General features: G+C 39.6%; 42 protein-coding genes, 6 long non-coding RNA genes and 41 other non-coding genes across 119 annotated transcripts in view; 72 read left to right on the top strand and 17 right to left on the bottom strand.

Annotated features, from left to right (window-relative positions):
* Positions 1-1,784: 1,784 nt before the first annotated feature.
* LOC5511052 (NADPH--cytochrome P450 reductase) lies at positions 1,785-15,178 on the bottom strand. The gene is made up of 16 exons (XM_048726800.1): positions 14,916-15,178; positions 14,039-14,099; positions 9,569-9,697; positions 9,342-9,491; positions 8,983-9,107; positions 8,142-8,228; positions 7,950-8,066; positions 6,748-6,864; positions 6,037-6,155; positions 5,074-5,255; positions 4,607-4,756; positions 4,183-4,294; positions 3,453-3,605; positions 3,099-3,235; positions 2,758-2,849; positions 1,785-2,473 (listed from the first exon to the last, which is right to left on the bottom strand). The coding sequence occupies exons 1-16, from the start codon at positions 15,056-15,058 to the stop codon at positions 2,329-2,331; spliced, it is 2,019 nt and encodes a 672-aa protein (XP_048582757.1). The 5' UTR covers positions 15,059-15,178; the 3' UTR covers positions 1,785-2,328.
* A 1,988-nt stretch (positions 15,179-17,166) lies between these two features.
* Positions 17,167-19,399, top strand: LOC5511053 (glutathione gamma-glutamylcysteinyltransferase 2). The gene has a single exon (XM_032380326.2). It carries the CDS (start codon positions 17,253-17,255, stop codon positions 18,234-18,236), a length of 984 nt encoding a protein of 327 aa, XP_032236217.1. The 5' UTR covers positions 17,167-17,252; the 3' UTR covers positions 18,237-19,399.
* A 450-nt stretch (positions 19,400-19,849) lies between these two features.
* LOC5511054 (TBC1 domain family member 10A) lies at positions 19,850-31,409 on the top strand. 2 transcript variants are annotated; one of them, XR_007307601.1, is made up of 12 exons: positions 19,850-20,316; positions 21,165-21,264; positions 21,714-21,821; positions 22,256-22,359; positions 22,922-22,988; positions 23,470-23,517; positions 25,724-25,864; positions 26,964-27,025; positions 27,139-27,191; positions 28,376-28,449; positions 28,555-28,633; positions 28,917-28,983. XR_007307601.1 is itself a non-coding variant. In XM_001631413.3 (12 exons), the coding sequence occupies exons 1-12, from the start codon at positions 20,171-20,173 to the stop codon at positions 30,017-30,019; spliced, it is 1,056 nt and encodes a 351-aa protein (XP_001631463.2). In that variant the 5' UTR covers positions 19,851-20,170; the 3' UTR covers positions 30,020-31,409. The 2 variants fall into 2 exon arrangements, 1 of the variants encoding a protein (XP_001631463.2); XM_001631413.3 differs by lacking the exon at positions 28,376-28,449 and adding an exon at positions 29,939-31,409 and having other exon boundaries at positions 19,851-20,316.
* Positions 31,410-33,182: 1,773 nt separating this feature from the next.
* On the top strand, positions 33,183-33,290 carry Trnai-uau. The gene is made up of 2 exons: positions 33,183-33,220; positions 33,255-33,290. It is a non-coding gene; the product is annotated as a tRNA-Ile (tRNA).
* A 309-nt stretch (positions 33,291-33,599) lies between these two features.
* On the top strand, positions 33,600-37,794 carry LOC5511055 (mitochondrial ubiquitin ligase activator of NFKB 1). The gene is made up of 3 exons (XM_001631414.3): positions 33,600-33,807; positions 35,535-35,746; positions 36,626-37,794. The coding sequence occupies exons 1-3, from the start codon at positions 33,703-33,705 to the stop codon at positions 37,335-37,337; spliced, it is 1,029 nt and encodes a 342-aa protein (XP_001631464.1). The 5' UTR covers positions 33,600-33,702; the 3' UTR covers positions 37,338-37,794.
* A 1,723-nt stretch (positions 37,795-39,517) lies between these two features.
* LOC5511057 (MAM and LDL-receptor class A domain-containing protein 1) lies at positions 39,518-57,102 on the bottom strand. The gene is made up of 18 exons (XM_048726233.1): positions 56,469-57,102; positions 53,216-53,365; positions 52,583-52,688; positions 51,664-51,805; positions 50,877-51,033; positions 50,410-50,544; positions 49,680-49,927; positions 49,049-49,169; positions 48,639-48,761; positions 47,869-48,122; positions 47,138-47,288; positions 46,542-46,667; positions 45,787-46,034; positions 45,183-45,333; positions 44,161-44,301; positions 43,622-43,881; positions 40,490-40,750; positions 39,518-39,625 (listed from the first exon to the last, which is right to left on the bottom strand). The coding sequence occupies exons 1-18, from the start codon at positions 56,698-56,700 to the stop codon at positions 39,518-39,520; spliced, it is 3,114 nt and encodes a 1,037-aa protein (XP_048582190.1). The 5' UTR covers positions 56,701-57,102.
* Positions 57,103-58,058: 956 nt separating this feature from the next.
* Positions 58,059-61,634, bottom strand: LOC116617553. 2 transcript variants are annotated; one of them, XR_004295789.2, is made up of 3 exons: positions 61,377-61,634; positions 60,147-60,987; positions 58,059-58,760 (listed from the first exon to the last, which is right to left on the bottom strand). It is a non-coding gene; the product is annotated as an uncharacterized LOC116617553 (long non-coding RNA). The 2 variants fall into 2 exon arrangements; XR_007307687.1 differs by having other exon boundaries at positions 58,059-60,987.
* Positions 61,635-61,665: 31 nt separating this feature from the next.
* Positions 61,666-62,548, top strand: LOC5511076 (venom prothrombin activator oscutarin-C non-catalytic subunit). Its single transcript, XM_032380319.2, has 2 exons — positions 61,666-61,942; positions 62,205-62,548. Exons 1-2 carry the CDS (start codon positions 61,666-61,668, stop codon positions 62,546-62,548), a joined length of 621 nt encoding a protein of 206 aa, XP_032236210.2.
* A 3,308-nt stretch (positions 62,549-65,856) lies between these two features.
* Positions 65,857-66,473, top strand: LOC125561860 (integrin alpha-M-like). The gene is made up of 2 exons (XM_048726521.1): positions 65,857-66,126; positions 66,297-66,473. Exons 1-2 carry the CDS (start codon positions 65,857-65,859, stop codon positions 66,471-66,473), a joined length of 447 nt encoding a protein of 148 aa, XP_048582478.1.
* A 2,018-nt stretch (positions 66,474-68,491) lies between these two features.
* LOC5511059 (GDP-D-glucose phosphorylase 1) lies at positions 68,492-74,461 on the bottom strand. The gene is made up of 10 exons (XM_001631452.3): positions 74,379-74,461; positions 74,150-74,257; positions 73,238-73,462; positions 72,839-72,964; positions 72,270-72,328; positions 71,991-72,093; positions 71,061-71,164; positions 70,010-70,149; positions 69,487-69,552; positions 68,492-69,174 (listed from the first exon to the last, which is right to left on the bottom strand). The coding sequence occupies exons 1-10, from the start codon at positions 74,400-74,402 to the stop codon at positions 69,059-69,061; spliced, it is 1,071 nt and encodes a 356-aa protein (XP_001631502.1). The 5' UTR covers positions 74,403-74,461; the 3' UTR covers positions 68,492-69,058.
* Positions 74,462-76,754: 2,293 nt separating this feature from the next.
* LOC5511078 (neuropeptide S receptor) lies at positions 76,755-78,708 on the top strand. Its single transcript, XM_001631417.3, has one exon. It carries the CDS (start codon positions 77,146-77,148, stop codon positions 78,373-78,375), a length of 1,230 nt encoding a protein of 409 aa, XP_001631467.1. The 5' UTR covers positions 76,755-77,145; the 3' UTR covers positions 78,376-78,708.
* A 600-nt stretch (positions 78,709-79,308) lies between these two features.
* LOC5511060 (actin-related protein 2/3 complex subunit 3) lies at positions 79,309-83,914 on the top strand. Its single transcript, XM_032380307.2, has 8 exons — positions 79,309-79,453; positions 79,538-79,631; positions 79,834-79,910; positions 80,575-80,643; positions 81,219-81,345; positions 81,861-81,955; positions 83,009-83,080; positions 83,716-83,914. Exons 1-7 carry the CDS (start codon positions 79,448-79,450, stop codon positions 83,069-83,071), a joined length of 531 nt encoding a protein of 176 aa, XP_032236198.1. The 5' UTR covers positions 79,309-79,447; the 3' UTR covers positions 83,072-83,080; positions 83,716-83,914.
* LOC116617550 (inosine-uridine preferring nucleoside hydrolase) lies at positions 83,854-85,888 on the bottom strand. The gene is made up of 2 exons (XM_032380306.2): positions 85,615-85,888; positions 83,854-84,755 (listed from the first exon to the last, which is right to left on the bottom strand). The coding sequence occupies exons 1-2, from the start codon at positions 85,850-85,852 to the stop codon at positions 84,043-84,045; spliced, it is 951 nt and encodes a 316-aa protein (XP_032236197.2). The 5' UTR covers positions 85,853-85,888; the 3' UTR covers positions 83,854-84,042.
* Positions 85,889-86,135: 247 nt separating this feature from the next.
* Positions 86,136-93,373, top strand: LOC5511079. Its single transcript, XM_001631419.3, has 5 exons — positions 86,136-87,141; positions 87,848-88,527; positions 88,762-89,003; positions 89,444-90,181; positions 91,846-93,373. Exons 1-5 carry the CDS (start codon positions 86,291-86,293, stop codon positions 92,035-92,037), a joined length of 2,703 nt encoding a protein of 900 aa, XP_001631469.2. The 5' UTR covers positions 86,136-86,290; the 3' UTR covers positions 92,038-93,373.
* A 343-nt stretch (positions 93,374-93,716) lies between these two features.
* Positions 93,717-96,284, top strand: LOC5511081 (tubulin delta chain). Its single transcript, XM_001631421.3, has 2 exons — positions 93,717-94,788; positions 95,234-96,284. Exons 1-2 carry the CDS (start codon positions 93,759-93,761, stop codon positions 95,683-95,685), a joined length of 1,482 nt encoding a protein of 493 aa, XP_001631471.2. The 5' UTR covers positions 93,717-93,758; the 3' UTR covers positions 95,686-96,284.
* A 911-nt stretch (positions 96,285-97,195) lies between these two features.
* On the top strand, positions 97,196-152,418 carry LOC116617539 (neurofibromin-like). 3 transcript variants are annotated; one of them, XM_048726523.1, is made up of 73 exons: positions 97,196-97,407; positions 99,210-99,341; positions 99,986-100,069; positions 100,734-100,802; positions 102,337-102,455; positions 103,082-103,185; positions 103,470-103,537; positions 104,017-104,092; positions 104,178-104,281; positions 104,612-104,671; positions 104,873-105,037; positions 105,676-105,879; positions 108,123-108,194; positions 108,269-108,328; positions 108,668-108,793; positions 109,169-109,285; positions 109,617-109,696; positions 110,380-110,500; positions 110,723-110,782; positions 111,744-111,930; positions 112,648-112,721; positions 114,372-114,527; positions 114,905-114,987; positions 115,918-115,995; positions 116,660-116,717; positions 118,276-118,389; positions 123,012-123,050; positions 123,126-123,220; positions 123,887-123,959; positions 124,564-124,703; positions 125,261-125,374; positions 125,856-126,031; positions 126,946-127,016; positions 127,447-127,587; positions 128,021-128,104; positions 128,567-128,736; positions 129,974-130,066; positions 130,941-130,983; positions 131,782-131,863; positions 132,696-132,772; positions 132,847-132,944; positions 133,187-133,333; positions 133,530-133,628; positions 133,938-134,043; positions 134,203-134,258; positions 134,502-134,625; positions 134,994-135,131; positions 135,679-135,789; positions 137,790-137,837; positions 138,656-138,757; positions 139,312-139,449; positions 139,853-139,918; positions 140,051-140,168; positions 140,853-140,938; positions 142,127-142,315; positions 142,810-142,899; positions 143,069-143,188; positions 143,471-143,588; positions 144,391-144,531; positions 144,601-144,669; positions 145,131-145,276; positions 145,679-145,740; positions 145,816-145,930; positions 146,269-146,349; positions 146,683-146,733; positions 147,381-147,470; positions 147,726-147,855; positions 148,121-148,208; positions 148,507-148,550; positions 148,811-149,112; positions 150,328-150,428; positions 150,837-150,979; positions 151,367-152,418. In XM_048726523.1, exons 1-73 carry the CDS (start codon positions 97,345-97,347, stop codon positions 151,789-151,791), a joined length of 7,974 nt encoding a protein of 2,657 aa, XP_048582480.1. In that variant the 5' UTR covers positions 97,196-97,344; the 3' UTR covers positions 151,792-152,418. The 3 variants fall into 3 exon arrangements, 2 of the variants coding, with proteins under 2 accessions (XP_048582480.1, XP_048582479.1); XM_048726522.1 differs by having other exon boundaries at positions 148,504-148,550; XR_007307563.1 differs by lacking the exon at positions 150,328-150,428 and having other exon boundaries at positions 148,504-148,550; positions 151,367-151,510.
* Positions 152,419-152,678: 260 nt separating this feature from the next.
* On the bottom strand, positions 152,679-154,538 carry LOC116617540 (protein Class8-like). The gene is made up of 5 exons (XM_032380287.2): positions 154,412-154,538; positions 153,998-154,024; positions 153,676-153,713; positions 153,277-153,367; positions 152,679-152,806 (listed from the first exon to the last, which is right to left on the bottom strand). The coding sequence occupies exons 1-4, from the start codon at positions 154,494-154,496 to the stop codon at positions 153,278-153,280; spliced, it is 240 nt and encodes a 79-aa protein (XP_032236178.1). The 5' UTR covers positions 154,497-154,538; the 3' UTR covers positions 152,679-152,806; position 153,277.
* A 9,543-nt stretch (positions 154,539-164,081) lies between these two features.
* LOC5511083 lies at positions 164,082-169,651 on the top strand. Its single transcript, XM_001631422.3, has 4 exons — positions 164,082-164,463; positions 165,093-165,217; positions 165,691-165,806; positions 166,566-169,651. The coding sequence occupies exons 1-4, from the start codon at positions 164,170-164,172 to the stop codon at positions 166,673-166,675; spliced, it is 645 nt and encodes a 214-aa protein (XP_001631472.1). The 5' UTR covers positions 164,082-164,169; the 3' UTR covers positions 166,676-169,651.
* A 4,756-nt stretch (positions 169,652-174,407) lies between these two features.
* LOC116617545 lies at positions 174,408-204,557 on the top strand. 2 transcript variants are annotated; one of them, XM_032380297.2, is made up of 32 exons: positions 174,408-174,752; positions 175,273-175,381; positions 178,841-178,909; positions 179,945-180,019; positions 180,500-180,571; positions 180,684-180,755; positions 185,133-185,204; positions 185,378-185,449; positions 185,940-186,011; positions 188,264-188,335; positions 188,477-188,548; positions 188,787-188,858; positions 188,944-189,015; positions 189,096-189,167; positions 190,245-190,316; positions 190,650-190,721; positions 195,096-195,167; positions 195,249-195,320; positions 195,399-195,467; positions 195,572-195,634; positions 196,089-196,163; positions 197,684-197,755; positions 197,856-197,927; positions 198,036-198,101; positions 199,395-199,466; positions 199,538-199,740; positions 200,083-200,226; positions 200,382-200,806; positions 200,883-202,209; positions 202,699-202,923; positions 203,211-203,393; positions 203,748-204,557. In XM_032380297.2, the coding sequence occupies exons 1-32, from the start codon at positions 174,683-174,685 to the stop codon at positions 203,924-203,926; spliced, it is 4,506 nt and encodes a 1,501-aa protein (XP_032236188.2). In that variant the 5' UTR covers positions 174,408-174,682; the 3' UTR covers positions 203,927-204,557. The 2 variants fall into 2 exon arrangements, with proteins under 2 accessions (XP_032236188.2, XP_032236187.2); XM_032380296.2 differs by having other exon boundaries at positions 174,409-174,752; positions 195,396-195,467.
* Positions 204,558-211,329: 6,772 nt separating this feature from the next.
* Positions 211,330-229,375, top strand: LOC116617542 (reticulon-4 receptor-like 2). Its single transcript, XM_032380294.2, has 9 exons — positions 211,330-211,783; positions 223,079-223,187; positions 223,516-223,584; positions 224,910-224,984; positions 225,525-225,596; positions 225,710-225,781; positions 226,476-226,547; positions 226,748-226,819; positions 227,567-229,375. The coding sequence occupies exons 1-9, from the start codon at positions 211,708-211,710 to the stop codon at positions 227,640-227,642; spliced, it is 693 nt and encodes a 230-aa protein (XP_032236185.1). The 5' UTR covers positions 211,330-211,707; the 3' UTR covers positions 227,643-229,375.
* Positions 229,376-230,367: 992 nt separating this feature from the next.
* On the top strand, positions 230,368-242,023 carry LOC5511085 (leucine-rich repeat-containing protein 70). 2 transcript variants are annotated; one of them, XM_048726453.1, is made up of 17 exons: positions 230,368-230,616; positions 230,702-230,773; positions 230,848-230,919; positions 231,925-231,996; positions 232,324-232,395; positions 235,206-235,277; positions 235,359-235,430; positions 235,506-235,574; positions 235,679-235,741; positions 236,197-236,271; positions 237,796-237,867; positions 237,968-238,039; positions 238,148-238,213; positions 239,503-239,574; positions 239,646-239,848; positions 240,191-240,334; positions 240,490-242,023. In XM_048726453.1, exons 4-17 carry the CDS (start codon positions 231,974-231,976, stop codon positions 240,912-240,914), a joined length of 1,500 nt encoding a protein of 499 aa, XP_048582410.1. In that variant the 5' UTR covers positions 230,368-230,616; positions 230,702-230,773; positions 230,848-230,919; positions 231,925-231,973; the 3' UTR covers positions 240,915-242,023. The 2 variants fall into 2 exon arrangements, with proteins under 2 accessions (XP_048582410.1, XP_032236184.1); XM_032380293.2 differs by having other exon boundaries at positions 235,503-235,574.
* LOC5511062 (nitric oxide synthase, brain) lies at positions 241,776-273,705 on the bottom strand. 5 transcript variants are annotated; one of them, XM_032380291.2, is made up of 36 exons: positions 273,687-273,705; positions 265,076-265,131; positions 263,361-263,961; positions 262,776-262,933; positions 262,294-262,456; positions 261,881-261,972; positions 260,725-260,866; positions 259,416-259,555; positions 259,019-259,129; positions 258,843-258,906; positions 254,087-254,188; positions 253,932-254,000; positions 253,675-253,758; positions 253,401-253,442; positions 253,214-253,296; positions 252,991-253,135; positions 252,306-252,410; positions 251,609-251,652; positions 251,129-251,236; positions 250,662-250,836; positions 249,539-249,680; positions 248,964-249,042; positions 248,083-248,267; positions 247,539-247,675; positions 246,992-247,036; positions 246,361-246,486; positions 245,698-245,782; positions 245,523-245,610; positions 244,807-245,161; positions 243,973-244,098; positions 243,801-243,866; positions 243,637-243,722; positions 243,516-243,552; positions 243,360-243,407; positions 242,712-242,824; positions 241,776-242,580 (listed from the first exon to the last, which is right to left on the bottom strand). In XM_032380291.2, the coding sequence occupies exons 3-36, from the start codon at positions 263,952-263,954 to the stop codon at positions 242,535-242,537; spliced, it is 4,185 nt and encodes a 1,394-aa protein (XP_032236182.1). In that variant the 5' UTR covers positions 263,955-263,961; positions 265,076-265,131; positions 273,687-273,705; the 3' UTR covers positions 241,776-242,534. The 5 variants fall into 5 exon arrangements, with proteins under 5 accessions (XP_032236182.1, XP_032236181.1, XP_032236180.1 ...); XM_032380290.2 differs by lacking the exon at positions 273,687-273,705 and adding an exon at positions 272,178-272,286; XM_032380289.2 differs by lacking the exon at positions 273,687-273,705 and adding an exon at positions 269,519-269,730.
* On the top strand, positions 255,256-258,207 carry LOC116617543. The gene is made up of 5 exons (XR_007307554.1): positions 255,256-255,993; positions 256,641-256,708; positions 257,393-257,434; positions 257,566-257,731; positions 257,803-258,207. It is a non-coding gene; the product is annotated as an uncharacterized LOC116617543 (long non-coding RNA).
* A 2,305-nt stretch (positions 273,706-276,010) lies between the features above and the next one.
* Positions 276,011-281,494, top strand: LOC5511063 (acid-sensing ion channel 1). The gene is made up of 8 exons (XM_048726968.1): positions 276,011-276,103; positions 276,382-277,010; positions 277,558-277,809; positions 278,153-278,306; positions 278,376-278,438; positions 279,286-279,481; positions 279,959-280,050; positions 280,451-281,494. Exons 2-8 carry the CDS (start codon positions 276,402-276,404, stop codon positions 280,594-280,596), a joined length of 1,512 nt encoding a protein of 503 aa, XP_048582925.1. The 5' UTR covers positions 276,011-276,103; positions 276,382-276,401; the 3' UTR covers positions 280,597-281,494.
* LOC5511087 (zonadhesin) lies at positions 281,006-290,383 on the bottom strand. Of its 2 annotated transcripts, XM_032380302.2 has the most exons (16): positions 290,255-290,383; positions 289,621-289,689; positions 288,612-288,791; positions 288,351-288,465; positions 287,884-288,068; positions 287,088-287,306; positions 286,607-286,777; positions 285,893-286,072; positions 285,013-285,159; positions 284,107-284,366; positions 282,822-283,824; positions 282,548-282,655; positions 281,949-282,062; positions 281,689-281,753; positions 281,502-281,618; positions 281,006-281,114 (listed from the first exon to the last, which is right to left on the bottom strand). In XM_032380302.2, the coding sequence occupies exons 1-16, from the start codon at positions 290,325-290,327 to the stop codon at positions 281,031-281,033; spliced, it is 3,090 nt and encodes a 1,029-aa protein (XP_032236193.2). In that variant the 5' UTR covers positions 290,328-290,383; the 3' UTR covers positions 281,006-281,030. The 2 variants fall into 2 exon arrangements, with proteins under 2 accessions (XP_032236193.2, XP_048582923.1); XM_048726966.1 differs by lacking the exon at positions 281,689-281,753.
* Positions 290,384-291,526: 1,143 nt separating this feature from the next.
* On the bottom strand, positions 291,527-300,527 carry LOC125561943 (MAM and LDL-receptor class A domain-containing protein 2-like). 2 transcript variants are annotated; one of them, XM_048726976.1, is made up of 15 exons: positions 300,401-300,527; positions 300,054-300,152; positions 299,345-299,530; positions 297,680-297,794; positions 296,280-296,464; positions 295,836-296,054; positions 295,331-295,498; positions 294,981-295,160; positions 294,734-294,880; positions 293,897-294,153; positions 293,427-293,556; positions 292,762-292,926; positions 292,188-292,441; positions 291,735-291,823; positions 291,527-291,659 (listed from the first exon to the last, which is right to left on the bottom strand). In XM_048726976.1, the coding sequence occupies exons 1-14, from the start codon at positions 300,477-300,479 to the stop codon at positions 291,737-291,739; spliced, it is 2,271 nt and encodes a 756-aa protein (XP_048582933.1). In that variant the 5' UTR covers positions 300,480-300,527; the 3' UTR covers positions 291,527-291,659; positions 291,735-291,736. The 2 variants fall into 2 exon arrangements, with proteins under 2 accessions (XP_048582933.1, XP_048582934.1); XM_048726977.1 differs by having other exon boundaries at positions 300,404-300,527.
* A 12,385-nt stretch (positions 300,528-312,912) lies between these two features.
* On the top strand, positions 312,913-322,542 carry LOC5511066 (elongator complex protein 3). Its single transcript, XM_001631427.3, has 20 exons — positions 312,913-313,045; positions 314,807-314,909; positions 315,069-315,159; positions 315,238-315,285; positions 315,354-315,424; positions 315,538-315,601; positions 316,199-316,297; positions 317,124-317,248; positions 317,495-317,575; positions 317,927-318,007; positions 318,108-318,168; positions 318,450-318,515; positions 318,589-318,661; positions 318,848-318,968; positions 319,076-319,166; positions 319,397-319,462; positions 320,029-320,104; positions 320,452-320,603; positions 320,845-320,926; positions 321,372-322,542. The coding sequence occupies exons 1-20, from the start codon at positions 313,024-313,026 to the stop codon at positions 321,446-321,448; spliced, it is 1,650 nt and encodes a 549-aa protein (XP_001631477.1). The 5' UTR covers positions 312,913-313,023; the 3' UTR covers positions 321,449-322,542.
* On the bottom strand, positions 322,471-331,188 carry LOC5511067 (acid-sensing ion channel 3). Of its 8 annotated transcripts, none has more exons than XM_001631459.3 (8): positions 330,972-331,188; positions 325,999-326,556; positions 324,967-325,215; positions 324,687-324,831; positions 324,565-324,621; positions 324,184-324,355; positions 323,620-323,711; positions 322,471-323,335 (listed from the first exon to the last, which is right to left on the bottom strand). In XM_001631459.3, exons 2-8 carry the CDS (start codon positions 326,533-326,535, stop codon positions 323,211-323,213), a joined length of 1,377 nt encoding a protein of 458 aa, XP_001631509.2. In that variant the 5' UTR covers positions 326,536-326,556; positions 330,972-331,188; the 3' UTR covers positions 322,471-323,210. The 8 variants fall into 8 exon arrangements, with proteins under 8 accessions (XP_001631509.2, XP_032236199.2, XP_048582646.1 ...); XM_032380308.2 differs by having other exon boundaries at positions 331,075-331,188; XM_048726689.1 differs by having other exon boundaries at positions 330,852-330,988.
* LOC5511089 (acid-sensing ion channel 4-B) lies at positions 327,715-340,053 on the top strand. Of its 2 annotated transcripts, none has more exons than XM_048726690.1 (9): positions 327,715-327,883; positions 333,298-333,573; positions 333,882-334,151; positions 334,452-334,691; positions 336,631-336,781; positions 337,365-337,427; positions 338,058-338,256; positions 338,698-338,789; positions 339,652-340,053. In XM_048726690.1, exons 2-9 carry the CDS (start codon positions 333,316-333,318, stop codon positions 339,792-339,794), a joined length of 1,416 nt encoding a protein of 471 aa, XP_048582647.1. In that variant the 5' UTR covers positions 327,715-327,883; positions 333,298-333,315; the 3' UTR covers positions 339,795-340,053. The 2 variants fall into 2 exon arrangements, with proteins under 2 accessions (XP_048582647.1, XP_048582648.1); XM_048726691.1 differs by lacking the exon at positions 327,715-327,883 and adding an exon at positions 331,540-332,150.
* A 5,416-nt stretch (positions 340,054-345,469) lies between these two features.
* Positions 345,470-352,215, top strand: LOC116619509. Of its 2 annotated transcripts, none has more exons than XR_007307640.1 (3): positions 345,470-345,596; positions 348,708-348,834; positions 351,710-352,215. It is a non-coding gene; the product is annotated as an uncharacterized LOC116619509 (long non-coding RNA). The 2 variants fall into 2 exon arrangements; XR_007307641.1 differs by lacking the exon at positions 345,470-345,596 and adding an exon at positions 347,839-347,974.
* Positions 352,216-353,125: 910 nt separating this feature from the next.
* Positions 353,126-369,593, top strand: LOC5508843. Of its 3 annotated transcripts, none has more exons than XM_048726660.1 (18): positions 353,126-353,284; positions 354,337-354,455; positions 354,759-356,684; positions 357,213-357,386; positions 357,628-361,446; positions 361,855-362,085; positions 362,559-362,711; positions 363,450-363,623; positions 364,156-364,329; positions 364,853-365,029; positions 365,325-365,510; positions 365,643-365,816; positions 366,098-366,265; positions 366,811-366,966; positions 367,284-367,445; positions 367,738-367,896; positions 368,466-368,624; positions 368,854-369,593. In XM_048726660.1, exons 2-18 carry the CDS (start codon positions 354,365-354,367, stop codon positions 369,174-369,176), a joined length of 8,406 nt encoding a protein of 2,801 aa, XP_048582617.1. In that variant the 5' UTR covers positions 353,126-353,284; positions 354,337-354,364; the 3' UTR covers positions 369,177-369,593. The 3 variants fall into 3 exon arrangements, with proteins under 3 accessions (XP_048582617.1, XP_032233599.2, XP_048582616.1); XM_032377708.2 differs by having other exon boundaries at positions 354,337-354,473; positions 365,325-365,498; XM_048726659.1 differs by having other exon boundaries at positions 354,337-354,473.
* LOC116615754 lies at positions 369,465-375,390 on the bottom strand. 5 transcript variants are annotated; one of them, XM_048726665.1, is made up of 5 exons: positions 374,851-375,390; positions 372,242-372,284; positions 371,561-371,704; positions 370,589-371,039; positions 369,465-370,202 (listed from the first exon to the last, which is right to left on the bottom strand). In XM_048726665.1, exons 2-5 carry the CDS (start codon positions 372,248-372,250, stop codon positions 369,763-369,765), a joined length of 1,044 nt encoding a protein of 347 aa, XP_048582622.1. In that variant the 5' UTR covers positions 372,251-372,284; positions 374,851-375,390; the 3' UTR covers positions 369,465-369,762. The 5 variants fall into 5 exon arrangements, with proteins under 5 accessions (XP_048582622.1, XP_032233577.2, XP_048582618.1 ...); XM_032377686.2 differs by lacking the exon at positions 374,851-375,390 and adding an exon at positions 374,325-374,440; XM_048726661.1 differs by lacking the exon at positions 374,851-375,390 and adding an exon at positions 374,325-374,440 and having other exon boundaries at positions 370,736-371,039.
* LOC125561892 lies at positions 374,077-374,788 on the top strand. The gene is made up of 2 exons (XR_007307596.1): positions 374,077-374,207; positions 374,386-374,788. It is a non-coding gene; the product is annotated as an uncharacterized LOC125561892 (long non-coding RNA).
* Positions 375,391-376,956: 1,566 nt separating the features above from the next.
* Positions 376,957-385,997, bottom strand: LOC116615756 (acyl-CoA dehydrogenase family member 11). The gene is made up of 15 exons (XM_048726948.1): positions 385,543-385,997; positions 384,658-384,890; positions 384,239-384,338; positions 383,883-384,003; positions 381,952-382,094; positions 381,542-381,616; positions 381,396-381,470; positions 381,011-381,105; positions 380,366-380,465; positions 379,673-379,813; positions 379,291-379,383; positions 378,915-378,992; positions 378,421-378,610; positions 377,857-377,923; positions 376,957-377,680 (listed from the first exon to the last, which is right to left on the bottom strand). The coding sequence occupies exons 1-15, from the start codon at positions 385,798-385,800 to the stop codon at positions 377,554-377,556; spliced, it is 1,896 nt and encodes a 631-aa protein (XP_048582905.1). The 5' UTR covers positions 385,801-385,997; the 3' UTR covers positions 376,957-377,553.
* Positions 385,998-386,221: 224 nt separating this feature from the next.
* On the top strand, positions 386,222-403,456 carry LOC5508868 (squamous cell carcinoma antigen recognized by T-cells 3). Its single transcript, XM_048726525.1, has 26 exons — positions 386,222-386,378; positions 388,994-389,120; positions 389,679-389,783; positions 390,279-390,403; positions 390,480-390,539; positions 390,644-390,687; positions 391,008-391,069; positions 391,852-391,982; positions 392,108-392,263; positions 393,543-393,647; positions 393,735-393,768; positions 393,919-394,029; positions 394,371-394,433; positions 395,029-395,087; positions 395,402-395,508; positions 396,526-396,638; positions 397,320-397,540; positions 397,851-397,926; positions 398,561-398,651; positions 399,080-399,161; positions 400,008-400,091; positions 400,823-400,927; positions 401,493-401,582; positions 402,013-402,096; positions 402,824-402,960; positions 403,235-403,456. The coding sequence occupies exons 1-26, from the start codon at positions 386,250-386,252 to the stop codon at positions 403,434-403,436; spliced, it is 2,703 nt and encodes a 900-aa protein (XP_048582482.1). The 5' UTR covers positions 386,222-386,249; the 3' UTR covers positions 403,437-403,456.
* On the bottom strand, positions 401,426-412,215 carry LOC5508869 (thrombospondin-1). The gene is made up of 10 exons (XM_048726524.1): positions 412,042-412,215; positions 411,229-411,382; positions 410,532-410,591; positions 409,303-409,557; positions 408,738-408,911; positions 408,159-408,329; positions 407,189-407,350; positions 406,628-406,786; positions 405,316-405,468; positions 401,426-404,766 (listed from the first exon to the last, which is right to left on the bottom strand). Exons 2-10 carry the CDS (start codon positions 411,338-411,340, stop codon positions 404,528-404,530), a joined length of 1,485 nt encoding a protein of 494 aa, XP_048582481.1. The 5' UTR covers positions 411,341-411,382; positions 412,042-412,215; the 3' UTR covers positions 401,426-404,527.
* A 1,578-nt stretch (positions 412,216-413,793) lies between these two features.
* Positions 413,794-415,472, top strand: LOC5508871. The gene is made up of 3 exons (XM_001629356.3): positions 413,794-414,031; positions 414,372-414,557; positions 414,837-415,472. Exons 1-3 carry the CDS (start codon positions 413,809-413,811, stop codon positions 415,385-415,387), a joined length of 960 nt encoding a protein of 319 aa, XP_001629406.2. The 5' UTR covers positions 413,794-413,808; the 3' UTR covers positions 415,388-415,472.
* Positions 415,473-416,144: 672 nt separating this feature from the next.
* LOC5508863 (elongin-B) lies at positions 416,145-420,351 on the bottom strand. Its single transcript, XM_048726773.1, has 3 exons — positions 420,270-420,351; positions 419,893-420,139; positions 416,145-416,937 (listed from the first exon to the last, which is right to left on the bottom strand). Exons 1-3 carry the CDS (start codon positions 420,270-420,272, stop codon positions 416,834-416,836), a joined length of 354 nt encoding a protein of 117 aa, XP_048582730.1. The 5' UTR covers positions 420,273-420,351; the 3' UTR covers positions 416,145-416,833.
* Positions 420,352-421,324: 973 nt separating this feature from the next.
* LOC5508864 (E3 ubiquitin-protein ligase RNF185) lies at positions 421,325-425,807 on the top strand. Its single transcript, XM_001629357.3, has 7 exons — positions 421,325-421,527; positions 421,649-421,667; positions 422,865-422,977; positions 423,773-423,827; positions 424,606-424,689; positions 424,886-424,916; positions 425,029-425,807. Exons 1-7 carry the CDS (start codon positions 421,364-421,366, stop codon positions 425,124-425,126), a joined length of 564 nt encoding a protein of 187 aa, XP_001629407.1. The 5' UTR covers positions 421,325-421,363; the 3' UTR covers positions 425,127-425,807.
* Positions 425,808-429,240: 3,433 nt separating this feature from the next.
* Positions 429,241-433,126, bottom strand: LOC5508872 (lysosomal-associated transmembrane protein 4A). The gene is made up of 7 exons (XM_048726880.1): positions 432,919-433,126; positions 431,846-431,948; positions 431,619-431,695; positions 431,173-431,295; positions 430,641-430,736; positions 430,145-430,252; positions 429,241-429,785 (listed from the first exon to the last, which is right to left on the bottom strand). The coding sequence occupies exons 1-7, from the start codon at positions 433,030-433,032 to the stop codon at positions 429,705-429,707; spliced, it is 702 nt and encodes a 233-aa protein (XP_048582837.1). The 5' UTR covers positions 433,033-433,126; the 3' UTR covers positions 429,241-429,704.
* A 229-nt stretch (positions 433,127-433,355) lies between these two features.
* LOC5508873 (steroid 5-alpha-reductase DET2) lies at positions 433,356-438,849 on the top strand. Its single transcript, XM_032377710.2, has 4 exons — positions 433,356-433,630; positions 436,083-436,314; positions 436,734-436,993; positions 438,507-438,849. Exons 1-4 carry the CDS (start codon positions 433,443-433,445, stop codon positions 438,682-438,684), a joined length of 858 nt encoding a protein of 285 aa, XP_032233601.2. The 5' UTR covers positions 433,356-433,442; the 3' UTR covers positions 438,685-438,849.
* Positions 438,850-443,244: 4,395 nt separating this feature from the next.
* LOC5508861 (low density lipoprotein receptor adapter protein 1) lies at positions 443,245-444,572 on the top strand. The gene has a single exon (XM_001629359.3). The coding sequence runs from the start codon at positions 443,346-443,348 to the stop codon at positions 444,204-444,206; it is 861 nt and encodes a 286-aa protein (XP_001629409.2). The 5' UTR covers positions 443,245-443,345; the 3' UTR covers positions 444,207-444,572.
* Positions 444,573-451,830: 7,258 nt separating this feature from the next.
* LOC125561976 lies at positions 451,831-452,564 on the top strand. Its single transcript, XR_007307681.1, has 2 exons — positions 451,831-452,267; positions 452,431-452,564. It is a non-coding gene; the product is annotated as an uncharacterized LOC125561976 (long non-coding RNA).
* A 1,323-nt stretch (positions 452,565-453,887) lies between these two features.
* Positions 453,888-468,190, top strand: LOC5508876 (probable ATP-dependent RNA helicase DDX52). The gene is made up of 19 exons (XM_001629360.3): positions 453,888-453,997; positions 455,135-455,336; positions 456,772-456,905; positions 457,524-457,612; positions 457,868-457,964; positions 458,756-458,836; positions 459,351-459,413; positions 459,766-459,877; positions 460,324-460,396; positions 460,703-460,772; positions 461,148-461,281; positions 461,610-461,700; positions 461,958-462,080; positions 462,527-462,562; positions 464,208-464,322; positions 465,039-465,114; positions 466,171-466,242; positions 466,570-466,662; positions 467,875-468,190. Exons 1-19 carry the CDS (start codon positions 453,926-453,928, stop codon positions 467,921-467,923), a joined length of 1,782 nt encoding a protein of 593 aa, XP_001629410.3. The 5' UTR covers positions 453,888-453,925; the 3' UTR covers positions 467,924-468,190.
* Positions 468,191-468,773: 583 nt separating this feature from the next.
* On the top strand, positions 468,774-475,872 carry LOC116615755 (TRAF-type zinc finger domain-containing protein 1). The gene is made up of 10 exons (XM_032377687.2): positions 468,774-469,051; positions 469,263-469,398; positions 470,450-470,503; positions 470,884-471,484; positions 472,014-472,087; positions 472,282-472,434; positions 473,565-473,613; positions 473,780-473,841; positions 474,060-474,803; positions 475,005-475,872. The coding sequence occupies exons 1-10, from the start codon at positions 468,999-469,001 to the stop codon at positions 475,386-475,388; spliced, it is 2,310 nt and encodes a 769-aa protein (XP_032233578.2). The 5' UTR covers positions 468,774-468,998; the 3' UTR covers positions 475,389-475,872.
* Positions 475,873-477,574: 1,702 nt separating this feature from the next.
* Positions 477,575-478,902, bottom strand: LOC5508854 (NF-kappa-B-repressing factor). The gene is made up of 2 exons (XM_001629382.3): positions 478,254-478,902; positions 477,575-477,952 (listed from the first exon to the last, which is right to left on the bottom strand). Exons 1-2 carry the CDS (start codon positions 478,900-478,902, stop codon positions 477,660-477,662), a joined length of 942 nt encoding a protein of 313 aa, XP_001629432.2. The 3' UTR covers positions 477,575-477,659.
* Positions 478,903-479,129: 227 nt separating this feature from the next.
* Positions 479,130-481,699, top strand: LOC5508870. The gene is made up of 2 exons (XM_001629362.3): positions 479,130-479,586; positions 480,775-481,699. Exons 1-2 carry the CDS (start codon positions 479,130-479,132, stop codon positions 481,308-481,310), a joined length of 993 nt encoding a protein of 330 aa, XP_001629412.2. The 3' UTR covers positions 481,311-481,699.
* A 6,027-nt stretch (positions 481,700-487,726) lies between these two features.
* Positions 487,727-506,347, bottom strand: LOC5508855 (regulator of G-protein signaling 19). 4 transcript variants are annotated; one of them, XM_032377704.2, is made up of 7 exons: positions 506,214-506,337; positions 504,227-504,298; positions 498,841-498,998; positions 492,648-492,704; positions 491,295-491,356; positions 490,444-490,610; positions 487,727-489,942 (listed from the first exon to the last, which is right to left on the bottom strand). In XM_032377704.2, the coding sequence occupies exons 1-7, from the start codon at positions 506,214-506,216 to the stop codon at positions 489,766-489,768; spliced, it is 696 nt and encodes a 231-aa protein (XP_032233595.2). In that variant the 5' UTR covers positions 506,217-506,337; the 3' UTR covers positions 487,727-489,765. The 4 variants fall into 4 exon arrangements, with proteins under 4 accessions (XP_032233595.2, XP_032233594.2, XP_032233597.1 ...); XM_032377703.2 differs by lacking the exon at positions 506,214-506,337 and adding an exon at positions 505,642-505,929; XM_032377706.2 differs by lacking the exon at positions 504,227-504,298 and having other exon boundaries at positions 506,214-506,347.
* LOC125561876 lies at positions 494,589-497,705 on the top strand. The gene is made up of 2 exons (XR_007307578.1): positions 494,589-497,262; positions 497,296-497,705. It is a non-coding gene; the product is annotated as an uncharacterized LOC125561876 (long non-coding RNA).
* Positions 506,348-512,682: 6,335 nt separating the features above from the next.
* Trnan-guu lies at positions 512,683-512,756 on the top strand. Its single transcript has one exon. It is a non-coding gene; the product is annotated as a tRNA-Asn (tRNA).
* Positions 512,757-513,175: 419 nt separating this feature from the next.
* Positions 513,176-513,249, top strand: Trnan-guu. Its single transcript has one exon. It is a non-coding gene; the product is annotated as a tRNA-Asn (tRNA).
* Positions 513,250-514,963: 1,714 nt separating this feature from the next.
* Trnan-guu lies at positions 514,964-515,037 on the top strand. The gene has a single exon. It is a non-coding gene; the product is annotated as a tRNA-Asn (tRNA).
* A 423-nt stretch (positions 515,038-515,460) lies between these two features.
* On the top strand, positions 515,461-515,534 carry Trnan-guu. Its single transcript has one exon. It is a non-coding gene; the product is annotated as a tRNA-Asn (tRNA).
* Positions 515,535-517,082: 1,548 nt separating this feature from the next.
* On the top strand, positions 517,083-517,156 carry Trnan-guu. Its single transcript has one exon. It is a non-coding gene; the product is annotated as a tRNA-Asn (tRNA).
* A 1,218-nt stretch (positions 517,157-518,374) lies between these two features.
* On the top strand, positions 518,375-518,448 carry Trnan-guu. Its single transcript has one exon. It is a non-coding gene; the product is annotated as a tRNA-Asn (tRNA).
* Positions 518,449-519,659: 1,211 nt separating this feature from the next.
* On the top strand, positions 519,660-519,733 carry Trnan-guu. Its single transcript has one exon. It is a non-coding gene; the product is annotated as a tRNA-Asn (tRNA).
* Positions 519,734-520,822: 1,089 nt separating this feature from the next.
* On the top strand, positions 520,823-520,896 carry Trnan-guu. Its single transcript has one exon. It is a non-coding gene; the product is annotated as a tRNA-Asn (tRNA).
* A 250-nt stretch (positions 520,897-521,146) lies between these two features.
* Positions 521,147-521,220, top strand: Trnan-guu. The gene has a single exon. It is a non-coding gene; the product is annotated as a tRNA-Asn (tRNA).
* A 588-nt stretch (positions 521,221-521,808) lies between these two features.
* Trnan-guu lies at positions 521,809-521,882 on the top strand. Its single transcript has one exon. It is a non-coding gene; the product is annotated as a tRNA-Asn (tRNA).
* A 91-nt stretch (positions 521,883-521,973) lies between these two features.
* On the top strand, positions 521,974-522,047 carry Trnan-guu. The gene has a single exon. It is a non-coding gene; the product is annotated as a tRNA-Asn (tRNA).
* A 249-nt stretch (positions 522,048-522,296) lies between these two features.
* On the top strand, positions 522,297-522,370 carry Trnan-guu. The gene has a single exon. It is a non-coding gene; the product is annotated as a tRNA-Asn (tRNA).
* A 258-nt stretch (positions 522,371-522,628) lies between these two features.
* Trnan-guu lies at positions 522,629-522,702 on the top strand. The gene has a single exon. It is a non-coding gene; the product is annotated as a tRNA-Asn (tRNA).
* A 589-nt stretch (positions 522,703-523,291) lies between these two features.
* Positions 523,292-523,365, top strand: Trnan-guu. Its single transcript has one exon. It is a non-coding gene; the product is annotated as a tRNA-Asn (tRNA).
* Positions 523,366-523,943: 578 nt separating this feature from the next.
* Positions 523,944-524,017, top strand: Trnan-guu. The gene has a single exon. It is a non-coding gene; the product is annotated as a tRNA-Asn (tRNA).
* Positions 524,018-525,268: 1,251 nt separating this feature from the next.
* Positions 525,269-525,342, top strand: Trnan-guu. Its single transcript has one exon. It is a non-coding gene; the product is annotated as a tRNA-Asn (tRNA).
* A 250-nt stretch (positions 525,343-525,592) lies between these two features.
* Positions 525,593-525,666, top strand: Trnan-guu. Its single transcript has one exon. It is a non-coding gene; the product is annotated as a tRNA-Asn (tRNA).
* A 588-nt stretch (positions 525,667-526,254) lies between these two features.
* Trnan-guu lies at positions 526,255-526,328 on the top strand. The gene has a single exon. It is a non-coding gene; the product is annotated as a tRNA-Asn (tRNA).
* Positions 526,329-526,419: 91 nt separating this feature from the next.
* Positions 526,420-526,493, top strand: Trnan-guu. Its single transcript has one exon. It is a non-coding gene; the product is annotated as a tRNA-Asn (tRNA).
* Positions 526,494-526,742: 249 nt separating this feature from the next.
* Trnan-guu lies at positions 526,743-526,816 on the top strand. Its single transcript has one exon. It is a non-coding gene; the product is annotated as a tRNA-Asn (tRNA).
* Positions 526,817-527,074: 258 nt separating this feature from the next.
* On the top strand, positions 527,075-527,148 carry Trnan-guu. Its single transcript has one exon. It is a non-coding gene; the product is annotated as a tRNA-Asn (tRNA).
* A 589-nt stretch (positions 527,149-527,737) lies between these two features.
* Trnan-guu lies at positions 527,738-527,811 on the top strand. The gene has a single exon. It is a non-coding gene; the product is annotated as a tRNA-Asn (tRNA).
* A 578-nt stretch (positions 527,812-528,389) lies between these two features.
* Trnan-guu lies at positions 528,390-528,463 on the top strand. Its single transcript has one exon. It is a non-coding gene; the product is annotated as a tRNA-Asn (tRNA).
* Positions 528,464-529,672: 1,209 nt separating this feature from the next.
* On the top strand, positions 529,673-529,746 carry Trnan-guu. Its single transcript has one exon. It is a non-coding gene; the product is annotated as a tRNA-Asn (tRNA).
* Positions 529,747-530,957: 1,211 nt separating this feature from the next.
* Positions 530,958-531,031, top strand: Trnan-guu. The gene has a single exon. It is a non-coding gene; the product is annotated as a tRNA-Asn (tRNA).
* Positions 531,032-532,120: 1,089 nt separating this feature from the next.
* On the top strand, positions 532,121-532,194 carry Trnan-guu. The gene has a single exon. It is a non-coding gene; the product is annotated as a tRNA-Asn (tRNA).
* Positions 532,195-532,444: 250 nt separating this feature from the next.
* On the top strand, positions 532,445-532,518 carry Trnan-guu. Its single transcript has one exon. It is a non-coding gene; the product is annotated as a tRNA-Asn (tRNA).
* Positions 532,519-533,275: 757 nt separating this feature from the next.
* On the top strand, positions 533,276-533,349 carry Trnan-guu. Its single transcript has one exon. It is a non-coding gene; the product is annotated as a tRNA-Asn (tRNA).
* A 589-nt stretch (positions 533,350-533,938) lies between these two features.
* On the top strand, positions 533,939-534,012 carry Trnan-guu. The gene has a single exon. It is a non-coding gene; the product is annotated as a tRNA-Asn (tRNA).
* Positions 534,013-534,091: 79 nt separating this feature from the next.
* On the top strand, positions 534,092-534,165 carry Trnan-guu. Its single transcript has one exon. It is a non-coding gene; the product is annotated as a tRNA-Asn (tRNA).
* Positions 534,166-534,254: 89 nt separating this feature from the next.
* Trnan-guu lies at positions 534,255-534,328 on the top strand. Its single transcript has one exon. It is a non-coding gene; the product is annotated as a tRNA-Asn (tRNA).
* Positions 534,329-534,757: 429 nt separating this feature from the next.
* Trnan-guu lies at positions 534,758-534,831 on the top strand. Its single transcript has one exon. It is a non-coding gene; the product is annotated as a tRNA-Asn (tRNA).
* A 262-nt stretch (positions 534,832-535,093) lies between these two features.
* On the top strand, positions 535,094-535,167 carry Trnan-guu. Its single transcript has one exon. It is a non-coding gene; the product is annotated as a tRNA-Asn (tRNA).
* A 589-nt stretch (positions 535,168-535,756) lies between these two features.
* On the top strand, positions 535,757-535,830 carry Trnan-guu. The gene has a single exon. It is a non-coding gene; the product is annotated as a tRNA-Asn (tRNA).
* Positions 535,831-535,909: 79 nt separating this feature from the next.
* Positions 535,910-535,983, top strand: Trnan-guu. The gene has a single exon. It is a non-coding gene; the product is annotated as a tRNA-Asn (tRNA).
* Positions 535,984-536,072: 89 nt separating this feature from the next.
* Trnan-guu lies at positions 536,073-536,146 on the top strand. Its single transcript has one exon. It is a non-coding gene; the product is annotated as a tRNA-Asn (tRNA).
* A 429-nt stretch (positions 536,147-536,575) lies between these two features.
* Trnan-guu lies at positions 536,576-536,649 on the top strand. Its single transcript has one exon. It is a non-coding gene; the product is annotated as a tRNA-Asn (tRNA).
* Positions 536,650-536,911: 262 nt separating this feature from the next.
* On the top strand, positions 536,912-536,985 carry Trnan-guu. Its single transcript has one exon. It is a non-coding gene; the product is annotated as a tRNA-Asn (tRNA).
* Positions 536,986-537,246: 261 nt separating this feature from the next.
* On the top strand, positions 537,247-537,320 carry Trnan-guu. The gene has a single exon. It is a non-coding gene; the product is annotated as a tRNA-Asn (tRNA).
* Positions 537,321-538,081: 761 nt separating this feature from the next.
* Positions 538,082-538,088, top strand: part of Trnan-auu — a 74-nt gene continuing 67 nt past the window's right edge. The window contains exon 1 of the tRNA in view: positions 538,082-538,088. This exon is cut by the window's right edge and continues 67 nt beyond it. This is a non-coding gene — a tRNA (tRNA-Asn).

The following is a 538,088-nucleotide window of genomic DNA, read 5'->3' as shown; positions in this document are numbered from 1 at the left end:
ACCTGATAGCATATACTGGGCTGTTTGGGTTACCTGATAGCATATACTGGGCTGTTTGGGTAACCTGATAGCATATACTGGGCTGTTTGGGTTACCTGATAACATATACTGGGCTGTTTGGGTTACCTGATAACATATACTGGGCTGTTTGGGTTACCTGATAACATATACTGGGCTGTTTGGGTTACCTGATAACATCTACTGGGCTGTTTGGGTTACCTGATAACATATACTGGGCTGTTTGGGTAACCTGATAACATATACTGGGCTGTTTGGGTTACCTGATAGCATATACTGGGCTGTTTGGGTTACCTGATAGCATATACTGGGCTGTTTGGGTTACCTGATAGCATATACTGGGCTGTTTGGGTTACCTGATAGCATATACTGGGCTGTTTGGGTTACCTGATAACATATACTGGGCTGTTTGGGTAACCTGATAACATATACTGGGCTGTTTGGGTTACCTGATAACATATACTGGGCTGTTTGGGTAACCTGATAACATATACTGGGCTGTTTGGGTTACCTGATAACATATACTGGGCTGTTTGGGTAACCTGATAACATATACTGGGCTGTTTGGGTTACCTGATAGCATATACTGGGCTGTTTGGGTTACCTGATAGCATATACTGGGCTGTTTGGGTTACCTGATAGCATATACTGGGCTGTTTGGGTTACCTGATAGCATATACTGGGCTGTTTGGGTAACCTGATAGCATATACTGGGCTGTTTGGGTTACCTGATAACATATACTGGGCTGTTTGGGTTACCTGATAGCATATACTGGGCTGTTTGGGTTACCTGATAACATATACTGGGCTGTTTGGGTAACCTGATAACATATACTGGGCTGTTTGGGTTACCTGATAACATATACTGGGCTGTTTGGGTAACCTGATAACATATACTGGCTGTTTGGGTTACCTGATAGCATATACTGGGCTGTTTGGGTTACCTGATAACATATACTGGGCTGTTTGGGTTACCTGATAGCATATACTGGGCTGTTTGGGTAACCTGATAGCATATACTGGGCTGTTTGGGTTACCTGATACCATATACTGGGCTGTTTGGGTTACCTGATAACATATACTGGGCTGTTTGGGTAATCTGATAACATATACTGGGCTGTTTGGGTTACCTGATAACATATACTGGGCTGTTTGGGTTATCTGATAACATATACTGGGTTGTTTAGGTAACCTGATAACATATACTGGGCTGTTTGGGTTACCTGATAACATATACTGGGCTGTTTGGGTTACCTGATATATACAGGGCTGTTTTTCTATATTGATTACCACGATGCATGGCACAGTTGCTATACAGGAAAACAAAGTGGAGCCCCAATAACTCGGATTTGGAAAATTCAAACCACCCACCAACTCGAATATGTGACTTGCACTAACTGACCATGTGACTTTGACTAGCTGATCATGAGACTTTGACTAGCTAACCATGTGACTTTGACTAGCTGATCATGTGACTTTGACTAGCTGACCATGTGACTTTGACTAGCTGATCATGTGACTTTGACTAGCTGATCATGTGACTTTGAGTAGCTGATCATGTGACTTTGACTAGCTGACCACGTGACTTTGACTAGCTGATCACGTGACTTTGACTAGCTGATCATGCGACTTTGACTAGCTGATTACGTGAGTTGGCAAATTTAAGCCAATATAAACACGGACATGACGGCGCCCGTCAAGTCAGCAAACCACAGGATTTAGGACAAATTTAACCCAAATTGATAAATCACATGAAAAGGCAAGGATAGAATGCTTTGTTAATTTACTAAAATGTTCCATTCCTTAATGACAATTTGTAAATTACTACTGAGTAAAATTCTACATACAATGCTACATCCGTTAACTTTCAATGATTTGCTTTGAAATGTTGGGATATTCTAGAAGTTCAATTAAAAGTATTGATTAGCCCGACATAACTAATTGATCAAATTTATAATTGGCATCATTTGATAATAACTGATATCAATTTACTAAATGATTATCAATTGATATCAAACATTGATTGAGTATCAATTGTTGTCATTGGTTGATAATAATTGAAGACTATTTCGTAAATTGTTATCAATTGCTATCAAATTCATCATTTGCAATTATTTACGTCGGGTGATAAGAAAATCGCTATTTTGTAAAAAAAAAAAAAAATGCGATGCAAAAAAAAAATCCATAACAATGTTAATAACAACAACTGTCAGCTTGGACGCAGACTTTGGGTGACGGCAAGTTAATATCGATAGATAAATAAAAAAAACACGAATAAGATCTCATTTGCCGATGGAAAAAAAATTCCTCTCAGCTCCAAACGTCGGTGGCGTATCGCCCCTTAGCGCTCAGCTTCTTGACGTAATCATCCGCTTGGCTATCTGTCATGCCTCCTTTCTCCCGCGCAATCTCCGTCACTATGGTGTGCACGTCTCTGGCCATATTGCGTGCGTCGCTAAAAAAGCAAACAATAAGCGGGAAGTCAGTGTCGACAATAAATAACCAGGAAAGCTTAGGGCAAATAGCCTATCGATGTCCGAAAGACTTGCACAGTCGATCAAGCATTGAAGCAAATAAGGGCATGGCTTTCAAGATGCTAAATAATAGAAGGGAAGTATAATAGTGACCGGTAAAAGTCACCTTTGGTAAAAAGTATGATAGTAACTGGGTAAGATCCCGCAAAACCTTGGCCAGATAGGCTCACAATAGAAATAAGTAGTTGAATGATTTTCAACTTACCCGCATACGTAGATATGGGCTCCTTGGTCTAGCAGATTCCAAATCTCGTCAGTGTTCTCCCTCATCAGATGAGTTACGTACCTTTTTTTATCCTGGCAAAAATAGCGTCTTTACTTGATGTAATTAATACAAAGTCACACACAATATAACAGACCTCGACAAGATCTTGGCGCCAAACAATAAACAAACGTCGTAAAAATTGGCGTCCACAAGGGGAAGGGTGGGTTGCAATAACTTTCCCCATGCTTAAGAAAGTACCTCTCGATCGTGCGGGAGGGGGGGGGGGGGAGGAGTTTTCCCCCATCCTCAGCACACTCCCTTTTTATCATATTAGAAAGTACCTGGTCTCTAGAGAAGGCGACGTGCAGCCTCGATATCGTGCCGTCCGCGGCGTAATCCTCAAGTTCATTCTCATAGATGTAATCCTGAGCCTTGTGGCGACACCCGAAGAACAGCACCGTATCACCCACACGTTTGCCTGGTGAACAACCCATATATTTAAAAACCAACGGCCATTAGCAAGAAAATTACATTGCCCATCTATCATACACCGCTTTCAGAAAAGCATGGCGAAAAGAATGGCAATAGCCAAATGGCAGTTTTATGACCAAAAGGTGCTTGTTTGTAGTAATAATTCGTAGAAATGGAAGTGGTAAACTCAAGCGATGTCAGAACCATTGTCTTCCACATGGCACCTTGTTTGACGAGCGCATTGCGGTCCTGGATGAAGCCCCTGAATGGTGCGAGTCCAGTGCCGGGTCCGATCATAATAACCGGAGTGACGGGCTTGAATGGAAGGCGGAATGTGGTCCTCCGTACAAAGATTGGCACCCTCGGGCAGTCCGCATCTACAACATGGCGGCAAAAACAGTGGGTTGGATGATGCGACAAAGATGTATGTAAGAGTTATTATAGTTTTTGGCCCAGAGTAATAGACAACTCCAGCTATAAGCATGCGCGCGCGCAATACCAAACCATAGGTTGCACCAAATTAAGCGTGCGCTGCATGAGTGTAGTTGAGGTAGGTTTAAGCCACAAGGAACTGCTTCTATTGTAATAGCTGGAATGGCCTATTGGCTTCAGCTGTTCTGGTATCCCAGATGTATTTTATTTTTCTATCTATTTGTTTTTATTTGTTAGTTTGATTGACTTCTACAGTTGTGGTTTCCCTGCCTTGTAAAAATAATTCATATTTCCTTATTCTTTTATAGTGTAGTATTTCTTTCATATTTCTTAATTTTGTGGCAAAAAAATAATAAAATAACAAATAATTTAGGGTTGGGATATAATTTCTCATACAAGAAAGAGCTCGATGATGGTGAGTCTTCGATAATGTGTTTAATGAGTGCTTCAATGAGAAAAGAATCAACGTTCAAAACTTGTTTATTTTGTCTGCAAACAAATAGCAAGCACAGACGCACCAACCTTTAGGGATCTTGGTGGCAAGCCAAGTGGTCGCCACTCCGTTTTGTACTCGGCCAGTTTTTGTCGTCCATTTCACGACAACAGCAGTGACATGAATGTGAGATGGGTGAGCCTAAAGCAACAAAGTGTAGGTCCAAACTTAATGTTTTAATTTCGATTATGGAAATCTCCTAGTTGGACTTAAACTGATAGCTGTACTGTAGGTCTGTATTATAAAATCGCAGATCAAAAGATGAAGTGATATCTATACTTCAGGTCCGTCTAACCTTTGCTGATCAAGAGGAGGATAAATATTTGTACTGTGGTCCAGCCTTACCTTTGGTGGTCAAGAGTTTAATGGTGTGTTATCAGCACTGTAGGTCTCGTTTAGCTTAATTTGCTGATCAAAAGATGGAGTGATATCTGTACTATGAATCCGTCTCACCTTTGGTGACGAGGAGATGGAGTAGTATCTGCACTGTAGGCGTGGCAGTAGCTCGAGAATGTGGTCAAGGGGTGGTTTCAGGGAGGGCATGTCCTCAAGAACAGCGACGATATGTCGATGAGGCTGAATCACCCATTCGTTATATTTTTTCTGTTAAAAAGAGCCAAAAGGACATCGTACATTGTCATTTGGTTTTCTAAATTATGGGGATGGGGGGGGGGGGGAGGGGGTGTACAATCCCAATACTTGGGATTCTTCAAGTATTGTAGAAACTCACAAAGCAGCTTGAAGTTCTTTTTATAGAAAACATATTTTATGGGGCTACTTGGGTACGAATTGGTTGAGGACAAACTGGTGGATACCACGGCCACCACCATACCACAGCCACCGGTAATGGTCATGGGTCCATATAGGGGGAATAACATGGTGATCGCCTATGAGGGAGTAAAATAGGTTGTAATACTAACCTTGGCTTCCTCTGTACTGTCACTGATAGCCATAAGGAACTCCTTTTCCTCGTGATCACGTGCATACTCTGCCAGTTCGCGTAGCACATGGGTCTTCACAGTACTCGTGATGTCTACATAGTGCATGAGAGCAGTGCGATAGGTTGTGGGGCAGGGAAAAGGGTGTTTCTTTGATGCGTCCTCTGAAAAAAAAAAGGTAGAAAAGATGACATTTGACTCAAAAATATTGAATCAAACGGAAAGGTTTTGCTTCACTCTTTCTAGATCTTGAGGGATGCTATCACACAAACTTGGAGAGTTGATACGAGTAATTGTTTCACAGAATTCATTATTGAATTAGAAATAGGGGGTTATGCTTAGAGATCACATAATCATTCTGGGTGGCAAATTCAAACCAAAATAATCACAGAAATTACTGTGCCCATCACACCAGAGAACGACGAAAAATTAAAATATCTAAATGAAACTAAACTTTTTCGACATTCTGGGATTTTTCGTAAGCGCTGAATAAGTTGTTTTTTTGTTCTGCATTTAAAGCCTGAGCGTGCGCTACTTTCTCACCCAAACCGTCACAAAAGTCCACCATTACATGCTATTCTATTTCCAGTTATAACACACTAAATGATCTTACGCTGGAAAATCTCATCATCTCTCATGTCGGATTTGAGTACATACAAAAAGCGTCTCCGAGATTGCACAGGTTGTGAAACTGTCATCAACTCCCAATTTCACCCACTCCCATGTTTGATAGAAGCTTAACAAAGATGAGGGTATGATGCGGCAGAGAAAGATACAGTGGTCTTATTTTACAGAAAGTACTTTAAATATGGTGTATGTCATTAGAGAGCCTGATAAATGTAGAATATTAAAAAAAAATAGAATAATGTTGATAACTATTCAAATAATGAAAATTTAAAATTCAAATTTAGAAATAAAAAAGTGATCTCGTGAAGATGGCCATACCGTCCACATTGTCGAGAGAGAAGACGGTATCCAGGTCAACATTTAGAAGCTGGCTGAACTTTTCAACAAGATCCAAGTTATTTGTCGGGTAGACTGCAACATGGTCACCAGCATCATACCTGTATACAAGAAACAGTTTTCACAAGCGATGAAGAGGACAAAGAAAAATAGTAATAATGATGATGATAAGTAGTTAACAAGACAAAAGGCAAGGATTAATAGGTATTGAAGACTCTACATGATTCGAGGAGAAAGCGCTATCTACTTATAGCTGTGGGGACGGAGCAAAAAAATGTCAAGTTTTCACAAATAAAGTCTGCTTAACTTCGGTAAGCTTGAATTTTTGCATAGAGGTTCCTTATGTTATGTAAACCAACATATCAAAAAGTATCTAAATATCTAATATCTAAGTATCTAATATCTAAATTTCACATCTTCTAAATTTCTTTAAAATTCGGAATTCGGAAATTCGGAAAAGCTTTTGGTCAGAGGAACTCCTTGTATGCAGAATCTTGAGCTTATATATTGAGAATTGGAAAATTTCATGCCATTTTTTTTGCTATGTCAGCTGTGGGTAACATAGGTATAACAACAGGCAGGCAAAAAAAAAAAAACACAGGATGACTGTGAGTCTAAGCCAAAGCCATATAACCCAGAATATCAGGTAGCAACAAATCACCAAAGAAAGCAAAAGCTTATCCCTATTCTTACTTGATCCCAGATCCTGTGATGTCCAGCTCAATGTGCATGCAAGACCTGTCTCCTCCCTTGTGTAACTCACGGTTGATGACGATGGGCGCCAGGAAAGGATTTTTAGCATCGTACGGCCTACACAAAAGCGTCTTTTTTGAGGGGGGAATAAGGCTATATATTTGGACAACTTACATTTTAAAATGTAACTATGGGAAGTTACATTACCAACATTTACACATCCATATTACTGAAATTAAAATCTTACTTATTAGGTATATTCAGGCACGGCCAAAAAGCACAGCACCCCTTGCATAAATGTTTTTTTTATATATATATTTAAAGTATAGTACATTTCTAACTATTTACTTTAGTCTGTCCTGAAGAATTCTTATCAAAACGAATTTGGCAGAGTTGACTACCAGTTTTGGTGAAGAATATATACTCTGGTTAAGGAATATGACGTTTCGGTATCTTGATAGATTTTCATAAAAAAAGATTTTCATAAAAAACACCTTAGCCCGTCCATATTTTATTATCCACATTAAACACCAATAAACATGCTACAAAATCCCCGCATCAAGAAGCAAAAACGATCAAAGGTTGTCTGGGAACATCAGTGTGAATAAAAAACAGACAATGAAAGAGATTGCAGAGGCTATTTTCATGCTCACACGCAATAGGTACTAGAATAGTGCCATTTGAAATGAGTGTGTACTTTTTTAAGCTTGATGAAAAGATGTATCATGGGTATAACAGTTATCCAACTTATATTCAGCCATACTGAAGACTGTGGATTTTTTTTCGTTTTCTGTGAAACAAATTTTTCTGAACTTCATCCACAAGGTCATTAGTGGACGAGTTGACACAACAAAATCAGTAAACATTCTGGAGGTTTAAAAAGATGAAGATCCAACATTAAATGTCAAAACCAAAAAAAAAATGAGACAAATAAACTAAATCGAATTTTAAGTCTTGGTTACTGACAACTTACCGCCAGCAAAACTACAATAGAGACGATCTTTAGTAAACGTAAAACAAAGAAAAAGTTAAATATTAGAGCAATATTGTTCATTGAGCTTTCACTGTCTTTTTTATTCTTACTACAAACAAACACTACAAACAAACAATTCCTACTACCAAGAACAAACACTAACAGCACTTCATCTCTATTCACACACCTGATTTCCACCTACAACCACAGAGAACAATATGAAACTTACGGTCTCTGGCGTTCGTAGGCTTTGAGTCTTGCGATCTCGCCAGTGAATACTTTTTCTTGAGGTGTATCCCTCTGTTCGTTGAGCCTGAATTGCCTTTCGATACAAGACGAAAGACGCCTACCAAACCAAATGGCATTGCAAGATGTCAATAAAGAATGAATCTTCACATTTAAACCAGAAGCAGATTCAAACCTTTTGATATCCCGGACATTGATATTGAAGTACTTAAGAACGGCAGGCCAAAATTCTTCTCTCCATCGAACAAAGTCTTCCTCTATACTGTAAGAAGAAGACACGTTGGCTTAATAATATTCACGGATACCTTGAATTACTGGTAGTTTGAAAGAGTTATCTTGTTTGAATAAAATGTCTTTTGGAACTGATAAACTAGAAATTCAACAGTAAGAATTATAGTTATTCAGCCTTGGCTACCTGCATCCCTTAACTATGGAATTTGCATTCTTTCCCAGAATTTACAAATCAAATGTAAATACCTACTACACCATCAACAATCTGTGAGAGTCACAGTTTTATTGGAAAGAACTTGGTACTGTAACTAAGAGGATTCCTTTGTGTTCTGATTTGAACTGATACAATCATTTGCCAAGCCGCTTGGCTGGTGAATCTGTCTCAATTAAAAAGCATGTTTACTCATCATTTTTGCCAACACTGTCATGGTGGCTACGTAAGGCATTTCTGCGATGCTCGATAGTTGAGTAATGTAAAGCCTTATTGTAGGAAATAGAGACAAATGTATACATCATTCTAAATTGCAGCTGACAGTAAACAAGTTGTCTTTTCTAGGAACAAGTTGTCTTCTCTTGTTGTCAATATTTTATTTGCTTTGTATACAAATAAATGATTGAATAGAAAACACAAAGGAAGACTTGAATCAGAATAATACATTACAGTAGATATTTTTCCATAGAAAACCATTTCAGTATGTGTTAATTCAATACTAACCAAAACTCTTGTTTTTTTTTAGTAAAAACAGCAATTCAAGTCTAATAATCGGCTTCTTTCAAATACTTACTTGCCATCATCATCACCCTCTCCTCTTTGGTATATTCTGTATCCCCCGAGTTCCTCCAGGCGTTTGTCTACATATCGCCCCATGGAATTATAGTGTTCATAGGTCTTGTTTCCCAGGCCAAAAACCTAGAGAAATTTAAGAAAAATCAATGAAGTTTACTAAAATTACAGTGATTGGGAAAATAAACATTCCTGTGAAAACAACTAATTACATGTTTTCTTTTCTTTTCATTAATTTGAGCTTCAATCTTGAATGTAAGAATATAAGTACTTTTATTACATAAGATACTACTGTCAATTAAGCAGACCAAGGATTACAAATAAAGTGGATCCCAAAAAATGACTTGGAATAAAACTTACAGCAAAATTGAGACAGTCCAGATCATCTCTGTCATTCTGTAGCCATTCATAGAATTCCTGTGCATTATCTGTAGGGTCACCCTCACCATATGTGGCCATCACAAATATAGCAAAGCTGTTATCAATTTCTCCCATGCGAGTTAACTCTTCCTGAATATAATAAACCACCACAGTTAAGAGCACAGTCATTAATATATCTTCTTCCTAATTAATGGCAGTTTACTAACCATGTCATTTTCCTCTGGGTCAAACACCATTGCCTTGATGCCATATCTCTGAGCATCCTTAGCTAAACGGCTTGCAAACTCCTCAGCTGTCCCTGTTTGAGAGCCATAAAAAATGGCTAGTGGCTTGCCCTAAGAGGAAAAACAAATCTCAAGAAAATGTATGGCACAACTGTGAAACATATAACTATTTTAAGTGAAATGCTCTAACCTACCTGTGACACACGTAAGTAATGCAAGTGTAATGTACTAACACACCTTTGACACATGTCACTGATGCTAGTGCAATGTACTAACACACCTGTGACACATGTAACTGATGCAAGTGCAATGTACTAACACACCTATGACACATGTCACTGATGCTAGTGTAATGTAGGGCACACCTGTGACACATGTCACTAAGGCTAGTGTAATGTACTAACACACCTGTGACACATGTAACTGATGCTAGTGTAATGTACGGCACACCTTTTACACACGTAACTGATGCTAGTGTAATGTGCGGCACATCTGTGACACATGTCACTGATGCTAGTGCAATGTACAGCAAACCTGTGACACATGTAACTGATGCTAGTGTAATGTACGACACACCTTTTACACATGTAACTGATGCTAGTGTAATGTGCGGCACATCTGTGACACATGTCACTGATGCTAGTGCAATGTGCGGCACATCTGTGACACATGTCACTGATGCTAGTGCAATGTACAGCAAACCTGTGACACATGTAACTGATGCTAGTGTAATGTACGGCACATCTGTGACACATGTAACTAATGCTAGTGTAATGTACGGCACACCTTTTACACATGTAACTGATGCTAGTGTAATGTACTAACACACCTGTGACACATGTCACTAATGCAAGTGTAATGTACTAACACACCTGTGACACATGTCACTGATGCTAGTGTAATGTACAGCACAACTTTTACACATGTAACTTATGCTAGTGTAATGTACGGCACACCTTTTACACATGTCACTGATGCTAGTGTAATGTACGGCACACCTGTGACACATGTCACTGATGCTAGTGTAATGTACTAACACACCTATGACACATGTCACTGATGCTAGTGTAATGTACGGCCAACCTTTTACACATGTAACTGATGCTAGTGTAATGTGCGGCAAACCTGTGACACATGTCACTGATGCTAGTGTAATGTGCAGCAAACCTGTGACACATGTCACTGATGCTAGTGTAATGTACTAACACACCTGTGACACATGTAACTGATGCTAATATAATGTACGACACACCTTTTACACATGTAACTGATGCTAATATAATGTACGACACACCTTTTACACATGTAACTGATGCTAATATAATGTACGGCACACCTGTGACATATGTAATTGATGCTAGTGTAATGGTCTAACACACCTGTGACACATGTAACTGATGCTAGTGCAATGTACGGCACACCTGTGACACATGTCACTAAGGCTAGTGTAATGTATGGCACACCTGTGACACATGTAATTAATGCTAGTGCAATGTAGTACACACCTTTTACACATGTAACTGATGCTAGTGTAATGTACGACAAACCTTTTACACATGTCACTGATGCTAGTGTAATGTACTAACACACCTGTGACACATGTAACTGATGCTAGTGTAATGTACAGCACAACTTTTACACATGTAACTTATGCTAGTGTAATGTACGGCACACCTGTGACACATGTCACTGATGATAGTGTAATGTACGGCACACCTGTGACACATGTAACTGATGCTAGTGTAATGTGCAGCACACCTGTGACACATGTCACTAAGGCTAGTGTAATGTACTAACACACCTGTGACACATGTCACTGATGCTAGTGCAATGTAGTACACACCTTTTACACATGTAACTGATGCTAGTGTAATGTACGACAAACCTTTTACACATGTCACTGATGCTAGTGTAATGTACTAACACACCTGTGACACATGTCACTGATGCTAGTGCAATGTAGTACACACCTTTTACACATGTAACTGATGCTAGTGTAATGTACGACAAACCTTTTACACATGTCACTGATGCTAGTGTAATGTACTAACACACCTGTGACACATGTAACTGATGCTAGTGTAATGTACAGCACAACTTTTACACATGTAACTTATGCTAGTGTAATGTACGGCACACCTGTGACACATGTCACTGATGCTAGTGTAATGTACTAACACACCTATGACACATGTAACTGATGCTAGTGTAATGTAGTACACACCTTTTACACATGTAACTGATGCTAGTGTAATGTACGACAAACCTTTTACACATGTCACTGATGCTAGTGTAATGTACTAACACACCTGTGACACATGTAACTGATGCTAGTGTAATGTACAGCACAACTTTTACACATGTAACTTATGCTAGTGTAATGTACGGCACACCTGTGACACATGTCACTGATGCTAGTGTAATGTACGGCACACCTGTGACACATGTCACTGATGCTAGTGTAATGTACGGCACAACTTTTACACATGTAACTGATGCTAGTGTAATGTAAGGCACACCTGTGACACATGTAACTGATGCTAGTGTAATGTACTAACACACCTATGACACATGTCACTGATGCTAGTGTAATGTACGGCACACCTGTGACACATGTAACTGATGCTAGTGTAATGTACTAACTCACCTATGACACATGTAACTGATGCTAGTGTAATGTACTAACTCACCTATGACACATGTAACTTATGCTAGTGTAATGTACGGCACACATGTGACATATGTCACTGATGCTAGTGTAATGTACAGCACAACTTTTACACATGTAACTGATGCTAGTGTAATGTACGACACACCTTTTACACATGTAACTGATGCTAGTGTAATGTGCGGCACATCTGTAACACATGTCACTGATGCTAGTGTAATGTACGGCACACCTGTGACACATGTCACTGATGCTAGTGTAATGTACAGCAAACCTGTGACACATGTAACTGATGCTAGTGTAATGTACGACACACCTTTTACACATGTAACTGATGCTAATATAATGTACAGCACACCTGTGACATATGTAATTGATGGTAGTGTAATGTACTAACACACCTTAGACACATGTAACTGATGCTAGTGCAATGTACTTACACACCAGTGACACATGTCACTGATGCTAGTGCAATGTGCGGCATACCTGTGACACATGTCACTAAGGCTAGTGTAATGTACGGCACACCTGTGACATATGTAATTGATGCTAGTGTAATGTACTAACACACCTTAGACACATGTAACTGATGCTAGTGCAATGTACTTACACACCAGTGACACATGTCACTGATGCTAGTGCAATGTGCGGCATACCTGTGACACATGTCACTAAGGCTAGTGTAATGTATGGCACACCTGTGACACATGTAACTGATGCTAGTGTAATGTATGGCACACCTTTTACACATGTAACTGATGCTAGTGTAATGTGCGGCACATCTGTAACACATGTCACTGATGCTAGTGCAATGTACAGCAAACCTGTGACACATGTAACTGATGCTAGTGTAATGTACGACACACCTTTTACACATGTAACTGATGCTAGTGTAATGTACGACACACCTTTTACACATGTAACTGATGCTAGTGTAATGTACGACACACCTTTTACACATGTAACTGATGCTAGTGTAATGTAGTACACACCTTTTACACATGTAACTGATGCTAGTGTAATGTACTAACACACCTGTGACACATGTCACTGATGCTAGTGCAATGTACGGCAAATCTGTGACACATGCAACTGATGCTAGTGTAATGTACGGCACACCTGTGACACATGTAACTGATGCTAGTGTAATGTACGGCACACCTGTGACACATGTCACTGATGCTAGTGTAATGTACGGCACACCTGTGACACATGTAATTAATGCTAGTGTAATGTACTAACACACCTGTGACACATGTCACTGATGCTAGTGTAATGTACATCACACCTATGACACATGTTATTATTGCTAGTGTAATGTACGGCACACCTGTGACACATGTAACTGATGCTAGTGTAATGTACTTACACACCAGTGACAAATGTCACTGATGCTAGTGCAATGTGCGGCATACCTGTGACACATGTAACTGATGCTAGTGTAATGTACTTACACACCAGTGACACATGTCACTGATGCTAGTGTAATTCATACAATGACACTCGTAAATTGCACTGTCTGATTGGTCAAGGGATCATGTGTTATTAGAGGACACACGCAAGAAAACAAAATAAAAACGTTAGAAAACATTTTCATTGTTGTATAAAACAAATAGATCTCATTTTTGCATGCGACTGTCCTCTAATAGATGCACAGATGATGTCACAGCGTTTCATGATTAAAAAAGTAAGCAGCGAGAAGCAATCAACTGTTGTACAGCACACACACATGATCTGGAACATGAGATGCTAAATTATATGTACTTGCATAATGCAAAACTTACAGATTTTTTCAGCTTGCCAATAAAACTGTTATCATCAGCAGACTGTTTAATAATGCTTGGCCTGAAACAAAGTAACAGCTTTGTAGTTTTTGCCAGCTTTCAAACACAATAGCTGGATTATCTACTTTCATCAAATTCCATATAATTGAAATTGCATACAATGTCTAAGTCAAAGGTTTCATGTCTGGCCATAGAAAACAGCTATTGATAGAAATTGTTGTGGTTGTGTTGTAGAGAGAAGAACATTTAAAAGCCAAGTCTAGAACCACTGTCAATTAACCCTATCCCTTAGTCAAGTCATTTTAGAACAGGCACAACAGAGCCACAAAAAAGGCAACCTAGCCAAAATGGGCCAGAATATAAATCAATGTCTGTCAGCTATCAGCTACTAATTGTCATCCTAGCAGGTATTTAGACTAGGAGAAAAATCCATTTTCATCAACCTATTTACAACTTCTATGGCACTCATTTAGCTAAGCCATAGACAAAGCTATGTGTTTTGGAATTGTTTTTGTAATTGTATTCATTAAAAATGCAGAGGAAAACATGACCTTGGGATTGTATTATGCAATACGCTGCATAATAGCAACGTCTACTTTGTTTTACAGGCTTTCCGTGCTTACTAGTAATTATGATTGGAAGTTTAAATTAGAAATTTAAATCGATTTAATTAAAGATTTATATTTATTTTTTTAGAATAAACTTTTAAAGTAAAGCTTAAATTAATTTACATTCCCAAATAAAAGTGAAAGACAAACATAGAGGTGCTTTTATATAACAAGTAGGACATTATGCCTACATATAGTAAGGGAATAGTGAACTGTAGCAAGTTATGACAGACAGGTTCACAAATCATTACTTCTTATCGCAAACTTACGCAACCATGAGCTTGGTGGGCATTACAAACTCGTTCTTTTTCTTGCGTCCACAAAACCAATAGAGAACGACCCCAACAAACGAGGCCAGAAGTACTATATCAACATATCCAAAAAGCGGCTTGCTCGCAACTTCAGTGGACATTTCGAAGGCCTTCGCCACACCCTTTTCTAGTCTATAATTTGAGTCAAGAATAAGTTGTTTGACGTGGTTTTTAAACTAACACTAAAAGCCGTAGCGGCCGAAAACGGAATAAGCTTTTCGAACTTAGCGGCCGCGCATTACTACGGTGGAAGAAGGAGAATATATTTACCGATCATAAAATAAGGAATAGCAAATCGCCAAATTACCCAAATGGAAAATAAACTACACCAAAGCCCTCAAGGACTTTTTGGTTTTTCATACCTAGATTGTAGAAAAATTGCTATGTATTTGCTTTTTAATCCATATTGGACATATCGCATATGGCTCGAAGCTAAATTCTCTGCACTCTGTGACTACTTGTCCTGTTTGGTAAATTTCGTCACATTCTCAATTGGGTTACAAACCTAATTTTTCTAAAAATCCCTACGTAACAAATTCTGTGGGAACATAGTTTCTTAGGCTAAATTCTGATAATTAACCACGAAATTCCCTCCAATTTTTGCTGCCAATTACAAAAAGAACCTGAAATCATCCTTCCTAGCAAAAGAAAAAGCAACAAGACGACAAGTAGTATTTTTAGTTATTATGCATGTAGAGTAGTATTCGAACTTTATTATTATTATTATTATTATTATTATTATTATTATTATTATTATTATTATTATTATTATTATTATTATTATCATCATCATCGTCGTCGTTGTCGTTGTTGTTGTTGTTGTTGTTGTTGTTGTTGTTGTTATTATTATTATTAGTGAGTGAGTGAGTGATTGATTAATTGTAATATCCGATGCATTCTCCGTGTTAAACCTGGCAAAGTTGAGCTACTACCCCGTGACCCACGAACAGTTCCCGACTCGATAGCTAGCGTGCCCGACTAAGAAAAATAACGGGGCATGCAGATAACTCAAAATCCATTGTTATTAAGCCCTTAGTTACTTCAATGCGCGTAGTTGTCTACTTTTATGGACCCAAAATACAGGAAAAATGCCTTTAAAGGGCCTTTTGGACCCCCCCATCCCCCGTCCTGTTAAAAATCCTGGCTACGCCGCTGCATAACCGGCAAACACTTTATTTCTACATTCTCGTAGCGGATAATTCCTTGAGAGCCCTATTGTTGTCTTAGTGTTTCTCGGTATTCTACTTGTACTTGTAATTGTGGACACAGGAAAGCTCAGAGGCGCGAATTGACAGCTAAGTTACAACCAATTAAGGTGCTAAAAATAGAGCTCATGCTCGAAGAACCAGCGTACTTTGCGGGCGCCCCCCCCCCCCCACCCCCCCCCCCCCCCCAAATGGTCACTCCCGCGTAAGCTCTGAGGCCACTTGACCACTGACTCGATTCCTTTTTTTTTTCAGAAAAGCAAGAAACGCCTAGGTAATAAATTTATTCGCGAATACCGATGCGACCTAAATAGTTATTTTACATAAGCCGTAGCTACTTGCATCTACCAGCATCCCATCTTCTATACCCATATACCAACATCGAACCTCATAAACCAACACCACCATTAATTGTTAACCATCATCTACCTTCATCCATACTCATCGAACCTCATCCACCATAATCAGCCCTCATCTATCCTCATCAACCATCATCAGCCCTCATCTATCCTCATCAACCGTCATCTTTCCCCATCTTCACTCATCTACCCTCGTCACCCCTTACAGCATCATCTACCCTCATCAACCCTCATGAACCATCATCAGCACTCAAGCCCAACCCTTATCAACCCTCTTCGTCAGCTGGACGCCAGACACAATATCCAAAATTTACACAGAAGACTAGAACACCCTGGGGACGATGTTATAACTAGAAAAACTACAGACAAGCTGTAGAAAAAAACTAGATGGTCTGCGTAGGCGTGGTGTAGACAAGGTATAAATCGACACAAGGTGGGTAAGGCTGTATTGAACGCCTCTGTGAAACAGAGTAGTTGCGCTGACGTTTCTAGGCCTTCGTCGCCCTTTTCAACCTTGTCATTTAGAACATGGGGACGACGCTGGGTTAGATGTGCTGTGGGAGGTCATTCATGGTATATGAGGGTTTTTGTAGAGAAATGGCAAATGTAAGTTTATGTTTAGGGTGCATCAATGTTATTCAACCATGGAGTACATATCCATTTCCGATGTCGATATCGTGATTTCGTAATCTACTGTTTTACTACGATTTTACACCTTCCCTAATAGTTTGATGCTTCTGTATAGATTTGGAAAACACAGGTTAGTGTTTAGAGCAACATTCATAAGTACTATGGCGTTACCAAAATCGTTCTACTGTCGAGAACTGCCGAAAGGTTTGGTTGACTACAGATCGAATGAATCAAAACTTCGTTTGACCCGGAGTTTGACCCTCGGGAGCGCAGTGCCATTTCTTTCGTTGTCTTCTTGTTTCAACACACAAGCGGAGCCAGCGTACTGTGGACTGTCCACCCTCGCTATTGTCCTTAATGCTCTTCGTATAGACCCGCAGAGAATTTGGAAAACACCTTGGCGTTGGTTCACCGAAGACCTTCTCGACTGCTGTCGACCTTTGGATGTGGTCAAAAAAGTTGGAATCACGATGGATGAGTTTTTATGTCTTGCGAAATGTAATGGGGCAGTTTGTACCCTTACAAGGCCCGAAGACAACGAACAAAGCTATCAGCTTTTCCGAAAATCCCTGTTTTGTGTCTGTTACGGTGGCTCATCTAAAAACAACAACATCCTTTCATGTTGTGTATCCGAAAAAGAAGATGATACCAACTGTCCTCAAGATACAACTCACGGAGATGAGGAAAACCCTAATGAATTTCTCGTTATTTCTTACGACAGGAAAAAACTCCAGCAAACAGGTACAGGACATTTCAGTCCAGTAGCTGCCTTCGACCAAGAGACAGACTCAGTGCTCTTATTTGACACGGCAAGGTTCAAATACCCACCATACTGGGTACCGGTGAGACTGTTATTTGAATCCATGTTGCCTGTAGACCCAAGTACTGGGAAAAATCGAGGCTATTTTGTGCTGAAGGCAAGAAGTGAGGTGCAGGGGAGAAAGGTTTGCTGTTTATGGAAGGAACTTCTCGCAGCCACTGATGAAAGCCACCGATGTTGTCTGCCTGAACCACACCCAGTATACGACTCAAGCACCATGACTTGCCATGGAAAGGATTCATCGTTTTGTTGCAAAAAGTGCTAGTGGAGAAATTTCACTGTTTATTTAAACCCAGTGGCTATTTGTACGGATCCGTATCCCGACTTCAATTTTCTATTAGTACAGGAGTTTTAGTTTTTTGCTTTTTTCTTCGAATTGATATGCAACTAAGAATTCTTATTGCCCTAGATATGCTCAGGAGTATCAAGCGATTCAAGCATTAAAGGTTTTAAATATGGGCTTGTGTTATTCCTCAGTACAATATTGAGCGGCAGAATCGGCAACACTTAAAAATTCCCGAGGTCACGCTTGAAATCGAATTTTAGGCCCGTACCCAGGGGGTGCAGGGGGTGCAAATGCAACCCCCCACAACGGCAGAAGGTAAGCTAGATCACTCTGGTTTGAAGCCAAATCTAACAATAAACGTTCCGTGGAGATACTCCAAAGGCATAAAACATCCCTCTTTGTTCTTTCGGTGGTGGTCAGATTTTTATCAGAGAACTCACCCCCCCCCCCCCCCCCCCAGGAAAAATTAGGTCCACTTTTTCGGATTCCACCCCCCCCCCCCCCCAAGAAAAATACTGGGTACGGGCCTGAATTTGATTTTCTTTTCAAGTTATCCATGCAAAATTGTTGAATTCTATACTTTACCAAGGAAATAGTCTACTAAGCAGAAGCAGCAAATATGTTTCACCCAAGAGTTGTAGATACTTTAGTGTATTTCAGTCAAAAAACAATTGATTCCTTCTCATGTGACAACCACTTTGCATGTAAAGTAGAATGCAAGTCGCAGCAAAAACTGTGTGACAAGGCATTTGCCACTTCCCCAAAAGGGGGTACAAAGGCGACCCAAGAGAGGTTGAGGGAGAAATGTGTTTATTTTGTGTCAATTTGTGAGAGTTTTCATCCTTTATCAAGGTCACACATCTCGGCTGGGATGTAGTTAGGTGGCTGTCATACCTACTGAAATATATCATTGTTCTTTCCTCTCTTTAGAATTTTATTTTTATTTTTTTCATTCAACTTGGAGGCCAGTTGCACTCTTAGATACATATATGTCCTGCTTGTAGCAAATTGCTTTCAAAGACACAAGCATATATAAGGTTAATCCTATGAAAACCTCAGTTTCCCTGAAAATACATTGCTTATTTTTGCAGAAACCTTTAGGCATAAAATAAGATGGAATAAAGATATAAGATAAAAATCAATGTGTTGTGTGTTTTTTACTTTTTTTTTATCCAACGGAGGCATTGAGGGACATTTGGTATACCACTGCTTCCTACTAAGGGCAAATATGTTCAAATAAGGTCATATCCTCTATTTTCTTTTGTATGTATGTATGTATGTATTTTTGAGTACTTGAATGACTTATAATTTTAAATTTATTGGATCACACCAATGTAAAAGTTTTTACATGGTACAATAAAGTAGTCTGCCTGTCTGTTTGAAAGTGACAGGGGGCTTTTTTTCTCAATTGATTTCCGGTACAGTTTTGCTTATGATTCTTTTTTCCGAATGATGTGGCGATTTTTTCTGTCTGTCTTTGCTTGCATAATTTTTGGGCCTGAGCCTTTTTTTAGTGGGGAGGGGGGGGGGGGGGGGGGGGTGGAACCTCATAATGAAACGGTTCTATTCGATGGGTTACCTGTGGCTGCGCCTGCAGTGCGTTTGTACATTAAAGAGGAGAGGTGTTGTTTTGCTAGTTTGTTCCTGTGGTGTGTGTTCCTCTAAAGATTTGCTGGTATTTGTGGCCGGATAGCGCTAAACCTTGTAACAAATCTTTATAGAAATCGTCGAGTATCTATTTAATTTCATTTAATACAAGTCGAGAGTCAGATATCGCGGAAAGAGCGCGAATTGGAGGTCTTGATGGACTTCCCTTCGCCATGACACACTTCTTGGAAGATCTTCGTCTCTCCTATGTGCAACCTAAGAAATACTCCTTGAATATACTTTAAATATCTCGGAAATTGACGAAGATGGAATTTTACGAGCCGCAGTCTGTGCGTGCTGTAGCGATAAGACCTCTAGACCCAGATCGTATCCTCAATGAAAGTCTGGAAAATATCGCTGATGGCCCTTCGACAGATAGATATGGCTTCGTGGGAAAACACAAACAGGCTTCGTAAGTACTAGAAGAAAATTGCAACCACCTTTGCCCTGTCGTGTAAGAGTTAAGCAGACAGTTAACTTATAAATAAAAAAATAAAAATCACTAACGCGATTTAGGGTTTAGAAGAGTATAAATTTTTTTTTTGTTGTGTATAGGTAAGGAAAACATTGGAGTTGTTGGTGTGAATAGTTTGAAATAAAAAAAATAATTAATAAGAAACATAAATTTACCAATTTACAAAAGCTGGAATAACTGGAAAAATTAAACCTCTTTATCTAGACAGCATTTGAATTTAAGTTCTACACGTGTGGAGGAAAGTGTTTAAAATGGACCATGAAAATCCAATTTCCCAAGCAGAAGCAAAGATGTATGCACTTCAAATCTCCTGTATTTCCATTGACAACACACCATACTTTTAAGAGAGGGCTAGTAGGTGACAATTATATTGTACAATTATAAAATATAAGGTAATATAATAGGGAAGGATTAACACCCTTTCTTCTTGTCTGAAAATACTACTAATGATAATTATTAGGAGCTAGAAAATAAAAAAATGTGAGCAGGGCCGCAAAAAAAAAAAAAAAACTGGTAACTGTAGGTTATTGAGTAAATTCCCTTTGGGGAAAAACAGAAACAGGAAATGGATAAGTGAACTGTTAAAAGGAAACAAGAAAAAAGCTCTACTGTGGTAGCAGTTTAGGGGTTTAACACCACAAGTTTATGAGGCTGATTGTTCTGATGTTGTTAGTATATAATGTGAATGATTGAATTTCTGGGGACACAGTTGTAGGGGAAAACAGAAAATCAATGCTGATTTCACAATGATCATTTTGTTGAAAGCCTTTCTTTGTTCTTATTAGTGAGACAACTCTCCCAGTACAAGTGTTACGTGAAAGAGAGATAAAGTGGCTAGAGATGCTAAATAATTATGAAAAATGGATAACAAAGAAATATAAAAAGGTGCAGTACCATAAGAATTAGATAAGTAAATTGATCTGATATACAATATAAGTTATCAATGGCTTTTAGTATTCTACAAAGATCCAGTCACAGGGATCTCCCTTTGACTTCGCCCATTCCATTTAGACCTCAATTTTAGAAGAACTATATGATATCTAAATTCTTCAAATTTGCCTCACTCTGCCATTACAATGTATGTTTTATGTGCTGGTGCCATCCCTTTGAAAAAACTTGAGATTTGTGCTTATTGTATTATGATGCAATTGCAAAACTTCAACATAAGTTATTATGCATTGCAAATGGAGTGCACAAAATGGCATCCACAAAACTATTTTCATGCATTTGCTCTCACATTTAACCAGTTATTCTTACTTTGCTCTTACTCTTGCAGTTGGATCTAAAACATTTCTGCAACAAAGCCAACCTTAACAGTACTTATTTCTCTGCAGTTAAGAGAGAGATGCCGCAAAGGCATTCCGCCAGCTGTGAGAGGTTTGGCCTGGCGGCATTTGTCGGGTAGCATAAAGATGGAAAAGCAGAATCCTAATTTATTTGAGGTGACCATACGTTCATTATCTAGAAAACTTGTTGTATAGTTATAAATATCAATATCATAGTAACCATATGACCATCACAATTAAAGTCTTGATGTTCAAACTAAAAAAAATGCCCTTTGCAGTCAACTAAATGTGTTGGCTCACAGCTGAATAAGTTTCAGAATGGTAAATAATGTTTATAAACATCGCTTGTTTTTTTCACACACATACTGTATAATGTCAACACTTTCGATTGATCAGTTGTCCCCTGATACAAGCTGAGGATCTTTCATAGTCTTTTGCACACGAGGTGCTGTTTATAAACATTTGTGCATCACATTATCATGTAAAACATCTAGATACAACAATGACACCCCAAGTAAGTGTCTAGTGTTTAGTTACAGTATACAGAAGGCTTTAATATTTGAAATGATCACTGTTACTGTATTTCCTAGGACCTTGCAAGCAAGCCCTCACCGGAGTGGGAAAACACGATAGAGAAGGATCTTTGCCGGGTCTTCCCATATCATGAGCAGTTTACAGACACAGGCGGCCAGGGGTATGTCACTTCCCCAGGTTAAAGTTGAGGGTAGAAGTGTTTTTAGGTATTGGATGTATTAATTCCTGTACCTGATGACCCTGTTTGGGCTGATCCTTACACCTACTAAATTGATAATTTTTTTTTTTTTTATTTTATGTGGAAAAAAAATAAACAGAAAAACTGATCTACCCCCTCTTCCCTAAAGGTTGATCTAGACAGCACTATTTGCTGTAGTCGTATGCAACCTGCCTATGACATGTCTTAGTCCTGAATCACACACTACGACTTTTGTAGTCAAGCATCGTAGCAGAGTTGTAGGCTGATTTACACTCTGACTCGAGTGAGAGGTGTCGCAGGCAAGTCGCATAGGACTAAATCGTGCCGTCTGAATCAGCCTTTAGTGAAGCTAATACTAGATAGGCCTTGATATAAAGTGGTTAGTACAAAGCACAGATGTAAAAGGTAAATTGGCTCCTCCCCCTATAGCTCGGCATTGTCGAATTCTATACAGTACACTGAAACCTTTTGTTCTAAACTGCTACCAATGTTCCATAATTAAAACAACTCATTATTTTTCCAGGCAAAAAGACCTGTTCAGAGTGTTAAAAGCCTACTCTTTATATGATTCACATACCGGATACTGCCAGGTATTACAGTACTTATTCCATTCATGCATGCTCAGATCCTGTCAGGTATTTGTTTCTACCCTGATGCATGCTTGGAGATCCATTTGTCTTAGGTGTAGCCCTGTTAGAAGTAGTCGTTGCTGTTATCACAGATAAATTGGTTCCTCAGCCAATTGGCGGTCATGCTGGAATTGGCGCTGTGCAATAGCGCTACCCTGTGGGACCATACAATATGGTGACCAATTAGGAGATGGATTCAATTTTCTTAATATTATAATTGTCTACCATCTGAAAGCCAACAACCTTGAGGTGCTTTCCAAAGTTGTTTTGTGTGTGTGACCAAAGAAAGATATGCGTCACCAGACTTCTTGGTTGCCCAAGTGGTGTTTCCTTTTCAAATTATCATGTCACCCCTGTTCTTTCTTTGAAGTTCCTGGCTCATGATGTCAAGTGTCATGGTTTAGGCATTTTAATGGAAGTATTGGTGATGTTTTTTTTCCAGGCGATGGCTCCTGTGGTTGCTGTACTGTTAATGCACATGACAGCAGAGGTAAGATGGTATAATGCTGTTATTGTTTCCGTACTGTTAATGCACATGACAGCAGAGGTAAGATGGTATAATGCTGTTATTGTTGCTGGTTTATTTTGTATAACGTAAATGATCTAACACCCTGGGCGTTTATAAATTTCGATGGTCAAAGGACGGGGGTTCAATGCATAGGAGGTGTTTATTAGAGAGGGGCGTTTTTTTACAAACTAAATCATTATAACAAACCCAAGTGCAGTGGGGTTTTAATCTCTGTCAGGATCAAGTTTAATAGGGGACTTGCGCTAAGAGATCACATTTTTTGTGTGTGACAAACTTGCATGCGCTCTGGGTTTTTAAAGCAAAATAAAGAAACAAAAAGCAAATTTTTCAGCACTTACCAATCTGCCAGAAAGTTTCTTTACCAGATAGGGCTTATTCCATTGAAAGGTTTTATATTTTCGTCCTTGCCTGGCGTAAATGCCGCAGCCATTTCTGGGGTTTATTTTGGCTTGAATTTGCCATGCAAAAAGTATACTTGACTTGCAAGTGACGTGCATGTCCTCTATTATGCAGTAGCCTGTGTGGCAAGCGTTTCTTGACATTAAGTGAGTTTCACCCAGTAGAAGCCAAGCAATTTAATTTTATTTATATTACTGGAATTCCTATTGTCGTTTGTTTTTAATCTGTGAGGGAGGGTAGGGGGCGTTAAATACTGTAGAGGGTAGAGTTTATTCGAGAGGGGCGTTCAATACAATCTTGTAAGCTTGGGGGGGGAGTTCTTAAGATAGGGGGCATTTATTAGATCATTTACGGTAACATTGCTTTTCACAGTGAGTTTCGTATTTTTAAAAATACTTTGCATCCTGATATTTTTGTCAGTCCATTGTTCAAACTTCAATGGGCCATAGGAAATTCAACTCATCTTGTTCACTAAGTATATAGTATTTAACCCATTGACTCCTGGCTATTTTTGAGCTGAATTTACAAAAAACAGACTGAAAACAGATACCTCTCCCCTATTCTGAGTTTTATACAGCCCGTCAAAGTCAAACACAGCTGCACATATTCAGCGGTATCCAAGCTTTCCAACAGTGCTTTGCTCTCCCCACTTTTAATCCCTCGTCGTGGTGCTGAAGCAAGCAAAAGTTGATGGTTGCTTGTATTTTTCATCAAAAATACAGCTATGAGCATATTAGGAGAGTGTCTCAGGACATCATGAAGTCTATTGTGGCATAATTGAGTGCTTTGCTTATTGATATTTGCAAGCAAAGGTGGATTCATGATGATTTTTTCTTGTTTGGCTTTGCCTGGATGAGAAAATAATTTTCTAATGAATCACCAGAGCTCTCCTAAATGCTGTCTATTCTGAAACCAAATTGATTCCAAAATTGTTTACACTGCTATTTTGGGTCTGTATGACCTGGAATTGATTTGTTTGGCTTCGGGGTGAAAAGACTTAAAAAAAACATAGGACTTTGGGGAGAGGAGTGTTGACTGGCCCTCCCCTCGTGAATTTTTCCCTGGATCTCCCAGAATGCTTTTCAATCCGTAAAGGCATCTTCGTGGTTTTACAAGCCTTCAAGGAGTGGACATTGTGTTTTGAGGCCATGGAAATGAACCTGGAGGATCAGAATAAAGGTATCTATTTGTGTCTTGAGCTGTGTTTGCTGATCTCTAGTCCCATGTGTGGTATTTTGAGCGTTTTATTGAGAGGGGTGATTCTGCTTTTCTTTCCTTGTTCGATTTGAAATTTATCAAAGAACCTGTGCAATTATTTGGCTTAAGAGTAGTTGCCAACACCTTGGTTGGATGCATATCTTCAAGACCATTTATCCCTTAGACTGATGCCTGAGTATCTTCATCTTGTTGTGTTTATTTTGCATTTATGAATTTTTTGGGTTGTGGGTACTACTTCCCAAAGCCGGTACAGGCTGGTTGAGGGGTCAATGTGTTAAGCACATTTATACTAAAAAAGTGGGAAAATGTGATTACACAGAGGATTTCTTTGGCTTACTCAAGATTTAATGCTCAGCTTGTACTGAAACAAAACTAAAACTGCTTTTTTATACCTTTACTGCTTTACTAACAAACAAAACAAATTACCTGGATGGCAACATTTTTTCTAATAATTTCCTTAGCTTTTCTCTAGCTCAGAAAAGTACTGGTAAGATTCAGTATTCAGCAGTGCAAGTGCCAATTTAATAATCTTGCTCAATGCATATTCCAGGAAGCTTTCTGGTGCCTGGTAATGATCTGTTCCAAGTACCTTCCTGGGTATTATGGCCCTAAACTAGAGGCCATTCAGCTTGACGGGGCCATCTTTGGGGGCCTGCTCAGCAAAACCGTCCCTCATATATCTAAACACATGGTGAGTATCATTTCCCCTGTATAAGTGTTTTTTTTACTCAAAATATTGTATAGAACACTGAGATGATCAGATATATACTCATATTAAAACCTTCTGGAAATCCATGGGGCCCAGTACATCCATTTTTTTATAGATTTAGTTTTGTACAATACAGTATTTTTCCCTCTAAAATTAATTCTTGAAATAAAAATTGCAAAATGCCCTTTAAAATCAGGTTTTGTCTTGTATATACAAAAAACAACATTTTATACAAGAAGATTGCTGAGCCAAGTTTTCATATTACTGTAATAATAATATACCTGCACAAATTTCTTGATTCTGATTGGCTGAGAGCAGTGCAATTTTTATGTAACACCAGTGCAGAAAGTTGTTATACCAGTGCAATTACATAAAAGTCAAAATCCTTGAAAATTAGTATTTTTAAAACGATAGATACTGTATAATACTCTACATAATTTTCAAAACCTTTTTTTGATAAAAACAATTCAAACAATAGACAGAAAAAGCGAGAAAAAAATAAAAATTGTTAGGGTTTTGATACGAAAGTTTTCAATTTTCACGCGCTGTTGACGAATCACGCCAGTTACGACAAGAGTGTGCGCTGTTTTACCGTGTTTCAAACTTGACTTTCCTAATTTGTACATGTATATCATTAATAAGCAATCATACAGTTTTCTCGTTCAATAAATTTGCACTTGTAAGTTTTTCAAAAAGCTCAAATTGCACTCGCCTAAGACAGCTCGTGCAATTATGATACTTTTTGAAAAACTCACTCTTTCAAATTAATCCCGAATTGAACTTGAAACTGTATGATTACCTATACAAACAAAATGTTTCATCTGTTGTAACATTTAAAGCTTGGAGCAGCCTTGTTTCTCTGTTTTTATTATTTTTTTGGCATTTCATTGAACAAACATGCACTGTATATAAACTGCTGAACATTTTAATGTCATGTCATCTCAACTAAGTTTTGAAAGATATATTGATTTATTTTTGTTTGTCTTTAATAATTAGCCTGGACTTTTTTACACACAGGTGGCTTCTTGTGTATAAATTGGTTTTTCTTTGGATTTTATCATCGTTCTGTTTTCTGTTTCAGAAACAGCATCATATAGACCCTCTGATGTATATGACGGAGTGGTACATGTGTCTATTAGCAAGGTGCAATGTGTAGCTTTATATCAGGAGACTGTACTTGCCGACGTTATTTGCTCTCTACTTTGATAATTATTTGCTGCTCGACATTTTCCCCTAATGTGAGGTTATTTTGACAGGAATCTGCCTTTTGCCACTGTCCTTCGTGTTTGGGATATGTTTTTCTGTGAAGGTTAGTGTAAAGCCTTGTGCAAACAGAGTCAACATCCAAACTGATGCAGCTTATACATCAGCAGTGGCAAAATGCTGTTGGGATGTATCAATTTTATACTGAAATAAGGTTTCTTGAAGAGAGCCGCCATCCTAAAGGTTAGGGCCACCATCCCAAAGGCAGGGACACCATCCCAAAGGCAGGGGGGCACCATTCAAAAGGCAGGGGCACCATTCAAAATGCAGGGGCACCATTCAAAAGGCAGGGGCACCATTCAAAAGCAGGGGCACCATTCAAAAGGCAGGGACACCATTCAAAAGGCAGGGACACCATTCAAAAGGCAGGGGCACCATTCAAAAGGCAGGGGGGCACCATTCAAAAGGCAGGGGGGCACCATCCCAAAGGCAGGGGGGCACCAATCAAAAGGCAGGGGGGCACCATCCCAAAGGCAGGGGCACCATTCAAAAGGCAGGGGCGCACCACCCCAAAGGCAGGGGGGCACCATTCAAAAGGCAGGGGCACCATTCAAAAGGCAGGGGCACCATTCAAAAGGCAGGGGGGCACTATTCAAAAGGCAGGGGCCTCATTCAAAAGGCAGGGGCACCATTCCAAAGGCAGGGGCACCATTCAAAAGCAGGGGCACCATTCAAAAGGCAGGGACACCATTCAAAAGGCAGGGACACCATTCAAAAGGCAGGGGCACCATTCAAAAGGCAGGGGGGCACCATTCAAAAGGCAGGGGGGCACCATCCCAAAGGCAGGGGGGCACCAATCAAAAGGCAGGGGGGCACCATCCCAAAGGCAGGGGCACCATTCAAAAGGCAGGGGCGCACCACCCCAAAGGCAGGGGGGCACCATTCAAAAGGCAGGGGCACCATTCAAAAGGCAGGGGCACCATTCAAAAGGCAGGGGGGCACTATTCAAAAGGCAGGGGCCTCATTCAAAAGGCAGGGGCACCATTCCAAAGGCAGGGGGCACCATTCAAAAGGCAGGGACACCATTCAAAAGGCAGGGGCACCATTTAAAAGGCAGGGGCACCATTCAAAAGGCAGGGGGGCCATCCCAAAGGCAGGGGGGCACCATTTAAAAGGCAGGGGCACCATTCAAAAGGCAGGGGGGCCATCCCAAAGGTGGTTTTTGTTGTAATACATTCAATATCTTTTTTAATAATCAACCTGCATTATCCTCACACACCTGTACAATAGGGCACAATCATCATGATAGCCCAAGAATGCTGCACATTTTGCCAACATTGCTAGCACTGTATGCACAAAACAATATAAGTCAACAACATAATTAAATTCTATAAATCAGCTGGGGAATAACTTATGCCAAGGAAAGGACTGATCACAATTGTTTTCCTTTATATACCTTTGGTTTAAAGGTATAAAGGTACTTTTCAGGACAACAATAGCAATTATGAAAATTATGCTTTCACCACGGGAGCTTCGCAAGTGTCAGGGGTAAGTGTTAATTAATGTTAAAAAATTGTGGGAATAAAATATTAGTCGTTGGCCAAAGAAAATTTTTTTTTTTATCTTCAACTTCACACCAAATATCTGATCATATCATTCTACTGCCCTGTCCAATTGTAAATATGTGGTATTATCACGGGCCTTGCTTGGACATTATTGTGGTCCAGGGGTCTGGGTGGGGAATCGGAGGCGATGGTGATTGAGAGTTTTAGATAAGGTTTGATTTACAATTACTGTTGAATGATTTGTGTTGCTTTTTGTACTTATGCAGTTTATTTGAGACAAATGAAAGACTTAGACATCTTGAGGGAATGCAGGAGGATGTGCTAATACCTGTGGTAAGATTGATAATTGCTTTTTGATAACTACACGACAAATTCACCATTACTGTCGAATCCGTTGTATCGCGACGCCGCATTCTCAAAACATCGATTTGTTTTTGTCCTTTGGGATTTTCTGTTCCGCCTGTCAAATTGTTCTAAGCCAATCAGATTCTTGCCATCTCTCGCCTAGTGCAGTTGCTTGGTTTTCTGTCATGACACTGTCTGGTTTTCGTCCAGAGGATAGCCAGGGAAGTGCACAAAGCGAGACTCTGATTGGCTCAGAATGGTTTTACTGACGGAACAGAAAACCAAAACAAATCGTGTTTTGAAAACGTGGGTCGCGGGTTTGACAGTAAAGGCGTTGTCTGATGTGTAAACTGAAAATAGCATTTGGTTTCATGACCAAAAGGTACCATGAGTCTAAATCTATCTCTACCCACGACAAAAAGTATTAAACAAAGGCATGATGATTTTTTAAGGTCATATATGTGTGGTTTTGGCATTGCTGAAGTTTATTTTTTCCCTTTTATGAATAATTTGTACCGTTAGCACCATCTAGTTTCCTGTGTCATTTGCATTCGCTGTTTGCGCTGACAACATTTCTTGGAATAGGTGTCTGCAGTTGAGTCTGTTGTTGTTGCTGCTGCAAAAGTCATACATAAGTATATTTTCAAACTAAAGGATCGCCGGGTTATCCCAAAAAAAATGTGCTCTACATTGTAGGAGCGTGTTAATATGAAGTTACCCTGCTTTCAAATACCAAAAGTTTAACACAGAATTGTTTCGTAGGTGTTGTTGGTGTTAAACTGAATGAAGAGTGTGTAACGACGCCTACGAAACAGTTCTGTATTATGATATAGGGTATTTGAAAGCTGAGTGACGTTATTTATGTAAAAGATATATTTCACACATTTACAACTTGTGAGGGTTGTCTGCTAGCAAGATGTTCACATGATATTATCGTTCCCAGTCGCTCACCATAAAGTTATCAGAGAAAGACATGCGGAGGGAACACGAGCAACAGCTAGAAAAGCGATCCGCGTCCAGATGAAGGGAGTGAGATCACAAGATGACTAAACCTACCGACTGCGCAGCGTGTGTCCTCTTTGTATTTCCAGTGAAAAACAGAGAAAAACACAGTGAGAAAAACAGCGGCAAGCTCGACGAAAATTATTGTCCGCACAAAAGGGAGAACTTGCCGAACATCTCCCCGGTTTCCTCAGTTTCTCTGGATTTTTTTCCTTGCAAACACGACGGGAACGCTTACTACGCAGGTTGTCAAACCTAGAGCTTCAACGAGGAACAAGAAGTAGGCGGGTAGATAGATTGTAAATAGAATAGAATAGAATAGATAAAACAGGTAGACCATTGCAATATTAAATAACTGATCTGATCCTAGCAAGCCCTTATACTGGAATTTTAGGCAGGGAGGCATTGGGGAGGAGGTAGGGATGGAAAAAGCTGCCAGTCATGAATTTGCCCTGCAATTAAGTCTGCACAAAAGACAAATCCGGAGGGGTAATAAACGGTCCAAGAAAACTCACTGTTTCACTCCTGGAATCCCAAATTCTTGGAATCTCGTTTTTTTTTTCTCTGCATGTCCGGAAATTTTAATCTTCAGGGTTAAAATGTTGATCTCATTACTCAAACAAATTTAAATCTTCAGGGTTAAAATGTTGATCACTTATTACTCAAACACTGAGAATTAGGCGCCTAGCTAGGTATTTGTAGGCACCACGGGTATGTGTAGCCTCCGCGACCTCCAAAACGTGGTCCTTTACTCATTAAAATGTCGCCAATGTTAGATATTTTATATATCTATGCTTGCGCGCTCCCCCGTTCAGTTAATCAGCTACGCACCTGAAAATATATCACTTCTCACTATGATCTACCACACGCCCGGCTTTCTCTCTAAAATAATTCTTTGGGAAAATGACATGATGATGACGACGATATTTTTTAAAATCTCGAACTTGAATTTTTTAATAGTGTTCTCGGGAAATCTCGCGTTCATAAATCCATTGAACGAAATGTATACACTAAAAAACTTTTAAAGCTCTTTCGTATTATTTTTGAGAATGATGTGATTAATTGGCATTACGGGCCTAGTGCTGTTTCGAATTTATTTATTTAGAAATTATGTAAATATAATAAATTGCCTTATGAAGTTTACCGACTAGAAAGACTTGGGGAAAATAATAATAAAGATAGCTGTTGAGTTAAGTATCATATCAATAAAAAATAAACTTATATAATTCTTTAGCTATCTTCCGCTGCCAATTATTTTGCTTATGCTATTTTACTTTAAATCTCATCTTATTTTATCAAGTAAATGCAAAAGTCCAGAAGGCTTTTGTAGTAACTGTGACTAACGTACTATTTTCTTGTCATGTTTTTTTTTTTTTTTAAGATCTTGAAAAATAAAGGACCTCTTTACCATGGATGTTATCTGTTGAAACTATTCATTCTATTTCATGCAAAGTACACCCCCGATAACTGGAGCCTCTGGGGTCAATCGAAATTTATTAGAGCTAACGTGAGCTAGATTCACAGGAGAGCTGTAAAAAGGTTGTGATTGTACTTGAATTTTCGTTGAAAAATATAAGGTCATTTCTACAACACTTGCCTGTAATCTTGCTTTCTGATTAGTTGATAGTTATGGTAAATTTTATACTGGATTCGTCGTTCACACAATCCTTGCAAGTTCACTTGAAGCAAAAGATACGAAAATACTTATCCCAAAATTTGCGAAATTTGACTCTCAATTTTCTTTTAATAAAATTTTCAATCCTTACAAAAACACACTCAAGCTAACGCGTCTATATGACCGGCAGCCGGATAAAGGTATTTCAAACATTCCATGGCCGGCAGTCTAAGCATTTTGTAAATCGTGAATTTAGGAACTCAAACCACCAAGGGAATTGTTTTGATATAGTTTAAGTTGAAGGGAATTTTAAAACACTTTGGGCAACTTACACGTCCACTGTGAAGCCAAGTTACTGCTGTGCTCCACAGTCGAAAGTGAGGACATATTTTAATGCGGGCACCGCTGGCCTTGTCCAATGTCCGAAGTGACTTGAGGTCGTAAATTATTTGATATCACAGGCCCGTAGCCAGGATTTTGAGCGGGGTGGTTCGTTTTTCGATTTCAGAGGACCAAATTTCCGGTATACCCCTCTACTCGCCTTATAACATTAGGCAATCAATCTTGTATTTAAAATGTTATTAATAGGGTATTTTTTTTAACATACAGTGATAATAATAAAGATATTTATTATAAAAAGATTTTTATAGTTATTTTAAAGACATATTGATGTGCACGGTATATCTCCAGCCAAACGTTATTGTTGTTTGCTTTAAGCGGACCTTTAAGCCGGGTGTGGGGAACTGAACCCCTCGAACCCCCCCTGGCTATGGGCCTGTATCAAAGTCTGCTTATAAATTAATTTTGCATCATGAAATATTTTTATCCTTGACTGGGGACCACTGATGAGATTTTAGAGAGCCTTTTAAAATGCGGACGGGTGGTAAGTTACTGCAATACATTTTGGCGAAGAAGGCATAGGAGCCGGGGGGGGGGGGGGGTTCTTCAGGGTAAAAGTGATAGGGATGCTCGTCGGAAAATTCGAAAAATACCCCTAAAAAATACCTGCACGACCAAAAATTGCTACCCTAAACAATTCCTCAGGAGCCTTAAAAATACCATTTCTAAGAGGAAAGCTTATTTTTTTCTCGGATACCCCCTAAAAAATACCTGAGGCCCGATTTCGACCGCTAAAAGTACGACGAGCATCCGTATCACAGGTCGACTGGAAGAACCCATGTTTTTTTTCTAGAATAAATCAGTGTATTTTTGGGCAACCACAAAGAGCTCACCTAGACGTTTCATATAAAGTTGAAATTGTTTTCTGTTATAAAATAAAGTAGTAAGATTGGGAAGATTTCCCTGTATTCAGAGCCTCACTTATGCGAGCGTGAGGAGCTTGCGACCATCAATAAAAATAATCATAAACTACAAACAGACCATATGCTTTTTTTAGAGATATATTTGCATATCTTTGATTACTAAATATAGCTAATTGAGCAAGAAAATAAAATAACTACTTCAGAAGCCGCGACAGAGATTTGCCATCTAAAATAAAACCACTCTGAGATGCTCGAGTATAGCCTATATAGAATGACTATCAATTTTCATCTCCTTTCCACCACGCCAAGCTCCTGTGGCACAGTCGGTTAGCGCGTCGTACTTATAGGCAGTGTGGGCGTGGCCCCGTGGGTGCCATGAAATGCGAAGGTCGAGAGTTCAATCCTCTCCAGGAGCAAGGCTATTTTTTTTTTCTCATTTTTTTCTAACACTGCTTGACATGAAAACGTCCATGACTAAAGCTAGACTAGAAAATCCCGCTCATTTGATTAAATAATTTAAATGATTTAAATTTTATTTTTTATATATAGTAGCTAAGTAAAAATATTTAAAAATTAAATGAAAATTTAAAAATTCTTGTTGTTCGATTATTTAGGACACCTAAGAAGACATGTTCTAAAAAAGAAAAAAAACTTTGAATAAATACCACTTCGTAAATTCAGGGAAACGTAAGCGAATGTACTAATTTCTACGTGACCGGGTAAGACTGGGGACAAGGCGCCATGTTTTTTTTCGTGTTGCACTGTTTTTGGCTTCTTCCTTGTTGTCTTTAATCTTCCGTGATACCGAAGCTTGAATTGACTGATAACATGACAGAGCTGTATTGTATTGTCGGGGGGATTGGAAGTGCTGCCTTGTCAGTTATCTGTTATGCCGTTTATAGGAATCGTTCGAGCGTGCTTCACGCCGTAGAGGTAAGATTAGAAGTTCTCTGAAACCAGTTTATAAGAATTAACCAACTCTGTTATTCTGTTCTTGTCAAACATGAACTCTGGAATATCTCTAGCTTTAGACTAATCGCACAACGGGTCGGGGCATTCTTAATTCGCCATAGATTTCAGAAGTATAAAACAAAGGTAATCCTGTTTTAGTTTGTGATTGGATCTCAATATTTTCGAGGCTAAAAATATGAGAAATCCGATTTTCTTTAACACCCAGTACTTAGGTATTTAGTCCTTTCTGGTGAGTGGTTAAAGCAGTGGACTGCTGTTTAAGTTGACTATCACCGGATGCGATTTTAACAAAAAAAAAAAATTCAGATTATATGATGAATCTAAGGGGTCATCCACACTGACACGGATTCAAAAGTACCCGGATTCGTTTCGCCGAAAACGCATCAATTGATTTGCATCCACACTATCGTTCTTGCACCGTGTTCACCTGGATCCAGCCTCTCACACAGGTACGAGGTGAAGTCATTTTTATGACATGCTCATGCTCAAAGCAGCAGATGCACATGATATGACACCATCGTTTTCATTTTGATACAAATTCAACCATCCACACTATGGACCCAAGTATACGGATTCATTTTGATTCACTTACAAAAGCGTTTTCAAAAGTACCCGTATTCGCTGGATCCAGCACGCGTGTTGGTGTGGACAGAAGGCCGAAATTTACCAAAAAGTAAATGGATCCAAACCAATCTGTGTTAGTGTGTATGGCCCCTCAGTCCTGAGTTTGAATGTTTTTGAAGGCTAGATTGCTCAGAATCACAATCGTGTACGATTATATAAAAACTCACCCTGCGATTGAGTGTGATTGTGTGCAATCATATGCATACCTCTCAAGGCTTGACAAAATGTTTTTTTTGGGGGAAAGAGGTGGGGTATACCCTCACTTGGGGCTCGCAACCTAAAGCAGCTTAATGACTTACCTGCTTTCATCAAGCTAATCAGCACTCAGTAGACGTTTGCTGTTTAGAAAGCTCTCGCACACAATTACCCATACACAAGGAAATGTTATTTTTCATTACTGATAGAAAATAGGCAAAATGTTGATTTTCTATTTTTGAAACTATAAAAATGGCTGAAAACGGAAGATTTGGTTCTCCACTTGGGAGAGCGTGAGAAAAGGTCCAAAATCTTGAAACTTCCACCTGATGCATGAGAGTTGACAGGTATGCGTATGGTGAAATTAGCTGCAATTGTATGCAATCAAAAACTTTTTTATGCAGCTCATTTGTGTTGGTTTTACTTCACATGAATAGAAGGGTTGTATCTCCATCTACGCTACTGGTGGTCACAGGAGAAAAATGAAAAGCAGTACAACTGTAGACGTTGGTGAAACCTCTAGGCCAATCAGAACTGCGCTTTGGGGGAGGGGATGTCTTATCTGGATGCTTGTGATAGTTTCCATTGCAATAAATCAAAGCTGATTATGCATATTACTTAGACTGTCATTGTGTTGATAAGTTTAGTATAAGGCACAAGCAGTATCTGCTTGTCAAATATATATTTCATATATATCCTGAAAACACATTCAAGTCTGGCGAATAGAAGTCTATAAGTATAAAATAACTTTAAAACCCTGATTTTATTATCTTAATCACCAGTTATGTTATAATCAACCATATTACCACCAACAACACTCTGCTTACTGATTTGACATGAAGTTATAAAACTATAATGTTTATTTTCAGGGAGCAGCTAACATAGACATTAGTAGTGCACTGACAGCATTACAAGCTAGGGAAGATAAATGTATTCCATATGCCGTGATTACTGGTGAAGCACATCCACTGAAATGGGATGATTTGATTGAAAGCTCATATAAGCAAGGGGTCAAAGGGCTTATTCAGGAAGTGAAGATTTTGGAACATAAGAGTGAATATAGCAAATCCTCCAGAACTTGGTATGTATCAAGCTGGACTTACGCTAACTTGTACTAGCGACACTATTCTAGTGTTAAAAGGCAGATCTGCTGCTCTCTTCCTCTCCATCATTTGTAAGTTTGCTTGAACCAGGGTGGAGCCCTAAAAAAAGGCAATATTCCAAGAAATATATGTTATTTACCAGCTGGGAGGTCTGTATCATGAAATACTGTGCCCAAGGTCTTGAAAATGCTGACCGAGGCCGAAGGCCGATTTGTCAGTTTTCTTTGTATAAAGAGATGATTTGCTGCCTTTTTTACCCCAAATAAACTTTCAGCAAACTTGAAATTGTAGCATGCATTGCAAAAACATTATGGCGGGAAATTGTCAAAACACAGAGTTTGAAGCCGATTTTCCGTAAAGTCAATGATTCTAGATAAAATGACAAGTAAAATGCTGCTTTAGTGTGAAGATCTATAACCTCGGGAGTAAATATCCAGTTTTTCACTGGTCATTTTACAAATCAACTCACTATTTCCTGCTTTGGAGGTGAGGGATCTGGTATCGCAGGGTCCGGATCGTAGGATACCGGCCCTCACGAGAGCCAATCAGAGCGTGCCATTTGATGGATACCGGACCCCGATAACATATAACAGTTATTGCCTTCCTATTTGGATTTTTGACCACCACCCTCCCCCCCCCAAAAAAAAAACCTAAATAATATAAAAAAGATTCCAAGCAAATTATTTGTAGGGAACATTTATTCATAAGCGGGAGAAGCATAGTAGCAAAAGAATGGTCCAGGTTTTAATGGTACAACCATTAAACCTGGATTCTAACACCTAATACATCCCATCTCTCTTTTAAATTCATATGAAATGCCAATACTTGTCATCTTTCTAAATATTTGTCGATTATAGGTTCAATTCTCAAAGACTCCTAAGCATGGCAACAGATGCCATCCCATTTATCCTTCGGGGCCCATATTATGGATTTGTGAAAGTTACAGAACCACTAAAGGCTCGCAACTTGGATCTCAAAGTCATCTATGATAAATTTGAGCCAGCTGATTCTACTCTGGGTAAGACACTGATGGACTGGGTAAGTGGAGATAAAACTAAAGGATTCCAGGCTGTGGAAAGGATGCTGTGTCCGGGAACAACACTTACGGGAATAGGTGAGCTATCCTTGTCAGAGGGAGGAGTGCAGATATCTCCACCATCAAACAGCTTGCCTTACTATCTAACACAGCTAAGCGTTGAAGCCATCATCAAACAACTCAAGTCATCTAGAAAGACCTGGATGGTCTTGAGTGCTATTTTCGCGTGTGGAGGAAGCATCCTTTTGCTAGTCGTCTTGTATAAAGCATGGTCAAGACGTCGAGAGAGGGCTAGACGTGAACGAGAAGTTGAACCGTGGAATTTCCGGGAGGCTGCAAGAGTGGAGGTGAACATTCCAGACATGGACGAAAACCAAGGAACGCAGTGTGTTATTTGTCTTGAGAATCAGCGCAATGTAGTGCTCCTGAATTGTGGTCATGTATGTTCATGTAGGACATGTGCACAGCAAATCCATCAGTGTCCTGTGTGCAGGGGAGATATAGTTCGCATGGTGCCCATTTACCAGAGCTAATAATGCAGTAGCAAACATGTAGTTTAAATTGAGTTGGTGTATTAAAAAAGGCAGACGAGTTTGTATATAACAGACCTGATAAGGTCAGAACTAGTCTGGCTGATGCTGCCACTACTGAAAATCAAGCTTATATACACTAAAGGTCAACGAATGCACTGGTATACTATAGATGTTGAAAAAGTGGCGGCTTCAACTGCAAGACAATATCTTTAAGTTGAATCAAATTTCTATTAGGTATTCTATTAATTGGACTTACTAAGCACATGAGCTTTTGGGTGGAAAACTTATGCCTTTTAAACGAAACACTTTATTTAAACAACATAAAGCTCACCCATTTTCTGTCTGGCTATGTGACGAAAGCTGACGTTAATGTTGTTATTCTTCTGCTTCTGAGAGAGTGCAAGTTTGCCAATGAAAATACAGAGTATGAGGAAATAATAAAACCATGGCACCTGTACTGTCCCGCCCTCCAATACCCCTTACTGTATAATGGCGCAATGGTTGGGTCCTAATACCAGACCCAGGAGATGGAAATTTTAGTAGAAATGTGTGGGGAGCAAAATCCACAGATTTACTTCCATTTATATTTTATATAAAGGCCCCCATTGATAGAACCTGGGCCACCAACTCTTCATGCCTTGTTATAGGCTCCCCTCGATAAATCCTGGATACAGCCCTGGGTCCCCCCACTCTTTATGCCTTGTTATTTGCCCCCCCCCCCCCCCCCCCCCTCTTGATAAATTCTGGATCCAGCCCTTGGCCCCCACTCTTCAGACCTTGTTATAGGCTCCCCTCGATGAATCCTGGATCCAGCCCTAGGAAACCCACTCTTTATGCCTTGTTATTGGCCCCCCTTGATAAATCCTGGATCCAGCCCAAGGTCCCTCCCACTCTTCATGCCTTGTTATTGGCTCCCCTCGATGAATCCTGGATCCAGCCCTAGGAAACCCACTCTTTATGCCTTGTTATTGGCCCCCCTTGATAAATCCTGGATCCAGCCCAAGGCCCCTCCCACTCTTCATGCCTTGTTATTGGCCCCCCTTGATAAATCCTGGAACCAGCCATAGGAAACCCACTCTTCATTCCTTGTTATTGGCCCCCCTTGATAAATTTTGGATCCAGCCATAGGCTACCCCACTTTTCATTGCTTGTTATTTGCCCCCCCTTGATAAATCCTGGATCCAGCCCTAGGCTACCTCACTCTTCATTGCTTGTTATTGGCCCCCCTTGATAAATCTTGGATCCAGTCATAGATTACACCACTCTTCATGCCTTGACTTTTGTCTAGTCTCGTGCATGGTCAATTTAGCCTGACACAAAAATTAGTTGCACGGGAGACTGCTAGATAGTGAAATCTCGTGTTTCTCATGCTATTCTTTAATATAATTCTTAAAATATTTAGTCCTGTTATTTATACACCATCTAATGTTTACATCATTCTCATAGAAGAGCTAAATATTAATTTACATTTTTGTAAGTTAACACAGGGGCGTATCCAAGGGGGGGGCATCATATCAATATTTGGATGACCTTCAAACCCGCTCGGTCAATCTCTTGGAGGCCTGAGCATTTTCAAGACTAATGAGATAAAAATTTGACCAACAGATCAATTTTTTCTTGAAAAATTCTTGCCGCGAGTCTCAAATTGACAGGAATCAGCATTTTTCACCGTATTTTCTGGAGATCAGGGAGCGGGAAAACTTTAGCGCTTCTAAATATGGGCATCAATGTCCATATAAGTCAATACAAACGAAGGACACTACCAATGGAACACACTGTCAAGTCTCTGTCAGCAGCCTTTTTGTCATTCTAGAAAGAATCCAATTCTAATGCAATGTCCTTTATTTAATTTAGTAAATAAAGTATAAAACTTTGTTTTAAGATGGCTAGTTCAAGATTTTGCCACATCCATGTCTTTCAACTTTGAAAGAAAACAATAACAAAGTAGTGGCTGACAAATTATCTTTAAAACTTGGCACGAGAAGTCTAGTGGGCACATTCTCTTTTTGCCTTGTTTTAATACAAATTCTACTGTAGTTACACACTAGTAAATAAATGTTTTGTGGACTAAGTCACTCTAAACAATCCCTCTAAGATGGTTCTGTGGAATGGTGGCCAACTAACGAGAACCCTGGATCCGTCCTTAAATTAGTTTGCGAAACACTACAGGAAAAGCCGTTCTATCGGACGTAGTGCTCGGCCAAAATTAGGAAGATTGGGGCGAGAAGGCTCGGAAATCTTCTCGCTGTCGCCTCTTTCACGCAACTAGCGCCTGTCGAGCAGGCGACCTTTGGATGGAATATATAAACTAATAATACGTCTTTCGATACGATATAAATATCCTCAATGATAACGGTCGTATCGTATCTGTGTATTTGTTGCGATCGTTTAGCTATCAGAGAATATAGGACTTCGGCACACTGCTTCTCTTGGTCTCGTTTCACGTGACCATTGTTCCGATAAACTAATAGATTTCCCACCCTATAAGAAGGGATTATCATCCGCAGAATATATGTTCCAATATATTTGTCATCCTTAAATAACTATTCACGGGATACGGCACATGGAGATCACGTGCTCACGCATGGGAAGAGCGTGAGCTAGCACATGGAGATCACGTGCTTAACACGGGAAGAGCGTGAGCTAGCACATGGAGATCACGTGCTTAACACGGGAAGAGCGTGAGCTAGCACATGGAGATCACGTGCTTAACACATGAAAAACGTAGTTCCGATGCAGTCTAGCTAACTGGCGGCTGCGACTTTGATTTCCATCTCTGATGCCGTTGTAGGTTTATCCTCACTTTTCTCCCTGCTTTCGTTTGTGGATGTGCCTTTTTCTCTGTCACCTGGGCTAGTCGAAGGTAAAGTTTGCTTGGTGGGTGGAGTTACAGTAGGCATGGTTTCTGATTTCAAAGTTTTAGCCTTGGGTGTATTTATAGAGTCTACGTTTTTTCCCGCAGTTGTCGTCTCTTCCTTTACTGTTGTTTTCTTCATTGCTGTTGTCGTTTTAGTAGATGTCGCTGCTGTTACTGTTGTTGTTGCTGTCGCTGTTGTTGTTGCTTCTGCTGTTGCTGCTGCTTCTGATGTTGTTGTTGCTGCTGTTGTTGTTATTGCTGCTGTTGTTGTTGTTGCTGTCGCTGTTGTTGTTGCTTCTGCTGTTGCTGCTGCTTCTGTTGTTGTCGCTGTTGTTGTTGCCGTCGCTGTTGTTGTTGCTTCTGCTGTTGCTGCTGCTTCTGTTGTTGTTGCTGTTGTTGTTGTTGCTCTTATTGCAGCCGGGGGTGATGGTGTCGTCACTGTGTGTGTTGCTGGTAGCTCGGTTGAGTTGGTACTGCAAGGGCCGTCGACAAGAGTGATGTCATCCAAGGCCGTATCCCCCTTAAAGTCCAGTCCTCGAGTTCCTTCGATTATTAGCTGAAACAAGAAATCAACAAAACTCGTGAATACTTCGAGATTTATTTGCAACTCAGAATATTATTAAGAAATCTTCGTGGTTTTCCAACAAAAACTTCAATATAACCATGAAGTCCAATCGTTCACTCTATATTTATCTTCCAACCTATTTTGCAAAACTTGCAAAACATGTCATGAACGCAAGAAAACTTGACGCCATTTTGATTGAAAATGCGCGAAAACCCTGAGAGACAAAGTACGCTCGGTGTCTAGCCCCCCCTAGAAATATTTTTTGATTAGTAGTCACGTGACCTGCCCTCCCCAGGGTCTCTCCTCTCTTTCCCCAAGGGGGGATATGAGAGGAAGACCCTGGGAACGAGGATGATAAAAACCCACGCGCGCGCATTCTTGCCGGCCAAAAGGTGAGCCATTCCTTATCGAAGGATCTTTTTTTCAATATGATGCCTATGGCTGAGAACCCGGGGTGTGGGTGTTACTCGAACAACCTCAAAGCTCACAGTTCTCGGCATTCAGAGATAAACTCGTATGCTGTTTTGTTGCCTTGCGCCTTTCAATACTTTTCCGCGGGGGGTTTGGGAACTTCGTTGTGAAGTTGGGAACTAGTGGCAACCCAAGTTCCCAAGTTCGCAATCTAAGTTTCCAACTTCTATTTTAATGTTTGGCCCTTCAAAATGTAAAGAAATCTTTTTATGGGGCATGTTCGCGAGACTATTCCTAATAATGAATAAGCAGGTAAACATTGTGTAATTCCAGAAAATACCCCAAACCCGGGGAGGTATGACCCCCCCCCCCCTCTGGAATTACCCCCCTGGAAAAAGATAAATACCGTAACTATTAAGGAATAAGGGCATTTTACCCCCCTCCCCTCTGGAAATTCTTGTCTTGGGCGTTTGAACCCCCCTGGAATTATCAACCCCCTCAGGGGTTATGGATATTTTCTCGAACCACAAATTTTTGCTCTATTTCTAGTCACCGCTTATCAATTTATCAAAATCTTTAACAAAATATCAATTTGATTGTTTGGAAGCGGTACGTGTGTACGTGTGTAAGTTATTTTTAGCTCTCGGCGTGGGAAACCGTCTCACTTTGCTTTTCAGAGTTCAAATAAAATTCAAATATAACAAACTTTACAGTGTAATAGTCTAATCTCTATTACATCGATCTCGAATGTATATTTTTCTAACTCATTTTGAAGGGCCCAACTTCAAAATCGAAGTTTGGAACTTCGGTTGCGAACTTGGGTTGTCGCTTGCCAGCACTTGTTCCCAACTTCCCAACAAAGTTCCCAGTCCCCCGTGAAAATGTAACTCGCAGCTGGCGATGCCCTGGGTACCAGAGGCTCGAGCTTCGTTTGTTTACTATGCGCAGACTACTTCGTTCGTTAACTATGCGCTGACTTCTGACAAAGGGCGCATAGTAAACAAACGAAGCGAGAGACTGGTACCCAGGGCATCGCCAGCTGCGATTTACATTTTCACGGGGGATTGGTACCCAGGGTAAGCTGGGGAAGGATAGTCATGGATTAACACCCGTACCCAGGATTTTTCCTGGGGGGGGTCGCGAAATCAAAAAAATGGACCTAGTTTTTCCCTTCGGGGGGGGGGGGGGGGGGGGGGGAGAGACACAAAAAGCTATTTTTTATGCCTTTATAGTATCTCCACAGAAAGTGGCTACGAGGGTGATCAAGCTTATGCTTCATAGTTTTGTCTAAAAACAGCACGTCTATTGGTAACCGAAAGTGGACCTTCGGCCGTTGTGGGGAGAGGGGGTGCGAACGCATCCGCTGCACCCCCAAATTTGCTCAATGCTCAAATTTCATATTCATTCTTACTATCTCACCGGGCGGGCTCAAAGTTCATATTCATTCTCACTATCTCACCGGTTGGGCTCAAAGTTCATATTCATTAACACTATCTCACCGGTTGGGCTCAAAGTTCATATTCATTCTCACTATCTCACCGGTTGGGCTCAAAGTTCATATTCATTCTCACTATCTCACCGGGCGGGCTCAAAGTTCATATTCATTCTCACTATCTCACCGGGCGGGCTCAAAGTTCATATTCATTCTCACTATCTCACCGGGAGGGCTCAAAGTTCATATTCATTAACACTATCTCACCGGGCGGGCTCAAAGTTCATATTCATTAACACTATCTCACCGGGCGGGCTCAAAGTTCATATTCATTAACACTATCTCACCGGGCGGGCTCAAAGTTCATATTCATTCTCACTATCTCACCGGGCGGGCTCAAAGTTCATATTCATTCTCACTATCTCACCGGGAGGGCTCAAAGTTCATATTCATTAACACTATCTCACCGGGCGGGCTCAAAGTTCATATTCATTAACACTATCTCACCGGGCGGGCTCAAAGTTCATATTCATTAACACTATCTCACCGGGCGGGCTCAAAGTTCATATTCATTCTCACTATCTCACCGGGCGGGCTCAAAGTTCATATTCATTCTCACTATCTCACCGGGAGGGCTCAAAGTTCATATTCATTCTCACTATCTCACCGGGCGGGCTCAAAGTTCATATTCATTCTCACTATCTCACCGGGAGGGCTCAAAGTTCATATTCATTAACACTATCTCACCGGGCGGGCTCAAAGTTTATATTCATTCTCACTATCTCACCGGGAGGGCTCAAAGTTCATATTCATTCTCACTATCTCACCGGGCGGGCTCAAAGTTCATATTCATTCTCACTATCTCACCGGGCGGGCTCAAAGTTCATATTCATTCTCACTATCTCACCGGGCGGGCTCAAAGTTCATATTCATTCTCACTATCTCACCGGGCGGGCTCAAAGTTCATATTCATTACCACTATCTCACCGGGCGGGCTCAAAGTTCATATTCATTCTCACCGCGTATGTTCTTGCTGGTGGAACATCCACCTGTGCTAGTTTCCACTCGTCTCCTTGTTCCCCCTTGATCTCCCACAGGAGCGTCATCTTGCGATCCCTGCCTATCGTTGGGGTCGTGTGAATCTTGAGTTCACCCGTGTCTTTGCCATACATGTAGTAATAGAAGCGCAGACAGCGTGCGGGTCCACCCGTGATGAGGGAGAGGAAGGCGTTGTCCTGGTTAATGCGCGGAGGTGATGCCTCAATGTAGATATACATGCCTAAGAATGTAAGAGAGTTACTATTTGGACAAATCAAAATGGTGCGATCCAAATGGATAGGGGGCTGTTTCTTACCTTTTTTTTTTGCCGTGGACAGAAGTCGGTCTGGTGTACAGCGATAAGGGGCTACTGTTTAATGTTATATGAAGGGGGGATGGGAAGGGGTTGTTGGCTTTTACCTTTCCCGCTGCGGTCAGAGGTCGGTCTGGTGTACAGCGATAAGGGGCTACTGTCTAATATTATATGAAGGGGGTATGGGGAGGGCATGTTACCATTTACCTTTCCCGCTGCGGTCAGAGGTCGGTCCGGTGTACCGCGATGGGGTACTGCCTTTCCACAGTTTCCAGTCAAACTGATCGCCGCCGACATTTCTCCATTTGCACATGTGTCCGTCATCGAAATTACAGTTCTCTGAGCGATCTGACCACAGTAATTGTTGTAGTTATTCATCATTTCAATACCAAAAATAATCACTTAATGCAATTTCATAAACGCCTGCACCATAACAGACCTCCATAATATCGGGGTAATAGCAAAAAGCATCATCGGCTGTACATTTTTATCATATATGTGTAATGTTACAAAACACACACACACAAAAACAGAATTAGGACTATTCTATAATAAGACAATATCTTTAGCAACATCATCATTATAATCATTATCAGTAGCAGTAGCATCATCAAAAACAACATCATTATCGTCATCATCAACAAAATCATAAGCATCATTATCATTAGTATGCAGCAGCAACATCATCATAAACAGCAACATCAGCATCATCATCATCATCATCATCATCATCATCATTAGCAGCATCATCATCATCAGTAGCAACATCATCATCATCAGTAGCAACATCATCATCAGCAGCAGCAACATCATCATCATCATCAGCAGCAACCATCATCATCAGTAGCAACATCATAAGCACATAATAAGCAGAAGCACATAATCATCATCATCATATTCAAACAGTGGCATTATCTTTATTTCAATTACTTTCTTTTGGGACAGTTGGCCATCATCAGCACTATCATCAACATCAAAAATAACAACTGCTCTGTATTGCCATGATCCCCCTCACCGTGCATCACCCTAGCACGCACGGTTTCTTAGGCCAAAGGCAACTAAGGCCCTGCATTATGTTCGGAATTTTTGTGGTGCGTGAAGGGCTTGGGGAGGATTTAGGGTGACGTCACATCATTCGCCACAGAAAGCGCAAAAAGAACGCGCCAGAAACAAGCGAAACGCCGCATGATACAAGACCATCTACAACCACAAAAAAAATGACATTTTACCTTTAAAAGGGATGGGAATTCTGGTGGACTTGGGTGGCTGATATCGGAAGGGTGTTTCCAGCAGTTGCTTGCATTTTCCCGGCGTAGTGAAAATATCATCTATGGCGATATCACCATGAAAACGCTCACCGCGAACCGCGATAAATGCAATCTAAGAATATAAGGAACGATGAGACTTTAGCCTACATGTAAATGGATTTTAAACATTTGCTAAGATAAACATATTTCTGATTTTCATATTGTATATAATCCCATCACTGCTCTGTGTTTGTAAAACTTTATTTATTCTTTTTATTACTTTTAAATTTGGCTTCTGAAATACGCGAAAGAAAAGCAGAGAAAAAGAGTGATCTTTTTTTACAAAATAATGCGCGAAGAAAGGTACGCGTTACACTAAATTCGCTTAAAGGATGAATGCAATATGATGTGTGTGTTTTTGTTGTTGTTGTTTTTTTTTTAACGGCCTACTCATGTATGCTTTCTTGTGGACACAGGGGCATTAAAGGCAAAACAAATAAGCAAGCAAATAACACACAGATAAATTAAAAAAACAACTGAATAAACCAAAATTATATATCTATTGCCTTTTAAGGTGATCACCTACCCTATATCCGTTTCCCTGGAGATTAAGATAAGCCCGTATCCAGCCTTCGCGCTGGCGGCCGCTGCGATACCAGACTCGTCTTTCTCGGCCTGTCCTGACGTCAATCTGATGAATCTTCAGAATCCCCACACTTCGTCCCATCATGTGGTAGTGAAAGCACATGCACCGCTGACCTCGCATGTAGCCGCTGACCAGCTTTGCCTGCTGTCGATAACGGTATCGAGAAGCTTCTATAAAGATGTACTTTCCTAGAGCGAAGAAATGGAGATTTGGGAATGAAACAGACGAAAAAACCTATTGGAGAATCCTGCGAACAGAAGTCCAAGCACTGAAATGCAAACTAATTCAACCACATGTAAACCAAATAAGAAAGCTTTTGTTAAACCTCTACTAACTATGGTTAAACGATCTTTTTCAACCAAGCATTAGTGCGCAAACAAATTTCGTTGCATTTATGTTACACATTTCACATTATAAGCACCACACTGACAAAAATGTTTTTCATTAGATTTTGAGATGGCCCCCAATTAGATTTTTTAGGGCTTTGAGTATACGCGAATCTTCTAGACAATCCAGTTTTTTTTAAAGTAAACTCGCAGCATGATACAAGGGTAATAACACGACCTTAACGACCTTAAAAGTATCATTTTGACAAGATAATGTACAATCTCCCACTAAACAAAATATTAAATGTTCCGCAGCCTGCAAAGACCGCGGGATTGGCATCCACGAAAGATAACACTTGTCTTAGTTACCGTTGCCATCCACGTCACGCTTTGGTCCAGTCCCCAGGGATGCTGAAAAGGAAGCTAGTTCCCACTCCATGTCGTCGGCTCGGTCATTCACCCAATCGCAAAAGTTGTCAGGAAATGTACAGTTACCTGGAAAAATATATATGAATACACGAATCCTAGTATCCGCTGCTGCTCGTCATGATATAGCGTTTGGTTTTACTTTTATCGACAATATAGTTAACGGTAGTCCTGTGTCAGGGTTGGCCTCGCCTGGGCCTAGTGTCACTTTCATTGTCACCAGTTTACTTCCGGTCGATTACGTAACAATATCCGATGATTTTTTAACGGAAAAAGAAAAACAGTGTGTCTATTTGAAGTTTCTTTGAGGATGTGATTGATAATTTAGAGCGGATGGCCTGTTAAATATTTCGGATTCTAATAGGTTCTTTTGTCTTTAACGGTTGAGGTTTCCGTCGGACCATTGGAAGTAAACTGGTGACAATGCGGCTTTAAGGGAGTCTCCAAGTGCAAATTGATCAAGTCAAAACACGCTTCATATCATTTGCGACTGTCTGCAAAATCCATTTATTATTAGTAAAAGCCAGTGTAATACTCACCGCTAGATATTGGGAAGGGCGTGACTGGTAACGTGGATATTGTTATAGGCATTCTAGCATCAGGAACAACCGGACATATAGAGTGATCGAATGTAATCTCGTCGATGGCAATGTCGCTTCTCCAACCATTCACTATAGCTTCGATTTCGACCTGCAACAATAATCTTTACTTATGAAACATTTTTTTTTTTATTTCTCGACGTTGCCAGTAGTGGTAATATTCGCCCGTAAATAGCCACACCCTATTCCCCTGCCCGCGAAAAAGCTATTGGTGAGGCCCTTCCCCCCCCCCCCCCCCCGGTCGCAAAAAGGCGTAGTTAATCAAGTGTGAGATCATGCAGCGCCTTTCTCTACCGCCTGAGAAGCAACTTACCCTTTGATCGACAAAACAAAAATAAAAATACTGCGCAGCTACATTCTTATTCACGTGATTTCAGGTGAGTCAAATACCAGCGGGTCCCCTTCCCCTTCTTTTTGTTCCCATTCTCTCAGTCTCCTCCCTGTCCTTTCTCCCCCCCCCCCAGTTTCCCCATTTACTGCCCCCCTCTCTTTACTCCCCCTCTCTCTTTACTCCCCCCCCCTCTCTTTACTCCCTTTTCCTCCCACCTCCATTTTTCTTACCCGCACTCCTCTCCATTCTCCTTCTATTTCATCCCCTCCTCTTTCCTCTTTTTACCACCCCCCTCGTCTTTTCTCCGCCTTTTTGTCTCTTAACTACTCTCTTTACTAACCTGGAAGAGGGGTCCATCGCATCTAAAGTTCACGTACGCGTCCCTCCATATATTCCCCCTGTTCCCAGTCCTCCTCCACATCTGATGCCTTTGTACCCCGCTCCCGTGCTTGTAGACCGTCAGGGAGCCCACGTGATCTCCATACATGTGATACTTGAAACGCATGCACACCTGGCCGCGCAAGACTGGGCCGACAAGGATGGCCTTATCCCCGGGCATGCGAGGCTCGGAGGCCTCCACATACGCATACGGACCTGCGATGAAGTGACAGTCATGGTTACTTCGTGTCTTGCTATCTCCTGACCTTGGTCGGGCGATGAAAGCTATTTTTTATCTTTGCTTTTGGACGAGGGTTTGTTGTTGCACTTAGGTCATTCCAGCGTGCGCATTCACCTTGGGGTTTCTGCTGTAACGCGCGCGCAAGCTTGTATAGCTGGAATGACCTTTTCATACGATTGTTTTCTTTATCCGATTGAGTTGTCCGTGGAGAAGGCTGCTCTAAATCTATACGCCCCAATATGCACTCTTTATATTACTGGGCTGTTTTCGGCTGTAAGCCCGATATCAACCGATAGCTAAATATTGTTAATATATTGTTATTCTGGTTCAGTTCAGTTTATAATCTTTGTATGCCTTTTGATAAGGATTGTCCAAAAATCTGAGACAGGTATGATAATGCCACCATGAGACTGGAAGCTTGTTCTGAATCTAGTATCGACCTTTAGCGCTAGCGCTCGGACCTATTGGTCGCTTTTAAGTCTAGTACTGACCTTTAACACTCGCGTTCGGCCCTGTGAAGTTACTCTTGGTTGCACCCTCGTGTAGAATCCAATCGAAGTCATCCTGGTTGCTGTTCGTCCAGTTGCACAACCCCGACCCGAAAGCGCAGTTCCCTGAAATATCAGAAACACAGTAAGTCTGCTAGTGAGCTTCCGATCAGAACGCGTAGTTCCCTGAAATATTAGAAACGCAGCAAATCTACTAGTGCGTTTCCGATACGAACGCGCAGTTCCCTGAAATATCAGAAAAATAACAAATTCCTAGCGCAAATAATCCGGGCTCTTCGAAGGCAACTGCAAAGCATGCTGGGTCTACGATGTGTAAGCAGTGAGAGGCGAGCATTTAAGCAAACTTGATCATTCCTTCTATCGCAAACACGTGTCTTGACATAAGCACTTACCGGCCGCTTTTACGTCGAAATGCCTCCACGTTTTTGCACAGCAGTCGCCCTTGGTAAATATGACGTCATCGATGGCCGCGTCACCAAGGTAACCGTCACCAATCACGCCCTCGATGACAATCTGTCATAGGAAAAGCCTTTTCAAATTAGTAAATCAAGCGGTTTGGAATTGCCAAATAGCAAAGTTTCAAATAATCCTATACAGTACTGATACAAAAGAACCCGCAAATATTATAGCGAAGCATTTAGGTTCGTATTTCCTTTCTTCATAACTTGGACCGCTTTACATTCACCAAGAAACTATGCCTGTGGTAAAGCCAAACATAACAAAGGCCTTTGTTGTCTTAGTACAAATTTACAGTTCTCAAGGGATATAATTCCCAGATATTTAGCCAGCACAGTGTAGATTTGCTGAGGGGGAAGGGGGGGGGGGGGACGGGGGGAGGTGAGGAAGGCGGGGGGGGGATTGCGCAGTAACAGAAATCTTTCTCGATTTTTCGATATAACAAATAATCTTTTAAGCAGTCCCTGCACGCCCTTTAGCCTCGCGCCTCCTTATATAGCAGGCCCTCGTTACTGTTTTTCAGCGGCGAAGTGAGTGTAAAGATGTTGAATGTTTATGATTGGTTACCTGGTAACAATTCCCATTTATACTAATGAGCGCTTCATTCCAGTCCTGGCCCTGCTCGCCGCTTAGTGTCCATATACGGTCGAGGTTTTTCAGCCCAATCCGCTTGTATATGTTGAGGGTCCCGATCTGATGCCCGTACATGTGGTAGTAAAACTGCATACACATCTCCCCACACAACCGCGGACCAAGAATCTGAGCCCGTTGTCCGCGCTGTGCAGGCTGGGAGGACTCGATATAAATATATTTGCCTGTGAAAGATACATTAAACTTACACTAGTTAGGTAAATATGCAGAGAACGCCAGAAGCAGTAGCCCCGTCAAAGCAGCGACAAAAATACCTGATGGTTTTGTGAGATATTCTCTGGTCTTTCTCAGGTTTTCTCTAATAACTCATTCCTTAACGTTGACGCCGGTGTGGTCTTTCCCAGGTCTTTCTCAGGTTTTCTCTAATAACTCATTCCTTACCGTTGACGCCGTTGTGGTCTTTCTCAGGTTTTCTCTAATAACTCATTCCTTACCGTTGACGCCGGTGTGGTCTTTCTCAGGTTTTCTCTAATAACTCATTCCTTACCGTTGACGCCGTTGTGGTCTTTCTCAGGTTTTCTCTAATAACTCATTCCTTACCATTGACGCCGGTATGGTCTTTCTCAGGTTTTCTCTAATAACTCATTCCTTACCGTTGACGCCGGTGTGGTCTTTCTCAGGTTTTCTCTAATAACTCATTCATTACCGTTGACGCCGGTGTGGTCTTTCTCAGGCCCCGTGTCTGCCGTTCCCGTCATGCCACCCTTCAACTGCCAATCAAACTGGTCATCAAGCAAGACATTGGTCCATTCGCACCAGCCCCCGTCAAAATCACATGTACCTAAAACGTTTTAGTTTAGTAAAATTGAATAGCAGACCAGTCGGGAAGAAGCCATCAGAGGCACCGTAATTGCGGTTTTCTGGAAATAGCGCAAAGAGTTATGAAAATAAGCCTTTTTATTGCGGAATAATTTGTGAGATGTATCATTTTGTGATAGCTCAAGATTGGTTAGGATTTTAGGAGATGCTGGCTTGAGATTGGTTGGGCCTTTCGAAGGGCTTTCAATTTCTATATTTTTCCTTGTTCTCTATTCCAGGCCTCAGCCTATAGGCCTCGGGGTACTAGGGTTGTTGTCGAATAGGATGGGGCCGGGGGAGGGGGGTAGAGCGTACCGGGTTCTCCTTTGACGGCTATGTGTGCTGCCTCTACATCGTTGACTTGGCGGAGATCCACCAGTGGCTTACCATCACACGTGCCACTTACAAACGTAATATTATCTATCGCCATATCGCTTGTGTATGCCTTGCCGCGACGACCAAAAAACGCCACCTGGACATAAAAAGGAAATGCTTAGCTTTTGTATGGCGCCAATCTCAAGATCGTCAGGCATGATTAAAGGAGGAGCGTCATGTTACTGCGCATGTCTGGAGTCAGTGTTTATTGTAGGCTTTTGATTGTCTACAAACAGTTGAACTTTAAGCTGTCAATGCCTTGTTAAAAAAATATGCAATATTTTTTTTTGAAAACTACGTTTATTGACAGTTTGTACAAAGGCATCATCATCATTGTCATGTATCAAAGGCACATAAGTCAATATGAGAATTTGAATGAAATTCATCGTGTCCGGGCCGGAGAGCTATTGCAAAGCTTTTACCATGACACTGCCCCTTTAAGTGCTCTCTACAATGCGACAGTATAGATACACACTGATTGGTGATTGTCAAGGGAAGTGTGTCGATGGTGAAATGACAAAGTATTAGTAATATATGTTGATGGTATATTTTTCTTCATAAAATTAAATGCTATTTTATTGAGAAAATTGTACCCTTAACATTTTTCCCTCGGCACTAGACCCTTCGATAACCTACACCAAGGTCACAGTATCATTGTAGAGGGCCGTAGCAGGCTTATATATATCCCCATAGAAGGCCACCATATTATTGTAATTATGCTGCTTACAACATATCCCTTGTCGCCATACACCGTTACGTTACTCTTCCTCCAGCCTTGGCCCTGATCGCGGTACCTTCCCCACAGGAAATGGATATTCTTTCCTTCCACTAGGAACACCCTCAGGTCCCCAATGCCATATCCGTACATGCTGCAACATAAGCCGTGCAAACAGTTAGTCACAAAAACAGCCGAGAGTTTGCCGACATGCAACCGAACCCATCTCTGTGCATGCAGGAACATAATCCAAACGAATAGTAAGTGATAAGAAGAGCCGAGAGTTTGCCGACATGCAACCGAACCCATCTCCGTGCATGCAGGAACAGAAACCGAACGAATAGTAAGTGATAAGAAGAGCCGAGAGTTTGCCGACATGCAACCGAACCCATCTCCGTGCATGCAGGAACATAATCCGAACGAATAGTAAGTGATAAGAAGAGCCGAGAGTTTGCCGACATGCAACCGAACCCATCTCCGTGCATGCAGGAACAGAAACCGAACAAACACTAAGTGACAAGAAGAGCCGAGGGTTTGCCGAATTTAGCCGAACTCATCTCTGTGCATGTTTGAACAGAAACCGAACGAACAGTTATCGACACGACGACAAGTCGAGAGTTTGCCGACATGCAGCTAAACCCTTTAGTCGCCCATACCATCTTGGTGCATGCTCGAACGAAAACCGAACGAACACTCGGTAACACGACGAAAGGCCGAGAGTTAACCGATACGTATAGCTAAACGCTAAAGTCACCAAGACGATCTCCGTGCATGCTCGAACGGAAACCGAACGAACAGTTGGTGACCCGACGACAAGCCGAGAGTTAACCGATGCGTATAGCTTAACGCTTAAGTCACCAATACCATCACCGTTGATGTCCGAACAGAAACCGAACAAGCAGTTAGCACACGAAATTGACAGGATATTTACCTGTAGTAAAATCGCATGCATCGTATGCCTGTCAGGGGAGGGCTGTGGAGCCGAGCCACGTGACCCGGTTGCCTTGGCCATGAACCCTCTATAAGGGCATAGTACCCTGTCAAATATAACAACCTCGTTAAGTCAAATGCTGTCATGATACCTCCATTCAGGAGTAGTGCCCAACAAACTATTATAACCCCCTTAAGTAGGGCAGTAAAATTGAACCCTTATATCACCATATTGAACACATTTGAAAGCCTCATTATGCCGTACAATGACCGCTCTAATACCCTGAGAAACAAATTAATGCTATGATACTTTAATCAAAGCATAGTACCTTACAAAATATAATAACCCGGTTGACTTGGGCAATATTATGGCTCACTCTTTAAAATAATAACCTCATTAAGCCAGACGATGTCCATCCTCTATCAAAGCATATAATACCCAGTGCAAAAAGATGACCTCTTAAAGGAATTATCCAATTTGCAAGTAATAGCTTTCTAAGAGAGCGAAGTAAATGACATACGAACACTTTTTGGTTTTGCACAAGATACCTCAGGAATCCGGGCAAGGAGTCCAAGTTTGCACGTAATGCTTTATGTTTTTTTCCACAAGACCCCTGAGTAAGCCGGGCAGTACCTGTCTTGTTGTTTGATACGTCATGCTCGGGTCCAGTAGATGAACTTCCGGTACGACCCGTATTGAGAAGCCAGTCAAAATCATCTTTCTCATAGTTCGTCCAGCCGCAGAATCCCTCGTCAAAGTCACATCCCCCGTCCAGCTCTACGACTAACGAGAAAAAAGCGAGAACACGAGTTAAAAAGCCCTTGTCACACACACGTTTGTTGTTTTTGTCTAAAATTGCGCAACAGATTGTTGGAAGAAATCTCGAAACATCCATCTTTAATCTTATATATCTTATATATGCCTTATATATCGAGTTTGTGATATATATATTCGACGAGGTCGCGCAACAACGAATTTGGCTATAAAATGAGCGCACTCCACAGGTGTGAACAGTACGTCCCCTGCGGAAACATCAAAATACCTTAAAACGATTCATTTGAATAAAGGTCAACGGACATATTCTGATCAGTGATCGAGACACCCAAATTGCCAATTCTTTTGAACCTAAACATTGCCAAATACCACTCTTGGGAGAATATCGATAATATAGGGAAAAAAAACCCAAGTGACGACAAAAATAATAGTGCAATAAATATGAAAAACAAACCATTGAAAAACACCAGCTTGGTAGACAAATTTATATGGCTTTCAAATTGTGTTGAGGGTGACTAGGTGCAGACGCCTCATTCACTCCTGCCCTTGTTGTAAACAGCAAACAAACGGAACATTTGATAAAAGGCCATCACTGACCTGGCTCACTAGCTTACTAAGCTACAATCATATCATTCAAAGATGATAAAATAATATTACAGGCCCGTAGCCATTCGACTGGAAGGTCGGAAAATCGGGTACCACTACGAGGAAGGACGAGCAACCTAAGAGAAAATGGTCCGCTTTATGGGTAAACATACGAATCTAGGGCTGTCCCAAAGATGCTCCAAATTTCTTAAAAAGATGCTCCAAAAATCCCCAAATGTTGCCAAAAGCTGCTCCAAAAATTGCCACAAAGATGCTCAAAAAATAGAATGAGAATTACCTAAAAATTGTCCCAAGTGTAAAAAGTTGCCAACAAATCTACTACATTTTACAAAATGGCAGAGAGAATCCTGCTGAATAATTCTATTCAATTTTTTTTATATACATTTTTTGATTCGACATTAAACGCAAATTCGCATAATACTAAAATACAATGCAATATGTAATTAATGATGATGCAATAACAGAGCCATCATGTAACAACAAAACGATTTTGGTTCAGAGTGCAACTCAAAGGCAGGCTTTGGCTATGTTGTCGCTTGTTGTTGTTGTCGCTCGCTTGTTGCTTCTAATAATAAGTTCATCGTCACTCGAGGACTCCGCCATTTTGAAAAATCATAGTAATGAACGCTGACCAACATAACTGCCTCTTCGTCCAAACATAGGTTGACCAATGACCATTAATATTACCAGATTAATAAATGATATAAGTAGTTAAAAATCGCGAGAGTTCAATAGTTTGATACCAAGAACAAGAAAATAAGCAAAAAATGCACATTTGAGGTGAATATATCCCTAAAAAGCTGAAAAAGACAGCAAAAGTAATCTCATTTACAAAAGATTCCCGGAAAGAGAAAAGTTGCCGCAAATCCTAAAAGTTGCTCAAAAGTTGCCGAGCATCTTTGGGACAGCCCTAAACGAATCCCCCCGCTCAAAATCCTGGTTACGGGCCTGGCTAACATACTTGACCTTGGAGAGACTTATTTTTAGATTCATATAATTAAAAAACTGAGTCCCTTGTATCAACGTCCCCCTATGAGCGAGCGCGCCATGAGAAAGTCGACAAAGGTCAGCTATCTGACACGAAACTGTCGTGAGATTCTTCCGACGTGTGACCATGATCTGGTCGTAATAACAACGAGTACTTCGCACCATGAATCACCCGCGATGGCGTCCACACGAGTCAAAACATCGTGCAAAGGTCAGACGTGGGGCGAGGCTATGTGCAAAAAGATTGTTTATGGGTAAAACGTAGTAAAGAGAACTAAAACAACGATCACAAAACGCCAATTGACAGAACATTAATATTCCTATCTCACACCCTAGCTTGTGAGGGGTTGGGGTAGGGGGAATTAGTTGTTAAAAGTTCCCATTGAGATAACACACAGAATTACACGAAGCCGCAAAGAAAGGCAGGAGAAAAGTTCCAAAGCTTTCTGTGGGATGGAAGGGTTGGCATTTTTCTTCCCTCAGCCGTCTAAGAGTTAGTTGCGCGATATACTCGCAAGGGCACAAGGAAAAGATTATTATTTCCCAGCAACTTTTGAAATGAATATTTTCGGCATCACAATATATTTAAACGATGAAATATGCCATTTTAACGTGTTTCGGTAAGGGGGGCCCGTTGTATGCCCTTGGACTCGTGTTTAGTGGTAAACCGTGTCAGACTTCTGTTTGTCTTAAGCACAAAACACGTCGATGAAGATGCGACATGAGTTTGAGGTTAACGTCTTGGAGGGGGACCATCATTTTCCCTGCTTTGAGACGGAAATGTCGAGCTGAAAATCCTTGGACTACTTACAATAATAAACATTTTTTGTTTATGATTACAGATCAGTCTAGTACTTTCTCTCTTCTAAAGAAAAACGCGAAAGGGAATGGAAGCTTGGCGATTTGTTGTGAATTTAAGTTTAAAAAATACTTTAAAAGCTCAGAAATACAATCTGAAAATTACTTTACTTCACTTCACTTTTTTTATTCACAACCTATTCATACAAATATATTAGTGCGCAGAAGTATTAAAAAGAAAAATATGTTAAAGAAAACAATTACCGTATGAAAGGCTAATACACCCTGCCCTCGAAATAAAATGTCTCTACAAACGATCAATATACAGTATACTAGAATTAGGCGTTTTCCCCACGAAATCGTCCTCTAGCTATCCCATGCTTAAATGAACTTGAGTTTTGTTTCGTAAACGCCGATAATGAGAGGGTATTCGTGGATGACAGAAACTGCTAGTTTCACAGCATGGCACCCTCTTAAAACTCACGTTTTGCAGCAGTCAAAAAGAGATCGTGCAACATTTAGTCACGGAATGAAAAGACGATTATTTCCCCCTCTCGTCTCAAGCTACTGATAAGCTAATCCATCAGAAAACGCGTGTCAAAGTTGGCTCATCTTATACTAACAAAAACAACAATTCTATGACTCTATGTCACACCGCAAGGCTCTTGGAACAACACAGAAAAAAATGAAATAAATTTTTAATAGTCACATGTGTACAAACCTGGTGGCTCTGTAGAAGGAGGCACAGAAGTAGTCGTCAGTAACGCACCATCCTCCGTTGCATTGAAAGTGTAATTTCCCTCTGTTCTGGTATAGTTTGTTATTCCTGAGCCGTTGTGAGCACTTTTATCCCCCTCCACTGTCTCATTTCTTGCTTCTAGTAAAGTCCCGCTAGCAGCACAAGTTATGAGAACGAGATTGATCAAGATGCCTATCTCCATTGAGGGCTTCATTGCAACACACGTCGGTAGACAACTTTAGCTCTCCAATGAATGTAAGCGATCCTACTCTTAACGTCTCTACCTGACTTGTCTGGTGTTTAAAGGCGCTAATATAGATTCCTCGGTGCGGTTCAGGGCAATACTATCGCATTTCCGGCCTTTTCGACAGTACTAGTCTGTTCAGTATAATTAGCGGCATTTGACGCATGTTGAGAAGCTTTGTGGTGACCCAAAGACACACTGAATCTCATACGAATGCCGTCCCATCGCGTTCAACACTACTTAGCCCCGCTACCCTTTCCCCTAACCAGGCGTTCTCTTATTTCATTGCTTGTCTACAAGGTTGTGAAGCATGCCCTTGGGAACAACCATTAGGGATCTATTTTTCTGAATCTTCTAGATGTGGGTTTGAGCTAACAGATTTCTTGAGGCGCGAAAAGGCTTTTGACAGTTCATGGATTATCGTAATGATTATATTAAGACCTTGTAACACTTTTTCAATTCAAACCGGCTCATAGCCGTAATTGAACGCAGTGTTGATTGATGGGAAGATATTTTTTTAGATCAATAGCTCATATCTGTGGCGGGGGATGGATAGGATATTTGCGCGGGCTTTAGGTAGCGGTGATGGCCAACCTATAAGTCAAGTGTGCAACGTTTGATTGTAACGCGAAATGGACGGCTTATCATAGCCCGTTTAGATCGATAGCTATGATAAAAGATACTTCCTTCTCGAAACATGTTTTTACTATGGAGTGTCGGTTGAAGCTTCAGTTACTTTAGTTGCGTGCTTTTTCTCTCAGTGGGAAACAAATATTTTTGGGATTCAGAAGAGATGGGATTTGGTGATGAGGGTTACACCACGTGGGACCTTGTACAATGTACGCAAAAGACACGGAAAACAAAACAAAACACACGAAAACACGTCAACTAAACACGAGAACAATAAAAGCTCACGCCAACCCATCTTCTACTTTCTGCAGCAAACTTTTTCAACTTGCAACTTTGCTGCGACAAAAGTTGGCGCGCCGGTAGTAAAACGAGCAACGTCACAAACTTTCTTGCAGCAATGCTGTCACAAAAGTTGTACGGTTTTGCTGCTCGTATTACCGTACCTTAGCTGACAGTGTTGAGCGCTTTAGAATATGTTTACATAGTTTTAGCGCTTTATAAATAAATAAATTATTATTCATTGTTATGAGGACACCGTAATCGGGGATTTACGCTAAGAGATCACGTGACTGTTTGGATGAAAACTATCGAGCGCGAGCTATTTATCGGTAAAATAACGGCAAAAAGCAACTTTTTCAGCGCCCTTTTTTAAAAGGGTTTAGTTCCATATAAAGATTTTATCTTTTCGTCGTTCTCTGGTGTGAAGGGCCTAGTCATTTCTATGATTTTTTTTTTGGTTTGAATTTGATACCCATCCTTAATCAGGCCCTGGCTTTTATCGGCACATCAATGCATTTCATTGACAGCACATTCACACGCTATTGTAGAAAAGAGGTGCAAAAAGCGAAAACATGACATGTCAAGCTAGGCGACGAAAAACACTCTGTTTACATACAAATACACACACATATATCCCGTCTCCAGAACACTGAACACCCTAATGTCAAAGTGACAGCCTTATAACCTCCACAGGTCACTTTATCCAAACATACAGAGCAAAACGGGGATTTTTATTACTCTGGATAATTCGCTTCATCTCAATTTTCAACATTAATTCCGGCGGTCATGGAGTCAAGGAACATCACATCTTTTTGATGGCGACTGCAAAGTCAACAATCTAAGGAATTAGTTTTATTCAAATATTTTTTTTTGCAAAATTTACTATCAAGTACTGCTACTTTTCAATTTCATAGGAGAGTATTTGTATGATTTTATAAGGCAATTCTCTGTTTGTGTACCTCATTCACTTTCTGTAAGTTCTGGAGGTCAAGTTTTCACCACCAGTCTTTTGGCGCCATTTTCTCGTGGTTTCCCGGATGATGGATCGCGAGTATGCACATATCCTTTACATCCCGCAAACTTCCGGCGGAAGGTACTAAGAGGCTTGCGGTTTGGATTTCCTGTGGTTTTACAATAGATAAAGAGCACCCCTTGGCTAAAATTCCTTGATGAAGATGACGATGTTGTGAAAATAGGGATATCTTACCGCAAACCGACAAAGGGGGGAGAAACGATAAGCGATATGTTTTCAGAAGTTCAAATCAAATGCCAACACAAGGAAATCTAAACAGCTGGTGAACCCCACACCCCTCGGGGTATTTATGAACACCACTTAAAGGATAAAAAAATTCATTGCGATTTAGTCGTATGCGACTTGCCGGCTACTCCTCTATAACTCAAGTGCTAGAGTGTAAATCAGCCTACGACTCCACTACGATGCTCGACTACTAAAGTCGTAGTGTGTAATTCAGGGCTAATACATGTCGTAGGCAGGTCGCATACGATGACTAAACCTTGTGCTGTCTAAATCAATCTAATACGCTGAGAATTACAGCCAAAGTCGTTGTCGCGCGACCTGCAAGAATCCAAAATCCCGCCTTTCTTCGTTTTGGAATAGCGCGTAGTCAATCAAACCAAACAATCAAAACCAGACAAACCGCCCCCAAAGTTTGTGTCTGACTACGCGCTATTCCCAAACGAGACATGGATTTTGGATTCGCCGAGGTCGCACAACAACGAATTTGGCTGTAATTATAATTTTCACATGTTTTTATTGACCCGGCATGGAATGACGACGAAATGATGGAAGTTAAAGTTAGAATGAATGCACGTGTAAGAAAACGTCCCGCGGCCGCGGTAAACTCGAAACTTGGCACGTGCAAACTCAGGTAGCCCAAGCTCTGTTTTTCTCACTACAGAAAAAGAAAATAGAAAGTTGGAGAATTAGATTGAATCTTCTGAATTATGCGACGGCTTCCTTGTAAACTTACTTTATACAGAGACAGATCTACTTTGACCACTGCCTTAAGCTCCGGCCAAACGATAAAGATAGTTGGTGATAGTTTGGACCCAACTATCATCAACCATCATAGACTCTCTTTGTAGTGGCCAAACGGTGAATGATAGTGGAGTGATAGCGCGAGATGGCAGAGGAGTACTTTTTGGATGTTATCAGGTCTGATATTGCTAAACACCAAGTGATATACTATCGTCAACTATCATTCACCCGATAAAAACTAAAATCAACTACTATCATGAGAAATTTTAACATGCTAAAAAAAGTTTGTGGCACATTAATTCAAAAGAAAAAAAACAAAGCAAATAAAAAAGCAATAAGCGAAACAAGAAAAGTCCGTAGAGAGTAAGGTATTTATTTCCTCCATCTAAAAAAATGTTTGAAGTCGGTGGTTGCGTAACTGTTTTTTTTATAGCTAAAACGAACTTTTATTCGAATTCGCAAGTGAAGAACAAACAGTTTGCGTATAAATAGGAGTTCGATTTCTTACCTAATCATTCGGCGCTTGACGCGGAAGACATCAGACTGACATCTTCATTCACAGGTAGCATGCCTCGTTTTCATGAAACTCCCACAGCCTTCTCCCCTCTTTCATCAGGTATGATAGAGTCCTACCCAATTTGCTATGGCAAACTAAGGCTTTTGGAAAATGTATTATAGTTAAACATTATTTTATGTGAATGATCGTTTAACATTATCACGTGATTACTGTTTCAGGGCGTTGGTCATGACGTGGCGATATCTGATTGGTCTACTGCTGTTGATGTCCATTTCTATACACGGTAAGACAAACATTCGTTATAAAAAAAAATGTATTTTTTCAGTCGTGAGCGCTGAGTACGTTGACCTGCCGTCGTGTAAGGCAGCCATGGGTATGGAGACGGGGCAGATAACAGATCAGCAGATCAGCAGATATCCGCCTCTTCCTATCACTCTAGAAGTTTAATCCCTCAGAACAGCCGACTGAATGGTGACCGATCCTGGTCCGCTAAAACGAGCAACAAGGACCAGTGGATTCAGGTGGACTTCATGCAAACAGCGAAAATCACACAAGTAGCGACCCAGGGCCGAGCGGACGCCGACCAATAGGTGACCTCATACAAACTCGAGTACAGTCGGGATTTTATCGTGTGTCAGTCGTTTGCTACGGTAGGCATAAACTCGTACAGACAAATTGTCTACCATGTTTTTATATAAGTGAAATATTTTATTTTTTCAGGAGTTCCAAGGCAATGACGACCGCACTACAGTACATACGAATGACGTCCGCTTTCGTCCAACAAAATGGCGCGGTTATCTCTCCCTACGAGCCGAATTCTTTGGTTGTAGATCTGGTAATTGAGAGAATATATATAAATATACAGTATATATATTTTTATATCACAAACTACCTTATTCTTTATTTTTCGCCGGACTTAAAACTCCTCGAAAATTTTCTCGACAAATTTCACGAATCTTTGGTTTTGCGATCGCAAAGAAAAAAAAGTGTTTGTAGGGAAGTTCTTTTTTCTCGATAACGTCAATAAATTTATTGACGTTATTTGTTTGATGTTAACCAACACTTAAAACAAGACCATTACATTTAGCGGCAGCTGGATTGCCTTAAAAGTTAGTCTTGGGTATCAAGTTGACATCATTGATCTAAAGCACACAGAGAAATGTGGGTCGCAAGCCTAGGCTTGTCACGTGATACGATTCTTTCTTGCAGGGTTTTACGTACCTCCGTTAGATTGCGCGGCTCCGCTGGGTATGACTGAACGCAGCATCGCGGACTCGGGTGTCACAGCCTCAACAACCGCAAGAAATCTTCGTTTTACGGGGCCTGGCTATCGAAATATAACGACATGGAACAGGTATGTATATGATTTGACGGAAGTAAGCCTGAATCTACCTCTTCTACGCTGTTCGTCTAGGAAAGAATCAAAATTTCGCAAATGACCACAAGTTCAACATGATTAAACGAGAACATAAATTTATTTTAACTTTTTTTGAAAAGCTTGTTTTTCCAAATGGACCTTAAACAGATAACAAAGATAAAAAGAGTAGCGACCCAAGGCCGACCAGATTCCAACCAATGGGTCAAGTCTTACCGACTCGAGTACAGCTATGATAATGGCTATTACCAGCCGTACAGCAACGGCAAGAGCATGCCGGGAAATACAAACAGAGATGATGAACACGTCAACATTCTCCAGCCAGTCATAATCACCCGTTACATCCGGGTATGCCCCATGCAATATCAGAGCCACATTGCAATGCGGGTGGAGATATATGGATGCCATGAAGGTACGGTGCTCTCACTCGATAGATATAATTACATGAAACTCTGCTGCAGCTTTGGTACCATTGTACAATTAATAAATTTGTTTTTTGAATTCTGCAGTTTAGACAGAATGCTATTTTACCGAGCTTCAATTTATGGTTCCAATTTAGCCCTCCAGTCCTATAAGAATAGGACCACATAGCCTCAGTACCTTTTATTTTTACTAATCAATGTGAGCCTATGCATAACAGGTTAAAAATATGTAAATGCTTTTTTTTCTCGCAGGTTTTCAAGTTTCTGAACCTCCACAATGTCAGTCGAAAATCGACATGAAAGATAATCAAATGACAGCCTCGTCGGAGTACAACTCGGCCTCTAAGCCACAGAATGCCCGTTTACACTTTAATGCACAGTCGGGTAGATACGGGGGTTGGGTGGCTCTCGTGAATGATATGTACCAGTTCCTTCAAGTTGATCTCGGCCACGTAACAAAGGTAACCCGCGTATCTGCACAAGGTCGCCAAGGCACAAGTCAGTGGGGGACACAATACAGTCTGGAATACAGCTTGGATGACGCAGTCTTCATACCCTACAGTGGAGTCAACGAAAAACTGAAGGTAGCGAGTTAGGGAGGTAGCGAGGTTGGGAGGTTGGGAGGTAGGGAGGTAGGAAGGTTGGGAGGTAGGGGGGTAGGGAGGTTGGGAGGTAGGGAGGTAGGGAGGTTGGGAGGTAGGGAGGTTGGGAGGTAGGGAGGTTGGGAGGTAGGGGGGTAGGGAGGTAGGGAGGTTGGGAGGTAGGGAGGTTGGGAGGTAGGGAGGTTGGGAGGTAGGGAGGTTGGGAGGTAGGGAGGTTGGGAGGTAGCGAGGTTGGGAGGTTGGGAGGGAGGGAGGGAGGGAGGTTGGGAGGTTGGGAGGTTGGGAGGTTGGGAGGTAGGGAGGTTGGGAGGTAGGGAGGTTGGGAGGTAGCGAGGTTGGGAGGTTGGGAGGTTGGGAGGTAGGGGGGTAGGGAGGTTGGGAGGTAGGGAGGTTGGGAGGTAGGGAGGTAGCAAGGTTGGGAGGTTGGGAGGTAGGGAGGTTGGTAGGTTGGGAGGTAGCGGGGTTGGGAGGTTGGGAGGTTGGGAGGTAGGGAGGTTGGGAGGTAGCGAGGTTGGGAGGTAGGGAGGTAGGGAAATTGGGAGGTTGGGAGGTTTCTTGCCACAACAATAGAATGTGACTTGCGCTACACTTGTTGTGGAGTAATTTTCTTTCCTATCATTTTTCAGATTTTCGATGGAAACAAAAACTACTATGACATAGTGAGTCACGTGATTAATCCTGCAATAATTGCGCGCTTCGTCCGAATTCGACCTAAATCCTTGAACTCTTATATAGCCATGCGCGTCGAGTTTTATGGTTGTACCATAGGCTTTGTCAAACCTGAAACACCAAATTGTATGTCTCCTATGGGACTCAGAATCGGACAGACCCCGGACAGCAAGATAACGGTATCATCCGAGTACAACAGTGCATACCGAGCAGGCAACGGAAGATTGTACTTTCACAAGCAGAGCGGTCGCTATGGTGCATGGGTAGCAAAGTACAACGATGACAAGCAATGGCTACAGGTACGGGATGAGGACAGTAGACTTGCGGGATGAGGACAATAGACTTGCGGGATGAGGACAATAGACTTGCGGGATAAGGACAATAGACTTGCGGGATGAGGACAGTAGACTTGCAGGATAAGGACAATAGACTTGCAGGATAAGGACAATAGACTTGCGGGATGAGGACAGTAGACTTGCGGGATGAGGACAATAGACTTCCGGGATGAGGACAGTAGACTTGCAGGATAAGGACAATAGACTTGCAGGATAAGGACAATAGACTTGCGGGATGAGGACAATAGACTTGCAGGATAAGGACAATAGACTTGCGGGATGAGGACAGTAGACTTGCGGGATAAGGACAATAGACTTGCAGGATAAGGACAATAGACTTGCGGGATAAGGACAGTAGACTTGCGGGATAAGGACAGTAGACTTGCGGGATGAGGACAGTAGACTTGCAGGATAAGGACAATAGACTTGCGGGATAAGGACAATAGACTTGCGGGATGAGGACAGTAGACTTGCGGGATGAGGACAGTAGACTTGCAGGATAAGGACAATAGACTTGCGGGATGAGGACAGTAGACTTGCGGGATAAGGACAATAGACTTGCGGGATGAGGACAATAGACTTGCGGGATGAGGACAGTAGACTTGCGGGATAAGGACAATAGACTTGCAGGATAAGGACAATAGACTTGCAGGATAAGGACAATAGACTTGCGGGATAAGGACAGTAGACTTGCGGGATAAGGACAGTAGACTTGCGGGATAAGGACAATAGACTTGCAGGATAAGGACAATAGACTTGCGGGATAAGGACAGTAGACTTGCGGGATGAGGACAGTAGACTTGCAGGATAAGGACAATAGACTTGCGGGATAAGGACAATAGACTTGCGGGATGAGGACAGTAGACTTGCGGGATGAGGACAGTAGACTTGCAGGATAAGGACAATAGACTTGCGGGATGAGGACAGTAGACTTGCGGGATAAGGACAATAGACTTGCAGGATAAGGACAATAGACTTGCGGGATGAGGACAGTAGACTTGCGGGATAAGGACAATAGACTTGCAGGATAAGGACAATAGACTTGCGGGATAAGGACAGTAGACTTGCGGGATAAGGACAGTAGACTTGCGGGATGAGGACAGTAGACTTGCAGGATAAGGACAATAGACTTGCGGGATAAGGACAATAGACTTGCGGGATGAGGACAGTAGACTTGCGGGATGAGGACAGTAGACTTGCGGGATGAGGACAGTAGACTTGCAGGATAAGGACAGTAGACTTGCGGGATGAGGACAGTAGACTTGCGGGATAAGGACAATAGACTTGCGGGATGAGGACAATAGACTTGCGGGATGAGGACAGTAGACTTGCGGGATAAGGACAATAGACTTGCAGGATAAGGACAATAGACTTGCAGGATAAGGACAATAGACTTGCGGGATAAGGACAGTAGACTTGCGGGATAAGGACAGTAGACTTGCGGGATAAGGACAATAGACTTGCGGGATAAGGACAATAGACTTCCGGGATGAGGACAGTAGACTTGCAGGATAAGGACAGTAGACTTGCAGGATAAGGACAATAGACTTGCGGGATAAGGACAATAGACTTGCGGGATAAGGACAATAGACTTGCGGGATGAGGACAATTGACTTGCAGGATGAGGACAGTAGACTTGCGGGATGAGGACAATAATAGACTTGCGGGATGAGGACAGTAGACTTGCTATTGAATACCCATCTTCCAAAAGCCCTCTTGCCTGTTTTATTAAGAACTTCCCTCATAAGCTTATGTTTATTTACAATTTAACCTTTTTGTCTAAGGTCGACTTCTCAAACATCGTAAAAATAACCCGCGTAGCGACACAAGGAAGACAAGACTCGGATGAGTGGGTCAAGACGTACTTACTGGAGTTCAACAGTGATGGGATATTCTGGCAAATTTATCAGCAAGGAGCAAGCGTTGCGGTTAGTACAGACAAAAAGAAATAAAAACAATTGTTCATAAACGCAAAAATTTTCAAAAGCATCCATCGGGACTATAAGCAAAATGATGAAGATGGCTAGGATAACGCGATTGAAAAATAATGGGTTTGCACTTGGCGTTTAAACCCAAAATGATTGCAATGAGATAAGCAAATCATTTTTGTACCTTTTTTTAACACATTTGATTTAACATTTTAAATCCAAAATATTTTTTTCAGAAATCCCTCAGCTTGTTAAGCCCTGCCCCAAATCCTTGGATATCGGCATCGCTCTCGACCGCTCCACCAGATTTGGCCTCACGCATTTCAACATCGCCAAAACCGCTTCCTAATTACCCTTGTCAAGGGAATGAATGAATATCTCCGCTCAAGGCAGCCATCTTGGATTGGTAGAGTACAGTTCTAGTGCAAGTCGAGTCTTAAGTTTCCGCTTTACGCAAAAAGCCGCGGACATCAACCGAGAAATAGACGCCATTAAATTCACTGGCGGAGAAACGCGCACAGACTTGTTCACGAACAGCGCAGGGGGCAGGGAAAACGTCCCTGATGTACTGATTGTCATGACAAACGGTCGGACTAGCCAGGGTAGTTTGCCATATAAAGACGTCATGAAGCCTCTTAAGGTAAGGTGAAACCAGGATAATAAGGGTTGAAGACCTTTCCCTTTTACCGCCAATGGCTCCAGCGCATATCATCCTTTACCCCTCGTCTAATGGTCTAAATTATGATACTTAGTTATTCTCGCTTAATTTTTTACTAAATCAAATTACGTATTCAAACTATATGTTTTCAGAAAAAGAAAGTCAACGTTCTTGCTGTTGGCATTGGGCCTGACGTCAACGAAGCAGAGCTGCTGGAGATTGCCGAGGAAAGAGATCACGTGATTCGCGTGCATGACTACGAGGCTCTCTCCACCAAACCCAACTCGATCCTCGCGCTCTCTTGTCCGACTAGGCAAGTAGGTGCGTAAGATAAAGAAACAAATGTGATGAAACTATGGTTAATAAACATGAGCAATGTTATACATTTGATACGCTTATTTCTACAGTTTTTCCTGAGCAGCAACCAGGGAGGGTATAGGTGTTTGCTAAGGGGGGGGGGGGGGGGGGGGGAGAGGGGGTTTGACGCAGTGGCTATATACCCGATAGTCGGGAAAGGCCCTCAATGGACGAAATGCCCGACAGTTCTCAATTTATTCAAATAACCCAGTAAAGTGTCTACCTAGTGAGTTCAAAGTATTTCATATTTGTTGAGAAAGAGCAAGAAAACCTCAATTGACCTTTGTTGTCGGTATGGAATGTTTTTTCTTGCTTGTATATACCATTAAATCGTTGTCAAAATGACACTTTTCTGACTTCTCTAATGTCGACAGTTCTCGATTTACGAATAGTGTATATTCAAGCAAAAAAAAACTCGATAAATAATTACGTAAGCTCGACTTTCGATTGCAAAATTCCACCACAGTAATCTCAAAACTCGGTACAGTTTGACCGATTTGACTTGTCATAACATAGTGTTGATTTACTGAAATCCCAGGGGGGGGGGGGCTACTCCCTATATCTATCGGACAGGGATCATCATCGTATCTTCTAGGGTGTAAATTTGGAGCCTTGGGTATCTTTTAGGGGTGAAAATAAGAATGGCCAGATTTTTTTTTTTACCTCGGTATCTTTTAGGGTGCTATTAAAGCCATCGCTCATCTAGCTTGAAGATCATAAAAGAGCGTTTAAACGTGTCAATCTTCCATTAGAGTCAGTTTTAAACGAACGTTTTTATAACAAGTTATTTACGTTTGTTTGAGGTATCTTACCTTTGTGTCAGTTAATGATTTTCACTAAAGGGGTGGCCGTTTTGAAATTTTGTGTCTTCCACCCGAATATTTTCACGATTGATGACCTCATGTAAATTGTCTTGTGATTGGCTTATATCCTAGAAAAAAGGTCACAATAAACTCTCATTGCTATGTGATGTGTATTTATTTAGAATAAGCGGTATTTCTAACGTTCAAGGAGTTGAGGGATTCCGCGTTACTTGATGCCTCCAAAAATACGCATTATTCTTTGATATAAGACAATCGCAGGACAACTACAGGTGGATGAACCGTGAAAATATTCGAGATAGTTATTGAAACAGACTGGAGACTGACTGAGAGGCTGGTAAGTCTGTGGTAAGTTAGGTGAAAAACTCGTGCGGACCATTCTGCTTGTCTGACCCATGCTTCGCGAGGCCTTATGGGCCACAGGCTCCCCGCTAAAATCAAATGCAGGTAACATTTACAAGACCCGTATATTTTTTCTTATGAACCCAGAACAATGCTTTTCCCGCATCTCGCAGCTGAGATTTACTCTTATGAACCGAGACCAATGCTTCTCTTGTATCTCGCACCTTTACTGAGTTTCATCAGAATAGCACGGGAAAGGCCACAAACACAGGGTTGGGTAGCTAGGGTTTAGAGGTTTTCATATAAATGGGTTTTTACACAGGAGCTTTTTGAAAGGAGGAAACCACGATTTCAGTAAATGTGCATACTTAGGAATACAATTTGAGCTCAAATCGTTGTCGCCGCGAAGCTCGGAGCCTCTGGTACCCAGGGTACCTTAGGAAACAGATTTTATTCAATTCAATTGGGCCCATACACTCTACAAGTAATAGAAAAAGTGTTCATATCCATGGATGCATATGGCAAGATTTTCTGGCATGTATTCAAAATGCACTGCAAAAAAATAATCATTATTTGAAAGAAAATTAAGTTCTTTTTCTCTGACCAATTCAAATCATCAGACACATCGTTTTTTTTTAAATAATATAGCATTCTCGGAAAAAGTGACCAAAACAATTGAGTAACAAAGCAACATCTATGGAGCTCCGCGCCGCGCTGGCTCCGCTACGAAGCTACTATTCAAGGCCTGACAAATTTGATAAGCGTCCTGGAAAAACGTCGTGCCCCATCGAAATTCCCTAAAAATAAAATCGCTTTGAAGCACAGGCAAGAATTATTTTAGGATTTATTTCACCCTGAAATTCGACCATGAAAATCGTAACATACATATACTATACTTTGACAAATACAAAGCTTGTTGTTAACTGTAGCGGAACTGATAAACACCCGTTTAACATACATAATTAACATCAGATATCTGTCTGAAACGGTAACTTATTAGCCCCCCCTCCCCCCCCCCCCCAAAAAAAAAGTTAACAGCTAACTTTGTACAAAGTAAGGGCTTAATTCAGTACTTCCTTACTTATCGAGATTACTTTATGCGGGTAGCACTAAATAGTATCTTAAAAGATACTAGCTTTGAAAGGGCTACCACTGGTGCACAATGGTAAGTACTAGTGAAAATTCACAGAACATTTAAAACTGCAGTAAAAAGTAACCTAAAATCTCATTGGTTTGAATTCAATGAATTGATTTTCTCGATGTACTGATACCGCATCGAATGAAGCAGTGAATAAAAAAAGGTGGGTAGTGCCTTACATTCTAAGTTTCGAATAAATATACAAGTGAATATCTGTTCTAACCATTTCCGCGAAGAATCCGGTGTAAAATTTTCGTCATAAAAGATGGGTGATATGCTCCTTAAGTCTGTGGAATTCCTGCTCTTCCAGGGTGACACTCTTTAGTTGATCTATGAAGTCTTGTTCCGTGATGCTTTCGAAGAATGTACGAGCTTTTGAAGAAGAAAAAAAAAATCATCTGTACAATGAAACGATCAATAGAAATGGATCAACATATGCTTCTTATAATGCTAAGTTAAAGTTATTAGCAGTATGGATGCCAAAACAGGCCTCAAACAAATTTTTGGGACACAGCCTCGCCCATCTTGATCATTTCCCTTTTTTTTCTTGTGACAGTGCCCCACCCCCTGCTACAGTCTGAGTACAGTGCAGTTGTGTAGATGTCATATAAAGGGTATTGATAAAATTCTTTCTAGCAGATTTAAAACTGACAAATATTTCAGATAGGGAAGATATGTTCTTACTTCTAATAGGTAGATGTCCCCCCATCTCACATACAGCAATATTGAACCCTGTCTCATCTTTAGCACCTTAAACAGACATCAACAATAGACAGTTAGTTACTATCTTATCAACTGTTTCATTAATCATCCCAGAGGAGGGAGGACTCCCATAAAAACAAATGAGAGTTATGAGTGGGCAAAATCAATTTTAACTTAGGCTTTGGTCAACCACATGGAGTATGGTTGATTTTTAACCCTAAGAGATAGCATTGCTGTAAATTACAAGCAAAAACTCGGTTTAATTGACTTGTGCTAAAGTAAGTTTTAGGCAGTTTAAGACACCATTTGCATATGAACCCCTAAGGGATAGCAGAATTGTAAGAATCTTTGGACACCCCTTAAGGGACAGCAGTCAATCACCCCTTTTTACTTTTATGGAGAGTCCCCCTGGACAATTCACCAATGTCAGTCACCTGTACAAAAGTCTGTCAATCATGTCATGTGTCTGTCAATTTATTTTGTAAATCAATACGGTGTCTAGTACCTATAACAGGCTTCCTAGGCCATAAATAAACCCTAACTGCGGACGAGTCAGCATCAGACCCTTGTCCCAAGCCTCTACATATAGACAAGTTGTGCGCAATCTCATTGGACACAAAATATGAGGTAACGGCATGCACCTGCCTGTGGACAAAGAAGAAAAGAGTCTTCAGAATACAGGGAGGAGTGGTGAGTTGTGGGGAGTCTAGGTGGCGCGGTTGGAAGAGAATCGCCCTGTAGTGCCTGTGACCCTCACCACTTGGTTCCAGGTTCAATCTCCTGTTCCTACGTTAGTTCAGTTAGTTGGTCTCTCCTTTGCCCCAAGGGTTTTTATACACAAAACCAATAATTTCGACCTTAGGTGTGGTCTGTGGTCAGACATGAGTTGTATGGCAGATGCCTGAGAAGCATTTCTAAGCCTTCATGAGTAAATATATTCATTTATACAAGAAGTTTTTGTATCACTTACATCAACTAACTTTTAAATCAGCTTACTTATTTTCTTAAAATAATTGTGAGATCCAAAATATTTGTTGTAATAAACATTACAAAAATTAAGGGGGTGAAATAAAAAAAGCAGCATTTGATGGAATTTATCATTACTTCAATCATCAAAAAAATGTTGGAATGCCTGAACACAAGGCGTTACTGTATACTCATTTTTGTTTTGAGGCATGCTGAACTACATATTTGTTTATTTTTACTTCTGTTTACAGGCACAAGCATTCTGTACCGTGGGAACAAGCTTTCTGTTAGTGTTCAGGGAGCATTCTGTGATGTGGGCCGCGCTTTCCGTTTTTGACCCGCAAGCTTCAACATCTTTACTAATGTTTTGTGTGGTGAAGTCCCTCCATATCACAAATAAAAAATAATAATAAGCACCCCCATTTACAGCATAAAGCTTTTGGGTGAGACTATTTCCCTAGAAAAGTATTTTTTACCTACTTTTACATTATATGGGAACCAAAGATTGTAGGATTTTTTTTGTTTCTGAAAAAAAGAAACTGTATTGTATTTCCCCAGTTATCAAATTCCAAATATTTCATCATTCATACCTGGCAATCCTCTCTACATCCGCAGCAGAACTCAGGTAAAATACAAATATTTTAGTTGGGAAATTTGTGACCTCATACATATCTTTGTGGACATGCTTTGTAGGCTAGAAATAAACACAGAGTTTGGTATGAGTGGTGCTAAAGTGAAAACTTTGAAATTTGCTTGTTTAAACTGCAGGCAAATAACACATTTATTTAAAATAATGTGCAAAAATTAGATACATGAAAGATTTTTAGATTTTGCCCAGGTCAAGGCTGTGAAATTGTCCAGCCCCCTCTGCCCTCTATCTACATGAAATAGCCTCTCAATGGCTGGGATGATAAGATGATCTAGTAGATATAAAACAGTAGGGGGAGTGATGGGTACCTCGAAATTTCTCGCAAAAATTTTTGCAAAGTCTCAGAATCTCTGTGGTTTTTTTATGCAAGTCTCAAGTCTCCTTTTTAAAATTTTTTGGGTTTTTGGGGTGCTTTCTTTTTCACCACGGTCTTAGAGTCTCATTTTAAAAGTGATCTTGAAATCTTTGATTTTGCTCTTATTCTTAAACCATAACCTAATAAGATTGTACTGAAGATGCAGTGGTTCTGTTAAGTTTGCATCTGGTTTGCGCATGACCGGTACTAGCCTGATATGTAAGCCAATCAAACTCACAACAAAGAACAAAACATGACGTTTCGTTTGTATTGTGATTCTCTGGGGTGGCTGTGCCGATCTTTATTTCCAGAGAAACGATTCTCTAACAAGAACTTTTGGTATCAAGTCTTGTGCTGGCAGTTTTATTGAGAGACCTGGAAAGCTCAGGCTTGGGTTCCGCAATTTGACAAAAATCTCGGGCTCTGATTCTGAAAGTGGGTCTTGGCACCTGAAGTCTCGGATTTACCCATCGCTACCCCTAACAGTTGTTTAGGGCATCTTCTACTGTTACTTACTAGAGTTTCTAGAGGACTAGGGTAGTCCAAATACCAGACATGGAAATGCAGATGGTTGACTGACGCAAAGGCACAAAGACTGTTATATCCAATGTGAAAACCCCTTAAAAAAGGCAAAAAAAGGCATGGTGTTAGGCTAGCAACTCTTGGTGAGTTCAGCTGTCAGGCTACTATCTCAAAATGGTTCAGCTTTAACATCGCCACTCCAGTATTGGCATTATTCCTAAACTTGATATATTTGGCTTTTTTATGTCAGTAATACAGTAGTACATAACTAACCTGTGAGAGCTGAGAAATGCAATGTCAAAAGCTAGCTTGAGTGAATCAACTGTTAGAATCTAACACAAAGATTTAAAATTATGATTAGATTTCACAAGTATCAGGAAAACCCTTGACACTAGGAATTAATCTAGACACAAGTTCCATAATTGTTTGTGTTGATATAGTGCTTTTAGTGGGGATCCCACTATCCATAAATCCACTTTCAAAGAACTGTACGTTATTTTTCATACTAGACTCATAACAACTTGCTGCTCTCCTGAACAACCAACCCAGGGTTCAAAATAGTGGCTGGCTGCTGGTGATAGCCTGCTGTTTTCTGGTCTTTGCCGCCTCTTTTTTTCTGTATTTCCCTTCATAATTTGGGGATGCAGGCTTTTTTTGCCACCAAAATCCAGAAAGTCAGCAAAATCTAGCAGATTTAAAAAAGGTATTTTTAACCCTGCAACCAATGAATTAACATGACTGACAATTGGCAAAGATATGGAAACAACCAAGCAGAAAAGTGGGTAAACAACCAACAAGCAAACAAGCAGAAATATACAGCAGAGTAAACTGTGTATATTTACCTGTGGAGTTTGGTCAAACACACTTGGAACCAGCAAACAGTTTCCAAACTCTAGAGGACTGACATTTATTATCATATAATTTGGAGGACTGGAGTTTTGGTCACTTGGACAAACTTCAAACAAAATCTAAAAAAAAGAATAACATTTAAATAAACATTTTCTACATCATAACCCCCTGTGTATCTTTCTCAACTAACAGTAATTTACTGGAGAGTTGAATGTAGTTTAGTATGAATCTATCTTTTTAATCTTGAGTATATTAGATCCCAAGAAAGTAGCCTGCGTAGCTGGTGGTTATTTTGAGCTTCAGAGCATTTTTTTATCTGAGAGAATGCGAGCTCATTCGTAGTTTGTTTTGTTAAGCTTTTGAATGGCCTGGAATAACTACAAGAAAAATACCTCTTTATCCTGCACTTTGGTAAAGTTGAATTTACCCGGATCATATGGTTGTGACACACTGGTTATCTGCTGTGGTTTTCTTCTCTCCACAAACCGCTTTTCATTTAGCTGAGCCACAACACCAAATTTTCCAGGAACCAGCTTGGTCTCCATACTGTCCAGAGTATACTTAAAACACCCATCAGCCATGGCTTGTGTCCAGGATGTCCTTAGCAAATTGTCAAACTAGAAAATGAAGTCCACGTAAATGCCTGGGGTAGAGCCTCGCCATAAACATCGAAAGCAAGCCTCTGTATATTTCTTTTATTTATAAGGGGGGACATACAAGAAAAATTTTGAAAATGAGCAATTCGAGATAGAGAAAGGAGACACAATTTCCATCGGTACCTTTTATTCCGGACTGATTTTCCCTTTTCAAAATACACGTTAGACCAAAATGCACATAATTACATACAGATATTTTTCCTTGATCATCCTTGCGCTATGTGCTATGTGCACTTGAGCCCAGGAACCAAAAGCCCCAATTTCAATGACACTTTACAAAATGTTGCATCATTTAAAAAAGTCAAATTTAATATTTTGTTTGCTATTACTAAATAAGTGCTTTGATAAATTTCCACCTTATTAGATGTAAAATGGGCTTATTTGAAGCTTCATGTGATTTTTTCTGTCATGTCTTAAGGATGGCCTTAATATCCTTTTTTTCTTCTTATTTATTAAGAGGGCAGAGAAATGGAAAGGAACTATTATAAGCCCGGCCAACTATTACAGAGTTACGTGAGGGAAACCACGTGAGGAATGTTCGTTTACATATTTACCTAATACTGTATTTCAACCATCATGGTGATTTTCAGTCATAACAAGTGTAGAATTAAACATGTTTAGACATTAGGAGGATTTAAGTTTCCTTACTTTGCTCAACTTGAAGTTCTGAGGCTTAACTTTCCACGACTGGCAATCCATAACGAAGTCTTTTTTGTCGTAAGTGAACTTTGGAAAGTCGAAGCTTGAGGTACCATTCTAAAATATGCCATAAGTTGTATCAGTCATACTAGAAGTAAATAAACACTAAAAATTCTAGAAGGTCCGCGATTTAATATCTACTAAAACGTGACTAAATAATGTAAAAAAGAGATTTCACCGTTCTGTTCGTTCCGTCCGCCATCTTTAATTTTTTCTTTTCGATTGCATTATCGGAAAATTCCCAGGCTCCGCTCCACTTTATTCTACCTTATTACACTTTATTTTCGCGTCACTTTAATTTCGCGAATGTCTCTATTTTTAAAGTTTTTTCGCTTTATTTTATTATCCCAAAATCGCGAAAATAAAGTAATCTGGTTTTTACGAAAATAGGAAAATCGCGAAATTAAAGTGTCGCAAAATATCGCCATATCAAAATCGGGAAATTTTACCGTCGAGAAAATTAAGTGTAATAAGGAACTATGCCACTGTATGAACAATATAGATGCATAGCGCAGCCTTGGTAAGTTACATAGAGCTTATTAGAGCCTCAAAGGCGGGCACATTCGCGCGTGTGGTAACTATTGCTTGGTCCAGATTGTTCCAGTCTATTACAGTTCTGATTACGAAACTGGATTTATATACATTAGTACGACCAAACGGTTGAGAAATATGCCCTGAGTGCTTGTGTCTTGACTTTCGCGTGGGTGTAGTGAGGTGCCCAATCGGTAGTACGGCGAGGCCATGCCGGCTTTTGTTGAACAGCTTCAGTCTAGATTCAAATCTTCTAACTTCCAATTTAGTGTCGTCAACAGCGAGGAAACTGCACCTTCAGTATGGTTGGTATAGTCTGATAGGACGAACCTCGCTGCCCGCCTTTGGACTTCCTCGATCTCTTCTGTCAGGTTAGCGGTGCATGGGTCCCATATCTCACGCCCATATTCAAGGAGTGGTCTTGTTCACCTAGGGTGTAGGGGCCTGGTATAGGGTGGGACAGAACAGAGCTCGTCGGAGGAGCGCAAATGTAACAAGTTTAGGTAGAAATGCGTGCTTCATTCTTTATTCTCCTTTACAAAAATAAAGATTACGCAAAGTTTGTTGATAGTAGGTAGCAAGGGAACGAGAACAATATATTTTCCTGTCACAAAAAAGCGCCCGTGCCCTGAGGAAAATGCCCTTGCATCTGCAACGTGGTTGAAAGTGTCGTTACCTATAAAACTGAAGCCTAGATGCAAATAAAACTTCAATGCGCATTTAGGTCAGGACTTAAGATAAGAAAATATTAAGGTAGATGCACAAGGGTGCGCCGCGCATCCCCCCCCCCCCCTTGGCCGCCAAGTGCGTCTTTTCTTATTGTGGGATCGTCGGTCGAATACTACCCAAATGATTTTAGTTATATAAGCACACTCGTTATTCATTAGGTACTGTAGCTATGTCAACCGCTACCATAGCAACATTCGAAATTAATTATCTTACAATTTGATAGGCCGGACATTATATACACAATATGTATGGTAATTATCAAAACAGTTGAATTGATTTTTTTAAAATATGTATTTTAAGAGTTCTGCATTTACCGAGTCGCACCTGAGTACGTACAGAGATAAAATCATGAGTTGAAAATGAAAAAAAAAAAAAAAATTACACAGGTTTTTATCCAAACGCACCACCGTAGAGTTCCATTGTTGCTTTTTTGTTTTCTTATAAAGCTTGAAAAAAAAAACTTTTAATGATAAGGTTTTACTCGAAAACATTTCCCACCAGGATAACAAGGAACTGAAGGAAATTCCGCGACAGATCGCACTTTTCTTTTAAAAAATGCATTCCTGTTTATGGCAATTTTATTAAAAAAAATATTTTTTTATTGCAAAAGCATGTTGAATTTTCTAAGGGCAAAGTAATAATAAGGGGGATTCTACGGCTAAATACCTCGATTAACTCCTTATCCTTATCCATGATCTCGTTGCGATTGACTGACAATGCGAGAAATTTTTGCGCCTGCGTTACGCTTTCGGGAAGAGTCGTGCACACTCTTAAGTAGCATGAGCTTACGAGACTGGAATTCATATATGAAAGAATTAAAATTTTTTATCATGAAAGCAACGATCAAAATTGCCCCACTATGGCATCGTACTGGCTAAATAAAAGCTATTTGCTATGTTTACTTTTACGAGTGACAGATTAAAAAAAAGCTGTTATTCTTTGACAAATGTAGTAATAATCATCTCTCTTTATAAAAATATTTGCCTTTTTCTTAATTGAAGTAATATTCTCGCAAAATATTATACAACAACCAAGAAAACAACCAAGAGGATCTTGTTTTGACAAAAACGTTTTTTGATCGGATAATACAGCCACCAAACCACAACCTGCCAAAAAAGAAAACTCGATTTCCATCTTCAGATGTTCATAGTAGTTTATGATAAAGCATAGTTTATCTCTGTAATGACCGTAATAATTCGAGTGAAGCGAACGATATCCCTTCGTAATACGATTTTATACCATATGGTTCAGCAATGGTTCGGGGCTATGAGCACTAAAAGTTGGTTTCGATGCATTAACCAATCAAAAGCGTTGTATGCCTTTCAGTTTCGCTGGTAAAACCGCTGGTCCGTATAAAGTCTCGCTTGGGTGACGTGGCTGGTACCATCGGCTGTGTTTTGTTCACATTAATCCACTGACAGAGCTGAACGGGTGAGTCACCATCATTAAATAACTTCATCGTATTACAATTGTAAACTCGTCACCGTAAACAAGAACTAGACTCGGTAAAAACAAACAAATGCAAGTGTCGGAGTGTAAAGAAAATTGATTTTGATAGAGAGAGTTAAAGGACGTCTTAAACTCCGTGTGGATTACTGAAGATCAACTGGGTATCGTTTTAATGGTGAAGTTACAGGGCATTGGTTATTCTTAAAGAAATTTCGTCATTAAGTAAAAAAGACAACATGGAAATCGACGACGAAAGTTTTGTTGTTGGAAAAACGGTGATTCTTGTTCTTATTTTACTTGTTAGCATCACTGGAAATTTCCTTGTCTGCTATTGCGGTGTTCACTCACAAAGAATGTCCGCCATGAACCATATTATCGTCAATTTAGCGGTCAGTGAGATTGTCATTGCTGTCGTCGCCATTCCCATTAAAATCGAGCGTGGACTTGACGGGGACCTGGTTTCTGGGAGTCCATTTTGCAAGCTTTTCGAGTACGTTCAGTCCGTAGCCTTGGGTGCGGCTGTGATGTCGTTACTAATGTTAAGCGTGGACCGATACTGTTCGGTATTTCATCCTCTATCAAAGATCACCCGACGACAAGCTAAGCACATGATTGTCTTTTCATGGTGTTACCCGCTGCTTTTTTCAAGTCCCGTTCTTTACTATGTCCTCGGCGCCACTCATCAACCTGCAGCGCTTTTACTACAATGCGAACAAGACTTCAATCAAGACTTTACCCAGCTTGATAAAATGTACTCTTTAATTCAATTATGGTTGAATACTATACTCCCTGTACTGGCTGTCACAATAGCCTACGTTATCATCACGTCGCGATTGCTTCGTACTGGAAAGCCACATCCGGTTAGAGTGGCGAAGGTCGGAGTTTCTCCCAAAAAAACACCAGGTTATCCAGGGCCAATACATCGTAGTTACACTACAGCAATGGACTCTAATATCGTACCCGTAGCTAAACGGCGAGCGGTAGTCATGAATCTCATTGTCATGTCAACATATCTTTTCTGCTGGACACCACTGGTGTCTCTTTATATCACGCGAACTTTTTACGACTTTCGATTCGACGTCACTTTACAGACATTGCACGATTTGTCGTCGTTTCTGGCATTGGCGAAACTTTGCATAAACCCAGCTATTTATAGTTTCTTTGACAGCGCAATCCGCGATCAACTTTGTCGATGTCGAAAGAGGAATGTCGAACAAGTAGCGCACGCCTCTGAGAGGTGCACTCGGGGGAAACTGAGCGAGTTGAACGTCAGCAAGATTGGACTTTATCAAATGTCGGTTGACTCATCTACGGAGATCAAAGAACCATTACTTTGCTCTGGAGGGCTAGATCAGCGTTTATACAAAACACCCAGCTTTAACACGGATAAACTTGTTGAGATGATCGCCAACACTCGTCGATATCGCAGCATGGGCATGTTTACGTCTAGAAGTTCGAATATTTGAACTTTAATTCCCAGTGTATCTAGACCCTAAAAAAAAATACATCTTATGCTAAAGTTAACAAATAGTATATTCAATAAACTGCTACATCTTTATAGAACAACAGCGCCATTAGCCCATTCCGAATTCTTCCATCACCTCATACTTTCAATAAAAAAAGGAGAAAGCTGTCGCCGTAAAGTTAAAAACTGGAATTATTGGAAGGTTATTTAATGGCGACATTAAAGCAAAACTAATGACAAAACAATAACTGCGAAAACACAGTGTATATAAAGAAGCCGAAGACTATGCAGTTACTCGTGACCTGTCTGAGTACCTAAAATAGAACCGACTGTTCAAATTTGATATCTTACGAGGAGTGACATATATTTTCCCTGCTGATATTGTTTTTTACGCGGCCAGTTGGCTTGCTTTTCGGTGCCCTTCATCCAAAGAATATTTTATTTTTTAGGCTGGCCTGCTTGGCTGGCTATTTTTTGTAGGGGGGGGGGGGGGGGGAGGGGAGGGATGGAGGGGATATCCGTTGTCAGATATCAAATGGTCGGTCCCCCATAAAGACTTACTCAGTATAGCTCACGCACCTTCAAGTTCCGCGACCTGCGGATAGCAGTCCCCCACCACGCCGTTGACATTTTCCAGCGCTTTCTTTCTTAGGGGACTCAGTGCGTGAACAGGGAGGCCGCGCAGGGTACACGCGCGGCCTCAAATACTATGCTTTTTCCTCAGCCAATCCTAAGCGGTCCTGGTGAGTCTTATTATGGGTAACATGGTATGGCTAGAAAGACGACAGACAAGCTTAGGAATAACTAGGTGGTCTGTGTAGGTGTGGTGGAAAATAAATCAATCCAAGGTCGAAATGCTTTACGCCTCTGTTAAAACAAAGAAATAAAGTGATTTTGGGTGTGTAGCCCTTCATCGTCCGGGCAAAGGAGAATGGGTACCCTGTGTAATGTTGAACAGGATCATGGGAATGCGGAAGACCGATCGCAATGACTTCTGGGTAATATTGGGGAGTAACAGAGCCACTTCCTCTGAAGCAAACTTCACAAATAAGTGATTCTTTTGCTTTCCAATCATGCCGGTAAGTATATTCCCCTTTTTAAGGCAAGGAATAACACCCAAATTAATCTATTAAATGTTTTAATGGCTTGTTTTGCGACTGAAGGCATACCATTCTTCACTTTCGGCCCCGCTGTCTGTGGGCAATATGGCGCTGTTACCTCTAAATTCGAGTTTCAAGGGACCAGCTCCTTCGGGAGGTGAGACATGTTAGAATTAATTTATCTGTATTATAGCCGTCATTTGAGCCTATAAGATATTTTCCCTTTTCTTTCCCTTTTCTTTTATGCTTGTGTGAATCTTTGCTGTTTTGTTATGTGTGTAGTAAAATCTCTATATAACACAAATGCACTAGCACAAATCCTGTCCCACTGATTGTTGATGGTCATTATTCGGTTGTAGATGGCAGTGCTGACATTGTGGATGAAACGCTATACTATTTTAAAGCGAATGTTTTCTTCAAAAGCTACGAAATAAAGGTACTATACGTGTTTACGGTGGACCCTCATCATTCATGTTGACAATCTTAATGATATCAAATAGTGTCAGATCTGAGATGTATAATACATAACCAGGGAGTAGTGAAAAAACTCCCTGACATAACTGAGGTTGAGTGTGTAGATAAAGAAACATTGACATTATGTTCCCCTATGAATCGATTTTCTTTTCTTTATCCTATGTACCTCTTTTACCAGACACATTCATTTATTCAACTTTGTTTTTAGAAAGTGAATCTCTCAGGAGGCTGCTGTTTTTTCCCACCTTTTTAAACATTCAATATGACTGTAGTTCAATCATATTTGGTATAATTGATCAAGGAGAATAGATCATCAGAATCAATCAATCAATATTCAAAATGCATGATTATTATTGGACAATCAATGAAAGCTGAAGTCACCTGAGGATTTTCAGCTAAGAACATTGATTGGTAAAATATATGGCCAGGGACTCAAGTATAATACTAATTTTGAGAGAGCTTGCATCTCTGTAATGTAGTTTGTATTTCTGGTACTACTGTATATCATTCCTTGGGAGTAACTTCAGAATACCCATCCATAAAGAATTCCCAATTGGACATCACACCTTGATTTCTATAGAACGAGCCATTAGATACAAAGAAAATGCAATTTCTTTTTATTGCAGAGTGAAGCTGACAGAGTTCTGATCTATCTCACCCTTTATGTATCAGAGTGTTTAAAAAAGCTTCAGAGAGTAAGTTGTTGATGGCCATTAATTAAAAAAAAAATTCTGTTGTTATTATATGAGCCTCTACAGTATTTGATGAATTTTCCATAGAAGTCCTTGACATTTTCATTAGGCCATAACTTTAAAACTGTTTTTCAGAGTTTTTAAGGTTTATTGCACATAAAACTTACAGTGACTTCACTCAACATTAATTGTAATGTTTGTACAGTATTTTGTGTGAGGTACTATAAACATTGGGGCAGTTTTTTTATGTTAGACAAACCTCGAATTTGGGAGTTGTATTAATTCAGAGATTTTGCTATGTATATTCGCGGGCAAACCAGACGAAATGTTTTTGTATCGAATATTATCTTTAATTTGTTTACCGAATATATCTGTAATAAAGCCAATTTCTTGAAGTTGTTGTCATAAATTGATCTGGTTCCATTTTAGATAATATTTGATACATGACATTTCGTCTGGTTTGCCCTTGGTATATTAGTAACATCTAATTTAACTGAGACAAATTGTGTGTTATGTCATATTCATTATATCTTACCTATCCCTGAAATATGGTCCTAATGTTCAATATGCAATCTCAGATCCAGAGTAAAGAGCAAGCCAAGAAGGAGATGAAAACCCTTGCCATGGCAAACTTCCATTTGCCTGGTGATGCTGGCTTTCCTCTGAATGCCATGTACCAAAAACCAGCAAATAAACAAGAAGCAGGTACAGTGTGCAGCTAGACCAGGGTTTTATTCCATCACTTACCCCCTTATGTACCTGAGATACCATAATTTATCCGATAGTTTTGGTTCCAAGGGGGGGCTTATTCAGGGGAGGCACTTATTCGAGGGAGGTACTTACAGTATTCGAGTAAATATGGTAACCTCGGATACAGTTGAAAAGTCTGGCCATGGGGTTTCAAAATGTTAAAAAGATCTGTTACACTATCAATGCTTGGACTTATTGCAGTCACTGGCTGGCTGACAGCAACCTCATCAGAAGCATCTATTAGAATTCAGGCTATTTAACAGGCCATCTGCTCTAAATTATCAATCACATCCTCAAAGAAACTTCCAATAGACACACTGATTTTATAATTTTTTTAGATATATTTTTCAAAAATTGTTTTGTAATCGACTGGAAGTAAACTGGTGACAATGTGGCTTTTATAGAGCTTTTACAGTACTACAGTATGTACCTCTGTATCTAAAAGGGCATGTTATCACTGATCATTGCAGACAACATGAGAGCATATTTGACACAACTAAGACAAGAACTTGGCCAGCGACTGGTGGAGAAAGTGTTTGACCCTCAGACTGACAAACCAACTAAAGTAAGTCTTGCATGCTTTCCTCAGGTGTTCATATATACAATATGGGGCTCTATTACTTCCTGTTTCAACACAAGATAGAACTTAAAAATTAAAATACATTTCAACCTCACATTTTTTGATGGTTGAAATATCAATAAATATGTGACTTATATAAATGTATATAAATATGTGTACAATGTAATGAACCCATTGTCCAAATGACATATACATATAACACAGTTTTTTTTAAAGTTGGATTTTTAACCCCAAAATGAAACAAATCAATTGCAAGGGAATTGAATTTGATTGAAATTTGAATTTTCTACAGTACTTTTCCTGGCCGCGCGAAAGGAGATTGAATCGAGTGAATAATTCCAAGTTTTGGCAAAATCTGAAACAACATATTTTCCTTAAATCTGTTAAAATTCAGAGATGGCAATACCACCAATTGTTTTCTATTGCAATGCTACCCACAATGAAGGGAAGAATAATTTAAAGTCAAGAATTGTATGTGAAAAAAGAAAATATCATTTTGTTGTAGGTTTCAAAAACAGTGCCCGCTCGTAGGAATGTTGCCATTCTTGATTGCGAATGCAACGCGCATGCACAATTCAAAGACTAAAAAATATCTGCTAAATTTTGCAGATTTGTTTCCTGAAGTTAAATAATCATTTGACTACCAGGTTGAGATATAAAGATGATGGTAAAAGTTGTAACCACACAACTTCTTCAGCAATAACTAAGAAGACATGAAAACGGGAACTGGTTAAGCTTGCACATGTTTTCTCATGTAATTTGGTTGACATCTCTATCTACATCACAAATGACTGGACCCAAGCCTTCCAGTTCACAGGCTTTTTTCCAAAGGTTGCCCAAAATACCCCAATATTACAAATTTGATTTATTCGTGCGAACGCATGTTTTATGGGGTCCATACGAACCACTTACCATTTGGAAGATAAAAATATAAAGAATTGACCAAATCTATCAACTCTGAAAAGTTACTTCTCAACACTGTTGACACCCCTGGAATGTGTTGCAATAGTTCTTGACAAAATTCTATTTTCATTCTAGTGGTGGATGTGCTTTGTTAAGAGAAAGTTTATGGACAAGAGTTTGTCAGCCCCTGGGCAGTAGAATGATCAGGTATGCCTGCATGACCGGCTGTCGTTTTTCCTTCACATAAACCCAAAGATGCATTTCAACATATAATAGACAGAGCAAATACTTAGTGCATTACAGTAGGTGGGAGTTGAAGGATACCCCCTTCCCTTACCCTTAGCCAAACATGCTTGTTGACACCTACATACATATACACAGGGCAGGTACTTAATGCATCAGGTGGGCATGACAGGTTGGCTTTTCTCTCCCATTTAGTCAAACATGCTTGTCGACACACCCATACAATAGACAGAGCAGATACTTAGAACTGCACATTAGATGGGTGTTGCAGGTTATCCTTTTTTCTTGCGCATGGCAAAACATGCTTGTTGACATATACAGATCAAAGATAGAGCTGGTTCCTACATTCTTGTCTAGCACATCTAGCTTTGGTGCATGTTCATATTAACATGTCAGGACCTACTTTTCTGGTATTACCCCTGCCTTGGCTCTCCCAATTGTTTTCCTGTACACTTAACCCTGCAAAAGATGCCCATCTTTTATCTTATTTCTATTAGCCCTGATGCAGTCCCCTAATGAGACCTGTGATAACTAGAAATAGAGCCGATCTCCTACTTAAGAAAAAAAGTAAATGTTATGTTTTTCTTTTTTTTTTTCAGGTGGAAGATCCTTTTATTTTCATAGCAATGCAATTCCAGGCACATGTTGCAAATCACACTTCATAGACATCAGATACCGTAGCTAAATACAAATCAAAATAATAACATGCTAGTAACAATAAGTGCCATTACAGTTTATGCTTTGGAAATGTATTGTATTATTGACTTTATACTTTGTAATAAAACATATTTCATAAAATAGCTGAACAGATTTTTGATTTACTATAAATATGAAGCATTTTAGAGAAAATTAATATCTTAGCAATTTTTTGAATAGATACAAAATGACCGGTTATGAAAAAAAAAATGCATAGGAGTTCATTATTTTCAGTACTGGACAGACTCTATGAGTAGCGCCTTAAACATTTCAAGATCAACCTCCTCAACGAGCCTCACATTGCAGTCCTTTTTGAGGACACCACGCCAATCCACTACCATCTGCCCTCTTGTCACCTTGCCTTCCAACTCAATAGTTGCATGCACCATCTTCGCCTTCTTAACGATGTTAGGACAGACTGCTACAGCCACTGCAAATGGGTCACACGTCAACCAGGGACCACCCTTCTCAAATTCTTTCACCTTTCCACTTATACTCTTGATAAATTGAGACTTCTTGGTTGGCAGATCAATGTAATGATTGAAAAATTCCCAACCGACTGGATTCTCCTGGCAAAACTCCCATGTGATTATTGTCATTGGACACTTGAATTCATTTAGGACAACAAAGGCTGCTTCAGGGTCAACACCAAAATTGAACTCGGCTGAAATGAAGTGGTTTCCGACGCCGTGATGGTTACCTCCCATCATGTATATTGCTTTAAGGTTCCTACTGAACTCTGGATCCATTCTACAAGCTAAGGCAAGGTTTGTCAGGGGGGCAAGAGCTATTATGGTGACTTCACCAGGGAGTTTTCTCACAATGTCAAGCATCGCAGACACAGCATGGCCCTTCTGAAGAAGTGTCAAGTCAGGTTCCTTGGCATCAGTAGCATCTCCTAGACCATCCACCCCATGGTAGCCAGGCAAATCAAATGTGTGGCCTAGGGAAAGGAGTGACAAATTATTATTTAATTAATTTATCAAATACAAAGTTATAGTGCACAAGGTCCAGCAGCATTTCCCAAGACAATTTTTTGATGGGTGATGAATGTGGCCACTAGGGCAAGCATGCCCCTGGCAGCCAGGGATGTTTGAGGGCTGCAATTCCCCTCCTCTCCCAACCCTGGCTACAAGAGGTGCCCCAGGGGGCCTGTACCCCCTTTCTGTTCCAATAAAGCTATTATCAGGTGTTTGTGTTATGTTTCAGTCAAAAACAAATGTTCTTGTGAGCCCTTCCCCCCCCCCGCCCCGGAAAAAAATCATTACAGTAATGCCTGGTTCTTTAGAAGTTAAAATGTGAAGTTCTTTTGTAGAACAATTGTTGATGTGTATTCTGAAGATGCTCCAAAAGGCATATAAAGCTAGGCATGGATCAAATTGTAAGAATCCATTGAAAATATAGAACAAACTTGACATGACACATATAAAGGGGAGAAGGTCTGGTTAAAATTGTGACTCCATTGTCAAGGGCTACGCACGGGGGGGGGGGGGGGGGGGGCTTTCGCCCCCTTACATGACAGACTTTTTCATACATTCTTTGTAGCGAAGCCCCCTTTATCATGATAAATTTTCACCTACATATGAGCTTCTTCAAAAATACGGTGCGTGATTGTTTCTAGCGTACTTCTTCCATTACCCCCCCCCCCCCTCCCCCCCCCCACACACACACACACACACACTTGAACCAGCAACTTGAAAAGGTCCTCGGGCATATCCGACACTTGCGTGCTCATCACTATACCGGGTCTTTCAAACAGTTGGTTATATGTCTACTTCACAGGCTAGTCCACAGACGCTTACCTAGCAGGCCTTTTGTAGCGCCCTTGTAGACAGGAATATCAGTTCGTCCACAAACGTCGAGAACTCGTAGACAGTTTCTGGACACCTTGCCTATTTCAACATTTCCCGCTACACACGTAATAGCTACGACGTCGACATTTTGTGACAGGGCAATAAAAATGGCTTGCGCGTCGTCTATACCAACATCACAGTCAATAATAACCTTTGGACGCTGAGAATCCGGCCTCGAGTCCGCCATCTTTCGAATAATGGTCCAAATACCCTTGAAAGCAGACTAACAGGGGGTGGGTGAACGCAAAACGGTCACATGCGTAATGAAAAGGGGGGTAGGGTGAGACTTTCCACCCTAGCATCCATGTATTCCTATGGCCAAAAAGAGGGGTAGGCCAACATTGGCTGGGAGAAGCAAATCTTGATTATTATTTTTTAACCAACGAAATAAAATATAATTGTGCAATTCTGAAAACTGTTGGGTTTGGGTTACCTGTTGAAGAGTAGAGACTGGGGTTATAGATACACGTGATTTTGTCAAAGATGGCGGACGAAAGACCAAGTCCGAAACACCTGAAGATTTGCAGAGTTTTTAACCTCTAGAGCTCTTATGTTTATTAACTACTCACTTTAAAGCTGTTTTGATGCCTCTAGCATTGGTTTTCCTTAAAATTTTGGTTGGAAAATGTATCGATACCTGCGGAGTTGTCGTTTTGCCTCCCGCGCCATCACCTCGAGATATCTACAAAACCGATCTGCAACCCAAGTATTAACACGCAAGAGGTTTTTGTCATCCAAACCCGAAGAGGACATTACAAATGGTTCTAGCCAAGGGAATTCTTTCAAATCTTGGAGAGAAAACCCTAATCTGAAATATTGGATTGTTGGAATTGCCACAATAACTGGTATCATTTACCGTTATGTTTACAAGGAACGGGAAAAATCGAGGATTGTAGTGCAGGGCTACCCTCCTTTACCTAACCATAAGGTACAGCTGCGCAAAGTTGAAATCGAGGAGCTAAAAGTCTTACACAAGGCCTTGCAAAGAAGTGGCACGGCAATAATTCATTTAGAGGGACCCTCTGGCTATGGGAAGCGCCAGCTTGCCAGATCTTTTGCAGAGGCACTGGCTCAAAAAGAGGGGGCCCATTACCATTTTTTGCCACATAACTTGTTCATAGGGACGATAAATAGTACTTCTGTGGAAACCATGCTTTTTGACATGAAAAAGTTTGCAATTGCTATAGGTTGTCAGGCGAAGGATTGGGTTGAAAAAGTAGACACAGGAAGACAGTTTGTGAGCCTTAGCAGTGATGAGCAGTTGACTTTGATTGTTGATGCAGTGAAGGAAAAACTTGTTGCAAACCCCAACTGGGTTCTGATTCTTGAGGACTTGAAAGAAAGAGATTTGTTTGAACATTTGTTTGGTAGTGAGATTATGGACTCTTGGGGAAAAGGGACCATTATTGTCACTCATCCAGGAACGTACAATAGTGCATCGTCAATGGTGGACAATGTATATAAACTTCACAAAGGGTGAGTAGTAGTGTATCATATAGATAGTGTTTCCATATGGTAATTATGAAGAGGCCTTTTGCCTCCCCAAGCTCTCCTTCTTGTCCAATCGCAGAGCAGAGGTCTGGGGAGGGCCCAGGAGTTCCAAAGGAGGGGGGGGGGGGGGGGGGACGAAGCAGGGGCTTCAAGAAAGGGGAGGCTGGATTCATTTTTCTCCCGTGGATTTACTTATATTTTTTGTCATTTTTAATCCAAATATCCAAAATTAGGGGGCCTGTTCGCCCCCTCCCCCTAGATTTACCCCTGGAGGTGTGCTGTTCTGATGTCCGCAGAGGTGATCTCCATCCTCTCTTCCCATCCCCTAAGCACCATGCTCATGACCTGCATCCTGGAGATTGGTCTACCTGCCCTGTTATCAGATGCATTGACTGGCTCAGTTCATTCTATACATACAAGTCCAACACTTCACACACAAAGACATTTGAATTTGTATCATACTGTATATCACCTTTGGGTGGGTGTTCTGTGATATTAGAGCATTAGTTTTTTGCATGTCTGAGTTTGTTTTACCTTTGAAATTTCTTTTCCTTTTTAACCAAAGTACAGTATTTTGAGCACTAGGTTAGTTACAGTATCTATGTAAACTTTATAGTAAAGTGACATAAACAGACTGACTGTATAATAAAAGTCAAGGAAATACAGACAAACAATGTTTATATCTCCACAGATTAAGCAAGCCTGATGCTCTTCAGCTGCTGCAAGATCTCAGTGGACTTCCCGAGGACAGAATGGGTGGAGCTGAGGAGCTAGTAGGGAAGCTGGACAACAGCCCTCTAGCAGTATCATGCGCAGGGAACCTTATCAACAGGAGGCTCAAGCAAAATCCTGAGTACTCTATAAAACTGCTCTCCAAGGAGCTTGAAAAGTCTGCCGAAAATGTCAAAGATCATAGTAGCAGGACAGATAACAAGGTCTTGACATATGCAGTGGCAGCCTTGTTGACTAAAGAGGTTCTTGCTATGTCCCCACATTTTCTTCATGCTTTTAACCTCATAGGAACATGTTCCCCTGACTGGCCTCTGCCAGCGACCCTGATAACACTACATCTAAGAGCCCCTGAGTTTATGCTTCCAAGTGTACCAAGGAGCGGACCAATTTTACCAGGGCCGGCCCCTGACAGCACTGAGAGTCACCCTGAGCCTGAGGAGAATGTCCAAGAGAGCTTTTTATCCATCAAACGCCTGGCTAAAAATTTGGAGTCTTTCACTACAGCAGTGAAGGAGAATTATAAGGCCATTATGGATATATTTTATCCACCACCTTTTGATATGGCTCCAATTGGGGATGGCATCCTAGATATGTTGAAGACATGTCCACTTATATCCATTGCAAGAATAGATCCAGGAGGTAAGTTAAATAGAGAGAGTGATGACACAAGGATTAGAAGCATGCGCAACATCTTTGGAATTCAATGTATTCTGTATAATAATCAGGCCATGGTATACAGTACATATTCCCATTCTAATAATTATATTTCTAATTGATCTGAGAAATTTCCTTGTCACAGGTTTAGCTCAAATAAATAATCTGAAGTATATATACAAAAACTGTAGTCTCCCGTATGGTTTGTTTAACTTCTAGGCATCCATACTGTGCGAGTTAATCCCATTATCCACTCAGTGATGTCCCAGTTGTACCTGTCAATCACTGCACCCCAGCTTGAGGAGCAGCACCTCAAACAGGCAGAGGAGAAGCACCAAAATAGCTCATTCTTTAGGAGACTTTGGAAGTTTGATCCACAGAGGACCCTACAAGAGTACAGGAATGGACTAGTTGAGCAGGGCAGCAGCACATTTGATCCCCAAACAGACCAACAAGAGCAGGTAAATGGGTGGAAACTAAGGGGTTGTTTGTGGAGGAATATTCCACCTTTTTTTAATACAATGTTTAACAAAGTATAACAGGTATGAGACGTTGCGTTTGAGATTTTCACAGTAGATTAGATGTATCTGGCTATGTGGGAACTTCTTATATTATATGCTATTTAAAGCTTCCTGAAGGGGACTTGTGCTAAGGGATCACATGACCTTTCTAGGTGGCAAATTCAAGCCAAAATAGTCACAGCAATGACTGCACCCATCACACCAGAGAACGAGAAAATTTTTTTAGATGAAACTTAACCCTTCTATGAACAAGAAAAAGTGCTGAATAAGGTGCTTCTTGTCGCTGAGCACGTGTAAGTTTGCCACCCAATCGGCCACATGACCTGTTAGCACAAGTCCCCCACTGACATTGAAATTTGAACGTTTAATTTTTCCCTCAGGTGTTCCCACATCCAGACGTCAGCGCTATATTCAGAGCCGACACTAGCACCAGCATGTTGCCAGAGTACAGAGCCATCAAGCAGCACGACGCCATCCACCACAACCAGCGTCATACCAGCAGAGTGCTAGCGACCATCAGTCGTACCTCATCCGTCTGCAGCCAAGACATCCAAACCCGCACACTCGCCAGGCTCCTTAGGCCGCACCTCGACCACATTCTGGCCGTGAGCACCCCCGAGAGCCTAGGGAACGCAAGTCGTGCGCATGCGCTGTCTGCCATCGCTTCGATCAACACCGCTGCAGGAAACCTTGAAGCTAGTCTTCCGTCCCTTGAGCGTGCGCTTCAAATAGAAACCCAACACTTCGGCGAATCAAGTCTGGAGGTCGCAGCGACTTTGACTCGCATGGCAGATGTCTACAGCTCCCTAGAGAATCCTGAAAAGGCGCGCGGGCTGCTCGAGCGAGCATACAATATCTACGACCTTCAGAGGAAGAAATCCGGCGAGTATAAGAAGCCGTTGGAATTTGCGCGCACGATGGAAGCGCTCGGTGCGGTGTATGGTAACCTTGGTTTCAAGCAGAGAAGCAGGGAGTACATCGAGCGTGCATTGTCATATATGCAGTCCGCGGCGCCGCCAACTCCGGACGAAATCGAGGGACGGCGGTTCGCGTGCGAGGTGGCCAGCGCCCTCGCTGACCTTGGTCATGCGTACTTATCTTGTGGGGATGCATTCCAGGTAATTCAATGTTTTGGTAAAAGGATGCATGCCAGGTAACGGTAGGTAAGTGACGGGCGGGGCAGGAGTGAGGGCGCGTTATTTATACCTTCCAGAGTTATTATTTTGCGCGTTTTAACTTTGGTATACTAGAACCATCAAAGCAAGAGGGGATACCCAACTTTTGTTCGATATGCTGAATCTTGTCTGCAAGTTGATGGTATATCAGATATATACATATAAAAGTCATCTTCTTTACTTCTGCCGCCTTGTGACGACGTATAAAATGGGGTATTGTTTTCAGTCAATTTTAAAACGTTTTTTCTCACAGGGTTTTCTACTAAATGCTTAAACAAAACAATCAAAAGTATCAACAATTTTTTTTCAAAAATATACAATCTTGTGTGTAAAGAGAGTTGGATTAATACCCGGAAATCGGTAGAAAATATGGATCTATATCTGCTTTCATGAGGATTATCAATCTATTTTTTTTTCTGATAAATCATATGCTCTTTAAGGTTTTGGTAAAGGTAAATTTGACACCACTGTTTGTTTTTGTAGTTTTTGAATTCCATAAATCGCATTCTAAGACGGCTAAAATGGGCCTTTGCTGTTTCCCGTGACCTGTTGACCGTGGATTCACGCCAAATCTTTTACTTTTCTAGCGTATTAGTTTGAGGCGAGAACTCGAGCTTGTCGGGCGTAACCTCGCGACGGGTTTTAAGATATCGCCTTCAAATTTTCGTGGTCTGATAGATAATTATGCCATTTCATAAAGTGTGTGAGGAATTTTCGATTTTCGACTGAAGATCGCTTTTATAGCACTTTTCGTGTCCAAAATTCGCCAGAAATGAGAGTTCCAGCTTTGATTCATCATATTTTGTTGACAGTGTCAAATAACAAAATGTCCTCACACACTTTGGTAGATCATCTATCTGTCATTGAGATGCAATTACGTGCAAGTGCATGCGCAATAACGCGAACAAGGTGCGTTACGCTCTAGAGTAAACTCCGTACTTTTGAGTTTGAGGCCTCAAAACTTAAACACGGAATTAGCTATTGCGAAAAAAAAAAACCTTGCAGGAGGTAATTCAATCTTTTATCTTTTATTTGAAATACAGTTTGTACATGTAGTGAAAATTGCGGCGCGACAATATTTTTTTTCCGCGGACACGTCGTTTACCTTTACCGAGACCTTGAGGCCGCATTGTCACCAGTTTACTTCCGGTCGATTACGTAATAATCTCCGATGATTTTTAATGGAGAACGCTAAAAATATATCAAAATATTTAAAGCAGTGTGTCTATTGGAAGTTTCTTTGAGGATGTGATCGATAATTTAGAGCGGATGACCTGTTAAATATCTCGGATTCTAATAGATTCTTTTGTCTTTTAACGGTTGAGGTTTCCGTCGGACCTCCGGAAGTAAACAGGTGACAATGTGGCTTTAAGTCTCTGTCGCCTGCAATTTTGTTATCTTAGAAAAATATAAAGTGAAGGAGAAAATCAATTTCCATTACCTTATTTGGAAATGCTTTTGCGTAATTTTCGATTGAAGTTTGTAAACGATGTATAAAACTTTGTTTTAGTTGATTATTTTGAGGTTGCATTACGTGATTGGTCTTCCAATGTTGAATTAAAACAAAACAAAGGTGCGGCTGACATGAGGTCAATTCTCCTCGGTAGGGTCGTAAGATGCTGGACCTAGCGGTGTCCGGACTGAAGAACATGTATGGCGAGGAGCACCCCGAGGTGGTGCGGGCGATGACCGTCCTTGGCATAGCGCACACGATGCAGGGCAACTGGCAAGAGGGAAAGAAGATCAGAAAGGAGGCGGGCAAGCTTCAGGCTAAGCTGGATGCGGCCGTCTCCCTCTGACATCTCTCACAGGCTCTAACATCTCTCTGGACAGACCGTTTTCCTGATGATGGGAGTCCTGTGGCTGGGCCGAAAGTGAACATTCGGCTTGTCGGATTTGACTCAGCCTTTTACAAATTTAAGGCTCGTTCTACATAAAGCTTGAGGCTGTATATCATTGTAGAACATGGTATAAATCTCCTGACATTTCTCGCTCATGTCTTCTGATCTAATGCCGTGTTCACATTAGCAGAAAGACATTACTTCAACGCGTTCTCATTAACACCGAGACATGTCTGCAACCGCGTTTACATTACCACCGATACATGTTTACAGCGCGTTTACATTAACACCTATACATGTTTACAGCCTGCCTACATTAGCAACAAGACATGTTTATAGCCCGTTCACATTAGCACCGAGACATTTCTACAACGCGTTCACATTAACACCGACACATGTTTACAGCGCGTTTACATTAACACCGATACATGTTTACAGCGCGTTTACATTAACACCGATACATGTTTACAGCGCGTTTACATTAACACCTATATATGTTTACAGCCTGCCTCATTACCACTGAGACATGTTTAGAGCCCGTTCACATTAGCACCGAGACATGTCTACAACGCGTTCCATTAACACAGATACATGTTTAGCGCGTTTACATTAGCGCCGAGACATGTTTACAGCGCGTTTACATTAACACCGAAACATGTTTACAGCCTACCTAGATTACCACTGAGACATGTTTAGAGCCCGTTCACATTAGCACCGAGACATGTTTACAACGCGTTCACATTAACACAGATACATGTTTACAGCGCACCCACCAGCACCTTGACGTGTCAATTGCACGAGACCCAAAAGTAGTAACATTTTTTATGTGTTCTTTTTATTTCTTTACCAATCAGCGACGGCAGGTAACAATTGAATCAATTCGTGAATTTTGAGATGTACCGTGAGCTCATGGCGAAGGTATCACGTTTTGTCGGATGCGCTTCCAAATCGATACTCGTAGATAATTCAGGCATTGGTAGTATGCAAATACAGCACATTAATCAGTGTACACTCTTTTGGTTCTACTTCTGTAATATTTAGCGTGCTGTGGTGCTTTCTGTAAACGCTGTATCAAGGGCTGAAATTTGATGGGACATCGTCATCATGTGGCACAGTTATCTATAGTTTTTTTTCTATGTTGGGACGGAGGCACTTGGGATATACAGTAAATAAAGCAATACTATTTTTACCAGAATCTGTGAAGTGCTGTGCTTGTTTTATGTCAGTACCGCATCCCATATTGTATAAGTTGGATATTTCCCAGGTAAAGTCGAATAAAGTTTCCATGTTCTTGGTTTGTTATCGTAGTTTCCTCTTATTATTCAAAGTGGCCCGCTTCAATTCAAAAGGACTAGTTTCACAAAAAGTCTTGCATTGTCAAAGCGCCCCCCATACAATCATTTCCTATTGATACAGTAATAAACCAGCTCAAATGTGCCACTCTAAGATTGATAATAATAAACTAAACTTGTTTTTGAAATAATCGTCTACATACACAAAAAATTATTTTATCTTTGAAACTACCCCCCTTCCCCCATCTTTATCTAATGGTCCGTCCTTTTCGAGATCTTATTCTGACCAACCCTCCCCCCCCCCTCATACAAGCTTAGCGACCACACATACGAACTGCGCGCCTGGGCGATTTCAGACAGTTACTAGAAGGAAATCCTAGAAATGAGATGCTAGCGAGATTTTGCGAGAAGCCATACTTACATCTCGTAAAAAAAACCGTCGAAATGTCCATTGTTACACTACAGCTAGGACAGTGTGGGAACCAAATTGGAAGGGAGCTATTCGATCTGATCGTTGAGGACGCCACAAAACTGAACTCTCGCTTCCTCTGCAAGGAACTAACCACCAGATCGTGTACTGAGTACGAAGAGGAATCGCTGGCGAGGTTTTTCACTCGTGAGAACGACGATATACTCAATGCACGTGCAGTATCTATTGACATGGAATCAAAAGTTATTTCGCAAACGTTATCTGAGGCGAGTAAATCAGGGACATGGCGCTATCCAAAGGGACAGCAGTTCAGTCAGAAGAGAGGCTCTGGTAATAACTGGGCCCATGGCTTCTCTGAGCACGGTCCCAAATCCATCGATAAAGTCTTAGATTTGGTTCAGAGAGAGGTAGAAAAATGTGATCGCCTGGATGGGTTTTTGACACTGCTTAGTCTTGCTGGAGGTACTGGTTCCGGGGTTGGTGCATTTGTGACAAACTCACTTCGTGATTTTTACCCCAATTCGTTTATTGTTAACAATGTAGTATGGCCTTACAGTATGGGGGAAGTTATAGTGCAAAATTACAATGCAACCTTGACATTAGCACAGCTGTACAAGTCCTCTGATGCTATAATCATAGTGGAGAATGATAAGCTTCAGAAGATTTGCTCCAAACTTTTGAACCTTAAGCATATTTCCTTCAGGGACATCAATAAAGTTGTATCACACAAGCTTGGGAGTATGCTACAACCTATGAAGCTCTTTAGAGCTGGACAAAGTGAAACAGAACTAGGGAAAACTCTGTCTGTCTCCAGCTTACTTGCAGATATTGTGGAACAGCTATGTCCACATCCAGACTACAAACTACTCAGTCTTCGCAGTATACCACAGATGGCAGAAAAGTCAATGGCATATAGCACATATAACTGGTCTGGACTATTAAAGCACTTGCGGCAGATGTTAATAGCCGATGCTAGTATGGAGGAAGGTAAGGATTAGGGTAGTCCTACCATCACAAGCATATTAAAGTATACATGGCCCACAGCAGTAGTGAACAGGATAGGGAAGGGGTGAGTAGGCAATTAGGGTAAGGTTAGCCTTGCCGTCATTACATGGCACAGGGCTGTGTAGCTAACAGGATAGGGAAGGGGTGAGTAGGTGATTAGGGTAAGGTTAGCCTTGCCATCATTACATGGCACAGGGCTATGTAGCTAACAGGATAGGGAAGGGGTGAGTAGGTGATTAGGGTAAGGTTAGCCTTGCCGTCATTACATGGCACAGGGCTGTGTAGCTAACAGGATAGGGAAGGGGCGAGTAGGTGATTAGGATAAGGTTAGCCTTGCCATCATTACATGGCACAGGGCTGTGTAGCTAACAGGATAGGGAAGGGGTGAGTACATTTAATTTATATAGTAATTTCTTTATCTTTACAGGTATTGATTGGGAAGTAAGACTTCCTGCTGATGGGATTTCTGATCATCATAGCCAGGCTTCTTCCTCCGGCACTCAATCAAATCCTCCTCTCAGACAGAACTTTAACAAGTCTATTGCAAATAGAGTAGTCATGAGAGGAAAAGATGTGACTTATGCTGACCCTTCTGCATTTGCTGACCCAAGACTCTATGTAGATTGGATGCCATCATATGATTTAGGCTCCATCACATGTCACCTCAGACCATTTAATAATTATGAGAAGTCAGTGACTTTGCTAAGTAATAGCCAAACTCATGTGGGTCCCTTGAGCAAAGTCGTTGGCAAAGCCTGGACAATGTTTGCCTCAAGGGCATATGTGCATCAGTATCTAAGATTTGGGATTAGTGAGGATGCATTTGTGGACAGTTTTGCTTGCTTGGAACAAGTTGTCAAGAATTATTACTCTCTTTAATAGATATATAGTACTGTAAGTACTCCGTACTCCAACAGAACAAAGAGGAGTAACCTCTGAATAGTGGAGAAGTATACCATAATTTGTAAATCTAACCTGGGGTCTTAAAACAAACACAATGAGCTCGTAGCGCATGCTAGCACACAACCAAATTTTTAATTGGAAATTCACAAATTTACCCCGTATATAACGCTAAGCATGTGGAAATAAAGTCCCACCCGAAGAAAGGGAGCCGAAGTCCTGGCTCTTTTGAAACTGTAGTTTTACATTCAAATGTAGCTCTTGTTCTTCCTCCATCTCCTCCTTGTAGTACTGTAAGTTAAATTCTTAATTGGAAATTCACAATTTTACCCTGTATATAAGGCTAAGCATGTGGAAATAAAGTCCCACCCGAAGAAAGGGAGCCGAAGTCCTGGCTCTTTTGAAACTGTAGTTTTACATTCAAATGTAGCTCTTGTTCTTCCTCCATCTCCTCCTTGTAGTACTGTAAGTTAAATTCTTAATTGGAAATTCACAATTTTACCCTGTATATAAGGCTAAGCATGTGAAAATAAAGTCACACCTGAAGAGAGGGAGCCGAAGTCCTGGCTCTTTTGAAACTGTAGTTTTACATTCAAATGTAGCTCTTCTTCTTCCTCCATCTCCCCCTTGTAGTACTGTAAGTTATGTAGATGTTGAGTACCGTAAACATCATTATTCTGTTTATTTATCATTTTTAAACTGTTAAAGTCATTCTTCAATTCTCTAAAAAAAATACCAAACTCAACCTCCCTGCACCTAGGCTATATTTAGCCTTGCCAATGCTCTATTTGGTAATAATTTAAACTTAATGTACTGGTGGATACAGTCTCTAAAAGGGTGGACAAAAAAGAAGATTATGAGAAGAAATGGATGATACATAAAATTCATAAAAAAATGGGTTGAAAAACCCAATCCCCATCCCCCCTTCCCATGGATTCCCCCTTTCTAAAGGCAATCATACAGACCCCATTCCTCACTAAAGGCCTGTAAACAGGGTTTTAAGCCAGTAGATTGAATTGGAATTAACCTAAGTTACCAGGGCTCCAAGCATCACAGCAACAATGATTGAAGCTTCACTTTGATCATATTGTTGCTGTTCTGCAAAGCTATGGCCTCTGGTACCCAGAGTAAATTGGAAGGGACCCCTCGGGCTGTACTAGTGTTAGACTGTGCTGTGTTGTGTTGGACTGTGCTGTGTTGTGTTGGACTGCTCTCTTTGTTTGTTTCACACAGGCATAAACCTTCTGTTCATTTATTTACCTGATTCCCCCCACACTTAAATGCAGACCACCTAGTAATTCTGCAGCTTGTGTGTATGTTTTTCTAGTCATTTCAAGTGAAATGTCTTTTTTGTAATACCTCCCCCCCCCCCCCCCAACCTCCCCAGCCATCACAAATAAAAAGCTCCAGGGAGGGAGGGGGTGTGACCGACCCGCCTCCATATATGGTGAGCTCTTCTAATTATTATTCAATTCCTAACTTCTTCCACTTCCGATTTTGAGTTCTAACACGATTAACCGGGTGAGTATGGAAAGAGCTACATTTATTTCGGCCAAAACACTACGATGAAGGGGCCTGGATGAACCATATAACGTAATATAGATCCTACGCGCTTTTGTCAGTGATGCACGGTGCAAGATGCCGAAAGAAAGGAAGCCAGACGAATGGGTAGTGCTTATTTTACGCCGATTTCAGCAACAGGTAAGGTCGCCTTCCTGCTTTGCTGTTCGCCTCGATCTCCTACAATTGTTCTCAAATTCCAATGAATATCTACCTCACGGCAAAAGCATATACTTAAGGACGTTGCTTAAACATTTCTACCTGTTCCTATTATAAGACGTTGCGCAGTTGTCGTAAAAATGAGTAGGAAAATAGTGAAGAACGAATAAATGACTCATGACCAGACGAAGTTGTCTAACAGGAGAACGAGATGTCATCGAGCGATTGCTCTTTTTGCTTCCACGTTCTGTAGATATTTATACTACTGCGGCTTAGACATTCGCTTCTTATTTCATTAGTAGATTGCTTTGCCTCTCTTGATGGTGTTTCTATCAGGCTTGTTGTATTTTTTGTGTATTCGATTAAGAACTAATGTTTATATATTTTGTTTATGGCTCGAGAATTGTTTTCACAGTGATAGAAGTCCAAAATTTGACTGAAATCGTATGTTTGGCACGATTTCGAATTAGACATTCATTTTATAAGTGTCTGTTTAAGCAATCATTTCGATATATAGAACATTTTAGACATGATCAATTCAAATAATTTCGAATATATTTTTACAAGCAAACTGAAAATGGGTCTAATGTATGAAATACCATAATCGAAAATGTCACGGAATTGCATTGTTTTTATAATAATGCTTTTGTAGATAATAAAAATATTAATAGCCATATCATAGGCTTTTCATTGAGGGATCAGTTTTTTACTACAGCCTACACAACACTTTGATCTTTTGGCATTTAGTAATTTATTAGTGACACCATTTATGACGGTGTCTGATAATAATGTAGAATTTATAGTTACTTATTATAACCTCTGTTATAATCCCAAACAATGTAAGAAATAAGTACTCATACTGTTTTGTTACTCATAAACTCAACTAATTGAGACAGCCTTTAACTGGCATACATTCTCAATTGATCAAAATACAGTAGGAAGCAGATAATTAAATTATTAAATTCTGTTTGTCAAGTAGATTTTCTTTTGACAAGACAACTGTTAGTCTACTACACCAACCGTTTCTTCCACATTACTCCCCAAAAGGCTGCTCAAATTGGGCCTTAATGCTATTGCTGTTGGTTTCCATGTCCTGAAATCTTTCATGACATATTTTGTGAACAAATCAAAAATATATTTAAATTATCGATCTATCCACCCCTTTAGAATTTGAGTGGCTACAAGAAGCATTTATGCTTCTTGAAAAAAATCAATATTTCAGCTGCAAGGGGATTATATGCGAAAGGGCCTTCTCCATAGTTTGGATAACTCCCTTCGAGATACTCATAGCCGTCAACCCAACTTGGACAAAAATCTTGTGGAATCTGGTGAAATACAGTAAATATGTAAAAAAACCCAAGAGAGCCAATGCGGGTGAATACAGAGAATGTATGAACATACTAGAAAAAATAAGCTTCTGACGATGTCCAAAATCTTGTGGCACCCACTTAATGCGGGTGAATACAGAGAATGTATGAACATTCTAAAAAAAAGCTTCTGACAAGGTCCAAAATCTTGTAACACCCGCCTAATGTGGGTGAGTTGACAGCTATGGATACTTGTTGAAAGAGTTACAGTAAGGGCAGCTATGTAGGAAACTAGCCAACTGCATGACTTATAAGTTGATATAATAAATAATATATAATAAAGAATTGAAGCTGCAATTGTCTTGGGTTTTCCTATGGGTCAACCCCTGTGAAGCCAATGATAGTGACAATGCAATGCAACATACAGTATCTGCCTGTTATGTCTGGTTAATCATTTATTGCTTTTGTTTCAATCAGCTTCCACTAGAGGGTGGGTCAAACCATGAGTCAAGAGAGCAGATTAGTGAAGCATTGGTGCAAGTCAGCGACCACAGGTTTATTATGGTTGTCACTGGTCTCACTCGTATGGTCAAAGAACCAACGTTCTTGGTATGTGCAAGGGTAGTATTAAAGCAGCATGTGCTGTACTCTTTCTATTATGGAAGCATGTTGAACACTTGCCTATAGATTGCCTTGCATAAAAGAAAGTCTTGCTTGTACACTGCCTATGTTGCATAGAAACACCCCCCTAGCTCTTCACATAACACAAAGAATTGTAGGTACATCAGGGAGTATTACAGTACATATAAATAGTTTCACTATCTTTTTGACAATAACACTAAAAATTGAGAGATGAGCTTTAAAAAATGTAACTAGATCCTTTTTGTTTTGTTCTGAATCATCACAAGGCTTGCCTCACCTGCTCTAGACCCACATCTCCTTGCTGTGGCTTTCTTTGTGTTTCTAAGGCTCATTTACCTAAATACAGATTTCTAGGCCTATCTATAATATGTAACCTCCCTACCTCTATAGAATAAAAATATTGCTGCTATTGTTTATGTCGGTGGCAAAATAGGCAGGGCAGACATTTTTGAGAATTTTCTTGGGACCTCCCCCAGTTCCATTTTAGTCAACCCCCCCCCCCCCCCCACCATATACATGAAAAATGTGCTTCTGCCGCCTTTCGTATATGATTATTCAAAATAATCTTGTTATTAATGATTAACAATATTATATATTGTCTCAATTTTCAGTGTGCAATGTTACCAGAGCGAGTACAGCTAGGAGCTGAGTCTAACCTCATTATTCTTAAAACACTGTCAAAGTGCTTTGAAAAGGTAATCCAAGCTCTTGCAGGTTTATCCAGAACTTCAGCAGTAGGCTAAATTACTATGAATTAACAGTTATATTGTGTTTTATCTGTTGCCACACAGTTTACATGAATAAGAAAAGTGATACTATGTAATGCTGCTTTGGTAATACAGTTAAGTGCAGACACTAAAGATGCTGTCAAAGCACCAGAAGTGCAGTAGCCAACAGTTGCATACTGCAACTTTGAGATATATGTAAAATTCCTATCCAATAAAGTGTGATTAATACATAAAAAAAAGAAACCCTGTGGCAAAAGTATGACACTGTAGTCATCTGTAATACATTTCCCAAAACAATAGCATATAGTAAAATTTTAATATTAAAGCCACATTGTCACCAGTTTACTTCCAGTCGATTACGTAAAAATCTCCGATGAATTTTAACGCAAAATGCGAATAATATTTCAAAATATTGAAAGCAGTGTGTCTTTTGGAAGTTCTTTGAGGATGTGATTGATAATTTAGAGCGGGTGGCCTGTTAAATATCTCGGATTCTAATAGATTCTTTTGTCTTTTAACGGTTGAGGTTTCCGTCGGACCTCCTGAAGTGAACTGGTGACCATGCGGCTTTTAGCGTGGAACAAAACTGTCACTACTTTTAAACTTGAGGAGATTGGACTTGTTCTTTCAGAACCCAGAGCAGTGTGCAGCCCTAACTGATGATGCCCTTCTTAAGATAATTCTACCATCTCTTTGCCAGGTATTAACTAGAAAATTGTTATTAAGAGTTTGTTTATTATCCTGAGGGGGGGAGGGGGGGGGTTGTGCGGATACTGTGGGGGAACTTGAGAAATTTCCAAGGTCTAGTGGGGGGAAAGGGGGGTCGTTAATTTCTTTGGGTGTTGTCTTTCTGTTGTCTGATTTGACCAAGTGTCAAATCAGACTTCTTGATTCAACGAGTCTAGGTTTGGGGTCAGTTAGTTGGCATGGATAATCCAGGAGTCCAGGATACATATTAAGCCATGTTTTATCTAAGCAATGTAAACCTATATACACCTATATATATATTTTTCATGATTTCCACTATATGATATTAATTTTCAAGTGCTTATGTTCCATATTCAAGAGTATTTGGAATTTAGGTTGTTATGCAACCTTGGTTGCTACGCTAACACACGCTCTCGCAATTTAGGTGGGAAAAAATCGCTTCCAGTTTGAAAATGGTGGGCTTTCAAGGCGTGCACACATTTTTTACAAACGAACTGAAAATCCTTTGAAACAAAATTAAAGGAAAGGCAAATAAACATTTTTTTCTGCTGTGATGACGTCATCCGATGACATCACCTAATGATGTAGCCCGATGAGTCACTAGTCCACTTTACCAATTTCAGCAGTAAAACCCTTTTTTTTTACAAATCTACAGTAATTTAAAATTTCCCTAGCAACCTAACTTAACTTTCGAACACTCTAAAATTATTAACAAAAGGTTTTAATGCTATAAGTGCCAATTTTTTGTCATCAAAATCCTCGCTCAAATCTGATTTGCTCTCGTCCTCCCTCTCTTTTCTTTTTTAGAAAGCAGAAGAACGAAAAGCCTTTTTGCATCATATATTTAATCAACCTTTATCAGGTTGACAAACTGGATTTAGTTGCACCTTTGATAAATTGAATGCCTTAAATTTTTCTGATTAATGTATTCAACGAATTCTTTCCCCTTCACTTTCTGACCAGCCTGCAGCTAATTTCTTGCCCTTCCTTTGACATTGGTGTTTGCATTTCTTCCTTTGTTCCTTCTTTCCTCAGTTTTCTGGAGGGGCGGTGGGTGGGTGGGGGGGGGGAGGTGAAAATATGGGGGAAGCATAAAGGGGGGCATGGAAAATTTTTTTCCTCCTTGAGGGGGGGGGGGGCAACTAATTTATCCCTTACTGTTATCAAAATCCTCACCCCCTTTAAGGATATTAAATGAACTTCCCCTTATCGTATTCCATTGAAGGGTCCTCATTCACTGGAAATAAAAGGGCCAAAAGCAAGAATTCCAAAATGGTTATGTTTTTTGTCAAAATCTTTCAAAATATTAGAGTGGCCAGGTCTTGGAGTCAATTTGTGCCACACAGGACTCTCTCCAAACTGATGGGCTCATATAAAATGTTAGTTTGTTTCTGAAACGGGGTAAGATCATCAACACATTTTTAATTATTTTTTTTATGTTTATAAAAATTCCCAATACTCACTTTTCTCTTCCTCCTGGATAATGACAGAGTTTTTCTTTATTTTGTGTAACTTGTGTTTTTTAGTTTGTAAGCTACTCCTATGGTATCCCTCTTGAGGCTGAGCAAAAAACTGAATGCGCCAAGATCCTTTCTCATATCAGTGTTCACCATTTTTCTGCCTTGTTTAACCGCATTGCAATCAGGTATCTTCCAAGAAATGCTCCCCCCTTGATCTTCATTATTTTTATGTACTCTCAGCATATTTGATTTATATATCCTTGATACTTCATTCAGTATCCTGTTATTTTATGTACATAAAAAACAAGGGGGGAATACACACACCTATTTCCCACAAGGCGAATGGCAAATGGTAAATGACTTATGGGTACTAATTATTCGTAAAATTAAAGGTGTTAAATGAAGTCCAGCAATATCAGAGCCAAACATTGGTAACCTTTAATGGATGATTGTTTGGAATTACCCATATTCTTTGGGACGCATGGTTACTTTTGTTCGTAGGTCTGCCATTTGCCAATCGCCATTTGCTTTTTGCACTGACAACCTTTATTGAAATAGGTGTATGCATGAGTTCATGAGTTGGCTCACAGATCCTTTGATTTCAATATGAGCAGACTTCTGCTTCATGATTTAATTTTTTTTAAGTAGGGTGGTGAAATGTGGAAAAAAGAAAGCTCACAGGAGGGTTTCCTAGGCAAATCCTTGGCAAAGTTTTCAAGGACAAAAACTTTCATCCATACTATCCCCTCCTAATATCCCACTACCCCCCCTTATTGTCAGCCAAACTTCATTTATTTCATATTTATCACAGGCTCCATGTATTAGCCAGCTCAGAAGACAACTCGGATACTGGAGATTTGGAGCTCATTCAGCATTTAAATGTGAATGTGTCATCTTTGCAAATACTTCTCCGAGGTAACAGATCCTTTTAAAATAGAAATTACTATATATGTTATCTTTGTTTCGAGAAACGGTAGATATCCTTGTGCATGAGATCGGGAAAATGTACTCTGAATTATGTGAACAGAAGGAAATTGCTAATATATAAGGAGGAAATAACGATAACTATAGTATAGTTTTGTGTTGGTTTCTTCAAAACGACACGAGTAAGATGTGTCCTAATCTATTACATCCTTGAAAATAGATTATGAGTGTCATGTGTTATAGTTGGCGTAGATGTTTGTCTCTTTTATCAACAGAGGGTGTTCAAGTGTTCAAAACTCTTAAAAAGCCTGGTCAACTGGCATTTGTAGCAGGATTGGAAAAGGTAAAATAGCATTTTCATTTAAGCATGAAGTACAGAATAAAGGGAACACAAAAAGGGATCTGGAGGCTGTCCCAGTCTCAAGTTGAGAATACATTTATGCATACCACACACAACATTCATAGCCAACTATTTTAGGTAGGAGCACAATTGACCTACAGGAAGATATATTATACATACACCCTAAGATAGGAGCTGTTTTAGATAGGCTAAAAAGGGAATTCGGAATTTCATAGCTTCATCGTAATTAAAGTTCCTGATCTTTAAGCAGAGCATGCAAATTATGAAACCCATTAACAAAACCTATTCCTTAGATAAGCAATATAGAAAAAAAATTAGAATGCATTTGTGCATATTAAATGTTTTGAGCCTGTAACAATTACAGAAATCTACCTCAAATTTCTATAGCACAGTTGGACTGCTACTGTATACTGTTTTGTTTATCTGTATTGTAAAAATGTGTTTGTCTCTGTACTTCCAAGGCAATATGGAACTGGGTTGAGAATAGTCCGGAGGAATTTGCACAACTGCAAAGGTCACCGTCACAGGAGCTCTCCGGTCAGTGCTTGTGCTAGGATCGATTTGATTTCTTATCTCGGAGCACATGCCTATTCTTCTACTGAAAAGTAATGCTTGTTTCTAGATTATGCCATGAGGTTGTTCGATCATGTTAACCACTTCGCTGATTCTGCTAAGAGAAAGGGTTCAGTGTGGCCTTTACAGATAATGCTGCTCATTTTGTGCCCGGTAAGTAGAGAATGCCTTGACACGGTTGACCAGATGGGCATGCTGTACATCTTGGTTTTGGTAGGTAAAAACATGAATCAACACAGTTGGCAGGGAGTGTGTGCTGCTCATTTTTTTTTACCATTAAGTGGAAATATACGTTGTCACGGTCGAGGAGTGCTCTTTTTAGGTGCTAATCATTTTGTGCCCGGTACGTATAGACATGCGTCCACACGAGTGACAGCTACTGCATGCTGCTTATTTTGTGCCTCGCTCGCTCTCTATTCCTGTTGAAACTCCACAGAAACGCTTGCTACGCAGGCTAGAAGTTATTTTGACTTGTTGTTTTAGACTCTTCTGCAAGAAATAGCAACGAGAGAAGCAATCATCGACGTCACGAAAGTGAACAAGGTAAGATTTTTTAATACTAAAAATAAATTTTCATCGTCATTATCAAGACAGTCATTTGTAAAAAGGTAACAATACACGGACGCGTTCCCTAAAATGAAAAGCATCAAACTGTGTGTTTGGCAAATGCAGATGTTCAGATATATATTCTTGTTGCAACACTCTTAAGCTGGTGATATCATTGGACTTTTCTTTCGTCTGCAGAAAGAGTTTCTGGACGGAGTAAAGAAAGCCCTGACGGGTACCAAGAATTTGACTGAGAGTGCAGCCGTCGTATCAGTCAAACTGTGCAAAGCAGCAAACTACATGCGTCCCGAGGACAACTCTGTTCTTTGCTTTCTTGTGCTGAATATTCTCAACGAGCTTAAGGTACCGCTCACAAATATCGCTTCTCAGGCAAGAGAACCCGGGCTAAGGTTTAAAACCCTCTCTCTAAGATAGGTGTGACCCTCACCTTTTTCTGGTAAAAAGTACGTTAAGGCTTCTTGTTGAAGCATTGGTGATATGTTCGCCAAATATCAGATCGATTGCACGTTTTGAAGGGGCTCCTAAACGGGTTTCACTTTGAACACATTTTTAAAAACAATAACCCGCGAGAGGCCTTAAGTCTGATAAGGACGTTAAGTTCTGTATCTCACCACACCTCATTAACCTGTAACCATGGGCGTAAAAGGCGTTGTAGATTTGGATCTGTGTTATCATCTCCAGTGACAGTGCTTACACTGTGACTTATGATTGCAAACTGCGTGTTGAGAAAAAGGAAAACCATTAACATTTTTTTTACTCTTCCGTTTTTTTACATTTTACGAAACATCGACATCTGGCTCTCCAGTAGTGTTATTTCTTGTACTTATATCAAATATAGATATATGACCTAGGATGGAAAAATAGTTTTGACATTTCAATACTTCTATCTTTATATTTGTAGTATACTACACCTAAAAGCGTTACGTAGCTCCATTCGAATTTTCGTCTAAGTGTGACCCTTGTTTTGTCTGCTTATCCAGGCTTTACTGTTCAACGTAAACAAGCCATTCGCCCTTGCCTCTGGAAGCGTGGTCAGTCTGGAGGAGCTCATGCTTGACTGCTTTGTGTCGAGCTTCAGGATCAACTACCGTAACAGCCAACACTTTGACCCCTGCCTTTTGCCCTCTTCCCCCGTCATCTTCAACCTCGTGTGTGTCAAAGGCATCTACATGATAGTCACCGAGGTAGTGTGATGCGCATACACGACTATTTCAAATAAGGTTGCTCTGTGTGAGTCCCAACTCCTGTCATGGACAGCACATCACCATAAGATTATGGTCCCTGAAACCCTCGCAGCCTCACGCAGCCTTTGCTAGCTTAGCCTGCGCTTAAAAGCGACAATGTCACCAGTATACTATGATTACGTAACAATCTCCGATGATTTTAAACTGAAACGCGAATATTTCAAAATTTGTGAGAGCAGTGTGTTTATTGAAAGTTTCTTCGAGGATGTGACTGATAATTTAGAGTGGATGGCCTGTTTAATAGCACGGATTCTAAAAGATTCCTTTGACTCTTAACGGTTGAGGCTTTCGTCGACACTCCGTAAGCAAACTGGTGACGATGCCGCTCTAAGCGTTCCTTCATCTTCCTTGTTCTTCCTCGGTTTCTATTTCCGCTTATACCGCTTCTGCTTGGGTTCAGTCAGTCCTGTTTATCAAAGCGCTTCATGATGAAGACTAAGCCTACCGAAGCTTGCACCACGCTGGTCGTTTCATCGAGCCTTTATTCCAGTTTTCAGATCAGATTTAGCTATTTATCATCACGCAAACAGCTCGCCCAATAACCCGAATAAACACCGTAAACAAACAGAACAAATGGGGAGGATGCTTGTTTCTATTCGACTGTTTAGATGTATCTCGTGCGATTGGGATACAATACACCAAAAACTGGAATTCGACTCTGCCAAATTTTCGTCTTTAATAAGACTTCTTCAGGGCATGGCAGAATCGAATTCCAGTTTTTGGTGTATTGTATTCATTGTTCTGGGACGAGATCACAACAGTTTGGGCTTTTTGATTCTATTCGTGCGATTGGGCAATATAAATATACCAAACAAACTATCATGAGTTCAGACATAAGTTACCGGTTTTGCTGGTCCCATAGAAATAGAAGATAGGGACTGTCCTTGCGATGCTAGATTTTCAGCTAATGGATGATGTATCTTCCTATAGACTTCCCTGTCATGGTGTCCAAAATGCTAGATTTTCACCCAATGGATGATGTATCTTCCTATAGACTTCCCTGTCATGGTGGCCAAAATGCTAGATTTTCACCCAATGGCTGATGTATCTTTCTATAGACTCCCCTGTCATGGTGGCCAAAATGCTAGATTTTCACCCAATGGATGATGTATCTTGCTATAGACTCCCCTGTCATGGTGGCCAAAATGCTAGATTTTCACCCAATGGCTGATGTATCTTCCCATAGACTCCCCTGTCATAATAGCCAAAATGCTAGATTTTCACCTAATGGATGATGTATCTTTCTATAGACTCCCCTGTCATGGTGGCCAAAATGCTAGATTTTCACCCAATAGCTGATGTTTCTTCCTATAGACTTCCCTGTCATGGTCAGGGGCGTAAGCAGCCTATAGGCCTGCAGTTACTGGACTGCAATCGCGATCGGCGATCTTATTTGCATAACGAGGGGAAAAAATCAAATGCTTACTCATTCATTTTTATGTACGTAGTTTTATATATATGATGAGGATAAAAACTATAATTTTCTTAATCATGGTAGTCTACAGATTATTTTCAAACATATTGTTATGTCGTACAGTGCCACGCGACGACTGCAGTCCTATTTCAGATCGAGGATGACAGAGGATCGTCATCTAGGATTCTCAAAAGTCTGACGCATTGCCGCCAATTTCAAACCCAAAAGCGGGAGTTATGAGATCTTCACGGGATGCGAGATGAGGGGCCACTCCCTCATCCAGCTTCCGAATGCTTTGACTGCAACTTGTTAAAATCCTGCGTACGCCCCTGATGGTGGCCAAAATGCTTGATTTTCACCTAATGGATGGTGTATCTTTCTATAGACTCCCCTGTCATGGTGGCAAAAACGCTAGATTTTCATCTAATGGATGATGTATCTTCCTATAGACTCCCCTGTCATGGCGGCCAAAATGCTAGATTTTTACCTAATAGACGATGTATCTTTCTATAGACTCCCCTGTCATGGTGGCCAAAATGCTAGATTTTCACCTAATGGATGATGTATCTTCCTATAGACTCCCCTGTCATGGTGGCCAAAATTCTAGATTTTCACCCAATGGCTGATGTATCTTTCTATAGACTCCCCTGTCATGGTGGCCAAAATGCTAGATTTTCACCTAATGGATAATGTATCTTCCTATAGACTCCCCTATCATGGTGGCCAAAATGCTAGATTTTCACCTAATGGATGATGTATCTTTCTATAGACTCCCCTGTCATGGTGGCCAAAAGCCGATGTTTTACACCCCAAGGCTCAGCAGATTCGCTCGATCTTCCTGGTAAGACGCCAAGATCTACATATTTGTTTATAGATCTATTACTATTCATTTGTTTGTTCTCGTTTGTTTTCTAGCATGTGCTTCATCGCATACAGACCGCTGACCAGGAGGGACAGCAGTCACGACTAAGCCAGGTAGCCAACTGTAGGGGAATGATGGGGAGGGGGGTCTGGGGCTTGACTCGAGGCCATTGCGAGTAAGAACATTGGAACCCCTCATTAATACGGACACTGTTGTGGCCAACAAAAATGTTCTCAATGATTTAGATATTTGTAGGAAATGTTTGAGCTTTCTTTGATCTTTGACTTAACTGCTAAAAAAGAAGTTTCCTAACGGTTGCGGAAACCCCTTCCGCGAGTGTAAGAATTAGCGGAAGATAAGAGGAAGATAAGAGTGAAGAAAAGACCCTGTTTTTTTGTTCTCTTCCCTCTTTTCTCAATAGACAGATACACTTCTAATGTATTTTCTCCCAGATTTACAAAGTGAAGGAGATCCATCGAAAACACAAGGAAGAAGACGGTCAGACCACGCGTCGAGAGAAGGATCTTCTCATGTGGCTCGTCAAACTCTTCCATGCAGATCCTGTCTTCGCTTTCCATGTGGGTTAAATCGTATTATCGTGTAACAAAGCAAAGCACTATCTTCTGGTTCTTAACAATTGATAACAGCTTGGGCGTGGTTTGCGACCGGTTTAAGACCTAACGAGGCCTAGCCCAAAATGTTAATTTTGTCTGCTTTTTTTTCTTATCAGAACACTTTCAATATGCGTCATCTGTTTTATGCTCCCGAAAGAATGATTCGCGAGTTTGCTATTACATACAGCTCGTGTTATTTTTTATTTTTATCGCAATCAATGTGTTTCATTCAGAGACAGAAGTTTGACGATACATGAGTTTGATGTTACTTACAGATCTTGCAATAAAAGATTCACTAATATATGGGTCATGCTATTGAATGCTGTCCAATTGTTTCAGAGTCAAGATACTCATGGATGGGAAATCCAAAAGAGCGCTTCACAGATAATTATGGGGCTTGTACACCTAGTGCTTTCCAACTCGCTTTCATACGACATCAAAGCAGAGTCAGCCCAGGTGAAGACATCTATAGTTCTGTTAATTCAGGCACCCTCTAGAGGGCGTCGAAGTCAGCATAACTTATCCCGAGGCGGGATAACGAGGAGGCGGAAGGGGGGGGAAGGGAAGAAAAATGGGGAAGAAGACCTCATCTCGCTCCTTTCTCTTCTCGCTCCTTTCTCTCCTTTCTCCTTTCTCTTCTCTTTCATCGTCTAATTTGGTGAGGCTGTTGTGATAATTTCGACTGATGTTGTTAAATAAAGTAAATAGCTTTATTTTATATTAATAGAAAACAAGAATAATGTTTTGGTCGACTGCACCTCTTTAAACTATTAACCTCTCTCCCCAGGCACTAATGTGTTCATTCCAAGCGGACACCATCGAGATGTGGAACCCTGTTGCTCCCATAGCGACCTTTTGGGAGATCAGGTAATACACAGCGGCATAACCACCCAATCCAGTCCTTCGTAGAGCACACCAAAAGCAAGACAACAGCGCTGAAATACGTAACACTAGTTTCAGTACTATGGTTAATGTAACCATGTTTTAAAATGACGGTATTTTGGTCAAGCTTTTTTTTCGTATGAGCTTTATCAATGTCCAATATACAAAATAGATGCCTATGGGGTTATGCGTAAACGGGCACGAGGTCCATGCAGGACGCACTCCCAATTGAACAAATTGGAAATAAAATATGATGGCAATCAAACTAATTGTGGTACCCCGCACAGTCACACTTGATGCACCGAAAATTTATGTTGAATACGTTGACAAGTAATAACGCTTGATGGTGTTTCTTCAAAAAAACTTTAAATGTGACTAGGCAAAGAAGGTATTGAGCTGTGTTAGATTACACTAGAGACTCCATGGTTTTTACAATGCGATCGAAATAAGATCCTTGAAGCGTTGTTGTTCTGCAGAGTTAAAAGATAAAAGTAAGGACGGATTCAGATTGCGAGTACGATTATGATTTACAATTGACGAAATGCTCAGCATTCAGTTCGGTCATTTCGAACTACACTACTAGACTAGGTTTTAAATCTCTCAAACGTAAACCCAGGGCTGTAGATCGAGTTTAAGTATAACTAACTGATGACATATTTCTGATTCAGTTCCCACGTGTTGGTATCTGTGGCGGAAGTGCTCAACAACCATGGTAGCCACAGCACTCGCATGCTGAAATACCTCAAAGAGCTCATCATTTGCAAGAACGAGTTTCTCAGGCGGCATAGGGTATGTGCATGACATCCTTAGCCTTCCTCTCGTACTGCATTTCTGCAGTTTTGATCCATGTTTGAATGGCCCGCCCCTCCCTCCAAATAAGGGTTCCTGAGTGAATTTTACGTTCGGATGTTTCTATTGAATTTTCAATTTAATGTCTTTTATCTTTATCCTCGTCCTCTATTGGACTATTGCTTTCACTGTCACAGCAACATGGTTTTGTCTTTTTCACAGGAGCACGCATCTACCGGCAGCCACATCCCTATTTGCTCCTTGGCACAAACAAAACTAGAGGTAAAGGACTGTCAAACCTTGGAATTTAATGAACCTATCCATGTCATCTGCCCAATGCTATTCATCATCATACCACAGGCCGTCTTCCAGGCATACCTATGTAGGTCCAATGCTATTCCTCATTTTACCACAGGCCGTCTTATAGACATACCTAATAGGTCCAATGCCATTCCTTATTTTACCACAGGCCGTCTTCCAGGCATACCTATGTAGGTCCAATGCTATTTCTTATTTTACCACAGGCCGTCTTCCAGACATACCTATGTAGGTCCAATGCTATTCCTTATTTTACCACAGGCCGTCTTTCTGAACTACTTTATATGCATGTCCAATGCTATTCCTTGTGTTTCCACATGTCTTCTTTCTGACCTACTTATGTAGGTCGAATACTGTTTCTCGTGTTTCCACATGCGGTCTTCCTGACCTACTCATGTAGGTCCAATGCTATTCCTCATTTTACCACAGTCCGTCATCCAGACATACCTACGTAGGTTTAATGCTATTCCTCATTTTACCACAGTCCGTCATCCAGACATACCTACGTAGGTTCAATGCTATTCCTCATTTTACCACAGGCCGTCTTCCTGAACTACTTTATATGCATGTCCAATGCTATATTCTTTATGTTTCCACATGTCGTCTTTCTGACCTACATATTTAGGTCCAGTACTATTTCTCATTTTACCACATGCCGCCTTCCTGGCCTAGTTTTGTAGGTCCAATCCTATTCCTCATTTTACCACAGGCCGTCTTCGCGACCTACTTATGTAGGTCCAATACTTTTCCTTGTTTTACCACAGGCCGTCTTCGCGACCTACTTATGTAGGTCCAATACTATTCCTTGCTTTCACAGGCTGCTTTCCTAACTTGCTCATGGAGCTCCGATACTATGTCTCATGTTTCCACAGGCAGGCGTCCAAACCTACTTATTTGTCCTGTTTTCTCCCCCCCTTCCCCCTAGGCCGTCTTCCTAACCTACTTATGGAGCTCGGACATAGAGGCAACTCTGGTAGCTCTTTCATGCTTTGGACATTTGTGTGAGGAGATCGATATTGTGCAGAGTTCGGAAAACCTCAACGAGTTGAACTCCTCGTCTAATCTCAACGTGCTCTCTGAACTTGCGGCAGAGGCCACCAAATTTACTGCAGGTAAACAATTACACTTAAAGAATGTCGATCAACCACTCTTTTGTTTTGTTTATGATTGAAAATACAATGGAATATTCGCAAGGAATCTTAAAATAACTATCTAGGAATGAATGTTGATACTCAATTGGCAATATTTGATTGAAAACATATTGGTTCTTCGTTTGAATTAGCCGATGGAAGAGGATTCTTTGAGTCACTCGGCATTGAGCGGGAGCATAAAATGGCGGGGGTTTCTTTCCTTTAAGTGGCTTTTGATTACACCGAATCACCACAAAATGTTGACCAGTCACAGGGAACTTCAGGCAGAAGTCCCTTCGTCCATACAATGAAATCCTAACTTTAAAAGAAGGCCAATCACGCCGCATATTAAAGGCTCCCGCTCAAGTGCAAGTCGCACAAAGCATCCATTTTCATCGGCTAGTTCAAGCAAGTAACCATGATATATTCAATCAAATATCGTCAATAACATATATTCATTCGTAGATTGTAATTTTGAAGTTTCCCTTGGAATATTACGTTGTATTTTTAATTGTAAACAATAAGTATTTTTTCTAAACAATTGAAACTTTACTGATAATATCTGGGTGTTCAACAAATCACTGTTCAAAAATCTGCTGTTCAATGTGCATTATATAACAATAATCATTATAATGGTTTCATGAGACTTAATGTCTGCGGTCTGAACCTTAGTTATTAATTTGTACTTTCTCATCGCAGGACGAGCTTCTCTTCAGAAGAAGATCATGGCCCTGTTGAGGCAGCTTGACAGACAAACCCCAGGAAATGTACAGGTACTTTTTCAGTTATGTCAGTAATAGAGGGGACTTGCGCTAAGAGATCACGTGACCTTTTTGGGTGGCAAATTAAAAAAAAATCATCAAACAAAAAATGACTGCGCCCGTCACACCAGAGAACGACGAAGAAATAAAATCTTTAAATGAAACTAAACCCTTTCTGAAAAAAAAAGCTTTCGTAATCGCCGAATAAGTTGCTTTTTTGCTGTTATTTTGCCGCTAAAAGGCTGAGCGCGCGCTAGTTTGCCACCCAAACAGTCACGTGATCTCTTAGCGCAAGTCCGCTATTGCTATGGATATATCAATCAACACGTAAATGTGTTATTCAATGATTTGAATATTTCGAGCATCTATTTTGTCTCACCAACTACCTTTCCCACTTTGATTCAAACTATGTGACCCGATTTAGAACTAGTTTCAGCACAGGGTTACCAACCTCTCAGTCATTCTCCAGTCAGTTTTAATAAATATTTTCACGATTGATCACCTCCTGTTATTGTCTTATATCCTAGATTAAAGGTCTCAATAAACTTTCAATGTTTTTTAATTTAGAATAAGCGGTATTTCTAACGTTTGAGCAGTTGAGGGGTAACGCGGAATCCCTCAACTGCTCAAACGTTAAAAATACCGCTTATTCTGAATAAATTAACATTACAAAGCAATGAGAGTTTATTGTGACTTTTATTCTAGGATATAAGACAATTACTTTGCAATTACTTTGACAATTACAATGCAGACGTACATAGATTCAAAGATCTTAAGATCTTCACGGTCTCATAGCGACATAATGTTATGCCATCACGAGGTTTTCAAGGAGCCAGGACGTATTGTCTTGTTGAGTACATGAGTATCGTTTGACTAAGGCCAATCTTATGTAAACACATACAAAAACATATATTAGTGTTAACAGGGCATAGTCAGGCCAAGAGATAGTGGCCTCTGTGCTACTCCCTTCTGCCACGCCTCTTCTATCAAACATAAAGAAAATGTCTTGAAGTGCCCTTTGCCCCCTCCTTCTTTAAAAAACCCGGCCACGCCCCTGTATTGGCTCATATCCCGATCATATGTGATAAAAGTCTAAGTCTCCGTGTCGCCGTTGTTTTGTGGCATACAGTTGAATGACCTCAGCAGACGTTAGGGTTATTGTTTCCTACTTCAGAGGCAAAAAGGGTTTGGGTCTCTGTATATCTTAAAATTCATCAGAAGGATCTCGTTTTATTATGTACCGGAAGTATGTATCAAAAGCGACAGGCTATCCTCGTTGATATAGAGATCCTGAAGGGCGTACTTTCAATATTTTAGGACTTTGTTTTATGGGTTCAACATCTGCAAAGAAAGGACTGTTTCCAAACGCCTGTATCATTGCTTGTGGTCAAATTGTAATATATTTTTTTCTGATATCATATGAATACTCTTTAACTATTCTCCAACTTCATCAAGTAAATATTAAATACAAAGCACTTCAAGTTTCTTTTCTCTTTGAAGTCTCTTTTTTTCTGTCTGCAGGCCTGATTTTTTTCTGATATCATATGATCTGTAACTATTCTTCAACTAAGGATGAGTAAATAAATTAAAAACAAGCTAGAAGAATTTGATGCGAGAAGCACTTCAAGTCTCTTTTATCTTTAATGTTTTTCCTGTCTGCAGGCTTGGGATGATACCTACACACGTTGGCAGCGGCTGACGTATGCGCTGACCAATTACGGGAAAGATGACACCAGCGTTGGCATGGCAGCCTCGTACCTGACGTCAGTGCGTAAGCGCGCCAGTTCGAGCTTGCCCCGCCGAGTCGAGGACATGGAGGTATGGGACCTTATGAAATAAATAGGAACATTTTTTGTCACAGCGCCATCGCTAAACTGAAGAGACACCGCAGTGCTTTATTGGAAACATAAAGGGATACTGCTTGGGTCAGCGGTAGCTGAACTTGACTGGTAGTGTGGGATTTGAAATAGGGTGGGGCGCGGAGTACCTGTTGTTGGTCTGTATTCATGTCAATTTTGCGCAAAAGTTGAGAAGTCAGTGGGTTAACAACAATTACACAGAAAAAGTGGATGGATGCACAACATAGAATGATTTTTTATTATATATGATCGCTGCGAAGTGAATGGTCCCTTGCTTAAAAAAAATATACGAAAAGGGCGTGCGGACTTTCTTTGTTCAAATATTTTGTTTTTTAGAACTCGTTGAATGAATGGACTTACATGACGGGGTTCCTGTGTTCTCTTGGCGGAGTATGTCTCACCACATATCAAAACATAAGGTGAGGCCTGGTGACCAAGTATTACCTCGTTAGGTGTTTTGAAAGTTTTTTAGAAAGCTCAGAATAGCTTCAACTAACTAATTAATGAAATAACAATATGTAGAAACATATTTAAAATTAAATCACTTTAAGGTTTTGGCTCAGACTCTACTGTAAACAAGGATCCGCGTAATAAAATGCGCAGACCTGGTCCAATACGTCATTCCCGCTAGACCACGTCAAGTGCAAAGCTCAGTAAATACCGAAAAAGCAGAGCCGTAGATCAGCTTCGATCATTCCTAAGTTGAAAATGATATTTTATATAAACAAGGCAATAACAGAGAGCTATTTGGAATTTGTTTTCAACACCAGCAACGATAAAAATTGTGATTGAAAATAAAACTCAAAAGCAGCCCGCGCTTGCTTGAATTAACCTCATTCTAGAGCGCGCTCGTGGAAATAACGAAACCTGATAACTTTATTTTGCTTCAAAACCTTTCCAATTTCTATTTAGTGTCCTTCTAGTTCTCAAAGAGGATTTAAATTGACGCTATTGTTGTCTATAGCTAAAAACTATAGATTTTTAAAAACATTATTTGGTGCTTGGCCCTATCTTTTTTGCTTATTTTTTTTATGGGGCTCTGCACACGACAGTCTAGCGGACACGACGACTTAGACCAAGCGCACATCTTTTATACCGCAGGTCTTTGTTAAAGTTGATTTATTCCTGGTTGAAACTGTTTAAAAAAAAACTGTTACTGGTTGAAACTGTTTCAAGCAGGACTAATTGTCTAACCTGTAACAAGAAGGTTGTAAGCTGCTGTTGAATGGTTATGGTTTTGAATTCTCAACGGAAAATATTCTCGCGAGTTTATACGAAGTCACAAGATAGCTCTTTCAAATTTGTTGTATTATACTTCCAAACAGAAATGTCATGAACCTCGTTTTCAGGCGTTACAGTCGGGTTCTGCCGTCCATGGTACAGACCAGCGGTGACTCGCAAGTAAAAAGCAACTCCTCGGTAACCAGGTAATAACGTCACCTCGGGAATACTATTTTATGTTATTGCTCCTGTGATTGCATTCATCTCAGATAAATACGCTAGACTGGAGGTCCCGTCTCATTCAAGCTTCACTACAGCAACAAGAATCAGGGGCGGATCTAGGGGTTGGCCGGGCGCCCCCACCTATTTTCAGATATATGGCTTAAAAATAACAAGAAATACAAGGAAATCCACGGAAGAACAATGAACTCCCCCCATATCTTGAAACTCTTCGGTACTCCCTGTTTGCAATTCCTGGATCCGCCCTTGTGAGTCGAAAGGACGTTACGCGCGACCGAGAAAACCGTGAACACCGGAAATATGTTTGGAATGTTTTTTCCGACAAATCACTCGCGAGATATTCAAACATTCAATAAGGAACAAGTCTCATGTCTGAATTCTCGCGTCTGGTTCGTCAGAAGACAATAAACATTCCACTGCGCTGTAAAGAACCACTTGGTACGCAATGAACCCTCTGGCAGTGACCACGTGACAGTGCCTATACTTACAATACACACACATGGGCACTTGATTCAGAGCCTGGCTTTGTTGTGCCCTCCACTTCGTTATAACTGGTGAAAGTTATTAGGTCATGCCTTACCGACTGAAATCAACCGTTAGACTTGTTTTCTTTCTAATTTTTTTTTTTAGATTTCTCAAGGATCTTATAAGTCTCTTGGTGTGTAGCAACGAGAAGCTTGGTGTGCAGGTAAGATGAGGTGCTGGTTTGACACGTATTTGAGGTCTTTCCAGTACAAGATTTTGAATAATATTCTTTATTTAAATGCACAGTTGTATAAATTCAAGCTCGTTGATTCTCCACGCTGCTCGCTCTGTATGGACCACATAGAAACGATGGTCCATCTATTTGCTGAATGTGTGATAGTAAAGAATTTGTATTTACAGCTAAAAACCACACTGATAAAGTACAATCTAACACTTCCAGACCTTAACCCTAAAAACATCATTTAGGGGTAGAAAATTGTCAGTTAATAAACTTGATACTGCTACTCTTTAAGAACTATGTGTATAAGGTGCGAGGTGGTACTCCATTACTTCAATGCATGCTTGTAAAAATACGTCAGTATGAGTTGATTGAGCGTTTGTGTGCATTGCAAAACAACTCCCTGCAGCTGCACCTGGCTAAATGGGACAAATTATATGAGATGATTGATTTCAGTTGAACAATATTAATATATATTTGATTTAGTAAAGTATGTTGCTCAGTAAATGGGGAAGAGGGGACTTCTGTTTTTGTCTTCTTTGGGGTAGGGGAGGGGGGAGAAAGGGGGAGGGATGGGAGGTTAGAGCTGGAAAAAAGGGAGAATAATGTTTTAAATTGAAATGTAATTTACAAGTTAAAAAAAAGCCTATAATCTATTAATGTAAAGGAAATAATGAATGGAAAACCTTGTAATAATGGAAAAATGTGTAACAAAAATGTAAAAACAATCATGGAAAATCTCCAATAAAAAACTATATTAACCCCCCCCCCCCAAAAAAAAAAAAAAAAAAAAAAAAAGAGGTGCTGGTTTGGAGAATTCGATAACAGATCGGTTGAGCATGTCTCGAGAAAAAGGCCTTTTTTTTACTCATTACTTGGTGGTTCTTCCATTTAGGCTCATTAAACTGGGACATATTTTTTCCACCAAAGAATACGATGTTTAGTTTTGGAATTTAAAGGGTTATGGGAATTTACAGGTTTGTTGAGTGGTAATAAATAACTTCTCCTTACAAGATTTTATGCGACGTCATTTGCATGATCTACTTCATAGCGCTAAAAAAAGTGCACTTCGACCAACCAGAGCGTGCCTACTATCTCAATTATTTTGTTAAGTGTTTGAACTGCACCTCTCCGCCTATTAAAGTGTAACAAATATAGCAAACAAATATTTTTTTTAAAAACCCTACCAAAGAGCACTACGACATAAAACATGGTCTTATATTGACTTCAAGCAAAAATAACATTGTGTCGTTATCTGGACCACTAGTTATGGCGCAACCCAAATGCTCCTCTAAAAAAAATTGGCGGTTCTGAGTTTATTTGATAGCCTTCTTGAAACTTTTCCTCGCAAATTTTCGCTGAGTGTGCTAGAAATGAGATTAGTGTTAAAAGACGGCCGTAAATTAACTCCGAACTAACAAAATGGAGGGGCGGGAGAGAAGAGAAAGAAGAGAAAAGACGTCCATTTCTCGAGACACAGGAATTGTAAAAACGCTTATCCCGCTAGGTCTAACTTTCTTATTTTGTATTGCCTTTGTCTAAGGTTCGTGTGACCGTCAACGAGCTGATTGGAACCCAGCTAAGCCCTACCCTCTACCCGATATTATTTGAGGAAATCAAAGATGTCCTGAAGACGTTCTTCACCTCCGCTGGACAGGTAATGTCCCTGTGCTTGTTTTATGCTATACAGTAAAAACCCGCGTATAGGAACATTTAAAGAAAGCTCCAGCTCAACTCCGAGTCACACAAAGCATTAATTTCCATCGGCGTATTCAAGGGAGTAACCAAGATATTTTCAATTAAAAAAAGGCAATAACTTATAAAACTGTAGATTGATATAGATTATAGATTGATATTTCGCAGTTTTCTTGCAAATAAACCCTTTTATTTTTAACGATAAACAATTAATAAAGGAGTGGTTGATCGACTTTCTTTAAGAAATTACTAGGCTAAAATCCCATTTCTAAACACCCTTAACATAAAAAGCTTTTCATGCTAAAATTCGAAAACAGGTTCTTATTTATAAGAATAGGGAACATTATCTTTTCAAAATATGAAAAAAATCTTCTCACAAATATATTTATCTCACAGCCTGTACACATTACAGTAGTACTGCAACAGTAAGTTAAGCAGTCCCGTATCACTTCCAGGGCTTCTGGAATTACGCGCTTGTGCGGAAGCGCGTAATTTGGCTTTTTCCGCGTAATCCACAAATTTCCGCGTAATCTTGCGTAATTTGGCTATATTCTGAAAGACGAAACATTTAATTGCACAGCTGATTCGTTCTTTTAGGGTTCTTACCTCTATTTCTCGTAAAAAAGAGAGATATTCTTCGTAAGAGTGCGATATTTCGAATTGAATTTCGAAAACAAATAAAATGACTAGGCGTTCTTTGCTAAACCGCGAAGGCATAGGACTAATAACAAAATACCTTTTTAAATTGGCTGGTGGCTAGGAGCCAATGAAAACTTGCCTAAGATATTTTCACGCAAAAAATTAACCTTTTCAAGTTATTTCGTGCTTTCCTTCGGTACAAAATGTAGTTTGGGCGTAACAGTTGATATTCCGTGTAATTTAGCACGTAATTTAGTAAAGAATCACGCAAAATTTTGATTTTTAAAGAAAAATGTATTGCAAAATCCCGCGTAATTTAGTGCGTAATTTTGAGTTTTTTTCCGCGTAATTCCAGAAGCCCTGCACTTCATGTTAAAACTGCTGTTTCTTTTTTGCGGAGAGCCCAATGCTAAGACGACTACAAATTTACTTTCATATAACATGCACAGAAAAGACTACACATTTTCAAATTGATTTATATGTTTTTTTTCTGTAAGCACATAGTGGTTGTAGTTGCGCAATGTATTCTCTCGTCTGGTACGATTTTTTTTATTTATGAATCAATCAAATCCCTTCCCCGCATATCAAATCCCTTCCTTTTTAATCAAATCTCTTCCTTAAATAATTTATATTAACTTCGCTAACAAATCCATATTGTGAGTAACATAAAGGTCTGATATAATTCTTCAAAAATATATGCCTTAACCCACACAAATACTATAGCAAAATCAATGAATAAAATGCAAACAGGCAGAGGATTAGGTGAGATTTTGCTAATTTTCGTGCACGAGACCTCAACAAAAAACCGTTTTTATTTACAAGAATAATGTATATGCGACGGCCGCCAATGCGTTGCGTCTTTCGTTTAAGAGTCCTCAATGTACATTCTGAAATAGAAACTTGATCATTTTTTGTTTGTTTATCGTGTTGTTTTGCGTTCATTTGGTGAAAGTTTTGTATACAAGTTTTGAAAGTTTTGTATACAAAATTTATTAAAAATATAGTGAAGGTTAAAGCTTAGAATTGATTTTAACAAAGAAACAAAACGGGACCCTCAGGAGTTGAGATGCAAAGCCTGAACAATGGGACACTTGTGGCACCTTTATAATAAGGAAACCTCTATACTAGGACTACTCTCAGAATTGCTTTTGGCAATTATTGAAAAAATATATACCTCTTGTCCCCGAGCCTCGAGGGCAGCCAGCTTGAGCATGTCAGTAAATGATTCGAGGCTTCGAGACCATTCTCGACAGGCTCCGAATGGTTTAAGAAACGGTAAAACCTGGCTCTCTGATTAGGACCATGCTTTGTGGCTAGGAAGAATAAGTAACTCTAAATTGGCTTATCTTGCAAATTTAAATGTCATTTTGCATTTTATAATGTAGGTGGCTATTTGCATGGAAACTCCATAATAACCAACAACTATTGGAGTTAGATCCTTATTTATTAACGATATTTAAATTAGACGAAGGAAAAGGGTTCTTTGTTTGACCAACTATCCTGTTATTATTTACTCTAGCATCTATCATTCAAAATTGTTATCACTTAGATTTGCATCTATCACTCAAAATCGTTATTATATGGACTTTCACCAAAGCGCGAATTGAACGCAAATTGCTGAGTCTCAACAGTAGGGTTTGTAATTTTCCTGGGGTATCTTTCTTTAAACACAACTACTCAATTTGATTAGAGCACTTTTAATGTCATTTTCCATTCTCCTTCCTCTATCTTTTTTCTTCCGTGTCCTCTTTTATTTTCTTGTTCTCTATCTCTTTTTCACTTATTTTCTCCCTTTTCTTTACTAAGCCTTTAACAAGACCCTCATTTCCGCTTCCTTTTTCCTTTTTTTTCACTTTCTGTTTACCTAGACATTCCTTTTAGCTCTTTCTTGTTCTATTTTCCTTTCCCACTTTCTTCCCCTGTCCTTTTCCCATTTTCTTTGCCTTTAGCTCTTTCCATTCCTCTTTCACTTTCTCTTGATTTTATCGTTTTTCGTGTTTTGACTTTCAACTGTTACGTAACGAATAAGATGGAATATCTTTATATCTTTATTGGACTAGAAAAGGGGGGGACTGGGCCTTCCCCTTCCTAGGGCCTTAGTTTTCTTCCTGTATGTGTTCATTTTCATCTTCGTATATTTTAAATCTTCTCCTCGACATCTTCTACCTCTGCACTTATTTCTCTCTTCCCAATGATCTTCTCTTCCTCTTTTCCACTCTCGTTGATATTCTCGACTTCCTTTCTATTTTTACCTTAGTGCGTTGGGGAATAAAGAAATATTGTCGCTTTTACGCAATTTACCATTACTGTCTTTTACCAATTTTCTCACTTTTCTGTCGAAGTGCCTTGACGTGGTCGGTCTAGACCAAATAGGCTCAACAAAATTCCTTAGCGTATATGTTACTGATTTTCTGATGTCCCTGTTTCTCCACCTGTATACAAAAGGGTCTATCAATGCGCCAGCCGTGAAGACTATGTCTAAAATCTGAAAAGTCTTTGTGTTATTTTCTGTTAGTCCGCGTATTGCAATGACGCTTATTGTTACTGCTATAGGAAGATAGCTGAGCAATGCTACCCAAATAACATACGTGACTGTCACTCTCTGCTTCCTTGATTTTTCCCGCGTCTTTCTCCTCTCTGTGGATTCCTTTTCTTGTACGTTTGTGGAGTGTTTTGTCGCTAGCTTCATAATTTTGTAGTTCGTCGCTACTAGGACAACAAGTCCTACACCTCCCGTTAAAGCTATTGCCCACCCTGATTTCGGAACACAGTGAAAGGCACTCAGGGGGGACATGATTGAGCTGAACAGCCATATAGAGGCAGCAATGATAATAGTCAGTTTTTTATTCACATATTTCGTGTGCTGGTGTTCCCAGAAGAGACTCAGGTAGCGATTAATGCAACTCGCAATAACTGTCAGGTACGAAACAACTCTTAATAGCCAGTTCACGGTTATAGTCAGGACAAGGTAAGAACACGAACCGTTCAATGAACTACTTACGATGTACCCAACAGCCAATGGCAGGAACAATATTCCGGTTAGAAGATTAGCCAAGGTGTGTGAAAACATTAAAATGTGTGCTTGCCTTTTTCGAAAAGAGTTCCGTCCAATGCTCATCAGTACAACAAAGTTTGCAAAGGTGATCAGAAGCGATAAAATCACTGATAACACGGTGACTGCCACAGCGAATGATGGGGAATTCTTGTAGACGAGGTTTTGATGATATTGATGAAAAAAGGGGTTTGACCCACAAAGTCTGGTATTGTTGTCCATGGCGGCTTTTCATTGCTAGACGCGTCTTGTGTCCAGAACAGCTTACCTTTTATAAGAATATTAAGCAGATGTTTTTGTCTCTATTTATGGCTGGTTTGTCATTTTTGGGTTTCTCTCTCGTTTTGTCCCGCTTGTATTATGCTTTTTTGTTTCTCTTACGACTTCCTCTCTTGACTATAGATAATTCCTTGAATATAGTTATTTTTGCTTATGCTCTTGCGAATTACAGACAATTACTATCTGCTGTTTATCAAGATCTGCCTTCCTCATTTTAAAGTTCCACCTGTCTTTCCCCTCTTTTATAATCCGATTCAATTCTTTTCTACGGAAGTAGAAAATAAAAATAATTAAAAAAAAAAACCGGAAAAATATTTATTTTTATTTATATTTAGCGAAGCTCCCTAGTTATAGAAAGTAGTGAACTATGGGATGCCTGTCGCGAAGGATGCGCCGTCGTTTGTTGGTGCCCCTAAAGCCTCTGATTGGTCGAGCGGATGTTTTGGCGGGAATTTCAGTCTCTTGCGTGACACTACGTCGAAGGATGAAGAGAATAAAAGACAGCAAAAAGCAAGACATTTTGCACAATGATCAGTGTTATGTACACAAAACGTAGCGCAGTTATCAATTTGCTAATTATTTGAAGGTTAACATTTTCTTAAAATCCTTCACAGGCCATCGTACAAGACACCAATACATTATTTGTTGACCAAGTAAGTGTTGTACTTTTTCTGCGGTAAGTACTTCAAGGGGGCCATGGAAACTGACTCTGACGTGCTTGTCTCTAGGTGATTGTAATCATGAAGTACATACTAGACAACAAGGGACAAACTGAGAGGTTCCAGCTGGGCAGTGTAGAGAACATGATCCTTACTTTCATCAGGTAACACATCTCCCCCCTCCCCGCCCCTTAAATTTATACAAAAAAATGAATTACAAAAAACAAAACCTAGGAGCTTCTTCTATCAGCAACCCAGCTATAGATATGACTCATGACCTGGTTAATTAACGGAAAATGTTCACGTTTGACTTCTGGGGAAAACTGATGGCTCTAAGAAATAGCAAGAAACAATTAAATTAGCAACCGTTTTATTTATGACCTGGTTTATTAAGGGGAAATTTTTACGTTCAACTCAATGGAAAACTGATGGCTTTGAAAAAAGCTCTCATGACAAATATTTTAAAATTCCCACATTTAATAATGCACTAGCCTTCTAGCCGGCTGTCATTTGGGGATATTCGTAAAAGCCTGTTCAACAAACTTCCAACCAACGATCATTTGTACCAAGGCTACGATGTAGAGCTAACCGCGCCTTTTGGAGCCACAGGATTTCCTGTTTTCATGTTTAAAAAAAATCCGAATAACCCCAAATGAGGGCCGGTTAACAGGCTAGAAATCCATCGACATTGGTCTGTTTTACGTGCATCCCTCGTCCGCTTACAGTTTCCAAGGTTTATTAGACATTGCTGTCCACGCCCCTATAGATTTGGCCAATACTTCTACATTATTGAGCTCGTCTTTATTTAGGTTGCTGTAACCTTATTTTAGGTATGTGCGTAACCTGCCCTTGAGTACACAAGCCCTTCAAATAAAAACCAAACTCTGCAATCTCGTCGATGTGGTAAGAGCTTAATTCATTTAACTAGGGTGTAGCGTTTCTCTGCTTTCCTCTATACACCTATTTCAAGAAAGGGTTGCTTCTGAGAATCCATGTGTCGTAACCCGCGGTGGTTCATGGGTAGCGTATAAACGGCCTAATCCTTGTATCTGAAAGCCATGTAAATGATTATAAGAACATAAACAAGTATCCTACAGCTTTTGAAACCTGGATTTGTATTTTATTTACATTATTTGCTTATTTACTGGATACCCATTACGCACGGGATACACAGATTCTCGGAGTGCAACCTTATTTGAAATATGTGTATGTGGGTGGTTTGCTGGCTTTGATAAAAAAACCTTAAGTGGAGGAATGCGGCCATTTTAGAAGAATCACTTAATCTTATAATTTTGAAAATATCTATGCCTGCAATGATGATGATGATGTTTGGTTATGATGAATGAATGATGATTCTTATAATCAGGTGTACCATGATAATGATAATAACAGTAACTATGATGATGATGATAATGATTTTAGTGATGTCCTGCTAATGATGATGGCAATATAATTATGGTGTAAGGATAATAGCTCTAATGTATTTCTCGTGGGTATTTGATCGCAGGTGATGGGTAGGCGAGAGGAGCTGCTCTTCCATCAGGAGATGAAGTTTAGGAATAAACTCGTAGAGTACATGACGGACTGGGTTCTCCACTCCGCAGACCAAAAGAAAGGCATACCCATGGATCTCGCTGTTCTCTCAAAGTAACTCAAATAAGAAAAGTTATAGTATTTTAGTGCTTTTAGCCAAATTCGTTGTTGCGAGACCTCCCAGAATTTTAGTTTGGGAATAGCGCGTAGTCAATCAAACCAAACAATCAAATCCAGACAAATCGCCCCCAATGCTTGTGTCTGGCTATTCCCAAACGAGACAAGGATTTGGATTCGCCGAGGTCGCGCAACAACAAATTTGACTGTAAATCAACCGTTTTCTAAGCGCTCCAAGCAGAGAAACATAAAGATACTATCCTGGTGCCTTGAGCCTTTTCTGTACACTACTGTTTATTTACGGACTGACTCATTCAAAACCTTATTGTGACATGCCGTAAAACGCCCCATCTATTCAGTTGTCGAGTGGGAGTTTATTATGGAAACCACTTATTATATTATATAATATCCAGCACACTTGAAAGACGACAATTACCAACGAGGCACAATTTAAATTCCCTATCGAATATGATTATCGCTCTGTATAATATCCCCTGTGTTATTACAAGTAGACTTGATTATTTAGTGAATTATGAATTTCCCCCCATATACAGTGAACTAGACGCTACTGTAATGCGTGCCATTGCGTCGTTACTTTCTGGCTTACCTCTTCAACCCGAAGGAATGGAAACAGATATTGTAGATGCCAAGTCACAACTTTTTCTTAAGTAAGTAGAGGGACACCTTGAAATTAATTCTAAAGGAAGAATGACAGATATTATTAAGGCAAAGTTACAGCTTTTTCTAGAGTTCGCTACCTGGATTGTGGTAGTGGTACTGGTAGTAATGATGGTGATAATAATGATATTGATGAAGATGGTGATTATGGCGATGACTGTAATGGATATGGATGATTTTGTTGATGATAATGTTGATAGTGATGGTTGTAATGGCGATGGGAATGGGCCATTTGTTGTTTTTGATGATGACGATGACGATTGTGAGGATCAGTGATGGTAATTATGATCATGGTTGTAATGGTGATGATTGTGATGATTGTTATGATGGTTATAATTGTGGTGATTTTGGCGGTTTTATGGTACTAGTGATAATGATGGCGATGATTGTGATTTTGATGATGGCATAAGTGGGATAATTATCATTATTGTAATGATGATGATAACAATGATTATTGCTGTCGTCTTCTAGGTATTTCACCCTCTTCATAAACCTGATGAGCGGTTGCAAGGCTCCGCGGGGATCCGTCGTGGATCAGAGACACGTGGCATCCGCCACCGCCACCAACCTCCTCCACCAGAGCACCGTGCTAGCTATGTCCAACCTGCTCAACGCCAACATTGACACGGGCCTCATGTACGCTATCGGTACGTCTTTTACTGTCCAACCTGCTCAACGCCAACATTGACACGGGCCTCATGTACGCTATCGGTACGTCTTTTTCTGTTCAACCTGCTCAACGCCAACATTGACACGGGCCTCATGTACGCTATCGGTACGTCTTTTTCTGTTCAACCTGCTCAACGCCAACATTGACACGGGCCTCTTGTACGCTATCGGTACGTCTTTTTCTGTTCAACCTGCTCAACGCCAACATTGACACGGGCCTCATGTACGCTATCGGTACGTCTTTTACTGTCCAACCTGCTCAACGCCAACATTGACACGGGCCTCATGTACGCTATCGGTACGTCTTTTTCTGTTCAACCTGCTCAACGCCAACATTGACACGGGCCTCATGTACGCTATCGGTACGTCTTTTTCTGTTCAACCTGCTCAACGCCAACATTGACACGGTCCTCATGTACGCTATCGGTACGTCTGTTACTGTTCAACCTGCTTAAGGCAACATCGACACGGGCCTTATGTACGCTATTAGTACGTCTGTTACTGTCCAACCTGCTTAAGGCTAACATCTTGTACGCTATCTGTACGTCTATAACCGCCCAATCTCCTTAGCGTTGACATAAATGCGGGCCTCATGAAATCTATGGGTACGTCTTGATCTATATTCGTAATGTACAGTACATACACAGTACAGTATATTTGTATGAACATTCACGGGATGGCCTTTCTAAATTATGCACATAATATGATAAATGTTTAAATAAACGAACTTCGAATTGAATAAGTCTTCACCCTAAATTAACTTGGACTTGGTAAATGCCTTTCAGGTCCTTTCTAAATTATGCACATAATATGATAAATGTTTAAATAAACGAACTTCGAATTGAATAAGTCTCTACCCTCAATTGACTTGGACCTGGTAAATGCCTTTCAGGTCTTGGTTACCATGACGACCCTCAGACAAGGGCAGTGTTTATGGAAGTATTGACCAAGATTCTTCAGCAGGTGGAGTATTCTTCTATTAACAAAGATTGATAGATTCCTATACATAATCCCAACTAACAAACGACATTCTTAAGCGGTGGCAAATAGTCCAACCAAAAACGGCTAGGTGTAGTATACCAACGTTTCGGCGCGACATGCCATCTTTTTGGCGCAACATACAAACGGTTCGTATATCAGTGTTTTGACACACAATCATTTCGGCACAATTATTTTCGTTGAATTGCAACGTTTCGGCGCAGCATTTTGTCACGGTAAAGCACCATATTTTTTTCTGACTCTTTTTTCTGACTCTGGATGTCTAAACTGCTATCGTCGAATTAGAAGTAACCACTTATTTGATTACTTCCACCATCTCTCAACGTGGAAGCAAGTGGTAATTTTTGTACTGGTGTTTTGTCCTCTGATTACCATGTTTTTTTTTTTTCTGTAGGGGACAGAATTTGACAACTTGGCTGATACAGTACTGATGGATCGGTTTGACCGGATAGTCGAGCTGGTAACTCTGACAGGGGAGAAGGGGGAACTCCCCATCGCCATGGCTTTGGTCAGCGTGGTACCGTCTCAACAACTTGTAAGTAGACACTTGAACATGATCTCGTGGTGAGGATGGAAATGGATTTATTACACTATTTTTGTTACAAACTCTTCATATTTTATTTAAAGGCCTTTAAAGAGAAGACGGTGGTTTCATTTGCTTAAGGGAAGAACAATGTCTAGGAGTACTGTTGGTTTTTCACGACAAATGTCGTTTTTTAATACTAGTACATTATTTCGACATTTGACACCTAAACATTTGGAAATTGAACGAATTGAAATGAGGACCTTTGAACAGACGGACACTTAGTCCGTGTTATCGTGACCCTTTTTACGGTGTTTAAGCCGATTGTGATCCCTCAAAGTTGTTCACGGCCCGCTTTCCGTGTCCTCACTGTAAGCCACCCACCGTATTGTGAGGGTAAAGTTACTAATTATTCTCTATTTTTGATTATTTGTGTTTGTTTCAGGACGAGCTTGCCCAAGTTCTCGTGACATTGTTCGACAGTAAAAACATATTGTCAAAGCTCCTGAAGAACATCTTTGCACTGGAGGTAAAGATAGAGACGATCTGTTTTTTTTATTCCCAATCACCTTGTATTTTTTCTTTCCCTAATTTACCTTCTTCCACTAATCGTAGCGCGCTTTCCCGTTCCATGAAATGCTATAGTGTTATTCTTTCCTAAAGTTTAGATATGATAGATATATAAAAGTAGCTTTGGCACGAGAAGACAAACAATTAAGCGCGCTTAGAACTCAGAAATGAGTTATAATTGGCATGTTAATAGAAATTATTATACGCTGTCAACTCTACGCTGTAGGGGTTTCAAATTCATCATAATCTTTGCAGGTTTGCATGTGTCATATTCGTCCACTACTGCCATGTGACAGGTCCATGCTGTTTGCCTAATACCAGTATTCGTGTTGCCAAACCCACCCTTCCGCCTTCACTTCCTCTTATTGCAGATCCACGCTGTTTGTTTGTCTAATGCCTTGTGTTGCCTTCCATGTGACAGGTTCGGAGTGCTGAAGGGGTACAAACCCTGTTCCGTGGAAACAGCCTGGCAAGTAAGGTGATGTCCTTCTGCTTTAAGGTCTACGGGACCAGCTATCTTCAAACGTTGCTCGAGCCTCTTGTCTCTGATTTGATCAAGAACACAACATCATTTGAAGTCGACCCAGAAAGGTAAAAGAGTGAAAGTAGAAGGGGATTTAGCGTGTGTTCGGCGGTATGACCCCATGTTACCCTGGGTAATTCCAAGCTGTGTCTCGCCTTCAAAACGTCATTATCATCCAGTGCGTTTTCTTCCGGCAAACGAATAAGTCACTGCGTTTTTTTTAATATACTCCGAACTCTTCCAGCGACTTCCAACAGCTACATCGCTTTCTGGCTTCCGTCATTCAACATTCTTGAAGTGTTTACATTGGCCAGCACTGCAATGGTTTCCAATCACGCCGCCACTCCGCAAGGCGTTGACCAATCAAAAAGCACCAAATGTAACTCCGTTGACATGACAGAAAAAACATGACGTGACGCTTCAAATAAGCCCATTTTACATCGAATAAGGTTGAGAATTTCTCTGAGTATTTAGTAACTTATAGCAAACAAAATATCAAGTGCGACTTTTTTAAAATTGATGCGACTTTTTGTAAAGTGTCATTGAAATTTGAGCTTTTCGTCCCTGAACTGATACACAGGGAAATGACGATTAAGGAAAAGTCATTTTAAAAAGCCAAAATCTGGTTATGTGCACTTCGGCCTCACGTTATTTGTGTTTTGAAAATCGGTCCGCAATACAAGGAACCTATAGCCATCGTAAGAAATTGTGTCTCGTCTCTATATCTGGAATTGCGCGTTTTCCATGTTTTTCCGTCATGTCAACTCCGTTAGTTTGTATGATGGGAGTCATGAAGTGGTTTAGCAGTTTTCGTATATTTAAAATCGCTGTAAACACGTTCACCCGTAAAATACATTCATATTTAGTTGCCTATCTGTGGGGTTTTATCACCACTTAATGAATGTCGATCAACCAACCACTCTTTTGTTGCTTTTTATAATTGAAAACACAGCGGTTTATTCGCAAGGACACTTCAAAATAACAATAAATGAAATCTGATGCGTTATTGACGATATTTGATTGATAATATCTTGGTTACTCGCTTGAAATGGCCGATGAAAATGGATGCTTTGAGTCACTCGGCATTGAGCGGGAGCATAAAATGGCGGGGGTTTGTTTCCTTTAAGTGGCTTTTGATTACACTGAATCACCACAAAATGTTGACCAGTCACAGGGAACAAAGAGTAATCAGGCAGAAGAAATCGAAATATAATTTTAGGAGTCTAAAAGGCGGTTAGGCAGTTGTCAAGAGTTTGCAGATTACTCAAAATAGGAAAAACAACGTTAAAATTGATCTTTTTTTAGAATTGAGAATGACGAGAACATAGAGGCGAACAGAAACAACCTGATTAAACTCGCCCAGGAATTCGTGGACAAGATCACTGCATCAGCAGACAGGTAATGTCAAACCAGTGAAGGTATTGCACGAAGTTCTAAAAGCACAAGCGGTTAAACTTTTATAGCAAGCGCAAAAGAGGATGACCAAATGATAGAAGTTTTCCTTTCTTTCCCTCTTAGCTTCCTGCAGGCTAGCTCCCTGCAGGCTGTCTCAAAAGTCTGTGGACACTTAGTTTAGATTTACATTATGGCACGAACGCTCTGACCTCAGGCATTGCTCTCCGGTAACATTCCCTTGTGATAAGATACTCGCTGAATTTACAATTACACAAATTTCTCGTCCCAGCATACGCTATTGTGTCTTCGTACATAATCGGGTATTTATACTGGCACGTATATTCACAGCAGCAGCAATATGATATACTAGTGGCTACCCGTGAAATATTCACGAAAAACAATTCCTTGTTGTACAAAACTTTTTAAGGTATATTTCAGAACTTTTATATCCGTTATAATCTTGAAAAAAAAAAACATTTTGCACACCTCCTCTCCGGCAATATGTGGAAATGGCGTGGTTTCTGAGTTTCTGAGTTTTCTAGCTTAGCAGTTCTTTCGTAAAAGCTGGTCAACAGTCCATTCCTTAGCGTATTATATGTAGTATAGATTCTTGCATCGTTGTTAGCGCACGCCGCACGACAGGCCTCTTGCTGAATCAGTAAATAAATCGTGTTGGACTGATGGCCACCTATCAATAAACCATCTGAAATTACATTTGTCAATTTTAACCCTAAAAAAAACAACTTGCTTATTTTTCTAAATCGTCACAACTAGTCGTCAAATTTAGCCGCTACGTGCATAATATTACCGCGATGGCGGTGGTGAGGGTCTTCGTAAATAATCGTGTATTTTTGACGATTTCTTGTTTCCATTTTAGTTTACCGGTCCCTCTCCGAAGTTTATGTCACTGTCTCAAAAGAGTAAGTGGATCTAAATGTAGTGTAGTGTGTAGATGTAGTGGGCATTGATCCATATAAGCCGTGGATGATTTAATTTATTCACGTGTTGCTCATGTGAGCCTTTAACAATTGAATGTGCTGGAAGATGTACCATTCATCACCATATCACCTTTGTCATTTGAAATCACGTGGCACTTATAGTTTGTCAAGCTCGTCAATCGTTGTTGCAGTTTTATTGATCCCTATACTGCTGATGGTGTGTCATTAACGTAGCATCCACGTGTGCTGGTTGTGTGTGTTGTCGACCACGTGCTTTTTGTGTTCAGGATGTAGCCCTCGTATGTAGTGTTCAGAATGTAGCCCTCGTATGTAGTGTTCAGGATGTAGCCCTCATATGTAGTGTTCAGAATGTAGCCCTCGTATGTAGTGTCAGGATGTAGCCCTCGTATGCAGTGTTCAGGATGTAGCCCTCGTATGTAGTGTTCAGGATGTAGCCCTCGTATGTAGTGTTCAGAATGTAGCCCTCGTATGTAGTGTTAAGGATGTAGCCCTCATATGTAGTGTTCAGAATGTAGCCCTCGTATGTAGTGTCAGGATGTAGCCCTCGTATGCAGTGTTCAGGATGTAGCCCTCGTATGTAGTGTTCAGGATGTAGCCCTCGTATGTAGTGTTCAGAATGTAGCCCTCGTATGTAGTATTCAGGATGTAGCCCTTGTATGTAGTGTCAGGTTGTAGCCCTCGTATGTAGTGTCAGGATGTAGACCTTGTATGTAGTGTCAGGATGTAGCCCTAACTCTAATTTTGTGTTGAACTCATCAGGTTGTGCAGCAAAGGTTCCCAAGGAACAGCACGGAAGCCGTGAATAGTGCAATCTTCCTACGCTTTATCAACCCAGCCATTAGTAAGTTGACATTTGTCAGTTATCGGGAACAGCGTCATCTTTTTACGCTTGACCATTATAAAAGACATCTTTAAATGAGCGAATATTTTTTAATTGTATTCTTGGTCTGTGTGTGTGGCCGCCATGTTCAGGTGTTTCTTACTGTTCGTATGTCCTTTATCACGGCCATACACCTATTTCAAAAAACGTTGTCAGTGCAAACGGCAAATGGCGATTGACAAATGGAAGTTCTACGACCGAAAGGACCCATGGATCCGAAAATATTTGCTCTAAATTCAGAAAAATATAAATAAAACAACGTTTATCCATTAAATGTAATTAATACATGCTTCTGACATCGTTAGAGTTTATTTACCACGTTTATTTACCATAATCACCTTTCGGTTGTAGAACTGCCATTTGGCAATTGCCATTCGCCGTTTGCGTTGACAAGTTTTATTGGAATAGGGTGTATATATATTTTATACTATTTTGAAGCAGTGCAATCTCCTTGTTTCTCTAGAATATATCCCACGGCACTTCCTCGTGAACATTCCTTCACACATTCCTTCTCTACTGGACATCTTTGCCTTAATGGCCAGTCCATAAGACATATTTTCTTAATCTTTGGTAGCAGCGCAATCTTGTTTCTCTAAAATATTTTATCTTAGCGCACATCCTCCTAGAACCTTCGCATTTCCTCTGGACATTCTTGATAACCAAGTGTAGCAAGGCATAAGACAGGAGTGTCCTTTCAACAAACCCTTTGTAAGCAAATGTATTTTTGCTGCAGTTCCCCCACACATGGTCGGAATAACATTACTCTTTGTAAGCTAATGTATTTTTGCTGCAGTTTCCCCACACATGGTCGGAATAACCGACGAGCCTCCCTCAGACAAGATCCGAAGGGGACTGATGAACGTGTCCAAGGTAAGCTGCCAGTTCCCAACATCTTCTTTTGCTTTTGTTTAAATTCAGGGGCTAATGAATACTAATCTTTTTAGATTTTGCAAAATTTGGGCAACCATTTGCTCTTCTCGAAGGAGAAATACATGGAGCCTTTTAACGGATTTCTTGAAGCAAACTTTGAGAAAACAAGAAAGTAAGTTGTGCAGTAGTATTTTATGTTATTTATTTTCTTAGCTGTGCCACAAAGTCATTTATACCACCAAGAAAGTTGCAGTAGGTCAAGTTGCAGTAGGCCAACCTACAAACGACCGCATGCTAACAGGCTATTGTCGATCAATTGGCTGCATCCCATTCCGAAGACCTATTTGGCAGCGGTAATGTGCACTGGGCTTTACTAATGCGTATTTGATGACGAGTTTGTAAAATCTGTTTCAGGTTCTTGGAAAGCGTATCGACGGACTGCTCAAGTTTACCATCCGAGTCAGCCTCGTACTCCTTTCTGAGCGATGGTAGTGTCTTCAGCTTGCATAAGCTACTATGGGACAATCAGGAGAAGATAGGCACCTACCTCGCTACTAGAAGGTATCGCTAGCGATAAAGGGATCTGTTTTTTTACGAAAATAGGAAAATGGCAAAAATAAAGTGTCGCGAAATATCGCCATCTCAAAATCGGGAAATTTTGACGTCGCGAAAATTAAGTGTTATACGGTAGCCTAAAACTTTTATCGAAAAAAAAAAACAGTTACAGTTACGCATGATGTTTTGTTGTTCCTTTCAGGGAGTACAAAGCGTTTGGTCGTCGACCATTCGAGAAGATGTCTACCCTTCTAGCTCACATCGGCCCACCCGACCAGCATAAGATGACCTTTGACCCGAAGTAAGGAAAGATGCTTTTCACACTTTTTGATATTCCCTATAAGTTGGCCTTTTTATAGCATGGGACAGAAAATATGACATGTACTTGCCCTTTTTTTTCTTTTAATGGCCTTTTGAAAAATTTATGCGGAGACATCCACATCATACCATTTAACGCCTTATTGTCCTATACTTTGTCCTTTGTTTTGTTACTTTGGCTTAACGTACGATGGGTTTATGTCAAGACATGCCAATGTTCTTTACTGCCTGGCTCTGTCAGATTTCCCTTTTTTTGCGTTTTCCCATCTCAGCTATTTATATTACTTCCCAGGTGGCCGTTTCATGGCGGTTCAAGGTTCGAGGAATTTATGGCGAGACACGCTGAAGGAAGTCAAGATGACCTGCAGTCAATCCGATCGCAAAATATTTTTTATCAGGTCAGCTTCAGTAACGCAGTGCTAAGGCGTCAGTTAAGCGATTCTAAGGCCGGGGTTCACCGTTGTGGGTTGTTCAGAATTATTCACCATCACGCCCCGCAGAATGTATGAAACGCCATGTGTCGGGACACAGCTCTTATTAATTTCGTTTTATTTTAGGGTGGAAGATCGAATGCTGGTAATCCGGTTTTCTATTACATCGCGCGACGATTTCGGTAGGTACCTTTCTCTTTATGTTAGTTATTACCTGTCAGAAATGGTGCAAGATGCGCGGTTTCTAAGCTCTGTGAATAGCACAATCCTCCTGCTGTTCCCTCATTGTTGTCTGCTTAGGCGTTTTGGAAAGCGGGAAAAATATGTTTCTTGTGCTTGAGATTCGCTGACTTCTTAAACATTAGCACTTCCATAATTAACCGCAATACAAAAAACAACATTTTATATCGTGTTACTGATTTCAGGCCCGACGTCATTAATGACGAACTCCTGATCTACCATATGTTGCTTGTGTTGGAGCCATTCAATGACAGACCCTGGGAACTAGTGGTGGACTTTACCCACACAACGCTTGACAACCGGTTTAAGGTGAGTACTATAACCTTCTATGCAGGCGAGTGCCCAGGAGGGGTCCGAGGAGTCCGGACCCCTTCCTGCCCATGTGACAAGATGATTTCGCTCCGGTTGAACCCTTCGTTGGTAGTTAAGAAGGGATAGAAAAGTTTCTAGATGGATCTAGTGACCTATTATCAGAGCTAAATGGTTCGTGGTCAGCGAGTTAATACTTTGGATCCCGCCTTGCGTTTTTTCTCGAAACACACCCCAGCTTCGTTCTCTTGTGCTTTTGTGTTTGTCGCCACTATTTATACCCTTTTTCTAGATGTTATCTAGATACACTTTTTCTAGATGTTATGTGCTAATGCTTATAGTGTTGAACGGGTGTGATCCATCCGCAGACGTCTACAATAATCAAGTGCTTGACGGTTGTTCCCAAAGGCACTCTTAACAACCTGGTGACTGTGTACATGTACAACAGCAGCTCTTCTCTCAGACAGTACACGAAGTACAACGAAAGGCACCTTTCTCCACTAAAGGTATACGACACAGTAGATTGGGTCAATATATGGTTTGAAAGCCACCCCCCTCCTCCGCCTCCACCACTCTATCCTCCCCTCTCAACGAAAGCCGATGCACATAAGGCATACCACACAGTATATCCCAACGACAATATATCCCAGGATCGACAATATTATAAGAGCGAGAGTAATGTGTGATAGTCCCTAGAAAAGAGCACCCGGCACGGAACGAAAGACGATTTACCAAGATCTCTTTTCAAGCGTTCACAGATATTTGAAAGGCCTTTGTCATCCACACCTATGCTATTGTTTTCTTACCATATTATTTGTCGAAATTTCGAAAAATCACACAAAAAGAAATCTAAAATCAATGTTTTATACTTCATTTAACCAAATACAAACGAAAACATCGAAATACTTTCCAAAGTGTGTATGTTCTCTGCCATGCTAGAAAGACAAAATAGCGGCTGAGAGAAACTATTTAAATATAGCAAGCCAACATTTGAGGTGCCTCCTCGAAGTGCGATCTTTTGTTTTCTTCACTTATATCAAGGTGTCATTTTAGGGGAGATCCTGTGTACGTGTGTGCGAGACGCTCAGTAAGTTGCACGAGTACATCAAGGAGAGCGAGCTAAGACTGCCTAGCTCTACGACATCGTTAGAGGAAGACCTTAAGGTACACAATACAGCAACAAGTAAAACAATATCTCTATGATAGAGACGCTCAGTAAGTTACACGAGTACGTCAAGGAGAGCGAGCTAAGACTGCCTTGCTCTACCACATCGCTAGAGGAAGACCTTAAGGTAGACAATAAAGCAAAAAGTCAAACAATATCGCTATAGAGACGCTCAGTAAGTTGCACGAGTGTACATCAAGGAGAGCGAGCTTAGACTGCCTTGCTCTACCATATCGCTAGATGAAGACCTTAAGGTGCACAATAGAGCAACAAGTCAAACAATATCGCTATAGAGACGCTCAGTAAGTTATACGAGTGTACATCAAGGAGAGCGAGCTAAGACTCCCTAGCTCTACCACATCGCTAGAGGAAGACCTTAAGGTAGACAATACAGCAACAAGTAAAACAATATCTCTATGATAGAGACGCTCAGTAAGTTACACGAGTACGTCAAGGAGAGCGAGCTAAGACTGCCTGCTGTAAGCTAGAGGAAGACCTTAAGGTAGACAATAAAGCAAAAAGTCAAACAATATCGCTATAGAGACGCTCAGTAAGTTGCACGAGTACATCAAGGAGAGCGAGCTAAGACTGCCTTGCTCTACCACATCGCTAGAGGAAGACCACAAGGTAGACAATAAAGCAAAAAGTCAAACAATATCGCTATAGAGACGCTCAGTAAGTTGCACGAGTACATCAAGGAGAGCGAGCTAAGACTCCCTAGCTCTACGACATCGCTAGAGGAAGACCTTAACGTACACAATACAGCTACAAGTAAAACAATATCTCTATGAAAGAGACGCTCAGTAAGTTATACGAGTACATCAAGGAGAGCGAGCTAAGATTCCCTAGCTCTATCACATCGCTAGAGGAAAACCTTAAGGTAGACAATACAGCAACAAGTAAAACAATATCTCTATGATAGAGACGCTCAGTAAGTTACACGAGTACGTCAAGGAGAGCGAGCTAAGACTGCCTGCTGTAAGCTAGAGGAAGACCTTAAGGTAGACAATAAAGCAAAAAGTCAAACAATATCGCTATAGAGACGCTCAGTAAGTTGCACGAGTACATCAAGGAGAGCGAGCTAAGACTGCCTTGCTCTACCACATCGCTAGAGGAAGACCTTAAGGTAGACAATAAAGCAAAAAGTCAAACAATATCGCTATAGAGACGCTCAGTAAGTTGCACGAGTACATCAAGGAGAGCGAGCTAAGACTCCCTAGCTCTACGACATCGCTAGAGGAAGACCTTAACGTACACAATACAGCTACAAGTAAAACAATATCTCTATGAAAGAGACGCTCAGTAAGTTATACGAGTACATCAAGGAGAGCGAGCTAAGATTCCCTAGCTCTACCACATCGCTAGAGGAAGACCTTAAGGTAGACAATACAGCAACAAGTAAAACAATATCTCTATGATAGAGACGCTCAGTAAGTTACACGAGTACGTCAAGGAGAGCGAGCTAAGACTGCCTTGCTCTACCACCGCTAGAGGAAGACCTTAAGGTACACAATAAAGCAACAAGTCAAACAATATCGCTACAGAGACGCTCAGTAAGTTGCACGAGTACATCAAGGAGAGCGAGCTTAGACTGCCTTGCTCTACCACATCGCTAGAGGAAGACCTTAAGGTACACAATAAAGCAACAAGTCAAAAAAATATAGCCCCCACAACAACATTTAGGGCAACACAGCAACAACAACAACAATGACAATGATTTATCGCCACCAACAACATCAACGACAACAGCAGCAACAACAGCTTTAACAATAACAACAGTAACAGCGACAACGACAGTGACAACAGTAACGATAGCAACAACAACGACAGTGACAACTGCTACTACATCGACATCAACAACAACAATATTAACAACAACATCAACATCCAAATAATCATCTTTTTTTAACTTTTATATTACAGTTAAGCATTTTGGCTTTGAAATTATATTTCAAAATTAGATTTTTATTTCTTATATAGCATTATCTTGTTTTCTTAGGTTTTTACAGCATTCCGTTTGTCCACACGAAGTAACGTACAACTACGGGTATGTATCCAACACTGACCTAATTTAATGGATTTAAGACGTGTTCCAATTTGAATTCGCGTAACCATGGAGATCAATAAAGATTCCACTCGCAAATTTCCTTGATTTGCAGCGACTCGATGCTCAATTTTGTCACTTTTAAACATTCAAATGTCTTCTTTACACTCCAATGTTGACATAACAAGTATAAATTTGGTTGCTGGTACGTTTTTCACAGTTAGATTGAGTAGATACTGCTTTCAAATGCACAAGGACGCCGATCTTCGTCCGCCATCTTGAATGTATGATCTGGTCCTTAACGCGCGAAGTGCATTTGGCTATTGTTTCCATATTTAGCCGCCTATTGCCCGAAATGAAATTGGAACACGTCTTAACACCTCGTGACTCCACAATATTTTGATCATGAGATGACGAATATCGTGGTGTATATACGCATATGCTACGGAAAACTATGGATATTTGTCTTCTACAACACAATCAACAAAAAGAGTTTTTAAAAATCAAAACTTTCGCGCGCTCGTCTGAAATGGCTTATTTTTCTAGTGTGTTTGCCTAAGCTCTCGCCACAGGGTTCCAGGTTCGATTCACTTTTCGGCGAATGTCGATTGTGTTAGTTTTCGCCTTCGCCCCTACTGTTCTTCTCCGTCTCTTCCGGTTTGTTTCTCTCTCTACAAAAATCTCGCATTTTATGCTTTCGGCTTGGTCCGGTTCTTTCTGCGCCGTTATAATCAAGCATTCAAGCTGTTTTGTTTGTTTGTTTTCGTAGGCACTTTTTAAACCAAATTTCATTTTACACCATAAATTTATATATTCCGCAGATCGGTCCTATGTCAGTGCAGATAACTACTCCTGAGCGTCACAAAGTCCTGGGTTACTCCACGATACTGAACGATGTGTATTACGCCTCCGAAGTGAAGGGGGTAAGAATAAGGCGTGTATGGGGGTAAATATGAAAGCACTTAGACAGGGGACAAATCCTCAGGGCAAGACAGTCATCAGGGGAGAGGGGATATCACTGTCAGTTAGCAGGTTAAAAGGTTATGCGATGTATGTTGGGAATATTGTGTGTGTACCTGACCACAGTCATTTGTCTCGTTTGTTTTGTGATTTTTAAATAGCTAAGTGCATATATGGTTTTGTTATTTATTTATTTATTTATTTATTTATTTATTTATTTATTTATTTATTTATTTATTTATTCATTCATTTATTTATTGATTGATTGATTGATTGATTTTTTATTTATTTATTTATTTATTTACTTACTTATTTATTTATTTATTTATTTGTTTATTTATTTATTTATTTATTTATTTATTTATTTATTTATTTATTTATTTATTTATTTATTTTATATTTTATATATCCTCAGTGTATTTAATGTTCTTTTCCTTGGGGCAGCGTGTAATTTATCTATATTAACAGTTGCCCAAATGAAATGTCTTTTGAAGACTTCAAAATGTCTTTTCACCAGGCAATCGTGGAAGATGAGAACACGTTTGTGTTGAAGTTCGTCAATGGCGGCCCCGGCATGCTACTCATGAGTAACGAATGTGATCAGATTGTTCAAGCCGTGATGCATGTGAAGACGGCATGGCAGCTTTCGCAGCCAGTAAGTTAGCAACAGCTCTCTCTGTAGCCACCGCCTTAACGTCCTTGTCGGACATAAGACGAGAGATTCACAGTCCTTAGCCTCCTCTGCAGGCATCTCAAAGGGCAAAATAGACAAAAAAGTGTAAAAAACCTTATTTGGGTTTCCTGCAGCAAAAAAACGGAAGTTGAAAAACCGGAAGCGCTTCCCTCCCTTTCCTGCTCTACTCCTTATTCCCCCATCCGCGCTTTCTCCACAGGTGACCCGTTCTTTCATTTCACCACTGGCTTGAGAAAAGAAGCCCGTACCACCACTAAGCTTTCGCTGATTCTGAAACGATTTATCCAATCATGGCTTGAAATGACACCCCATAATTATGGCACTGGTTTTCAATGCTTGACGCGATTAATCCGTTAAATTTTAGGATGCTGCAACGTCTTCTAGTAAAAAGATCAAGCCCAAAGATGTCCCGGGGACCCTACTCAATATGGTAATATACTTTCAGCTTTCATCTTCATAAAACTGAGAATAAGCAAGGGTAAGATTCTTGCACTAAATCTTGTTTAAATTATGTCCCAAAAGTATTCTTCAAATGTTTAAAAGATTTTGTTTTATTTTTTAGGCGTTACTGAACCTTGGATCTCGAGACCCGACCCTTAGACTCGCCGCGTACAATCTGCTTTGCGCCGTAACCAAGGCCTTCAACCTCAAGATCGAGGAGAGATTGCTTGAAGGAACAGGTATACTTGAAGGGCTTTTGTGCGGCTCTAGAGTCTGTCAGCCGCCATTTTGTTACCCTAGCTATAAGCCTTCTCCGCAGGCGTCTCAAGTGTTATTGGCCTTTTATTGGGAAAAGACTACCTAGCCACTAAGTGTAATAATGCATCAATTTCCATCGGCTGATTCGGGAAGTAGGTCGATACATGAGGATTTGTTTTTATATGGCTAAGTCGATATTACACTATAATGTTCCATCTATCTCCCAATGTTGAATGGGTTAGTAAGTTAGTTAGTTAGTAAGCTATGTATTGACACTTGTCGGTTTTATAGATTTTGTATCAAAACCCCCTAAGGGTACGGTAATACGAGCAGCAAAATCGTACAACTTTTGTGGCAGTATTTGCAAAAAAAAGGCGATGATACGCGTTTTACTACTGTCGCACATACTTTTGCCGTATTACCGTACCTTGCACGCGTATCGCTCCTCCACGATCAATAATGTCAAATTATTTAATTTTCTTTATTTCAGCAGTATTTGTATCATATTCACCAGGGATCATATCCATCGCAAGCTTCGGAAGGGTTCAAAATGGGTTTCAATTTGAACGATTTCTTGAAAACGAATCACCTTAAACGGGGAAGGCTAGGTTATGTTTGATGTGGTTCCGGTTATTCTAAAAAGTTGAATGTTCTCGTCCCCGTAGGTCTTTGCATTCCAGCAAACAACACAATATTTATTGTGGGCATAAGCGAGAAACTTGCAGCCAGGGAACCGCAGCTTACTTTAGAGGTACGCGGACAAACGGTAGAAAATACACCATAGTCATTGCTATTGTTATTGTTATTGTTATTGTTATTGTTATTGTTATTGTTATTGTTATTGTTATTGTTATTGTTATTGTTATTGTTATTGTTATTGTTATTGTTATTGTTATTGTTATTAAAAATCTATCATTTGGAATCGAACCCGGGTCGCTGCGGTCGGAGACAAGTTTCCACACCGCTAGACTAACGTGGCATTGCTGAGTCGACTTGTAACTAAAATAGTTTTAATGCTTTTGGTATCGTACCGTTCGAAAGGTTTTTGCTAGCATGTCAAATTTCAGCATATTCTTTCCGGAAACAAAATAAAATACCCGCAATAATTGATCACGCTACTGTCGTATGTGTTATATGCATGTTAACATTCTAGAAAGGCGCAAAATCAGCGAGGGCAATTTGTTTGTACGAGTTTTGTTTGATATTTAGTTTAGCTGATTGGGAAGAATTGTGAACAAATAATTTGTGGAAATCTATCCTCTTATATTTTGTCCTTCTAACAGAGGCTTTTTTATTACCCTGCAAACAGAGATACTGCTAACAGAGGCTTTTCCCTTCTTTAACTTAAAGGTCGCAGTTTTGGCATTAACCGGAAGTTGAACACCGGAAGTTAAAAACCGGAAGTATATTATATAATCTTAGGATTGCTGTGTTGCTAAAGCACAGAAAGACCACAAAAAGTTTACGGATGATCGATCCGACCAACAAAAGTTAACCGGAAGTTTACACATGAGTTATCCGACGATGCACCTCCACCAACACACCGCAATAACTCGGGAATATGCGTTCCTGAGTTAAAAAGGAACAATACCTTACATGACCATCCATTAAGACTTTCCAAAAAAATAGAGAAGTCTGCTTGGATATGTAACAGGCCCGTAGCCAGGATTTTGAGCTGGGGGGCTGGATAACCCATTTGGCGGACCGATCTCTCTTAGGTAGCTCGTTCTAGCACGCAACGATACCTATTTTTCCATTGGAGTGGACCTTCTAGTCGACCGGATCCCCCTACTGTAACTAGATTATCTTAGATTTTGAGTCATATCTGAGTCAAAAGAAACGATCTCATACGATATGGGTCACTGGTCAGTAAGTTGATCGTGCGGTTATGGCTGGTGAGACTTTGCCAGATATCTATACCTTTTTTTCTGCTATCCAGTTCCTTGAGGAATGTATCGAGGGCTTCATGAAGTCTGACACTGAGTTAAAGCACCTTTGTCTGGAGTACATGGCGCCGTGGCTGCCAAATCTCGACAGATTCTGGCGCTTTCCTAGCGACGACCCACAGAAGATAAAGATGAACAGCGTGCTTGAGAAGCTCATAAGTATCACTGTCTCTGAACGCGGAGTGAGTCTTACGCTAAAATTAATTTTTTCCCATCTTCTTTCCATTTCTCACCTTGACATTAACCTTTGAGCTTCTTGAGGTGAAATATTGTTTTATATGTGAAGATGTCATTCACCACGGCAAAAGCATATACTTGAAACAAGTTTTTCTGAATTTGTTTGCCAAACTCGTATTTGTTTTTGCAACTTTTACCCCAAGCCGAAGTAGTGGTTAGTTTCTTTTATATCTTTGCAATTATATAACTGTTAGTGACTTAACTGTAAGTGATAGTTATTATATTATTGCATGACCAAAATGATAGCGAGCGTTTCAACTCAATTTACAACCAACATACCAGAAAACCAGTAGTGAGAGGCAAAGGCGCTATAACAGTGCGACGTCTTACCAAATGGCTCCCCTTTCATTTTCTTACTTGAGAAGGTTAGATTAAAAAAGACCACATGATGTACAGCAACATTCATGAACTGGAAGTTTCCTGTTGGTTTTCTTGACAGGCAATGAACCCTTCAATCCAGGCCAACATCTGGGGCACGATAGGGAAAGTCACTGAGCTCCTGGACACGGTCCTTGACAGCTTTCTCAAGGTAAAGATAATTATATTATAAGAGACAAATCATTAGATGTTCAAATAAGGGTTTCTTAACGCACGAATTTTGTTTTTTTGTTTGAAGCTTTGCCCGATTATTTTTAACAAAACGTACACTATTAAAGATGTTTTTGCAAGTTATGATGATACTTGAGATCCCATTCTAGGCGAGCGCGGCCGGTGGTCTGGGCTCGGTAAAAGCGGAAGTACTAGCTGACACTGCTGCTGCTCTTGCTTCGGCTAACGTACAAGTCGTCTCAAGCAAAGTAATTGGTAGGCTTCACACGGTGAGTGGGGTTTTCTCACCCCAGTGATATTTTTTTCTTACCCAGAGCGTCTGGAAGAAAGCGTTCTCACCCACAGGGAACCCAAGGCCTAGGGGTCACAGGCGAGAAAGCCTCGTTACCTTGGCCTCGACTCCCTGGGTACTTGAAGATGCAGTTTTAAGATTAGCTCACTCCTTGCTGCTGCCGATTAATTTGATTGTTACTGGATACTGCATATTAGTGTAACAATGGCAAATTGTCAATGTAACAGTCAAATTGACAATGATTCTTGGCCGTCTCCAGTTAATAAGCAAGACGTTCATCTCGCCGACCCTTCGCCTGGAGCAGCACTTAATGTGGGATGACATTGCCATCCTTACACGCTACCTCCTCATGCTCTCATTCAACGACTGCTTAGACGGTAAGTCAGATGGCCCTAGCTACATAATCTCAATTGTGTAGTTCCAGAAAATTTCCATACCCCCCTATTGAGGGGGTCGGAGATATCACCCCCCCCCCCCCCCCCCACCCCTCTGGAATTTCCAAATCCCTGGAATAATTAAATACAGCAACTGTTAAGTAAAAAGGCCATTTTACCCTCCCCTCTGGAAATTCCTGGGCGCTTGAACCCCCACCCCCTGGAATTTCTAATCCCCTCAATGGAGGGGGGGCTATGGATATTTTCTGGAACTACACATTCCTAGACATTTCATTCCTCTGACCGTCCAATTTGTCGCGAAACTGCTAAGTAGAGCAATGTAAATGGGCAACCCATAATTAGAGCACACCCTTCTATCCCTTTCCTTTTGGGTACATGTTAATGAGCGAAGTCTAGAGGCAGAAGTTATCCGGCTTGACGTCCTTATCCGAGCAGACGAGAGATTCACAGTCGCTATTGTAGAAAGCTCAGTAGCAGACCTAGGGGAGGGGGTTAGGCGGTTTTTCTCTTTGAAAGCTTCTGCGCATTGACACAATGGTAGTTTGTTAGTTTTAGTTAAGGAAAACATCGACTTTAACATTAATTTTCAGCTTCTTCTTCGAGTTTGGTGGCCATTTTTCCCTTCGTCCTAAGCAAAAAGACTTTTAAACACGATTATGGTCAGCCAATGGAAATCGTTCGACAGATCACGTGCTTGGCTCATAAGAGCAGGCAAATATCTCATGTTTCATTGCCTTCCATTCGGCCTCAAGGTGATGCCTTTATCTGGTATTTTTGGTTTTAGTTGCAAGCCATATCCCGTATCTATTCCACCTTGTAACTCTGCTGGTTTCAACGGGGCCTCCCACAATCCGCGCATCCATCCATGGATTACTTATCAATGTCATCCACTCGCTCTGCACCTGTACCTACATCAAATTCAGTGGTAAGTGCAGAATGGTCATGTGCTCGTTAATCCCTTGTCTTTCACTTATTGGTTTGTTTTATACTACAGAGGAGACTCTAACACTGCTCCGAATGCGGTTATCCGAACTTTCGACTCCAAAGTTCTATCTTCTTTTCGGTAAGTCAGCTTCTAAGCAGTAAAGGAAGCAACGATAAAAGTGCATTTGAAAATCGAGACGAAGAATTGGCAAAGGGAAAGAATTTAGATGCTCCCTTATTTCTTTTCCTCTTCCTTTATGGTGATTTTCATTCCTTTCAATTGTCTCCGCATCCTTGGTAAAAAGTCATTATTTCATTATAATACTATAATCATTTAATCACACGTGATACAGAAGAAGTCATTTAAGAAGTCATTTAGTCCTTTTAGAAGTCATTTAGTTTTAGGATTAATTTATTGTTTACTTATATTAGAAATTGGCCAGGAGTAGCTTGGCTGACAAAATGTTTATCACCTCATTTTGTTCATTAGTAATTCGGTTAAAAACTAGATTTGTTGGACATTGAAGAGGTTGGCCGCTTAGTAGAGGTGCTACTGTACTTTGGTTGTATATTTCTGGGTGAGTTTACATTTGTTGTTAGGCATCTCTAAAATTGAGACGCCGGCTGTGAAGGCTTTTCGGGCGACTCAGCGTGGGCACAGGTTCCACATCAAGGACAGCGGAGGAGCATCTATAACCATGCCGAACATTGAAACTATTACCGAGGTGTTGCTGGAAATAATGGAGGTATTGGTGCCTTAGTTACAATCATAGTCATCGTTTTGCTGCAACTTCTTATTTTGTCTTCTTCTGCTCTTTCCTCTTCCATTTCGTCTACCTGTTATTCTCGTCTTCTTTATTTTCTTGTTCTACTTTTTTTTCTTCTGTGCTCTCTTTTTTTCCCTTCCTCCATTACTAAAGAGAAGTGATATCTGTTTTTCATCTTTTTCTTCATCATCATCTTATTATCATTATTTTTTACTTCTTTATTCATTTTTTTATGCATTTCTATTCCTTCCTTCACTTGCCTCTCTTTTCTTCGCCACTTTCTAGCTGCTCCTGACCCTTTTTCTCACCATCTTAAAAATCAGAAACGTCACCATCATTATGTTTGTAGTAAACAAACTCGATTTCCTATTTTCCCAATAGACGTGTATGAAAGACATACCCGACTGCACTTGGCTCAAGAAATGGATGGAACTTGCTTCAAAGTACGGAAAATGCCATACCAACCTCTTTGAGTTCCAACCTCTTTGAGTTCACTAATGCCATATGTTTTTATCCAGCTTCGCGTACCAATTCAACCCTGCCCTACAACCACGTACTATTGTCGTGGTGGGATGCATCAGCAACGAAGCCAGCGATGATATGGTTCAGCGGGTACTACAAGTACTGATCATTGTAGGTGTCACGCAGCCTCTTTGTCATCGCCATCAACATTGTTATCGTGATTTTGTCATCATCAACATCTCCATCATCGTCTTCGCATCATGATATCCATTTTTCTGCCATCTTTGATAGATCTTCCACATAACAAGCATCTGTAGGCAATTCCATTAAGTGAATCGTCAAGTGCTAATTATTTTCTTCCTCAGCGCTCAGTAACTACACAGATCTAGTGCTTATCGGCCTTTTACGATTTTTTTACGATCTTTCATCTTGTAGATCTTTTAAATAGCAAGCAGCTGTGGAAAATACCATTAGGTGAAACATCAAGTACTAATTTCCTTCTTTCCCAGGCGCTCAGCAACTACACAGATCTAGTGCTTATCGAGGCCGCCGTCATATGTCTTACCAAGCTGCAAGGAATCTTGGGAAAAGTAAGGGTCTATTTGTGACGGTTAACGTTTGATGTTGTAAGCTGTTGAATAATGGCAGCGCCAGAAAAAGCTTCTGCACATTCACGAGCTTCATGACAATAGCCAGCTGAATTGTTCGAGTAAAGCTAATAAAAGCTGAATTCAATCGCTGTTTTCTGTACAGCTTCAAAAATATTTAAAAAAATATATACTTACAAGGAAAATTATAGTTTTTATTTGCCTTTTTTGGAAATTCTCGATGAAATAACTTGGTGGGTTACTTGAGCTAGTCTAGCGTTTTCAGCAATGTCTTTAATCCCTAAACGTTGCATCATTTTTGTTTACTATTTGCAGGAATCCAAATTCCACAAGGCGTTCTTCTGGATCGCTGTAGCAGTGTTGCAGGTATTAATACACGGGTATTGAATGTGTTAAAAAAATCTAACACAGAAACTATTTGATATGATTTGCATCATAAAATTTGGTCTATTTGCAAGAAACCCTGAAAATGACTATCCACTTTTGACCTGATAGTAATGTTAAATTAAAAGAGCTCAGTCACTCACTCGATTAAGTTCTCTCCACTAGTTCTCTCTCTCTCACTAAAAGGGGTCATTCTCTTTTCATAGACTAGCTGTGACTGCTCTTAAAGCTTTCTTAGCTAGCTCTGTACCCCTTTGTTGGCGAGGCCATCCCCCTTCCGGGGTCCCCGCCCCGTCTAACTGGGACTCTTCCTTCAGCTTTAAGGGCTGGCTATGTACCCCAATGGTTTCGAGGTCACCTCATCCTCGTAGTCTAATGGCAATATGCCTCTGTTCTCTCTCGGCCACTCCACCTTTATAGTATAACCACAATGTGCGACTCTTTTCTCAACTTTGAGAGATTGCTTCTGTACGCCTATTGTTTCGAAGTAACCCTTCTGTCTGATGGTCTTATCTCTCTAGGTCATCCCACCTTCATAGTACAACCCAATGTTCGACTGTGCTTCCGGTTCTTTACCCCTGTGGCCTCGAGGTCACATTTTTATGGTCTAACTGCAACTGTTCTTTTAGCTTTCAGAGCTGGCTCTTTATCCCTGTGGTCTTGTTCTGCTGGAACAAAGTCTTCTAACTCTGGATTCCCATGGGGTATTCGAAGAACAGGTTTGGAAAATATGCCAACTGAATTTCCGTATCTTTAACAACTAGCATTTATCTACTTTAAACTGTTATGTATAGACAAATTAGAGGAAACAGAAAAGTAGGGGCTGCAGTCAAATGTGGCGATCTAACGCTGCTAAGGGTTGCAGTCTAGTGTGGCGATCTAGCGTTGGCTGACCCTCAAACGTAGCATTTCATGTCAGGAAAGCTGTTGTAATTTCCACGGGTCTGACGCAGTTTAATCTGTCACATTCGAAGGCTCACAAAGTGTTGATGGCAGTGAGGCAAGAGCCACTTCTGGAGTTCCACTGTAAGCAAATGGACCACTTTGTCGGCGTAAGCTTCTACGAGAACTTTCACTTTGCTTTGGTGGCACATCTTGTTAAAGGTAATACTGGGCTCGAACTGTGTCACCTTTTTGATCTCTCAAAGCCTCAGCGATCGATAGACAAAGGTAACTCCAAAATACCATTATTTATTAGCCATTTTGCCAATTGGGTGAACACATTCGGGCTGAAACTTATTATGAAACTCTCACTAGTAATTTTTGTATTAAAGTCCCTCACCTATTGTTTCTTTTGCTCCATTTGTCCACCCTTATACATGTGCACACGTGCGTTTTCTCTACTATACTCTGTGCATTTACTTTGTAGGCGTTTACCACCCTCAGGCGACATCGTCCGCTCGAGCGATTCGTGTCTTAAACCTGATGCTCGACATAACAAGCAAACACAAACACAGGTTAGGGCAGCGATATACACGCCTATTCAATCAATTATCAGTCAGTCAGTCAGTCAGTCAGTCAGTCAGTCAGTCAGTCAGTCAGTCAGTCAGTCAGTCAGTCAGTCAGTCAGTCACTCAGTCAGTCACTCAGTCAATGTGTTAATATCATTGTTAATAGTATCAGACGCGGAGTCGTATTTTCACATATAAACAATAACAAAGGAGTGATAGATCGATATTATGTAAGGCATGCAACATATTTCACATAACTGTCGTATATACATGGATAATTTATTAATCTTCGTCTATTCAGCAGAGACAAGTTTGCTGTCACCAAGGAAAATCTGGCTTATCTCGCAGGTAAAACTTGTATGCATGTGGTATGACTTGATTCAGGCGGCCTTTTATTGCCAATGGTTAATAACAGGATGAAGAATGCTACTTTCGATGGAACGTTATAATTTCTTGTTTTTTGTTTTCTTGTAAATGCCTATATTTATATGTAGAAGAAAACTGATATTATTTCAATAACATTTTTTTTTTATCATCAACAATTGTTTTGTTTTGTTTTGTAGCAGAACACTGATAACATTTCAAACGACGTTCTTGTTTGTTTTAAGCACTAATCCCTGTATCAGAAGACGTGCGGAACCGACTAAAGCCTGGAGACTCGACGAACGATACTACTAACGGTTCCATAGCGCCATCAACTTCCGACGCCAATATCAACAACACTTCCGGTTCCATCATGTCGATAGAGAGTCGCGTGTCCATCGTGATAACTCCGTCGGAGTCCCCTCGGGCTGACGATGTTTCGGCCAACAGACAAGCGTTCGTGTGGCCGAGTGAGTGCCAACACTTGTTGCTGGACCCAGGGATTGTGAACGACAAACAGACGCAAGCACTTCTGCTGACCACCCTGGTAAGAGGCTTTGATAAAGAAAGGAAAAGAAAACTGGGCCGACTTTTATCCAGAATTGCAGCCATAGGCTGAATTGCCTTAGATTTACATTACACGGGGTCTTATACGGACTGCTATATAAGGCACACTGTGCTGCCACATAGTTTACACGTTTGAGAGAGTGTTATAATGTTAATGCCCCTTTTGGTTATGCGGCCGACTACAGACACTAAAGGTTAACTCTGCCTTCTTCAGTGGTTCTTTAATTTCCCACAATAACAGGTTGGTTAGCTAGGTTTTTGCGAGACGGGACCGCCATTTAAGGTAGTCATCCGAGCTACGAGGGATACACAGTACCCAATGTTGAGAGCCAGGTTTTTTACACCTCTGATAAAATCAAAGTTCACCTGACCTGGGTTTGAACCCTGGAAGCGAAGCCCGTACCACTGAGCTATCGGGCCACTTTGATGTACTCTTTACAACTGTGACGGCACTTATACCGCCGCAAAATATCAGGGCAATTGAGATGTACCAATAGCCAACTTAATTCATTTGGACGCAGTTGAATCCCGATGTATCATTAAAAGAATGGAGTTCTGAAGTTTGAGTTATACGGAGTCCGGAAACCTGTGTTCTCATTTGTTCTACAAAGGCTTAAATTAACCAAAGTTTGAAAGAATCGAAAGCACAACACCATCCTAGCTGTACTGTATAAGATAACAATAGCAGCTCAAGGGAATTAGAGATCTGACTTCGAGATATGGGATAGTCAACTTATCGAAGGGTTCGAATTATTAAGGTTATAACCGTTTTTAGTGGTATTCGTAAATTATATTTGAATTATAAATTATTTTTGCATCCTATAGGTTATTTCCGATTTGGTGTGTTCTGAGGAGCCAAGTTTTGTTGCATTCAACTAAAAATAGCCTTCAGTTTAACCCAATCTGAGCGCGCGTAAGAAAGAAATCAACTACAGAATTCTGGTAAAAGCTTTTCTTGGGCGCGTTTTTTTACTCGTGATTACGGAATGAGAATGATTAGAATAGAAAAAGCGCGCGTTCGTTTATCCCACGTTCCCTTTCCGGAATGGAATGAAGGCCATTCAACCCATTCTGCCACCTGTAGCAGAATGACTCGAATGCCATTCAGAACATTCTCTACCAACCATTCCCATTCCAGAATGATAGGAAAAAAACGCGCCCTAAGGTGTATGATGACACAATGTTCTCTTGACAGGTTATGCTGCTCGAGCATACGGCTAGCGATGTGGAAGTCAGATACTTGTATCAGCTTTTAGCCGAGGCCAGTTTGGTGTTTCCCAGTGTTTTTCCAGTTATGTAAGTTTTTATGTAATAGGGGACTTGCGCTAAGAGATCACGTGGGGGGGGGGGAATTCAAGCCGAAGTAAAAACGGAAATAACTGCGTACGTCACGTCAGAGAACAACGGGAAAATAATAATATCAAAACCGGAGTTTTTGGAATAAGCCCCTCCCCCCAACTCCAACATACACTTCGCATAAATTCTCAAGTCAAACCATCTCTACTATGATCAATGACATGATCTAGCCAATATCTTATACCAACAGCATCAGCGAAGGTGGTATACGTATAACATGATGGTAGGGAGGCACACGCAATAGGTAAAAGAAATAAGCCATCTACCTCGGAAATACTAAGGAAATAAGGCCCTGGGTTAATGGAGTTTTATTCGGTATTTATTGTTTTGTTGGTCAAAATATTTCAGATTTTGCCAACTGGACTCCAACCTTGGGACAGTGCTTGGTCACTCTGAGGATCTGCCAACTTTGAAGGCGGTGCAGACTATCATTCACTCCGTTACAGCAGCCAAAGACTCGGAGGATGCCATCAGGAATAGCTACCTTGCGTGTAAGTCAAAACAAACGTATTATAGAATTATGTTTTAAGGTATTTACATTTAAAACTCTAATACGTTTTTTTAAAGAATGACCATGTTGGAACTAAAAAAGACAACTAGTAAGCTCGCATGCGTTCAACAAATCAAGTTTAGGGCTGAGAAACAGAAAGGATCTCAGAAGAGACAGAAGACTCTGGAAAGAGTCTAGACCTTAGATTGAGCCCTTTTAAGGAGAGATGAGACCCATATGCGGGCGCACTGACTCAATGGGCCACCTGTGACCTGGAGTAGCAAAATGGAAATTATTAGCAAAACCTGAAAATTGTACGGCAGAATCAACAGATGAACCTATTGTAGTTTGTTTATTCACGTTTATGTTCTTTTACTTCTACCTGCAGCATTTGGTTTCACTGGGTTCAGTCAGTTTACCAAGTTCAAAGACCAAAGTGGACAGAATAACAGAGCGCAGCTTTTCATGAAGTTCCTAGAAGCTATCCTTGAAGTCTACGGCAAAGGAATGCCATCAAACATCAACAAAGCCCTCCAGATCAGAAAGACCAGCAGCATGACATCGCCCAAAGCAAATGCTCTTAGTTCCAGCAGTGGGGACATCCCTTCGATCGGTTCGTCGACTAATCTATCCTCGTCACTGACATCACTTCCTGCAGCAGTTGGCAGCTCGGACCTAGGCATTCCAATGCCTTTCAAACGGACAGGCTCTTCTTACAGGCCCAGAAAAATATCTGGGACTATTCGACTGAAGAGAAATAAGTCGACTAAAGCTGTGAGGACTACTTCGGTCCAGGGCACTAAGTTTTCTTGACAAGGGGGATACATATGTTTTGAACTTCATTTAAAAAAAGGGCGAGAGAAAAATCTGACCTACAAAGTCTTTGATTCCTTTTCCTAAATGCGACCTGTATTCCATACCGCCAGGCTTTTATATTTCAATTTTATATTGAAAGAAATTACAAGAAAGTACTAGAAAGTACAAGAACTGGAGATCGATACCATTTATTTAAGATGACGTACCGACAAATGTGTATGGGTATATCATTTTTCATATACATATATAGGTTTTATAATAAAATTTGTATTTTAATTCTAGTTTTAAAAATAAGCATTTTGTTTGCGCTCCGAGCTAGAAAGTACAAATAAGAACAAATAATCGACGAATAATCTTGCACAGAACGCTGAATATTTCAATACTGTGATGGAAATGAAAAGTGTATATATAAAGCGACCAGTTTCAGATAAATGGAAAACGATCAGCTTTATACATGTATCGTTTAAACGTTTAAGTCTAGTTAGAGCTTAGTTCCATTAAGGTTATGAGCAAGACACGAGTAAATAAAATATCACTATACCGTGACCATTTTAGCTTAGCGCAGAGGATAGAAGAGCCTGTCACACCGCGAGGTATTGCATTAAAACAATCCGTTTTGAGAAATGATCAATTCCTTATCTGGGCATAACAGTGGGATTCCGCTTCATTAATTCATTCATGTTGATGTTGTTGTTGTTTGTTTTTTTTTGCTTTTTATAGCCCTAGAAATGTGTAAGTTGTCTCCATGTTACGTTGCAGCGATTCGTCCTTACGTTTTTGCTGGCCGCCATCTTTAAATACCCTCGAGTTTGAGATTGTCACAGGTTTTCCGCCCGCAAGCCCCAGACTCTTTGATACCCATATAGAAAACGAGGGTCACTGGGTAATGCTCCTTGTTTATTGAAATCACAAAACAAACATAATCAATCAACATCTAATTACTAATTGATGTACTCGTTCATTTGGCTTGTTTATGCGGGTAATTTCTCTGCTTTGGGCCCTTTCATCAGTTCTGAAAATGTAACGTAGTTCATTATGATTATTGTTTTTATTTGCGAACCCTATATACACTCTTTTTTTTCACCCAATACACTTTTTATTTCACCAAATTTTAAGAACATACTAAGAACATGCCGAGGCTGAGATAGCAGAAAATGTTTATTTTCTCTAGTCCCAATGCGTCCTAAAATGCAGAATCAAAACTGTGCCCATAGTTACAACCTGATTATTGCTATTGATCATTAGTGTTATTCTCTTAATAATAATTAATTGGGTAAACAGTTAAGTAACATATTCAGCCTTAACATGCTCCAAAAAACAAACCGCACAGCCTCAACTTAAATTTAGACGTTCTTTTAAAATCTTATAGAATCAATACAAGTAAAATAGGAAAGCTTAGAACCATTAGATTTGGGAAGGGTCATGTTTGCGAGGCCGACGACAACGATTGTCTCGCGCGACAATAGCCACTGTTCAGAGTACCTCAGCAAAGTCCGCAGAAGCTCTTGCAGTTTTTCTTGGCGAACTTGGCCATGCGTCCAGTTCTACGATTGCAGTGCGACAACTTGATCACCTGAAAAGAACAAAAAACAAACAAGAATATTTGATAAATAGGGGGTTTTATGCTTCCCAAAATATAAGCGAGCTAACACCCCCAGCTACGGCCCTGGAATCTCATGGAATGAACTTTACACCCCCAGCTACGGCCCTGGAATCTCATGGAATGAGCTTTACACCCCCAGCTACGGCCCTGGAATCTCATGGAATGAGCTTTACACCCCCTGCTACGGCCCTGGAATCTCATGGAATGAGCTTTACACCCCCTGCTACGGCCCTGGAATCTCATGGAATGAGCTTTATCCCACACGTGACGACACTTACGTTGCCACAAATGTTAGAACTGAAGTGGTCGCGGCATTCTGTTGATTAGAACGGTGTGTATTAATGAATATTCTTTGGTTTTAAATAAAACAACTAAACACAAATGGTTAATGGAGGGATCGTTAAGTTGCGCGTGTCACTTCTTTTACCCTTTTTTCCACAGGATTTACGGGCCCTTCCAAGTCGAAAAGGCATGGCTATATAAGCGAATATGTCACCCCATTTTCATTCTGAGCGCGATAGGAATTTGATATTGTGGCACGAAGGCGTATGAGTGGAGACTCTAAATCAGGGCAATATAGCTCAAGAAGAATTGACTCACCTCTTTCGTCGATCGGTTGATCGTTAACTGCCAATAAAACGCATTCATTTCAGAAATTTGTTCATTTCATATATTGTGCCCCCCCCCCAAAAAAAAATATATATATAAACACCCATATATTTTGTGATAATTTTTTCCCTTCACTTAGACGTACGTGTGAAAGATATTGGATAATAGCCAAGGGAAAAATATAGCACAATTTATGTATTAACTGGCCATTTTTGCCATTATGTGGAAATATAATAGCTAGTTGTTCATTTTTCGCACAATTAATCGTAGCTCAAAGAGGACATCGAGATCTACGACGAGTCCACTACGAGGTCGATCCCGACGAGCCAACAATATCCAAGGTAATACGCTTTTCGTAAAACTTGCTAAAAGACTAACCAATCACAAACATGTTTAGTCCCTTACCATTCTCCCTGAGCATCTCATCAATGAAAGCGTTTGCCTGGCAGAGCAGGACGGCAGCGACCAACAGAACAATCAGGGTACGCATGTTGACACGAGTTTTCCGCGCGGTTTGGACGTGCTTGCAAGGGGCTGGTGATATGTTGTGATTTTCTTGTCTGCTATCGGCCCTTTTTATAGAAGCCCAAGGGGCGCATGGTTCGTTTGCAGCTTGGTGGACCATAAGTGGTGATTAACTGTATCTGGTCTACTCTCAAGGGTGTAGTCGCTATCATGGGATCTGGTGTGTGAATTTGAGGATTGATGTGGTTTTGTGTATACGATAGTAAGCACAAAATAGAGGAGAAATGCTTGTAATTAATTTATATTACTTGAACATCGAAAAACCACTAATTTCTTTCAGAATTACAGTTTTAAAAGCTTGGATTCGTTTGGTTAAATTTAGGGTGACAAGCTTGTGCTTGCGGCATTTGTGTGTTTAACTGTTTTTTTTTTTTTTTTTTTTTTTTTGGAAGAATATATATCTTCTCTCATATTTACTAAATAGACTGTCTGGCACTGTTGTATCCCGCCAACCCGAACAAATTTGCCTTGTATTTGTTATTTATAAATTTATTAGCAGTCCCTTTTCCTTTTTGTTCATTGACAAGCGCGGACAATACTGGCTGAACTTGACCTATATAAGTGAAAAAAAGGTCGCACTCGCGTTTTTTTAAATTGTGACAGCCTTTTTTTGTTTTGTTTTTGTTTTCTTAAAGTTCCACGAAAAGAAGAAAGCACATCCAGGGGCCCGTTTCTCAAAACTCCCGGTGATTAACGGGCCCGTAAAATTTATCGGGAGACTTTACGGGGAAATTATCGGGTTTGAGCGAGTGTTTCTCAAAACCCCCGATAACTTCCCGAATTTATCGGGAGCCCGTAATCTTTGCAAACGCTTTGTTCAAATAAACAATGAATTAACGGGAAAAAAATGTCGATGCTACATGACACCTGGAACACTTTGCCTGATCATTTCCGACTAAAGAGCCTACGTTTAAATCAGTTAAATGCCTGCTTTTACAATATTACAGCCGAGCGCTGACCATTTCCTATAACGTAGATGATCCAAGGTCGTTCAAGACAATTTGCATCAAGTGTCACAAATCTCGTCTGCTCGACACAGCCATTTCATGTTGTTTTTAGCTTTCAATAATGTTGACTTGTCAATTAGCTTTTAGTTCTCTGTCTTACTTTTGTTTTGTAACTCGTAACATTGGTCCCACAGTAATTGGTTATGCTGTTTGTGGTGTCCCAGTCTACTATTTGTACTTGTGTAATTTAATTAATTTATAGTGGACGAAGTTAAATAAATAAAAAAATAAATAAAATAAATAAAATGTATTGCAAGGTTTGTATTTCCAGCGAAAAAAGTTTAGATATTAGCTAAAACATCCAAAAACATGAGCAACTTGTAGTAAAATCTTGCACTGAGTGTGACTGTTTGTTTACAATTCTCGCGAGCAGCATGTCAAAATGAATGACAGCTAGCTGTCAAGAGAATGAATTTGATTAGTTGAGGGGCGAGATGGTCGCCTCTGATTGGTGCAGGTTTACGGGACGACGTAAATCGGCGGGAAAACCATATGACCGGGGAAGTTTACGTGAACGGTGCCACTGCGAAGGGGATTTTTTTTAAAGCAAAACAAGACGGGTAGAAAAATGATCAGTTTTGAAGTTTTGAATAACCAAGAAAATTTCAATTTCGAGAAAACAAATAAATTTTGAACCTTATTTTACGATCTCAAAATGCTTCACGTTAATTAACGGGAGGTCAAGGGCTCCTGTAAAATATCGGGTGATTTTACGTGAATTTTTACGAATCCGATAATAACTGGAGTTTTGAGAAACACCACAGATTTATCGGGAGGACTTAACGGGATTTTAGCGGGCCCGATAAGTTACCTGGCGTTTTGAGAAACGGGCCCCAGGCCCGTACAATCCCCCCCCCCCCCCCCCCCCCACAACGGCCGAAGGTCCACTTTCGGTTCTCAATAGACGTGCTATTTGTAGACAAAACTATAAAGCATAAGCTAGATCACTCTAGTATGTCGCCAAATCCGACAGTAAGCGTCCCGTGGAGATACTGCAAAGGCATAAAAAAATCCCTTTTTTGTTTTTTTGGGGGGTTGTTAGATTTTTATCAGAGAACTCCCGCCCCCCTCCCCCCCCCCCCCCCCCCAATAAAAATCCTGGGGTGACTTGTTTTTTGATCCCAAAAACCTTCATGTAGCACGTGTGGCATTGCGCTCGAGACTCGCAATAATTGCAATGTTTAAATGCTTGAATAGAATAATTGCTTATAGCGGTAGCTAATGGTGCAATGACAGGATCAGTTACTGCTTCGCCGGTCTTAAAGGCCTAGATTTGTGGCCGTAATTATTTCACGCCTGAGAGGTTATTCCAAACAGTGGTGTTTGTAAACGTTCAGTAAACTCATCAGCTACCCGTATCTGAATTTGTGTCCCCTGGTTCTTAAGGATCCAGGCACAATCAGTAGCATATCAAACATATTCCCCACGGATAGTGTCCTTCGTATGGATTGCCTTATATGGGAATAGATGCCCATATTTAGAAGAGCTAAAGTTCTCCCGCTCCCCGATCTCTAGAAAACATGGTGAAAAATACTGATTCCTGTTAATTTGAGACTCGCGGCAAAAATTATTAAGCAAAACTTGCTCGCTTGGTCAAATCTTTTTCTTACTAATCCTATAAAGTCCTTAGACCCAGGCCTCCGAGAGATTGACCGAGCAGGTTTTAAGGTTACCCAAATATTGATATGCGGATCTAGGAGGAGGGTTTAGGGGGTTTAAACCCCTCCTTGGGCTGCCAGAAAGCCATATGTAAAAAAAAATCACCCACTCCTCCCTTTGTCAATAAGCCAAACCCCCCTTAAGCGAAAACCTAGATCCGCCCCTGACATTTTCTATAGAAAATGAAATGTCAAGCAAGTTATATTAGGTATTTAGAACAGTTCCAGGCCCTTGTGTAACCTTCGATCTGTAGGGACCCTATCCTAGGTGTTCTAGCGTACCCCTGACACTGCTGGTCGACCGGTAGTCATGCATGACGGCGGCGTTCAACTGATTTAATAGTGATGATTCCATAAGACGTGTAAGGGGGCCATGTAAACACACACGTACGCGGTACGTGTACCAAAGACAAATCGCCCGCGATGTAGTCTTTGACACGACTTTAAAAAGTAAAAAAAAAAAAAACACGGATGCGATTTTTTATGTGATATCATTTTTTTTTGGACTAGACAGGTTGTAAAAGAAATTTAAAGTCAATGAGTAATTATTGTGGTTTCGTTAATCTTATCGTTTCAGTCTGTCTAAGGTTAGAATGCCCTTCTAATGATAACTTATCGGCGCCAAGATTGTTCATAAGAGGGAAATAATTTTTACTGCGTTAACCATCAAACAAACCTTGTGCACTTGTCCTCGGCTTCCCCGAGGGGGGGAGGGGTGGCGGGCTCTATGCGGAAAAATAGGGGCATTTGTAGGGACTTTGGAGCCCATTTGTGCCCCAATGGTGGGGGAAAATATGCGGCTTTTGATTTACTCGGCCCTACCCCCTGAGGGAAATTTTCTTGTGGTATACCGCGTGGAGACTTGGACTAGCGTGGTTGTCAAGCAAGATGGCGGATCATGTATGTCAGTATAGATTGACGTAGATCGTGTGTCAGTATAGACTGACGGAGATCGTGTGTGCCAGTAGAGGCGACAGAGAATCATGTGTCAGTAGAGTAATTTCAAGTCGTCACATGTACAGTTATCAGCAAGTGTTTTTATCTCATCACAAGCCATTTGGGCGCTGTTGTTTGTATATTATTGCACTGGATATTGTTAAAAAGTATTATTGCACAGGATATTGTTAAAACAACGTTGGGTTAATGGAGATTTGTCTTTATTTTTACACACTTTAAAACATTATTTTGCACAAATTGTTACAATATGGGGGGAATATGGGGGTTTGCTTCATATGTGCCCCACCATAATGGGGACTTTTCTCGAGAGTAGAGCCCCACATATGAAATATGGGGGCACGGAGAGCTTGATTGTCAAAGTCCCCATATTTCCCCGGGCTCCCCCGCCCCCTCGGGGAAGCCGATGACAAGTGCATTGTTGTCCACTTTATAATTGTGAAGGTATAAAAAAACTAAAACTGTTAACAACCGTTAACTATAAAAAATCTAGTGTTTTTGAGGTTCTCAATAATAACCTGGTAAATTTTACCAGTTTCTGACAATATTTCGATGGCAGAGTTAGAGGAGGCTATGGCCTTTTGGTATATATAATAGTATAATAGTATAATAATAATAATAATAATAATAATAATAATAATAATAATAATAATAATAATAATAATAATAATAATAATAATAATAATAATAATAATAATAATAATAATAATAATAATAATAATAATAATAATAATAATAATAATAATAATAATAATAATAATAATAATATTACGACACCCTCGCAGACAAAAGTCTGAATTCAAAAGTCTGAATTACAGTGAAGGGTCATGCACGCCACTACTTTACACAATATTACTGAAATCGCACACTGACAAAATTATTAAACCTGTCTGTATTTCCTTGAAACCTATCGGTACGCATGTAGCCAGACCGGAGTGAGTAGCTATGGTTGACTTCTGTAGCTTTAGGAATGATATAGTTTAGAGGAGGCGATATCTTCGCTTTGGTGACAAAACTCTCACAGAGGCTATCACGACGAGCAGATAAGGACATGAGCCCTGCATTGGTAAGAGCCGTGCAATAATCAGTATGCGTGAAAATAATGCGCATCGCTCTCCTTTGCACCGCTTCCAGCAAATCTGATAGGAAAACTGGTAGACCTGCCCACACTGGTGCTGCATATTCTAGTACCGATCTTATCAACGCACAGTATATGCGGACTAAGTCATTAGACTGAACACCAGATTTTTTTAGTGATCTTAAGGCATATAACCGTTTGCTGGCCTTCTTAATAAACGTACTCTACATGCACGTTCCACGTGAGGTCACTACTCAAGTGGACTCCAAGGATCTTGTTGCTATCCACTCTCTTAATAGGTAAACCAGAAATATACAACTTCCCAGGGAGGGATGGTTGTTATTGAAGAAAGCTAACTCTCAGATCTCTGCATTTCTTCGGGTTAAGCCGCATGCCACGACTGGATGCAAAGTTACTAATGTCATTTACGACTACTTGTAGGTAGCTAGGACTACAACGCACATTCGATCACTTAGCTATCTTGAAGTCGTACGAGAAATTAGTAAGCAATGGTTGGTTGGTTTTGATAAAAATTTCTAGTAAAAAAGTACATTAAATAAGTTTAAGTAGCAGAAAGGTGCTTTTTTTTCTCGTAGATGATATATGACTGTTAATTATCAAGCAACAAAAGAGGTGTACTAAAAAAAGTGTTGAAACTCAATACAGAGAAAAATTGTTAAGTATTAAAGGTTATGTTACTTTATGTTATTATCCATTCTCTGTGTTTATTAGTATAGTACGTAACTTTCTTTCAAAAGCTGATAAAAAAAGCCCTTTGCTGTCTAGTAGTTAATCACGAGAAAAAAAAAACAGTATTAATGTTTAGGATGAAGCTCGATGCATCCCTATTGATCAAACTTTGATCTCAAAACACACCCTCCGACAACATTATCCCAGCAAACTTGAACAAACACGACTGAGTGGTTTATCACTATTATTCTGCAGTAGTTAACTTTCCCTCACTCATATGGTAGTTCGTATGGCGCAACTTGACTTATCCGATACGGTCATCACCAGAGATTTCTCGTCGATCTTATGCCAGAGTCGTACAAAATATGGAAAGACGTGGAAAAAATGGCGGGAAGAAAACTAATCATCATCACTAGCCACAATAAATGTACTTTTTGCCGCTAGCTCGTTCCAAATCAGAAAATGATGTTTTTGATGATGATGAAAATTATAGTGATGGTGACTATTGGAGATTCTTTTGTGACCACGAAGACTATGAAATTGATATTGGTATGGCGTAGATATGATTATGTTGATAATGAAATTGATAATGATGATGATGGTTGCAGTAGTATTGATGAAGCGGGGTGGCTGTGGTGGTGGTGTGTGGGTGTGTTTGCCTGGCTGATTAAAGGGGATCAGGACAGAAGCACGAATTTTAAAAGGTGAAAAGGAGGGAGTATGTAACTACCCCCGAATAACGATTTTAGCATAAAACACTTAAATCTTCTGTCCTTTTATTCAGAAAAGTTGGTGTACTTTCATTCGAGGGTCCATCATATGAAAATATTCGAACAATTGCAAAGAATGTTAGGGATATCGGCGAAGGATGTCTCGAGTGGAATTCTGAGCAGCTCAAGAAAAAATATCCTATGCTTTACTTGGATAAAGACCGGAAGGCGATACAAGGGACGAGCACTAGTTAATTGGAAGCCGAATCGACGCTAACAGCACTCCATGTAAGACTCAATTCTTAGTGACTGTATGCTTACTGACTAACAATTCTGACTGACTGGCTATAAAGGATTCTCGCTCTGGTTTGTTCGTTGGCTGCGTGTTTCTTGGAAATGTTTCATACGGCACAATACAGAAACCACCCCTCTACTAGTGTTCATTTTCTTATAGTATTTGAAAATATTGGGGAGGTTGGGGGGGAGGGGTGGGAGAGTCACGGGCTCCCATTGCCATAACCCCTGCTACTACCCTTTTTATGCCTGAACACATTAGGCGCTTTACCAGGATTGGCCGAGAGGGGGGGGGGGGGGGGTTCGAAGTCATAGGTATCATATGGAAAAAGCATTGGTATTTGAAGATAACTTAATAAGAAATGACCCACTTTTTGGCCGCCAATGGGGGGGGGGGGGAGGGGGGCTGATTGATGGTGTTTGTCACAGGAGCGGTTTGTGCAAATGGGTGGGATCTTACGAGATGGGGGACATGTTTTCGAGATTTTTCCCGGAGACATTTTCGATTGAAAACTAAAGGAAATATCTACAGCGCTAAAGCCGTTGTGATAACAGCAGGTACGTGTATTGTTATAAGATGTTAAAGTGGGGTGAGGTAGGAGGAGGGGGGGGGGGGGTTCTAGCGTTTACATTTTCACTAATATGATATGTTAGATTTAAATATCTTTCCCAAATTTTTTTTACTCTTTATTTAAAATAGAGGGATATAAAAAGGATTTTACCAAATTTAGATGTTAGTTTTTTTTAAAAAAACAGCGTTTTTTGGTTAAAAAAAAAACGTTTAAAAGAAAAAGTCGACAACAACGCAGATTTATGTTTTTAGAACGATATTTCGGCAGGCCAATACCTGCCTTCTTCAGGTTATAAATGAGTTACAATGGCATGTTATAGCTAGTATATGTACAAAGTTCATTGATGATTAACTAACAAAAGGTAAAAATAGTAATTGAGTGGCAAAGTACAAAGTTCATTGATGATTAACTAACAAAAGGTAAAAATAGTAATTGAGTGACTTATGGAAGATGGTAAATAGGGTGGTGTGGATTACTAAGTAGCTAAACGGTTTCTTCATGCCGGTTGAGGCCACCGGGTTCAAGAGTGCCAGCGCGAGCTATCAGTGTGGCTTCTCTTGCTTTGCGGATGGAGTCGCGGTTATTTCTTATTTTTTCAATAGGTATGAGCTCTATGTCAGAAGCGGAGTGGTTAGGTTTTAGGAAGTGTTCAGCGGCGTGGGTTGGTATGGATCGAGATTGGGAGTCTACAGTTCTGCGGTGGTCATTAAAGCGTTCTTTTAATTTGCGTTTAGTTTCCCCAATATATTGAAGGTTACAGCGGTTACATTGAATCATATAAATCACGTTTTTAGTATTGCAGGTTATGTGGGAGATTATAGGTCGTGTTTCACCTGTTGAGAAAAATGTGTAGCTTGTAAGGCCATCGGTTCTAATATAGGGGCCGGTTATGCAGTTTTTTCCGCAACGGAAAGCACCGGGAGGTTGGTTGGTGGGAGAGCGGTCGGAAGGTAGCTTGGCTTTAACGAGGATGTCGCGGAGGTTAGGTGAGCGGCGAAAGGCGACAAGAGGGTGCTCAGTGAAAACCTTATGGCATCGCTTAGACGAGAGTAGAAGGTTGTAGTTTCTACGGATTATGTTGTTGATGTTAGGTAGTGTAGGGTTATAGGTAGTGACAAAGGGGATGCGACGGGAGTTTTTGTGGTTGTTATTATTAGGGCGTAGGGCGTCAATGCGGGAAATGTTAGCAACGCGTAGGATTTGTCTCTTGAGAAAAGCGGGTTTATAGCCACGCTTGAGGAGGTAGTTGGTGAGTTCATTGCAGCGGTTATTAAAGCTTTCTTCTGTAGAACAAATGCGGCGAATACGGAGGGGGATGGCCTTTTTGGTGTGATGAGGATGGCAAGATGAAAAAAGAAGGTGTTGGTGTTTGTCAGTAGGTTTGGAGTAGAGGTCAGTTTCGATTTTACTATTAACAAGGGAGACATTAACGTCAAGAAAAGGTACATTGTTATAGGAGTGGGAGCTTGTAAATTTAATGGTGGGATGTAGATTGTTAAGATAATCTACAAAAGCGTTCAATTTGTCTAGACCCTCAGTCCATACAACAAAAATATCGTCGATGTATCTTAACCACGTATGGGGTTTGTAAGGGGCGTCACGCAAAGCGTTGGTTTTAAATAGACCAAGAACGAGACAGGCGAAAGAGGGTGCCATGCGTGTGCCCATTGCGGTGCCATGCTTCTGGAGGTAGTGTTTGTCATTAAAGGAGAAGTTGTTCATTTGGAGGATCATGCGGATTAAATCACAAATAGTGCCAGCAGGGATGGGGTTAGTGTTACATGTGCGAAGGAAGTGGTGACAAGCGTTGATGCCATCATTATGTGGAATATTAGTATAGAGGCTAGAGACGTCGAGTGTGACCAGGAGAGAGTCTGTTGGTAGGTTGCTGAGTGTTAATAAAATGTTTAAGTGGTTAGTGTCAATTTTTAGCTAATTGTGTGACATCAGTATCCGCCATTTTGGATCCGCCATCTTGGATCCGCCCTCTTGGATTTAATGAAAGTTATTTATTTTAATCAATAAAAACTGGGTAGCAAAATCTGAAGCTATTTGACAATATAATATCTTCGTTTCAAGTTTTATTAATCATTTCAGGTGGATATGAATGTATTTTTGCTATTTCTACAAGCACTATTTCGAGAAGGTAAAAATTTGACAAAAAAAACACCACCTACTAGTTCAAAAATTATTTCAGATCAAATATAATACAATATAATATTATAGTTTATTATTAAGTTAATTTTTGCTGCACATTATTGCTTGAGAGAATCGCCCATTGCGTGACGGACCCGACTGATGCGCATTGCGTGACAGCACGAGATAATAATAACATTTTCGCTTTTTGGTCAAACATGCATCTGTATGTGGAAAATAATCGTGTTAATTGAGTAATTGCTAAATTTTTTGTCCTTCGACTGCGTCATGAATAACAACAATCGCGAGTGAAATATGTCAGATTCCGGAGAAGGGACTGCTTTATGGCTCAAAAAAAAAAAAAAAAAAAAAAAAAAAAGAACTTTTGTTTGAATTGCATAATTCCGATCTAAACCCATGGTTACATAATCAGATAATCAGAGCATGTGTTGGTAATGTGACCACAGTGTGCAAGTCACGCGGAACCGAAGCACTGACAAAACCAGACTAAGCAAAAAAAGCATTCATTTCAGCTAATCATGGCAGCATCAAACAGATTCCTTCATCTTTCCCTCTGCCTTCTCTTCACCACTTCGTCAACATTCAGCAAAGGTGTTCCAATACCCAAAAAGCCACTAGGATATGTTTATGGCAACGGCAAGCCTACAGCGCCGATCCATCTGGAGGCATTCGTGGATCTCACTTGTCCTGATTGCCAACAAGCATGGCCCACAATCAAACAAGTAGCCAAGCTCTACGGGCCTGACACGATTCTTGTTTTAGTGCAGCCTTTCCCGTTGCCGTACCATACCAATGCTTTCATCGCTGCTCAGGTGAGTCAGAAGCCAATTATCAGAATTTATGAATTATAACGATAAATTATTATTGTTATTCGTAATTATTGTTATTCGTAATGGAAAACACAGACAGGTAATATTGGCTGTTATATTCTAGTTTGAATGAAGCTTACTGCCTCAAAATGCATTTTGTGGGGCTATTTTTGCTTTGGTGACCTTTTTTAAAATACATACCAAGTTATGCAAAGCACGGTATTTTATTGTTTTCTATACGCTTCAATGAATACGTATATAACATTATAAAATAAGATTACATTATGTTTATCAGATTGGCTTTCATATTCTTTATTTATAGGAGAAAGCGGCAGACCCTTCCCTAGAAGAAAAAAAATCCCCCCCCCCTTCTCCGTTCCGCCGTCTTAGAAAAGTAGCTTCGTCCCAGGCTACTCTTCTTTGCTGTCAGCCCCATGATGTTTGCGTTCAGACTCACAGTGTTCTTGAATATGGCAGGCGACAGCCAGTGCTGAAAAATGACTTTGCTTGAACAAAAAAGACAATGCTCTCGTGTTTTCAATTTTTCAACCGTATTATAAAAATACCCCGCAGTAATGATTGTGGCACGAAGCCACAATCTTATTATTTTATTTTTCTTCATATAAACACAGAGCGTGCCTGTGGTGGCTTCGTACAACAGCAGCCTCGTTTTCACGTGGATTGATGTCTTGTTCAAGTTTCAAAGCGAGCTGTATAACTTTCAGACAATGAACAAGAACAGATATGACATACTAAAGTAAGTGCACTCTTTTTTTATAAGAATGCCTAATATTTTAAGTTGAGGCTGGGTATATGTCTTAGCACTTTTTATCATCTGCACCAAGAAGCATATCTTTATTATCAACATAATTTTCAATCATTCATGAATTTCAATCATTGTCATTATTATCATCATTGTCATTTTCATTATCACAACATCAATATAATTATTATAAGCAGAAGAAGAACTTACAATTCTCAGTTGAGGCTGGGCCGTTCTTATTTTTGGGACATTTTAAGGCCGAATATGTTTTAACGATGTTCTTTAATTTTAGTGTATATAAGAATATAATATCCAATGAAATATCAGGAAGAGAATTTAATTAATTTATTTGATTCTGGATTTAAGAACGCATCTGGACAAAAAAAGTGTATCATATTATCGTCCACCAGTGTCCAAACCTTTCTTTGCTGCTTTCTTTCTGATGTTTTAATCTTTTCCATCCCCAGTATCGTGTCGTCCCTTGCGCCAAAAGCTGGAGTCCCCAGTGACATCATGAAGACTGGACTGACTGGTACTGAGTCGGATGGTGCTGCCCGGATAGGATGGAAGCACGGCTGTCTCCGTAAGTCGGCCTTGACGTACCAATTGTTAAATTTTTGAGCATGCGCTCGCGCTTTTCATTAAAAATCAGAAACACCCCATTTCTGACAACGTCAAATTTACTTATATTTTCCATTGGAAGACAAATTATGAATTCCAAAAAAGTATTTAAAAAGAAGATCGATACATATTAACTGGTATTCGACTCCTTATAAAGATTATTTTGGGTGGCTTGAATCAAGGCTTTGTCATAATCCAAAGTTTAGTCTTAAAATTCACGTTCGCGCTGTGGCACCATCATAATCATTTTAAACCCGATCACTGCGCGTACATGGTTAGATTATCCTAGAGCTCGTGCTCAAATAGGTCAATAGATTTATGTTTACATCAAACGAAACATTTTAGCAGAACAGTCAATACCGCCAGTGCGGAAAAACACTAGACTAGTTCCAGTACCGCGCGGTTAAATCAGCCTTTTTGTTTTTGGCGCCTTTTTACCGGCGAACTGTGACATTTTAGCGAATGCTTAGAAAACTAGCGCAAAGCTAAGGCTATCATTGACTCCCTTATTATCAAACAAGTCTGTCATCTTTTGTACAGTATGGTATGCTGTACACCTAGTCAAACAGCCACTGAAGTCAGCCTTTCGTACCTTTACTCAACACTAATGATTTTGTTTGTTTTCGCCAGAGCACGCGCATGCGCATACGTTATTCAGCACTGTTGCCAAAACCAAGAATTAGCATTGCTGTCTGATAAAAAAATATTTGTTTTTCATTAGGTACTGTGGCTGGCACACCCACATTCTTTATAAACGGGATCCCTGTGGAAGCGGATTCCTCCTGGACGGTACAACAATGGAAAGACGTCATTGACCCTCTTTTGAAATGATGTAATTGTACTTCTCATGTTATGACGTCATCTTCTTCGTTTACACCATTGACAGTCTTGGTTAATCACGTGATCAAATATAAATGCAATCGCAACTCTTATGATGACCTAAATCGCTTGGAATGAATTTGTCGTTCTTTTCGACCCTCTCGGAAACATAACAGTTCACAAATTTGAAAATGATTTATAGAAAAAAGTGTTTATTTCATTTTCAGTTACCGCTTATATTTGGTACATTGAAATAAACCAACAAGATATTATAGGGGTCTATTTTCACTTGGCAGTGTGAAACGGACACGTATGTTATGACATCATCTTCACGTTTTGTAAAGCCGCAAGACTAAAAGAGCAATTGTTTTGAAAATTGATAAATATTGACCCGATCCTGGTTTTTCTTTTCCTCTTCTGCGTACTTCTCTTGCGTTTGTGTCAAAATCAACTGAACGTAAGAGAAGACGGAAACGGAAGAATCCAACAATAAAAACTGTACAACAATAAAAACTGCAACTCAAGATTTGAGTAAAAAAATGCTGCAAAGATGAAGCCCAAATATTTTGGCTAAAATCTGTCATGTTCGGTGTAATTACGTGTTATATATACACCTATTTAAAAAAAAAGTTTAGTGCAAAACCGAAAGGACCCATGGATCCCAAAATACTCGTTCCAAATTAAAGAAATATAAATAAAACATACGAATATCAATATATATATAATATATATAATCAATAAATGGTCCTGACATCGCTTGAGTTTATTTATCACCTTTAATTTTACAACTACATACTACCCAAAAACACCTTTCGGTGGTAGAACTTCCATTTGGCAATTGCTATTCGCCGCTCGTGCTGACAGCCTTTATTGAAATAGGTGCATATTTGGAGGAAGGACTAGTTCTCTCATATCATATTCTTTTGAATATAAATCTTGATCAAGCTAGTAAGTAAAGAAAAATCAAGAGAACACAACATGTAAGTGTACAAGAATCTGATAAAATTGATTACTTCAACAAACAAGCACGGGCGCAATAACCAATAACCCTTCCCCGGTGTGTGTGAACAAACGTGCACAAACGTAAGTTATCTAAAGTTCCATCTCGGCTGTCATTATGGATCCAGGGCGTGAAGTATATATTTTATTGCCTACTGCTCTACTGTATTAGTTTTCTTTACCCATTGAGTGTTAATAGACCTCTATATTGACATGGGGTTACTTCTAATATTATTAATATCGCAACAGCCCCGATACAGGTTAGTTATAACTTTTAATAAACTAGGAGTTTCTAATAGAAAGTGAAGTTCTGGGAGCAGTCAACTCAAGGGGGGCTGGTTGCATAAAGCCTGGTCTAATATCCATAAGATAATATCCATATCTTCCTAGCAGGGCAATATTTTCTATAAAAAATATATACTGCTGCTTTCTTACTTGTAAAAAAAAAAGGTAATGAAATTGGTTTCAAATTTTGAGAAGAGTTCTGGATATTTTCTGAATTGATATAGGAAAATGCGTATTTCCATCAATGGTATCAGAGAAGTTGGTATTTAAGGATTATTCACTGGAGTGTAAATATTGCATTTAATAATCCAATCGACGAATAATCCACCAGATAAAGTCGAGGGGATTATTATGCAATATTCTTTGAGCTTGAGGCGAATAATTGTTTTAGTATTATTACCCAAGCGAATCTTAAGATTTTACTAACAAAAAACAGTTCTGATTTACTTTTTAGGTTTAACGGCCTTGTGGCCTCCCAGCAAAAAAAATCCACGCTTTTTTTCATTTTTTTTATGCTTTTCTCTCCCATTCTAAAAGTTACATACTTAATATCAAAACCCCTTCCCTCCCAAAAAACATTCGGCTTCCTTTATTGAAATAGGTGTATATTTGGGGGAAGGACTAGTTCTCTCATTATATTCTTTTAAATATAAATCTTGATCAAGCTAGTAAGTAAAGAAAAATCAAGAGAACACAACATGTAAGTGTACAAGAATCTGATAAAATTGATTACTTCAACAAACAAGCACGGGCGCAATAACCAATAGCCCTTCCCCGGTGTGTGTGAACAAACGTGCACAAACGTAAGTTATCTAAAGTTCCATCTCGGCTGTCACTATGGATCCAGGGCGTGAAATATATATTTTATTGCCTACTGCTCTACTGTATTAGTTTTCTTTACCCATTGAGTGTTAATAGACCTCTATATTGACATGGGGTTACTTCTAATATTATTAATATCGCAACAGCCCCGATACAGGTTAGTTATAACTTTTAATAAACTAGGAGTTTCTAATAGAAAGTGAAGTGCTGGGAGCAGTCAACTCAAGGGGGCCTGGTTGCATAAAGCCTGGTCTAATATCCATAAGATAATATCCATATCTTCCTAGCAGGGCAATATTTCTATAAAAAATATATACTGCTGCTTTCTTACTTGTAAAAAAAGCTAATGAAATTGGTTTCAAATTTTGAGAAGAGTTCTGGATATTTTCTGAATTGATATAGGAAAATGCGTATTTCCATCAATGGTATCAGGGAAGTTGGTATTTAACGATTATTCACTGGAGTGTAAATATTGCATTTAATAATCCCATCGACGAATAATACCCTAGATAAAGTCTAGGGGATTATTATGCAATATTCTTTGAGCTTGAGGCGAATAATTGTTTTAGTATTATTACCCAAGCGAATCTTAAGATTTTACTAACAAAAAACAGTTCTGATTTACTTTTTGGGATTAACGGCATTGTGGCCTCCCAGCAAAAAAAAAATCCACGCTTTTTTTTCATTTTTTTTATGCTTTTCTCTCCCATTCTAAAAGTTACATACTTAATATCAAAACCCCTTCCCTCTCAAAAAGCATTCGGCTTCCTTTATTGAAATAGGTGTATATTTGGGGGAAGGACTAGTTCTCTCATATCATATTCTTTTGAATATAAATCTTGATCAAGCTAGTAAGTAAAGAAAAATCAAGAGAACACAACATGTAAGTGTACAAGAATCTGATAAAATTGATTACTTCAACAAACAAGCACGAATAACCAATAACCTTCCCCGGTGTGTGTGAACAAACGTGCACAAACGTAAGTTATCTAAAGTTCCATCTCGGCTGTCACTATGGATCCAGGGCGTGAAGTATATATTTTATTGCCTACTGCTCTACTGTATTAGTTTTCTTTACCCATTGAGTGTTAATAGACCTCTATATTGACATGGGGTTACTTCTAATATTATTAATATCGCAACAGCCCCGATACAGGTTAGTTATAACTTTTAATAAACTAGGAGTTTCTAATAGAAAGTGAAGTGCTGGGAGCAGTCAACTCAAGGGGGCCTGGTTGCATAAAGCCTGGTCTAATATCCATAAGATAATATCCATATCTTCCTAGCAGGGCAATATTTCTATAAAAAATATATACTGCTGCTTTCTTACTTGTAAAAAAAGCTAATGAAATTGGTTTCAAATTTTGAGAAGAGTTCTGGATATTTTCTGAATTGATATAGGAAAATGCGTATTTCCATCAATGGTATCAGGGAAGTTGGTATTTAACGATTATTCACTGGAGTGTAAATATTGCATTTAATAATCCCATCGACGAATAATCCCCTAGATAAAGTCGAAGGGATTATTATGCAATATTCTTTGAGCTTGAGGCGAATAATTGTTTTAGTATTATTACCCAAGCGAATCTTAAGATTTTACTAACAAAAAACAGTTCTGATATACTTTTTGGGATTAACGGCCTTGTGGCCTCCCAGCAAAAAAAAAAAAGAAAAAAAAATCCACGCTTTGTTTTTTCATTTTTTTATGCTTTTCTTTCCCATTCTAAAAGTTACATACTTAATATCAAAACCCCTTCCCTCTCAAAAAGCATTCGGCTTTATTTATTGAAATAGGTGTATATTTGGGGGAAGGACTAGTTCTCTCATATCATATTCTTTTGAATATAAATCTTGATCTAGCTAGCAAGTAAAGAAAAATCAAGAGAATACAACATGTAAGTGTACAAGAATCTGATAAAATTGATTACTTCAACAAACAAGCACGGGCGCAATAACCAATAACCCTTCCCCGGTGTGTGTGAACAAACGTGCACAAACGTAAGTTATCTAAAGTTCTATCTCGGCTGTCATTATGGATCCAGGGCGTGAAGTATATATTTTATTGCCTACTGCTCTACTGTATTAGTTTTCTTTACCCATTGAGTGTTAATAGACCTCTATATTGACATGGGGTTACTTCTAATATTATTAATATCGCAACAGCCCCGATACAGGTTAGTTATAACTTTTAATAAACTAGGAGTTTCTAATAGAAAGTGAAGTGCTGGGAGCAGTCAACTCAAGGGGGCCTGGTTGCATAAAGCCTGGTCTAATATCCATAAGATAATATCCATATCTTCCTAGCAGGGCAATATTTCTATAAAAAATATATACTGCTGCTTTCTTACTTGTAAAAAAAGCTAATGAAATTGGTTTCAAATTTTGAGAAGAGTTCTGGATATTTTCTGAATTGATATAGGAAAATGCGTATTTCCATCAATGGTATCAGGGAAGTTGGTATTTAACGATTATTCACTGGAGTGTAAATATTGCATTTAATAATCCCATCGACGAATAATCCCCTAGATAAAGTCGAAGGGATTATTATGCAATATTCTTTGAGCTTGAGGCGAATAATTGTTTTAGTATTATTACCCAAGCGAATCTTAAGATTTTACTAACAAAAAACAGTTCTGATATACTTTTTGGGATTAACGGCCTTGTGGCCTCCCAGCAAAAAAAAAAAAGAAAAAAAAATCCACGCTTTGTTTTTTCATTTTTTTATGCTTTTCTTTCCCATTCTAAAAGTTACATACTTAATATCAAAACCCCTTCCCTCTCAAAAAGCATTCGGCTTTATTTATTGAAATAGGTGTATATTTGGGGGAAGGACTAGTTCTCTCATATCATATTCTTTTGAATATAAATCTTGATCTAGCTAGCAAGTAAAGAAAAATCAAGAGAATACAACATGTAAGTGTACAAGAATCTGATAAAATTGATTACTTCAACAAACAAGCACGGGCGCAATAACCAATAACCCTTCCCCGGTGTGTGTGAACAAACGTGCACAAACGTAAGTTATCTAAAGTTCTATCTCGGCTGTCATTATGGATCCAGGGCGTGAAGTATATATTTTATTGCCTACTGCTCTACTGTATTAGTTTTCTTTACCCATTGAGTGTTAATAGACCTCTATATTGACATGGGGTTACTTCTAATATTATTAATATCGCAACAGCCCCGATACAGGTTAGTTATAACTTTTAATAAACTAGGAGTTTCTAATAGAAAGTGAAGTGCTGGGAGCAGTCAACTCAAGGGGGCCTGGTTGCATAAAGCCTGGTCTAATATCCATAAGATAATATCCATATCTTCCTAGCAGGGCAATATTTTCTATAAAAAATAAATACTGCTGCTTTCTTACTTGTAAAAAAAAGGTAATGAATTCAAATTTTGAGAAGAGTTCTGGATATTTTTTGAATTGATATAGGAAAATGCGTATTTCCATCAATGGTATCAGGGAAGTTGGTATTTAACGATTATTCACTGAAGTGTAAATATTGCATTTAATAATCCCATCGACGAATAATCCCCCAGATAAAGTCGAGGGGATTATTATGCAATATTATTTGAGCTTGAGGCGAATAATTGTTTTAGTATTATTACCCAAGCGAATCTTAAGATTTTACTAACAAAAAACAGTTCTGATTTACTTTTTGGGATTAACGGCATTGTGGCCTCCCAGCAAAAAAAAAAATCCACGCTTTTTTTTCATTTTTTTTATGCTTTTCTCTCCCATTCTAAAAGTTACATACTTAATATCAAAACCCCTTCCCTCTCAAAAAGCATTCGGCTTCCTTTATTGAAATAGGTGTATATTTGGGGGAAGGACTAGTTCTCTCATATCATATTCTTTTGAATATAAATCCTGATCAAGCTAGTAAGTAAAGAAAAATCAAGAGAACACAACATGTAAGTGTACAAGAATCTGATAAAATTGATTACTTCAACAAACAAGCACGAATAACCAATAACCTTCCCCGGTGTGTGTGAACAAACGTGCACAAACGTAAGTTATCTAAAGTTCCATCTCGGCTGTCACTATGGATCCAGGGCGTGAAGTATATATTTTATTGCCTACTGCTCTACTGTATTAGTTTTCTTTACCCATTGAGTGTTAATAGACCTCTATATTGACATGGGGTTACTTCTAATATTATTAATATCGCAACAGCCCCGATACAGGTTAGTTATAACTTTTAATAAACTAGGAGTTTCTAATAGAAAGTGAAGTGCTGGGAGCAGTCAACTCAAGGGGGCCTGGCTGCATAAAGCCTGGTCTAATATCCATAAGATAATATCCATATCTTCCTAGCAGGGCAATATTTTCTATAAAAAATAAATACTGCTGCTTTCTTACTTGTAAAAAAAAGGTAATGAATTCAAATTTTGAGAAGAGTTCTGGATATTTTTTGAATTGATATAGGAAAATGCGTATTTCCATCAATTGTATCAGGGAAGTTGGTATTTAACGATTATTCACTGAAGTGTAAATATTGCATTTAATAATCCCATCGACGAATAATCCCCCAGATAAAGTCGAGGGGATTATTATGCAATATTCTTTGAGCTTGAGGCGAATAATTGTTTTAGTATTATTACCCAAGCGAATCTTAAGATTTTACTAACAAAAAACAGTTCTGATTTACTTTTTGGGATTAACGGCATTGTGGCCTCCCAGCAAAAAAAAATCCACGCTTTTTTTTCATTTTTTTTATGCTTTTCTCTCCCATTCTAAAAGTTACATACTTAATATCAAAACCCCTTCCCTCTCAAAAAGCATTTGGCTTCCTTTATTGAAATAGGTGTATATTTGGGGGAAGGACTAGTTCTCTCATATCATATTCTTTTGAATATAAATCTTGATCAAGCTAGTAAGTAAAGAAAAATCAAGAGAACACAACATGTAAGTGTACAAGAATCTGATAAAATTGTTTACTTCAACAAACAAGCACGAATAACCAATAACCTTCCCCGGTGTGTGTGAACAAACGTGCACAAACGTAAGTTATCTAAAGTTCCATCTCGGCTGTCATTATGGATCCAGGGCGTGAAGTATATATTTTATTGCCTACTGCTCTACTGTATTAGTTTTCTTTACCCATTGGGTGTTAATATACCTCTATATTGACATGGGGTTACTTCTAATATTATTAATATCGCAACAGCCCCGATACAGGTTAGTTATAACTTTTAATAAAAAAAATCCACTTTTTTGGCAATTTTTTTAAAAACTTTTTTCAACGCTTTTTCCCATTCTGAATGTTACATACTTAATATCAAAACCCCTTCCCTCTCAAAAAGCATTCGGCTTCCTATACGGCCCTGAACATTCTGGTAATAGCCAATATATGGAACATATGGAACATATATTGTTCTCTCTGATCGAATTGAAAAATCAATATCTGCTTTTTTAACCTGAAAATGCAATTTTGATATGTATTATTGTATTCTTTGTTCTTAATTCTAATCAATGACTTTCGAAAAAGTCATACTGGAAGGTAGGTAAATATAAAATAACAAATTAATATTAGTACTTTATACCGCTAACCAGCACAATAGAAACACAAACATATGCCGTATCTTGATAGATGGATTAGCAAGCTGCGTATCTTTGTCCGAATTTAATTTGTTTTTGCCTCATGATTAAAATCGATACCTCTGAGTGTCTTGTATGTTAGGTGAGATACACATACAAATATAGGGAGGTTTCTTATCTTCTTTTTCATTTTACCGCCGACTGTAAATGAAAGGGTACCCGACTTGAATGCGCTGTTGCCTTCAAGGTGACTTGTCTACTTTCTCTCGGGATAACCAGTCATCTAGAAAAAAGTTCTTCAGAATTTTGAATTTAGTGACAAGAAAAGGAATTTCAGACTATTCAGCATTTCTGTGAGCTAGAAGTACGACATGACTACCAAGGTCCGTTGGGTCTTGGGAGTTGTCGTCCTGATAACAGTTCTTCTCAACAGTGCATCAGGTGGGTTGAACCCCATATCGTAAACTACAATTTACTGGAGTCTTTAGTAAGAAGATTTTCTAGAAAAATCATCTATACATCTAGGGATGGACTTTATGAAAATGTAGTTCGTTTAAATTGCCGTTACTTCGGCAACAGAAGGCCGATGAACCAATAAAATTATACGTTAAATACTGTTCGCTGCTTTGAAAAGCACATCAGGTTCGTGTATTGTCGAAACTGAGTTTTCTAGTAAAAAGGCCTCTCTTGAAAAAAAGGAGAGAAAGTACCATCAATAATTCATATCTCCCGAATACTCAAACTCCCCGTTAATTTTACTCTGGCGGAGGCTTCACTATTTAAAAGGCGACTATGGTATTCAGAACGGTTGTAAGTTTTCAAATTTCTCATCCTGAAGGTGAGATCTACCCTGCTAGCAGCCGGCTTTCCAGTGGGTTTTTATTCGGAAATTATTATTTACGGGGTTTCGGGATTCCTAATGCTTTAGTTTTAATTCTTTTATCTCTTTGTTATTTCAAAGGATGCCCTAAAAAATGCAGATGCTATATACGATCATGGCTGATCACTAATTGTCGAGGGAAGATTCTGACGTCATTTCCGGATAATGTCGATAACGCTACAGTTGAGCTGTAAGTACCAACGCAGACCCTTTTCCTATGGGTTGAAGAAATCCTTTGATAAATTGAATACCGTGGACACAATTTTTTTTTTGCGTCGTGTGTCCCGCTAGCTGGTTGTCACGTGATATAGTATGTAGAGTGGAGCGACACTCACAGAGATCTTGACCACGGGAACTTTATTGTAATATATAGATTTAGGCACTGCCTAAAAGCGGAGCCAGCATTGAACACCTTTCTGTGTTGACTGGTCGAGGTATTTTTGGGGGATCTAGGATCCTGCTCTTTACTGAGATTTATTTATTTTATTATGGATCCAGGCCTTATTCAATAATTTAAATTATGCAGTACATCAAAGTTAACAAACACAATTCCTGGTGTCAATATGGCTGTCAAAGTTGTCAAGAGTCTAATGGTAAATTCTTATGTCCCATCATAGAAGTTCCATTATGAAAATTTTTTTAATCAAAACAATACTCTGACAAGCTTTGCCCTTGTGCAGAAAATGTCATGGATGTAACAGCATTCCAAAGATTCAAAATAATATATTTAGACTGTTTAGATGCCATACTGTAATTTTTATGTATTGATTTAGAGGCGATTCTCTCCTTCATTGGACCGAATATTCAGAAAAATGTCTGGAAATTAAAATCCAAAAATATATCTCCTTTCATGCATTACATATTGGTGCACCCCCCTTTACCATATAGTGGCCTTGTTGTTGATGGCCTACTCCCAAATGAATGCAATGAAGAAAAAACAGATTGATTTTGGAAGCAAATCCTAAAAAAAACATCCAAGGCATCACTGACAGTGCTAAAATGCTAACTTCTAATTTCAAACCAAACCCTTTCATTGATCTATGTTTGGGGTAGAGAGGAAGCAAAGAATATCAATTGACTAAAAAATAGTCGACGGGAGAGGAGATATAAAGTAAATTGACTCGACTTGAAAGGTTTGGTAAAAAAAAAATTTAACAGTAATGAAAATAATTTGATTGAGCATTTCTTGACATTTCCCCTTTCCCATTACCTTAACCCTTTCACCACCACAGGCCTCTAAAGAGGCCATGTCTATGCTATCCAAGCTATGTGAACAGAATTCTATTATTGAAAAAGAACAAGGTTGTTGCTAGTGTTATAAAGTTTGAGTATCTTGCCCTAAAAAACCCTTCCCCTTAATAAAAGTTCCATTAATGTACATTTGTAGAGCTACATTCTGACAAGCTTTGTTCTTGCGAAGAATAATGGATGAAACAGGATTTCAAAGATAGAATATAGTGTCAGACACAATTTTAGATAAGATGCAATATTGAAGTTTTAATGTACCATTTTAAGTTGTGATTTTCCATCACCATGGGAATTAATAGCTACAAATATACATCCAGTAATGCATTATATTTTGGTGTTTTGAGAAACCCTGGATCCAACTATTCCAATGAAATAAATCTAAAATAAAATAAATAAATGTAATAAATGTAAATGTAATAAATGTAATGGGAAAGAGACTTGGAAAGAAAATCCTAAAAAGAAGATATAAGTGAGAGTACTAAATGAAAATTACTAATTTAAAAATCAAATCTGTTCATTAATTTATTTTTGGTGTAGAGGGGAAATAGCAAAGAGCATCAATTGCATAAAAATAGTCAACAGGGAGAAGAAAAAGGAAGAAATATGGCTCTTCTTTAAATGTTTGAAAAAAAATATAATAACAATAATGTGATAATTATATTCAGTACTTTTCTAAAATATCCCCTTTCCCATTATCTTTAGGTTGATAGAAAACTGTTTTCTTTACAGATTTATTATTTAAAAAGCAAAAGTTTGTTTTTAGTTTTATATTATATAAGTATCTTGTTCTAAAAAAACCTATTGAGTGTGTACTGCTGAATCACATAGTAATGCCCTAGTCATTTGCACCCCCTCCCTTATGGTCCCGCAGAAGTCAGGGGTTAATGTGGGGTTTTAGACCACTTTTTAACCAGAATATGTCAAGAGGGGTGGTGGTATTGACTGCTTTTGACTCTTAACTTGGAAACAGGCTTTTATTAAAGTTTAATCCCCCACCCTTCCCTGGGACCATGGGTGTGGGGGTATCACATAACTAGTGAATAAGAACATCCTACTGTTCTCTTCAAGACATGGTTTTTAATTCGCATGTCTTCCAGTCTTTAGCATTCATCTTGGCCCTCAGGTAGTTCCTGGTTCATAAAAGAGTGAAAATAATTATTTATTTCTTCTTTCAAAACAATCTTTTCATCAAGCCATTTATAATCTAACTAATTTTCCACAACTATTTGAAAAAAAAAAACACATGAGATGCAAGATGCAGACAATACATATTGAAAATAGGGGTTGATTTTTTTTATCCTCGGTAAGGAAAATTTCTCTTGTAAGTTGAAAAAGTTGCTGTATCTTCTAAGGATATGTATCTTCTTAGGACTAAGAGCACAGGATATAAAGACAAGAACGGTCTTCTTCAGCAGTATTTGACAAATGCAACACGATATTGGTTAGCCTTTATGAAATATCTCAACACAATCAATCTGACCTGAAGAAGTCTTATTAAAGACGAAAATTTGGCAGAGTCGAATTCCAGTTTTTGGTGTATTGTATTTTATTCAACACAATCAAGAATATAGATAACACGAAGAATGTCAAAACAAAAGCTGTTATGCTCAAATAATTTGATTACTAATTTAAGTACTCGCATTCTCAAAGCATACAAAAGGACAACAAAAAGCCTAATAACTGTCATATCCTCAATAGACAATACAAATCGTCGTCCGAAACTCACCTTGCATTGATTTTTTTGTCGCTTTCTTGCGGTTGTGTTCGCTTTTTAATGTGAACTGTTACTTGCTTAAATTTACTAGCTAAAACCAGATAAATCTTGGCGTGAATGAATGTTAGCAGATCTCCTCTAGTTGACTTTATCCTTAAGTCACCAAATTTGAGGCAAAATAAATAATCATCGCATAATCGACAAGAACTTTTTCCCTTTCTCCGTGCTTGTATTTAGGTATTTAGTCGCCATTTCAGGGCCGAGTGGGGCCTGGGAGTCGCGCGGCTGACTGACTGGATGGCTGGCTGGCTGGCTGGCTGGCTGGCTGGCTGGCTGGCTGGCTGGCTGGCTGGCTGGCTGGCTGGCTGGCTGGCTGGCTGGCTGGCTGGCTGGCTGGCTGGCTGGCTGGCTGGCTGGCTGGCTGGCTGGCTGGCTGGCTGGCTGGCGAGTGACACCACAGGGTACCCGCGCAATGACCACAAAAACCAAGTCGCATACCTATACCATATTTCTATGCCTATGGAGCTACTCGCGCGGCCTGCGGCCGCGCTTGGCTTCACTATAAATTGCATAGTTTATTGGATTCTTCTCCCGAAAGGGGTCTACTTTAACATGCCGCATCAGGGCATCCAAGTAAATTAATATCCATTTGTGTTGATTTCTCTTTGTTTTCTTTTATTTCCACAGTATTCTAACATACAACAGGTTGACAGCTCTCCCGCCATATCAACTACAGCTACCAAATCTGACGATTCTGTGAGTTTAAAAACGTCTAATCAACATCACTATTGCCACTACCCATCACTGTCATCACCATCTGCCACCATCACCACCACGTGTAAATTATCTGTTTTTAGATATTTTATTATATTTTTTATTTAGGTGTTTCAAGGATTTCTATTTATATTGACTAATTAGTTTAAAAATTACATTACTTTATTATATAAGTTGTCGACATACGTCTTTTATCATTATTATGTATAAATGCTCTATCATTTGTCTTTTTTATGTAAACCCCGATCGCCTAGTTTTTTTTCTACAGCTCAGCCATCAATCTAGATATACCATTTACTGCCATTTTCAAAATTGATTTTAAGTGTATGCCTGCATTAACTCCATTTCTATAAATACCAAAATAGCTAACCTCTAAAGAAAGTTGGCCTGTATAGCTAGTCTGTTTACATATTAACATAATAAATGATCAGTAGGGACATAATTTTGCTCCCTTTCCAACCTATATTCGCATCATGCCCCTCAACCCCCCAATATTCGCATCCTGCCCCTCACCCTACAATATTCGCACAAGTCCCTCGTCCCCAATATTCGCATCATGCCCCTCACCCCCAATATTTGCATCATGCCCCTCACCCCCAATATTCGCATCATGCCCATCGTCCCCAATATTCGCATCCTGCCCCTCACCCCCAATATTCGCATCATGCCCCTCACCCCCCAATATTCGCATCATGCCCCTCACCCCCCAATATTCGCATCATGCCCCTCATCCCCTAATATTCGTATCCTGCCCCTCACCCCCCAATATTCGCATCATGCCCCTCACCCCCCAATATTCGCATCATGCCCCTCAACCCCAATATTCGCATCCTGCCCCTCACCCCCAATATTCGCATCATGCCCCTCACCCCCAATATTCGCATCATGCCCCTCATCCCCTAATATTCGTATCCTGCCCCTCACCCCCCAATATTTCGAGGCCTGCTACAGCTCTAATACTAGATTGTGATATTTCCAAAAAAAATGTTTTCCTGTTATCTCACCCAATTCTCATAGTGATCTGCATGATAACCGGATCAACAACTTGAGCAACTGTGCTACCCTCAAGGGTCTACGCCGACTGTCGATTCTGTAAGTGCAGTAATACGTTGATTGAGATTTATAATGTCATTGAGACCACAATTCGCTCTATCATCGATGCCACATCAAAATATACTCGAATTTTTCTCACCACTCTCTCGAGAAATAAAACTACCCTCTTATTTCAAGAATCAGACGACAAAATAATAATAGCCAGTAGTACTTTTTCAGACTCCAGTACTTTGGTTAATAGAACAATACGCATATTATCGTTATCACAATCGTGTGACTTTTGTTGTAAGGGGATTGAGAGATTTTTTCAAGTTTCATACCTCCCCCCTCATTTTTGATACCTCCCACCCCCTTAACGCTCCCTAACACTATTACTCATGAGATAGCTTAGATGCCTCTGCATCTAAAAACCTGAATTATAATGAATGATAATGACAACACCATTCTAGTCTTGTCTTGTTTTACCCCCCCCCCCCCCCCACCCCACTCCACACCCCCAAAAACACTATCTCTACACAGGTACTTGTCCAATAATTTTCTGGACTCGATCCCTGATGGATGCTTCTTGGACCTGAAATCACTAAAGCACTTGTAAGTCGATAAAATAAAAGCTCTACAGAATCGATAAGTTAATTTAATCAAATTATTTACGAGAACAAATAGACAAACCAACTGGTAATTATTCTTCTAACCTTTTCACCAGGTATCTGTATAACAATCACCTGCAAATGTTGACACCCGGCATGCTGCGCGGCCCCGAAGGACTGCAATCACTGTAAGCTATGCTAATAAGCCATCAATCATAAAATGAATGGCTACGCCGTTGCGTGGGATTTCACTTCCAGCGAAAAGCGGAAAATTCATTTCAATTATTAGTTTGTGTATATAATTAATCACAAATAAATAAATAAACAAAAATAAATAAATAAATAAACAAAAAAACAAGAAAACAAACAAACTGTAGTAGGCAGTCTTCGGACAGTCAGTGTCCATGACATCAGCGCGATGAACGTTGGCATTTCTTTCCATGACTAAAAAGCCCAATGCGCGAAGCACATGTGCGACCACATGAACGACAGACGAGGACAGACGTCGGAGATGGGTTTGATCCAGTTCGAATTTCGGATGCCTTTCTCCTCTGCCTTCTCTCTTCGGCCTCTCTTTTCAGCTCTAACTCCCCTGAGTTGAGTGCGGCAGCACATTCAGACCTCCATCTGCTGCGATCCTCGGCAAGCTTCTCCCAGTTGTCCACGTCGAGGCCGATTGCGAGCATATCACGCTTGCATGAGTCCTTGAAGCGGAGCTTCGGGCGTCCTACAGGTCTTGATCCGTGTGCAAGTTCGCCGTAAAGAAGATCTTTGGGAATACGGCCATTTTCCATTCGACAAACGTGGCCTAGCCACCTCAACCTGCGTTGACGAAGTAGGGTAAAAAGCGTCGGTAAACCTGATCTTTCGAGGACCTCGTTATTCGTAACTTTATCCGACCAATGGATACCGAGGATGCGGCGAAGACATCGCATATGGAAGGTATTTAATCGCTTCTCCTGCCGCGCGTAGGTGGTCCAAGATTCGCTTCCGTATAGGAGAGTACTCAAAATGCAGGCGCGATATACGGTGATCTTCGTCGAAATGGTAAGTTTCTTGTTTTCCCACACTCGAGAGGAAAGCTTTGTCATTGTTGTCACTGCTTTACCGATTCTTTTACCGAGTTCGACATCGAGACATCCGTTGGCGGAGGTGGTGGAGCCAAGGTAGGTAAACTGAGGAACAACATCTAGGGTGAAGTCGTTGATGGTAAAAGTAGGCGCAATTTCAGAGCCTAGGTGCATCACTTTCGTCTTCTTAAGGCTGATTGCAAGACTGAAGTCCGCGCAAGCGTTCGAGAAACGGTCCAAAAGGGACTGTAGCTCACTCTCACTGTGTGCAACCAAAGCAGCATCGTCAGCGAAGAGAAGATCGCGTATCGTGCACTTGCGGACTTTGGTCTTAGCACGTAGTCTCGCTGGATTGAATAGTTTCCCGTCTGAGCGAGTACGTAGAAGGATGCCTTCATCAGCAGAGCCAAATGCATGTCTCAGAAGGACGGAGAAGAAGATGTTGAAGAGGGTTGGTGCCAATACACATCCTTGTTTAACGCCGATGTTTATGTCGAATGCCTCGGACGAGTTGCTCTCACACTTAACAGTGCCACGGGTCCCATCGTGGAATGACTTTATAAAGTTAAGGAGCTTCGGAGGACAGCCGACTAAAGGTAGGATGTGAAACAGACCGTCTCTGCTGACTGAGTCAAAAGCCTTGGTTAGATCGATAAAGGCGACAAAGAGGGGTCTTTGCTGTTCGCGGCATTTTTCCTGAAGCTGCCTCAGGGAGAATATCATGTCAACTGTTGAGCGATTCGAGCGGAAGCCACATTGCGATTCAGGGTACACCCTTTCAGCAAGTTTCTGCAAACGGTTCAAAGCCACTCGAGCGAATAGCTTACCAGCAATACACAAAAGTGAGATGCCGCGGTAGTTATTCCGATCACTTCTGTCCCCCTTGTTCTTGTAGAGGTTGGTAATGAAGCAATCTCTGAAATCCTGAGGGACGGATCCCAGCTCCCAGCACTTGCAAAGGAGTTTGAAGAGAGAATCGAGGAGCTTGTCTCCGCCACATTTGAAGATCTCTGCTGGGATGCCATCTTGCCCAGGGGCCTTGCCAGAAGATATTACTTTGATGGCTTCACGGAGTTCGACTTTGGTGGGCATTGCATCCAGCTCGGACAGAGTTGGAAGTCTTTCAATATGGCTGATTGCAGAGGGAGAAATGAAACTTGCAGTGCCGTAGAGATCGCTGTAGTGTTCGACCCAGCACTCCAACAATTTGGACTTTTCCGTGATGATCTCTCCAGATGACGACTTTAACGGAGCAAGCTTTATTTGTGTTGGTCCAATTGCCCTCTTTATACCATCAAACATGCCCTTGACGTTGCCAGTGTCAGCAGCAGACTGAATCCTAGCACAAAGATTCGACCAGTAATTGTTGGCGCATTTTTTACACTCTTCTTTTGCATGCCTTCTAGCTTCACGTAGAGCTTCGAGAGATTGTGAGGTTGGATTAAGCTTGAAGTTCTGTAAGGCAAGTCGCTTCGCTTCGATCAGGGGTTGCAAGTGTGCTATATTGGCGCCGAACCAATCCTCGCTCCTGCGGTCCGATTTACCGAAGGCAAGCATCGCTGCCTCATAGGTCACATCCTTGACATGTCTCCAGTGGTCTTCAGTCCTAAGCTCTTGATAGTTCTCTAACTTGGATTCAAGGAGTTCTTGGAAGGTAAGAACCTTCTGTGGGATTGTAGTGGCAGCCGCATTGATACGAGCTTTTGCAGCATTACGAGCACGGTGCAGTTTTTTAGGGCGTGACTGGATCTTAGAGCAAACTAGAGCATGGTCGGTGTCACAGTCAGCACTATGGTAAGATCTTGTAATACGAACGTTATTTAGTTGACTCCGTCTAGTGATAATTAGGTCCAGCTGATGCCAGTGTTTAGATCTAGGGTGCATCCATGACAGCCTGTGTCGTAGCTTTACATTAAAGAAGGTATTTGTGATGCAAAGATGGTGGAGAGAACAAAGTTCCAACAGGCGTTGCCCGTTTTCATTGCATCTATCAACGCCAAAGTGACCGAGGCAGATTGGCCAGGACTCCTGATCGTTTCCTACTCTTGCGTTAAAATCACCGAGGAGGAACAGAGCTTCGTTCTTAGGTAACTGTTTGATAATTACATCGAGCTCACTGTAGAATGCATCTTTAGCGTCCGAGGAGGAAGTCAGAGTCGGGGCGTAGACAGCGAGCAGGTTGGTGGTGCCATCATCAGTTTTGAGTTTCATGAGCATGAGGCGCTCAGATATGGGTGGACCAGGCTCTATTAACTGAAGAAGATTGTTTCTTATAGCAAAACCAACTCCATGCTCCCTGGGCTCGTTCTCGTTTTTGCCGTGCCAGAAGAAGGTGTAATGTCTCTCTTTCAGGCTTCCAGAACCAGCAAGGCGGGTTTCCTGTAGCGCTGCAATATCGACATTCAATCTGTCAAGTTCTTGGTTGATTATGGCGGTCTTGCGAAGGCCATTGATGTTACGTATGTCCGTGGTCAGTCCGGTCAGCATGGTTCGTACATTCCAACTCCCAATAATGAGAGCTGGCCATTTTGTGTTTGATCCTTTCTTCTTAGGTGAAGTAGTCGCAGTCCACTTGTCGGTCTGTTTCCAGACTTCAGTTCTGCTCACCCCAGCAAAACAGGCAGACTGTGGCGGGAAGCACCTTATTGACTGGGGGCTGCCCAGTTTAAGCGGGCGGTAGCTATCCAATGGGACTAAACAGCCCCTCCCACTGTCGAGAGTGGCCCCAGGCGTCTGGCCATACGCCAATTTAGCCATAACTTTTAACCGGTAACTGCACACTCCCCGGTTTGATTCATGCTTTACAACATGCTGAAGTTACCTTCTCCAAGCGCTAGCCTGGGCATAAAATATGGAGAGACTGGTTTGCCCAACTCCCAGAATCCCCCTCTCGGTCTTGCTGATAGGGTCCAAAGGAAAGACATAGCCAATACGTTTGGTACCAGGTCGACTGCAGGAGTTGCCAGCGACTGAGGAGACAGGCTGCCTAACGGGGCTCCACTCCGGGTTTTCTGTAGGGGTTTGCTCCCTTAGCCTTTCCCAGAACGGGTATAGCCGCAAGGCAGCGGAGGTTTGGAATCAGGGTTTTCCTTCCCCTAGGTGGACTGCCAACCAAGGCTAACGAGCTCCACCTACCCAGAAGGGAATATACCGTCCCTTATTCGGTCCCAAGTATAACATTTTGTCTAAAACAGGTGCACCACGAGTAGGTAGTTATACTGGATTTAGGTGACCAGCGCCGTTAGGATTAGTCACCCTATACAAACAAACTAACAAACAAGCAAGCAAGCAAGCATGCAAGCGAGCGAGCGGGCAAGCGAGATGGATGGGTGGATGGACGGATGGTTTGATGAATGGATGAATGAATGAATAATAAAAAAAAAAATTAGTTCTCGGATTCCAGAGATTCGACTCCTTGTTCTTTAGAAAAGCAAGATCTCACTGTTCTATATCAATATCTCAGCTATAACTATTAAATATAACTATTTATTTCAGCTTTTTGGGGGATAACCAAATAAAGAAAGTAGCAGATGATGTTTTCCAAAATGTCTCAAACGGATTCAAACTGTAAGTCATACTCTTTTGGTAGCTCTAAATCCCATTTTTTTATCTAATGAATACCATAATCTTCAATGAAAGTCCATTTTGTTGTTCACGTGCAAGCAAAAGTACTTTCAAAATTGATTGTTAGATTCGATCTATATTAGATTTCTTTTTTTTCTTCTTTTCTTTTTTTCTAGAGACATTGGCAGAAACAAGATGAATGGCGTGCCTGATGCGGTCAAAGGAGTAATGGACAGACTTTCATATTTGTAAGTGTGCGCTATATAGAAAAATTTGAATCTATGATACAAATGATGATACAATAGATTGTAAAAAACAAATTGGAGAGCCTGTATGCAGGCTACACGAGAGACACCTTGTTCGCAATTTGAGCTAATGTGTGGAAATTGTTTTCAAATTGAACGAGAAATCGTATAATTACCTGAGTCCATTTCCAGAGTCCATATAATTACTTGAGTGCATTACCAGATTCCATTTCAGAGTGCGTTTCACCTGTGGCTCTGAGTTTTCTCAATAACACTGCACTGAATCATCTTTTTTCTTCTTTGCTCAGTTACCTTATTCCGTTCTGAATTTCCTGAAAATTGCACTGCTCTCATGGGCAATCAAAATTTAGTGATAAAACTCTATTTACCTTTTGTATGATAATTGAATTAGTAATTGTAACGCGGCATGGCCATTCATGTGACGTGTTACTGGAGCTCAAACTTTATTCCAACTTTAACATCATTTTTGTAGGGACTTGTCTAGCTGCTCGATATCAAGCCTCGAGGGACTGGTGAGGCAGCCAAACACATGGATGATTTCACTGTAAGAACACGACTTTATTTTTTTAAATATTCGAATACTGTTCTAATCCCATGGTCAAATCCTTTTGCGCGCTCTGATTGGCTACAATGAAAACACAGACTCCTACGCGATTAACATTTACATTGTCAAAATCAAAGTTTGTTACACCAGAAGGTTGTTACATCAATATGTCAATTCGACACGATTTTACCTATGTCCATGTGTTCACGTTTACGAAGACTTACACTTAGACAAATACAAAATCTAAAACAAAAGAGAAAAATAATTAAAAAGCATCCTACATTAAGACAAGAGCCAAAAAGAAACAAAAACAGGTCAAAAGTGACTAACAGGACAAAAGGAACAAAGACAGGCCAAACGGGACAAAAAGGTCAACAGGGACATAACACCTAAACGGATACACCAATAGGTCAATTCGATCTTCTTTGTGTTTGTGATCATGTCCATGTATGGGTGTGTCAAGTTCTCGTTTACGGAGACTCACACCTAGACAAATACAAAATCTAAAACAAAAGAGAAAAATGATTAAAAAAGAGTTTCGAAACGAGGTTCACTCTTATCGAGGCACCTCGTCGAAAGCATGGTTAGGCGTATTTAAAAAGATTGCACCTACCCGAATTGCGGAGCCAAACAGCTAGTTCGACTAGCAAATAATCTGGAAGATTTGCATCTTTTAGATATTACACAGCGAAAAAAGTACCTACAAGAAGCCAGACTTCAACCTAAACTGAGATTTGTTGAACCTCAAGCAAAAACTACAAAATATATGACCTCCAATAAGGACCGAGCACAAGTCCATAACTCCCGAGAATAATACAAGTTACAAGAAACTGAACCTGAAACTGAATCTGGAAACGAGTTATTTAACATCACGCCAACTGGGTTTGCAACGACAACACAACATAACTTATTTTAAACACCACTAGAAAACACTATATTCGGAGAATTTGTAAAGATGGGGCATAGGTAGGAAGAATTGTTGGATAGTAGATTAACACAAACACAAAGAAAAAACTCGTTTTACAATCAGACAACTATGAACTTGAATGTAATTAAATTTAAGAGTACCGGAAGGTACTCATTTTATTCTGGACGTCATAGCGTAAAGGCAACGCTAGCAGTATGGGATCTATTAGACATTACTCGGATGAAGATTCAACCGTATCGACAGAAACATTTGAAGATTATTCGGATAGCGAATCTACCCAATCCGATCATACTACGAATGAAGACTTCTTCAGACGAAAATATAGAGGATACTATCCCAAATGTCTGGGATTGTCTCCACGCTGAATCAAAGGATCGCTTGCATGGTCATTGTAAAGTACTTGTTGCAAAGTATGAGCAGCGAGGAGACGCTGAAGAAGTGGCTGAAGCCCAAGCAACAAATTACCTTGTTCCCTACTATTGAAAAGAGCTAAGAAAAGTCCTTTTTGAACATCCAAAGTGGATACTTACTTTACGAAAGGATCCAACTTTCAAGAAAACCATGGATACGCGAAAAAAACTTAATGGACAACGACGGGTTTGACTGGAATGAGGTGACGTAATCGGCGATTAATAAGAGAAGATTCCTGCTGTCAAAGATGTTCAGAGAGCAGCCGATTCCTCAGCAAGCAGATGTCCCAACTTGAAATAAACCATGAAGCAGTTCAATCGTAGCTGAACTGCTTGGCCTGGGAAAAGCCGTTTTAAAGAATAACTTTATGTAATCTAGACTCTAATAAAAGCACATTTCAATTGTGGTAGCTAAAAATCCTTCATTTATACTTAAACGGTCTCAAATTTTTACCCTCGTAATGAGTTTTATTTATTTTATCATTAACGTCGAATAAAAAGTGCTCGCTAAAGAATGGTCCGTTGTTTTTTAGTCGACCTCGCATAATTTCCATACAATACCCTACAAGAATAAACAAGACAACCCAGAGTTGATTTATACACACATTTTATTAACACCAAGAAAAGCTTTGAGCTAGAACAAACACAAAAATAAAATAATAGGCTGTTTTTGTTTCGTTTTTTCTGTTTTGTTTCTTGGGTTTTGGTTCTAAAAGCACATGGTGGAGAACAAAGAAACACCTGTGTCAACAAAGGTTCATTACGTGTGCTTGCACAAAAAAATAGTATTCCTGCACAAAAAACTGGTAATTCGGTGCATACTATACTACTAGAATTCGACTATAGGATTAAAAAATAATTTATCATCATTGTGTAAATTTACGTTAAATTCCTTTTCCTTTCTTTCCTCTTAGATGGCTTGGCTCTACCGGTATTTCAGAAATTCCCAATGGCTTCCTAGACAATTTTCCGGCTCTCGAAGCCTTGTAAGTACTTATCGCGAAGTTCTATGGTCTATCTTACGTTTAAGTTCTAGGTATTCAGGTAGTTAAACAGGGATACCAGTGCTTATAAAGAAATATTACTTAAAAGAGATATTAATATGTATTCTGCTCTTTTCTTTTCAGATCTCTTTCTGGTAACAATATCAGGGTTCTTTCCAACGACACATTCAGTGGACTTCCACAAATCAGAACACTGAAAGTATCTCGAAATAGTTATCTCTGACAACATCCCATATGGCTAACTGCTTTTGGTTTACCGACAGAGCAATTTGTTTTTTCATACGATTTTCCATACGACTATCCATAGATTAGAAGTTTGAAACTTTAAACCTTCTCGTTGACATCTGAAAAGCCGGTTCCGTGGAGAGGTTTTCTATTTTCTCTACAACTATTTATAAATATAATAACATTCTGATGTTTGTTATATTTCTAGATATCTCTCTAACAACAAACTGGAACAACTCCCCTCATCTTTATTTAACAACAACACGCGCTTACAATATCTGTAAGTAGTACGTGAGTTCCATGCAGTATGTCTGAAGGTGACTTAGGTGATATTAATTGCCAGTTTAATGTTTATGTTTGTATAGATATATTAATAACAACAAATTGGAACATCTCCACTCATCTTCGTTTAGCAACAACGCGCACCTACTTCATCTGTAAGTAGTATACGCGCATGCTGCACGTACAGTAGTTTCTGATGGTGACTGAATGCTTATTACCTGTTTATTCCCTGCAGGAACCTTAATAATAACAAGTTGGTACGCCTTCCGTTATATTTACTCAGTAACAACACGAAATTAGAGTTTCTGTGAGTATATCATGCGCCAAGTCATACTATAACGAAATTAGAGTCTCTGTAAGTATATCATGCGCCAAGTCATACTATACCGAATGCTCTGTAAGTCATGCGCCAAGTCATACTATACCGAATGCTCTGTAAGTATATCATGCGCCAAGTCATACTATACCGAATGCTCTGTAAGTATATCATGCGCCAAGCCATACTATACCGAATGCTCTGTATGTATATCATGCGCCAAGTCATACTATACCGAATGCTCTGTAAGTTATCATGCGCCAAGTCATACTATATCGAATGCTCTGTAAGTATATCATGCGCCAAGTCATACTATACCAAATGCTCTGTAAGTATATCATGCGACAAGTCATACTATACCGAATGCTCTGTAAGTATATCATGCGCCAAGTCATACTATACCGAATGCTCTGTAAATATATCATGCGCCAAGTCATACTATACCAAATGCTCTGTAAGTATATCATGCGACAAGTCATACTATACCGAATGCTCTGTAAGTATATCATGCGCCAAGTCATACTATACCGAATGCTCTGTAAATATATCATGCGCCATGTCATACTATACCGAATGCTCTGTAAGTATATCATGCGCCAAGTCATACTATACCGAATGCTCTGTAAGTATATCATGCGCCAAGTCATACTATACCGAATGCTCTGTAAGTATATCATGCGACAAGTCATACTATACCGAATGCTCTGTAAGTATATCATGCGCCAAGTCATACTATACCGAATGCTCTGTAAGTATATCATGCGACAAGTCATACTATACCGAATGCTCTGTGAGTATATCATGCGCCAAGCCATACTATACCGAATGCTCTGTAAGTATATCATGCGCCAAGTCATACTATACCGAATGCTCTGTAAGTATATCATGCGCCAAGTCATACTATACCGAATGCATAGTTTTAGGAATAGGCCTGGGGTGCAAAGGCTCATTCAAACCTCCCCCAAATATGTAAGTGGTCATAGTTAGTCTAACCCAAAAATAACGGTTACAACTGGTGGTAGAACCCGAAAGATAGCTGTTACTGTATTGTTTGCCTTACTATTTCAGCTCCTTGGATTTCAACAAGTTATCTTTTCTTCCTGATGGACTTCTACACATGAACCACGCGCTGACAAGCATGTGAGTATTTCTTTGGCCTCATGAATAGAATTAACCTTTTTCTAAATTTGCTTTCTCGTAATTATTTCGGTCAAAACTGAAGCTATTAGCATGCTTTCGCCTTCCATATTAAATCCCCCAAATATCAGGTTTTAGTTTGTGAGTAGTTCAATTCTGCTAATTAGATATTATTCGCTCAAATGCCACAGTAAATATGTATTTCATCGGGAGGGCGATGCTTGCATCAGTAATAGAAGACAGTTATACGATAATTTGGTCCGCCACCTTGCCTTAACACTGCTCAATTGTGTTCATAATGTACTGAATTTTAAACATTTTATGCCCATCTTCTAGATCAATTGCGTACAACCAGCTTGGATATCTACAAAACGACACATTCTTTTACAATGCCGATCTCCAAATAATGTGAGTATTTTACACTAAAGCAATTGAGCTGCACCATCAGTATCAGTCACTCATGAAAATAAGCTATAATTACAAAGGAACCTACCTATTATTATTAGCTTAAATGTGCTAATTCCTAAAAATCTAATCGATTTCCTAAAAAAAAAAAAATAAACAAGAAGTTAGGTCACTACAGAATCTATAATTAACCCATTGACCCCTGGCAAGAGACCGTTATGTAAGAGAACGAATCCCCTGTATTAGGGTATGTTCCAATGATGACGTCCGTGAAAGCTACTTTTAAAACAAGCAGTTATATTTTTAGATACACCTCTGCTTGGTTAGCGCTCACGTTTCCTAGCAACATGAGTCTTACGCGCGATCACATCTTGAGCAATGTGAACCGGCAAAGGCTGTTTTGGAAATCTTTTTGACCGAAAATACCTTCCTTTTTTACGAATGCTGTGAAAATAATCTTCCATAATGTACGCTGGATCCAATCAACCGTTTCTGGGACATTGAAATGCATAGAGTGCGTGATTTTAGGCTCTGGGATTAAATTTTCACTGTTGATTCGCAAATTATAACACAACAATCAATCATAAACTATGTGTTTACAAAACACAATTCTCTTCCAATTCCCTTTTAATGAAAAAGATACATCCAGAACTTAATACCATTATATTCACACCGATATTGTGGTTATTAAGATAGGTATTTCACAAATAAAAGATTTCAAGTCTTTATAATAAAGTAAATCTTATTGCAGTGACAAGGGTTTCTTGAGTGACATGATTTCTGAACATTTGCGTGAAGAATTGAAGTTTATTCATCTAAAAATGTTGTAAATCAAGGAAAAATAAAGGCCTTCTTGTATTAAAATACATAACATAGATCTCACCGGATTGCAAAGAAAAATATTTTTTTAGGAGTCTGCACGATGCACTTGAATGAACTCCAAATTCACCGTCTCCCGACGTCTTCCCGTTCAATTATTTATATAACATTTAGATAACTGAACATTAGATAACTTAACAAATACCAGGATACCACCCTATGAGTATCATTGTGATCATGAGCCTTGAAGAGAAGCTAAAAGGATAAAAACAGGTCGCGAAAAGTAAAGAAGTGCAGAGGGAAAAAAAATCGGTGTGAAATTGTACAAGCTCGTGGTGCCCATAACCAAATATGGCGCGACGAACCATGTATGGATGCTATGATTGACAAGCTCGCGCAAAAATAGTTTTCATGGACGACATTATGGGCCACGGGGATTCGTTCTCTTATATCATGGTCTCTTGCTCCTTGCTATTTTTTAGTTGAATTTACATTAAAAAAGAAACGGACGGACTTTTTTTCTTTTTGTTTACTTTAAGAATGCGTGTGTACATACAAATAATCAAATATGAGCAAAACACCTTATTTTGATATTCTTCGTTCTATCTCTATTCTTGATTGTGTTGACACAACAAGACACAACAATTGAAAACCATGTCTTGAAGATAACAGTTAGGGAGTTCTTATGCACTAGTCATTTAAAACCTACACACCCATGTTCTCGGGAAAGGGTGGGGGATTCGACTTTAACCTAACTGTAATAAAAGCCCCCACCCATCGGAATCGACGTTGATGGACATTTCATCAAACCAGCTCAGGCAGCACGCGACCTCGGAGTAATCATCGATTCGAGTTTATCTATGACAAAACATGTCAACAGCATCTGCAAATCAGCCTACCATTCTATAAGGAACATTGGCAGAATACGGAAATACCTTGACCGCAATAACTGTGAGCAGCTCATTCATGCTTTCATAACTTCAAAACTAGATGCCTGCAATAGTCTTCTGTCTGGACTCCAAGAAAAAGAAATAGCCAAACTACAGCGTGTTCAGAACTCTGCCGCAAGACTAATCGTTGGTGCTAAGAAGAGGGACGCCATTACACCCATTCTTAAGGAACTTCACTGGCTACCTGTTGCTTCTAGAATAGACTTTAAAATTCTTACAATCACACATAAAGCTCTCCACAACCAGGCTCCTGAATATATCACTGAACTCTTAACACCGTATACGCCATCTCGATCCCTTAGATCTGCTAACAAGAACCTTCTCGTCATTCCTAAATCACGAACAAAAACTTATGGGGACAGATCTTTTTCAAACTTTGCAGCTAAATTATGGAACTCCCTCCCCCTACACATTAGAAACACCGACTGTCTCAGCAAATTTAAATCGTCTTTAAAGACGTACTTATTTTGTAAGCACTACAACAATTGATTAGTTTTTAACCATTAGAAATATAAGTAGAATAGAGTAGGATGTTTGTAAAGCATTGAGATTTTTATAATGCTATATTAAATTATTATTATTATTATTATTAAACAAACTACAGTCGAATGGCCCTGCCCCTCAGGAAAATAACTGTATATTTGAGATGACTTGCCATCAGAAGTGAGATGTTTACATTTCTCAAAACGTTTTTGTATATGTTAAACCATATGATACAAGTTATAAAGAGAGAGAGAGAGTTTGCCTTCCTTACACTTCATATAATCTGCAAAACATGGTTATCTATTCCCCTGATTGTGTTTTACAAGATGATGGAAGGCTTTTTTCAATTTTAATTTGCACCCAGTGGTCCAATGAGGGACAAGTCTAAGAGTCAAAGGGGAATTATAAGAAAGTACTGAATTTTATTATAGCATCAATGTTATATTTTCTTATTAAACATTTCAAGAAGAGTCATTTGTTCCTTTTTTTCCTCTCCCTGTTGACTATTTTTTATACAATTGACGCTCTTTGCTATTTCCCTTCTACACCAAAAATAAATAAATGAACAGATTTGGTTTGGGATTAGGAATTTTAATTTAGCACTTTCACTGATATATTCTTTTTAGGATTTGCTTTTCAAGTCAGTCTGTTTCCCATTGCATTTATTTTGAAGTCGATTTGAAGTATACAATGGCTGGATCCAGGGTTCTTGAAAACAGCAGGCCACCAAAATGGTGGTTGCACCAAAATATAATGCATTACTGGATGTATATTTGCATATTTTAATTTCCATGGGGATGATAAATCACCACTAATTGGTACAGGAAAACTTTAGTATGGCATCTAAACTGTGCCCAACTATACTATTCTATCTTTGGAATGCTGTTACACCCATTACTTGTTCTTCACAAGGACAAAGCTTGTATAAGAATGTAGCTTTAGTACACATGTACATTACAAATGTGCATCATTAGAACTTCGAGCAACAACCTTGTGCTTTTTCAATAATAATAAATCTGTAAAGAAAACAGTTATTATTTTAATCAAACCTTTCAAGTGGAGTCAATTTCTTCTTTTTTCCTCTCTTCGTCGACTATTTTTTATGCAATTGATATACTTTGCTTCTCCTGCTTTTCCTTTCTACCCTAAACATAGATTCATGAACTGGTTGGGTTTGGAATTAGAAGTTAGCATTAAGCCCAGTCAATGATGACTATCCAAAGTCAATCTGTTTTTCTCAATTGCATTCATGTTGGAGTAGGCCACCAGCAAGAGGCCACTATGTGGTAAAGGGTGGAGCCACCAATATGTATGTAATGCATGAAAGGAGATATATTTGTGGATTATAATTTCCACACATTATTTCTGAAACAAAAACTACTAAACAAAAACTACTAAACTGTCTGACATATATTTTTTGAATGCTCTTACATTCATTACAAAATCTTCACAAGGGCAAAGCTTGTCAGAATATTGTTTGTATTTAAAAAAATATTCATTATGGAACTTTTATGAAGGACATAAGAATTTACCATTAAACTCTTGGCAATTTTGATAGCCATTTTCACACCAGGAATTGTTTGTTAACTTTAATGTTCTACATAATTTATATTATTGCATGATGGCTGGATGACATGACGGAAAAACCTGGAAAAAACGCAATTCTAGATAGAAAAGGAAGACACAATTTCTTACAATGGCCATCGGTTCCTTGTATTCCAGAATGATTTTCAAAATACAAATAACGTGAGACTGAAATGCACATACCCAGATTTTGGCTATTTAAGATATTTTTTCCTTGATCATTCTTGCGACTCAGTGACGTAAAAAGCTCAAATTTCAATGACACTTTACAAAAAGTCGCATCAATTTAAAAAAAAGTCGCATTTGATATTTTGTTTGCTATTACTGACTAAGTACTTAGAGAAATTTTCCTCCTTATTAGATGTGAAATGGGCTTATTTGAAGCTTCATGTCATGTTTTTTCGTCATGTCTGGCTGGATCCATTTGGTGGGGCCAATACAATTTGTAACTACATATATTGCTGTAATAAACTTAGTTATTTTTAATCTCGTTAAAAATCCATTCTTAAGATGTGCCTAAATCTATATATTATTCTTATAGATATCTGGCTGGAAATCGTCTCACACACCTACCAAATGCGATCTTCAGGAACTGCCGACGCCTAGTTGAAATGTAACCTTGCACGATTATTTACCTTAATGATGTTGTTTTCAATGATGCTATTCTTGTCAATTACAATGTTTCTTTTTTCAGAATATTCGAGAATAACTTGATTACAAGCTTACCGGAGAATTTAACTGATGGCTTAAATAGCCTACAAATTATGTAAGTGCAGATGAAAAATTTCATTTCATGGATGTACCAGTCTTATTCCTCGATAATATGCTTTTTTTTTTTCAGAAGTTTCCCCAGGAACAAACTAAGCAAAGTGCCAAGTAAAATTTTTCAAAACAAGCCAAGCCTTAAAATTGTGTAAGTTTGTTACCATGAAAGGGTTGCAACTGGGAATTAATATTCTGTCACAAAATACCGTTAAAAAATAATGTGAATTAAGTAAAATAGACTTACTTTTTTAGGTTCCTGGGAATGAATAATCTCTCGAGTATTCAGATGAGTGGTAGCAGAAGTATTAAGTTGCTGTAAGTACAAGTACCTACGAATAAACACTCAGAACATCGTTAAGTACATTTTCAGCCTAGAAATGCTCAAAAAACATAGAACGGCCTTGCCGAAACTGAAAATTATACGTTCTTTTAAAAAAGAGTGCAGTTCAATATTTACCTTTTTTATTTATTAATTAATTAACTCCTTTAAGTATACAGATCTTGTCAAATTGTTTACTTTTAAAAAAAGCACATCTCTTAGTGTGGTTGAGATTTTATTTGATAGGATGATCCATTAGCGTGAGACACCTAATAAGGGATAGCTAAATCGAAAACGATCACTGCATAGGACCATGGAAGCCCGAGCAAAGTTGTTGAGAATTTGAGACTGTTGATGATAATTTATTGATTATTTCAGGTCGTAAACACTTTAGATTCGGCTGTTATACAGCGACAAAATGATTTTTCACATGTTTTGAATGTACTGTAGGCTGATTCACCAGAACCAACTTGTGTCGCTTGACCGCTCAATGATAAGGTCATTTGGATGGAATCTAGAAGCCTTGTGAGTACTCTTATGGACTTTTTTATGTCTTAGCAAAGCGATAAAAAAACCTTCCCTACTGTTGACCCTTGGCTTCCACATACAGATTTTTTGTTTACAAATAACTAAACATAAAAACAGGGAACCCAGTGTACATCCAGGTAAAGAGTAGACTGAGTCGTAGTTTTTCGCAAGCTCTCGCGCAAGTCGTCGTCATTCACATTCACACTTCATTGAGTTAGGACCTCTGAAACTGCCAAAAGAAAACATAGCAAAAAGTAAAGCCGCGCGACAAACTACGACAACTGTAAAATACAAGAGATTGTTAAAGAACTGTCAGGCATATTCGAGAAAGTGTTTGGAGTCAATTCTCTACAAACACAAGAGCGAAACTTGTCATTGAGAAATCAAACACAACGCGCGTTAGTTTGAATTGAAAAATAAAATTCAAATCAGCGTGCGCGCGCTCATTTGAAATGGCGTCAGTCAGGTGCGCGCGCGAATAAATAACACATTTTCAAAATTCATCACTTCGAAACCTATCTTATCCCCCTAATTTTTCGTTATGTTATAACAAAAGGCTAATAAATAGACTGTGTTTACTTCAATGATGTGTTATTGACCAATCATGAGCTCTACTATAGCTTTTTTGCCTCTCTCTACGGAGCTCTGCACTGAGTGAAGTCAAATGACCAATGACAGCTTTTCCCTTTTATAGTGCGCGTTCATGTTTAAGGGTGTTGGGACATTTTTCTGAGGGCCGTTGCTAGGAAAACTTCAAGACGTTATAAATCCACCAAAAATTTGTGCACAACATAAAAATTCTATAATCTTAGCTGTTGAAGTAACTGCAATGATAAATATAGCTTTATAACATTATTCAAGAGGGTGCTTACAAAGTGACGTAGGCGTTTTCGATTCTTCCAAATATTAAAATTTTTTTGCACAATTTTAATTTTTCCTTTAATTTTTAAAATTTTGGAAAATCAATACGTAGTTTTGTAGACGGCAGCTAGGTGAATATTCATTGCCTAAAAAATCACGATCAATCCTGGTTACAAATTCGAATGTTGTCAAAGAATTTTGTTATCTCTCGCTTTTGTTCTCTCGCTATTAAAAAGTAAAATATGCATTTAAACAACTCTTTTCTTGCACAAATAAGAACTTCAGATTGCTATGTAGGTGCTTTAAGTGTAAAATCATACTCGCCTATTTTTGTTTTACAGTATTTGCTGTTTTATTATGTTTTTCTCGCAAGTTTCGGCGTTTTTTTCGAAGCTAGGAATGTCGCGCGCGCGTTAATTGTTCTCCCGCCATTCGATTTTCCCGAAAGTGAAGTGAAGTTCCCGGATAATCGCGCGCGCCTAACAACCGAATCGCTAAGTGACAAGAAATGTCCCAACACCCTTAAACGGACGAGGAAGGAGTACCATCAAAACAGGTAAAGCCAAACATCACGGTTCGCCGAGCAACCTCAAAAGTAGTAGCCCCATTCCCCCTATACCAGGGGAATGCTAGTAATGTTAAAATTTCTCATGTAGATGGGCATCCTACAACAACATCGAGGAAATACCTGATTATACATTCATAAACTCTCTCTACTTTCGATATCTGTAAGTATGGAAAATGTTGACCCAGCTTGATATGTCTTTTTTCATATATTCATGTCTCTTTATACAATGTTAACTTACTTAAATGACTATTTTCATCAAGTGTACTCAGCAACAACAAAATTCGAAGAATAACGACTGCTACATTCTATGGAGCCTATTCACTACAAGTTCTGTAAGAATTACTTGCAAATTTTAGACAATATTTTAAAATTGGTGTTATTATATAAAAATTGTTTTAGATAATACGATCGAACATATCCATGTATCTTTGTATTTATAGGTATTTGTCGCACAATCCTATTAATTATATTGCTGATCGAGCACTGCCGATGGGGTTGAGACACTTGTGAGTATAACCTTTTTCGGATGGTGATTTACTGGCAGCGGCATAGCCAGGATTTTTAACAGGAGGGGGCCCAAAAAGCATTTTCTACCGTATTTGAGATAATGTCCCATACATTTACTGTATTTTGGCTGCTGGAAGGGGGGGAGGGCTGGGCGAACCCCCTGGCTGGTTTTATTTCCAGGAATGTTTTCAGGAGGGCCCCCAGCCAAGAGTCTTGGGAAAAAACCATGGCGACGGGCGAGCTTAGAATTGACTTGATTAAAATTGATCAGTGATCTGTTGTCATGACCTGGGAAAAATGTCATATTGTCCTACGGGGTAATCGGTTTGGGGAATGCCAATTTCTCAATAGAACAGGCCAGAAGCATCCGTAAAATAAAGAAGAAAACTGTTTATAACTCATTTTAGCGCCCTCTGATTGGCTCTCGCGTGAGGTGAGGGAGCCAGATACCGGACCGCTCACCTCCAAGACTGGGAATAATGTCGACGACCGACAGACGACAAATAATAATTAAATAAAAATAATCCTTTTATGACAGAAATTTTTTTTTGCCTGATTTGTTAGAGTTAAGTTCTTATTGATATATTATTGATGTCTAACATTTTCTTGCTGCAAAATGGCTTGTGTATATTCAACAATACAAGATGTTTTCCGGACATAAACGATTGAATAATGCGTATGACGGTTTGATTCAGGGTTTTATTCAATCAGAGATATAACATAGACTATTGCGACCTTCAAGTTGTAAATAATGTCACAGACCTCTTCATAGTTCTTTAGCGCTAACAGCGTGTTGAACTAGATTTTGAAAGTCGCTTTTCTCTGTGATGTTTAACTGGCAACACGCTCAGCCGATTCGAGTCCGCGAAAGGAAAATGAAAAGAAGGGGGAATCTTGATCTAGCCACCGAAATCTAGAAGGTTCGCCGTGATTGGGCGATTTCGGGGACGCGAAATCCGGACTCATTTTAGTAGAGGTTGATATGGAGCAAAGTAAACGATCGACACAGAAAGCTCTTCGCAGGAGGGTAAAGAGAAAACGGCCCATCATCAATTTGAATTAAATTATTTCAGATAATTGTTGGTCAAAATTCAAAGAATGTAATCTTTGTTTTTTTATGATTACAAAGCATTGTCAAAGCGAAAAAAAAAAAGTTTGGTATTATCCACGAAAATGTAAGGTAAACAAAGTTCGTAATTATTTGGCAAAAGTTAATAAATATTAGACTTAGCGGGATTAAAAACATGAATGCATTATTCACTGAAATTTTTATCTTTGTTTTCATTTTACAGATATCTGCTCGAAACACATTTGAAGATTATTAGTTGCAGGATGGCATGGCTTCCATTTTTTAGTCTGACGTTGTAAGTGCTGCATACTATTTAGCATTGTGACGTAAGAGGGAAACTTAAGGCTGTTTCTTTTTTCTTTGCAGCGACACGCTAAAAGAAAGCCCACCCGAGCCGATAACAAACATGTTATATATGGATATGTCAAGCCTTAATAGGCTGTACCAAGGATTTGAAAGCGCGGGCTTCAAATGCAATAGAACGGCCCTTTCCTGCACTCCGTGTATGATTGGGTATGACCTGACATACGGAGACGGCCATCAGTTCCACTGCAGAGAATGCCCTGCAGGTAAGTCACAATAAATTAATAAAAAGGATGGAGTATCCTCCATCCCCCATAAATGTTTCTTTGAATTTAGTAAATGCACAGTTAGCGGGAGACGACTTTTATTTATGAATAATTCACGGAAGACAACATCTCAACAACATCATTTGAGTACAAGTTAAAATGTAAAGGACTCAAAACAAACTTACGAGAGCCCTTCTAAAAAACGTAAAAAAATGAGATCAAGAAACGAACAATTTAATAAGATGGTGGAAGCTTTCAGGCCATGTAGAGCTTTTAATACCTTTGTTGCTACAGTGATGCTAATAGTTTATGAAGGAAATTGCATCGACATTGTATTCACAGGAGGGTTCTACCAGGACTCGTTAGCATTTTATGGTGATCGTCATGGGTATGGTAATGGCTGTCAGCTGTGTCCAAACGGAACATTTGTAAGCTTGAAGGCCGCCCCGGGAACATCCGAGAGGGACTGTCTACCATGCCCTGAAGGTTTGATATTATTAACTACATTAAAATCACAAAGAAATGTTTGTCAAGTTAGTATATCATAAAACACCAAAACTTCAAAGATTTGGGAAGCAAGTAGAAAACGAGAACAAAAAACAAGGAGAAACTATCATAAACTGACAGTTTTCTTTTTCCAGGCACAAAAAACGACGATTTTGCTGGGTTCAGAGCATGCATATGCCAGTCAAACTATTACCGTCTAGACCGGTTTGACGAGTGTCTTCCATGTCCTGAATTTGGTGCGGTCTGTTTCAACGAATCTATGACTTTAAAAAATGGTTATTTCTGGAGCTGGAGATCAAACGCGGAAAAGGAGCAATACATCAACTTCACGAGTCAGCTTCAAATCTTCAACAACACGTACTCAAGAAATTTGTCCACATTTAATGGATCTTTCCCTCAGCCACATCTGTGTCGGCGCGAAGAGTCGTGTCTAGGGGGTCTGGACTCTAACTGCGCCGTTGGTTACAAGGGGCCTTTATGTGCAGTTTGTGAGGATGGCCATTATCAGTTCCTTACAACTTGCCCTCGCTGCCCTACTCTAACATGGCTCCTGGTTCAGGTACCTACACAATGTCACATCTTTAGCACTGGTAAGGCTTTTTTCTGACTGCGATCATGTTTATCTTAATGTTTAGGTTGGAGGTCTTGTGCTTGTCGTGAGCATCATAGCAGTGGTGATCGCAAAGGGCCGAAAGCGAGCATCAAATGGCAAGAGATCTCTTACCGACATCATCCTTGCTCGTCTGAAGATCCTCGTCTCTTTTTACCAGATCACTTCAGGTACATTAAGCGCATTCTCGTACATCAAATGGCCCCCGGCTTTGATCAAGCTCAGCGAGTATGCAAGCTTCCTTCAGTTCAACATCATGCGCATTGCGCCTCTTCAGTGCTTTCATGTAAGGTTCAAGACAGATGCATACGGGACTTTGATAGTTTTCTGCTCGATGACAGCAATAGTAATTGCTATTGTGTGGATCTACTACGGTATAAGAAAGATCTATCTGAAGAGAAAAACCTCTTTCAGCCTTAGGGAAAAGAAGGCAGCCCTTGATGCTACAAAGGAAGTATGCTACAGGAATACGTTTCTTTTCCTGTTTATCACTTACCCACAGACAAGCTCTTCAATTCTGCAAATGCTTCCTCAGGCGTGTCACAGGATTTGCCAAGACATGGACGGGACACAGTGCTCATTTTTCCTCAAGGCGGATTACTCAGTTCAGTGCTTCACAGAAAAGTACAACACGTTTATGTATCTTGTGTACATCCTGTTGCTTTACCCTCTTGGCATTCCTTTGTTGACGGCGTTCGTACTATGGAAATACCACTACAAGGAAAGCATTAAAACGACTGGTTCTGGAAGACCACGCTCACGTGCCACAGACCAAGAAGAAGAGAAAGACCCAGCAGCTGTGGTAAGTCGAGTTACTCACCAACTTCAACGTCTGGCTCATTCGAAGACGAAGCAACAAGATTCAAGTGGTAGTCTCAAAGAAAGAGAAATGAAAGCGATGCGCCCTAAGATCGTAAAGCAAACTGCTTTTGTCATTCCGTCTGATGAAACGAAAGAAGAAAGGTACGTCTCTCGACGTACTGGAATCACAACAAATAATTCTGAGAAAAGGCCATCTGCGGATGTTATAGAACAGCTGCAACTTGGGTCCTACGACATCGGAGCAGATGCAAGGAATAAAGACCAAAAGAAAAAGGTCACAAAGCCAAGCAGCAAGTTTGTCAGAGCTGCAGAAGTAGTATTTGCTGCTAGTAAGACGCGTCGTTCCGGGCGCTCGTTCGCTTCTACCTTGCCATTGATTGCAGGGATGAGTTTCATTTTTGAGAATTACGCCGAAGAGTGCTGGTTTTGGGAAGTGATCGAGATGAGCAGAAAGCTGGCGCTGTCCTCTGCTCTGGCACTGATTGGTGCTGAGGGACGATTATCGCTTGGCGTAGCTTCCATTCTGTCAGGTGCGCATGCTTGGTAATGTGAATGATGTAATATTGGAAAGATTTGCTCAGTTTGTCTGATACAAAATGTCTGATACAAATCCAAACATAAGAATATGAAAGATGGAATTCAAAGTGTTCTTGTCCCAAAGGTATTCCCGTCATATAAAAGGTCGATAGATGCTTCAAACATTCAACTACTCACTCCACAGGGTCTTGGAAGAGGAAGGGTCTTTGCGTTGTTTACGTGTTTTTACAAACTGTCAAATATATCCATTTAGTGCCGTCTTGTCTAATTCCCAATGCTCCTTCAAGCCGATCCCCGACTCATACGTTTTTTTATACTTTGTTTGATTTGTATTTTACCTCAGGCACGTAAGGAAAGCTCCATGCATACTTTAGGCCGATCCCCGACTGATTAGTTTAATATTTTATAATTTATCTTTTTTCATTAGTTTATTACTTTATGATTTTATACTTTATCCCTGTTTGATTTGTATTTTACCTCAGGTTCGTATGCCATGCTCCACGCATACTTCAAGCCGATCCCCGACTCATTCGAGCACTCCCTGCAGTTGACGTCTCTGATTGTGACGTTCGCCAACACTTGCGTCGGTACGATGCTCAAGGTGGACCAGGGCGCCCTGCTGGATGCTGATCAGAGGTTCATTGACTCGATTTTGACTGCAGCGCTTCTTGTGTTTGCTAATGTACTTGCCACTGTAATGATTGTAGGTAAGCGACGGTGATAGTGCCAAAAAATATAAGACCATGCAAAATATTATATCTTTTTTTCTTGTTGTCCTTATTGCCGCTACGTACTCGATATCTTGATGTTCTTTATCGTCATTGTAACGCCATCTTACCACATTTTTCTCTTCGATGTTTTCATGTTCTTTTCTCCTTATTCTTTTTCATTTCATTCCTTATTTTTATCATCACTATAATAAACATTTTGTCATCATAATCGTCATTTTCTTCTTGGGTTGTGTTTAGATAATATTATTTTTTTGGTTCCCCAGTGAAATACGTGGTGTCATTTGGACGCGTGTTCGTGTCGTTCTACAAGAATCCCCGCTGTTCCTTGGGCTGCTGTGTCACGATGTTACTGACAGCAGGCGAGGTGCAGGAAGAGGCATTCGGTTTGGAAGATAATAAGGGCTTTAAAATGAAGAGCCAGATACAGAGTGGGCCAGACTTTGGAGGTAGATCTTTAAATAATTGTGTGATTTGATTAATTAGTTAATTGCTGGAGGGGCCTTGGCTAATTTCTTTGTGGGTAGGAAGATGGGAGGAGGAGGGAATAAAGCTTGCTAAAACGGATGCTTGAATGCTGTGCCTTAATACTTAGGTATCTAAGTTTATAAACTGAACTCAGTTTAAAACCTTGCCCTATAAAGACCAAACATATGGATAATTTGATATTTGATGTAGATGGCCAACATCCCTTTATCTAGCCTCGTGTATGATATTCAGGACTCTCAATGGAGAAAAATATTGGTTTGATATTTGATGTATATAGCCGATATCCTTTACCAGCCTTCGTGTATGATTTTCAGGACTTTCAATGGAAGAAGCCGTTGGCGACTTGGGCATCCTTGAAGTAGAGTTGGAAGAACCTGTCGTGGAGCAGACCAACCCGATCGATGGAGAAGACGAGGACGAGGAAATTTTAGAGGAACAGCAGGACGAGGACGCAAAAAGAGTCAAGAGGAAAAAGCGCGTCACCAAGTTCTAATCTTAACTAATTTTACTTACTACTGCATCGCACACACCTATTCAGATTAAGAGTATGTATTTGATTAGTGAATTTATCATGTGTCGTTTCTCGAAGGGCATCATGGGTATTGAAAATAACATCTTAATTATTATAAAGAGATCTATAAAGAGAATTTGAATTTCATTTTCGTTTATGGGTTCATGCTGTAAGACAAAGCTGCTTTATGAGATGTCATTAATTTTGTTACTGATAATCGTCCATATTATGAATGCGTTAGATATTGTAGACCACATCGTTAAAATCATAAAACATTGATACCAAAAATGATGCTGATGCTATAAGTGCACATTGTGTATTAGAATTATGATATAATTTTTATTTAGGTCATTTAGAGTGTCTCACGACACGAACAGCCTTTCCAACTCGTTAAGGAAATTGTTATAAGTTCAGATCCTCACGATTATGCTTTCAATTCGTGGTTTAATTCAACTAATATTTCTCAAAATCTAAATTACAACTAACTCCGAACTTCAACGAGGAACCAGCCCCTACGGGGGGTCCCAATCAAACATCAGGGGCCACAGGGAACCCAAGGAGGGCAATATACATATTACAACATCTCCCCCCTTTCAAAACTTCAATAAATGTTCAAAAAAAAAAAAACCAAAAAAATGTTCTTAACATTGTTCAATAAGTCTTTGTGGCTTCTTCACTTCACGACCAGCTCTTGTTCTGATGGGTGAATGTGCTTCTGTTTCTCTCTGATCTTCCTGTACTTTCAATGGACTTGGCGGTTCATTGATCTGCGCTTTCCTAGCGACCACTTGAGGTTGAGGACTCATGTATGTGGGAGCCACTGGCATCTTCGGATTCATGGGTGTGTCCTTCGGGACATAAATGATGTGCCTTCGATTTCTTCGAAATACACGTCCTTTCTCATCTTCAACTACATATGACCTTGGCAGGACTTCTGCTTTACACCATTCTTTATCTTTGTTTACACGAACTCTAACTTTGTCCCCAACTTCCAAAGGGGGAAGGTCCCGGCTGTGTTGATCATAGCTCATCTGTGAACTTGCTTGTCGATGGGCTAATGCCTTTACCACTCTGTGAGGGTCTACTGGGTGAGGTACCAACAAACGTTGATGGGTAGGTAGTGTTGAACGTGTACGCCTACTCATGAGTAGTTGGGCAGGTGAGACACCTATGTCGTCAAAAGGTGTATTTCTGTACTTTAATAAACCTTCAAATGGGTCTTTATTCTCTGCTGCTGCTTTCTTAAAGATTCGCTTTGCAGTCTGGACAGCTCTTTCCGCAGCACCATTGGACTGGGGATACTCGGGTGAGCTGGTTACATGCTGGAATCCCCAAGCTTCTGCAAACTGCTTAAACTCATGGGTAGTACTGAAAATATTGCGGGTGTTACTGTATTGTGGGCCATTGTCGCTGATCACTTTGGCTGGAATGCCAAATCTTGCAAAGATTTGCTTCAAGGTGTTGACAACACACATGGCAGTGGACTGCCGAAGTAGTTCAACTTCAAAATACTTCGAATAGAAATCAACCACAATCAAGTAGGAATGGCCAGCAAATTCAAAAAGGTCAGTTCCAACAACCTGCCACGGTAGACCTGGAAGGTCATGTGGATGTAGGGTTTCTCTCTGCTGTTGGTTGCGGAATGCATTACAAATCTGACATGAACGTACTCGGTCCTTAATATGGGCAGTCATGGAGGGCCAAAAGACATAGTCTCTTGCCAAACTCAGACTCTTACTCTCACCCATGTGTGCTCCATGTATATCTTCAAGTACTTCAGCTCTCATGGATCTTGGTACTACAATTCTATCAGATTTGAACAGCAAACCATCTTCAACACTAAGCTCTTCCTTGTAATTCCAGTATTCTCTTGCCAGTTCGTCAACCTGATCCTTGTCTTCTGGCCAACCCTCTAGGACATATTCCATTACTACTCTTGAGGTTTCATCGTTACTTGATGCATCTCTGAATTTCTTTAATGTGGAATTCTCAATTCCCAGATTTTCAATCAGATTGATTCCAATCACATCCTCTGGTTCACTTACTGGCGTAGTGTCAGTGAGTGGGGCTCTACTCAAACAATCAGAGATGATTTGTTTCTTGCCTGGGACATATCTCACATCCAAATCATACTTGGTTAGCTTCAGAAGCATTCTCTGCAATCGTGGTGGGCATTCATTTAGGGGCTTCCTAAAAATTGCCTCCAATGGTTTGTGATCAGTTTCTACAATCACTCTCCTGCCATATACATACGTGTGGAACTTGTCTGCTCCCCATAGTATAGCTAACAACTCTCTTTCAATGTTAGCATATCTCTGCTCACAAGACGACAAAGTCTTTGAACCAAAGGCAATCGGCTTACCCTCTTGGATGATGACTGCACCAAGGCCAGTGCTACTCGCATCTACATTCAGAATGGTCTGTTTGTGATTGTCAAAATAGGCCAACACTGGTGCATGGGTGATCACAGCTTTGAGCTTCTCGAATGCCTCTTGTTGAGGCTTCTCCCAGGTGAAAACTGCTACTTGCTGGGTCAGCTGGGAGATTGGGCCTTGCAGATCAGCTTTGTGTTCAATGAACTTGTCCAAGTAGTTGATTGTTCCTAAGAATCGCTGCACGCCATCTTTGTCTGATGGGGGTGGCATCTCACTAATTGCACGCACTTTCTCAGGATCTGGTTTCAAACCCTCGGATGTGAACACATGTCCGACATAGCTTACTTCTGGAACTCGAAGCTTGATCTTCTTTGGATTAAATTTCAGGCCCACCTCTCTGCTTCTTTCAAGTACTGCTATCATCTTCCTATCAACATCACTTATATCTTTTCCATGGATTAAAAAATCATCAACAATTATTTCAACTGCAACTCCAGCGAAGAGCCTGTCCATCTCTCGTTGGTATATCTCAGGAGCAGATGAAATTCCAAATGGCACCCGTGTAAATCTATACCGTCCCCAAGGTGTGTTGAATGTCAGAAGTTTCGAGCTTTCCTCATCTACCTCCACCTGCCAGTATCCACTGCATGCATCCAGTGTGGTGAACATTGTAGCTCCAGAAAGGCGATTGGCAACTTGCTCAACAGTGACCATGGTGTAGTGTGGCCTCTTGAGGGCCTTATTCAGATCCCTGGGATCGATGCAGATACGGACACTGTCTTTAGATGGTGGGTTGGCTCTGTCCTTCTCTTTTCGTTTGTCAACAACCAACATTGAAGACACCCACGGTGTGTGCTCTTCTTCTTTAACGATAATCCCATCTTGTTCCATCTCTTGGAGTTTTTCTCTTGTCGGTTCAAGCAGGGATATGGGGATCTTCCTAGGGGGGTGGACTACTGCAGGCACTGATGGATCTATCTCTAGGTGTACCTTGTTTGGTAGTCTTCCCGGTTTGTTACTAAAACAATCTTGGTACTGGGATAGAACCGGATCTTCTACCAACAATTCTGCATTCGGCTTGTTGCCATTCCCTTGTGTGGTCTCCTCGGCCAGTCTTTCTGGTGTGTCTATCAGGTCAAGATTCATAAACTTGAGCACCTCTAAGTCTAGGCAGGCTTCACAACTCAACAGGGGTGTAAACTCTCCATGCACAACAAGGTACAGCAGATCTATTTTTCGGTTCTTGTACTGGGTTGGAAGGCGAACACATCCAACAGGATGAATTGCCTTGTCTGCGAGCCATCCTTTAAGAGGCTGATGAATCTTTCGTAGCGGTTGTGTAGTGATGGCCTTATATACATGATATGGCATCACATTGGCCTCTGCACCTGTATCAGCTTTGACTTTCACCTCTTTTTGTGCAATCTTAAGGGTAATCACGCTCTTCTTTGTGCTATTGGGGCTGGACACAGTCCCAAGTTCTACTGATCCAAAGTATAAGTGTGGATCACCCCCACGATCACCTTGGCCCATACTCTCAACCTGGTTTTCTTGCTCTACTGTGCTGACCGGTGTTTCTTTCTTACCCTTAAGAGGACACAACTTTGCAAAGTGTCCCTCTTGTTGGCAATTTCTACATTTCTTTCTTAAGGCAGGACAAATACTTGGTTTTGTGAAACGGTGCTGAAAACCACAAAACTTACAGGTAGGATTAGGTGCTCTCTCCTTTCCTTGAACTGGGTGTACACTCAATGGCTGCTGTGAACCAGTTGGTGAAGCAAACTTGAATTTCTGCAACTCAGCAGCTTCATAGGTTCTACAGTAATCATGGGCACTTTGGAGTGTCAAATCTGGCTTTTTCAGCAACTCCCCTCTCAACTCATTCGATAGCACCCCTCCCACGATACGATCTCTGATCAGTGAATCTCTGAGGGTCCCAAACTCACATGTCAACGATAAGCGTTTCAGCTCACTCACGAAATTGTCCATCCTCTCACCTTCTTTCTGGTTTCTTTGATTAAACACAAGGCGCTCATAGATGACGTTTCTTGCTCCCTGACAGTGTTCCTTGAACTTTCTACACACATCTTCATAAGATTCATTGCTTTCTCCTTCGTTGAAAACAAAATGACTATATTCTTCAATTGCATCTGCTCCAGCACAATTGAGTAGCAAGTTCACCTTTAACTTGTCAGGTTTCTCATCCTTTCCTTTCGCCACTAGGTAAATTTCGAACTGCATAATAAATTTCCTCCAATTTTCTGAGGCTTGGGCATCCAGCACCAGTGGACCAGGAGTCCTGTGCGACTCTACTTCTGCCATAATTTCAATTCTTTTCTCGATATTCTTTACCTTGATTCTCGTTAAACTTTTACTTGACTTCTGACACCATGTTATAAGTTCAGATCCTCACGATTATGCTTTCAATTCGTGGTTTAATTCAACTAATATTTCTCAAAATCTAAATTACAACTAACTCCGAACTTCAACGAGGAACCAGCCCCTACGGGGGGTCCCAATCAAACATCAGGGGCCACAGGGAACCCAAGGAGGGCAATATACATATTACAACAGAAATCAATTTTACATGCTTGTATACAATGGCAAGAGGTCATTTTTTAATAGAAGTATTAATTCAAGAACTTATTGTACAATAATCTAATTGCACATCGAACAACATGTGTCCGATTTGCTTTACTCGTTTTTCAGCTTCCAAATGCTAAGATTTTAATCTGTTAATCTAAATTACGAAGGAAATAAAGTTGTGAATAAAGTCGGATACACGGTGTTTAGTCCGAGTGGCTTATCCTGTCAGAGGTGGAGATTGGGGAACGCTTGGATACAAGGAGAAGAGGTCCCTGCCCCATCGGATTGAAATCTTAGGAGAAATTTAGTAGCTAAAATCCATCAAATCACCCACTGTCATGTGTTTAACTTGATACAGTCCTCCATGTTAGAACTCACAGAATGTATTTCACCGTCGGGCAAAGAGCCGGAAACTGCTTGCCACGAAAGTCACGTGATATGTTAGTGCAAGTCGCCTATTGGAGCCTTTGTTTGTTCTTTGAAATGATCGCGCTGATACGTGAACGCTGACCAATAAAACAGCGTATCTAAACATAGAAGTTGTTACTGAAATACCTTTTTCAGTACGACTATCTGTTCTCTTCATATTCTATTGTATAAACATCGATCCCGCACATAAAGAAAAATAGAAAGAGAGCGTTAGTACGAAAGTGTACAAATGCTGTATTTTATTTCATCACTTAAGAAGACAAACAAGGCGCAAAATCAAGAACTTTCCCGATGTGTGCTTAGCGCAAAAAAATTCTCCGGATAATAATATACATATATTTTTAGTACTATCGGCCCAGAGTAGGAATACCTATTTCATTGCCTTATTTATTAGCCTTCTTTTCCTACTAATTGGCCTTTAATGAAACTATTGGGTAACTTCTAATTTTATTACCATCGCCCCATGGCCCCTGAATCGCGAAAACAGCCTTTGTCAAGGGAAGATATTTATCATCTTCTCTGGATCACAGAGTTTAGCCACCTTTTTATTCTACTTTCGGACTTTCATATTTTTCTTAAGCAATTTTTATCTCGCCCATTATAAAATTATTTTCATGTCAAAACCCCTTGATTGAAATCAATATTGTCTTTTTAAAAGGTCATGTTGTAAGCTATGTGAAAACAAATGGACACTTTTTCTTTAAGAACGTCTAATTTCCATTTGAGGCTCACTGGGCCGTTATTTCTAAAGCATTTTAAGCGTGAAAATGTTCTTAGGGATGTTCTGAATGAATATTTGCTTGGATGTTCTTTAAAACCCAATGAGTTATTATGAAGAGTATTATACAAATAATCAATAGCAACAATATTTTAGGTTATTATCATAAACACAATTTTATTCTGCATTTTAGCACGCATCAGAATAAAAAAAGCATTATTTCCGCTGCCATCTGAGGCTCGACATGTTCTAGGATTTTAGATCTCACGCTGGACGTTCTTATAAAAATAGGTTCTTATCAAAATAAGGCCTAGTTTAAAGGCCGCATTAACGTCTCGCCTTTATGAAATTCGAATTTCAGTCGACGTAAATATAGCGGTGGTTTTAGACGCCGTATTAAATTAGGCGTAGGTAAATAATTTAGTTCTAGCGGGCTAGCGATTAGTGCCTGCGCTAATCACAATGACAGCGGTACATGGCTCGTTTCGCGGGTTGAAACTTCATGTAGCCATCAATATCGCATGTCTTGGATACTGACCCTAACCCAAACCCTAACCATACGGCGTCTAAAACCACCGCTATATTTACGTCGACTACAATTCGAATTTTTTATACTGCGCGACGTTAATGCGGCCTTTAAACTAGGCCTAACAGATGATATTATTACTTTATACCGCCAACCAGCACAAAGAAACACAAACATCTGCTGGCTTTTGATAATAGCAAGCTGGTTAATCTTTGTTTCGAGTTTTATTTGTTTCTGGTTCATGATTAAAATCGATACCTCCACTGAGCGTTATGAATTTTAGGTGAGACTAAAAACAACTACAAAGTTTCAGTTATCTTTGCTTATTATTTTTCATTTTACCGCCCACCAAAAAGGAAATGAAACCTGTTTTCAATATTCGGTTGCCGAGGAGACTTTAAAATGCTCTCCAATAAAATATGTACCTTAAAAAAGGTTTTTCTTAGGTAGACAGAAAAAAAAATTTCTGTTTAATATTTTAGTACTAGTTCATTTTACATAGTACATATCCGCATATAAGCAATGTTTATCGAGGCAGACAGTGCTTTAATAAGATATTACACTTTGTATATTAAGATATAAGCGCAAATATATAAAATTGAGATATAAGAAAAAATATTAGAAATAAATTGAAGCCTTAAAATTATATTTAAGCATGCTACGTATTTTTATGTAGAAAACTATTTCAGATGGCACAATTCTTGCAAATAAGTTTTTCACATTGTGTTTTCACATATTAAATGTAATAGCCAGAAAAATAAATAGTGTTATGACAATGATACGTGCTGATTGGGCAAGATGCTTGAAAATTTGATTACTAAAAAATCATGCATAGTCAGGCAAAATCTAAAACGTCGAGTGGCAGAAAGTAATAACAATGTTAAAAATAGAGCAGCATGAGATCTATAAGGTGCAAAATGAAAGAATCGTAGAGAACGTTTTTGTAAAATCAAAATATCTTCATTGTTCGTGCAGCTTGCTTGATAGTAACATCATAATATGATAGACACAGTAATGTATGGTGGATCGGTATATGTTTAGCAGAATACTGGTTGGAAAAAAGCCTTAATTTTACATTGATAACAAAGTTTTTAAAACAGTCAACATATCGGTGTGCTAGATGTAGGAAATGGCTAACAACTTCCATAGGATCTTGGGAATTGCCGTCTTGCTGCTTATAAAAGCTTTTCTAAACAGTACATCAGGTAAGACTGTATCGTTGAATCAAGATAACCTAAACTCCCATTTAAAAAAAGCCACAAATAGTTTTCTTCAGTTGAAAGACTTAATCATTGCCTCTTCTGAAGATAGATGAATAATAAGTTTAAGCTATTCGTGTTGACGTCGACCGCTTGAAGAGCTTCTTTTTCAACATTAAAGTGTCGGGCTACAATTGCTTTTGCTAAACAACTCCCCTGTAGTGTAGAGGACTTGTTTTTAGAGCATTTTTTTTTTACAGTTCTGAATTTTCATGAATAAATCCTCTATTTAGAAGAAGAAGATAAATTAACTAAATTGAGAATTTGATTCAAGTCTAGACGAGGCATAGCCTGCTAGCAGAGGTATCCATTCTTGTATTCGCTGACTTGACGGGCTTTGACTCCAACCCGTCAGCCCAGCGAATACAAAGTCAGAGAGACCTCTGCTAGCAGAGGTATCTATTCTTGTATTCGCTGACTTGACGGGCTTTGACTCCAACCCGTCAGCCCAGCGAATACAAAGTCAGAGAGACCTCTGCTAGCAGAGGTATCTATTCTTGTATTCGCTGACTTGACGGGCTTTGACTCCAACCCGTCAGCCCAATGAATACAAAGTCAGAGAAACAACTTCAAAGTTTCAGTTATCTTCGTTTATTATTTTTCATTTTACCGCCCACCAAAAAGGAAATGACACCTGTTTTCAATATGCGGTTTCCGAGGAGACTTTAGAATGCTCTCCAGTAAAATATGTACTCTAAAAAAAGGCTTTCCTTAGGTAGACAGAAAAAAAGTTTCGGTTTATCATTTTAGTACTAGTTCATTTTACATAGTACATGTCCGTATATAAGCAATGTTTATCGAGGCAGACAGTACTTTTATAAAATATTACACTTTGTATATTAAGATAAAGGGGAAATATATAAAATTGAGATATAAGAAAAATATTAGAAATAAATTGAAGCCTTAAAATTATATTTAAGCATGCTACGTATTTTTATGTAGAAAACTATTTCAGATGGCACAATTCTTGCAAATGAGTTTTTCACATTGTGTTTTCACATATTAAATGTAATAGCCAGAAAAATAAATAGTGTTATGACAATGATACGTGCTGATTGGGCAAGATGCTTGAAAATTTGATTACTAAAAAATCATGCATAGTCAGGCAAAATCTAAAACGTCGAGTGGCAGAAAGTAATAACAATGTTAAAAATAGAGCAGCATGAGATCTATAAGGTGCAAAATGAAAGAATCGTAGAGAACGTTTTTGTAAAATCAAAATATCTTCATTGTTCGTGCAGCTTGCCTCAAGATAGTAACACCATAATAGCGGAGCCAGCGCGGAGCTCCATAGGTATAGAAATATGGTAAGCTATGCGACTTGGTTTTGTGGTCATCGCGCGGTTACCCTGTGGTGTCACAAATCAGCCAGCCAGCCAGTAATCCAGCCGCGCAACTCTCAGGCCCCTCTCGGTCTTACGCTTTTATGTGTTTTTAGTTCAAAGTTCGTATGATCACAGAAAAAGGCAGTATTTAATGAGAAAATATGCGGATTCTTATAGGAACCGTTTTGTCTGAAGCACGAGTCGATAGTAAAATCTAGAGTGTTCGTGAATCCCGCCCGTCGCAACAGCTAAAAAGAGGACGATAGAGGAGGTCTATGGAGGATCTACACTACCATTGTATATTTATTCACGTCTATAGTTATGGAAGGAGATCCTGAGAAGAAAGGGCCTTGATGTCTGTTTTCAGCTATAAAAAATCATTCGCTTGTGTCGACGAGTTCCTTGCTAGCAGAAATTCGACAACTTCACAGTTTACAACAAAAGCGAACAACACAACCACAACAGAAAGCGAAAACAAAAACCCGCCAAGGTGAGTTTTAGACGACGATTTGTATTGAGAATATGAAAGTTGTTTTTCTTTTATTTTTGTGCTTTTATAATGCTCGTTTGTTCGTTTTTTTCCCCATATCCAATCGCTCAGATTAAAACACCGTACCAGCTTTAGTTTGACGTCAAGATGCCATATCAAAGTCATATATCCTTGTTTTGATGTAAATACGTAAATACTTACAAGTTCTATAAATTCAGGCGTATATTCCTCACGGTAAGTAAAATTTTAACGACAGAAATACGTAAAGTCCAGTTACTGTATCAATGCCACTTAGCTTGTTGGATTTATACATTTGTTTCTTGAGTTTGCTTTGAAAATTCGAATTAAACATGTTGAGCATAACACATCCTTTGATATTCTTCGTTCTCTCTATACTTTATTGACTGCATTGAGATATTTAATAAAGGCTGACAAATAGCATCCTTTCATATATTGCTACAGAAGACCTTTCTTGTCTTTATATTCTGTGTATTTAGTCTTTTCAAAGATACAGCAACATTTTTTCAACATTATCATAACTACTTTAACTTAACAATTACAACAGTAATTTCTCTTCGAAAAAAAAATACAACCCTTATTACCTATATTGTTTTTGCTTTGATATTGTCTGCATCTTGCATACTTTCTAATGTGTTTATTTATTTTTATTCAAATAGTTGTGGAAAATTAGTAAGGTTATAAATGGCATGATGAAAATATTGTTTTGAAAGAAAAAAAAAATTAATTGTTTTCACTTTTATTTAGGTAAAACCACCCAAGGACTACCTGAGGGCCATGATTGATTTTAAAGGCTGGAAGGCATAATAATAGGCAAATATTAAGATGATATATAGATTTAGGCACTGCCTAAAAGCGGAGCCAGCATTGAAAGAATGTTTTCTAAATGAGTTAAAAAAAGCAATTTTTACTGCCATGTAATTATGAATTGTATTGGCCCCTTCAAATGGATCAAGCAAGCACTCATTCAATTATATTAAATATGCAGTATGAAAGTGTAAAAAAGGCTGGTGTAAAAAAGGCTGTCAAAAGTTCAAGGTGCCTTAGTTGATGAGAATGTTTTAAGTGTCTAAAGGTCAATTCTTATTTGTTCCACTAAGCGTATTTTTTTGTTTCAAAACAGCATAATAACAATCTTTGACCTTGTGAAGAATATATCAAGGATGTAACAGCATTCCAAAGATTTAGATGCCATACTGTAGTTTCCATGTACTGCAACTGATTATTCAGAAGAATGTGTTGAAATTAATACATATTTAGTGCACCCACCCTTTGGCCAGTTGTTTTTAGAAATTCTGGATCCACCCATACTAGCTACTCAAAAATGAATGCAATGGAGGAAAATACTAAATTACTGAAAGTTCTTAATTACATTTTTGTTTTATTTCAAACCAAACCATGTTCATTGACTTATGTTTGGGGTAGAGAGCAATAAATAAACAAATAAACAGAAAGTCAATGAGAAGTTGAAACGGAGAAATGTGACTCTATTTGAAAAAATGTGAATCTACTTTAAAAAAATATATGACAAAAATGCAATAATAGCTTGACTGAGCACTTTCCGACTTTCCAAACATTATTTTCCTTTCCCTATTACCTTTGGTTTGATATAAAACTGTTTTCTTTACAGATTTATTATTAAAAAAGCACAAGTCTGTTATTATCTTATATATATATATATATCTTATATAATTTATTAAGTACCTTGCCCTATTATAGAAGTTCCATTAATGTAAACTTGTATCAAAGCTACATTCTGACCGGCTTTGCCCTTGCAAAGAAACAAATAATGGATGAAACAGCATTCCAAAGATAGAATGATATAGTTAGATACACTTCAGGTGCCACTTACTAGTGATACTCCATCACCAAGGAAATTAAAATCCACAAATATACCTCAGTCATGCATTACATATTGATGAACCCACCCTTTAGCATGGTGGCCTGCTGTTTTTTTTTTAAAGAAACCCTGCAGCTGGATCCACACATGCTAATGCTACTACAAAATTAAATGCAATCAAATGGGGGAGAACAAATTGACTTGGGAAGCAAATTAAAATCTTGATATTACTGATTAGTGGTAAATGAAAATGTCTAGTTTCAAACCTAACCTACTTTAATTGTTTCATTGTGCAGAGGGGAAACAGCAAATAATTATCAATTGCATATAAAAATAGTCAAGAGAGAGATAAAAAAATAAACTGGGACTATAATTTTGATAAAAACTTTAACAGCAATGCAACAACTTGATTGAGCACTCTCCTAACATTTCCCCTTTTCTCATTATCTTCAGGTGGATAAAAAATGTTTTACAGATTTACAGTATCATTGACACAAAGCATATTGCACTAAAAACCCTATAACACTTATACTGCTGTATCAAAATAATAAAAAATACCGGCTACATTTGCCTATTCTTACGCCTTCCAGTCTTTAGCATCAATCACGACCCTCAGGTAGTCCTTGGTTGGTTTTACCTAAATAAAAGTGAAAACAATTTTCTTGGGTATTTGTTTTTCTTTCAAATTAATATTTTCATCATCCCATTTATAACCTTACTAATTTTCTATAGCTATTTGAATAAAAATAAATAAACACATTAGATAGTATGCAAGATGCAGACAATATAAGCTTGAGCAAAAAAAATATAGGTTGCATTTTTGGAATTTATTTTCTATGAAAAAATTCTCTTGTAACTGTAAAGTATTTATGATAATGTTGAAAAAGTTGCTGTATCTTCAAAAAGACTAAATACACAGGATATAAAGACAAGAAAGGCCTTCTTTGGCAATATATGACAGGATGATATTTGTCAGCCTTGATTAAACATCTCAACGCTGTCAATAAAGTAAAGAGAGAACGAAGAATATCAAAGGATGTGTTATGCTCAACATGTTTAATTAGACCACGAATTCATTATACCAAGATAAATAAATGTACATAAATAAGACTAAAACAGTATATTATAATAATTTATACAGCTCTATTTCGAAACTAAGGTCTTAAATGAAAGTAATGAACTGGCACTAGCGGTGAGTGCCGCGGAAGACTTTCCAGTCTGGAATAGTGTTGGGGAAAAATGAAAACTTGTAAACATCTGTACTCTAAAAACATATGTACAAATCGAACATGCTAAGTGTCATTGATACAGCAGCTAGACTAATACGTATTTCTGTCGTTAAATTCTTACTTACCGTGAGGAATATACGCCTGAATTTATAGAACTTGTATAAGTATTTACGAAGTTAACATTTTCATGGCGATTGTCAGTTGAATAAAAGCCATATTCAGTTCCAAAATTATAAGCCAATCGGAATTCAAGTAGATGGTATTTTAGCCAGTCAAAACAAGGATAGATAACATTGATATGTCGTCTTGACGTCATACTAAAGCTGGTACGGTGTTTTAGTCTGAGCGATGGGTTTTTTGAAAAAAAGCGAACAAACGAGCATTATAAAAGCACAACAATAAATGAAAAAAATGTCATATTTCCAATACAAATCATCATCGTCAAAAACTCACCTTGGCAGTGTTTTTTTTGTCGCTTTATGTTTGTCGCCTAGTGGTTGTGTTCGCTTTTTGTTGTAAACCGTGATCTTTCTGCTAGCAAGGAATTCGTCAACACAAATGACTGGTTCTTATAGCTGAAAAAAAGACATCAATCCAAGGCCTTTTCCTCTCAGGATCTCCTTGCATAGATATAGACGTGAATAAATATAGAATCCTCTTCGTCCTCTTTTTAGCTGCTGCTGCTGCTGCCACGGGCGGGATTTTACATCGGCTCGTACTTCAGACAAAACGTTTCCTCAAAAACTTCAGCCCATTTGAATCCGCTTATTTTCTCATTAATTACTATTTTCAAGCTGCCTTTCTTCTGTGAACATACGAACTTTGCAGCACAAAGCGAGGCGGCAAAAAACACACAACAGCGAAAGATCGAGTGGTGTCTGGGAGTTCCACGATTGACTGGATGGATGGATTGTGACACCACAGGGTAACCGCGCGATGACCACAAAACCAAGTCGCATAGCTATACCATATTTCTATACCTATGGAGCTCCGCGCGCGGCCTGCGGCCGCGATGGCTCCGCTAATATAGTAGGGGATTTCTTACTTTTATACAACAGTATAAGAGCAAGATACTTGCTCTCAATGATAAATCTGTAAAGAAAACATTTATCTATCAACCTAAAGATAATGAGGAAAGGGGAAATGTTAGGAGAGTGTTGTTGCATTATTGTTTATTTTATCAAAGATATACTCCCACTTCTTCCTTTTTTTCTCTCTGCTGACTATTTTTGTATGCAATAGATATTATTTGCTGTTTCCCCTCTGCACCCTAAATAAATTAAAATATGTTAGGTTTGAAATAAGACATTTTCATTTAGCACTACTTTCAGTTATATCATGGATTTTTTTTAGAATTTGCCTTCCAAGTAAATTTGTTCTTCTCCATTGCATTTAATTTTGGAGTAGCATTAGCATGTGTGGATCCAGGGTTTCTATAAAACAGTAGGCCACCATGCTAAAGGGTGGGTGCACCAATATGTAATGCATGTCTGTAATGTCCTTGGTGATGGAGTATTACCAGTATGTGATAGACAAAACTTCCATATGGCACCTGAAATGTATAACTATATCATTATATCTTTGGAGTGCTGTTTCATTCATTATTTGTTATTTTGCAAGGGCAATGCTGGTCAGAATGTAGCTTTGATACAAGTTCTATACTTCTATAAAGGGAAAAGGTTTTTATTAGATCAAAGTACTTAAATTATATAAAGATAACAACAAACTTGTGCTTTTTCAATAATAAATTTGCAAAGAAAACAGTTTTATATCAATCCTAAAGGTAATAGGGAAAGGGAAAAATACTAGGAAAGTGCTCAGTCAAGTTATTATTTCATTATTGTTATAAATGATTAAGAATAGAGTAAAAATATTTCGAATAGAGTCACATTTCTCCCTTTCTCCGCTCCCCATTTACTTTTTGTTTATTTGTATATTTATTCCTCTCTGCCCCCAACATAGATCAATGAACATGGTTTGGTTTGAAATTAGAAACTTTCATTAATTTAGGATTTGCCTCCATTGCATTCATTTTTTAGTAGCCTGTATGGGTGGATCCAAAGTTTCTAAAAAAAAAAAAGGCCAAAGGTTGGGTGCACCAATATGTAATACATGTCAGGAGGTATATTTGTGGAGTTTAATTTCAACACATTTTTCTGAATAATCAGTTGCAGTACGTGAAAACTACAGTATGGCATCTAATTCTTTGGAATACTGTTACATCCTTGATATATTCTTCACAAGGTCAAAACATGTTAGAATGCTATTTTGATAAAAACAAAATATAGATAGTGGAGTTAAATAAGAGGGAAAATAAGAATTGACCATTAGACTCTTGAAAATCATTCTCGTCAACTAAGACACCTAAACTTTGACAGCCTTTTTCACACCAAGGTTTAGTATTTGTTAACTTTCATACTGCATATTTAATATTGTTAAATGAGTGCTTGCTTGGTACATTTGGAGGGGCCAATGCAACAGACCCTTAATTTTACATTGATAACAAAGTTTTTAAAACAGTCAACATATCGGTGAGCTTTAGAAGTAGGAAATGGCTAGCAACTTCCATAGGATCTTGGGAGTTGTCGTCTTGCTGCTTTCTAAACAGTACATCAGACTATATCGTTGAATCAAGATAACCTAAACTCCCATTTAAAAAAAAACACAAATAGTTGTCTTCAGTTGAAAGACTTAATCATTGCCTCTTCTGAAGATAGACGAATAATAAGTTTAAGCTATTCGTGTTGACGTCGACCGCTTGAAGGTCTCATGACGTCGACCTCTTGAAAAGTCTGTTTTTCAACATTAAAGTGTCGGGCTACAATTGCTTTTGCTAAACAACTCCCCTGTATTGTAGAGGACTTGTTTTTAGAGCATTTTTTTACAGTTCTGAATTTTCATGAATAAATCCTTTAATTAGAAGAAGAAGATAAATTAACTAAATTAAGAATTTGATTCAAGTCTAGACGAGGCATATTCTGCTAGCAGAGGTACCCATTCTTGTATTCGCTGACTTGACGGGCTTTGACTCCAACCCGTCAGCCCAGCGAATACAAAGTCAGAGAGACCTCTGCTAGCAGGTTGGACGAGGCAATGATTTTGCTTACTGAAAATCAATATGCATTACATATTGGTGCACCCACCCTTTACAATATGGTGGCCTGTTGTTGGTGACCTACTCCAAAATGAATGCAATGGAGTAAAATAAACAGATTGACTTAGCAAATCCTAAAAAAATACACCTTAGACATCACTGACAGTACTAAATGCCAAACCCCATGTTTGGGGTAGAGAGGAAACAGTAAATAATATTAATTGGATAAAAAATGTCGATGGGGAGGGAAAAAAGGAGACATTGACTCAACTTGAAGGTTTTGTTAAAAAATATAACAGTAATGTATATAATATGATTGAGCATTTCCTGCCATTTCCCTTTTCCCATTATCTTAAGATTTTGTTTACATATTTGTTATTGAAAAAGAACAAGGTTGTTGCTAGTGTTATATAATTTAAGTAAGAAGAAGAACCTAAGAACCCCTTTCCCTCATTAAAGTTCCATTAATGTACATTTGTATCAAAGCTACATTCTGAGAACCTTTGTTCTTTGCAAGAACAAGTCATTGGTGTAACAGGATTTCTAAGATAGAATGTAGAGTAAGACACAGTTTAAGATGCAATACTAAAGTTTTCATGTAACATTTTAAGTGTTGATTTCCGAAGCCTATGGGAATTATAACCTACAAAAATACATCCAGTAATGCATTATATTTTAGTGTTTTAGAAACCCTGGACCCAACCATTCCAATGATACTATGCAATGGCAAACAGACTGACTTGGATAGGAAATCCTAAAAAGAAATATTAGTGAAAGTGCTAAATGAAAACCTGTTCATAAATATATTTTTGGAGTAGAGGGGAAAAGCAAAGAGCATGAATTGCATAAAATAGTCAACAGGGAGAAGAAAAGGGAATAATTTTGACTCTTTTTAAAATGTTTGTTAAGAAAATAATATTTTCTTAACAAATATTAACAATAATGTGATGAATATATTCAGTACTTTCCTAAAATTTCCATTATCTTTAGGTTGATACTAGACAACTGTTTTATTTACATATTTATTATTTAAAAAGCACAAGTTTGTTTTCAGTTTAATATAATATAAGTTATCTTGTTCTATATTGAGTGTGTACTGCTGAATCACATAGTAATGCACAAGTCATCTGAGCCCCCTCTCTTATATGGTCTCGGAAAGTCTGGGGTTAATGTCTTATATGGATTAGATCACTTTTTAACCAAAAAATGTCAAAGAGGGGTTGTGGTATTGACTGTTTTTTACTCTTTAATTGGAAACAGGCTTTTATTTCAACTGTTTAAGATTTAAGTCTAATCGCCCATCCTTTCCTCGGACCATGGGTGTCGGGTATCAAATGACTTGTTAATAAAAACTTCCTCATTCCCAGAAATAAGAGACAACATGGCCGCCACGCATGCGTAATAGTGCACATACAATGTCAAAATGGCTGCCATTTATTAAAAGGAAATGTGGGGAGACATCACATTTTATCAGATTTTGGGCTCACGATGCAGGACTCGAAAAAAAAAACCCTTGCCATTCGAGTGATACACTTTCCGTTCAAACGATGCCAGAGAAAGCCCTATAATTGTTCCTTGGACATTGCACTTTTGTTCGCTTGAGAGCATACAATCCTCCATACATTCTCTGTAATTTTATTGAAATCGGGCATAAAAGTAGTCGTTTAAAAGGTAGAACTGTTCGCCGCATCACAGGTGCAGGACTCGAAATTGGTAAATCGACTATCCTTCCATCAAATTGGCCAATAAAATAGGCAGTAGCGCCTTCCAATCTTGTTCCCGAAGAAATAATATTTGATGTAGTTATGCCTAGTTCAGGAACCATTATTGTTGTCATTAAGATACAGACTAAAGCAAGGAAAACGGTGCGCTCCGCAAGAACAACTTCTCTCCGTTCGTCCGTTCTCCATTGTGTTTTTAAACGGCCCCACGGCTTTCTGGGATAGACACAGGGGAACCATAAAGCCTTTCTAAAATATTTTTTTTTTTAAATTTGCGCATTTAATGTTTTCCAACCTCAACAAGACTGCCACACTTCCATTATCATTGGACGTATCAAATCAGAGATGCCCCTTGCACGTTTAAATACCGCTAATACTACTTTTATTTGGAATTTTAGTCAACCTGATTAAAAACTTCTAAAGTGTAACAACAAAAGGGAAGCCCCTGTGCTGGCCGGAATCTCGTTTTTATTTGTGATACCGCTGTTATTCCTCGCGGGCCTAGCAAAATGTGAGCCCAGAGAAACCGCTGGCTAATGTCCCTTATTTCTGGGAATGCTGTTATCTTCAAGACATGGTTTTTAATCCTCATGATTTTTTTAGCATTCATCTTGGCCCTCAGTCAGTCACAGGTCGATAAAAGAGTGAAAATAATAATAATTATTATTTATTATTTTTTTTAAAACAATGTTTTCATCAAGCCATTTATAATCTTACTAATGTTCCACAGCTATTTGAATAAAAAAAACACGAGATGAAAGATGCAGACATAAAAAACAAATTACATATAGACAAAAGGGGTTGAATTTAGGATTTTTCATCCTTGGTAATGAAAATTTATCTTGTAAGTTGAAAAAGTTGGACAGGAATGTCACACGGGACGAATTACCATGACTTTTCTATGGGGATAAGGAATAAAGGCTTACACGACCATTCATATACCACGACAGGGTGAATGCACGTGAGGAAGAGAATTCTCGAGAATTCACGGGAATTATTGACAACCTACATTTATTATTGATAGTTCCGGGAATCCACGGGAATTCACGAGATCTCGGGGGCTCATTGCCGCGGAGTTGAACTTTTTTAACAGTATTCATCCATCATAATCTCACTTGCTATCGCCCTTTGTGATGAATCTTTGTAAATACTTGAGTGACTCGAGAGAATAACAATATACAACACAACCATTTTGTGAACTACAACCTTAATTTCCTAATACCGTGATCCATCACGGTGCTAGGATGCTAAAACTTTTCTGCACCCTTTTTATTATCCTTGAGACGTTAAACATTCTTGCCCTTCAGGGGCGTAGCCAGGGGGGTGGCCTAGGGGGCCCGCCCCCCTTTTAGCAGCCAAAAAATACAGTAGATGTATAAGACTTTATTAAAAATACAGGAGAAAATGCCTCAAAGTCCCTTTTAGGCCCCTCCTGTTAAAAATCCTGGCTATACCGCTGCCCTTGTTGTCTGTCATGCTCAGTGGCATTGCTTGAGCATTAACTTTTTGCTTTTTATTCCAAAGGATGCCCTCAAAAATGCAGCTGCTACACACGATCATGGCTGATCACTAATTGTCGAGGGAAATACTTGACGTCATTTCCGGATCAAGTCGATAACACAACAGTTGAGCTGTAAGCACCCAGTGTAGTCTCGTACCTAGTCTTTATGAATTGAAGAAATCATTTGATAAATTGAATAGCGAAAACACAACGCGTTGTGCTTACAATATTTTTTTTCGCGTCGTTTTATCCGCTTGACCAATCATAGTCCCTAAACTGGTTGAGTCACGTGATATGTGTGTAAATTGGAGCGTCAGTCACATAGATTCACGACCACGGGAACTTGATTGTATAGCACAGCCTACCCTCGGAAGGAGGTCCACTCTAGCATAGCGCATTAGGGTATCTAAGAACAGAGATCTCGCGTTGATCTGTCTTTGTATTTTCTTTTATTCCACAGAATTCTTACATACAACAGATTGAAAGCTCTACCTCCATATCCACTACAGCTAGAAAATCTGACGATTCTGTGAGTTTAGTCTTGTCGCCATCATCATTACCACTACCAATATGACCATTACCATTGTCCATCCTCACCCACACAACGTGTAAAGGTAGAATTGTTTAGTTGTTTAGAATGATTAGGTGACGTCACCGTACGTTGTCATCAAGCTTCAAATTTCTTGCCTTCATACATTCAAAAATATGTCTCGCTAAGCGCCGATTCACGTTTTCATTCCGGCTCAATCCCATAATTCTGACGAAATTATTTGACGAAATTATTTTCTTTGTTGGCATGGTGTCTAACATTGATACCTGCATGCGTTTTAAGGAATTCCTGTAAATTATTCCGATTATTTTTATAGGCCTGACATTCTAACAGAAAATGCTCTTCATCCTCCACTTTACCTGTCTGGGCATACTAAGCATTTTCTTTCGTTAGGTTTTTTATAAGGCTTTTCATACCTTCCAGTTCCAATTGCTAGCTTATGATTGCTTAGCCTGAATTTAGTAAATCATCTGTCCAGTTTTTGGTGTATTCGTATTCATTCTTCTGGTCCACGAACACGACTATTTGGGCTTTTTGTATTTACTTTTACGCTTGTGAGTGCTGTTAATTGGGGCCTGTTCTATCCTCTAATACACGGACGTTTCACCAAATCCAGTTGCACAATAAGTCCTGGGTCAGGTTTCAGGGGCGGCAAAGCGGTTCCGTAAGTGGGGGGGGGGGGGGGGGGGGGGGGCTAAGAAAGTTGCATGGAGGTCAGGGTAGTGGTTTCAAGGAGAGCGGTGGTTGGTGGTTTCAGGGGGAAAGGTGGATGGTGTTTTTAAGCGCTATTTTTAAGAACAGGGGATAGCCTAGGTTTTTATGCACGGGAATTTAAACTGTTGGACAAATTTGTCCTCGGTTGCATATGTACCACTTGAAACCCGTTGTTGGTTTATAAAAACGTTCGTATATGAAGAAAAATCAGAAAAGTGTGTGTGTGTGTGTGTGTGTGTGTGTGTGTGTGTGTGTGTGTGGGGGGGGGGGGGGGGGGGGGGTGGCCCCTGGGTTTTTTCTGCTCACCGTTAGCCAACCAGGAATATCAGAAAGAAGTTGGCCTATATCGCTTGTCTGTATGCGTGATATTATAATACATCATCACTATATTTAGGCGCTAACCTCATAATCAGGGCCGTAGCAGAGGGTGGGGCACTGGGGGTATGTGGCCTCCCCCCCCCCAAAAAAAAAAAATTAGCTACAGCCCTTGAATGTGTTAGAAATTAAAATACTTAACACATCAAAGTTTTTAGCAAATATTTAGCACATCAAAAATTACTCATCCCTGCTATCTTACCCAATGCTCTTAGTGATCTTCATGATAACCGGATCAACAACTTGAGCAATTGCGCTTCTCTCAAGGGTCTACGCCGACTGACGATTCTGTAAGTTCAGTGATAAGTTGATTGGGATATATAATGCACTTGAGACAATAATTCCCTCTATCATTGATGCTAACTTTTTTTACGAATAAAATGACCTTTTCAGTCTGCAGTAATGTGGTCAATGCAACAATACGGATATTATCGTTATTACTATTGTATGGCGTTTGTTGGGAGCGGACGGCGAGATTTTACCTCGGAAATCTTCAAGTTTCATACCTCTCTCGTAATTTTTTATACCTCCCACTCCCTTAACACGATTACTCGCGAGATAGCTTAGACTTAGTGCATCTAAAAATCTGGATTATATTAGAATGAATGAATAATGACAACACCATTCCAGTCAATTTAATTGTTTTAACCCCCAAAAAATCTCTACAAAGGTACTTGTCCGAGAATTCTCTGCAATCGATCCCAGATGCATGCTTCTGCATCTAAAAACCTGAATTATAATGAATGATAATGACAACACCATTCTAGTCTTGTCTTGTTTTACCCCCCCACCCCCCACTCCACACCCCCAAAAACTCTATCTCTACACAGGTACTTGTCCAATAATTTTCTGGATTCGATCCCTGGTGGATGCTTCTTGGACCTGAAATCACTGAAGCACTTGTAAGTACAGAATCGATTAGTCAATTTGTTCAAATTATTTACGAGAATAATTAGATAAACCAACTGGTAATTTTTCGCAAACCAAATTTTCATTCTTCTAACCTTCTCACCAGGTATCTGTATAACAATCAGCTGCGAATGTTAACACCCGGCATGCTGCGGGGCCCTGAAGGACTGCAATCACTGTAAGCTATGCTAATAATCCATCATTCATAAAATAAATGGCTACGCCGTTTCGTGGGGACAGTTTGAGAAGGATTTCACTTTCAGGGAAAAGCGGAGAATTAATTTCAATCATTTGTTTGTGCATATAAATGATCACTCCCGATGCTAACAAAATACCAAGAATGAGCAAATAAGCAAACAAACAAACAAACAAACAAACAAACAAACAAACAAACAAACAAACATACAAACAAAAAACAAACGAAAGAACGAACGAACAAATAAACAAATAAATAAATAAATAAATAAATAAATAAATAAATAAATAAATAAATAAATAAATAAATAAATAAATAAATAAATAAATAAATAAGTAAATAAATGAATAAATGAATGAATGAATAAATAAATAAATAAATAAATAAATAAATAAATAAATAAATAAATAAATAAATAAATAAATAAATAAATAAATAAATAAATAAATAAATAAATAAATAAATAAATAAATAAATAAATAAATGAATAAATAAATTAATTAATAAATTAATTAATTAATTAATAAGATCGAATTATTAGGATTGGCGAATGGTCCCTAGAAATCATAAGGCATTTCAAATTATCGGATTTCAGGGATTCGACTCCTTGTTCTTTAGAAAAGCAAAATCTCGCTGTTCTTTACCTATATCTCAGCTATAACTATATCTATTTCAGCTTTGTGGGGGATAACCAAATAAAGAAAGTAGCAGATGATGTTTTCCAAAATGTCTCCAACGGATTCAAACTGTAAGTCATACTCTTTTTGTAGCTCTAAATCCAATTTTTTATCTAATGAATACCATAATCTTCAATAAAAGTCCATTTTGTTGTTCACGTGCAAGCAAAAGTACTTTTAAGAACTATTTTAAACTTTTCACCCCATCAAAATTGATTGCTAGATTTGATCTTTATTAGATTTCTATTTCTTTCTTATTTTTTTTTTCTAGAGACATCGGCAGAAACAAGATGAATGGCGTGCCAGATGCGGTCAAACGAGTAATGGACAGACTTTCATATTTGTAAGTGTGCGCTATATAGAAAAATTGAATCTATGATACAAATGATGATACAATAAATTGTAAAAATAGATAACTGAAAAACAGATAAACTAATAAATCGAATAGATAAATAACAAAATATGCAAAACAATTACTGTTACAGTAACTGATAAAATATTAATTACTAATTAGTATATAATTTGCATGTGAGTGAAGGAGTGAATGCTAGCGAAATGCCTTGTCGCGCGACCCGACCCGACCCGACCCGATCCTTTTCTTTTTCCGCGCGCCACAGGAATCCCAATAATCCGAACTTCTTATTTTCGAAAAAAAAAAATGGAGAGCATGTATGCAGGCTACACGAGAGACAGATTGTGCGCAATTTGAGCTTTTGAAAAACTCATGAGTGGAAATTATTTTCAAATTGAACGAGAAATTGTATAATTACCTGAGTCCATTTCCAGAGTCAATATAATTACTTGAGTGCATTACCAGAGTCCATTTCAGAGTGCGTTTCACCTGTGGCTCTGAGTTTTCTCAATAATACTGCACTGAATCATCTTTTTTCTTCTTTGCTGAGTTACCTTATTCCGTACTGAATTTCCTGAAAATTGCACTGCTCTCATGGGCAATCAAAATTTAGTGATAAAATTCTATTTACCTTTTGTATGATAATTGAATTAGTAATTGTAACGCGGCATTGCCATCCATGTGACGTAGTGTTACTGGAGCTCAAACTTTATTCCAACTTTAACATCATTTTCGTAGGGACTTGTCTAGCTGCTCGATATCAAGCTTCGAGGGACTGGTGAGGCAGCCAAACACAGGGATGATTTCACTGTAAGAACACGACTTTATTTTGTTAAATATTCGAATACTGTTCTAATCCCATGGTCAAATCCTTTTGCGCGCTCTGATTGACTACAATGAAAACACAGACTCCTACGCGATTAACATTTACGTTGTCAAAATCAAAGTTTGTTACACCAGAAGGTTGTTACATCAATATGTCAATTCGACATGATTTTACCTATGTCCATGTATTAGTGTGTTCACGTTTTTGAAGAGTTACACTTAGACAAATCTAAAATCTAAAACAAAAGAGAAAAATTAAAAAAGCATCCTACATTAAGACAAGAGCCAAAAAGAAACAAAAACAGGTCAAAAGTGACTAAAACAGGACAAAAGGAACAAAGACAGGCCAAACGGGACAAAAAGGTCAACACGGACATAAAACCTAAACGGTTACACCAATAGGTCAATTCGATCTTCTTTCATGATTGTGATCATGTCCATGTATGGGTGTGTCAAGTTCTCGTTTACGGAGACTCACACCTAGACAAATACAAAATCTAAAACAAAAGAGAAAAATGATTAAAAAAGAGTTTCGAAACGAGGTTCACTCTTATCGAGGCACCTCGTCGAAAGCATGGTGAGGCGTATTTAAAAAGATTGCACCTACCCGAATTGCGGAGCGAAACAGCTAGTTCGACTAGCAAATCATCTGGAAGATTTGCATCTCTTAGATATTACACAGCGAAAAAAGTACTTACGAGAAGCCAGACTTCAACCTAAACTGAGATTTGTTGAACCTCAAGCAAAAACTACAAAATATATGACCTCCAATAAAGACCGAGCACAAGTCCATAACTCCCGCCTAATATTTTCCAAATGCCTGGAATCGAGTTCTTTGACATCGCCAACTGGGTTTGCAACGACAACAACATAACATATTTTAAACACCAATAAAAAAACACTATATTCGGAGAATTTGTAAAATTGGGGCATAGCTCGGAAGAATTGTTGAATAGTGGATTAAGACAAACACAAAGAAAAAAATAATAATTCGTTTTACAATCAGACAACTATGAACTTGAATGTATTACAACAAATTATAAGAGTACAGGAAGGTACTCATTTTATTCTGGACGCCATAGCGTAAAGGCAACGCTAGCAGTATGGGATCTATTAGACATTACTCGGATGAAGATTCAAACGTATCGACAGAAAAATTTGAAGATTATTCGGATAGCGAATCTACCCAATCCGATCATACTACGAATGAAGACTTCTTCAGACGAAAATATAGAGGATACTATCCCAAATGTCTGGGATTGTCTCCACGCTGATTCAATGGATCGCTTGCATGGTCATTGTAAAGTACTTTTTGCAAAGTATGAGCAGCGAGGAAACGCTTAAGAAGTGGCTGAAGCCCAAGCAACAAATTACCTTGTTCCCCACTATTGAAAAGGGATAAGAAAAGTCATTTTTGAACTCCAAAGTGGATACGTACTTTACGAAAGGATCCAACTTTCAAGAAAACAATGGATACGCGAAAAAAACTTAATGGACAACGATTGGTTTGACTGGAGTGAAGCGACGGAATCGGCGATTAATAAGAGAAAATTCCTGCTGTCAAAGTTTTCAGGGAGCAGCCGATTCCTCAGCAAGCAGATGCCCCAACTTGGAATAAACCATGAAGCACCCGTGCGAAATGAAAATTCACTTTTTGCGATAATAGTCGAGTTTCTGTGATATCCTGGAATATCTCAGAAAATCGCAATAAATCCAAATGAAGAAAAAAAGGTGCGAGATCACACTTGTGAAATTCAAAGATATCTTTGAATATCGCAACGACGCAAAAGACATGAATAGCTCGTTTGCGATGTTCTACGAGAGTTTAATCGTAGTTGAGCTGCTTGGCCTGGGAAAAGCCGTTTTAAAGAATAACTTTATATAATCTAGACTCTAATAAAAGCACATTTCAATTGTGGTAGCTAAAAATTCTTCATTTATACTTAAACGGTCTCAAAATTTTTTCCCTCGTTATGTGTTTTATTTATTTTATTGCTCTCTAAACAACGGTCCGTTGTTTTTTAGTCGACCTCGCATAATTTCCATACAATACCCCTACAAGAATGAACAAGACAACCCAGAGTTGATTTATATACACATTTTATTAACACCAAGAAAAGCTATGAGCTAGAACAAATACAAAAATAAAATAATAGGCTGTTTTTGTTTCGTTTTTTTTTTCTGTTTTGTTTCTTGGGTTTTAGTTCTAAAAGCACATGGTGGAGAACAAAAGAAACACCTGTGTCAACAAAGGTTCATTACGTGTGCTTGCACAAAAAATAGTATTCCTGCACAAAAAACTGGTAATTCGGTGCATACTATACTACTAGAATTCGACTATAGGACTATTCCTTTTCTTTCCTCTTAGATGGCTTAGCTCTACCGGTATCACAGAAATTCCCAATGGCTTCCTAGACTATTTTCCGGCTCTCGAAGCCTTGTAAGTACTTATCGCGAAGTTCTATGGTCTATCTTACGTTTAGGTTCTAGGTATTCAGGTAGTTAAACAGGGATACGAGTGCTTATAAAGAAATATTACTTAAAAGAGATAATAATATGTATTCTGCTCTTTTCTTTTCAGATCTCTTTCTGGTAACAATATCAGGGTTCTTTCCAACGACACATTCAGTGGACTTCCACAAATCAGAACACTGAAAGTATCTCGAAATAGTTATCTCTGACAACATCCCATATGGCTAACTGCTTTTGGTTTACCGACAGAGCAATTTGTTTTTCCATACGATTTTCCATACGACTATCCATAGATGAGAAGTTTGAAACTTTAAACCTTCTCGTTGACATCTGAAAAGCCGGTTCCGTGGAGAGGTTTTCTATTTTCTCTACAACTATTTATAAATATAATAACATTCTGATGTTTGTTATATTTCTAGATATCTCTCTAACAACAAACTGGAACAACTCCCCTCAGCTTTATTCAACAACAACACGCGCTTACAATATCTGTAAGTAGTACGTGAGTTCCATGCAGTATGTCTGAAGGTGACTTAGGTGATATTAATTGCCAGTTTAATGTTTATGTTTGTATAGATATATTAATAACAACGAATTGGAACATCTCCACTCATCTTCGTTTAGCAACAACGCGCGCCTACTTCATCTGTAAGTAGTACGTGCAGCTTTTTACAGTAGTTTCTGATGGTGACTTATGCTTATTACCTGTTTATTTCCTGCAGGAGCCTTGTTAATAACAAGTTGGTACGCCTTCCGTTATATTTACTCAGTAACAACACGAAATTAGAGTCTCTGTGAGTATATCATGCGCCAAGTAATACTATAACGAAATTAGAGTCTCTGTAAGTATATCATGCGACAAGTCATAATATACCGAATGCTCTGTAAGTATATCATGCGCCAAGTCATACTATACAGAATGCTCTGTAAGTATATCATGCGCCAAGTCATACTATACCGAATGCTCTGTAAGTATATCATGCGCCAAGCCATACTATACCGAATGCTCTGTATGTATATCATGCGCCAAGTCATACTATACCGAATGCTCTGTAAGTTATCATGCGCCAAGTCATACTATACCGAATGCTCTGTAAGTATATCATGCGCCAAGTCATACTATACCGAATGCTCTGTAAGTATATCATGCGCAAAGTCATACTATACCGAATGCTCTGTAAGTATATCATGCGACAAGTCATACTATACCGAATGCTTTGTAAGTATATCATGCGCCAAGTCATACTATACCGAATGCTCTGTAAATATATCATGCGCCATGTCATACTATACCGAATGCTCTGTAAGTATATCATGCGCCAAGTCATACTATACCGATTGCTCTGTAAATATATCATGCGCCAAGCCATACTATACCGAATGCTCTGTAAGTATATCATGCGCCAAGTCATACTATACCGAATGCTCTGTAAGTATATCATGCGCCAAGTCATACTATACCGAATGCTCTGTAAGTATATCATGCGCCAAGTCATACTATACCGATTGCTCTGTAAGTATATCATGCGTCAAGTCATACTATACCGATTGCTCTGTAAGTATATCATGCGCCAAGTGATACTATACCGAATGCTCTGTAAGTATATCATGTGTCAAGCCATACTATACCGAATGCATAGTTTTAGGAATAGGCGTGGGGTGCGAAGGCTCATTCAAACAAACAAACAAACCTCCCCAGCTAAGTGGTCATATTTGGTCTAACCCAAAAATTAACGGTTACAACTGGTGGTAGAACCTAAAAGATAGCTGTTACTGTATTGTTTGCCTTACTATTTCAGCTACTTGGATTTCAACAAGTTATCTTTTCTTCCTGATGGACTTCTACACATGAACCACGCCTTGACAAGCATGTGAGTATTTCTTTGGCCGTATGAATAGAATTAACCTTATTCTAAATTTGCTTTCTCGTAATTATTTAGGTCAAAACTAAAGCTATTAGCATGCTTTCGCCTTCCATATCAAATTCCCCCAAAATCAGGTTTTAGTGTGTGGGTAGTTCAATTTTGCTAAATATATATTATTCGCTCAAATGCCACAGCAAATATGTATTTCATCGGGAGGGTGACTCGTGCTTTGCTTGACAGTTATACGATAATTCGGTCCGCCACCTTGCCTTAACACTGCTCAATTGTGTGCATAATGTACTGTATTTTAAACATTTTATGCCCATCTTCTAGATCAATTGCGTACAACCAACTTGAATATCTTCAAAACGACACATTCTTTTACAATGCCGATCTCCAAATAATGTAAGTATTTTCACACTAAAGCAATTGAGCTCCACACTTAGTATCAGTCACAAATGAAAATAAGCTATAATTACAAAGGAACCCACCTATTATTATTATTATTAGCTTAAATGTACTAATTTCTAAAAACTAATCGATTTTCGTAAAAAATCTGTATAAGAAGTTAGGTCGCCACAGATTCTATATTGAACCCATTGACTCCTGGCTATTTTTTTTAGCTGAATTCCCATTAAAAAAAATAGACCAAAACAGGTACCCCCCGATATTTTGATATTTTTACAGCCCATCAAATTCAATCACCACGGCACCTAGTCAGCGCTATCCAAACTTTCCAACAGTGCTTTGCGGTCCCATTTTACTCCATCGTTGCTGTGCTTATTCGGGCACAAGTTGATGGTTGCTTGTATTTTTCATCAAAAATACAGCTATGAGCATAGTGGGAGAGTGCCTTAGGACATCCTTAAGTCTATTTGGGGTATAATTGAGTGCTGTGATTATAGATATGTGCAAGCAAAGGTGGATTCATGATGATTTTTTCTTGTTTGGCTCTGACTGGATGAGAAAATTATTATCTAATGAATCACCACACCTCTCCTAAATGCTGTCTTTTCTGAAACCAAATTGATTCGAAAATTGTTTACACTGCTATTCTGGCTCTGTATGACCTGGAATTGATTTGTTTGGCTTTGAAGTGAACTTATAAAAAACCGTCTGACTTTGGGGAGAGGAGTGTTAATTGGCCCTACCAATTTTTCAACTGATGTCTCAGAATCCTTTGCAATCTCTTATGTCAACAAGTGGTTTCACAAGCCTTTAAAGAGTGGAAATTGTGTTTTGAGGGCATCGAAATGGACCTGGATGATCAGAATAAAGGTATCTATTTTTGAGAGGGTTGGCTCTGCTGTTTTTCCTTGTTCGATTTGAAATTTTTGAAAGAACCCGAGCTATTATTTAGCTAAAAAAAAGAAGTTGATATCACCTTTTTATATGGATGCATACCTTTAAGATTATTTATCACTTAGACTAATGCCTGTGTATCTTCATCTTCGTGTGTCTATTTTGCATTTATGATTTTTTTTGGTCGTGAATAATTCTCAAAGCCGGTACAGGCCGGTTGAGGGGTTAATGTCTGCAATATGTTCAACCAATCTAGGGAACTTCCTTCTCATTTCTCGTAAACATAGATGGCCATTCAATTACACTCTTTCTATTTAATAAGAACGAGAACTGAGATTTCACCAAATTTGCTAAGAGAATGCCGATTCGATAGCAGCAAAATATTTTTTTTGTCTGATGTGTTTTTAAAAAATGCAGAATCAAATTGTTTTTATAATAACAACCTTTAATATTATTACCATTGATCGTTTGTAGAATTATCTTCAATATATTCGTCAAATACAATTGATGAAAAAGAACGTCCCAGCCGCAACTGAAAATTAGACTTTCTTATGAAAAAAAGAGTGTATATTTGTATATATTTGTTTGGCATGTTTTGCATTCCCAGAAATAAGAGACAACATGGCCGCCACGCATGCGTAATAGTGCACATACAATGTCAAAATGGCTGCCATTTGCTATAAGGTGGTCAAAATCGGCGCTTTCGTATTCACGCGAGCCCGCAAAAACCAGCGGTTATCCATCCAAAAAACACTCGGAATTAAAAATGGCGGCAAAGGCTGTCCGAAGGAGTTTTGTCAAAATTATTGGATTTAGAAAGGAAAACAACTAATAGTGGAAGATAAAAAACTAAGCAGCAAAAAATTGAGCTTCTATGACAAGCTTGAGTCTCTCTGAAGAAATAATTTTGTCAGGGTTCGAGAAGAGCGACGCATATTTTCTTACCAATTTGTTGTCAAGGTTGCAATGTGATTGTGTTTCTTTAGGAACGAAAATTGAGGCCCAATAGGACAGATCCCCGAGAAAGGAGTCTCTGGAAGATTTCCTTAGAAGGATAAAGTCTGTGAGCATGTCGAATTATTTTGTTTTTATTCTATCGTTTTTTAAAGCATTTATGCTCTGTTGACTATAGCTTCAATTTTTACCAAAAGGTCCATTGTGATATTTGTAATAGAATACCTGTTATTTATTAAATAATGTGTCTTACATGATGTTTTTTTGCAAATTGATCTACATGTAACTGTTTTCCAAACATCGGTACTGTATATTTCAAACCCCCCTTAACATATTTTAATAACAACCTTGCACGCATCACTCCCCTTGAACAATTTATAAAATGCTAAATTCCTATCTCAAGCATCTCATTATGACTGGGCAAGAAAGTAATTTTTATCTTGCCTGTATATTTTCTCTAAAAAGTATATTCCTATATTCCTAGTATTAGAATTGTCTTTTAAATCCACTTACTCTTTTGTAGCTTGAAGCAGCATAAAAATCCTTGATACATGAGTCTACCTTTTTCATGAAATCCTTCCAAGCTACTTGGCTTGTACTGGTGTATTTCATTAACAACTGTACAAGAGTTTAGAATTTCGATATTTTGCTTGCTATTACTGACTAAGTACTTAGAGAAATTTTCCTTCTTATTAGATGTGAAATGGGCTTATTTGAAGCGTCATGTCATGTTTTTTCGTCATGTCTGGCTGGATCCATTTGGTGGGGCCAATACAATTTGTAACTACATATATTGCTGTAATAAACTTAGGTATTTTTAATCTCGTTAAAAATCCATTCTAAAGATGAGGAGAGCAGGGTCCTAGCTCTCCTAAAACTCCCTCAATCAGTCAACAGAAAAAGTGTTAATGCGGGCTCCGCTTTTAGGCAGTGCCTAAATCTATATATTATTCTTATAGATATCTGGCTGGAAATCGTCTAACACACCTACCAAATGCGATCTTCAGGAACTGCCGACGCCTAGTTGAAATGTAACCTTGCACGATTATTTACCTTAATGATGTTGTTTTCAATGATGCTATTCTTGTCAATTACAATGTTTCTTTTTTCAGAATATTCGAGAATAACTTGATTACAAGCTTACCGGAGAATTTAACTGATGGCTTAAATAGCCTACAAATTATGTAAGTGCAGATGAAAAATTTCATTTCATGGATGTACCAGTCTTATTCCTCGATAATATGCTTTTTTTTCAGAAGTTTCCCCAGGAACAAACTAAGCAAAGTGCCAAGTAAAATTTTTCAAAACAAGCCAAGCCTTAAAATTGTGTAAGTTTGTTACCATGAAAGGGTTGCAACTGGCAATTAATATTCTGTCACAAAATACCGTTAAAAAATAATGTGAATTAAGTAAAATAGACTTACTTTTTTAGGTTCCTGGGAATGAATAATCTCTCGAGTATTCAGATGAGTGGTAGCAGAAGTATTAAGTTGCTGTAAGTACAAGTACCTACGAATAAGCACTCAGAACATCGTTAAGTACATTTTCAGCCTTGAAATGCTCCAAAAACATAGAACGGCCTTGCCGAAACTAAAAATTATACGTTCTTTTAAAAAAATGAGTGCAGTTCAATATTTATCTTTATTATTATTAATTCATTAACTCCTTTAAGTATACAGATCTTGTCAAATTGTTTACTTTTATAAAAAGCACATCTCTTAGAGTGGTTGAGATTTTATTTGATAGGGTGATCCATTAGCATGAGACACCTAATAAGGGATAGCTAAATCGAAAAAGATCACTGCATAGACCATGGAAGTACGAGCAAAATTTGTTGAGAATTTGCGACTGTTGATGATAATTTATTGATTATTTCAGGTCGTAAACACTTTAGATTCGGCTGTTATACAGCGACAAAATGATTTTTCACATGTTTTGAATGTACTGTAGGCTGATTCACCAGAACCAACTTGTGTCGCTTGACCGCTCAATGATAAGGTCATTTGGATGGAATCTAGAAGCCTTGTGAGTACTCTTATGGACTTTTTTATGTCTTAGCAAAGCGATAAAAAAACCTTCCCTACTGTTGACCCTTGGCTTCCACATACAGATTTTTTGTTTACAAATAACTAAACATAAAAACAGGGAACCCAGTGTACATCCAGGTAAAGAGTAGACTGAGTCGTAGTTTTTCGCAAGCTCTCGCGCAAGTCGTCGTCATTCACATTCACACTTCATTGAGTTAGGACCTCTGAAACTGCCAAAAGAAAACATAGCAAAAAGTAAAGCCGCGCGACAAACTACGACAACTGTAAAATACAAGAGATTGTTAAAGAACTGTCAGGCATATTCGGGAAAGTGTTTGGAGTCAATTCTCTACAAACACAAGAGCGAAACTTGTCATTGAGAAATCAAACACAACGCGCGTTAGTTTGAATTGAAAAATAAAATTCAAATCAGCGTGCGCGCGCTCATTTGAAATGGCGTCAGTCAGGTGCGCGCGAATAAATAACACATTTTCAAAATTCATCACTTCGAAACCTATCTTATCCCCCTAATTTTTCGTTTTGTTATAACAAAAGGCTAATAAATAGACTGTGTTTACTTCAATGATGTGTTATTGACCAATCATGAGCTCTACTATAGCTTTCTTGCCTCTCTCTACGGAGCTCTGCACTGAGTGAAGTCAAATGACCAATGACAGCTTTTCCCTTTTATAGTGCGCGTTCATGTTTAAGGGTGTTGGGACATTTTTCTGAGGGCCGTTGCTAGGAAAACTTCAAGACGTTATAAATCCACCAAAAATTTGTGCACAACATAAAAATTCTATAATCTTAGCTGTTGAAGTAACTGCAATGATAAATATAGCTTTATAACATTATTCAAGAGGGTGCTTACAAAGTGACGCAGGCGTTTTCGATTCTTCCAAATATTAAAATTTTTTTGCACAATTTTAATTTTAATTTTTCTTTTAATTTTTAAAATTTTGGAAAATCAATACGTAGTTTTGTAGACGGCAGTTAGGTGAATATTCATTGCCTAAAAAATCACGATCAATCCTGGTTACAAATTCGAATGTTGTCAAAGAATTTTGTTATCTCTCGCTTTTGTTCTCTCGCTATTAAAAAGTAAAATATGCATTTAAACAACTCTTTTCTTGCACAAATAAGAACTTCAGATTGCTATGTAGGTGCTTTAAGTGTAAAATCATACTCGCCTATTTTTGTTTTACAGTATTTGCTGTTTTATTATGTTTTTCTCGCAAGTTTCGGCGTTTTTTTCGAAGCTAGGAATGTCGCGCGCGCGTTAATTGTTCTCCCGCCATTCGATTTTCCCGAAAGTGAAGTGAAGTTCCCGGATAATCGCGCGCGCCTAACAACCGAATCGCTAAGTGACAAGAAATGTCCCAACACCCTTAAACGGACGAGGAAGGAGTACCATCAAAACAGGTAAAGCCAAACATCACGGGTCGCCGAGCAACCTCAAAAGTAGTAGCCCCATTCCCCCTATACCAGGGGAATGCTAGTAATGTTAAAATTTCTCATGTAGATGGGCATCCTACAACAACATCGAGGAAATACCTGATTATACATTCATAAACTCTCTCTACTTTCGATATCTGTAAGTATGGAAAATGTTGACCCAGCTTGATATGTCTTTTTTCATATATTCATGTCTCTTTATACAATGTTAACTTACTTAAATGACTATTTTCATCAAGTGTACTCAGCAACAACAAAATTCGAAGAATAACGACTGCTACATTCTATGGAGCCTATTCACTACAAGTTCTGTAAGAATTACTTGCAAATTTTAGACAATATTTTAAAATTGGTGTTATTATATAAAAATTGTTTTAGATAATACGATCGAACATATCCATGTATCTTTGTATTTATAGGTATTTGTCGCACAATCCTATTAATTATATTGCTGATCGAGCACTGCCGATGGGGTTGAGACACTTGTGAGTATAACATTTTTCGGATGGTGATTTACTGGCAGCGGCATAGCCAGGATTTTTAACAGGAGGGGGCCCAAAAAGCATTTTCTACCGTATTTGAGATAATGTCCCATACATTTACTGTATTTTGGCTGCTGGAAGGGGGGGAGGGCTGGGCGAACCCCCTGGCTGGTTTTATTTCCAGGAATGTTTTCAGGAGGGCCCCCAGCCAAGAGTCTTGGGAAAAAACCATGGCGACGGGCGAGCTTAGAATTGACTTGATTAAAATTGATCAGTGATCTGTTGTCATGACCTGGGAAAAATGTCATATTGTCCTACGGGGTAATCGGTTTGGGAAATGTCAATTTCTCAATAGAACAGGCCAGAAGCTGCCGTAAAATAAAGAAGAAAACTGTTTATAACTCATTTTAGCGCCCTCTGATTGGCTCTCGCGTGAGGTGAGGGAGCCAGATACCGGACCGCTCACCTCCAAGACTGGGAATAATGTCGACGACCGACAGACGACAAATAATAATTAAATAAAAATAATCCTTTTATGACAGAATTTTTTTTTGCCTGATTTGTTAGAGTTAAGTTCTTATTGATATATTATTGATGTCTAACATTTTCTTGCTGCAAAATGGCTTGTGTATATTCAACAATACAAGATGTTTTCCGGACATAAACGATTGAATAATGCGTATGACGGTTTGATTCAGGGTTTTATTCAATCAGAGATATAACATAGACTATTGCGACCTTCAAGTTGCAAATAATGTCACAGACCTCTTCATAGTTCTTTAGCGCTAACAGCGTGTTGAACTAGATTTTGAAAGTCGCTTTTCTCTGTGATGTTTAACTGGCAACACGCTCAGCCGATTCGAGTCCGCGAAAGGAAAATGAAAAGAAGGGGGAATCTTGATCTAGCCACCGAAATCAAGGTTCGCCGTGATTGGACGATTTCGGGGACGCGAAATCCGGACTCATTTTAGTAGAGGTTGATGTGGAGCAAAGTAAACGATCGACACAGAAAGCTCTTCGCAGGAGGGTAAAGAGAAAACGGCCCATCATCAATTTGAATTAAATTATTTCAGATAATTGTTGGTCAAAATTCAAAGAATGTAATCTTTGTTTTTTTATGATTACAAAGCATTGTCAAAGCGAAAAAAAAAAAGTTTGGTATTATCCACGAAAATGTAAGGTAAACAAAGTTCGTAATTATTTGGCAAAAGTTAATAAATATTAGACTTAGCGGGATTAAAAACATGAATGAATTATTCACTGAAATTTTTATCTTTGTTTTCATTTTACAGATATCTGCTCGAAACACATTTGAAGATTATTAGTTGCAGGATGGCATGGCTTCCATTTTTTAGTCTGACGTTGTAAGTGCTACATACTATTTAGCATTGTGACGTAAGAGGGAAACTTAAGGCTGTTTCTTTTTTCTTTGCAGCGACACTCTAAAAGAAAGCCCACCCGAGCCGATAACAAACATGTTATATATGGATATGTCAAGCCGTAATAGGCTGTACCAAGGATTTGAAAGCGCGGGCTTCAAATGCAATAGAACGGCCCTTTCCTGCACTCCGTGTATGATTGGGTATGACCTGACATACGGAGACGGCCATCAGTTCCACTGCCGAGAATGCCCTGCAGGTAAGTCACAATAAATTAATAAAAAGGATGGAGTATCCTCCATCCCCCATAAATGTTTCTTTGAATTTAGTAAATGCACAGTTAGCGGGAGACGACTTTTATTTATGAATAATTCACGGAAGACAACATCTCAACAACATCATTTGAGTACAAGTTAAAATGTAAAGGACTCAAAACAAACTTACGAGAGCCCTTCTGAAAAACGTAAAAAAATGAGATCAAGAAACGAACAATTTAATAAGATGGTGGAAGCTTTCAGGCCATGTAGAGCTTTTAATACCTTTGTTGCTACAGTGATGCTAATAGTTTATGAAGGAAATTGCATCGACATTGTATTCACAGGAGGGTTCTACCAGGACTCGTTAGCATTTTATGGTGATCGTCATGGGTATGGTAATGGCTGTCAGCTGTGTCCAAACGGAACATTTGTAAGCTTGAAGGTCGCCCCGGGAACATCCGAGAGGGACTGTCTACCATGCCCTGAAGGTTTGATATTATTAACTACATTAAAATCACAAAGAAATGTTTGTCAAGTTAGTATATCATAAAACACCAAAACTTCAAAGATTTGGGAAGCAAGTAGAAAACGAGAACAAAAAACAAGGAGAAACTATCATAAACTGACAGTTTTCTTTTTCCAGGCACAAAAAACGACGATTTTGCTGGGTTCAGAGCATGCATATGCCAGTCAAACTATTACCGTCTAGACCGGTTTGACGAGTGTCTTCCATGTCCTGAATTTGGTGCGGTCTGTTTCAACGAATCTATGACTTTACAAAATGGTTATTTCTGGAGCTGGAGATCAAACGCGGAAAAGGAGCAATACATCAACTTCACGAGTCAGCTTCAAATCTTCAACAACACGTACTCAAGAAATTTGTCCACATTTAATGGATCTTTCCCTCAGCCACATCTGTGTCCGCGCGAAGAGTCGTGTCTAGGGGGAAATGTTAGAGGAACAGCAGGACGAGGACGCAAAGAGAGTCAAGAGAAAAAAGCGCGTCACCAAGTTCTAATCTTAACTAATTTTACTTACTACTGCATCGCACACACCTATTCAGATTAAGAGTATGTATTTGATTAGTGAATTTATCATGTGTCGTTTCTCGAAGGGCATCATGGGTATTGAAAATAACATCTTAATTATTATAAAGAGATCTATAAAGAGAATTTGAATTTCATTTTCGTTTATGGGTTCATGCTGTAAGACAAAGCTGCTTTATGAGATGTCATTAATTTTGTTACTGATAAGCGCGTCACCAAGTTCTAATCTCAATTTAGTTTACTTATACTGCACCGCACAAACCTATTATAAAAGATTAAGCTTATGCATTCAATTAGTGAATTTATCAAGAAAAATACTTTGAGGCGAATGGAAAATGATACCCATTTAATGTATATATCAATTTTATGTAAATCAATCAATCAATCAATCAATCAGTCAGTCAGTCAATATAATAAAGTATGAGTAGGTTTTGAAGGGGTGACTTTTATAGCGAAATACTCGACCCATCCACTGATCGGCGGCCATCAGAAAGGAATCCCACAAAATGATATTTTCATATCATTTACAATCATATATAAATGCTTTAAAGGAGCCTTATGAGGGCGAGAAACCGTAAAGTCTGTTTCACGGATGGTAGGCATCAGAAACGGCTTGAACAGGAATTACTGCACGGTTATGAAGAATTTGTTGTAAAATAAAAAAAAATAATAATTGAAGACCATATTGCTATATATGTCCAAAAAGAATATAGTAGTCTGCGGTATCCCGAGTACCCCTAAATCCAAGATGGCAGCCGATTAACCGATGGATCTTTTTTTCCGCGATAAAACACAACTTACTGTCTTCGAGCAGACTAGAATGTCACATGACACGTGTAACTTGCCTTACTTCTGAAGAGAATAGATTTAACTAGTAGTACAATCCCGTTTCAGGTCATTATTGACCTTTTTGAAATTTTTATTCAGAAGTTGTTGCACATATAATCTTATTGCACATTGTTATATACTCAATATTAACATACCTCGACGGACAAAACCTCTACAATTGTCATGAATAATGAAAAAAAAAACTCTTGTCCCTTTTGCATTATGTCCAGGAAAACTTAAGTTTTTTTAACAACTTCTGTTCTTTACCTATATACCTTGAAATAAACCAAACATCTTTCTGTCTAAACGTTTACTATTGATTTTACCTAGCTTTTTGTATTGTATGTTGGCAAGGCAGATATATGGGTGTTGAGTACTTTAGATAACCCCAATAGACTGATGGGGCGATTGTTCTTTTTCCCGAGCAAAAAAGGGCTTAGAAAAAAAAAATTAAGGCCTAAAAGGGTGTAATTTAAGGGTGAAAAGTCGAAAGGCCATCCATTATGTTATAACCTCCCACATCAATTTCCGCGCGGATCCCCAAGATCCATACCTCATTCATCCCTCAGCCTCATAGTAAAGTAAAGGAACACAAAGCAAAATCCCTAGTATTGTTCTTTGTCTAAAAGGTTGTTCCAACGCCCTACGTATGGGGGCTCCGCGTAGGATCCGCCACAAACAATAAGCTATACGTTTCATTTCAGATAAAGAATGGGAATCTTTTCCTTCTTGATTTTTACACCTGACTGCTTTGTGATGCAATCGGTGATTGCATCATGATCCGTGATGCCGATGGCTGCACGGTTGTCCCGTTTTAGCTCTCCTGGAGGGATGGAAACCGTTTTATCTTTGCCTCTTTTCTATAATAAGATACAGTAATATAAAAGTATATTACCAGTGAGTATTTATGAGCAATATTAATATTTCTGAAAACAAAGACAATATATTTATCCAAACAAAAAGGTATGGCATACAACTAAACAGGCCTTACGCAAGGTTTTCCTTTTGTTCTTCCTCGATGACCTCCTCATCTGATCGCATGTGTACGGTCAGGGTTGTACTTCGGTCCAACGGGTACTTGGGCGAGCCTCGTCTGGGGGAGTCCTGTATAAGAGATAACGAATGAAAACAGTGGGTTAGCATTAGTCAGTCTAAGGTTGCTTTCCCGGTCCAACGGTTACTTGGGCTAGCCATGTCTAAAAGTCCTGTATGATAGATAATAAATAAGAACATTGGGGTGGTATTGGTCGGTTTAACGTTTCTTTCCCGGACTAACGTGCATTTAGGTAGGGCAGGTCTAGAGAGGAATCAAAATGAGAACAGTGGACTGGTGTTATGTGGTCAAAGACGCTAGAACAAAGGGTACGAGTTGACAGAGCCATAAATAGGGAACTCCTGTACAATAGATAAGAACAGTATGCTGGCATTTGGCGGTTAGGTTAGTTCTCTGAACCAACGGGCACGCCTAGGGAATTGACTGGTATTATGCGTCATGTATAACATATAACGGATAAGAACAAGGGTGTATCCCGGAAGCCTTGTACATGATTCATTTTAATCTCGTCCTTGGTATTGCCTGCGCAGTCTTGCGACCAATCAGATTAATCCATGCGGTTCAGGAAGTTCAATGACAGCTTACGTTTGTGTCCTGATTGATCCCTCCTAACAGGCCGGCCACACTTGATTTCTATTAAAAAATATTAACACCTATAATCAGGTTTGTCTTTCGCGAACTCACAAAATGGTGGCAATCATCCCAGAAAGGGAAATAAATAATTATCAACAGTTTTATCACCTTTATTTTCTTTGCTGTTGCGACATATACCCATGCCCTGGGAAATAACCCAAAATATTAATAAAGAGGAGCCAAGCAATGATGACAAGCCATGTGACATGTAAATGATCATACGACATACTTTCTGGCCGCAGTTCTCACTCGGTTGGTCACTTCACGAGTTCGGAGGGTCACTCCAAATATGTCTTCGTGGTAACGTCCAGAGCTCTGTTATAACAAAAATGAAAGAATGATAATAAATAGTAGTCCTCCTACGGCTTCAATATATGATTTTGATTTGCGAACCTTCAAGTTGTCAATAAATTCTTGAGCTTCTTGCTGTGTCATCGCGGCATATTCCTCAAGTAATTTCTAAAATGCACAAAGATTATCATAACAATTGAAAAACATTCTAGATCGCAAACGCCGTCAAGACGACAGCGGTCATCGGTCTTGATCGCTGAGTGGATTGTCTAACCTGGATTGTTCTGCAGACGTCTGCTGCCATGGAAACATCACCGCAAGTGTACAAATGTGCACCTTGACCCACGAGCTTGTCGATGATGGCATCTGCGTCTTCCTTTAACAAGTCTTGTACGTATTGCTATGGCAAAAATATTATCCTCACCAATGTGCAAGGCACCCCTTACAATACGTAGGGTGGTGGTGATGATGGTGGTTGTGATGATGATGATGATCATGATGATGATGATGATGGTGGTGGTGATGATGGTGGTGAGTATGATGGTGGTTGTGATGATGATAATGATGGTGGTGGTGGTGATGATGGTGGTGGTGATGATGATGATGATGATGATAATGATGATAGTGGTGGTGGTGATGATAGTGGTGGTTGTGATAATGATAGTATTGGTTGTGATGATGGTGGTGATAGTGGTTGTTGTGGAATGTGGAATTTCTAAGAAGATCCTATCAACTCCTTAAATATGGCGCATAAGATTGGGCCTTTAATTAACGACTTACATTACATAAAGTTTCAAAAGTTGGTTCAATTGATAAAAAGCATAATTCTAAAAATGTGGCTGTCGAATGTTTAGGATCCTTCCTGAATCCACCACTCATTTGAAATCAATTTGAAATGTTATGTAAACTTTTATCAGCTTTTCTCTCCACATTGTTTTCTCATAGAAAATAGCTAAACTCATCTTTTTTCACAATAGCTACCTTCACAATGTTTGCTCATAACTACGTATGCTTATTTTTCTATACATTGTTTGGTCTAAGCTGTATGCATAGTATGCATATTTCCACCCTTCGCATTGTTTGCCCACAGCTAGGTATACGTGTTTACCTTTACATGTCCAGGTTCACGAGAGAGCGCAGTGCGCACTGCTGCAAGAGCACCATCCTGGTGTGCCGTCTTGGTCTCTTCCTGATAAATGTCATCTAGAGTCGAGCAACGACACCCAAAGTACAACACCATGTCTCCCCAACCACTCCCCTCCTTAACTGCCGAGCTTAAACTTGCTGAGTCACCGTTGGTAGTCACGGGTGCTGCGTCACGTGGCTTAGGGACCGGGCTTGGTTTTTTAACGATGTCGTACTGCCGCTGCTGCCAGAAACTTCTAAAGGGAGCAATCCCAGTACCAGGCCCTACCATGATAATGGGGAGGCTACCGTCATCAGGGAGATGGAATGAATGCGCCCTGTGATGAAACAATGGACGTCACTTGAATATGCTGCTTAGATAAAACGAGAAAGAAGACACAAGCCTGGAGCGTAGAAGAAGGGTGCGCATTTCTCATTGAAACATCCACAAATGTATACTGCATGTACTGTGCAAATCCCTTTCGAGCACAAAAAGTTTACTATTTTTCATTGAAGTACCCTTAAAATTTACAGCTATGCAATACTGCGGAAATTCCTTTTAAACTAAAAAAAAGTGTGTCATTTCTTACTGATGTGTTGTTAGATTACACAACAGTGGTTTACTTTGATATCTATAACACTACCGGTCTCTACAACACTTGGTTGTTGTCCTAAGGATATAAAATAGAACAAACTTACTTTCTAACAAAGCAGGGTACAATATCTCCTGGTTTCAAGCCGTTGAACCAAGTTGAGCACACTCCGTAATGTACTGGACCTTTCCCCTCTGTAAACACAGAATCGTGTTTTAGTAACAAAGAAAACAAGAAAATGATAATTTATTTACCGTGATTCAGCTCATAATGATCCTTACCTCGTTTATTGTACTGCACGACAGCAACAGTCAGGTGCACTTCGTTTGGGGAAAAGTCTTGCGAAGAGGAGATCGAGTAGAAACGCTAAATGGAATAATCAATAAGAGCACATATAAATAGCTGTTTTACTACTGACTACTACTTGTTTTTGTTGTTGTTGTTTTTGCTGCTACTGATGTTATTAGCAATGGCGATGGTGCTGTTTATCATTGTTATTGTGGTGGACAATAACGGTTGAAATAGTTTTTGTGGAAGTAGTGGTCATGGTAATTTGTTGATAATACTTATAGTGGTGATAATGACAGTGGTGGTGATGGTGCTGTATGTGGTGGTGGTGGTGGTAATAAGGTGGCGATGGTGGTGCCTGTTGTGCAGGCGGTGGTACTGGCGTGATGGTGATGATGATGATGGTGGTGGTGAAGATGGCGCTGCTGTTGGTGTTGGTGACGATGGATGATGATAATGATGATGGGGGTGTTGGAAATGGTGATGATGATGATGATGATGATGATGGTGTTGGTGGTGGTGATGATAATAATCACGATATCATCGTGGTTCTGGGAACGATGGTTGTGTTGACAGTTGTAATGTGAAATTCCTGTGATGGATAATTGAGGGAAGATAAGACATATGACAATGGTTGCATACAGAGATGTTCTTACCGGTTGAAGAAGAGGAAGCTGGGTCAGGAGCATTTCGGCTTCGACGTTGACGGACGGGAATTCTTCCAGAACCTCTACAATGTTGGATTGTTTCTCATACTTCCAATCATCGTAGTGGTTATCCCCCTGTGGTTTAGCATTGAGATCGATATATGAAGGATCATTTTTTAGTTATTTTACCATATCACTACAATTTTGGCCTTCAACCTAAAGGTGCCACGTCTATTAAGAAAGGAACAAAACGCTCCCATAAAACGTGCAAGAAAATCTTGACGTCTGGAAATTCTATATTATCGGATTTCTAGATGACTTGCAGCCAGCACGAGGTGTCTTATCATCAGGTGATATCTCAAGGTGTCCTATCATCAAATGATGCTTTTTGCAGTGAAGGGAGACAAAGACAGGTTTCGCCTCAAAGGTGATCGACCGTCATTGCTTCGTTTCAAAGATGAACCGTCTTCTTATCATCCTTTTTCGTGTCACTCTTTCCATTTGAAGTCAATTGAAGTCTGTTCCGGACTGGTGCGACACAGTCCTACTCTACAATATTTCGTTCTACGTTTGCATTTGCCTTATCCTTAATGTCCCTTTTGATCCTAAATAACGATTTTACATTATTTGTTAGTTTTACCTTTCCCAGTGTTTCGAGTGCTTCTCTATCCTTTGGATTTGTAGCCTAAAAACAACATTAAAAAGATAACAAAATTTTACTTGACAATTTGACATGTTACAACACCTCTTCATACTAGCTCACCGTAAAAATAACACTAGTAAACAGGCTTGATTTTAAGGTTGACCATTCAACCATTTGATGTAATTGGGTTTATGGCAAGTTCGCACAGTCATGTGTTTATATAGGCGCCGACGGGCTTTTTCTCTTTCCTGATTTTACACATTTTTTCCCCAACATCTGCATCAAAACGCCCTTCCCCCTTTATCGGTAAAATACTCATAATTTTCTTATTTGGAATAACTGCAAGCTCACTGTCATTTTTAAGGTGGCCGTAACAGGGAGGCTTCCTAAACTCTATGACTTGTATTCTGAACATAAAAAATGTGACTGTGAAAACGCAATGTTGTAACCATCTTTAGTCGATTGAGAAGGTTTTAAATAACATATTATTTCGCGGTACCAGACTTCAAAAACAGCAATTTTTTTCATGTTAATAGGGACATACCAAAGAGGCAAGACTTTTCAGGATCTGCGGCGTAGGTGTCCCAGCGATATCGATAAATCTCGAGAACGCTTCTCTTACTGTTGTCGGTGTAGGTAGACGGTCTACAGGCGTCCATTTCTTCGTCTTCCCGAATGGCCCTGAAAGGATAACCAGCTTCAAACCCAGAAAAATATCAATACATAACATTAAATTTTCCCTTTTATGTAGTACCTTAACAAAAAATGAAATATAATAAATCAAATTCAAATGAATACTATTTGATATACTTAAAAAGGGCGAAAATCAAACACCAAGACGATATGCTAAAGTGAAGATAAGATTTTTACAATGCCACGCGCGTTACAGTGGCCACCTTGACAGTTTCAGGAAGTTAGCCAATAAGGTTTCGACAAATGGCGTGACAAGAAAATGCTTCAGTGTACAGAAAACAATCAATGAAGTTTAAGTTAATGAGCATTAAGTGTAGTTCTCGCATCAGGTTTGGCAAGCTTTATCAAAATGATGTCTTGGTAACCACGCTTGGCTTCTCGCACTCTACTCTTACCCGAGGTCTCTTGGCAGACCTCTAACTTGATTGGCTGGTCTGGATCTGGCGCCTCGCACAATCTATCGATAAGACTCTGTACCAGTTCCCTGCGATTACAGGGGAAGACGGAAAGATGGTCTCCCGGGTTATAATGGAACTCGGCCGCTGGACTGGTGTCCAGCTTGAGAAGTATGGTAGATCGGCTGGAAGAGAGTTTGATAATGTGGCATTGGCTATGAGAATACATACCTATTTCCAAAAACACTGCTACTGCAAAATGTATACGGCAAATGGTGAATGGCATATACAAGTCCGCAGGTGTTTATGAGTACTAATTATTCGCAAACTTAGAGGTAGTCAAGGGATGTCAGGGCCAGACATTGGTGGCCTTAAATGGATTATTGTATGATCCATCCATATTCTCCTACATTCGGAGAAAATGTAATTTGTTGTAGAAGAATGGTATATTGATGACTTTCATTTATTCCCAGGAGGCAAAATGAACAAAATTAAGGAAAGGTAGGCTGTTGAATGGACAATAGAAATCTATCCCTGGGAATGGGAGTAAGTACGCAGCTGCTTTGTCTCCTATTATCTTTGTTCTACAAAGGAGTCTTTTGTCTCTATTCTACTCGTTTTTTGTGTCGAGGTGCGGATATTGTTCATTTGCCCAATCAAATTGCAGCTTGTAAGAGCTGCGTACTGACCCAGGAATGGAGGAGGCTTTGCTTATGATGTCACAGGAAAATCAAGAATAAAGGTATCTTTCAAGCTCTACCTTCCGCAAACTGTATAAACAACTGAAAACACACACAGTTCATGCCTTTGCTTGCCTTACCTTATCTATAGAATAACAGGAGAAGTATGAAAAAAGAATCAGAATATAACCTTCTCATTACCTCGAGTCGGCTGATTGTAGTTTTTTCACGGATTTGACTTTAGCGCCAACGATAGGCTTGTTATTGACAGACGCGATACCTAAAGAAATCAGCGTCATAATATTATACAAACATACAATTATATACATTTTATTATATATAAATACACATTAAAGTGATCACTCTGATTACAATGATGTGTCAAAATTTTTCCGTGGACCACGGCTTATCTGACAATCCATCCGTTATTACATGAAAGCCAGCCTGAAAAATCAGACTTGAACCTTAGCGTGAATCTTAACATAAACCTTCGCGTGGCTTATGCGCAAACGAGACCCGAATACGCAGCCCAAAATGGCTGCATACGTTACGGAGAATCTCATAATTTTATATTATTTATAGCCTGACGCTTTCTACACGTATGATGTGGGGATATGAGTGGGGTTAGGGACGAGGAATCGCCCCCTCTCCATCTCCTTGCCTCATTGTCAAGGTTGACGTATTTGATTCCTGCTCACTTCGTAATACCGTGTAACCAGTGCCTTATTAATTTATTCATTTATTTGAGAGCACGGCACGCTGCGATTTGTCCTTACTTTTGCACACATCTTGCAGCTCCTCCTTAACACTAGTAAAGCGGTATTTCCCAGGGGACCAGCCACTGGACAGAGTGTTCAAGGACTCGTCTGCTTCGGCGACGTTCACCATCTCTCCTACGCAAAACGTGTCGCACGCAGCCTGTACAGAAAATACAACTCATGTAGCCTTTAACGCAAAGTTATAGTTTGAGCGTTGTTAATGATACAATCCACCATAATGAAGTGCAGTAAAATTTGCACGCAAAAAACATTATTCAAGCTTTCGCGCTTAAAATACCTCTCTAAATCAGGGAAAGGCTCTGTCAGTTAATCCGGATGAATGAAAATTATGAATTATGACTTAACTCCATTAAAAAAAATGGGAATCAAATCAACCTTCTTTCAGCTGGGATGCTGAATTGCGAGAGCGCAGATATAACGTGGTCAAGTCGAAGGCACAACAGGCAGCCACCGTAATACTCGTGTCTGACCACGGTATATGGCTGAGATCAAAAGTGTTGGTTTTTGACTCGTGTCTGACCGCGGTATATGGCTGAGATCAAAAGTGTTGGTTTTGTTGGTTTTTGACTCATGTCTGACCACGGTATATGGCTGATATCAAAAGTGTTGGTTCGTTTTGTTGGTTTTTGACTCATGTCTGACCACGGTATATGGCTGAGATCAAAAGTGTTGGTTTTGTTGGTTTTTGACTCATGTCTGACCACGGTATATGGCTGAGATCAAAAGTGTTGGTTCGTTTTGTTGGTTGTTGACTCATGTCTGACCACGGTATATGGCTGAGATCAAAAGTGTAGGTTTTGAGTAGGAAGGAAAACCGGAGAAAAATCCTTGGAGCAAAGGCTAGAACTAACTCAACTAACGTCAGAACCGGGAATAGTCGTGGGAAGTACAGGGACAAGAGAACGACGCTCTTCCAAAGGTGCCACCTAAGTTCCCAACCTATCATAAAGCGGCCACCTATGCGGCCAAATCGTCTAGAATTAAAAAAAACCAATTACTAAAGTGCCAAAGTATAACTACGGCCTAATAGAGGTACCAATAGAGGCATAAACACGTGGAAGAAAGAAGATCGAGAAAAGCATAGTTTAGGGGTGAGCCTTGCAAAAAGTATTGGACTCACCTTAAAGACTTGTTTAGCCCACGTTTTGAATGATTCCTCCTGCCCTGCCAGTTCGTCACCCTCGCCACATTTGTGAATCTGTTCGGCTCCGAGCTCCTGGATAATTTTATCCAGCGACCGCGCAAACGCACAGAAATTGGGATATGCTCGTGAACCCAGCCCGAACACTGCGTACCTGAAGGAGAATCATTTAAGATTAGTTTATACGAAAAAGATTGCACCTATTGACAAGGCATCACGCAGGCATGGTTTCATATGTTAAAATAATTTTTGAATGAGCAAATAATATAGAAAAATCCAAGCTAAAATTACTCTGCATCTCGATACGTATACTACAACAAAACAAAATGTTCAATTTTCAAGGGATGAAATGATGATACTGAAATACTTATGTTAAAAAAGGATAGGCCTTTTAAAATGAGGTAAAAAGAGTAATGAAGATAAGACCCATGGAATCGAAACAAAACCTTAAGCTTGCAAGAGGCTGTTCGTCGTCCTTTATGCATAGCCCTCGCTCTTTTTCTTTCTGCATCAGCAAGTTGCTAACAGCTTGGATCTTGCGCGTAGAAGCCCCTCTAAAACGCATTTATGTATTTATAATTATGTATATTAATTGTTTAAATAAACAACATCAGCCAGCACGGACAATCAGGTCGCGTCTCGAGCACATCCAAGAACCATGGGCACTACTTTAAAATGATGTTAGAGAAATAAAAATCACTACTATGCAGCATATGGACTATGTTTTAGCATGGGGTTTTCTTTTCAAAGCCTCCCTTGCCCCCAACCCCTCGCTTAAACACTACAAAAGTAATCCCCCCCTGACTATTAAAAGCAATAGATAATATCAGCCTAAGGAAGCCGCAACCAATAACTGCGCTAAGGATTTCATTGTTATTATAAAAATAGTAATGCTGATGATAATAAATAAAATTGCAATGACTTACTGACTGCTTGGATGGCGGAGCTCATAGAGATATCGAGCGAATGACTAGAAAATGAAATACAAACTCTACTGTAATCATATGAATATACCCCTACGAGACGATCGAGAGCTTAGCCAGTTAGCAATGATAACGGTTATAGAAACAGATATGTAGCAGGCCTTAAAATATCAATTGGTCATTTCCTTTTGAAAATAATAAAAGATAATTTAATATAATAATTTAAAAATATTTAGGAAGCTTCTTATTGTGACTACATGTCTGACTAAACGAACATAGGTTATTAGATTAGTAGGGATTAGCGCAAACGACTTGAACGACGTTTGGAAAAAAAAAACATTAAAATGTTTGAGACAGTCCATTTCACGTCTGGACTTATATAATTAACAATTATAGCATTTCCATTGGGGTGGATAGTGGCGAAATATCTACCGAGAGCCGAAGGAAATGGCAATTTTCTTTTCGGAAACAATTGCAAATCGGCTGTTACACCCGCCATTTTGCTATTTCGGGGCGCAGTTAAATATCCACCTCCTAGGACGTGTATATTGCATTTATCCCGAGTTTCTCAACCAATCTAATCGCTTGTTCTTTGGAGGTTCCCGAGTTTTATATACTAAATAACCATATATTTTCTAGAACTCTGATCTTCGATGATTCGCTGCTGACTGGCTGAATCCAAAGGGTTTATGGTACTAACCTCTCCGTTCTCCGGCGGGTCTCCGTTGCCGAAAGTACTGGTGACAATAAGAATAAGCTGCTCGTTTTCCATTTCTGGGTGGGGATATTCGTCCATCCGCATGACCTGTACATAAGCAACATCCATGGAAAGTAGGTTTTATAAACCGGACAAAAAAGAACAAAGTGTACAATGATGATTATGGTGACGAAGATTATGGAAATCATCATCATAATACATTTAATGACAGTGATTTAAAAAAATATGATGTTGATTACTACGATCGCTTGCGTAAAGATATTACTGGTAACCTAAAAACTGCATGTCAAAAATAGCAAGGATAGAGACGTACAACCCAAAAAAGTATCAGACCCTGAATTCTCTACAGAAAGAATACCTGCCTTTTTAACCTTTTTTAAAAATGCAAGTTTACGACGACGGAGGAGCTGTGCATTATCGCCAATTAAAAAAAGGAAAAATTACTAGATACATCTACTAATAACCCTACTAAATCTACTAATAACTTTCTACTTCAATGGAGAATATCATCTTTCTAAGGTGTGAAAAAATATTGCCCGCACCCCAACATGACCGCCATGTTTCCACAGCATCGTAAGAAAAGACATTTTTATTTAAAAAATGCAGAGGAATCCATTCCCCCGTCATGCTAAATTCCCCTCCCCTCCCCCTTGTGTTGAATCCTCACCTTTGGGTCGAATGCGTGAAGGAAGAGGTCCGCTAGCATTCTTGCGTAACTCTCAGACTTGCCCGTTTCAGTGGCGTACAGTATGATTGCCTTAGTGCGTTTTGCCATAGCTTTACCCATCAGGTTGGCAGAGAATTTCACAGCCCTGAAAAGAAAAAAAAGGTTCCAGTTCTTTTGAGTTTATATTAGATGACATTATCTAATGAAAGTCTGGTTTTCTTACTTGGCAACCTCCTTGAAGGAAAGCTTTTTTCTGTCGGAATTCGACTCTGCAGTTGTTATTTTGTAATGCTTCCATGGGTCATCCTGTTGCATAAAAAAGGTAAGAATCTCTACTGTCTACCTCGTATACTTTCAAAACTGTCGCATTAGCCCGATGTGCGGCCAATCCCAGTGTAAAAATCACTTACTTGGTATTCGTAGCTTGGTTTCAACATGTAATTTAACATTTCCTGGAAATTAGAAAATAATAATTAAGATAAAAAAAACTAAGTTAGACTAGTTAAACAGGTAAAACTAGACTAGCTAAACTAGTAAATTCCGATTCAAAATTCCATTATAACCAGATCCGATATCATCTAACCAGACTTGAAATTAAATTCTGCTGACAAAAGTATGTTTCTAGTAGGCTGAGCTGTTTGAGGGTTTAGTAGTTTTATCAGAGATAGTGTAAATTTTCTCTACCTGATGAAACACAGGGGACACAGAACCCGACAGTGGCGGCACGACCCATACCCAGTCCCCTGGACATCCACCGCGCAGTTTTGTCTGAAGGTAAAAAAAGTAACAAATAAAAAACTATGTCGTAACACAAACGCCACATTTTGTGGCTTTCCTCTGCTTAAGCCTGGTTAACGATTGATGTTTGATTGACAGGATATAGAAGGTGGGTGAATTGACAAAGAAAAGAAACACGAAAAGAACATTAATTGCCAACTTACCTCATTCTCAAAATGCTTCATGAAAGTCTCGGACGCAGTGTGATGATCGGTAATAGTAACTCCAGCTTCCTATGGCACGAAAAAACAAAACAGGAACGCATCAGTACTCGGTTGACTGTGTCCGTATAGCTGTCCTTGCACTATTAATCACTTGCCTGGAAACTGTAGAGAACGGCCACGTTGATTTCCACGCAGGAAATGTCTTTCCAAAGCGATGCGTTACTCTTAGTGTCCAAGCCCAACTTTTTGGCTACAGGCTATGAAGAAAAAAATGGTTAAAAAGGTGTGAAAATGATGCACGTTATCTGTGCGAAATGAAAATTACTTTTTTTGCGATAATAGTCGAGTTTCTGTGATATCCTGGAATATCTCAGAAAATCGCAATAAATCCAAATAAAGAAAAAAAGGTGCGAGATCACACTTTGTGAAATTCAAAGATATCTTTGAATATCGCAACGACGCAAAAGACATGAATAGCTCGTTTGCGATGTTCTACGATTTTCCATGATATCCTATTAGGCGAGTTTATTCCAGCTTGAGAAAAGAAACTAGTGCAAAAGAATTTGATACGCATGGGTCGACCTTTGGATATTCTGCGATTTTTTTTTTTCAACATTTAAAATTAACCGGTTAAAAATTATCCGAATTTGAAGCACTGTTAAGTTATGCATGACATTTCTAAAACGCATAGTTTTAAAACGGCTTATAAAACAAAAGAAATAAAACAAAAACAGAAAAAGCAATAAACAACATTTGACAAATTAAATGAATAAAACCCTAAAAATATATATACAGTGGAACCCCGGACACCCTCGGGACTTTCATAAGTGTCCTTATTATCGGGGTGTCCGTATTAAGCGGGCTTTGTTTTGTTTTACTTCACAGTTAAACGACTTCGTCTTCTGGAAGAGGCGACTTGAAATAAGAAGTCACGTGACTTCTTAGTTCAAGTGTAATTTTTCAAAAAGTATCATAAATTGCACGAGCCCGTAGGGCGAATTTGAGACTCTATTTAAATCACACCAGCGCAATTACGAATCGTATGATCACTTATAAATAACACACAAATTAGTCAAGTTTTTGTTTGAAACACAGTAAAACAGCGCGCTTTTTTCAAAAACTGGTGTAATTCGTCCGTGGAATTAGACGTGGAATCTCAAAATGATCAGAATATGTTTTTTTGTTTGTTTTAAACGCGATCCCCTGATAGAATAGAATAGCCATAGAATTGCTCTGTCATATTTTTTTGCTAATTAACACTCGAGTGTTTTTTGCGCAGTTATATTTTTGCTTATTTTATTTTGTCCCGTTATAATTTTGCCTTTTTTGGCGAATTGTTCACTCGGTTATTTCCTCCCTCTGATTGATGTTGCGCTATATTCCTCGAGGTTCACGTGGGTAAAGGTCAGTTATTAAGAAACTCATAAATAATCATATAGAACCAAATTAATTCCGGCCCGATGTAGACTTGTATCAACATTGTGAATCAAGCCCTTAAATGATACAAACCTTTGCATTTTATTTTTATTGTTGTCATTCTTCTGACAGGTATTGGGATTAGTTGATCGAAGTGTTACCTGGAATGCCGAACCTACGACGCTCCCCGTGGAGATCGATGCTCAAAAAGCATCGATCTCCACAGGGGCCGGGGTCAAAAATTCCGTTGTTAAGAGCGTGCGGCTTGTTATGACACGATCTTACGTTCTGTAATCAACATCACCCAATCAGAATCCGCTTTTTTTGCATACGTCATTCACCCCTTGCTGGCTGCCTGGGATGTCGCCGACTTGTACTGGTTTTCGTTGGATTGTACCGGTTGCATTTTCTTAGCGAATCTCCGTGATTTTAGTGAATTTTATCGAATTTTAGTGATCAAGTCAAAATGACCTCCAAGAAATTTGTTGTTGTGGAGTGGCTCAACAACGCAAAGGATCGTCGCGAGTTTACAGTTCTCAGGGGAAATGAAGTTTTGCGCCAGGGTGGTTTGGTATCTGTGGTATTCATTGCATTGCAGCAGATAACACATCAATACTTTACGAGGCAGAAGTGTTGCAAAACTTCGGTAAGTCGACGTTAGGCTTATTTTTTTATCGTTTTACTTTATAAAATAAAGACCTTACGCAAGGACGTCCTGGCGGCGCATGTAGAACGCAAAAATAGGAAAATGCCGTTCTAGATTTGCCGTCGCGGACGACACGCCGTGTTGTGTGAGCAGAAATCGTGAGCGCGCGCGCCGTTCTTGATGCCGTCGTTCTTGCGTCTCTAATATAATAATAGAACTAAGCAACGGTAGCGCAGAGAATATTTCGAGTATTCAGTCTGAGTTCCTACGGTATTTCTCCTCATGCTCACATTCGCATTGGCTTCTGTTTCTTGAGGAACTTCGATGCTATTATCTTTTGCGGCATTGTCTGGCTCGATTTTTAATTTCTTTCCTCCGTGATTTGTAAATCTCTTGCTTTTGGTGGCGGACGTTTGGGAGCACAAGCAGCTTTACAGTTCTAAACTACGGAATACATTCTTATAAAAGCATGAAGTATTTGAACCCAGGGCGACGGTAAACCTCGACGGCTTTCGGTGTATTTTGTAACATACGTGCGCCGTAAGAAGTAAGAGGGTGCAGCACCTCTGTATTATGACTTCAGTGCTAAAACTCGAAGCAATTTCAGAATTATATCTCAACTTGCAGTTTTTTTATTTGGATTTCAGACTCACAGCGCAAGGCAAACAGTTTGAAAACGAGCTTCTTGAGGGAGGCAACGACAGCGTTGACCGAGGTAACATTATAAGAATAGGAACATCCACAAAATATTAAATGCATTCTTCGCATCCCTTACGTGAATGTTTGTGTTAGTTAAATTACCTTCACACAATTGATAATACTTTGCTAAAATAGTATATTAGTGTTAATGTAATATTATTTACCTAGAAGTAACGTAAAGTAAACACTTAAGGATACTGTAGACCCGAGCGGTAATTACCCCGATCGTCCCGGCAAAACGCGCTTAATTTTAAGTGCTTTTGTCTGGTCCAAAGTGCTTAAACTTAAACAAGAGGTAAAAAACCTGAAAAGAAAACTCAAGGTGAGTTTACACCGTGTGATTATGCTAAAGTTGCAATACTTATGACAAAAACGAAATGGTTGTTGTTGGTTAAACGGCGGCTTCGATATTCTGAATCCACTCCCTGGATATGAGGAATTGGCTCTCAAACATAGGAAATATTTAGGCACAAATTCAAATTATGTCATTCGGTACTTTTCTCCTGCCCGGCCTGGATTTTATGATTTTGTTAATTATGTATCATATATTAGTAGCCGAATGCAGTGAATATAACACTATCAGCAAGTAGTTTTGGATTTTTTAAAGGCTGTGACTGTGCGGTTTTTGCACATTGTAATAGTCCTCTCCGCTGTTATCACATAAAGAATATTAATTGTTCTTTTTTTGTATTTTTTATAGGTTTACAAAGATGTTCCTGCAGAGGATCAGCCCAGTCCAGTGGTACGTTTCGATAAAACATCAAACAAACAATATAACCGGAACAGAGAACTCGTATAGACTATATACATGCCTGATTGCTTATACACCGATTTTAGCTGTTTTCAATTAATTGTTCAATTTATTCTTTACAGTCACAACAAAAGCAGAAAATTAAATATCTGTCAAAGCCCCTGGAAGGGGTGAAGAGGCTCCTGTCAGACCTTATTACCGAAGAAGAGCTCATGCGGTGCACACTGAAGGGGAAGGGAAGGTACAGAGGGATGCCCTGGACCAGCAACAAGATGCAGATGTTTTATGGTGAGTCACAACAGTGCAAGAAATGCAGAAAGGTATCACTTACTTAACTGCAACTACCATTATTTTTGCAGTTGCAATGAGGGGAAATTACGGAATGACTAATGAGAAAATGGACCAGCTGATTAGAAATCAGCAAAAATCCTTAAAGACAAAACCCAAAAAGTCTTCAGTAAAGCTAAGTGAAATGTCCATTGTTGGTATAAAATGTTTGCTTTAGTAGGTTTTTTAATCATAGAGATATTTTAGCTTGCCTTGCACTTTTTGTTGTATACCAACTTGTCGAATTTGGTTTTGTCTTGTAACGATTTTTGCTGATTTCTATAACGTTATAGAAGTCACTGTTCACGTTGTATCCGAAAATTATAAAGTTGATTATCAAATTTTGAGATAATTGTAAATTTGTTCTGTATTCTAAAAATAAAATTATTTGCTGGAAAATATTGCTAGCTATTTGTAATAAATTACCGGATATCCAAGAAAAGCGTATAATATTCTGCAAAATGACAATATGTCAATAACAAACCTCAATTTCCTTCAATTCCGAAAAATCTAATAATTTCCGATTATGCATTCACTAAAATCAAAGAAAATCCAATATTGTCAAAGAATATCGTTCTTTATCGCAAAAGGAACAACGCATCTATGCATTCCCTGTCACATTAATGCATATTCCAAAAAATCGCATTATATCCAATTGGATATTCCAGAATATCGTAGAAAATCCTGTTTAAAGTAAGTCTATGCCTTTTGAGTTATCCTAGAATATCCTGGAATATCGGTCCAAATTTACCGTGAAAATTCACACCTTGTATCTAGAATATGAAGGAAATCGCAGGATGTTCTAAGATGAATATCGTGAGATATTCAAGGATATTACAGAAAGTCTTGGAATATCCCAGTTACATTTCGCACACACTCCGGTTAATGCTTCCGTTAAAACAGCGAAGGAAAAAGAACTTTAAAAGGTAAGGGTAACTTAATGAAAGATGAAGTAAAAACGGTGTCTCCGCCATCCTGGTTGGTACACGAAGTCTTGTACTTAGTTTACCCAGTACCTTTACACGACGATTATCATTACGATACTTCCCGACATATAATTACTAACTGATACCTCAAGCATGTTGTATCGACAAGGATCACCGAGGTCTCTTGCTCCAATTTCTGTCACCATGTACCTAGAATATAAACAACGAATTAAAAATGACAAGACGTATTATATTGTGGCGTGTATCTATTTTTATTTAAGTTGTGCAATAATGGACAGGTTTATTTGGTACGATATTTTACCATCCGTTGAAAGGGCAACCGGGGAATTCAATGCCTCCAACATCCAGACATAGACAGGAGACGGCAGGTAGTGCATACCAGCGGAGACCTAGCTCCTCAAACCAGTCGTACCTGAACGACAAAAAAAAAGGAGAAAGTCTGTCAAACAGAATAGTGAGCTGAAATTATCTAAAATAAAGGTAATAAAATAAATACAAATTTATGTTTTGTCGTCAAAGCTGAGGTAAAACTCGTCAGAGAAAATCGTTACATTTTGCCAGCCTTTCTTTTTTTCTACTGCACATACTCTGGATGCTTTGACGTAGCCTCCTTCATGAAACACGGGAAAGAATGGATAATGAATTGATGCCCCGGAGTCCTATAGACCAGTGATTATTGCTGTTTATCGTGCTCTTACTTTGGGTGCTTTAGTTTGACTTCGAGGATTAGATCTTCCGGAATCTCGAAATATTCAGGGCGTTCACCTCCAGCTTGTAGTACTAATGGTAGGACGTCAAAGCGACCTCCTTTTGGCTTCCATCCGAGTGCCACGCAGATCTGATGATAAATAAAAAAATTAAAATAGAATCAAACAGCCCAAACTGTCGTGATCTCGTACCAGAACAATAAATACAATACACCAAAAACTGGAATTCGACTCTGCCAAATTTTCGTCTTTAATAAGACTTCTTCAGGGCAGACTGAAGAAGTCTTATTAAAGAAGAAAATTTGGCAGAGTTGAATTCCAGTTTTTGGTGTATTTTATTCAAAAATTTAAAAGGTACATTAAGCGTAGGTATCCTATACGCAATACCATTGCAGGTTGCGTGAAATAACCTATCGCATTCACTCCTGGATCATACCACTGGAGCCTTTCTACGTATTTCAATTACGATGAATAACTTCAAGTCGAGAAGCAATCAGTTGGCATTATCTGTTCATCCTTTCCCTACCTTTCTACGTATTTCTATAACTTCCCGTCGACTCAACTACAAACATGAAGCAACCAGTTGGCATTGTCTGTTGACCCTTTCCCTACCTTTCTACGTATTTCTATAACTTCCCGTCGACTCAACTACAAACATGAAGCAACCAGTTGGCATTATCTGTTCACCCTTTCCCTACCTTTCTACGTATTTCTATAACTTCCCGTCGACTCCACTACAAACATGAAGCGATCAGTTGGCATTTTCTGTTCACCCTTTCCCTACCTTTCTACGTATTTCTATAACTTCCCGTCGACTCAACTACAAACATGAAGCAACCAGTTGGCATTATCTGTTCACCCTTTCCCTACCTTTCTACGTATTTCTATAACTTCCCGTCGACTCCACTACAAACATGAAGCGATCAGTTGGCATTATCTGTTCACCCTTTCCCTACCTTTCTACGTATTTCTATAACTTCCCGTCGACTCCACTACAAACATGAAGCAATCAGTTGGCATTATCTGTTCACCCTTTCCCTACCTTTCTACGTATATCTATAACTTCCCGTCGACTCAACTACAAACATGAAGCAATCAGTTGGCATTGTCTGTTCACCCTTTCCCTACCTTTCTACGTATTTCTATAACTTCCCGTCGACTCAACTACAAACATGAAGCAACCAGTTGGCATTTTCTGTTCACCCTTTCCCTACCTTTCTACGTATTTCTATAACTTCCCGTCGACTCAACTACAAACATGAAGCAACCAGTTGGCATTGTCTGTTGACCCTTTCCCTACCTCTGTTAGCTCCAGGCCTGCCGGGTCGCCAATCACAGACCCGTCTGGCTGCTTATAGCCCGCATACTGTATGAGCTGTGTGTTCCATACTCTGAAGTCTTTGTGAGGCTCTCGGCGGTGAGGGAAGACAGTGATTGTAGATCTGTTGATAGTCAAGGAGTAAAGTGGGTTCCTTACAAGGAATCTAGATTTAAAGAGTGTGGGTTTTAGAATCTATTCAGTAAATATAACAACAGGGATTGCAGACCTGTTAATCAAGGAGTACTTAAAGATGGTTAATTAAAAGTAATCTAGATTACTAGAGTGTGGGCTTTGGAATCTTTTGATTAAATTTAACAACAGTTATCGTAGACCTGTGGAAAATCAAGGAGTACATAAAGAGGGTTATTCAAAGTAATCTAGATTACAGTGGAACCTGGATCTTACGATAACCTCGATTTTACGATGGCGTTCCTTTCTCCCGGCGGAAATACAGTGAAAAGTATAAGAAATTACCTGGATTTTACGATATTGGATACAACGATATTCTCGATTTCACGATACAAATCTGTTCTCCCGAGCGTAATTTTAACCACGATACAACGATATAACAGATTCTGTCTATCGACATAGAGAGAAAAACTCAAAACACTAGACAAGTTCAGTACAGTTAATCGGTTTTTTGACTTGACAGATCTTTTAAATACAAATTACAGTCTTACAGAGGGTAACTGAACAGTCTTTCACAGAGTACAATTACATAATTATTATTTTGTAAAAATTGATTATTAACGCGACCTCGCTACAACGATATTTTCAATGGATTTTATAAAATCGAGGACCTCGTTGCAACGATACCTAGATTTTACGATACATTATCTTTCTTCCGGGGCATATCGTGTGTGGGTTTTAAAATCTATTCATTAAATGTAACACTTGCCGGAGTTGTTGTCGCTTTACGCAAAGAAAGCAAACGCCCACTTTGCAAATGAAATGGATACGCTAGACACAACTATGGAAGAAATGGGGGGACAATCCGAGAGCAAATTAGCATTACGCGACCGGGTAGCGTGTGACGTAGCAGAGATAGCAAAATGATGTGACAAATAGTGACGAAAAGTATTTTTCTTATCTTTAACGCGTCATCGGTCTTTACTTGTAGAAGGCAACCGCCTACCTGATGTTGCCCTTGTTAGTCCCGTATTTAATGTGGCGAATTATGGCTTCGTACATCCCTCGGGCAGTGAACACATCACGAGCATCAAACAACTAAAAAAATAACACATCACATGTCATCATGTATATCGCGTTGCCTCAACAATGCATCATCGGATGAGCTTTTGTGAAAAAAATCAGCGAAAAATACGCTCTTGGACTAAGAAAGAAAGCAAGAAAACGCAATCAAGGCGCGAAGCTATAGTGCTGTGCATACATGCAAAAAGTCTAGTGACAATGACAAATTATAATATCTAATAAACAATTGCCTAATTTGTAAGGCTGGCCTAAAAATTAGGCTGGCCTAAAAATACACGCTTTAAGAAATTATGACCAGCTAGTGATGAGGCATTAAATATTTTCAAGAGGCGTTACATGTAATCTGTTCCACTGGATCCTGCCGATGCACCGAGATGCGTTACGCCAAGCCATACGCGCACCAAACATAAGCTCCTTTTCCGTCAAGTCATAGCTTCCAGTTGCCTCGATATCTTTAAGAACTTCCGCTAAACGCTTCTCGTGCGCTGGGCTGTTGTTCCTGAGAAGATAATAATGGCAAAAAGGAAAAGAATAATTGAATACAAAGGCTGTAAAGAAATAACTTGATTTTCTCAAGATATACCAACTAACAAGACAATCGTTATATTATGTCCTAATACCCGCAACATTACTCAACGTTACTCATATCACACATTCATAAAATATAATTCGTATGCGCATTCAGTAATGCAATTGAGTTCTCAGAAATAATTTGAAGGTACTAAAATAAATGTAGCTTTTCGAGGCGAATACTGGAGAAAGATATCCTGAAAACAGCTGTATAAGTTTAAGATGGCATAACTTAAGGGGAACCTTACATTTTCATGGAAGTGTAATATTGTTCCAAGAAATCCACCGCATGCTCGCGGACCTCCTCCTTTGGACGGGGTATCCCATAAGGCCTCGGGGACGGGTTCTCACCGCCATAGGGTCTCATAAGAGAGCCCTCGCACCGGGCTGCTGTACAGTGCATGCGCTAGAAACGACAGAAACATAAATTAGTTAACTGCTGATCATGGGGTCACCTTCCAAAATGGGATTCAGAGTAAAGCTGGGAGCTGGAGTCTACCTATTGACCTCCCTTGAATTGTTTGATGTACATCGTAGCTACTTCCATATATGGACCGAAGATACTTTCTTTGGACCGAAATTGTAGAGGGAATTACCGAAAATGTATATGCAAATTGACACCAAGTTATAGTGTTTTGTAATGGTATGCCTTCTCTTTACGTCCACATATTTCTCGTACGACCTCAAAAGCTGGCGTGTTACCAGGGCTTGCTTAGGAGGGGGGGGGGGGGGCTGCATTCATAAGTCTCAAAGAAAAAAGATAGTATTTGACGATCCTTCAATGTGAACGTGCCTGAAAGGCTGCCCAAGTTGAAAGCCTTTGCACCACTCACCGTTTTGCTTTTCTGGTGCAAAGTGTCCGTGTACTGTTGTCCAGTGACCCAGTTTTTCAACTTGACATATTTCGGGCTTTTTGCGTGCTCACTGAACTGCGAGAAGGGACACCGTAAAATACCCGAGGCTACTCCATTCATATTGTCATTAACCTCGGGATCGCTTTGCCCATTGACTGTTTCTGTGGTCCCATTTTCTCTCGCTTCTTCATTTTTAGGCTTATTCGCATTTTCACTTGGCTCCTCGACGTTTCCATTGATGGGTTGGGTTACGTTCTCCTTGATATTTTTAGAGGAAGTCTTTGCTGACCCATTTGATCTAACACTTGGTTTAATCTTCAGGGAAACTGAACTTCCCGTTTCAACACCACTCAGAACGTCCACCGCGTCTTTGAAATGGGATTCCTCTATGGATTTACCATTCACCTCAAGGATAATATCCCCCGGCTGAAGGTTTGATACACCTTCGGCAGCACTTCCTTTCACGATATCAGAAATCTCGACACATGGCTTACTTGCTCGTTCTTTAACCAGGAAGCCCAGCCCTCCTACTTTACGCTTGACAAGCTTGATGACGATAGCTGACTCGTCCATGATTTACCTGCAGGAAGATACAAATTGGAGTAGCTTATCACTCTCATTGCAGCTAGATGCTGAATTACGAGAGCGCAGATTCAGAGGTGTTGAAGGCATGGGAAGTCGCCCCAGGCAGCCGCCATACAACTTATGTCTGACCACGGATCACAGCTAAGATCGAAATTGTTGGTTTTATGAAGGGAGAAAAATTCTCGGAGCAAGAGCGAGACTAACTCAACTCGCGTCGGAACCGGGAATCGAACCCAGAACCCAGTGGTGAGAGGTACAGGCGCCACAGAGCGACGCTCTGCCAATTACGTCACCTAGGCTCCCAATTTGGGTCAGTACGCAGCTCTTACAAGCTGCAATTTGATTGGGCAAATAGACAATATCCGCACCTCGACACAAGGAACGAGAAGAATAGAGACAAAAGAACTCCTTTGTAGAAAAAAGATAATAGGAGACAAAGCAGCTGCGTACTTACTCCCTAATTTCAAATTTGCGTGGTAGTGTGGAGTTGAGTTTGAATATAAAGAAACAAGGTTTTCCGAGTGAGTAGTGTTACACGTGTACCAGGAATGAATAATAAACTGACAAACTGTGGAGGTCTTATCGCTTTTATAAGTAAAATCCTTTTACTTAAGTTATCGAGAGATCCAACACTCCAGAAATGAATAATATGTGCAAGGTGAAGTAGATATTGAATAACCTAACGGGAAGTCAAAAAATCATGAGGCATTTAGTCTGTCGACAGATTAAGGGAGCCAAGGCCATCTTTCCCATAATGCATTACCAAGTAAACAATTGACTCTAGAATACATTTTTACACTGTTAACGTAAACCGCTTAAAGAATTTGGTAGATGTGTTGATTCTACTGCGAGAATGGGCTAAAAATTCATGGGAATCCACAGGGCGTTTGTTGGAATAGAGAGATAGAGGGATAGAGAGGATTTGACTGGCTCTTGGCCCTTAATGCCCTTAAATTCGGTAATGACAACACGTTTACTGTGCTCCCTCCCTAAACATTAAAATGAGTTAACCAAGCACTAGATTTTAAATGCGTGAATCAAAATCCATAAAGAGAATGAAACGACACTCAAATATATAGATTAAAGAATAAAGAATGAAGTATACTTACGGTGACTGGTCTAAGCGGACTTGAGCGACTCCTGATATTGTATGTCCGTTTTCTCACTGTCAAACAACAGATATAAATCTCCACTTGGTATATTTACAAGTAGGTTTTATTATACATATACAATTAGTGCAAATTGGAATTAAAAAAAACTTTTAAATTCCCAGGTAATATCTTCTCTTTTTAGCAGATTCCTACTTGGTTAAATAAGTTGACGGTCATGAAATGATATCGACTGTGAAATTGCTTTTATCCTTGGTGAATACAAACACAGATTCCTGCATTCGTTGGATACAAGAATTAAAGTCAATTGTATATAAAATTAGCATCATAACTGTGTTCATCTTTGCCCTCTTGGTCTGTTTTTATAAGCTTTTATTGTTTCTTTATTACAATGTGTAATTCTTTTCTGTTTCTGTCTAAAGAAGCGATAGGAGGGCAAATGTTATTTTTAGTAGCGAGGTTGCTAAATGTTTAATAACGCTACTTTAGAATGGAAAATATTGAATCATTAGATTTGGAGGAAAAAAATGTTTGGAGCTGAAGGCCAGATAAGTTATTTCTTTTATAAAAACCGCGTTAGGGTTTATTCTTTTGATGTAACAAGATTTATATCATTATCGAGCTACTTTTGGCCTATTATTAGTTTTCATTCCAAAAAGATTCGCTGTTCATTTCTCTTTAGACTTTTTTCGGCTTTGTGGTTGATATTACTATATTATTTTTTTATTGATATTATTATTATTTTTAAATAATTTTGTAATTTCAATATTAAAACACCAAAGAAGATATTCTATCTTGAAAGGAAAGAGGCTACCACAAAGAAGCCGTTTGCTTATTCAAGTAATAAAATCTTTAAATATTGGTTTACCTGCTGTTGCAGAGGGATGTGATGCCGAGTGTGTATTATGCTCTCACGAATGAAATGATGTGAAGGCAAACCTGATCTATTATATATCTATATACACAAATGCATGCATGAACAAGCATCAATAACTCATATCCACGTCATCAGGTCATGCTACTAGCCATGATACAAGCAAAGGCAACTTTAAACACTTCAACAACAACAACAACAACAAAATCTGAAGGGATCTGCTTAATTATGTTAAAGTAAATGTTAACTATGCTTTCCAACGGCATCAGGATGGGAATGTTTTTTTATTCAAGACTAACATGATTAACGACCTAATGACATTTTGAAGAAGATCTAATAGCTTTTTACATTAAATTTGGCACCCATTGTTTGTTAAAATATTACAAACCTACTCTAGTTAGTACTATATATTTTTATACTCGAAGGGAAAGAAATGCCTTAGCTACAAACTTTTAACCCTAGTATTCCTTACTCGCAAGGGTGTATATCCTTTGAAATTTAACATTGGGGCATCTTTTTACAAAAGCCCCCTTGTATCATTCGAAACGTAAAAGGTAGATGATCACGCAATAATAAGCCACGTCTCGAGAGCTAAGAACCGGTCCACGTAATTTTAAGGTTTTTAAAAGCGGAATTTTTACCTCGTTAACACACCCTCTACATATATATTATTATAAAATACGGGGAAAACAAAACCTCTTTGTACAAAAACCTACGGACACGTGGGAAGAGATCTAAATTGCGCAATGCACATTGAAGCATGCAGCCTAGAAACCATTCAAAGCAATTTTGGCTAGGCCCGTGTTCGAAACTCGCACGACACTCATGACATCAGTTCCAACTTGTTAACGATACCGTAGACCCAAATGGCTTCATTTCTGGTGAAATTTTTTTATTATGCCATTCGATGACAATAGGCACACTCTAGATGTTAGCAAAAAAAAAAAACACCAAGATCTTAAATACTCCGCCATTCGAGAAAAGCCGAATTCGAACGAGTGTAGCGTTATTCTCGAAGGCGTCAATAATCCCATAATCCTGTTTATTTAGCTCAAAGTCCCGCGACAACATCCGGGGAACTTAGTTTTACGGCTTTCCCTCTAATTAGCATACAAGCGCGTCAGTATCATTATCGACCTTTTATTCGAGATTTCTAAGCGCTTACTCTAAATTTTGCATAGTTGTGAACTACGCCAAGATTAAGTAAGAATCCTTGGCTTCCTTCGAAGAAGGCTAAGCGATGAAGAAAGCCCAAAACACAGAGTTGTCTTCTTTCGCGGTCTTTTTAAGTTTTCCGCGCTCTTCTTTTCTTCGGTGCAATCTCGCTTCGGTCTAGGTATCTTCCTTCACTTGCACGACTAGCGCTATGACATTTGAGCGCCAAGAGTTTTCCCGCTGCGTGTAGAGCGTGCAATAAGATTGGTTGCCATACGCGGCTCTATTTGCTCTTCGTCTGTCATTGCTGTCACGCTGCCTCTAATGTTTACACAACTTCAATCCCCGATATCTCGCAATCAAAGTTCTCCCCATCTTACTCTAAATATGTGAATTAAAGGTACACTTCTAACCGCCCGATTCCTGCGCAACTTGGAAAGCGTCTAGTATAGATGTTGTTCTGTCACACCGTGCCGCGGATAATCAATAGCTTTTTTTGCTACGGACTTAATTACCGCGTTGTAGCCAAAGAATCAAAATTATTCCACACCTAACTTTGACCCTTGATTATTAATCAACGAGGCTGTGTGACGTCAAATGTAGACCACCCATTCTACGCTAAATGAACACATTGAGGGGTGGAAAATTGGGAAAAATTCATCACAAGCGTCAACAAACGCTTATGTCGCATATTAAAATACAATTATTCAGTTTTCGCAATCTGAAAAAAGTAGCATGTTATCTTAAAAAAACAAAAAAGTTCTATAATAATATGTAATGACTATTACTCCCGAGCTAAATCCATTTTGGAAATCAGTTAAATTATTTCAGTTCAGTACATGACGAAAGATATTAAGCAGATCCCGGGAGGTTACGCGCTTTTGGTGTGTATAAATAATTCGCATGTTTAAAAGTGGTCGATTTCGCACTTCAGACCAGGCAAAGGAACTCAAAATTTTAATCCGACGCGAGCGCGAGCGATTTTGCCGGGACGATCGGGGTAATTACCGCTTGGGTCTACGGTCACCCATTTCCTTTGTTATTGTTCATCATTGCGATTTATTCGCAAGTAAACTTCAAAATAACAATCTATGAATGAAGTCTGATACGTTATTGACGATAAATTTGTTTGAAAGTATACTCGCTTGAATTAGCCGATGGAAATGGATTCTATGAGTGACTCGCCATTGAGCGGGAGCATAGAATGGGCGTCGTGATTGGCCTGCTTTAAGGAGAGTAAGTAAATGTATTGCTTAGGTTATCAGTGGTCTTTAAAAATAAAAATTTATCACAATACAAATGAACTTTCCCAATTGTTATGTAATCTGAAACTAAGGAATAGTCACATGACCTGTGATTTGATATACTAACGTTGTATACATCTGACAGCGAATGTTACAGACTTACACTATTACCAGACCTACCTATTACATCCCCCATACCACTGACCAGAAACCCGACCTGGGGGGGATTTCTACTCTACCTGTTTTTTTTTATTTTCCTCTCCGGCATCTGCTGAGTTTTCAGATTCTTCCTGGCAGAGTTTGCCTTCCCTGGTAGAATTACAGACTGGCATGGTGGGAAATTTTTCCCCGAAAAAAAAAAGATGTAAAAAAATCTGACTGTCTGGACCGACTACCTGGTGACCATGTGAAACATTTGCCAACCTGGTGAGCTTTTTAGGGAACAGCCTGCTGATATTGAATTATTACTCGCCAGGTCTGTTTAAAGAGGGGTGTCCCATTGTTCGAAAATGTAAGAAATGTTTGCTGCCATTTGTTTGAGAAAAACACATTGCATAATTTTCTACCTACACTAACTATCTGAATCGCATATTCACAATATTCATCATCAGCACCATAGTTTGCCAGGCACAATCAAAATAAATAAGATGTATTTTTCGATGGACCTTGGACCTGCATATTACTTGATATTGAATGATACCCTTCAGGGAAAAATAACCAGATAACGAGCGACACAGAAAGCTCTGCTTGGGGTAGATAGCCTTAGGCATTTTAAAAGAGCCGCAGTATGGAGCTATTTTTTTTAGAGCACGACTGGGAGAAAACGGCTTTACATAACATCATCCATCTTACTTGGTTAATTAACCCCTTCTGACTGCCTGCCTCTTGCTAAAAGGCCTCGGCATCCCTTCGTTACTGAAAAAATCGTGGATGTATTACAAGATGGTTTAACTAAAGCCTGGATATTGGCAGCACAGATTTGTTATTAAAAAACAGAAATGATGCATGGATCTTTAAACAATATCCACGATTTTTGAAAAAAAAGTTGAAAGTTGAATGTATTTGACTTCGTAATGCAAATCCGCTTCAAAAGTTGAAAAGTGCTTTCTCTAATTTCAATAATCGGAATTATAAATAGAATAATAAACAAAAGCAGCTTTAGTAACTTACGTTTGAAACCACAGTTGAAAGAAAAGAGTAGTAGACCGGTAAAATCCTCTTTAACGGTCAAATGCTTTCGCTGCCTGCTGGTTCTCGTCAAGGGTGTTGACCGTACAGCAGGAGGAGGTTTTTAAGACTCGAATAAAGCCGCAAAACCGACCACTTAGTGAGAAAAGCCTCTGCGGTCTCTTAGCAGGTGTCAAGTCATTTGAAAAAAAAATATCTGGCACCCTAGTAACACCATACACTTGCTTCCTTTGCGGTAGTAAAGGGTGTGAATCTACAGAAAGAAAATGAATATAAGATATCAAGTCAAGTGTATTTGATAATGGTGCCCTTGGTTTTAAGAATAAATCCACAGTGTTATCACCGACGTGCGTTAGCCAATACCGTACATGTTAGTTCCTGATAAGAAGAAAATTGTGGTTTTGTATCCTAGCACTCCATTATCGGGGTAATAAAACCTTTCTCTAACAACATTTTCTGGGTTGTTCTTAACTCATAACTCGTTTAAAGAAATATTTATTACCACCCCCTGTTACTTGGTAAACAAGCTTCATGTAAATCAGCCATATAATGTATTTTCTGATACTTTAACATTGATCTGGTGATAAGGTTTCAAAAGGATAATATCGTGTTTTATCGTTTTAATATGGTTATCAAGTAGCTACTTCGAACATCTCGCTAATACGAGCTCTGTCCGCCACTCCCATCCTACTTCGCCTTAAGTCACTACACGGTGTTTACTTATATATGATCCGCATGATATGCTCTCTTTCATACACCGAGCGCGCAATACCGACTCACGCTCAAACAATCCATTTCAATCGGCTCATTCAAGCAAGTTACAGAGATGCTTTCAATAATAATAATAATAAAAAAACTGTTAATGAAGTATTAAACTTCAATCGTTGGTGGGTATTTTGAAGGTTTCTTCCAAAAAAGTACGATGTATTACAGAAACAAAATATTTGGAAGGTGGACGCCCCTACTGGTCATCATAACTTTGGCAAAGTATTGGGCGGGGGGGGGGGGGGGGGGGTGTTTAGGGGGGGGGGGGGGGGCGAGTCGTGCCCTAAAAGCCTTTTGTGGGGAGAGGGGGCAAGCCTCATTCCCCTTCCCCTTGGTCTGCTCCCTCTTCAATTAAAATTTTGAAAAAGAGGGTCAGAAAAGAAGAATAAGCACTTAGAAGGACCATTTCGATTTTCATTTTCTTGTCATAGTGTCCTTCCCACGCTACGCACGCCTTTCTTCTTGTCGATTCGCTCTTTCTTTTCGCTCTCCACTCTTTCAAAATCCTTTGTTAAATTGTGAAAGGATCACAGTACTCAGTACTCACACTTCAAAGTCTTAGCACACTTTATTATACGATAATCACGATAATCTTATTTGTGGGCCTAACAGTGCTAAGTGCTTCGCCGACAACTGTCTGACCAGTGTCACAAAATTAGGATATTTTGTAAACAAACATTAAGCGATCCGTCCGCTTTGATTCACTCATGGATATCCCATTGCGCCAGCTGGCGAAGAGCCATCTAAGTATTCAAGCAGTTATCGTTGTTATTCCTTGAGAGCTCTGCCTTGAGGCTAGTTTTTTTATATGTTTTTATTATTATTATTTGCTAGTATCCTTAAGTCCTTTGAATTCCCTAGGCCGTTTGATGTTTGATGCACCACCTGTCCGTTATTCCTGGTATGAAGTCAGCATTGCCGAAATTTCATGACGTTTTGCTTAGTGGAAGAAAATAATTATTATATTATTATATTCGGTAAAAAGATTTGGAAAAGGTTTAGAATATTTACATTGCAAAATAGATATGAGATGGCAGCTTTAAAATTGCACATTACGGACAATAGAATGTCCGTTAAATGCAATTTAATGACAGCAGAGAATGCTAAATTTTCCTGTTGACTGTCTCTTGCTCGTTACAGAGATGTAGTTTGAAAATCCACTCACCCTACACCCTTATATTAAAGGAAAGGTGACCATAATCTTTCTTTCGATCGAGGATATCATGCCCGCGATGCTTTATGGGAGAACTTGATTTCGTACAATCCTTTCAACTCTAAGATTTCCACTATAGACAACATCGCACTGGCATACGAGGAATCCAAAGATATGTATTCTCCCTTTCCAAATAGCATGCATATTATAACACTGTGAGGAATTTTGCGAAATATTCGCACAGCAAAATGAATTGCGCATCCGCGAGAATGTCACAAACATTTGGTCAGCGTGAAACGATCTTGTTAAAACTAACGCTATGGATTCCACTCAATAAACTCCATCAGCTAAAATAAATTATATCTACTTCACGAGATCGCACATTTTGTCCAATGCTATCGAATGGATTTATTAATTGAGTTTAGTGGTGCACCAGAGCTTTGCCGCCTACCAGAGCAAAAATTTGTTTTTCGAAACATAAAAAAAAATACGACTGAGACATCAAAAACACCAAGAATACTTCTATTTAAGTGAAAAATGACTGTGCGTCTACATTTTTATTGTTCGTTATTTCACTTGGAATTCAGAAAAAAGAAATAAAAGTTTAAGAATATTCAATAGTGGGTGACAATTGTACGAACGTGTAGATAATTACCTGGTATTGCTCAACGTGCCTTGTCCAAGAAAAGGATATTGATTTAAAAAAATGAAGTGATTATTTACCTTGTCAAGAAAATTCTTGCTATCTTCAGAATACGGTGAATTCTCAGATCACCGCCTTGTTGAGTCTTGCCGATGCAAATGCTTTATAACGTGGGCCCTCCCCGGGGGGTTATCGAAAGAGACGAGGGAGGAGGTCTTGTTTATTAAAAGCAGTTTCCTATTGAGGAGTAACCGTCTAGAACGCTTGTGATCACTACGAATTGCGGCGTTTCCTCTTCATTGGCGGCTAAATTTGTCCCAAGCAACTGATAAATTTGACAACATGTTTGACAAGTGATAAATGTTCTGCTTGTGGAACAATTTGTCGGTTTTCTTCATGAAGAAAAGATATGAAAAGTATGTCACCTAGATATCTGACAAATACCCGCAATTGTGGGGCGCTTTATTGCTTGTGACACAAAGCGCTCAAGACTTATAACTGGAGCTCACTCCACACACCTGCTAGACGTGTAATTTTTATCACATTTTACTAAAAATTAGCCCAAGCGGATCTCAATTCCTTAGCATAAAACATCTCGTGCTTGCATGTCACAATTGTTTTTTACTTAGTTTTTTTTTTCCTCGGAGGAAATACAAGCTAATTACCACCCGTTGGTAAAAAGGATTTAAAGATCACAAAGTTGCCAAAATAGGCTATAAAGACGCTAACCGTTATAGAAATGAATCAGTAAAATAGAAACATCCATGCGTCATTCTGTCGAGTCCTCAGTTATTTTTAAAATGCAATTAAAAAATGCTAGTTACTTTTTTTGACAAGGTAAAATAATAAAGTACAATGTCATACAATTATATGCATGTTCTTGTTTGTGGGTTTTTATCATATTTCGCCAACAAAAACCGCAAAAAATATCAATGAGATTGCTTTATATCCAAGCGTCACGCGCAGAGCAAAATCAATCATTATGAGTCATTACCCAATATAAGTCAACCATTTTTGCAATTTCATCTTGTTTCTCTCACATTCTTTTGTTAAACATCTTTATAATCGTGAGACCACAATGATTATTATTCATTTACGAAGGTTTCAAAGATTTTCTGATGTCTATAGGCGTACGCGCCACAGGGAACCCGACCGATAAGCCTGACTCATGTGAATTTTGTACGGACTTTGACCACCTCCAAGTTTAAGCCGACGACCCTTATTTCATTCAGATCCAAAATCCTATCAATCCACATATTTTTTAGAGAGGATTAAAGTAAATTTAGGGCGCGTTTTTTCCCTATCATTCTGGAATGGGGATGGTGTAGAATTTTTAGAATGGCATTCGAGTCATTCTGCTACAGGTAGCAGAATGGGTGGAATGGCCTTCATTCCATTACGCAATGGTAACGCGGGATTAACGAACGCGCGCTTTTTCTATTCTAATCATTCTCATTCCGGAATCACGAGTAAAAAAAACGCGCCCTTAGATAGAGCGGCCGATTGGAATAAAGAAAATGACGTTTTCAAGTGTTTAGTAATTCAAAAGGGATGTGTTCTCTTTCTGTTTCATCACAAGACAGGTTTACCTTAATGATGGCAGTAGACGGCTTGTAGGGTTATCTGGTTACCTATAATTGATGATCATTCAGCTCTTTCGGGAAACAAAATTAATATCGCATTATGTTTGCATTTGGTTTTACACATGAAATCATCAATCTTTTATTATAATATAATGGAATTCGGAGATATTTTTGAATTGCTGAAATCATGGTTGATCGTATCTGGTAAGATCAATGTCGTCAATTGAAATATAATCGCAGTGCTAATCAGAATCAACTGATGTCGCTCGCACGCTTTTCTACGATGCCGCAATGATAAGCGTCTGATCTACTCGAAATAAGACCCGAACTGGAGATAAGGCCATACAGATCACGCCATAATAGCTTTGGTTGTAGTGTGGTCAAGAGAACATACGATGACGCCCTAGATTTTCACTGCGCATCCCTAATGCGCATATGTGAGCTCGCTCAATTCCCTAGGTCAATCTCGTCCCCAGAGCCCACGTATCTTTGTGCCAGCGGCTGCAGGCACAAAGTTAGGTGGGCTCTGGGAAAGAGATTACCTAGACATGCGCACGTTTGCCTAATCTATGCCGTTAAACAAAACCTCACTTAAAAAAATAACGTTATTGTGAGAATTTGAGCACCACTATTTATTCTTTTTCTAGGGCTTTTCTAGTTATTATATTTTTTGCCTGCGTAAGTTTTTCGGTATTCCACCACTTCCTCGCATCGTCTATTTGGTACGAAATAAAACCCTTACGACCAGGCTGAACGGTAAGACTTTAGGCAAGAAAATATCGTATTTTGTTGTGTTTTGTCAATGACACGCATGCGTAAAATTGAACAACATCCCACATGGATCTATTCTAGGGTTTGTATCACGAGCGCTGGGATTCCTGTGCTGGGAATACTGTCTTATATTTTTAGCGAAAATTTTAGAAGATTAAAGAACTAATCCTTTTATCTTCTTAATTCCCCTCATCTTTCTAATTATAATACGTGCGGGAAATTTAAAAGCATCTATTTTTTTCGAATGGAAGTGTACGAGTAAGCATAACAGCAAAATAGTAATAGCGTAGTATCCAAGGTGATCATGGTATTACTATCTGTATACCGCTGGAATTCCCCCAAAAAAATTCTTGAAAATAGCTGCCACAAATCAATGATATAATATGTCGATAATCTGTCGACTTCCTCTTAAATCATTATAACGCGGCTTCGATTCGTTTCCCCTAAAACATCCGGAAACCTGCCCACAATGCAATGCGACACGAGATTCGCGAATCGTGTATTTCAAGTTTCAAATCAATCAATTTTGTTTTAAAAACTGTCGTTTTTTTCTAGCTCACTCGGTCAATTCCTGCTAAGGAGGAATCAATCATTTTCGCTTTTTTGTCGCCCTAAAACTGTATAAGTAGAGAATTTCCACGAAAACTTCCAGGAATTTGTGTTTAAAGGTCCTTTGCAGGCCGCCATTTTGAAATTGACCCTGGACCTAGCGTTTTTAGAACATCATAGGTCTCCCGCGCGCTCGCCCGGCAAGCTGTTTTAGACTATTTAGAAAAAACGGCTGCCACCGTTCTATTACCCTCGAATAATATCCCCCTCCTCCTGCTATTAAACAATCCAAGGTATTGGCGTGAGTCATGGAACAATGTCGCTGGCCATCATTAAAAATGTCTGTTTAATCTCTTGTAATTTTTCGAAATTAATTTATATAGAATGACGGTTGTTTTTTAAAGCCGCATTGTCACCAGTTCACTTCCGGAGGTCCGACGAAAACGACCGTTAAAAAGACAAAAGAATCCATTAGAATCCGAGATATCTAACATGCCATCCGCTCTAAATTATCAATCATATCCTCTAAGAAACTTGCAATAGACACACTGCTTTCAATATTTTGAAATATTTTTCGCGTTTTCCGTTAAAAATCATCGGAGATTGTTACGTAATCGACCGGAAGTAATCTGGTGACAATGCGGCTTTAAGCGATTACTGTGCTATCTAAATGATTTCTTTTCAATTGCAAAAACAGTCTAGACTTGGATAGCTAATTTTAATAGTTAATAGTTGAGTTTGTTTCTTATGCAGTCACCAAGTTTCTCAGATATCTCATTTCAGACTAGTATAATAACATGCGTGAAATGCACACAGTAGTTTGTTTGAGACAAATCGACCTTGGTGTAGGCCTTTATGAAACATTATTGTAGGAAACTTTACAGGCCCCTGTGCTTTTTGAGCTCTCATCGTTTTCATATCTTTAGCATCTTCTTCTAATTTATTACACTGCGCTTATACTTGGCAAAATTATAATAAATAATATTTTAGCGGGTGGTGGCATTCTTATCAAAAATAACAACATCGAAATTGTACAGACTTTTGCCATCAAAGATTCAGAAGAGTTATTTCTTGAAGAGTTATTATAAAAACAGCCAGTTAAGGTAAGTACATAAACATAATAAACATTAGAACTTTATTAAAAACATTCTAATCGCTTTTCTAAAAAAGGGGTATTTCAACTTGCTTTTTCGCAAAGGAAAAGAAATGTATTTTCCTCCTCAAAAACAATAAATGCGTAAATAAACGATATCCCGATTGCGGTGAGCAATTTTAGACTTCAGCATTTCTTTTCTAGATTGGTATGCTCGCTTAGGTGAACAATGTCACCTAATTAGTTACATTGATTAGTTAATGTTTTTTTTTCGGTGGAAAATTCCAGAAAAATATAGAAAGAGGAAAATGACTCGTCTGGAAAGCATCACCAAAAAAGATGCTTGGTGGCCTGATCCAAAAGAAGCCGTTCGCAACAAAGACAACGAAGAACATGCAACAGAACCAGAACAGCACCTGTCCAAACAAGCTGACTCAGCTAAAAACACATTAATCGGCAATTTTGCTTCGTATACCACCCTCCACGGGCTGCACTTTTTGTTTCAGCCCATCCCTCGGGCCAGGAAGATTATCTGGGGGATAATGCTAGTCATTGCAACCGTTGGGCTAAGTATCCAAATTGGGAATGGCTTGGTAAAGGTGTACTCATATAACATCTTCACGGCCAAGACTTTTGTGAGGCCTGAGTCATTACCGTTCCCAGCGATCACCATTTGCAATCAGAACATGCTGCGTAAGACCGCGATACTTGGCTCTGCTGGGCAGCGGTATCTGGATCAGTTGGACGAGTTAAGGGCGCGGTTTATCGGGGAGGATATGAACGTCACAAGCGAGAGAATCAACATGGATGCTATCGTACAGAAGAGTGGACACCAGTTGGAAAAGATGGTCTATGAATGCCGCTTTGTAAGAGACAAGTGTGACAACAAGTCGATAAAAGTCTTCACATCAGAAAAGGTATGAATAGAAAAAATAGTTCGCCGACAAGCTGTTGTCGGTAATACCTATCTTGGTAATACCATGGTTCTTGATTAAATATTGAATCGGAATCATTGAGCGGATATCAGAGCAACACAACACGCACGACAAAACACTCGTCACTAGAGCTTAAATAGGTGATGCTCAGGTTGCGCACCCCACCCCCCCACCCCTTGGCTGCCATAAACTTTTTTCCCTTAATAAAGGGTCGTCAAATATTACCCTTTTTCATATGATACCTATGACTGCGCAAACCCCCCTCTGGGAATCCTGGGTACGCGCCTTTGTCGAAACATAGCTCATGATACGATATTTTACATCTTTACATCTTTAACAAAAGCGTCTACAAATATTTGACAGACGAATTGGCAAAAGCAATGGTAACGCCGAAATGTATCACTATTTATCCTTATTACGATAAGTAAAATAGTCTATGTAGATTGATTTTCAAGTAGTATGATTTCTTCATTTTATAAATAGGCCTGTCGGCAGTTTAATGAGCTTAATGTTTCTCATAACTTAATAGCGTGGTCTTTGCTATACGTTTAACTCCGGTGTGAATGGCACGCCTCTGTTAAACGTCAGTCACTCCGGCTCCGAGTATAGTCTGTCGCTACGGCTGGATGCAGAACCAACTGAGTACTACGGTCCTTACAGCTATGACGGTACAGGATTCAAAATAGCAGTCCATGACCAGAAAGTCTTGCCGGACATAGAAGAAGACGCATACGACATCTCGCCCGGGTTCTACACCAAAATCACTATGAAGCGAGCTCAGGTAATAGATGTGGATATAGGTTATACACATGGTGCAGAAAATATGCAGACTATTTGAAGGGATAGAACTTCGCAATTCGGGTAATTTATGATGCAAGGCCATATCCAATAACTTATAGTTTTATAAAGTTAAAATTATTAGCCTTTGAATGGAAAAAAAATAATTTTCTTATCAAGTCGGTCAAGATTCGCTATTGAACAATCATTCCCATAGCCGAATTTGTTTGAATTTTTTCTATTAGCAGTTCTATATTTTCTGATGACATGTTGGACTTGTGCATCCCCAGAAACAGACGAAACAGTCGTGTACCGACGTCGTTACAGCTTATGTTATTAATTCGCAGACATTGTTCCTTCCTTCCCCGTATTCATCTGGCTGCGGCAGTCGGAAGCTGCAGTTTAGCCAAGAATACTCCTACAAGAACTGTATCAGAGAGTGCCACACACAGCTCATGATCGGGCGATGCCGCTGTAGAGCTATAGGCATGACTTTACAAGGTAGGGTGTTAATGAGTAGGACTCGAAACAAATGCTCTAAGGGTCCTCTTACGTTTTTTTTGTACCCAGAAAATGACACAACGCCATACTGCACGACACGAGAAGTTCAAGACTGTATCATGAGAGTGCATGGTAAGATTCTTATGAATCTTAAGAAGCCCCGCATTTGTTTCGGAAAGAAAGGTTTTATACTTCGTTTTCCAAATTCAACCTGAAATATCGGAATAGCTTCACAAAATCAGCTGATAGAGGTGGATGCTTACACTCAAATAGTATTTTGAGAAAGTCCTCATGGCATTTTGCAACCGGAGAAAGTCGGCTGCTAAATATTTACGCTTCTATTGGCTACAGTATTTATTTTTACTTTTAATGGAGAGCCTTAATAAAATCGTAACCTCTCCCGGATCCTCTTTTATCCATTTAGCGGGCCTGTGCTTTAGGATTGTAATAAGAATCAGCTGCCAAAAAATAGTTTATGTCAAATTGCCGGTTTCCTTATTGTTTATGTAAAGTACAATTATTTCCGGTACATTGACTCGCGTGACGTCACGCGGATGTGGTTTTGGGGAAGGTCAATTACAACATATACCCTATAGGACATAATCGTGACGTGGCTCTGCATCGAGCGCTTGGTTAAGTTCCCGCTCATTTGTCACCGAGGTGTTATTACTTCAAACCCACCTCCTTCCCAAGTCCAGGTCCGCGTGTTTGGCGTTTTGATTCCCCACACCTTAAAGCTAAAGTTAATTATTATTGAAAATACTGTTTATAGAGAGATTACAAATTATTTATCTTGAATAAGAATTTTAATAAAGCGGAATCGGGTGTTTCCCTTTGCCATTTACAAACAACTATTCGGTTGTGTGTTTTATTGCCCAATGAACAAAACTCAGGAAACGCAGCATTTTTAATGTAGAACGCAGAGGCGACAAGACATAAAGACCCTTTATGCTCCTTCTAACATTATTCCCTATTTCAGAGAGGAGTTCAAGGCAAAGGTGTGACTGTCCTGTTCCTTGCGAAATGACCACATTCACATCGAGAATATCCTTGGCCTACTTCCCTTCGCAGCACGTGTGGGAAACATTCCTCCCTTTCTTGACCACCGCCTATGACCTAAATCTGACGGGTTTGTCACCCGATGAGCTTGACATGAAGGCAGAGCACTTCGTTAGGTAAGCCCCCGACCCCGGTTTTGAAGTTGGCAGTTATTCTAACATAAACTCACCAAAGGCAAATAGCAAAAGGACTGTAACGGATGAGGCACTGCAAGATCCATGTGACTTTGATCTGTCCCAACAAAGCATCATCGGATCATCCTTTTGTTAGAAAACAAGATAGGTTCTCCAGAGCCGCAACAGGCCACGTAAGATTGGGGGGCACAATACAGAAACATTAGTAAAATAATGAGGGGGACACACAGCCACGCCCCTAGTGGCCTTATTATTTTTTTTAAATATCGGGGTGGTGGGGAGACATGCCCCCAGGTCCCCACCCCCTGCTACGGCCCTGTTCTCCATAGAACAGCGTAAATTAGCTTTGGTGATTCAAGGTTAATATGAGCTTGTGTCAGGTATACAGTAGACTGTGCTCTTTGAAAATTATTTGACAATTCGGTGTGATTGTTTACGAGAACTTCGACTATTTTCCAGGAAGCGCTTTGCAATGGTAAAGATTTTCTATGAAACATTGCGGACTGAGATGTATCATCAGAGACCAGCTTATGAGATGAGCGACTTGTTCGGTGAGCTTTCTTGAGAACTTGCCATTTGTATTCTTAAGTGCATTATCCCAATATCATCATCATTATTTTAATCATATCATCATCACCATCATCATCTTCATCACCATCGTTTTCTTCAACGTCCTTATTATCATCATCATCATTATTGTCGTTTTCCTCGTCGTCCATATCATCACTATCATTTATTCATACTAGTATTGTTGGGAGAAGCGATGGCAAAGCGATGTTATCTTGGTTATGCACCATGTTGAATGTTAAAGTTAAATGTCATTTACAAATAATATCGCGCCAATACTAGCGAATGATGAATAAGCAGAGTACTACCCTTTCCATTTACAGATAAATAACAGGATCCACCTCTTTTCTTCTTGATGATGCCTTCATCTATTTATAATTGCAGCGGATGTTGGGGGTAACATGGGGTTATTCCTCGGATGCAGTATGCTTACGATTGCAGAATTTATTGACCTGGCGATCATGCTTTTAATCACAAAATTTTGGCGACGCAGGACGGTTGACCACGCCCAAGCACGGGATCAAACCTAAACAACTTGTGTTTTACCTGGCGTGTTGGGTTATTTTCTGATATTCTTAAGTCGAGACTCGCCAAAAACAATACCCGCGGTAAAAAAGAGCTACCCGAGACTTTATATTGAATAGCAAATAGGTGTTCCTTGGGCCGACTCAAAATGGTTTCTACCGCTTACCGGCCAAATAAATGAATATGGTTGACCTGACTTCAATCCATGGTATGCCATTCTCATAAAAAGCAATGACCAGGTGAAAAAACTACAAAAAAGAAACTCAATCTTTTTGTATTGCGCTTTTCTAAAGGCGTGGGGTGACATGAAAGAGGATCAAACATATATTAAGTCTTTGTGATAAGCTGTACCCTGGCTGTGGCTTTTGTTTAAAGTGTTTATTTAAAAAAGAGAGTGAGAAACAGGAAACAATGTTTGGATCTGAAAACTCGAGTTTAATCAATAGTCAACAATGCTAAAGGAAATAATGGCATGGATTGCCAGGATAAGCATATGGTCAGTCTGTCTTGGTAGTAAGACCTCCTGAAAGCAACAAGGATTGTTTAATAATTATAATAATATGCTACTAATGCTACTAATTCATTTAGTGTGTATTAGCATTGTGTTAATGAATGTATTCTTAAGCCTTAGATACTGAAATAAATTGTTAAACTGTTAAACGGGGTTCGGCTCCTGGAATGCCAGTTAGCACTGTCCCAGGGATAGATACGGCTATCTTGACATTCTGTTGGATAACAAGGGCAATCATCCCTAGGTTAGCGTTAACCTGTTTTCTAGGAACCCGGCCCAGAGACTAGCACATTATCATTTACCAAATATCTCATTGTCTGCTTTCAAAAATCGGAGAGAAGACAATTAATATGCACCAATTGTATTGAAATAAAACGGCTTTACTTTACCGCCACTTACCAATTTAATTGCATACTCCACAAGTCTTGTGGCAGTAATGTCGGACCTTGTAGGACTTGCAGTAATTTCTGTAGCTGAAGCACCAACTTGCATATGCAGCGTCTTTGCATACATAACCTGAGATTAACAGTTTCTGTGAATCTCCATAACCACCGTACAATCAGGTACTTGAACCTATTGTGCTTACTTCAGTTAACATCAACTTCCCTTGGATTTGCTTTGCTTTGCTTTGCTTCCCTTGCATTTGCGTGTCTTTCATAAAAAATACAGTATTTCAAAACCCTGGTGGCTTGAACATCCTTAGTACATCTAGTTAATTCAAAATGATATGTTTTTTCTTTAGATAAATCGATTTCCTGAGTATTTCCTTGCATGAGCCGATCAAAGTCTGTCAATTCCATTGATAAAGACGAGAAAAGGCTATCTGTCTATCTACCTGTCACTCACCGCACTTGTTGCAGCTTAGCGCGCAGTATTTCCACATGTAAGCCGTCCTCGTCTTGCAGTAGCCATACCACGCCCATTTGCGGCAGTACATGTTATGGTCCATACACACGTTACCTATTGGGAATAAGAATAAGAATTGAGTTAGGGAGTGTTGATTGGTTTTTATACACATTACCCTGACTTATGTATTAGACGTAGTATTATTCTTGTATTATTAACCTTCTTCGCTGCAGAAAGCCTCCAATGTAGCCGTTCTTTGTGCAGGTCTCGCAACCCTTGGCCCCCAAATGCTCAAACTTCTATAGGAAAGGTTTGTTTCTTATTATTGTCGAAGGACCGTACCCAGATTTGGGGATAGGTATCCCACGGAACAATAGTATAATATTTGACGATCCTTCAGTTCGAAATGGGGGACAAGGGGGAGGGGGGAGGGGTGTTCGTGCTCTCGTGTACCCCCCTGCGCACGCCCACCCTGCTTACACCATGTATACGGCCTGTGTTTGTTAATGCTTTGCCCTCATTCAAGAAGATCATCGCAGATTGTTTCCCCAAACTAACACTGTTCCCCAGTGAGTGTATTTAAAGATTAGCATATTTACCGCATATCCTACAACTTCTTTTGCAAACTTTATGCATGTAGCCAGGGTTAGTGCGACAGTGACCTGCTGAGGCCCATTGATGGCAATATGTATTCTCGTCAAAGCACACTGAAACATGGAAATGAGAACATCATCATCGTTGAATAAAAAGGCTCAAGTTCTAATTGCCATTGACGAAACAGACTGCTTCCTTTAATTTTTGACGTGTTTTGCTTATTGGAGGGAATTGTTAGATGTCTAACTAGGCTGTGGATTGAACAGACAGAGAAAATACCTGTTGGTTTTGGTTTTGTTGTTGGCTTTCTGGTCGTTGGTCTCTTCGTTATCGGCTTAGTGGTCGTTGGTCTCTCCGTAGTAGGCTTAGTGGTCATTGGTCTCTTCGTAATCGGCTTTGTGGTCGTTGGTCTCTTCGTAATAGGCGTTTTGGTCGTTGGTCTCTTCGTAATCGGCTCTGTGGTCGTTAGTCTCTCCGTAATCAGCTTTGTGGTGGTTGGTATCTTCGTAATCGGCTTTTTGGTAGTTAGTGTACGAGTTGTCGGTTGTTTGGTCGTTTGTTCCTTGGTTGTCGGTTGTTGGGTTTTGTTTTTTTCAGTTGTCGGTCGTTGTGTCGTTGCTGTTTTGGTTGTCGGTTTTGTAGACGTTGATTTCTCGGTTTCTGGTTCTTCAGTGGTTGGTTTCTCGGTTAAGGGTTGTTGGGTCGTTGGTTTCTCGGTTATAGGTTCTTCAGTAGTTGGCTTCTTGGTTGTGGGTTGTTCGGTTGTTGGTGCTTTATCTGTGGTTGGTTTCTCAGTTGTCGGTTGCTGGGTCGCTGGTTTATCCGTTGTCGTTTGCCGGGTCCTTGCTCCCTCGGTTGTCGACTTTTTTGTGGTCTGTTTCTCGGTTGTCGTTAGTTTTGTAGACGTTGGCCCCTCTGTTGTCGGTTTTTCGGTGGTTGGTTTCTTGGTAGTTGGTACCTCGGTTGTCGGTTTCTCGTTCGCTGGTTCTTCGGTTGTCGGTGGTTCTGTCGTCTCTTTTTCGGTTGTCGGTTGTTTTGTCGTAGGTTCTTTGGTTGTAGGTGGGTGGCTTGTTTGCTCCTCGGTTGTTGATTGTCGAGTGGTCGGTCCTTCAGTCGTTGGTTGCTGGGTAGTTTTAGGCTCGCTTGCCGGCTTCCCAGAAGTGTGTTGCTGTGTTGTTGTCGCAACTGTCGGAATGACGCCACAAGCATGCTCTTTGAAGGAAATATCATCAAGACCAACGTCACTTAAAAAATCTGGTCCTCGCACTACTTGAAAAACGACCTGCAAATTAATTTGAAAACAAAACTTATGGGAGAGACTTTATATCCTTTCCCCAAATATCTGATGCGTTGCGTGACTCTGAGTTGTGCGACATTGTCCAAAATGGCAGCGTAAATAGCCATCCTTAAGAACGACAGGTAAGCAATTTCATATCTACATTCCCTGTTCTCGCTCGTGTTCCTAGTCCAAGGAACCAAGTTGGAGAGGAAATGCAGCCTTTCCGCTCAACCCTACCGGTGAGTAGTCACTTTCCTCTGATGGTTTAACGAATCCCCCTCATACCTTGTAGTTGTTTATACTGTTAATCGTCGCATTTCCGGCAATCCACGATTTTCCTTGGCTTCCTTTTCGAAAGAAAATCCGAATGTTCTTTCCTGAGTTTGACTCCTGTACGAATACCTGCAGCATTCCCATTCCCGAACCGTGCATGCTGTAGAAGAACTTCAGGCATCTGCCAGAAGTGGGTGGGAAGACCTTGCTGACGAGGTTGGCTTTCTGGCCATGGTCCAAAGAACCGGACGCCTCAGCGTAAACATAGTATCCTAGTGCAGTCCATCAAATAAAACAAACTTTACGCAACAAGACATATGTAATTTGCTATCACTTTCATTCCCGTTTTACGGCGGTAAATAAAATCATTGTGTCGGATCCAGAGACGGCTGAGCTCGCTTTTAAGTGGGGGCTCGAGACACGAAATTTTGGGGCTGAAGATACTTTCTGTTAGAAAATTTAAAGGTAAAAACAGGGCCCCCGAGTGGTCTTTGGCGAGCAATTACAAGCTTACGAGCATACTGTTTTTTATGCGAGACCAAGCACTTTTAGTTGTTGAATAAATCGAGCAGGGAGCACATCGAAAAATACAATGCGAGCACGGCGAAAAAAATGCGCGAGCATGCGAGCATTAGCAAAAAAATACGAGCACATCGAAATTTCGGGGACCATTCGGGGGCCCTAAAAACAAAATAAATCATTAGTTTGTTTTTCTCCCAATTCTTATTCTTAAATGCATATGTATAACGATTTTTATTCTATCGATCCGAAAAGTATGGCGGGGAGCAACTCCCTTTAACTCCCAGACAGAATTTTGCCCGGCAAAAAAGTCGTTAAAATCACTGATGCCATTGGGGGCCGCTCAGCTCGCTCTTAAGGATGCTGTTTAATAGAAGGTATAGCAAATAATTGTGTGACCTGATCCGGTGGTATGATCGCCTTTAGGTCCAGTTCCACCGCTTGGGGTGGGGCCAGTCCACCTAATCCAACGAAACTTGTTTTGCTGTGGATTAAGTTCCTGAGCCCATCCGCACATGTCCACCTCAAACTCACAGTCGTCCGGGCCTGGATTGAATGCACACACATATTATTAGGGTAGCGTTTAATGTATTCTATACAGGATATAAAGTAGGTGTCTGAAAAGGAATGTCAAAAGAAGGCAAAAAAAAGAGGCAAAGGGATGGTCAGGGAATGATAAAGTCGGATTGAAGGAAAAGTAAACAGACATAAAGTTCATAGCAAAGGGGCCAAAAGAGTAACAATAATAAGTACATAACAAATGGGCCAAAAACAGAAATGTCAGGAGAGAATCGGGGATGATAAAAATCTATTAAGAAATGAATAACGAACAAGTAACAAATGGCTGTGATAGTATGCGCTTTATTATCCAGCATTCTTAGTGACTTGGGGTTGAAGATTCTAGAAGCTCGCTCACTTTGAACCTTCCAATTCGAGGGACAGCTCAGCATTCCAGTTGCTTTTCCGGCTTGCATTGGACACTCCCACACCGGCGTCATTAATGTTTCGCTTGATTTCGGATGTCCGCGGAAAACATGAAAACCGCCAAAAAAGGGACCTCCTATTTTTTTTGTATGGAGGGTTGGTAGAGTTAAAACTATCAAACTTAGCTCAAAGGCACAGCGAAACCCACGAGAGAGAAAATTCCAACAAGCCAACTTGACAATAAAATATATCCAGAAGTGAAAATTAGTCATGTATGAAACGGTCGGTTCCAAAATAGGAGAGTCGGATTTCCAATAGATTAAAGCGAAAAGAGGTAAACATACATAATACATACCAAGGCCACATGCCCGAGCTTTGCAAACTTCGCTTTGCCTTGAGACACCTTGGCATGTTTTCCCTCCAAATCTGGGCATTGGATCGTCGCAGAGCCTCGTTCTTGTGTGAACCCCGTCCCCGCACATCCTACTGCATTCGCCCCAAGACGACCAGCGACCCCAGTGACCATTAATTGGTACTGGATATGCAAAGAGGTGATGGATTAGGAAAGAGTTCTTATGAAAATGTTTTTTTCTTTTTTTTTTTAATTGACACATTTCGCCTTGCGTAGCAGAGCCGTAGCAGGCCTCGTAGCAGGCCTTTTTTTTTTTTGGGGGGGGGGGGCATAATACAGAACCTTAAGAAAATATTGGGGGCACAGCCACGCCCCTTATGGTCTTTACCTTATGATTTTTTTTAATATTAGGGGGTACATGCTCCCAGGCCCCACCACCTGCTATCGCCCTGCCTCATCGTATACACAGCGCGGTTGTCCAAAAAATGGTAGAAAACTTCCTGTTATCATTGCAATTAGAGTCTCTGATTCACTTTCTTGACTTAAGGGCATATTTACTATTCACACAAAGAATAGGGGCTGGGGGAGAAATTATTCCAATCGATATTTGTTTTTTTTTAGGTTCTTTCTAGGATTCCTTAGCCGACTGACAAAGATGCTTTCTTATAGACTTGTCGGAAAGCAGATATGTTTTCAGTAGATTTATGTAATGTGTACCGTTGCATTCTTCTTGGGTGCAAAGAGCCTCGTCGACTTCTATTCCAAACATATCCGCCCCTGGACAGTTGGCTGCCTTATCTTCTGCGGTGCAAAAACGCTGACGATACTTGTAACAGGTTTCCGAGCAAGGACCGAACGCGCCCCAGTTACTCCAGCCACCGAGTGGACCTGAGTCCGGGCACATAATATACATCCTTCTCACAAATAGTGATATTGCACATGAACAAAATAGACAGATAGTACGCCGTAGTTAATCAAAACAAAATAGACAGATAGTGCGCCGTAGTTAATCAAACCATCCAATGAAAATGTCAGGCACATGCAAAAACAAAACTCTCAGGCACATGCAGCAAGAGAGAAATTATCTGTGTTGCTTGACACAATAAAGAACATCATAAACATTATAAACTGCAAAACGTGAGCGCAAAAAGGCTAGAAAAACAAACATGGAGAAACAACAACATCATGGTGCACACACCGCTACAGTCGTAAAGTGCATTCAACTCCAGGATGTCGGCGGAACTAAAGCTATCCCTCTGACCCAGTCTCCTGCTTGGGTCGCCTATGACTTGGATGGTAGGTTTTCCGTTCTTGCTGAAACTAGACTTCCCATAATGCATCAGGCTGTCGTAGTCATAGTTTATGTTCAGGCTGTCTATTGATCCTCTGTCGTACTTGTTGAAGTTGTGTGCTTTTCCTAAGAAAGTAACTTACTTTATTTTAGCCTAATTCATTGTAGTTTGGAGACCGCCAAGAACTTAAAATCCCTATCTCGTTTGCTTTTGGGAATAGCGCGTAGTCAATCAAACAATCAGCCATCTTCCACCAGTCTATTTAGACTATTTAGTCCCAGTCTCACAGGACCACAAGATCCTGATGAGATCTGGTAACCTGGTCCGCCCGAGTTCAGTGAGAGGTATATGTCCGAGTTCCGTCCAAGTTCCGCCCTAGGTCGCAACGCGAGCAGCATCCTGCATCATGAACCTGGTAAGTACGTTATATATGATACGTAGGTACGAACGGACAAAAGAACGTCCAAAGAACAAAATAATTATGAACAAAAGAACGTCCAAAGAACAATAGAATTGCCTTTCAGGACAATATATAATTTCATATAAAAAGTACCTACCATGTATCTTATGTCGAATTACGAAAGAAGCCTAAGGTAGAGCACAAGTGGGAATTCGTTACCTGAGTTTTCGTCTGGCAGAAGTTGCGCGACTTTGCCATCCTCGCCCCATCTAAAGTAACCAGGGTATTCATATATTTCTTACCCTCTTCAATGTTCTCCCACATGATCTCCACGTAGTTGTTCCTGTCTGGTCTGGACTGTTCGTGCCAAAATCCGGACGCGTGCATCATTTCGTGCATAATCGTTCCCTTGTGGTTGCATCCGTCGCCTAGAGACAGTACCTGGGCCCCACTCGTCCAGTACTTGACCCCAACCCTAGACCAACAACTACGAGAGAAATATGGTAGGGATTTTTCGGCAATTCATTGATACGACAAAAAATATATGAATGGCAATACATCGTTATCATCCTCGTCAACAGAAGCTTATTTACCTTTAAGCAAGTCTGGTCTTAACCGATTTCTTTGGGACGTTTCTTTGTCACAATAAAAGTAAACAAAATTTTCCAGAGAGTAATCATTTATTAGTGTATGTTTTGGTGGCGGACTGATAGCGGCCCGAAACGCGTTTTGGCGTCATCAGCAGTGTATGTAGTTAGGCAAACATTACCCTTCATCTTTCATCATCTTCACCCAGTTTGTTTCTGCTTTGTGTGGCTTCCAGCGTATACAGGTGTGTTGGTGAAACTCATTTATCGCTGCCATGATGTTTGGTATGTAATCAGCTTCATGAAAATAGGAAACATCCACTTAATTGTTTGAGTAAAAAAGACGCTTCTCTATATTACGAAAGAGACGCCATTACATTCTCTGTCATTGAAATTATTCACATGATTTCCTTCCAATTATTGTGTATGGTCCAGCAGCCTACCTAATTCTGGTGAGATCTCGTATGGAATCACTTTGGTTTTCCACAAGCCCTGGCGAGCGCGCTGTGCATTCCGCTTGGGGTCCTTGACAAGAGGCCCATCGACATCACCTCTCTCGGTTTTATCCACGTGATCATGATCCGTCAACACGATGTCGCCCTCGAACAAATGCTTGTGTTTTGCTAACGGAATAAAGTAGAGAGCATTGTTTTCATCCTCCTTTGCACACAAGAGACCCTGTTTCAGACAATGCTTTGGGGTGACCCAAGAATCTGGTACCTTTGAGCACCGATATGGTGAGAACGAATGGGGCTGACATGGGCAATAGACAACTTCCACTAGGTCACGTTACTGAGAGGCAAATTCAAGCCAAAATAACCACCCATAACCCTAGATAGCGACGAAAAATAATAATGAAAATTAGCCCATTCTAACATAAAGAAATGGCTGATTCGTAAGCGATGAATAAGTTGTTTGCTGTTGTTGTTATTTTGCCACTAAAACCCTGAGCGCGCGCGAGATTTCCATCCAAAACGAAAGCCCAAAAAGTCATCACTTGATTTCTAATACCTGGTGCACACTAGTGGCATAAAGACATGGGCGCGCGCACTCTTATCTTCGTATGTTCAAGTGTGAATGGTTCGACATGTTGACATAAGCCCGACATATCGACATGGACAGAACGACATAAGGTAAAAAAAATATCGTTTATATAGTTATGTCCATGTCGATATGCCGGGCTAAACAGAGTGCGCGCGCCCATAACGTTATGTCGTTATACCTAGTGTGCACTAGTGTGCACCAGGCATTAGCGCAAATCGCCCATTCATCCGACAGACGGGAAGCTCTAGGTTTTGGTGCAAGGGGAGAGATCCCACCCCACCCTCCAGCAAATATATTAAATGCATGCATTTGTGATGGCTCTTTAATTCTTGTAAGATGTTAACTGTAAAGCATTGCATATTTTTTTTCCAGAGCATTTAAGCAAGTACTGAAATATTTCAACTTTACCTTGATTGATCTCCACAATTGTATCAGTGGCACTCTTGGCGCTTTCATCACTTACATATGTTGACCCAGCTGATGTTGATAAAGCAAAAAAGTTTTCGAGAGAGAAAAGACAAAGTAAACTTTAGTCAAGGATGAAGTACCTACCAAGTAAACTTTCCAACGAATTTAATCAATCACAGAGAGCTCAAATCGAATGTTCAGCTTTTTTAACATCACCACCGGTTTACTTTATCGAAGTTGATTTGAAATATTTTGTAACCTATCAACAGAAAATAAATCTCTCTCTAAGTGATATCACAAATGACACTAACAGTAACCTCAGAGATTATTTAGAAAAAAGTAGCTTAAAAGTAACATAAATGCAGCCCCATGTTTGTTACCCTTGGTGTACCAAAACCAAAAAGACAATGGTTCCCGGATGAAGGTTCAAATTTCACCTAAAAGTTTACATAGAGTTGTTAATAAGGTAAGCAGTTTCCTGACCATTGAGCAAGTAAGCTTTAGAGCAAAACAATAACTTTTTGTCTTCCTTTTTTACTAGACTTAAGTCGATTGCACAATCTATCATCATAAACCTCATCAGGACCCGATCCCAGCAAAGTCTGAAACCAAGATATCCTTATTAAAAACATACCTGCTCCAATGACCAGCAAATCACCTATGATGGCTGCTAGTAAAATTATGAAGCAGACAAAAAGATGCTTCATATTTTTGCAGTCCCTAAGGCTTTAATGGTACCTAGTTCTCTGGCAATTTAATAAAGTCAGCTCCAAAATTAATTTCGTTTGGTTATATTAGAATTCCGTTTGCTTTAAGTGAAGTGTATTCTTTTGCTTTGTCTATAGACTTTAACTTCCTCAACAAATACAAATAAGAGAACATTTTGTTTGTATTTCAAAAACATACTCATGTTGGTGGCTTTGGATTATTCGGGAATAAAAGAAGTTGGAGGAGTGGGGGATTGGGGTGTCGAGAAAAGACCAATCACTTGTTATTACAAATTCCGTATATTGACATAGAAAATCAAACACTTCAATGGATTCGGTCAAATGACTCGGATTCGGTGAGCACAGCAGTAAAAAACTATATAATTTGCTGTCATTTTGTACAGCAACATGGACTTGCGGGTCCATGGAGTTTTAGGAGTTTTCGGTCTTAGAGTTTTACTTTAAATTATTTCTTTCTTTGAATTTGTGAACGTTTTCTTTTTAACAACGAGTTTTCAATTATGAGAACAGTGTTTTAAATAATTCTAACAACAGTGTTAGCTGAATTACGGGTTTTATGGAAACAACCCTAAGAACAGCCTTGTCCCAGGAGCGGGATGCTCGGGTTTCCTTGTGGCTGGTACATAAGTGTTGTGACGTCAAAGCAAACCACCCCTCCCCAGGCCCTTTTGCCTCATGGCCAACCACAGGATTCCAAACAATAGCGAATGGACAGCTGTAACTCTATTTTTAGAAACGCTTCAAAAAGTTATTTATGCAGGGAGTACTTTACATAAATGATTAAGTGGGGAGCAATTTAAACTCTAACCAATGTATCATATGGCATCAAGTCATCACAATACAAAAACACCAGCGCCACATCTGGTTATTATCACCCTCTTTGAATTCAAAATTAAAGAGTTCTTGTCAACCACACCTTTGTTATTGTTTCCAACCTATATTGGAAGGCACATAATGTGCTAAAATGTCGTAATAACCATCTGAAAACAAGGTTTAATACTCTATTTACCAAATCAAATGGTGCATTGGCTTTCCAATACGCCAATAGAAATGTATGCTTATTCACCCTTGGTACTTTGCTAGGATGGCAAAATGGCGGCAGGCATAAGGCTACTTAAAGTAAAGCATGCACCAGGGTCTAGTAATGGGACATCATAAACAAATAGACCAGAAAGGCGCAAGGTTATTTATTTATTGGCATATCCATATATGTCTTTTCAGCAAAGGGCTCATGACAATGTAACTTTTATTTATTGTAGCCTCGTCTTAGTTAGGCCACAGTAGTCTGATTGGGTTTCCTTTTGTACAAGTCTGCAAGGCAGAGCAAAAACAAGAAATAAGGTTATTGTGTATATCAATGTAATTTTAAGGTACTTTAGTACAGACCTTTATGTGCACGTTGTGAAGCTAACTTTGACGTCATCAAGCGCAATATCTCCTGTGTAACTTGAGCCGCGAGTTCCTTCAAACACAATCTGTTACGGAGAGAGCAGAGGAGATGTCATGAGAGAGTCTTCCCATCCACAAAATATAGCTTTGTTAGCCAGAAAACGGGAGGTGGAGGAATTTACTCCATTCCGAAGAAGATTCGTCCCTGCTGCAGCAGTGACATTGACTTGTTGGCTATGTTTAAAGGGTAAGTTCTGCCAGTAGGCTTACCTCAATTAGATATATTAACTGTGCTAACCCGTAGTCTTGACAGCTATATTAACTTGTCAGTTATAATAGCTACTTATTTTCTTATAATTTCTTAAGCCTGTACCAAGCTATATATTAGCTATACCATTTGTGATAACCAGGCGATCAGTGTTACCTACGCTGTTTGAAATAGCATCCTACCTTGAAAGCCACCTTGGAGGCGATTATCCCTTTTGCCTGTATCCAGTTCTGCCCTTGGTCTCCCTCTCGGCTCCAGACCGCCTGCTCTTGCTCGGCCGTCTTTATGTATACGGTGAGGGCGCCAACAGACGAGCCGTACATATTGTACCAGAACTCTAGGCACATGTTATCCGATGGGCTGAACTCTCTGCTTAGTAACCTACCCTTCATACCCGGCTGGAAAGGACTGGAAGTCTCTAAGTAGATGTAATAACCTGTTTGATAGAAAATAGCGTGTGTTTTCATCAGTTAAGGCACCTTGGAAATATATTTCAGTACGTACGGGCTTTATCTCTAGAATCATCTAAAGGGAAAGGGTAAAAAGTTATATTTTTTCCGCGAATTGTATTTCTTATTACAATAGTACATCTGATTTTTTGTCACTCAGTTGACTCTAAAGTCGGAGCTCAAGCATATTGGATTACATCCGAGCAAAGCCTGTTTGTTATCCCGCACATCCCCATCCCGACCGCTCGGGGGCCCTGTGTAATCAGTCAAAGCGCTACGCAGCGTCATCAATAGCAACCTAACATACCCGATCCACCCCGGCCGCTTGGGGGCCCTGTGTTAGCACTTCCGGTCGGTCCATTGTGTGAGAACCAGTTGAAGTTGTATACGCCGTCATTAGTTGGCGTGTTGTTCTTGTCGTTTCTCCACAAACAGAGGGTGGGAGCGGATGTACCAAAGTCACAGGTTTCGTCTAATTCATGACAAAAAGGAAAAGGAATTACATTATTAATGGGATATGATTTGTGCTGTGAATAGGTGTTATAAGGCGGGGGGGGGGGGGTCAGTACGCAGCTCTTACAAGCTGCAATTTGATTGGGCAAATGAACAATATCCGCACCTCGACACAAAGAACGAGAAGAATAGAGACAAAAGAACTCCTTTGTAGAACAAAGATAATAGGAGACAAAGCAGCTGCGTACTTACTCATAAGGGGAAGGGAGTATTACTATGGGTGAAGGGGGGGGGATGGGGTGAACGATTGCTTCGGCTTATAGGTGCATTTATTTAGTTGAAAAATCTGAGATTCTATTCTCACTTTGTTGTTTTGTGGTCGAAAGGGGTAGGGGGGGGGGGGGGGTAGTTAGAGGCTGAAGCTGTATGTTTGATAGCTCCTCTTTCTCTTTTTTCGGCGACTTCCTCTTTACCACAGCAACATAACTACGATGAAGTCATCAATGAAGTGTTTCTAACCCGGCTGGACGGTTACGACTGCCGTTGTAGGCGCCTCCGTAGCCACAGGAACCCCGCACGACATGAATTTGATGTCATCCAGTGCAGTATCACCGCGGTAATCAGCTCCACGCACAGATTCCAGAACAATCTAGACATCAACTGAATCATCATGCTATATACTATTACGTTATTATGAAATATTGAACGAAAAGTTTTGATATTATTTTATTAATCTCGCAGGACAGTCTTCATGAAATCTGTAGTAATCTTGTCAATATATATTACAACTGTAATACAGTAACTTTCGGAATAAATGTAATGTTTGATTAGTGTTTAGGGAATAATCGTCTTAGATGTAAGAAATTTGTGAAATGTCTATGTTACCATGAAACGTTTCAGCGAACTGAGTTGTGGATAATGCTGCGATGCCTGAAAAGACGGTGGATAATGGGCTATATTTTTTATATTCTCAGGATATCTTATATTACCTTATAAGTTCCGGACTGCGCTGGTATAATGGCCTTTTCCTGCTTCCAAGAGTTCCCTTGATCGCCCGTTAAACCGAATATCTTCGTTTCTCCCGCCGCGTTTTTCACGAGAACGTTTAGCGCTCCTGTTCCGGCGCCGTACATGTGATACCAGAAACTAATGCAGCGGCCAGATGTGGCGGGAAAATCTTTACTCAGAAGGCGCGCGGTCTGGCCTTGTGCAACTGGGGATGATGTCTCGGCATAAATGTAATATCCTAGAAAGAAAATAATTCATCGTGGATGAGTAGTCAAATGACGAATTTTACGAAGAAATTTGATATTGTTATTTTGCCGCCAAAATCCGGAGCACGCGCGATCCAGAAAGTCACGTGATTTCTTAGCGCAAGTCACTATTGATTTTTTAATTTTCATTTATGAGGTCTTTGAACGTACTATTTTCCATCGTTTTTTTACCAGAGAAGGGTGTAATGTGTGTGTGTAGTGGGAGGGGGGAGTCGAGACTCTTTTCTAGACTCTTTTCAGACTATTTACAGGTAGCTGTAGGTTTAATCGCATAGATTTACAGACAATTTTCACACTATTTACTGGCAATCTCAAGGGTTCTGTGGGCCCCTTTCTGCGCATTTTACAGACTATTTCCAGGCTTGCCGTGATTGTGAGAAGACTCTCTATCCAATTTACAGACTATTTACAAACAAATTTGACATTTCTAGGGCTTGTAAATGTGCGTTTTGTCTGTGAATCTGAATTACAGCTTATTTCCAGTGTATTTACAGACAATTTCCATACACTGGATAGGACACGATTTTTTCAGTGATGAGTCCCTTGTCTTACCTGACCCAGAAGTATGATCGCCGGAGGGCCCTGTGTCAGAACTGGACGTAGTGCCCTGGTTACGAATCCATGGTGTAGGACTAGTGTCCGAGGAGTCCTGGGTCCAAAAGCACCAGCCGTTAGCATCAAATTCGCAATCGTCGGGACCTATGCCAGGGTTAAAGAAAGAAAATATATAAAAAAGGAAAAGGGCAAGGCAATTACAAGTGATTAAAAAAGAGTAAGAAACAGAAATGCTTGATTTTACCTAGTCCACACGTCCGTGCTTTGCAGACTTGCGACTGGGTACTAGTTCCTTCACAGGCTTTCCCACCGTTCTTTGGTGCTGGATCATCACACAGCCTCGTTCTGGTGTGAATGCCATTGCCACATGTTTTACTGCACGAACCCCAGGATGCCCAGCGGCCCCAGTGACCGTCAACAGGCGCTAGACGACAAAAGGACAAAATCAAAACGACTACAACTACTCGAAGGTGGAGAAGGGGGGCGGAGCGGGGAATGCATTAACATATCAAACATATGGCTGGGCGAACATTAGTGAGTTTTATATTCCAAACGTTTCTTATTATCTTATTCAATTATTATCTCTATAAATACCATTGCATTCCGCTTGTGGGCATTGCACCATATCCGTTTCAATGCCGTACATATTCACCCCAGGGCATTCGGTCAGGTTGGTGTTGGTACAGAATCGCTGTCGGTATTTGTGGCAGCTGCTGTCGCACGGACCATAAGATCCCCAGGAGCTCCAGCCGCCGGTGGGAGCTGTGAACGTAATGAAGGTAAAAAGGACATATTGGCTCATAAATACAAAAAATAGCATCGTATGATGTGGCGACGATTGTGGGTCAAATAATATTTAGAGATCTTTAGTGTGAGTGTCTGTCAAGAGTGGGTTTTATAAGTGGGCAAATATTATCACGCAATAGGACCGCAATAGTTTAGTCCGATGTCCGGTCAAGGAACATAGGAACTTGGGACTTGTTCGCCTAAACAACAAACGCTCTGTGAACGTCACAATGTCATCACATTTTAGCTAAACAAGGTCAGTTATTACCCACGTCAAAAAAATAAAAAAAGAAACGAAAAACGGAAGACTTACTTGCACAGTCGTACAGAATGTTCAGCTCGAGAATATCATTGGCACTGAACCCGCTGCGCTGACCAAAGTTCTTGTTGGGATCCCCTACGGCTTGAAGTGTGGGCTTATTATTCTTACTGAATCCGTACTTGCCATAGTGCATGATACTGTCGTAATCGTATGGTTTCCCGAGCATGTCCAGAGACTCGTGATAATACTTGTTAAAGTTGTGAGCCTTTCCTGAAACAGCACAAAGGTTATACTTTGGTTAAAAATAGGGGAGATTCAATACATCCAACTCTCTGTATTGCAGGCACCCAAGGGACGGTATTTTTTATTCGTAATAAAGGTAGTTACTTATTTAGGATTCAACCCCCCCCCTCCCCCTATACACCCTGTCTAGAACTAGGCCTTTGAATCAGACTTATGATAAAGTGAAATACTAGGTTATGGTTGTTTTCATACCATCGTCAATGTTTTCCCACATCACCTCCACGTACTGATTCCGGTCTGTCCGGGACTGCTCGTGCCAAAATCCGGACGCATGTAACATCTCATGCATAATAGTACCGACGCTATAGCAACCGCTGCCGAGCGATAGATCTTGTCCACCTTCACGCCAATAAAGCATACCCACACTTGAGTAACATCTGGAAAACCGTGGGCAAATTAAAGGGAAAAAATTGTGGGGAATAGAGACGCAACTCCTCAAAGAAGGGTGTGTATACGATATTAGGGACCTTAAGCAAGGACGACGACGACGGCTAGAACAACGAGATCGAAAAAGATGTGTTCGCGCTTGACGATAATTTAATTGCGTATTATTTATACAGTAGCAAACGTAGATAGACGAGTTTACAATGCATACGTCCGCGTCGTCAATTGACCGTGGAACTTGGAGTTTTCACGTCATGGTTTGGTGGAAAACGGCTGAAATTTATCAGACAGAACGCATTTTCACTTCATGGTTTAAAACGTTTTGGACCAAATTATGATTTACCAAATTGTGAACCAGTACCAAACTGTGAACCTCCTGAGTACCAAACTGTGAACCTCTAGTACCAAACTGTGAACCTCTAGTACCAAACTGTGAACCTCTAGTACCAAACTGTTAACCTAGTACCAAACTGTGAACCTCTAGTACCAAACTGTGAACCTAGTACCAAACTGTGAACCTCTAGTACCAAACTGTGAACCTCTAGTACCAAACTGTGAACCTGAGTACCAAACTGTTAACCTAGTACCAAACTGTGAACCTCTAGTACCAAACTGTGAACCTAGTACCAAACTGTGAACCTCTAGTACCAAACTGTGAACCTAGTACCAAACTGTTAACCTAGTACCAAACTGTTAACCTAGTACCAAACTGTTAACCTAGTACCAAACTGTTAGCCTAGTACCAAACTGTTAGCCTAGTACCAAACTGTGAACCTAGTACCAAACTGTGAACCTAGTACCACAATCTGGTCCAAAGCGTTTTATACGCCTCCATTTTCACGTGTTCCTATTCAAATTCTGAATTAAATTATTTTGTTTTGCTTTTAAGCAACTTATTATGTCATTATTCGATAAAACCCTTATGACATTAGCTAGGTAATTTTAACGATAGGGAGGTTGAAAGCTCCACTTGTATTTGCAAGGGAAAGGAGAGGGCGGAAAGAGGGAGGGACTCGTTTTTAATCGGAAACAAGTCGTTGTATCTTTTCCGAGTATTAAGAATTTATTGGATATAAACCAATGTAAAAGCGTTTACACCGTTACCAATAAAGTAATCTGTCTGAGAGGACCAGATATATACAGTATAATATTGTGTCTGTCTATGATAGTAATTTAATGAGATCGGTATTTCTATAATTAAAACTCACCCGCCTTTGTTAACAATCACCACCCAGTTTTTCTCGTCTGTTTTTGGAACCCACTTGAGACATGAATGTGAGTTAAATTCGGTCACTGCGGCGCGGAACGACTCTTGATCTGAAGCTAAAAATAATGCATATGATAAATACAAAATCAGTTGTCTGTTTTCAATGCATTCGAGGTCTATTGTCACAAGTAAGGGAAGATGGAGAAGAAGACGATACTGTGAGTGCGGGAAACACGAAATGGAAACCAGAAGCGGAGGTACTGGACTGCCCCGCTTGCGGCTCCTTTGCGGTTATTTTCACTCGCGTAAGCAGTAAGTTCTTTCGTAACAATCTCGTATGATTTTTAACGAGAAACGCGAAAACAATTAAATTGTAGAAGCAGCGTGTCTATTGGAAGTTTATTTGAGGAGGTGGCTGATAATTTTGAGCGGATGGCCTCGTAAATGCACGTGCTAGCCACCCTTGAAGATCGTCGGACTGATGCCTGCTGCAGGTTTATCTCTTGTTTGACGCCACAAAATCCAGTGTACCGGCTTGTGCAAGACCGCATTGAGGCTACTACCCATAGCTACCAGTTAAGAACGCGCACTGGCAATCACATCAAACCTTTTGCGACCAATAGATTTGGCAACTTTGTCACAAACAAACACGCGCTGGCCTTGGCTATCGGACTGCCCATACTACCTTTATATTTATTATATTGTATCAATTAATCATTATTTATTATATTTGATATTGGAATCCTGTAATTTAGCTTTTAAGGCTACGAGAGGACTAATAAACGAGTATTAAATAGCGCGGATTCAAATATATATTTTTTTCTCCTGTCGCTCGGGTTTCTGTCGGCCCTCCCGAAGTAACTGGGGACAATACCGCTTAAGCGTCTCCGCGTCCTACTACGTCTTCGTTTTCTTCGCTAGTTAAAAGCTGCCCTTTTTCCGGTATCGATGGAGTCAACAGATAAACTTTGATATGACCCGTTACTGCGGGACAATTGGAACTCAACGCGTAAAATAAAAGTAAAGACCTAACTAAACTAGAAGACATGTCAAGCGGGACATGTGGCGTGCAACATTTCTCCTACATTTTTCCTAGTTTAGCCACCACTAAAAGCATGCAGCGCGCAACATGTCTCCTACATGATTCCTAGTTTAGCCACCACCAAAAACATGTAGCGCGCGACATGTCTCCTAAATGATTCCTAGTTTAGCCACCACCAAAAACATGTAGCGCGCGACATGTCTCCTAAATGATTCCTAGTTTAGCCACCACCAAAAACATGTAGCGCGCAACAAATTTTCGAAGGGCGCGAGAAACATTTATTTGCCTCTGCTACAAGACTAAGCGAGAAACATGTCGCAAGCTATATGTCTGCCCCTAGTTTATCCAGGTCTAACAATGAATGGAAGAGGATTGGGGAAGAGATTTTTTGTTCCACGCACCCAAGGCAAATACGAAATGAAATTCCACAAAATTGGCGATTTATATTTAGCTGTTTCATGCATTATATATTTATCTCCCTTTATCATCAACACCCCCTATATTTATCTCCCTTTATCATCAACAACCCTAATATTTATCTCCCTTTATCACCAACACCCCTAATATTTATCTCCCTTTATCACCAACACCCCCTTATCCCCCCCCCCCCCCCCCTCTTCTCACCTGAGATTTCGGCGCTAAAGGTATATGGTACACGTCTACCCCTCCACAATCCATTGCGCGCGCGCTGTGCGTTGCGTTTGTGAGCAGACGATGGTTTGCCGTCTGTGTCTCCGTGCTCGCTTGTGTCCACGTGATCGTTGCTGCTCAGCGCAATGTCTCCCTCGAACAAGTCCTGCTTGTCGTGCGCTATAAGAAAGAGGACATATGGCTGTGAATAGGGTGAGAGGGAGCTGATGAAAGGAGGTCAGGGTAGTATCCCTTTTACCACTTTTGGAAATTTAGTTACCAGTAAAGCATCACTATGCAACGTAGTACCGCTGAGATTTAAAAAACGTCTATTAACCACTCATTTGTTATTGTTTATAGTTGAAAACACAACGGTTTTTCGCAAGATAACTTCAAAATTACAATCTACGTCTCTATCCTGATAGGTTATTGACGATATTTGATAGAAAATATCTTGGTTCCTGGCTTGAATTAGACGATGGAAATGGATTCATTTAGTCACTCGGCATTGAGCAGGAGCATGGTGGCGTGATTGGCTTTTTTTAAGCACCAAAAGTCTCATTATACTCCCTAAAAGACCCTAGACGATCAAAAACGACCTTCGACATTCCAACAAGAAACTAAATAAAACTCCAATGTGCAAACTATTACGACGTCGAAAATGACTGAAATTAGATCTTTCTCTAATATCAGATGATCTTACCTTCGTTTACGATGAAGATTTTATCCAACGTATTCGCGTCATCACTTTCGAGTATTGCCCTTTTGAAACTGCTTAGCTTCTTAAATCCTGGATGGTTAACTGCAATAAAAAAAATAATCATAAATAAATTTGATTCAAAAGCCAAAAACGAATAACTCATGTCAGTCTGTTTCATGAAAAATGAAAAATATTTGTTTATTAATCTCATTTTCAAGTAAAATATTTTTTTCATCATACTTTTTGCATGAATACTGAAAACAAGGAATGTTTCTGTTATGAGGCTCTGGTTCTGACTATTTTTATCGTCTCCTACCTTAAGAAAACTGGATATAAATGAGTGTACGTACAACCTGATTCCTTATTGATCGGTGATCCCCTGATGGAAAGGGCGTACAGTAGTGGGATAATAACGAACGGTAGATACATGGCGTCCTTGCGATGAGCATGTGTCGCAGAATTAGAAAGTTTTAAAGAAAGGAGAGTCTATTTATTTATTAACTGTAGCGTTCTGACACGTATACCTATCAAAGGACGGATGTTGAGACAATTAGTTCTACATTAGGATGTAAAAGCTGGTATTTACAGAGGAGTAAGTGTCGACATTCGACACTTACTCCAGTGAAGTAGTATTGTCTTTTGGACCTACAGTTCGCTGGTTAACACCTGATGCAGTATTAAGGATAATCAGCATATTGTACTAACAGTATCAAGTCAAATAATTATTGAATTCAAGCTTATTTCCATCCGTTAGGTGATGGTCCTCTCCCACGCTCAAGTGACGTGTTTGTTTAGGTTTCAAGAAGAAATAAAAGAGCTAAAATGTTAATCTCTTATGAAAACATGGTTATTGGGATACTGGAAATGCTCGAGATAAAGTTTGACAATGAACTAGTTAGTAATCGACACTAAAACGATTTCCAATTAAAAAAATTGGATAAGCCAAGTCAATCTCTTAATTTCTCTAAATGTTTTGTTCTCCGAATTTGATTTTGATTGAAAAGTGTCCAAAACATTTTATAATGGTTTCCTCGAATATTCCTTTATTAAAAAGTCTGACTTGAGTTTCATCTTACTTCAGATTATTAACCTGCATAAGAGCGTTTAAATTCTTTGGGGGTTTCGTCGCTTGGAAAAAAAATGAAAGACGATGTTAACACAGCTACGATGTACATAAAAGGTAAACTATACGAATAAACAATATAAACTACTTTTTGCTGTACAGACAACAGCACTAGGAACTGCAAAGGACGCCGGGACAGCGCGAGGAATGGCGAACAATGGTGCTTATGAGGCTATGAATAATTCAAGAGATGGGGGGGGGGGGGGAGAGAGTCGGGGTCTGAGGGGGTGTCTGATGAACATAAAGAAAGAAGCAGTTTTACTTGAAGGGAAGAAACAGTTCTTAAGGTTATCTGTACAAAATGCTATAAACTACGCATTTCATTTTACATAACATTGCTTGCCCGTTTATCTGTTATCGTTATGATAAAGCTTGATAGTAAACTTATTTCGAGATACAAATGACTTGACAGGTTTTACAAGAGCCCACAAATAGAATTTCAGAATAAATACAACAGCAAGTTTAAAATATATTGTGATGATGCAAATGCTAGCGCATTGTTGAAGTTGTAATAACACAATAGTATAAAAAAAAATCGGTATCAAGCTATCACTGATCCTTCCCGCACTATAGAAAACGCATTTATTTTCGGGACCATTTTGGTAAAAGTTACGTCGAAGTTTTGCTATTTCGGGGGGAGAAAGGCGATCAAGTTGTGTTTTGAATTCGTCAGTTTCTGCTTTCTTATAAACACCGAAGTGTGAATCGGAATAAAACTATAGCTGATCGTACCTACTCCACTGAAATTGCACAAAAAAAAAAACAATACAAAATACTTAGTCTACGCATTCCAGGAATCATTTTGGTATAAGTTATGTTGGAGATCGTAATGTATTTGGGAAATAAAGGCGAGAGTCGTGTTTTGAATTCGTCGGTTTCTGCTTCCTTGTTAAACACCGAAGTGTGAATCGGAATAAAACTATAGCTGATCGTACCTGCTCCACAGAAAACGCACAAAAATAAATACAAATACTAAGTGTACACATTTCAGGGATCATTTGGTGTAAGTTAGGTCGGGGTTCGTAATGTATCACCGGGGATGTATAGGGGAAATATGCGCGAGAGTCGTGTTTTGAATTCGTGTTGGTTTTTGCTTTGTTAAATATCTCAAAGCACCTCATCTTAGAGCACCCTTCAGTCTGCTCCGTTCTCTCTTTTACAGAAAAATAATTCGTGTTTTGTTCTTTTAAGAATAGAAACAAGACGAAATACATCAAAACACGCCTCATACAAATTATCCTGACAAATACCTAAGACTGATATATCACGTTTTAAATTTAGCGCGGTCTTCGCATGGTTGACTGCCGGATACCAAGGGAATGTGGAAAGTGGTTTGCACTTGTAAACTAACTGTACATAATTAGCACTTTTTGACGCTTTTCATATGACTTTTGTTTTTTCTTCTGATATAGGGGTGTTTTCTCGGTCGATTTTTACGCAAAAAGTTTCATTTTGAAGCTAAAATCGTGCTCTACCAGAATCCCGTGAAAGGCATTTCAGGACCTCACCGTTTTGCGGCAATCGCTAACTGAAGTTTCTTGCCCATACAAATTTATACGAAAAATGACTGATATTCAAGAGCCCAACATACCCTGGTTATTCCAACCAAACGACATATGATGCATATCAGTATAAAGATCTACTCTTGCCTAACATGGTTCCTGTGAAAGGCTGTTCGAAACTAAAGCGTTAGTGAGTTATGACAGTTTTAGTCGTGCGCCTTGACGGCCATTTCGCCATTTTCTCTGTATTTGAACCTCCCGCCGGCTTGAGGTAACGCGCCAGTGATTTCTGTCTTTTAATTTATGGCATACGGAAATGTCCAGCCATTCTGCCCTATGTAACATGTTTTAACATGTTTAAAAACTTCATATCTAATCGATTGGCTATTTGACCTTTTTAGGATATTCTAGTAGTTATCAAGGGTAGACAATCAATTAACAGGAAAACCAAAGATAAGCATATACTGGCAGTCCCCGCCCCTACTGGTAATTCCTTATAATTTTTAAAAATACTTCGGGGGGAGGGGGTGGGGCACATGCCCCAAAGGAAGTTCGAATTTTTGAGGGTATCATATATAGAAAACTACTTATAAAGACAGGGAGAAACAATTATTAGTTCGAGTTTCTAGTTATCGAGGCAATACAAGGCTTTTTTACGTATATCATATCCAAAGCAGTGGCAGCGCCGCCCCCCCTCCCCCCCTCGTTCGCCTTATGATACATAAATACTATGTTGGAGGGGGCTGAAAAAAAGCGTACCTTAATTTACAGTAAAACGTCCCTTTATTTACAGTAAATTTAAGGAAATTTTGAAATCTACAGTAATTTTGAAACTGCGTTGCCGATAATAAGGCCATGTCCATCGCGCATAACTAATGTTTCATTGGCCGTTACTAACGTTCAGTTGACACGTGTTATTTCAATCGAGGGATTAACTTGAGTGCGATTGTAATTGTTAAAGGCAGGTGGGCGGACTGTTTGCCTCGCAGGATACTTTATCTTCTATGGCCTACAATTGCAGTATTTATCAAGAACAACAATAGCTTACAATAAACGAAGTTCTAACGGTTTCTTTTTATTGGCGCGCATTTAAAGATCGATTTTTTTACTTTGAACAGAGTTTATATTTTTCAGAATAGGTTACATTTACTAGAAGTCATTAGAGGTGCTTTCACGCTGTCTTAACGATAAAAAGGTAAAAGGGGATACTGCTTTTAAGGGATGGTTAATATGGTCGGATACAGCGTTAGACAATGATGATTAGTAATCACAATCCCCGGGTTGTCGTTTACTCTACTGCCTGGTCTGAATAACTATAATAATTACAACTTTTCAGTTTCTTTTATAAACTGCTTACATTTTTGTTGTTTCTACGTAGAACCAAAATTGCATAATCGTGGATAAGATCAAATTCTTCGTCTTTTGATGTTGTTTTATATATTTGTAATTCGAATGGCATATTTCAATAATCAATAAATCATGCTTCTTGAGTTGATTCTATTAGTAATATCAGCATTTGAAATGCTCAAAGGCGGAATAGTTGAAATGTTCATGCGCGGAACAGCAACCAAAACAACAGCAACAAAAAGTAATGCAAAAAAATGTGCTAAAATCCGAAACCTGAGCTAAAACTACCTCATGATAACTATCCCAATATATCTTCTCCCTGCCCTCCTATACCACACCATACTGGCATGCAAATCCGATGCACGTAAACGGAACCTAGCAACCGTCTTTTACTAATTCTAATTCCTTTGACTTGCCCTTGTTTTAGTTACTTACCTTCTAACCGCTGTTAACGCCGTGTACGCAGCCACACCAGGTGGTGCTTACTAAGACTAGACTATCGCGAATGCTCTTAGCTTATGGCAGCACCGCCTTTTTATCCGATGAGTACGTTATTAGCCCTTTTTTAATGTAATTGTTAAATTGTCGGAAAAGACACTTGCGTCTTTTGTTTTTAAAAATAAAAGAGAGTTCATTACAGGGAGTCTACCATGCGTTTCTGATGGACAGTGCTGAATAACGTATGCGCATGCGCGTGTTCTGGCGAAAACAAACAAAATCTCAGTGTTGAATCGTTCGAGTAAAGGTACGAAAGGCTGACTTCGGTCGCTGTTTTGACTTACTGTACAGCATTAAAACCATACTGTACAAAAGATGACAGATTTGTTTGATAATGAGGGAGTCATAAAGAAAATTATAGCCTTAGGTTTGATCTAGTTTTCTTAGCATTCGCCAAAATGTGACAGTTCGCCGGTAAAATGCCGCCATTTCAAAACAAATAGGCTAGTTTAACCGCGCGGTGCTGGAACTAGTCTTGCGTTTTTCAGCACTGTCTTTCTGATGCAATTTGTGGTGTTACCGTTGAGAGCACAATCATTTTAATGTCACTTGAAACTAAGATGTTTCCCAAAGGAAAGGCGCGCGCATGTTTTTTTCAAGTGCTTGCATGCTCTAATTTCTAAACGCTTGCAATCTGATCATTTTTTCCGATTTTCTCGCAGACGGTTGCGCAGGAGAGTAGGGCAGTGACCACGACAAGCAACAAGCGTTTCGAAAATATATCTTGCTCGTTTCCTGCGCATGCAAAGCTTACTGCGCGCGAAGCAAAGGTCCATACCCTGTGCGAATGTTACTAGCGCCGAATACGAATAGGATATCGTGCCAAATTGCTTTTTGGGGGGTCCTGAAACAATAGAATGGGATGCTTTTAAGACATTTTATTTATTCTACACATTACACTATAACCTAAGTCATGCAAATTGCAGAGTGAGATCTCGTTCTCGGTCGTTCTCGGTCGTTCTCGTTCTCGTTCTGGTTCTTTACCTCTAAAACTGACAAAAAGAAAACGTCTTAGTTATTTGTGTATGATCTTTTGGTGCGCAATTTTGTGTTTTGCACTCTTCTCGCTCGATGATAAGGTTTTAGGTAGTACAAAAGCTACGACAATAACAGCTTTATTAAATTTTAAGCCCAGGTCTGTAAATTATTCAGCATGGGCTGAGGTGTGCTTGAGCCAACTATATGATGAGGTGAGTAGAGGAAAAGATGGCCGGCTCATTCTCAGGGGCCCAAGGCGACGAGGAGACCAGATGCGGAAGTACTCGCGACCACGAATTTTTTCCCTCTTTCTTTTGTCATCGCGTGTATATTCCCACTTCTGGTGCCCTTGGTCCCCGAGTACATTCAATTGACAAAACGTTACACGCAGTGGCTACTATATGCAGCTAGGCGCTTCAGTGGTTTTTATCCATGCTTACATGCGGGCTTGTCACGTAGTCGCTGAGCCGGTTGACGACTATGTTTTGTCAATCAACTGTATGTTACCAGCAAACGTGTATGACTCCGATAGGCGCGCCTGCAATAAAGTAGGCTATTAAAACCAAGCGCTCAGTCTTGGCAACACCTGCCAAAGATTGCAGGAGTAAAAGGTCGTATCGCATCGCGCGACAGGGTCCAGAAACGACTGCGTAGGAGAACAAGGAAAAGATAAGCAAGAAAAGTTTATCATATTTATGCGTTACAGTTCTTCTTTTAAACCTCAACCTGTTTTCACTCTAGTCCTCAGCGCTATTCTTACAAGTATAGTATAGCAAGTGTTTAAGAATAGAATAAAGGATGTGTACATATCTTAACTGCATGACGTGACGCTCACGGTGATGTCGTCGATGGCAATGTCCCCGGTGTAGCTCTTGCCTCTTGCGTGCTCGAATTCACTATTCGTCTTCACCCATATTTTGCTTACGTCCAGCCCCCACCACAAGATCCGTCCTTTTTAGGCTCCCGAAAAAAGTTGAGACTCTAAATTACAGTACATTTCACAAGCTTAGAACCTTATTTCTAACATTGCGAACAAGGATAGTCTACCGTGTAACTTGGAGTTTTTTTTTATGGGGCTCCGCTCCGAAGCGCCGCGTGAGCGGAGGTATGGACCTAAGAAAAAGTGACATATAAAACAAATATTGAAAACCCAACGACTCGTCCGTCCTTCCCTTGGTGCACCAATATAGTCACGTGATTGTGACGCCATCAAGACGTCACTAGAAGCAAACATATGCTGACGTAATCAAATAAAAAAATATTTATTTTTCATAAAAGAAACATCGTGTGACAACAAAACTCGGTACGTGTGATGTATGTTTCAAGTGGGGTGAAGTGAGATGGTCACGTGACGTCATTCACGTCGTATGACAACTAAACTTGTTATGTGTTATCAGGTCATGTAGATGTGGGGAAAGGGGTATAACAAGTTGGGCGCGTGATCTGTGAAATCGTTGACGTCGTCAAAAACACAAATAACAATAATATTTAATATTTCTTAAATTATTAAGCAAAAATAAGCAAAAGTTTGGTCGTTTGGAGCTCCTCTTTTAGGCAATGGCTAAATCTATATATTTAATTATTAGACTACGAGTTCGAGTTTTCTATGAGTCAATAGATAGTCAACGAGGCGCGTAGCATTTGACTATTTGACTATTTCTTAATAATAATTCATGTTGTTTTTGTGAAAAACGCCGTTTTTTTGCTACTCCCTATCTATCGCTCAATAGATAGTGAGTAGGAGCCAATCAAATTGCAGGATTTGTGATAGTATGTGAGTAGATTTATACTGATACGTTGTATTCAAGGAAAACGGTTGAAATGTATCAGACGGAGTCCATTTCTAGTACATTTCACGTCTGGCTATTTGAATTTTCAATTGATTTCTGCCGTCGCCGTTCGCGTTGCCGTCGTCGTTGCTTAACCCATTGACTCCTGGCTTTTTTGGAGCTGAATTTACAAAAAACAGACTGAAAACAGATACCTCCCCCCCTATTCTGAGTTTTATACAGCCCGTCAAAGTTAAACACAGCTGCACCTAGTCAGCGGTATCCAAGCTTTCCAACAGTGCTTTGCGGTCCCCACTTTTAATCCCTCGTCGATGTGCTGAAGCCAGCACAAGTTGATGGTTGCTTGTATTTTTCATCAAAAATACAGCTATGAGCATATTAGGGGAGTGTCTCAGGACATCATGAAGTCTTTTGGGGCATAATTGAGTGCTTTGCTTATGGATATTTGCAAGCAAAGGTGGATTCATGATGATTTTTTCTTGTTTGGCTTTGCCCGGATAAGAAAATAATTTCCTAATGAATCACCACAGCTCTCCTAAATGGTGTCTTTTCTGAAACCAAATTGATTCCAAAATTGTTTACACTGCTATTCTGGGTCTGTATGACCTGGAATTGATTTGTTTGGCTTCGGGGTGAAAAGACTTATAAAAAACCATCTGACTTTGGGGAGAGGAGTGTTGACTGGCCCTCCCCTCGTGAATTTTCCCCTGTATCTCCCAGAATGCTTTGCAATACGTAAACATATTTTCGTGGTTGTACAATCCTTCAAGGAATGGGCATTGTGTTTTGAGGCCAAGGAAATGTACCTGGAGGATCAGAATAAAGGTATCTATTTGTGTCTTGAGCTGTGTTTGCTGATCTCTCTCCCTTGTGTGGTATTTTGAGCGTTTTATTGAGAGGGGTGATTCTGCTTTTCTCTCCTTGTTCGATTTGAGATTTGTCAAAGAACCTGTGCTATTATTTGGCTTAAGAGTAGTTGCCAACACCTTGGTTGGATGCATATCTGCAAGACCATTTATCCCTTAGACTGATGCCTGAGTATCTTCATCTTGTTGTGTTTATTTTGAATTTATGAATTTTTTGGGTTGTGGGTACTTCCCAAAGCCGGTACAGGCCGGTCCAGGGGTCAATGTGTTAAATTCCTTGTAGAGACATTTAGCACCCTTTTTTTCTCGGAAACGGCAAACGTCCAGCCACAACCACAACGCGTAAACTCTAACTTTCATAAGTCAATTGAGGACGCTCCTTTGACTACGTTTGTTAATGAAGAATTATATCCTTAGTTTATTTTTATGTTTTGCTTCAAACGGGCTATCGTCCATAACGCGATTTAACTGATTTATCTAGTCTTGGTGTGCTACGTTATTTTTCGAATATTTTAACTGAACTTCCAAGTAACATCCCTTAACGGACACCTTGTTTGAACCTTATTATCCGGCACGGATAGATACAATGCGGATGGAGCCGAATAAAAGAAAATCACATAAAGTAACTCAGTTATTATGGACTCTCACTTATTACGCTACCTTACGGCCCCGAGAAAGGTCGCGATAGCAAGAAATAACCATGTTTGGTTTTAGAAGTAAAAGTGGGCTAGAAAACAATGGCGGATGAGGTGTATTCTAACCTAGTTTAGTATTGATGGGCAAACCACCGATAGCCTGTATTGGCAGGCAAACACAGCAACGATGTTGAGAAACATGACGAGTCACTATTTCCTTCTCTTGTAATGGCATTAAGCTTCAAAGATTTTATAGGCACTGAAGTCAATTAAAGGAGCTTTTTGATAAAGCAGAAAACGTATTTATCCCGAGACAGTTTTTATCTTACTAACTATTAAAATTGGCTTTATGCGAGCAACATTGGCCGCCATGCTTTTTGCTGAAGTGAAATAATTGGCACATTGATATGGATTTTATTATCGAATAATTAATAAAATTGTATTACACATTAATTTCGTCACTTCGGCAAAGGTGGGGACGAGAAACCGCAACCCACCTCTGCAAAAATGACTTACAATAGAGAAATAACCAGATATGAAGGCAGACTAATGGGGAGGCGGAGGGAAATTGCTTTCCGGATGGCTACTCTGCACGTCTGTATCGTTCATTATCTCTTAGGAGAAGGCCGCACCCCGCGATCACAGGGGTTCTAATAGTGAACCACGTGCCGTGAAAATGATATCCGGATATTCCCCGCTGTCGCCATCAACCTGTCAACCATATCTTTTTAGTGAAACTATAATTTAACCTTACTCGAGACAAAATATAAAACTCGGGAACCTCGCAAGAACAAGCGATTTGATTGGTTGAGAAACTCGGGATAAAATGCATGTGGATATTTTCCTGCGCCCCGAAATCAAGCAAAATGGCAAAATGACGACATTTCCATCTATCAATGGAAATGGTATAATTGTTAATTTTCCCGAGGGACCAGTCTCGTACCCAGACGCCACGCGATGCATTCTGGAGAGGTTGGATAAGCGCACGGTGCATGACGGTCAGGATGTCCCCACAACAGCAAATAACGACTGGGTACGGGTCTGCCGTGGGACAATGTTTGTTTTTTTGTCCTAATCAGCACATCTCGGAAAGAACTTTCATCAACAAGAAAAACCCACAATATAGACAAACCTTGATAATAAAGAGCTTTATTTACCTGATGTTTAATGAAGTGCATTTCATAAGGAGCTTAAAATGGAGCAATTCAGACACGAGGTTCCGCTGTAAAAGGAAAAGTTCCTCCCACCCCCGGGTACGAATTTGCTATTATAATCACAACACTTGCCAATCTATTATCACTGAGCCTCGGTCGGCTGGAATAAATCTATTTTTGCACAGGTAACAAGACAGTTGTGTTAAAAGATTGATAAATTAGCTATTTGCTGTTTCCAGTTTGAAATTTTAAATTTTGCGCTCAGAGCAATTCACCTGACATGTTGACTCATTGACGGCAGATTGATTAACTAACAAAAGATTGTTTAAAAAAACAACTAGCTAGCAGGCGTTTCCAGATAGTGCTCCCAAAAAGCCAGAAAAGTTCTCACAAAATCACCAAAAAAAGTGTTTAAAAAGTGCTCCAAAATCAAAATAGTGATCAAATAGTGCTCCTTGGCGAAAAGAAAATTACCGTATATTTTTAAAACAATTTAGAGATAAGTTGTGTTTTAATTAAAATTTGAATAAAAATAAAATATTAAATACATGCATTAGAGTATCTTATATTGTTGTCCATGAACGGGTAAATCACACTTTAGTGTATAACAACTAACTGTTTTATGAATGACTTTGTTCTCTTTTGTGTTTGTTTACCTTTGTTGTTTGGATACTACTAAAAAACAATGTTCATTTACAAACATCACTCATTTAACTTTAAATAACTTAATTGCCACTAGCGAGCTAATCCGGCAATTGGCGGTCAGCGGAGGCTGGCGCGTGAGAACGATAACGGACGACAACATGTACAAAAACAATGATAATACAATGAAAATACTTGCGATGCGCATACTTAACGTGACATGCAATAGGCAAACAAACGAAAAACACGATGAAAGCCCATCATCGGATTAGCTCACTAAGTAAGACCGCTACAAAGTTGGCTGCAGATGGTAGACAAGGAAAAACTGCCTGCGGTAAAGCATTCCAGACGGGGATAGTGCGTGAGTAGAAGAAGAATTGGAAAGCGTTAATTTTAGCTGGGAGGAGTGAAAATTGCTATTAAAGGCACTGGTTTTTGTGAAGTAGACGGCAGGCAAAAGGGGTGAAACATCAGGCGGAAAATCAATTTTGATCAGGCTGGAGTTTATCTTATAAAAAAGTGCGAGGTCACTAACTATTCTTCGATGTTGGAGTGACTGCCAGCCTAACACATTAATCATTTGGGTAACGCTACTTGTTCTTTGGTAATTCCCTGTGGTGAAGCGTGCGGCTGTACGCTGGACAGATTCCAACGTGCTAATATCCCTCTTGGTATGTGGAGACCATGCCACCGAACCGTACTCGAGGATGGGGCGGACGAGGGACGTGTAGGCTCGCTCCTTGATTCGGACTGAACACGATGAAAGGTTCCTCTGTAGCACTCCTAAGACTCGATTCGCCTTCTTTTTGACTTCTTCAGCTTGCATGTCCCAACGAAGGCTTGATGTGATGTAGACGCCTAGGTATTTTTGGCACGTGACGCTCTCGAGGACGGAACCACAAAGAGTACACCCCTACTGATGGATGACACTTCAGAGTGATTGACATGATGTAGCACTTTTTTGGCGCAAAAGCCATTTGCAATTTCTCCGCCCAGAGTTCCAAGAGGTGTAGGTCTTCTTGGAGAATATCGTGGTCGTCAGGTGAGTTGATTGGGCGATACAATACACTGTCGTCGGCAAACAGCCTTACATGCGACTTCAGACCAGTTGGCATGTCGTTGATGAAGAGCAAGGATAAGACCGGGCCTAAGACAGTTCCTTGGGGGACTCCGGATGTCACTGGAGACCATTCTGAACAAGACCCATTCCCAACAACTCGTTACCTTCTATCCGTAAGGAAGCAATAAAGCCAAGTGAGTAGTTTCCCCCTGATCCCGTAATATTGAGCTTTAAGGAGAAGACGCTGATGGGGAACAGTGTCAAACGCCTTGGCAAAATCCAAGAACACAACATCAACTTGACCATGGGCGTTTAAAACGGAGGCCCAGTCGTGGATCACTGAAGTGTAATTATTTCTCCTAACGAGAAATAATAACAATAAATGTAAAACAGGAAAACATGGCAAACAGATAAGCCATTCTTTTATTGTAATAAACTCCACAGGCTACCCAATTTTTGTGGTTACCAAAGCACAGGCTACCCATTAAAATGTCGAAATCACCAGTCTTACAGTCTAAGACTAGTTGAGACAATATTATTTGTAGTTAAGGAAACTATATAAGACAAGAAAATCTAGTAAATTGGGTTAAAAAAGCTAGAAGTTGACTTGTTTACCCAAAAAGTGCTCTCTGATCAAAATAGTGCTCCTAAACCCAAATTGCGCTAAAATAGTGCCGAGCACAATCTGGAAATGCCTACTGGCTGAGCAAGGAAGGATAGCTGAATTTTACAGAGGTCATTAAGGACTGTGCAATAATTATCAGGAGGGGGTCCGTAAAAAGAGCTTCGAATAATGAAAAATAAAGTAGGACCCTCAACCCCATCTAACAGCTTCGGGTTTATCTCTGAACCCCCTCTGATTTTACTAAAAGCCTCCCTTTATTGATCTTATTCAAATATGGTAGACGAGTTATGGTGGTTTCTTTAAAACCATTTTCAAATAAGGTTACAAAACGTTGAATGCTGACAAATATATATATATATATATATATATATATAAAATGATGGTTGAAGGCTTTCATAGAAAGTGCTCAATACTCGAAAGTAGAGCGGTGTATAGTGTTGGTTTGAGAAAAATACAAACTACATAGGTTTCCCTACAGGTCTGTTTCGTGGTTGCCCACTCATCAGGGGATTTTTTTATATATATATATATACATGTAACAGCTAGAGTACGCAAAATCAGAAAATCCCCTGATGAGTGGGCATTTTTCAGCTAAAGTGCATATCGTTCTAATTATTTGGGTTCCCTTTGGCAGCTCTAGCTGTCAGCGGACTTCCCCCTAAGTCAGCCATGTTATTCTTGCACCACGTTTGCTCCTGTGTTTTTGTTCGGTAAATAGGGAATTTTATAGCCAAAATAAAACAGTTAGGCGAAATGGGGAAGAAGAACAAGAAAGGTAAGACAATTTTTTACTTATCTTTTTGGTCTAAGTTGTGATTGCCTTAGAAGAGATGTAATAGAATATAACGATAATTCGGTGTTTCATCAACAGTTCTGATTTGTAACGCATCTTTTAACCAAGTCTTTAATTGGTAGATACACGTGTATGTATGGGCAAGCCATCACATTTATTACCTTACCTTGAATTGTGATTATTTATCGAACAGTTCTTTGTAAAGATAGAATGATCGAAGCGTAAATAGTTCTTTTTACCAAGGGTGTTTTCATTGAATCTCCAAGAGAGGGGGCACAGGCTACCCACCCGCGTCAGTGAAGGATTTCTAAGGACATACGAATTACAAATAAACAAGTCATATGTTCATTCTCTTATTCATGGAATAAACTTAGTTGGAATGTAAATGTATGCGTTTGTGTTTTTTTTCTTCCCAAGAAAAAAAGCTTTATTTTACGAATTTACAGCCATATAAATTTGTCTTGGATTTTGAGTTGATACTAACTAACTACTATGTTAAAAAGGCAAGGCTGGTAACTTAATTCTGACTACCTCACTTTCAGCACGATTTTCTGCCAGATTTTAAGCAGTCTGAAATCACTGACACAGGTACAGAATGGGAGAGGGATGGAACTATCCCCGAATCAATTTTTTTGAACGTCGAATTTAGCTTTCCGTCGATGGTTGGGACATAGCAGCTGGTCAAATGGCATCCTCGTAATGTCATTTGCATAGACAGCGTAGCCCCACAGCACCCTAGACCTGACTGACAGAAGATATGACTCTTAGATGTTTATTTGCGTGAACTCATATGTCCTTAGAAATCCTTCACTGACGCGGGTGGGAATCCTGTGGGGGGAGGGGGGGGATTTTGATTTTCAAGACACTTAAAATTTCAGACCTCCCCCCTCAGTGTTATTTTTTGTTGGTGTCCCCCCTTTACAGCCCCAAGGATTTCAAAGCTACATCACTATTATTTAAAAAAAATTGATAAGCTGTAATAGTTTTATTATCTGTTTATGTTTAAAGTCTGTCATTAAAAGTGATAATCTCAAACATATAAAGCACTGTGTATAAATCTAAGTTATGATATTGATCTGTTGTTGGACAGCTCTCAACTGTAAAAGTTTATTTTTATTTGTTCCTTTTTATTATAAACGGTATGTGTAAATACCGTTGAATGAATGTACTACAGTATGCAAAAGAATTTAGAAGCTGGAAGTTATCTTTGTTATGATTTATAAGGATGAAAGTATTGAATAGATTGATTTTTCTACTCAATATTCAATGTCAGGAAAATGAAAAAAAAATCAGAGCTCTCCATTATGTGGCTTAAAGCCACATTGTCACCAGTCTACTTCCGGTGGTCCAACAAAAACCTCAACCGTTAAAAGACAAAAGAATCTATTAGAATCCGAGATATTAAACAGGCCATCCGCTCGAAATAAGCAGTCACATCCTCAAAGAAACTTCCAATAAACACACTGCTTTCAATATTTTGAAATATTTTTCGCATTTTTCGTTAAAAATCATCAGATATTATTATGTAATCGACCGGAGGTAAACTGGTGACAATGCGGCTTCAATAACACATATTATGGTCTTTTGAAACACATAATGCTGTTTAAAAATTTTAATGTGTTGAGATTGTGTTATACAAGCTCTTCCCCTAGAAGCTTTTTTAAGCATACAGTATATTATGTGAAACTACTGTATAAATATTTAAAGAACGTCATCAATCATTAACCCCTATTTGCCATTTAGAACCAGTGGCTTCTAGAGCAGAGTTGATGGTGATGACTGTCTCTGACATTGTGAACCAACTGATTACTGCTCATGAGAAGGGTGAAAACATTAACCTCAACAAGTAAGTTACTCATGTAGATAGAACAACATAGGAATAAGAAAAATGGGAAAATTATTTATAGATCCCCTGTCTGGGCTGTAATGTTAAGTCACTTTTTTACTTCATCTAGAGTGCCTGACTAGGCTCTAATCTTAAGACACTTATCCACTTCATCTCTAGAGTGAAAGGTAAAGCAGCGAGTAAGTATGGCCTGGCCAGTCAGCCACGCCTTGTGGATATCATTGCAGCAATCCCCCATTCACATCGCAAGGTAACTGAATTATTTCCTAAAATTTACACCACATGATTATCCTATTTAATTTCTTTTTTTTCTTGTGGTAATCCAAAGGTTCTTCTCCCAAAGCTGAAAGCAAAACCTGTTAGAACAGCTTCTGGGGTAAGTGCTAAGCACATATTATGATGTTGATATTTCAGTTTTATCTCATTATTGCTATGTTTGCCTAGATTGCTGTGGTTGCTGTCATGTGTAAGCCGCATCGATGCCCACACATAAACATGACTGGGAATATTTGTGTGTAAGTAGTTTAAGCAACATAATTTGATTGTGTTAGATGCAGCAGATGTATATTTTTTTAAATATATTCTCTGATAATGCTGACATGGTATTGCTTTTATTGGTTGTTTGTAGGTACTGCCCTGGAGGACCTGATTCTGACTTTGAATACTCTACACAGTCTTACACTGGTTATGAGGTATGTACTGTACACATGTACTTGACTTATTGTGTGCATAATGCTACTTGTCTAACTTACTGTGTATACTGTCAACATGAACATCTTGTGCTAAATTTGCATGCTGTAAAGTACAGGAGAAATGAAAACTAATGAAAATCCTAACATAAATCCTTAACCAAGCTCTGTGTGAACTTGGTTTATATGTACATACTGTATGTAAACCAAGTGGCTCTGTGTTAATGTGTATTTACATCTGCCGAAATGTTTTAAATAAGCCTATTTCACATTAAATAAAGCAGAGAATTCCTTTAAATAATTAGCAAGTAACAGCAAACAAAATATTAAGAGCGACTTGTCCTTAAAATTTATAGCTTAAGTCCTGGCGTTTATAAAGGTTTAAACAAAAATACTGAATTAGCAAACATTTTGGAGATGTGCATTTTAGCCTCATGGCATAGCATTTTGAGTAACAAAAATCAGTCACAAATGCAAGGGATCAGTGGCGATGGTACAAAATTATGGCTTCTTTAGCTTAGGTTCAATGCACTTAAAGGCTTTTCCATGATGTTACATTGAATGGGTCTATTTTTATTTGAATTCCGTCTTTTATGGCAGCCAACATCTATGAGGGCAATACGTGCCAGATATAACCCATACCTACAGACGAAGCACAGAGTAGAGCAGCTGAAGCAGTTAGGCCACAGTGTCGACAAGGTACTGTATACGATGCATTTGGACAAAGTCACTTTGCTTCATGTGGCTACATACAGGGCTTCTGGAATTATGCGGAAAAAAAACTCAATTTTCTGCCGGACTCTTTAATAAATGACGCGCTAAATTATGTGGGATTTTGCAATACATTTTTCTTTAAAAATGAACATTTTGCGGGATTCTTTACTGAATTACACGCTAAATTACACGGAATATCAACTGTTATGTCCAAACTATATTTTGTACTGAAGGAAAGCACGAAATAACTTGACAGGTTAAATTTTTGCGCGAAAAAATCTTAGGCGAGTTTTCATTGGCTCCTAGCCACCAGCCAATTAAAAAAGGTATTTTATTATTAGTCCTAGGCCTTTGCGGTTTAGCCAAAAACTCCTAGTCATTTTATTTGTTTTCGAAATTCAGTTAGAAATATCACACTCTTACGAAGAATATCTCTCTTTTTTTTACGAGAAATAGAGGTAAAAACCCTAAAAGAACACATCAGCTGTGCACTTAAATGTTTTGTCTTTCAAAATTTAGCCGAATTACGCGGGATTACGTGGAAATTTGTGGATTACGCGGATTACACGGAGAAAGCCAAATTACGCACTTCTGCACAAGTGCGTAATTCCAGAAGCCCTGTGCAAAATAAAGAATAAGAGGACTAGGAAAGAATTGGGGGACTAGGAAAGAATAGGATAATTGAACGGGGGGGGGGGGGGGGGGAGGATTTGATAGTGGGTAATGTAAGAACAGAACAAGTCTCTGTCATCTTCTATTGCTTTGACAATCATGAAATATATATAAAATATATATTTTTATGTGCTTGTAGGTGGAGTTTATTGTAATGGGTGGGACATTCATGTGTCTTGACGAGGGTTACAGGGATTTTTTCATCCGCAACCTCCATGACGCTCTGTCTGGGCACACAAGCAATAACGTGGAGGAGGCGGTCAAGTGAGTTTTATTAAAAAACATATATTTGATTACAGAAATAGTCAATAAATAGCATATTTTGCAGCTGAAAACTGAATTACAGAATCCGTTCTGCTATTTCCATCCATATTCATCTCACTGTTCATCTCACTGTGCATCTTTATTTTCCTACCAGTAATTTTCATCAATATTTGAAACAGTTGATTTGTTCTATTCTAATTTCTGTGCCATGTGAATTCAGTGTATAAATTATGATTACTCTCTCAGGTATTCAGAGCGCAGTAAGACCAAGTGCATTGGTATCACCATAGAAACTCGTCCAGACTACTGCCTCAAGAAACACCTAAGGTACAGGATATTGCATAGATTCTAGCAATACTCCATTTCTTGAAGCCTCAAGCATCCCACATGTTTTGTAGTCTCTTGGAAATAGAAGTTTAAAGTTTTTATCAGGCTTCCCCAGGTGGTTAAAGGGACACGCTGTAGTGTAGCCACCTTGACAGTCTTCTAAAGTAAACCAGTCAAACCAATGAGGGTGTGAGAAACATTGACGTGAACTTCACTAGCCAATTAGAAAGATTAAGAAATGTGCACAGAGCATGTCATCAAATCTGTGATTCTCGTATACTCTACTAATTGGCTAGCTTTCTTGGTTCACATGTTACACATACTGTAGTTAAAGCGTGGTTTTGTTTGTAGTTCCATGCTGGCATATGGCTGCACTAGGCTGGAGATTGGGGTTCAGAGTGTCTATGAAGACGTTGCTCGTGACACAAACAGGTAACCATAGTCATCTAATATTATTATTATTTTTTACTTTTATTAAAGGTATTAACCCATGTGACTGAGTATTATTATGTTCTTATTGTTATCATTTCAGAGGTCACACTGTACGTGCAGTTTGTGAGTCTTTTCATCAATCTAAAGATGCTGGATTCAAGGTAAACAACTTGATCACAAGGCCTCTCTACATATCTTTCATATTTTTTACAGATATTGATCCCTTGTGTCTCTCGATGTTGTTTGTTGTCTGACAGGCACAATTACAATACTGTTTTACTGCTTTACAATTATGTTTAAGTACTGTTTTTTTTAAATGATGTACTGTACTACAGCATTTGCTGTTAATACTGTAATACCACAATAGTTCTTTCCGCTCCCCTTTTTTCTGACGCTCAACACACCTCTGACTCATCTAATTTTTCACATATTTTGTGTACAGGTTGTTTCCCATATGATGCCAGACCTGCCTAATGTTGGTCTAGAAAGAGATATTGACCAATTCATAGTAAGTTAGATTTGTTTGCCACAGTAGTTATTCAGTAAGAATCTCACTATCATGTTTTTTTTTGTGAAAACAGGAGTTTTTTGAGAACCCAGCTTTCCGTGCAGATGGGCTTAAGATCTATCCAACGCTTGTAATACGAGGAACAGGTAAGAAAAAAAATTTAAAATATATTTCAATAATAAGACTTTTTGGTGGCTTGTACAAAGTTTCTGCTTAGTTTATACTATAACCATAGATTTATGTGTGCATCTAATTGTATTTGCTTTTAAACTGCAGGGCTTGCTTACATTCAGATGTTTTTTTTTTTTTTCATGTTGTTTTATTCCTTGCAGGTCTTTATGAGCTGTGGAAGACAGGGCGGTACAAGAGTTACCCGCCAAACACATTGGTAGATCTAATTGCTCGTATTCTTGCACTCGTCCCGCCCTGGACCAGAGTCTACCGAGTACAAAGGTGAGGTTTGCATGCCCTCAACTGTGGCACAGGGTTGACAATGTACTGCATAAGCACACTGTAGACTTATGGGCCAAAACCGTAGCTAATTTGTGGTCTGCATTCAGAGACATCCCCATGCCTCTAGTTAGCTCTGGAGTTGAGCATGGCAACCTGAGAGAACTGGCACTAGCTCGGATGAAGGACCTTGGTACACAGGTATCCCCTTAGCACCTCTAATCATTTTATACTCTCAATGCTCTGACAGACAAGTTGTTTATATCCGTTTTATTAAATTAGATATTAGAGCAGTGGTTTTAAATTATACGTTTGATATAGCTGGTAGAAAAGATTTTTGGCAGCATTGATTTTTTGCGGTTTTAGCTATGGTAAAACCTCTGTACCAAGTGTTAAGGGGTGTTAATGTTACCCTGTTTATTGATTCCCAGTGTCGTGATGTCAGGACAAGGGAGGTTGGGATTCAGGAGATTCACCACAAAGTCAGGCCATTCGAGGTGAGACTCCCAGGCAGCACACACATGTGGGCGCCTGCATAAAGTGTTCAATGTTGGAAATTTGCCATCCAGCATTGGTTGGAACTCGATCGCATATATAAATGTATGCCAAAATTCATGAAGGAAAGAACAAGGTTTCCAAAGAAATATAATAGGTTCACATACATAAGAATAAAGGTAGTGGAAATCCTGAAGAAACATTAATCTTTATGCCCGAAATGCCTGAACTACAGTACCGCTCACGAACATAGGGACACTGTTCGCGAATTTCGCGAACAATTTCGCGAACATATGTCCACATGTTCGAGAGCGGTACTGTAGATATATGAGCAAAGCAGGTATTTTTTTTCCTATTTTGCTGATTTGATTTTACATTTTACAAATAATTGTTATCACAGAATAAGTTGCAAATTGTTAAAAAATGTTTTATGATAACCCTGCTACAGTTATATCTAAACAATAGAATAGATAATTGGGTATACATTATTTGCTTTTAAGCTCAGGCTTTCTTGGTAGCCTGTCCAAGCCTTCAATTTACACAGGTTTCTCCTCTCTTGTTCTTTTAGATCGAGCAGATTCGTCGTGATTATGTGGCTAATGGTGGATGGGAGACTTTTCTGTCGTATGAAGATCCAGAACAAGGTATGTTTGTGCCTAGGAAGGGCAGAGGCTGGGGCAAGGGCGGGGTCACATGCTCGGGGAGAGGTTGAGGCAAGGGCAAGGGGGACATGTATTTCTTAACCAGGACTTGCGTCTGAATTATTTTGCCGGACAAATATGGGTATTTTTTTTTTCAGGACATTTTATTTATTTTTTATTTTTTATTTTCAATATGTTTTTTTCACTGATTGAACAATGAGAGTCTCAGAGAAAAGATTATGAAGTTTGTTATTTTCTATGAGATTACACAGTGTTTGAAGACGCCCATTGTTTCCAATGTTAAAAGATTTAGTTCAACGAACAAAGAACTACTCTAAATAATCCTGTAGATATCTTGATCGGCCTTCTTCGACTGCGCAAGTGTTCCGATCAGTCGTTCCGCCCCGAGCTCAAAGACCGCTGCTCTATCGTTCGTGAGCTGCACGTGTACGGCAGTGTGGTTCCCGTTAGTGCACGTGATCCGTCGAAGTTCCAGCATCAGGTGAGATTTCTTAATCACGTGTGACCAGTTGTTCGATCGTGAAGTGAAGGTTTATGGGCGCAGCGTCACGTACAATGCCATGATCCCTTAACAGACGATCTGTTATTTTCCTATCTCACGATTTCAATGCGTTCCTTTACTGATTCCTGACTTAGAAATGTTGTTTTGTTTATTCCGTTCCATATGTGTCGGGACGTACCGTGTCTTGTTTGTGTGATGTTTTGTGTGTGTTTTTCCATAGGGTTTTGGGATGTTGCTTATGGAGGAAGCGGAGCGCATCGCACGAGAGGAGCACGGCTCAATCAAAATAGCCGTCATATCTGGTGAGTGGAACCAAAAAGTTTAACCCCGTGTGAACCGCGCTATTGTTAAAGGCAAAAACGGCACAAGCTCACTAAACATAGCTTAGCCCGTGTAAATTGCGTCATTGTGACCAAACATTGCTGAGACACTTGCGAACAGTGCCATCTTTCTAGGCAAAAACCAGTTCTCCAAACATTGCTTATTGCCGTGCGAACAGCTCTATCTTTGTAGGCAAAAACTGCTACGAAGCAGTTTGTCAACATTTTCTTGTGGTTAGCCAGGTGAGGCATCTCCAATAATCCTGGGCGATGTTTGTACGTGGCTTTAGAAAGGCTTAAAACAATGATTTAGATATTTCTAATAACGCATGGTCAACTCTCGCCCCATCATCAAACGTTACTTTTCATTTCAAGATTGCGCTGCGAACTGCGATGAGTAAAAGTTTACAATTTCTTTTTATGATAGGTGTTGGTACTCGAAATTACTACCGTAAGCTAGGGTACGAACTGGAAGGGCCATATATGGTAAAAAGTCTGATCTAATACACGAGCATTACCAAACACGAGGTTGTGGTGCAAGAGTGCGGGCCGACACCAAATATGGTAAAGGGATCTAATAGTGTGACTTATACGGACGATGGTATTGCGGCCCAAGAATCTGGACGCACAACATGTGGTAAAGCGTCTAAACTAATACTGCGACATGCACCAAATACGGTAAAGGGCCTGCCTTAGAGCTGTACGTAACAAGGATGGACTGGCTTCGAGACTGACATGACCATAGCAAGGGGACTGCACTTAAACGTCCGATGGGAGACCATGTATGATACGCTAATCGTGGAGTCCATACGTAGCAGAATGTACCGTAACAGAATGTACCGTATGCGTATGACAGTAGCCATCGTTTCTAATCATTGCCTAGCCCCGTGCAAATAGCGCCGTATGTCGCAAAGTCAATGCGGCAGTTTATGGAGAGTGTAAGTGCCATTATGGTTTAGAATCAGTGCCATATATGGTTTAGAGTCAGTGCCATATATGGTTTAGAGTCAGTGGAATATATGGTTTAGAGTCAGTGGAATATATGGTATAGAGTCAATGCCAAATATGGTTTAGATTCAGTGCCAAATATGGTTTAGAGTCAGTGCCATATATGTTATAGAGTCAGTGCCAAATATGGTTTAGAGTCAGTGCCAAATATGGTTTAGAGTCAGTGCCAAATTTGGATTAGAGTAAGTGCCAAATGTGGTTTAGAGTCTGTTCCATATATGTTTTAGAGTCAGTGCCAAATATGGTTTAAAGTGAGTGCCAAATATGGTTTAGAGTCTGTGCCATATATGGTATAGAGTCAGTACCATATATGGTATAGAGTCGACTCTAATGCTAAACATAACGTGATGTTTAATAAATTTGTACTAAACTTCCTTCGAGCTATGAATTGATTTTTGAACCAACAGCAAGTGTATTGCTATAATTGGTTTAAAAGTGATACTTGTAAAAGACTGTTCAACGCAGTTATTGAATATTATTGATGGAATGAATATGGATGATTCTATTTTTTTTGTATATTTGAATAATTTGATACTGTAATGTAAGTGTAGACTTGTGTTATATGCTCAAATAAATGTGAATACCTCTTACTTTTCTATGTATAATTTTTCACACAAAATGACGAGAGGTTTGACCTATACCCTATTTGAAGTCCTTGCCAATAATTAATTGTCTTGTTCTAGAAGACACGTACGTATTGATAAATAAAAGGCCAGAGCGATCCGTCGGCTAATCGGCGGCCTATGGCTTATGCCTTGCTTTCCTTACCCCGAACACCCGCGTGACAACGCGTAGCCCCATATCCAACATGGCGGCCAATTGGCGGAAGCATTGAGTTTCCGCAATAAAACATCACCCGCAAGCATTCGGTTGGTCTGGCATTTTCATGTTTGTCCTCAAATGGGTGGTTAGATTAATAATAAAATAAAAGGTAAAATTAACAGTGAAACAGCAATCCATGGGTCCTTTCGGTCGCAGATCTCCCATTTCGCAATTTTCATTTGCCATTTGCGCTGTTTTATGAAATAGGTGTACAAGAATCTTAATAATAGTGCAGCTCGTCAGCCATCATGAGCCGTTGAATCGACTCAACTAAAATCCAATGTTACCGTGCTTTACCAGCTGTAGTACAGTCCCGTGCTATCTTTTGCAGTCGTTCGTCTATCCTTTGCTATCTTTCTGAAACGAATACTGCCCTTGCAGACCACAGCACCTCTGCTTTTACTGCGCTCTTTTAGACGTTTGTGCATGTAAAATGTCACTGTATTTTAGCGGTTCGTTTCTTGTGTCGATGAACCAAATACACGACCAGAAGATCAATGAACTCTGCTATAGTCAGAATGCTGCAGCCTAGAAACAAGCCCATATTGCCGCCAAAGTCACCTAAAACAAGTAAGGGAAGGTAAACTACCCGCATTATTTTCGTAGATAATGCTGCAGTAATCGCAGAAAGTATAAAGAGGAAATCAACATCGTGCAGGCATCAAGGCCAATCACCATTTTAAGCTCCCTCAATTTTTATCTAATTTAATCTATTATCACATGCCAAATAAAGCATCAAACATAATTCGTGGATGTTATTTGTGAATGAAAAAAAAAAAAGAACAAAGAAGAGTACTTGAGAAAGAGCAACATTCAAACTGAACAAAAAGTTCAGCATAACAAACCTGCAAGATCGCTTATTGTGTACGCCTCCTTTTCCTTGCGAACTTCGGTGGTAAGTTCCTTGTAGAAGACGTTTAGCTGGATAACTCGCCTTCTGTTAAACCCAAAATAAAGCATTAACCCTTTGCTTCTTTTTGATAAATGAGGATGTCTCCACTTTACCATTCTCGGAATTTTCCTGTCATTAGCATATATTGTGAGGTTTCCTTTGCTTACATGTCTCGCCTGTACCACTCTTGAAATTTCTCTGCCATTAGCATATTGTGTGGTTTCTGTCTCTTACATGTCTTACCTGTACCACTCTTGGAATTTCTCTGCTATTAGCATTTTGTGGGGTTTCCTTTGCTTACATGTCTCGCCTGTACCACTCTTGGAATTTCTCTCCCATTAGCATATTGTGTGGTTTCTGTCTCTTACATGTCTTACCTGTACCATACCTGGAATTTCTCTGTGACTAGCATATTGTGAGGTTTCTATCTCTGACATGTCTTATCTGTACTATTCTTGGAATTTATCTGTGTCATTAGTATATAATTGTGATTTTTCGTTCTTTTTACATGTCTTACCTGTACCATTCTTGGAATTTTTTTGTGTCATTAGCATATATTGTGAGGTTTCTTTCATTGGAAATCGTTTCCCAGAAGTTGTCAGGTGGGTAATACAGCGACGACAGCTGAACATCGAACTCAACACGGCTGCACCTCACAGGACAGCTACACATGTTCGGCTGGAACCTCCCTAGACAGATGATAGCCAAGGCAATAATAAGCCGTGTTATATATATTTGTGCTCGCTTGAAGGCAAACTGCCGTGTGCTGTACCAGCAGCCAGAAACATATCAATGTAAAATGACCCTCGTAATGCTAAGGCATAGCATCCGTTTTAAGGGTAGACGGTGTTGACAGTGGCTGGATAGTGTGCTTATCGCATGTCGCTGAGAGACTTACTTGATGTAGTGTACACGCATGCCTTAATCTGCTGCGGTGAGCACCACGGCGTATGACCTGTCCATGGAAATAACCGATTATTAGTGAAATTACTTAGGGTAGTATTTTCTACTGATGTTTACCTGTTTCCTCTGTCATTCCAAGCATATGGCAGCCACAGCGCTTTACCACCATGTCCGAGTAACACTGAACAAGGCAGTAACTTTGAGAGGCGTAGTTTGTGTCACGGGAGCAGTTAGAGTTGTATGGTGATTCCAGAGAACTAATCTAAAACAGACACGTGATTTCCATAATTCATGGTGGCACACACATACGATAGGGGTAAGGGTAAAATGCTAACCGAAGAATAGTAGGTGCTCGAATATATCTTTAGACCTCAAAGGGTTTGACGAGAGACCTCACCTCTTTTCTAGCCAATCTCACGTTAGTGCTGAATCCAGGGGGGATCTCCCAGCCGTGTTTCTCGACCCAGGGAAACTCGGACTGGTCGTGGACGATGACGCGAAATCCTGTGCCCGTGGAGCTGTACAGACTATAGTACTCCTCCGGCTGAGCGTCTAGTGTGATTGACAGGCCGGAGGTGGGGCCTGTGTCATGTGAAATGAATGCACTTTCTCTCTTACCAGAGTTGAACGTATAACACAGACCGTACTGAAACGAACAAAACAAATTAGATTTTTGATAAACCTTGGTTAACCCTCGGAAACGTTAAAGATGACCGTTCGCCAAATGTATTACTTTAGTACGAAATCAATATGTTGGGATGGGGATTATAACTCTTAAATTTACATTAACTCTTTTACATTTACATTCCCGTGTTGGGAATGTAAATGTAAAAGAGCTGGGATAAAGGCTTGTGTCTGTCCGTGTTGAGGATGTTAAAGAGGCTGTCCGTGTTAAGAATGTAAAAGCGATAAAAGCGGATGCTTCTCTGCTTGGCTGTTTATCCGTGTAAAGAATGTTAAAGAGCTGAGATAAAGGCAGATGGTTTTCTACTTTGTTGTCTGTCCGTGTTAAGAATTGAAAAGAGATGTCGCGCGTTACTGTCGCCTGCATGTCTCCTAGTTTAGCCACCCAAAGAGACATTGTAGCGCGCGACAAATTTTGTTGTAGCGACAAAGATGTAATATTTCAAAGCCTACAATGAGGACTGGACGGGATTTCAAGTCCGCGCGATTAGTTTCAGTTCGAGGCGCAGCGACAAATATTGTTGTAGCGACAAAGATATATGTTTCTCGGATAGTTGAGAAACATTTTCGTGTCGCGCTCTTCAAAATATGTCGTGCACTTCATGTTTTTGGTGGTGGCTAAACCAGGAAACATTTAGGAGACATGCCGAACACTACATGTCGCTACATGTCGTCTATTTAACTGGGCCTTTAGATGCTTATTTTCTTTACTTCATTACGGTGATCCTTACCCTGGTATCCTTACCCTAAACTCCTTGAAAGTTGTAAAATGGCTCGGGTTGCATTTCAAGTAGCGGCCGTAATGGCAGCTTTTCATCGCCAGTGACAAATTCAGACCATACTGGTGGACAGCTTTTTCAATATCAAAGTCAGGGCTGAAACTTTGACTAATAGCGTCCCATTGGTCCTCCTTCTTCTGATCGAGAAGATCCAAATATCTCTGGGCATCCTTTCCCAGAATCTTACTTTTCTGCATCATATTGTTACTGCAAATACTGATAGCTGGGAAAGTAATGGAGTCCTCATTTCTTGTCTCTACCTGGACCATACTAGCATATTCCAGAACTCTCTGCGTGCTGTATGCGAGTTGGTAGATTAGCACCACCGAGGTTAATATCAGGAGGAGAATCCAGATTATTTGACGCACTCGATTTGTACTACTAAGAGCAAAATGGAATCCGTGTAGCGTAGTATAGGAGCTGAAGGCTTCGAGAAGACTTTCTCGTGGTACCTCCACTGACTCGCTTGGATTCTCATGATTCGCAACTTTGACTGTCGTCATCTCGCTTTGTCTCTGTGAATGCTGTCGAAGAAAAGGCGAAACCAAATTGAATGGTGTATTTGAAACGTGTATTTGAAAATGCCATTTTTATTTTCTGTTTTTTTTTTTTTTTTTTTTTTATGTTTCAACGCTTCGATATCTTTCTCGTTTTATTTGTCAGGTAAATCTTTATCAAATCATTCACAAACACTGGCCAAAGTCTGGATTTGCTGGGGAGTGGGGTTGGGGGTGCAGTTTGAGGTGCGACCCTTTAATAAGAACTGGCCCACTTTTTGGCCGCCAAGGGACGGGAAGAGAGGGCGGGAGGGCGCAGCGTGTTTGCGCTTCTAGAATTTGACTGACAAATTTAAAAAATAATGGAATATAAACAGTCATTTTTAGTCGAGCTTCTTCTAGCGTATAAGGTAGCGTGCTACTGTAACATTTGTTTTTATCCGAGGTTATTATATTTAATATAATCATATCAAGAACAATTAAAAAAAGGAAATTAAAATAAGGTAAACATACCTTTACGTTTATTCTGAAAATAAATGATTAATATTAAATATCTTTCAGCTTGAATAAGTAAAACTGCGCATCTATATAAAATGAAACCAACACTGGTCATGAAACCTTCTGAAGGCATGGCTGCTCCTTATGGCATGGAGTCCTTAAAATCATTCTCTACGGGGAATATCTCGCTTTAGTCTCGAAATTATGTCATGCTGTCACGCTCTTATTGGGTTATCTAACGACTTCAAGGAAAAAAAAAATATTTGTTAAATGTAAATAAACGCACTATTATTATGTCATGAATGCACTACCCATTACCTCCCTTCAATGCACCTACGCTATCTGAAACTGACAGCATTCTAGATGGGTTATATAAATGTACAGATATTAAATTATCTTTGCCATGTATTGGCTTTTTCCCTAAAATGTTGATAAAAGCGACTTCTTTTTTGTACAAGTCTGTGCTCAACTATACCCTTAGCTTTGTTTTAAATATGCGAATGTTGCTTATTATTTATTTAAGATTTTTCCTCTGTTAATACATGTACGTGTGATTTCCCGAACGCCATTGTGTTGGCTCTGAGTCATTATATTTTTAAGATGGTCTTTTTTACTTTCTTTAGTTATAAAATGGTACAGAAAAGAACAATAGTCTAGATTATGTTTTTTATCTTTAAATCCCTTTGATTGCAGCCTTAGTACAGAACAGCATTTAAAACAAAAAGCATTTTGTGGCCGCCGCAATTCCATCATCAAACATATTTCAAGTCTACAAGTAGAAAGAAAAAAAAAAAGAAAGTAAAAGAACTTACTCGAGGCTGTTGACGAGTGTACGGATGACCATTTCCCTGCTAGTGTGAGTACTACATACATACAGTTTTCGTTCGATTAGCATTTTTACGTTGGTCATATAATTGTAAAAAGCAGTCTCACTCGGCATCCCAGCAAGTGCCGAATCAACAAACAGCGATTTCCAAATTCGTTTAGAAACCTAGTGCTACCACCCTCACCATGCAACCCAGGCGTTCTTTCTCACTAAAATACCCTACCAACAGGAGATTGGTATAAATCGAAGCCGACTATGAAAAGTTTCTCTTAACTTACATAGACTCGCGTATACACAGTTTTGGCGTGTAGTTCTGTCCTGCTTGAGAGAAGATCTAAAATAAATCACTTGCCTTATCTTAAGTGTGAGAAAGCGACGGCTTCGTATCTCCTATATCTGTCTTAATTGCTTGCAAGAAGCGGATATATCCTTGTTGTATTGTGAGCATCTGTGGCGGTCTCGCCAAATGTAATTGAGTATTTACAGAAGGGTGAACATAAAACCATTGTTGTAGTGAAACCCCTCAAGATAAAACCTACGATTCCGGATGTTGTCCATAGAATTTTTTTTTTACTCTTTCGCTTCTATTTCAGTATTTTTTTCAGTCTTTTATTGATGCTTACCTTTTTCCAATAAAAGAAAAACAGCAATTAAGTTGCAAATTTTTGGTGGCTTGTCACACTAGGACATTTCTTTCAGTTGTCATCTTGAAACTAAGCAACAACGTACATCTTTTTCGGCGCGCAATACATCTGCCAAGTAATTGTATAACCTTCAAGTTCCCTGTTATGGACTTGATTAGCTGTCTATTTAGACCTGTGCTCCTACTGGAGAACTTACTTTTTCTGTATGTTTTATGCTTAAATTCGAACCTTAAGAGTTTTAAATAACGAAATAGATCAAGTTTAAGTCCCTGTAATGGCTTGATGGCTAAGTTGCACCCCTTGGAACGAGTAGGGTTTCTTCATTAAGATAAAAATGTGCTTTTAATGACAAAAGCTATAATAAGTGTAGGTTACAACGTTTGTGATTTACTATGGCAGCACCTGTTTGTAAACAAAGAGAATATAATGTACACAATTAATGTATATATGATATATAGGTTTGGACTAAGGAATTAAACTCAAATAAGCTACCTTAATTTCAAAATTCAATAAAAATTGCTTTGTTGTTTTCGCCATAAGAAATTATCCAAAAGTTTTCGAAAATAATCTACTGTTTTGAGTATCATATTTTGCTGTTTTATATAATTTAAGAATCTATATTTAAGCAAGAATTTTGTTTGGATGAAAAAAACCCAGGGACGCGAATCTTCAAGTACTAGAAAAGGGAGAATTAAAAGCTTTTCTCGCATTTTATACTTGTTTTGTAAACTAACAACTTGAATTGGACTGAACCGTAGAAGATCGAGTGACATCAGTGACGAAGGCGCATGCGCACGCTCAACCCACATCGAAAACTTCTGTAAAAACTAGCTAATATATTTTTTACGGCTATAAGACGTAATGGACGTAGCGGTCACAGGTCGATGACAAGGCTCTTTCATAGTACCAAGCTTTAACCGGAAGTTGGTCATCGGAAGTTTACAGGAAGATCTAAAAATTGCTCTGTTGCGAAAGCACAGAAAGACCACAAAAATTTACAGATGATGAGTGACACAGAAGTGTCAAAAACTCGTAAATGCTTTGCAAGCATTCACGAGTTAAAAAGACGACCTCTAGTTTGCCTCTACAATATCTGATAATTAGCATTAAAGTAAAATAAGGATGTTGCTGAACTTTCAAAAACTTTTCTCATCCAACCCAGGCCGGGAAGTGTGACTATTTCGCTAATACTCACACGTTTTCGAAATTTATAGTTCTGCCGTTGAATCAAAAGTTCCTATTTTCAACCCGAAGCCTGTAGGCTGAACACACTCTTTCCGTGTAAATGATAATTTAATGCAATTGACAGCGAATATAAAAAAGGTCTCTATCGGAAACACATATTCTTCTCTATCGGCTTTCTCTATCTTTCGGATTATTGAGAGGTGCGTGCCCCTTCCTCTGCTACGGCCCTTTATTACAAACGATATAGCAGGCCTAATTCGCCTGTTAATATTACCTTTTTTAAAGAGGTTTAAAAAGAGGTTTTCAATTAATTATATAGTTCGAAAAGATCGAAATTAGCCATCGTGGACATAAAAAAGGAGTCTTGCTATTTCTACCATAAAAGTGACTTTCACAATAACAGTTCGCTATTTAAAAACAAATACTTAAAAAAATTATCATAAACTTGGTTTGATCTTGCTAATATAATACCGATGATATTATGCGGCAATCGGACAATCAAGCGAAGAAATTTTAAGATATAATTTTTTTTAAATAAATTTTTAGGGTATTTGCCTACATAAGTTCCTCTGACTCGTCGTCTTTAGGGACCCATTGTCTGGAATGGATGCTCAACGCTAAAAATTACTGTTCGGATGCTTTCTATTATGTACTTTATGGAAAAATACGATCACAAAGGACTTGAGTCCTTGAGTCCTCATTAACAGTTCCGCTTGTTTTTTTTGTTTTTTTTTTTCATCGAATGTTCCTCGTCCTTATCATCGCTGTTTTTGCATGAAAAACACTCGAACTGGTTTATTCTTTTTTCTTTAATTTTTGAGGTTTCTGATTGGAGCTTAAACCCAATATTTTGCAACATCACCAACAGTAAACAATGCATTTCTCCTTGTATTCCTTCCCAACTCTAGTATACCAACAAATGGTATCGGAGAAAAAATAAAGAACAGTGCGCACAGTATTTTTCATTTTTGCAGATATTTCAATGGTAGGTACCGTGTGTGAACACCACCCTCAAGCATTCTTGGTCTTATTTAATTTAGAAAATTTACCATCTTATTATTACCTCGCATGTAGCTCGGTCCAGTTGCAGCGTAGAACATTCAATATGGTCACATAGACCTAATAAACTCCCCTGCATGCTAGAGCGTCTACACTGATATAGGAAATACCTTGTGATGCTGTGCTATTGTTTTTGTGATGAGGTTTCCTCGGCCCTGCTCAATTATTTGTGATCACCGAGTCACATCTTTAAGCACTAGATCTCTCACTTAATTATGAAGTAAACTCACCCCTTCAGTTGACACGAAATGGGGATTTCTGTCGTGTTATTTGCCTATGTTTAGTCTGTGTGTACAGACGGAGATTTTCAGAAGAGCAGTCTGAGTTACTTACTACTCTCATAGTATGCCTCGAGGACTGCTGCCAGACGTGCGCTAGAACAAAACCCTCTTAGTCATCATTCTGATCTTTTATCTAGTTTTAGCTAGTTCCCTAAATTCACATCTAATCCCGTATCTAGCTCATAAAAACAAATGCAAATACAGAATGTTTAATAAGTTAAATCAATTGCAAAGTGAAATTCTTGATTTAATAACTAGCCGACAAATTTGATGGATGACGTTTTTTCTTCAAACTAGAGATGGATTTGAAAAGGAAGCTTGTCCGACTTTGACGGAAATTAGGCTATTTGATTAAACGTTCTAGTATTTAATTTCATGTCCTGTGATCATAATTCAAAATTTTATTTAGATTAAAATCATTGATCTTTATGGACGTGGGTAACGATTTTAATACAAAAATATTTCGAAGATTTGCAATGGAAATTGAAGCTGCATGAGTTTTGTATTAAAGATTAATGAGTATACAGTATTTTCTGATAAATTCAATCTAGTTTCGCCGTCAGCAGAGATCAATCTTGCCTTGCCTGTGTCTTATACCAGCTGCTGTCCTTTGTGTGCCAATCAGAATCGCCAAAAGGACAAACGTTATAAAATTAGCCTTTTATGGCGAATGAAGTGTCAATGAGAATAGAATTGCTGGTAGTCCTTTAATTACTGCTATGTTCAGGGGGAGTTCTTACAGTGAGGAAAAAGGGGATAAAAGCGAAGTTTTTCCCTCTCTATCTCCGATTGCCCCTCCTTTTTTGGGGGCGTTAGCAAGGTTCGCATTAAGATGTATCCCTTATTCCATGCCTTTTTGCTTTAGATTATAAGTCGCAGAGTTTCTCCTTGTAAACTGTCAAATTTGAATTTATATTGTTTGAAATCTTTGTAGGAAAGGGGTGTAGATTGATTGACTCCAAATGTGTTTTTTCGTTTGTTTAACCTTTAACTACCTCCCCCAACTCTCATTTTCTACCTAACAAATAACCTTGGAATTGTAAAATAATAGGGTGTATATGTACGGAGTTCATTATTCAAATCATACAAGAATCTGGGAATAGCACACGACTCGTGGCGCTGCGTTTAGTAAGTAAAATGCAGTACAAAATATATATTGAAAATCCATAATATTTAAAAATAATATTTTTAAGTAAGGACGATTAATTTGCTAGATAAAACATATTATTTGGCTATACAGCGGCGTTTTTTGGGGCTTAAAAGACGTTTTAGAAGCCTTACTTAGTATCCTTGCTAGTTTGAGCTCACCAATGAAGTTTGAAACTTTTCAATGGTTTACAAAACATGCACCATGATGGCTCGACATATAGAACTGCTTATATTCATCGTAGCCATGTTACACCTGCCTTTTTTCAGTTCCCCTTGTATGTAGTATTTCTCGTCGAAGTATTTAAAAAAAATGTCGTAAGAAATGAGTGAATAATATTTTCGACATGGTAATAAGATATTAGAATAGAATAAAGATCTGCTAAGTCATTGTTTACAATTTCTAAAAAATCAAATTGTTTATTTCACGAGCAAATATTTGTACCCCACAAGTAACAAAAATTCTGACAAACATAAAAATATATATTATGCAAGAATTTTGAATTTCTTGGGCGAAGTACTATGATGCTTACTGCAAATCTTGGAAAGCTTTAATAATTTCCACCGTTGGTTTTAAAACATAAAGGTACAAATTTACAGGTGATATGGTTCTTTAATCAAAAGTAAAATTATATTGCTTGCCTAATAATTTTTATTTTTAGTGTAAGAATTCGGATGGCGCATGAGTCATCTCCGCCTAAATAGGCCCTTACCTATCTATATTTCAAATGTAAAATTAAAAAAAACATAACATGTTTGAAGAACTTTTTTTCCATGCAGCGATTATGTATTTTTAATGAGTATATTTTTATTCTACGTAGATACTAATATTTATCAGCTCTTAATATTTTAAGGTTCAATTTGAATGATGCCAATATTTTTTTAATTAGCCTCACACCCTATTAATATCAACATAAATATAAATTCAATGGTTTTGGTCAACGTAATTTATTATGGAAACAAAATGTTCAATATTTCAAAAATTTTTTATGGTAACAAAATGTTTCAATGTTCTGGTGTCTTACTTCAATTTTTCCTTAGGAGGATTTTGTTTGGTTTATATATGTATACATCTCCGTTTGTGTACATATTTTTTTTATTGTATTTTATATTGAATCAAATTTCCCAGACATATTCTTAGCCCGCGATGAAAGAAGAAGCTGTGGACGAAATGGCAGCCGATAAAGACGAATCTGAGATCAAAGCACTATGGGTAACCTTTGTTGGAACCTCTACGTTTCACGGGCTTCACTACCTGTTCGATGCCTTGTCGCGACTCAGGAAATTAGCATGGGCTTTGCTGCTATTGGCTGCCTTTACAGTCTTTGTAAGACAGATCTTATACGGCTACACAAAGTTGCAAAAACACGAAGTTTTCATTACAACTGAGTTCAAACCAAACGTCGTAAGTTGATTATCTGTGTATCTTTCACTCTGTTTCGTGGTATCCTTTTTTTCTCCTTCTTCTTTCTTTATATTGTTTTTAAGGCTCTTTTTCCTAATTTTCTTTTGTTTCCTTTTATTTTTTGCTTTCATTAAATTCTCTATTATTGTTACTGCATAAATTATTTTTATTTCATTTATTCTTCTTCCATATTTTCTCTTTTTCTCTCCTTTAATGCTATCTATCTTTGCCTCCCTTTCTTTCTTTCAATGTGTGACTCCAAAAATGACCCTTCCCCCTCCCACGGGGGAGGATTTGCCGCCCTATAGGAGCTCACATTTCCCGCCGTCACTGTCTGCAATGTAAATATGATGAAAAAAAGCCATCTCCTGAAAACGGAAGCCCAGACCTATCTAGACGGTACGGATTGGCGCCATCCTAACATGAGACAACTGTACAAGGCGTATAACAAGTCGTACAACCTGGAGAAAGCCGTGCAAGACTATGGACATGTGTACTCTGATATGATCAAGAAATGCCAATTTATTGGTCAAGCCTGCGACAAGGTCTTTGAAATTCGTACATTTATTGATGCCAAGGTAACATACTAGCCAGCTCAACGTACTTTTGTCAAATACGCAGATATTTTCCAACGTATTGTAAACGTTTGACTGCATAAAAACGGGCCGTGTTCCGGGCCGTTTCGTGAGCTAAAACTGTTCCGGGCCGTTTCGTGAGCTAAAACACTTAAAATCGCACTTAAAATCGCATTTCCGGAATCCCAGCTTTTTTCTGTCTTACCGTTTCATTCCCGATAGAAATAGTTAGAAATAGCCTAATAAAACCGGCATTCAATCTAACCTTTTATTTATAACCTTTATTTTACTTTATATCTCCAGAATGGCCTCTGTCATACATTGAACTCGGGAAAAAATATGACAATTTACAAAACAGGCGCAAGTTATTCATTATCACTTCTGCTTGACGCCCAGCCCGAAGAGTACTATGGTCGTTTTTCCAGAGAGGGCACTGGATTCATAATAGTTATTCACAACCAGTCCGTTTCTCCAAATCCTGAATACAATGGCATAACCGTGTCTCCTGGTTTCAATACGCAGTTTAAGCTGGAAGAGAGACGGGTAATGTAAAGAAAATTATTATGGCGATCGCGGCGACTATCAAGGTGATAGTGTTTTTAGTGACGATGATGGTTATGTGTTTTTTGGTGGTGGTGGTAATGTTTACTATTACGATGATGGTTATGTTTAAAGTGATGGTGGTGGTGATGATTATAGTGACGATGATGGTGATGTTAGTGATGGTGGTGGTGATGTTTATAGTGATGGTGGTGTTGATGATTATAGTGACGATGGCAATGTTTATAGTGATGGTGGTGTTGATGTTTATAGTGATGGTGGTGTTGATGATTATAGTGACGATGGCAATGTTTATAGTGATGGTGGTGTTGATGATTATAGTGACGATGGCAATGTTTATAGTGATGGTGGTGTTGATGATTATAGAGATGATGGTGTTGATGATTATAGTGACGATGGCAATGTTTATAGTGATGGTGGTGTTGATGATTATAGTGATGGTGGTGTTGATGATTATAGTAACGATGGCAATGTTAATAGTGATGGTGGTGTTGATGATTATAGTGATGGTGGTGTTGATGATTATAGTGACGATGGCAATGTTTATAGTGATGGTGGTGTTGATGATTATAGTGACGATGGCAATGTTTATTGTGATGGTGGTGTTGATGTTTATATTGATGGTGGTGTTGATGATTATAGTGACGATGGCAATGTTTATAGTGATGGTGGTGTTGATTATTATAGTGACGATGGCAATGTTTATAGTGATGGTGGTGTTGATGATTATAGTGACGATGGCAATGTTTATAGTGATGGTGGTGTTGATGATTATAGTGATGATGGTGTTGATGATTATAGTGACGATGGCAATGTTTATAGTGATGGTGGTGTTGATGATTATAGTGACGATGGCAATGTTTATAGTGATGGTGGTGTTGATGATTATAGTGACGATGGCAATGTTTATTGTGATGGTGGTGGTGATGTTTATAGTGATGGTGGTGTTGATGATTATAGTGACGATGGCAATGTTTATAGTGATGGTGGTGGTTATGTTTATAGTGTCGATGGTAATGTTTATAGTGACGATGATGGTAATGTTTATAGTGACGATGATGGTAATGTTTATAGTGATGATGATGGTGGTGGTGATGCTGGTGGTGATAATGGTATTGGTGATAGTGGTTGTAATAATGGTGGTGGTGTTGTTTATAGTGACGATGATGGTAATGTTTACAGTTACGGTGATGGTTATGTTTAAAGTGATGGTGGTGGTGATGTTTATAGTGACGGTGATGGTGATGTTTATAGTGATGATGATGGAAATGTTAGCGATGGTGGTGGCGATTGTGGTGTTGATAATTATAGTGACGATGGTAATGTTTATAGTGACGATGATGGTAATGTTTATAGTGATGGTGGTGGTGGTGGCAATGTTGGTGGTGATAATGGTATTGGTGTTATAGATAGTGGTAGTAATAATGGTGGTGGTGATGCAGGCCCGTTCCCAGGATTGTTCTCGGCAAGGGGGGGGGGGGGGGGGGGGGGGGGGGTGGGGGGGTTGAAGGGTGCGAAATCCGAGAAAGTGGAAAGTGATGGTTCATTATCGAATCTGGCTACAAAAAAGTTTTACTGAATATGACATACCAGAGTGATTTAGAATGCCTTTTATCTAACTCCCTTATGCTTTATTGTTTTGTCTACAAATAGCACGTCTATTGCGAACCGGAGGTGGACTTTCAGTCGTTGTTGCCGTTGTCGCTGCACACCCCTCCCTTCCCCCCCCCCCCTCCCTGGGTACGGGCCTGTGATGATTGTGCTGACAATGGTGACGATGGTGTTGATAATGGTGATGCTAATAGATCATGATGGTTGCGACAATGATTATAACAATGGTGAATTTGATATGGGCGAGGCACAGTATGAAGTTAAACCATGGAGATCATGCCGATCATATCCTTCATGTATTCACGGGCAGGTCATGAGGCAGCCTTTTCCCTATTCCTCTAAATGCTCGTCAGAGGTAACTGACGGCTACATTCTCACCCGGGAGAGATGTTTGCTGCGCTGTAGGGTGGAGAAATTAGCGGAAGAGCTTCAATGTCGAGTCATCGGAACACCTCCTGAAAGTGAGTAGACCCCCGCTAAGTCGAACTTTGAAGGGTGACAAAGAATATGTAGCTATGAACCACCATAATAGAGGGGGGTGCTCGTCCTATACCTTTGAGTGTACGAACACTTCACAAAGTATAATGTCTGTCTGTCTGTCTGTCTTTCTGTCTGTCTGTCTGTCTGTCTGTCTGTCTGTCTGTCTGTCTGTCTGTCTGTCTGTCTGTCTGTCTGTCTGTCTGTCTGTCTGTCTGTCTGTCTGTCTGTCTGTCTGTCTGTCTGTCTGTCTGTCTGTCTGTCTGTCTGTCTGTCTGTCTGTCTGTCTGTCTGTCTGTCTGTCTGTCTGTCTGTCTGTCTGTCTGTCTGTCTGTCTGTCTGTCTGTCTGTCTGTCTGTCTGTCTGTCTGTCTGTCTGTCTGTCTGTCTGTCTGTCTGTCTGTCTGTCTGTCTGTCTGTCTGTCTGCTGGAGAAGTGATATTTCTTGTTGACCAGAGTTTAATTGTTTTTTTTTTCTCTTTATACATTCTGATGTCCCTATTGCGCGTACACACAGGGTCCAGCCCAAGCTACGCGCCTTGTTATAATAGTGCTGTGTTACTTGCAGTGTACCCAAATATGCGACTTTGCGGTGCCAAGGAGATGGTCGAAAACATCTCGCGTATAATGAGTAAGTGTCTTAAGACGTAAGTCGACCTAATACGGGCTCATCATCATTTGAAACCACACAACTGCCCCATTAACGCGCTCGACATGTCGCCTACTTTAGCCAGGCCATACGACTTTTTACTATTTCTTTTAAGAATAATGTACAGCTTTTCAAGAAGGGATTTCTGCCTCAACAATTTATTTTAAGAGAAGCATGAGGTTTAAGACGTTTAAATGGTCAGTAAACCGACTACGACCTACCAATCATTGTAATTTATTTATTCAGTAGTATTGACAAGCACGATGCTGACATCACTAAGCGACCTGTTTACAAACCTAGAAACGGGCAAGTCAAACGAAACATTTCGTTTGGTAATCTACATTTACTAAATGAATCTATTAAATGAGACCAGGTGTATGATCAAACAAAGTTTTCACATTTTCGGATGAAATCATGGATATGGAAGTATTCTTTCCTCCTTTCCGGAGCCTCCCTTTCGTGCTGAAATACCACAGGACCCCCACTATGTGCTAAATGTGCCATTGAAAAGTAGCCTGCGTGCCGACCGCAAAAAGTCTCTGTAATAATGCGAGGATATTATTTCCGGATTCATCGCAGGCTAATGAAGAGTCATTTCAACTTTTTTTATAGCTGAGTTAAAAGAGGAGAGAGACTGCAAATGTTCTCCGCCTTGTGATGTCACAACCTACGATGCTCAAATCTCCAGCACATATCACCCGTCCCAGTCCCAATGGTCATTTGTGAGTGACACCATTAAGAACCAGTACAACAAATACAACGCGACCAACATTACACAGGCAAACCGAATGTCTTTCCACGAATGGTACAGGTATGTAATAACCACAAGGAGGCTTGTCGCATTCTCTCTTCGGCAATTGTTCGTCTTACTTTCGGGTCATCGGAGGTGCAATTTATTACAGTGGGGTATGTCCACCTTACTTGGGGCGAAGCAAATCCCAACTTAGGATTTAGAATGAAAATTGCAAAGGCGATTGAGGGGGATTTGTTTTTCACAAATTGAACAGTATGTGTTGTAAATGGCATTTTATGGAGTGAGATGTAATTGATTGACGTGATTGATGTATTGAAATACCGTGAAGATCTTACCCTTTAAACAACTAGACATTGGTTCTTCCTGCTTGGTTGAAATTTCCAATAAGGGACAATTGAGCAGATAGCCTATCCAACCGTTCGAGCCGGAAATCGAGGCTACAAAAATCCACAGGATAACTTCTATACATTCCTGACCAATTGTCCTTGGTTTTCACAGAAATCGATTCGCTAGTCTCAACTTTTACTTTGGTTCTTTGGTAACGGAGATAACAAGAGAAGTTCCTGCATATGAGTTCTGGGACTTTGCAAGTAAGTACCACCACTTCAATTTCCATGAACGATTTGTTCGTTCTACGTTTATAGAAGCTACGATAGAAGGACTCCCACATATTAGTATTGGAGGCATTCAAATAAGTACAAATACAACAACAATTTCCAAGAACTGTTTCTTAGTTCAATGTTAACGGAGTTTCGTGCATAAAGGTTTAGATCTTGCAGAAGCTAAAATACCGCAACAATCTTTGTTCTTGGAATGCAATGAATCTGGAAAGAATGACATTACTGGAGCGATCTTGTTGGGCTTCATGTGTCTTTCTTGTTTAATTGCTAAATTTATTTATTATTTATACTCTTTTTTAGCGGGAACTCTCGAATTGGAAATCCGTATCATATCGGCCAGTTGCTTTCTCGGTAATTTTTTAAAATTTTCTCTCAAGTCATTCTGGTAACCATATGCAGGCTCCTCCTCATTCCCAAATCTTTATCCATCTTATCCTCTCACGCAGACGGACACTCTCGTAATCGAGGCACTTTGTTCAAACCATTTTGGTGCTGCCTTAAAGTGAGGTGCGGAATTAGAAACACTGTAAAATATAAAGTTCCTCTCAAGTTTGAATATTTAAAAAGAAAAAAAGGTTTTATGAACTTAAGATTCGTAATTTTTTATATTTTTTTCTCAAATTTACTTAGTTTTGCTAAATTTCGCTCAGCAAATGGAAATGCAGTAATGACTGAGAAAGTTTCTAACGAACAAGCACCCTTTTTTATATTTATTTTTGTTCTGTTTATTTTTTTGGTGTCCGTTTCCAAACCACTATTGTAGCCAGATAGGCCCGCTCTATCCAATGTAAATGGTAACTTTTTGATAATACCTCTATACTATATATTTTAGGTGACTTTGGCGGCAACATGGGTTTGTTTCTCGGCTGCAGCGTTCTGACCCTCTGCGAATTGTTCGATGTCATTATTCTCACTATTGTGAGATGGTTTAAAAGAAAGACAAGGATTATGAATGTAGCTGGTGCTGTATCTTAATGACACGTACGGATCAGACCAGTTATCGTCCAACATTTCCTGAACTCTTGCATGTAAATAGATCACCGTCCAACATTGCCTATACCCCTGCGTGTAAATAGGGCATCGTCCAACATTTCCTGAGCCCCTGCGTGTAAAATAGATCAATGTCCAACATTGCCAGTACCCCTGCGTGTATAAGGAGATTCGTCTAAAACTTCCTGTACCTTTGCATGTAAAAAGAGCATCGTCCAACATACCTTGTACCCCTGCGGGTAAATGGTGTTTCGTCTAAGACTTCCTGTAACTTTACGTGTAAAAAATCATCGTCCAACATTGACTGTACCCCTGCGTGTAAACAGGGCATCTTCCATAATCCCTCCCTTGTCGCTGATTCCAAGCGTTAAAATGTCCACCCACTAGATACTGCAAGGATCAAGTCATCGATGGAAATTTTCATGCAAATTATTTACGTTTTTGAAAAGACAAGACATTTCTCTCTCAGCACTGAGCTCATCTTCTGTTGAAAGAACTTTCTAGAACTTTCTAAGACTCGACTTGGCGCTGATGGAATTAATCTCATCGAACTTTGCCTAGATATTAGGTATTGGAAGCCGGGGGGGGGCACAATACAGAAACATTAAGAAAATATTTGGGGGCACGGCCACTATTTTGTGGGCTACATGTGCCCCACCCCATAACCTGCTAAGGCCCTGCCTATTTTACTAGGTATTTTTAAAAAGGATGCATACGGTTGCCTCTTCTATTCGGATGAAACATCTGTGATGATTTCATATATTCATGCTAATATTGCCTGACATCCTATAAATGTATATATGTAAAAAGTAATCTTTGTCACAGTTAGATAGCCCGCAGTGACGCTTCCGTACCCTCGTGAAGTAAGTGGGCTTTGGTAATGTGATTGTCATATTAAAAACAATTGTTATGGATCTAAATACAGTCGTGTTTACATTGCTAAGGCAATCACGGAATGCAACCATCGCGATTCACACGCACACCCTTTGATATACGGGACCGTCCCTTCCCACGCTCGAATATCCGGATGATTGGGGGTGGGGGGACGGATCGAAAGTGATGGCTTCCGGTCACAGTCTTCTTTTTTAGTTGAGTTCGAGATTCAAAAAAAGCCAGGAAAGTAATCCACATAATTTAGGCACACGTTTTCCGGGTAATTTTGGCGCCCGTCCAGATCCACACATACAGTTGCGGGATAATTACGGCGCCCGTCCCGATCCACATACACACGGTTTCCGGGTGATTATGGCGTCCGTCCCATTCGACATATACGCTAGCCGGATAATAACGGCGCCCGTCTCCATCGACACACACGAACACGGGATAATAACGGCGCCCGTCTCCATCGACACACACGAACACGGGATAAAACGGCGCCCGTCTCCATCGACACACACGAACTCGGGATAATAACGGCGCCCGTCTCCCTCAACACACACGAACATGGGATAATAACGGCGCCCGTCTCCATCAACACACACGAACTCGGGATAAAACGGCGCTCGTCTCCATCAACACACACGAACACGGGATAAAGCGGCGCCCGTCTCCATCGACACACACGAACACGGGATAATAACGGCGCCCGTCTCCATCGACACACACGAACACGGGATAATAACGGCATCCGTCCCGATCCGCAAATACAGTCGCGGAATAATTACGGCGCCTGTTCCGAGCTACACACTTGATCGCGGGATACCTAAGACAGTTCCTGTAATCCTTGTGGTGTGTCATGGAGTTAGTTTTTTATTATAAGGACATCCTGTTTTAATGTGCTACAGAGAACACAGAAGTCCTGGGAATATTGGACGATGAGCCTGTTTGAACTCCATCCAGAGCACGCATGCTATCGTCACGGAAGTAAGAAAACCCAAGTCAACAAGAGGAAGCGTATACAATGAGAAGTAAAGAATTACGTTTAGCTCTTCCTACAAGCTTAGGATCGCACCGCTCTTAGATTGCCAATTTCCGCCAAACCTTTTGTTCGGGCAACGGTTTTGGTAATTTGCGCGTGTTCCGTCGGTAACCAAAAGAGGTACTACGATGACGGAGAAATCTTTACATTGATATGAGTCAAACTTTGTAAATGCCTATAAAATAAGGGAAAGGGTAACACTATATCGAGTAACGCTTGAAGGATATTATTGAACTATCAGGATGAGCCAACGTTTCAGGTAAGCAGTCTCCCACAAATGGTTATCAATATCCATACACCAATTCCCTTTATTGCCTCCCCTATCCTAAACACATTTTCTGAACATTTCAGCAAATATCTCTAGCCTAAAAAAGATTCTATGTTTTTGAAATTTCAGATTATCTGTCATTGGAAACTAATAGTATAACTATGATACATAAACAAAAATATATACACTGCCATTTGCGTAAATAAAAACCATAAATGAGCATCATATATATTGGAAACTGTTCCTAGCATACCGTACCTACACAAAACTAGATCGATTTTGTTTGAAAGCGCAGCGAAATCTTCTGCGCTTAATAATAAAGCTAGCCGACGGCATAGAAAAGGCAGACTAGACTAGAGCACTAAAGAATTAGGGAGAATATCTCATGGTCGATCAAAGGTCATCGGGTCCCATAGACTCGATGAATGACCCTCCAGATGATAATGGCGTAAAATTAGTTATCTACAGTATAACTAGAAAGCTGTAGAAAAACTAGATGGTCTGCGTAGGCGTGGTGTAGACAAGGTATGGATCAACACAAGGTTGAATTGTTAAACGCCTCTGTGAAACAGAGTGGTTGCGCTGACGTTTCGAGCGTTAGTCCAGTTGCCTTTCATCGGAACAAAACTTCAGCGCAACCACTCTGTTTCACAGAGGCGTTTAACATACCTTTTTTTTCAACCTTGTGTTGATTCATACCTAGTCATCTACAGATTGGGCGAGCGAATTACCTCGTAAATTATCTGCCTCTTGCTTTTCTTCCATTTTTATAATTGGGTGGGAAGAAAGCGCGGGAAACCAATGAAAATCATTGTTGAGCCTGCCTCTGCTGGCATTTCAATCCGGAAAGAAGCAAAGAAAAAAAAGAGTGGTCTCGGCCCCAGTCCCCCGCTTCCACAGTTCCCCCAGAGATAGCCTAAAAAGCCTTTCATTATTTTTTTTGTCCATTTGGGGTGCCTGTGGAGGAGGTTACAGAATGGCAATGCCTAGACCTCTTTTTTAAGAGTTTCCGCCGTATTTTATTGTTTTTTTTTTTTTTTTTTTTCGATCGCTTGAACTGCGCACTAGACATGCGCAGCATGTTTCACCTCAAAGGACCCTGGGAATTCCATAGTGCCGACAAGTCGATAACCAATTTTAACTTAAACATGACATATCATCCCCAATCTTCGCACTTCAACTTAGTCTATTTATTGACTTAATATCGTTGTGTTTACAGATTTGATCATATATTTGGCAAGATTTCGTTTGATGTGTTTGCACTATAAGTGCAAGCACAAGCCCTTTTCCCGAGGGAAAGCAACATTATTTGTTAACAGACTGTCGGAAAGGCAACACAACAGAATTGATAGAAAATTCAAGAGTTACACCGCCTAGGCGGTTGAAAAGTAAAAACAGTTAAAGTGATAAAAATATTTCAAGTTACTTCTTGATTCAATCCTGTGTTGAAATTGCGTCCGCTAAAAGTAAGTAAAGATAATATATGTCTAAGCTTTTTTAACCCAACAACAAAAAACAGGATCCCTAAACAATGTATTTAGAATCTCATCAAATGCTTTAAGATATCTATTTAGATATCTAAATTACAAAATTTCTCTCCGTATTTGTGGTAAAGTTGAAGAGACTATTATTTTCTTTATTAAAAAATTTCTTTACCTTCATTTTCGATATAAATACAACATGTTAACACGTTCTTCAATTGTCAAAGTCTGCATACGGTGTGAATTGGTAGGTTCGTTTCATTTAAATGACTTGCCGAAGGTTTCTGTTTCAAAATACGCTTGGACAAATGGCCATACAGTCAATTACGAACCATTTTTAAAACTTTATAAAAACAAAAGATATTTGTATCTAGGCTACATCCTACAGAACTTTTCGTCGTTGCTTAGTAGTAAACTCAAATCTATCAAAGTAAAAACTCATATATCTTTGATACCCCGCTCCCCCTACTGTATAAGAGTGAGTAATGTTGTTGCTTTTTTTAAATTTATAGCGTATTAACTACAAAAGTGCTGTGTCGATTCGTTTTCATCAATGAATGAAACTTGAGTTTATAGCAGTAATGAAAAAATCTATTTAAGTTAACTTCTGCGTTAAGTTTCTTGCATCTTACATAATACAAAAACTTGTATTTCGTTTTTTTTTTCACTTTGACCTCAACAATAAACAATACATTACACATTCTGTTGTGTATATGAACTCAAGTAATTTACTGCACATGGATAAATGAATAGTTAGAAAACCTTTGTCACAGAAAAAGCTGTGCAATTTCCACATGACTTTTTTAAGAGATTTATAAAGTTGTCTATTTCCAACTTTTATTAAAAGACAAAAATAGAGTCGACTTCCAGTTTTTGATGGTAAATTATAGATCAAGTACTCATTTTTTTGTTCTTCTGGGAATTGCGCGTTTATTGTCAACGCCAGGAATGTGCTCACAGTGACAGTGCAAAAAATGGCAAAGTTCAAATTACAAGGTTTGTGTTAGCTTACATTTGCTTGATTTTTGCCTAGATTTTCTTGTGTAATATAAAACAAAATTCGATTTAGTACTTGTTGGTAGAAAATCCGTTGCAAATTGTAAGACTCTTGATTTGTCTGAAATTGCCCAATTTGGACGAAATTTCTACTTTGTTATGATTTATGGCAACTTTCTATCATATCTCAAAAACAGATCATCTGCCGAGAAGTACCAAAGCTTATTTTGCTTTTTATTACACAAGGAACCTCTAGGCAAAAAAATAAAGAAAATATAGGCTAAGCTAACACAACCTTATAACTGGAATTTTGCCCGGCAAAATTTTTTGCTCCGTACCTGTCAGCTCACAATTGTAAAATCAAAGAACTGTGACTACTTTTTCTTTTTTTTTAAGTATCCTTTAAAATAATAAGTTAATAAATCAAATAAAATATCACAATTATACCCGTGTAAGGCTTAATCCATTTATGCCATTCAATGTTAACTTAACTAACAATCGATTAACTTCTAAAAGAGTTTCTCTTGAGAATCGATTAAGCAGGCGGATTCTGGGCCAATATAGGACTATAACGCGAAAGAAAGCTTTTCATCATACACAGGGCAAATTTGGCAATATTTCTTAACTATTACAAGTTATGTACATTTTTTGTAGATGAGTTATTCGAATTATGCCAAATATTTAAATATTTTTATCACTTTATCTGTTTTATGCAAGTCTAACATGTCATTCTAACTATTTCAATATTTCCGCCTGTTTGCCACACGTAACCTGTTGCCTTAGAATTTAAAAAGAAGATTATGAAAAAGTGAAGAATTTAACCAAGGCAGCCCGCACCCGAAGCTGCAGGATAAGAAAAATACAGATTTTTACACCAAGTAAAAACTAAGAGGCTAGCTAACTAGCTTACGTCACATAAATACCAAAAACATACATACCAAAAATTATGCAAGAGCATCGTTCGGGCATCATAGATACGAGAAAAAAAGGTACTTGAAGTTCTTACTTTCTGCCATTAGTAACTAAGGGTTGAGTATCGTTAATCTAGTGTCAGAAAAAGGTATAAAAACCACAGTTTACACAACACTGCCTTAAACACGAACAAACTGCACATATTCTAAACGGTAAGAGAATGTTCATCATTATTATTATTATTCCATCGGTAGCTAGATGTTTTTTTTTGTGTGTGTGTAGATTTTTGGTGTTGTGTTTATAGAAGTGAAAATGTCTTAAGAAAAATATATTTCTAATCATCTTTAAATTCACAAAAGTATGTTTGTCTTTGTACACCGATAACTTAGATATATTCCATGTTTGGCAAAATTCTATTGGTTCCTTGTTTTTAATATCCCTGACGTATCTTTTGGAAGAAATTTCTTCAAAAAAAGACAAGCAACCCAATTTGAATAGTGGACATTTTTATTGCATAAAATATTGTTAAAGTAGCTATAAAAATGCAATAATTTGGAGTTTATAAATGTTCGTAGCTTTTCTCAAACAAAGAATTCCTACAATTCAATAATCTGTTGATTTTGTTAAATAAGTCGTTACAAAAATATAATTTTACTCGTGTTTTATTAAAAAAAAGTCCACGTATTAACTGTTAATCCTGCGCAAAGAGTTCATTAGGCTAAATTACCTTTAATTTACGGTTGTCGATGGAAGGTTGTACATGTATTGCGTAGGATTACACGAGGACGAAGAGACATACTTAGAAAAAAGACATATTAACTACACATTTCTTTTATCATAACGTCGTCTGACTCAGCCCGACTGATCAATTATAACTGGGTCCTTTGAACCTTTAGTTTGTGAGTTCACATATTTTTTAAACTTTGTTTTGTTAATATAAACTCGGATATCTAAGGGATTTCCTGGCCAACAATAATTAGTATATTTTTCTCGCAAATGAATCCGAAAAGTCATATCCCAATCCTCTTTTTTTAATATTTTTATAGATAGAATCAGCCTACAGGGTTTTTTTTACGAATCTACGTTTGAGGTATTACTTGAAAATCTGGTATCTCTGTGAAAATTTTGCCGCTTCATTATTTGATATCATAGTATCCCTTTATCTATCGTATTGCCGACGGCAAATCGCACCTAGAGGTGATAAAGATACTAGAAGCCCCTATGGGAAAAAAATGTTCACATAGCATCTGGTGTTGAAACCAAATCAAACTCAAAGTTGCTCCAGTCAAAGTCGATAAGAACTCAATCTTAGCATATCACATAAAGGACATCTCATGTTTTTATTGATATCAGCAAAACGCTTTGAAATTTATCTTAAAATTAGTGTCGACCTATTTTTATGGACTCGTATTAAATTTAACAGCTTTTAGAACCCTTTTTTAAATTTCTGTGGTAGATCCATCATTCTACTTCCTTTTATAAGACCTATTTCTTGTAATAGAGAAAACATGGTTTATTCTGATAATAGTAAATTCTTACCGCGACGAACTATGGAATGAATTGAATTACCATACATCAGAAGTAGTATGCACGTTTTTATGTATCTGTTTTTGTGAGTATAGATAAACCACGCGGAAGTTGCAGGCCACTAAACTACTTTTCTTACAATCGACATCTGCCTCTAATGGTCGTTTAATGTTTATCTTTTATGTAAACATCCAAATTGAAATTGTTATCATAGCTCATTAGTTCCACGAAGATTAATTGTGTTTAATTAACTCTTATAAATGACGTGTGACCCCCTGCAAACGAACTAACGTGTTTTTTTATTGCTGTCTTAGGCATTTATGTGAAAATAGGGCAGGGCTCAATCTTTGATGTTTTTATATTTTTTTCAGTATGTATTGGGTAAATTTCAAATATTCTCACTAAAAGCGAGAAATAACTTACTTTTCACTTTTAAACAATTAAAGCGGTTAATAATGGTTATGTAACGATTTACTTTAAATCGACACGTTTTAGATCGCAAAAAGGTTTATATGTTTGCATTTTAAAGACTCGCTAAAGTAGTCAGAACAAGCATTGCTCTCTTAATGAAATATGTAAACCATAAAACATGTTTCTTTATTTATTTCGTATCTTAGTTGATGTATCCCATTAGGATACTACACATGGTTAATCCAAAACCTATTCCAATGCAACTGTTCATTTACAGCACATTCAGGACATCATGATAACTAGTATAAAAACAGTAAAAGGAGAATGACAGATTGGAAATATCCTTATAAGTTTAATTATAAAACAATGCGTGAGATTGGGGAAACACCACAGTATCTCAACACCCACGAAAAAATCTTAATCTGATTGAAGTCTTATTAAAATTTTGACTCAATCTGCGCTCAAAGGGGAGGTGGACCCTCTTATCACTTCAGAATAAAAGTGCTATTGATTTCCGTTAATATCGAGATGCTGCAATCACTTCCTTTGGTAAGAAATAAATACGGAGACAAGTGAAGGCAGGTTATTAGTTTTGAGAGCACCCAAAGGAGTATAGAGAAAGAGACGGAAAGCAGCCCACTACAAACCTAAGGTAGGGGAAACTGTAAAGTTAGTGACCGACTGTCAGATGTAATATCTTGCTTGCCCGCTACAAAAAGGTACAGGGAGTGTTTACTGTTATAACAGCACCACAAGAGTTTACTACATAACTAGGCATCGAATTTGCGGTGATCTGTTACGGATAAGATGTAGGTCAATGGTAATGGGGTCTATGTAAGTTACAAAATGTCTTGGTAACTTGACAAGCTGATAAAGCCACAAACGAAGCGATAAACAGGCACTCGGCTGATTTAGGGTGGTACAGGGGTGAAAGTCTTAAGTTACAAATAATTAACTGCGTACTTTGTTGAAACGTAAAAGTACTGTCTGGTTTGTCAATGTACAAAAATAATTATAATTATATAAATAATTATAGTGATTTAGCACGAGAGAAATCGCTTCCAAGATAAAGAATACAAAAAAAATGCCGCGTTTGGACTTTTCCAACTAATTATCAGAGGCCGGGTGCCAATGATAATACTTAGGCGAGTCTCAACGATTAGTAGATATAGAATTGTCGCATTTGTTATAGCATACTTGAGTGAGTCTTTCTACTTGGAGTTATACACTAGATATTAGCGAGTCAGCGATCTGGATCGAAAAGTGCTTTGGCAGCTAACGATCGCTGATACCACTTTCAGCGATAAGGCGGTCGTGGGCGACCATATGGAAATAGGCCATATCCCGCGCCTAAATCTAATACGAGATTTTGTTTTTGTTTCTAGCCAAAAGATGAATCGTACTGCCCTGTTTCTAGTTTGTCTACTTGGATTGATGGTTTTCACACAGGCTAAGCCGTATCGCCATGAAAACCTGCAGGACAGGGAGCTCAGAGGTCTTCTTAAGAGATGGGTAAGTAGTGATCGATAAAGATTCTTTACTAGGTAAACCAGGGTAAACCTTGGTACAAGAGGATGTCGAATCGGACGCCACGAGCGAATGCCGAGCGGGTACAGATGGATAAGTGATGGAGTGTATAGTTTATTTTTTCCCGGGGAAAAAAGTTCTAAACCTGGATGGCGATGGTTGTCGGGTATTCTGGTTTCCTGTCGTAAAAAAAAAAAAACAGACCCCAGACGGCCCTGGGGGACGCTCTCTATATCAGAACAATAGGGATGCTCGCAGTACCTTTCGGGGTAAAAACTACAGCTTTGATACCTTTTAGATGTTGAGTTACGGCATTTGACTCATTATCTCTCAAGGAACGCATAGTACGCACCTGGTTCCTTTAGAAACTTGGACTGATGGTAACATATCGAGTGAAGATGCCTGAACACTTATTATCCGCAGCAATAAAATATATGAATGTTGGTTCGGGGCCCCCTGTGGTTCTTATCCCAGCTCACAGGGTCTAGGTTGTTTACTGTATGAATAGGCATCAAATAGTTGTATAAAGGTAACCACACGGAGATGACGGAAAAACCTGGAAACGCGACATTTCAAATAGAGAAAGAAGACACAATTTTTTTTAGTGGCTATAGGTTCCTTGAATTACGGACTGATTTTCAAAACAAAAATAACGTGAGGCCGAAGTGCACATAACCAGATTTTGGCTTTTTAAGATAATTTTTCCTTGATAATCATTGCCCTGTGGATCAGCTCAGGGACGAAAAGCTCAAATTTCAATGACACTTTACAAAAAGCCGCATCAATAAAAAAAATAGTCGCACTTGATATTTTGTTTGCTATAAGTTACTAATTACTCAGAGAAATTCTCCGCCTTATTCGATGTGAAATGGGCTTATTTGAAGCGTCACGTCATGTTTTTCCGTCATGTCAACCACACGTGCTTGCCTAATACTTGCCATATATTTACACATACTTTCCATATATTCAGACATACTTGCCATATATTCACACATACTTGCCATATATTCACACATACTTGCCATATATTCACACATACTTGCCATATATTCACACATACTTGCCATATATTCACACAAACTTGCCATATATTTACACATACTTGCCATATATTTACACATACTTGCCATATATTCAGACATATTGCCATATATTCACACATACTTGCCATATATTTACACATACTTGCCATATATTTACACATACTTGCCATATATTCACACATACTTGCCATATATTCACACATACTTGCCATATATTCACACATACTTGCCATATATTTACACATACTTGCCATATATTCAGACATACTTGCCATATATTCACACATACTTGCCATATATTTACACATACTTGCCATATATTTACACATACTTGCCATATACTTACACATACTTGCCATATATTCACACATACTTGCCATATATTCAGACATACTTGCCATATATTCACACATACTCGCCATATATTTACACATACTTGCCATATATTTACACATACTTGCCATATATTTACACATACTCGCCATATATTTACACATACTTGCCATATATTTACACATACTTGCCATATATTTACACATACTTGCCATATATTCACACATACTTGCAATATATTCACACATACTTGCCATATATTTACACATACTTGCCATATATTCACACATACTTGCCGTATATTCACACATACTTGCCATATATTCACACATACTTGCCATATATTCACACATACTTGCCATATGTTAACACATACTTGCCATATATTCACACATACTTGCCATATATTCACACATACTTGCCATATATTTACACATACTTGCCATATATTTACACATACTTGCCATATATTCACACATACTTGCCATATATTCACACATACTTGCCATATATTCACACATACTTGCCATATATTCACACATAATTGCCATATATTCACACATACTAGCCATATATTCACACATACTAGCCATATATTCACACATACTTGCCATATATTCACACATACTTGCCATACATTCACACATACTTGCCATATATTCACACATACTTGCCATATATTCACACATACTTGCCATATATTCAGACATACTTGCCATATATTCACACATACACGCCATATATTTACACATACTTGCCATATATTTACACATACTCGCCATATATTTACACATACTCGACATATATTTACACATACTTGCCATATATTTACACATACTTGCCATATATTCACACATACTTGCCATATATTCACACATACTTGCCATATATTCACACGTACTTGCCATATATTCACACATACTTGCCATATATTCACACATACTTGCCATATATTCACACATACTTGCCATATATTCACACATACTTGCCATATATTCACACATACTTGCCATACATTCACACATACTTGCCATATATTCACACATACTTGCCATATATTCACACATACTTGCCATATATTCACACATACTTGCCATATATTTACACATACTTGCCATATATTTACACATACTTGCCATATATTCACACATACTTGCCATATATTCACACATACTCGACATATATTCACACATACTTGCCATATATTTACACATACTTGCCATATATTTACACATACTTGCCATATATTTACACATACTTGCCATATATTTACACATACTTGCCATATATTTACACATACTTGCCATATATTTACACATACTTGCCATATATTTACACATACTTGCCATATATTTAGACATACTTGCCATATATTTAGACATACTCGCCATATATTCACACATACTTGCCATATATTTAGACATACTTGATATATATTCACACATACTTGCCATATATTTACACGTACTTTATTGATTCACCAGTTACAAAAAAGGTCATGCAATGGCGATCCATGTGATACTGATGCAAATTGCATATGTAACGGCCATTTCCTTGCATGCGTGGAAAGCCCTTCACCTTTCGGATCTTCTAAGACTTGCGAGGACAACGGATCGCTGCCCAACCCCCAGAGGAAGAAGTGAAAGGCGTATGTCAACCCAATGAATCTTTTACCTGGCACCTATAATCATCTTACCTGGAACTACAAGAAGATCACTTTCTTTCTAATCCTTGTAACTTCAACTATTGTAAATTATAACCAAATTACTTGTACTCGGAATCTTAGAACCTTATTTATTTCGCACGTTTTATTGAAAACAGGGCGTACACATCAGTTATTATGGACATTTGAGGTTCATGTATTTATTTAAAGAAAATAGAGCAAAGTAAAGCACAAGATCGATTGCTTGTATGCTCATATCACATCATATAATGATCGTCATGTGATAATCACTATGGTACTAATAATAAATTGCACATATCTTGCAAAGCTTGAGATATTTTATATACACTATATTCTTATTTTCATTACCTCCCCCACCCCCTCCACCCTATCCTCCCCCTCCCTCAACAAAATCGGCTGCATCTAGCTGCATATTGTTAGTGACAGATGGAAAAAAATATATTAGATGACAGCGCCCGCTTAACCGAGATCTATTTGTTAAAATTAGCACGGTCGCCCCATGCCCAGGTACAAAAAGTATTTTCATAACATCCTATCCTTGAGCAAACATACAGGCGCGTATCTTATGGTGAGCCGCCACAAATTTGTCTTTCCTTTTTTAGAATCCTTATATTTTGCATGTCAAATCATAACGTACGAACCATTTATAAATAAATAAATAAATTGGAGTAGCTAATCACTTTCATCGCAGCTAGATGCTGAATTACGAGAGAGCAGAGTCAAACGTGGTCGAGTTGAAGGCATGGGAAGGCGCCTTAGGCAGCCGCCATACAACTCATGTCTGACCACGGATCACAGCTAAGATCGAAATTGTTGGTTTTGTGGAGGGATGAAAAACCGGAGAACCCGGAGGAAAACCCTTGGAGCAAAGGCGAGACCAACTAAATCGACTTCAAGAAGGATTGGCTACATCCCTGACGACATAGAGTATAGGAGGACAGGGAATGAAATAGTAAAATAGAACCCCTCCCCTTTTCAACATAATAATCCCGGGTACGGCTTTGTGTAGTGGTTATAAGGAAAAAAAATCAAAATTAAACAATCCAAAACGTTCCACAAGATTCTCACTCTTTTTAAATGTATTAGAATAATTTTATCGCTTGACGTTTTGCCTCTCTATGAACCTGTTGACCATATGACAGACATAGCATAGCTCAATCAAAGGGAAAGTCATCATTAATTATAAAGCATTTGCCTTCTTTGATAAGCAGGTAGTAAAAAGGGACAATAGAACTGGTTAAAGGTCGCTTCTTTACTCGAACTTGATCGAATTTTCTTATTTTTTACCTATCTTTGGACTAGTTTAAATAAGCAAAAACCTTAACAAGTTTCAAGACTGACCTGTTGATCAAGTTGTTGTGATGTTTTTGTACAGGTATGTCGATTCTGTTGATATTTTTCTCTTTTGTTTAGCAACAACAGGTAAGTTGTTGTTAAAGGTGTTAAGGGCAAAATATAGAAACGGTGGATTTTTTTTTATAAGAAGACATCGGTGCATATGCTAAGATTGCTAAAATGTTAGGAATTAAGGAAAAAAAGCCAGCTTTCTTGAAAAGTTATCGTAGTTTAGCGATTCAGGTTAAGATTATTTTCTAATGTTGATCAGGTTATCATAGTATCAGAAGTATCAATTTCAACAAAATACCCTTTTCTTCAATTGCTTTTAATAAACAAATCACATTGCTTTGATCACAAGAATACCCTTTTTAATAAACAAGGATCGGGGATTTTAAAGCAATTTCATCTAGCCTCAAATTTTCGCAATGTAAAGTTTAGCATCATGGTTTGTATTAGCAAAAATATTTTTTTTATTTAAGTAGCACGGTAATAAAACGAACAATAAATTCATTTCTGAAAGACGCTTTACTTGGCCATGCCACAGGCTAGCGAGGGAAATGACATATGATACGCAAGACTGACTGTTATTAACCGCTTTAGCGAATATTTTGTATCCTTAACATGAATTGCACTATTTCTTTCTTGAGAGAAGAAAAAACCTGCAATTATATACGTGGCTGCTGTATGTCTCTTCATAAGTTAGTAATGCTTTAAGGAAGGACATAGGAAGGAAATCTTCTTTTCGTTGTTACCTCTATGTTTACTACTAAAAAGAATACCCTGGATAAGGAAAGCTATGATAACAAGTTTTATGCCAGAACGTACTTTTTAACTAATCTTGATGATTTCGTGTACTTTCTACAATTGAAAAAAGTCACTACACTACAGTTTGGTACTAGAGAGAAGGGGAATGGGGTTAGGGTATAGCTATGGTTAGGAGGTCGACTTTAAAAAGGGGGTTATTAAAAATAATTTTGAAATTTTGTCTGTTTACAGTTCTATTGTAATACTTAAACGGTAAAGCAGTTGTCGCTTTATAACATGAGCTATTGAAGTCCGGTTTAAAAAAGGTCTAATCTGTCTCTATAGGTAATGAGGAAGCTGTCTTTTTCTTAACATGGATCCGCGATCCCACAAAGCAGCGGTAATTATACTGTTACTAGGACTGTTGTGCGCATGTCAAGTGATTTTCACTGAGAGTGCTGATGGTGAGTCAACCAAACAAAGTAAGCATGTCTATCTGCATCTGTCAACGAACGGTAATATTCCTTACCATAAAGCTGGCGCTTCAAACAAATTTCTTAACGAATTGCTTTATTTTCCCAACATACATTCTAGCAAGCGAAAAAGATATTCTGCTCCCCTTGAAAACAAAGTGGAATTGAAAAGCGAATTAAACCTTGCTGTCTGGGTTTAGACCAATTAAAGAAATACAGCAATAGAACATAACAACAAGCCTTTTCCACACCCACCTAATTCAAACAAAAAAACTTTTCCTTTTGAAATTTCAGGTGTACTCAGTGATGCCACGGACAAGAGTGACGTCACAAACCCACGTGAGCTGTTCAGCCAAGACCCCCAGGCGTTCCAAGACCTACAGCAGACGCTTGACTACCAGGCGAGCCAGCTTAGTGAGTACCCAGTGGAAGAGTATGACCAGGTACCTGGCAAAATGGTACCAGATGCCGAGAATTACTTAAACAAGTGGCAACATGGGGAGTTACTCCCCCAAAAGGACTTCAAAAATTTGATGCAAGAGGACATGAGCCCGATGAAAATGATAAATGGAGGACTAAGCGACTTTACTGGAGCGATGGATAGCGAGGGAGGAGCAAGCGAGGGATCAGGCGAGGAAGATGAGGAGGTTAATAAGAGAAGCAAATTTGGCGACAGTGTCCAAGGAGTTACAGAGAGAGAACACACAGACTTGTTAACAAGGGTGTTAAACCAACCGAAAAAATTGCAGTCGAGAATGCTTATTGCTAAAGTCGACTCACACGAGAATGATTCAACCGAGGGTGAAGGATCAAATAGGGATGCTACTTCCGGTTCAGGGTCTGGTACTTCCGGTTCAGTGTCTGGTTCCGCTTCAGGAGAGCCCTCGGTTGATATGGACGAGCTTGAAAAGATTGTTAACATTGAGAGAAAGAAGAAGTTCAAGTTAAATCATACAGCAGATATTTTTTCCACGAATACTCAAGGTTATCCGTATCAGATGCCATATTCAGCGGCACATCAAGTACCATATGGCATAACAACCTACCAGGCACCGTACAGCGGTAATACGTATCAGCACGGCGAACAGACGAGGTATCCAGTACAAGATACCTCACAATCAAATACAGCTCAGGTATATCAGCAATTTCAGGGCAATAACGTCTCTCCACCGAACCCAAATCAATCGTACCAGGATAATAGCCAGCTGGACCAGGCTGCTAGCCAGCCATTCCAGGACGCTAACCAGTCAAACCGGGATACAAATCAGTCCTACCAGGAAGACAACCAGTCAAACCAGAATGCTAGCCAGTCGTACCAGGAAGCCAACCAGTCAAACCAGAATGCTATCCAGTCGTATCAGGAAGCCAACCAGTCAAACCGGGATTCAAACCAGTCGAACCAGGATACTAGCCAAACGTTCCAGAATGCTAGCCTGTCAAAGAACCAAAGTTTAGACCAAGAGTATAACACTTCAAATGAGGAAGATGAGAGCTCATTAGAATCACCTACAAACCCTGCATATCTGCAGGACGGGTCAGGAGATGACGAAAAGACTTTTACACTGTCAGCCACAGACCAGGCATACCAGCAAAGCGCGTATGTCGCCGCGACACCTTCGACACTTCTGCAATCGGCCGAGTACAATAACCCTAATGCTGGCCAGTCCCTAAATAATTCCGGTAACACTCCTGCCTATTATACACAATACACAAGCTACTTAGCGAATCAAGAAAGTTCCGGCAGTAGCAATAAGTACTATGGAAACTCTTCTAAAAGAGACTTTATCACCCATCATCTGGAAAGACTCTCTTGGAACGGCGATGACCCGTTCGGTGATGAGAATACCAAGAATGTGGACCACGTGACAAGGGATACAAAACACTTGCATAAGCGATGGGCTGGTTCTGAAATAGATGAAGGTAAAGAAATAGACGAAGGTAAAACCGAGGAACACAAAAGTAAGCGCTCTGTCGTGCCTGAGTATGACGTCATGGGGTCCAGCTCTTTTCCGACATACGCAAAAGAACAAAAGAAATTAAAGGACACTGGGTTTAAAAGAAATGGTGTCCTGGAGCCGATAAGTTTACTGGAGGACAGACCTTCCATCAATGAGAGAGAGGTGATAGCCACCCATCCGGCCGATGGGAATGACAATGGGACATCAGCTGCCAACACCTCCACAGAAATGCATCAAAAGATCAAGGCTTCTACAGCACCAGGTATGTACAGATAAAACAAAGAGATGGCGAGATAACTGTATCCGATATTCGACTTCATTTCATGTGTAATTCAATCCTCAAAGTCGTCTTTGATATTAAATACCTGAAGATATCTTCCTCAAATGAAGAATATATAAGATACAAATCCGATACAATCTCAGATACAATCTCCCCCACACTGCGAAAGTCCACTTCCGGTTCGTAATAGACGTGCCCAACTATTTGTAGACAGAACTATAAAGCATAAGCGAATTAGATAAAAATGGGCATTCTATATCACTCTGGTATGTCGTAAATCTATAAGTCGAAGATTTTTGAAGCTAGAGATACTGCAATGGTTTAAAAACACATTGAAATTATGTCGGGGGTGGTCAGATATTTATCAGAGAACTTACCCCTCCCCCCATCCCTCGGAAAAGTTAGGTCCACTTTTTCGGATTCCCCACCCCCCTCCCCCGCCCACTTCTCTCCCCTTCAAGAAATATAACGGAGTACAGGCCTGAACGGCTTTTTCTTTTCCTTTCGCAGTTGATGGAGGCTTCACACAATGGACCAAATGGTCCGAATGCTCCGAAACATGTGGGTCCGACAGCATTCAAATGCGCATGCGCGTCTGTACCAATCCACCTCCGTCTAACGGCGGCAAGGACTGCCAAGGATGGCGCTTTGAAGTCAAGTACTGCAACCTTACAAAATGCCCAGGTGAGCGGTTAAAATGAGCGAGTGAAACTTTGAGTTGGCAAAGGTGCAACCAGTTGAGCCGTTTGTAAAATTTTATGGCTTAACGAAAGAAAGCCTTGGAAACCACATAAACCGGGACGGCTTTTACAACATCAAAGGTGTCCTTTACTGGTAGCTGATTTCTAGGTACTGTTTATGCATTCTGATTCCTGCTACACGCCGCTGAGTTTATCTTCTAGCATGTTCCTTTTCTATTTTTCAGGCGTTGCTAAAAAGGAAGCAACCGACGATGACCTCACCTCAAGTGACTCGGGAAAGGCCAACTTAGTGGGCAATCAGAATGGGGCCAGTAGCAGGATACAAGGCGAAGATCGCGGAAAAGAAGGAAAATATTTACAACAAACTTTGGATACGGGAAAGCAAGGTGGGATTGCGGAGCAAACTGCTGTCACTGAGAAGGCAAAGCCCGGACCAACTGAAAAGGGGGAGACGAATAAGCCACCGATGACTACTACATCGAAAGTTGGCGAACCCGAAGACAGTAGTACGGCAAAGAATAATGTGCAGTCTGATAGGACAACCGAGACGGGGATGATAGCAGAACAAACGCCCATGAGAGAAGAGGGCAAGAAATCCGGAGAAACGGAAGAGGAAGAAAAGATAGAGGAAACTGAGCCAGAGAAGCCGCCTATATTAGATGCCACCAACAACGATGAAGCCTTTGATCCATATGGAACACTACGAGATGCCAAAGAGGATAACAATGATTCAAGTCTACTTGCACCGCAAAATACTGTTACACAGACGGCAGAAGGTACAGGGAAGACAGAAAATGGAATGCCGAAAAAATCGCTTGAATCGGGCTCGAGTTCTGATGGTTCTACGGAGATAATAGCAGAAGTGGTTACCCCAACACATGACGCTGAGCAAATGGAAAACAAAGAAAAGCTTAAAAGTACACAGATAGGTAGTGACGCCATAAACTCTAGTCAAGTTGCCGAAAAAATGTTCAAAGAAGTGATCCATAATTCCTTCCAAGAAAATTCCAATAAAATGACAAAGGAGCCCATTGTAGTCCGAACTAGCACAGGAAGAACCCTGAATGAAAATAATCAGCGTAAGAACTTTACACAGGTGGACTCCGAACATGTACTCATGTTAGCTGACAGCGACAAGATAAACGCTACGGAGTCCCATGTGACAGAAGTTGACAGCGGTAACAAGATAAGCAGTACGCCATCCCATGCGGAGGACGAACCTGTCTATCAAGCTCACACTGGTAAAAACCTCTTCAAATCGCCTGATAAGATCAACTACGATATCATTCTTAGTACTCATGAAAGCGAAGACAATGGCGCTGAGCCAATCAATGATGTCGATATTGATAATGATTACAAAGACGTTGTGGTACAGAATACACCCGGAAATTCTCCTTTGGGCTGGGAAGATGTTATAGGATCTGATGATGATAACAACTCTGTTGACTCTATTAATGAAGGTAAGAACGAAGTGGAAGCAGACAAACCGAAAAACAAACTGGAGCAGAATAATTCTAAAAATCAAACCAAAGCACTTGATGAGTCGCTTGAAGACAAGCTGAAGAGGATAAAAGAAGGAAAGCAGATTGATCTGCAGCAAAATCTCATATTGAAAGATGTTGGCAAAGCAGAAAATAAGACGTTCATTGTGGACCTCATCAAAATTGGAGACAACATTGGAAAGGTTAATGAAAATAAAACCGAAAATAATACACGCAAAAGTCCTAATCAGGAAGGTACTGAGCAAGTAGACGAATCAACGGTCATCCATATCGACTCTGGAAAAAAACAGCCACGGGAAGAGCGCGACAAAAAGAAGGATTATAAAGCCGTGCTGGTAACACCTTGGAAAGTGAAAAAGGCCTATGGGCAGATTGAGGTAGGCATGCCAAAGATTTCATGCCCATCTGACAATGAACCAGTAACGGAAACCATTGACAGTGTTAAAGAAGAGGACTCAAAAGCGACAATTAATTGCATAAGAAACAATAATACTTACATAAAGCAATCTGTGGAGGGAAATAATTCCTTTAGCCTTGATGCCTCTTCTTCTGAGAACGTCCGCAAAGAAGGTGACAAAGATGTTGTTATCAGTTATAGTGATAATATGAATAATTCAAAAGCGGCCAACACAGACCAATTTGGGATACCAGGTTCAGATTCTAAGACAGGGTCAGATAGTAAAGTACACGCAAAGGCATCGGGGCAGACAAGCAATGCAATGGACACGAGTAACAGTGACACAGGGGAAACGTCCAGTCACGCTATTGGTTCTGAGCAAATTGGGTTACCAGGTTCAGATTCTCGGACAGGGCCACATACAGTGCAGGCGAAAGCATCGGAGCAGAAAAGCATTGCGATGGACACGAGTAACAGTAATTACAACAATAGCAGCATCGAGATGACTAATGGACATCAAACAGGGGTGAACAGTACAAGCAAGACTGAAACAGCTACAGAACAAGGAAACAATTCTATGGATACAAGTAACAACGACAACACTAGCCCAAGTAACAACCTTCTGAACACAGAGAGTAAGACTAAGGAATCCACTGATGAAGAACCATCGCACATTGCAGCCAGTGCCCTCTATGGCATAGATCGGGCAGATGAAAAACATAACAAGAATAAAAGCAAGAACTCTAAAAATCTTGACTGGAGTAATATCGACGCACTGAATGCTCTAGTGGGAATTCTTGTTGAGCAACAAAAGAAAAGTGCCCGTCATAATATACATAAAGTTGATCAAACTAAAGACAATGATGGGAGCCAATCTGCTTTGAAACTGTTAATGTCAATAAGCGATAATCTTGCAAGGCAGTTGCAACATGGAAAGGCAAAAATAAAGAATGTTCAAAGCCAAATGGAACCCAGTAACTCCTCAAAAGTGGAAAATAAAAATTTAATGGAGCTAAAGACACAAGAAGACGCAAGAAAGGCAGAGTCACGCAAGGAAAACACAGCAAGTGTTTCTAGCAACCATGGCATATTTCAACCTGCATCTTCAGATTCGCAGTCATTAAGAAAACAAAGACAAAATAATAAGGATACTCTCTATCACTTCGTTCTAAATCTAAACACTGACGGACTGCTTCAAAATCAGAGGCCGCATTCAAAAATGAATAGAAGTGATCAGCAAAAGAAAGAAGAACCTACTGCCAGTGACACATCTTATTCTTTTGGCGTCACCAAGAATGGTAACCATGGTGACACCAATAAAACCGAGATAGCTTCACCAAGTATAGAAACAGACGTCAATGGGGCAGCTAGTTTAAGTAAAGAACCTCAACTCAATTCTAAGAAGCTGCCAAGCGGAAAAGAGTACTCAGATCACGCAGTCCAAGAAGTGGAGAATCCAGAGAGCCAATTAGGTGATGTGGAAACAAAAACAAAGCCTATAAAAACACAAAAATCTCAACAATTAATGCAGGTACCCCAAATAATCATAAAGGCAGGCCAAAACGAAGAGAAGGGAAAAAGCAATTATTCTGCTTCTCATGCATTACGCGAAGGTATCTCAGAGACAAATTCTTATAATACCTTACGACATGAGAATGCCAAAGTCCGTCTAAACGAAACACAATCTAAAAAACCATTTGAGAAAATGCTTGCAAAGTTCAACCTCTTTCTAACAGCTCTTGTCGACAAGGAAGGTACGAACGCAACGCATAATGATACTAAGAAAGATTCAGCAAACAACGCCGGTGTTAAAGGACAAGATATAGGTCCTGTTGGCAAAGAAACAAAGCCCAATGCTCTCACCGCGAATAATCCAGAAGGCAAACAAAATACTGCAAGCGAATCAGGATCCCACGTAGCGGCCTCTAGAGACATTGTGACATCTACAAAGGACTCAGAGCCGTACCAGAAAGAGGTTAAGAAGTATTCTGAAACGGGCATGACGCCTTGGTCAGAATGGTCATCTTGTAGTAAGACATGTGGGACTGGTGTGCACATGCGCACTAGGTGGTGCAAAGATGATGCGTTGGAATGTAATGGCGTCACGCTGGAGAAAAGGGAATGCCTTGTTAAGAGTTGTTCAGGTAAAATGAAAAATTATCAGAGCGCGGTTAACCATCTGAATAATGTCCACGCATCCACGCATCCATGTCCACGCATTCAGCTGAAGCTTGCCTCTTTGTAAGATGAAAATTTCATCGTTCTGATGGTATTTGCGCGGATGCGTTTTAGAGTTTTGAATTCTTTAGCATCTGACGTTCTTAAAGTTTTTTATACTTACCTGAAATTCCACAAAATTCGGCACACAGGTACTGGGCTAGAAAACTAGTTTTTTCTACGCCAAAGAGTCCGGGCAAGTCAGCCACTTTATGCTAATCAAATATCCTGCGCGCCGTGCTGAAAATGAGGATGTTTGGTACCTGTGTGCCTAATTTGGTGGAAGTTAAATGCTACTTTAAGAAGCCGAAACCATTTCCCTGGAATAATTTCAGATGATAGCACCGACATGTCTGAATGGGGGCCATGGAGCCAATGCACGGCTACTTGCGGTAAAAACAGCGTGAGAGCCCGAGCCCGGGACTGTATGAGACCTGTAGGTGACAAACCGTGCATTGGAAAGAAGGAAGAGAAAGAGAATTGCAGCGTCCCACCATGTGTAGATTACGAAATTGCAGGAAAAATAGGTGAACAGACGGTGCTTGAAAGCAGGATCCAGGAAAGAGGTAGGACTCACCCTTTTTGTTATGTTGATTATTTAGATTAGGAGGCAGGTGGTACTCTTTATACCAATTACTGCTTTATTACCTTGCCTCCATCCGAACTCACTCATGAGCTAAGCGAGGCTGAATAGGGCGTTCGTTGTATATTACGTTGTCACAGAAAGCAATACAGGAAAGAGAAAGGTCATCATCGTTAAGTAATTTAAGTAAGTTAAGTAATAAAGATCATCATGATGATAACATAATTTCAATGAAAGTCCTCTCCCTTTCTGTTGCCCAGGGTAACCATAATCTTGAATAGAGGCACAAAGAAAGTAAAAAACTTCTCATTTCACCTTTTTTTCTCCCTCTTGTATATGTTTTCTGCTGAAACTTTCAAATATGTCAAGCCCCCAATGTCTTGAGATAATTTCAACAAAATATGGCGTACATCTGACCCGGTCACCTTATAAACTTGACCTTCACCTTGGCCTTAGATAAGAAGCTGTGGACGGCTTGGAGCACGTGGTCTAGATGCACGACAACATGCGGCGGGGGATTCATGAAGCGAGAGAGGTCCTGCCTTCCCGGGCAAAAGTGCAAAGGGCCGCGCTACGACACAAGGGATTGTGAGACAGAGCCTTGTCCAGGTAGGGTTACAATCAAAGTGCAAAGGGCCGCGCTACGACACAAGGGATTGTGAGACAGAGCCTTGTCCAGGTAGGGTTACAATCAAAGTGCAAACGGCCGCGCTACGACACAAGGGATTGTGAGACAGAGCCTTGTCCAGGTAGGGTTACAATCAAAGTGCAAAGGGCCGCGCTACGACACAAGGGATTGTGAGACAGAGCCTTGTCCAGGTAGGGTTACAATTAAATTGCAAAGGGCCGTGCTACGACACAAGGTATTGTGAGACAGAGCCTTGTCCAGGAAGGGTTACAATCAACGGAAAAGTGGGATACGGAAATGGACCTTATCATGAATCATAAAACGAACTATTAATTCAGCAATGGGCTTCCGGAACAGACTGCGGCAAAGCCGCCTCGGGATGATGATCGCGAGTACTCGGGACATACTCGGGCTTGAATAGAAAGGACTCGGGACGGACTCCGGACAGCAAAAGCCAGTTTGCTAGCGCGTCGGAGAATGTTCGTGCGCGACGGCGTAGTAGCTCAGATTACGCAACGTAACAGCGTAGATTTTCTAAGTAAACGCGTGTCACAAAAACAGGCACTATTCTACCAAATTTTAGTTTGGAAATATGCCTACCAGATTATGTTCCTCTTGCCCTTAGAATTTGAGTCGGGAACAGACTTAAAATGGACAAATTTACAAAAGCTTAAAGAAACCAGGGCTAATATTCTTTTGGTCCGTTTATTGTTTACCAGTCAATGGTGGGTACACGTCGTGGTCAGAGTGGTCACCCTGTACACCTTCATGCGGCCCGCGAGCGTTCAAGATGCGTCAGCGGACATGCACTAACCCGCCGCCAAGAAACGGGGGACTCAAATGCTTCGGAGGAGCAAAGGAAACTAAAGCATGTCGAGTCGAGGACTGTCCAGGTCTAGCATCTCATTAATTGGATAGAGCTGTAGAAATCCCCCATACCGTTATTTCTCGAATAAGCACCTTCCCAAAATAAGCGCCTCTCCTAAACTTGTTGCACTTAAAAGACTAGGATGACGAGGGGATTTCACGTTAGAAGGGAAAGGAAAACTGATAGTACTTCCTACCACAATATGGTATCACTGAACGCTTGCTTTTTGTATGCTTTCACTTTTTATCTAGAGATAAGATGTTTTAAACAGCGCCTCGCCTAAGATAAAAGCTTTGGGCTTATTCTAGCAATTACGGAACCCCTCTCATTTTTCCTTCATATATCTTGAAATGCAAGGTTATTTATTCTTCTTCCCGGTTTTTATGTTTTATTTTTGGTCTCTTCGTCCCTCATTTCACTCCAATTTATCCGTCATCTCTTTGTTCCACTTCAATCCCTCCTTTTTCCCTTTGTTCCGTTACAAATTATTCCTCATCCGCTTATTCTACAATTTTTCTTGTATCTCTTGAACCCATTGCTTATGCTTGCAACTCTAGTGGATGGTGGCCTAGGGGCGTGGTCCAAGTGGTCACCATGCTCAAAGACGTGTAACACCACAGCGCTGTCACGCCGTGAGAGAAAATGCGACAGCCCTCCTCCCAGAAATGGCGGCAAGCCCTGCGCAGGGGAACGCGTGGAGCTGCGGAACTGCGGGACGGAACCATGTCCGGGTAAGGGACGGAACCATGTCCGGGTAAAGGACGGAATCATGTCCAGTTAAGGGACGGAACCAAGTAAGAGAAGAACCATTTGATTTACCACCTGTCGGTAACGAAAATCAATTTAAAAAGGTTGATTATAAAAGTCTATGCCGGAACCCTTAGAAAAATCATTGGCTAAGATAAAGATCGAGCAAGCCAGATGGCTGGGGAAATATCTAGCAGGAAAATCCCGATGACATTGGCTAAAATAAAGATCGAGCAAGCCAGATGGCTGGGGAAATATCTAGCAGGAAAATCCCGATGCCATTGGCTAAGATAAAGATCGAGCAAGCCAGATGGCTGGGGAAATATCTAGCAGGAAAATCCCGATGCCATTGGCTAAGATAAAGATCGAGCAAGCCAGATGGCTGGGGAAATATCTAGCAGGAAAATCCCGATACGTTTTATTCCAATCCTGATAACATTCTATTCAAATCCAGATAAAAATTCTGTTCCAATCCTGATATCATTCTATTCCAATCGTTATACAAAGTTGATGGAGGCTTCTCACCGTGGTCGGAATGGTCGCACTGCCCAAGCGTCGCTTGTGGGACTCACTTTTTCAGCAAGCGCACAAGAACGTGCACAAACCCAATGCCAAAGTATGGAGGCAAGAACTGCACGCATGCGTGGATAGAACGCAAGAGATGCGCTCTTCCAGATTGCCCAGGTAAAGACAATGTGTCACGTGTCACGCTGTCATTGCTAAGATATAAGATAAAGACGTACAAACCTTGTCGAGGTAAATATATGTGTCATGCAATCATTGACCATGTAAAGACATGTGTCACGCAATCATACCCAGGTAAAATTATGTCACACAAAAAATGGAAGCAAATAAGCGAACCATGGTTCTCTTAGGGCCAAATCAGTGACAACTTTCAGGCGAAAATTGTATGATGAATTAAGCTAATAATATTCAGTAATATGAGACTACTAATACAGAATTTTCATCTTTGTTATAGTGGACGGAGGCTTTTCTGAGTGGTCTGCGTGGAGCGCATGCCCAAGCAAGTGTAGCACCGCAGCATACTCGCACCGCAGGCGCAGATGCGATAATCCCGAGCCTAGGAATGGCGGCAGGACATGTGTTGGACCTGAAATTGACGCAAAACTTTGTTGGCGAGACAACTGTCCTGGTATATTGCCTGGTATATTACTTTAAAAAGTCCAAACTAATGCCTATAAGCATCAGCACCTCCTCAAAAAAATATTGCCCCCCCCCCTCAAATAAGCTAGCTAGCTACGACATTTTAGTTACGGCCATTATTTCACTCTTTTAGTCAATGGCGGTTTCACACCATGGACCGCTTGGTCAAACTGCAGTCAGGAGTGCGGGCGCACATCTATCCGATCACGTGAAAGGTACTGCACCAATCCGGTGCCAGAAAACGGCGGCAAACCTTGCAAGGGTAATCAATTTGAGATCAAGATATGCAAATTCAAGGGGTGCAAAGGTACGCATTAGACAGCAAATGGAAATAGGAGAGGTCAGGCTATTTTAAAAAAATGGTTCGAAGTGAAGTGGTTCTATTGTTTCTATTAAGTATCTTATTTAGTATTCTAGAGATAAAAACTGTTTTGGAACTTTAAAAAAGTGAGCCATTGACCTTTCCAAAATATCCTGCACCCTATTAAGACTACCATGTTCAGCGTAGAATCGAACGTAATAATAGTCAAGCTATTTATCAAATCATCCATTTCCGAGGGCCAAGTAACCATGTTTGCTTCTCTCTAGTCAATGGAAACTATACGTCATGGAGTGCGTGGACCGAGTGCCAGCCGTGTGGGCTTGGGGTTAGAAAGAGAGGCCGAACATGTACCAATCCCCCGCCGCTAAACGGTGGCAAACTTTGCGAGGGGCCTAAGCATGAAGTTAAAGCTTGCCCTTATGTGCCGTGCAAAGGTTGGTATACTTTAGTAAAAAAGGTATACTTGAGTGAAAAAGGTATACTTGAGTAAAAAAGGTTGAAGATTGTCGATCACCCACTCCTGGTTTATTGTTTATCATTGGAAATCAGCAATTTATTATCAAGGAAACTCCAAAATAACAATCTGTGATGTAGTCTGATATATTATTGACGATATTTGATTGAAAATATCTGGTAATTTGCTCAGACCACTCAGAGAGCCACCGTCCACTATAACAAAGATAAAAATTCTGTATTAGTATTCTTTTATTGAGCGGGAGCATAAAATAGTGGCCGTGATTGGCCTTCCTTTATATCGACAAATAAAAACTTGATTTTGATAACAAGTACATACCGCACATTTAAAAAGGTGCCTATGAATCATAACGTATAATAGAAAAAGTAACTGCAAAAAAAGAGGCTAGGTATCCGAAAGGTTCCAAAAAGACAATTGGAGAAGCAGGGACGCATAAGAACAGCTCATTTTCTTAGCTAGTCATATGCAGTATTGTCTTTTATGGCCTGATTCTTGGTTTATCAGGGCAGGGATTTAGCGAGTGGTCCGCATACGGGCGGTGCTCTAAAACATGTGGAGGAGGAGCAAAAATGCGAAGAAGAGCCTGTGAAAATCCTCATCTCGGCTGCCAAGGGCGACACGTACAACTGAAACGCTGTAACATGCGCAAATGCCCAACAGGTGAGAACATTATGATGATGATGATGACGATGATGACGATGATGACGATGATCGATTAGTCCAGGTTCATAGAAATGGTTCACTATAAATGATAATGACAACGGTATTATTGTGTTCATGGCGATAATGATGATGGTCCGATAATGTGATAATAATGCCTGTAAACATTATGTTGATGGTTTTGATGATTATTATGATGATATGGTTATGATCATGATAGTTGCAAGGATAATGATTGTGTTTGTGATTGAGATTATGGATCCGAGATTTTTATGATAACGATGGTGATGATAGACATAATGATGAAATTGTTTCAGGTGATAATTATCTCGTGAAGGCCAATCCAGTAAAACTTTGCGGGTTCAACCCTTGCAAAATCACCAAATGCCTAGAGCATCCTGATGCGATGTGTGTGACAAGCTCGAAATGCAAGCCTGTCTTTTTTGACATCAGTGGCAATATTTTAGAGAATTGTAAAGGTATGTCTAAAAGGGCGGATTTACACTTTTTATATACACAGGAACAGAATAATTTTGTGTAAGTCGGTGTATATAATCGGAAGCCAAAGCAAATCAACCGCTCTGCCTAGGATCGTTGTTCATATTTTGCCGGCTCTCACACGCACATGTACAACATAAACAAAAACAGAACAAAATGAAGCTTGTTTTAATATTACACTTCGAACTGGTCCTAGTCATAGCTACTTGATTTCTCAGACAGCTTGTAGAGGTCGATACTATAAGCTTCATGATCACGCCATTTGATTTATAGGCGATGGTAGCATAATCACCTCTTCCCCAGACCTCCTCTGTCATACGGACCCGTGCCAGACCTCTGGTTGCTACACGGACAATGCGGCGCGATGCGTAGTGAGCTCGCAATGCAGGCCGGTATTCCTGGACTTTGCCGGTAACAAACTGGATTGTAGAGGTAAGTGTGATGTTTCAAATTCCCGGGTATACAGCGTTGGCTAAGACCGTGCTTGTAGACCAGGGACATGTAAAGAAAACGTTGTCGTTTTGAGGGACTGGTACCGAGGACTCTTAGTTTCTTTTCAGATATTTCTCCATTGACCAAAGATGGTCACAGTCACTGTTTTTTTTTTTTCTCAAATTACAAGTCATAATGTTTATGAAGCACCTTCGGTACGGCAACCTTAAAAATGACAAAAATCATGCAGTATTTCCAAATAAGGAATATATTAGTTTCCTTATATGGAAGTGACCACGTTTGGCAAAAACGACAATTTTTCAAATTTTCTTGATATGGGTGCTGAAGGTTGTTTTACAACATTTTCCCTATCGCGTGGCCAGCCAAGCTAAGGAGAGGGTGTTTTCCCCCGGTTTTTGTAATTCTATGCACATCAAATATCAATATTCACCCTAAGAAAAGTCTGAAATGTGATTAGTACAGAATAACGAAAACTTGGAAGCACACCGTTTTCCGCAAGCCCGCGAGGGATAAATAACAAGGCGATAATACTATGCTACACGTTTCAGGTCTGCTTAAAGTACCACCTCACAGGGTCTGCCAAAATGATCCTTGCGATAGCCAGACGTGTGCCAGCGACGCTAAAGCCAACTGCATTGCCGACTATTCGTGTAAACCGGTCTTTATCACTCGAAGAAACGAGATACTTGATCCCAGAGACTGTAATGGTAAATATAGATTGACCGAATTGTGTTAGGTGAAAGGGGGAGTCGGAGTTGTTACATGGTTTTTGGTTTTGTATATTTTGCGCATTTTGCGATTCTAGCCTCATTAAAAGCAGGAAAGCGAAACGTGCAAAACGAGAAAAAACGGGTTAAAATGTAAAAGAAAAAATGAAGGGAAATGAATGTTTATTGCACGAACCTATTGCTTTTTCAAATATTTTATTCCTTTTAGATAAAACCGGGGATAAAAAGTCTCAGACAGAAGCCGAGCTGGGTTCTTTACTTCGTGAACTGAAGAAACCACAGAATACCTCAGACGAGAATGTGCCAACAGAAACGCTAGCGGCGTTTGAGGAGAAAGATGATAATAAGGACACGCGTGGAGTCAGACCGGGCACGGTTCAAAGTTCACTTGTGACTAAACTGAACACTCTTAAGCGCTCAGGCATACAGAAGCATTCAATACAGGGCAGAGTGCGAGGTATTCGCAAAAAGAACAAGCAGAGACATCACATCAAAGGAAAAATTCACCATAAGAAACGTAAACGGGGTTAGAGATTAGGTCAAAATCTGTACTCACATAGTGACTTAAGCACCGCCAACCCGTTGCAGGAATTAAGATGTTCTGGAGTTTCATGTTATTTAAGAAAAAACGCACTCTAGTTTACATAAAGCAAATCAAGATCATTTTAAAGCTCTCTTTTCATATTCGGGATGGTGCAGTGCAACCATTTTAATGGTTTAATTTGTATAAAGTGGAAACAATGTATCAATCATAACTAACGTGAGTAGTATTGAACAAACCATAATTTGGATTTATTATCTTAGGAATCAAGGCTTATATGGCTTTGAAGACCTTTTTATTAGATACCCATTAAACAATGTGGGTTTTACTGCACATAGCACAACATTCTCAAAAGTTCGTCGTTTTGTTTAAATATATGTATTGATTATAACATGCCATAAATCACACATCGCGATGACTCTTTTATAACATTGCTAATATAACCTTATTCTTTTTAGATTAATTACACCGCCATTTCTCAGAAACTATCCACATGGTTAAGCAAATATGCAGCGGCGTAGCCAAAAGGGACTTATAAGTCATTTTCTCCTGTATTTTAGATAATGTCTCATACATTTACTGTATTTTTGGCTGGTAAAAGGGTGGGGGGGGGGGGGGGGGGGGCGGGCCTCCTGGGCTATGCCCCTGATAGGAGTATGGCGGTCCTTGTGAAGGTACTAAGAACAAATCTGTTATGTTCTTAGCGACTTGGGAAATCTGGCAACTGCAGTATGCCCTGACTGTTATTTGAACTCGCTCGATATTTGGTTGGAAAAGGCCGTTTTGCTTTCGTGTGAAACCAGTGATCCTGATTCCAGGGATTCTTAGGCTCTGCTGGATACAGAAGCCCAGGTTGGACATGCAGTTTGGGTCCACGTAGTTTTGTACGGGCGGGACGAGTGTATGGGCGCAGACGAGCTCGTTAACGAACTTAGGGTAGACGTCGGTTCCTGAGTCCGTTTTCACCGAGCACACACTGCACGCTTGGTAGCGATTTGTGCCGGGAATGATTTCTCCTTTAGAAAGAGGCAAACTATTTCATTATTATGAAAGAATAATATGTGGCCTTTAAAGCGGCATGTCACCAGTTTACTAACGGTCGATTACGTAACAATCGCGATGATTTTTTTGGCGGAAAACGCGAAAAAATATTTCAAAGTTGTTTAAGCTGTATGGCTATTGGTAGTTTCTTTGAGGATGTGACTGATGATTTAGAGCATGGCCTGTTAAATAGCGCGGATTCTAATAGTTTCTTTATTCTTTTATTGTCGGTTGAGCTTTCCGTCGGCCCTCCGGAAGTAAACTGATGACAATGCGACTTTAAGAAGGACACCTATGTTTAACTAGTACAAAATTGCACGAATATTGTTGGTCCAGGAAAGTATCCAGGTATTCTATTCACCTTTGAAGAGACATTTTCTCGGCTTAACAGTACTGGTGGTTGGCGGGTCGCGTTTCACCCTGCTCTTAGCTTTATTCTCATTCTTCCCCGGCACTCCCTTCGTCCACCAGGGGCCGCCCTGGTATAGCGGGTTTCTCGCTTTCTTACCATATATTTTCACGTATAGAGGCAACGGAATGTCCTTCGGCGTTTTTGTTGGTTGCTGGATTTTGAATGGAGGCACTGGTGGCTTTTCGTCGTCAAATGCGCATGTCATGTTTTTCTTTCTTCTGCATTGTGTTACCTCTGAGCTCGCGATGAAGGGATGTAGCAAGGGCGCGGTATGAAAGTCCCCGAGTGGCTTGAAGTCTGCCACACCGCACGCGTCGATAGATGCATATCGCGGGTTATAACCCCCGGCTTTTTGAAGTTCTTCCTCGATTCTAGCAAGAGATGGGTACACACAGATAATCTGTGAAACAAATAAACGAAAGATGGCAGGAACGTTACCGTTTTACCACGTTGCTAGTGCCTTTACTGGAAAGGTCAAAAGGAACCAGATAGAAAGACATTGAGAACGAATTTGTTAATGGTTTAGGATATAGTACCATGAATGCAATATAGTAGATGCCAAGGCATATGACGTTAAATCTACTAGGGGCGTGGCCAGGGACTGCATGGGATGTGTGCGTACTCCTGACTACACAATGCACGTGGTCCAACTCTACGTTTTTCCCATATAACCGACACTTGCCGAAGAGGTGGGTTGAGGTCATATATGCATAGAGTCAAAAACAAGGTGATAAGGTTTGTCGATTCTTCAAGAGGAAGATATCGCTTTTGCTGGTAGAGTTGGCGAGGTGGGTACACCTGCTGCGCCCACCCCCCCCCCCCCCCCTTGGATACACGCCTGATAAGGCGATCAATATAATGAAAGGCGATCAATATAATGACCCCGATTGTGATAACGGTGAACCATGCGGGCGGACAAACCTTTTTTGTTCTTATTTTATTTTTTCCGAAGCAGTTTTCGTTGATGACTTGATCACATTTGCATCTTGGTACAGATTCACTGACGCGATGTGATGTCTTGCCGCTGCTTGCGGAACAGAGAACCAGCAGAAATAAGACAAAGAGCTGTGTTAAGCAAGAAAGGAGAGGTCAGGGACGGTCTTCAATATACAATTGACTTGTCGATAAAGTTATTGTGCCCTCGAAAACACCCCCTATGGTATGATTTCTTTTTCTATTCCATTTTCCATTTTCAAAATAATTCCCTTCCTACGCTCTAGAAAATATTATTGAAGTGTATCAAAAAAATATTATTGAAGTGTATACAAGAACACCGATTTACAGAAACGTAGCACGGGTTGGGGCACTGGGGGCACCTCCCCTCCCCCCCACTAAATATTTTCAAAAGTTTTAGGGAAATGACCAGTAGGGGCGTAGCTGTGCCTACAATATTTTCTTAATGTTTCTGCATTGTGCCCCTCCAATATTTCGAGGCCTGCAACGGCACTGATTTATTACAGTCGATCTTTATTTTCATTTTTGTTTAGTTTGTGTACTCATGTCTCTTGGCCTCATTCGACGTTTTCCAAGTAAAACAAGTATCATTGAAAATGCATGTGTGGCGTGCCAATATCTCGAAGTAAATGCGACTTGTATTCGTACCTTGCCCATGTCTTTTCCAGGCTTCCGAGTCCTGTCTTTAAAACTAGAATAAATATCGGCCAATATTAGCATATGCATATACCATTGTCGTATAAAAAAACAGCCCATCACAATGAGTCCCCCTCACTCCTTTGTATATATTTTTTTGCATGTAAATCCCAGTATTAGGGGTGGCGGTGGGTGAATCCGAGACTTGCCGAGGCACCGAGACCCGCGTTTCAGAATCCGAGCCCGAGACCTTTGTCAAATTTTGGAATAAATAACTAAACAATCCTTAATCTACGTATTCCGGGGATTAATTCGGTGCTAGTTACGTAGGGGTTCGTGATGTATTAAAGGAATAAGAGAGAAATTTTCGTATTGAATGTGTGTCGGCAGTGTTTTTATGTTAAACAACACAACGGTCTCGAAGCGGCGTGAAAGAAATTACTCATCTTAGCCGCATCACTGAAATCGCATAAAAACAACTATACAATCCTTAATCTACGTATTCCGGGGATTAATTCGGTGCTAGTCACGGAGTGGTTCGTGATATATTAAAGAAATAAGAGCGAAATTTTCGTGTTGAATTTGTGTTCGTTTTAATGCAATGTTTTATGTCGAACTGACTTTCTGAATAACTGTGCATATAAAGTCCTAAAAAGACTCTCTTTCTCACAGTTAGACGTTCTTTATATGAAACACTTATGTTACGAGGCTACATTTTTGTAAAAACTATGTGTGGACGAGTTGACTCTATTTTTGTGGACGAGTTGACTCAATTTGTGGACGAGTTGGTTGTGGACGACACGGTTTGTGGACGAAATGACTGGATACCGTCCCGATCACGCGCAAATAAAAAAGGGATCGAAATCCGAGACTCCAAGATCGCGTTAAAAAATCCGAGAATCCAAGACCGTGTTAGAAAAAAAAACGAGGCTCCGAGACCCAAAATTTTGAAAAATCGAGACTTGCGTAAAAAACGCCGAGATTCCGAGACGAGAAATTTTTGCGAGACTTTCGAAATTTCGAGGTACCCATCGCTACACCTAGTATTTCAAGCTAAAGGGTGCAAGCAAAGGAATCTCACAACCGATTAGGGGGCCTTTGATTTGCTAGGCCCTGAATTCAAATATCATTTCGAAGACTGAAAGGTGCTTGAGAGGTTCACTATCCCATCGTATGAAAATGGTGATGATAAAAACCTGATCAAGAACCATACGTTAGTCACCTTTAATTGATAATCTTACGATTTGCAATGTATCTGCAGGCGGGTACCCAGGATTGGCTGAGGAGGGGTTCGCAGTCATAGGTGTCCTGGATACTAACAATGGATTACCAATCAAAAGAGCAGTAATGTGCAGTAAAAAAGGATCAAATTATTGACGATAACTCAATTAAAAAGTATCGCTTTCCACGTAACGTGACGGCGTGTTGTCATCTTGAAATTTGAATTTGATTCTGCCAAAAGGGGGCGGAGCTCAACCCTCCTATAGTGCGGGTCCTTGTTTTAATAAAGGACGACGACGACGCATAGGACAACGAGTTAAAAAATATTTGTTATCCCTCGGCGATAAATTTAGTTGCAATGGAATAAGCAAAACTTTATAGTCAGAGACAGATAACAATGAACTAAAATATTATTTCTTCAGTAGCGAACGTAGTTGGAGGAATTTACAGTGCAAATGTCCGCGTCCCTAATTGACCGTGGATGCTGGAGTTACGTCGTAGTTTGGTTAAATCTGTTAGACAGAACGCATTTTTCCCCTGCTGCTATTGAATTCTGAGCTAATTCCATTGCCGTTTTCTGCTGTAGTAGTCCACGTTGCCGTCGTCGTTCCAACAGCCTCAGTTGGAAATGTTGACTGGCGATCATGAGATAGTAAAAAACTATGAAGTAAATCCCAAAGGATGCATAGCTAGAAAGCGGCACGTTATATTGGACATCATCAAGAATTGACTACTTTGCTCGAAAATGTTTTAGCAGGTACATCGAAAATGTGATGAAAAATGCTTTCACGCTAATATAAATCTAAACCAGTTTCTAAAAATACAGTAAACTAATACCGCAAAACTTTGTGTTTTCACAATGGCTGAATTATACCAGACAGAACGCAGTAAAACGCGCTGGTTTACATCATCTTCCATCGCCATCTTTGTTCCAGCCATGTGTACGTTTGTGTAGGAGCTTTGCCACTCGCCTACTTCTACCAATCCCATCTTGTCCTACGCCACCTATCCAGCAGCACTCGAATTTACAGATGCCCCTCCACAAGTTTCTTTAGAGAAGGTGATGCCAACTTAAGGTTGGTTCTCACTTGGACGTTAGCGCAAGCGGAACACACGTAGTCTTCCGATTCTCACTAGAACATAAGCGCAAACGGAAGCGCAAGAGAACACAACTGCGTGTTTCTTGCCCTTGCTTATGTTTAACCGATTCACACTTGTCTTGCGCTTCCGTTTGCGCTTACGTCGTAGTGAGAACCAACCTGTACGGCTTGATCATGTCACATTGCTGCCTATATAATTCAGGCGTCAAGTTTGCTGGTTACAGCAACAAACAGCTATGATACTTTATGTAGTAGTAATGGTAGTAACCACTTAAGCTCAGCCTTTAGTATTCAGCTGACCTCAAGTAGCACCCGAATTCTTTATACGGTGCTTGACTTAGCAGCTCGAACAGCTTAACGCAGGTCACGTAGACGCCACTGAGTGATATTCTGATCAACAAAAGCTTTTAAGAGATGCGCCTGCAGGCATGCAGGTGGCAGATTCAATTCCTAGATACAAGAGTGTCGAGCTTCAAGAATCATGTATCATTCAGGGTGGTAAAGAGTATTTTCGTGAAACGAGATTCGGCCATTTTTCACTCTACGAGAAACATAAAATCGACCATTTGCCCCTCTTTACCAGCCTGATCATTGAAATAGTGACTGCTATTTACCATGGGTTCATAAGTACTTATGAACTATCATAAGTACTGTTGCCTCTAGTGGATGGATAAACGGGGGGAACATAAAAAAAACGTGCGCGCGCCAACCTCGTTCCCAGTTTCTCGCTTTTGATCTTGTTTTCTCGTCTAGCCACGACCTTAGCGATACGTCTGTTAACACATTGACCCCTCAACCGGCCTGTACCGGCTTTGGGAAGTACCCACAACCCAAAAAATTAAATTAAAATAAATGCAAAATAAACACAACAAGATGAAGATACTCAGGCATCAGTCTAAGGGATAAATGGTCTTGCAGATATGCATCCAACCAAGGTGTTGGCATCTACTCTTAAGCCAAATAATAGCACAGGTTCTTTGACAAATCTCAAACCGAACAAGGAGACACAAATAGATACCTTTATTCTGATCCTCCAGGTACATTTCCATGGCCTCAAAACACAATGTCCACTCCTTGAAGGCTTGTACAACCCCGAAGATGTCTTTACGTATTGCAAAGCATTCTGGGAGATCAAAGGGAAAATTCACGAGAAAATACACTCCTCTCCCCAAAGTCAGATGGTTTTTTAGAAGTCTTTTCACCCCGAAGCCAAACAAATCAATTCCAGGTCATACAGATCCAGAATAGCAGTGTAAACAATTTTGCAATCAATTTGGTTTCAGAAAAGACAGCATTTAGGAGAGCTGTGGTGATTCATTAGAAAATTATTTTCTCATCCAGGCAAAGCCAAACAAGAAAAAATCATCATGAAAACTTTTGCTTGCAAATATCCATAAGCAAAGCACTCAATTATGCCCCAAAAGACTTCATGATGTCCTGAGACACTCTCCTAATATGCTCATAGCTGTATTTTTGATGAAAAATACAAGCAACCATCAACTTGTGCCGGCTTCAGCACAACGACGAGGGTTAAAAGTGGGGACCGCAAAGCACTGTTGGAAAGCTTGGATACCGCTGACTAGGTGCAGCTGTGTTTGACTTTGATGGGCTGTATAAAACTCAGAATAGGGGGGGAGGTATCTGTTTTCAGTCTGTTTTTTGTAAATTCAGATAAACTGAATTGGCATTGACCTTGCGCGGAGGGCGCCATTATCAAAAAGACAGTAAAACATCTTCTGATCTTGAAAACGTGAAAAATTTTTTAGGTAAACATACTCTTTTTTATATAAGAAGATTTTCGCCAAATTTTAACAACATGCCGAGGCTCAGTTTGCACCGAAATATGATTTTTTTTATTGAAATGTATTCTATAATGGAGAATCAGATTGTCTTGACAATAAGAACCTTAAATATAATTTCTATTGATCTTTTTTTTTTAATTCTCATCTAATTGTGAAAATCGTTTCTATTCCTAAAATCCCTGATATATATTTTTCCCTCTTTCTTCAGAGAAGCCTTTTGTAGTTGTAGATAACTCTGTCGTGGTGTTTTATTCAATAAATGTCTTATAAGAACCTCTACTGTAACCGAACTTTGAGGTAAATATTGAAGCTAATAGGGCCTTTGGAGGAAGTTTGTGCTTTTGGACTTCCTATTGTTTTGGATATGTCATAACATGGAATTCACACGTGCATTGAGACCGCTTGGCTGCACCCGACAAATCTCCGATATATGGTAATAGGAAATCCAACAACTGCTACACGATTGCCTCTTATGTTGGATTTTCTATAATCATACATCGGAGATCTGTCGGGTCAAATTGTGTGAATTGTTATGACATATCCAAAAGCCTAAACTGTTATGAATCACGGCTAAAAGGGAACCAGATCAATCTATGACAACAGCTCCAAGAAATTGGCTTTATTACAGATATATTGTCGGTGAAAACAATTTTAATTGTTTTTAAAAGATAATAATTGTTGATATAATTGTCTTTAAAAGGGCTCTCTCAAATAAGAACAGCTTTGAACTGATCTAATTGTTTGAAGTGCTATAAACATGGTGGAAGTTAGAACATTAAACTGCTTTTGATTTGCGTATTATACTAGTAATAATTGCAATTCACCGTATTTTAGTTTAGCCTAGTCATAGGCGTTCTTAACGGGTTTCCTATGTTCGGAGATTAAACGTGAGACGGCTTGGGGCCTGGAAATAGTTCACCCACAGAACAGGTGAAGATGACTTCCTGTGACGTCACAAATTACTTCAACCACAGGAAACCCGCGTAAGAACGACTCGGAGTAGACTGCATGTCCTTGTACCTTTTGCTACATGGCCTTTGCCCCTCTAAAATGCCTGAAACAACACAATGGCTGGTGTCCACAAAAGACATGGCCAAACAGATTATAGGCAATATAGATTATACAGACAATCTGTAGAAAACCAAGGCGGTCCCCACCATTCAACTCATTTGGAGTGTAAGAGCATGCTCATCTATAGAAACTATAATTTACTAGAGCATTCGGGGTGTCCCCCCATCACAAGGGCCAAGTCATGTGACACGCTGGTGACATCATAGGCGTTGTGACGTAGGTTGGTCAGCAGCGGAGTAAGATCCTGCTGACACCATCTAATAAGTGAGAGAGAGAAGATGACGTCAATGATGAAGTAGAACAATTTAAATATTACACATCCATCCTCGGGTGTCGAGGTCAGCGCAACGAGGCGCGAAACGAGTCGGCGGAGGGGGAACGTGGCGCTCCTTTCTCTTCCTTTTGCACAAAAAAAAACAATATCTACACTAACCTTTTTGAAGCCTCGATATCGTGAGCTTCAGCTTTCTCCCACGACGCATGCTCAATCATCAATACCGCTAACAAGAAATAACAAATAAATCAATATAAAAAAGTTGTTCTATGTCACCAATAATTAGTAAGTGGGTAGCCATAACAAGTTTATAAACAGTCAAAAACAGCGACAAAGGAATCACGTAAATGTGAGAAAATTATCACGATGAAACAATAACGTTCCCACGCCACGGCCATGTATTGTACCGAGACATCACGGGTCTATAATTGATCAACTAAACCACTACTATGTTTATCGAACCTGAATTACCAAAATATCAGCAATGGGGTCTAAGTTGGGGTTAGCTGTCGACGAGTCAGAATGACTAAGGTTCTTATGACTGTTATCATTATTGTATTGTATTATTACGTTCGTAGCATATTTATAACAAAGTAATTAAATATAAAAAAAAATTATTATCCCGGACAATGGCGGCCATAAGAATGATTAGATAAAGGATTACTTAATATATTTTTGCATATGCGAGTGTTTATGCAATAGTTGAAGTAAAGTCAAAATTACCCATATAAATCCTAGCTAGGCTGAAGGCGAGGTCCCTAGCGGCCAAAGGCTGAAGTTTGACGTCACTATGCTTTGGAGACATGACGTCATCGACAGCACTTCGTATGACGTCACACGATGACCGAAGAGAGGGCAGGGAGTCTGCTGCTTTAAGCTTGGAGTGCACAGACTCTTGGAAAGCATGCAGAACCTGGCAATAACGTGAGAGATTTCATAAGAAATAAATAAGTGTACACCCACCCTAAATCTAGCCTTGACTTATCGCAAGGGAACAAGGTCGACGGCTAGTCAGACGCGGTTAGGGAAGTGAAAACTGATGGGGCCGTGGTCTAGAACGAAAATGGACAAGGCTGTAGAGAAAAAGAGATATATAAATACCGCTTTCTAGGTGTATTTCACATACGCCCCCGTGTGTCGTTATCAATAGGTAACGTACTTTTATGCTCTTTCCCACACCCTTATTCACAGCTCATGCAAGAGTAAGTATACAGTACCTGTCCGTCACTCTTTGCAATGGAGCGAAGAACATCCAGTGAAAGAACGTTGGTGGTGCCCTCCCAAATTGGCAGGACCTAGGGTGAAACAAATGTTTTGATTAATGCCTTCTATCCGCTATCCGTGGTTCCCAAAATGGCAAGATAAATATTTTGAATAATGTTTTCTATCCACATCAACACACTATATAATAAAATCATGAGAATGCCCTCCCACATTGGCAGTAGCAAAGAAATGTCGATTAACTCGGTACTTTAAAGGATTCGATATTATGTTTTATTTTTTATATATTTCATTTTTAAGAACCATTCCTTCCCCCTCTATCCATTCTCCCACTTCTCTCCCTATGAGCTAATCACACAAGAGCTTACAAACCTGAGCATCCCTCAAAAGCCCTGGAAGTCCAGTGTCTTCAATGTACCCCTGACCGCCAAAACTCTCCAGCCCTTCAGATGCCACATAAATTGCCTTTGGAAGTGTACGGTAAAATAGCTCATTATCTAAACAGTGGTGAGCGACCTTTATGGTAAACAATTATACTAAGTGACAATAGCTATTAAAATACCTCCTCTTGGTATACTGAATATTACACTACTTAACTCGAGTGCTATCATACCAAGAGGAAGAACAGAATTTGAAGGAAAGGGCGTGTTTTTTTTGGATAATCTGAAATACAGCAACTTTTTATTTACTATAGGCTATAGCACTATGAAGAGGTTGGCTATCACTGGCTTGAAGCCTCTTTTCCATATAATACCTGCTTTGCAGTGTAGAGTTTGGCAATTGGTGTCAGTAGTCTGAGCAGGTGCTTATCACACTCTGTTGCCATGCTGCATTCTTCCAAACCAAGCAGTCTCACAACCTCCATCACCAGAAGAAATGCTGCTCGCAACTCCACCTAACCATGAATACAAACATGTACAACATCTGTATGTCAAATAGATACTAGTGCCATGCTGCATTCTTCCAAACCAAGCAGTCATACAACCTCCATCACCAGAAGGAATGCTGCTCGCAACTCCAACTAACCATGAATACAAACATGTACAACATCTGTATAGCAAATAGATTTTAGAAGAAGGTAGACCAGCAAGGGTTTGGGGGGTTCTGAAGAACTTCCAGAGTCAACAGGACGATCCCTCTAAATGAAAAAAATTGAGAATCACTGCGAGCTCCCTAAGAGAAAATATTAAGAGAGATTCGTGGCTATGGGTCTGTAGACACCACCACCACCACCAACAACAACAACAAAAACACCCTGGATACAACTTGAGTGAAACTGTAGGGTATAATTCTCAAAATATCATCTTATCATTTTAGAAAAGAATGTGACTGCTACAGAATTGGTATACTAAGTAATTTGAAAGGAATTTTGCTGCCTTGAAACATTCGTCACACAGATGACACAATCGTCGGCTGATTAACAGAAAAAAAAACCTCTGCAAAGTACCTGCAATTTGGCTATGGTTTGGACATGCAGTGGATGCTGAGCTAGAGTCTTGCCAAAAACCCTCCTCCTGAGGGCATAATCCTGAGCAAGGCACACAATCCTGAAAACATTCAAAAGGAAGGATTACAAGAGAGTGTGGGGAAGAAGAGAGGGTTATTAGATGAGGGCTATTAGTAAGGAAACTGCTCAGAATATAAATGTAAGGATTAGTGTATTGCATTGTTTTAATAATGGCTCAATACTGAAAACATTCAAAAGGAAAAAAGGCTACAAAGAGAAGTGTGATTATAATACTTTTGGTGATGACAATATAAAGGTGATAATGAGAATGGTAATCAAAAACGATGATGATCAAATAATGATGGTCTGATGAAGATGATGATGATGGCCAGATGATGATGATGAAATAATGATGGTCAGATGATGATTATGATGATGACAATGATGATCATAATGATGATGAAACAGTGTTCAGGTGATGGCCGATCAAATTACGATGGCCAGATAAAGACGAAGGGATTATGCTGATGAGATGATGATAATGATGAAAATGAGAAGGAGTTGTAGGTGTAACAACTGGAGTAAACAAAGAAGGGCTTTTCAACTATTGCAGGATGGATCAAAATCGAACAAAAATATGCCCACCTTCTCATACCGGCAACAGCAGAGATGCTGTTGTGAATGCGAGTAATAGTGAGCATGCTAGCAATACCAGCAATACCACGCCCTTCCTCTGTTATCTGTCATCAAGAAAACTAATTAGCATTATCAACTTGCATGTTTTAACAGATTAACAAAACTGGAGGCAATCCATGAAGGCCTTATGTATGACCTACATGAAGAGAGTAAAAAGCAATCAACTGAACTTGAAGGTCTTGCCAATCAAAAGCAACAAAAACATATATGGTAGTTTTCAAGTTCAAATTCCTCACCCCTTGGTAATGGTAGAGCAACTTTTTGTGTTGTTGTGGTGTTGCAGCCAACTAGTGTGACCCAGCTCGGCCACTGCAAAGGTCAAAGGTCTCCTTACCTGATGAGCTACTGATCCATCAAGCAACAGTTCTGCTGTTGGCAGTTGTTTGGTTCCCAGCTTGTTTTTCAGACGCTAATGAGCAAACAGCCAAAAGTAAGAGAACGACAACAAAGAAACTGAAAAAAAAAAACAGCTGCAATTACCTGCACTTCAATATTGTTCAGAGTACCATCTTCCTTTCTTGTTTCAAGATAAAACATGGTGATTCCCCTAGAACCCTGTATGAATTAAATAACACAGAAGATGGAATTCCAAAACAGGTAATTAATAAAGGATAAAGTAGCAAACAATTAATCAGTTTAACCCCCTCCCTTCTTTAACTAAGACTACAGTTGTTTCCAGCCTGTTCATGAATTTTGGAAACTCAGTCTCGATGAGTGAAACCTTTTTCACACTTTAGCCTACTGCTTATAAAAAAGGTTTGATGAGAAAATATTATTGCAATGAAACAGACATTAGAGAAATATCAAGCTATTCGCTATGTTATGTCAAGATTTTTTATGAGTGCTCTAATGTCATAAATAATTACAACGTCATATGGCATACTATTTACAGGTATAACAGAGCCATCAGGTTGCTGTATTCTTGCTAGGGTGAGTGTCATATCAGCATCTGTGGCGGAACTAAACCATTTGTACCCATAAAGTTTAAATGTGCCATCAGATTGTGGAGCAGCTGTTGTCTGTGTACCATTTCCTGCAAACAATCATACTGTACTTCATTAGTAAATTGATGCTACTATGTTTGTAAAAAATGCATAGGCTGTAGATACAACAATTTGGCTTTGGCCTGTTGGGTTATTGGGTTGTTGGCTTTCTGGTTCATTGTCTTGTTGGTCTGTTGTGTCGGTGGGTTGTTGGCCTGTTGGTTGATTGGGTTGTTGGCCTGTTGGATCAGTGAGTTGTTGGCCTGTTGGATCAGTGGGTTGTTGGCCTGTTGGGTCAGTGGGTTGTTGGCCTGTTGGGTCAGTGAGTTGTTGGCCTGTTGGATCAGTGGGTGTGTGGGTTGTTGGCCTGTTGGATCAGTGGGTTGTTGGCCTGTTGGCTCATTGGGTTGTTTGCCTGTTGTGTCGGTGGGTTGTTGGCCTGTTGGTTGATTGGGTTGTTGGCCTGTTGGGTTGTTTGCCTCTTGGGTCAGTGGGTTGTTGGCCTGTTCGGTTAGTGGGTTGTTGACCTGTTGAATCATTGGGTTGTTGGCCTGTTGGTTGATTGGGTTGTTGGCCTGTTGGTTGATTGGGTTGCTGGCCTGTTGGTTGATTGGGTTGTTGGCCTGTTCGGTCAGATGGTTGCTGGCCTGTTCGGTAAATGTGTTGTTGGCCTGTTGGTTGATTGGGTTGTTGACCTGTTGGTTGATTGGGTTGTTGGCCTCTTGGGTCAGTGGGTTGTTGGCCTGTTGGATCATTGGGTTGTTGGCATGTTGGTTGATTGGGTTGTTGACCTGTTGGATCATTGGGTTGTTGGCATGTTGGTTGATTGGGTTGTTAGCCTGTTGTGTCGGTGGGTTGTTGGCCTGTTGGTTTATTGGGTTGCTGGTCTGTTGGTTGATTGGGTTGTTTGCCTTTTGGAGTTAGTGGGTTGTTGGCCTGTTGGGTCAATAATTTGTTCGCCTGTTGGGTCAGTGGGTTGTTGGCCTGTTGGGTCAGTGAGTTGTTGGCCTGTTGGTTGATTGGGTTGTTTGCCTGTTGGGTCATTGGGTTGTTGGCCTGTTGGGTCTTTGGGTTGTTGGCCTGTTGGTTGATTGGGTTGTTGGCCTGTTGGTTGATTGGTTTGTTGGCATGTTGGCTCATTGGGTTGTTGGCTTGTTGGTTCCCCCTCCCTTCCTTCTTTAACTAAGACTACAGTTGTTTCTAGCCTGTTCATGAATTTTGGAACCTCAGTCTCGATGAGTGAAACCTTTTTCACACTTTAGCCTACTGCTTATAAAAAAGGTTTGATGAGAAAATATTATTGCAATGAAACAGACATTAGAGAAATATCAAGTTATTTGCTATGTTATGTCAATATTTTTTATGAGTGCTCTAATGTCATAAATAATTACAACGTCATATGGCATATTATTTACAGGTATAACAGGGTTGGGTTGTTGGCCTGTTGGTTGATTCGGTTGTTGGCCTGTTGGTTGATTGGGTTGCTGGTCTGTTGGTTGATTGGGTTGTTTGCCTTTTGGAGTTAGTGGGTTGTTGGCCTGTTGGGTCAATGAGTTGTTCGCCTGTTGGGTCAGTGGGTTGTTGGCCTGTTGGGTCAGTGAGTTGTTGGCCTGTTGGTTGATTGGGTTGTTTGCCTGTTGGGTCATTGGGTTGTTGGCCTGTTGGGTCTTTGGGTTGTTGGCCTGTTGGTTGATTGGGTTGTTGGCCTGTTGGTTGATTGGTTTGTTGGCATGTTGGCTCATTGGGTTGTTGGCTTGTTCTTCTGAATTTACCAGGTTGATGCCCTCCAAGAGCCTTGCATAAAAAAAAAAAAATTCCAAACAATCATATAAACACACCAACATCAGAGCCGCCCTGTCGCTCTGTCATCCATTGTCCAGACGTCCAGAAATGTCCAGGATTACGGGTTGTCAAGTGCTTGTATGCTGTCTTAAGCATAACACCATTAGGTCTGATCTCCTACAAATTAAAATATGCATACGAGTCACTATCTTAGAGATGGCTTATACTCCTGCTGTGGAAATAAATGAGCATGGCTGCTAAAATATCGAGTAAACCTATATTAACTAAAACATTGATTACAATATTATTTGAAAGAGCTTTGTAATGTATGTATGGTAAATTAGCAAAAATGTATTTTTCGTCGCAAGCTGTTTTGATCACTTTGCAAGTATCAAACATAACCAAAATGTACCTCAAGTGTTTTTGCAGCTCCATCTGTCATAGCAAGTGGACAGGAGTAGAGACCAGATGATGGCGAAAACAGATATAGCTTAACAGCTTGGTAGACACGACTAAAATGAAACAAATGCTGCATAAGTAATCATTAATAGCAATGCAAGGTAAATAGTGTTAACTAAAATCAGTGGAATATGACAAAGGGACTGCTTATTTGAGCATGGATAATATTTTGAATTCTATTTTTGCAAATTTGAACTTTTATTCCTCTCCCTTTAGGGTTCAAGCTCAAGGGGGTCTAATTATTGGTGAACTTCTTACTGTAGCCTTACCAGTTACTTAACATTTATATTAAATAAGCTATTCACAGATTTACTTTCAAATTCTTCTATTACATGTAATATAATTATAGTATAATGCAACTTTAATGTATACCTCCATTGTTGATATTTTCTGTCATAAGCTACTGCTACGAGACCTTCCTCAGCTGCTACATCATGTAGCTGACTCCACCCACTGCAAGTGTTAATTCGATCAATCCGTCTTCCCCAGGCATCAAAATGGTCGAGTGATGGAGGGTTAAGTTCACAGTCACGGCCCATGGTGTACACATCAGTAGCAACTCTCTCACCAAAGCGCTCAAGATCTGGACTGATTTCCTGCAGCACCTGGCAAAGGTATTGTGACAATAGTAATTGTTGTCACATTCTAATTAAAAACTTAGTCCAGGTTTTTGAGAGGGACCATCCACCTGGGTGGGGTGGTTTGTCAACCCCCCCTGTAAACCAGCGTAGGGCAACCGCACATTAAACAGACATCCAAACATAGTTGTGATGAAGATGACATAAGCCTCAAATGGCCACTGCAATTGAATGTGATAAAGAATAAACCTATGTTTGACTTCATTAGACACAGCACACCAGCACACAAATGTAGCCCTTTCTAGTACACATGCATGGGAACTTGAAGCAATTTATACAGCCCCCCCCCCCCCCCCCCCAACACCACCACCACCTCCACCAATGTACACAAATGCCAAGAATACAAAAAGAAAAGAACTTTTTGAATTTTTTATAGCAAAAACTAACTAATCTAACAACAGTGCCGCCCTTAATAACTTTTCTAAAAATTATAAGTATGAAGGAAGATTTGCACAGAGAAAACTGCCAAATTTGTCCACGAATGCATGACCGACAACATTGAAGATAATATCACCAATCCTTTTATCATTTATCTGTTTGGAGACTCACCCATGTACATTCTTGTGCACCCGATGCCAAATAAAATATGTCTACATCTACATTTGGAGGTGTTATATACCTTCGGAGGTAGTACTCTTTGTAAGTAACATAGTAACAGAGCATCAGTGGTGAATTGGTTGTGAAGTAACGGCGGCTGTTGAAAAAAAGACCCTCTCTTTGCGCCAGAGAAAGCTTCGGGCAGACTTGTGGCTTCTGGGTGGTCTCTTTTCGATGTCATCGCTCTTGAGTTACATAGATAGCGTAAAACTAAACCCGTCCGAAGACCTGACCGTGATAGATCAGCAGCAACTCGTTGGCGGACCCTTGGAGAAAACATTGGCTAGGTAGACTTTGGAATCGGCTCTCTTTTTATCATCGAAAAGTTTGAGATCTAGGGAATAAAATTTGCTTGTCCTACTTTAGCTCCATCAAACTTCAATCAGATTCGGATGCAAAATAACGTTCCTTTTGGCAAGAAAAAGATGCAAAACTGGATGTTCTCCAGTGTTTATCATATGTTGTTGTCCGCTGGCCTTCTAGCCAGACATGAAGCACAGGTAGCCCACGGTTAATTCAACCCTAGTGTCTTTTTTGTTTGTCAGTGGCTCATAGAATCGTGCAAAACTTTTCGAATCAAAGCTCTAGCAAAACACATTCTTAGTACAATATTAAAAAAATATAATAATAATAAAAATATCGAATCCAAAGGGGCGATATAATTTGTTTTGGGGGCTCCTGTGGTTCATTTGCAGCCATGAGTCTACCCAGAGACCTTTGCGTTACAAGATGGCGGACGAGATGGAGAGAGAGCACGATGAAACCAACGAGGAAGAAAGCGATAGTTCAAGCGACGAGGGAATGGAGCAAGATAAAGACCCAAGTGCCGATGCGGAAATACACCAGCTTGAACTCCAGGTATTTAAAAATGGGAGAATTACTATCTTAAACAGATAGTGTCTTGTTTTCTCTCCTGTAAACTAATGCGTCAACGTTATCTACACGTCTCTACGCTTGTTCTATTACTTACAGTGTTTAATGAACTCGCTCATGGTTGATTTTGAATAAATATTTAAGTTAAGAGAGATAATTTTAGTGTATCTTACGTTTCAGTGATAAGTCAATGCTATGAAATAATACTTGTAATAATACTAAATAGTTTCGTTTTGACAACTTGTTTATTTTGATTAGCCACTATCAAGCGTATGCCCATCCTCGTTCCCAGGGTCTTCCCCTCATATCCCCCTTGGGTGAAGAGTGGAGGGTAGGGGAGGGTGGGACCCTGGGAACGAGTAAAAAAAAATATGGGGAGCAACTTCAGAATACCATGCAATAATTCTTCTTCAAAAGAAATTTACACCTTAATTTCTAAAGAACAAGGCATTAATGCAATGAAACAAAATGATGTGGCAGGCTATTCTAAGGTTTAATGTAGCTTTGAAGTTTTTCAGTTAAGGGCCTATGGTACTATCTCGTTGCTTTGAAACTCCGTTGCTACGAATGGGAAAAGCGCTACATTCGGTTAAATAGACTAAAATCGCCCCGCGTCTTCCAACTTGGTTTGTCTCGTAAGCAAGCGCTCCGGGCTCAATCCCCGGTCGAGTCCTTTTATTTATTTTTATTTTCTTCGAAACTCCAGTTCTAATTTTCTTTGTTCTTTTTTCCAAGAGATTAAAATAAACTTTTGAAATTTTTTACCAATTATGTGGTTTTCGAAGAACATAAATATTCGCCATTTCTCGCGGTATCAAAATTTCGCAAATCAGATGCGTGAAGTCTAAGAATATAGTGATGTTAAAATATTTCTGCAAAAAAATATGGTAGATTTGAACAGTAGCTTCTCCGACACATTTTTATGTTCTGGGTCATGTGACCATGGGAGGAGTCAGTGCATCACTTGTGTTATTTATGTCTAAAACACTTATGTTAAAAGTTCCAAGAGATTTGACAAACAACAGAAGCTTTTATAAAACTAACAAATTTCCTTAGCAACGGACTCAAAAAATAGTACCATAGGCCCTTAAAGATACCGTAGACCCAAGCGTTAATTACCCCGATTGTCCCAGCAAAATTGCTCGCTCTGGCGTCGGATTAAAGCAAATGCTAACAAACTATATATCAATTTAAAGCTTAATTGTTGAACTTTCCTCCTAAAATTATCATTTTTAATTCGTGCTTTGTTTTGAGTGCTTTTGTCTGGTCCGAAGTGCAAAATTAACCACTTTTAAACATGAGAATTGTTTATACACACCAAAAGCGCGTAACCTCTCGGGATCTGCTTTATATCCTTCATCATCTACTGAACTGACAAACCGTGTCTACATTTGACGTCACACAGCCTCGTTGGTTAATAATCGAGGATCAAAGTTAAAAGTGGAATAATTATTTGCTTCTTTGGCTACAACCCACTAATTAAATCTGTGGCAAAACAAGCTATTGATTATCTGAGGCACGGTGTGACAGAACACTATCTATGCACTGTATACTAGATGCTTGCGAAGTTGCGCAGCAATCGGTCGGTTAGAAGTGTACCTTTAATTCTTATATTTAGATTAAGTTGGGGTGAAATTTGATTGCGAGATATCTGGGATTGAAGTTTTGTAAACATTAGAGGCAGCGTGACAGTAATGACAGACGAAGAGCAAATAGAGCTGCGTTTGGCAACCGATCACATTGCACGCTGGACACGCAGCGGGAAAACTCTTAGGCGCTCAAATGTCATAGCGCTAGTCGTGCAAGTGAAGGAAGATGCCTAGACCGAAGCGAGCTTTCGTGAAGAAAAGAAGAGTATGGAAAAGTTAAAAAGACCCCGAACGGAGACAACTCTCTGTTTTGGGCTTTCTTCCTCACTTAGCCTTCTTCGAAGGAAGCCAAGTTTTTTTACTTAATCTTGGCATAGTGTACAACTATTCAAAATTAAGTGTAAATGCTTATAAAATTGATTTAAATACAGATAAATCTCGGATAAGACATGCTGAAGGAATGTTGATAATAATACTGACGCGCTTGTATGCTAATTAGAGGGAAAAGCCGTAAAACTAAGTTCCTTGGATGTATATCGCATGACATTGAGCTAAGTAAATAGGATTATGGGATTATTGACGCCTTCAAGAATAATGCAAAACTCGTTCGAATTTGGTTTTTCTTGAATATCTGGTGGAGTATTTACGATTTTGGTGGTTTTTTTTTCTGCTAACATCTAGAGTGTGCCTATTGTCTTCGAATAGCATAATAAAAAATTTCACCGGAAATGAAGCAATTTGGGTCTACAGTATCGTTAAACCAGTCCCTCTCTAACACATACAGTAGCTGTCAACCCGGACAGAAATCTTGTGAGATCAGGTGAAATATGGTGAATATGAGGGGGGGGGGGGGGGGGAAACAAGAGAGCCAATGCGGGTGAATACAGAGAATTAGGCTTGTGATAAGGTCCAAAATCTTGTGACAACCGCCTAAAGCGGGTGAATTGACTGCTATGCTAACAGGCAATCCAAAACATTCTGACATTTTGTTTCAACTTGTTCTCATCCTAGCTTGAAACAAATCCATATAACTACCAATCACACATTCAGCTGATCAACCTGCTAAGCAGCTCAGGGGACCTGGAAAGACTACGTCAGGCTCGAGAAAATATGAGCAAGAGTTTTCCTCTAACTGAAGGTTTGTGAATTGCTTGTAATGTTTGCATTTACCTGTTTGCCTGAGGTAACCTCAAAGGCTTTTACAAGCTACAGTACTGACAGGGAGTAATGAAACATTGAATTTACCCCACAATGCATGTGCTGCCTGTGCCCTAATAACATAGAGCTTTAAAAATTTGGTGTCTTTCTTGAGAAAGTACAGCATTGAGAGCTCATTTACTCCAAAAGCAAAAACCAATATCCCTTTACTTCACTGAAATATTGGATGCTGAAATTTCAAATGGAGCAAACTGCTGAACTTTCTATGGATGTGCATGTAAAAAATGGCAAATGACAAGACCAGGCAACAGTTTTGGCCATTCAGGTTGCCCAACTTATTGTGATTTGACTAGTGTAAATCAATTATTCCACTTGTACTCATACTCTCCTTCCGGAGTACACATATGTAGCTACTGACTTAGAGCATTTTGCACATTTGTCAATTACAGTAATTATTAGATATCGAGCCCTGGTCCTAAAGTGTCACAAGTGTTTTCCCCATAATAACTAATTACATAATAACTCTTCATTATCTTAGAACTCTGGCTTTCCTGGATTGAGGATGAGCTTCCACTGGCTTGTATACCTGACCACAGGGAGACCATCAAGTCACTGTTTGATCGTGGCGTGCAAGACTACCAATGTGGGTGATGTTCTGTTAAACTTTCTATCGTAAATTTTTGTAACCCATGCAGTGTTTGAGTTGGTTTACTGGGAAAGTTTTATTCATTTTGTAAAGACTTCTTTGGGTACTTTTTTAATGAAAATGGAGATCTCTCCACCCCCTCCCCTACAGGTACAACAGTAGAGCAGATCCTCTCTCCGTGAGTAAAATTCCTGATTACAAATACCAGTACAATAATGCAATCATGTATGATATCACTTAAATGTACAGTACTGTAATATATTTATTTGATTGATAGCTTTCAAGCTATAGAATATACATTGGACTAATTATCAGTTTATTGTGTGATTGATAGCTGTCAATGTTTTGACCAGTATTATCTGATGATTATTTTGTGATTGATAGCTGTTATAAATAGACCAGTATTGTCTACTGATTATTGTGTGACTGATAGCTGTCAATGTATGGGCCAGAATTGTCTGATACATATAACGATTATCGTGTGATTGATAGCTGTCAAGTTGTGGATTCAGTACTGTCAGTTCATGATGGATAACATGGAGACAGACCAAGGTCTCGAGAGTGTTAGAGCAACATTTGAGAAGGCTCTCACTTCAGCAGGACTCCATGTCACTGAGGTATGTACTATCGGCTTGTCTACCTTCCATCTGACTGTCTGCCTGTTTTGTCCTCTAATTAATTTTTTTCCTCCAGGGTTCTAGCATATGGGACGGATTCAGAGAGTTTGAAACAACAATCTTGGATTCATTTGAGGTATACACCAAAGTTTATCACCAATATTTTGCATCATTTTTGTTCAGGTTACATTTTTCCTCTCCATTATTCCACATACTTTTAATGACACTCTTATCTTCTAGCAAATGCTTACAGATGAAAATCAAGAAGCAATGGAAGAAAAAATGTAAGTAAGCCTCATTATGGAGATGCAAAGCTCAATACTAGATAATTTGCCGTTGTAATAACATGTTTCCTAGCAATTTAAAACTTTTAAATAGAGAAACTCTAAAACTTTCAGAGCTCTGTTAATCTACATAAGTTACCTTACTCAGACAACGAAGTTCTCCAAATTGAATGTTACACATTACATATTCTTACAGGAGAAGTGTAATCTAGGTGACAAATTAATTTTTTGACTGCAAATGGCTAAAATAAATTATAATTAGCTATCTAAATATCTCTATCATGATTATCTATCTATCACATATTATCTACCTTTGTCAGTGCTGCACAAAGAGAAAGAGTAGAATCGATATACCGACGACAGCTTGCTGTTCCTCTCCTTGGTGAGTTTAAGGCATGGATGCCTTACAATGTCATAGACTTTTATTGTATTCTGTTAAAATCAAGCTTATTGTATTTGGTGTTTAAGGAATACAGATAGTAGGGTTTTCTATAACTGTATACCTTTAAAGCATGTTTCTTGTAATCACATTTATATATACTTATATGTATGTACTTATATAATCAAACTTATGTATTTGGTGTTAAAGGAATACAGATAGTAGGGTTTTCTATAACTGTATACCATTAGCATGTTTCTTGTAATCACATTTATATATACTATGTATGTACTTATATAATCAAACTTATGTATTTGGTGTTTAAGGAATACAGATAGTAGGGTTTTCTATAACTGTATACCTTAAGCATGTTTCTTGTAATTACATTTATATATACTTATATGTATGTACTTAATCAAACTTATGTATTTGGTGTTTAAGGAATACAGATAGTAGGGATTTCTATAATACCTTTAGCATGTTTCTTGTAATCACATTTATATATACTATGTATGTACTTGTATAATCGGAAAACTTATGTATTTGGTGTTTAGGGAATACAGATAGTAGGGTTTTCTATAACTGTATACCTTTAGCATGTTTCTTGTAATCACATTTATGTATACTTATATGTATGTACTTATATAATCAAACTTATGTATTTGGTGTTTAAGGAATACAGATACATAGGGTTTTCTATTATACCTTTAGCATGTTTCTTGTAATGACATTTATATATACTTATATGTATGTACTCAATCAAACTTATGTATTTGGTGTTTAAGGAATGCAGATGACTATGCGTGATTTTGAGGATTGGTTAGAAGAAGATGAAGAGGTCCCAGTACCAGTTAAGCTGGCTTATCAAAAGGCAGAGACAAAACTTGAAGAGATCCTTCCCTATGAAGATGAACTGGTATGATTTCTTAGATTTTTTTTTTATAAAATGGCAACTGTTAGAGAACTTTTGGGGAAATTAAGGTTTAGGGGACCCTATTAACATGACTTACAAATACATTTCATGTTTTTTTTCCTTTCCAGAACTCTAATAAATCCAATAGCCTTGAGGCCTACAAAAACTACCTGAAATATGAGGTACAGAAAGGGGAACCAGTTAGGATTGTCTGTCTCTATGAAAGGGCATTGAAGGACAACTGCCTTTATTCTGACCTATGGATGGAGTACACAACGTACTTGGTGAGTCACATGGACAAGCCTACATGTTGCAGCTGGTTAGAGGGCTCTTTTAAGACTAGGTGTTTTGGATTAACCGAATGCTACCCACTCAATAAACTACATTGGTAAAATGCATAATAATACTCGGTATTTATATATCCGACGATTTGAAGTGGACTAGCCACATCGATTACGTGATCAAGAAAGCAAACAAAAGAATGTACGCGTTAAGAATACTGAAAAGATCAGGTGTGCATGTAAGAGACATTGTCGAGGTATACTGCACCCTTATTCGCTCAATCTTAGAGTATGGTGCCCCAGTATATTCTAACCTCACTGAATTTCTCTCTAATGCTATTGAGAGGATTCAACAACGAGCACTTAAGATCATCTTTCCCGGGGTACCATACTCCGATTGCCTGATGAAGGCCGGCATTAGATCTCTAAAGGACAGAAGAGCCGAACTCTGCAAAGAGTTCATGAGAAGCTTACGCAGGGACAATCCATTACTCATCAGATTGCCTCATCAAGAACCACAAAGCCACTACACCAATATAATTTAAGAGCAGATAGAAAGATCGTACCCGCCCTTTGCAACACTAACAGGCTGGCTGACTTTGTCACTGTTAAATTTGTGGAATTTCTCCAAGTCATGTAATTATTTGTATTTTATGTAAGGTAGTATTTCTATTCCGTGTGCGCAGACACCCGTATTTCAGATTAATCTGCAAGTGGTACAATCTATCTATCCATCCATCCATCCATCCATCCATCCATCCATCCATCCATCCATCCATCCATCCATCCATCCATCCATCCATATCCATCCATCCATCCATCCATCTATCTATCTATCTAATGCATGTAGAAGTACGAACAGCTCTATATTAAGGCTCTGGCGTGTTAGTGTAAAGTAGAGGTATTGGTCCAGGAGATGTCAACACCTACTGTATTTTAAATAAGGATATATAATCTAAGAATCTCTATGTACAAGACATCTTAATTTCACCATAAATAATGAAAAGAATCCAGAGTTTCCAAGCCATGTTATTGTTTAGAGGTGCACGAATACGAATGCTGGTTTTCCATTGTTTGCTGATTTTTTTGTTTCTTTACTGAGGATTACCAAACCTATACTGTAGCTTCTTGAGTGCATCATAACTCCTAAGTGAATATATAGCTATAAACAATGATTGAAATTTTAAAATCTGCATCTCAAGATATACCAAACAAGATGATGTTATTCGTATACTATTTATGGTTTGTTTAGTTCAAATAAAAAAAGCATTTTCTCTTCTAGGATTCAAAGCTTAAAATATCATCTGTTGTTTTGCCTGCTCATGAGCGTGCAGTCAGAAACTGCCCGTGGGTGGCATCTCTATGGCAGAACTACATGCTGGCCCTGGTATGGCATTTGTACTATTTAGTATACGTTTATTCAGAATTTTAGATGAAATGACTAATTTATAGTGATTACGGATTCTTGTTTCAGGAGCGAAGTAATCAGCCGTCCTCCAAGATTAAAGGTGCTGTACATCTCTGGCTTATACTCCTACCATTTCTAGCAATGTCCTTAGCTACAGTATGTTCAGTATGATTTCAGCAAAAGGGGATTTACTTGCCTTTCTATGCACTTGAAAAGCAATAAAAAACACTAACCTCTATTTGCAATCCAGAGATTTTTGACAAAGCTCTCACTTGTGGTTTCTCGAGTGGTGTTGAGTTCCTTCAACTGTGGCGATGTTACTGTAATCACATGAGGCGAAGGGTGAAAGAGTGGACGGAAGGTAGGAAAACGCTTTACTATACTAAATTTTAAAATTAAAGTTCCTGACCTTTACTTGCACCGTTTTTGCTAAAAACAATTTACTCCATGCACAATATCCTTTGTAAAATTCTAAATTTGTTTGAGGAGAGGTGGGGTGACCATGATGTTATATACTTACTGAGCCATATTGTGTCTCAAAACAAATAAAAAATTGAAAAAAAAGCAGATTTCATCATTGGTTAATTATTTGCAATTTTTTTTTCTGTACAAATAATATGGAGGGTAATGTTCAGAATAGATGCTGGTTTGTGAGTGATTGTTTTTTATAGTTCTTTTTTTGTGTGTTTGTTTTTATTCCAGAGAGTCATGAAGTAAAGGAATGGAGAGACAGTTTGAAGAGTGCCATAGAGTACATGCAACACTGTAAGTAACTCCCACCCCCCCTGGTGTTTTTTTGTACTGTGTTGACCCCTAGGGCTAGTTGCCTTCAATGTTAGAGATGAAATCACACAATGGATTTTGTTGTTGGTTTTGGGTTCATTCTCACCCATACATTATTTACATGTCATTATTTAATTGCAAAACAGTCGCCCCAAAGTACCATCGCTCCACCATAGTTTTATCAACCTATGAAAAACTGGTCTCAACTATAGTATGGTCTCTACCATCTCTACGCTTGTGGTGTTATCAGAACCATGTTGAGTACATGTTTCTGTCTTAGTTGGGTGATTGTTCTTAATGTTATGGTTATGTTATGTATATGTAACTTGAGCGATGATTCAAAGTGGTGACTCTGGCTGGTTATGAATTTGCTGACTTACTTTTCACCCAAGGAACCAATATATTATCAGAAGTCACACAGAGTTTGCTAACAAAAAACCTCCATACTTTTGACCAATGGAATTCCCAATGTTCCTAAAGTTTTTGTTTGGAACTATAAAAGTACTCAAAGTTAATTAAATGATGAAATTCTCAACACTTGAAATGATGGATTAAAATAATTTCTCTTGTATTATAGATTTTGGAAATGAAGGTGACTCAACTAATTTGCTAGACAGATGCTGGGCCAGACTTGAGGTATTATATGACTACTGCTACTACTATTTAATGACTACTGTATCAATACTAAAAGAAGATGAGGAATAATCCGTTTTGCTATCCTAGCAAGATGCAAAGCGAAAAAAACATCCACATGTGCATCAGCTGATGGATGTGATATTGTTGATTGAACCTGATGAATGAAGTAGTATTAAACTTTATTTTATGATGGTGAAATGAAAATTAATGTTGTCAATAATTTGTCAATGTCCTCCATACTATAAGCACTTGTAGAGACAGAGGCTACTAAGTGTTGTCCATAGTTACATTTTGTTTTCTTTTTGTTATTGCAGGCATACAAGCTAAGTAACCTATCAGAAGCTCAGCGCTTGTGGGAAATAGTCATCAGTAGGCATGGGCGGGAGCTGGAGTACTGGGTGGAATATGCAAACCTTGTGAGGTGCGGCTGATGAAAATCATTATTGTATTTAAAGCCACATTGCCACCAGTTTACTTCCGGTCGATTACATAACAATATCCGATAATTTTTTACGAAAAACGCGAAAAATATTTCAAACTATAGAAAGCAGTGTGTCTATTGGAAGTTTCTTCGAGGATGTGATTGATAATTTAGAGCGGATGGCCTGTTAAATATCTCGGATTCTAATAGATTATTTTGTCTTTCAACGGTTGAGGTTTGCGTCGGACCTCCGGAAGTAAACTGGTGACAATGCGGCTTTAACATCGTCATCATAACCACCAAACAACTGCCACCACCATCACCATATTAGTATTATTATGTTATGTGTAAGTAGCTAAGTGTTTCAATAGTGTTGTCATCGTATCATCAACGATAAATAAATTATTGTATTGTATCATAGTCATCATTATCAACAGCAACCACCATGATCATAATCATCATTTCCATCACCAACATTATCAACATAACCAACAAAAGACATAATTTTCATCAACAGCAGCAACCATCAACATCACGATCACCCACATAATCATCATCATCAACAACAAAAATGAAAAAGAAGCATCATTATCATTAACAGCATCGTCAACAACCAGCATCCATCATCATCATCATCATCATCATCATCATCATCATCATCATCATCATCATCATCATCATCATCATCATCATCATCATCATCATCATCACCATCATCATCATCAACAACAAAAATGAAAAAGAAGCATCATTATCATTAACAGCATCGTCAACAACCAGCATCCATCATCATCATCATCATCATCATCATCATCATCATCATCATCAACAACAACAATCACCATCCTTATCATCATTACAAACTTGCTTCACTCAGCCATGCTGTGCATTTGTGATATTGTTATCCATGATGTCATTGACATCATTATTAACTGTTTCACTTCAATATCACCACCTCACTTCTATTATCAGAGCTCTCAATTGTGTATGATTCGTGCATCTTATTCTCTTAATTAGGACGTGCAAAGATGTCCAGTCGTGCCGCAAAGTTCTCCATCGCGCCGTGCAGTCCGTGAGTGATAACCCTGAGGGAGCCACCCGGGCTCTGCTAAGTTTGGAAGAAGAAGAAGGTATGAAGAAAACTAGATAACGTTTAACTATTTCATAAACACCCTTCTCCAAAGGGGACATCAACCCGCTTTATAGCCCCAACCACTGCCGCCTTTTTGGCGACTATATGGAATTATGTTTGCTGGCAGTACAAAAGAACCAGCCCCCTAAACGTTCTATTTGATCTCGTATACAATCATAACTTGTTCCTTTTATCTGTGACGTCTATTATCTCGTGCTGGTTCACTTGAGGGTTGGGAATAGCCCTACTCTCGCTATCGTATATCGTTTATCTCTTTTCGTGTGACGTGTCTTCACCTCGTCCAGGTTCACTGGAGTGATGTGACTCGCCAAACTCTCGCTATCGTACAGTATATTGTTTGTCTCTTTTCGTGTGACGTGATGTCTTCACATCGTCCAGGTTCACTAGAGTAATGTGACTCGCCAAAATCTCGCTATCGTACAGTAAATTGTTTATCTCTTTTCGTGTGACGTGATGTCTTCACCTCGTCCAGGTTCACTAGAGTAATGTGACTCGCCAAACTCTCGCTATCGTACAGTATATTGTTTATCTCTTTTCGTGTGACGTGATGTCTTCACCTCGTCCAGGTTCACTGGAGGATTGGGACTCGCCAAACTCGCTATCGTACAGTATATCGTTTATCTCTTTTCGTGTGACGTGATGTCTTCACCTCGTCCAGGTTCACTGGAGGATTGGGACTCGTCATACGCTCGCTGTGCCACTCGGCTGAAAATCGTAAATGAGCGCCGCACAAGAGCAGCAGAAAAAGAGATGAGTCAGATGAAAGAGGGGGAGGAATTGGCAGAGAAGAAAAAGGCTTCAAGGGCCGAGAAAAAAGCTACTAAGAAACAAGAAAAGAAAGCAGGAAAAAAGGATAAAGCGCAGATAATGAAGCGAAAGGTAAGAGAAAGTTATTATTTTTAACTTAAGTCTTAAACGATTCCTTGCTTTTTGCCATTCTAAGGCAGTCTATTTATTGCTAGTGGCAAATAAACGTATTCGCAGGGGGTTTGATTGGGGGAGATTCGGTAGTGACTGAAGTGATTCGAAAGTTACAGCCTGTTTCTTATCTCTACCCATTCTCTGTTTACTGTTTGTCGTTAGGCATGCGATGGGGAGGCTGGATAGGGACTGATGATTTCAAGGTTATAGCTTGTCCCCTGCTCGTAATAATATATCTCTTCATTCTCTGTGTACTGTTTATTCCCAGGCAGGAATGGAAGGCAGCCAAAATCAGCAGATTGATAAAGTGAGATCGTCTGAGCCGGCCGCAAAGAAGCCTTGCGGTGAGTCAGAGGAGGAGTAAAAGAAGTGTAAAGAAATAACACGTATTCATTGGCATCGTAGGACAGGGGAGTCAGAAAACTCGACCCTTGCGTTATTCGAACCAAAATTATTTCCCAAGAAATTTTGTTCCATATGTATAATTACTGCATTTTACTCTTGATAACTCATGCCCTTGGTAACTTGCGCAAACGCTAACCGAATTCAATTTGAGTTAAATTTTCCATCGATGTTTTTTTTAATCCCCCCCCCCGAAATTGTACATCTAACCTTTTACCAGAAAAAAGAAAAATGGATGATGCATTTGTCGTCTCCTAATAACCAATTATATTTTTCGTTATCAAGGCGACCAAACTATATACACCAATTACATTATTACATTCCAACTATTCCTCAATGTTCTATTTGTAATGATGGTAATTAACATTTGACAATAGCGTTTCCATTTGATATTTTGGCCTGCGTCTAGCAAAAAGCGTTTCTGTGGGTTTATTTTGATGTAAAAATAGTAGTGGTAGTGGAATTCCCTGCTAGCAGAGGCCTCTTTTCCTTGGCGAACGCTAGCTAAGCGAAATACAGAGAAAAGAGGCCTTTGCTAGCAGGGAAGTAGTGGAGAGAATTGCTCTCTTTTCTTAGTGGAAGGCGAGAGTGTGGAAGACGCCGCACAGGAACAGCCTCCGTCTGAGAGACAGACTGAAGAGGAGGAACTACCCAAGCACCTGGATAGGTACGCCGTTTAGTTTAACAATGTTATTTTTAATCTTTGGGGGGGATGTAAGGCGTTAGGAGCTCTGTAACGTAAAGGCAGCGTAAAGGTACGGCCTTCTCAGAACACATTGCATTGTTGATTTAATGTCGTTGTAATTTATAGAGACTACGACTTTTAATTAAGGAATGTGCTGTCGATATGCAAGAATTTATAATTAACTTTAGCTTCTTTTGATAAATCTTTACAAGAAATGCTGCCAAAGGAATTTATTATGGGAAGGACGGGTTTGCTCCATTGAGCTTCAGTACCAATGAGCTCTTAACCTAGTTGATAGTGCAGTATTTAATTCAGTTTAGATTGCCCATTTAACTGCAAGATAACTCACCAAACTTTCTAATGTTTGCTAAATATTGGCGTTATTGATTGTTTAAAATGCTGAATTTCAGATCTTCAGACCCGCGAAAAGTGTTCATTAGTAATTTACTGTTCAGTATCACCGAGGATCATCTACGGGACAAGTTCTCAAAGGTGCGTTGACGTTCTACTATTATGGGACGAGTTCTCAAACGTTATACACCCTCACCGCGTTATACACCCTCATCGCGTTATACACCCTCATCACGTTAGACACCCTCATCACGCTATACACCCTCATCACGTTATACACCCTCATCACGTTATACACCCTCATCGCGTTAGACACCCTCATCACGTTATACACCCTCATCACGTTATACACCCTCATCACGTTATACACCCTCATCACGTTAGACACCCTCATCACGTTATACACCCTTATCACGTTATACACCCTCATCACGTTATACACCCTCATCACGTTATACACCCTCATCGCGTTATACACCCTCATCGCGTTATACACCCTCATCACGTTAGACACCCTCATCACGCTATACACCCTCATCACGTTATACACCCTCATCACGTTAGACACCCTCATCACGTTATACACCCTCATCACGTTATACACCCTCATCACGTTTCACACCCTCATCACGTTATAAACCCACATAACGCTGGCAAGGATGTGAGGCGTTTCCCTTTTAGCCTCGGTTCTACGCCTATTTTAAAATACGTTGTCAGTGCAAATGGCAAATGCGATTGCCAAATGACAGTGTTTCCATCTAAAACTACCATGGGTCTCCTCATATTTCAATTAAAGCAGAAAAATGTGAATAGTTGGTGCGATTAGTTTACTTACTCTTTACTCTTAGGGGTAATACAAACAGTGATTTGCCTTGCAGCTACCATTTGCCATTCGCCATTTGCACTGACAACGTTTATTGAAATAGGTGTATACAGAATTCGGATCAAGCGTGACTGTTTTAGAAAATGACTTTTTTGTTTGTTTAGCTCGGCGAGGTGCTAGATGTTCGGATTGTGAAGAACATGGCGGGTCGATCAAAAGGTTATGCTTACGTGGAATTTAACAACGAGGTAGGTGATAAGCTATTACTCACCCTAAAGTATATAAAGTTATCACTCACCTAAAGTTATATAAACAGTTTCTTGTTATCCGAGGTAGGCGATAAGCTATAACTTACTCTAGAGTGTGTATATAACAGTCCTTGTCAGCCGAGGTAGGTGATAAGTTATCACTCACCCTAAAGTATATAAACAGTATCTTGTTGGCCGAGGTAGGCGATAAGCTATCACTTACCCTAAAGTATATAACAGTATCTTGTCAGCCGAGGTAGGTGATGTTTCTTCCAAAAAAAATAATAATAATTGGCTGACTAGGGCTCTATAATTTGTAAAAGCACAGAGAAGCTCTGGGGAAAACGGTGGCCTAAGTTTTCTACGTAAGCGTTGTGGAGACTGTAAGATAAACTAAAGGGTGGAACTTTTGTATGGAACGCCCCTCTGAAAGCAAAATGTGTTTAACTGACGTATCAAGTCAGCCGAGGTAGGTGATGTTTCTTAAAAAAAAAGATTTTGCTGAGTAGGGCTCTATAATTTGTAAAAGCATAGAGAAGCTCTGGGGAAAAGTAAGTGTTCTACGTAAGCGTTGTGGAGACTGTAAGATAAACTAAGGGTGGAAATTTTGTGTGGGACGCCTCTCTGAAAGCAAAATGTGTTTAACTGACGTATCGAGTGTAGCCTGGTTAAAAGGCTAACCTGCCGTCGCTCTGTTGTGCCATGTTGGATGACATCACATTTGTCCCCAGTCCACTGTTCAGGCGGCGTTGGCGATGGACCGAGAGAAGATGGAGGGACGTCCCATGTTCATCTCGCCGTGTGTGGACAAGGCTAAAAACCCCACCACATTCAAGGTACGCAACAAGGGTACCCACCCTTGGCGCATGTTTGCCCGACATGGGTCAGTGGCAGATCAAGGGTTGCTTTTTAAAGAAATATATGGGAGCCAAATACCATAAATTAACCTCTTGCTATAAGTGCAGATCAAGGGGGGCTTTTTGAAGAAATATATGGGAGCCAAATACCATAAATTAGCCTCTTGCTATATTTTTTGAATACTGATACAAGAGTAGCACAAGGGGACTCGGTCCAAGAAAATTGGAAGTAGAGTCGAACGTTTCGTGTTCTGCTAGCATCCTATGGAAAGGGATCTTTAGAAAGTTGCCTTTTGTAACTACTGTATGGCCTCTTTAACTATGCTATCTTTGACTTTTCGAGTACATAACTTCGATGAAAGAATCTTATGAATCATAGTTAGTACAGTCTCCTCTTCTATGTATGAACAGAACCTAGCTTCAAGACAGCATTTCGATTTATATACTCTTTCTTATTGTATTACTTTTTCTTTTTTGTCAGACCAAAGGATGACTAGAATATCTTATCTGTACTACTAAACCAAGGACTTTTTATTCTGTGCAGTTTCCCACGTCCTTAGACAAGCACACCCTCTTCGTCTCCAACCTGCCTTTTGACGCAAAGGAATCCGAGATAGAGGAACTGTTTAGCAAGGTTTGTCGCCAGCTTTACAGAGACAGTGATGATAGATATAGTGGTTAATGTTTGTGTTGTTGCTGAACGTGAATAGTTTTAGTGATGAAAACGGTGATGATGATGGTGATAAAAGAAGTTGTAATGATGATAATGGTGATGATGATGTTGGTGATATTTGATGGTATAGGGAGTAGTGGTGATGCTGACGATGGTTGTAACGATGGTGGTGGTAATGTCGATAATATTGGTAATGGTGATTGATAGTAGTAGTGGTAGTGATAATAATGTCGATGGTGATTGTTATTAGTAGTGGTAGTGTTGGTAATGGTGGTGATAGTAGTGGTGATGATGGTTATGGTTGGTTGTAGTGCTAAAGTGATGATGGTTGTGATGACAAAATTATTATTCGATGTTAGTGATGTTGATGTCTGTTTGATTTTGATGACAGCATGGCGTCGTGAAACAAGTTCGTTTGGTCACCAACAGGGCAGGCAAACCGAAAGGTTATGGATATGTCGAATACGAACAAGAGGTAAGCGCCTTTTTAAATGCCATGCAAAGCCTTTATGCCTTTATTCCTTGGTAACTTGGACTTTTTGACTCTTATTGTCTTGAATAACACCAACTCACTTTTTTAACCATTGCGCCTTCACAGTCCATATGGCTCCAACCAAGTACCTAGGCTAGAGGCTTGTATTAGAGTCCATATACACATTGCTTGTTTCTTTGTCTGAGTCCCTATACACATCGCTTGTTTCAGAGTCCATATACAGATCGCTTGTTTTGTATCAAGAGTCTGTTATGTACTAAGAGCACCTACAATCAGCGAAAAAGACTGTTGAAAATTTTAGCGCCTGAAATGCAGTTTCAGATGGAAATCTAAATTACGTAGCATAGTGACTTTGATATCCTCCCCTCCCCATCCCAACCCCCTCTCCCCCAAATCAGTGTTGGATTCTCTTACTGACAACCCTAGACAGCAACTTTGAATGGGGGGAAGGGGGATGTGAGTAATAAAAAGTTACCATATTGTGATTTATTTGAGTAAGACTACTTTATAGATGTCATTTTCAACAGGTTTTGTCGCTGATTGTATACACATCATTGGATTTGTATCAAAGTGTCCTTATACATATCGCTTGTTTTTGTATCAAGAGTCTGTTTTGTATTAAGAGCACCTATACACATCATTGGTTTTGTATCAGTGTCCTTAAACAAATCGCTTGTTTGTTTGTTTGTTTTTTGTTTTTTTGTATTAGAGCTCCGCATCTACAGCGGTACTAACATTGGACAAGACGGAAGTGAAAGGTCGCACCATATCCGTCGCGCTGTCTAATCCCCCCACGAGAAGAGGCCCTCCAAGACAAGAGCATCCCCCACCACCACCCCCTGGAAGGTGTGTATGCCCAGTGTATAACATCAGTTGTCCATGCTGAGCCTGTCCCCTAACACTCCTGTGGTTCCGCTCCTGTGAATCCTGTGGTTTGCCATAAGGGGCTTGGGAGAGGTCAAATAAAGGGTTTCAGTTAACGCCACATAATCAACCACCTTAAACCCGAACACCAGGCACTTGAATGGTCGATGTTCTAACGGGTCGAAGAAGTCGTAGATAGCAAAGAATTGTTAACCATCCTTCAATTCTCATTACATTGGTCGTGTCTCGATTGCAGTCGCGGACGCGCGAAAACTCAGCTTCAGCTCATTCCAAGATCCCTACAGAAAACATCGTCCACCCCACATACGTCATCATCTACGTCATCGCCTGACCCACAAGGCCGTGCGCCAGCTAGCAAGGGGGAATCACAAGAAAAGAGCGCAGGCTCAAAGGGTTTTAGCAACGAGTACTTCAGATCTCTCATGCAAAAGAAATAGTAAAGAAGGTAGACATCTGTGATCTGTGTTGGTAATCTTTTAAATTGTTAGCTTATGGTAACTTTATCTGTTTAGTGTTGCAGCTGCATGTATTTTAAACGGAACTCTAGCTACCTAGCATACTTAAAGGTTTGCCTGTGTTGGCCAAGCTGACTTTTCAAGAGGGATATCTAGTATCTGTTATGTCAATCCTTACTTATACAAGCTGGCTTTCCAAGAAAGATATCTAGTATTTGTAAGCTCTCTTGTCGACGAACAACTTTCATACCTGTAAACTCTCTTACTCTTTTACCTTCTTTACCTATACACCCTAACCTTCTGAGAGATTTCTAAGGGATTTCGTAGAGAGTACGTGATCTGCCCTGTTGCGGACCTGTGATCTCTTGATAAGCATAAGAAATACTTTTTTTAGATGTGCTTTTTATTGTCATATAAAAATATTCCTAGATCTTTGTAATCGATGTGTTTTTTGATTACTTATACATGCTCCATGAGGTTATTAGTTATTATTATGTTAGTTTGGACATATTCCATCAAATCGGTGTTAAGATGATACTAAGATGTTTAAAGGGACACTTCTCCACAGGGTTTCATATCTCTGTGGTAGGGATATGATTTTTGTATCTGTAATTACACCTTCCAATCTAGTCTTCTCGCGGAAAAACTTCAGGCTTAAGTTTGAAGCTCAGCGGATCCAGTAGGGAATGTATAGCAGGGTAGCTGGGTATCCCTAACTTATCCCTAACAGGCAGTCTCATGCTAGTAAGTCGTTTTGCTCAATATCAATACATGTCGTTCCATCAGTGCCGTAGCAGGTCTCGAAATATTGGAGGGGGGTAGCCACGCCCCTACTGGTCATTTCCTTATAATCTTTGAAAATATCGGGGGGTAGGGGGGCACGTGCCCCAGTGCCCCACCCCCTACTACGGCCCTGTCCATTTATGCTTGTGGAAAACCCCTAACACCTTTACTCTTACTAAGCCTTTCTTCATACATGCGGATTAATTCATGCTTAGGGTTCAGACGGTCTTGATTTTCTCTGGCGCCATTTTGGCATTTTATCTGTAAACTTTCAGCTAAACTGCATTTTGTCAGCCTAGAAATCGGCTAGCCAGGTGCAGTTTTGATTTCTTTTCCTCTCCATCCCCTTCGCCATTATCTGAATCATCGTTCACGTAGCTACTGTCACTATCACTGGCGGGTTTGCTGTGCTTCCGGTGTTTGCCCTTCATGAGCCGGCTCAAGGAGTCCTCACTGTCTTCCTGGTCAGCAGTCTCCTCTGCGTCGCTGTCCTCGTCGTCAAGGTTGTTTTCCACGATTTGGCCTCGTTCTGATACGTAAGATTTACATTGACGTCAGAATGCTTGCTTAGGCTATGTTTTCTATTCGGGTCAATAGGGGACTTGCGCTAAGAGATCACGTGACATTTCTTGGTGGCAAATTCAAAACAAAATAATCAAACGGAAAAATCAGAAATTCATGCGCCCGTCACACCAAAGAACGACAAAAAAAATATCTTTATATTAAACTAAACCCTTTTTGAAAAGAAAAATAATTCTGGCTATTTTCGTAAGCGCTGAATACGTTGCTTTTATATGTTGCTGTTATTTTGCCGTTAAAAGCCTCAGCGCGCGTTTGTTTGCCACCCAAACAGTCACCCACCCTAGCCCTGATACCTCCACATACACACGTGTGGAGCGTAACGTCTGATAATGGCTCAAGCGCAGTGAATGCTAAAACCAATTAGATTTACTGCCCATTGTGTGCTTCAGCTGTAGATAGCAGGAAAACCTATACATTGTTACTTAGGGGGATTGGGTGGTTCTACCCCACCGGTTTAACAAATTGCGGGTACATTATCCGTATTCAGTGCGCTTACCACTACACTGCTTGTATGTCTGCTTCTCTGCGTTGACGAAGACAGGTTTGCACGTGTGGTCCACAAGGCACCGTGCGGAGGGCTCCGACTTACACATGGCGTTACTACAAGGGTTATGACCGCAGATGTACCGCGCCGGTACCTTGAACACACCTGCAACACAGAGTACACGAACGCGCTCAGCCCTCGGACCTCGAAAACATAGCGTCGTGTAACATTGCTCGTGCAGAGTTAGTAAAACTCGACAACCGGTATCGTTTAATGGCTGCTTTCCTTATTACTTTTTTTGACACTGTTTGCTCGATACTTTGGCCATCATTATATTGCCGTACCATAGAGTTTACATAGTACGGTCTGATCCTCCACGGGACAGCGTGTCCCGTGTAGGTGCGTGGCCAAGATCTCCCTTATATTAAGGCATGTTCTAAGTTTTAAGGCGATTTTATTGACAACATTCTACAAAAAACGCTTTATTCGTCCCCTCTCAGATCAGCCGAGTTCCGAGCTACGAACAAGCAACCATTGCCTGGGCTACCTGTGCTCCTTCCCAACGCGGTCAAGCGTAACTAATCGTACAACGGCGTCGGTCAAGGATGCTTGTGGCTACTTTCTCGTTTTAAAATACGGCTCGGCCAGGGAAAATAGTTTAGCTCGGATGTTTTGCCACATATCGAATGTAAGTGTACCCTGGCATAGGTCTTCGAGATAAAAATATTTTGTTTGTTGTTTTTTCCTCTCGAATTTCGACGGTATTTGAGTGCTACCGAAAAGGGCGCCTCCAACCTTGTTTCTTTCCTTAGTAGGGGGAGAGAAGTCATAAATTCCGTTAAGAAAACCCCCCTAAATCGTGTATTACACGTGAATTTGACAACCACAAGGCATGTTTTAAGTTCTAAGGCAATTTTATTGACAACATTTCACAGAAAAAAACGCTTTACTCGTCCCCTCTCAGAACAGCCGAATTCCGAGCTACGAACAAGCACGGGTAGCCTTGGCTACCTGTGGTGACACAAATTCGAATCGAGGCAAGAACCCGGAAAAATCCCCAGTCAAAGCCAGAATTCGATCCTGGCCCACAGCGGTGAGAGGCCGACGCGCCATCACACTTGGCCACCTGTGCTTCCTAATGTGTTGCTTATTACCGCACCTTTCATCCCCATGCCCTAGGCCCGCGCCTGCCTCGATTAAAGATATTTCCCGGGTGTCTCATTTTAGGGGATAAGACATATGGGAGCATGTGTGCAGTGAATGGACAGTCTATTAATTGGTCTCGTATCTGTACTGCAATAAGACTTGGACTATTGGTGCCTACCTTTGCAGTCCAACTCTTTACCAAACGCGTCCAGGAAGACCGGCTGGCACTTGGTGTTGACCAGGCATTTAGCAGGTTTCAGAGTGGTACACGTAGTGTACTTGCATGGGTTAAAGCGACACACGGTGTCTGGGTCGATGGTCAGGTATAACCGAGCCCCTGTAAAGGGAATTGAAGAACCAATGGTGTCTCGGATAGTAAAGAAAAGCGAAAGATTATGGCTAAGTTTTTTTAGTAGATCCCCCTTGCTTACGATTGTCTCTCCTGTTTTGGACATGATAAATAATCAGTAGATACTCTCATGGTCCTTCGAGCCGAAATTGTATAACCATCCTTTCGACAACATTTTTTTTTTAATCTTACAGAAAAATAGGAGAAAAATCAATGCAAGGTTGAAATGGTATATTAATGCCTCAATCGTCTAGTATATATCCTATTTTGAAATCTAGGTACAGTACTAAGATCTGATTGAATAAAATTTACTTAGTCGAGAATTTTCACAGTCCAGTTTCTAAGATCTCATAGAATAGAATTTATTGAGTTGAAAGGAAGATGTCTTACCTTTGCACTCCTCGACGCGCCTCTCCTCGGAGTCGAAGAAGACTGGTTTGCACTTAAAGTCGCTGACACAAGTGGCGTACGGTGAGCTGATGCACTTTGCCACATTACATGGGTCATAGCCGCACACAGTCTTAGGGTCTATATCCACGATAGAGTTCTGGTCTGAAACAAAAGCCACACAGTCTTAGGGTCTATATCCACGATAGAGTTCTGGTCTGAAACAAAAGCCAATTATTATTATTTTTTTTTTGTGTGTGGTTATTTGATAATTCTAAATTTCAAGTCTAAACTCAAACAATACATATGTAACTAGCTCCATGCAAATTTTTCTAACTCTAATCTGTTATGTAATGTATTGTAGGTTATCGTATACTTTTCTGTATTCTTTTATATTTTAGGCATCCATTTAAACCAGCTATGCTGAATGGGGTGGCCTGCTTAAATAAATAAATAAATAAATAAATAAATAAATAAATAAATAAAAAGCTGGTTTCACATTCCACATAAGTACACAATACGCTTGTTTCAAATTGCACAGACGTGTGATATGATGTGTGGTATCTATTATATTAACACATTACTCGCAGACGTGTACTACATGTGTATACATATATATGTGTATATAATATACTATTATTGTACTATACAACTCGTGTCCGACCATGGATCACAGCTAAGGTCGAGATTCTTCGGAGAACCCGGAGAAAAACCCTCGGTACAAGGGCGAGGCCAACTAACTCAACTCACGTCTAAACCGGGATTCGAACCCGGGACCCAGAGGTGAGAGGCAGTTACACATTACACATGACATGTACTGTTGCATAATACACGTGACGCCACACATGACTTATTACACATAACACGTGATATTACATGTGACACACAACACGTTCTTTCACACATGATTGATGCGACGCACCGGCATTATAAGGTCACGCGTTAGAAGTGCCACATCACCCATGACACGTACCGTTACACATCTTGCCATAGCAGTGCTTAATCTCTCGCCTGCGGCCTTCGCAAGTCTTGCCGCCGTACATAGGAGCAGGATTTGTGCAGTATCGGTGTCTGTGTTTGGAGCCTTTACCGCATTTTTGCGTGCATCGACTCCAGGCCGTCCACGCCGTATAACCGCCGTCAACTAGAAGTAAAACATGTACGTGTAGTGTTCACTCTATAGTTTCTAGCAAGTTTGTAACCCTGAAATGGCCCTAGGCTATAACCTTTATATAATGGGAATGGGATGGCTACTTTCCCACAGCTGTCGAGATGGCCACGGCAGCGCAAGCACTGCTGGGAGTATCATATAGGCGCGTGCGCAGAGGGGTGCGAAGGGTCCCCCCTATTCAGTAGCCATTTCTTATTAAGGAATCTTCAAATACTATGCTTTTTCCATATGATACCTATGACTGCACGTCCCCCTCAGCCAATCCTTGGTATGCCGCTATCAACAAACTAGAACGCAGGAGCAGATCAAGCTAAAAGTCACCCTGCTTCCCCTAAGGGAGGAGAACAACAGGCCACTAAGGCCGAGATTTTTTGTCATTACCTGGACAGTCTTTTAGTTTACACAGCTTCAGCTGGAAACGCGGCCCTTCGCAGTTTTTCCCGCCGTTTGCTGGCGCGGGATTGGTGCAGTACCGTTCACGTGACCTGAGTGCTGTGCGTCCACATGAATTGGGGCACTTGGAAAATGCAGTCCATTCAGTGAACCCGCCATCAACTGAAGGAAATCAGCGTTTGGGCGATTAACTTAACCCCGAAATATTTTTAAACACGCGTTCTGATTGGCTCGCAATCTCGGAATAGTGGATGTAATGTTTATAATCATTTCCATAAAGATTATTTGACTTCACCTGAAACCGCCATGTTCTTTCTAATTGTCTAGATTTCTTATCTTCATGGATTTAAACACCCAGCGTTGATATAATGATGGTGGTGGTGGTGGTGGTGGTGGTGGGGGGGGGGGGGGTGGTGATGGCGATGGTTGTGATGATGATGGTGGTGACGATGATGGTGATAATTATGGTTGTGGTGATGATAATGACTACTAATGGTGTTGGCGATGATGGTGTTGGTCGCGGGGATGTAGCTACATCTCATACACGCCTTACTTGGTATGTTGCTGTTTGGCCGATTCCCAGAGTTCAGGAACTGGGTAAGGTTCTGTATAGCTGAGCCCACGCTCGATCCCGCTGACTCGTCATTCGGCAGCTGTGGCGGGGGCCCTGTGATCGTGCCTTTGCTTGCACCTTCGGGATGCACAAAGCCGTGGATATTACCCTCGATGCTATCCGAACCAGCGCCTAGGAAAGGACCGATGCCCCCTATTGCTGCTAGCTCGCTAGGGATCTTGCCTTCCGTTAGACCTGAAGAAATATTTGAATAGATTAGTGACAGGGGAGGCGGACGAGGACGAGCAGAACCCCCCCCCCCCCCCCGCTTTCAAGCGGATGTGTTTTTTAAACAATTTTCTAAATAGTGTCACATGTATAAGCCGATTGCTTGATAAAAGACGATGTTATACATTTCTAACTGTTTCTATCATGTTTTCAAAATTTCAAAAAACACAATCCCACACAACCGCCCCCCACTATTGGGGTCATCCCGCCGCCCCGTGTATTTTTTACAGCTCGTGCGGGTGTGTTCAGTCCTAGTCTTGAGAGTGAGGTGAAAACATCACCCTCTTAAGACTAGGTTCCTATTTGTATGCTTCTAAACCTGTTATGTATACATACAAATACACTTAGCGTCTAATCGCTAACGAAAAATAACTGTTATATAGCCTTCGTAGCAAGCCCAAAGGGCCTGGGTAAGAGACTAGGTCCCTATTTGTTTCTTCTAAACCTGTTATGTATACATACAAATACACTTAGCATCTAATCGCTAACGAAAAATAACTGTTATATAGCCTTCGTAGCAAGCCCAAAGGGCCTGGGTAAGAGACTAAGTCCCTATTTGTTTCTTCTAAACCTATTATGTATACATACAAATATACTTAGCGTCTAATCGCTAACGAAAAATAACTGTTATATAGCCTTCGTAGCAAGCCCAAAGGGCGTGGGTAAGTATAGACGGGGACGAGGCGCGCCTGCTAGGGAGAGGGAAGGACGTTCGCTCCCTCATCGGGCATCCTCGTTCCGAGGGGTCCCACCCTCCCCTACCGCCAGGGGGATTTGAAGGGAAGACCCTGGGATTCGAGGATGGTGCGCGGGGTCTATTCCTCATTTTCCCAGCGCTTGCTACACAGGCTACTGTCATTAGCACATTCGGTATATATTTTAGAATGGCACGGTCATTTTCCAGAATGTAAAAACTTCTGTTTGCCGTATAGTCTACTCACCAAGATTTTTGTAGCTCGATATTAATTGTCTGATAATTCCGCCTAAAGCCTTGGTGCGTTCTTCCCATTTTCAAGCAAGAACATGCAATTGTCAGTAAGCATGCAGATTAATAGCAAATTGTTAGTACACTTTTAACAAATACGTGTGTATAGCAAACTGTCAGTACACTCTTACGAAATACATGTGTAATGCAAAGTGTTAGTCCACTCTTACAAAATACATGTGTTTAGCATGTTTTAACTGTTTCGCTAAAGAGGCGGCTTGGTTCAGTGACAAAGGGGGAAGAGGTTGTACACTCTTTCCAAATAGATGGTGTATAGCAAAGTGTTAGTACACTCTTACCAAATACATCCTGACATCTTTATAACAAAGTGTTAGTACACACTTAGAGTGGTTTTCAAAAACCAGTGAAAGACTATTTAGTTTATCTAGTATTAATACACTGTAATGTCTTTGTTCTGTTTTGACTATTGCACACTTAAAAAAATTACATTTTGTTTCACGGGATTTTGAAAACCACTCTACCAAATACATGTGTGTAGCAAACAAATAAAACACATTTCGAAAGCTCATGCGGAGTTATATTTGGAACGATTTCATATATATCTGTTTCATATTTATACATATAAAGTATGTACTATATTACTATACTAAGTTTAGTATAGTAAAATTATACTAAAGACGCTACAAACCTACCTTTGCCATAATATGTAATATTCGCCTCCCCATCAACTAAAACAGCAAACACTACGGTCAACAACCAGGCGTGCCCCAAAACACTCTGTAGCCGTCTATTCCCTTCCAGCATGTCTTTCGCTATGAAGAGCTCTCCTCATACGCGACGTACATTCTACGGAACACCAGAATGCGCTGTATTTAGACTATAACCTTGCCCCGGGCAGGGTCTTTCCAAATGCTACCATGTCACGGATTTGTTTAGAAACTGGGCGGTCACAATACGATGATTATCTAAACCCACGTGATGTAAGTGCCTTTTAAAGCGCAAGTTTGTTTGGGCGGAACTTGAATATCTCAATAAAATTAATGTACAATCCAGTACAGCTCGTATTCGTGTTCTCTGCTAAGTTCATTGTGTAGAATTCGTAGATCTGATCGAAGAGATTTGAAGTACTTTGGAAATGGAGACTGGCATTGCGTTTTCGGGAACACCTTAGTGAAGTCTTCCCAAGTACGGAGTGGTTCGATAATCCTTGCTGATGTTCGAAGCTTAAAACATTCAATATCATTCTTTTTTTTTTTTTTTGTATTGTCATCTGGTATTAGCTTCATCTTTTTTTCTCACTGAAATTAATTTCAAACTGGTACAAACGTTTTCCTCAGATTCCAGCTCAACTTTGCTTTCTACTGAGTAAGGTTTTGCCCAAGGGGATATGCCCGGGAATATGTCTTTACAATCAAATGATAGGTCAAACAGACAATTAACATCGTCAATTGTATAATATATAAAAAAAAAAAAAAATAAATACTTGTTTTGTAAACATTTCCTACCTGCTCAACAACTGGTGTTTCCCTTAACTTCTTCAAAAAATCACGCTGTATTTCTAAAATCCCAAGAAAAGTATTAGGAATCCTTTTTAATAGCCATTTTGTGTTTTTGAAAGTTTGTTGTCTTTATCCTCGTGCGATAAGTCAAATGGTCCGTCTGTGGGTATTTTGAATAATTTAGCTGTTTTGCAGGTGACGGTTCACACTCTTCACTCAGTTCACTGGGCGTGTTAAGCAGTACATCCATACGGTCTGATGCGGCTCAAAGAATCCTAAGAAACCAGGAAACAAAATTTCCGAAAGTTCAAAGGTCGCCCCTCCCCCTAACCCTTTTCTTTAAGCATTTTCACACAGCCCCTATTAAGACATGGAATCATTCCTCAATCCTATTTACACATTGTAAATTCCAGGGTTGTCTCGAAAATTGCTGAAGCAAAACCCAAGTCTTGTGAAAATAAGTTGGCTGTATGGTAGCTACAGTGCTGGGAAGGTCAACAGCCAAGAAAATATTAAGTTACATGCAAAATGACATATTCAACTGAAATGCTGTGTCACCTCTGTTATGTTGAGTGGCAGCTTGTCTCGGTTCCCAGGGTATTTATTTTATTTTATTTTTATTTTATTAGCTTCGCCACAATAGGCGGACCCTTAAAAACGACATATTTGATTACAACAGATAATAGAAGATGTAAAAAGACTATTTACAACAAGTTACAGGACGAGCTAGACTACGGCATGAATTACAATTAATACAGACAGTTTGTGTTGTACGTACGCGGGTCTTCTGCGTCGTAGAAATCTAAGGCGGCAAAGAAGTAGTCTAGAATGGCAGATTTGAAAGAGCCTTGTGCGAAGTATAGTAGGGAGAAATGACGGATTTAGTTTTAGAAGTTCATTGGTCATTTAAAAAAAGAATACTAAGTCCAGATACTCGTGCCAGCCACTTGATGGCCTGTTTCTATGTTCTAGATGATTGCTTCAAGTGCAAACCCACTTAAAAATGAAAATTATTGATGAACTCTCAGTTCAATTTGGATTCACAGTCAAAACATTATTGTTCCAAAAAAATGTGAAAACATATATGTGAGAGATTGATTCGAGTGATGTATATGTAATCCTTTTTGTCCATTTCGATTAAGTCGATGAAGGGGGGAGGGGTGCGCATGGTGAGTAAATAATGGATATGGCGTCGTTAAACTTGTGCGATTTTTGCGTTTCAAATCTGCAAAAGGTTCCTAGGGGTGGATGTCCCCGAACCTAAATTCAGTCTTTTTTAGGTATTCAATGCTTTTTTAGTTATTTACATTATTAAAAGTTCAGTCTGTAGGGAGAAATATCAGACCGAAGTCTTATATGTTCATCATCGTTTCCGATGCCATGAAAAGCACCATGAGAGGTGACACAATTTCAACGACTTTTCACTCCAGCACATGCAACAATTTTGCTTGACAATAATCATTAGATCGGTCTGAAAGCTACAGGTCTTGTTCTTAAGGTGCTATGAATTCTAACAATGAAAAAAGAATGCTGAGATTTCAGGGAATTGGCCTTCTTTTATGACGGTTTCGGGATAAAATTTAGGCGTGTTCCCAGGACTGGCCGAATGGGAGGTACGCAGTTATGGGTATCATATGGAAAAAGCATAGTATTTGAAGATTCTTTAATAAGAAATGACCCGCTTTTTGGCATCCAAAGGGGGGGGGGGGGGGGGGGGGTACGCGCCTGAAATTTTACATACAGAGCCGGTTATGTCCTAGAACCAATGTCGCCATGGTTACCCTGGCACGAAGCCACAAGCAACTGGTGGAATGCTACCGCAAACTCCGTGGAAAGCCACGCTCCCAGACACGCCGCCTCATCTTTTACTTTATAACCGGATTTTCACTAAATAAACGGCGCGAAGTCATGGAGGAAAACGAAACAAACAGCACAGGAATCCTGAATGCTGGCGACCATATATTCGTCCCGAGATGCGGGAGCTACTCGCATCACGGTAAACGCATTCGCGTAATACTTAAGTTATAATAGCTGCATTATTGCAATATATTTAAAGTTGCATTGGACCCTCTATATAACGACAACCTTTTGATTTCTGGTTCCGCATTTGTCTCGATGTAACGTTGCTATTTTTCGATCCCTTTTCATTGTAGAGCTTTCATTTAAATATTCTAAGCTCCTGTAAAATTGGTACAAGCCTCTCGGAGTACTTTAGATGTAGAATTATTAATGAATTATTTGAGCGCATTTTTTAAATATAAATAGCAGAATAAAAATATTCTTGTGAGTGTTTCCTTACGTTGTATGCCCTTTCTTATCTCCTTTATTATATATAGGGATAGTCACAGCAAATGGCGAGGTGATTCATTTCCAGACCCCAATGGAGATACCCCAGCCAGACCCGGCCGATTGCAGAGTGGTGAAAACGGAATTGGCTCTGTTCTTGGGGTCTGATAAAGAGTTCTATATCTATAGATACGGTGAAAGTGAGCAAGAAATACTACAGAACAAGATGCCGAAAGGTGAGAGCGGAGCTGGGTGGTCCATTAAGAGAGGGGTAGATTACTGATGCGCTGTTTTATCCTGTCGCCCTAGCTCTCTCCATTTTGGAAACCTAAAATCTGGACTTGTTTAAAAGTATACTATAAAACGTTTAAGTATTCGATTGCTGAAGTCAAATGTCACAATCGACCCCCTGTATTGGGCTCTTCTGAGCACCCAAGCGGCAACATGAGTGGGGCAAGTACTTTGCATTACGCCGGCTACGGCCATTAAAAAGAATATTTCACTTTCCTTCACAGGAACATACAGCACAAAGTGTAGTGACCCTAGCGAAGTTGTGCTGGAACGAGCGCACAGACTTTTACGCGAGGGTTTTGGTCATTTTAATATTGTCGGCAATAACTGCGAGGATTTCGCTATTTTCTGCAAGACGGGGGCGCGCTCTACGGAGAGTACTTTGTTCTCAGCAGCGCTAGGCAGCATAGAGGCAGCGCGCCAGGCCAATCACCTAGGTTACAAAAGTCCGCTGGCGTTTGCAGGCGCCGCTATGGGGTTATTCACCGCTATGGATCTCAGATTGTCCAATCAGCTTGCTGAAAAAGCACGGGAAGCTGATGTAATGATTTACGAGGAGGAAAGCATTCGATTGGCTGATATTGCGGCTTTGCAGGAATGCGAAAAAGAACTTGAATCTACGCATGACGGTGATATAAATGGCAACACCGCAAGTAAGAAACCAATTTGTGTGGATGAATTGATAGAGATGTTAAAAAATGGAAAGCTAGAAAATTTCACTTCAAAGGAAAAAGACAACGATGACGGAACTAGATATCAAGAGACAGATGTGTAAATGCGCGAAACTGAACAATGTTTCCCTCTTTTATTCTTGAATTTTTTTTTATATTTTTTTCATCGTAATAAAAATATTACCCTCATGTTTGTCTCCTGTACATATTTCAGGTTTTGAATTGTCGAAAACGTATAACGATAAAACTGTTTCCTAATTTAATCACTTTAATCACATCGTTTCGATCATGCTCCGATCGCAAGCGTTCACCAGACTGTTTTGATATCTTTGCATGTGTCTAAAATCACAATGCGACGCAAGCCTATTCTCAACGTCTCTAAAAGCTGGTTCTCACTAGATCGCAAAGGCAAACGGAAGCGCAACACAAGTAAGAATCCGTCAAAAACAAGCGTAAAAAATCAACCTTTTGCCTACCAGTAAGAAAAGGGAAAGTGTGTTGCGCTTACGTCCAAGTGAACCTTAAGCAGGGGGTGGGGCACTGAGGGCATGCCCCCCCCCCCAAATATTTTCAAATATTGTAAAGAAATGACCAGTAGGGGCGTGGCTATGCCCCTATTGTTTTCTTAATGTTTCTGTATCGTGCCCCCCCCCTCCCAATAATCCGATAGAAACCTTCGGTTTGTAAGTCGTGGGGTTGAGGTGGGTGTAGCCTGTGTAGCAAGCAAGGGTTGTGTGTGTTTTTAGGGCGAAGAAAAAGAAGACGAAAAACGCTAACTATGCAGGGGAACAATAATTACAAGGGCCTAAAGCCCAGGCCTGACTCATACTAACATTATATGACAATGGCCAAAAGACGTTCTGAAAAGACATTGCAGCATTTATTTACAACCAAGTCACTACACCTACATACTAGATAAGAGAAAAACGCATAAGTCAACACAGCACCAGGAAACATGTTAGTAAAAGCTTGACTTGGTTTTAAATAAAATCCAGCTAGTGGAAGTATACAAAATTGCTGACAAGTAGTAAGTTAAGAATAAATTTTCCACAATTGTGCAGTCGGACTAGCACACCATAATAAGGATGTGTTTGCTGATGAGGTTACAATTTATAAAGGACATTTAAAATCCTTTGAAAATATCAGCCTATACATATATAGGCTGTGTGCTATTAAAAAAAATAACTCATGGCAAGGGAAAGAATATTATTAATATCACATTTGCTTTAGAAAATCTTAATATGCTATAACTTGTGTAATTTTGATTATGAATACATTCTGACCTGTTTTATATTTTTACCACAATGAAATAAGATGTAACAGGAGAGTTGACTAGAAAATGGACACCTTAACAATTTGCGAAACTGTGAGGACAAAATAGTCTTGACAACAAGTAATATAAGTTTAGAAATTGTTGTGCTTGCTATTGTTACATTATTTCGTATTTGTTCTAACAGGTTTCTTAAGTCACTGAAGGTTATTTTTTAATTCTGTCAGGTGTGATCAATGGAGCTAGGCCTTAAACACATAATACATTCAGTAACGACTGCCTAGGATCCATCGCTGTTTGAAATTCCCTCCTGGGGTTTCATAACGTCAGGGAGCTCTGGGGGGCTTGACAACGCATCGATAGTCACCGGCTCAAATTCTCCATCTGAAACAAATAAATATTGTATAAAATATGGAAAATTATCATATAAAGTGGTAAAAATTGTTATCAACAAATTTTTACTTGTTCGCTGCGGTCACTTGTAAAATATTGTCTCCACCACTCGAAAATAAACTTCACATTTTCACGCCACCATGTAATATATATTATTGATACCACTTTCTATAATGCTGCTTACAAGGGTTAGATAACACTGCAATTATACTTTATTAATATTCTGGCATACAAACTTTAAAACCAGGATAACACACATAAGACCAGTAGGAGTTGGAGACAATTTAGAACAGATGACCTAATGTTAGCCTTTTTGTAGTTTGTCTTGTGAAAAATATCATATGTTTAAATCCAAAATATGTCATATATTCAAGACCGGCCCATAGCTCATGGAATTTCCTTGTGTAAGGTTATCCCAAAGGAAAGAAAGTTGAGTATCACTGCAAGCTACAACAAGATGTAAAAGACCCCCAAAATCGGAGCTGCATGACTGCAAGCTGGGTAAAATGACACATTTACATGTTGCTTATTTAATTAGTGTCAGTATTTCAAATATAGCATGAAAGTAACCTTGGGACCTTGTCAATCACTTAAACACAAACGTGCGTTATAAAAGTAATAGCTCTGCCCCCTTTTTTCTCAAGCTTATGCACAAGTCATCAGTCAGTTACAGCTAAACGAGTGCAGACCTTCCTAACTGCCTGAAGAAAACATGGTACAGCTGTATGATTAATAAGAGTTGTTTTGAAAATCCCGTGCAAAAAATGTAATTGTTAAAGTGTAATAGTCAAGCCAAAACACAAGAGAACAAAGAGATTACAGTGTATTAGTACTAAATAAACTTAATAGTATATCACCGTTTTTTGAAAACCACTCTATGATAACTTTTAAGTACTAAAGAATGTTAAAGAAATATTAGGCATATTTGGGGAAGTGTTTGTACAATGTTATTCCTTTTTTAAAGCAACAACGACTAAATAGCCATTGAGAAATTGCGCTCATTCGAAATGGTGTCATTCAGGTGTACACACGTAAAAACAACAAATTTGAAAAATTAATCAACTGAAAAACTGTATAATCCTCCTTTTCTTTTGTTATAGCAGAAGGCTAAAAAATAGACACTGTTTACTTCAATGGTGTGTTTTGAGTCAATTTTGAACTATATTGTAACTTTTTAATAAATAGACTTTGTTTACTTAATCAATGGTGTGTTTTGGGCAAATTTTGAACTCTATTTTAGCTTTATGGCTTTTCTCTATGGAACTCTACACTCAGTGAAGTCAAATGACAAATGGCAGCTCGCCTAAGGTGAGTCCCTTTTATAGTGCCTGTCTGCGTTTAACACATTGACCCCTCAACCGGCCTGTACCAGCTTTGGGAAGTACCCACAACCCAAAAAATTCATAAATGCAAACTAAACACAACAAGATGAAGATACTCAGGCATCAGTCTAAGGGATAAATGGTCTTGAAGATATGCATCCAACCAAGGTGTTGGCAACTACTCTTAAGCCAAATAATAGCACAGGTTCTTTGACAAATTTCAAATCAAAGAAGGAAAGAAAAGCAGAATCACCCCTCTCAATAAAACGCTCAAAATACAACAAAGGGAGAGAGATCAGCAAACACAGCTCAAGACACAAATAGATACCTTTATTCTGATCCTCCAGGGTTCATTTCCATGGCCTCAAAACACAATGTCCACTCCTTGAAGGCAGATGAAGATGCCTTTACGGATTGAAAAGCATTCTGGGAGATCCAGGGAAAAATTCACAAGGGGAGGGCCAGTCAACACTCAGTCAACACAACACTCATCAATTTGGTTTCAGAAAAGACAGCATTTTGGAGAGCTGTGGTGATTCATTAGAAAATTATTTTCTCGTCCAGGCAAAGCCAAACAAGAAAAAATCATCATGAATCCACCTTTGCTTGCAAATATCCATAAGCAAAGCACTCAATTATGCCCCAAAAGACTTCATGATGTCCTGAGACACTCTCCTAATATGCTCATAGCTGTATTTTTGATGAAAAATACAAGCAGCCATCAACTTGTGCTGGCTTCAGCACAACGACGAGGGATTAAAAGTGGGGACCGCAAAGCACTGTTGGAAAGCTTGGATACCGCTGACTATGTGCAGCTGTGTTTGACTTTGACGGGCTGTATAAAACTCAGAATAGGGGGGGAGGTATCTGTTTTCAGTAAATTCAGCTCAAAAATAGCCAGAAGTCAATGGGTTAAGGGAAGAGTAGAAATAGTATTAGCTGCCAGGTGCTATGGAAAGCTAGAGGGCACAGGACTTATGACTTCCCTTACACCAGGAACAGAGAATGCCTACATTTGAAAAATTCAATGAGCCTTTGGTGCTAGACCCTTGAAAAATTATCTTGGAAGTGAGGATAGTTATGAGTTATACACATGAAAAAGGAGACAATTTAAAGCCAGATTGACTGTCAATGTGTCAAAGCCAGTGCCAATATTTAGCTATGAGTGTCAACATATTGCTGTGTCCAGTCCTGGTTCCAAAATAAACAGTAACATCATTGTTGTAGCTTGGGATGGGGGTATGCTGCTATTGCTCCCAATTTTAATTGGCATTCAGAAAGAATGACAATTATCAAAATCATATGCTTATACCTAGTATTTAGGAAAATTAATGTAAGTTCAATTATACCCTTTTTTAATGCACTATGCATGACTTTCACTGATATCTGGGCATTTCTCTTGTACTGTAATTTCCCCTGGCTTTAACCAACACATGGCGAAATAACCCAATGTAAATTAGCGAAGTAAAATCATACACGACAAACTCGTTGAAGCAGTTTCAGTTTTTTTTTTTCACGGCTGATTCACATGTGATGTTGAGACAGGGTTAATTGGGTTTGCGTTGTTTAAGGGCAAGTTTCTATTTCTGTGTACTAAAATGTCAAACCCCAAACAAAAGCTTACCGTCCTCCCGACGTAAAGCGAGTCCTACTAAAGCCGGTGTCTGTGCCTTGGCAGTCTGATTAGTGAAACCACAATCTCCTAGAGTCTTGTTATCATCTAGCAGTTGATCATCCTTAAAAAGTTTTTGGTCCTCCGGCGGCCTCTTTATAATTCCTTCGATTTTTTTCTTCAACTCCATCACTGTCGTTCCCTCCTTACAGTCGAGGAATATACTCAACTTCAATCGACGCACCATCAAAAACACCTCCTGATATTTAAGAATGCAAATAATAATTGGTTAAAAGCATAATTGAAGCTTGTTTTCAGCTACTTTTTAGAGAAATATAACGAAAAGAAAGGCAGAACTATGCTCATTTCCCGGTGCTTTTCGATCTTACCATGATGGCGGTCTCCAATATGGCGTCTCCACGTCTGACCCAGTCCCTCGCATGACTTGGCAGCTCTTACCGCGATCAAAATGACTTCTGGGTAATTCTAATGTTTTTTTCCCTTTTTTTTTCTGTTGCCCTGAGATCCCTGATAATTTTTTTTTTCTTTGCTTTTGAATCATAGGAGAACATGAACTGTGAAGCTCATGTTAATCGTTGGTGCTAAGAAGAGGGACGCCATTACACCCATTCTCAAGGAACTTCACTGGCTACCTGTCGCTACTAGAATAGACTTCAAAATTCTTACAATCACACATAAAGCTCTCCACAACCAGGCTCCTGAATACATCACTGAACTCTTAACACCGTATGCGCCATCTCGATCCCTTAGATCCGCTAACAAGAACCTTCTCGTCATTCCTAAATGACGAACAAAAACTTACGGGGACAGATCTTTTTCAAACTTTGCAGCTAAATTATGGAACTCCCTCCCCCTACACATTAGAAACACCGACTGTCTCAGCAAATTTAAATCGTCTTTAAAGACGTACTTATTTTGTAGGCACTACAACAATTGATTAGTTTTTAACCACTAGAAATATTATCATAAGTATTAGTATTAAGTTATCAGTTATATATGTGTAAGATAGAGTTTTAGCGAAATTATTGAGTAGAATAGAGTAGGATGTTTGTAAAGCATTGAGATTTTTATAATGCTATATTAAATTATTATTATTATTATTATTATTATTATTATTATTATTATTATTATTATTATTATTATTATTATTATTATTATTATTATTATTATTATTATTATTATTATTATTATTATTATTATTATTATTATTATTATTATTATTATTCATGCTATTATAATATATACGCATTTTACTACTGTGCACACAATTGACACATCCCTTGTACAAACAAGCCATAGCATACTCACCGCAAACTTCTATAAAAATGTATTTTAATACATTAAAAAACCGATTTAAAAATCGATTAATGATTAGCCTGGGTTCCCTGTGTTTGGGGATGACGTCATATGTGATGAAATCGAGGCAGTGGATCCTTCGGCTTGTGTTCAGACTTTCGACAATATGGCGGATACAAGTGTTGGCGCTGCGTCGTCTTCTAGTAGCGAACCCACCGCCTCTCATAATCCTAGCGAAGATCCCAATAGCGCTAACGCTAACTTCGAGTGTAATATTTGTTTGGACACCGCCAGAGATGCGGTGATTAGTATGTGTGGACATTTATTTTGGTGAGTATTTTTGTAAACAGTTTGTGTGATTCTTACGACTGGACCTGATCTGTCTACACATTTCACTTGCCGAAGTGCTTTACACCCATGAAAGTAAAACGAATTTTTTGTCTGTCCACAGCTGGCCCTGTCTTCATAGAGTAAGTATTCCTTAGTAAGAAGTAGTGTTTTAATGGTTGTCAACATCGGAAATTTGGATTCTGTAAGCTAAATTATCATGCGAATAATTGAATATAATAAATGTGAAGTAAAGTTATTTTATCTAGTAACTAGACGAAATTATGGTCATCATATATAAGAGTGATATATAAGATGTAGTATTGCTTTTAATTTGTTCCTGTTTAGAGAATGTACTGGGATATCCATTGATAAGGGAGCTGTATTGAATCAGGTGTTTTGGATGACGAAATACGTTAATATTATTCCATTAATTTGTATTAGTCCGAGTATAATATATGTAATATATATATTTTTAATATGTAAATCGACCCAATAACAATGAAATTACTAGCCTAGAAGAGCTCGTAAAAGGTTGATATTTATTTTGTGTTTCTCCTGTGGCTTGAAACAGGCCTAATAACTTATTATTAAATTTTGTTGTCATTTAACCCTTTATAATATTATTATTTAATAAATCAATCTTCCCTTTATTGTTAAGCCCACCTTTCTTTAAAATGATTGTGATGTTTTGTATTTCTGTAGTGGCTTGAAACCCGACCAAATAGATCCATCTTCCCTTTATTGTGATGCCCACCTTTTTTAAAATGATTGTGATGTTTTGTTTTTCTGTAGTGGCTTGAAACCCGACCAAATAGATCCATCTTCCCTTTATTGTGATGCCCACCTTTTTTTATAATGATTGTGATGTTTTGTATTTCTGTAGTGGCTTGAAACCCAACCAAATAGATCCATCTTCCCTTTATTGTGATACCCACCTTTTTTAAAATGATTGTGATGTTTTATATTTCTGTAGTGGCTTGAAACACGACCAAATAGATCCTCTTTCCTTTATTGTGATACCCACCTTTTTATAAAATGATTGTGATGTTTTGTATTTCTGTAGTGGCTTGAAACACGACCAAATAGATCCTCTTCCCTTTATTGTGATACCCACCTTTTTTTTAAAATGATTGTTGATGTTTTTTATTTCTGTAGTGACTTAAAACCCAACCAAATAGATCCATCTCCCCTTTATTGTGATACCCACCTTTTTTTTAAATTATTGTGATGTTTTGTATTTCTGTAGTGGCTTGAAACCTGACCAAATAGATCCATCTTCCCTTTATTGTGATGCCCACCTTTTTTAAAAATGATTGTTATGTTTTGTATTTCTGTAGTGGCTTGAAACACGACCAAATAGATCTATGTGCCCTGTGTGCAAAGCTGGAATCAGCAAGGAAAAAGTAATTCCCCTTTTTGGGAGAGGAAGCTCCTCCAATCAGGACCCAAGGTATGGGTGTGAGCTACTGTATGATCTACTCTGTATGCTTCGGCTTCTGTGTGCTTACTGTATCTACTAAATTCCACTTACTCCTATGATGCCCTTAAACTCCAATCAAAAGATCTGGCACATTTTTCTATAAAGCCCTGTTATACTTGTCTTTTGCACATGCCCCAAGCAAAAGTTTTAAGAGTATACTTCAAAGCAATTGAATACAGAAAAAAAAGACTAATGTGCATAGAATGATATCTTATGAGAGGTGTGATTGCATAATGATATTTCGGCATTCTACAGTATTCTAGACATTACTGAAAAACATGACTTGGCGTTTCCAATAAGCTCATTTCACATCAAATAAGGCGGAAAATTCCCCAAATTACTTAGTGAGTAATATCAAACAAAATATCAAATGCAACTTTTTTTTAATTGATGCGACTTTTTTATTGTAAAGTGTCATTGAAATTTGAGGGTTTCGTCCCTGAGCTCAAACATAGCGCAAGGATGATTAAGGAAAAATTTATCTTAAAAAGCCAAAATTTGGGTATGTGCATTTCGGCTTCACAATATTTGTGTTTTAAAATGGGAAAATCAGTCCGAAATACGAAGAACTGGTGGCCATTGTAAGAATTTTTATCTTCTTTCTCCATCTCTTCGAAGTGTGCATGTTCAGGGTTTTTCTGTCATGTCGTACATATAACATCTACCAACTTTTACCTCCATCTAAAAGAGCCACATCACAACAGAAAATTTAATACATTCACCACCAGATAAAAGCTAAGAATTTGCTTTTAACTTCTCATGTAGGGAAAAAATGCCACCCCGACCTCAAGCCCAGAGGACCGAACCAGAAAACAATGGAGTAAGTAGTCTGCCATGACATGAAATAGCATACCTGTTAACTTTCCTGCATTAAGAGGGAGTCTCAAGATTTTGGACCCCTTCCCCCGCGTTGAGCACCAAATCTCCCGCTTTTTAGCGATTTTTATCGCTTCCATTGTTTTGCCTATTTTCTATTAAAATATTTGAAACAACAATTCCCTTGCGTAGCGCAATTCAACTAACACCCTCGTGAGATCTATTTTAGTGGATTTGTTTGCGAGAGTTTTCTATACGGCAAACGCCTGCAAGGTTAAACCCACCCCTCCCCCCAAAAAATGAATTACCCCACCACTCCCCCAAATAATTCTCAAGCCTTGAGATTTGCGGAGGTTGACAGATATGAAATACAGTAGCATGACATATCTCATCATAACTCCTAATACTTAGCAGCCTTACCCCTATTAAACCATATTGTGTCGTCCATTATGCATTGTCTACAGTCTGTGATGGTCATGGTCCAAGGGTGTGGCTACTCATTGCCTACTACAGTAATTTTACAATATACAAGAAACATCAAAGGGCATATTTTTGGACTTGATATTCAAAGGGCATATCTTTGGACTTGATACTTTGAATTATTTCCATTAATTGGAATGGCAAAACACTTGCCTTGTGACAATAAGGCAGTGCAATCTACTTCCAGGTTCTATGCTCTTTATATAACTGTTGTTATGCCACTTTTATATTTGGTAAAATTATTTGAAGTCTTATTGTGATGTGTTTTATTGTGTTTTTAATTTTATAACTTTCTGTTTTAGACTTTTGCTGGATTTGGTGGATTTGGTGATGGCTTTCAGCTCTCATTTGGCATTGGTGCTTTTCCTTTTGCTTTTTTCTCTACAGTAAGTTTTACTAATGTCTGCAATGCTCTGTAAATATCAGCATTGTGTGAATTTTCTATTTCAATCTTTAGCTTATTTTTATTTTTTACTGTATGTTCACGAGTACATAGTAAGTTACTCAGTAAATGGTTGCATTTGCGACCACAAATTCAAGCTTAGCTTAAAATTGACTTTGATTATATTGTTTATTTTTTAGACACTTGGTGGAAATAATCCACAACATCCAGGTACTGAACTGTCTTCTTCTAAAACTTGTCACACTCCTGTTTGTGTATTATCTAAGGGAGTCAAATGTCAATGGATCAAAAATAAATTTTGTTTTTGTTCCTTTTTTTTCAGCTCCACCGGGCTCTCCCCAAGCAGAAGATGAGCAATTTTTGTCCAAGTTGTTCTTATGGGTTGCTTTTCTTTTCATGTTCTGGCTCCTTATAGCATGAGAGGCTAGCAAATTTGGTGAGAATTCTTGGAATACATATGTCAGTGATGCTGCCTACCTGAGAATCATTGTTATTGAAGGGCTGTCATCATAGATGTTATCACTGGTCTTGAACTCGATGCAGATTCACAAGGGTGTCCGGAATGGTCGCCCCAAATTACCCTCGCCCCAATCACAGTTAAGTAGAGCACTTTGACACATGACTTTCTTGCTTCAAAAGATGAGCATTTCTAATGTAGGGCGATTGACTCTGAGTAGGGCGACCGTGCTTAACTATGATTGGGGTGAAGGTATACTTTTGGGCAATCGTTCTGCAATTCTTGACAAGGGTAAGAGCACAGAAAATCTAAGTTTATAGATAAAAACCTTAGACTTTCTCCAGCAAGTACTGTAGGTGTTCAAGAAATCTGTCAATTAATATTAAGCAAATACAAGGCTTACTTTGACAATTCTATATATAAAAAAAAGAGCAGAACAAGCGCATTATTACTAAAAGCAGATTTTCCAAATGATTGACAATTTCAGTTACATGACTCTTGCTGTGATCCCGACCTCAAATATTATTTCTGGATGCATAGCAGGCTATCTACATGACAAAAATCTAAAACACTTGTATATATCATAAACAAAAACTCATATTGTAAAATAGAATACAATCAATTAAAAATTTATGCAACATGGACCACTGATATTTGTTATCTTGTTTACTCTGTAAGCTTTTTGTGATGCCCCTATCTAAGAGTTGCAAAGGCACAAGAGATTTACATGAAATATTTTGACATTTTTGTTCATGAGCCTGATAATTAAAGGAACCTGGGGGTGGGGGGGTGGGGTGGGCTGATGTACTGTAGCCTTGAATTGATGCTGTATATTATTGAATCTTGTTAGAGTGGTTTTCAAATCCAGTGCAACATAATGTAATTGTTCAAGTTTAATAGTCAAGCCAGAACAAAAGAGAACAATGACATTACAGTGTATTAGTCTAAACAAACTAAAATAGTATTTCATGCATTTTTTAAAACCACCCTAAGACATTTTTCTGCTCTATCAAACCTAGACCAAGATTAATCCAAGAGGATTGACATTACAGTGTATTAGTCTAAAAAAACTAAATAGTATTTCATGCATTTTTTAAAACTACCCTAAGACTTTTTTCTGCTCTATCAAACCTAGACCAAGATTAATCCAAGAGGGGGGGGGGGGGGGGGGGGGGGGGGGGGGGCTTGGTGGGTGACTTGGCAGCCTGAATAGAAGTTATCTAGCCTGCCTTGCAGCCGAAATGGGAGGGGGGCTATGCAGGCTAGAACAATCACATGGGGTGTGGCACTTAGGGGGAGAACACCAGTGAAATGTAAATTTATTTCCACTCTAGAATATTGTTGAGTATAGCACGAGACATTGTGACTAACACCAAGGGACATTCTTTAGATATTTGCATGTGCGCTTGCTTAGTTATGTAAATAGCTAGATGTAGTTTTTAAGTTGTGTCATTCAGCCTGGCATTAGAGTTGAATTCGGTTAGTTGTACTATTGTGAAATACGGTTATCTCGATTAAAAAAGACCATTTTATTACAATATTGAACCGGAAGTAAAATTGTCAAAAGGTCAGGGCTTCTGGAATTACGCGCTTGTGCGGAAACGCGTAATTTGGCTTTTTCCGCGTAATCCACAAATTTCCGCGTAATTTGGCTGAATTTTGAAAGACAAATCATTTAATTGCACAGCTGATGTGTTCTTTTAGGGTTGTTACCTCTATTTCTCGTGAAAAAAGAGAGATATTCTTCGTAAGAGTGCGATATTTCGAACTGAATTTCTGAAAACAAATAAAATGACTAGGCGTTCTTTGCTAAACCGCGAAAGCCTAGGACTAATAATAAAATACTTTTTTTAATAGGCTGGTAGCTAGGAGCCAATGAAAAAAAAATAACCTTTTTCAAGTTATTTCGTGCTTTCCTTCGGTACAAAATGTTGTTAGGGCGTAACAGTTGATATTCCGTGTAATTTAGCGCGTAATTCAGTAAAGAATCCCGCAAAATTTTGATTTTTAAAGAAAAATGTATTGCAAAATCCCGCGTAATTTAGCGCGTAATGATTGATTTTCCGCGTAATTTAGCCAAGAATCCCGCGTAATTTTGATTTTTTTTTTTCGCGTAATTCCAGAAGCCCTGAAAGGTTTACTTCTAGGCCGGAACAGAAAAAAGACCCAGATTTTCATATTCTATGCCAGAACCTATGCTAAATGTGGAAAATGGATTTGTTTGACATATAGTACACGACCTTCAGTATGTAAATGAACAATTGTGTGGGGTTTTTTAATCCACCACCCCTAGATTTTAATCAAAATAACTAGGCCTTTTTAGACTTGTGCTGTGAGATACACCAGTGGATTGGATCACATATATGCCATTTCTAGCAAGTGAATATCTTTAACCTAGAAAATAGAATTTTTTTTACTTGGACATAACTGGACTCATTGATAGAGATGATATGCATAGCTTTTTTAGAAAAAAAATACCCAAGAAAACATCAGATTCAGGTAAGGTTTTGTGATAAGATTACTTTGACAGTGAATATACAGGAAAAGTATCAAAAGTGGGTTGACACTGCTGCTTTGAATTTATAAAGGCAAATATTTTTATAGAATTTGGGCTCCCTGTGGTTTCCCCAATGGTTTTAACATAAAAATTATCTGTTAGAATATCAGCCATAACTTAATGGAGGCTTGTTTGTCTATCAAGCAGAATTTGCTTACACTGTTGTATGCACCTAAGCTTGCGAAAAAAGCATTGTTCTCAGGCAGTGAGACAAGCATAATTTTTTAGGGTGTGTAGGTAAACACATTGACACCTCAACCGGCCTGTACCGGCTTTGGGAAGTACCCACTCCCAAAAAAATCATAAATGCAAAATAAACACAACAAGATGAAGATACTCAGGCATCAGTCTAAGGGATAAATGGTCTTGAAGATATGCATCCAACCAAGGTGTTGACAACTACTATTAAGCCAAATAATAACACAGGTTCTTTGACAAATTTCAAATCGAACAAGGAAAAAAAAGCAGAATCACCCCTCTCAATAAAACGCTCAAAATACCACACAAGGGAGAGAGATCAGCAAACACAGCTCAAGACACAAATAGATACCTTTATTCTGATCCTCCAGGTTCATTTCCATGGCCTCAAAACACAATCCTTGAAGGCTTGTAAAACCACGAAAATGCCTTTACGGATTGCAAAGCATTCTGGGAGATCCAGGGAAAAATTCACGAGGGGAGGGCCAGTCAACACTCCTCTCCTCAAAGTGAGATGGTTTTTTACCCCGAAGCCAAACAAATCAATTCCAGGTCATACAGACCCAGAATAGCAGTGTAAACAATTTTGGAATCAATTTGGTTTCAGAAAAGACAGCATTTAGGAGAGCTGTGGTGATTCATTAGAAAATTATTTTCTCATCCAGGCAAAGCCAAACAAGAAAAAATTATCATGAATCCACCTTTGCTTGCAAATATCCATTAGCAAAGCACTCAATTATACCCCAATAGACTCCATGATGTCCTGAGACACTCTCCTAATATGCTCATAGCTGTATTTTTGATGAAAAATACAAGCAACCATCAACTTGTGCTAGCTTTAGCACAACGACGAGGGATTAAAAGTGAGGACCGCAAAGCACTGTTGGAAAGCTTGGATACCACTGACTAGGTGCAGCTGTGTTTGACTTTGACGGGCTGTATAAAACTCAGAATAGGGGGGGAGGTATCTGGTTTCAGTCTGTTTTTTGTAAATCCAGCTCAAAAATAGCCAGAAGTCAATGGGTTAAATTGTGTTTTTAGCCTTACTCAACACGGCAGTTATTTAGTCTTATAGTTTATTTGAATTCTCTAAAAAAAAAAGTTAACTTAACATTTTAGAGATCAATCCTACTACAATATAAATAGGACCACTAATGAACAGCCATTCATGTAGATTACAGGGTCACAATGCAGCATACTGTAGCAAGAAACGTTTAGCATATGAATCTCATTTTTGTGTGTTTTTGTCAAATAACTCACATACCATAGCATGCCATAAAGAAAAAGTATAAGATCTTTGGAATATCAAATAAACACAGGCAAAACTGAGATCCTTTGTTTTCTAAAACAATAACAGTGATTTTAGTAAACAGCACATGCATCCTAAACAACAACTCTTCTCTTCCAATTGTTGTATAACACCATAAATAACCTTTCTACTGGTGTATCATCCTCTCTTACTACAAGTGGCACTGTAAAGAACCTCATATCCACAAGGAATTACTTTTCTAATGTTATCATGAAGAAATGACATATCGCAATAACCCAGTCAACTTGCCTCCAAAATTATTAGTGACAGATTTCTATCACAGTGGTGGTTGCATCGACCATGGGCTCAAAATGATGCATTAGGGGTGGGCAATTTAGGGCTTGGAATATTATTTTGATATAGTATTTTAAAAACCATGTTTTGAATAATCCTAGGTCTGTTTTAAATGTGTAATTGAGTATTATGTAGGTTTTAATATTTCAAAATGTGAAGGCACGGGTGAGGTCCCTGGTGTGCCTAATTTGCGGTGTAAGGAGGTGGAGTGTCCTTGGCACTGTCCTTGATGGCATCCTCATAGTTGGGTAGAAGGGCATGGTCCTGCAAAGGAAAAGAAGATTCTAAACACAGATTTCAAAACCACAGGTAATAACAATAATAGAAACTTAAGTTAAGAGTTTGTGCATACTACAGTAAGTTACTCATTCACACACTAATTACAGTACCTACTCAGTAATTAAAAATTACTGACTTACAGCTTTTGGTTACCTACCTAGGGTTATGTTAATAAACCAAATAACAACACACTGACTGACTCACATTGCAGTACAAGATGGTACATACATACTTACAAAATATTAAAAGCAAAGTAAGATAAACACGATAAATTTAGTAAAACATTATATTTCTTTTTGGATAATGGATTATCTGGTAGAGCTGGATTGATATCTTTAACAAACCTCATTTGGCTCCCCGTTGACATCATATGTGAAGATTTGTGTGGCTTGGTTTATCCGGTAGTTCACAAGAATCTTGTAGCAAGACCACACACAGGCAATAAGGTAGGCCTTTGGGAAAAAAACAGACTTTTAATTGAGGGAGAAAGAGTAAATTACAAAAAAGTATAATTTGCAAGGTACAAGTATTAAATATGTGTACTAAGGTTTTATGGTTTCTAAGGTTTTCCTTGGTTTGTAAATAGATAAACGAAAATTCTGACGCCAAATGTCTTGTGTGTTTTGCAATAGAGCATTTCTAAGTTATGTTTCACTGGTAATAATAACAAAAAATTCAGAGGCAAAGTACTCAAATATACAGTAAATGAGGAAGGCTTTGCTTTGATTTAAGACACTTTGCTTTCCAGCAATGGGGCATTGGTTGGGTCAATAGTAGAAGTGAGAAAAAGCTGGCTGTATATACATAAGCTAATATACATGCAAATAATCACATAATTACCTTAACCAGTAGGACAATGAGGCACACCATGACGACAGTGAACATCAGGGAGTGCATGTCCAATCTGTCAACATCACCTCTGTACGGAAAGTTGGGCTGTTGGGCAAACATTGTTTTGTTGGGGTTAGAAATTGCTGTTAGCACCAAGAAAGGCATGGACAGTCTAAAGTGGGAAACTTGTTGGATTCTCTATACATCATTGGCATAGGCATGCATGCTTCCTGGATATTGTATTTCCCTGAAGTACATATTGTCATCATTCCATCTTGAAAAGAGCTTGTAGCTAAATTAGGGTAGAGCTAGGGAAATTCTTACAAAAATCAGCATCCATATACAGAGCCGCAGCAGGCCAAGTAAGATTGAGGGGGGGGGGGGGGCACAATACAGAAAGATTAAGAAAATTGAGGGGGGTTACATCCACGCCCCTACTAGTTATTTTTTATAAATATATGAAAATGTTTGGGGGCACATGCCCCCAGTGCCCCACCCCCTGCTACGGCCCTGATATAATTTGGTAATGATTAGTACTTACATTGTTCTTTAGCATGAGTTTTAGTTGTGGTATGTAGCTAATAGCACCAACAGCACCCAGGAGATTCACACAAAAATCAAACACTTGGAGACAGAAAAATGGTAGCAAATAGCTGGGCTGACGCTTGAAAATAAAGAATAAAAGCTGTCTAAGATGAAATAAGACAGACAAGGGATTTGCTAAAAACTGGGCTTTCAATATCATTTTTACCACATAAGGGTTCTTAGATTATATAATGAGATTTTCTGGCTAGCTAACGGAGGTAAAAGTAACAGTGACTAACACATGTAGGATTGAAAATGTCGGCTGCAGCAGTTAATGAAGGTGTGGACATTCAATATTTTTTTTATAAGATACAGTGTTTGAGTGAACAAGATGTTTGGACTTTTGGATCCAGAAAGACGTTACATACAACAATACAATATAATATATGGCTATGTTCTTACTGTGATGGATCCATAGATGAGAAGGGCAGTGATGACAAATGAGCAGAAAGCGATGGCCAGGGCGACTGAGTTATCAGCTACAAATAAAAGGTTGAAGATTAAAAACCTAATAGTTTGAAGAAAATTTATACTAGCATAACTTTCGTAGGTGCATATCTCGAAGCCACTTATGTATAAGAGCAGAGCATAGCAGTACTCAGGTTCAAACATGTATTTGTAGTTTTTACCTGATCTAGGGACGGTGCCATATGTCTGGTAATATTTCTCCTCATAGACTTCAGGGTGGAGCAGCATCTGCGCCAGCACCACTACTCCAGCAATATGAATGAACTGATCATAGCAAACACAATCAGTAAGTCTGTTAAATACAACAGTACCACTACCCAACAATAGGATAACAATACAATAAGTACTAGTCTGTTATACAATAGTATCACTAGCCTGGCAATATAAATGGGCTATCCTAACCATCACAATTAGTAAGTCTGGTACATTTATACAGCAGTTGCAATAAGAATAAATAAGAATTGTATTGAGAGCAATTGAATATGTAACGTATGATAGAAATAATCCAATTTGGCTTAGGATAAAAAATCATATCCACAATGTCAAAAAGAGGACAGACAGTAGGATTATACATATATGCACAGCACAGATTGTGGTAAGGCAAAGCTGTTTTAAGATTTTGATCTTCTACAAAGTGACAAGAAAAAGTTGATCTTATTTTGTCTTCTCACAAATAAGTGATATGTTGAATAAAGTAAACAAACTCTCTTTTTTGAGAAAAAAAAGCTTTGAATCGCAAATATGAATGTTTGTTCTATTAAAATTAGATTGGGTTGGCTTACATACGATTATGACTGCCTTTATCATCGTTAAACTTTAATATCTTGCTAAAATTAGTGAACTTACACTTTGTCATAAGAAATCCACGAGTCAAATTTATCATTAGATGGGGTACGATTTATTGTTTAAAGAAGACTAGAACTAGACTAGACTTGAATGTTGAGAGTCTAAACATACAAGACGGGTTTTCATTCATATTCAATCAAATCGAACTGGTGATTTTCGAGATCTCCAACTTCGAGAGCAGAGACAGAACACCAGAAAAATTGAAAAAAAAATCACTTCTATCGAATCTACCAAAATTGCACACAGAGATCTGCAGTCGTCAACATTTTAGAATAAAAGTATTTGTATGAATTTAACCAAGCAATTTCGAGTGTCTTTCGCCAAGCGCCAAAATAGATTCATTTTTCTTAAACAACAACAGATCGACATCGATTTGTGTTTGACTTACCAAATGACAAAATCCCAATACAATGGTGCCAATACGAACATCCATACAACAACAGCACGTCTTCATAACAGTACCGTCGTCATTAAGATTATCTAGAGCCCTTCTGGGCTTCATTTTGACTCGATAAATACACGAAAAATTTGTTTCTGTTTGCGATAAATATGGCGAACTTCTGAGTGCTAAAGACGATATTTCCTTACAACATCACAAGTGCATCACGGGAGTCATGACGTCACAGTACTCGGGAATCCGAACTACCGGTATCAGGAAACTTCTTTATCCATAAATGCTTATTTATAGGAAAACAAAATACATTTATTATCGGTTTATACAAAAAAAATCCATATTCACTGTCCTATTTACAAAGTGTTGGAAAATATGAAAGGAAAACACATAGTCGATACTAGCTCGGATAGAGTTCGGCTTTCGCTCGGCCACCTTTATATCATCATCGTGAAGTTACAACGAATAAAGAAAAGTAGAAAGGAAGCTGAAAGCTTTGTTGTTTGTAGCCTCTCTTAGATATGCATGAACGCCCATTTGCAGTAGCCTTTCTCGCTGCTTTGTCAGTCATTGGGGCGCTTTTTGTCGCGAAATTGATCGAGATTCCTGAATGGACGAAGTTGAACGTTGGCCTTGTCTCCCTCGCTGCGGTGATTTGCTTGATGAATTATGTGAATGAGTACCATGGTCTGTTCCAACTCAGCTACAGGTAATTAAAGGTTTCCTATTATCGTTTGAGCCGGGGCTTGTGAACTGAAGCGGATAATTTTATTGTTCTGAGTTGGGAAAATAATTAATTGGTTAGTGTTCTGTGTACCCGACTGATAGAACCAATACTTAATAGATGTTAATCGATACCATTTGATAAAACTCGACATGTTTAATTAACCGATAGAACCGATAATCGGGAACAATCGATAAAATTAACTAATTTCATCAGCAATCGATAGCATAAAAAAGTGTGAAGTCTGTCAATTAATAATAACCTAGAGATCTGTACTGAAATGATCCCAAGACCCGAAACGATCCCAGGATCCAAAATGATCCCCAAAAGTACCCCAACTGATCCTGGGACCCGAAACGATACCCAGGAGTCCCTGAAATCAACCCTAAGAAATTGCAGTAATGGACCAAGGGAAAGCAGAAGAAATCACTTGCAATTCTTAAAATTGCCCGGGCGGTAAACCCATAAACAGAGTCCAAAACAAATACCCAACTTTTAATTGCTACTGAAAGGAGTACAACATAAGCACAGCACAGCCTTGTTAAGAACAAGCAAACTTTTGACCTTCCACAAGGGCTTGGAAACAGAGGTTGTTTGGTAAATTGATTTAGAAATGACAAACAACGAAACTCCCCTCTGATTTGGTCCAATTGTGCCTTGTTTTGCGACGCGCTCTCTGTGTTTATGTAGATACCTGGTCAAGTTACATTGCGTAATCCGAGTTACTACCCTGTGGCGCGTGAACAGTCCCCGACGTGATATACGAAACGTGCCCACCAAACGTGTATTTCACCAAGAAATCAATGTTCACACAAGCGAATATTTACCGACACATTTTAGGCAGCAAGTTTGGCCTAGAAGATGACAAAAGCACACTAAGTAATGCACTCAAACAACCATTTTCCTACCATTGCAAAATATTAACAGATATGGCTTTTGTTGAAAGCAATATTTATGTGAGTTTTGAATTTCCTCAGTTGTGCATACAACCATGCATATCTCATGATAGGTCTTTCATTAACTGAATACAAACAAACATGCAAAATTAAAAAAATAACCTTAACACATTTTGCTTTCTCATGAAAGCGGCATGTCTTATCTGTGGAGACTTCCTTTCGTGGCTTGTTATGTATAAATGATTTTATTCACTCCTGGTTCTTCAAATTACTATCACAGAAATTGTTATTTGACCCCAATTTTTGACTCAACCACTGTATTTCCTGCATAGTTGTATATTAAAATCTTAATACTATGGTTGTAGTTTAATGTAAATTTTCCTGATAGTAACACAAATAACGCTAAAATGTTTTATTATGTTTTTAAAACTGAAAGCCAATCCTTCCACATTCCTTTTTGTTTATTAATATGACTTATTGGAAAGGATTTAAGTGCAAGTATCGATTATCATCGATCCTCGATCCAATGGATATCAATGAATTCAAGTTATAAATTGATTTTGATATATTGTGATTGCTTTTTTGGTATTGATTTTGTTTTATTTAACATGCCTGGTGTACTTATCCTGAAGACATGCCCATTTGACGGGGTGTTCACAATAACACAGATTCGTTTGGATCTGTATACTTTTTTATGCATTTAGGCCTTTCGTCCACACTAACACGAGTGCTGGACCCAGCGAATCCAGATACTTTTGAAAACGCAGTCGAAAGTGAATAAAAAAATGAATCTGTTTACTTTGGTAAGGACCAAAGTGTGGACGGTCAAATCCGTATCAAAATGAAAATGATGGCGTCATATCACAGGTGCATCTGCTGCTTTGAGCACACGCCTATCATAAAAATGATGTTAACCCATACCTTTTAGCGCTTTCAAGCGTTTGAATCCGTGTTAGTGTGGACGGCCGGATCAAGGTGAACACACTGCCAAAATGATAGTGTGGATGCGAATCAAATGATGCGTTTTTGGCGAAACGAATCTAGACACTTTTGAATCTGTGTTAGTGTGGAGGACTCCTTAATCACCCAGCCTAACCTCCTTATCCTCTCTGTGGGCCACAAGAATCCCAATAACCATGAAATCCTTATTTCCAAACAAATAAGCTGAAGAGCCTATATGCAGTCTGTTGACTCTTTTTGAACAGAGAATTATGAAGTTCTTCAGTTTGAGGCAAATTTGAAGTAGATACTATCAAGCATCCCTGCTTCTTCATAACTTGCTGGTATTTTTACACCGTTTTCCTGAAACCAAATCCTGCGCTGTATTTATCCTTAGGGAGTGTTCATTAAATACTCTGAAGGGGGGGAGTTATTGAAAAGGGGCTTCAAGCATTTTTAACCACCCTAAGAGGGGGGCCCATTATTCACCCTATGTTAGTAATACAGCTAAAAACACCTCTTTTTGCTGCAACACCCTACATGCCTCTGTGTATCCATAATCTATGGCTGCAGATAGTGTTAGTTTTCTCTTATATTTCCAGCAAATTCTCTTCAAAGTCGTCAGGCCTGATAAATGCCCGTGTGGGCTGGACTATCACCTATGGCCTTCCTGTGGTGGTATATATTGCACTATGGGTTTACCAGGGCATGCCGTACCGACATATTCACAAGATCGCCTTGGCATCATATGTCGCACACTTTGTCAAGCGCATCTTGGAGTGTATATTTCTCCACAAGTATTCAAGAGATATTGAGTTATCATCAGTTATTGAGGTATTTTTGTTGATTTGCATTTTCATGCTCTTGCTGATTGTTTGGCCAATCTTTCATATTGCTAATGACATTAATGAGTCATCTGGAAAAAGAGGTTTTCCAATTTTAATGGATAACAACTACCATCCAGTGTGTAAAATGCAATACGTTTCCAAGCTAACAGATGGCAAGGCAAACACATCAGCACAACATATGATTATTAATAAAATTTGTAACTGCAGCAATCATACCAAAGTACCAAAACCACCTTAAAATTATAAAATGTTTCTTCTTGTTGTATTTTTCACATGGTAATCTTGGCTGGCTGGCTTAATGTTTGTTCATCTATTTTTATTCTTAGTTCGTATTGCTGGCTTAAAATCCCAAAAAAATTATATTAAAAACATGGTGAATAATATTACTTTCTGTAATTATTCCAGATTGGTGCATTCTATTCTCTTGGTGCTGTGATTCAGCATTACTGGTGCAACATGTACACAAGTGATACTACAGCGCAGCGCCTGTCTAACAATCAGCTGCTCATAACGGCAGGGCTCATAGTCTATGCTATTGGGGAAATGACCAATTTTCAACACCATCTAATACTAGCTAATCTCAGGCCTGTAGGCTCTGCAGCTGGGAAATATGCTGTGCCAACTGGAGGGCTGTTTGATGTGGCCATTTGTCCTCACTACTTTGGGTGAGTGAGCTCTCTTAGTAGGCATAAAATTTTGAAATTTTTGTCCTCTGTATTCTATTGGGTTGAAAAATTTGCTTGATATTTTTGGGGTATAGAAAAATCAGGATTGGGTATTTGGGGTATGGTATGGAATTTTATGGAGATTATCCTTGATAATCTAAGCCATCTACTTGAGAATCTGAGAGAAGGTTTATAGAAGCGATGACTGTTTTTATCCTGATGTGGTCGGTGGGGGACAGGAGGAAGCACCAAGACAAGTGTGGTATACACCTAGTATATCAAATAAGGTTGCACACTGAGAATCTGTGTATCGTAACCGGCAGTGCTTCGTGGGTATCAAGAAAATAATCAAATAAGAGTAAACAAAATACAAATCCAGGTTTCAAAAGCTGTAGAATTCTTCTTCATTTTCTCACGAACGTTCACATGGCTTTAAGATACACGTCATTTATATGCTGCCCTCTTGAATGCAACCTTATTTGAAATGGATGTATGTTAAACAGAATAATTATTTGCCCTCTTAATCCCCATTACAACTGGACATAGCCTGCTTGCATGCGGTACTCGGTGTTATCATCGCGGAAAACCCTCTCCGTTCGATGATCGGGCGCCATATTCTATTCTAAGTACTCGGTGTCGCCCCCAGGAACCGTGCGGCTTAGAATACAATATGGCGCCTGATCATCGAACAGAGAGGGTTTTCTGCGATGATAACACCGAGTACCGCCTGCAAGCAGGCTAAACTGGACATAAATCTTCTGGTACTGTATTAGTTGGGCTGTAGAACAATACTCCAAGACTCATCTTATAATTATTACACAGTTAACTGCTAGCGTGGTTGGGGGTTAGTATTGTTATCAGGCAAAATGTAGAACTGTGATAATATACCTCCAGTGAACTCCAATACTCATCCTTATATTTAATTGAATAGTGAGCTGATTGCTTGGTCAGGAATGGCTATTGATATCAGTCAGATTGAAGACTTGTGTTAATATAACTACATTACTCATCCTTATATTTATTTGTATAGTGCGCTGATTGCATGGTTGTGGATGGCTATTGGTATCAGTCAGACTATAGACTTTTGTTAATATAACTACATTACTCATTACTAATATATTTATTTGTATAGTAAGATGATTGCTTGGTTGGGGGCAGCTATTGGTATCAGACTGTAGACTTGTGTTAATATAACCACATTACTCAATCCTATATTTATTTGTATATAAGCTGATTGCATGGTTGGGGATGGCTATTGGTATCAGTCAGACTGTAGACTTGTGTTAATATAACTACATTACTTATCCTTATAATATTTGTATAGTGAGCTGATTGCATGGTTGGGATGGCTATTTGTATCAGACCGTAGACTTGTGTTAAACTGCATTTCTTATCCTTATATTTATTTGTATGGTAAGCTGATTGCATGGTTGGGGATGGCTAATGGTATCAGTCAGACTGTAGACTTGTGTTAATATAACTACATTACTCATTCCTATATTTATTTGTCCAGTGAACTGATGGCGTGGTTGGGGATGGCTATCGCAGGACAGCACTTTGCGCTGTACCTCAGTTGGCTCACCATGGTAGCATATTTGGCAGGTCGTAGTCATCAGACCAGACACTGGTATATAAAGAAGATTGAGAACTTTCCCCAAGATCGCTGGAATCTCTTTCCTGGTATTTACTGAAATGAACAGGATTTTTCCTTAGCCATACTTAAAGACATTGTTTATTAGCCATCCTCCCCCCCCCCCCCCCTCCCCCCTTGGGTACCGGACACTGTTAGTTTAGTTTTACTTTAAACAACTATTTTTTTTAACTTCATTATTATGGATTAAACATTGTTTTAGGAATAATGGAGCAGATTTATGCTAGATTGTATTGCATATCACAACTATTCTAGAAACGGATCCAGGATGTTCCATGGGGGTGTATTTGTGATTCCGGTAGAGAAGTTTTATACTTTTGTTATCATGGCAAAACCAAAAGACAGGAATGTTAATTTTTACTCAAACTAGACCCTGCGCACAGGGTTGACTGGGATACCTGAGATGTGCAACTTGTTTGTGTGACATGTATGACAAAGATTTTACTTTGGATATAATAAAAATATATATATAATCTTGTTTTTTATTGTAAATGCCATATCACAACACTGATTGGGGCAAGAAAGGTAAGAGCATGATCTCTTCAGGTGTGGGGTGGACTCGAGGTGTGCTCCATGAGAGTAGACAGGGCTGATTGTCCTATCTTAAAATACTATCCCCACATCAGAGTTAGCATCGAATTAAGGAAAGCTGAGAATGTGTTTTAAAATTGTTATTTCTTAAACATTTCTTTGGTTCACTGCCCTCAATGTGCTATCACTTAGGGGTAAATTTATTTTAACACCCAATCTAAGTCCTATTGTATTAACAATAAAATTTTATTGAAATGTATTATTTTATTTATGTAAGTTACAAGTAAACAACAACAATTATTTATTTTGAAGTCAATTGAGAGGGCTATAGAATATCCAGACTTGATTGAAATTTATAGAGCATAAAACATATTTTCAAGATCAACAACACTAAAAAATATTACAAATCTCTAGATTTTATTAAAATTGTTCCATAAAAATAAAATGACATTCAATGAGGGATAAAGGTATTTCAGGGAAATAATAAAACTTAAGGATACCGTAGACCCAAGCTGTAATTACCCCGATCGTCCCGGCAAAATTGCTCGCGCTCGCGTCGGATTAAAGCAAATGCCAACAAACTATATATCAATTTAAAGCTTAATCATTGTACTTTCTTCCTCAATGATCCTTTTTTTATACGCGCTTAATTTTGAGGGCTTTTGTCTGGTCCGAAGTGCGAAATCGACCACTTTTAAACATGCGAATTATTTATACACACCAAAAGCGCGTAACCTCTCGGGATCTGCTTTATATTCTTCGTCATCTACTGAACTGACAAACCGTGTCTACATTTGACGTCACACAGCCTCGTTGATTAATGGCTCAATCCGCGGCATGGTGTGACAGAACAATATCTATACAAGACGCTTGCCAAGTTGCGCAGGAATCGGGCGGTTAGAAGTGTACCTTTAATTCACATATTTAGAGTAAGTTGGGGAGAACTTTGATTGCGAGATATCGGGGATTGAAGTTGTGTAAACATTAGAGGCAGCGTGACAGCAATGACAGACAAAGAGCAAATAGAGCCGCGTATGGCAACCAATCACATTGCACGCTCGACACGCAGCGGGAAAACCCCATGGCGCTCAAATGTCATAGCGCTATTCATCGTGCAAGTGAAGGAAGATGCCTAGACCGAAACGAGCTTGTACCGAAGATAAGAAGAGCGCGGAAAAGTTAAAAAGACCGCGAATGGAGACAACTCTCTGTTTTGGGCTTTCTTCCTCGCTTAGCCTTCTTCGAAGGAAGCCAAGGATTCTTACTTAATCTTGGCATAGTTTTTACTATGCAAAATTTAGTGTAAACGCTTATAAAGTTGATTTAAATACGGATAAACCTCGGATTAAACGTGCTGAAGGAATGTCGATAATAATACTGACGACGCGCTTGTATGCTAATTAGAGGGGAAAGCGGTAAAACTAAGTTACCCGGATGTTGATCGCGGGACTTTGAGCTAAGTAAACAGGATTATGGGATTATTGACGCCTTCGAGAATAACACAAAACTCTTTCGAATTCGGTTTTTCTTGAATATCTGGCGAAGTATTTAAAATTTTGGTGTTTTTTTTTTTTCGCTAACATCTAGAGTGTGCCTATTGTTATCGAATGGTGTAATAAAAAAGTTTCACCCGAAATGAAGCCATTTGGGTCTACGGTATCGTTAAGCTTATCTAAAGGAAGTACCAAAATAATTTTCATAGATTTAAGTACATATTTTACACTTACATGACTTACAACACCTATGCTATACTTTATTAAAATCGACATGGTTAAAATGATGAGATTCAATGAGAGAGATCAAAATATTTTATAGTAAGAACATAAAATTCATCTTAGGGTAGCCGGTTAAGTGTCCTGTAAAGTAGATTCATCGACAAAGCGATTTGTAGGAGACGATTTCCATTAATTGTTTCAAACTACTTCCACTTCAAAATAGATTAAGCAATCAAGGTAAATACCTCGAGTCCATTCATGAGTGTCCAGAGCACTTTTAATTACGTCTTGAAGTAAGCTGTATGAGTCTAAAGCAGTCAGCACTTAACTTGATTCTTATCTTGAGCCGCGTGTCTCGCACCCGGGTCGCAAATGTAAACACGAGTAAATACAGCGAAATCAATCCAAGCTGAGATGATTTTCCAAAATAACTTGGTAGAAATTGAGGCTATGGTTAAATATGCAGTTATTAAATCGCGCCTTCAACTGCACAAATAACATGGATCTGAGAGCAGGAGGTCGTTTCTCAAAAGTTCCGATAAACCTGGAAACCCGGAAAGTCACCCGGTAAGCCCCCGATAAACTTTACGGGTGTTTCTCAAAACGCCCGTTATTGTCGGGCCCGGAAAAAATCCCGGTTACTCGCCCGGTAACTTACGGGAGCTGAAGAGCTCCCGTTAACTTACCGGGAATTACTTTAAATGCGATAATTGATACCCAAAACGATGTTTTTCCTTAATATTTTCAGCTGAATTTATAGATCAACTATTCATCTAGAATTTCCAAGTTGAACTATCCAATTTGGTGCCTTTTTTCCGATTAAATCTTGCCATTTTCAAGTTGTGTCGAGTTGTTGTGAATTTTCATCACTTGAGGAAACCAAATCACTGCCCGGAAAGAAGTGGGCCAATCACGGCTAACATCAATTTATGGGATTCCCTACCAGCCAATCAGGTTTCTTTTCTGTCAAATGATTTGACATTTAGCTGTCACCGTGCACCTAAAAAAAATGTAAACAACTTTTCGAAGGTTCGAGAAGGTATTGGAAGTTTGCTACAAAATGAGACTTTATCTACTTGTTCTTTGTCTTTTTTTCGAAAAGTGCCGATGCCAAAGCAGTGTTTGGGGTACCAGTTGTCTACAGACATCGACAAATCTACGATTTTTATTTATATTCAATAATTATTTAGCCAATCTATTCATTGACTCTGAAAATTATATTTTGCTTATCGGGAACCCGTAAACAACCGGGACGCTACCGCAAGCTTTGAGAAACGCTCTTCCTCGCCCGGAAAAGTATCCCGAAAACTCTCCCGGTACCCTAACGGGCCCGGTAATTACCGGGAGTTTTGAGAAACGACCCCCTGGAATCTCAAATTCAAGATGGCAGCCATGACACAGTTTTAAATTATGCAAACGTTTTTGGTAACTAAGCGTTGCGATGACGATGGACAGTAGGCTAGATACTTCGTGTAAGAAAAAGGCTCCAGTAAGGTCGCAATCAATACACTAAAACAAGCGAAGTATTGACTATGGCGCAAAGGCTCTTGGGGTATTGCGAAACATTGCAGATTTCCCGGGACCACGAAAAAAAAAAAAAACAGTTGCAATTTATAACTGGGCTACCACAGGTATCCCAGTAATAGTGTATTTCTTTGTATTTGAAGTAAATCTCGTTTGCATAGAATTATATTTCGTGAATAAAGGTACGCAAAAATTTTATATAAGCATAGAAAACCCAATTCACAATTCCACAAAATGCAATGGCGAAGGCTGACAGTACCACCCAAAACATTTTATCATTGAAAGCTTGTTTTGTTATGGTTCTGTGAAACTTTGTCTCCCGGCAAGCTATAAAACATCACATTTTTCGTCTTTTTTGTCGTTGTTGTTGTTTGTTTAAAGATAAAAAGGATTTTGTAATAAGCGCCTCCTCCGTATTGGCGCCCCTCCGGGGATAAGACAAATTAAATAGTCGCCCTTGCGCTTATTCGAGAAACCACAGTATGTATGCACGCAAGCAATTCTACACTAATAGCCGGAGGAGAAGATACCGATAAGCTAAAAAAAAGGAAGCTCCCGGGACTCCGCGATGTTCAAGTCACGTATAAGAAATACATCCCAATCCGTGGACCTTTCAAATGTTTCCGAATATATTTTCCTTGAATCTCAACTGAATTTGGCTATATAAATTTCGGATCCCTAAAATCTATATTGTGTTCTGTTATAGTTTATTGAGACGACTCAATCATCAGAGGGAAGTCCTTTATATCTTGTTTCTCGGTTTAAATAACTCAACGCATGCGTATTCAAACAATCCTAAGTTGACATAATACCATGCTCGAGGATCCAGCGTACTTTGCGGGCGCTCCCAAATACCAGAACACTAATATTTACTCGGTGAAAAGCTGTCCCGTAGGGGAATTGAGGGAAGTACGTGGACATCTTTATAACGATGTTTTTAAGCAGCAAAAGAGTCCACAAGGGTCTACAGCAACTCAATCAAGACGGTATTGATGATAAGGACCGTGTTTTAGCCGGAGCAGAATTTCCCACTCAATATGTTGGGTCGATTGAGGTATCTGGGTTTAGCGGAACGGGCAGCGGAAAAACTAAAACAGCCGTGGAAAATGTCTTTCAGCGAAGCAAGCAAGGGAAAAAAGCCAAGCGTATGATTATGACAGTTTCCTACCAGACATTGTCAGTCAAAACCTATGAAGGAAAGCTGGTAGCGAGTTTTCCTATCTCTAAAGTGACATTTTGTAACGTTGACTCGAAGTATGAGAAGGCATTCGTGTTTGTCGCTCGAGACGATCCAGACAGCCCGTTCAAGGCGTATGTTTTCATGTGTGAGACGAAAGCCAAAGCTATGGAATTATTCAAACTAGTTTCGCTAGCCTTTTCTGTGAATTATGAACTCTACCAAGCCTCGCTGGTTCGTCAAGCAAACCTAAAAGCCGACGCACGCCATGGAATAACGCCGTGCAACGGAAAAATGCCACTTGAAAGCGAAAATCGCATGAGGTTTCAAAACCATGACACCGCGGGAACCATAGTGTTTGATCAAAGCGCATTCCAAATTTCTTCTGACGAGGTTTCCCTTTCGGCTGTTCCTAAGCGCTTTACAGAAGACGTGACGCGCGCTAGAAGTCACACAGACCCACAGGCATACCCTGATTACAATCAAAATAGCATCGCGTCGAAAAATGATGACGACTTCGAAGCAGAGTTTACACAATTAGCTAAGTCGAGGTCAAATACCGCGTCTAATGTACACCAGGTGAGCTCCCAACCTTGGGGACTCCAATTTGGATGAGGTTTATATATTCCGAACGACATTCAGTATGGAAGAAGCTACCCAGAGCTATTCCAGAGCCTCAAGCGTAGGTATCACATCACTAAGATTTGAATCTCAGTAAAACTAATGCACGTGCGAGATTCTTTGAGAGACTAAGGAAGTATGATCTCGAAAAAGAGAGGATCTACTTCGCTAAAAAAAAATAATGGTGCTGACAATAAAGGTTATGGAAAAATGATAAACGTACTTTCTGTTCAGCGTTTTGCTTGGGGTTACAGTAGAATGGTGTCCCAGTGTTATAATAGTAAAACCAATCACAATACTGGAAATCGACTATAAAAAATATGAAATAAAACAAATTAAAATCCTAATTCCTTTACTTAATATTTGTTTTCTATTTATTTTTTATTCTTTGAAAAAAAAATACAAAAAAATATTGTGGCAAAAAAAAATCAGTAGTATTGTTATATAACACCTATATCACATAGTACATCTAGTCTATGCGCACGTGGATCGGTCATCTAACAGTGTAAGGGAAAGGCAGGGGCGGCGGAGTGGTCCCATTGGTGGGGAAGGCGAATGTTGTGGGGGGGGGGGGGGGGTGGGTGGGAAGTGGTTTCAGAGGGAGGGGTGGGTGGTGGTTTAAAATGAAATAAAACGATCGATCGATTGATTGATGGGTGGGTGGGTGGATTGATTGATTGTAACTGACTAGAAAGTAGGAACCGGGATCATCGTGGTACCCTTACGTAGCTCTACAGGGATCGTAATATGTTTTCGTTGAACTTTTTTTGACTGGGACCGACCTTTTTTAAAGGTATGCGTATCTTACAAAAATATAACTCAAGGACACTACATTTTCATCAATAATAAATCATTTAAACCATTTTGCTATTCTGGTATGGTTATTTTATTATCGCGCCATTCTTGGCTGTATTGTGAGTCTCAAGGCACCTTGGTGAGCTAGGCATAGAAACCTTCAAACTTGACGAACAACACCAGACTCCCTCTTTTTGCTTTCTTTCAACTTGAGAAAGTCAGAATTTCACCATAAACTCCAAATACTGCCAAGACAACAACAGATAACCGAGACTAGGTCTTTCACACAAAAGGTTTTGCAGGATCAGTGATGATGTATAAGTTAGCGTTTTGCGTTTTTATTGCCGTCACTGTACGTCTTGCAAGAGGAAATCACTTTGTTGCGAGAAACACCATGGAAAGGAGAAGTGCAAAAAGTGCCGGCCGATTCCGCAGACACGTCCATACTTACCTTAACGTCGACGGAGGGGCAAGGATTTTGGTCACAAGACAAAGCGCGTGTGTTTTCGCGTGTCTGAGGAATGACACCTGCTTTTCGGACAAATACAACATGTCACATAAACTCAACGAAATGAACGAGACCTCCCTACACTTCAGCATTGGTATAAGTAATATATTACGCTTATTTTCTGTGGTAGGTGGCGCACTCTTGTTTAGGGAACCTGCCTGCAGTTTTCTAGTGGATATACCGCTCATGTTTAAAGGGCTACAGTTTCCGTTTGCGCAAAGCTTGGAATTAAAGATTAAGTCCATTTATCAAGTAAGGATTGAATTTTTGAAAAATATGTGAGTTGTTGTTATTTGAGTTACCATAGCGACGAAACAATGAATAATGTGTTTTTGGATTCTTGCAAATACACTATACGCGGAAAATTATTTTAAAACCATACACCTTGGACAAACATGGTTGAAAATGAGACAGCCTTTGTTACATCAACCGTATGCTAGATCAAAGGTAAACTCCCGTGAGCCAACTAAGAGGTCATCAATGACAATTAATTTTATAATTTTTAATAGAAGCTTTAAACGACCAGAAAGGCGTAATGCGCCTCTGAAATTGTTTGGGTTGTTGTGAGCAATATGCCATAAATTTCTCCTGAGAAGGTCTCTTCTACCATATCAATATTTTTCGTGCGTTTCCTGGAAAAATGGTTAAAGAATTCGGCTAGAAAACTAGCTCACGCTAAACTTTGAAATGTTGTGCTCAAGTACAGGCTTGGGTATGTTATCATTGAGCTAGGTAGAAAACTGAAGTTATCTCATCCCTGTAAAACGATTACTTAAAATGGCGTCGCATGGAACCGAGGACGCCGGACAGTGGCTTATGCAAATGAGCATCTGTTCCGAATACCCTTAGCTCTACAAGCTACATGTACCACACAACAGCCTCTCAATTTAGATGGTAGTGCGGTAGTTCTGTGGGAAAGACTTTGAAGGTCTGAGTTTTTCTTTAATTGAATAGAGTCCCTGTTATGATGGACGTGCTTGCATGGGGGCATCTGCCAAGCTTCGTACCATGATGACAACTACACTTGCTCTTGCCAACGAGGGTACAACGGAAGAAATTGCGAAAATGGTAGGTAACAGAAAGTAATCCATCCTGTCGAACTATTATTCATTTATAACACTCTTTTTTTTTCTGGCTCTTCCCAGAACTACCTGGACTCTCTTGCAAGCAAATTCGGGACCAGCCATTCCACCGTCGCAGAGAAAGCGGAGAATATTGGCTTGACCCTTCTGGTACCCAGCAGCCATTGCGCGCTTTCTGTGACATGCAGACTGACAAAGGTGTGTATTAATTTGATTTTTTTTTCATTTTTCGCTTATAGAAAATATGTCTCAAAATGTTTTCTTTTCGGGGGGCTGGACATTGATGTCACAAACTGAAATCAAAGAGTTACCGGTCGTATATTTCAAACTGGTATGGTCGAGTAATTATCGTGATATCGCACAATACGACCATGGAATGCTACTGATAGAAGAATCGGGGATACAACAGCTCAGGGATTTCATCGGTTTTTTGCAGGTAAGGTGGAGATGCCATAAGCTTAGAGTCGGTCGCACTATCGACATCATGACAACTAATGTTAGTGTGGGAGCGGCTGTATGAGATCACTTTTTGGTCCAGTTTTCTCCTTCTCCAGCTTGTGGATCTTTCGTTCGTTTGCCAGGCGACAACTCTACTTTGACTCAAAACTGCGGCAAGTGGGGCATATCGAGATCTTTGGTAGTGATTAACCGTTGGGGGTATTACGAATACACTGGTCCAAAGAGGATGTATGCAAGAGTAATTGTGTGGGCTGATCACCTTGGGTTTTCTATGGTACCTGCTACCGACAAACCATTGACGTGTGATGATAATGAAAATCAATTGGCAATTGGCGACAAGTGGCAGCTATTTGTGCGATAATATCGAATTTCTTGTAGAAATGCTGGGATTGTATAGCGTTATAATATTTGTCATGCCTAATTATTTATATGTATTAATTCTTTTTTTTTATTCCTGCATGATGGAACAGTATTTATTTGCACTTTAAATGATAAAAGGTAAACACGATGTTAAGAGGGATTCTGTCGGCTGCTATTTTGTCATCTTAGCAACATATCAAGTGAGAGAAAGCATCCACTTCCATCTTGGATCATCTCTAGATAAGCAAGTATTTTTACACCCGTGCTCCGTACCATTATGATGGCCTCGTTCCCGGCGTCTACTTGCTGCGCGGCCATCTTTTTTATGACGTGCATTTTGTTTCTCCTCTTGATCTCTGACGTTTTTCTGACCTGGGCAGGGGCGTGTCTAGAGAAAAATGCATGGGCTGACCATGGATAAGTCCATATCGGCAGTTTTAGCTCTGAAAATAGGTCTGTCACGGAGGAAAATAACGACATAGAGACTAACGTCATCTTTGACAACTTAATATTTTATTCTAACTCTAAACACCTCCCTTCCTAAAGTTAAGGGACCATTATAAGTATGTTTTGTTTATTCAACTTAAAAGCGTTCTGTTTGCTTAAGCAAGTTATGTCAACAAAGTAACTTTAGCCGTTCCTCTGAAATAGGATGAGGAAAAATAAGAAGTTGACCCTTGACCCAGTGGAAAAGTAGGAGTGGCGTGTCTCTTTTTCCTGGGGTATTTGATAATCGGAATTTGGCCGCCAATTCTCGGAAGAAAAGTTAGGTCTGAGTTCACCCCCTTCCCCCCCCCCCCCCCCCCGGTTTGAATAGGGTTAATTAACATTCTTCTTAACTACCAACGAAGGGGTCAGCCGAACCAGTCCAACTAATCTTATCGTTTAAGTAGGGCGGGGTCCGAACCCGTTAAGGACACGTGCCCGGTGGGTCAGCGCCAAAGCTTTCACCATTTGAGTGGCCTGGGGACGAGGCTAAGATTACGGCCGCAATGACCGAGCCCGTACCAGGCCCAATGACCAGGCCGTTAAGATGCATTCTAGATGCCTTATTTTTAGAAAAAAGTCGCGAACTTGAAGACTCGCGAAAAATTAAGCCCGCGAACTTTAATCTTGGGAAATTAAAGGATATAGAAAAATTGATGACAGAGATTGGAAGGTTCTATTATGATCCCCTAGCCAGTAAGGACATGTAATGAAAGTATAGATAATCATGACAATGGCTTAGAAACAAGAACAATTTTTCATTACTGTAAGACTGACATTTGAAAGGGACGTGCTGGTTTCAATATATTGGTCCGCATATTGGTTTCAGTTGTTGGTTGACATACATTTTTCTGTTAAAACGAGAAAATAAAGTCACTTGAACTTCCTATTCCGCGCGAAATTAAAACGCAATTTCTCTACGCGATCGCAAAATTAAAGACTAGCGAAATGTGCTGAGAAAATTTTCGCAAGAATTAAGTGCACCAGTCCCTTAGATTCAACTGAGGAGTTCCAAATAAGAAATTTCAAAATCGCTCAAAATTGGTTTAAAGTTAGCCCCTGGTTCTCTTATCATGTTTAAAAAGTTTGAGTTACATACAATAAATATTTTTCGAGAAATTCCGAATTTACGATTTTGCCTATAAAATCGCCGATTTGGGGGCATTTTTCACCTTTCGTACAAAATCGCAAAATATTCTTTAAATATACGCGGAATTAAAAATAGCGATACAGATCCTTAGAAAGGAGATGATAAGGTATAAATCGAGTGGTTTCTTTACTTTTTCCGGCAAAAAAAAGTATATTTTATTGCTGTCTAAACATGTCAATAAAAAATGTCGACTTGAATAATAGCTTAAATTTGGGGCTTATAAAACCGATGGTACATGGATTTTCGCAGAGATTTTGCACTTTAAGCAAACATTGGTGTTATTTCTTTCGATTCAGCAAATAAAAAATTGGGGGAATCAAATTCCCGAATTATAATGAAGCCGAACGCAACCCCATGTCGAGCTCAAATAACACGCGATTTTCTTGACAGCCGTCTTTATTAGATACACATACCTGTTTGTACAGGAGACAAACCACAGATAATAAACTCTACCCTTACTGTATACTAATCTCAGATGCTGTATAATTGTCTTGGTTCATCCTTGGAAGTTACTGGAAGTCAATAAAGACATTACAATGAAAAATATTTGCTATTTTGTACAGACTTCAGGTCAGAACACCTGCCGGAATGGCAAACTTTGAAGGATTTGTTTGGGTTTTAAAGTTTCTTTACGCTCAATTGAAGTAAAAGATATTCAAACACGTCAGTTCTTACCTTCTGCCAAGAGATTTCTGGCAGAAAGCCGATTTGTAAGATTAATTTCAATGAAAGGTCAAGTACTTGAACACGAGTCTGGTTTCAGATGACAACTGATCAGCGGTCTACCAGATGAGAATGCATGAATTTGCAAAGGAAACCCGATATAAAGAATAGTTCAACTAGTCGGCTTGCAGTTTTTATTCTAGATTGTTTCTTATTTTATGTTCTTCATTCTATAAAAAAAACATATTAATGATGCCAAAATTATTTTAAAAAGATACCGTAGGAAACACCAATCGAAGAATAAAACACAAATACCACAAGCAAACATGCTTCGTTGACATAAGGGCATAAGCTAAAAAAATTGTCACACTCCCTCAAAGCGGCATCCTGTTACAGTAACACCTCCGTTAGCCACAAAAGGCTTTAGGGCAACACAAAGAGATCACATGAGGCTGCTTCTTATAAAATCAGGCAAGCATAAAATTGTAATTCAGATGATGCTTGATATTTTTCTTGAACATGACTACCTGTGATTACGCTGTTTGCGTGGGTGGTCCTTGTGGCCCTAGTGTCGATTGCTCGAGCAATTCAAAGTGCGTTCTTAAACTTTAAACTGAGTTTGAACTTCTTCTTGCTAGAGCTGGTAAGTGAATCATGATTTAACGACCGGAGTATTTGTTAAGCGCGCGCGTAGGTGACTCTTGAAACGCAAATGTAATCACAGGTAGCCCAGGCAATGGTTGCTTGTCCGTAGCTCGGAATTCGGCTGTTCTGAGAGGGGACGAGTAAGGCGACGACGAGTGAAATGAGTTCTCTAATAGAAATCTGACTACCCCCGAAAGAACAAAGAGGGATTTTTTTATGCCTTTGCAGTATCTTCACGGGACTTTTATTGTCGGATTTGGCTACGTACCAGGGTTATCTAGCTTATGCTTTATAGTTTTGTCTACAAATAGCACGTCAATTGGGAACCGAAAGTGGACCCTCGGCCGCTGTGGGCGCACACCCTGCATCCCCCCCTCCCCCCCCCCCCTCCCCCCCCCCCCCCCCCCCCTGGGCATATTTTGGGGAGTCCCTATCTCAACTCAACTTCCCGTTTCGTAGACTCGACTTATTTATCGCGCACCTCTGCTTTCCTTATATTAGTTTATGTGTGTTCCGATGTTTGTGTGTGTGTGTATGTGGGGGGGGGGGGGGGGGATATGCGACGGAGATTGATTTTTCATTACGGACTTTGCGCAAAAGTACAGACTAGCTCACAGGCTAAAACATCCCTCGCATTAAAACAATGTCAATCAGCATTATATCTTTCGTTTAGCGAAAGTATTATTTTACCCCTCAAACACGGGGAGTAGATCGTCGTCTGTATCGGAATCATAGACATGTTCATTCAATCTGTCGCAAGCTCCAACTGATTTTGTAACCCTTTTCCAGGCAGTCTTGTTGGCATTGCACAGTTGTTGTTCTTGTTATATCAAGCAAAGTAGCCAATAACGAGTTAATGTTCTCACGGCAATCTACGATTGTGCTTGTGCAGAAGCGAAGTAGCCCATAGAGGGTTACTGTTCTAACGGCAATCAACAGTTTACATTGAGTTAACTGACAGCTCATCAGTGGTTGGACAGAGTGATATTTGTTTTCTCTTGCTACAAAGTAGCGAAGCAGCCCATTTAAAGTCACTATTCTCACGGTAGTCGCCGATTTTCCAGCTACCGATTTTTCAAACTACTTCAGTCACCTGGAGCAAGTCCGTAATGAAAAAGAAACTCCGTCCCACCGGCGACCAGCAACAACGGCACATTTACCCTAGGGACTCCCACGCAAAAGGTAAAACCTTTAAAAGAAAAAGTCGACAACAACGCAGATTTATGTTTTTTAGAACGATATTTCGGCTGGCCAATACCTGCCTTCTTCAGCTTCAGGTTATAAATGAGTTACAATGGCATGTTACAGCTAGTATATGTACAAAGTTCATTGATGATTAACTAACAAAAGGTAAAAATAGTTATTGAGTAAGGGGTGACTTATGGAAGATGGTAAATAGGGTGGTGTGGATTACTAAGTAGCTAAACGGTTTCTTCACATATGTTTGTGTATTAAAAAAAAAAAATAATAACCCGGTCCGCCGAGGTCTGGTCCGCGTAGGTCCTGTCTTCATTTTACAAAGACCCGCTCCCATTATTGATAAAAATTTCTGCAGTAATCAAGCAGTGCTCATGCGCACACAACTAATATGCAGATAAACGTAACGTATACAATTTTTACTCTTACGCCTAAGTTCTTTACCAAATCATCAGATGTTTTTGAAAATAGACAAACAAGACATGATATCGCCTTTTTTAAAATATGATTTTCTAATAAAGAAAGACTAGGACTCAAAACGGTATGTTCTTATCGGGATTAGGATACCTGTGGAAAGTCACGCATTTTCATCTGGCAGACCGCTGATCAGTTGTTGTCATCTGAAACCAGACTCGTGTTGTAGTACTTGACCTTTGCATTGAAATTAATCTTACAAATCGGCTTTTTCCCTAGAAACCTCTTGGCAGAAGGTAAGAACTGACGTGCTTGAATACCTTTTACTTCAATTGAGCGTAAAGAAACTTTAAAACCCAAACAAATCCTTCAAAGTTTGCCATTCCGGCAGGCGTTCTGAACTGAAGTCTGTACAAAATAGCAAATATTTTTCATTGTAATGTCTCTATTGACTTCCAGTAACTTCCAAGGATGAACCAAGACAATTATACTGCATCTGAGATTAGTATACAGCAAGGGTAGAGTTTATTTTCTGTGATTTTTCTCCTGTACAAACAGGTATGTGTATCTAATAAAGACGGCTGTCAAGAAAATCGCGTGTTATTTGAGCTCGACATGAGGTTGCGTTCGGCTTCATTATAATTCGGGAATTTGATTCCCCCAATTTTTTATTTGCTGAATCGAAAGAAATAACACCAATGTTTGCTCAAAGTGCAAAATTTCTGCGAAAATCCATGTACCATCGGTTTTATAAGCCCCTAATTTAAGCTATTATTCAAGTCGATATTTTTTATGGACATGTTTAGACAGCAATAAAATATACTTTTTTTGCCGGAAAAAGTAAAGAAACCACTCGATTTATACCTTATCAACTCCTTTCTAAGGATCTGTATCGCTATTTTTAATTCCGCGTATATTTAAAGAATATTTTGCGATTTTGTACGAAAGGTGAAAAATGCCCCCAAATCGGCGATTTTATAGGCAAAATCGTAAATTCGGAATTTCTCGAAAAATATTTATTGTATGTAACTCAAACTTTTTAACCATGATAAGAGAACCAGGGGCTAACTTTAAACCAATTTTGAGCGATTTCGAAATTTCTTATTTGGAACTCCTCAGTTGAATCTAAGGGACTGGTGCACTTAAGACACGCGAAAATAAAGAAGAATAAGGTATCCCTGGTATGTCAGTATTGTTTGTAGCAAAATCCGATAACAAACGTCCCGTGGAATATAAAGTCACTCGAACTTCCTATTCCGCGCGAAATTAAGTCCCCCTTCAAACACAATTTTTCTACGCGATCGCGAAATTAAAGACTAGAGACATGTGCTGAGAAAATTTTCGCGAGAATTAAGACACGCGAAAATAAAGAAGAATGAGGTATCCCTGGTATGTCTATTGTTTGTAGCAAAATCCGATAACAAACGTCCCGTGGAATATGCAATAGCATTAAAATCCCTTTTTGTTATTATTTCGGGGGTAGTCAGATATTTTTGTTATCAGATAACTCAACCCTTACCCAACCCTCCTCCCCCCCCCCCCCGGAAAAATTAGGGTCCAATTTTAAGCATCCCCCCGCCCTTACCCATAAAAAATCCTGGGTACGGGCCTGAATTAGACGTTTGCCAGATGACTATAAGGATCCTGAATAATTTTTAGGGTCCCCATAGTTTTGCTTTTAGCAGCAAGGTCGACAAGGTTGCTTATCAAAAGATGTAGGATAGTCCAACCAGTCTATAAGTGATAGTCATTTGAAAATGTAAATTTAGATCACAAGTACATATAGTTCGAGCAGCGCAGCTTTGGATACATGGTATTAATGGAAGCATTGTAATGTTTTGCCTCAGGGAGATATACTGCGAAACAACCAGAACGCACGGCGCGCGACCCATCATAAATCTAGGTGGTCACCCTGTGTTACTGACCGGTAAACACCGTAGACTCGTTTTTCAAAATGGCGGACCAGTATGAGTTGTTCCGAAAGCTAAGCTCTGGGGCTCATTTCGGTAGAAAGAAGCTACATAAGGTATTTTTATGCACCTATTAGCGTCAAATTTTCATTCATAGTTCTGCTAGTTTATATTTTGTGATACGATAAGGTTATAGGAGGGATATTTTGCTTGTTTGACATTATTGCTTGAAGTTGTTTACAACGCACTCGTGTTCAAAATTCAGGACATTCAATCAGTTTGTTCGATTGTCAAGAAATTCAATCAATTCAGAATGATGAAAATATATAAAAACAAAGTTCACAGTCATTATTTGGATGGTTCTTCGGTCCGATGAATGGAGTAGCTTCTTGTTCCTCAATGGCAGTACCAGTTCTGTACCAAAGTTGGTCTTTGGGTCGCAAAATACCGACATTTTCTGCTAGAAATTATCCAACGGCCATCGTTGTTTACCGATTGTGAATCTATCTCTCCCAGGCAGTAAAACTCTTCTAAATCGCTATTAAAATCACCCAAAATATAATGAACCAAGTCCATAATCTAAAGGCAAGGTCCGTGGTTGTGGATGGATTTCGAACGCGCGAAAAAATTATAACTTTGGATAAAAATTTCATGACAAATGGCTTGTTGTACTGACTTGAGCTATAAGAGAGAATCGTGCAGAATTTCATGCTCTATCGATTCCTTGTGTTAGATTTCCATATAAGGCAGTCCTTTTGTCTTTTTGTCCAATGACAAAGGGGCATACAGCAAAATACGGAAAATCCGTATCTAGGCTGGAAAGGGTTAACAATGTGAATCCTGATTAGCTAATTCATAAAGTATATCAAAACTAACATTTTTATGTCCTGTCACAACTTTTGTTCTTCGTTATTAAGTTGTGAATACAAGTACCATAACAACTACTTTCTGTTTAAGGCTAATGGCACTCACTCACCTAATGGCACTCACCCCGGAGGGGAGGGGCTCGGGAGGGGGCAGCCCCAACACTTTTTGTGCTAAAAAACAAATATTAATGCTCCGCAGTCCCGGTTACATGTATACTCCAACAATCAGAATTTCTCTAATATCTCAGCTCTTTGCCTACTAATCAAAACAAATGTCCTGCCCTAATAGTTGGATGGCAGATTTGATTAGTAACAACAACTAAACAAACTGAAATGTGAGATAGAGAGTGTGTAGTTTTTGTAATAATTATTGTGATATTTTTTTAGCCTGTAAGCCCTGCCGTTTGTCATGGGGAGACCAAGAACATAGCTGAAGTTCTTGATTTCTTTGGAAACAACAAGCAGGAATTAACAGAAGCCCATGAAAATATCAAGAGCAAAATCATACCAAGTGATCACAAAAGAGAGAGCTTTGTTAAAAAATCAGCAAGTAAAAGCAAGAAAAAAAGGAAAAAGAGAAAACAGCAAGGTGGTATGGCTAACTATTTTAACCACAATGTAGTACTGCACAAGGGCAGGTATATGATGCCATACATCTGAAAAAATATGCATTTTCACAAGCTTTTGAATAATTGGCTACTATATACATTTTACTTTCACAAAATCAATGCTTTGAGCAAATTACAAATCTTCTTTTCCAAGAGTTCATGGACAAAATCTACAAGGGGTCCATAATATAGTGGAACTCCCACAATAATAAGCAAAATTTTCCTCCGGACCTTTATTACTATGCTTTTTTAGTATAAATCTACTCACATACTATCACGAATCCTGCAATTTGATTGGCTCTCGTACTCACTATCTATTAAGCAATAGATAGCGAGTAGCGAAAAAACGGTGTTTTTCACATAAAGCAACATGAATTATTATTAAAATCGTCAGCTATTTGAAGGTAGTATGTGAGTGGATTTATAATAATTAGACTACTCGTTCTCATTTTCTATGAGTCAAATATTGACTCATAGAAAACTCAAACTCATAGTCTAATCGTTAAATAGTATACTGTGATGTTATTATACTGTGCTGCTTTATTATACTTTGCTGCTATTGTATACTGTGCTGTTATTTTATATTAAAGGAGTACGGCAGAATGTATTCCTATTTAACACAGGATTGATATTATTACGAAAATCAATTCGTTATGTGTTTGTTTTGTATGATTAGTTATCAGTTGTGCTGTTGGGGGTTTGGGCTCGGATTACTGAAGTGGATTATGTCTGTCAACAGGGTCTTTGTTCGTTAAATGCCTGAATCCTTTCCAAGGATAGAGAGTTACAGTAGAAGTGACAGGGAGTGACTAGCTTAATGACACAACAAAATTAAGAGGGAGAAAAATTATCCTTTAAATTGCTTTGTGGTCCGTCTTCGCAGAGGATTTCTTGTCATGGCTAGGTTATTTGTAATGAATTTATATACTCTCGTTTCACATCTTGGTTAAATCTCTAATTTCAGTCGAAATATCTTCAAGGGGATTACTATATGCATAGAGAGAATACACCCCCCCTGAAACTGTGGTTCTGATTGGCTTAGAGCCATCACACCCACCACAGTTTCACTTTCCCCTGTTTTTCTCACCTCTGTGTGGCTCGCGATGCACCTGATATCTTTGGCCTCCTGTAACTGATGAAACATACAAAGACCCTGTCGACAAACATGATCTACTTCATAATCCAAGCCGCACACCCTCAACAGCGCAATTAATAACTCCCTTTCCAACAAACACACATACAGTATGATGCGCTGATTTTCGTAATAATATCAATTGTGTGTTAAATAGAAAAACATTCTGCCATGCTCCCTTGGTTACACTGTGCTTTATAATACTATATTACAATATACTGTGCTATATTAACCATATTTTACAGTCAAGTGATGTTATATTATACTGTGCTGTTGTTTTGAAGATGAAGAGTCTGAGCCTGAAGATATCCCAGCAGAAAGCAGACCAAGTATATTCACAGAACAAAACCCACATGGAAAGAAACAAAAGGAAAATAAACTCTCAGCTAACAAGCTGGCAGAGAAACATCAAGAGAAGGTGAGAAACATAAAATGTGAATGGGCTCTTAAATAAGGTCAGTAACACTTCCATTTTAACCTTCCGCACAATACCAAGTCATACAAGGCAGGCTAATTCAAGCAAGTAGCGGACATCTCTAATGAAATATCTCCAAATAGCATTAGCCTTTAATTGTGGATGGTTGTTTAGAATTTTTAAATTTTAAAATGTAAATAATAACAAAGAAGTGGCTGTTCAACATTCTACTATATAAGGTCAGAAGAAAATTTATCAATTCTTTCAAAAAAGGCAATGTTTCTGCCGCTCTTGTCATAAAATAATTGGTTACTGTTAAGGGTACAGTCTGATTTAATATTTGTTATCCAATAAGCATACAGATATCCACTGTAAATATTTGTTATCCAATAAGCATACAGATATCCACTGTACAGAGCAAAGAATAGTGGGGTACAAACTTTGCAGAAGGAATATTACAGAGTTCCGGTAATAGTGTGCAAAAGTGACACGTACCCCAAAATCTAGTCTTGTTTTTGTAAATCCCTTCCAATTCACTTGTGGGTTTATATAAGAAATGCATTTTACTACTGTATGAACTAGCTAGTTTTTTTTACTTTAAGCTTGTTTATTGTTTTTCAGATAAATCTATTCAGACATGAGCAACATATCTATGTAAAAGGAGCTGACGTCCCTGACCCTGTGGAAACGTTTTCTCAACTGATAGAAAGGTCCAGTGCATCAGTAATGCCAGACACACAAACAACAAGATTTTTGAATTTATTATAATTCAGCAGATTCACATTTGCAATAGACCCACTTGACTTAGCTGGAGTCAGTGAAGGATGGTTTACCTTTTATGAAGGTGGTTCAATACCAAATTTGTGCATTTACACTTCTTCATTTTTCTTGTATTAACCATGATTATGTTCAGCTTGAATATACTATATGACTGGATCTGACTGGATCCATGCCTTTCTGTGTAGATATGGGTTTCCTGATTACATTATACACAATGTGCAGGAGAGGGGTTACACCACACCTACCCCAATTCAGATGCAGGCGACACCCTTGATGGCTCATGTGAGTACTTATAGTATCCCTAGTCCCTATCGACATACCCCCTTCCCTCCCCCTCTCAGCAATCCCTGGCTATATGCCTTGGCTTAGCTATTGATGGAAAGCCCTAGCCCCCACCCATCCCCCTTATCAATTCCTGGCTACATAAGAAAACCAGAAAGAGAGAAAGTGAGAAAGTGCACGCTCTGCAAAACAGGAATAGAAAGTGAGGTGCACTTTCTAGCTGTGAAAATACAAAAATAAGATTCTTGTATTCTGTAATGCTATTGCTTATGCTATCTTCGAGAATACAAGAATCTTATTCTGGTATCTGCCATAAAGAATCATATTTGCATCTGCCATAGAGAATCATATCTGCATCTGCCTTAAAGAATCATATCTGTATCTGCCATTAAAATCCCACACAAAATATGTAATAGGTATGTCAAAAGTTTGTGAATGGTATGTCTATTTTAACTTGAGTATGTAATTGGTATGTAGAAAAAAATACACACCTTTTACATATGTACACCAAACTCATTTTGGTATGTACTAGGTAAGTTAACTGTTGCATACCTTCTACATACCCAAATCTACATAACCAAAACATACTTTTAACTTTTTTTCAATTTGTGAATGAGGTATATATTTGGTAGGTAACTCATTACCCACCTTATACATACCTAACTTTCATATACCCAAAACATACTTTTAAACTTGTGCTTATCATATCTTCATCTGCCATAAAGGATCATATCTGTATCTGCCATTAAAATATCATATCTGCATCTGCCATAAACAATCATATCCTCCAGGGACGAGAAGTACTTTGCTGTGCCCCAACAGGATCAGGAAAAACAGCAGCATTTATTCTACCCATCTTACATATGTTGAAGGTACAAAACACACTACAAAGCTCTACAGGTAGTTTCCACACCATATTACCAAGTTACAATGTTATACTAATAGTACCAGAGGTACCCTGATGGTTATCATGCTACACATGCATTAGGTACCTTTAATGCCTTAAAATCACCTTCTAATAAAGGAAGCTGTATCTAAGACAAAGCTTAAGATGTAGTACGATACTTAACCCTAGGAATAATAACTGAGAAATTCCTCGAATGATCTTTCATATTCTCTGGTACTCCTATGAGTACACTGTGCAAACAGTACTGACATTAGCCAGCAGTGCTAACACTGCCACTCTGGGCTGAGCATCAGACAAAGAAAATGAAGTGTGCAAACTGGTTTTGTCTCTCATGTAGTTGGTCAGGAGATTGTCCAGCTAAATAAGCTGCATGTGCCACGTGCTAAGTTTTTCCTAGCCAAAACATGGCCAGCAATTACAACTTTTCAAGGCAACCTTACTTGCCAACATCTGAATGGGTTTTGTACCTGTCATTTCAGGGTCCTAAGAAATCTGGTTTTCGTGCTGTTGTGGTGTCCCCTACAAGGGAGTTGGCTCAACAGGTGAGAACCCCCCTTACCCTTGGTCTAGCATGAAGAAATATTTCTGCTAGCTTTCTAACAGCTTATAATTAAAACCTTTTTTTCTACTACAAGTCGTGAAGAGCAGCCTCATGGCACTGGCGACACATTCATACTTTATTCTACCTTGAAACAGGGAGAGTTTATGAACACGCCAAATCCCATGCATTTTAAAGAGTTTAGAATCCATGAAATTTTTACCTTACCTAATTCAGGGGCCAAAAAATGTTCACAAAAGATTTATTTGTTTTGTTATAATATTATAGTATATAAAGTATATACAAATTTGATTATATATATATATATATATATATATTTGTTTTGTGTTTCTTAGATCTACCGAGAGTTTTGTCATCTAGCCAAGGGGTGTGCCTTTAGGATTCACGTATTGACAAAGGCAAATGCCTCAACAAATACTTTTGGAGCAAAGTCGTCCAAACGATTCGGTAAGTATAGGCTCTGTCCTCATGGCAAATGACACAGAAGATATTTACCTTTAGATGACCTAAAAATATGTTAATTCACACCTTTTGCAATTGCATAATCGACTGAATCGCAGGCGGGGCCAGAATTGCTAATATATAATACATGATTTTACTTTACGGCTTCTAAGGCATATCTGCACATGACAAAATTGTTCAATTGTTCTGTTCTTGACATTTGCTTGGGTTTCACCTTTCTCAAGTTACAATCCAATGTTGCTTTAGAATAGAGTACTTGCACTGACCCAGTACATAATGACTACTCTATTTGTTGCTACATAGGTGTGGGATAAACAGCTGTGTTGTTTTGATTAGCTGCCCGGAACTGGCTGGTGTATATAAAAGTTGTGTTTACTGTAATACATTTCTTTATCTTTAATTTAATGTTTATTTTATATTCTACATATTAGATATCTTGGTGACCACCCCAAACAGACTTGTGCATCTGTTGACACAAGAACCCCCTGGAATAGAACTACACAAGTGAGTTTCTATAATTTAACTTGTAGTAATTATATAATTCTCTAATATAAGATGTAATTGCATGTGATGAATCATGGCACCTGGTTATTGGTCTGAAAGATATTAAATATTCAAAATATGTTGTTTTGTGTACAAAATGCAACCCTTTTGAGACCATTCAGGGGGTTACAAAGTTGTGTGCCAATAAATGAAAAATATGGTAGTCTAATTTGTTTTTGTTTTATTTTTTGTTGAGAACCTGCACCCAGCCACCACGAGGAAACCATGTCTTTATTTTCATAGTTCCTTTTTGTCGTCATTTTTTAGTGTGGAATGGCTGATTCTTGATGAAGCTGACAAGTTGTTTGAAGAGGGTAAAGATGGTTTCAGAGAGCAGGTACTGCTATGGTTGATGCCACCAGTCTCCATCATTAGAGGGTTAAGATCGGTATGCCATCTGCCTTCTGTGTTTAGAGGGTTAGGATGGTTATGCCATCTGCCTTCTGTGTTTAGAGGGTTAGGATGGGTATGCCACCAGTCTCCATGATTATAGGTTAAAGATCAGTATGTCATCTGCCTCCATGTTTAGAGGGTTAGGATGGTTATGTCATCTGCCTCCATGTACAAAGCTATAGAGGTGTTTAGAGCACAGGTACTGCGGTGGTTTTTATCATCTGCTTCCATGTTTAAACTTCTATAGATGTACCTTCTTCAGTGTTACAAACACATCATTTGGTATTCCTAATCCTTGTTAGGTTTTATTTAATTTCAGATAGCAACCATCTATCAAGCCTGTAATAAGCCGGACATTCACAGGGGCCTATTCAGTGCCACACTCTCTAATGGTATTGAGGAATGGGCAGGGCTTCACCTTGACAACCATGTCAGAGTGACAGTTGGAATCAGGTGGGAATGCAATGACATCTCAACCTCTGTTACATACTCATACATATTGTTATATTCTCTGACATGAACTTACAAGTAAAAGCCCAATTCTAGCACAATTTCTAAGTTGTTTAATGGAGCTTTCATTTTGGTGCCTCAAACCAGGAAAAGCAGATAATATCTGCTTTTCCTATTTTGAGGCACCAAAATGAAAACTTCATTTTATTTATATAAATTTTGCATTGGAAATACAGGACATCATATATACCCATGACAATATGACTTTCTAATATGCCTCCATCAATGGAAACACATTGTGCTCTGAACAGGTTTTTATTTCTTTTTGTAGAAACTCGGCTACAGCTACTGTGGACCAAGAGCTATTGTTTGTGGGTCAGGAATCTGGAAAGTTACTGGCTGTCAGAGATATTGTACAAAAGGTACCTTAACTTTATTCCACTAACTCCATAAAATTCCATTAAATGCTGTCATTTTTTTTCCATTCTGGGCCTGTGTATGTTTATCATATTTATCACATTTATCATTGATTTATAGTTTCTACGCTGCCTGGGTTTTATTCCTTCCTCTCCTCCAATGAGCTAACAAATTGGAAAGCTATCATTAATTGACTGTTCCTCTCTGGTCCTGCGTAATAATGTGTGAAATCTATAAATGATTATGTATTTTTCACTTCCAGGGTTTTACTCCTCCCGTACTGATTTTTGTGCAGTCGAAAGATCGTGCGAAGGAGCTCTTTCATGAACTAATCTATGATGGTATTAATGTGGATGTTATACACTCAGACCGGACCCAAGCACAGGTGAGTCTGGAAACTTATCCTATAGTGTCTGGCGTACTTTAATACCGGACACAAGCACAGGTGAGTCTGGAAACTTATCCTATAGTGTCTGGCGTACTTTAATACCTGACACAAGCACAGGTTAGTCTGGAAACTTATCCTATAGTGTCTGGCGTACTTTAATACCGGACACAAGCACAGGTGAGTCTGGAAACTTATCCTTTTAATGTGTGGCGTACTTTAATACCTGACTCACTTTGTGATATGTACCAGATTCAGCTGTAATACCTGACTCACTCAGAACACCTGACGAACTTTGTAATGCTTGACACACTATAACAAGGTCATTTCGTAGCGCGTCGATCACGTTAATATGTGTGGGTTCAATTACATACAAAGCACTAACTTAGTTTCACCCTATAGCCCATCAAGTTATCTTACTGTGTCATGTTTTGTTGCCTTTCTAGAGGGATAATATCGTGAAGAGTTTTCGTACTGGCAAGGTTAGTATTGTAAAAAATATATCATATAAGGAAACACAAGGAGAACACTACGATTTTAAGCTTTTCGTTTTCAACAGTAACAAGTGATCCCCATCATAAGAACGCAATACATCAAAACTTTGTGCCCAACGAGAATTGCTTTTACTTGATCATATTATCATCTATTGTGTAACCTTCCAATCTGGACCGTATGGTCTATTATCTATCTTCCAATCTTATGGTCTAGATGATTTTCCCTTAGGAGTAGCGATTAAAGTCCGTTTTCCCTCTTTAGTACCCTACCTACCCGTTAATCCCATTGCATCCACCGCAACCTACTCAAAGGTTAATCCCATTGCATCCACTGCAACCTCCTAAAAGGTTAATCCCATTGCATCCACCGCAACTTCCTAAAAGGTAATCCCATTGCATCCACCCCAACCTCCTAAAAGGTTAATCCCATTGCATCCACCGCAACCTCCTAAAAGGTTAATCCCATTGCATCCACCGCAACCTCCTAAAAGGTTAATCCCATTGCATCCACCGCAACCTCCTAAAAGGTTAATCCCATTGCATCCACCGCAACCTCCTAAAAGGTTAATCCCATTGCATCCACCGCAACCTCCTAAAAGGTTAACCCCATTGCATCCACCGCAACCTCCTAAAAGGTTAATCCCATTGCATCCACCGCAACCTCCTAAAAGGTTAATCCCATTGCATCCACCGCAATCTCCTAAAAGGTTAATCCCATTGCATCCACCGCAACCTCCTAAAAGGTTAATCCCATTGCATCCACCGCAACCTCCTAAAAGGTTAATCCCATTGCATCCACCGCAACCTCCTAAAAGGTTAATCCCATTGCATCCACCGCAACCTCCTAAAAGGTTAATCCCATTGCATCCACCGCAACCTCCTAAAAGGTTAATCCCATTGCATCCACCGCAACCTCCTAAAAGGTTAATCCCATTGCATCCACCGCAGCCTCCTAAAAGGTTAACCCAATTGCATCCACCGCAACCTCCTAAAAGGTTAATCCCATTGCATCCACCGCAACCTCCTAAAAGGTTAATCCCATTGCATCCACCGCAACCTCCTAAAAGGTTAATCCCATTGCATCCACCGCAACCTCCTAAAAGGTTAATCCCATTGCATCCACCGCAACTTCCTAAAAGGTTAATCCCATTGCATCCACCGCAACCTCCTAAAAGGTTAATCCCATTGCATCCACCGCAACCTCCTAAAAGGTTAATCCCATTGCATCCACCGCAACCTCCTAAAAGGTTAATCCCATTGCATCCACCGCAACCTCCTAAAAGGTTAATCCCATTGCATCCACCGCAACCTCCTAAAAGGTTAATCCCATTGCATCCACCGCAACCTCCTAAAAGGTTAATCCCATTGCATCCACCGCAACCTACTCAAAGGTTAATCCCATTGCATCCACCCCAACCTACTCAAAGGTTAATCCCATTGTATTCACCGCAACCTCCTTAAAGGTTAATCCCATTGCATTTACCGCAACCTACTCAAAGGTTAATCCCATTGCATCCACCGCAACTTACTCAAAGGTTAATCCCATTGCATCCACCGCAACCTCCTTGAAGGTTAATCCCATTGCATTCACCGCAACAACCTAAAAGGTTAATCCCATTTTTCTCTTGTACAGATCTGGGTTCTTATCGCCACAGAGCTCATGGGGCGTGGAATTGACTTTAAAGGCGTCAACCTCGTCATAAACTACGACTTCCCTACCTCTGCTGTCGCCTACATTCATAGAATAGGTTTGGTTACCGTCGCTTGCACTACTAAAGGCCATCTTACACGATGCGTTTTGTCCTGCAACTTCCAACGTAATTTTTGTTGCATTGTAGTTGCAAGAAGACTTCGCGTGTGATACCCCTTTGGCAACTTGCAATGCAAGAAAAGTAGAATTGGTTTCTACTTTTCGCAACATTGTGAAAACATTACCCTGCGTAACATGTATCTGCAACCATATTTTTTTATTCGTCATCATTGCTTTGCAAATTGCAGGTGTAACATGGCCTTAAAGAATGCCCATCACGCCGCCATTTTATGCTCCCGCTCAATGCCGAGTCACACAAAGCATCCATTTCCATCGGCTAATTCAAGCGAGTAACCAAGATATTTTCAATCAAATATCGTTAATAACGTATCAGACTTCATTCGTAGAGTGTTATTTTGTCATTCCCACAAATAAGTCATTGTGTTTATGATTATAAACAATAACAAAGGAGTGGTTGGTCGTTATTCTTTCAGATAAAGTCTCGATATTCAAACAACTTTGATTAAAAAGAAAAATTACCCGGGTTTGGCTAGAAACTGATCAGATTGTTTCTTTCCTCATCCTCCTGCCTTGAATTACTATCAATGTAGATACTGTACTCGTCTATGGGAATCAAATAAATGAGTGTCCGTGGGAATTAAGTAGATGAGCGAATAAGCGAATCGCTGTCATGACCACTTTTATATTCTACAGGTCGAACAGGGCGTGCGGGGAGGACAGGAAAAGCAATAACGTTCTTTACGGAAGAAGATACAACGAGCTTACGCAGGTATAAATAGACTGACAAACTTTCGCTATTTCGTGTCGTACAAAGACCATTCCCCGCCACCTCTTATGCACCCTTCGCCCTCGCGGAATACGTGTACTCCTGCTGGTTTAAAACAGCAAAGAAATCTCAGGTATGACCTCTGAAAACAAAATCATACTTAACGCTGTGTCTACTTGCACGGCTTCCGGTAAAGGAGGAGAAATAACTAGGTGCACGGCTGTCTCCAATTTTCTCTATTTTTAGCCTAAATAACAAGTTTCTGGCTTTAAAACACTTCCACGATTATTTAGAACAGTATGAACGAAGCGTGGAGTTCGACATCTCATGCATCGTTCATCATTTGCCGAACATTCGCATATCGCCTTTCGCGATTTTTTTCAAGCCCGAAGCCATCTTTTGACGGTTCTAGATAACGGTAGGAGGTTTTTAAAGTCAAAACTTTTCATTTTGGCTTAATTGCAAAAAGAAAAAAGGGAATTGCATATACTTTTTTTTCTCCTTGCGCAGCTGTTATGGCGAAAACGAGGTGTCGAACTCCACGTTACGTTCATACTGTGCCAAGCATTTGCGGGTCACTCGTTGCACAGCTTTTAAAGCTAAAAACATCTTTCGGCTGTTCTCAATAATCGTGGAAGGGTTTCGAAACCAGAAACTTGTTATTTAGGCTAAAAATCGAGAAAATGGAAGACATCCGTGCAGCTAATTTTTTTTTTCCTCCTTTACCGGAAGCCGTGCAAGTAGTCACACCGTATACATAAAACCGAAGGCGTCAAAACGTATTATGGATCACCAGAAACCAAACATGGAACAGATCATTTATGTCAGCTTCTTCACTGTCTGGATGTGTGCGAGCAGACCACTCGGAGCTGCTATCAGAAAATCTAAAAATTAAAAATAATAAATGAGATGAATGAGATCAAAAGGTTGGATCAGGTGGTCTCCGTGGACATGGTTTAAACACCGAAGGGACCTGCCTTTCTGGGAAAAGGGCATGAGTATTTTCTGGAATACAAATTATAACTGACTGAATGTGAATATCTCACTTTGTGTCTACAGCATTGCAAATGTGATAAAGAGCTCTGGCTGCGATGTCCCGGATTGGATGCTCAAGATTAAGAAGGCCAGCAGGTTTGTGCTTCCACAAAGACCCCTGTCACATACATAACAGTAACTATTGAACAAGGAAAATTTTTAAACCGCTGACCTATACAGATGCAGGAAGTTTTCGAGAGACCGCTGACCCATACGTTAACTGCTCATCCATCTGTACACATTAATGCTACCTCGGACTTTATTACTTAAAATTTGTTACCAGTGAACCCGCCTTTGCCAATTTACTGTATATTGTATTTGATGTTTAACATATTTTGTTATTAATAATCGTGTGAAAGCTTCATGGGGTTAGTTCAGGGTAAATGTTTGACTAGCTCGTATCGTATCCGCTTTCTCTGTTAGACGGGAAAAAAAGAAGCTGGAGAAAGCACCGGTAAAACGTGCTGCCATTCAGACAGCAACGAAGTATGATCTTAGCAAAGCCAAGAGGAAAAGGTGGGTCAAGGAACGGTTTTGGGTGTAGCCAACCTAACGGGAACACGCCATAATTAGATCAAAATGCGTTGCTTACCGATTACCTCCAGTTTTTGCTGTAAAAGAATTTAAAGATACTGTGAAGAGAAACCGGTAATTTTTCAGATCCTCCTAGCGAAAATGAGATTGACTTAGGGACCGATCGTTATTTACGTCCACGGGGGGGGGGGGGGGGGGGGGGGGGGGGGGCGGTTGTTTTTTGAATAAATTCAAGATTGTAATTTTTAACCCCCCTCCCCCCCCGAAAAATGTAATAATAAAATGTACACCCCCAGACGTCTTTAAAAATTACCCCCCACGTATTTTTGGGTCAGCGGAACATCGCACTGCTTAAGGAAAAATTAACACTTTTTGTTTTCCTTTATAATTATAAACCCGCTTAGAATTTACAAAATTCAATTCAATTGCTCAAATCTTATTACACTTAATTTTCGCGATTTTAAAAGATTCGCGAAAATAAAAACATGCGAAAATTAAGTGTCGCGAATAAGGATGCGCGGAAATTAAGTGAGTACACAAGCAACATTTGGGGGAATATTGGTCGTTTAATAAGCTTTATGGAAACACCTTATGTACATAAAGTAAGGGTATATATATGAGTTGGACTTTATAAATTGTGTTTATAAATTTTTATGAAAATAAATTTAGCCAACGCATCTTTTTGTTGCAAATTGTGTCAGTTTTGATTATTACAGCACATTTTAATTCCATTTGTTTTTCTTGATTTTATTATCCCAAAATCGCGAAATCGCGAAAATAAAGTGATCTGGTTTTTACGAAAATAGGAAAATCGCGAAAATAAAGTGTCGCAAAATATCGCCATCAAATGAAAATGCGGCGTCGCGATACAACGGATTCGACAGTAAAGAATCTAAAAAATATATAGTTAAATTTAGATATTTAGCTTTCACCAGTGGGGACCGAGCTCGAGTAATGGTACGACGTAACCATGGTTGGTGAGAGTCCTCGAAGATATCCGTGTTCATCAGTTCTCTTCCTAAAAATGTAAATGATTTCGCTGCTAATGCTGTGTTACACCAACAGCTTTTTTTCCAGCTGCTTTCTTCGCAAACAAAGAGCTAACAAATATTTGAGCTTACCTCGCTCCCAGAATATCCCAATTTGATTTCATCATATCTCTAATCGAATGCCTCGTTTTATTTTCTCCCGCAGAACCATCATTGAAGACTCGAAACGGAAGCATGCTGCAGAAGAGACCTGAACAAGTTTATTTGAGTACAGAACTGATAGAACTAAAATAGATGAACGATAATCACACTTTGCTATGAGTATGCGTGATAAGAAGCCAGTGTTGGCCAATGAGATACTCCGTGTTTTTTGTTGACGGAATTTATTTGGCCGAATGGAAGTCCTAGCATAAATTCCTAAATAAATGTCATGTGTCTATGGTGAACATATTAGCCATATGTAAAGATGCTCTATCAAGACATTCATTTTAATTGAAGTAGTAAAGACTGTTTTATTCTGATACTCATCATTTACCAGAGTCTTAGCAGGCCTCGAAATAATGTCGGGGGGGGGGGGGGGGGGGGGGGGGGGCACGATACAGAAACATCAATAAAATATTGAAGAAGACATGCTACACCCCTACTGGTCATTTCCTTATAACTGTCTTCAGCTGTAATCTGTGACGCTGTTTTTCCACAATGTGTGACATAATGCTAACGATTCATACTGCTAAGTTCTTTCTCGTATTGCTTAGTTCTTTCTCAATAGTCCCTGCAATTGGGGGGGGGAGGGGGTAGTTGATTGTACCAAGCTGCTTTAAAGTGCCAAACAGAGCATGTCTCGTGCTCGAAAACAGGTAAACAGTAGTCAATTACAATTACCATGTTTACGGTACGTATTGCGGTATTCGTATTATGTGATAACAAGTACCGTAAGAGCAGGATTAGAGCCCTGATGGTGAAAACATTGTAAAAAAAAAAAAAAATTTATCGGGCCACCTGTGGAAGAATCATGGCGTCGGCATTACTACAGCGGATGTCATAAAGAGGTGTATACTCCGTGCTTTCGTTTACCAAGGTTCATTACAAAGATATTTTTTTTACTTGCGTCATACACAGAGTAATATGCTCCCATCGAAAGTGAAAGGGTTTATAAACTGAAATTCCCTGGAATGGCGGTTTAAAATTAGTTCTTCAAATGATCTCATCTCTCTTTCGCTCGATGTTTCATTTTTGACGTGCGAGACATTTATAGCAACGCAGGATTAACGATCAGATTTTTCTTACAAAAGCTGAAAAAGATAGTTTGGATTATAAAACCAAGGAAAGATGGATGTAACAGCGAACGAGGAAGGAGACTCTACGAAATATTGCTCAAATTGGTAAAGTCCGTCATTTCTTTTCGTACAATTTCTGTCGCAGAAGTAAAGCATATAAAAATGGTGTGACATAGTTCCTTGCCAGAGATGCGATCTAGGTTCTATTGATTTTGCGAGAATGTGATAACATTACTTATGTTTCTTTTCAGATCGTACCATTAACTTTAGTAACATTAATATGAAATTTGCTTATTTGTAATTATTTTGTTTTCAGCAAAAGGGATATCCCCGGTGTGAATTTTGTGATGCACGTCAATCACTGCCATCGTAATATCACACTATGTAAAATCTGCAATGAGCCCTTCCCTACCTCTCAACGGGAAGACCATTTTGAGGAATACCACGCCAAGGTGATGGCTAAGTCGAAAGCTTTTTAATGTCTGTATGATGCTAATCGAACATTATGCAACTAATCTAAGTGGTAAAATGTGATACAGAGGCGCCTAAAGCACACACTTACTGGAATATGACAAAGATGAAAATTTCTCCGTATTTAGAGGAAAAGGCATTAGGATTATTCTAGGCACTAATTAGCATACCCGTGAAAATCACTGTTATTTGCTAAGTGGTATTCATTGCGTTGCCCTATTCTATTTATGATGTGGCCCTTTCCTTGCACATATTTATAGTTATTGTGTTATTGCATAATTTTAATTGTTTTTGTTTCATGATTGACAAGTAATGAAGTTATTTATGTTAGGACTGTATCCTAAGTTTTGCAATGATTGTTCAGAGTTGTAGCAGGCCTTGAAATATTGGGAGGCCACAATACAGAGAATTGACAAGTAATGAAGTTATTTATGTTAGGACCGTATCCTAAGTTTTGCAATGATTGTTCAGAGTTGTAGCAGGCCTTGAAATATTGGGAGGCCACAATACAGAGAACTTAACAGGCTCGTGTTCAGAGGGGAGGGGGGGGGGGGGGCAAGGGGTCTGTGTCCCATCCTGCTCATGTGACAAGATGTTTTTTCTCCAGTTGACCCCTTTGTTGGTATCTGGGTAGAAAAAGTTTTTAGATGGAACTATTGACCTATTACCAGAGCTAAAGATACTGATTTTCGATGGTCAATGAATTACTACTCTTGACACCACCCTGCTTTTTTCTCTAGATATGCCCTGATTAAGAAAATATGGGGGCCACAACAATGCCCCTGCTGGTCATTTCCTTATTTTTTTTTTAAAAATTGGTTTGTAGTTTGAGCTTGAAGGTGGTTTGACTAATCATTTTGATTCATTTTGATCATGGATTTAACTTAAGGGGTTTGCACCAGCCACAATAATATCACAGCTCATCATTCCATCACTGACTTACACATTTCTTTTGACACATACAAATGCTCGTATGAATGTCCTGCCAACGTTATTTATAGTGCCTATATGGTTTTTTTTTATTTTCTACAGGTTAAGTGCCAATGTGGCAAACATGTTGAAAAAGCAGATCTTGCTGAGCATAAAGTGAGTTTAAAGCTTCTCTTTTTGAATTTAAAGATTTAACCAGCTTTCATCATAATAGATTATGAAATATGTGAGAACTTATTCACACTCTGATTGGCCTGACTGGTGCACTTTCAAAAGTCTGATTATTTTTTGTGCATTTAATCAAATATTTTTTTTTTTGGGAGAGAAACATATCCCCAGCTTTCAAAATACTGTAAAGGCACTTAAAGAATGTTTTTTTTTTCTTAATGACAGTAATATTTTGTCTACAACTTTTACTTATCTTTCCATATGCACCAAAAGTATTATATTTGCAAGTAGGCTAATGTAAAAGGCATCAAATTTTAAACCAGAGAAGTGCATTTGAAAGATGTGATAAATCTGTTACCCTTTTACAGGAAAATACCTGCTCAAGCCGTGTTGTCACCTGTGACTACTGTGAGTTAGAACTTCCATTTTCTAAAATGAAGTCACACAAGGATTATTGTGGTGCAAGAACTGAACTTTGTGAAAAATGCAACAAGTACATCACTGTCAAGGATATGGACATACATATCTCAAGCGACTGTGATGATGTGTTGTCAGGTGCTAATAATACTATTAAAAAGGTTAATCCAGGCAATAGACATCCTGATATACTAAGGAACTTTGAGGATCTTGCGGAGGATGTGGATGTTCTGGCAAATGGCTTAGGAGCATATTCAACTGGTAATTTATTTGGAGATAGATCCTTGCCTTATGATCTACACCCATTTCCTGAAGACCTGGAAAATAAAATGAACAATGTTTCTGCTAGAGGGAATTTTGATGGCAGAAACAATTGGTACAATGAAATAGCAGATGACAGTACTGACAATGCAGAGGATGACCAACTAATGGCTGCAATTATTGCCAGCCAGCTACAACATATTGAAGATAACACAGACAGGCTTTTTGGGGGTTCCAGAGACCCACTCCCGGGAATATCACCAGCATATGTTGATGATGACATTGCACCAGGTATGTTACCGTTTGTTGGAACCTTGTCAAAACTGTCATGAATAAGAAGGGTCTCTATTAGGTTATTAAGGGAAAGTGCGTGGCACTTTCTTCTAACTGTCCTTAATAATAAGGTCTCCTTATTTTTAGAGAAGGGTCCTACTATAATTTTAATAATAATTTTAATCATAATGATTAGTGCAATCAGTCTAACAGTGTAATGATGATTGTGCAATCATTCTAACAGATAGTTTTATTAGTTTTACAGTAATAATAATGATTGTGCAACAGATGACTACTAGATATGGTAATCTGGTTATTGCATTTGTACTTCATGCTGCCCGAAGCATTACATTTATTCAGTAATTTAATTTTCCTTAAAGTGTTAACTGTTCAATTAATAATAACCTTACATTGCAGAAATTTGATAATGCTAAATATTCTTTGAATTTAAAATTTTAGACACTTTATTTTAAGGGTTAGGTAAGAAAGTAATGTATATCTTGTTATTGTAGCTCTTTAAGTCAGGTTTGCTCTTTGTACTTTCCAGGTCTGAATGGTACAGTCTTGCCTTGTGAATTCTGTGAAGTTCTCTTCCCTGCTGCTGATCTTATCCAACATCAGGTAATGTTTGGACTTTGAAAATGGACTCCCAGACAGGCTGGTGTGATGCAATCCAACCTTTTTTAAATAGACATAACACATGCACAAACACTTTTACACATAGCAAAAAGATTGTTGTCAGTTGTCATTTCATCGTCAAACACATGAAAACATAATGTGATGAGCATTCAGTTGATATTATTCTTTTCTTGTAGTCTGGATGCCAACCCCTGAACAATGAAGTGTCAGACTCCATGCATTCCAGATATCCAGCAGTCCACAGTCAGGAGCCTGCTTCCACAACTTCCCCGTTCCCAACACTTCGCAGTATGCCACGCTCTCTGCCTCCTGTTACAGGAACACAACAGGTTTGTTCAAATCTTTGTCTTATGCCACATATCTTTTTCTGTATGTTTTTTTATAGAGGGTTTTCTTTCCATTTGGAGCTTCCATCCTCGATTTACAGTCTCTGTAGTGCTGGGTTTTTTCTAAATTGAAAGCATATCAAAACAGTGGAATCTGGGGTACAAGGGGTGGCATGTGTGGATGTGACATACTTTACATTGGGTTATGTTACACAAAAATAATTTCGCAAGAAGTTTTCTTTGTCTCCATAATTTTTTGGAAAACATACAACATATCCACACTTTCTCAGACCTGACCATGGAGTCAATAATGAGTTTTTTTTTTCAATAATGACCATTTGTACAAAAAAAAAATTAATTGTTTTTATGTCCAGTTACAGGGCTTCTGGAGTTACACGCCTGTGCGGAAGCACGTAATTTGGCTTTTTCCGCGTAATCCAATGAATCCACAAATTTCCGCGTAATCCACGTAATTTGGCTAAATTTTGAAAGACAAAACATTTAAGTGCACAGCTGATATGTCCTTTTAGGGTTCTTACCTCTATTTCTCGTAAAAAAAGACCGATATTCTTTGTAAGAGTGCGGTATTTCGAACTGAATTTCGAAAACAAATAAAATGACTAGGCGTTCTTTGCTAAACCGCGACGGCCTAGGACTAATAATAAAATGCCTTTTTTTAATTGGCTGGTGGCTAGGAGCCCATGAAAACCTTTGCAAGTTATTTCGTGCTTTCCTTCGGTACAAAATGTAGTTTGGGCGTAACAGTATTCCGTGTAATTTAGCGCGTAATTCAGTAAAGAATCCCGCAAAATTTTAATCTGTAAACAAAATGTATTGCAAAATCCAGCATAATTTAGTGCGTAATGATTGATTTTCCGTGTAATTTACCGCATAATTTAGCAAAGAATCCCGCGTAATTTTGAGTTTTTTTTCCACGTAATTCCAGAAGCCCTGCAGTTGGTAGTTACAACTCACAGAATTTACATAATCATTGGTTTCCTTATAAGGATTGCCAATTACTTTTTGTAGGTGATATCTATGCCTGCATAAGATGCCTATGCACCTCATCAAATGTCATTGACGTTATCAAACAATGTTTATAATTTGTTTGGTCAACTTTGCTTTTTATTCAGGCCGATAAAGGTTTTGACAACAAGATAAACAATGCAGCCAATGACAATGGTAAGTTATTAATGCTTCTCTCTGTTTTGTGTGTGTGTGTTGTGTGATTACAAGGGGTTGGAAAGTTCATTATAAGGATGTTTAGGGACTCTCTGATTAACTTTCTGATGGCAGATGGCATCAATCACTTATCGGTCATTTATCTTTGCCTTGTAATGTGTTATAGATATGCTGCCATGTGAGTTTTGCAAGCAGTTGTTTCCTTTGGATGACCTTATTTTACACCAGGTGAGACAATTCACATAAAAAAATAGTCAAATGATGATTTGCTCTCAAATAAGATGCAAATTAGTCATATTTTCAAATTTCTACACTTAACGTTTTTCAAGAGTCTGGTGGCGATTTCCAGTGCTTATTTATATATATATATATTTATATATATTTATTCATTTCCAAACACTATTAACTTTGTTTTGTAAAGAGTAAGATTTAATGCCTTTTTTCAGTCTGGTTGTGACCCAGACCAAAGTAGGCCTCCATCCATCCCCCCTGAGGCCCTTGCTGCTGCATCTAAACCATTAAACAACACCTCAAGACCAAGGAGAAGGAATAGGCCTGGGCGACCTAGCAGGCCTGTGGTATCAGATGAGAGGGAGGATTGGGCACCAGGTTGGTCTACCAAAAAAGATAGGCGGGAATTGGAGACTGATGTGGTTGTGGGGGCTCACCATTCACAGCCAGAAATAAACGAGGAGCGACTCACTGGCTTTGACCTGATGAGAGGGATTCATCACACCACAAGTAAAACGTCCACCGACGTTATGGATGAAGAAGCACTCAACAATATATTTTCTGAATTCAAACAAGATAGACAGGTATCAACAGATGCCTCAACTATCGATCACTCTCTACAACCAGATGTTCAGTCATCGACCAATCCCATCTCTGAGTTTCAACCACATGGTGCAAGGCCGAGGATTGCAATGTCAATGAATACAAGGGAGGGGTCTCAGCGACCTGTGCCAGGGACTGAGAGGAGTAGAAAGGCCAGACCCAGTAAGCCTCGGGACAGAGGAACTAGCTCAACCTCAAACTCACAGCAACGGACTGAGCAAAGTGGGCAAAGAAAAACAACCAACAGGCAAGAAGAGAGGTCGCTTTTCTCAAGCGAGTATGATCTACCATTCTCAAGTGAAAGTCCCATTATTCCAAAGAGTAACATAAAAGGCTCTGCTAGGAGACCTAAACAGGTTCGTATGGCAGTCCTTACCCACCCTTTATTCTTTTATTTTTCTCCTGGTGAGGGTAGACAAAAATTCACATTTTCACCACACAAGGTTGTCAGTTTTTAATGTAAAGTGTTTAAATAAACAAAAAAAAAGATTATGCTACTGTTTGCGAGAGATGTAAAATTATCACCATAATTTAATCCATCACATATTTTTCTTTAGAACGCAGGTAGGCCAAAATCAGACACATCCTCTGTATTAAACGGCAAGCCAAGATCCCGTCCTGAGCTAGGAGGAGAAAATCTTGTCAAGATTAGCTCAACTAGTTTAGATACTCTTTCGAAAAGTCGCCAAAAAGTTATGTATGCTCATGAACCCCCCAAACGTGTGACACCTGTTGTCGAGGGACGTTCATCGAAAGGCGATGATTCACCAGGAAGACCAAGTGGCAAGGGCCGTCCTCTGAACAATGGTGGGTCACGAGAGAGGCCTGGTGCTGACCAGAGGGGCCAGGTTGCCCAACAAAACCTGAATGAGTTATCAAGGCCTTCACAGAACAGAAGGACTGGTGCTACAAAAAATAACTCTCGAAAGAAAATTGTTTAGCAAGCCACTAAGCATGCAGTTTACTGAGTAACATGTATTGCCTGTATTACAACATGCTTACAAAAATAAGAAAACAATAGGTTTAGATAAGACAAAAGGCAGCAGACTATAAAATAGTTAAAATATGGCAGGAAATCAGGTGGAAAATAATAAAAGTAATTCTCCACTAAAAATTTTAAGAGATTTCTAGCATATTAGAAATACTAAAATTTCAAATTTATTCATCAGGGGAGCGTACCGCTAGGCCCCTCTGTAAATGCAGTTTCTTTAGAATATAGTCTCAATAGGGAAATTATCCAAAATCAACTGTCAAAATGTGGATAGTGTAAAGAGGCCTTGTCAAAATGTTTTGATGCAGCAAAAATGCTGTTCTAAGCGACAGAGACTGCAATACTGGTGCAGCGCAAGGCCATTGACCCTGTCAGAGCCCACACTTGTTTTAGTGTTTATTGAATTGTGAATAAATACATTGTAAGTACTGTGATTGTTATGTAAAAGAATGCTTAACACATACAGAAGTACATAAAGGGGCCCATCACTTCCCAGAACACCTGGCCACCCCCATCACTTCCCAGAACACCTGGCCACCCCCATCCCTCCCCAGAACACCTAGCCACCCCCATCCCTCCCCAGAACACCTGGCCACCGCCATCACTTCCCAGAACACCTGGCCACCGCCATCACTTCCCAGAACACCTGGCCACATCCCCCATCCCTCCTTAGAACACCTGGCCACATCCCCAATCCCTCCTTAGAACACCTGGCCACATCCCCAATCCCTCCTTAGAACACCTGGCCACATCCCCAATCCCTCCTTAGAACACCTGGCCACATCCCCAATCCCTCCTTAGAACACCTGGCCACCCCCATCCCTCCTTAGAACACCTGGCCACCCCCATCACTTCCCAGAACACCTGGCCACCTCCATCCCTCCTTAGAACACCTGGCCACCCCCATCACTCCTTAGAACACCTGGCCACCCCCATCACTTCCCAGAACACCTGGCCACCCCCATCACTTCCCAGAACACCTGGCCACCCCCATCCCTCCCCAGAACACCTGGCCACCCCCATCACTTCCCAGAACACCTGGCCACCCCCATCCCTCCTTAGAACACTTGGCCACCCCCATCCCTACCCAGAACACCTGGCCACCCCCATCCCTCCTTAGAACACCTGGCCACACCCATCCCTCCTTAGAACACCTGGCCACCCCCATCACTTCCCAGAACACCTGGCCACCCCCATCCCTCCTTAAAACACCTGGCCACCCCCATCACTCCTTAGAACACCTGGCCACCCCCATCCCTCCTTAGAACACCTGGCCACCCCCATCCCTCCTTAGAACACCTGGCCACCCCCATCACTCCCCAGAACACCTGGCCACCCCCATCACTTCCCAGAACACCTGGCCACCCCCCTCACTTCCCAGAACACCTGGCCACCCCCATCACTTCCAAGAACACCTGGCCACCCCCATCACTTCCCAGAACACCTGGCCACCCCCATCACTTCCCAGAACACCTGGACACCCCCATCACTTCCCAGAACACCTGGACACCCCCATCACTTCCCAGAACACCTGGCCACATCCCCAATCCCTCCTTAGAACACCTGGCCACATCCCCAATCTCTCCTTAGAACACCTGGCCACATCCCCAATCCCTCCTTACAACACCTGGCCACATCCCCAATCCCTCCTTAGAACACCTGGCCACATCCCCAATCCCTCCTTAGAACACCTGGCCACATCCCCAATCCCTCCTTAGAACACCTGGCCACATCCCCAATCCCTCCTTAGAACACCTGGCCACATCCCCAATCCCTCCTTACAACACCTGGCCACATCCCCAATCCCTCCTTAGAACACCTGGCCACCCCCATCCCTCCTTAGAACACCTGGCCACATCCCCAATCCCTCCTTAGAACACCTGGCCACATCCCCAATCCCTCCTTACAACACCTGGCCACATCCCAAATCCCTCCTTAGAACACCTGGCCACATCCCCAATCCCTCCTTAGAACACCTGGCCACATCCCCAATCCCTCCTTAGAACACCTGGCCACATCTCTCCTGAGGACTGGGCCCATCCTCCATCTCCCCAAAAGGACCTCTTGTCTGTTACACCAATTTGTAATGATAAGGATGTGTCGAAATTCCTGAAAGGTAATAAGCACATGAGGATATACATAAGCACAGTCTTATTTAAATCAGTACATTTTTATATACCTCTTAACTCTTGTTGTAAGACTAGAATGCCTGCATTTCACGTCATTTTTCACATTCATAAAGGTTTTTACTAATGACTAAGTATCTCTCTGCATATTTGCCATATGACTGGTGCCGAAGTCCATATCTTTTTGACAGTTGATGTACTAATGCTCGGTCTTCTTTAGATAGTTCAGGGGAGAATTTCATGTCTTGGTCACTGGAATTGATGAAATCCAGGATGACTTTATGAACTGAGCCCTTGTGTAATGCTGTGTCTTGATTGACACCTAGCCCTTGTTTACCATCCACTCCAGTCACCATGACAGGTTCTGCTCTACCTTGGCCTTCTTTACCTTTTAAACAATGCAAAACACATGGTATAACAATCAGGCTAAAACCACAGGTAGCCCAGGCAATGGTTGCTTGTTCGTAGCTCGGAATTCGGCTGTTCTGCTGAGAGGGGACGAGTAAAGCATTTTTTGTGTGAAATGTTGTCAATAAAATTGCCTTAAAACTAAGAGGATGCCTTGTTGTTGTCAAATTGGTGAGAGAATAAATCAACATTGGGTTGAAGTCGTAATGTTTATATGTCTCTAAAGACAGTTGTTTTGACACTAGAAGTGACTGCTAAGCAGAATCAAAACCGTTGGTTACCTATTCCGCCTGAGCCTTTCCAGCCCATCTTACGTAAGAGCTGGTTGCCCAAGTTTGACTCTGGGATAACTGATGCTTCCTCGTATGCCTTCATAGTCAGCTCTGTTTTTGTGACTTTAGTGGCGGCATCGTGATCGATTTTTCTTTTCTTGACAACGGGCTGACAGGCTTTTAACACATCAAGCGCGTTCTCGGCAGCATTTCTCTTAGCATCCTTCTTGTTTGATGCTTCGCCCGTGGCTACTAGTTTATCTTGAATAATCACAGCACAGGTAAACAGATTTGTGGACTGCAATTCTTGGAAATTAATAGTCTTTTTCGATTTTTGTGCACTTTCAGTCAATATGCTGATTGGGTTCAAGTTTTGAACCTGATCAGAAGGCTCATATACAGAAAAGTTTTCGATAATAATAGATCTTTTTGGTGGTCTTTTCTCAGGCTTAGGCACCGGCGGGCATTTCGATTCCATTTCATTGACAAGACTTTCGACTTTTTCAGGATATCGACAACCAAAGAATTTCATATTCGACCAGCACATCGCAAGTGAGGCAAGCCTATCTTCTGGATATTCATCTCTCCAAGTTTCTATAAAATTTCTGCGTGAACGCCACTGAAAGTCAGTTTCCCAAGAGTATGCTTCGTCCGCCATTTTGAACTTTTCTGTGCAGTGTAACACAATCACTCATACCGCTGACTCAAATACTGAGTTTTCATAATAAACCGCCGGCTTCCACAAAAAGATATACAGAGATAGCCAATACGCTAATATCACAGAATTTTCGTGCTTTCTCACCACCAATGGTTAATCTCTGTACAGTTTTGCCTCTCACGAAGCGGATGGAGTGGCGGTAATGTGAATATCCAGTGTTCACCGCTATGATTGCGAGGAAAGTCATGCGCAAATCTCAAAACGTCTCGCCGATTTTTGTAAGATTATTGTCATCATGGCAAGCGAGAGATAATATTTTCAAGAATACTCCTTCGAGACCAGCAGAGTGCAGATTTTTCATTACAAGTTCTCCATTCTTTTCTGTAGAAAAGAAGTCTTCCCAGGTAAATAGAAGGCTAATCCCCCCATACGATACCCATCATGCAATAGTGCAACAACTTAGCCAGGATGCACAATTAGAAAAGACTGACCCCAGTGTACACCACTTTGCTATGATTGAAAGACTGCATGACCTGGAGGAGCGATATCGTGTCCGTGGCTATTCACTCCTGCGCTGGGGCCTGGGACTGGTTGTTATGGGAGTGATCAGCCTGTATTTGTTCCGTGAAGAGCTCCGTGAGAATGTTGCTGACGAAGTAGCTGATGTTGCCAGCCGCTCATTAGGTATGCTGCCTATATACTGATTAACAACTTCAGGGGGGAGATCATTAACCCAAAGATTTAGCCTGATTATTAGAAACATACAGTGCCATAGTAGGACTGTTATGCTGGGGGGGTGGGCATGCCCCCCCTGGTTTTTTCTAAAGTAATATGGAATGATCAGAAGGAGGGTGGCTATGCTTCACACCACACCCCAGTATCTCAAGATCTGCTACAGCCCTGAAAGAATATATCCATCTGGGTACACTATCATAAATGTCTGAAAATCAAGTTCTTCATGCTTCTTGACAGCTCTAATGCCTTTTTATGTTTCAATCTAAAACTAGTTTTTTTTTCAACTCACCACTACTGGAAAATTCTTGTCAAAGGGAACCTTTTTGAATCCCTTCTCCTACCATAGCCCTCTATTTGGCTTGAAAAGTCTAGTAAGTAGGCAAGGCCCTGGAATGTTGTTCTTTTTATTTACTATTGCAAATGCATGCAAATGAACATAGACAATTGAATTTGTTAATTTGCATGCATTTGCCACATGAATGCAGCTTGTGCTTCAGTCTTACTTCATATGATAGTCAGGGAACAAGTTACTGAACGAAAAGACAATTGTATGTTACTGACCTGAGCCAACCAAAATAATTTCCAAAGGAAACCAATGATCAAGGACCAGTTGACTTAACTCAAGCAGCCTGATTAATATTTCTAGATAATTTGATTCTGGTCAGCTTTGCAAACAACCAAGGCTTTTCTAAGCACTGGCTCCAGGACTACTGGGGCATCACTCTCTAAGTCTAAGCAGCTATCAGGCTGCAAATATATTAATTGAAGCTGGTGACTTGCATGTGGGAACTCCCTAGTTTCTCATGTTCAATGATTAGTTATTATCTGTTCACATATTTGTTATGCGTATCAACTATAAAAGAATTGTTATATTCAAACATGGAAAATATAAAATAAATGAAATAAATGCTTCCCTATTGCAATGCATACTTGGGTTATTGCCATACTTCTCTTTGAGTAAAATTAGATATAGTCAAAATTATATTGTGATGATCATCATAGCTGGTTGCCAGCAAGCTCTTGTAAAATAGAGCTGGTATTATTGATGAGACAGTTGCTTACGGGAGCTTATTACAGAGATACATATTGTATGGTGATTAAAACATTGATCATATACCATTTTATTTTATATGTCAGGTGATGAAAATGTTGTAAATAAAGCAAACGAAGTTACCAAGCAAGTGCTTCAGGATATCATCAACGACCCAGAAACAACACGCCTTGCAAGTAACTTTGTGATGAGCGTGTTGGGCCAAGATGATGTTCGTAAATCTGCCGTGGAACTAACTCTTTTCGTACTCCAAAATCGTGAGACTCAGGCCAAGGTCAGTGAAGTAGCTGCACAGACACTAAAGGACTTGATCAATCATCCTGAGATGCGTGAAATATTTCTGGAGTACATCAAACGGCTGTTGCTTGATGAAAGCACTAAAGATGTGTGTAAGGATTTACTTCAGGGAGTTATCAATGACCCAGTAGTCAAGAAATTTATGGAGGAATCATTTGGAGATCTTGTGGCTTCCTCTGTTGTTAGAAATAAGGCTGTTGAGCTTGGTAAGACTGTAACACATGAGGTTGTCAGCGATATTGAAATACAAAAAGAGACCGGGGATGCCCTGTGGACAGTGGTGAAAAAGACTGTAACACCAAGCTGGTTTAGCACTGAAGAGTGATGACCATCTTGATCATGTGATCTTTCTCATGCCAGTTTGGAGTCTGCCATCCTGAATTCTGGATGTATTTTTCTTTAATGATTTTAGAGAAAAAGAGCCATATTCTAAAAGATCACTTCTATTTAAAATGACATTCTAAATCTATCACAAGGTCTTTTGGCTGCCTTTTTAAGGATCACAGCGCCCTGTTGCGCAAAATGCAACTTTGCAACTTGTTACATTCTGTACTATGATTTTTTTTTCTTATCATGATTTATTTTTCAGTAATCTTCATGTACACACCAGGTGCATAGTGCTTGTCATGTACAAACTACATGATGTGCGCAGTGTTCGTCATGTCCACACAAAGATCGAACGCGATGTCACACAGTAATGAGACTTCAAAACCACTTGTTGTTGTTGTGAAGCACTCAGTCTTCCTTCTAGAATCATTTTTTGTGTGTGTGCGTTTTAAGATAATAGCCCGGTTTATTAAAACAAAACTTGTAAATAGACGTGACACTGCGGCGCGACAGGCAAAACACTTTTCAAAATGTGTCAGAACAAATTCCCGGGACTTTCCCGCGGGTTTTACAAGTCGGGAAGTGAAAATAACTCTTTGCGTTCTAAGCGGCATAGCAAGAGTAAGAAAGCAGTTTAGGAGTGTGTTTAAGTTGTAAACCAACAAGCATAAGTAGATCGACAATTAGTGAAAAGTTTACTCTTTTCGAGAAACTTGGATTCTTGAAATGTGTGACTTCCAAGGTGAATTCCAATGTCTTCGTTCGTGTGCAGAATTTTTGTTAAATGCACTGTCAATACTTTTTGCAGAGTTCTCCGTTTAAACGAAAAGAAATTGATCGGTAGCATCTATAGGTTATTTTTTTTTCCTTTTTCGGTTTTTCTTTTTCGGTTATTTCTTCTTTTTTTTTTCTTGTTCTCCAATGTTTTCATCGTTCGAACCGATTCAACAGTGCGGAACATTACCATTTTTGGTTATATTTGATAAACAATCTGATTAACCAATCAGAGATGAGTATTACTATGCCCAGTCTCACGCGGACACGCCTCAACTCAGAGTGGGAAAACAAAATGGCGGTTCCGTTGAATCGGGAAAACCATGTTGAACGCCGCTTTTTAACTCTCTGCTAGCAGTGATTTCTTCTTATCTGTTTAAGCAGGGATTTCACCGACTCAGTGCGTCATATATACCCTATTTGTGTTGTTTCTCATCGGCAACAGACCTCATTTGCAGGGTTATTTTTACGACTTCACCGAATCGTACTGTAATGAACGCGGAAGGGTAAGCCACTGCTAGCAGGCTATAACATTGATCACCAATTATCTAGTTGTACGTTTCATCAAGTCATACAAATGCACAAAATTTCCCTGGATTTATCTTGCTTTCGCACTCGGAATAAAGTCACTCCAAGAAAAATTTTAGCTGGGATATTGAAACTAAAAGGAATCTTATACAGAATGGCAGCGAGTCTCATTAAAAAAAAATGAAGCTAAATCGTATACAGATTGGCCGCGAGTCACTGTTTATTGTATGCAATTTAAAGACACTACATGAAAGTACTGACTGTCCCTCCCGAAATTAGTGAAACCTATTAGGGAGTAAATAGTTCTAGTTCTAAGTTCCTGGAATAAATAGATTTGCTATGATCAGTAAATCTCAGGGATGGCAGTCATTATTCATTGCTGCATTACTTTGCTATTACTCGTTGTAAAAAAAATCCTTACCACAAATGCTCACATTATGGCTTTTTTTATAAATGGATTCTAGAGGGGGCACTTGTTTGAGGGGCTATGTAATGTACTTATTCAATGAGGGGTGTATGTATACCTCAGTGTCAGAACCATCCCCAAAGGACTTCATTGCATCCAGCTCTGTTTTCATCATCATTCATTTTATTAAAAAAAGGAAGTTTTGTGACACAAATCGTGCTTAATACACAGGTTCTAACACCAAGTTATTGAGGGTGTATTTCATTGTGTGTGCAGACAAATGGAAAAAGGCATAAAGTGTAAACAAGGGTGAGGAAAAGGCATGGTAAGGGCAAAGGGTATGTCTAATTGGGGGTGCTCAAAATTAATGACATATTTCTTATTAGTAACTGTACTGCGAAACTCCCGCCCTGTCTTAAGAAAGTTACACACCCTATTTTGACTTGGACTGTAACTCAGATTTTGTTGTTTATCTAATTACTTGCTCTATGTGTAGCAAGCAATACGTAGGGTCTACTATCAATAGTTTTAGGAAGCGTTTTAATAATCATAAAAGTAGGTTAAATAAGCACCCTAGTTTACAGGTTAGTGAAAGAGTTAAGGATGACCTTATCTATCAACATTTTCATTGCGACAATCATTTAGGTCTTAATAATGTTATGGTACAACTTATAGATAAGTGTAACTCTGAGGCTCAGCTTAGGGAAAGGGAAGGCCAGTGGGCTTATCGGCTTAAGTCTATCTACCCGCGGGGTCTTAATAGTGATGACTTTTTTTGTAGTAGGAACCCACGTAGAGATGTGTAAATTCTTTTTATCCATAGCGCGCGCTATTCTAGAAAATGCGCGTTTTTGTCAGTTGTAATGTTTTTGGGTCTCGCGCCACTATTCTGATGTAAATAAGCTTGTAACGATTCACCTTCTTCAGTCTGCCCTGAAGAAGTCTTATTAAAGACGAAAATTTGGCAGAGTCGATTTCCAGTTTTTGGTGTATGGTATATTTTATGTATAGAACTCAGGTTTGGGTATTTTTTATTTTTTTTTTTTTGGGGGGGGGGGGCTAATTTGACAAAAAGTCCTTATCGCAAATGCTTATTTTAGCATATTATGCCCTTCTTTTTACCCCTCTTGTACCAGGTTTGATTACTAGGCCTTGGAGATTCTAGGAGTATGATTGTGCAGTCATAGATATCATACTGTATGGAAAATAAATATTTATATTTGGTGATACTTCAGGAGCATTTTTTATCTCAGTGCCTATTGCACAGAGTTTGTTTGTTGTCTTTTTTATAAAAATGGAATAAAATTGATTTTATTTAATAAGCAAATCTGAGAGTTGAAGCTCCCTTATAGCAAGATTTTGTATGCTTGGGCTATAGAATTTAGGTTTGGTTATTTATTTGGGAGGTAAGTTTCTATGCTTGGTATATTTTATGTATATAGAACTCAGGTTTGGGTATTTTTGAGGATGATTAGGGGGGGGGGGCTAATTCATCAAAAAGTTCTTATCACAAATGCTTATTTTAACATATTATGCCCCTCTAGCATTAGATTTTAGAGGGGGCACTGGTTTGAGTGGATATGTAATGCGCTTACTCAATGAGGGCTATTTTATGGTGTGTGCAGACAAATAGGAAAAGGCATAGAGTGTAAAATTAAAGGTTGAGAAATGCATGGTAAGGGGAGTGAGGTTGTGATGACTGAGGGCATGTCACATGTGGTGTGCTCACACAAGGTGCGAAGACAAGGAAGTAAAATTGTACCAGGTTTTATGACTAGGGCCTTGGAGGTGAGGAGGATAGAGTTTTTTTTTATAAAAGAGAATAAAAAGAAATTAAATTTGATAAGCAAATTTTCCTTCTAAAACTTTTTTACGGGACTGGCAAGTTTCAAGCTTTTGTATGTTTTAAGAATAGAACTCAGATTTGGGTTACTTTTTTTTTGGGGGGGGAAGAGGGGGGGCTATCTATTCTTGGTGGAGTTTTGGGTATAGAGTTCAGATGCAGGTATATTCTTAGGGGTGGCACGGTTCCATTCTTTTGGGGGCATAAAATGTTCGTATCTGTCGGAACCAACAGTCATGTTTACAGCTAGAGTGCCCCCCCCCCCCCCATGTTGTTGTGGTGGTCGCAGGGCAAGACATTTAGCTAAAGAATGATAAGAAGCGAACCCCCGAGAGACAAGGGTAGGGTAAAATGCTTTTCGGCTAAATGTTGACACAAATTTTCATACCTATTCTTCGGCGATTTTTCCCTGTTGTATAGACGTTGGGCCTTGACTCGCACTTTCGTCCTCACAATTCAACCTCCGCTCTTCTCAACTTTCACCATACCCTGTGGGCACTCGTTTCGGCTTGTGGTGAAAATTGTTTTAGTATGCCATGATCCTCATTTATCCTAGTTTAGTCCTGTCAAGGTCCTAAGCCGTAGAATTTGGTCCATCACACTCATATTTCTCTTTTTCTAAACGTAAACATTACGAAAAGAGTTCGGTTTTACGGCAGTCTCCAATAAAAGCGCTCAATTTGAAAAGGTTTCCCAAACGATATTTTACTTTCGAGCACAGGAACTCATTAATCAAATATCAAACTTGGTATAGAGCAGGATATTTTGCTGTTTTGGTCGATTTTTGCGATGCGACGTCTCGCTAACAAAACAAATTCAAGTTTCAAACTCCGCGCGGCCATTTTGAATATTTGCATAATAAGTAGGTAAATCGATATAACCAAAAATAGTAATGTACGGCACTGTTCAAACTCTTAACGAAGCGCCGCGTTGTTACTCGTTGATTCTGAGTTATAAGTTATAAGAAGTCAATAAAATATATAAAGAAGTTAATCGTAAGCTAAAAACTGTCTTCAACCCTTTCTTTACTTGCATTAAGTTTGGCGATTCGGCAAGTTTTGTTGAGTTCATTCGAGGGACGGGGTTCTCGGCAAAAATGTTGTTTTCGGTTCGAACACGGGTTACGTTACTTGGTTACGCTTTTCTTTGATTACGATCTGCTTATAGGCATTGAGCAAGGAGATCTTTTTGTTGAAGGTTAGCGAAAAAAATAGCATTCGTTTGGTTCTGTATTCCTGTTCTATTATGAGATTTCGGTTAATGAAAGTTTTCTGTAGTTTTCTGTAAAAAAAAACTACGTAATCTCGGTTTTGTTGTGAGCGAGCTGTTATTCATCCGAGTATTAAATGTTGTGTTGAGTTACGTTATTCTGAGATGTGGTCTCACTACTGTACACTTCGATTACTAGCCACATAATAAACTGCATAACAAAGGAAAATTCCACGCAGTGAATGGACTGCACTTACTGGTTTTCCACGCAGTAAAAGTGTGTGTATCGAACGCCAAATCCACGCTGGGGAATGTTAAAATACTTTCAGTCTGTACTGTAGGTGATGGGCGTAGTGCTCGTCATGTACACACTAGGTGATGTACGTAGTGCTTGTCGTGTACACACTAGATGATGTGCGCAGTGCTTGTCGTGTACACACTAGGTGATGTGCGCAGTGCTCGTCATGTACACACTAGGTGATGTGCGTAGTGCTCGTCATGTACACACTAGGTGATGTGCGCAGTGCTCGTCATGTACACACTAGGTGATGTGCGCAGTGTTAGTCATGTACACACTAGGTGATGTGCGCAGTGTTAGTCATGTCCACACTAGGTGATGTGCGCAGTGCTCGTCATGTACACACTAGGTGATGTGCACAGTGTTAGTCATGTACACACTAGGTGATGTGCGCAGTGTTAGTCATGTACACACTAGGTGATGTGCGCAGTGCTTGTCGTGTACACACTAGGTGATGTGCTCAGTGCTTGTCGTGTACACACTAGGTGATGTGCGCAGTGCTCGTCATGTACACACTAGGTGATGTGCACAATGCTCGTCATGTAGGTAAATCGATATAACCAAAAATAGTAATGTACGGCACTGGCGACACGCGAGCGAAATCCCATTGCTGACGATTGTTGGTTTGTTTTACCTGCTGCATTGCGAAGTTAAAATCATTTTTATACATTAATTTTAAGCAAATAGAAAGGGATGGGATATGTTATTCAGTAAATATGTTTTTATTTATAATCAAATGAAAAAAACTCGTACCAGACGACAGAATTTTTGAGTGATACGAACTATGCCCGATGCTACAAGACTACTCCCACTAGGTGCAAACAGAAAATACCATATAAATCAATAAATTTTGAAAATGTGTAGTCTTTTCTGTGCATATTATATGCATAAGTAAATTTGTAGTCGTCTTAGAAAAAATCATGAACATTGGGCCCTCTGCAAAAAAGATGGAGCAATTTTAATATGAAGTGATACTGAACTGGTCACCGTACTGTACTTAAATATTAGATGAAACTATACAATGAAAACTGATGCTAAACCACTTTCAACTTCCATTTGTTTTTAGATTCAGTTCTGAAATCCTGTCGGTCCATGTCCATACATGCCCATACAAACGTGTTGGAAAAACTTTGATTGCATTTGACTTGAATGTAGGACGTGCGAACTCGCATGAATTTCGCGCCAAACACTCTGAACCCATCACCAAAAATACCACCAAGACCAGGCCGATGAATTTCCCGCCAAACACTCTGAACATATGACCCCCAATAAGGCAGAGAAAAGTGAAGGAAATATTTTGGGCGTAGTTTTTGTTTTATAGCGTAGCATATAAAATTTCTTAATTAAATAAGAAAATTTATAACGAAACTTGATATATTGAAAACACAGAGGTATAAATCAATTATATGATTATGATGTTACAGTTTTTTTTTTTCAGAACAGATAGTGGTTCTAATGTCTTTTATGAATTATAAACGTGAATGTTTCACGTGTACCCACTAGTATATAACTATATCTAAGTATTTCTTTCAAAGATGCGTTGTCAGCCACACCATTGTTATCCTTTTGACTTAAAATATTGGAAAGTTTTTCGACTTCATTTGCGAATTTCCATCGAGAACATCGCCAAAGCTTCCTAAAACTAGTCGATGGAAACTAATGCTTTATCACACTTGGTATTTTGCCAGGAGGACACAACGACGGCTAACAAAGAATCTCTAATCAGTGTCTCAGCACTTAATGGAAGTCCAGCGGTTTTTGCGGCCGAATCTAAACGTAACTACCGCATTTTTCTTCTAGGTCAAAGAAAGATAGCGCTGGGTCCTTTTGCGGGAGCTAGTGGGAGCTCAACATAAATACTCTAATAATTTTCCTTGATAAATAAGTATACTTAGTAATCACTATAACTGACTTACATATAGTATTTTACTCTCATGGCTGTTAAAACGCAACCTGATTCTGTATATGAAAGCAAATGTATATTGCTATAACAACAAACCCATTTATTATTATACGCGTTTGTAATGACATATTTCTACTGAAATAGAGTGGTGTTTAAGAGTAATAGTCAAGCCACAACAAAGACATTACAGTGTATTGAAAAGACAAAGACATTACAGTGTACTTAATAAACTACGGATTTTTGAAAACCACTCTATAAGAAACATAATAGTGCTGACAATTTCAAAATTCATCAAATATTTTAAACTAGACTTTGATTATTTGGAATGAGTATATTAAACTTGGGAACCTCGCAAGAACAAGCGATTTGATTGGTTCAGAAACTCGGGATCAAATGCAATTTACACCTATTGCAATTATCCTCAATGGAAATTGTATAATAATTATTTATTATATCGAAATTATCAACATTTAACTTCTTGTTTTCTAATTGAGATGTTTGCAGACAAAGGGAATGTTTGTCAGAGCGATAAGAACGTTGCACTGTCAAAGAACCCGATAGATAATACTTCTGCTACTGTACAAAATAATATAGTTACAATAATTGATTCATATTTGAAATAGGCGGAGACCCAGACATCTAAGCGCCTGTTCACTAGAGCTCTAAAGAAGAAAAACACATTCACACCATCATCCAAAGTTACCTCTTTTACCAAGAGGTAACTTCAGTTACGAAAAAATGTTCTCTGGACTAGTTTGTTCGGAACTGTACACGCAAGTATCACGTATCAAGCAAGTCGACTTGTCTGGATTTGCGCCTTTATGTATATTAATATAAATAATCAAAACTCTATAAGAAATCATACAGGGACTACAACTAGTAATAGAAAAGCGCTGGCGCCTGGAGGATGATACCACCAACACGCTCAATTGAATTGGTACAAAAGCAGAGACATATGGACTTTGATTCATTAAAAATAAGCAGCAAAAATAGCAGAGCAATCTCGTACCCAGTCGCTAACAATCACTCGCCGTGCGCAAAGCTTTCAAACAAAGTGTACAATGACTTTATCGCGAATTGCAATCACGCAATATGCGCAAAGGCTTAATCACCCAATGGCGCACAGTAATTGAGTCATCAAAATCCGTAAAATACCCATAGTGCGCAATATCGCAATCATAAAAGGCTCTAATCACTCCGTGGATCAATATAATAAATGGCGCGCAAAAACACTCCTTGTAACGCTTTACTTGCCGGCGTCGCGTCCGACGACAGCATTACATTCTTTATCACGTCTTTTGAGAGCGTGCCGCAGGCAAAAAGTCAGCGTGCGCGTTCAATCAAACGTGCGCGAGGTGGCGTCCTTTTGCCAGCGTCGTGGATCGTGGATACAAATCACCCTAACACTCATGCCTTGCGACCCCTCTGACCGTTAGCGCCTGGATACGAGACTAATTGCAAATAAAGTAGCTGTCCCTGCGTGAGTGCGGCGTCAATTGTTAAGACACTCCTGCTGCAGAGTCTTGAATGTGGAGGAGGAGAGGAAGCGGGGGTAACAGTCCTGGTACATGACGTAATACACGTGCTGCTGTGCCTTGCTGAAGGTTTCTTTCGTCGGTTGGGATATCTCGTCGTCTATGACCTGACGCGTCTTGTGGTCGATGCTCACCTGTGAGCGTCAAGGTTAAGCTGGATTAAAGGATTGAGTATTCCAAGAGCCGGCTAGCAGGCTAAGAAATTCAAGAACTCCAGGATTCCAAGAATCCTCAATCACAGAGGTGTAGAGACATGTAGGGAGACGTGCGATAAGGCATGAGAGATGATTTGTCGTTTTATTCAACGGTTACGAAGTTTATATTACGTAGTGTTGGTTTGCGAAGCCAAGGCCATTACAATGGGTGGGGCCGTGGGGGCACGCCCTCCCTCCCCCCAATGTTTTCAGAAACAATAAGGAAATGACCAGAAGGGGTGTGACTGTGCCTCCCCATTAGTGGCATTATCTTAAAGGATCGAATAGTAAAAAAAATATTTTGGCCACAGAAAATGGTTCTATAGCGACCCTTGTTGTTATAGATAGTCTCTATCAGGGACTTTGTCAAGCAAGCTTCTTAGCTACAACTAAAACCGATGAGACAAAAATTTTAGCGTGCCCCTTTCAGCGTGGACTGACCTCTTTTGGCGATTCTGTAGAAACATAGTCGTTATATATTGTTTGCGCGAGGTTCTTTACACTCGCAGGTTCAGTCTCTTTCTTCAGTCGCTCCACGGCAAGCCAAAACAGCAGGTTCTCCTCGGAGTATTCGCTCTTGAGAAACTCGTGAAATACTCGTATCCCGTCTGTGGAATTCAGAAATTCATATGGTTATATGTCTATTGAGCAGGCGCGTACATAGAGGAGTGTGCAGGGTACGCTTCCACGAGTACATATCAATACGAAGGGCACTACACGCGGGGAATATGCTTGATATGAACGCCTCGACTAAGAGGAAAAATTGAATAAGGCGCTCATTCGAGCGATTAGTACTTTAATGCGACTTGCTACTGTGGTCTTAGAATCGTTGACTGACAACGACTTCGAAAGCTTGGAAGTTTTTGCTGGTTTCTGAAGCTCCTATTGGTCACGGTAGTGCGTTTTGGACTACAAGGGCCCAAGGATGTAGAGCTTGGGCAGCTCAGTCCCAGGCCTCCGGTCTGGTTTCCCGTGGATCGTAAGAGTTGTGACGACTACGTCCTTGCGGTTTATCTACGAACACAGGAATCCCAGCATGGATGACAGTGGCTAGACTGAACACAGGAAACTCGGTAAGAACCCAGGGATTAGGCCAAGCACACGAAACCTAGTCAGTTCGACAGAAACTAGTCTAAAGCCTGGAAAAACAACGTTTCAGAGACAAGGAATGTGAAGAAATAGAGAGGTGAAAAAAAAAAAATATTGCCTTATTGCCCTACCCCTATTTTTTTTTATGCGACGCTCTCCTAAATCTACCCCCCCCCCCCCCCTCACCGATAGTGTTTACTTACTTTTCGAGCTCAATAACCTCTCAAACGATCTTCCCCATTCATTAATCTCCTCACTGCTAGGCCTGTAAATTCACAAACAGGGTACAGTTATTAGTAAGTGATTATCAGCAAATCTTCTAATGTACTTAGGTATAAATTGTTAGCAAGCATTATTTTAGTGATGGTGTTCAAAGCGCCTATACCAAACTCCCGTTCCCGAAGTTTGTTTATCGAACACCATAAAACAAAAAAATAAATATATTTTGTAACGATATTATGATGTTTAGGACATTTTTGTAAGCTTATATTCCTTTTTTTTTTTTTTTTTTTTTGCAGCGTACACCACAAAATCTAAATATATTTGTAACGATCATTATGATGTTTAGGGCATTTTTGTATACCAGGCTGGTATAGCATTAGATTTGTTGAGATTAATCTGACAGGAAATGAGATATCATCATCCTCGGGCCCCCCAGAGCGTCGAGGCCGGCGGAAGGGGATGGGGGAGGGGACGAGAGAGAAGATAAAGGAGCAATAGGGGCGAGATTCTTCCTCCTTTCTCTCCCCCCCTCCCCCCCCCCTCCCCCCTTCGCCATCTAGTTCTCGCGCCTCGTAACGCAGACTTCGACGCTCTGGGTTCCCGAGGATTCTATGTCCTCTCAATACGTCTAAATATATCGCTCAGAGAGCTTCGACTGTAGCTTATAATACAATAATAACTTGGGCCAGAAGCAGTTTTCAAAATGAAGAAATTCCAATGTTTACAAAAACATCGCTTAGATAATGATAATGACTTCTGGTGGGAATTGGAAGAATCAACGTAAACATTATCACAGGTGTAAAATTTACTAATCTGCTGGGCACTTATGCGCCTTTTTTTGCTCTTCGTTAATGCCAGGGTCTAAACTACACCTTTTGTTGCTGATATAAGATAAAATGCAAAGCATGGGTAGCCTGTGGTAGAAATCAATAGCAAATTATGCGTATGTTATGAAACAAGCCAATATCTTTAAGTACAAAACTAATACACAACTTCCAAGGCTTTTTTACCCTCTTTTATTGTTAAAGCACTTTGTAGACAAATTAACAGTCGTTTTCGTTTACAAGTTAAAAGACTAGACGCGCGCTTCCTTGAATCCTGCCTAATGAGATAGGAGAGCGGCCTAAATGGATTATTCCACTGATATAGTCCTCATGATCGCCTTATGCTAACTTATGCTAATGACGATCAACTAACTGCTTGATGTTTTACATCAAGCAGTTTTTTTTCAGTACTATACACCTAGCAATATTTTTAAAATACACAATGCCTTGTGGATTGTAGATAAAATAGGGAGCGAAAAGCGGGAAATTGTGATGTTCTTGTATTCCTACCTTGGGTTATATCGACTTGCTGGCTCCATATTTGCCACACGACTTCTACTTCCAGGCCTGGAACGAAAACAGCTAGAGTCAAATACCGGCGATGATTGGTACAAAGCGCGCAAGATGTGTTTACAGCAAACCAAAGTTTAACCGAAATCGGCGCTCGGAGGTGTGAGAAGATTAATGTTGAATGCCAATATTTGGGCTCTTGTTATTGTTATTATTACATAGTATCTTACAACATGGTAGCAGTTTGCGTTTAGCTGAGTGACCGTCTCAATGTTGCTCCTATCCAGTGCATCCAGATCATAGATAACGGTTTGTATTTTGATGAACATTAACTAATACATGGTAGTTTTTTCCGGGTTATTGAATGTGTCACTCATTTAAGTTTTTTTCCTGTGACACAATAGATCCGCCCATAAAAAGGGATATCATTAATTTGCATAAGACTAATAAATCTATCAAAAGCAAATCATACGTGGTAGGGGCTCTTTAAAAAAAGGTATTAAATAAAAGCATTTGAAATGAATAAAAGGAATCCCGTGGTGACAGTTGTTGTTAGCATTTGTGTGAGACAGTAGAAGAGTAATAACACAAGACAAGAGACACGAGCATAAAGAAAGCCCAGTCTTCTTGGAATTTTTTAGCCGCTCGTTTTTCAATAAAAACAACGGGTCACGTTTTGCCACTGAAAAAATACAGATGCCGTTAATTACTTAAAGTTGCACATAAAACACATGGATTCACAAGTCTATTAAATCAATACGTCACTGTAAGCGGCATCAAAAAGCATTTGGCCCGAAACTCGTAAAGTGATTAAGGGTTACCTAACAACACATATAAAATAGACGTGAATGTGGATTGATTTATATGAAATAGCGGTTTTCTGCGCGTGGTAAATGGTCACCAAGCGACTTCTATCTGTGGATGAGCCCTCGGGGAGAAAGAGTAAAAGAGATCTCATCATGAAAGCGTATCTATTCGAATCGACCGTGATAACAATTCACAAACTTTTTACGTGCGATAACCACAGATAGCCGCCATCAAAAGTAGACTAATCGCGCCATGACTACAGCGGCGGTGAATATTAATAGCACGTGAATGATAAACACAGAGAGCAGTACGTTTATTTCGCGGGAGATCTCTTATGATCTTTCGAAGGTGGTTTCTAGCCATAATGGTTTCTAGCCATGGTGGTTTCTAGCCTTAATCCACGCCTGCATTGCAGGCGTTTACCCGGTGTTTTTATAGCGAAAAACCGGCCTCGATGGATTCATACCCGACATCTTGGATTTTCAGCAAAAAATGAAGAACGTTTTTCATTTTCCTCAAAATCCAAGATGGCGGCTATAAAAATAGTTTTAGTCCTGGCGCGTTTTTACGAGTGGTTACAGGGGGCACGCTTACCCCCTGGAACCCTACAAAGCTTTGGTTCACACCAGGACGCAAGTGCAACGCACGGAATTTTCTGATTCTCACTGGAACACAATCGCCATAGAAAGCAACTGATGATTTCGTGCGCCTGTATTTGACCGATTCTCACTGTTTGGAAGTTTTGTTTTCGCTTGGGTCTTGAGTTTGCATCTCAGTCAGATCCAATTTTAAAGGGTTCGCCAAATCGTAGACATATTGTACTGTTTTTTTTTCTTATGTCATTCAAATTTATGAAGCTTCATGCCTCGTAAATTAAAAAGATCAAGATATAGAGAAAAGCTGCTCATTTTGGCGTGAACTCACTCACTTTCTCGGGGGTCTGATCACTCGCTACATTCACTCATTAGTTCGCTTGCTAACAATAAATATTAACGTATTCAGCTCATTTTCACTTTGAAGGGAAACTTCAGAATCCCCGCCAAAATTGTTATACAAAAAAAACTGACACCGTCATTTTTTTTTTTTTTTTTTTTTTTTTTTTAATACAATAAAATAAGCTGATGTGGCGGGGTATGAAAAAAGAATGATGAATGGAGTTGCTGGCTGAGGTTGAAATTCAACCGCGGTCTCGATGACTGTGTCGAATGATCAAACAGTTTTTTTTTCATTATTATTGGCAAGTCTATCATATTTGTAAACTGCCTAAAGGAACTATTAATTCTTGGCTGTTATTAGCACTTCGCAGCATGGCACTAACTCATCAATGAATTTAAGGAAATAGCTCGGTTCAACATGTTAACACGCCAACGGCGATATTGCCATGAGTTTAGAAATTTTGGCCCTGTTTTCATTGGAAAATACCGATTGCTAATTAATGATTAACGTCAATTAAAATAGATTGAGCCAGTCTCGTGGATTTATTTTCTAAATCTGTGTAAGCACACACCGCTGTAGTTTTCAATAGTAATGTCGTAGTTACTTAATAGACGGTGTTCACACATTAACTCCTTTATCGCCCTAGCTTCACACATTAACTCCTTTATCGCCATAGCTATTCTACTGACAAACATGTTTTCGTTGAGCGACCACTTGTTTTGCCGTCAGGCGAGAATGGTCTCTGGGTTTATAGATTGATATGAGATATGTGCATTTCTCGCTTTTTAAAAGTATGCAAAATGATACGCTACATGTGTTTTTATCTAGCAACCTTAGGGAATTATATGATCGTAAATTCAGAGGGAAATAGACCTTTCAACATTTCTGACCAAATGAAATGGCTTTTGATTGATTACAATTTTATATCATTGTGAAAAGGCTTTTCAGAGGGGAAATAAGAATTTTAGATATAATTTCTTGTTTTTTTTTTTCTATTTGTTGCACAAGTTTTATTGGGGTTTTTATTTTATTTTTTTAGCAGTGTTCGATACTCTGGCCCGAGGAAATTTGAAATCCAACATCGGCAAAAGGCAAAGATAAACACGTCACTTATCACAGACCCAAAGAAGCCGAAACCTTGGTGCGAAAGCTAAATATTTTAATTAAAAAAAAACACGGTGTCTTGAAATCAATCACTTAGAAACATACCTTTAAATAGGCCCTAGTGAAGAGAATGAGTAGCTATACGGCGAAGCTATGAGAGGTCCCTTAAATACGAACTTAAAAATCAACTTAAGGACTCCACGAGGCTCACACGACGTTTTCTAGAGGAAAACTGTTTTCTAGAGGAGTCTGTGGCATTTCCCCACTATAGCCCGGAAAGAGCCATGTCTCCTGGTCTGGCTTCCGCAACGCTTCACGCCGCGAGAAAAATGCCTTTTGAACTCAAACCGAATGGGATTTATTCATTCGAAACGGTTCATGCAAATTACGAGAGAGCAAAGTTGAATTTGACAGTCACGTGACACATTCGGTAGGGCCATGAAAATCGATCTGATTTAGCAGGTTCTTTTGGGAAAAAAATAACAGTCGAGATCAGAAATGTGGCTTACAAAATATTGAAAGATATCCAGTTTGGCGTGGTGATGTTTTAGCGATCTTGTTGTCTTTTCTTGCTGTCGATATCCTTGAAACGCATGGATAGCAATGCAAAATAATAATAAAAATCTAGACTCAACAATAGAGACAAAGACTTACACACAAATCATCCTTCACGAGAAGCGTTGAAGATACCAGTCTCGAGTTAGTCCCAAAGACAGCACAATTCCGCTTCAAAACCTGTCTCTACTCTATCATCAGATGGACCATATCTTTGATATTCAAATTCTCGATTCCTCGTCACCACTTATGGTTCCTTTAAAAAGCATTGAATAAATAAACAGAGATGCGGTTAAGATGCGAACAAGACGCGACAATTATTCACTCGGACGCAACTATAACCGCATCGAAGCGCGCTCCATATGGTTTCTCACTTCTGTAATGTTTAAGCAGCTATAATAGCCGCGTCCAAAAACATACAAACGCATATATTACATAGACGCAGAATGGCTGCTTTGTTATTTAGAAAAGTACGTCACAACTGACAAACTTCCGGCGGTAATACATGCCAGTTGATATACGTTCGCATTTCCGTAATTGGGTACTTTTTCGTTTTATTAGTTGTAACAAGATATTTTTAAAGGAATTCATGCCAAGGTAAATAAAAACCCGCTATCTCCTTGTTATTAGTTCCGTAAAGCTAGGGTGATCTTCTGCAACAAAAGTGCATTTATCAAGCTCCTTCACACAAGAGAAACACCCCTTATCAAGATTTCATAATGACCGAGAAGACATTGTCGTCGCCGCTTGACCACGTGCGGTAACACCAATAGTTAATCTAATATGTCCTGCATAAAATGGATTTTTTTCTTCATGTTTTTGTGGTTTTTCACCGCTGTCAGTCCAGGGGCGGAACTAGTCCCGACAGTGATCTGGTGTTTGTCTCACACTATTGTTTTGACAATCTGACAAAAGTATATCAAGCTTTCCCGATTTAAATTAAAAGCTTCGATGAGCCAAAGTCTGAGTTTTTAAGGGCTTCAGTTTCCAAAAGCTAGTTCATGCATGTCTTGTTTAAGAATAATAACAACCGGCGATATAACCAAACGAGAGCGCTTATTTCTCTGTGAAAGTTATCATTGTATCATTTCTCGGGAGAGAATCTCGTCCCCAGATCCCATGTACCTTTGTTAATGTGTGCCGCTGGCACAACGGTTCGTGGGGTCTGGGAACAAGATTCGAGGGGATCGAGAGCGATGCGCGCAGTGCGCATGTAACACTACATCAATAGTGGCAACTCCCTCAGGGTCTTCTGGGTAATTTTAACATGGCTTCAAGTTGACAAAGCTATATGCCATAATAGGTGGATTATAGTCGTCGGCGACTTATTGTTAAAAGTGAAGGATGCATCAGCGGCACCAGCATCAACGAAAACAACAACAACAATGGCAACAATCACATCTCGTCATTAGCAACAACAACAATAATAGAAACAGCAACAGTAACAACAATAACAAAAACAATGGCAAAGGGAACAATGACAAAAGCAACAATAACAATAGCATAATCGTTAGAGTGTAATACTAAACGTTTTCGCATAAAGCTTAGCTATAGAACATGTCATACATAAAACTATGCGTGTCATACATAAGACTCTGCGTTGGTGTTTGATTTTCCGTTGAAAGGCTGCAATTTTAAAATAAAAAGGCTGCTTTAGACCCCGCGGTCTTTCGTTTTTCAGCTCCCATCGTATGTCTTACAAGTGATTACACCGAAGCATCATGGGAAAAGGGTTTCACCCCCTCCCCAGTGATCACTCATCTCATCAGTGATGAGATGAGTGATCACTGGGGAGGGGGTGGATGAGATGAGTGATCACTGGGGAGGGGGTGAAACCCAGTCATTCATCTCATCAGTGATCACAGTTAGCATCATGGTATGGGTGTAACCCCACCCACCCCTCCCTATACATTTCACCAGTGATCAAGCTTTGCATGATGGTAAGGGTGTCACCCCACCCACCCCTCCCCCCTACATCTCAGCAGTGATCACAGTTATCATCATGGTAAGGGTGTCAACCCACCCACCCCTCCCCCTACATCTCAGCAGTGATCACAGTTATCATCATGGTAAGGGTGTCAACCCACCCACCCCTCCCCCTACATCTCAGCAGTGATCACAGCATTGGACAACCGGTGAAGTGAAGGACGATGAGAGAGTCGATACAAAGATACAAATGAATCGAATCGTAGAAATTGACCGTTTCCTTCTTATTATAAAACACAATAACGTTGTAGTTCTTCATCGAATTTCAAACAATCTTAATTTTATTTGGATTTCATCCTAGGTACATTCTCTGTATAAAGACCAAGTAAAAAGTATATATCAGTGCGGTACCAGATTTGGTTATATCGATCTAGCTACTTAATTATGCAAATATTCAAAATGGCGGGATAAAGTTTACAACCGAAATTTGTTTTGTTAGGGAGACCTCGCATTGTAGATTTTCCTAATCTATATGAAGTTTGATATTTGAATCATGAGTCCCTGTGTTCAAAGGTAACATTGTAGGTAACATTTCAAAGGTAACATTCAGTTCACAGCATTTCATCAGGGTAAGATTATGTTACCTCAACCCCCCCCCCTCCCCCTATAACTCACCAATGATCACAGCATTTCATCAGGGTAAGGGTGTTACCTCACCCCCTCCCCTATAACTCACATTTTATCAGGTTAAGGGTGTTTCCTCTCCCCCCCCCCCCCCCCCTCTATAACTCACCAGTGATCACAGCATTTCATCAGGGTGAGGGTGTTACCACACCACCCCCACCCCCCTCCCCCTATAACTCACCAGTGATCACAGCAACAGCAGCAGCACCACCGACAAAAGCAGGCTCGCTCTCGCCTCCGGACCAAGAACTGCGTATTGATGTCGGTGAATTCCTGAGAACTTTCTCGGTTTTCCTTGCCGCCCAGGTAGATGTCCAGATAGCTCTTTTTACTGTTGCTCTGTAAAAACATTCAGTTAGGGTTTTAGTATCAAATTGCTCCTTTGGTGTCATTACGAGAATACGTCATCACTATCAGGTCACTATAGGAAAGGGAAGGAAGCTGGGCTGACTTTAACCAGAATTGCAGAATTACTCTGGATTAACATTACACGGGGTCTTATTCGGACTGCTATATAAGGCGCACTGTGTTGCCGCGCAGTTTCCATGGATGAGAGAGTGTTAGTATGTTAATGCCCCTTTTGATTATGCGGCCAAGTAACGATACTGGAGATGGACTCTGCTTTCTTCGGTGATTATTTGACGTTGGTTAGCTAGGCTTTTTTGCGAGACGGGACCGCCATTTAACGAAGTCATCCGAGCCACGAGGGATACACAATCCGATGATACTAGTCCGATAAAATATATGATGTCACTGCTAAAAGACATCATCATCCGTCAGATGTCAATACTAGAAGACGTAACCATTAAGATGTCACTGCTATAATGGTGTCACTACTAGAAAACGTTATCACTATGCTGTCACAGCTAGAAGACGTCATCATTATAATGTCACTACGAGAAGACGTCATTATTATGATGTCACTACGAGAAGACGTCATCACTATGATTTCACAGCAAGAAGACGTTATCATTATGATGTCACTGCTAGACAGCTAGAAGACGTCATCATTATGATGTCACTACGAGAAGACGTCATTATTATGATGTCACTACGAGAAGACGTCATCACTATGATGTCACTACGAGAAGACGTCATCATTGTGATGTCACTGCTAGAAGACGTCACCACTATGATGTCACTACTAGAAGACGTCATCACTATGATTTCACAGCATGAAGACGTCATCATTATGATGTCACTACTATAAGACGTCATTATTATGATGTCACTACGAGAAGACGTCATCACTATGATTTCACAGCAAGAAGACGTTATCATTATTATGTCACTGCTAGACAGCTAGAAGACGTCATTATTATGATGTCACTACGAGAAGACGTCATTATTATGATGTAACTACGAGAAGACGTCATCACTATGATGTCACTACGAGAAGACGTCATCATTATGATGTCACTGCTAGAAGACGTCATCACTATGATGTCACTGCTAGAAGACGTCATCACTATGATTTCACAGCAAGAAGACGTCATCATTATGATGTCACTGCTAGAAGACGTCATCATTATGATGTCACTGCTAGAAGACGTCATCACTATGATGTCACTACTAGAAGACGTCATCACTATGATGTCACTTCAAGAAGACGTCATCACTATGATGTCACTTCAAGAAGACGATATCATTATGATGTCACTACTAGAAAACGTCATCATATATTCTCGCTACTAAAACGCATCATCACTATGTCACTACCGGGAAGGCTTCATCACTATGATGTCACTACTAGAAGACGTCATCACTATGATGTCGCAACTAGAAGATGTCATCACTATGATGTCGCTACTATATTGTCATCAAGACTAGAAGACGTCATTATTCATCATTATGATGAATTAGCTTACGTCATCATAACAATGTCACTACTATGGTGTTATCAGTGCGATGTAACTACGACAAGACGTCATCATTGTGTTTCACCACTATTGATGTCATCACTACGACAAGACGTCATCATTATGTTTCACTACTATTGATGTCATCAATACGACAAGACGTCATCATTATGTTACACCACTATTGATGTCATCAATACGAAAAGACGTCATCATTATGTTTCACTACTATTGATGTCATCACTACGACAAGACGTCATCATTATGATACACCACTATTGATGTCATCACTACGACAAGACGTCACCATTATGTTACATCACTATTGATGTCATCACTACGACAAGACGTCACCATTATGTTACACCACAATTGATGTCATCAATACGACAAGACGTCACCATTATGTTACACCACTATTGATGTCATCACTACGACAAGACGTCACCATTATGTTACATCACTATTGATGTCATCACTACGACAAGACGTCACCATTATGTTACATCACTATTGATGTCATCAATACGACAAGACGTCATCATTATGTTACATCACTATTGATGTCATCACTACGACAAGACGTCATCATTATGTTACACCACTATTTATGTCATCAATACGACAAGACGTCATCATTATGATACATCACTATTGATGTCATCAATACGACAAGACGTCATCATTATGTTACATCACTATTGATGTCATCAATACGACAAGACGTCATCATTATGTTACATCACTATTGATGTCATCAATACGACAAGACGTCATCATTATGTTACATCACTATTGATGTCATCACTACGACAAGACGTCACCATTATGTTACACCACTATTGATGTCATCAATACGACAAGACGTCATCATTATGTTACACCACAATTGATGTCATCAATACGACAAGACGTCATCATTATGTTACACCACTATTGATGTCATCAATACGACAAGACGTCATCATTATGTTACACCACTATTGATGTCATCAATACGACAAGACGTCACCATTATGTTACACCACAATTGATGTCATCACTACGACAAGACGTCATCATTATGTTACACCACTATTGATGTCATCAATACGACAAGACGTCATCATTATGTTTCACTACTATTGATGTCATCACTACGACAAGACGTCATCATTATGATACACCACTATTGATGTCATCACTACGACAAGACGTCACCATTATGTTACATCACTATTGATGTCATCACTACGACAAGACGTCACCATTATGTTACATCACTATTGATGTCATCAATATGACAAGACGTCATCATTATGTTACATCACTATTGATGTCATCACTACGACAAGACGTCATCATTATGTTACACCACTATTGATGTCATCAATACGACAAGACGTCATCATTATGATACATCACTATTGATGTCATCAATACGACAAGACGTCATCATTATGTTACATCACTATTGATGTCATCAATACGACAAGACGTCACCATTATGTTACACCACTATTGATGTCATCAATACGACAAGACGTCACCATTATGTTACACCACTATTGATGTCATCAATACGACAAGACGTCAGCATTATGTTACACCACAATTGATGTCATCAATACGACAAGACGTCATCATTATGTTACATCACTATTGATGTCATCAATACGACAAGACGTCATCATTATGTTACACCACTATTGATGTCATCAATACGACAAGACGTCATCATTATGTTACACCACTATTGATGTCATCAATACGACAAGACGTCATCATTATGTTACATCACTATTGATGTCATCAATACGACAAGACGTCACCATTATGTTACACCACAATTGATGTCATCACTACGACAAGACGTCATCATTATGTTACATCACTATTGATGTCATCAATACGACAAGACGTCATCATTATGTTACACCACTATTGATGTCATCACTACGACAAGACGTCATCATTATGTTACATCACTATTGATGTCATCAATACGACAAGACGTCATCATTATGTTACACCACTATTGATGTCATCAATACGAAAAGACGTCATCATTATGTTACACCACTATTGATGTCATCACTACGACAAGACGTCATCATTATGTTACATCACTATTGATGTCATCACTACGAAAAGACGTCAGCATTATGTTACACCACTATTGATGTCATCAATACGACAAGACGTCATCATTATGATACATCACTATTGATGTCATATCAAGAAAATTTAGCAAAAAAAATTGTCGTTTTTGACAAACACGGTCACTTCCATATAAGGAAACTAATATATTCCTTATTTGGAAAAAATGCATGATTCTGGTGCTACGTAAACTTTTTGAATTGTAATCAGAAGAGAAAACAGCGACTGTGTTCATCCTTGGTCAATGGAGAAGGTATCTGAAAAGAAACTAAGATTCCTCGGTACCAGTCCCTCAAAACGACAACGTTTTCTTCATATGCATCACTACGAAAAGACGTCATCATTATGTTTCACTACTATTGGTGTCATCAATACGAAAAGACGTCATCATTATGTTTCACTACTATTGGTGTCATCAATACGAAAAGACGTCACCATTATGTTACACTACTATTGATGTCATCACTACGACAAGACGTCATCATTATGTTTCACTACTATTGATGTCATCACTACGACAAGACGTCATCATTATGTTTCACTACTATTGATGTCATCAATACGAAAAGACGTCATCATTATGTTTCACTACTATTGGTGTCATCAATACGAACAGACGTCATCATTATGTTTCACTACTATTGGTGTCATCAATACGAAAAGACGTCACCATTATGTTTCACTACTATTGGTGTCATCAATACGAAAAGACGTCATCATTATGTTTCACTACTATTGGTGTCATCAATACGAAAAGACGTCATCATTATGTTTCACTACTATTGGTGTCATCAATACGAAAAGACGTCATCATTATGTTTCACTACTATTGGTGTCATCAATACGAAAAGACGTCACCATTATGTTACACTACTATTGATGTCATCACTACGACAAGACGTCATCATTATGTTTCACTACTATTGATGTCATCAATACGAAAAGACGTCATCATTATGTTTCACTACTATTGGTGTCATCAATACGAAAAGACTTCATCATTATGTTTCACTACTATTGGTGTCATCAATACGAAAAGACGTCATCATTATGTTTCACTACTATTGGTGTCATCAATACGAAAAGACGTCATCATTATGTTTCACTACTATTGGTGTCATCAATACGAAAAGACGTCATCATTATGTTTCACTACTATTGGTGTCATCAATACGAAAAGACGTATTGCTCTAGCAGCAATGTCATCAGTTTACCTCCGGTTGATTACGTAACAAACTCCGATGATTTTTAAAACGCGAAAAGTCTTTCAAAATTGTAAAAGCAAATTGTCTATTGGAAGTTTCTTTGAGGATGCGAATTGCAATTTAGAGCAGATGGCCTGTTAAATAGCGCGGATTGTTATAGATTCTTTTGTCTCTTGTCGATTGAGGTTTCCGTCGGCCCTCCGGAAGTAAACTGGAGACAATGCCGCTTTAAAGGATGTTGGGTGCTTGAATATAGCATTTTTTGTGACCATTAGGTGCTTAATAGGTGTACAACGGAACTCGTATTTGTATTTCAGGAATCATAGAACTTATTTTCCATAAGAACATATGCTTTACCATCTACCTCTTCCTCGTTGGGTTCAGAAAAATTGTAATACCAAGTAGAATCCTTTCTTCCACTTTCTTTATCTTCTGCCTGCAAAATTAAGACGATACGTACTCTAGATAAAGAGAATAACGTATGTGCTATGATTCAATATGGCATGATTCAATAACAAGCTGATATCCACGAAAACCTCTATAACCGATAAACAAGATATTAAGCGATATGACTATGGAGTGAACCAGATTGACATAAAGAAAATGATATGATTGTTTCTATGACAGAGACGCTGCCAGAACCTTATTACTTAAAAATATAAAGCTGGCATTAAGCGAGATGATTACTGCTAATATAGATCAGCATCGTTGTACGCGCGATTTTTCTTTTTAAAATAAGAGTTGATAATTTTTTTCGGATCTCGTGGTGAAATATTGAATGAATCATGAATGTTTTGTCACGTTGTGCACAAATAGTTGAATCATGAATGTCTCGTCACATTGGACACAAGTAGTTAACATTCTAGCTAATTTCAAATTCAAATTCTTGCGACATTCAGCGAAGGTTGCACCTGTTGTGCTGCTCCGCTTCCGCAAAAAAAAAGCTCTTTTGTTGTTGTAGAGTGAGTACAATTCAGAGGTTATCTTATAACTACGCTAGAATTGAGAAGGGAATTTCTATCGATGATAACGGCTACTATATGAGTAAGCTTTTCGTTTTGAGGCAAATACCGTGTCATATGTAAAACATACTTTTTAAACAAAACCGGTGCTTAAAATGTAGCTCTGTGTTTGCTGTCATAAAGCGAAACAGCTTTTTCAATTCTCCCTTGATATAATCCCTCAACTCAGCCCTTTTCAGATGTGGATTTATTTTTTCAATCGGTGACTTAAAAATTATGCTGCGTGTATAGCAAAAAATAAAAGAATCCATGGACAATTTTATTCTTAGAGGCAAATGGCCCATTGATGAGGATCATGCTATACACACTTTATCTTGCGACACACACTAAAAATAAACCGGAGGGAGAATATAGAGATAATACGAAAACAAAATGAAGTAACCTAGCTAAAGGTTTAGCTGCAAACGAGTTTCAACGATAAATGGGATCGATTAACAGTGACTCACTCGTAATAAATATTACTTTTTAGTGCAATGAAGTCGACTTTTTGTCCTATGAACATTAGAGAGTTTGAATAATTTATTTTTTCGAAATCTGTGGTGAAGACTGTTTCGAAATAAAACGCCATAAAACAATATAAGCCTGCTGATTCGACCGATAGGAGTTCTTTCGAAACCTTTCAAAACAGAACAAAACGAAGCATAACACTAAATACAGTAAAACAAAATAACAAGCTTCGTAGTCTCGCTCATCATATAAATTTATATAACATTGATATAAATTAAACATTATTTAATGTTCTGCGGATGAAGCTTACCTTATTGTTCCTACCGTTCATCCCCTTGCAGAATGTGCCCTAATCAACGGCCTCAGAGAGACCGCGCCGAATACTTCAGAACACTGTTCCGAGCATTAATTCTTCCTTGTCATTTTGTAGTTTTACTTCTCCCTTTAGCCTAATGCCTAATGGATCTCGAAATAAATTCTTATAATGGGAATTGTTCAATAGATGTTTCTCGAAAGACGAAGTCTACTATTATTTCGCTAGAGCGACTTAGCTCCCCAGGTGCCTATCTCACATCAGTATTATCACCAGAGCAACAGGCGAAAATGCGGCGTCGCTCCCATAATGCAATACGCGTTGAGATACTTGGAAATTCATGAGTTATATAAATATAATATTCGGCTTCTTGGGGATATTTTATTATTAAAATGGATAAATCATTTTAAATAAGAACAATAGGACGAGGCAGTTTATATCTGTTTAAGCACACCATGCAATTTGCTTTTATTGTTGGTATAATTTGCCGTGCTGTTTTTTTCCGGTCGCCTTATAAAATACCCACAGCTTCCATCACTCCCTATATACCCGATAACCCAGAAACTTACCATCACCAGTGGGAAAGACGAAAAAGCGCACTGCAATCACATCACGTCCCCGAAACCAGGCGGAAATAAAACATTTACTCATCAAGCTTACATAGCTCCTAGCACTCAAAGAGGGTCAAAAAGTCAATCGATTCTTTCCTAGAATAAGCAAAAACTCCCAAATTCTCATAAGGGATGCGCATAAGTCGATTTGATTGGCCAGGCGGTTTGACATCTGCAAGCTCGACAGCTGACAAAAATGATAATAGGAAAGTGACAAGACGTAATGTTTACCTTCTGGAGCTTGGATCCTGTATGTTAATAATCCTTTCCGGCTATCGTGTCAGCGTTAAAAGATTGTACGATGTCACTAATTTATACCGACAAGGCTTATCTGTGTATGCTTTCACTGTTGCGCGTATGCTCCATTCAGCTGGGAGTTGTGAGAAATGATGGGTATGGGGTGGCAAAACATGCCTTTTACCTTAAACCAATTGCGTGTCAGCCTCACTCCTGCTGGGCCTAATTCTCTTTCGATACGAATAAGTTATCAGGCTATGGGAAATGTAAGCCTGACGCAGTTTAATATATAGCTCTCAGTAGGTAAAAGATTCAGTGGAATGACGGGTAAAATTTGAGAGGTAGGACAAGCCTGGGCTAGGAGTGTGTGAAATACCGAACTAGCGAAGCCTCGACCAGCAAGGTAATCCACAGGTAACCCCTCTTGTCATTATCAGCCTTATTTCATACCATTTTTACAGCATTGCAGGAAACAATCACGTCTCAATATTTTTTTTTATATTTTGCTTTCCAGACAGCCAAAAAAAAAAAAGGACCGTAGCCACCACAAGGACTGCTGCACCCATTTACACAAGACATATTGTATGAAAAAAACAACATGTAATGCCACGAATTGAATACAGTGTCCCTCCATGTCTCTGTGGCGCAATCGGTTAGCGCGTTCGGCTGTTAACCAAAAGTTTGGCGGTTCAAGCCCACCCAGGGACGAAAGGATATTTTTTTTGCATGATAAATAACTGATTCAAAAGTAATAAGAGAAACCATGTAATGCCACGAATTTCATTTAGTGTCAATCCAAGTCTCTGTGCAGTAATCGGTTAGCGCCTTCGGCTGGTAACCGAAAGGTTGGTGGTTCAAGCCCACCCAGGGACGAAAAGATATTTTTTTAGTATAATAAAACTGCTTCAAATGTAATGACAGAAACCATGTAATACCACGAATTTAATTTAGTGTCCATCAAAGTCTCTGTGGCGCAATCGGTTTGCACATTCGGCTGTTAACGGAAAGGTGTTGGTTCAAGCCAACCCAGGGACGAAAGGAAATTCTATTTCGTCATCAGCCTAGGTCGTGAGGGACTGCTACGAGAGAGCGTAGCGCCAAGCATCAATCAGTTGTGTCGTGCTTTCGCATCGTTTGGTTTTCGAAGAGTGCTTCCCTATATTCTTCAGCTTTTACGTGTTTTTCCAATCACTCTTTTTATAGAATAATCGTCGATACAATCAGTGGAACCATCAAGGAATAGTTTTAGGTAGTTTATCGACATTCTGGTTGATTAATTATACCCAATTTCTTCGTTCGGGTTCTTTGCCGCCCTTTTTGCTATATTTTTCTACAGGAAGGAACACGATGGGCGACCAAAACGACCCGAAGGAAACCGAAGAAACGACTTCTTCTACTGCAGAAACAGGATCCAATTCCTTAGTAGCCGTGCTAAATAGCATGCAGGCTCGCATGCAGAGTAGTAATGAACTGCTCAAAGAGCTTGTGATCCAAAAGAGATTACGCTCGCCTAACCACGAGCAAATCCCCCGGCTCCACAGAGAGCAATAAGCCTAACCTCCTCAGATGAGGAACCAGAACCAGAAGCTTCTCAGAAAGCAAGTTCTTTACGTCAACATGACGCTAATAATCTCATTGAAGATTATGATAAAGTCTCTTTGGCGGAGACATTGAAAACGATGAGGGGTTACTAGAGCTCAATTCTGAGCTTGACGAGTCCGAGGTTGAGGGTGACAACAACAGTTTGCTTGACCAAATAAGATCAGGTATAAGGGGCTCAGTGGATACTGCCCCCCCCCCCCCCCCCCCCCAGTGTCAGCTAAATTAGCTGAATTGGTTAATGAGAGTTTTAACATAGAGTTGCCAACAGAACAAAGAAAACAGCTCTTGAAAAAATTAAAAAACCCTGGAATTGTGACAAGGTACTTTGTCCAAAAGTAAATAAGGAGATCTGGTGTAAGCTTAACACAAATTCTAAACGCTCTGACCTTAAATTATCAGCTCTGCAGGACAGCTTAGTAAAGGTATCAAGTGCAATGATTTGCACAACTGAAAAATTGCTTGAGCACAGGGAACAAAGAACAATCCCTAACTACAAAGAGCTGATAAATCCTTTGTCAGATGCTGTGGCTCTTGTAGGGCATGTGAACACTGAATTATCTTACAAGCGAAGGGAATTAATGAAATTCTACTTAAACCCTGAGTTCAAGCCATTGTGTTCGAGGTCTCGTAAGCCTGGGCAACTCCCCTTTGGTAATGATTTACCAAAAACATTGCAAGAGCTCAAAACGACTAACAAAATCATGAATAAGAGTTCCGAGGCCAAGCCCTTTAAAAGGAGCAGCAATATGACTGCTAGACCTGGGAACAATTACCCCCAAAACAAGCCTTTTTTGCCAGGCAGGGGGAGGGGCTACAACCCTCCCCGGACGACCTCAACAAACTCAAACATAGCCAAGAAAAAGTTTACGAGGAACTAAAGGATTTGAAAAAACAGGTAAATATATCATTTTTTTCCTATTTATGTTGAGTCTACTCTGAAACCATACCTTAACACAAAGGTTGAGCATTTTAGAAGTGGACAGTTATCCTGTTTCTTACCACAATGGCAGGAGTTAACATCTGACCCTCAAATTCTAAACACAGTGGTCGGGGAGACAATAGATTTTGTATCTGAGCCTGTCCAGTCATCTTACCCTCCTAATTCTATATGTAAAGAACATGTTGCCCTTGCAGAGGCAGAAATTAACTCACTTATGAACAAAGGTGCAATTATCCCATGTGATCATGAGTTGGGAGAATTTATATCCCCAATATTTACAGTCCCTTAAAAAGATGGAAAGGTAAGACTTATTTTAAACTTGAAAAAGTTGAACTCCTTTATTGAAACATCCCATTTCAAAATGGAATCTACCCATTCAATTTTGGACTTAGTAACCCATAATTGTTGAATGGCAAGTCTTGACCTCAAGGAGGCCTACTACAGTGTACATATAGATCAAGAGTTTCAAAAGTTTCTCAAGTTTAAATACAATGGAATCCTCTACAAATATTCTGTTTTCCCAAATGGATTATGCACATGTCCACGAAATTTTACAAAATTGTTAAAGCCGCCCTTATCCCATCTAAGGCTCAAAGGCCATATCATAGCAGGGTATATTGATGACCTCTACATACAGGGTCAGACATTAGAGGCATGCACACGAAGTGTCATTGACTCTATTGAAAGGTTTGAAAGTCTTGGCATTGTGATACACCCAGAAAAATCTTCTTTAATACCTAGTCAGCAGATTACATTTTTGGGGTTTCTCATAGATTCCATGTCTACGACAGTAAGACTCACAGAGGAAAAGAGAACCAAAATTAAGAAGCTCTTGGTTGAACTCATCAAAACGCGGATAGTAAAAATCCAAGTCATTGCTAAAGCTATAGGGCACATTATTTCAAGCCTCCCAGGAGTAAAATATGGAGGCTTATATTACAGAAATCTGGAAATGGAGAAGGCCCATGCCCTTGATTTCAAAAGGAAATTTTGAGTCCTCTATGATAATTTCTAGTCAGGGAATGGCTGAATTAGATTGGTGGGTTAACAATATTGACATTAGCTTCAATGATATTAATCGCCCTCCAATAGGCATTACCATTTACTCAGATGCCTCGCTTCAAGGGTGGGGCGCTGTAATGGCCGACACCAAAACTGGCGGAAGGTGGTCCCCCTCTGAGAGTGAGCAGCATATTAATTATTTGGAGCTTCTTGCAGCCTTCTTTGCTTTGAAATGTTTCCATGCCTTATTGGCAGGCAAACATATTAAGCTTATGATAGACAATACCACTGCAGTGGCCCTTATAAATAACATGGGTACATGCCACAACAAAGAATGCAATGCACTCGTAGTTCAAATCTGGGAATTTTGCATTTCACACAATATGCTTTGGATAACAGCAGCTCATATTCCTGGAGTTGATAATCATGAGGCAGACAGAGAATCCAGGCATTTCCATTCTCAAGATACCGAATGGATGCTTAACCGAGATAATTTAGACATGGCATTGAGCAATCGAAATTTCAAACCAGAAATTGACTTATTTGCCTCTAGGCTTCATAAGCAGTTTGATGCCTACTGTTCTTATCGACCAGACCCAGAGGCCTCTTTCATAAATGCCTTTACCATTTCATGGTCTGATGAGAAATTCTACTGCTTTCCACCTTTCAGTTGCATCTCAAAGGTTTTGCAGAAAATCATCCAAGACAAAGCGATGGGAGTGATGGTTGTTCCGTTCTGGCCAAGCCAGACTTGGTACCCAATCCTGATGTCTCTGCTTGCTCGTCCTCCAGTGAAGCTGCCGCCATTCAAAGGTCTGCTGACCCTGCCAGCCTTCCCGGAAACGGTTCATCCACTGCACAAGAAACTGACCCTTCTTATCTGTCTGTTGTCCGGCAACAACTGACTTGACTAGGATTTACAGAGCGATCTGTGAAGGTTATAACTTCAGCTTGGAGGGAAGGGACTACATCACAATATCAGACTCATTTAAAAAAGTGGCTCCAGTTCTGCAAAAAGAGAAAATGTGACGTAATCTCGCCCAAATTGTCATTTGCCCTTGATTTTCTCTCCATGCTACATGAACAAGGGTTGTCGTATAGCTCTGTCAATACAGCGCGAAGCATGTTGTCCCCCATTCTGCAGCTTGATGCATCATCATCGGTGCCATTTGGACAGTTACCTATCGTTAAGACATTTATGAAGGGCATCTTTGAACCTTAAGCCTGCACTCCCACGCTACGTATCTACTTGGGACTTGAGTGTTGTCCTAGACTGGTTTCGCAAGGGCGAAATTGGTACATCCCTTACTTTGAAGGAATTGACCTTGAAGCTTACATTTTTGCTAATTTTGTTGAGTGGACAAAGATGCCAGACGATCTCGTTGTTTTCTCTGGAAAATATGAAACTGTCTGACTCTAGCTGTACCTTCACAGTAACCGAGAAGATTAAACAAACTCGGACAGGGCACCACATTGCTCCTATTGTTTTTCTGGCATACCCAGAGGATGAGAAACTATGCATAATGAAGTACTTAAAGGAATACCTCCTAAGAACTGAAAACCTACGTAATAATTGCAAGCAACTACTTTTATGTCATGCAAAGCCTCATGGCCCTGCAAGTACGGATACCATACCGAGGTGGTGCAAAGCAGTGCTCGCTTCAGCAGGTGTTTCTCAGTTCAAAGCTCATAGCACCAGAGCCGCATCCACATCGTTCTTGGCAAACAGAGAGGTTAACATCCAAGATATCATGAAGTCGGCAGGCTGCTCTAGCGATAAGACATTTCAGCGTTTTTATCACAAGCCAACAGAGCGCACATTCAACTTTGGTAGCGCTATACTTTCACTAGGAGGTCAACATAAGTAAATAATGTGAAACATGCTACCACATTTTTATTGTTTATGGATCTACAGCCTAGATGTTGTATAATGTACATCCCACTTGTTGTTATAACCACTATTTTATTGAAGTGAATTTTGCACAGACTGGTTGTGTTATCAATGTCCGGTACTGTTGCATCATGGGTAACATCTGTTCCCGCATCTTATTTTTCAACGATGCCTCAATAACTGCTCTGAAATCTCGTACCAGTCCCTTACGACCTAGGCTGATGACGAAATAGAATTGGAAATTAAACGAGACTTACCTGGAAGTCGAAGTTTGATTGTGATTCTATGAGTCATCAGCCAAGAGTGTAGGGAGTGGTACGCCCACCCTTGTTATGCCCCACCCTCTGGGTATTGGCTCTGTAGTTATTGAGGCGATTATTGTGCACTCTAAAACCTGATTGATGCTTGGGGCTACTCTCTCTCGTACCACTCCCTACACTCCCGGCTGATGACTCATAGAATCACAATCAAACTTCGACTTCCAGGTAAGTCTCGTTTAATTTCCAATTTTTTTGGCATAATTCAAAACTACTTCGAAAGTAATGACAGAAACCATTAAATACCACGAATTTTAATTAGTGTCCATCCAAGTCTCTGTGGCAAAATCGGTTAGCACGTTCTGCTGTTAACCGAAAGCTTGGAGGTTCAAGCCCACGAAGGGACGAAAGGGTATTTTTTTGGCATAATTCAAATCTGCTTCAAAAGTAATGATATAAACCACGTAATACCACGAATTTAATTTAGTGCCTATCCAAGTTTCTGTAGCGCAATCGGTTAGCGCGTTCGGCTGTTAACCGAAAGGTAGGGGGTTCAAACCCACCCAGGGACGAAAGGATATTTTTTTGGCATGATAAAACTGCTTCAAATGTAATGACAGAAACCATGTAATACCACTAATTTAATATATTGTCCATCCAAGTCTCTGAGGCGCAATCGGTTAGCGCGTTCGGTTGTTAACCGAAAGATTCATGGTTCAAGACAACCCAGGGGCGAAAGTATATTTTTGGCATGATAAAAAAAACTCCTTCAATAGTAATGATAGAATCCATGTAATACCACGAATTTAATTTAGTGTCAATCCAAGTTTCTGTGGCGCAATCGGTTAGCGCGTTCGGCTGTTAACCAAAAGGTTGGTGGTTCAAGCCCACGAAGGGACGAAAGGGTATTTTTTTGGCATGATAAAAAACTGCTTCAAAACTAATGACAGAAACCATGTAATGCCACGAATTTAATTTAGTGTACATCCAAGTCTCTGTGGCGCAATCGGTTAGCGCGTTCGGCTGTTAACCAAAAGGTGGGTGGTTCAAGCCCACCCAGGGACGAAAGGATATAGTTTTGGAATGATAAAACAATGCTTCAAATGTAATGATAGAAACCATTCGATGCCACGAATTTAATTTAGTGTAAATCCAAGTTTCTGTGGCGCAATCGGTTAGCGCGTTCGGCTGTTAACCGAAAGGTTGGTGGTTCAAGCCCACGAAGGGACGAAAGGCTGGATATTTTTTTGGCATGATAAAAAACTGCTTCAAAAGTAATGATAGAAACCATGTATTACCACGAATTTAATTGAATGTCAATCCAAGTTTCTCTGGCGCAATCGGTTAGCGCGTTTACCGAAAGGTTGGTGGTTCAAGCCCACGAAGGGACGAAAGGCTAGATATTTTTTTGGCATGATAAAAAACTGCTTCAAAAGTAATGACAGAAACCATGAAATGCCACGATTTTAGTTTAATGTCCATCAAAGTCTCTGTGGCGCAATCGTTTTGCTGCACATTCGGCTGTTAAGCGAAAGGTTGGTGGTTCAAGCACACCCAGGGACGAAAGGAATTTTTTTGGCATAATTCAAAACTGCTTCGAAAGTAATGACAGAAACCATGTAATACAAGGAAGTTAAAGTTGTGTACATCCAAGTCTCTGTGGCGCAATCGGTTAGCGCGTTCGGCCGTTAACCGAAAGGTTGAGTGTTCAAGCCAACCCAGGGACGAGAAGACATATTTTTGGCATGATAAAAAACTGCTTCAAAAGTAATGAGAGATACCATGTAATGCCACAAATTTAATTTGGTGTTATTCCAAATCTCTGTGGCGCAATCGGTTAGCCCACCCAGGGACGAAAGGATGTTTTTTTGGCATGATAAAAAAATGCTTCAAATGTAATGATAGAAACCATGTAATACCACGAATTTAATTTTGTGTAAATCCAAGTTTCTGTGGCGCAATCGGTTATCGCGTTCGGCTGTTAACAGAAAGGTTGGTGGTTCAAGCCCACGAAGGGACGAAAGGCCGGATGGTTTTTTGGCATGATAAAAAACTCCTTCAAAGCTAATGATAGAAACCATGTAATACCACGAATTTAATTTAATGTCAATCCACGTTTTTCTGGCGCAATCGGTTAGCGCGTTCGGCGTTTAACCGAAAGGTTGGTGGTTCAAGCCCACCCAGGAACGAAAGGATGTTTTTTTGGCACGATAAAAAACTGCTTAAAAAGTAATAACAGAAATCATGTAATGCCACGAATTTAATAATGTACATCCAAGTCTCTGTGGCGCAATCGGTTAGCGCGTTCAGCTGTTAACCAAAAGGTTGGTGGTTCAAGCCCACGAAGGGACGAAAGGCCAGATATTTTTTTGGCATGATAAAAAACTCCTTCAAAGGTAATGATAGAAACCATGTAATACCACGAATTTAATTTAATGTCAATCCAAGTTTCTCTGGCGCAATCGGTTTGCGCGTTCGGTTTTTAACCGAAAGGTTGGTGGTTCAAGCCCACGAAGGGACGAAAGGGTATTTTTTTCGCATGATAAAAAACTGCTTCAAAAGTAATGACAGAAACCATGAAATGCCACGATTTTAGTTTAATGTCCATCAAAGTCTCTGTGGCGCAATCGTTTTGCTGCACATTCGGCTGTTAAGCGAAAGGTTGGTGGTTCAAGCACACCCAGGGACGAAAGGAATTTTTTTGGCATAATTCAAAAGTGCTTCGAAAGTAATGACAGAAACCATGTAATACAACGAAGTTAAATTTGTGTACATCCAAGTCTCTGTGGCGCAATCGGTTAGCGCGTTCGGCTGTTAAACGAAAGGTTGGTGGTTCAAGCCCACCCAGGGACGAAAGGATATTTTTTTGGCATGATAAAAAAATGCTTCAAATGTAATGATAGAAACCATGTAATACTACGAATTTAAGTTAGTGTAAATCCAAGTTTCTGTGGAGCAATCGGTTATCGTTCGGCTGTTAAGCGAAAGGTTGGTGGTTCAAGCCCACGAAGGGACGAAAGGCCATATATGTTTTTGGCATGATAAAAAACTCCTTCAAAAGTAATGATAGAAACCATGTAATACTACGAATTTAAATTAATGTCAATCCAAGTTTCTCTGGCGCAATCGGTTAGCGCGTTCGGCTGTTAATCGAAAGGTTGGTGGTTAAAGCCCACCCAGGGACGAAAGGATATAGTTTTGGTATGATAAAACAATGCTTCAAATGTAATGATAGAAACCATTTGATGCCACGAATTTAATTTAGTGTAAATCCAAGTTTCTGTGGCGCAATCGGTTAGCGCGTTCGGCTGTTAACCGAAAGGTGGGTGGTTCAAGCCCACCCAGGGACGAAAGGATATAGTTTTGGAATGATAAAACAATGCTTCAAATGTAATGATAGAAACCATTCGATGCCACGAATTTAATTTAGTGTAAATCCAAGTTTCTGTGGCGCAATCGGTTAGCGCGTTCGGCTGTTAACCGAAAGGTTGGTGGTTCAAGCCCACGAAGGGACGAAAGGCTGGATATTTTTTGGGCATGATAAAAAACTGCTTCAAAAGTAATGATAGAAACCATGTATTACCACGAATTTAATTGAATGTCAATCCAAGTTTCTCTGGCGCAATCGGTTAGCGCGTTTACCGAAAGGTTGGTGGTTCAAGCCCACGAAGGGACGAAAGGCTAGATATTTTTTTGGCATGATAAAAAACTGCTTCAAAAGTAATGACAGAAACCATGAAATGCCACGATTTTAGTTTAATGTCCATCAAAGTCTCTGTGGCGCAATCGTTTTGCTGCACATTCGGCTGTTAAGCGAAAGGTTGGTGGTTCAAGCACACCCAGGGACGAAAGGAATTTTTTTGGCATAATTCAAAACTGCTTCGAAAGTAATGACAGAAACCATGTAATACAAGGAAGTTAAATTTGTGTACATCCAAGTCTCTGTGGCGCAATCGGTTAGCGCGTTCGGCTGTTAACCGAAAGGTTGAGTGTTCAAGCCAACCCAGGGACGAGAAGACATATTTTTGGCATGATAAAAAACTGCTTCAAAAGTAATGAGAGATACCATGTAATGCCACAAATTTAATTTGGTGTTATTCCAAATCTCTGTGGCGCAATCGGTTAGCCCACCCAGGGACGAAAGGATGTTTTTTTGGCATGATAAAAAAATGCTTCAAATGTAATGATAGAAACCATGTAATACCACGAATTTAATTTAATGTCAATCCACGTTTTTCTGGCGCAATCGGTTAGCGCGTTCGGCGTTTAACCGAAAGGTTGGTGGTTCAAGCCCACCCAGGGACGAAAGGATGTTTTTTTGGCACGATAAAAAACTGCTTAAAAAGTAATAACAGAAATCATGTAATGCCAAGAATTTAATTTAGTGTACATCCAAGTCTCTGTGGCGCAATCGGTTAGCGCGTTCAGCTGTTAACCAAAAGGTTGGTGGTTCAAGCCCACGAAGGGACGAAAGGCCAGATATTTTTTTGGCATGATAAAAAACTCCTTCAAAGGTAATGATAGAAACCATGTAATACCACGAATTTAATTTAATGTCAATCCAAGTTTCTCTGGCGCAATCGGTTTGCGCGTTCGGTTTTTAACCGAAAGGTTGGTGGTTCAAGCCCACGAAGGGACGAAAGGGTATTTTTTTCGCATGATAAAAAACTGCTTCAAAAGTAATGACAGAAACCATGAAATGCCACGATTTTAGTTTAATGTCCATCAAAGTCTCTGTGGCGCAATCGTTTTGCTGCACATTCGGCTGTTAAGCGAAAGGTTGGTGGTTCAAGCACACCCAGGGACGTAAGGGTATTTTTTTGGCATAATTCAAAAGTGCTTCGAAAGTAATGACAGAAACCATGTAATACAACGAAGTTAAATTTGTGTACATCCAAGTCTCTGTGGCGCAATCGGTTAGCGCGTTCGGCTGTTAAACGAAAGGTTGGTGGTTCAAGCCCACCCAGGGACGAAAGGATATTTTTTTGGCATGATAAAAAACTCCTTCAAAAGTAATGATAGAAACCATGTAATACTACGAATTTAAATTAATGTCAATCCAAGTTTCTCTGGCGCAATCGGTTAGCGCGTTCGGCTGTTAATCGAAAGGTTGGTTGTTCAAGCCCACCCAGGGACGAAAGGATATAGTTTTGGTATGATAAAACAATGCTTCAAAAGTAATGACAGAAACCATGAAATGCCACGATTTTAGTTTAATGTCCATCAAAGTCTCTGTGGCGCAATCGTTTTGCTGCACATTCGGCTGTTAAGCGAAAGGTTGGTGGTTCAAGCACACCCAGGGACGAAAGGAATTTTTTTGGCATAATTCAAAACTGCTTCGAAAGTAATGACAGAAACCATGTAATACAAGGAAGTTAAATTTGTGTACATCCAAGTCTCTGTGGCGCAATCGGTTAGCGCGTTCGGCTGTTAACCGAATGGTTGAGTGTTCAAGACAACCCAGGGACGAGAAGACATATTTTTGGCATGATAAAAAACTGCTTCAAAAGTAATGAGAGATACCATGTAATGCCACAAATTTAATTTGGTGTTATTCCAAATCTCTGTGGCGCAATCGGTTAGCCCACCCAGGGACGAAAGGATGTTTTTTTGGCATGATAAAAAAATGCTTCAAATGTAATGATAGAAACCATGTAATACCACGAATTTAATTTAGTGTAAATCCAAGTCTCTGTGGCGCAATCGGTTAGCGCGTTCAGCTGTTAACCAAAAGGTTGGTGGTTCAAGCCCACGAAGGGACGAAAGGCCGGATATTTTTTTGGCATGATAAAAAACTCCTTCAAAGGTAATGATAGAAACCATGTAATACCACGAATTTAATTTAATGTCAATCCAAGTTTCTCTGGCGCAATCGGTTTGCGCGTTCGGTTTTTAACCGAAAGGTTGGTGGTTCAAGCCCACGAAGGGACGAAAGGGTATTTTTTTCGCATGATAAAAAACTGCTTCAAAAGTAATGACAGAAAACATGAAATGCCACGATTTTAGTTTAATGTCCATCAAAGTCTCTATGGCGCAATCGTTTTGCTGCACATTCGGCTGTTAAGCGAAAGGTTGGTGGTTCAAGCACACCCAGGGACGAAAGGAATTTTTTTTGGCATAATTCAAAACTGCTTCGAAAGTAATGACAGAAACCTTTTAATACAACGAAGTTAAATTTGTGTACATCCAAGTCTCTGTGGCGCAATCGGTTAGCGCGTTCGGCTGTTAAACGAAAGGTTGGTGGTTCAAGCCCACCCAGGGACGAAAGGATATTTTTTTGGCATGATAAAAAAATGCTTCAAATGTAATGATAGAAACCATGTAATACTACGAATTTAAGTTAGTGTAAATCCAAGTTTCTGTGGAGCAATCTGTTATCGTTCGGCTGTTAACCGAAAGGTTGGTGGTTCAAGCCCACGAAGGGACGAAAGGCCATATATGTTTTTGGCATGATAAAAAACTCCTTCAAAAGTAATGATAGAAACCATGTAATACTACGAATTTAAATTAATGTCAATCCAAGTTTCTCTGGCTCAATCGGTTAGCGCGTTCGGCTGTTAATCGAAAGGTTGGTGGTTCAAGCCCACCCAGGGACGAAAGGATATAGTTTTGGTATGATAAAACGATGCTTCAAATGTAATGATAGAAACCATTTGATGCCACGAATTTAATTTAGTGTAAATCCAAGTTTCTGTGGCGCAATCGGTTAGCGCGTTCGGCTGTTAACCGAAAGGTTGGTGGTTCAAGCCCACGAAGGGACGAAAGGCTGGATATTTTTTGGCATGATAAAAAACTGCTTCAAAAGTAATGATAGAAACCATGTATTACCACGAATTTAATTGAATGTCAATCCAAGTTTCTCTGGCGCAATCGGTTAGCGCGTTAACCGAAAGGTTGGTGGTTCAAGCCCACGAAGGGACGAAAGGCTAGATATCTTTTGGCATGATAAAAAACTGCTTCAAAAGTAATGACAGAAACCATGAAATGCCACGATTTTAGTTTAATGTCCATCAAAGTCTCTGTGGCGCAATCGTTTTGCTGCACATTCGGCTGTTAAGCGAAAGGTTGGTGGTTCAAGCACACCCAGGGACGAAAGGAATTTTTTTGGCATAATTCAAAACTGCTTCGAAAGTAATGACAGAAACCATGTAATACAAGGAAGTTAAATTTGTGTACATCCAAGTCTCTGTGGCGCAATCGGTTAGCGCGTTCGGCTGTTAACCGAAAGGTTGAGTGTTCAAGCCAACCCAGGGACGAGAAGACATATTTTTGGCATGATAAAAAACTGCTTCAAAAGTATTGAGAGATACCATGTAATGCAACAAATTTAATTTGGTGTTATTCCAAATCTCTGTGGCGCAATCGGTTAGCCCACCCAGGGACGAAAGGATGTTTTTTTGGCATGATAAAAAACTGCTTAAAAAGTAATGACAGAAACCATGTAATGCCACGAATTTAATTTAGTGTACATCCAAGTCTCTGTGGGGCAATCGGTTAGCGCGTTCGGCTGTTAACCGAAAGGTTGGTGGTTCAAGCCCACCCAGGGACGAAAGGATATAGTTTTGGTATGATAAAACGATGCTTCAAATGTAATGATAGAAACCATGTAATACCACGAATTTAATTTAGTGTAAATCCAAGTTTCTGTGGCGCAATCGGTTATCGCGTTCGGCTGTTAACAGAAAGGTTGGTGGTTCAAGCCCACGAAGGGACGAAAGGCCGGATGTTTTTTTGGAATGATAAAAAACTCCTTCAAAGCTAATGATGGAAACCATGTAATACCACGAATTTAATTTAATGTCAATCCAAGTTTCTCTGGCGCAATCGGTTAGCGCGTTCGGCGTTTAACCGAAAGGTTGGTGGTTCAAGCCCACGAAGGGACGAAAGGGTATTTTTTTCGCATGATAAAAAACTGCTTCAAAAGTAATGACAGAAACCATGAAATGCCACGATTTTAGTTTAATGTCCATCAAAGTCTCTGTGGCGCAATCGTTTTGCTGCACATTCGGCTGTTAAGCGAAAGGTTGGTGGTTCAAGCACACCCAGGGACGAAAGGAATTTTTTTGGCATAATTCAAAACTGCTTCGAAAGTAATGACAGAAACCATGTAATACAACGAAGTTAAATTTGTGTACATCCAAGTCTCTGTGGCGCAATCGGTTAGCGCGTTCTGCTGTTAAACGAAAGGTTGGTGGTTCAAGCCCACCCAGGGACGAAAGGATATATTTTTGGCATGATAAAAAAATGCTTCAAATGTAATGATAGAAACCATGTAATACTACGAATTTAAGTTAGTGTAAATCCAAGTTTCTGTGGAGCAATCGGTTATCGTTCGGCTGTTAACCGAAAGGTTGGTGGTTCAAGCCCACGAAGGGACGAAAGGCCATATATGTTTTTGGCATGATAAAAAACTCCTTCAAAAGTAATGATAGAAACAATGTAATACTACGAATTTAAATTAATGTCAATTCAAGTTTCTCTGGCGCAATCGGTTAGCGCGTTTGGCTGTTAACCGAAAGGTTGGTGGTTCAAGCCCACCCAGGGACGAAAGGATGTTTTTTTGGCATGATAAAAAACTGCTTAAAAAGTAATGACAGAAACCATGTAATGCCACGAATTTAATTTAGTGTACATCCAAGTCTCTGTGGGGCAATCGGTTAGCGCGTTCGGCTGTTAACCGAAAGGTTGGTGGTTCAAGCCCACCCAGGGACGAAAGTATGTTTTTTTGGCATGATAAAAAACTGCTTCAAAAGTAATGATAGAAACCATGTAATACCACGAATTTAATTGAATGTCAATCCAAGTTTCTCTGGCGCAATCGGTTAGCGCGTGAACCGAAAGGTTGGTGGTTCAAGCCCACGAAGGGACGAAAAGGTATTTTTTTTTGGCATGATAAAAAACTGCTTCAAAACTAATGACAGAAACCATGTAATGCCACGAATTTAATTTAGTGCACATCCAAGTCTCTGTGGCGCAATCGGTTAGCGCGTTCGGCTGTTAACCGAAAGAATGGTGGTTCAAGCCCACCCAGGGACGAAAGGATATTTTTTGGCATGATAAAACTGCTTCAAATGTAATAACAGAAACCATGTAATACCACGAATTTAATTGAATGTCAATCCAAGTTTCTCTGGCGCAATCGGTTAGCGCGTTAGGTTGTTAACCGAAAGATTCATGGTTAAAGCAAACCCAGGGACGAAAAAATATTTTTGGCATGATAAAAAAACTCCTTCAATAGTAATGATAGAAACCATGTAATACAACGAATTTAATTTAGTGTAAATCCAAGTTTCTATGGCGCAATCGGTTATCGCGTTCGGCTGTTAACCGAAAGGTTGGTGGTTCAAGCCCACGAAGGGACGAAAGGCCGGATATTTTTTTTGGCATGATAAAAAACTCCTTCGAAAGTAATGATAGAAACCATGTAATACCACGAATTTAATTGAATGTCAATCCAAGTTTCTCTGGCGCCATCGGTTAGCGCGTTCGGCTGTTAACCGGAAGGTTGGTGGTTCAAGCCCACGAAGGGACGTAAGGGTATTTTTTTGGCATGATAAAAAAACTGCTTAAAAAGTAATGACAGAAACCATGTGATGCCACGAATTTAATTTAGTGTACATCCAAGTCTCTGTGGCGCAATCGGTTAGCTCGTTCGGCTGTTAACCGAAAGGTTGGTGGTTCAAGCCCACCCAGGGACGAAATGATGTTTTTTTGGCATGATAAAAAACTGCTTAAAAAGTAATGACAGAAACCATGTAATGCCACGAATTTAATTTAGTGTACATCCAAGTCTCTGTGGCGCAATCGGTTAGCGCGTTCGGCTGTTAACCGAAAGGTTGGTGGTTCAAGCCCACCCAGGGACGAAAGGATGTTTTTTTGGAATAATAAAAAACTGCTTCAAAAGTAATGATAGAAACCATGTAATACCACGAATTTAATTGAATGTCAATCCAAGTTTCTCTGGCGCAATCGGTTAGCGCGTTAACCGAAAGGTTGGTGTTTCAAGCCCACGAAGGGACGAAAAGGTATTTTTTTTGGCATGATAAAAAACTGCTTCAAAACTAATGACAGAAACCATGTAATGCCACGAATTTAATTTAGTGCACATCCAAGTCTCTGTGGCGCAATCGGTTAGCGCGTTCGGCTGTTAACCGAAAGGTTGGTGGTTCAAGCCCACCCAGGGACGAAAGGATGTTTTTTTGGCATGATAAAAAACTGCTTAAAAAGTAATGACAGAAACCATGTAATGCCACGAATTTAATTTAGTGTACATCCAAGTCTCTGTGAGGCAATCGGTTAGCGCGTTCGGCTGTTAACCGAAAGGTTGGTGGTTCAAGCCCACCCAGGGACGAAAGGATATTTTTTTTGGCATGAAAAAAAATCTCCTTCAATAGTAATGATAGAAACCATGTAATACCACGAATTAAATTTAGTGTCAATCCAAGTTTCTGTGGCGCAATCGGTTAGCGCGTTCGGCTGTTAACCGAAACGTTGGTGGTTCAATCCCACCCAGGGACTAAAAGGTATTTTTTTGGCATGATAAAAAACTGCTTCAAAAGTAATGACAGAAACCATTTAATGCCACGAATTTAATTTAGTGTACATCCAAGTCTCTGTGTTGCAATCAGTTAGCGCGTTCGGCTGTTAACCAAAAGGTCGGTGGTTCAAGCCCACCCAGGGACGAAAGGATATTTTTTTGGCATGATATAAAATGCTTCAAATGCAATGATAGAACCCATGTAATACCACGAATTTAATTTAGTGTAAATCCAAGTTTCTGTGGCGCAATCGGTTATCGCGTTCGGCTGTTAACCGAAAGGTTGGTGGTTCAAGCCCACGAAGGGACGAAAGGCCGGATATTTTTTTTGGCATGATAAAAAACTCCTTCGAAAGTAATGATAGAAACCATGTAATACCACGAATTTAATTGAATGTCAACCAAGTTTCTCTGGCGCAATCTGTTAGCGCGTTCGGCTGTTAACCGAAAGGTTGGTGGTTCAAGCCCACCCAGGGACGAAAGGGTATTTTTTTGGCATGATAAAAAACTGCTTAAAAAGTAATGACAGAAACCATGTAATGCCACGAATTTAATTTAGTGTACATCCAAGTCTCTGTGGCGCAATCGGTTAGCGCGTTCGGCTGTTAACTGAAAGGTTGTTGGTTCAAGCCCACCCAGGGACGAAAGGATATTCTTTTGGCATGATAAAAAAACTGCTTCAAAAGTAATGACAGAAACCATTTAATGCCACGAATGTAATTTAGTGTACATCCAAGTCTCTGTGTTGCAATCGGTTAGCGCGTTCGGCTGTTAACCAAAAGGTCGGTGGTTCAAGCCCACCCAGGGACGAAAGGATATTTTTTTGGCATGATATAAAATGCTTCAAATGTAATGATAGAAACCATGTAATACCACGAATTTAATTTAGTGTCAATCCAAGTTTCTGCGGCGCAATCGGTTAGCGCGTTCTGCTGTTAACAGAAAGGTTGGTGGTTCAAGCCCACCCAGGGACGAAAGTATGTTTTTTTGGCATGATATAAAATGCTTCAAATGTAATGATAGAAACCATGTAATACCACGAATTTAATTGAATGTCAATCCAAGTTTCTCTGGCGCAATCGGTTAGCGCGTTAACCGAAAGGTTGGTGGTTCAAGCCCACGAAGGGACGAAAAGGTATTTTTTTTGGATTGATAAAAAACTGCTTCAAAACTAATGACAGAAACCATGTAATGCCACGAATTTAATTTAGTGCACATCCAAGTCTCTGTGGCGCAATCGGTTAGCGCGTTCGGCTGTTAACCGAAAGGTTGGTGGTTCAAGCCCACCCAGGGACGAAAGGATATTTTTTGGCATGATAAAACTGCTTCAAATGTAATGACAGAAACCATGTAATGCCACGAATTTAATTTAGTGTACATCCAAGTCTCTGTGGGGCAATCGGTTAGCGCGTTCGGCTGTTAACCAAAAGGTTGGTGGTTGAAGCCCACCCAGGGACGAAAGGATATAGTTTTGGTATGATAAAACGATGCTTCAAATGTAATGATAGAAACCATGTAATACCACGAATTTAATTTAGTGTAAATCCAAGTTTCTGTGGCGCAATCGGTTATCGCGTTCGGCTGTTAACAGAAAGGTTGGTGGTTCAAGCCCACGAAGGGACGAAAGGCCGGATGTTTTTTTGGCATGATAAAAAACTCCTTCAAAGCTAATGATGGAAACCATGTAATACCACGAATTTAATTTAATGTCAATCCAAGTTTCTCTGGCGCAATCGGTTAGCGCGTTCGGCGTTTAACCGAAAGGTTGGTGGTTCAAGCCCACGAAGGGACGAAAGGGTATTTTTTTCGCATGATAAAAAACTGCTTCAAAAGTAATGACAGAAACCATGAAATGCCACGATTTTAGTTTAATGTCCATCAAAGTCTCTGTGGCGCAATCGTTTTGCTGCACATTCGGCTGTTAAGCGAAAGGTTGGTGGTTCAAGCACACCCAGGGACGAAAGGAATTTTTTTGGCATAATTCAAAACTGCTTCGAAAGTAATGACAGAAACCATGTAATACAACGAAGTTAAATTTGTGTACATCCAAGTCTCTGTGGCGCAATCGGTTAGCGCGTTCTGCTGTTAAACGAAAGGTTGGTGGTTCAAGCCCACCCAGGGACGAAAGGATATATTTTTGGCATGATAAAAAAATGCTTCAAATGTAATGATAGAAACCATGTAATACTACGAATTTAAGTTAGTGTAAATCCAAGTTTCTGTGGAGCAATCGGTTATCGTTCGGCTGTTAACCGAAAGGTTGGTGGTTCAAGCCCACGAAGGGACGAAAGGCCATATATGTTTTTGGCATGATAAAAAACTCCTTCAAAAGTAATGATAGAAACAATGTAATACTACGAATTTAAATTAATGTCAATTCAAGTTTCTCTGGCGCAATCGGTTAGCGCGTTTGGCTGTTAACCGAAAGGTTGGTGGTTCAAGCCCACCCAGGGACGAAAGGATGTTTTTTTGGCATGATAAAAAACTGCTTAAAAAGTAATGACAGAAACCATGTAATGCCACGAATTTAATTTAGTGTACATCCAAGTCTCTGTGGGGCAATCGGTTAGCGCGTTCGGCTGTTAACCGAAAGGTTGGTGGTTCAAGCCCACCCAGGGACGAAAGTATGTTTTTTTGGCATGATAAAAAACTGCTTCAAAAGTAATGATAGAAACCATGTAATACCACGAATTTAATTGAATGTCAATCCAAGTTTCTCTGGCGCAATCGGTTAGCGCGTGAACCGAAAGGTTGGTGGTTCAAGCCCACGAAGGGACGAAAAGGTATTTTTTTTTGGCATGATAAAAAACTGCTTCAAAACTAATGACAGAAACCATGTAATGCCACGAATTTAATTTAGTGCACATCCAAGTCTCTGTGGCGCAATCGGTTAGCGCGTTCGGCTGTTAACCGAAAGAATGGTGGTTCAAGCCCACCCAGGGACGAAAGGATATTTTTTGGCATGATAAAACTGCTTCAAATGTAATGACAGAAACCATGTAATACCACGAATTTAATTGAATGTCAATCCAAGTTTCTCTGGCGCAATCGGTTAGCGCGTTAGGTTGTTAACCGAAAGATTCATGGTTAAAGCAAACCCAGGGACGAAAAAATATTTTTGGCATGATAAAAAAACTCCTTCAATAGTAATGATAGAAACCATGTAATACAACGAATTTAATTTAGTGTAAATCCAAGTTTCTATGGCGCAATCGGTTATCGCGTTCGGCTGTTAACCCAAAGGTTGGTGGTTCAAGCCCACGAAGGGACGAAAGGCCGGATATTTTTTTTGGCATGATAAAAAACTCCTTCGAAAGTAATGATAGAAACCATGTAATACCACGAATTTAATTGAATGTCAATCCAAGTTTCTCTGGCGCCATCGGTTAGCGCGTTCGGCTGTTAACCGGAAGGTTGGTGGTTCAAGCCCACGAAGGGACGTAAGGGTATTTTTTTGGCATGATAAAAAAACTGCTTAAAAAGTAATGACAGAAACCATGTGATGCCACGAATTTAATTTAGTGTACATCCAAGTCTCTGTGGCGCAATCGGTTAGCTCGTTCGGCTGTTAACCGAAAGGTTGGTGGTTCAAGCCCACCCAGGGACGAAATGATGTTTTTTTGGCATGATAAAAAACTGCTTAAAAAGTAATGACAGAAACCATGTAATGCCACGAATTTAATTTAGTGTACATCAAAGTCTCTGTGGCGCAATCGGTTAGCGCGTTCGGCTGTTAACCGAAAGGTTGGTGGTTCAAGCCCACCCAGGGAAGAAAGGATGTTTTTTTGGAATAATAAAAAACTGCTTCAAAAGTAATGATAGAAACCATGTAATACCACGAATTTAATTGAATGTCAATCCAAGTTTCTCTGGCGCAATCGGTTAGCGCGTTAACCGAAAGGTTGGTGTTTCAAGCCCACGAAGGGACGAAAAGGTATTTTTTTTGGCATGATAAAAAACTGCTTCAAAACTAATGACAGAAACCATGTAATGCCACGAATTTAATTTAGTGCACATCCAAGTCTCTGTGGCGCAATCGGTTAGCGCGTTCGGCTGTTAACCGAAAGGTTGGTGGTTCAAGCCCACCCAGGGACGAAAGGATGTTTTTTTGGCATGATAAAAAACTGCTTAAAAAGTAATGACAGAAACCATGTAATGCCACGAATTTAATTTAGTGTACATCCAAGTCTCTGTGAGGCAATCGGTTAGCGCGTTCGGCTGTTAACCGAAAGGTTGGTGGTTCAAGCCCACCCAGGGACGAAAGGATATTTTTTTTGGCATGAAAAAAAATCTCCTTCAATAGTAATGATAGAAACCATGTAATACCACGAATTAAATTTAGTGTCAATCCAAGTTTCTGTGGCGCAATCGGTTAGCGCGTTCGGCTGTTAACCGAAACGTTGGTGGTTCAATCCCACCCAGGGACTAAAAGGTATTTTTTTGGCATGATAAAAAACTGCTTCAAAAGTAATGACAGAAACCATTTAATGCCACGAATTTAATTTAGTGTACATCCAAGTCTCTGTGTTGCAATCAGTTAGCGCGTTCGGCTGTTAACCAAAAGGTCGGTGGTTCAAGCCCACCCAGGGACGAAAGGATATTTTTTTGGCATGATATAAAATGCTTCAAATGCAATGATAGAACCCATGTAATACCACGAATTTAATTTAGTGTAAATCCAAGTTTCTGTGGCGCAATCGGTTATCGCGTTCGGCTGTTAACCGAAAGGTTGGTGGTTCAAGCCCACGAAGGGACGAAAGGCCGGATATTTTTTTTGGCATGATAAAAAACTCCTTCGAAAGTAATGATAGAAACCATGTAATACCACGAATTTAATTGAATGTCAACCAAGTTTCTCTGGCGCAATCTGTTAGCGCGTTCGGCTGTTAACCGAAAGGTTGGTGGTTCAAGCCCACCCAGGGACGAAAGGGTATTTTTTTGGCATGATAAAAAACTGCTTAAAAAGTAATGACAGAAACCATGTAATGCCACGAATTTAATTTAGTGTACATCCAAGTCTCTGTGGCGCAATCGGTTAGCGCGTTCGGCTGTTAACTGAAAGGTTGTTGGTTCAAGCCCACCCAGGGACGAAAGGATATTCTTTTGGCATGATAAAAAAACTGCTTCAAAAGTAATGACAGAAACCATTTAATGCCACGAATGTAATTTAGTGTACATCCAAGTCTCTGTGTTGCAATCGGTTAGCGCGTTCGGCTGTTAACCAAAAGGTCGGTGGTTCAAGCCCACCCAGGGACGAAAGGATATTTTTTTGGCATGATATAAAATGCTTCAAATGTAATGATAGAAACCATGTAATACCACGAATTTAATTTAGTGTCAATCCAAGTTTCTGCGGCGCAATCGGTTAGCGCGTTCTGCTGTTAACAGAAAGGTTGGTGGTTCAAGCCCACCCAGGGACGAAAGTATGTTTTTTTGGCATGATATAAAATGCTCCAAATGTAATGATAGAAACCATGTAATACCACGAATTTAATTGAATGTCAATCCAAGTTTCTCTGGCGCAATCGGTTAGCGCGTTAACCGAAAGGTTGGTGGTTCAAGCCCACGAAGGGACGAAAAGGTATTTTTTTTGGATTGATAAAAAACTGCTTCAAAACTAATGAAAGAAACCATGTAATGCCACGAATTTAATTTAGTGCACATCCAAGTCTCTGTGGCGCAATCGGTTAGCGCGTTCGGCTGTTAACCGAAAGGTTGGTGGTTCAAGCCCACCCAGGGACGAAAGGATATTTTTTGGCATAAAAAAACTGCTTCAAATGTAATGACAGAAACCATGTAATGCCACGAATTTAATTGAATGTCAATCCAAGTTTCTCTGGCGCAATCGGTTAGCGCGTTAACCGAAAGGTTGGTGGTTCAAGCCCACGAAGGGACGAAAGGCTAGATATCTTTTGGCATGATAAAAAACTGCTTCAAAAGTAATGACAGAAACCATGAAATGCCACGATTTTAGTTTAATGTCCATCAAAGTCTCTGTGGCGCAATCGTTTTGCTGCACATTCGGCTGTTAAGCGAAAGGTTGGTGGTTCAAGCACACCCAGGGACGAAAGGAATTTTTTTGGCATAATTCAAAACTGCTTCGAAAGTAATGACAGAAACCATGTAATACAAGGAAGTTAAATTTGTGTACATCCAAGTCTCTGTGGCGCAATCGGTTAGCGCGTTCGGCTGTTAACCGAATGGTTGAGTGTTCAAGACAACCCAGGGACGAGAAGACATATTTTTGGCATGATAAAAAACTGCTTCAAAAGTAATGAGAGATACCATGTAATGCCACAAATTTAATTTGGTGTTATTCCAAATCTCTGTGGCGCAATCGGTTAGCCCACCCAGGGACGAAAGGATGTTTTTTTGGCATGATAAAAAAATGCTTCAAATGTAATGATAGAAACCATGTAATACCACGAATTTAATTTAGTGTAAATCCAAGTCTCTGTGGCGCAATCGGTTAGCGCGTTCAGCTGTTAACCAAAAGGTTGGTGGTTCAAGCCCACGAAGGGACGAAAGGCCGGATATTTTTTTGGCATGATAAAAAACTCCTTCAAAGGTAATGATAGAAACCATGTAATACCACGAATTTAATTTAATGTCAATCCAAGTTTCTCTGGCGCAATCGGTTTGCGCGTTCGGTTTTTAACCGAAAGGTTGGTGGTTCAAGCCCACGAAGGGACGAAAGGGTATTTTTTTCGCATGATAAAAAACTGCTTCAAAAGTAATGACAGAAACCATGAAATGCCACGATTTTAGTTTAATGTCCATCAAAGTCTCTATGGCGCAATCGTTTTGCTGCACATTCGGCTGTTAAGCGAAAGGTTGGTGGTTCAAGCACACCCAGGGACGAAAGGAATTTTTTTGGCATAATTCAAAACTGCTTCGAAAGTAATGACAGAAACCTTTTAATACAACGAAGTTAAATTTGTGTACATCCAAGTCTCTGTGGCGCAATCGGTTAGCGCGTTCGGCTGTTAAACGAAAGGTTGGTGGTTCAAGCCCACCCAGGGACGAAAGGATATTTTTTTGGCATGATAAAAAAATGCTTCAAATGTAATGATAGAAACCATGTAATACTACGAATTTAAGTTAGTGTAAATCCAAGTTTCTGTGGAGCAATCTGTTATCGTTCGGCTGTTAACCGAAAGGTTGGTGGTTCAAGCCCACGAAGGGACGAAAGGCCATATATGTTTTTGGCATGATAAAAAACTCCTTCAAAAGTAATGATAGAAACCATGTAATACTACGAATTTAAATTAATGTCAATCCAAGTTTCTCTGGCTCAATCGGTTAGCGCGTTCGGCTGTTAATCGAAAGGTTGGTGGTTCAAGCCCACCCAGGGACGAAAGGATATAGTTTTGGTATGATAAAACGATGCTTCAAATGTAATGATAGAAACCATTTGATGCCACGAATTTAATTTAGTGTAAATCCAAGTTTCTGTGGCGCAATCGGTTAGCGCGTTCGGCTGTTAACCGAAAGGTTGGTGGTTCAAGCCCACGAAGGGACGAAAGGCTGGATATTTTTTGGCATGATAAAAAACTGCTTCAAAAGTAATGATAGAAACCATGTATTACCACGAATTTAATTGAATGTCAATCCAAGTTTCTCTGGCGCAATCGGTTAGCGCGTTAACCGAAAGGTTGGTGGTTCAAGCCCACGAAGGGACGAAAGGCTAGATATCTTTTGGCATGATAAAAAACTGCTTCAAAAGTAATGACAGAAACCATGAAATGCCACGATTTTAGTTTAATGTCCATCAAAGTCTCTGTGGCGCAATCGTTTTGCTGCACATTCGGCTGTTAAGCGAAAGGTTGGTGGTTCAAGCACACCCAGGGACGAAAGGAATTTTTTTGGCATAATTCAAAACTGCTTCGAAAGTAATGACAGAAACCATGTAATACAAGGAAGTTAAATTTGTGTACATCCAAGTCTCTGTGGCGCAATCGGTTAGCGCGTTCGGCTGTTAACCGAAAGGTTGAGTGTTCAAGCCAACCCAGGGACGAGAAAAAATATTTTTGGCATGATAAAAAACTGCTTCAAAAGTATTGAGAGATACCATGTAATGCAACAAATTTAATTTGGTGTTATTCCAAATCTCTGTGGCGCAATCGGTTAGCCCACCCAGGGACGAAAGGATGTTTTTTTGGCATGATAAAAAACTGCTTAAAAAGTAATGACAGAAACCATGTAATGCCACGAATTTAATTTAGTGTACATCCAAGTCTCTGTGGGGCAATCGGTTAGCGCGTTCGGCTGTTAACCGAAAGGTTGGTGGTTCAAGCCCACCCAGGGACGAAAGGATATACTTTTGGTATGATAAAACGATGCTTCAAATGTAATGATAGAAACCATGTAATACCACGAATTTAATTTAGTGTAAATCCAAGTTTCTGTGGCGCAATCGGTTATCGCGTTCGGCTGTTAACAGAAAGGTTGGTGGTTCAAGCCCACGAAGGGACGAAAGGCCGGATGTTTTTTTGGCATGATAAAAAACTCCTTCAAAGCTAATGATAGAAACCATGTAAAACCACGAATTTAATTTAATGTCAATCCAAGTTTCTCTGGCGCAATCGGTTAGCGCGTTCGGCGTTTAACCGAAAGGTTGGTGGTTCAAGCCCACGAAGGGACGAAAGGGTATTTTTTTCGCATGATAAAAAACTGCTTCAAAAGTAATGACAGAAACCATGAAATGCCACGATTTTAGTTTAATGTCCATCAAAGTCTCTGTGGCGCAATCGTTTTGCTGCACATTCGGCTGTTAAGCGAAAGGTTGGTGGTTCAAGCACACCCAGGGACGAAAGGAATTTTTTTGGCATAATTCAAAACTGCTTCGAAAGTAATGACAGAAACCATGTAATACAACGAAGTTAAATTTGTGTACATCCAAGTCTCTGTGGCGCAATCGGTTAGCGCGTTCTGCTGTTAAACGAAAGGTTGGTGGTTCAAGCCCACCCAGGGACGAAAGGATATATTTTTGGCATGATAAAAAAATGCTTCAAATGTAATGATAGAAACCATGTAATACTACGAATTTAAGTTAGTGTAAATCCAAGTTTCTGTGGAGCAATCGGTTATCGTTCGGCTGTTAACCGAAAGGTTGGTGGTTCAAGCCCACGAAGGGACGAAAGGCCATATATGTTTTTGGCATGATAAAAAACTCCTTCAAAAGTAATGATAGAAACAATGTAATACTACGAATTTAAATTAATGTCAATTCAAGTTTCTCTGGCGCAATCGGTTAGCGCGTTTGGCTGTTAACCGAAAGGTTGGTGGTTCAAGCCCACCCAGGGACGAAAGGATGTTTTTTTGGCATGATAAAAAACTGCTTAAAAAGTAATGACATAAACCATGTAATGCCACGAATTTAATTTAGTGTACATCCAAGTCTCTGTGGGGCAATCGGTTAGCGCGTTCGGCTGTTAACCGAAAGGTTGGTGGTTCAAGCCCACCCAGGGACGAAAGTATGTTTTTTTGGCATGATAAAAAACTGCTTCAAAAGTAATGATAGAAACCATGTAATACCACGAATTTAATTGAATGTCAATCCAAGTTTCTCTGGCGCAATCGGTTAGCGCGTGAACCGAAAGGTTGGTGGTTCAAGCCCACGAAGGGACGAAAAGGTATTTTTTTTTGGCATGATAAAAAACTGCTTCAAAACTAATGACAGAAACCATGTAATGCCACGAATTTAATTTAGTGCACATCCAAGTCTCTGTGGCGCAATCGGTTAGCGCGTTCGGCTGTTAACCGAAAGAATGGTGGTTCAAGCCCACCCAGGGACGAAAGGATATTTTTTGGCATGATAAAACTGCTTCAAATGTAATGACAGAAACCATGTAATACCACGAATTTAATTGAATGTCAATCCAAGTTTCTCTGGCGCAATCGGTTAGCGCGTTAGGTTGTTAACCGAAAGATTCATGGTTAAAGCAAACCCAGGGACGAAAGTATATTTTTGGCATGATAAAAAAACTCCTTCAATAGTAATGATAGAAACCATGTAATACAACGAATTTAATTTAGTGTAAATCCAAGTTTCTATGGCGCAATCGGTTATCGCGTTCGGCTGTTAACCGAAAGGTTGGTGGTTCAAGCCCACGAAGGGACGAAAGGCCGGATATTTTTTTTGGCATGATAAAAAACTCCTTCGAAAGTAATGATAGAAACCATGTAATACCACGAATTTAATTGAATGTCAATCCAAGTTTCTCTGGCGCCATCGGTTAGCGCGTTCGGCTGTTAACCGGAAGGTTGGTGGTTCAAGCCCACGAAGGGACGTAAGGGTATTTTTTTGGCATGATAAAAAAACTGCTTAAAAAGTAATGACAGAAACCATGTGATGCCACGAATTTAATTTAGTGTACATCCAAGTCTCTGTGGCGCAATCGGTTAGCGCGTTCGGCTGTTAACCTAAAGGTTGGTGGTTCAAGCCCACGAAGGGACGAAAGGCCGGATATTTTTTTGGCATGATAAAAAACTGCTTCAAAACTAATGACAGAAACCATGTAATGCCACGAATATAAATTAGTGCACATCCAAGTCTCTGTGGCGCAATCGGTTAGCGCGTTCGGCTGTTAACCGAAAGGTTGGTGGTTCAAGCCCACCCAGGGACGAAAGGATATTTTTTTGGCATGATAAAACTGCTTCAAATGTAATGACAGAAACCATGTAATACCACTAATTTAATTTATTAACCATCGAAGTCTCTGTTGCGCAATCCTTTAGCGCGTTAGGTTGTTAACCGAAAGATTCATGGTTAAAGCCAACCCAGGGACGAAAGTACATTTTTGGCATGATAAAAAAAACTCCTTCAATAGTAATGATAGAAACCATGTAATACAACGAATTTAATTTAGTGTAAATCCAAGTTTCTATGGCGCAATCGGTTATCGCGTTCGGCTGTTAACCGAAAGGTTGGTGGTTCAAGCCCACGAAGGGACGAAAGGCCGGATATTTTTTTGGCATGATAAAAAACTCCTTCAAAGGTAATGATAGAAACCATGTAATACCACGAATTTAATTTAATGTCAATCCAAGTTTCTCTGGCGCAATCGGTTAGCGCGTTCGGCTGTTAAACGGAAGGTTGGTGGTTCAAGCCCACGAAGGGACGTAAGGGTATTTTTTTGGCATGATAAAAAAACTGCTTAAAAAGTAATGACAGAAACCATGTAATGCCACGAATTTAATTTAGTGTACATCCAAGTCTCTGTGGCGCAATTGGTTAGCGCGTTCGGCTGTTAACCGAAAGGTTGGTGGTTCAAGCCCAACCAGGGACGAAAGCATGATAAAAAACTGCTTCAAAACTAATGACACAAAACCATGTAATGCCACGAATTTAATTTAGTGCACATCCAAGTCTCTGTGGCGCAATCGGTTAGCGCGTTCGGCTGTTAACCGAAAGGTTGGTGGTTCAAGCCCACCCAGGGACGAAAGGATATTTTTTTGGCATGATCAAACTGCTTCAAATGTAATGACAGAAACCATGTAATACCACTAATTTAATTTAGTTTCTATCAAAGTCTCTGTGGCGCAATCGGTTAGCGCGTTTGGCTGTTAACCGAAAGGTTGGTGGTTCAAGCCCACCCAGGGACGAAAGGATATTTTTTTTGGCATGACAAAAAATCTCCTTCAATAGTAATGATAGAAACCATGTAATACCACGAATTTAATTTAGTGTCAATCCAAGTTTCTGTGGCGCAATCGGTTAGCGCGTTCGGCTGTTAACCTAAAGGTTGGTGGTTCAAGCCCACGAAGGGACGAAAGGCCGGATATTTTTTTTGGCATGATAAAAAACTCCTTCAAAGGTAATGATAGAAACCATGTAATACCACGAATTTAATTTAATGTCAATCCAAGTTTCTCTGGCGCAATCGGTTAGCGCGTTCGGCTGTTAAACGGAAGGTTGGTGGTTCAAGCCCACGAAGGGACGTAAGGGTATTTTTTTGGCATGATAAAAAAACTGCTTAAAAAGTAATGACAGAAACCATGTAATGCCACGAATTTAATTTAGTGTACATCCAAGTCTCTGTGGCGCAATCGGTTAGCGCGTTCGGCTGTTAACCGAAAGGTTGGTGGTTCAAGCCCAACCAGGGACGAAAGGATGTTTTTTTTTGGCATGATAAAAAACTGCTTAAAAAGTAATGACAGAAACCATGTAATGCCACGAATTTAATTTAGTGTACATCCAAGTCTCTGTGGGGCAATCGGTTAGCGCGTTCGGCTGTTAACCGAAAGGTTGGTGGTTCAAGCCCACGAAGGGACGAAAGGCCGGATATTTTTTTGGCATGATAAAAAACTGCTTCAAAACTAATGACAGAAACCATGTAATGCCACGAATATAAATTAGTGCACATCCAAGTCTCTGTGGCGCAATCGGTTAGCGCGTTCGGCTGTTAACCGAAAGGTTGGTGGTTCAAGCCCACCCAGGGACGAAAGGATATTTTTTTGGCATGATAAAACTGCTTCAAATGTAATGACAGAAACCATGTAATACCACTAATTTAATTTATTAACCATCGAAGTCTCTGTTGCGCAATCCTTTAGCGCGTTAGGTTGTTAACCGAAAGATTCATGGTTAAAGCCAACCCAGGGACGAAAGTACATTTTTGGCATGATAAAAAAAACTCCTTCAATAGTAATGATAGAAACCATGTAATACAACGAATTTAATTTAGTGTAAATCCAAGTTTCTATGGCGCAATCGGTTATCGCGTTCGGCTGTTAACCGAAAGGTTGGTGGTTCAAGCCCACGAAGGGACGAAAGGCCGGATATTTTTTTGGCATGATAAAAAACTCCTTCAAAGGTAATGATAGAAACCATGTAATACCACGAATTTAATTTAATGTCAATCCAAGTTTCTCTGGCGCAATCGGTTAGCGCGTTCGGCTGTTAAACGGAAGGTTGGTGGTTCAAGCCCACGAAGGGACGTAAGGGTATTTTTTTGGCATGATAAAAAAACTGCTTAAAAAGTAATGACAGAAACCATGTAATGCCACGAATTTAATTTAGTGTACATCCAAGTCTCTGTGGCGCAATTGGTTAGCGCGTTCGGCTGTTAACCGAAAGGTTGGTGGTTCAAGCCCAACCAGGGACGAAAGCATGATAAAAAACTGCTTCAAAACTAATGACACAAAACCATGTAATGCCACGAATTTAATTTAGTGCACATCCAAGTCTCTGTGGCGCAATCGGTTAGCGCGTTCGGCTGTTAACCGAAAGGTTGGTGGTTCAAGCCCACCCAGGGACGAAAGGATATTTTTTTGGCATGATCAAACTGCTTCAAATGTAATGACAGAAACCATGTAATACCACTAATTTAATTTAGTTTCTATCAAAGTCTCTGTGGCGCAATCGGTTAGCGCGTTTGGCTGTTAACCGAAAGGTTGGTGGTTCAAGCCCACCCAGGGACGAAAGGATATTTTTTTTGGCATGACAAAAAATCTCCTTCAATAGTAATGATAGAAACCATGTAATACCACGAATTTAATTTAGTGTCAATCCAAGTTTCTGTGGCGCAATCGGTTAGCGCGTTCGGCTGTTAACCTAAAGGTTGGTGGTTCAAGCCCACGAAGGGACGAAAGGCCGGATATTTTTTTTGGCATGATAAAAAACTCCTTCAAAGGTAATGATAGAAACCATGTAATACCACGAATTTAATTTAATGTCAATCCAAGTTTCTCTGGCGCAATCGGTTAGCGCGTTCGGCTGTTAAACGGAAGGTTGGTGGTTCAAGCCCACGAAGGGACGTAAGGGTATTTTTTTGGCATGATAAAAAAACTGCTTAAAAAGTAATGACAGAAACCATGTAATGCCACGAATTTAATTTAGTGTACATCCAAGTCTCTGTGGCGCAATCGGTTAGCGCGTTCGGCTGTTAACCGAAAGGTTGGTGGTTCAAGCCCAACCAGGGACGAAAGGATGTTTTTTTTTGGCATGATAAAAAACTGCTTAAAAAGTAATGACAGAAACCATGTAATGCCACGAATTTAATTTAGTGTACATCCAAGTCTCTGTGGGGCAATCGGTTAGCGCGTTCGGCTGTTAACCGAAAGGTTGGTGGTTCAAGCCCACGAAGGGACGAAAGGCCGGATATTTTTTTGGCATGATAAAAAACTGCTTCAAAACTAATGACAGAAACCATGTAATGCCACGAATATAAATTAGTGCACATCCAAGTCTCTGTGGCGCAATCGGTTAGCGCGTTCGGCTGTTAACCGAAAGGTTGGTGGTTCAAGCCCAACCAGGGACGAAAGGATGTTTTTTTTTGGCATGATAAAAAACTGCTTAAAAAGTAATGACAGAAACCATGTAATGCCACGAATTTAATTTAGTGTACATCCAAGTCTCTGTGGGGCAATCGGTTAGCGCGTTCGGCTGTTAACCGAAAGGTTGGTGGTTCAAGCCCAGGAAGGGACAAAAGGCTGGATATTTTTTGGCATGATAAAAAACTGCTTCAAAAGTAATGATAGAAACCATGTAATGCCATGAATTTAATTTAGTGTACATCCAAGTCTCTGTGGCGCAATCGGTTAGCGCGTTCGGCTGTTAACCGAAAGGTTTGTGGTTCAAGCCCACCCAGGGACGAAAGGATATTTTTTTTGGCATGACAAAAAATCTCCTTCAATAGTAATGATAGAAACCATGTAATACCACGAATTTAATTTAGTGTACATCCAAGTTTCTGTGGAGCAATCGGTTAGCGCGTTCGGCTGTTAACCTAAAGGTTGGTGGTTCAAGCCCACCCAGGGACGAAAGGATATTTTTTTGGCATGATAAAAAAATGCTTCAAATGTAATGATAGAAACCATGTAATACAACAAATTTAATTTAGTGTAAATCCAAGTTTCTATGGCGCAATCGGTTTTCGCGTTCGGATGTTAACCGAAAGGTTGGTGGTTCAAGCCCACGAAGGGACGAAAGGCCGGATATTTTTTTGGCATGATAAAAAAACTCCTTCAAAGGTAATGATAGAAACCATGTAATACAACGAATTTAATTTAATGTCAATCCAAGTTTCTCTGGTGCAATCGGTTTGCGCGTTCGGCTGTTAACCGAAAGGTTGATGGTTCAAGCCCACCCAGGGACGAAAGGATATTTTTTTGGCATGATAAAAAAACACAGCTTCAAAAGTTATGACAGAAACCATGTAATACCACTTATTTAATTTTGTGTCAATCCAAGATTCTGTAGCGCAATCGGTTAGCGCGTTCGGCTGTTAACCGAAACGTTGGTGGTTCAAGCCCACCCAGGGACGAAAGGGTATTTTTTTGGCATGATAAAAAACTGCTTCAAAAGTAATGACAGAAACCATTTAATGCCACGAATTTAATTTAGTGTAAATCCAAGTTTCTG

The sequence above is a fragment of the Nematostella vectensis genome, chromosome 4, assembly GCF_932526225.1.
Source record: "Nematostella vectensis chromosome 4, jaNemVect1.1, whole genome shotgun sequence".
NCBI lineage: Eukaryota > Metazoa > Cnidaria > Anthozoa > Actiniaria > Edwardsiidae > Nematostella > Nematostella vectensis.
This window is presented reverse-complemented; position numbering and strand designations above follow the sequence as displayed.

What these genes read in the sequence shown, in the direction of transcription:
- LOC5511052 (XM_048726800.1), bottom strand. Translation starts at nt 15,058, where the DNA reads ATGTCCACTGAAGTTGCGAGCAAGCCGCTTTTTGGATATGTTGATATA. An exon ending in CCCACCAAGCTCATGGTTGC is followed by an intron (nt 14,100 to 14,915) that starts GTAAGTTTGCGA and finishes ACTTTGTTTCAG; the next exon opens with GCCAAGCATTATTAAACAGT. An exon ending in ACAGTACAGAGGAAGCCAAG is followed by an intron (nt 4,757 to 5,073) that starts GTTAGTATTACA and finishes TCTTTTTAACAG; the next exon opens with AAAAAATATAACGAATGGGT.
- LOC5511053 (XM_032380326.2), top strand. Translation starts at nt 17,253, where the DNA reads ATGCTTCTGTATAGATTTGGAAAACACAGGTTAGTGTTTAGAGCAACA.
- LOC5511054 (XM_001631413.3), top strand. Translation starts at nt 20,171, where the DNA reads ATGGAATTTTACGAGCCGCAGTCTGTGCGTGCTGTAGCGATAAGACCT. An exon ending in GGAAAACACAAACAGGCTTC is followed by an intron (nt 20,317 to 21,164) that starts GTAAGTACTAGA and finishes TGTTCTTATTAG; the next exon opens with TGAGACAACTCTCCCAGTAC. An exon ending in TACATGTGTCTATTAGCAAG is followed by an intron (nt 27,026 to 27,138) that starts GTGCAATGTGTA and finishes TTATTTTGACAG; the next exon opens with GAATCTGCCTTTTGCCACTG.
- LOC5511055 (XM_001631414.3), top strand. Translation starts at nt 33,703, where the DNA reads ATGACAGAGCTGTATTGTATTGTCGGGGGGATTGGAAGTGCTGCCTTG. An exon ending in GCGTGCTTCACGCCGTAGAG is followed by an intron (nt 33,808 to 35,534) that starts GTAAGATTAGAA and finishes GTTTATTTTCAG; the next exon opens with GGAGCAGCTAACATAGACAT. An exon ending in AGCAAATCCTCCAGAACTTG is followed by an intron (nt 35,747 to 36,625) that starts GTATGTATCAAG and finishes TGTCGATTATAG; the next exon opens with GTTCAATTCTCAAAGACTCC.
- LOC5511057 (XM_048726233.1), bottom strand. Translation starts at nt 56,700, where the DNA reads ATGAAGCCCTCAATGGAGATAGGCATCTTGATCAATCTCGTTCTCATA. An exon ending in CGTATCAAACAACAAGACAG is followed by an intron (nt 52,689 to 53,215) that starts GTACTGCCCGGC and finishes TATATTTGACAG; the next exon opens with GGTACTATGCCCTTATAGAG. An exon ending in AATTCCCATCCCTTTTAAAG is followed by an intron (nt 44,302 to 45,182) that starts GTAAAATGTCAT and finishes TACTGTGGTCAG; the next exon opens with ATCGCTCAGAGAACTGTAAT.
- LOC5511076 (XM_032380319.2), top strand. Translation starts at nt 61,666, where the DNA reads ATGGACCTTAAACAGATAACAAAGATAAAAAGAGTAGCGACCCAAGGC. An exon ending in GATATATGGATGCCATGAAG is followed by an intron (nt 61,943 to 62,204) that starts GTACGGTGCTCT and finishes TTTTTCTCGCAG; the next exon opens with GTTTTCAAGTTTCTGAACCT.
- LOC125561860 (XM_048726521.1), top strand. Translation starts at nt 65,857, where the DNA reads ATGAATATCTCCGCTCAAGGCAGCCATCTTGGATTGGTAGAGTACAGT. An exon ending in ACGTCATGAAGCCTCTTAAG is followed by an intron (nt 66,127 to 66,296) that starts GTAAGGTGAAAC and finishes ATATGTTTTCAG; the next exon opens with AAAAAGAAAGTCAACGTTCT.
- LOC5511059 (XM_001631452.3), bottom strand. Translation starts at nt 74,402, where the DNA reads ATGGCGGACGGAACGAACAGAACG. An exon ending in TGTTTGACCAAACTCCACAG is followed by an intron (nt 72,329 to 72,838) that starts GTAAATATACAC and finishes TCTTTGTGTTAG; the next exon opens with ATTCTAACAGTTGATTCACT. An exon ending in GCCTAGGAAGCCTGTTATAG is followed by an intron (nt 69,553 to 70,009) that starts GTACTAGACACC and finishes TGTCTGTTTAAG; the next exon opens with GTGCTAAAGATGAGACAGGG.
- LOC5511078 (XM_001631417.3), top strand. Translation starts at nt 77,146, where the DNA reads ATGGAAATCGACGACGAAAGTTTTGTTGTTGGAAAAACGGTGATTCTT.
- LOC5511060 (XM_032380307.2), top strand. An exon ending in GGGACCAGCTCCTTCGGGAG is followed by an intron (nt 79,632 to 79,833) that starts GTGAGACATGTT and finishes ATTCGGTTGTAG; the next exon opens with ATGGCAGTGCTGACATTGTG. An exon ending in AGACTGACAAACCAACTAAA is followed by an intron (nt 81,956 to 83,008) that starts GTAAGTCTTGCA and finishes TTTTCATTCTAG; the next exon opens with TGGTGGATGTGCTTTGTTAA.
- LOC116617550 (XM_032380306.2), bottom strand. Translation starts at nt 85,852, where the DNA reads ATGGCGGACTCGAGGCCGGATTCTCAGCGTCCAAAGGTTATTATTGAC. An exon ending in CGCTACAAAAGGCCTGCTAG is followed by an intron (nt 84,756 to 85,614) that starts GTAAGCGTCTGT and finishes TCCTTTCCCTAG; the next exon opens with GCCACACATTTGATTTGCCT.
- LOC5511079 (XM_001631419.3), top strand. Translation starts at nt 86,291, where the DNA reads ATGTATCGATACCTGCGGAGTTGTCGTTTTGCCTCCCGCGCCATCACC. An exon ending in GTATATAAACTTCACAAAGG is followed by an intron (nt 87,142 to 87,847) that starts GTGAGTAGTAGT and finishes ATATCTCCACAG; the next exon opens with ATTAAGCAAGCCTGATGCTC. An exon ending in AAACAGACCAACAAGAGCAG is followed by an intron (nt 89,004 to 89,443) that starts GTAAATGGGTGG and finishes TTTTTCCCTCAG; the next exon opens with GTGTTCCCACATCCAGACGT.
- LOC5511081 (XM_001631421.3), top strand. Translation starts at nt 93,759, where the DNA reads ATGCTAGCGAGATTTTGCGAGAAGCCATACTTACATCTCGTAAAAAAA. An exon ending in CGATGCTAGTATGGAGGAAG is followed by an intron (nt 94,789 to 95,233) that starts GTAAGGATTAGG and finishes TTATCTTTACAG; the next exon opens with GTATTGATTGGGAAGTAAGA.
- LOC116617539 (XM_048726522.1), top strand. Translation starts at nt 97,345, where the DNA reads ATGCCGAAAGAAAGGAAGCCAGACGAATGGGTAGTGCTTATTTTACGC. An exon ending in TTTAACCGCATTGCAATCAG is followed by an intron (nt 102,456 to 103,081) that starts GTATCTTCCAAG and finishes TATTTATCACAG; the next exon opens with GCTCCATGTATTAGCCAGCT. An exon ending in TTTGAAGTCGACCCAGAAAG is followed by an intron (nt 128,737 to 129,973) that starts GTAAAAGAGTGA and finishes ATCTTTTTTTAG; the next exon opens with AATTGAGAATGACGAGAACA.
- LOC116617540 (XM_032380287.2), bottom strand. Translation starts at nt 154,496, where the DNA reads ATGCGTACCCTGATTGTTCTGTTGGTCGCTGCCGTCCTGCTCTGCCAG. An exon ending in TGAGATGCTCAGGGAGAATG is followed by an intron (nt 154,025 to 154,411) that starts GTAAGGGACTAA and finishes TTTTATTGGCAG; the next exon opens with TTAACGATCAACCGATCGAC. An exon ending in GTTCTAACATTTGTGGCAAC is followed by an intron (nt 153,368 to 153,675) that starts GTAAGTGTCGTC and finishes TGTTCTTTTCAG; the next exon opens with GTGATCAAGTTGTCGCACTG.
- LOC5511083 (XM_001631422.3), top strand. Translation starts at nt 164,170, where the DNA reads ATGGCAGCATCAAACAGATTCCTTCATCTTTCCCTCTGCCTTCTCTTC. An exon ending in ATGCTTTCATCGCTGCTCAG is followed by an intron (nt 164,464 to 165,092) that starts GTGAGTCAGAAG and finishes ATATAAACACAG; the next exon opens with AGCGTGCCTGTGGTGGCTTC. An exon ending in ATGGAAGCACGGCTGTCTCC is followed by an intron (nt 165,807 to 166,565) that starts GTAAGTCGGCCT and finishes GTTTTTCATTAG; the next exon opens with GTACTGTGGCTGGCACACCC.
- LOC116617545 (XM_032380296.2), top strand. Translation starts at nt 174,683, where the DNA reads ATGACTACCAAGGTCCGTTGGGTCTTGGGAGTTGTCGTCCTGATAACA. An exon ending in CTGAAATCACTAAAGCACTT is followed by an intron (nt 180,572 to 180,683) that starts GTAAGTCGATAA and finishes CCTTTTCACCAG; the next exon opens with GTATCTGTATAACAATCACC. An exon ending in AGCAGAAGTATTAAGTTGCT is followed by an intron (nt 195,635 to 196,088) that starts GTAAGTACAAGT and finishes AATGTACTGTAG; the next exon opens with GCTGATTCACCAGAACCAAC.
- LOC116617542 (XM_032380294.2), top strand. Translation starts at nt 211,708, where the DNA reads ATGGCTAACAACTTCCATAGGATCTTGGGAATTGCCGTCTTGCTGCTT. An exon ending in CTAGAAAATCTGACGATTCT is followed by an intron (nt 223,585 to 224,909) that starts GTGAGTTTAGTC and finishes CAATGCTCTTAG; the next exon opens with TGATCTTCATGATAACCGGA. An exon ending in ATGGACAGACTTTCATATTT is followed by an intron (nt 226,820 to 227,566) that starts GTAAGTGTGCGC and finishes TCATTTTCGTAG; the next exon opens with GGACTTGTCTAGCTGCTCGA.
- LOC5511085 (XM_032380293.2), top strand. Translation starts at nt 231,974, where the DNA reads ATGAACCACGCCTTGACAAGCAT. An exon ending in TCTCTCTACTTTCGATATCT is followed by an intron (nt 237,868 to 237,967) that starts GTAAGTATGGAA and finishes ATTTTCATCAAG; the next exon opens with TGTACTCAGCAACAACAAAA. An exon ending in GCCTATTCACTACAAGTTCT is followed by an intron (nt 238,040 to 238,147) that starts GTAAGAATTACT and finishes TTGTATTTATAG; the next exon opens with GTATTTGTCGCACAATCCTA.
- LOC5511062 (XM_032380291.2), bottom strand. Translation starts at nt 263,954, where the DNA reads ATGGACGAGTCAGCTATCGTCATCAAGCTTGTCAAGCGTAAAGTAGGA. An exon ending in GTCAAACTAAAGCACCCAAA is followed by an intron (nt 259,130 to 259,415) that starts GTAAGAGCACGA and finishes TTTGTCGTTCAG; the next exon opens with GTACGACTGGTTTGAGGAGC. An exon ending in TGAAAAGTCTTGCCTCTTTG is followed by an intron (nt 247,037 to 247,538) that starts GTATGTCCCTAT and finishes TGTTGTTTTTAG; the next exon opens with GCTACAAATCCAAAGGATAG.
- LOC5511063 (XM_048726968.1), top strand. Translation starts at nt 276,402, where the DNA reads ATGACTCGTCTGGAAAGCATCACCAAAAAAGATGCTTGGTGGCCTGAT. An exon ending in TCACTATGAAGCGAGCTCAG is followed by an intron (nt 277,810 to 278,152) that starts GTAATAGATGTG and finishes ATTAATTCGCAG; the next exon opens with ACATTGTTCCTTCCTTCCCC. An exon ending in AAGGCAGAGCACTTCGTTAG is followed by an intron (nt 279,482 to 279,958) that starts GTAAGCCCCCGA and finishes ACTATTTTCCAG; the next exon opens with GAAGCGCTTTGCAATGGTAA.
- LOC5511087 (XM_032380302.2), bottom strand. Translation starts at nt 290,327, where the DNA reads ATGAAGCATCTTTTTGTCTGCTTCATAATTTTACTAGCAGCCATCATA. An exon ending in AATTGTGGAGATCAATCAAG is followed by an intron (nt 288,792 to 289,620) that starts GTAAAGTTGAAA and finishes TTATTCCGTTAG; the next exon opens with CAAAACACAAGCATTTGTTC. An exon ending in CGATCATACCACCGGATCAG is followed by an intron (nt 284,367 to 285,012) that starts GTCACACAATTA and finishes GGACTGCACTAG; the next exon opens with GATACTATGTTTACGCTGAG.
- LOC125561943 (XM_048726976.1), bottom strand. Translation starts at nt 300,479, where the DNA reads ATGTATCTACCGTTCGTTATTATCCCACTACTGTACGCCCTTTCCATC. An exon ending in CTTTAGCGCCGAAATCTCAG is followed by an intron (nt 297,795 to 299,344) that starts GTGAGAAGAGGG and finishes CATTATTTTTAG; the next exon opens with CTTCAGATCAAGAGTCGTTC. An exon ending in GTGATTGTTAACAAAGGCGG is followed by an intron (nt 296,465 to 297,679) that starts GTGAGTTTTAAT and finishes ACGGTTTTCCAG; the next exon opens with ATGTTACTCAAGTGTGGGTA.
- LOC5511066 (XM_001631427.3), top strand. Translation starts at nt 313,024, where the DNA reads ATGGGGAAGAAGAACAAGAAAG. An exon ending in GGGGAAGAAGAACAAGAAAG is followed by an intron (nt 313,046 to 314,806) that starts GTAAGACAATTT and finishes TTTGCCATTTAG; the next exon opens with AACCAGTGGCTTCTAGAGCA. An exon ending in CAAAATAGCCGTCATATCTG is followed by an intron (nt 320,927 to 321,371) that starts GTGAGTGGAACC and finishes TTTTTATGATAG; the next exon opens with GTGTTGGTACTCGAAATTAC.
- LOC5511067 (XM_048726687.1), bottom strand. Translation starts at nt 330,820, where the DNA reads ATGCAGGGGAGTTTATTAGGTCTATGTGACCATATTGAATGTTCTACG. An exon ending in TGGACCGAGCTACATGCGAG is followed by an intron (nt 326,557 to 330,745) that starts GTAATAATAAGA and finishes TTTCTTCGACAG; the next exon opens with CATTCACAGAGACAAAGCGA. An exon ending in TGAGATTGGCTAGAAAAGAG is followed by an intron (nt 324,832 to 324,966) that starts GTGAGGTCTCTC and finishes TGTCTGTTTTAG; the next exon opens with ATTAGTTCTCTGGAATCACC.
- LOC5511089 (XM_048726690.1), top strand. Translation starts at nt 333,316, where the DNA reads ATGAAAGAAGAAGCTGTGGACGAAATGGCAGCCGATAAAGACGAATCT. An exon ending in GTACATTTATTGATGCCAAG is followed by an intron (nt 334,152 to 334,451) that starts GTAACATACTAG and finishes TTATATCTCCAG; the next exon opens with AATGGCCTCTGTCATACATT. An exon ending in AAACATCTCGCGTATAATGA is followed by an intron (nt 337,428 to 338,057) that starts GTAAGTGTCTTA and finishes CTTTTTTTATAG; the next exon opens with CTGAGTTAAAAGAGGAGAGA.
- LOC5508843 (XM_048726659.1), top strand. Translation starts at nt 354,365, where the DNA reads ATGGATCCGCGATCCCACAAAGCAGCGGTAATTATACTGTTACTAGGA. An exon ending in TCGAGTCGAGGACTGTCCAG is followed by an intron (nt 363,624 to 364,155) that starts GTCTAGCATCTC and finishes TTGCAACTCTAG; the next exon opens with TGGATGGTGGCCTAGGGGCG. An exon ending in CATGCGCAAATGCCCAACAG is followed by an intron (nt 366,967 to 367,283) that starts GTGAGAACATTA and finishes AAATTGTTTCAG; the next exon opens with GTGATAATTATCTCGTGAAG.
- LOC116615754 (XM_032377686.2), bottom strand. Translation starts at nt 374,440, where the DNA reads ATGGGATTGGTAGAAGTAGGCGAGTGGCAAAGCTCCTACACAAACGTA. An exon ending in GTTTTACTGCGTTCTGTCTG is followed by an intron (nt 372,285 to 374,324) that starts GTATAATTCAGC and finishes TATTTATTCTAG; the next exon opens with TTTTAAAGACAGGACTCGGA. An exon ending in GAGAAAATGTCTCTTCAAAG is followed by an intron (nt 370,203 to 370,588) that starts GTGAATAGAATA and finishes CTCTTTCTAAAG; the next exon opens with GAGAAATCATTCCCGGCACA.
- LOC116615756 (XM_048726948.1), bottom strand. Translation starts at nt 385,800, where the DNA reads ATGTTTTCTCCAAGGGTCCGCCAACGAGTTGCTGCTGATCTATCACGG. An exon ending in GAGCTGCAAAAACACTTGAG is followed by an intron (nt 384,004 to 384,238) that starts GTACATTTTGGT and finishes TTTAATTTGTAG; the next exon opens with GAGATCAGACCTAATGGTGT. An exon ending in TGAACAATATTGAAGTGCAG is followed by an intron (nt 381,471 to 381,541) that starts GTAATTGCAGCT and finishes TTTGCTCATTAG; the next exon opens with CGTCTGAAAAACAAGCTGGG.
- LOC5508868 (XM_048726525.1), top strand. Translation starts at nt 386,250, where the DNA reads ATGGCGGACGAGATGGAGAGAGAGCACGATGAAACCAACGAGGAAGAA. An exon ending in GCTTGCTGTTCCTCTCCTTG is followed by an intron (nt 391,070 to 391,851) that starts GTGAGTTTAAGG and finishes TTGGTGTTTAAG; the next exon opens with GAATGCAGATGACTATGCGT. An exon ending in GGTGAAAGAGTGGACGGAAG is followed by an intron (nt 394,030 to 394,370) that starts GTAGGAAAACGC and finishes TTTTTATTCCAG; the next exon opens with AGAGTCATGAAGTAAAGGAA.
- LOC5508869 (XM_048726524.1), bottom strand. Translation starts at nt 411,340, where the DNA reads ATGCTGGAAGGGAATAGACGGCTACAGAGTGTTTTGGGGCACGCCTGG. An exon ending in ATCGAGCTACAAAAATCTTG is followed by an intron (nt 409,558 to 410,531) that starts GTGAGTAGACTA and finishes ATATTTCTTCAG; the next exon opens with GTCTAACGGAAGGCAAGATC. An exon ending in GCGCGTCGAGGAGTGCAAAG is followed by an intron (nt 406,787 to 407,188) that starts GTAAGACATCTT and finishes TTCCCTTTACAG; the next exon opens with GGGCTCGGTTATACCTGACC.
- LOC5508871 (XM_001629356.3), top strand. Translation starts at nt 413,809, where the DNA reads ATGGTTACCCTGGCACGAAGCCACAAGCAACTGGTGGAATGCTACCGC. An exon ending in CGGGAGCTACTCGCATCACG is followed by an intron (nt 414,032 to 414,371) that starts GTAAACGCATTC and finishes TATTATATATAG; the next exon opens with GGATAGTCACAGCAAATGGC. An exon ending in ACAGAACAAGATGCCGAAAG is followed by an intron (nt 414,558 to 414,836) that starts GTGAGAGCGGAG and finishes TTTCCTTCACAG; the next exon opens with GAACATACAGCACAAAGTGT.
- LOC5508863 (XM_048726773.1), bottom strand. An exon ending in CGCTTTACGTCGGGAGGACG is followed by an intron (nt 416,938 to 419,892) that starts GTAAGCTTTTGT and finishes TATTTGTTTCAG; the next exon opens with ATGGAGAATTTGAGCCGGTG.
- LOC5508864 (XM_001629357.3), top strand. Translation starts at nt 421,364, where the DNA reads ATGGCGGATACAAGTGTTGGCGCTGCGTCGTCTTCTAGTAGCGAACCC. An exon ending in TCCTCCAATCAGGACCCAAG is followed by an intron (nt 422,978 to 423,772) that starts GTATGGGTGTGA and finishes CTTCTCATGTAG; the next exon opens with GGAAAAAATGCCACCCCGAC. An exon ending in AAATAATCCACAACATCCAG is followed by an intron (nt 424,917 to 425,028) that starts GTACTGAACTGT and finishes CTTTTTTTTCAG; the next exon opens with CTCCACCGGGCTCTCCCCAA.
- LOC5508872 (XM_048726880.1), bottom strand. Translation starts at nt 433,032, where the DNA reads ATGAAGCCCAGAAGGGCTCTAGATAATCTTAATGACGACGGTACTGTT. An exon ending in TCATCTATGGATCCATCACA is followed by an intron (nt 431,296 to 431,618) that starts GTAAGAACATAG and finishes TTTATTTTCAAG; the next exon opens with CGTCAGCCCAGCTATTTGCT. An exon ending in AACTCATGCTAAAGAACAAT is followed by an intron (nt 430,737 to 431,172) that starts GTAAGTACTAAT and finishes TTTGCCCAACAG; the next exon opens with CCCAACTTTCCGTACAGAGG.
- LOC5508873 (XM_032377710.2), top strand. Translation starts at nt 433,443, where the DNA reads ATGCATGAACGCCCATTTGCAGTAGCCTTTCTCGCTGCTTTGTCAGTC. An exon ending in CTGTTCCAACTCAGCTACAG is followed by an intron (nt 433,631 to 436,082) that starts GTAATTAAAGGT and finishes TTATATTTCCAG; the next exon opens with CAAATTCTCTTCAAAGTCGT. An exon ending in AGTTATCATCAGTTATTGAG is followed by an intron (nt 436,315 to 436,733) that starts GTATTTTTGTTG and finishes TAATTATTCCAG; the next exon opens with ATTGGTGCATTCTATTCTCT.
- LOC5508861 (XM_001629359.3), top strand. Translation starts at nt 443,346, where the DNA reads ATGTTTTTAAGCAGCAAAAGAGTCCACAAGGGTCTACAGCAACTCAAT.
- LOC5508876 (XM_001629360.3), top strand. Translation starts at nt 453,926, where the DNA reads ATGGCGGACCAGTATGAGTTGTTCCGAAAGCTAAGCTCTGGGGCTCAT. An exon ending in GTAGAAAGAAGCTACATAAG is followed by an intron (nt 453,998 to 455,134) that starts GTATTTTTATGC and finishes ATATTTTTTTAG; the next exon opens with CCTGTAAGCCCTGCCGTTTG. An exon ending in AGAGTGACAGTTGGAATCAG is followed by an intron (nt 461,282 to 461,609) that starts GTGGGAATGCAA and finishes TTCTTTTTGTAG; the next exon opens with AAACTCGGCTACAGCTACTG.
- LOC116615755 (XM_032377687.2), top strand. Translation starts at nt 468,999, where the DNA reads ATGGATGTAACAGCGAACGAGGAAGGAGACTCTACGAAATATTGCTCA. An exon ending in ACGAAATATTGCTCAAATTG is followed by an intron (nt 469,052 to 469,262) that starts GTAAAGTCCGTC and finishes TTTTGTTTTCAG; the next exon opens with CAAAAGGGATATCCCCGGTG. An exon ending in CTGATCTTATCCAACATCAG is followed by an intron (nt 472,088 to 472,281) that starts GTAATGTTTGGA and finishes CTTTTCTTGTAG; the next exon opens with TCTGGATGCCAACCCCTGAA.
- LOC5508854 (XM_001629382.3), bottom strand. Translation starts at nt 478,902, where the DNA reads ATGGCGGACGAAGCATACTCTTGGGAAACTGACTTTCAGTGGCGTTCA. An exon ending in GAAAGGCTCAGGCGGAATAG is followed by an intron (nt 477,953 to 478,253) that starts GTAACCAACGGT and finishes ATTGTTTAAAAG; the next exon opens with GTAAAGAAGGCCAAGGTAGA.
- LOC5508870 (XM_001629362.3), top strand. Translation starts at nt 479,130, where the DNA reads ATGATTGCGAGGAAAGTCATGCGCAAATCTCAAAACGTCTCGCCGATT. An exon ending in TGTTGCCAGCCGCTCATTAG is followed by an intron (nt 479,587 to 480,774) that starts GTATGCTGCCTA and finishes TTTATATGTCAG; the next exon opens with GTGATGAAAATGTTGTAAAT.
- LOC5508855 (XM_032377703.2), bottom strand. Translation starts at nt 505,662, where the DNA reads ATGAACGGTAGGAACAATAAG. An exon ending in CTGAACCCAACGAGGAAGAG is followed by an intron (nt 498,999 to 504,226) that starts GTAGATGGTAAA and finishes ATGTTTTTACAG; the next exon opens with AGCAACAGTAAAAAGAGCTA. An exon ending in GAGGTTATTGAGCTCGAAAA is followed by an intron (nt 490,611 to 491,294) that starts GTAAGTAAACAC and finishes TGAATTCCACAG; the next exon opens with ACGGGATACGAGTATTTCAC.